We start from the raw sequence: 557,885 nt of genomic DNA on the forward strand, positions 1-557,885 counted from the left end.
TTTTTACTTCTGGGTGGTCTGAGTGTTGCAACAGTGTCAGACTGGGAGCTGGGGTTCAAAAAGCCTTCCAAGTATATGACCCACAGAAACTATCCTGGAAGTAAGTTTTCCTTGCTACGTGGATGCCAGCAGATCTCACCACTTACCTCTCAAACTCTGCCTGCTCCTACAGGTTAAGAGATAGTAGCATCTTGCTGTATCTGCAGAAACCCATTCATTGAACTTATGTGCTTTACCTAGTGCTCCTGAAATATATTTTAGGTGTTTTTGAAAATGACATTTTAAAATTAATTTTCTAATTATTTTTTGCAAGTATATAGAAACACAATTAACATTTATGTCTTCAGCTTCTATCTTATAAACTTGTTAAGTTTTACTTCTAGTAGTACAAAGGGATCCCCTCTCAGATGCATTCATCTTGGATCCAGTGTCTGCAACTCGTTTATGTGGAGGTGATGAGAAATGCTGGTGGCTTGCCTACCCTGAGAAGAGACTTGTCTTAGTCCATTTGGGTACTGTCCTGAATACCACTGACTGGATAGCTTACACATAACAGAAAATTATTTCTCATGGTTCGGGAGCTTGGCAGTCTGAGATCAAGGTTAGGGCTTTCTTCCAGAATGAACATTTCACATTGTATCATCACATCGTGGAAGAGGATTAGGGATCTCTCTGAAACCTCTTTTACTAGGGCACTAATCCCATTCATGAGGACTCCACCCTCATAACTTAAATACCTCCCAGTTGTCTCACCTCCTAATGCCATCACGTATTGAGGTTAGGATTTCAACATAGGGACCTGAAGGAAAAGGAACACTATGTTCTTGTCCGCACCTGCGTGGACTGTACTTTCCGTTATTCTGAACTGGGAGGAATGAGGGAAGGAGTGGGTTGTAGTTCAGATTCCACACTCTCACTGTTCTATAGAGTTTTTGTAGATTTTCTCAATTTTAAAAAAAATTTCCTATATGCCCTTAGGACAATTTCCCAAGACTTTAAGTGGTTTCGGTTTTCGTATAATTTTCATCAGTTATGCTTGTTTCTCTGGGTAGTGGGTCCACAGAGCTCCTCTTACTACCATCTTGGAACTAGTGCTCCCACAATCCACTCAATCCTCTCTAGTATCTTTTTAATTTTTAGATATTGTATTAGTCTAGTCTATAATTTCCATTTGTTCTTATTTATACTTACCATTTCTCTCATGATATTTCCGTTATGGTTCTTCATTATGTTAATAATTCCTTTTAACATCTTGTCTGCTGATTTTAATACCTTGGTCATTTCAGGGTCTGTTTCTATTGCCTGTTTTTTTCCCCCTTGATTGTTAAATTTTTCCGGTTTTCATTGCATACCTTTTTTTTTTTTTTTTTTTTTTTCTGTATGCTGAACATTGTGGATATTTTGTTATATGTTTTCTGGGGTAGGTTGTCTTACTTTAAAAAAAGTGTTGAGTTTTGTTTTGATAGCAATTAAATTACTGGAACACTCTCTTGATCTTATCAGACTTGAATTATGCTTTATTAATACAGACCTGTATTGGTTTGTCCTTTATCCTAGGGCTTGATCTTTTCTCGGGCATGTTGCTGATTCCCCAAACATCATCTTTCTTGGGTTTACATTAAATGTCTGAGTGGCTCAATCATATTTTTCCATTCTGGCTGCACTGAAATTCCCATATCTTTGAGCTGCATGATTTCTGTATCTCTGTGAAGCTATCATTCCAGCAGCTACTCTCTGCTAGGCATTATGTGGTGCTGCCAGCTGCATGCACAGGTCAGTCCCAGCCAAGGGCTCAAGAGAAACCTGGGGAGACTTCAGGGCTCCCCTCTCTGTACTTTCTCCTCTCCAGTATCCCAACACAAAACATTTTATCTGACTTAACACCCAGGAATTCTTATCTTAGCCTCCTCAGGTTATCAAAACTCTCATTTTGTTTTGCTTGTTTACTATTGCCTTGTGCCATCGTGAGGAGAGTGCTTACAGTCAAATGTAAAGGCAATGTAGAAGTAACCTTTCATATTATTCTTGTCTCAAGGATTACTGTAATTTGGTGCCAGTTAAAAAATGCTAGAAGAGGTTTTGTAATATATTTTGACCAGTGTTATAGTTGTTTATGTTGGCAGGGTGTTTTAGTCCATTTCAGATGCCATAACAAAATACCATAGGAGGCTGCGAAGTCCAAGGTCAAGGTGATGGCAGATTTGGTGTCTGGTGTGAGGGCCCACTTCCTGGTTTATAGGCTGCCAGCTTTTCACTGTGTCCTCATATGACAGAAGGGGTGAGGGATTTCTCTGGGGTCTCTTTTATAAGGGCACTAATCCTATTCCTGAGAGCTCCACTCTCATGACTTAACCACCTCCTAAAGGTCCAATCTCTTAACACCATTACCTTTGGGGGTTAGATTTCTACATCTGAATTTTGAGGGGACACAAAAATCTATAGCAGAGGGTACAATGACAGGATTCTTGCCATCCCATTTAAAATATCTTTAAACTTATTCATGAATTATTTCATATTTACATAATTACTTTGCATCTATCTGTATCTAATCTGGATACTAGAAATTCATACTACTATAGTTGATTTACTATTACCAGCAATGTTCTACCGTAGGAAAGAAAACACAACAGTACTAAATAACTCAGAGAAATTCCAATAGATAGTGCCATCGAATCTAAACTCTCCTCATTCCTTCTGTGTCAATCAAGGACTAAGCAAATCCTGTCTCAACTTTGTACACAAGAGGAGATATCTAAAAGGGACACATATATATGAGAATTTTAAGGAATGTAAATTTAATTCAGGGGGTTGGAAATTTGAGAGTAGAGAGACATTGAAATATTCCAAACAAGTTCTATAATCAAAGTTGAGAAATTAGAGGGGTGGAAAGATCCCCAACTGTAAGAGAATACATTCAGTTCAGTATAAACAAATAAGAGTCAAAATGTTTGGCTAGCATAGCAAAGCTACAATGGGTAAGCTTTATTTATTATTTCAGTTGACAAAGTATGTTGAAATTGATACTCTCCAGACATGCTAAATGCTGGAAAATTGTTATTAGTGATGTAACTTATGTGAATTGACTTAAAAAATTCTCTCACTTGTATATATGTTAAATACACTGCTGAGAAATGTCAAATTTATATAATCACACTTCATGTTTAGAAAACATTTCAACTTATAAATAAGATCACCCCATACAGATACTTAATTTGAAATAGAGGTGTTAAGACTGCAAAGTTAATATATCTTTTAATGGATAATTTTGTCGGTGGCATCTTTGCAAGTGGTATAGACTTGTTAAAATGCTCTCTTTATTCTGTGAGCAAAAAAGGCAATTTTTACTTCTATTTTTTAATTTAGGCATCAGATTTCCCATGGGAAGGAAAGAGTGATTTTGCCATGAACCAAGATTTCTTAATTCAATGTTCTATCTTACGATTTTAAAATTTCAACTGCTTAACAAATTTCATTAGGTGCCAATACTGCTGCTGATGGGGGTTGGGTGGACCTATGGTAATGAAAACACAGGCCAAGCACTTAGCATTTCAGCGCTGTGGAAACTCTCCTCTTCCTATGATGTCTAAACCATAGAGTATTCCCACTTTAACACAAAGGCTAGAAAATTTCATCCTGAGAGGATCAATCAACTTCTGCAAATCGTTCACATGATAAACATATTATTTGAAGAAGTTATTTTTCAGATTGTCCCAACGCCATTCTACATTCAGATAAATCATTAAAGGTAAATGTGTAGATCATACTATCTTAGACTCCTCAATAAATGCTTGTACTGAGTAGAACTTAAATAATTATGTGCTCAGCCTATGAAAATGACAAATTTGGAATCATGCATTTGGTCAGTTTTTTACTGCATGTTCTGCAAATCTGTAGTTTAACGTTGCTGTTACATCATTTGGTGTCTCTTAAAAAGGAATTCATATTTTAAAAATTTAGTTCCTGGGGAAATGTGGGTCTCTGCAGAGTGTTTGAATTTCTTTCCTTTGTCAGGCAATGAGTAATGGATAATTCCATGGTTTTGTTTGCTTATTTATTTGTTTAACAATCTATGTCAGACAAATCAATGTCCCAAGAGTGATATAGTTGGTAGGATCAGATGACTGGATGGTATTGTGAAAGAGAAGCACATACAGAATCAAGAACCTCAGTTCAAGTCTTGATTCTGTTATTCCTCACTTGAAATTCATTAATCTTGTTCATAGGTCTTTGTCTTTCATCACTTGGAACTTAATTATTCCTCTGAGCCTTAATTTTTTTTTTTATCAGTAACATGTAAATAATCATATCGATCCCATGACATTACTAGAAATTTCAAATGATCCACATGAGTGAAATATATTAAATGGGAATAAACGTGCTGTTTTACACTGAAAAATATGCAATTCATATTGTACAATATAAACTATAAAATACCGAGGGCTAGTCTTTGATGCTTCCTCTGACCTGTGTATCATTTCTTTTCATTACTTAGAACTGCAGAATTGTAGGCTTGGAAATGACCTTAGAGTCATCCACCTCTGTGGCCCAATCAAGAAGGACTTTTTCAAACTTAGAATCTATAAAAGAGTGAAGGGAAAGGACTTTTCAGTGCATGAAGTAATCTCGTTTCATCGCAGCCCTTGCCCCATGCATTGCCACCCACTCCTTCCCACCCAGGACCCTTATGAAGCCACCGCTTCTCTCCCTGAGCAACCGCACTAACGGAGGGAATCGCTGCCACAACTGACCTGGGAACTGGCCGAAACTAAATTCTGCCATTCAACCAGGACCGTTTCTGACTGCAACAAAAGGAAACATCACAGAGGCCACTGATGTTAGCCTGCCAGCTTGAGGTCAACGTCAATGTCAGCTCTTCAGACATGTCTCTTCTGCCTACACTATTGAAGGGTTCCCTTTCTTCATTCTCATTTTGTGTATAGTGGCAGCTCCACGTGGGGAGAGGACTGTCTTTCTGGTTAACCTTTGTTTCCCCAGTGTTGAACACAGTGCCTGGTACCCCATAGAAGTTCCTTACAAATTTGTTGAACTTGCAAAGTGAAAGTGGCCCCCAAACCAACAGGAGAACATGTATGGGACCTGAGTTTGAGAGCAGGGGTTCATCTTGCCTTGCAGCTTCTTCAGACTAACTCCACCCCTGCTTTTGTTGGTTCCTGAACTTTGGTCTGTTACTAGAAGGAGAGCAGGCAGGCAGGTTCCTATCTCTTTGAGCAGCATTGAATAAAGCACCAAACACTTATCTAAGGAAAGAAAATGAGTAAAGGGTTAACTTAAGATTTTATTTGTGGAGTTAGTGAAAAGGTTATTTGGTATAGCTCAATAAGTTCTGGTATAAACATTTATTTCACAGTTAAGTACCACCTTAGCAAAAATTCTAGTTCACAAAATAGTAATTTATTTCACCCGAGGGAAAATGTCTCCACACTTCACTCAGCCCCTCTGAAAAAACCCATTCTGTGGCTAGAAGACAAAACCCATACCAATCTCTTTAATTAACAATATATAAGAATAAAAACAAATCATTAGGATCACAAGGGAAGCAAGACAAATGATACAGAGATCGCTGGGTAACACACCAGCAATTTTACATTTCAAAATGAATTTTGAAAGACTTACACTTTCCCACACAAACTTCATGGACTATGTGAAAAACAAAACTTTCCTTAAAAAGTAAATTATTTTAATTCCAGGTTTTGACAGTGGCAACCTAGCTTGTATCACCCTTTCTCACATTCTCATAGAAACACTCTTCAAAATAAAGAATCCTGTGAATATCCATTCCTCTACCCATTCACTCTGAAATATCTGACTTACATAAAAAAGGGGGGGAAAGGAAGCAAACTGGGCTTATACATCTTCTTGATAACCACAAATGTTAAGGATGATGGAGCACCTTCTACAAAGAATTGGAGGAAGCAGGTGTGACTCAGAATTTTATTCTCATCAGTCTTTGGTCCAGGAGCAAAGACAACCTATAGAAACATCCAACAACATCACAAAACTCTTCTGGAGGCAAGCTCGCTGCTTGCACCAAAGACGCTACAGCTCTCACTCATTGCTACCAGAAGAATACAAACTCTTTCTCACCTTGTATGTTGGAAGAGCCAATTTCCAATATAGCTAGAGTTTCATATGGCTTATTTCTGTTTTCCAAGTTTTTCACAGGTGAATCCACTTATAGGAAGGCATGTTAGAAGGGGGCTGAGTGGACACTGCAAAAGACAATCTGCAATGTCAGACATGGCCAGGCACAAGTATTAGGAGCAAAAGTAATTGTTGTTTAAAAGGTTAGAAACAACTGCAAAAAACACAATTACTTTTTTTTTTTATTAGTTTCAGGTGCACAAGACAAAGTAATACTTAGACATTCATCTTTTATATCCCTCACACTGTGTGAACCCCCCTCCCCCCATCCACTATCCCTCTGAAATCGCACAGAGCCATTACATTTCCACTCTCTATTCCTAATGCTGTACTCCGCTTCTTGTAAGTACTTACATATACATACATATATATATATACATATACACACACACATATACATACAAACTTGTAGTTGACATTCATTATTGTTCAACTTCAGCTTCAGATGTATGATGCAGTGATCAGGCATCTACATCATCCCTGAGGTGGTCTCCCTAATGAGACAAGTGTCCATCAGATACCCTACAAAATCTTTACATTATTGATTACATTCCCCAAATTAATTTTCAGAACACCATGGCCATCTTGTGGTTACTGACTGTTTTCTAATCCCCTCACCTTCCCCCATCACCCCTCCCATCTAGCATCCCTCAGTTTTTCCTCTATGTCTCCAAAACTGTTTCTGATTCGTTCGTTCACTTATTCTTTTCTTTAGATTCCGCATATAAGTGAGATCATATGGTATTTGTCTTTCTTTGTCTGACTTATTTCACTTAACATAATGTTCTCTAGGTCCATCCATGTTGTTGCAAATGGTAAGATTTCTTTCTTCTTTATGGCTGCGTAATACTCCATTGTATAAATGTACCACAGTTTCTTAATCCAGTCATCTACCAATGCGCATTTCGGTTGTTTCCATGTCTTGGCTATTGTGTATAGTGCTGCAATAAACATAGGAGTGCATAAAGATTTTTGAATTGGAGTTTTGGATTTCTCCGGATAGATACCTAGGAGTGGGATTGCTGGATCATAAGGTAGTTCCTATTTTTCAGGTTTTTGAGATACCTCCATACTGTTTTCCATAGTGGCTGCACCAATCTTCAATCCCACCAACAGTGCACAAGGGTTCCCTTTACTCCACATCCTCACCCACACTTGTTGTTTGTTGATTTATTGATGATAGCCATTTTGACTGGGGTGAGGTGGCATCTCACTGTGGTTTTTATTTGCATTTCTCTAATGATTAGTGAGTTTGAGCATTTTTTCATATGTCTATTTGCCATCTGTATGTCCTTTTTAGAGAAATGTCTCTTCATGTCCTCTGCCCATTTTTTAATTGGGTTGTTTGTTTTTTTGAAGTTGAGTTGGGTGAGTTTTTTATAAATTTGTGATATTAACCAGATATATCATTAGCAAATATCTTTTCCCATTCTGTAAGGTCCCTTTTTGTTTTATTTATGATTTCCTTTGCTGTGAAAAAACTTTTTAGTTTGATGTAATCCTACATGTTTATTTTTTCTCTTACTTCCATTGTGCGAGGGGATATATCAGTAAAAATCTTACTCTGGGTAATGTCTGTAAAGTTTCTTCCGATATTTTCTTCTAGGAATTTTATGGTTTCAGATCTTACATTTAAGTCTTTAAGCCATTTTGAATTTATTTTTGTATATGGTATAAGGAGGTGGTCCAGCTTCATTTTTTGGCATGTGTTTGTCCAGGTTTCCCAGCACAATTTATTGAATAGACTGTCTTTACCTCACTGTACATTCTTGCTTCCATTGTCATAGATTAAATGGTCATATAGGCATGGATTTATTTCTGGACTCTCTATTCTGTTTTGATTACTGTAGCCTTGTAGTATAATCTGATGTCAGGTATTGTTATACCTCCCACTTTGTTCTTATTTCTCAGGATTGCTGAAGTTATCTGGGGTCTTTTCTGGTCCCGTATAAATTTTAGGATTATTTGTTCTATTTCTGTGAAAAATGTCATTGGTAGTTTGATAGGAATTGCATTGAATATGTATATTGCCTTAGGCAGTATGGACATTTTAACTATATTAATTCTTCCTATCCATGAACATGGTATGTGTTTCCATCTATTTGTATCTTCTTTCATTTCTTTCTTCAGTGTCTTATAATTTTCTGAGTACAGATCTTTCACTTCTTTGGTTAAATTTATTCCCAGGTATTTTATAGTCTTTGAAGCAATTGTAAATGGGATTTTTTTTTTTAATTTCTCCTTCTGATGTTTTATTATTGGTATATAAATGCAACTGATTTCTGAATATTAATTTTGTATCCTGCTACTTTGCTAAATTCATCTATCAGCTCTAATAGTTTCTTGGTGGAGTCTTTAGCGTTCTCTCTATATAGTATCATATCATCTGCATATTATGACAATTTTACTTCCTCCTTACCGATTTGGATGTCTTTTATTTCTTTTTCTTATCTGATTGCTGTGGCTAGAACTTCCAGCACTATGTTGAATAGAAGTGGAGAAAGTGGGCAAGCTTGCCTTGTTCCTGCTCTTAAGGGGAATGGTTTTAGCTTTTCCCCATTGAATATGATGTTAGCTGTGGGTTTATCATATATGTCCTTTATTATGTTGAGATATGATCCCTCTATTCCCACTTTCTTAAGGGTTTTTATCATAAATGGCTGCTGGATTTTATCAAATGCTTTTTCTGCATCTATTGATATGATCATGTGATTTTTATTTTTCATTTTGTTAATGTGGTGTATCACATTAATTGGTTGGCGGATGTTGAACCACCCTTGCATACCAGGGATGAATCCCACTTGATCATGGTGTATGATCTTTTTAATGTGTTGCTGAATTCTGTTTGTTAATATTTTGTTGAGGATTTTTGCATCTATGTTCATTAGAGGTATTGGCCTGTAGTTTTCTTTTTTTTGTGGTGTCTTTGTCTGATTTTGGGATCAGGGTAATAGTGGTTTCGTAAAAAGCGTTTGGGAGCCTTCCCTCCTTCTGGATGTTTTGGAAGAGCTTGAGGAGACTAGGTGATAATTCATTTTTGAACGGTTTGTAAAATTCACCTGTAAAGCCATCTAGTCCAGGGCTTTTGTTTGTTGGGAGATTGTTGATTACTGATTCAATTTCCCTGGTGGTAATCAGTCTATTCAGGTTTTCTGTTTCTTCTTGAGTTAGCCTTGGAAGGTTGTATGCCTCCAGAAAATTGTCCATTTCTTCCAGATTGTCAAATTTGTTGGCATATATTTGCTCATAGTAATTTCTTAAAATTTTTTGTATTTCTGCGGTGTCTGTTGTCACTTCTCCTCTTTCAGTTCTGATTTTATTAATTTGGGTCTTCTCTCTTTTTTTTAATGAGTCTGGCTAAGGGTTTGTCGATTTTGTTTATCTTCTCTAAGAACCAACTCTTGGATTCATTGATCTTTTGTATTGTTTTTCTGGTTTCTATTTCATTTATTTCCGCTCTGATCTTTATTATCTCCTTCCTTGTACTCCCTTTGGGCTTATTTTGCTGTTCTTCTTCCAGATCCCTTAAGTGTGAAGATAAACTGTTGATTAGTGATTTTTCTTGTTTCTTTAGGTAGGCCTGCAATGCTATGAATTTCCCTTAGGACTGCTTTCGCGGCATCCCATAGATTTTAGGTCGTCGTGTTTACATTTTCGTTTGTCTCGAGATATCTTTTAATTCCTTCCTTGATCTCCTGGTTGATCCATTCATTATTTAGTAACATGTTATTCAGCCTCCATGAATTGGTGTGTCTTCCAGGTTTTTTCCTATAGTTCATTTCTAATTTCATAGCACTGTGGTCAGAGAAAACAATTGGTAGGATTTCAATTTTCTTAAATTTATCAAGACTTGTTTTGTGGCCTAATATATGGTCTATCTTGGAAAATGTTCCATGTGCGTTTGAGAAGAACGTGTATTCTGCAGCTTTGGGGTGAAATGCTCTGAAAATATCGATTAAATCCAAGTGGTCCAATGTGTCATTTAAGGCTGTTGTTTCCATATTGATTTTCTGTCTGGAAGACCTGTCCCTTGTTGTCAGAGGTGTATTGAAATCCCCTACTATGATAGTGTTACTGTTGATCTCTGTCTTTATGTCAGTCAATATCTGTTTTATATATTTAGGTGCTCCTATGTTGGGTGCATAGATGTTTACTAGGGTTATGTCCTCTTGTCGGATCGATCCCTTTATTATTATATAGTGCCCATCTTTGTCTTTTAATATATTCTTCATTTTATTTATTTATTTTTAAATTTATTGGGGTGACAATTGTTAGTAAAATTACATAGATTTCAGGTGTACAATTCTGTATTACATCATCTATAAATCCCACTGTGTGTTCACCACCCAGAGTCAGTTCTCCTTCCATTACCATATATTTGATCCCCCTTACCCTCATCTCCCAACCCCCACCCCCTTACCCTCTGGTAACCACTAAACTATTGTCTGTGTCTGTGAGTTTTTGTTTCTCATTTGTTTGTCTTGTTCTTTTGTTGTTTTTGGTTTATATACCACATATCAGTGAAATCATATGGTTCTCTGCTTTTTCTGTCTGACTTATTTCGCTTAGCATCATACTCTCAAGATCCATCCATGTTGTCACAAATGTTCCTATATCATCTTTTCTTACTGCCGAATAGTATTCCATTGTGTATATATACCACAAATGTTCTTCATTTTAAAGTCTATTTTGTGAGATATAAGTATTGCAACTCCAGCTTTTTTCTCATTTCCATTTGCCTGAAGTATCTTACTCCATCCCTTCACTTTCAGCCTGTGTGTGTCTTTTGATCTGAGGTGAGTCTCTTGTATACAGCATATACAAGGGTCTTGCTTTCTTATCCAATCAGCCACCCTATGTCTCTTGATTGGAGCATTTAATCCGTTTACATTTTAAATGATTATTGATAGGTACATAGTTATTGCCATTTTTAAATTTGTAGTTAGATTGTTTTCATTTTTCTTCTATTTACAGAAGTCCTTTTAGTATTTCTTGCAATGCTGGCTTGGTGGTAATAAATTCCTTTAGCTTATTCTTTTCTGGGATGCTCTTTATCTCTCCATCAAATTTAAATGATAGCCTTGCTGGATAAAGCAATCTACATTGTAGGCCTTTGTTTTCCATCACTTTGAGTATCTCCTGCCACTCCCTCCTGGCCTTCAATGTTTCTGTAGAAAAGTCATTTGATAGTCTTATGGGAGTTCCCTTGTATGTAACCCTCTGTCTTTCTCTTGCTGCTTTTAGGATTCTTTCTTTGTCTTTAACCTTTGCCATTTTAACTATAATGTGTCTTGATGTGGACCTGTTTGGGTTTATCCTGGTTAGAACTCTCTGCACTTCCTAGGTTTGTATGTTGGTTTCCTTCATCATGTTAGGGAAGTTTTCAGACATTATTACTTCAAATATGTTCTCAATCCCTTGCTTCCTCTCTTCACCTTCTGGTATTCCTATGATGAACATGTTGTTGTGCTTGATGTTATCCCAGAGGTCTCTTAAACCATCTTCATTGTTTTTTATGCTTTTTTTCTTTCTGTTGTTCTGTTTGGGTGATCTCTGCTAACTTGTCTTCTAAGTCACTGATTCGATCCTCTGCTTCATTTAACCTGCTGTTAATTCCTTCAAGTGAGTTCTTTATTTCAGTAATTGTGTTCTTTATTTCTAACTGGCTGTTCATTATGATTTCTCTGTTATTCTTTATGTCATCTCTAAGCTCCTTAAGCATTCTTATCATCAGTGTTCTGAGCTCTGTCTCTGATAGGATGGTTACCTCTGTTTCATTTGGTTCCATTTCTGGAAGTTTCTTCTGTTCTTTTATTTGGGACATGTTTCTTTGTTTCCCTATCCTGGCTGACTCTCTGTGTTTGCTTCGATGTATTAGGTAGATCCCCTAGAGTTCTTAGTTCTTGCTGGGTTATCTTTTGTAGTATGTGTCCTTTATATTTGACTGGCACTACTTCGTTCTTCTCCTCTGCGTGTGCTCCAAAGGTGACTATTGTGTTGTGTATATTGTCCTGTTAAAGTTGATCTTTAATTGCTTTTCGCTGGTGAGTAGGTGGGGTTGACTCCTAGGCTGACTAGTTGTGAGACTTGGCTCTGCCCTCCACAGGGTGTTCTGCTGCGTGAGGGTTGACCACTTAAATGTGGTTTGGCCTCTATGGGCTCTTGTGCCTGTAGAGAATTCCCTCTGGGTGTGTCACTTGTAGGTCAAAACCAGTAGTACTCTGGTTTGGTCTGGAATTGGCCTCTGGGTATGTTGAATCTTGTGCCTCTTAAGCTGGGCCCTGGTAGGGCAATTTCAGAACAAAGCTAATCACCAAGCACAGCAACAACAAAGAAAAAGTCAAATATATTCACATGTAAAAACAACTGACAACTCACACTCAACACAGGCAAAGATATCAAAGATATAAAGACAAAACATAACAAAACAAAACAAAACGAAAAAAAAGCAGCACTAGTCTTGGCTTAAATCCACCAAGTAATCTCCAGGTTGTCCTCTGCTGAACCAAAGAGTCCTCTGTGTATTGTGCAGGCAAAGCTGGTCACCTGGTGCCCAGAGTGACGCTGGGACTGCAGATTTAGATGCGTGGGGCTGAGGGGTCTGGATGGTAGTTTCTACAAAGTCAGTGCAGTTTCTGCCCTTGCCTGCACATATGTGCACTGAGAGTAGCACCACCAGCCCTGTGTCCAGTTCTCCTGAGTCTTAGGGCACTTCTTCCGTGTGTGTGTGTGTGTGTGTGTGTGTGTGTGTGTGTGTGTGGCGGGTGGAAGATTTCTGAGCTCCTGAAAGCCCAGAGCTGTGTCTGCCGCCTTCTACTGATCCCTGGGAATGCCTCCCCAGTGGTAATTGCCCTGCCCTAGGCAAGCCAGAAAGGGTGGGGGCTGGGGATGGAGGGGTCTTCTCTCTCCCAGCTTAGCCATGTCACACTCTTCCCGCAGGCCAGAAAAGGTGGTGGCTGGGGGTGGAGGAGTCTCTTCTCTTGTAGCCCAGCGAAAATCACACTCTTCCCAGCCTCTTCCCTGGGTCAGAGCTGCATGCCAGTCTTCCCAGAGCTTGAGCACTAAGGCTCCCGTGTAATCTGACACTACTCCTTAATTCAGGGGCCATTTTAAATCTCTGGAAGGGCAGGAGGTAGAATTGGAAGAGCGGGGGGAGGGGCCCAGGTATGGAGTTTTTGTCCTTTGTCCGACCTAGGGCCCAGCTGGAGGTCTCAGCTGAGGTGATTGCCTCAAATGCTGGATGTGCTGCACCCTCAGTGGGAGAAATCAGCTGTGGGACACAGGGAAAGAGCCCACCTCCTGGCTTTTGTGTTCTCTGTTCTGTGCTGGAATCCCCTGCATCTCTGCAGTTGAGGATGCGGGCCGCGTTTCCACTCTGCTCCCTTCCCTCTTCCTCTGCTCGCCCAATTTGCCCACCTTCAAGTAATCCTTGCACGAGTCTCTTAGCTGTTCTGCATGATGAACAAAGAGTCCTTTTATGGGTTATAGATGTCCCGTTTGTGATAAGATCCGGAGGAGAACTCCCCACAATTACTTTTGCACCAACGTAATAATAAGAATTAATCAGAGGAAGCAACTCAATGTCAAAACAAAAGAGGCTCAAAAACAGTCATTTATAGTGATTAACAAAAGAAGGATAAAATAGTAAGAAGTCATCAGCGTAATTCACATAGCATCATAATATTGAAATAAAAATGCAATAGAATGACAAGGATCTATTGATAAAAAACATTCTAGCGATGCTCAAGGCAAGAATATGAACGCTAGTTAAGGAGTGAAAGAGATAAGCATAGATGTCACATTTTATTCTGTAGGAATTACTGTCTTCAAATATATGTAATACAGTTATAAATTTTTTTTACTACCCCACAAATAAAATCTTAATAGGAAGTAATTCCACAAAGCGCAAATTCTATGTACCATGTACTCTGAGTAGACTACATTAGCAACAGAAATTAATAAAAATCACCACCAACTTGGAAATTTTTATGTGCCTTCTCCACTTAATAAATATTTTTATAAAGACGAATTAAACTGGAATTCATTTTAGAATATTAGAGGAGAACATTTCATTTTAAAACATACATGCAGACATATCATGGGTGAAGTCACAAAAGAAATGATAATAGATTGACCTCATTGAAATGTTTTTAGGTTGGTGCAAAAGTAATGGTGGTTTTTGCAATTGTTTTTAACCTTTTAAACTGCAATTACTTTGCACCAACCTAACAACATTGAATTGTAACCCCCAAAACCTTGATGTAGCAGATCAGTACCCCCAATATTTCCTCCCTTCTCACAGTAGAATTAAATAGACACACTTTTTGCCACGTAGCTTTGCAGCACCTCCCACTAGAGTAGGCAGAGTGTATTTCCTTGCCTCATTGATGTTGACTCAGCTTTATTGTTTTATTTGCAGATAGAATGTTAGCAGATGTGAAACAAGCAGTGGTACAACCTGCCAGCAGTCCTACACAAAAGGAATAGGTAAGTCACTGAGAATTGGGTTTGTTTGTTATGCAGCATTATTACAGCAACAGCTGATGAATACACTTGATTGAAGGTTGTTCGAAAAGCTGCTTGCATGACTTGGCTTTGTCTTTCACATTGCTCTCATTTCCCATGAGAACATATCCCATGTAACCACTAGTCCAAGGAGAACACAGAGACAAGTAAAGCAGATCTGAATCCAAGTGTACCCTTGTTTGAAGCTAGAGCCCTGAGCTAGCACCCATTTCTTGGGGTTTTATGGTGTTCTACTTTATCAGTTATGAGTCTTTCATTGGCAAAAGTCTTAAAGTAGAGAGAGTTTGAGGAAGGCTTGATCCAGGGTACAAACAATGTCGTCAGGTCCTACCTAGTGTTTCTTGCTCCATCCCACTTTAAGCTCCAGTCCCAGGCTTGCTTTTTTGGAGTAGCAAAGGGTTGCCTTCATTTATTGAGAAATAGATCATTGAGCAGGTACCGTGTGGCTATCAATTCTACCTTCCAAATACAATTCCAATAGAAATAATGTGTTTCTCTTTAAGGAACTCCAACATACTTATTATAAAACCAATCCTTTGTAGTTAGGGGAACACCCTGGTTTTATTGATGCCACATAAACCAAATGCCAGCACCTGGAACTGAAAGTGGAGTCAATGTCTCTTGAAGTGCATTGGCTGAGAGAATTGTTTTCAAAGGTAAAGGTCGGGAGTGCTTGGTGTTTTCTAGAAGGCAAGCGACAACAGATCGTATGTACATCAACTTCTTAGCATTCTTGTCTCCAGGCTTTCTCTATTTTAAATTGTCCCCCATGGGCACCCTGTCTTCATAAAACATAGGCCAGGTGATATCACACTCCTGCTTGAAATTTGTGTAAGTCACCATTGCAATCAGAGTATAGGCCACAGTCTGAAGGCCGAAGTTCAAAACACTTTGTGATTTGTTTCCTAACTTCTTTCCCAGTCTTGTATCCCCAGAACACACATGCAAGACTTCAGTTCAATGACAGTGGTAATTCTTCCATTCCCCCAACACACCCTGCAAGGCTCCCAAACCTATGATCGTGTTTGACATGCCATGGGTTTTTCAGGACCTCATCCAAATTCCACCCCTCCAATTGTACTTCTGCCATGACTTGTATCACAGTCAGCCTCATGTGGTGTCAAACGTATATGTGTTCTCCAGATGGTGACTCTCTGGAGGATGTAGGTAAAATTCATCTCTCTATCCCCCAGAGTAACTTACACAGTACTTTTCGAATAGTCAATAAATGTTTGTTGAAATGTTGAGTTGTGAAATTACCTAGCCTCAGGCTCAAGAGCAAAAGTTGGGATTGGCATAAAGTTCAGTATTTTCAGCATGTAATCTCTTTAGGCCCCTACAGGTGACCGAATTCTGACAAGCTGCTGGACAGGAAAGGTGATTTAAATTACATATCGAAAGGAAGGTGTAATTTAGCCCAAATGGTGGGATAAAATAAGCAGACAGTCAGAAACTTCACACAAATAGAAAGAGGCCCAGAGTCAGCTATAGGGGCCCAAGTGAAATGCTTTCAAAACATATTGCCTACCATTTGGGGAGTGTCTCTAGGGTTACTAGAGGAAGGGTTCCTGGGCCGTTTAGAACTCAATTAATTGGTGGCTGGACTCTGAGGAAGGAACGCTGGAGGTTTCCAACATTGCAAGAATGCCTTTATTTACACAAAGTTCTAACATCTCAGAAGATACCTCTGAATATATTGTGAGGGGAGAGTGAAATTAATCAAAAACTTTTGTATTAAGTTGTACCTAAAATGCTTGTCTTTTCTCTTGTGTCATTTTCATGCGCACAGTATAACTGAAGAGCCATAACAATTAGCGTAGGGTGGTTAGAAAAGGAATACGCCCTGATCGTGAGGTCACATACAAGTAGAGGGAAATCACCTTTTGAAGTGGAAAGAGCATTGACTCGAAGGCCCTGGTACGTGGTCTGTTCTTGATTACTAAGACTAACGAGCTCTGGGGCCCTGAAAGCACCCATTAAATGGAGTCTTGCAACACAATCTGAGAGAACAGCCCACAGTCAAAGTTGTCTTTAAAGTCACGCCTAACTTTTCTTGATGATGTGATTCTATATTTGATAAGATGTTACAGGTAAGATATATGAAATACCAGAAATGGAGTGGGTACGTGGATTTAAAGAGTATAGTTATCAACCATACTCTTTAAATATCTTGCGGCTTAAGGGCTCAGAACTTCCTATTGTCTTGGGTGAGGGAAAGAAAAAGAATATACTGGAGGTGCCCCAAAAATGTATCACATGACTTGTATTCATCGTTTGCTATTGGTATAAATTGAGTATTACAATTTTAATAGTTTGTTCCATTCTTAAAATGTGTATACATTTTTTTTTGGGGGGACCCTCTGTATACAGTTCTGATTTTTAGAAGTAAAATTCTTTCCTTGTTTTATCAGCCTTCAGTGATCATATCAAGAGGCTGCTGCAACAGTTCTGACAAGAGGTACATTTTATTAGATACAGCAGGGGTGATCTGAGAGGTGACCAAATTTTGAGTATGTCTTAGAAATGGAGCAATATGATTTATTAAAATTATGGGATGTGGGATGTTTGGGAACCAGAAAGACCAAGGTTAATTACTAGATGTTAAGGCTGAAACAACGAAGTTGACGGTCATGTTATTTATTAATATGGGCAAAGGTTAGGGCATAGGACGATTTTGGACAAATAAAGTTTGAGATCTCTTTTGTACATTCAAGTGGAGAGACTGAGTGAACAACTGAATGTGCAAGTCTGGGAATGTGCTTAGAGAAGAATGTGTCTCAAGGAGGGAAGGGTCAATAATGTCCAATTTTGCAGAGATTTAAGTATGATGAGTACAGACAATTTAATACATTTCCCATTTGAAAATTGTGGTCATAAATTTGAAGTAATCTCATCAGTTTGATTTTGTCGCTTTTTCATCTATATTTACCTGCTCAGGTACAGGTGCCAAGTGAAAGGATAGTAGTTTTAAATAGGTTTGAGGTCTGCTACATGAGTACATTAAAGGGAGAGACGTACGAAGGAGTTTTTGCAAGAGTGGTTTTAATTTTAGAACATGCTGAATGTGCAAAGAGAAGAACAATAAGCGTCTTGATGGGTAATGAAAAAAGGAGATTTCTCTGGATTGAAGTGCTTGATAAGGTTGAATGTTTTTGTGGTATGTCAAGGTATGAGTTAGTGGTGTCCTTCATAAGATCTGTTTGAATGAAGTGTTAGGGGAAAAAAGCCTGAATGGAGTGAAAAGTGATTGGAAGAAAGAATGGAATCTGAAGAAGGGGAGACAGAAAGCACAATCATTTTGAAGATCTTTCCTATTAATAGATACAGAAAAACAGAACATCAAGTAAAAGGAGATGTGAGTCAAGGGAAGATTTTAAAATATTTACCTGTTGATGGGAATGATTAAGTGGAGAAGATAAAATTGGTGAATGAGATGAGGGAGGGTATAATCGCAGAGGTCATTATGAAAGGAAATTAGGTCTACTGCCCCAGTTAGCTTTAGATAAAAGCACTAAAAATTCACCCCATTGAACAGGGTGGAAGTTGGCATAAATGGATGCAGAGACCTATGTTGGTAAATGTATTGAAAGATGAAGAAGAATTCTTTTGATTGTTTCCATTTTATACATGAAATAAAAACCATGGCCATCAGATGGGAATGAGGGCAATGGTGGGGGTCCGAGGAAAAAAATGAGAAACTATGAAATTTTCCAGAATATGTAAGAGAAAATTGACGAAAGAAGTGTATCAGGATTATCTCACAGTCCCCATTTGAGATTTGCCGTGATAAATTCAAGCATGTCCAGAAAATTTGATTGTCATTTTGTCCATCAATATTAAACCACTCAGCCAGATATATAGTTGAGGTATTACAGAATTACACACCTGAAACCTATGTAACTTGACTGACACTTGTCACCTCAATAAAGTTTAATTAAAAAAAAATTAAACCACTCAGATACAAATGCCAAGTAAAAGAATAGGAGGCTTAAATAGGCTTGGGTTGTCTTATATGAGCTTGTTAAAGGAAGAGAGAAAGAAAAGGACTTTTTGCAATAGTGTGGCTGTTATTTGAGAGTCTGCTAATAATGAGAGAAGCAAAACCATGAAGGTCCTGATAGGTAAAGAAAGCATGAAAGGTCTATGGATTGAAGCAGTTGATAATATGGGATATTTGTATGGTAGGAATGCCAGAATGAGTGAAGATGAGGAAGAAATAAGACAGGGGTATATTTATAACAGAGATTTCAGAGATGGAACCGCCTCAGAAATAAGAAAGATCTAGGATAGTGGTTTCCAAAAGTTTTGACTATATCTGCCACTATAAGTTGAATTTGTCCCCCCAAAATATATGTTGAAGTCCTAACTTCTGGTACCTTATAATATGATCTTATTTGGGAATAGAGTCGCTACAGATCTCTAGTTAAAATGAGATCATATTGGAGTAGGGCCTTTAATCCAAGGTGATTGATACCTTTATAAGAAGAGGAGACACAGACACAGGAGTCAGGGGTGCCATGTCATGATAAAGGCACATTTTGAAGTGTTGCAGGTGCAAGCCAAGGAATGGCATGGATTGCCGGCAAATCCCCAGAATCCAGGAAGAGGCAAGGAAGGGTTTTCCCCTGTAGTCTTCGGAAAGAGCATAGCCCTACCAACACCTGATTTGCAACTTCTGTCCTCCAGAACTGTGAGACAATAAATTTCTGTTGTTTCAAGCCACTCAGTTTGAAATACTTTATTACGATAGCCCTAGTAAACTAATACATATACCTCCAAATGTTAAACATGAATCTCCTGGAAAGGTATTTATGTATTTGAAAAGTATATACATTTATAATCATATTTGTGTGTCATGTAACTTATAACACATAAGCCAAACTAGAAACGTTTGCTTTCGTTATACTTTTGATGAAACTGTTGTGACTTTCAGAAAAATCTCATCTTAACACTTATGATACAGTAATTTGAAGGACCTATTTTAAATTCAGTTCATAATGTTACTTAGTTTTAAAGACTGACATATCTTAAAACATATTTTATAAAGATAAGGGACAAAATTTATGACCAGAAATCTCAGGTAGACGTTATCAGAAAATTTGGCTACACTTTGCCAGTCAACTATTAGCTGATATTTTTCAGTCCATCTCCAATTTTATAATTTGTTGTTGCTGTTTAGCTAGCAAATAGTCATCTTTCACGGTGTCAGTCATGTATTGTCAATGTAATAAAAAAGTGTTACATTTTTATAGAGTGATTTTGAAACTCTCTAAAATTCTTGGGGTGATTTTTAGGTAGTTTAAAAGTTTTGTTTTTATTTTCAATGTGCAAATATGACAGTCTTTATAAGTGACACCAATACATCATTTTTGTTTGGCAACAAAAGCACAACACAAAGGTCATTTTTTCAAACATCTATTTTCAAAGTTACTTCTTCACTAATCAAAGTAGCAGCTCATCGAGGTTAGATAAACAATGGAGTCTGAGCTTGTGTGAACCTCAGAGAGTTTCCCCAGGACTCCTTCATCCCCACTGAGTTTAGGGAGTCCAGTTTGAGGACAGCAATTCCTGCTGTCATTTTTGGCATATAGAAAATAAAAGCCAGGGAGCTTTTCAAAGATGCCAAGTCTCCCCAAACAAATATGTATCTCACAGTCTTGATAAAGGGAATGTCCCCTGGACTTCTCAGGAGACATATTTAGGGGACCCATAAACAGACCTTACATTATAAATCCACTTTAATATTCTATCTCTTCAATATAAGGGTTGCATTTAACAAATTGTTCAGTGGGACCCTGAGTCCATTCTGTGGTTATTTCCCCAGTTCTGGGATGCAAAATTGAAATAAGCACAGTCAACAACTGACAGAATTCCCATTTGGGTTCTTTGATCTCTGGAGTAATGACTGTTATGGTAGGAACGGCCAACAGGAAGCATCTGGAACTGCTTCTATCCAATTTGAAAATAAAGCAGAAGAGATAATACACTTCTGGAGGCATTGCAGAGATTAGTGCCACCATCAAGGGCTTGAAAGATTCAAGAGTGGTAATTATTACCATAGTCCCATTCAGCTCATTTATTTGGGTGGTAAGGAAGACAGCTGGATCTTGGAAGATGACAGTGGGTTATTGTAAACTTAACCAGACATTGACTCCAACTGCAGCTCTGTTCCTGTTCCAATTTTACTTTAGGTCAGGGTTTCTCAAACTTGGCACTGTTGACAAATTGGACCCGGTAATTCTTTGTTGTGAGGGCATGTTCTGTACATTGTAGGATGTTTAGCAGCATCCCTGGCCTACACACGAGATGCTAGTAACATCCCCCACTCCACTTGTGACAGCCAAAATGTCTCCAGAAATTGCCAGTGTCTGCTGGGTGCCCAGCCCCCACTACCACTCCATTGATAACCACTGTGCTAAAACTAATCAACACATCTCCTGGTACCTGCTGTGCAGTTACTGACCTGGAAAATGTTCTTTCTTCTCTACATCTCTCAGTAAAGGTCATCAGAAGCAGTTTTTGCTCATGTGACACAGTCAGCAATACCGTGAGTGACACTGTCCAAGCTCCAACGCCATCAACCCTCCAGCCTTATGTTGTAGTTCAGTTCATAGAGCTGTAAATAACCTCTGCGTCCTGCAGTTCACACTGAGCCATTACTTGGATGATATGATGCTGATTGAATCTACAGAGCAGGATGAAAAAATTGCTCTTGGTAAAATTCATGTTTGTCTGAGTGTAGGGAAAAAAATCCCATAAAAATGCCTTGGTCTGCCACCTCAGTGGAATTTCTCGGAATCCAGCAGTCCTGGAAATATCTTAACTTTTCTGAGGTGAATAGATCAAATGTGAGGAACAAGTGGAACAATGAACATTAAATGTACCGACACATTGTACATATTAATGGGTATTTATTACAACCCTGTCATTTTAAAATTCCTAAAACTTGTTCTTGAATACCTCTGGATCAAGAAAAAATAATGGTGAATAAATACCACAGCATTGTAAAATTGATTATTATAAATTAAAGAAGTAAAAAACTAGACTTACTGGGGTGATCACTTTGTAAGTTATATAGATGTCTAATTACTATGTTGTACATCCAAAATTAATGTACTATTTTATGTCAACTGTAATTGAAAAATTAAAAAAAATATTAAAAAATAATAAAGAAAGAAAAGCCAAACACTTGAATTTAAATTTCTTTATTTTTTTCACTAATAGTGTTCCATTGTAATACGAAAAGTTGACATTTTTGCAAAATTATTTGTTCCACAGTAATAATTGTATTTTTATTAGTTTCAGGTGTATGTAGCAATATAATAATTAGACATTTATACCCCTCACAAAGTGATAACCCCCCCAAATCTACTACCCCTCTGACATTGTATATAACTATTACAATACTATTGACTATATTCCCTATGCTGTACTCCACATCCCGTAACTATATATATAGGTATATATACATTTAATTATAGTTGACCTTCAATATTATTCGCCTTCAGCTTCAGGTGTACAGTGCAAGGGTCAGGCATCTACACAGTCCATGAAGTGATCGCCCTTGTAAGTCCAGTGCCCATTTGACACCCCACATAATTTTTACAACATTATTGATTATATTCCCCATATTGTTTCTCTTATCCTCGTGACTATACTGTGCTACTAATTTGTACTTTCTAATCCCTTCCTTTTATCCCTCATCCCACCCCACTCTCAACTAGTAACCATCAAAAAAAAAAAAAAAAAAAAAAAAAAAGAAAACCAACAACAACAACTAATAATTATAATTTTTACTACTGTTCTTTGGATACACTGTAATTACACAGCACTCGATATTTTCCAAAGGGCTGTAATGTCCTGTACATCCATACATTTCTTGACTCTATCTTCAACACTTTGACATAGGTAAGTCCATATCTTATGAACTCCATTTTCTTAAGGAGGAAACTGACACGCTATTAAATCAATGACTGACCAAAGATGACTCAAGAATAGAATAACTTAAGTACTGTTATTTTTTAAAGAACTTTATTAAAATATAGCTAACACACAATATTATATTAGTTTCAGGTGTACATCATAGTTATTCAACACTTGGCACTATACAGAGTTATTACCACATTATTGATTATATTCCCAATGCCAAAGAAGTGATCACCATGGTAAATCCAGCAACCATCTGACACCGTACCACACTATCACAATACAAGGTGTGATAAATGCGGTGAATATTTAAATAAAAATTTATTACAGTAAAATCCACATTGCCATTAATCCCCCTCAAAATACTCCTCCTCATTTTGAACACACTTATCCCATCATTCTTGCCACTTTCTGAAGCAGTTCTGGAAACCCTCTTTCATGAGTGTCTTTAGATGTACTGCTGTAGCTGCCTTGAGGACCTGAATTGATTCAAAACATTTACATTTCATGGTCATTTTTGACTTTGGGGAAGATCCAGGAGTCCCATGGTGCCAGATCCAGTGAATAAGGTGGATGAGGACACACGGTAATGTCTTTATTAGACAGAAATTGCTGTACCAGAAGCGATGTGTGACATGGAGCATTGTCATGATGGAGGATGATTTATAGCACACTTTAAAACACACCTTCTCTCAACAATAGCTTACAGCCAACTGACTGCACCAAACAAGTTGATACTTGTCACACACTGTTATTAAGGTTAAACGCACGGCTTCTTACATTGAAGATCCCTACCTTCCCATTGGAAGGCACTCGGCAGCAGCATTTACCGTATATTTTGATCACACCCGACTACTTCTCCTGTGTTGTATATTACACCCACAGACTTATTTGTTTTATATGTGGAACTTTGAACATTTTTTTCTCCTTTATCTTCCCTCCTTTTTCAATTTCTCAATTACAGTTGACAATCAGTAGTAGATTATATTAATTTCAGGTGTACAGCACAGTGGTTGGACATTTATGTAATTTAAGAGTGATCCCCTGACTATTCTAGTATACACATGCACTATACATGGTTATCACCATATTATTGATTATTTTCCCTATGATTTATTTCACATCCCCATGACTGTTTTATAACTACAATTTGTATCTCTTTATCCCTTCACCTTTTTCTCCCTACCCCTATATCCCCTCCTATCTATCACCCCAATAGATCTAGTACCCACCTGACACCATACATAATTGTTACAATGTTATTGACTATATTCCTTATGCTATACCCTACATCCCCATAACTACTGTGTAACAACCAATTTGTACTTCTTAATCGCTTCCCTTTTTTACCCACTCCCAACGCCCCTCCCATCTGGCAACCATCAAAATGTTCTCTGTGTCTATGAGTTTATTCCTGTTTCATCTGTTTGTTTATTTTGTTCTTTCGATTCCACTTAAAAGTGAAATCATATGACATTTGTCTTTCTTTGTCTAACTACTATGCATACACTCAACACAGTACCCTCTAGGTCCTTCCACGTTATCGCAGATGGCAAGATGGCAAGATTTCATTCTTTTTTTACGGCTGAATAATATTCCATTGTATACATGCACCACTTCTTCTTTATCCATTCATACATTCAGGGACACCCTGGTTGCCTTTGTACACATCTTGGCTGCTGTAAACAATGCTGCAGTGAACATATGGATGAGCACATCCTCTCGAAGTAATATTTTGGGTTTCTTTAGATAGATACCCAGAAGTGGGATTACTAGGTCCTTCTTTGTCTCTTGTTGTAGTCTTTCTTTTGAAGACTATTTTGTCTGGTGTGTGTATGGCTACCCCAGCTTTTTTGTTTGTTTGTTTGTTTGTTTGTTTCCATTTTCATGAGATATCTTTTCCCATCCATTTACTTTCATTTCAGTCTGTGTGTGTCTTTTGATCTGAAGTGAGTCTCTTATAGGCAGCATATATAAGGGCATTGTTTTTTTATCCATTCAGCCCCTCTATCTTTTGACTGGAGCACTTAATGTATATACATTGAAAGTAACTGTTGATAGGTATGTAGTTATTGCCATTTTATCATTCATATTTCTCTTTTTTTGTCTTTTTTCTTTTTTTTGACTTAAAGAAATCCCTCTAACATTCTTTGTAATACTGGTTTGGTGGTAATGAATTCCTTTAGCTTTTTCTTGTCTGGGAAGCTCATTAATTGTCCTTCAATTCTAAATGATAGCTTTGCTGTGTAGAGTAATCTTGGTTGTAGGTCCCTGCTTTTCATCACTTTGAATATTTCCTGCCAATCCCTTCTAGCCTGCAAACTTTCTGTTGAGAAATCAGCTGACAGCTTTATGGGAGCTCCCTTGTAGGTAACTAACTGCTTTTCTCTTGCTGCTTTTAGGATTCTGTCTTTGTCTTTAACCTTTGCCATTTTAATTTTGATGTGTCTTGGTGTGGGCCTGTTTGGGTTCATCTTGTTTGGGACTCTCTGCACGTCCTGGGCTTGTATATCTATTTTCTTCACCTGGTTAGGGAAGCTTTCTGTCATTGTTTCTTCTAATAGGTTTTCAATTCCTTGCTCTCTCTCTTCTTCTTCTGGCACCCCTATAATGTGAATACTGGTATGCTTGGTGTTGTCCCAGAGGCCCCTTAAATTCTCCTCATTTTTTTTTTTTTTTTGGATTCTTTTTGCTGTTCTGATTGGGGAATTTTATGCTACCTTATCTTCTAAATCTCTGATTCAGTCCTCGGCTTCATATAATTTGCTATTGATTTCTTCTAATGTATTTTTCATTTCTGTTATTGTATTCTTTATTTCTGACTGGCTCTTTTTTATGTTTTCTATCTCTATTTTTATGTTTCCTATCTCTTTGTTGAAGTTCTCCCTGAAATCACTGAGCATCCTTATAACCAGTGTTTGGAACCGTGCATCTGTTAGATTGCTTATCTCTATTTTGTTTCATTCTTTTTCTTGAGCCAGAGGTACAGGACATGCTCAAACCAGATGCTGCTTGTCTGCTTGTCCTAGTTTGAGAGACCCCCGTAAAGTCTGCAGCATGAGCCAAGGCAGGTAGTTTGTACAAAAAAACCACTGGAAGTGGCTTGGGTGTAATCGAAATTTGGGTGAGGCAGGGTCTCAGAATCACCAGGGTGTGGCAAATGAATGGTGTTAGCTAGCTTGATGGAGACTCAGATATGGTGGCTGACTGCATCTGCATGCCAGGAAGTGGGAGGGCTCAAGACAGAAAACATGGCTTATGTCATCTCTTCTGTTCAAGAGAAATCTGCCCCTCCTGCTCTCATCCTGAAGCCAGACAACTCAGTTCCACTCCCACCCCACCTTGCATGTCCCTGTTGCCTCTCCAATTTCTGCCCCAGCACTGGAGTTCTGAGCCACAGATTCTGTTGGTAAGTTTATGCACGGTCCCTTTGAAAGGAGCACCTGGAACTCTAACTGCCCTCTGTCTCAGCCACATTCTCTGCTGGTTGGGGCCAGCCTATTTCACATCTCTGCCCCTCCTACTAGTCTTGAGGTAGCTTCTTCTGTATGTCCATAGTTGTAGGGCTTTGGTTCATCAAGATTTCAGACTATTTTCAATGATGGTTGTTTTGCAGTTAGAGGTAGTTTTGTGTGTTGTTTTTGTTTTTCTTTTAAATATTGGAATGCTTCATGAATTTGCATGTCATCCTTTGCACAGGGACCATGCTAATCTTCTCTGTATCATTCCAATTTTAGTGTATGTGCTGCCAAAGCAAGCACTAGTTGGGGGTAGTTTTAATGTGGTCTTAAGAAAAGATAAGCACAGCATTTACCTATGCCACCATCTTGACCAGAACTTCTAAGTACTCTTTCTGATTCCATGCTATGGAGCCAATATCTATTTACAAATCAGCTGGTAGATGTTTGCAGTTGTAGATCTGAGTGCCATGTTTTGTTAATTCTTTTAAGTTGTGTTCACCTGGCACTATTCTGCTTATTTTGGAGAATAGAACTTGTTTTGTTAAGGTTTCTTTAGACACAACACAGAGATGACAGGTTTGCCGTTTGGACTGAAAATGGAAACTTTGGATGCGTAAAATTTATTTACTCTTGGCAAACCACAGCTTCCTGTTATTTGACCTTTTTTATAAGAATGGCTTTTTAAAAAAGGAATGTATTTTTAAACATTTACTCTAAAAAACCTTCTTGGACATTAGATAACTATGAAATAAACCAAATTTTAATGATTGAAGTGTAAATGAATCAAAAACACATGGATATAATTTTCTTTAAAACACACATGGGTTTAAAAAAAATAAAATTGCTCAGGGCCAAATACATCTGGAAATTTATTGAAACTCAACCAGTTGGAAAGTAGTTTGTGACCTTCAGCAGACTGTTATCATAGCTCAATTGTAAACTCCTTTTTGCATGTAACCAGTGGAACCTAAGTCAAGGGGAAGTTGATAGGAAGGAGAGGTTGGGTGTACTGAAATGATGACCACTTGCCCAAAATACCCTTTGGGGTGATTCATTCCAGAGCCTGAAATTTCATCATTATAAGAACTCTTTTTATTTGCAAAAGAGATTTAAAACCTGGAAAAGCTAGATGCAATCTAACATGTGAATAATATTGGGAAATAATAATTAGAAATTAATATTTAAATAGCCCTTTATAATTAATAAACACATTTACACATATAAGCACCAAAATGATAAGTTTACCATATATAATAGGTGCTCATGTTCTTTCTGAAGCTCAGAAAGGGAAGTGATTTACCCAAGACACACAGTGGTAAACCTGAGACCAGAACCAAGATCTTTTCTGCTTAATACTTCTCTTTAGTACCCAACACTCCCTCTTAGATGGCGTGCATGTGTTTACACTCATCAACCCCTCAGTGGGACTAAGGAGTAAAACAGTAAAAGAGGACATGGAGACAGGAAACAATGGCCACTCTTTCCCCAAGCTTGTCTAGGAGGGAAAGGTGAGAGATAGGGATACGGTCTGAGGTTTTTTTATATGTTGAGATGGGTGACCATCAGAAGATAGAGTTTGAAGATCCAGTAGAGAATGGGGAAAGCTAATGGAACAAAATCCCTGGGGAAGCAGACAGGATGGGATCCAGAGAGAAGACTGAGGGATGGCCATGCCTTACCCTGAACAAGCAGAGCAGGAGTGTGGGTATATGCAGATCCATGGACATTGATAAGCTAGATGGGGAGGGGGTTGAGGGAGATCCTGGCTCAGTAGCCTCTATTGCCACAATGAAGCAAGAAGTGAAACACCTGCTGAGAGTCAGGATGGACGCAAAGGGATGAAGATGGAGATGGAAGCACAGAATAGTTCTTGAGAACAAAGGAGAGGTTGGTGATTAAGGACCTTTAAAGGAATTATTGGGTATATCTAAAGGCCAAGTGTGACTTTTTGTTTCACCCAGACAAATGGTTTTTCTAACCAGTGTTCATCAGCTTAGTGGTAGTTGCAAAAAGTCTGATGTTTAGATTAATGCAATCAAAGTGTTATATCTGTGGTTGATGAGCTAAGAGATTTTTGACTTCAAAGATAAAGTAATTTTTCCTAAAAGGTCAAATCCAAAAAATTAGTATTATAGTATAGAAGTGGCTTCTGTCTAAATGTATAAAAGTGAGAATTGAGGCTTTAACAATTTTTAAAAATGTAAGTATGTATTAGTCTGCCTGGGTGGCCACAACAAAATACCACAGACTGGGTCACTTAAACAACAGAAATTTTTCTCACAATTCTGGAGCCTGGAAGTCCAAGATCAAGGTGCCAGCAGGGTCAGTGTCTGATGAGAGTTGTCTCCTTGGATTGCAGATGATTGTCTTGTTATGGCTTCGCAGGAGAGAGAGAGAGAGAGAGAGAGAGAGAGAGAGAGGAGAGAGAGAGAGAGAGAGAGAGAGAGAGAGAGAGAGAGAGAGAGGGAGGGAGGGAGGGAGGGAGGGAGGGAGGGAGGGAGGGAGGGAGGGAGAGCGAGCGAGAGAGCAGTGTTTTGGTGTCTTTTCCTTTTCTTAAATGGCACCAGCCCTGTTAGATTAAGGCCCTTCTGTTATAACCTTGTTTGACCTTTATCACCTCCTCACATGTCGTATCTCCAAATACAGTTACAGTGGAGGCTAGGGTTTCAACATATGAACTTTGGGAAGACCCAAACATTTAATCTATAACAAAAGTTTATGGCTCGTCCCTTTGGGTCTGCTTAATCGTGTCTTCATGCTGATGTTATACGAAATAAGGAACGTCAATTTCCCTGATGCTCTGAAATACAGTGTCAGGGATCTTAGCATCATAGAAATTTAGTGGTGGAAGGGACCAGTGAGATGGCCCAATGTACTCAATGTACTTGTCCTATTGAATTGGGTGAGGAGATTTTATACCTGAGAGATGAAGCACTTTGCACGAGTCATACAGCAAATTACTCTTAGATAACAATTTTGAACCAAGTTCTCCAACCTTAAACTTATTGCTCTTTCCAGACTGAAAACATTAAAAATTCCACACCCTCTCTCTCCCAGCTTAGAAATCCTGTGATTCTCTTTGCCTTAATGGCAAGTAACGTGTTCAAGCAAGAAGAATGAGTCTATTTATTTCATCAATGTGGGGACAGAGCCAGGAGTGCAGTTTCCAGGCACTCGGCCTCACATGTAAAGGTGCTGGCTCAGGTAGTAAATGGCCATCAGCTATGGCTAGTTGGCCGTCAGCTGTAACCAGTGAGCCATTGGCCACTAATATAACTGCTGTGGCTACGTTAGCAGAAAAATGGGGGCTAGCAAGAAAATGGTGGCTGGGCTGGCAAGAGCGGATTGCAGTTAGGACGGTGGGTTGCAGACAGTGTGGATCCAGCCTCCAGTGAGACTATAGTGCCGCCAGCGAGACTATAGTGGTGTGACTCCCCTATCTATGGCTCCGTGGGTGTTTCTTTTTGGCCTCACCATGTCCTGTGTTCTTACGTGGGGAGTGGGAGCTGAGACCCCGGCAGGCTGCCCTGCATGACAATCAGCCATGATTATTTTTAACTTGAATATTTCTCACAGATAGAACGGCAGTAGCCTGGTCAATTTATCTTCTTCCCTGTCAGCAGGAGTTTGAGACTCTTGGCTTCTACCTGCATGTGGGCAGGTAGCAGAACTGCCATCACAGACAAGAAAAAAAACAAAGAACAATTGAATGTTACCAGTCCAAAGAAACTGGGGGAACCATTTTATTTTGTCAAAACTTAGAAAACAATTTTTAAAAAAATTTTGAGATGACACAGGGTTAGTCATTCTTTTAAATAAAAGCAGGTCTCTACCTATTAGCTAGAAGATCTGGGTTCTGTGAAGAAGGTTTTATGTCTGGGAACAGCCTGGAGAGAAGCGTCTGGCTCTAGTCTACTTCCTGTGTGGTGTACATGTAAGGGTTCCAGAGAAAACCCTCAAAGTATCAGGGCTTTGCTATGAAACTCATTTGATAATGCAAGTGAAGGACATATTCCCAGCACTTCATTTCATCTTCATATCTATTGAATAATGTATAGATAAATATGCTTTCTAAGGTCAGAGAAACTTCAAGACTCCACTCAATTTGAGACCAATTCGCAAGTCCTGTTAGCTGGAGTGGATGGGTTTGTCGGTGTTTCCCTGATATATTTAACACGCCCCCTCTTTTCATCTTTCTGGCATGCAGCGACTCTGAACCTCTGTAGCGGGCTCTGCGGATTGCTGATGTCATTCCCACACATGTTCGAAGCCCACTCTGCATACATTATGGAAAGCAGCTCTAGTTAATATTTAAATGCAACTTGCCTCCCTTGACAAGGGAAATGCAGGGCCTCTAATAAGCCCCATGTGTGGGGGAAACTTGTTGGAAGTGTGGAATTTGCCAGTCTCTGCAGAGGAATCTTTTACCAAAACACAGTTCTGTGTTTGTCATGATGGCATCACCTTGTCACAGTTCAAGGGCACTTGGGTGTTTAATATTCTTTGAAGAATGTCTTCTTTCTTATATTCATATAATATTGTGCCATACTGGGAAAATAGGATGTCCGACTCACTGTGGTTTGCCAAGAACTCCATGTTTTAGAACGTCTTTGGGCCGCAGTGGCTTCACCTGGAGCCCATAGGATATTTAGCTAGATGCGTTTTATGGTCTGCTCCCAACAAATGGCTTTAACTACTTTTCTGGTTTCTTATTGGTTTAATTTGACTGCCTTGTCCATCGTCAGCCCTAGATAAAATAGGCCCTCTCTTCTTTCACTGCGTTGCTCCAGAGCTTCTGCCTGTCAGTGGGGAAAGCCATCCCACCTCGCTGGGGGTTTCATTAACGACTCACATTACCTATTCTCTGAACCCCACTTACTCTCTGGAAATCCTTTAATTTGTTTACAATTCAGTTGCCATGTAACCAGCACAAAGTATGTGCTATGGGCTGAATTGTGTCCTGCCCTAAATTCATATGTTGAAGCCCCAACCACCAATATCACTATATTTGGAATTAGGAAGTAATTAAGATTAAGTGAGGTCATCAGGGTGGGGCCCTGGTCTCCTAGGATTATTGTCTTTATGAGGAGAGACATCACAGAGCTGGTTCTCTCTTTCATGTGAAGACACAGTGAAAACGTCGCCAACTGCGAGCCAGGAAGAGGGCTCTCACCGGAAACTGACAATACTGGCACCCTGACCTTGGGCTTCTGCTTCCAGAACTGTGAGAAATAATGTCTGTTGTTTAAGTTACTTAGTCGGTGGTATTTTGTCAGAGCCGTTCTAACTGATTAAGATAGCAGGCATGAAATTGTAGGTAAGATGAGCTGTTTAAAGTGGATACATTCACAGGCAAGTAAATGGCACTTTGGAATCCTTAACATGTAGAACTTAGATGGAGCAATTTATTTCTAGAAGAGGCCGTTAAACCCCCAAAGTTTCTAAATGTCAGGGAGCCGGATAAAGAAATTTGTGTGTTGAAAATGTAGAACCTGGTGGTTGAATTTTAATAAATAAATCAGCCCATGTGAAGTAAATGCCACCTGTTAGGTGTGACTCAGAGACACATGGCTATGGAGGAATGATGTGGCAATTTGCTAGTTACCAAGGTTCAGATCAAAAGCAGAGGTGGTCAGGAGTGCTATTCAAAGCGTTAACACCAGTAGGCAAGGGAAGAGGCCAGTGGGATTCAATGCTGGAGCACGGGCGCACCAGTGCTTACCAGCAGGGGACCAGCCCTGACGGTGGTCAAGTGAGGACATGCAGAGTCATACACATTGTGGTTTTATGTGTCCTTGATCAACACTTGACGCCACAACCAAACAGAGGTATAGACATAGAACTAGTCTCACACCCACAGAACAAATTAACTATCACCCAGCAAAATCACTAACCAGGAAATGATCTCTCAGACATGGAAGCTGAATGTTCTGAAGCTGTGTCATTGCCACGTGCAGTGGAAGCCACTGAGTCCTAGTCAGTTTGTATGAACATATTGAAAATAAGAGTTTTCCTCCAGATGGACAAATATCTACCAAATATTTTTAGTCAGAGAGACTTGAGGTTGGGACTTCCAGGTGTCGTGCTTAAATTCCTTAAATGTGCTGTGCTTAATGTATAAATGTACAGTCCTGCAGTTTTGTCTGCAAAGAGCTCATAATTTATTCCTGTCATTGGTAATGAGTTTAAAAAGACTTCAAAAGATTAGAAAGTTTAAAAAAAGTGATTAGTGGGGAGCAAGTCGCCATTTGTAGCAACCGTGTCTTCTTCCCACGCACCTATAACTGGTGAGAATATTGGTAGCACAGTTTAAGAAACATGAAGTCTGTAGCTTCTACATTTTAAAGAAATCTCTTTAGGATATAAACAACCATTCTTAGCCCCAAAGTTTCCCTTTTTCTAGGAGGAATGCCAAGTAGGATATAAAATCCCCCTTCCTCACCACCGTGGGTTGGCAAAGACCTCATCGAACAGAAAGAGGCATGGAGTGAATACAGCATGGCACCCATAGTCTGAAGTCAACTCCAGACGATAAAATGGAGGAGGCATTCTGCAGAATAGCACAACTAAGAAAGCAAACTTCCTTAGAATTACAATGTTCTATTACTTCCCTAGAGAGGAAGGATATAAGTTAATATTAACACCACATACAGTATTTGCTACTTATTTTAGGTAGATTTATGACTAAGCCAACTATTTACCAAAATTGCCACATGTTCAGATTTATGTATTTCAAATTAATATTGCTTTCTCAAAATTCTAAATTAGAAATTGGTTCTTAATATTCATTGACAAATTTTACTGAGCACTTACTATGAGCCAGACACCATGCTAAGGACTTTATTTTTCTTGGAGGTGGGAAATGAAGAAGAGCAAGAAATAAAGATAAGTCTATTCTTCTAGCTTTTGTCACTGTCTGTGACCACTGACCCCCTAGAGTACACTGGAGCATGAGGGCCATTTTGAGGGAAGATGATGGGCTCTGATTTGCACATGTTGAGATGCGGGTCTTGGTGTGACCGTCGGTGGAGATATCTAGAAGATGGTAATATTTATTATGAGTCTAAAACTTGGAGAATGGCTAAGTATACAGATTTGGGAGGGACTGCCATATGTACACAGAGAGCTGAAAGTTGGGATTAGAATAGATCCTAGAAAGCATAATGGAAAATAAAATGGAGAAAATCTAAGATGGAACCTTGAGGAAAACATCATTGAGGGGGAGGCAAGGAAAAATAACTAAGAGAGATGTACCCGGAAACAAATATGCAGTCACATGTGCAAGAGAAAGAAGAGGGGTCCTGCAGTATAAAGTGCTGTAGAAATGTCCAGAAACAAACCCACTGGCTTTGTGAATCAGGCCATCCAGTGACTCCAGTGAGAACACTTCCAGTAGAGCAATGAAGATGGATGTCATGTCTCAGGAGGTTTCGGAATGACAGGCAGTGATGAAAGGAATGTAGCCAGTGTAGCACACTATTTAGAGGGGCTTAGATGCAAAGTGAAGTGTGGATGATAACCAGGGAATCAGGGATGGACTTTATTTTGAAGATGAGAGAAGCTTCAAGTATTTATGGATGGAGGCAATATTACATTTGGTGACAACCAGATCTAGGATGTGAGCCTAGAAATCGTGAGTGATAAAATACAGAGTGAAAGGTCATTGGAACTAAGGAGACAAGGCTAGGTTTTCCAGATGTACTTTCTATATGGCACTGTCATTCAGGAGTAGAAAGAGGTTGCCTGGAGGGCATTAAGTTTCCCAGACAGGTGATACCTACATAGCTCTCCCACGAATGTGCTGACTAAGTAGTTTAAGAATTGTCAGAGAAGAGGAAAGTTCATTAGGTCTTAAAGTATTCAATGAGTAAATAGAATTGACCAGAAGGTCAGTAGAAGACAGTGATGACGAAGCATGGAGGGTAGTTATAGCTGGATGGCCTGCGCTTCAGAGGAACAGGAGCTCTTGAACGAAGGCATAAAAATAATGGTATGGAAGAGACAGTAGGCTTCTTGAGAAATGAAACCACAAGACCCCTCCCCCCACATACACAGCTGGTCCCTTTGTGCAGATGGACTGGTCCCTGTCCAGAGGGAAGAATGGTAGTGCAAAGTGGAGGAACACCTCATTTGTCATTTAATTATCTGGAATTCATTCGTAAAATATTTCAAGGCTTGCAGAAACAAATCACAAGAACACAGTGTGGTTTTGGATAGCTTAAACTGAAAACATACTGCCTTGTGGACTAAAGCAAGTATTTTTGACTTTCTAGTCACTTATTCTGAATAAGAAAATATGCACGGTTCTGCTCTTCTAATTAAGATACTGAGAATTTCTATTCCACACTTTATTCCTCCTGAAACCTTTCTGACCAGGGTAAGAAATTTTTTTTGGAAATTGCCAGTACAGTGTGGATTTAATTTGGTTGGGTAAGACATTTTAAAAACCCAAGCTCAGCATTCCAAATATCAGAAAAGGTTTAAAACTTGAAATAAAGGTGCAGGCCTCCAGCCCTCTCATTAATGCCCCTGGATGATTTGCATGTGTACGGACTCCAGAATGAGCCCTACCAAACAATCATAAGCTCCTAACCTTTGAGCCTGGATCTGGCACTTGAAGGGAAAAATAATAAGAAGCTGCTGGTTTTAGAAAAGTAAATAAAGCAGGTACGTCTAAAGGGAGAACTGGCACTGGAATTGTGAGGCACAGGGCCATTCTTGAAACTGATATGTCCCCCGTCGTACAGGACAAAACAGTTCAGGAGACGGAATTCTCCCAGGGTAATTTTGCATGAATTACATGGCACCTTAAGTGTTCCTAGGGCACCCGGGAAAAAAGAATTATTCATGCCTCCCTGATCATTTCAGCTAAGGCATAAACCATTACAAAGAAAGTCTGTCAGGCAATGCCATTGGGGCTGCAATGCTTTGCAGAGAGCATTTTTTCCCCAAAAGACTCTGTCAATGGAGTTGGGGGTGGGAAAAGTCGCTGTGCATTACTTGGGAAGTGGTTCCAAGAACTGGAATTGGCATGCATTCCAAGGGTGTTGGAGGAGACAAAGGGTAGGTGGGGAGATGCTGGGTAGCCAGGAGGGGGAGGGAGGAAAGGAGAGTATAAAAGCCAGAATGTTGCAAAGGGTTCCGTTAGTTGCCAGGAGCTCTGAAAGTGGGAAACGGATGCATCACCACGGTAGAAAATCACTTATTTAGATGCCAAGAGCAAAGAAAGCATGCAATTCAAAACCGAGAGGAACTTTGGTGACGGAGGTATGAGACCAACACGGGTGCTCACTCAAAGCATTTATTATGCATGGTGAATAAACATGGAATCTCTTTTTATTAACTGCTGACCCCGTGATTATTTGAACTCTGTCGCTTTCTGCTTAAGCCTCTTCTACTAATACCTGATGTTCAATAGACTTGTCTGTCAAATTCAGACGTGATCTGTTCTTTGGAGTGGTAACTGTTTAAGATTTCTGAAACTGTGACGTTTAGATTATATTTTGTGTGTTTCCTAAATAATTTTCATTCTCTTTAAAGATGGAGAAAGCATATGAGAACCTATTACACTGAAAACCAAATCAGACAGCTTCTGTTTGGAGAACAAATACTCTTTAGAGAAAATCTGGGGGAAAAAATAATCTTCATAGATATTCATTAATATTTATAGAACAAATTAAGTTTAAATTTTTCATGCATGTTTTCCATCAAAATATGGTATTTTTACCTCATATTTGACTTTAAAAAAATAAAATCAAATAGAAAGATGACATTTGTGGAATTTCTACCTGCTTTCCTTGCTCATGCCTCTGCCTCCTGAGATATCCTCGCCTCTTTCTGTGCATTCTAGGTGGTTAGAGTTCAGTGACTTTTCACTTCCTGAAGCTGCTTTGTAATTGCTATCTTTAGAGATGCATCACTCTCACAGCATTTATTTTCCTGCAGAGTCATTTAATGTTTCTTAATCAAGTGTTTTGTCTTCATACCTAGAAAGACTCTTAGTGGACAGAGAACCTTATACAATGATGAAGATTTAGTGCTTGCATCTGAATTCTCCTCCACATTAGCTTTGCAAGTTGGTGGTTGGGAGGTAAACTCAACTGGTATTTACCATGTTTCCCCGAAAATAAGACCTAGCTGGACCATCAACTCTAATGCTGATGGAGCAAAAATTAATTAAGACCCAATCTTATGTTGTATTATATAAGACCCAGTATTATATTATATTATATTATATTATATTATATTATATTATATTATATTATATTATATTATATTTATTATACCCAGTTTTATATTATATTAAAATAAGACTGGGTCTTATATTAATTTTTGCTCCAAAGGACGCATTAGAGCCGATGGTCTGGCTTGGTCTTATTTTTGGGGAAATACGGTATTGATTGAATGGAAAAATGTAGTAGTTGGAACTTTACATAATTTCCTTAAAAAGTGCATATAAACCAAAATTTCTTCTCTGCCTAGATATGTTTTCTTTCTATGTGACTCATTTTATCACCTGAAGTTGCAAAGCCCTCATTGTTTTTCCTTGGGGAGTTCACTGAGTAGTAGGGATTTTACTCCCAGTCTATGATAATACTGAGAGAATACCTGTCTCCTCTGCTCTAACTATTGGGCAGGTGTCATGGCACCCACAGTGCTCCAGAAGCGTGACTCTGCACTGCTTCTCACTCAAAGGAACTGAGTAAATGTGGAGCTGCTCAGAGACGACAGCACTATTCACTTTGCGAATTTCACTTGCTTCGTCATTCCATCTAAAAGATACAATAGAAGAAAGATATCATAACGAAGAAGATTACATTGGAAGGAAGACATCATCATAACCAAAAGTATTGACTAAAGTACTGAGACCGAGAAATATGCTATTTATATCTCTTCCTTTTTGAAGCCACTCATCCCCCAATTATGTCAACTTCTCTGTCACTGTTAGCCCTTCTTAGCTGATAGGCAGAGCCTGTACATTGGTCAAAATCAAATTGTAAAAATTAGACAAATCAATTTTAGCAAAAATTGCCAGAGTTAGGATTTCATGAAGGCAATGAAAGTGATGGTGGAGAAAATATGATTGAATACTTACCTCATACCATACAGAAAAATAAAGTCCACTTACGTTAAATACCTGAAGTTTAACTTAAGAAATTTACTTTAGGAATAAAATATGAGATTATCCTTTTATAATTTGAAGGTGGTAATGATCTCAGCGACAGAGAAGTCAAAATTCATAAAAATAAAGACTAAGGTATTTAATCACATGAAAGGATAAATGAATACCACCGTGTAGTTAAGAATACAATAAATAAAAAGTAGTAGAGCAGGGTTGAAGAGAGGATCAGTTATTAAAGGTTAATTTCACATCATCTTAGCACCTTTATGCAGTGTTCATGGAGAGAGGCTATTTCCCCTTTCCATAGTCTGGGGAGAAAGATTCCAAGAGATTCACTTGTAAAATAATATAAGAGGTATCTGTAAAGGGGAATCCATTGGATTGCATGGTTGGATATCTGCTTGGTCATTTTGGCTGTTAATGTTCTCCTGTGTTTTTCCTGCATTAGTGAAAAACAGTGTGGAGGTCTGATCAGGTGGAGAAGCGGCACGGTTGTTCTTCCATTCCTCATTCTTGAGAGATATGGAACATGGATCCTACACATTGTTGGTTGGTACAGAGCTGAAGATTGTGATGGAAGATAAGATTCTGGAGGGTGAGAGACAGTGTGCTACTACGGCTTGCTAGAAGTGAGGGAAACCTAAAGTAGGAAAAAAAGATTTCTCTGCTAAGGGGTCTGTAGTACGATGCTGCTGGTTAGTGATTAGTAAGAGGAAGCTGGACATCAGCAGGAGCCTCCAATGCATAGAAGACCTGGCCACCACTTTCCCTCATTGAGCCAACAGACGATGAGTTAGAGTAGGAGTTAAAATCAACCAGGCAGTCAGATAAGGAGCTTCATTTCCTCTCCTTTCCTGCTCTGCAGGGCAGCCCAGGGAAAAGGGAAGATGGGTGTTGGAGAGCAGACCTCACCCTTCTTTACTCCAAGCCTCCAACATCAGCAGACTAGCATCTCTGAGTGTGAAAAGGGAGAAGAAGGAGAGTTTTAAGCAAATTATAAGACCAAATTTTTTTTTTTTTAATTTAATGTGTTTTTAAAATTTTTTTATTAAACTTTTAATGTACAATTAGAAGGTTTATGATACAAATTCTTTCTTTTTTTAAAGATTTTTATTGGGGAAGGAGAACAGGACTTTATTGGGGAACAGTGTGTACTTCCAGGACATGTTTCCAAGTCAAGTTGTTGTCCTTTCAATCTTAGTTGTGGAGGGTGCAGCTCAGCTCCAGGTCCAGTTGCCGTTGCTAGTTGCTGGGGGTGCAGCCCACCATCCCTTGGAGGGAGTCGAATCGGCAACCTTGTGGTTGAGAGGACGCGCTCCAACCAACTGAGCCATCCAGCAGCTCAGCAGCAGCTCAGCTCAAGGTGCTGTGTTCAATTTTAGTTGCAGGGGGCATTGCCCACCATCCTTTGGGAGACTTGAAGAATTGAACAGGCAACCTTGTGGTTGAGAGCCCACTGGCCCATGTGGGAATTGAACCGGCAGCCTTTGGAGTTAGGAGCATGGAGCTCTAACTGCCTAAGCCACCAGGCCTGCCCCTATGATACAAATTCTGATGCTACTTTTCCATTGGTTTTTTCTTTATATTACTCATATACTTACTTTTTTTAAAAAAATTTTTATTAAAATATAGCTAATATACAATATTATATTAGTTTCAGGTGTACGCCATAGTTATTCAAAATTAATATACCTAAATAAGTGATCACCATAAGTCCTGAAACTATCTGGCACCATACTATGCTATCACAATATTATTGACTACATTCCCTATGCTGTATATTATGTGCCCATGACTGATTTGTTTTATACCTGGAAATGTGGACCTCTTATTCCCTTTCACCTTTTCCCTCCCTTCTAATTTTCAATTACAGTTGATATTCAATATTATATTAAATTCAGGTATACAGAATAATGGTTAGACATTTGTATAATTTAAGAAATGATCCCATGACAAGTCTAGTACCCACCTGGCACTATGCATGGTTATTACCACATTATTGACTATATTCCCTATGCTTTACCTCCCTATAACTATTTTGTAACTACCAATTTGTACTTCTTAAAGCATTCACCTTTTTCACCCTTTCCGTTTATCACCCCAACAAATCTAGTACCAATATGACACCATACATAATTATTCCAATATTATTGACTATATTCCTTGTGCTATAACCTACATCCCCATAATTACTTTTTAAAAACCAATTTGTTGAAGTTCTCACTAAGTTCCTTGAGCATCCTTATAACCATTGTTTCGAACTCTGTCTCTAGTAGCTTGCTTGCCTCCATTTTATTTCGTTCTTTTTCTGGAGTTTTCTTCTGTTCTTTCATTTGAGACACATTTCTTTGTTTTCTCATTTTGGCTGCCTCTCTTTTTGTTTCTATGTATTAGGCAGATCTGCTATGTCTCCCAGTCTTGGCCGGGTGGCCTTATGTAGTAGGTGCCCTATGGGGCCTTGGCACAGTCTCCCTGGTCACAAGCTCCAGGTACTCCAGGAGTGTCCCCTGTGTGGGCTGTGTGTGCCCTCCTGTTATAGTTGAGCCTTGATCGCTATTGGCACATCAGTGGGTGAGATTGATTCTCAGGCTGATTGGCTTTGTGCACAGCTTACAGGCTGCTGTATAGGGGGCTTACCCCACTGAGTGGGATTCACCCTAGTGGGCTCTGGTGCCTGTTGAGACCACCATTTGGGTGTGCAACTTGTGGGGCTAATTGGGCAGTGCTCTGCTGTGGTCTGAAGCCAACCTCCAAGTTTGTTGGTTCTTGGGCCTCTTGGGAGGGGCTCCGATGCAGGTCCAGGTCAGCCACTGCTTGTGACTGGCTGGGGACTACCTGGTAGGAGCTACAAAGTGATCTGTGGTTGTTTGCTGCCAGTGCTAACCATGAAGGTGCAGGGGAGATACCATGTTGTGAACCAAGGATGACTGCCACCAATACCGGGCCTGGGGTAGCACCACAAAATGCCAGGACACCCCAAAGCCTGCTCCTACCTGCCAGCACCCTTAAGTTTCAGCCACTGATAAACCCTCACGCACTATGCAAATAAGGTGAGGCGGGGTCTCAGGGAGTCATTAGAGTAAGAGGAGCTGTGGTCAGCAGTTTAATGTAGACTCTGGTTGGGTGCCAGGGCTGAGCCTGGAGCTACTCAGAAAATGTCTCAGAGCACACCAAGGCCAGTCGTCCCCTACCTGGGGCCCGTGGTCTCTGATAGTTTTCTAAGAAATGATTCAATGTTGGTTGGGCTGACTGCACCTGGAGAAAGTACATCTGGTATTGGGCAGGGTCTCAGGGAGTCAGCAGGATGGAAGACATTGAGTTCACCAGGCCAATCAGATTCAGATTTAGCCTGTGGGGGGTGGGCTCAACACAGGAAAGATAGCACCTGCCTGCCAGCTGCATGGGAGGAGGACTCCACACAGGGGTCCCCTAAAAATGGTGACAGTTCTCCAGCCCTTGCTCTGAGCCACACATCTTAGTCTGTCCCTCATATGTCTCCAACATCCCCCGAGTTACTGTCTCTCTTTCAGAGCCCAAGGTGAGTGCCTGCTCATTAGTCAGTCTGTGTGCGGAACATTTAAGAGGACACCTGGATTCCCCGTCGCCTTCTGTCCCACCCAGATAGTTGGTATCCCCACTGTTTTTCACAGCCAGATGTTGTGGGGGCTCCTCTTCCTGGCACCAGTACTTCGGGCTGGGGAGACTTGTTTGTGGCTGCAATCACTTACTCCTCTGTGACCAAGATATCCTTCTCGGTTCTCATCTGTCATACGGAGGTTTGGGGTGGCTTGTTTCACATCTCTGACCCTCCTACCAGTTTTGATGTGGCTTCTTCTTTATAGTCTTGATTATAAAACTGTTCATCTAGACTTCAGACGATTTTCCATGTTGAGTGTTCTATAAATTCATTGTGATTTTCATGTGTATCCGAAAGGAAGCAGGCACAGTGTTTATTTACTTTGCCATCTTGTACAGCTTTAAGACCAAAATTTCTTAGTTATGAGGATTGAGTATTCAGTTGCCAGAAGTGATAGAATCGAGCAAATATCTCTCATTAAGGGGTCCAATATTGAGCAGGAAACAGGTGGAGAGAAAAGGGTTCAAGCATACCAAACAAGTTGAGTCTTCTCATTAAACAGTTTGACATGGGCCATCGATTTTTCTAAGAGAGTTGTTGGCATATCACATTAGAATCACTAAGCGTAGCTCACCTAGATGGGTAGGTGCAGACACTTTAGGATCACTTAGTTAGTCAGTCTTTTGAGATGGATGCAATACTGCTCAGAATCACTGGGGGCAGCTTCCCTTAAGTGACTGGGCAGGAAGTGAGTTGTCTTGGGGAAAGAGAGTATCATTAGATTAGGGTTTGGTAATCACACTTCCTGTCCTCCTCAGAGGTCCGAGTTATAAGCTTGGGAAGAGATCCTATGCTCCTAGGGATGGACGAAGGCTTGGGGATGAGGAGCTGAACACCACATGCCAATCTCAGAATCCCAGGCCTAGGACTATCATGGCTGTTTGACACTACAGAGTGTTCCCTATTGCCTTTGAACATGTAAAGATCTGTGATGGCATCTTGGCCAGCAAGGAATCATTGCAACGTAGACAACAGCTGCGGCCTTGAGACACAACAAGGTTAGTGAGCTAATCAGACCCTAGTTCTTTGCTCAGGCCTGGCAATGTGACAGACCCTCTACCCACCAGGGAATTATACATGTGCTTGTGGAAGACAGCTCAAATGGACATATCGCCTTTTTAACTGAAAAATCAGGTGAGTGCTCGGCATTTAATTGAACGAATGAAAGAGAGGAAAATGTATTTGCAGACTGAATTGGGAGGGGGTTCATGGAAGTTCCACATCAGAGCCCAAGACCTAGATTTAGGATTGTCATGCAGTATGAATCTCCATCACTGACTAACTAGAAGTCCTGGATTGAGAGTCATTTGAGTTTGAAACCTTGGCTGTACAGTATAGGTTTTTTAATACTGTGGGCCAATGTCAAGAGTGAGTGATACAAAGTCCATAGAAGATAAAAAGTGGTTAAGAAAGAGAGATAAAGAATTTAGTTGTTAAAAGTAATTTTTCTGTGACCATCAACACTTTCTGGGAGATAATAGAAAAAAGCAATGCCTAGAGAATTATTTTTTAACACTTTATTTTAAACCATCACCCACGCCTGGGATGTCCATCAGAAATATGGCTAACAAGAGGACACAGGAGACAAGGAAGGTCGTCTTGTCTGCACAGCAAAAAATCATGCACCAGAAACTAAGGGTTTTCAAGCAATAGAATGTCAATCCTGGGAGGAAAGACATGTAGATCTTGGCTGAGCCATCCTAACAGAAATCTGCAGCAGTGGCAGTGAATGGAATGTGAGAATGACAAGGAATAGTGGGGCCCTTACATGGTCTGCACTTGAGGTCATCACTGTTCCCCAGATGGGCAACACTTACATAGCTCTAACCACATAATATGCTGGGTAAGTATTTTTTAAAGTGTCAGAGAAGAGGAAAGAAGGCAGCAGCCTGTCAAAGACTTGGCTCTGAAAGGTTTAGAAAACGTTACCCTCACATGGCAGGGTGCAGATTATGCCTTACGGAGCCACTCTCAGTGCGTTTAGGCAGCAAGACTAGTTCCTGAGCTTCCAGAGTTGAAAGAATTGCTTAGACTATTATCTAGGACTTGAAATCTGGCTTGACTGTGACTTAGGAACTCTGAACATGGTTCAGTCATGCACTTGAGAGGTTCTTAATAATCAGCAGGCTGACTGGCCTGTCACAAAGGGAACGGTTTTCTGAGATAACTGCTGGGGCCGTAGGGAAATGGAAATGTCCACCTTATTGTTTTGCTTCTGAGGAAGACAGTTATTCTGTTGCAGCCTTCACAAAGGAGACTCCACTGGTAATGACAGAGTAACTAAGGTGAGCCTGAAAACTTCGGGAAACGAGAAGGACTGGAGCAGAGAGGCCTTGGTTTTGCAAATTATTGGGCTTGGCAATACTGAGGCCCTCTCACTAAACAGACCACAAGAAGCTGAGGAAGGGGTGTGTGTATAAGGCAGAATAATGGCCTCCAAGATTTTGACGTTTTAATTCCCAGGACCTGTGAATGTTACCTTACATGACAAAAGGGACTTTATAGACACGGTCAAGTTAGAGGTCGTGGGATGGGGAGAGTATCCTGGTAGGCCCAACGCAATCCCCAGGAAATGGGTTCTATCCCAGAGCCTCCAGAAGGAATGCAGGCCTGCTGACCATTTTAGGACTTCTGGCCTCCAGAACTATAAGTTAATAAAATCATATTGTTTGAGGTTACTAAGTTTGTGGTAATTTGTTATAGCAGTGATGGGAAACGCGCGCAAAGTGCAAGAGGTGAGGATGCTTGCCCACCGTGTGGTCAGAGCTTGGCAGTGAGGGAAGCTGGCCATCCTCACCCATCGCCTTTATGCTAGGCCATCTCAAGGTGAACACAAGGTGATCCCCACTCCCGATGCCCGACTCCCATAGCAGGAGTCAGATCCCCCGTCCCCTGCCCGCCACCCCCGCCCCCATGCCTGCAGCAAGAGTTGCCCTTGTCCAGTTGCTATTATTGGGCCTATCACTTGAGTGCCAACTTTGACCCTGGCTAAAAAGAAAGAGACTCCAGAGCCTCCTGCTGGGCAGCTGGTGGTGGTGTGTGAAGCTCAAGGAAGCAGCTCACCTCAGGGCTCGCATGGCTTATCAGAAACTCTCACAAGACCACAGGAATTCAAGCAAGAAATGGAGTCCTTCTGAGCTGAAGAAGCTGGAAATGAAGGTGAAGAGACTGAAGGGACAGGTCTCCTCATGAAGGGGGAGGATCACATTACAGAGTCACCTCGAGAAGCCGCTGGGGGAATTCCAGATATCATGTCAGACACTGCAGAGCCCGGGAGAGGTGCCTGGGAGAGGTGGGAAAGGATGTCCTGGTGAATAAACTACCCAGCTGCAGACAGATATTGTAAACCAAGACTGGCTTCTGGATGAATCATGCCAAGATCCTCCGGCTCACCCCCAAAACCCAGCCCTCCATCCTTCCACCACTGAGTCTCCAAACCCTGTTCTGCTTCTTTCAAAATTTAGCTCTGGGTCAAAGTTTATTTATCCTACTCAACAAATCACCACTCCTTAGAAATTAACACCCTTGATTTCCCCTTCGCGACCTTTCTCTCAAACCAAAGGGCTTTCAAATCCCTTAGTCCTCCCTGAAAGTTCCCTGGAACAGAAGAGGGGAGCTGTTTGTAAAGGGATTGAGGAAAGAAGGGGGAATATGATGTCCATGGGAATGGGTTTTGTGCAAGAAGCGGCAGTTGGAAATCAGTTTAAAATTTGCTATGTGACATCTGCTGCCCTACGAAATCCTTATTAAAATCTACATTAGTCATGAATGGATTTTAGATTTAGGTTTCTCTTTGTGGGGCTGTAATAAAATGTGGAGTCTTCCTTGCATCAGGGTTACAGTAATGTTTGCATGGTACCAGTATTTAAACTGTAGACTGTAGCTTCAAAAGTTTTTCTTATGCATGATTTAAAAGCACACTTGTCATCTCCTCTAAAAATAAGAAATGTTGGCAACTTATTTTACTTTTGCTAAAGTAATATTTAAATTCTCAAGCCTTCATTTATTTAATTGAATTGAAAACACATCTATTGAGCACTTAGAAGTAAAAAGTGTATTTCCCCCCCCTCAGTTTGTTTTAAGTTGATCAGAGTCAGGCTGTACAAACATAGTATGATTCACCTGGCTGTGCATTTCCACAGCTAAGGCCATTTTAAAGCTGAGAAGCCCAGATCTGGGGTCAAAGTCACTCTGTGCCTCTCATCACACACACGGATCAGTCTTCCGTGAAACAACCCAATGATCTAGCTAGCCATTTCTCATTTCCTATTTTCAAATTTCAGTGCTCACATATATTTTTTGGGAGTCTCACACACCCACATTAAAAATTGAATGAAGCATTTGCTATGGAATCCAACCAGCACCACTCAAATTTGAAGTAGAAGGAAATAGCCACGAAGTGTGTGGTGTGTAAACTTTGCAACGCCCTCCAGAGGCCAGTTTTCTCACAACAAAATAACTCCCCAGTGCATATTATCACCGAAATGCCTGCATTTTTATAGTGTTTGAAGACAGGCAGAGCACTCCTCAAGGAAAAAGAATAAAACAATCTCAGGAAAATCCTGAAATAAAATGTGATGGAATGCAATGCAAGAACGACCAAAAGGGGGGTGGGGAGACAGACTAAAACAAAATAGAAAAAGAAACCCCAATGTTTTTTTTCCCCCTAGAAACTGACAAAACTCCTTCAAAAGTCAGGAGTAAAATACCAATATAAAAATAAACATATGTAGAAAGTATGCTGTTCCCCTCAATATTTAAAGTGACGTAGTCCACCCATAGCTGGAAGAGCAGGGCTCAAGTTTTAGAGAATGATAAATTCAATTGCTAAGCATACTTGCATGTGAGGCTGAAAACAGCAAGAACACACAGGGCGTGCATCCCACAGAATGAGCCAACTGTGATACATAAACTACAAGAGGCTGGGTTTACATAAAATACGGTTGGGACCAAGCAGAAAAATCAGGGCATTACAATTTGTTCTTTGGAGGAGATTTGCAATGATCATGCAGCAGCCCAGGTCAGGCAGCAGCATCTTAGTTTGCAATTACCAAGGAGGAAAGCCTCCAAGAATAATGCTGACAGAAATGGAAAGTTCATGAGAGAGAAATGTAACACGATTTGGCCACAGTTATTGTTGCTTTCCCTGCATCACCTATCACCATATCCAGCTGGCAGCCAGAGCCCTTGAACCATCTCTAAAGGAGAAGATCAGGATAGACTTGAAGCTTTGACTCAGAAAAAGGTTTTTCAGACTCTTCTTTGACTCTTCAAAAGGTTTTTTGGAAGGTACTTGGGTAGATGCCGTGGGTGTAGGAAGGGAGGTTATGTAAGACACATCCTTACCCTCAAGGAATTTGTAAGACCAACATGTGTGCATGAGTGCACACACACATGTCTTTACTACAAAGCAGAGCTCATTCAGAGCCACAGAAGAAGGAAAATCTCAGTGCCCCAAAAATGGAGGAAAGTCTGTCTCCCCACACAAAGGTAATTCCGCTCTCTTCTAAATTCCCATCCATAGCACCCTGCCTGTCTTAGATTTCTTGATTTAGAAGAGCCTCATGTAACAGAGGACCAATATGTGGAGTACCCTGGAAGTAGAAATGTAATCAATTTTCATTTAACCAAACACTTAAGGTGTGGCCACTACCTGTCAGGTATTGCCCTGGGCTCTGGGTAAAACGTGAGTTTCTCTGTGCATCTTGTGATATAGCCTTCTAGTAAAATGCAACTTGATGAATCCCAAATTAGAAATGAGAATATGTACTTAAGTAGGTGATAGTGTTCGTTCTGTAAAGAGAAAGTAGGATTACCTTTATGCCAGGACTAAGACCTTTCTACACTATGGTAGCCCCAGGACAATGCTTTCAGCGTGATATCCCCATTCTCCTGAAGCCTGAAAAATCAGGAATGGTGGCCCAATATTGATTTTCTGTATTTCAAATGTCTAAGAGGGATTTATCCACCACCAGAAGGCTTCACAGATAAGCTTTGCTTTTTACTGGGTGTCTAATCAAGTTTGGGAGGTAAAAATGGTTATCTCGTGCTGATCAGGAGCTCCAAAGGACAGTCATATAGTGTGAAAATGAATTATTGCCAAATGCAGTTCAGTTGAGTAATAAGTCAACCACCATTCATATCGGAAGTCATGTCTAAGTGGAGAGTAGGTAAAGGGACTTACAGGAATATAGATCTGCGAGTTTCCTGTGGCTGCTATAACAAATTACCACAAACTTAGTGGCTTAAAACAACAGAAATTTATGTTGTCACAGTTCTGGAGACCAGAAGTCTGAAATCAAGGTTTCTGTAGGACTCCGCCCCCTTTGAAGGCTCTAGAGGACAAACCTTCCTTGCTCCTCCAACTTCTAGTGGCCCTTTGCTTTCCTTGGCTTGTGGTGGCACAACTGTAATCTCTTCCTCCATCTTCACATGGCCTGTCCTTTGTGTGTCTCCTTTTCCATTCCTTAGAAGGACACTTATCATGGATTTAGGGTACACCTATAGCGTGATTTCATCTTGGGATTGTAATGTAATTATATCTCCAAAGATCTTTTTTTTTTTCCAAATAAGGATACATTCATTGTCCTGGAGGTTAAGACATGAACATGTCTTTTGGGGGACCACCATTCAACCCTCTACAGGGCCCAAGGAGCTCTGAAGGGAATAATAACTCATCTATGGGAAGGGAAAATTCAGGCATCTAAGTTGGGCACCAAGACAATCAGAAGTCTAGGATATTTAATAATAACAGGCTGTAGACTGATTTAATACTGGTCCTTCTAATGCTGGATCGTTCAAATCTCTATAATTATAACTGAAGAGCTGGTTAAGTAGAATGACTGAAGGGTCTTGGTGCCCCCTCAGGATGCTAATGCTAGGAGTCTGTTGGCTCACAACTTAGAGACAGACAGGGAGAACCTGTCACAGAGTCTTTGTATTCCCAGGGTCTAGCTCAGGTCCTGACACACGGAAGTGATAGATGAATAAATTAATGAGTGATTGAAACATAGATACGAAACTCAGCAGTATAGCAACCAGGGTCATTTTAGAGCCATTGGAAAGAAGTAAATGACTGAAACCAGTGATTATGAATGATGGGTTTCCTGTCAGTCTCTATACGTGTACATAGAGTCCAGTTCTGTGACTTCTTTCTTAGGAATGTCCCAGTGAGATACATTATTTTATAATGTAGTGGGGAAAAGCACACAGCACTGGAAGGTAGATGATGAGGGATCTAGTTACATGCCATCTTGAGAAAGCCAGGTGTATCTCACCCTCTTCACAGGTCAATGGATGGGTCTCTCAGTCCATACCCGGATCCAACACACATGAATCCTCTAATCTGCAAGTCCTAGTGGCAGAACTTCAATTCCTGCAGTATGTGCAGGATTTTTCAAGGGTTTCCGGTGGTCTTGAGGCCAGAGTCTGTCTTAGTTCTAGCCTAACTCCCTATGCTAATCATGAAGAAGGGTGCTGGAAGCTTAGAAGACTCTATGCTGACAAGTTGTGTCTTATATATAAAGTTCTCCCCACCCTTTGCAGTGGGCAGAGTAGCTGGGACATTTGCTCTCTTGCAGTTCCCATGGGGAGGGCTGGCTCTGCTGACTTTCAGATGGGAAGCAGAACCCTGTGGCCCTCTTTTCTGTACGCCCCCCAAAGCAGTACTCTCTTGTAGCACTTCTTCGTTCAATCACGGGCACAACCATATTCCAATATGTAAAGCAGGACAATATCAGAATTGGTGCTACCAACAGACCTAGAATCCCTTTGCTTTGCTTTTCCATGGCAATATCCTTACATGCCATAGAGTTGTTACATTAAGTCCTTAGAATATAAAATGGTTAGTTGCATCCCTTTCCTCAGGTAATGGGCTACTCACTCTGTATTTACTCTTCCAAGCTGGGCTGGTACATGATGGTATGCAATTATGTACCAGTTGTTTAAACACTGAAATAGTCCACATTGGTTGGTCTATGTGGCTTCTGCCTCATGTTTTCCAAGAGCCCCATCCCTGGATGCCCCAGCCCCTTTCTCATTCCTTGAAGGCCTCCTGATTATTCAGCAGCAAAACTACCAGCACAGGCGGTATCCAGGTTTGTGGCCAACATCCTGTCTGCATGGCCAGTGCCTGTACCACACCAGTTGCTAGTACAAGGTCAGACAATTAAGTTCACAAATTCATCCTAGAAAAAGTGCCACATACCTCATTGCTGAATGTCACTAGGGTCACCTTCGAAATAGTCCACTTGGGAAGCTATGCACCAATGCCAGTGCCTAGTCCACCCTTCAAAACAGTTTTGGAACTCTTTTTCTACAATGACTGTCAGAGCTGTTGTTGTATTACCCTTGATGTCCTGAATGTCATCCAAATGTCTTCCTTTCAATATTTTCTTTATCTTTGGGTAAAGAAAGAAGTCACTGGGGCCCAGATCAGGTGAGTAGTGAGGGTGTTCTAATAAAGTTATTTGTTTACTGGCTAAAAACTCCTTCACAGACAGTGCCGTGTGAGCTGGTGCATTGTCGTGATGCAAGAGCCATGAATTGTTGGCGAAAAGTTCAGGTCATCTAACTTTCTCACTCAGCCTTTTCAGCACTTCCTAATAGTAAACTTGGTTAACTATTTGTCCAGTTGGTACAAATTCATAATAAATAATCCCTCTGATATCAAAAAAAGGTTAGTGATATCGTTGGAACTAGTTCTGAACTTAATTGTCAGACCTTGTATTTTGAATATCTCCTCTGTGTCTGTGTCCTCTGGGCATTCTACCCTCCCTAGCTTCCAAGAGGAGCTGGAGCTATTCTCTGATCCAATGTGGTTTTCCGGCACCTTCCTTGCTGAAGAAGAGAGGAATAAAAACACAAGTTAAACCACGGTTGGGGTCCTGCTATCCCCATGTAAGTCATTTGTCCATGCTTAATCTTAGATTCTTTATCTACAAAATCTAAAAGTTGAAGAATGATCTCTAAGCCTCACCCAGTTCTGAAATTCTATGATTCCATAAAATGTCTAGAAAAACACTTGACCTAAAAAAGCTAGTGAATGATGGATGAATAATCAGCCTGAAAGGAAAACTGGCACTAACTGACTCCTAGTGACCAGTGAGTGATGGAATTCTGAACTGGTAGGTGTGAGACTGATCCAGGGTGTTAATTGGCCTTTCTATGGACTAGTGCAAAGAACAGGAGGAAAGTTGCTGATTAAGGAAATATTTCTTATTTACACCATGCCATGTCCTTTAGCAGCAGTCTGTGAAGTTGGGACCTGACAGTCTTGGTAGCAAAAGCATTAACAGACAGAATGTCCTTGAACGGCACTGCGCCGTTAGTTATTTGTTTTGACAATTTCTAGACTCTGACTTTTTATTACTTTCTCTTATTGGCCCACAGCCCAAATCACTCGATCATAATGTGTCTAAGTGACAAGTAAAGACTCCATGAGGAAGGAAACAAATTAAAGGACGTAGAAAAGCAAATCTCCACACAACCTGTCGCTCTCCTCACTCCTGTAACAGTTCTAGCTTAGACAAAGGCCTTCTGTGCTCGGACTCCAAAACTCAACTGCTCCTGGAAATGGGAAACCTATTATCGTGGCTCATGGTTGCTATTTCCATTTAAAGGGCTTCGACTGAGATGCCAGAGATCCAGAAATTTCCATTGCTTAACTGATGCAGGGTGACATGGAAAACCAAATGAAGGCAAACCTTTGATAAAAGCAAACGCTTCTCCTATGTAATCCTCTCTTAATTTTGCATTTCCCTCTCCCCTGCATGAAATAGGGTAACTGGGAAAGATAAGTAAGATGGTGGCATTTACTGTGTAGAGATTCCAAATATTCATTGTGGTGGTGGTTTTTTGTTATGCAAAATGAAGAGCAGGGAAAATGTGTCAGTGTCTTGTCACTGCCAACAAGGGTTGCACTTCTAGCTGCTTCCATATTTGAGTTTGACATTTAATTGAATCAAAATATCTGCAGAACTGTTTGTGTTGCTTTATTGTGTGATTAGCAGACAATGGGCTTGGGTTTTTCACATTGTTAATACTTTTTAAAAAAGCAACTGGATATTCTTCGAGGGATTAGAGGAGTTGGGCTGTGTTATAAATAGAATTTCACTTGGGCTGGGTATTCCGTGCTTTCTCAAACAGACTGGTCTGATTTTCTCATGCCCTCTGCTGGGTTCCATCGAGCAAGGGTGTTGTCAGAATTACTGCATGTAGAACAATGCCAGCAGCTGCCAAGTGCTCAACAGTCATCAAAAGAACAAATAAGATGCCTAATCATATTTTAAAGTGGATGCTAAATAACACAGACCAGATGAAAGTGGCATTTTACTGAACAATAACACAATCGCATCTGGAATGTTTTCTCCATTTTTGGTAGGCTCATTTTGAGGTGGAGAAGCCCGAAGCTGAAGAAATCCAGAAAAAAAGATGATAGATTTGTTATAAAGCAGTATGTGTTCTGTACCAGTTTGCTTCAAATGACCATAGTGATGGTCATTCAGCTAATCACCCTACAGTTTAAATGGGGGACGGGTCATTTTTCTTTCTTTAGTAGGCAATTCTTGGTGTTATTCTCACACAGTGGTTATGACATGTTAGACTTCAGGCACTGAGTTATTTTCACCTCTTTCCTGTCTAGGGCGGAGAAGCATTTGACTTGTGAAGGGCTAAACTACTTCCTAGATATGTTCTGGTGGTAGCCTGTAGCACCAAGCTTAGGCCTGTGAGAGACAGATGTGTCTTCTGGTTTCAGGAACAATTACATAGGATGTCCCGCCTTTTGGTGGGAAGTATCACCTTTTGAATGAAATCTCTCAGCCACCAAAGGCCTGAGAGAGACCACAGGACAGATACGTTTTGAGGAGAAAAGCTGAGAACTGTTTGGGCCCTGGAGCTAGGCTGATGAAATGGTCTTTAGCCTAAAAGAATGGGAGGTCTGGGGAGCAGCCGATTCTAATGAGCAGAAAGAGATACCAGGAGACCCTGACGAAATGCTTTGTCTTAGGTCAAACTTGAGTGAAACTGTTCTATTCATTTTAGACATAGATACACAGAAGGTAAGCGGCATGACAGGAGGGACTTTGAATGTTTTGTTTACTGCTACTATATCCCATTGGTTAAAATAGTACCAGGCACATCGTAGGGACATGAAAAAATATTGTTTGTAGTTGAATGAATATAGAGATCTCCTTCAAAATATTGTACTTTCTGCAAAATTATATTGATTAATTTATCACTCCAAATTATTAGCTAAAGCAGGTCTGGTAGCTAAAGACATTGCAAATTCATGTTAAAATGTGTTAAAGGAAAGTAGAACGAACAAGTGTCTCTACTATTTTTTATTTTTCCATGACTTCAAAGTGGTTGCTATAGTTTAGGCCAAATATTCTACTTGTGTGCTAAATCCAACCTATTAAAAAAAAAAAAAAGAAAAAGGAAAGATTACTCTCTTTGGGCTAGAGTGAGGGGGAAATGCAAACTCCAAAGCAAGCGTGCTTTTAAAAATGTCAAGGCACAAAGTCAGAGTTGAAAATTTTCAGGTTACTTATTATATCCCGCAACTTAAATCCATTATTCATGTTCTTATTTTGAGTTATTATGTACATAATGTCTTCTCTTTGTTTTGTATAACTTTCAGCTGTATCAATCTGTTGCCAAAAATCAAAGGATAAGTTTATTACTTTAGGCAGTGGAATACTAAGTGAAACAATTAAAATGTCATTTGTCCCTATGTAGCTAAAACAGAGATGAAAATAGATTGCATTTATATTTAAAATTGCTTTTTTTGTACATTTATTCAACAAACATTTAGTGAGCACCTACTATGTGCCATGCAGTATTCTAAGGTTAAGGATAAAACAGTGTACAAAACTGACACAAATCCTTGCCATCATGATCTTATATTCTGGTAGACTGGTTTCCATAGCTGTATCATGGATAGAAAAATATTCAGTGAATTAGTCTTTTCTAGAACTGAGGTCACCAAACTTTTTCTGTATAGGGACCCATAATAAATATATTAGGCTTTGTGGGCTATCCTTTTGACTTGTCCTGAGGTTAAGCCAGCATTAGAATGAGAGCATCTTCCCCTAACAGCTTCTCCTGAGCATCAGCTAGCCACAGAGGAAGATGTTTCTTAGGCAACAGTCCCATCGTGGCTCCATGAATTCATCTGACTTCTCCACACCCAAGGTTTCTGCTAACCTTGTTGCCTGTTCTTTATAAAAGACAAGCCTTTTCTGCCTGACCTTTGAGACACTTTGAGATTTTATGGTATTGCAATAGCCCCGTACCCATTTTGCAATCATCTGTTTGAATGGTTTCTCCTTACCTAAATCCAGATTTGGTTCTTATTTGACAGGTTGCTGGCTTCACAAAGGGAGATTAGAAAATTTGCTTTCTCTAGCCACAACTGAAACCTCCACGTTTAACTGACACATCAATAAATTCTCTGACACATGGAAGGGAAGAATTTACTCCAAAGAAACTGTGCCAGACTACAAATAAGAACTGAAAATATGCCCCAAAATATCTTCCCTTCAGTTTTATAGATGCTAATAATGTACCTTATTGAGTCTTATGCAACAACATGTTTTTATATATTATGGTGCTAGTTAATTTGCAGCATAATTTTGGGACCAATCATTTAAAGTTTAAACAAAAAATAATTGAATATTTTAAGTAGGCATAATGAGCTCTTCAAAAGCCAGAAATTGTTACACCTTTTCAAATTAGAAATTTTAAAAAGCCACTGAAGCATCCTATAGGTTTTAATTTTTAATAAGATAAATGTAGACAGCTATTATATAAAACAAAAAAAACACAAAGAAATGCCCCCAAAACTCCTTGGAGCCCTCAATAATTTTGAAGAGTGTAAAAAGTTCTTGAGGTCAAAAAGTGACAGAAAGTCACTTTTAGAGATAAAACATGGGTTGGTTTTTCGACCTCATGAAGAGTCAGGAGGAAGCACATTGCCCTGGTTCCCAGGCTGCTAGTTCAGGAAGATGGCTGTCCCCTACCTGAAGGGTGTGACTAAACCACCAGGAAACCAGTTACAGCCCACGCAGGGAGAACCAGGTGGCTTGAATGAGAATACCCAAGACACAAAGTCAAGAGAGATCTTAGAAGTAGAACTAACAGGACTTTCTGGATGTGGAGAGTAGCAGAGAGGAAAGTATCCAAATTAATTCCTAGGCATCTGCCTCAAGTAACTGGGTAGGTGAATCAGAACAGATTTATGAGGGAAAAACCACCATTCTGCTGAGAACATGTTAAAAATGAGAAGATCGTAGATGCCAATTTAATACTTGGACATGTGACACTGTACATTGGACAACAGGTTGGGGCTGGAGTTCTGGAGATAAAATTGGGAAGCTTTAGCACCTCAGTATTATTTAAAGTTATGGCGATTCAGGCGATGACCTAATCAGAGAGGGTAGAGATAGGGGAGGAAAGAGTCTGGATAGATGCCTGAAGAACTGGAAGATAAGGAAAGAATAGTAAGGCTGAAAGTGGTGGAGCAGGAAGGCAGTGAGAGAATTAGTTGTGAGGTATCAAAAGTCTGGCTGCGAAGGGAGCAGAGAAGGGCCTTGAGGGATCAAAGGAGAAATGTGAGGGAAGACAGGGTGTAGTGAGGGGGCGCTCACAGGAGATTCGACCTTTGAAGGGAGGAGAGGGCCTCCCTTTGTTTTGCAAGGAGGAAGAAAGAGGTTCATCGAGATCAGGGCTCAGCAAACCCATACAAGGCTGGAGAGTAAATATTTCAGGCTTTCTGTGCCATATGGTCTTTACCACAACTACTCGACATGATGTTATAGCAGGGAGCAGCCATAGACAATAAGTAAACAAATGAGCATGGCTGTGTTCCAAAAAGACTTTATTTATGGACACTGAAATTTGAATTTCATATAATTTTCACATACCGTGAAATAGAAGTCATCTTTTTTTTTTTCCCTGTTACTTAAAATGTAAAAAAGAACACTGTAAGCTGGTGGACCATACAAAAACAGTGGGGAGGTCAGATTTGCTCCAGGGCCATTTTTTGTTGTGCCCTGGCCTAGATGCTAGAAAGGAGGATGGATATGTTTATTAGAAGGCGGTGGCATGTGGCGTTCTGGGCTCAGAAGTCCTCTGTTCTTTCAGTGAGGTATGAAGCAAAGACTTCAGCTGAAATCGGGGTACGTATGACTTGCCAAAGGCAGAGATTTTGTAGAGGAGCCGAGGAAGCTGGTTTACAGGAAAAACACCACAGTGTGTAGAGCAGGGTGGAGATCCAACAGAGGCGTGATGGTGTCAACCATGGGGCGGCTTCCTGGAGGCCCCGCCTGGAAGCTAGGTCTTAAAGGATGATCAGAGATTTTTAGTTCATTTAAAAGTGGGGAACAGTATTAAAGTACTGACGAGACAAAGAAGCGATGACATGCCACAACATGGCCATTTTCAAGTGACAATAATCACATTCCATAATTTCTGTTTTAAGCAAATTGCCTTTTAATGATACTAAAACAGAGACTGACTATAGCGTAAATGTCCAGACATCCCCAAAGAGGCCAACGGGCTGTAACACACACACATCTGGTCAGCATCTGGACTGCACACAGGACAGAATCCATCAGATTTGTTCTGCATGTTAAACTTGAGTGTAGCCAGAGAAGTTCATGCTTATTCCAGGTTCGGGCAAATTTGGTCAATTTGGCAAAAGGGTATATATGGGCTTAAAAGCAACTCCCACTTATAGTTGTTGTGGAGCCTTGTATAAGCTCCTGGAGTAGGATCCCACCTTAAAACCAACTCAGCTTCAAACCTTCTGGGGTGGTGCAAGATAAATAAGGTGAATTTTGAACAAGTAGAGTTGAAATTTCTGAGAGTAATTCACAATATTGTGTTTTTCTTTCCTTTTATAACTTCGTAAATTTTTAATCGTGGTAAATACTCATAACAAAAACTTTACCATCTTAACTTTATTTTTTAAGGCTTTTTTTTTTTTTTATGGCAGCTTTAGGTTCACAGCAAAATTGAGAGGAAGGTCCAGAGTTTTCCCATATACCCCTGGCCCCTACACATGCACAAACTCCCTCATTAGCAATATTCCCACCAGAGGGGATATTTGTTATAATTGATGAACCAACATAGACACGTCACTATCACCCGAAGTACACAATTTATATTAGGTTCACTCTTAGTATTGTACGTTCTATGAATTTGGGCAAATGTATGACATATATCCATCATTATAGTATCATACAGAGTATTTAGAAAAAATTTTTAAATTTTCACAATATGTTTTATTTAATCCCATATATCTAAAATATTATCATTTCAACAATCCATATAAAATATTTTGCATTGTTTTTGTCCTGCGTCTTTAAAATCTAAAATGTGTATTCTATATTTATAGCCCATTCATTTAGACACCAATTTTCATTGCAAATACTTTATCTATATTTAGGTATAAAATTTGCTGTTGAAAAAGATCCACATGACCAACCTATTCCAAGCACACTTAAAACAAGTGTTCCAAAAACACTTAAAAGTTTTCTAAGAATGAAATTGAATATCAGTTTTTAAACGAAAATGAAAACTTAAAAAGATTTAAAAGTTTACTTCCTCAGTCACTCTAGCCACATTTCAAGTGCTCAGTAGCAATATATGGTTAGAGGCGGCCATACTGGAGAGTTCGGCTCTAAAAATGCTCTTCTCCTCAGGGTTACTTTTGACATTCATTTTTTAAAATGTGTATAGGTTTTAGTCTTATTTCTCATTTCAAATGTAATTAATATTCCTTACGTCTTTCTTGATTGGTCCCGATTTCCTTTATTCTGTCCAATATCCCCTGTTTTCTAAGACATGTCTGTCCACTTGGTTTGTCTGGAGTCCTCATTTAGTTCATGGTATCATACCAGTTCAGTATAATGAGATTAGCTCAGGGGTATAGCCCTCTCTTGAACTTCTATTTCTGTCAGATTACCCAAACCCTGCTTTATTCTATTTTTTTTAAAGAGTTTATTTTTTTAGAGCAGGTTTAGGGTCACAGCAAAATTAAGAAGAGGGTACAGAGCTTTCCCATCACCCCCTGCCCCCACACGCACCGCCTTACCCATCATCAACATCCCACCAGAGTGACACATTTGTTACAATTGATGAACCAATGCTGACACATCACTATTACCCAAAGTCCATGGTTTGCATTAGGAGTCACGCTTGGTGTCGTGCACTCTGTGAGTTTGGATAAATGTGTAATGACATGTGTCCATCATTGTAGTATCATACAGAGCAGGTTCACTGCCCTAAATGTCCTATTCATCCCTCCCTCACCCCCTGGTTTTTATTTATATTTACATTTCAGAATGTCTGTAATTAGGTTAGGGCTTATGAAAACTTTTAAAACCATTGTCCAATTGGATTTATGGGACGTTGTAAAAGAAATACTATCTAAACACACCTGAAGGAGGAAATGAAGCTTTTTAGACAACACATGTGTTTTGCAACAGGAAAGAAACTTAAACGTTTAGGAAGTGATGAGAGCTTAGACTTGCTCTTGCCATGTACTTCATATCAAAATAAATCCTGGCTCCTCCCTTTTAAATTACATGTTTTCCTTCCAAGAAAATCGATTACTGTCTCATTCTTATAATAAACTAGTTTTCAGTCTTTTTTTTTTTTTTTTAACCAGATACACCTATTGATAGCTCAGTCTTCATCCAATTCTCACTCCAAAATGTCTATAATCTATTACAAAGAGGGTCATATTTATTCCTTCACTCAGGGTGTAGATGGTGTGTTCCTGAGTGGCTGATGCTAATGGGGTTGAGTGTAGCTGGTCACAGTTCCTGGGATTAGAGGAGGTAGTAACTGGTAACTAGAGTCGGTCTACAGAGACACACTCATCCTCGTTTTGGACCTCTTTTACCGACCAGTTGAACAAAAGGCAGAAAACAACCTTCACTTTTCTTTAAACTTTGTTTCGTTTATATTGACTATTACAAAAAATTAAAATAAAGACACTGGATTTTCCATGAGTACAGATGATAAAGCTGAATTCAAAGAGATTTGTTTACATTTCCCAGGAGGTCTCAGAGGATTAGGGGTCACAGGGATGAAAATGGGAATTCTTGTTTCCTAAACTGGACTTAGACTTCCAGACCTTCCCAGTGAGCCAACCCAACAGGATTTTGACAAATGTCTTTGTTTTATATCTTCTCACACTGGAATATTAGAATAGCTCTGTGCTCATTTTTGTTTCTGGCAAAAAGAAACTGGTTTGGTTAAAGAGTTATTTTGGAGGGTACTGGCATGTTCGCAGGTATAGGATTTGCCTTTTAGCCCAAACTAAATAAAGTCAGATGATTATGGTTTGGGGGTTCTCTTTTGGAGACAAATCAATATTTTTTTAAAGGCAACATGTAGGCTCTAGTTATTAAAAGATTTGTTCAAGCACATTCATATTCCATAACCTCATGTCAGAAAAATTCAAGCAGTAAGACATCTAAAGAGTAGGGTTTTTGCAGTCGTACTCTTTTCCTTGTTAGCACTTCATTAAAAGTGACAAACCAAATATCCTTTGGCCTCTTGCATTTACTTTAAACTCTGCCATAGAGTGTGTTTTTTCCTCTTTTGATAGGCTCTCATTTATACTTTCTATTTCTCTGGTTTGAAGAGTATGTGAAGCCTGCTTTCATTGTGAGATTCATCGTCAGTCTTTAGGAATGAAGGGAGAACTGAATGATTTTTCACAGATACAGTACCTAAGGCCAGAGTCACAATACTTCCTGCTTTTCTATATATCACACATGAATCCTGATGCTATGAGTTCCCTTGATTTGGCAACCATAGACAATACCAAAGAAACATTATTATTTTTTATTTTATTTTAAAGGCCTATAAACTAAATTTGGCAGGAAATAAGGTTTTACTTTTATAAAAACTTATTAGGAGAAAAGACATAGCTTAAAGCTATCTTGAAAATAGCATTTTTTTGAATTTAGGGGTATATATGGCTGAGATGATTGCGAAATACCCTTAGGAGTTTTTACTTCTAACATTTGAAGTGTATCTCATCAGGATTGAAATAGACAGTTTATTCATATTAAAGATAGAATTATCTATTTTTATGTATAATTGGATACATTATAGGATTCTCAGTGGTAATTCAACTTTCATTTGACTGGGGGAGATTTTTGTCTGTGATAAAAGGGAAGGCAAATGGAAGTCATACTATTTTACTTATAAGAAATCAGTTAGAAAATGATAGAACGATTATAACTTTCTCCAAATACAAAGACTGCAGCAATGCTTTGCTGTTTGCACATAATTCCAAACCAACTCCCACAGAGGCAACATTGCATTAGGTGATGGAATATTTTCTACCAAAAGAAAAACACTTTGAGTGTTTCCATATTTTGTTGCTATAGAATGTTTTTTTCTTTTCTCAAAAAAAGTTTGTTTTTCTTGGTTGTTCAGCCAAACTTCCAACCAGGCACTTCTAGCATCAATGATAAAAAATGGTTTGGGCTTTTTTTTTGTTTTTTTGTTTTTCGTTTGAAACCGAAAGGGTTAGCTGAGCTGGATGTCCTGATTTTTGATAAGGCAGTCCCAATAAGCATGGCCGTGTTGATTTTTACAGATAATTTCTCACTTTCATGTTTCTATTGGCAACCTAAGGTCCAACCGGGCTGTTGCCTGCAAAGCACGGCAGGGGCTGTGAAGAAACATGGACTTGAGCATTCTTTGGGAGATTCCCTGGTGTTGGGAATTCTTTAGGCAATGATATTACAATCCTGACTTTTGAACTACGCATCTGGCAAAGGAGTTTCAATTCTTTTCCCAACTGGAGAAAGCCAAGATATGACTGAAACTACAGAGAGGATGAAAAGGAATTATGATATTTTAATTTTAAGAAGCACTTGTATTTGATTGGGCTTCATTCTCTTGAAAGCATATAGAAAAAGGTAGCCCTCCATCTTTTTTGTTTAAACTAAAATAAAAATAGTTTTTATTAGCTATGATTAATGTCACTATTCTTAGATCGCATTCATGAGAAAAAGCAGAAATATTTTACAAACATTAGGTTAAAGTTTTCAAAGTTGTTCAAATAAAAAGACACTATTTAACATATTTACATATGATTTAATCAATTTAATATTTATCAATAAAATAAACAAATGTAAGTTCCGTGAGAGTAAGCACTTAATCTATTTTATTTACTAATATAACCCTGGCACTGGGAACAGTATCTAACACATGGAAAGCTTTCAATAAATATTTTTGTGTATAAACAAATAAATGAATATTGAGATTGGCCTTGAGTTAAAAGAGAAGATTCTCAGGTCCCAAACTATTCTATTTTGGGCTTACTATCTTAGTCTTAATGTAACCATAACATTGAATTTGTTATTATTGTTATATTTTATTTAGTAAATGGCCTTTCCTTCTCTTCTTTTGTCACCATTTTTCTGTTCTACTTTGATGGTATATGATGATTTTTTTCCCCCTGGCCGTGCCAACACTCACAGTGAGTAGGAATATTTGACTTGCTTAAGCCAATTTCTGTGTTTTTTTTTCTGTTTCATTTCTCATCAAGCAACGGCTTTCCTTTGTCCAGGCTGCTTTTCTAAGACATTTCTATATTTCTCACTTTGCCATCATCTTCATTTTAATCTACTTTCTTATTTCTGATAATTCTATTTTCAACTTTAAAAAAAAAAATTTTCCTCCAATTCTCACTAGCAGAAATAAATGTCATTAATATCCAATCTTGTTACCTTTATTTTAGGATAATGTGAAAATTTCTGCATCAATAAAAAACACATTCTTCCTTTTCTTTTTAATTCAAGTAGTAATTTGTTTTGCATATCACGAACAGTTCAAGCTCTTTTTGTCAATCTTTATTTTGTCCCAATTTGCAAATGTATGCATTTGCAAATGTTTGTGATACCCTTCATAAATCTCTTCTTATCAGTATTTCTTTATGTATAAAAGCTTTATTGAAACATAACTTAAATAAAATAAACTGAATGTATTTAAGCTATATATTTGGATACATTTTAAAATACAGTCAAGATATTAAACACATCCATCACTCCTTAAAGTTTTTTGATGACTTTCTGCAATCTCTTTGTTGGGCCCCTTCCAACACGTCCTCTCTTCTTAACCACTGATGTGCTTGCTGTCACTATAGATGAGTTTGCATTTACTAATTTTTATAAATGGAATAATATAGTCTGTACAATCAATGGAAAATCTCCTTAAAGTAGCTCATACTACATGTTCACAAACCAAAACTTGTTAGCTTTCCTTTCCATATCTGAGCCTCCAAGTGTGTTTTCTATTTCAGTTAATAAAACTCTTCTATTCAAGATAAAGACTAGAGTTGTCTTCAGTGTTCCTTTCTCTTTTGTCTAAATATCAAATCAGTTTTCCACGATTGCCAGCTGTGCTTCTGAGTGTTACTTTCCTGTCTCTACATTCCTGTTTCCACTGCTCTATCTCTGGCTCTCATCATTCTTTTCCTGGATCATGGCAATATTTTTACAATTATTTTCTTTGCCTCCAATACTTCTTTTTCTGTATAGTCCATCACCCATACCACCACCATTTATTAATGATTTATTATGTCAAGACAGTACAAGGAATTTTTTTCATTCAGCCTTGTGTCTTTTCATAGCATAATTTTCCTTTTTGTCATAGTATCCATAGCAATTTATAATTTTTCATTACTTTCATAATTATTTGATCTCTTTCTCTGACTACATAGCAAGCCTGAAGTCATGAATCATGACTACTTGATAGTGTCATTTCTCTATCCTCAGCATGTATCACAACATCAGTGCCTAGATGGTTTCTTGAACAAATGCGTAATATGTGACTTGTGCTGACTCTGTCTTAAGATTTTTTTAATAGCTTCATTACCTATGGTATAAATTTCATACACTTTACATATAATACTTTCAGAAAATTGGACTCAACAACCTTACTAGATTCTATTTTTTGACCCTTCCTGTACACAGGCCTTTTTCCCTATGCACTTTCCCAAATGTACCTGTGTTGCTGCTGTCATTTTTCTGGAATACCTCTCCTTCCTGTCTCTCTGGCAAACATCTGTTTTTTCTTTAAATCAGTCTTTGGTGTTATAACTTCTTCTAAGATTTCCTGGCCCACCCTTGCATAATTAATCACTTTTCCTGTGTTCTATCAGCTGACCATATTCACTTATCTGTAACTTCAAAACAGACCACCCCCAAACTTAGTGGTTTAAAGAGCAACAATTTAGTCATCTCTCATGGTTTCTGGGGTTGACAAAGCTCAGTTGCCCCGGACTACAATGGTCTAGGAGCTTGATGGTCTGGAATATGCAAGATGGCTCACTCAGAAGACTGGCAGATGGAGCTTGCTTTCACTTGGAAGTTCAGACAGATGAGGGTGCCAACTGGAGAACTTTGGTCATTTACCATGTGTGGTCTCCACGAGAGTGAGCTTCTCAGAACATGAAGACGGGCTTCTAAGAGGGATGTTCAAGTGGTAAAAGATAAAGTTGAAAATACATCAAGTTCAGCCTTAGAATTTACACAGACTTACTTTCACCACATTCTATGGGTCAGTGTAAGTCTCAGGGCTGTCCCAGATAATGCAATTCCTTAGGGTACATCACTGTAGACTTTATGTATTTGTTCTTTTTAAATTATGAGATATTTGATTGCAAGTCATTGTGTCTTACCTTTGTTTATACAGCAGCTAGCATAGTGCCTGAAATAATCATACTTTGATGAATAGTTGTAGAATTTAATGGTCTTTCCTCTTCCTTCTTTCCCCACTCATCACCAGGTGGGGACAATCCCAGGGTTGATTTGGGTCCTTGCTTTTCTCTTTCTCTCTCTTTTGTTTTCCCCCTAACTTCGGCTGTGATGCCTATGGTTACTATTCATAGGAGTAAGATTATTCACACAATCTTACATACTTTTCCTCCACTCCAGAACTAAGCTCCAGTATCCTCAAGGGATCACGGACACCAATAAACTTTCAATGCTTTGACAGCAACACCGTGGTGCTACTTCTACTTTTTTGCCCTCTTTCATCTCTATTTCTATTCAAGATTAGTCATGTTTTCCTCTGAGATGTCAAGAACCCTATTCTCATTTCTGGTTTCCTAATCCAGGCAACCATTGCTGAACACCTAGAATAGGAGCTTCTGGATTCTTTTCTATGCCTCTCTTTTCCATCCAACCTGCACTAAATACTCATTTCTATAGGTCTCTTGGAAACACTAGCCTCATCAAAGGAAACACTAGCCTTTCTCTCCACGTTCCCTCAGATCAGAAAACACCAAAGGCAAATGATTGCCTACTAGTAACTTTCACATGCCTTGGAGTAACATTTAATGTTCTCTAGCATCTGTCTCTGCTCCACCTGATCAGTCTCACCCCCTGACTTATCAGGGACCCCAGACAGGCCCCACTCTTCCTTGATTCCTGGACTCTCCATGATTGTTATGAACCTCAAATTTAGGCTTTTCCCAAGGATTTGAACGCAGTGTTTTCTTGGAAAACTTCCAAGTTTTCTTCAAACACAAATTATTAATAGGTTATTTAGGAGAAAGATATGGAACTGTAATTAAAAGATGTGAGGAAATATTTGATTAAATAAAACTAAATCATTTTACTGATGTGAGAATTGTCAGAGATTTTGGTATGTTTATATGCACTGTGTCTCTCCAGTCTCCAAATTTTATTAGAGATAGAAACACTTTTAGGAATACACTCAATAACCTGGAATCCGTAAAACACACCTGGGAACCTGCTACATCAGTGTATACTGATTCCAACTTTTCCTTAATGTTAATAGCACTTACTATCTCTATGGCTAATTTGAGTACTTATTTATATAGTTCTCTCCTTTTGCATCTTTTTATAACCTAGTACAGTGTTGCTACACAGAAGGTGTAAAATAATTGCTTGTTAAATGAATAAATAAACTTTCCATTTCATTGATGAAAAAATTGGGAAACTTTGAGACTGGATGGGCCAGTCTCCCAACTCCCACTCCAGTATACCAAGGCATTTCCTGGCTAATTGCCTACTCAGAATTAAGTTTACTGTTGAATCCCAATTTTGTGAGCCCTCTGGAATTTGGGTACTCATTTATCTTAAAATACCATAGAATGACCAGTTCATATATGAATAGCAATCAGAGGAAGATTATTTTGACAATGTTTCCAGTTTTCTCTGGAAATTTGAGTAATTTCCATCAGGATAGTCTTATTATATCCTCTAATTTACTTGAAATTACAAAACATCAGAGAACATGAAACCACGAGTTGGTATATTTGCAAAGAGACATAAATAAGAAAGGAGTTGACCATTTGTTTTTACTATTTAAAAAAAAAAGCTATTTCATCTTTCAAATTTAGTTGTAACTTTCATGTTTCATAACAATGCAAATAAATAAGCCAATTAACACTATTATATGTAGACTCTTCTCTTGGTCAAGTAATATTTATTCAATCAATAAACAACTATTTATTGAGGAATCAGTGTCTCCCCGGCTCTGTGGTAAGTGATGTGATTACTGCCATGAGTAAGATAAAGGCACCATTGAGTATGTAATCATGATAATGATAGATGCTAAAAGAGGCAAAGTACAGGCTTCTAAGTGTGCGGAGACCCTTCCTCCGTGTTGGGGCCATAGAATGCTTGCATAACAAAGGTCCATGTAAAACGAAACCTGAAACTCAAGTTAAGACTCCAGAGAAAAGGAGTGGGAAACTGGGAGAAAAGCCTGGTGTGGCAAAGTCTTGGACAGTCTGAGAAACTGAAATGTGGCTGAAGAGTGTCAGGCAAAAAGAGGTAGTAAAGGGAAGCTTACAGGCCAACAAATGATATCAACAGCTAACCTCACCCTTTCCTTTTTTTCTCATCACTTTTGGAAAACGCTGCTGATCAGAGTAAATGATTATGAAGCCTACTGCCAACTTTTAAAGAAAACTTGGAGGTATACAGCAAAAGTTCTGAACTTGTGCAGTTATAATGCAAGTTTCCTTGGCATTTGAACATGACTGTCAAGTCAACTTGGATGCCTGGCGCAGGGCCAATATGAATGAGTTCTGTGTGGACTAGGGAAGGTTTCCCTCCATCGTTGCAGCAAGATGAAGTGGCATTCCTTTTCTTCCTAAAATTACTTTCCGTGTTGTTTGCACTGTTGACATAGTGCATGCCCTTCCCCCCAAAGTGGAAGCTTATAGGTGTTGGGTGGAGTGCAGAGGACCCAGGCATTGCAAACACTAGGGGACTAACGTCAGTGTGATGATATGAATCACGTGAGTCATGATAAGTGACGTCATCTGAAAGAAAATGTAGAAATCTTCAAACTAAATGAAATCCAATTGGAAGCTTCTGATATTTTTAAAAGACGATCTTAAAAGCATGACCTATGACTTGAATATTTAAAAAAATAATAGTGATAAATTAATCAAGGGCCTAAACATTTGGTGATTTTCATGAACCCATCATCCTTGAATATGTCCAAAAGATAAAGAGTAACAAGAAAAGGTTTTGTCTTGAAGAGTCCCTGGAATAGGAGAGAGATGCCACATCTGGCTTCCTTTTCCCCTTTCTCTCTCCCTCTTCTCCCCTTTTGATCTATGCCTGCCCCATTCCAGAACTTATTCATGATGGCTTACGAAATCACATTTGCTAAAGCACTTAATGAGGAAGTTGGAGGAATGGGAGAAAATGGAAGAAGTAAAAATAAATAAAAGCAAGGATGTCATTAACACCTTCCTCCACCTTACTTCTGTACCAGCCTTACAGTTTCCTAGCACCCAATACAACATCCATTAGACAAAAACGCTGGCTGGACAAGCCAGGGCTCAGAGAAATTTCTCGGCTGGGTGGTTGGTAGGAGTGATGGTGAATGGGCGCTCAAAAAGAAAAACTATGCAGGCTGTGGGGACAGAGTCCCAGAGAGCAGTTGCCAGGCTCTCGGCCTCACATGGCAAGGTGCTGGCTTAGTTATGAAATGGCCATCAGCTGTAATCAGATGGCCATCCACTCTGGCTGGGTGGCCATCAGCTGTTACTACTAATATAACTTCCGTGGCTACGCTAAGAGGTTGGTTGGTGGGCAGAGAAGTGAACGGCAGATTGAGGATTGTGTGGCTCCTGCTTCCTGTGTCTCCAATCCAGCCGCCAGCGAGAATATGGTGGTATGACTCCCCTATCTATGGCTCCGTGGGTGTTCCTTTCTGGCCTCACCATATCCTGTGTTCTGGTGCAGAGCGCGGGAGCTGAGTCCCTGAATTACACAGGCTGTGGTAAAATGTTCAGTAACATCACTTTAATAGATGCAATGATAGATTTTGTTGACCTGCTTTGAGTTGTAGTGCCTGATACCCAGAGATGGCATTGTGCTAAAGTAGAGTTCAGTGGGCCAGAGGGCCTGCAATATTCTGATGGTCATTCATGGCCAAAGGGCTGAATCTAGCATTTCAGAGCGTAGGTAGATGGATGCACAGCCCCCCCACTGTCCTTACAAAGACTGAAAGCAATCAGTGAAAGGCGAGTCTTTTAGATAATCAAGACTTAAATGTGAAGAGTTCTTGGCACAAGGTAGATGTACAATAAGTGTTCATTTTAAAAATTCTACTTTCACTCACTTTGATAGAGTTGTGTTCTGTTTGGGGCTCATTTCAAATCACAGAATCTTAGACTGGGAAGATGCCTGAGAGACTCTTCAGATCAACCCAATACAAGAATGCTTCCCCAAATTAGCACAGTGCTTTGTATGGAGTTGGTGGTGCAAAGGAAACACTTGCTGGGTGCTGCAGACTGAATGTTTGTGTCCTACCACATTATGTTACAACCTAACCCCCAATGTGATGGAATTTGGAGGTGGGGGCCTTTGGGAGGTGATTAGGTCTCTGCCCTTATGAATGGGACTCATACCCTTATAAAAGAGACCCCAGAGGCTCCCCTCGCCTCTTCTGCCATATTGGGGACACAATGAGAAGACTATGAACCAGACACCAATTATGAATACGCCTTGATCTGCACCTCATGCAGATAAGGCAAAATAAGGTCACTAGAATGTCTCAGTAATTAGAATGGGAATAAATATACACTCCAGAAATCTCTAAAGGACGTCCCTGCCTCTGGAACTATGAGACATACATGTCTGTTGTTTCTAAACCACTCAGTCTGTGGTATTTTGTTATAGCAGCTTGAACAGACTAAGGCACTGGTTATATGGATAAATATCATGTCCCTGATTAGTGCCCGAAATCCTCAAGGGATAGAGAAGCTCTGTCTACAGGACGCTACACCCAATAGAACATTCAAATGAAAATGGAAACTTTTGGTCTAGCTATATCTTTCTGGAGTATAGACCTCATAAATGCTTGTTCATAGCAGTGACATTAAATTATTTCATTGTCTGGTGTCTTTTTCTTTCCAGCTATTTGACATTGTGTAGAGATAGTCTCTGAATTTCTTTTAAGAGTGTATGAAACCAAGCTACATCAATTTTAATATAGTCTCTTGTGACAAGCATTGTATAAAGTAACAGATTTATGCCTAACAGAATTTTTAGAAATATAGTATATTTCCTCAGGATATCATTTACATAAGGCACGTGAGTCTACTTTTTGGTACTAAAACAGCATGCTATATATAGCAAATAGAAGTAGCTAAAGACACCCGAAGAAATAGGAAGACTTATCCAAATACAGAACTGTATCTATATTTTTACTCTGGTTTAAAAATAATTCGCATTCATTATTTTCAAATAGCTTCCTGAGTTCATTCAACTAGTAAAAATGGATCTATTTTCAAATCAAGAATCTGTTTGAATGAATTAAAGCAAATTAACTTTTTTCTAAATTTATTTAGTTGACCCCAAATAGGCAAAGAAATGGGTTTTAAACTATGCCAACATATAAATATTGTGATCTTATTATATTCTTAGAACTACTCTGAACTTGGGAAGGATTCTGAAAGTGCGGGAGGACATGGCTGTCTACAGAACTGTCAGGGAGTCAAAACTTAGGCAGAGGAAATAAAAACACAGCGTAAGTGCTGAATAAAAGGGCTCTCGGTGCAGCAACAACAGCCTGGCCTCGCTTGCTAACCGGGTGCCCTGCAGCTCCCTCGTCCTGAGTGTTATTCTTCCAGGGCCCACTTTGGAAGACAGCTGCTTCCTCCAAACACATTTCATTTCTCAACTCATTTCCAGAACTTCTTTTTTGGAAATTGCCCTTACAACTTGTTTCACACTATTTTAATATGCTCATTATTTGTCTTGGAGTTTAATTTTGGGAAGAAGCACAGTGATAAATACAATCAAATTTAGAAATAATGCTCTTGATCCCAAGTAAGTTATGATTAATGAGTAATTACCTACTTTCTGGAATGGCTCGTAGACTAGCTCATTCGTCCAGTTGATACAATTTTATTCTATTAAGATTGAGATAGGATTGACATATAACGCTGTGTAAGTTTAAGGTGTACAATGTGTGGATTTGATACATTGATATATTGCTGTACGATTACTACCTTAGCATTAGTTAACACCTCCGTTGGTCACAGAATGATCGTTTCTTTTTTTACGGTGAGAACATTTAAGATTTACTCTCTTAGCAACTTTGAAGTATATACTACAGTATTGTTGACTATAATCACTATACTGCACAAAAAAATCTCTAGAACTTGCTCAAATCCCAGCTGCAAGCTTGTGCCCTAGACCAACATGTAATTAACATCAACTCTCTCCCTTTCTCTTCCACAGCAGTGACCAGTGTGGTTCCCAACACGGGGCCATCAAAGATTCCCACCTAACCTTAGGTGAGCTGGAAAAACGTGTTTAAGGAGAATTCTCTAAGGTGGCACACTAGATAAAGGAGAGCATGGGCTTCCGGAGCCAAGCGAATTAGTTGGGAATCCAAAATGAGATATAGGTTCGGAAAATATGACGTGGTTTTTCTTTACTCAGATCCCCTATATACTTGTCTCAATCCTCCATTTCAGTTGTGGGTTCAGAAAACATATGTGGCTCAGAACGTGATAAACAAAAAGGAAGACAAAGGAGGAGGCTGGGTGAATGTTCAGATAAGGCAAAAAAAGGTCACTAGAACATCACAGTAATTAGAATGGGAATAAATATACATTCTAGAAATCTCTGGAAGATTAATATTTGACACAATTATTTTTATTTGCTTTAGAAATATGAAGTGGATTTTTTCCTCATCTCGATGCAGTTGGATCTTTCCAATCCTACGATAAATAGGATTTTTGTTGTTGCTGTTTTGTTGATTTTAATATGCCACCAGTGCCCAAAATCCTTGGGTAAATATATTGGATTTATAAAATTGCCACCCTAAAATCAAATTAACCAAACACATAATGTGATATTGTCACTGAATAAGTAATTTTCATTTTCCACTATATTTAGCTAAGGAAAAAAAAACACAGAAAAATTTCCAACAGAACCAAACACTTAATGTGTTTATTATGAACTTGTATACAAGGTAGTATCGGATTTTTCATACAGGCAGGTGGAATAGGTGACCAACAGTTGGAGCTATTTAAATGACTCTTAAACTAGTTCTTTTTGTGCACGCCAACATTTTTGTACACTATCCAGAGAGATTCTCCCAAGGTTAAAATGCTATAACATTTTGGTTAGAAAAATACTGCATGACTCTCAGTTTAGTTTGTACAAAACATTTGGTAAACTTAAAATACATTTAAATCTGTAATTTACCAGCTCCTTAACAAGAATCCTTGTCAAAAGTGTTCATATTTATAAAGCAAATCAGACTCAGTTTCTTGGGCGGAAGCAACAAGTGACAGCTGGTACTGGTGATTACTTTTACAAGAGACTGCCTAACACTTGAGTCAATAGTGATCGCTCCGAGTGGTAAACTGTTAATTTCATGTTGCTTAAACATGAGCTGTTTGTATCAATTACTTATCTATCTGGTCTATATTCATGTCAATGTCATAATAACTTGTTAATACATACAGTGATTTCTTGTGTTGCATAAAGTTTCTATGGAGTTGCAGAAGTGGGCAGTGGTCCAGGTGGAAAAGGGCCAAAAGAGAATGCATGTGCTACGCTGGGGAGAATGAAGTAAAGAAGAAATTTGTTTCGGTTGTGGGATGAATATCTAGGCATACTGGAGACCTGCCTCACCAAGAACCTAGAGACAACTTTGAAATGGCTCTGCTTATAGCTTGCCATGAAAGACACTATTTTCTTGAAAACTAAACCTTTCAACCCTCAGAAGAGAATTTACCAACGTTCCACAAATGGTCATAGGAGATTCTTTTATATCACAATCTTTTTCAGGGAAATTGCTTGAAAATTTTACTAAGGATGTGTCTACGGAATTAAAAATTCAGAGAAGATTGTAAAAATGCATATTCTAGAACATGCTTATGGGAGTAGGTGGGATGTGGATTACTCTAGCAGTGTAATAGATACAACCTGTCTGTTTCCCCCTTAATTACAGTAGTCTCTCTTTATCTGCAGGGGACATGTTCCATGACCCACTGTGGGTGCCTAAAACCATAGATGGTACCCTATATACACTGTGTTTTCTTGTATACACATACCTATAATAATGTTTAATTTATAAATTAGGCATAGTAAAAGATTAACAATAATTACTAATAATGAAATAGAACAATTACCACAATATACTGTAATAAAAGTATACTGTGAATGTGTTCTGTTTCTTTCTTACAAGTCCTTCACTGCTAATTAAAGCGTCCACCCCTGCGCCCTGACCATCGTTAGTGTTACCACATCCCCCATGCTACTCAAGAACAGCAGCCATGTGGTCTGTCAGTGCCTTGCTTCCCACCTGCATGATATCTCAATTGTCAATAGATGAAAGCTTTAGTAATTGTTACTACCCAACTGGTCCTCCATGTTACCTTCAGAGAGGTAGGAAACCTAATTCCAAAATCCTATCCCAAGGCACTGCTTTCTACGACTGCTTGTCCTAACCTACTGCATGGCTGGAATTAGTGTCAACTTTCCATTCTGATCCAGTGAAGCAACAATGAAGGGAAAAGGGAAGTGGGGAAAGGAGAAAACAAAGTCAAGCGTGTGCGTTGGCCACAGCCTCACTAGAAAACATAGCTGGTTGTGTGGATATATGAAATGTCTCCAGTAAGGCAATATGGAGCTCTTACCTCTTAGAATATTCTATGACGGGGGCGGGAAGGGGGACAGGGTGGAGTGTGGAGACCAATGCATCATCCGCTTTTCTCCATCTTTAATTGTTCACAGGTCCCTCCAAGGGGCATTAGTATCAGTCTGTCTGTGCAGCTGCTGAAAAAGCCAGGGCCCTTATGGGTCCAGTGGGGTAGGATGTAGATGCTAGAGCTCCTGCATCTCCCACTGCTGAAGGTCCTTGTTCCTGGTAAAGATTTAACATCAGTGGTGCTAAGGCATGTAATAGCATCATGGCGGGAGCTTTACCATCCCAGCAGACATGTCAAGTACTGGTGGCTCCATATGGACCAGGAAGCAGAGCAAATGGCTAAGGCCCTTGGGACAGCCATAGCTGAGAAGATCTGTAGAGGTGCATAAACTGGGTCCAACAGGCCTATGTGATTTCCCTTTGTAAATTCCAGTAATTTAGAAATGGCTATTTGTGAGATGGGCAGTCCTCCTTTTTTTAAAACCATAAGCAACATTTTATTGAAAATGATAAGATAGCAGCACTTTAAATTTGCAAAATAAAAAAAAATGCTTAATGAAAAATATCTTCGCAAAATCTGTATCTGGAAGGATGTAGCGTGGAAAATGTACATTCAGTACTCAATTGAATAACCAATGGCAGAATTTAATTCTCATAACTGAGGTAAGAAATCTACACCTGAAACTAATATGAAACAATATTGTATGTCAACTATAACAGGGAAAAAAAAGAAATAATTGGAAAAACGTAATCTCCCTAAAACAGAAGTGATTTTTTTGTGTATTATATGGGCAAACTCCCTATTTAGCGAAGAGAAGGTGGCATAAGTATCTGGTGATAAATGGTTATCTGATGAATTGCTCTTACATGGCAGGATGATACTCTGCTGGATCACCTCAGTTAGTCATTTCAAGTGTGGTAGAATCACATCAGGAAGAAAGGAAAACCTGACATTAAATTTCAGTTAAGGGAGTGGTACTTAAGTTCTAGAATGCAAATTTAATTTCTTCTGCAATAATTACTCAAGTATGATGTACATTAAATTATTTTTAGGACTCAAGTTTACTGATTGATTAGAAGACTCCATACAATTGGCCTTGGGGCCAATGTTCACTTAATGATTGAGTCGAACTCTGGCTTCTCTGTGTCTTATGATAATTTGTCCTCAGATTGTCAGAGAGCAGTGAACAAAACTAAGTGCCTGGGCTCATAGAACAATATTCCAGTGAAAGAATCAGACAGTAAGCAAATGGTGATGTATAATAATATAACGTGTTGTTATGGCATGTTCAGAAGTAAAGAAAGGTCAGCAGATAGAGAGAGCCAGTGGTCATAAATGGTCAGGGAAGTTCTCTTTGAGAAGTGACACTTGAGCAGAAGTGAGGGAAGTTAAAATTACATTCTATCAAGAGCATTTATCCAACATATCTTTGTGGGTTCAAAGGATTCACTAGGCACTGGACATGAACTGTGAAAAGGATACAGTTGCTTCTTAGGAGTTTACAGTTTAGAATGTAATAGAACAATAATGAAACAATAAATGTATGGGTTAAAGATTTTCAAGGTTTTGCATGACAACCTCAAAATTTGACATATGTATAGATGCCAACTATTTTTTGTGACTGGGTTTTATAAAGCCACATAGAAGACTACATGTTAAGTAACCATGGTATTTGTATGCCCAGAGATTGTTAACATATAATGAAGATGGGATGGACCCTGGTAAATAGTTTCAGGGATTTTAGTTATTGTGTGCTCTGGAACTTAACTCAGAGGCTGTTACAAAAGGTTTTCTCCTCTAATTGTTTCAGTACAGAATATTTTCTTGAAACTAGTATTTAATCTACTGTAGCAAAATTTCCACAACGTGACCTTGTTTTATGCTGTAGGATGCCAGAAGTATTCATAGTTTTGTACCTGGGTACCTGAACGACCTGTACTTTCCCATATAAGTAGAAATGTACTTAGTGAGAAGGACAGCACATAACAAATACACACTGAATGGAAAAACCAGCTGTATTTTGGTTTATGAAATGTCTCAATTTATTTTTCAAGTATTTTGGATTAGATAAAACCCAACTAGGTTTTGCCAAGAGCGTTTCCCCCTTAATTTTTGAAATCATGTGCAATTTTGCAGAAATTTACTCCATATGTTTCTGTTTCATTTACACTTAAATCACCAAAATATTGCTTCGTAAGTTCTATTTGATGTCCAAGAAGCTATTTAAATTAGTCCAATACCATTCTCTTAAATTAAGATATAATTCACATACTATAAAACTCATCCTCTTAATGTGTACCATTCAGTAATTTTTAGCATCTTCTCAAAGTTGTGCAACCATTACCAGTATCTAATTACAGAACCCAATACAGGTTTAAAACACATTGTATTAAAGGATGTTGAATTTTAACAGTAGACAATGTATGAATGAACTGCATACTGGCATTCACCTGGAAGCTCCTGGTCTGGAACTTGATGTGAGGTTTTGCTGTAGAAAAGAGACTTTCTGCAGCAAAACCTCACATCTTTCCCATATAAGTAGAAATGTTTCAGCCGTAATAGCTGCAGAGCTCAGAGGTTATCACGAGGATGAGTTTCTGTGTTGTGAGTAATACACCATTATATGGCCAAAGTTGAAAATTCTTCTCCTTTTCTGCTCAGATCCATTCCCCTACTGATGATATTTTTGACAGTTTGTTGACCTAGAAAATCCCAGACCATTGAGTCCTGATCACACAAGTTTTGGCTCCAAAGAACATTCTCTTAGCTCTTATTACTACCCATCCAGCTAAGTCACTGCCAGAAAAATGAGAGACTACAAAAGGCCGACTTTGAAGACAGAGTGTTCCCCTGGCGACCTCTGTGTATTGAATTTGGAACTGTCTGCTTAAGAAGGAATGGGGATGGTGAGTTATAAAATTTAATTTGTTATCTCAGTGAGGCCCTTCAGACAGTATTTAAGGATATTGCTCTATCAGGTTCTTCAAGGATAAAATAGATTCCTGTTGAATACAAGTATCCCTCTTTGTCAAGTTAAGTTCTCAATTAAGTGTGTTTGATTTAAAACGTGGTATATATATATATATATATACACATTACTTGAAATAAAGCAATAAAGCAGTATGACATGGTGCATTAGCCATATTTCTCAATTTTCTAGGAATCATGACACCAAATTTTGGCAACTTGATTTTCTATAACTCTCCTTCCTTTTGCACAGAATCGTGCGTGCTAAATGAGAAGGAAAAAAAAAAAACTTTTAAGCACCATATTGTTTGTAGAAACCGCCAACCTGTGGAATTCTGGAGTTTCCTTTCATCTTTAAGACCTTCATCTAGCAACCACACACAATTCATCTAGCAATCACACAGAATTAATGTAGAATAAATTAAATGATGGCCTACATATAAAAAAGTGACCAGCACAGCGCCTGGAACACCAGAGGTAAATAATTACTGAATTTGAACTGAATCTGGACTAATAAATTGACTCATGATTAGACAACTGGAATTAGTTTCTATATCTGTTCTTCCAGGATATAAAAGAGTGTTTTAGTAGTCAGTGTTCTTTTCTGTGAATGCATTGCTTCATTGCTAAAATAAACACAATGTCAAATAAAAAGTGGTTTGTGTGTTTTCTATTAAGTGTCTCATAATGGAACCATTATTTACTATGATCATGATAAGCCCATAGTAAGAAGCTTCTTGCAATCTTGCCTAGAATTTTTGAAAATTAATTCTGCACAATATTTCATTAATTGTCCTCTTTTCTCATAATAAGCTTAAAAACAATTCTCGAACTCTAGAAGTCAGGCAAGTGCTTCTATACACTGTTTTTTCTCGTCTGTCCAACTTGGCAGTGCTTTTTGTCCACATGACAATAAAATATCTGGATGAAGAGCAAAATATTCAATCATCTGGATGTTTTGTCTACACAATGCTACATGTTTTGATGTCATGTAGACAAAACATCCAGATAATTGATTTCTTTTCCTTTTCATCCAGATGTTCTGGCATTATTTATACATATCTCATGTCTAGTTTACTATTCATTGAAACAGGAAGAGAACACAAACATAAGAGGTGACTTCAAATGGCACAAAAAATGTACTGGGCATTAGATCACAGGTGAGCATTTCCCTGCATTGAAATAATTCATTTCTTGAATACCTATGGTATTCGCTTAGCATTTTTGTACTTCACGTGTATGAAACATTACATAGAAAAAGGTAGTTGGATATATGTCTAAAATACTGATTACAAATTATTTAGCATGAAGAGGGACAAAAGGGGAAAGTTTGGTTTGATGAAACAAATCCTTCAATGTCATGAGTGTGGGAGACAGATGATTATCTACAAAAGCCATTCTGAACCATTTTCTCTCTTTCTGCCTTCCAGTACTGGGGCTGAAAAATCAGACACCGGATTTCTTGGCCTCTCAGTTATGGGTGGGGGGCAAAGTGACCTAATTTTCGACAATGAGGTCATAATAGGAAGTGTGTTAAGGGATTTCTGAGAAATACAGCTTGCTTCTTGATGAAAAAAAAAAATAGCTACAAGGAAGAGTTTATTGATTCCGCTCCTTCCTTATTCTTCGTTTGTTGAGTATGACTGTAATGCTGGAGCTGCAGCAGCCACATTGCAACCATAAGACAATAAGCATCAGTATGAAAAACCAGCACATAGTGGAGTACGATGGGTATAGAAAAGAATGGGTCCTTGATACGATTATTGAGTCCCCCACCACCAAACATTTTATTAATTAAGGAATAAATATTCTTATGCTGTAAACTACTGTTAATCATGTAATTTGTTACTTGCATCTGATAACATTCCTAACTGGTAAAGTAATGCACATATTATATCCCTTTGACATATAAGAAAACTGTAGCACAGGTTGCCGAACTGACTTATCTAATGTCATAACTACAAACTTAGTGTGAAAACAAAATGGGAGCCCAGGTCTCCTGGCTTACATTGCCCTATATGCCTGCCACCAGAACACACTGGTTTTCTGAAGTTACTAAGTATTGACCAATCAAATGTCAGGGACTTAACTTAGAAGAGAGAAAATGCCACCAACCAATAAAGGCAGTACTGAAAAAACTGTTAGAAGATTATTAAATCAGCATAATAAATTCCTTTTATTTGCCACACGTGGGCCATATTAGAGCAGCTTTTGAGGTTTTGAAAGCAGTAGGGATTAAGAATCAGAATTCAATATTCTGACACTCTGTTCCAACCTAATAATCTCTGGATCCCTCAAGGATTTAGCTCTTGAAGTGTTTTAGTGTCAATGCATCATGTTGAATGAGAGAAAACAACAACAATAACAGAAAAAACAAACACGTCGGTTTTGAGAGACAGACTTGTATCCAGCTCTAATCTCTGTACTTGTCAAATGTGCAATCTCAGAATAGGCGCTCACCTGTTCAGTTTCCTCACATGTAATACTGTGTGAATCTGATCCATCTCTTAAGTTCTTGAGATAATACATACACAGCACCTACCTCTGTGCATGGGGAATAAGGGCAATTTAATAAGTAGTAACTATTATTATTACCCATGAATTAAGAAACTACCAGACCCAGGTGATATGAACGCCCTGAGCAGGGTCCCTGTCCTCTATGGAAGTGGTCTTCTCAAGTACGGCCATGGTGATATTAGATTTGAAGGTCCTGATGGGTGTACTAGTTGGATGTAGCTTGTGGCACTTCCACCAGGTAAAATGTTCAGGTTAACATCTGATTGCTTGGTGCTTTTGTTATCTGAACGTTCCAAGTGGGCCATCAGACTACCTAAAAAATAATTTTTTGTTTTCATAGATGTATTCAACACGGTGAATAACTTAGTTCCATTCTATTGTGCATTGAACAAGCCTCTTATCAAAGCACCTTAGTGCTTTATATCCTAAAAAAGGAAATTAAAGTAACAAGAGTGAGCCAAGTGTCATGGCCAGTCACAAAAACACTAATCTGTACATTCAAGTGGACTCTTACTATAATAAATTTAGATTACTGTGTGTTTTCACAAAACAACAACTATCCAGAAAGTTCCTTCTGTCCTGAATTCTCAAATGCAAAATAAAACCTTGGGCTCCTGGCTGAAAGGCAGAACCTGCCATTTCATTCCCAATGCAGGAAATGCAGCTGGAGTGAGAGAATGCAAAGGCCAGCTCCGTTATTTTTGCATTGCATAATATTTTCTGTAAACCTGGCAGGGGCCTAGAAAGAATAGACAGTTAGTTTTTAGGAACTGGCCTTGATTTTCTGCTTGGGACAGTGAATATCAGGAATCCATTCCTAATGAAAAGCAAACAGAGAATCACTACTTTCCCCCATACATTCCTTACATATTTATACTTGAACGTATTCTGTAGAGACAGTTTTTTTTTCCCCCTGTAAGTTCTGCATTCAGAGGGTGTGCACAGGAAAGCCTCATCTGGAGTGCTGGGGCTAGAATAACTAACTGGAAGTTAACCCCTTGTGTGCTCGTGAGGCCCTTGGACCAGCACCTCCTCTGCCTCGTTGAAGGCATCCTGTCCAGATGCATCTCCAGTCATGGGCCAATCAAGTCAACTTTGACCGCTCATGAGGAGATGGAGCATCACACTGCTCTTGATACTGTCATCCTGGCCCTAATTTGTTACCGTGTAATTCTCCAATGATTTTCATGTTGTTCTTAGGGTATTGAGGCAGTTCATTCTATGGCTAGGCCAACTCGTGATTCCCACGATAGGCTTGTTGAAATGGAAATAGTCCCTGAGTAGGTGTTCAAGCCTTAGTCTCTTATTTGTTATACAACTATGTTCAAGTTAGATCACCTCTAGAAGATTCAGTTTCTTCATTTCTAAAAGGACAACAATGGCTCCCCAGCATGTAACAAAGTTCTGGCGAGAGAGAGTGTGTGAAAACGCCTGGAACAGTGTCAAGTACCATATGATCAGAAGGTATTATCTTATGGCACACTAAGACATTCTAAAAACAGTTCTAAAATAAGATTAATTTTCAAGCATTTATACAAAAATATTCTTCTTAATTAAACTTTTTATTTTGAGATACTTGTAAGTACACATTCAGTTGTTAGAAATAATACAGAGAAACTGCATGCACCCTTTGCCCAATTTCTCCGTGTTTTTGTCAGCTTCTGCTGCCATAACAAAATATAATTGACTGGTGTTTTAAACAACGGAAATTTGCTCTCTCATGGTTCTGGAGGACAGAAGTCCAAAATCAGGGTGCCAATATGTTTGGTTTCTGGTTGACGGTTCTTTTCTTTTAGCCCTTGAAAAATATTGTGCCACTTCCTTCTGGTCTCCATGATATCTGGTCAGAGAAATCCACTGTCATTTGAATAATTTTTCCTCTATAGATAAGGTGTTATTTCTTTATTCACTGCTTTATAGTTGTTTTCCTTTCTTACTTTTTTTTTAGGTTTGTTTATAATTAGTTTCAGGTATACAAAACAACATAATGGTTAGACATTTATACCCCTCACAAAGCGATAACCCCAACAAGTCTACTACCCCTCTGACATTGTATATAGCTGTTACTATACCATTGACTATATTCCCTATGCTGTACTTTACATCCCGTGACTATATATACATATATATATATATATACATATATATATAATTACAGTTGACATTCAATATTATTCTATATCAGCTTCAGGTGTACAGTGCAGTTACTCATAGATACAGAGAAAAAAAACTGATGATTGTTAAATGGGAGAGAGATTGGGGGATGGGGGAGAGGGTGAAGGGATTAGAAAGTACAAGTTGGTAGTCACAAAATAGTCACGGGGATGTGAAATACGGTATGGGGAATATAATGAATAATGTGGTACAGATGTTTTCTTTGTCTTTAGTTTGCAGAAGTTTGACTATAACATGTCTTGGTGTGGATATCATTGATTTATCCTGTTTAGGTATCACTACGCTTCTTGAATCTGTATTTTTTACCTTTTGATAAATTTGTTTTCAGCCATCATTTCTTTGAGTACTTTTTTCAGCCTTCTTACCGGCTGATCTACAACTATATCCAAACTGATGTATTTTTATATCAATAAATCTATATCTATGTGATAGATAGATTTTAAGGAGTTGGCTCACGTAATCGTGGAGGTTTGGTGGTCCAAAATCTGCAGAGTAGGCCAGCAGGCTGGAGACTCCAGGAAGACTTACAGTTCAAGACCAAATGTGGCCGATCTGCTGGTAGAATTACCTCTTCACCTGGGGAGGTAATTGTTTGTCTATTAAGGCCTTCAAATGATTGGAGACAGCCCAATCACGTTATGGAGAATAATTTGCGTCACTTGAAGTCTGCTGATTTAAATGTTACTGTTATCTAAAAAATTCCTTCACAGAAATGACTAGAATAATATTTGACACGATATTTAGGTACCATGGTCTAGCAAAGACAACTCATAAAATTAATCAGTCCCTTGGGTCTTTGATGCTCTGTTTATATTATTTTCAATGTATTTTATTTTTATTGTTGTTCAGACTAAGTAATTCCTGTTGTCCTATCTTTCTTTTACAACTTTTTCCTCTGTTCCCCCCATTCTGCTCTTGATAATGTCCACTGAGTTTTTAATTCAGTTGTTATATTTTTAGTTCTAAAATTTCCATTTAGTTTTTTCTTTATATTTTCCACTTCTTTGCTTAGGATCTCTATTTTTCATTTGTATCAAACATGTTCATACTTATTGAAACATTTTTTCTCATGGCTGATTTAAATCTTTGACAGATAATTCTAACATCTCTGTCATTATGGTTTTGTTTTTTTGTTTGTTTGTTTTTTGTTTTTCCCATTCAGCTAGATATCTTCCTGGTTCTTGATATGATGAGTGATTTTCTATTGAAACCTGGACGTTTTAGGTATTATGTTATGGGACTTTGGGTTCTTTAAACTTCCTGTTTTAGCTGCCTTCTCTGGCACTATTCTGGCAGGGGAAATGTGAGGAAGATGACCTCATTACTTCCAGGTTTGCTCTCTGCCTCCTTTGATTCTGAAAGGAGGTGATCTTTGTTAGTTCTGGTCAGTCGTAGGAAATTCCACAATCATCTAAGTATCCCAACCGGCTGGAGGACAGAAATGCCTCATTGTGGTTCCCCTCTTACCCTCCAATGATACTATGAGGCAGTGGGTAGCCTTGTTACTGTTGAGCAGGAGTGAAAATTCTGACTCTCTAGTCAGCCTCCTCTGACATCACTCCAGCTGGGTGGTGGAAGCCTCCTGGTTACTACCCAATTGGGTAAAATCCGGTGTCCTACTCAGCCTTCTCTGACATCACCCCAGCAGGAGAATGGGGTATCCCATTACAGCCTGGTGAGGATGGAATTCAAGCTCTCCACTCAAACTCTGCTGGTGAGAAACTCCCCACTTCCTGATTTTTTGGAGAGAGAACAGGATTTTGTTGGGGCTCTTTTTTGTTTGCATCCTTTGGCATTTCTAGGTTGCTGGCTTCTTTACTTCCAAGCAGGATGTAGAGGGCAAAAAGAAAACTCAGGGAATTCACCTTTACGTTGTTCTTTGGATCCTGAAGTTCTAGAGTTACTACTACTACCTTTTCTCCATCTTTCAAAGTATTCTTATGTTTGTTTTATATCTAATGTCCAGGTTTTTTAGCTGTCCTTAGCAGGAGAAATAGGGAAAAGTATATCTCTTCCATACTCGTGACAACATAAACTACAAAAACTGTTTTTAATGAGGACAGGTAAGAGGGTAAATTATGTCAAATAATAATGTAATATTGTAACTACAAAGGGATTATGGCTCACCACTAAGCTTGACATCATAAAAGTAGCTCCTAACCAGGCTTTCTTACTAGAATTTTATTTTTACTTTGGGATGACACTGAACTCCCACCTCAAGTTTTCTCACAAATATTTTCAGAGTTTTATAGTAACTATATCTTTAATTTGTGATGACATTTGAATTTACTCATTCCAAATTTCAGTACAGGATATGGAAAATATTTAGCTCTATATTTCTTATCACCAATTAATACTTTTGCTGGAGTAAAGTGAGCTATTTGCCTTCCTTCCACGTTCCTGGCCAGTTCCCAACTTTATCACCTACACTCATAAGCAAGGGAACTTAGAGTCACCTTGACTATACATTTTTAATGAACTCATGGCCATACTAAGACCATCTCTTTGGCCTTCTTGACATTTTAAAATATTAATAAAATTTTACATTTTCGTTTGTCAAAACTTGAAGTCCAGAAATGCTTTTATTTCCAATATTAGAATCCTGGAATAATTTTTGCAGTAAAAAACATTATACATTATGTAGACAAGTTTAAGTTCTGAATTTTCTTATTTATTAGCTAAAGGTATTTAAATTAAATATAATATGTTTCCCAATAGTTACCTTTCTATAGTTGTAGTCAACAAAGCATGTTAAAGGCTGGACTGGAATTAGAACTCTCACATCTTAATGTCTACATATGTGATTATTCTTATGTCCAGCTGCTTCTGCAAGGAGCACTATGAAAGAGATGGTTCTATCACCATTTTTCTGGTGAGGAAACAATTTCAATGACCAGTGTCACCTATTAAGTACCTGTTTCCTGAAACTTTCTAAGGTAACATAGTAGCTGGCAGACCCAGTAGTCACTCACTTTCAATATTCTAACTTCAAATGCAGTGATTTTGCTTTTTTTCTGCATCAAATCTCCCTCTCTGGGATGGATGCCAATCTCTGCTTCCTTCAAAGGATGAATACCAGGGAAGTCCTAGAGAAGTATCCAAACCCTCTTCTCCTCATTTTGCTTTGATTATGCCATGTTCCTTAATATTTTACAGGGAATTATCTTCATATTTGGGATAAAGTCAAGGAACCCTATGGCCTTTATCAAAGCTCCCTATAGGGAGGCTGCTACTTCTGCTTCTTCTCACGATAGAGTAATGGCTTCCTTGAATAACTAGAAAACTGGACAAACTATATTAAACAGTGGTTTTCAGACATTGGACAACTGGTAGTACAGCACTGTGATTCCTGAGAAAATAAAAACAAGGGAGGTGATACCTATGTGGCAACTCACTAGCTGGATGCAATTCTAGGCTTTAGTGAAAGAAGGAGGAACCCAAACAGAGTCAAGTAGTAGCAGTGAGCTGAGAGGACAAGGTTTAGCAGCTTTGTCCCTTCTGTGGAGGCAGGGGTGGCGAGTATCTCCAGGCAAGAATGCCAGAGAGGAGGAAACCCCATAAAGAAAGGTCTAAGTATTTATGGAGGTGATATTTTAAGTTTTTCACTGAGTATTGATCTCCATATACAGGAAAAGAAAATTCCTAAGGCTGGGAAACAAATAAACAAACAAAAACAGAAAAGCTAAAAGCAGAGCAATTCCCGGAATTCACAGAGACGAGAATAGTTCATTTGCCCACGAACCAGAATAGAAAAGCCCTACAATAAGTGATTCATTAGGTAGAGTCTACAAAATGGTATCATCTTAGTAGTGTGATTAAATTAGCCTTCAATTATGATGCTCTGGCATGCTCTGATAAAACATGAAGGTATGCCTCAAAAGTATCATGCTGATTTCAAATAAAAATGACTGTGAACTAGAAACAATTCAAAAGTATGTAAAGGAAAACAAAAAAAAAATATTACACATAAGAAAAAACAGAAAAATAAAACCCATAACCACAAAAAACAATTCAACAGAAACAGACCCAGAAATGACAGAGGTAATGGAACTAGCCAGCAAGAACATTAAAACAGCTATTGTAAATATGCTCCATATATTCAAGAAGGTAGACGAAATACAAAATTATGATGAAGACAGAAATGAAAAATTTTGAAAGAAGAGAATTTATCAATTGAAAAATGGAATATCTAAAATATATGTTACACAGGACAGAATTAGCAGAGTAGGCAATTAATCTTTTAAACGAGGTTACTTAGCAGGCATGGCAATAGAAGCACTCAAAATACAGAGAGAGAAAAAAATTAACAGTAACTCAGTTTAATAAACATGAAATTGGAATTCCAGAAAGAGAAGAGGAGAAACAGAAGAGAACTTGAGGAAATAATAGCCAAAATTTTACAAATTTGATGAAATGTATAAACCCACAGATACAAGAATTCCAACAAACTCCTATTAGAGAAAACATAAAGAAACTCATCCCAAGTCATATCATAATTAAATTTTTGGAAACCAGTGAATAAGACATCATTTTAAAGGCAGCCAGAAAGAAAAAAAGCCCATTAAGAATAGAGAAACGAAGATAAGAATGACAGAATACTTTTTGTCAGGAAAAAAATGCAACCCAGAAAACAATGGAGCAATATTTTAAAAGAACAGGGTCAGGAAAATGTCAACTGAAAATTCTATGCTCACAAAAAATATCTTTCAGAAATAAAGGCAAAATAATTTTTTTATTAAAGTTTATTGGGGTGACAATGGTTAGTAAAGTTACATAGATTTCAGGTGTACAATTGTGTAACACATCATCAATATATCACATTGTATATTCACCACCCAGAGTCAGTTCTCTTTCCATCACCATATATTGGATCCTCTTTACCCTCATCTACCAACACCCAACCCCTTTATCCTCTGGTAACCACTAAACTATTGTCTGTGTCTATGAGTTTTTGTTTCTTTATTTGTCTTGTTCTTTTGTTGTTTTCAGTTTTATATACCACATATCAGTGAATCAGTCTGACTTACTTCGCTCAGCATGATAATCTCAAGATCCATCCATGTTCTCCCAAATGGTACTATTTCATGGTTTCTTATGGCAGAATAGTATTCCATTGTCCAATAAGGGGCTAATATCCAAAATATATAAGGAACTCCTACAATTCAATAACAACAACAACAAAAAAAACAATCCAATTAAAAATGGGCAGAGGACCTGAATAGATATTTCATCAAAGAAGACATACAAATGGCCAATAGACATATGAAAAAATGTTCAACATCACTAATCATCAGAGAAATGCAAATAAAAACCACAATGAGATATCACCTCACCCCAGTCAGAATGGCTATCATCAGCAAGACAAATAGTAACAAGTGTTGGAGAGGCTGTGGAGAAAAAGGAACCCTCATACACTGTTGGTGGGAATGCAGATTGGTGCAGCCACCATGGAAGGCAGTGTGGAGGTTCCTCAAAAAATTAAGAATAAAATAAAATTTTTATACAGACAAACCAAAATGAGAGAAGTTATTGCCAGCAAACCTATATTCTAAGACTTCTCAAGGGAAGTTTTTCAGAAGGGAAAAAAATGATAAAAGATGAAAATCTGAATCTGCACAAAGGAATGAAGAGACTTACGTATTGTAAATAAGTGGACAAATGTAATATATGTTTTTATCCTATTAGTCATTTTAGAATAAATTAGTTTAAAACAAAAATAAAAACAATGTATTGTGTGGTTCATACCATATGCAGAAATAAAATTCATGACAAATACATCATAAAGGATGAAATAGAGAAATGAAAAATTGTTGCAAGATTTATTTAGTATATAGTGATATAATAGTATTTGAAGGCAGAATGTGGTATGTTAAACATGTATTGTAAACTTTAGAGTGTCACAAAAATAAAATAATTAATTATACATAAAAAGCTAGTTGTGGAGATCAAACATAATCATTAAAAATATATAATGGACTTTATGACAGAGCTTCAAAATATATGAAACAAAAAAACTAATAAAAACAAAGAACAATCCAAAGTTATGGTTGTAGGCTTCAACATAACTCTCAATAATTAATAGAACTAGTATGCAGAAAATTAAATAAATACATATTTATGGCTTTAGTTTGACTTGTTGACATTTGTAAAACACTCCACAACAAAACATTGAATACACATTACTTTCATGTACACAGAGCATTCACAAAGGTGGGCCATATTCTAGGCCATAAAACAAATCTCATCAAATTTAAAAGGACTGTAATTATACTAAGTATATTCTCTGGTGAATATTAAACTAGGAATCAATATCAAATGGTTATCTAAAAAATGTCAAAATATTTGAGAGTTGATCACTTCATAAGATGTATAAATGTCTAATCACTATGTTTTACTCCTGAAACTAATATAATATTGTATGTCAACTGTAATTGAAAAATAACACATACTTCTGAAAAACTCATGATTCAAAAAGCAATGAAACAAATAATTAGAAAATGTTTCAAAATGAAAGAAAAATGAAAACACAACTAACCAAAATTTTAAGATGCAGCTAACATAATGCTTTGAGAGAAATATAGAGAATTAAATACAAATAAGTTCTCAAACCAATGTTCTTAGATCACACTTTAAAGAAACTAGAAAAAGAAGCATAGTTCAACTGAAAGCAAGGGGAGGGAAATAATAAATAGAGATACAAGCAAAAATCAATGAAATAGTAAGAAGAATATAGAAAGAAAATCAATGAAATCTGAAGCTGGTCCTGTGAAGAACATCAATGAAATTTACAAGAGTCTAGCCAGATTGATAAAAAAACATGGAAAAAAGGGCAAATTACCGTATCAAGAATAAAAGAAAGACATCACTACAGATCCCAAAAACATTGCAAGACTAATTAACAAGGGAATATTACCAACAATTCTATCAACCAATAAATATGACAGTTTTAACAAAATGGAGAAATTCTTTAAAAAACATAAACTACTAAAACTCAAGAAGAAATAATCTGCATAGTAAAAACCTTCCCACAAATGAAAACTCCAGGAGCAGACAACTTTGCTGGTGTGAACTTAAATAAGACCAAAATAAATGGAGAGATATTCCTAGCTTACAAGATTCAATGTCTTTATGATTTTGATTTTCCCCAAATTGAACTACATTTTCAAAACAATTCCAAACAAATTTCCCATATCATAGGTAATGAAAAGCATATCTTTATGGAAATTCAAAGAACCTAGGGTTGCCAAAACAATTTTTAAAAAGAAGAATGAAAATAGAAGGTTTACACAATCTGAATTCAAGTCTTATTATAAACTACAAAAACAAAAAGTGTGATATTGGTGCACAGAGTCTAGATCAAGTGAATAGAATAGAAACTCCAGATATATATTCAATTGATTTTTGACAACGCTGCAAAGGTAATTCAACAAGGACAATCTTTTCAACAAATGATACTGGAAATATTAGCTATCCATATGCAAAGCAAACAAACAAACAACAACAAAACCTAAAATCTTAACACATACTTGATTTCAAATGGATCACAAACCTAAATGTAGGAACCAAAAGTACTAAAATTCTGTAACAAAGCCTATGAGAAAATTTAGAGACCTCAAGTTAGGCAAAGATTTTTTAATAGGACAAAAACAGCACATACTATAAAAAAAAATTAATTGGATTTTGTTAAAATTAAAGACATTTGCTCTCCAAAAACACTTGTAAATAAAATGAATTCAGGTCACAGACTTGGATAAAATATTTGCAAAGCATGCGTATTTTTCCTTATTTTTCAATTAATCTTTATAATATCTTTTAAATCTTTCTGAAAAACACTTTATTGAAGCATATTTACAGAGGTGTGTGGATATAAGTATATACATATGTACATATGTACGTATATATATACTTCATCAAGTCATATACATGTATGTGTGTATACATATGTATATATCTGGACTTATAATCCAAATATATAAAGAAGTCTTATAACCCAATTAAAAAGTGAAAAAGATTTGAATACATTTAAAATGAATATATGCAAATAGTAAATAAGCACATAAAAAGTATGCTCAACAGCATTAGTATTAGGAGAATATCCAGTAACACCACAATGAGACACCACTGTAGACCCACTAGATCAGCTAAAATCAAAAGGAGTAATGGCTAAAATGGGAGAATAGTTAATCTTAAAAGGAATTAATATTGGTGAGGCTTTGGAACAAGTGTATCACACATTGCTAGTGAGGATGTTAAATGGTTCAGCTACTTTGAAAAACTGTTTGGCAATTTCTTACAAGGTTAACATACACCTATTTTACGACCCACCATTTCCATTTCTAGGTGTGTGTCCTGGGAAATGTATCTGTACAAAGACTTTTGCTAGAATGTTCATAACTGTTTTATTCTTAATAGCCTCAAACTAGAAAGAGTCTAAATCTCCATCAGCTGATAGCTGGAAAAACAAATTGTGTCTTGGCTTTATAAGAGTACACAACTCAACAGCCAAAGGGAACAAATCACTGACCCCTGTAACACTTCATTTACATAGACAAATCTCAAAGTGAAAGATGCCAGACACACAGACTACATACTGTATGATTCCATTGCATGAAAGCCTAGAAAAGGTGAAACTATAGGGATAGAGAGAGGATCCGTGGTTGACAGGGTTTAGGGGCAGAGGGTAGGGAACTGACAGAAAGGTGAATGAAGGAACTTGATAGAATGGTGGAAATGTTCTATAGTATCACCATAGTAGGGATTTATGGCCATATGCATTGGTCAAAACTCTTCAAGTTATACTCTAAACTTTGGTGAATACTTAATTTCTAAATTATACATCAATAAAGCGAATTCTTTTTAATGTAAAAATAATGGAAGAAGAGATCCTATGCAACCACTAATCCTAAGAAAGTTAGAGTGACAGTATTAATATCAGACAAGGTAGGTAGGCATATTGTTAGGAATAAAGAGGTACATTTCATAATATGAAGGGGATTAATTCTTTAAGAGGACATACTAAGGTTTACTTGCCTGCTTCTCCAGTTATTGTTGAGGCTTTTAAAATAGTTCTCCCTGGCATAAGTTTACTTCCCTTTAGAAAAAGTTTGTGAAATGATTTTTTGTTGTTGATTTAGTGTGGCTTGGAGTGGGGAGTTTTTCTTTCCCCAAATAGTGTGCTGGAATGTTTTTGGCCAATTTCTCAAGTTCTTCTGTAATTACATTGGCTAACTTTGTTCATCTGCTAGAGATGTTATTAATTGTCTTTCATTCAGAAGCCTGAAACTTACTGCCTTCACTGACAGATTTCCCATGTTACTCAGTAAAAAAGTAACTCAAGTTGTCTGAAAACTTCTTTCACTTTGCCACATATTGTAATATTTAGAAAGATCAACAAACTTGAATCACCACAATTGACCAAAATGATGGCCAAAACTAAGCTGAGTTTCCAAAATGATTGTTAAATCTTTAGAGCTTTCCCTCCTTCAACAATTTTTGATATGATTATGGAGAACCCCTAGCAACTGTGCCTCCTTTTCTGCCCTGTCATTGCCTTCCAAAATGAATCTGTTCATTGTGCTACCACCACAGTGGTGAGCGTCATGGTATCACTTATCTGCTACCTTCTTTATTTACATTCTGATATTGCGTATTCCTTCTCCCATGTACCCCCACTCTACTCTGTTTTGCTTTCTGCTGCCATGTCCACGTTCTTTCCACATTTCGACCATAGAATTCTCCTTTGTGCATCTCAACCTTTTTCCTATACTTGCCCCACTCACAATAACACACTGCAGTGAATTCATAACTCACCTTTGCTTCATGAGGTTTGTAAAACTTTGTTTCAAAAGCAGAGATTGACTTTCCTGAAATGAGTGTGATTCAGATGTCCTCTGAGGCCACCCAATCTCTTGAAATGGAGAAAATGCAAGCTGGCTTTAAATGCACACGTGGTGGGAAGTCCAAAGCCTCTCTAAATTTGTTACTTCCCAGGGGCCTCATGTTCTCCTGGTCATCTTTGGCTCCTACCGAACTCTTGTTCTCACCTCCCAGCATTTCTCTTATTGCTTTGCTCCACGCTGACTTACATGTGGAACGGTGCTTATTTTCTGTGATCCCCCTCACCCCAATAAAAATACTCACACCTAACATTTAAATATGTAGCAGATCCTGCAAATGGAGAGGTTTCGTGTTACCACCTTACTCATTCCAAATCCCCCTCACATTTTCCCTTTTTCTTCAATTTCCTAGATCCCAACCTTTAAAGGGACTCCAGAAATCTCTTCTCCCTTCGTTTTACCAAGCAGAATAATGCAGCTCAAGACCCCCTATCAGCTCAGGGCTGTCCTGATTATCCAGAAAGGAGAAATCTAGTACAACCTAAACCGAACTATACATGTCCTGAGGCAGAATTCTATGTTAGATGCTACTTCCTTGTCTTTCTCTACTTTGGGCACAAAAATCAAGATTCTAGTAGTTGAGCAATGCTCACCTGATCCAATTATCCTGATTTAATAATACCTAGGGCTTTATGTATTTGGACGTTGTGAAGTTGACTAAAGATGTATCAGACTGGCATTTTGCTAACCTTTGTGAATGGGGCTCAGAGCTGATGAATTGAATATATGAAACAAAAAATAAAATACTGGCACTTCTTGACCTTCAAAGATCACGTAGCTACTATGGTTCTGACATTATGAATAACTGGCCCTCATTTAGACTGAGAACTTGTTACATGTGGGTGACATTAATGATATAATGACGTTTATGGTATTAGCCTCAGTTTCCTCACATGAGAGATGGAAGGATAATAATCTGGTCTAGTTTCCATTCTCTTCTGGGTGGCTCAAGATTTTTTTGTGCCTCAAAGCATGGTTTTCGTGGAGAGGTGCTTTTCTTAATTTGGGTCCTTACTTATTACTTACCAGAGGTATTTAATAATCTTTTTAACCTTAGAAAGTTGAGCTGCAGCTTTCAGCTTTCTGTTTCTTTACTCTGAGTTTTTGTGTGCCTATAATCTCTGTTAGATTTGTCTTCTTTGCAAGACCAGGATGCTCTGAGCCCTGCAATGACTCTGTGTGTATGTGTGTGATGGGCAGAAAGAATCTCTTTCTACTGGGAATCCAGATTTGAAATTGATGTACCAATTGTGCATCCCTGTGACAGTTTTTATAGTGTATTGTTTTTTAAAATAGCACTAAAAGGTAATGTCTGTTTAGCCACTTCATTCTAATCCTAGGTAATCTGGAGTTGGCATATGAAACAGGATGGATGTGGCTGCCACTTAGTATTCCTGGTTTATTTGTGAACCAATAGGGCTGTGAGACTGGAATATAACATTCATTATTTATGTGAGGAACTTATTACTATTTATTGTTAGTAGTGTCAGTAATGATACTGATCTGTTCTTCACAAATCTGCTTTCTACTTATCTTAAGTGATAAACTTGAGAGAATAAATGCGTTATGTTATTGAAAAAGGCTGCATGTACATAATGCCGAACATAAGTTTTCCAAATTGCATAGTTAAAATAAATTATTTATTGCAATTGCTATCAAGTAGGTTTTGCTTAAATATTACTCTGTAAAAATTAGTTATTTCACTGAAAAAAGTATCAACAGGTTGCCTTGTTGGTGTATGTTTTCAGCCTGAAAAATTTTACCTTGAATTGTGATGGCAGTAAGATCCTCGCTCAAAAACCTACTGTGTATTCACCCGGAGGATTCTGACACACGTGGGCTTTCTGATACGTTGTGTGGGGCTGACCTGAAAGGGCTGTCTCTGTGTAAGTCAGAGCCACCAGGAGAAAAAGGCCTCTTAGGGAAAGATAAAGTCAAGGAGTAGGAAATTTGTCCATAAGAATTGATCGGTGACTGGAGGGAGAGGGCAATTTGACTACACTACTCAGACTTCTCTGTGTGGACTGTCCTGCGGTCCACACAACAACGCTAGGATACAGTGGAGAAGGATGCAATGCGGCCCTCAGTTCAGTGGGTGTAGATACTGGGAGCGAGGAGCCTTGGGGGGCAATACATGAGAAGTAAGGTCATGATGGCCCAAGTCCAGAGACAGCTTGGTGCCTCGTTCTCAACATGGGTGGAGGGGGGCCCTCCCCAGGGCCTTTACATGTACCTGCACAGACTATACACCTCATAGTAGGTTGAATAATGCCCTCCCCACAAAGATGTCCACATCCAAATGTCCTGAACCTGTGAAAATGTCACCATACATGGTGAAAAGGGACTTTGTGCAAGTAATTAAGGATCTTGAGATGATGTGATTATCTGGATGGGTCCAATGTAATCACATCGGCCCTCATAAGGAGAAAAGGAGATCAGAGTCAGAGTGAGAAGACACAGGAAGAAAGCAGAGGTCAGAGAAGATGCTATGCTGCTGGCTTTGAAGATGAAAGAAGCGGCATTAAGTCAAGGAATGCAGGCTGCTCCTAAAAGCTGGAAACGACTAGGAAGATTCTCCCCTAGAGACTGCAGAAGGGGCACGAGCTTGCTGACACCTTGATGTTAGCCTACTGAAAATGATTTCCGACTTCTGACCTACAGAACTGTAAGATAAGAAATTTGTATTGTTTTAAACCACTGAATTTGTGGTAATCTGTTATATAGCAATACAAATCCACATGCCATGCCTCCAGGGGGCGCCATTCTCAAGGACGCTGATCTCAATGGCTGCTGCCTAAAATTGGGTAGTGTGGCCTCTCCTCTGACCTCTGCGGGTGGGGTTAGGGGTGGGGTGGGGAAACTGTGTTGTGCTGAGCAGCTCAAGGACTGAGTCCTTCCATGGGTTACTTCACAAGGGAAGGGCCCCTCCACCCTTAGCTCCTTCCTCCTGAGGCCCTCTTTCCCATGGAGGCAATGAGGTCCTTCCCAGGTATCACCACATCGTCTTTGCAATCTTCACACACACTGACCCAAGCGGAAGTAAAGCTACCATTTTAAGGAAGAGCCAGGAAAACCACCAGGCATAGTGCCAGATGGCAAGAACTAGGGCCCTCCAATGACCTTGTTTCCTCCAAGGAAGGAAAATGTCCCACAGTGTGTTTCAGGGGAACTCTCGTTCACGCCCAATGCCCCTCTCTCTTTGGTCCCTCTCATTCTTCTACTTTCCACTTCAAGCCCATTGTCCTTTTCAGTCTGATGACCTAAACCACTTCCTCAAAAACCCTACTAGACCTATCTGCAAAAGGAGTCCTGGCCCGCTGGCCTAGAGTGGGATTTGCAAGCTCTCATTTGCTCGGTACTTTTATCATTATTGCTCAGAGACAGTCAGACATGGTCTCTGGTCCCAAGAATGGAAGGGAAGATAGATGGCCTGCATCCGCTTTGGTCTCCCTGACAGCACAGAATGAGGTCAGTTGAACTCCAAATGACCTACGAACAAACATATCCTGTATCGAGATTGTTTTTCTCCTAAAGAGCCCTCAACTTGGAAGCAGGTGGGGCAAAGTCTTCCCACTGCCATCACATGGACCCCACTCCTCAGGTAAATGTCACACAGGTGTTCTGGGCCAAGAGCAAGAAGCTCCCTGCCATGACTGCTTTCGTTATTAACAAGAGCCACTGCATTAGCAGAGAATGACCCAAGCACAGGCATCCAGGGTGATGGCATCATCTCTACAGATTTCTTCCAATTCCCAAATTTCTCTCTTGATAGAAGGCAGGGGGTGTCTCAACACTAGACCCAGAGAAGAAGCAGCAGAGCGCGGAGGCTTAACATGGGAGTCATAGGAATGAGAATGTGGGCTTGTATGAAACACCCCCAGATAACAACTTTCTGAACTAGTTGGGGAAAATTTAAGGGAGGCTACATTTCTTGCAATCCTGTGGGCAAGGCCTGACTCAGAGAAATACTTCTTGTTGCTATTATTTCAAAACTGTTTTCCTCCAGGCTGCTATAATGTAGAGAAACATATGTTAAATATGTTATCTTTCATAAGGAACTGGTAAATCTAATTATTTGCATTTTGTTCATTTTTATTTTCCCCCATATTTTTATTCATTGTAACAACACATTGTAAAAACAATAAAAGAAATCAAAAATAAGGGAAATTATCCAGAAATCTGCCTATCGAAGCAGTTCTTTTTATTTTTCGTGTTTCCTCCCAGGAATTATCTATCTTCTGGCAAGGCAGTTCTATGCTACTTCCCAGAAAGGAAGATTTGGAAGAAAGACTGAGCTCTGCTTCTAAAAAGTTAGGAGACATTGGCCACATCCCTTAAAGTCTTGGGTATCAGTTTTCTCATATTTAAAATGCAACAATTGGACTAGTTGATTTTTAAACGGATCCTTCCAGTTTAAAAATTATTTGTATTTCTAGACTTGCCACAGGATGAGTCTTGCTCTGAAGCATCATATTTGGGGAACTGGACATTTTTTAAAGCTTAGAGAATGGTGTTGGCAAGTGAAAGTGGCCATCAGCAACACCACAAACAATAGACAGGAGTAGAAACTGAAACTTGATAGTAAACGTTTGATAAACATACTTGAAAATAACTACTTGTTTTGTCCTATTTCTAGAATTTCCAAAGTTGGTTTGCAAGGCTTAAAGTTTTTCTGACTGCAGGTTAGCCTTCTGCCATGAAATATACCCATCGTTAACCACAGAAATATTATGTTAATGTCATTAAAGATTAACAAATTATATTCTTCCTTTTAAAATTTTGTGGTTGCGTGCTATACAATTTAGAATGGTGCTTGTCACAGTCCATTCTGGCTGCTATAACGTAATATCATAGAATGGGTGGCTTAAACAAGTATTTATTATCTCACATTTCTGGAGGCTGGAAAGTCCAAATCAAGGTACTGACAAATCCAGTGACTGATCATAGCCTCTTTGTGGTTTGCAGATGACTCTTTTGTGTCTTCTTAAAAGGGCAATAATTCTATTAATGAGGGCAGACTGTGGCATTGAATTTGTCTGCATGGCAGTACTATTTGGACCATCAAATAGTACTGATTCCGAAGCCTGTGCTGGAAAGTTCCTGTAAACAAAATTCTTGTTTCTTAACCACTGATTCTTCATCTTAAGACGTTCGAGTAGTGCTTAGCCTTACAACATCAAAAAGCACTGAGAACGGTAGAATGCTTTAGAGCTGTATTAATGAATAACCAGTTCTGAGTGATCTCACCAATGAACAGACTTCACAGAATAAAAGTAAAAACCTTCCAGATTTCTTCTACAGCTGGATCTTTTAGTATTATTGACCATAGTCGTCTTTTGAAACTATCTCATAAGAGTAAAAAAAAAAAAACCACCTTAATTATGTCACCATGGAGACCATACTAGTTCCTTTCATTTCTTAGATTTGCATGTTTTTCCCAATGACTGAAAAAATAATAGTAAATGCCAATGCAATCCATGTGTGTCTTGGGAACAAATGAAAGATTTTTGGTCAAGATACCATATTGAATGGACATGAATGTCATAGGGGGATAACAGTTTTCTTGGCTGTGAATGGCTACTAGTGCCTGGTCGTCTCAACCTATGGATAACCAATGTTGTGGCTGGACCAGCCCTGTGTTTCTTGTTATAACTGCAAGTTGCCCTCAGCAGTAACCATTAGGAAAATTTGAAAAAAAACAACAAAAAGTTTATTATCTTCAGATCCTGGAAATTATGTGGCGCACTGGGGCCACACAGTGAGGTCATGAGCAGAAAGAGAGAGAGTGGACCTTGGGTTCTACTTTTTATTGGGGTTGATGGTGGGCTCCTAGGGTTTACATGGCTCACTCTTTAGTGGTGAATTTAAAATGTAAGAGTGGAAATTTAAAGTCCAGAAAGAGGGAAACACAAGTGGCACAAATGGTCAGTTGTTGAAATCAACCAGGATGTCTGAGACAAAGGAGTTGGGGGAGGGGTGGCCACAGCCTGGCTCTTTATCTGGTCCAGTGGCTGACAACGTGTTTATTGACAATAACCATCTTTGAAGTGGATGCCTCTTCGGGGTGGCTGCCTAGTGGCAATCAAAGCTTAATTTAGGCACTGTATTACAAAAAAATAAATAAATAAAAGCCAACTGTCAGGATTTATACTGCAGCTACTTAAAAACAGCTAGATGGTCACCTACTACATGAGCTGGGTTTGAGGAATTTTCTGATGAGAACTTTAAGTGATCTATCATTATCTCATTTCATTACCTTCAAGTCAAATTTCTCTCCTTTGCTCCATATACTTCTTTGTGTAATAATACAAGTCATTTGTGCCAAGATTATGACAGAGCAGTGTCTCAAGATATGTTCTGACTATCTTCATTTACACTTTTGGTATAAAAAGGTACCTATTTTGCCCATCATATCTCAAATAAACACCTTTATTGAGATGTAATTTATATACCATACAGTCACTCATTTAAAGTATACAATTGAATGGTTTTCAGTATATTCACAGACATGTGCAAGCATCACCAGAGTCAATTTTAAAACATTTTTATTACCTCAGAAAGAAACATTGTAACCTTTAGCTATCACTCTCTTTATACCCCATCAGTTCTTCCAGCCCTAGGCAACCACTAATCTACTTTCTCTGTGTATAGATTTCCCTGTCCTGGACATTTCATATGAATGGAATCATACAATATGTGGTATTTTTGTGACTGGCTTCTTTCACTTAGCTTAATGTGTTCAAGATTCTTCCATGTTGTACCATGTTTCAGTACTTCATTCCTTACTATGGGGAAATCATATTGCAGTGTATGGACGTACTGTATTTTGTTTATCTGTTTGCTAGTCGATGAGATTTAGATTGTTTCTTCCTTTGACTATTATGAGTAATGCTGCCGTAAGTATTTGTGTTCAGGTTTTGTGTGGGCATACATTATCATTTCTCTTGTATATATACCTACAAATGGAATTGCTGGGCCATCTGTGTTTAACCTTTTGAGTAACTACCAGACCTTTTTTTCCAAAGTGGCAGCACCATTTTATGTTCCCAAGAACAGGGTATGAAAGTTCCGATTTCTTCACATCATCATGAATATATGTGTTATTGTCTGCCCTTTTGCATTCTAGCCACCCTAGAGGATGTGAAGTAGTTCCTTATTGTGGTTTTGATTTGGATTTCCCTGATGACTAATGATGTTGAGCATCTTTTCACGTGGTTATTGGTCATTTGTATATCTTCCTTGGAGAAAGGTCTATTCATATCTTTTGACCATTTTTTAATTGGCATGTCTTTTTATTATTGTTTTGTGTTCTTTGTATATTCCGTATACAAGTTCTTTACCAGAGATATGATTTACGAATATTTTCTTCCATTCTATGGATTGTCACTTCACTTTTTGATGATGTCCCTTGATTAAATTTAATTTTTCTTTTTTTGTGCTTTGGTAGCACATTCTTGAATCTTTTATCACATCCAACATCATGAAGATTTACTCCTGTTTTCTTCTAAGAGTTTTATAGTTTTAGTTCTTACATTTACGTCTTTGATCCATTTTGAGTTAATTTTTGTATATGGTGTGAGGTAGGGGTCCAAATTTATTTTTCTGCATCTGACTGTTCAGTTTGATCCATCACCATTTGTTGTAAAGACTGTTCTTTCCCAATCGGACAGTCTTGGCATCTTTGCTGAAAATCGATGTGTGGACACCCTTCTGAAATCTCAGTTCTAGTCCATTGATCTCTGTGTCTATCCTGTGCCTGCACCACACTGTCTTCATTATTGTTGCTTTATTGTAAGTTTGGAAATTGGGAAGCGTGACTCCTCCTGCTGTGTTTTCCTATCTCGAGATTGTTTTGTGTATCTCATTTTGACCCAATGATTGGTCTTTGCTTAGAACTGAAGCACTGGAAAGAGGTGGATTCTTGTAAGTTGATAATGACAATTTCTATAGAGTACAAGCTTCCACACACAGATGGGCAGGGCCATGTCATGTGCATGCATTCCCACAAACATAATCATGGGAATGACATTCCACCACTATATTCTGTTGTTATATTCTATTGGTTGGAAGAAAGTAACAGGTCCCTCCCACAGTCAAGGGGAGAAGGTTATCCAGATCATGAACGTGAGAACTGCTCTAGGTCTGTCTGCCACAACACTAGTGTGTTTTTTCACCTTTATCTAATGTAAATAACAACAACTTGCCTTTTACCAAATTATCTCTAAATTAAGGACTTTGATGATTTCAATAAATAGCTGGTAAAACTAATCAAAATCAGGAGGGCAGTTAGTGTAGCCCAAATATTTTATTCTAGCAAAGCACTCACAAGCAGAAGCATAAATATGTGCGCTTGTGCAAACAGACACACGCATGCCAAATCCTACCACCAATGATATGAATCATTATGGTCTAAAGAGTTTAGCAAACACAATTCTTCTTTATGCTGAAAAAGTGGATTGAAGAGCAAAAATCATCTGGATAATTTATTTCAACATTTTCCCATTTTTATCCAGTTATAATTTTTTTGCCAAATTATCTAGATAGCTGGGTCAACTGTACATTTCACCTTGTCTTAAAAAACTACCTTTATTTGCCAATGTCACACCTGAGTTCCATATGTGGGCCACCCAAGTATGCAGTATGGAAGTTGTACCTTACAGTAAAAATGGAACAGAAAATAGTTTCTGAGGTAAGTACTGCAGCTCAAATGCTTTGCACCCTCTTTTCTGTTGGTTGGAGTGTTTTACACTTAATCCCTTTGCTAAAATAGCAGAAACATCTGCATCTCCTCCCTCAGTCAGTATAACACTTTATGAGTCCCAGATTTACAAATAGTATCAGTTACATGCAGTAAACCTATTCTTGGTCTTATTAATTGCTTTCCATCAACTTATCCCTCAGGCATTTTGCTTACAGATGATTGACAATAGTGGTTTTAAGTTAGTTATTTGACAAGTAGTTCCCTTTGCAAAGAGTTTCTTGTTAATTATTTAACGAATCAGTGCCATGGGGAGGTTTTGCTTGTTCTCTTGTAAGTCACATTCATTCACCTATTACTGCTTTTCTCCTCATCTCTCCTCTCTCTACTTCTCTACAGGATTTTCAGAAGTCTGCAATCTGGATATTTTAAGATGCATTAAGTTGTTTTAACATTTTATATGGCAAATTCACCCCAAATCTTAGACCAGCCTCTGATCTTAAGACTCATGTTATTCCATGTATATTTCTCTGACATTATGTAAAAAATAAACATAACAATAAGCATATCACATCAAATATATTTTCACAGATCTCTTAGATTGTATTCTCCTTGCATCTCAGTTTCTGGGGAAGATAATGATTAATGAGTCACTAAATGCATATGATCAAAAGTTCACATGGGAAAAAAGTAAATTGGGAAATCTTTTATTCAAAGGTTGTGGGCAAATGATGTGTGAAATTGTTGACAAATTGCCTTCATTAAGCTTTTGAAGTGCACATTTTTTTTTCCATAAATTGGCTTCTTTTCAAATATGACTGTGCAGAGTTAAGACATTCACTGTCAGGTTACAATCTGCAATAACGTTTGTCCTTGAAAGCCTTTATTCTTGAGAAAACTGCTTGAAAGTTTAAAATAGGGTTTTCCTTGTTAGTGCTTACAATAGATCATACTCACTTCTGTGCAAAACGTGGATTTAAATGCTGTCCTATTATCTCCCAGATGTACAAAGGGAATAGGGATGAAGTAGAAAGACTCTTTTTGGGGTCAATTATTGACCGCTCAGTAAAAAAGCCCTTTGACTAGGGGTCCCATATTGACCCTTAACATTATAGTACTTTTCATTCTAATTGTCTCTTTTCAGGCCAGTGCCATGAAGGGTAGTGGACGAGACTATGGCCTTGCAGTCCGAGTGTGTGTGTGTGGGGGGTTGAACCTCAGTTCTGCTACTTACTAGGAGTGGGACTCCAGGCAACCAGTTTAATTTCTCTCTGCCTCAATGTCCACATCAGTAATTAAAAATAATGATATGTACTTAATAGGATTGGGCTGACAATTAAAATTTAATGTCAGGATATATATAAAGTATCTAGCCCCTACCTGGCACACAATAGCCTATCAAAAAATGATAACATGTACTATTACACATTTGCAGAATCAGCACAGACTTTGGTCTGAACACCAAACATTATCTAGATTTCTGTAAACTTCTACATTTATCCATATGTCCACCATTTGGGGACTTCACTTTTGACCTATATGATCTGCCCATATTAAGGCCTTCTCTCCTTGGGATCATTTTAGCAGAGGACAGATAATTTTGATAACACATTTATTCAATGATTCCTTCTTAAAAGGCTTTCCTGAAAATCATCTCTTTCTTTCTCACACAACTCTGTAGTCAGGCAGGTAATCAGTGCTCTGTGATAGGTGTTGGATAAATGAATAGATCCTTGTTTTTCAGATGAGGAAATCAAATCACAGAGAGATAAAGTGACTTGGCCAAAGACATATCCAGCCCATGTCAGAGCAAAGACTAAGATCCATAAATCCTGCAGCTCTATCTTCAAGTATCTAAAATTCTTTAAATATTTACAAATTGAAGCTGGTATAAGTCCTACATACCAAGTAGGTTTATCTGATAGAGCTTGTCCTTCCTAATAGTATACAATCTGAAAAACATAAACTTTGACTCAGATCTTTAAGAAATCTGGTATCAGTTTCCAAAATTGGCTGCATTTTTTCAGTCATCAATTGTGCAGATAAATGTCCTGTAATCTGAGATATGAGGCTAAACATAGACTGATCAAGTAAAATGTCAATTTGTTTTTAAACCCATGGTAAGGAAGAGTTGTTTGTTGAGAGATTTAGAGATTGAGTTGAGAAAGTCCTGTTCATTTCTCATTGTTTTAGTCTTTGCTCAGTTCATCTCACCTTCTGTGTGGCATTCAACACGGGCTTTATCCTGGAGCTTATATTTCAAGATTGAATTCAGGATTTAAGCTCTGCTGTTTGGCTTCTGGTATGCTCTTCAGTGATAAAACTTGTATTTTGGTAGAAAGAACAGCAGCAGTGGTTGGGAGGTCAGTAACATCCTGCATCAGGACAGTCGCTATTTGACCAACAGGGCTAGAGTGATCCCATCAAATGTCTTCTAAATTCAGACATTTGAATGTCACAGTGGACTAAGAAGTCTAGATCAAGAGAGGATTAATAAGATTCAAACCCACAGGGCCTCCTATGGGCTCCTTGCCACCTGGAGGATTTCAGAATATTTGGTTTGGAAAAAAGATAGAACTGTGGTATCTCATGAGAACCACTAATTTCCAGGAGAAGTACATCTACTCTAGTAATGGCTAGAATTAGAAGCAGAATATCTCAGAGTGCCTAATTCTTGATTCACATTCTAGGGAAACTGAAAAATATATATAGTAATTTCTATGAACCTGCACATTCCCTGCTTCTGATGATGCTCTTGGGACATTGTGGCTAGAGTGACTCACAAGGTAACAATTAGAGAGGAGGAATTGTCACCTAATTTATGTACATATATATTTTTATATAAATCCAAGATAGATGTAGATGTATATATAATATAGAGATAGAGATCACCCAAGGACTGGCTGCCTAAAATTGCAAAATGCATTGAGAAGTACACTGGGCTCTATATTGGGTGTTGGGTGTTACTGTCCCAGCCCTCCTGCTAACTGCTTTATCTACTTACTTTGGAAAAGTCACTCTGTGGCTCTGGACCTAAGTTTTCTTTTCTGTAATCTAATAGTAAGAACAATTCCTCTTAGCATTTCCATTCTGTGATCATGGTTACCCTTATCTTCTTCCACAAATCCCTATCAGGCTGTGAGGAGCATGTCTGTATAACCTGTATTCAATTCACCTTTTAAATTGGTTCTCAACGTTCAGTTTTACTATATTTCTTTGATATTAAAGAAATTTATGCACTGGGGTTAGTGGGAAATGCCAAGTATCTACCCCACCTATGGGTAGTGGGAATTCCTAAACTGGAAGTACCTTCGTGTGAAACCTTCATCTAACAACCTGAGCTTGAGAAGTTAAACATAACCACAGCCTCATCACCTCCAGGCTAACCAACAGGCTTTCATTTTGAAGCAATATAGTTTCTCTTTAATCTAGAATGTACGTAGGTTAAGAGTTGTTGGCGAGTCTTGGTATGTAAATTTTCTGAAGTTTGAAACCCAAAATTGATGAGCATTACAATTTTCTTGACATCGTCATTAACTTATTCAGGGAATATTGCAATTAAGTGAAGGATGAAATAGAGACAATCTTCTAGATGATGTACAAAGGTTATTATGCCCAAAAGGGAGACCAGCTATTCTGAGTAGATAGAGTAAGAATCGTATCAGGTCTTTTGTGAAGTACGGTTGACTCTTGAACAATGTGGGGGTTTGGGGCACCAACCCACAGCCAAAAATACACATATAAGTTTTGACTCCCCTAAAACTTTACTAATAAGTCTGTTTACTGGGAGCCTTACCAATAAAATAAACAGTAGATTAACACATATTTTGTATGTTGTATGTATTATATACTGTATTCTTATAACAAAGTAAAATGTTAAATGTAATAAAGAAAATGTTTTTAAAAACTCATAAAGAACAGAAAATACATTTATAGTATTTATTGAAAAAACTGTGTATAAGTGGATCTGAGCAGTTCAAACCCGTGTAGTTCAAGGGTTAACTGTATATATCAGAATGGCTGTACTGAAAGAGTTATGGAGCCCCCTACCCCTATTTGAAGATCTGTTACAAGAGGATAACCGATCTCCATTGATGAGAGATAGACTGGCATAAAACGAAAGAGAACAACCATTCCTTTTCATTTTTCTCTATTGTATTGTGACTTAAGCTATGTCTAGGTAGCCCTAAAACTATTAAGTCTTGGCTGGCTCTGACTCATAGTTTGCATTAATTTCAAAGGTAATGGAAAAAACATATACATTTATTTAGACCATGAAATTACCGTAGTTTTGGTTTTCATTTTTAATTCTGTTTAAAAAATTTAAACTATCTTTTGGCTTTCTTTTTTTATGGTCCATTTTCTCTTTTTGAATGCCATTTTTATGATTGACTTCAGTGATCTGAAATTCTAGAGCTAACTGAAGCTGTGATGATTTTGTGGGCATTTTCATCTTCGGTACCACTCTCCACCATGGTGTTCTCTTGAGATAAATCATTGCGCCTACTTGAGGATACACTGCAGGCTGAGTGACACTCAGAGAAATGTTTCCCTATCTTCTCAGTCTTTCAAGGTGTCAGAACCAAACCCTGAGACAGAATTGATCCACAGACTATGAAACAAGGGCAAACTTGTATATCAGTGTCATTGGAGCATTTCCCCTGCTTTATGCAAGGGATTATTTTTCCAGATAGTTCAAAACATCTGCTAGTGCCTAAAAACTCTCATTGATTTCTGGATTGCCTGTTTGGTTATGTAATATGTACACTGAATACACCAGGCTACTTTCCAGTTTACTTCCAGATATAATTTCAGGGCTGATGTTAATCTGTAAAAGCATATGTGATTTGGATTTTGGCAGTCCTGAAGACAGCTTCCCTCTCTACACACCATCTTGATGGTTGATGTAAACCAATGGGTCCTGAGTTTTACCTCCTGCTAGCTGGCAATTCCTAACTGATTAACTTCAACTCAGGAATTGGCTTCTACCCATTGGTCTGATGAAGCCAATGTCTATTCTCCTTAAGGTCACAGTCCTAAGCATACTGAGATCATTACAGTGGGGGTGGGGCTTGACATCCTTTTGGTATGTGACAGTAGGTTTCTTACTGTAGAAACCTTCATTTTAACATTAGGAAGAAACTGATTCTCAAAAGGCAAACCTATGAACCATTTCTCAACCTAATTCTCTCAGCCTGTAAACAAAGGAATAGAGAAATAGCTATTTTCAGAATTTATTTCAATATTAAAGGAATGACTAGTGTCATTAAAACAAATGATAGGAATGTAATTAATACAGACTATAAAGGTATGCTTTCTTTTGGTACTCCAAGTCAGATAAAATTAGCGTTTGACGAGCTTTTCTTTTTGGTTGCATAGTTTACGTGATAGACAAAACTTCTATAAAATTTGGAACTATTTTTTAATGGATTCTATATAATCAACAACTTTTTTTTTCCATTTGGGGCTTGATTTAAAATATTTAAAATATCTAAAATCAGTTTCAGTCCTGTATAATTTTAATACAGATCAAGTGTTTTAAAATATTTATGATAAAGAAAATGATTCCATCTGGACAGGGAATTTATTACTGGAATATCATACCAATTTGAATTGAAGCCACTGTGAGATTAATTTCTTCTCTGCTGCTAGAATATAAATGTGTTCTGACAGCTGCTTTCTGTAACTGAAATGTGCTTATTTGCATGCAGTATCTTCTATTCAATGAAATCACATATATATCAGAGGAACTCTGAATGGTTCAAGCAACAAAGATTGATCATAAATGCAAATGCCAACCACAAATTTACTATAAATAACAAAATATTGGCCAGTGCTTGTTTTGAAATCAACCCTGGTTATTTAGAGCTTTCAGAGAGACAATCATGAATATGAGAAGCACTTGCTGATGTTAAAAAATACAAGAATTACACAGAGGGAAAAAATGGCCTTGATCTAACACATGTTTTTCAGACTCATTAATGATTAACACGTCAGACACTCTTTCTGATTACATTCCCTTTCATCATGGCTAAGAGCTGAAAAGATGAACATTATTACAGAAATAACATGCTATGAAGGATATATAATAATTTAGACATTTATGTAATAAGATTTGAGTCTGTGTAGGTACAGATAGCAGCTGTAATTTAGGCATTGATGATGATAAAATAGAGAGTTTCAAAGTAAGAAGCCAGATTTGTCACGCTTTCTTCAGGGACAGGCCTATCTAAGTGAGAGGCCATAGACTCAAGCAAAAGGTATGGGAGTCAGCATAGCTTCAAGATAAGCAAAAGGACCAGCCGTCCTATAGAAGCAAATAAAGACACACAAACACCATTAACATTGAGGTTTATTGAGAATAAAAATGATTTATAAACAAAATGATACTACATCAGAGTCTCAAAAATCCTTTAGGTCTCAAAAATCCTATTTTCGCATTTTTCCCTCTTAAGAAGAGTTTACAATTAGATGAATGTGCCTTTGGCTAGAGAGCCTTCTTTTCTAAGTATATCAGTTACTTACAAGGCATCTAAGTCAGCACCGGCAGGAGAGAAGACAATGTCAGCCATCCAAGGTCTTGATATTCATAAATCTCTGCTAATAGTGATTTTTGATTGAGCCAAAAGGAAAGTCCTAGAAAGAAAGGAAAGGAGGAAGCATGCAACACAGAAAGAATTAAAGGAAATTCTTTCTCTATGTGCATTCAGTTTGCAAAAAGGTATATGCCTAATTTATTGTAACATTCCTCAGTCCCTGAAAACTACTGAGAAATCTTCAGACAATTATCTACAGTAAATATTTACAGTGCATGTCCCTCTAGCAAAATCTCTAATTCTTCTCTTCATTGAGTACAGAGCAATTTTATAAACAACCAAAGGAAACACCATGAGTGGCAAATTAGATTGAGACAAAGGGAAAAGAGAACAATATTAGATTTTGTTGCTTGAAGTCTAGAATACTCTATAATCCCTCTGACCTGTTACATTCCAGGGACTGTCAATTCCATGGTTGTATTTGCCACACCAATGGTGTCATTTCTGAGTCATTCCTGGGAGAAAAAAAAGAGGAAGCGTTCAATCACTTAGTTCTTGTGGTGTGTCAGAGAGAATGTGAAGATAAGTATTAAATTATGGCCTATATTGTTCAGAGGTTTTCCTTTTTAAGAAAAAATCAGATGTTCTTGGGCTCTCTGCTGAGAGATTGGAGAGGTAAAAGAATAGTTAATGCTCATGAATAGATTTTTTTTGTCCTTTCCTTCTCTCTCTTAAGACTTAATTTGGGGTGGATAAGTGGTCTCATGTAATGTGCAGCTTACCCAACCAAGAATAATTATATCGAGACTACGTTTGTTAAGGCCTGCTGCCTGGCTTTCATATCTGCTTAGGACACCAGAACCTTTAGGGGAACTATTCTCTGAGGTTCACTTGAATTTCCTATGTGCAATTCCAATGGGAGAGAGCCAGAGGGCGGTTCTTTAACTTAAAGATAAGGAAAGGTATGAAAATGCTCAGACACCCACAACAGAATGAGAAACACAGAGTTAAATAGTTAGTGTAACTAAGGTATAAAACACTCTTGAATAAACTCACCCAACTCCAAATGCCATGCAGCTTTCTGTTAACCAACAGGTACTGCAAGAAGCTGGGGTTGTACTCCAGGCGTGTCATCACCACCCTACGAATCTGTCCTCGTTGCTAACAGTCGTATGTCTCTAAACTTGTATTTGCTACACCCACTGGTTTTCGATAGGGTTATCTTGACCTTTCTCATCCATATGGTACCTTTGGAAATGCTATTTTCAGTGGCAGTGTTACGCCAATCACATGACTGTACTTACTAGATTGTGATTTCTCCAGCCTACTCGCCTTTATGCTTTTGACAATTAATGGTAGATTCTCCTCTAGGTGCCAAGCATGGCTGTTGGTTCTTGCCCTCAAGGAGCTCAAAATTGACTGGGAGATAGACAAATGAAAAGAGTTCAGGAAAAGGGGAGAGAACAGACAGATTTGTAAGTGAGAGAAGGAAAAGACAGTGGTGGAATTCTGGAGTCAATAATCCCCCTCCCTTTTATGTGATTCAAAGGAATGAATTAAATGGAGAGAAACTTCTGGATATAGGAGCTACTTGGCGGATGATAGGCCCACACTCATATGGTCCCTTCAGTTGATAAAATCATACCATAGAACCAATGCCTGCTTCATCTATGCTCTGTCGCTCAGGCTTTATCAACTTCAGAGTTTGATCATTCAGGAAGGGAATTTCACCTTTCTTGTAAATTTTAATCATTTTTATGAAGCTTAGCATTAATAAGCTTAATTCCCTATTTAGAATATCATATTTTAAAAAACACACTTAAATGTAAAATTACTTATCAAGCCAAAAATAATTTTTTGGAGGGGGCCACATTTATACTAGAGACTATTATTAACTTTTTAAATTAGTTATTAGCATTTAATTTCATGTTCAGAATAAAATTTAATATTATGAAATGAAAGTAGACCAATCTTTTCCCTCCAGATATCTGTTTAGATATTGCTTAATTTTTCCCTTCAAAATGCATTAGCCAGTGTAGTGATTTTGGAAACTGTTTATAGCTAGGGGTCCTTAGACAAGTTCCCAACTTCTACAGGCATCGTTTCTCTTCTTTTCAGAAAGGAAATGATTAGAAAGGTAATCTCTAAAGTGACCTCAAATCCTAAAAGTTTACATTTGTACATTTCTCCTAACAATGATGTCCTGTGAATGAGTTAGTAAGACAGATGCATTAGCTGGTCTAAATGCTTCCTAAGAGCTGCAAGGTGTAAATGCTTTGGGGAAACAAAGATACTGTGTTTCCCTGAAAAGAAGACCTAGCCGGACAATCAGTTCTAATGTGTCTTTTGGAGCAAAAATTAATATAAGACCCAGTATTATATTATTATATTATATCTATTCTATTCTATTCTATTCCATTACTACATTATATTATATTATATAAGACCTGGTCTTATAATAAAGTAAGACCAGGTCTTGTATTAATCTTTCCTCCAAAAGATGCATTAGAGCTGATTGTTCGGCTAGGTCTTATTTTGGGGAAACACAGTAATTAAGGAGAAGGAAGTGCTTCTGCTACTCCCTGACCAAGAAAGCCAAACATGCTGAATTCTTAGCCTGCCTGATAAGAAACAAGCTACGGCCCCGAGAACAACTGGATTCCCAGGAACTTTGGTTTCAGAAGTTGTTAAGCCTTGGCAGCTTTTTAATATTTTGTGGGGAAAAGGGCAGTGTGTCTGGGAGGAAATCCTACTGCTGGACTACAAATAGGAAAAGGTGACCAGTGGCTTTGAAAACAGTTCTCCTGGTGGCTTAACTATATTGAAACAGTGTCCTATTTTCCATACCTTTCATCCTGAGCAGGAGGGTCTCAGCCTAAGGTTGCTCCTCATTTGCTAGCACATGGTGAGTTTCCATCTTGGTGGGTGTTCTTAAATGAATTTCTAATTAACTGAATGAGTGAGGTCTTTGGGGCACTGCCTCATAGAGGACATGTGACTCTCTTGCACTATTTAATTGAGCTGCTGTTTGGTTAGAAGAAATAAAAGTCAGGGGCAGTGTCGAGGAGGGAAAGAACGATGGTGCTTGGAGAATGACAGTGTACAGGAAGGACTCAGAAATGCTGCAAAACAAAATCCTCTTTAACCCAATGTTGACCCAAGAGTATATTCCCACAGATACCGTTTCTCCCCACTCAAACACCAGACCATCCCCCAGTGGTCTCTGTATTTAAGGAAACAAATACTCACATCTTAGGTGGATAGAACTAATATAGCATTTCCCCTTCATCCCAAAATCAATTGTTTTAGTTTATCTAGTATATCTACACGTCTATTTTCTCTTTTATCTATTTTATTTCTTTTCCTGTTCATTAGGTAACAAAATCTATTTCATTTACTCAGTTTGTCATCAATTTGTTCATCAGTTTTTGTATATTGAATATAATGCAGTGCATATCAAAGAAAAAACATGGTTTTTGCCTTTGAGAATCTTCTTCTTGAATCCAGAAGAAATATACGTAAACAACCACCCAAAATAATAACTAATGATGTATGTAAAAACTCAGTGTGAACAGAAAAATAAGTGGCTAGGTGGAAGAGGGATGGAGGAGCATTACACCCTCAACTTGAAGAAAATATTGGAGCTATTCTTGAAAGATAAATAGAAATTCTTCAAGTAAAATATATGTGTTTGTAAGTATTTAAGGTGTAGGAAAGGGCCAAGGGAAAGAGAGAGTTGTTCTTTGGTTGTGACCCATTCTGCTTACTAATTTAAACAGCATTAATAAAGAACCCACAGAAGTCTTTCCTGATGTACCTAATATACTGATTCTCCTTTACCCCCAAATCCCTCTGAAGAGCCTTGTCCTGGTTCTTCATATTATGGGTTCATAAGAAAAGACAGGAGGAACTAAAACAAAATCCTTTTATATCATAGAAACAGTACAACTAGAAGCACCCATTTCCCAAAGAAAATGCAAGTAGTATCTCTTAACAAACTGGTTAGTTCATCAGAATTATCCTTCTGTTATTTCACAATCTTCTTAATCACAAAGCCCACTGCTGCGTTAGAGCCCAGCTACACTGAAACTTTTATTGGAGGTTTAAATTTGTGTTTGTAGAATGCAAATATTTAGTGTATCATATATTAGTAAATAGCAACATATATTGGTTGGATGGATGGGAACAGAGTGATGGGAAAAGTAGAATGCATTTTCAGTTTAAAAACAGTGACTACACTCACTTTTCAGGATTGGTGAGTATTTGAAGGTATTAAGAGATATTCAATCAAACTTGTCCTGTATATGTTATCAAAAATACTTAACTAAGGAATTCATGTGGGCAAACTGCCCAAAGCTTAGGAGCTTCTTCAGAGGAGCCAAATACAATCACAATTAAACCACAGGTTCAATAACTGGCTTTGTAAATGGTCACATATGTGCTAAGCAACCGATTGGGTGAGTGACAAAGACCATCCCAGGGTTGTACAGGTGACTGAGCAGGACAATTAAGCCAGGAGCCTGGGAATAAATTTGTGGAAGACTGGAGGATGAAGGCAGTAATTTTCAACTCTTTGGAGCCCAAAATGCTTTACAATGTAAGGAGTTCCTGAGAAGTCTCTCTCTCTCTCTCTTATTTTATTAAAGCTTATTGGGGGTGACAATGATTAGTAAAGTTACATAGGTTTCAAGTGTACAATTTTGTAATAAATCATCTATATATCACATTGTATGTTCACCACCCAGAGTCAGTTCTCCTTCCATCTCCATATATTTGACCCCGTTTACCACCTCCCTCCCCCGCTTACCCTCTGGTAACCACTAAACTATTGTCTGCGTCTATGAGTTTTTGTTTCTTTATTTGTTTGTCTTGTTCCTTTGTTGCTTTCAGTTTTATATCCCACATATCAGTGAAATTTCTTACCCCTTTCAATCTTGTAGCTGTGATGGAGATCTATGAGGCTTGTCCCCCTGGGGTTTGCAGGTCTGTGGAAGACATGGTAGGTGATCCAATAAACAAAACCACCCTGCTTTGGTTGTTTGTCCCTGAGAATACAGACCTTCCTCTCCCCAAGTGTAACCACAGTTATGTCAGAGTAAGAAGTAAAGCAGAAACTTTGGCAGCAAAAGTCAAGACAAAGGCAGAATCATGGTTAGATAGGATAGGGGTTGGCACCCCCCCAAAAAAAAACACACACACAAAAAAACACAGAGACTCAAAATAATCACCAGTAAAAGTTGAAAAAGTCAGAACAGGCACAAAGGAAGAAGGTGGCTCCAGACCAGAAAGGGACTAAGTCACAGGAGGTGCCATGTTGGGGGCGGGGGGAACCAGCAGGTACCCTGGGAATGGGGAGCTCAGCAATGCACGGTCTGTGAGTTTAGAGAGCAAAAGTCAAGAATCCATGTTGAGAGTCTGGCAACAAATCAGGTGAAAAGTCCATATCAGGTATCAGGAAGAGTAGGTGAATACAGATGTGGCAATTATAAAGACGTTGGTTGTTATTCTGAATGAGATGGGAAAACACAGGATAGTTTACGACAGTGGAGAAAACAACACGGCCTGACCTGTTAAAAAGGTCATTCTGGCTGATATTTTCAGGGAATAAATTCTGAAGAAAATACGTACTGAAAGGGAGAAGCAGAGAGTCCAGTAGGGAGGTGATGGTGGTAATCTCGGTGCCAAGTGGTGACGGTGACGCGTTAGACCAGAGAGCAGAGGTAGAGATGATGGTAAGAGGCTGAACAATTGGCCAAGACTTCTACAGGCTGCTGTCACTGCTCGATGGCAGCTTTGCCCTGGGAATCCATCTCTGATGCAATTTTATTGACTAGTCCTTCTTGCTGGGCCCGCTTATAGGCAGCCTACCTGGATTCAATGGGACAGTGGGAGTACCTGGCAGAGGTGGTTCCTATGCTCTTCTGGCAATATGTCTGGCTGCCTATCAAAGTGCCCCACTTTCTATATGCTGAAGCCTCTCACATACTTGTAGATATATCCAGTGATGTTCTCTCCTTTGGTAGATGCTGGCTTATGGAAGAAATTAGACCCGCACAACCTACCTGCCCACCCCTACATGTAACAGCTTACCTGCACATGGCTCTGGAACATCCCTCTCCTCTCTTTTGATGGCACCTATTGCTATTCCTAGCCAAGGCCAGCCACTTCTCTTGTGCTGTAGGTCCAATTCTTTCTCCTCAACTCAAGGATTTAGTTTCTGTCTCATTGTATACTCTTCTCCACTGGATTATTCCCTTTAATATATAGCTATTACCTAATGGAGCCCACCCACCCAAACAAACAAACAAACAAACAAACAAACAAACAAACACCCTTTCTCTTCCTCTTCAACGTGTTGCAGCGTTTCCCCTACTCTCCCAGAGAAATGGATCCATATGAGCTCACCATGAGCACCGCCTGCCAAATCCATGATGTGTTCATTGCGTGTGAATAGTTGGCAGCATTTGGCCTACAGCACTACTTCCTCTGTCCTGAATCATTTTCCTTGGACCTTTCCTAACACCACACTCCCCTATGTTTTTGTCCAGCTTATTATCCACTCCCTCTCAATCTCTGCTAGTTACTTCTCTCCTGTGAGATGGTTCAGTGTTGACATATATGCAGGGTCTGTCCTTAGATTTCTACAATAGCTACATTTCTCCCTAATTCTCCACATCTAAACCTGGGGCATAAAATCCTGTCTATATGTTAAAACTTCCCAGATAGTTATATCCAGTGATGTTCTCTCCTGCAATACCTGACTCATTGACTCAGCTGCAGACTGACATCTTATTTGCGTGTCTCATTGTTCTCTCAAGTGTAATGTTTCTGGACACCAAAATCTCCCTCCAGACAACCAGTCCTAAAGTGCTTCTCCTCCGTCTTCCTTCCCAACCACCTTTATTCTTTTGCTTAAGGAAAAACCTAGATGCCACCTTTCATTTTCCTTTGTTCTCTTAAAACATATAATCAAATGAGTTTTGTTGGGTTGGCTTCCAAGATACACCTTGAACCTGACCTTTTTGTTTTCTTTTTACCTTCTTTACTATTGTGCTAATTGAAGTCAAACTTCTCTCACCTATTCTAGGGCAGAGGCCTCTTAACAGGTCTTTGAGCTCCCAAGAGTCTGTTAGTTCTCCACACTACAGCCTGCTAATCTGAAAATATGAGTCACGTCAAATCAGTCTCCTACTTAAAATCTCCCTTTTTTGCATTATAACTAAAATAAAGTTCAAAATGATTATCATGCTCACAAAACCCTACATAACCTGACTTTTGCTCCTTCTCTGGCAAACCTGTCAAGTTTCCATTTATTCACAACATTCTGTTCATATTGGCTTCCGTAGATTAGTGTATATGTTTGTTAATTCTTCACTCCTACCTCCTGTCATCTGACCTTGCAATGCACAAAAGTGGGATAAGCAGCTCCCTCATCCATTGGACTTGGACCTGGCTGGCCATGTGACTTTCTTTTGTTTGTGATGCTTGTGAAGATTTTTGTTTAAATAATTTTTTATTAGTTCAAGTGTACAAAGCAACGTAATAGTTAGACATTTACACCCTACACAAAATAATAACCTCCCTCCCTCAAGCTGCTACCCCTCTGACAGCTTATATAACGGTTACAATACCATTGACTATCTTCTTTATTCTATACTCCACCTCCCGTGACTACGTACAAGTATATATACATATTTAATTATAGTTGACATGTGATGCTTGTGAAGATTTAAAATGTACTTGCAAGGTTTGACATGGCTTCTCTGAGCCCTGTTCCCACCTGGAGAAGAGCCTGCACTAGGTAGCCTCAGCCCCGTTGGTCTGGGCTCCAGAGGGACTTGTGGGGGAAACCGGAACCTGACCTGAATCCTGGCACACAGCCCAGCTCACCCACCAGCCTGAATTGAAGTGTTTCCACTTGACCTGCAGGCCTGTGAGGAAGACATGTAAGAAATACACTGAATTTGGGGGATAATCTATTACATAACATTACCATGGCAATAGCTGACTGATACACTGGCTCGCTTTCTGGACTTGGAAGATGCCAAGGTCATTTCCATCTTAGAGATTTTATATTTGCTGTTTCCTCTGTCTAGAATATTCTTTTCCCCAAATCTCCACATGCCTATATTCTTTCATTGTTCAAATCTCAGCAAAAATGTCACATCCACAAAAACACATTCTCTGATCAATCCAGCCACAGTAGCCATTGCTACAAAAATCACCTCCTGTATACCATTCTCTTGCTTTGTTTTCTACATAACATTTTTTTCACTCTGAAATTATTTATTATGTTTTATGTGAGTGTGCTTGTTGTCTGGCCCCACCATAAATGAGTCCATCGCCCTAAGAGCAGAGGCTGTATTATTTTTTCACTCTGTACCTGTAGGGCTTGGAACAGTGTTGAAGAGATCAATGCACTCTGCTGTGGGTGCTGGACCATCCCGAACCCTTGTGCAGCTGGGCTGCAGTTGTCAGTTATAACACCATTGGCTTTCATCTTAGTTTTTATGACCCTGAAGACCACAAAGCTGAAGACACAAAACCTTTTCCAATCACATGCCAGGTGCCCACTTACATCTGGAAACAGGGGTAGTTGTTCCAATCCTGAAAGTCCTTCCAGTTTTGCAGAAAAGGGTAACACACATGTGAAAACAGCTTAAAGCAGGGAATTAATTTATTGCTACCAGAGAACAAATGCACACGTCTCCACTTAAAACAAATTATAAACTCTATTAAAACTTTTTTTTTTCCAAGAAAGTCACACTGAATTCCAGGAAAGTTTTATATTATCCATAATTGAGAGAAAAAATGTGCTGTTATATTCCTTTGTTATTTTATTTCTTTCCTACATGACATAAGATTTTGGCTTTACATGCAGACTGAATCTTGATAAAGACATTGAAAGTATTATTTCTCCATGTTGAGTAAATGTGTATTATTCACATATGCAATAGCATATTTAGATGTAATGGAAAGTGAATAAGAGTGGCATTATAAGGAACCAGTGTTGTAGAAAACTTGCTGTTTTGTATATGTATATTTTCTACATAACTAAAAATTTCCCATTTAAGCATCAATGTATTTTAATAAAGTTTAACTATTATGAATGGAAAGGTTATTATATTAATTGTTTTTTCTCCTTTCTTAAATGAACAAAATGTGCATCTCTTAGGTATGCATTTGGCTTTAAGTAACAGAAAAGCCACCTAGCAGCATGTTAAAGACAGTTTTTATCTTTCCGTTACAAGGAGTTTGGAGGTAGGAAGTTGTCTGTGATGCCCCACAACCTTTATGTCTCTGGGACTCGATGTTGCCATCGTTTCAATTCTCTTTGCCTTTCTCTAAATTATTTCACACGATGGCTCCAGGGTTTCCAAAAACAGTGGAGTTAAGGTAGGAAGAAGTGAGAAGTAGTGATAGAGCTATCTCTGAATTTTATTTTAATAGTAGAATCGATTCCAGCTGCACCTCGCACATGCTTACATGTCATTGACCAGGATGTTGCCATATGGGAATTCTTATCTGCTGGGGATTCTGGGGAAGTAAGTGTTTGACTTGTGACCTAGAGAAAAGAGGAAGGCAAGAGAGAAGGAGAGGAGGAATGTGTATTGTGTGAGCCAGACAACAGTCCATGAAATGTAATAGTTATGTGTATTAATTGTTGGAAAATAAAGTGTTATCTTCAGGGGCTATTAAAGAATGTTAAGCTACATACGTGTTCACCAATATCACTGCTCCCTCCCCCAGTATAGGTGTTGGCTGGGGACAGTAGACCCACCGAGACTACATTTCTCAGACTCCTTTGCACCAAGATGTGGCCATTGAACTTGATTTCATCAGTGAGATGTGAGCAGACGTGACATGGTATGACTTTTCCATTCACTCTTTGTGCCTTCTGCCAGCTGCGTGTGGATAATGTTGTGGTAGGTGGAGCTATAGGATAGAAGAAGCCTGGATCCCTGAATCACCATGTGGAGAATAATTTCCTATGGACTAGTAGCATGTGCTTAGACTGTTTTATGAACCAGAAATAAATATTTATTATATTAAATCGGAGATTTATTTGTTACAGGCACTAACATTACCATGTCTAAGGCAATAACCCATGCTTTTTCAGTTGCTTCTTATTTCTGTTCTTCTTTATTCAGTTCTTCTATCTTCCCTTTAGAGATTTTCTTCATCACTGTGACTAGCTGTAACATTTTTCAGTTTCTCAAATATGTTGAGCAATACTCCTTCTAATTCCTTGTTTCAAATTTGCTGTGTGCCCTAAGAAACCAGATAGTTCAGTATGTTAGGACTCTGAATAAATGCTACAATATTCTGAGCTAAGCACATGAACTTTGTGATGCTGGTTTGGCCTATTGTGGGGTCTTGGGTGGCTTTCCCTCTGATGTCGGGTAATTGTCTGATAAAGGACCAGTGACAAAGCCACGTGTTAAATGTAGAATCAAGGAGAAGTGCAAGTGTTTGACTATTGTAATATTTTAAATTAGACCAAATGACTGCTTTGTTTCTCAAAGCTGGAAAAGGAACTCTTATGAGGAGCTAGTGTTTCAAGAGTCTTATAAAAAGTATCCATCCTGTTATCTATTAACCTTATAATTATTGAAACATCTAAATTATGTAGCTAAACTATCTAGCTATTCATCATTATAGATATGATGAAGATTCATGTTGCATAACAAATAAACTAAATTTCACAGATGTCAAAAATATTTCATTCTTTATTAAAGATCTACTGTCTCCACTGAAAGCTGGGCTGTGTCCAAAACTAGGCTAGCATGAAATGGCATGATCTTGGAGGCAAAAAGTAGTGAGAAAGATCAGCTTTGCAAATAGATCTTGGTTCTAATCTTGCTGTGCATCATCATAGGATTTACTCAACTTCTCAGACCCTCATCCATAAAGTTGAGTCTAGGAACACTGCTTGATTAAATAGTGAGCATTAAGTGAGAGATGCAACACACTTAATTCAAGACAGCACAGTGGCAATAATAAAATCAGTCCATGGTCTTTTTCTTCTTTAATTTTACAGATAATTAATAATATACTAAATGTTCTTAGGGGCATAATAGTCATTTATACCCTCATTTTCTAATACAAATATTTGTGTTGGCATGAATCCAACATTATATTTTGAAAAGAAGTCTATATTAATTAAAAAATATATTTTCTCTTTTATAGAACACATACATTTCAACACAAGTCTACTCTGGAACTGAGTTGCCATCTTCCGCCATAATGCAGTAACAGAATATGCAAATCTAACCATATTCTGAAATATGAAAATAACTAAAGATAAGCAGGCGATTCAAATTTTTGAAGGCAATGAATTATCCTCAAGAGGGAAAAAGTCAATATAAGTGGGAATAAATTGCAATTTGGTTCATTTTTTCCTTTTACAAGCTAATGTTTCTTATGACCATTTCAGTTTAGTTTTTTTGTTTTGTTTGCTTGTTGTTTTTTTTAAATGAGGGAGTCCAGCTTTGAATGTTTCCCAAAATGGGTTTCATGGGAGAGTTCACTTTGTCTGCAGTATTCGCAGGGAAGCCTGTGGTTAATGCACTCCTTCACACGCGTGGCAGCTGATCGTCCATTTGGAGAAAAGAGACACACTGATTGGTTCCTGGAATTCTGGTTCCACTGAAGGCCTTCTGACAGCCTGTCCATCACCAGCACCAAGTACAGATTAACCTGAATCTCAGTGGTTCCAGCCCCAGAGAAAAAGGGGGCCTAGGTGTTATAAATCAAACTGGCTTGGAAATTCAATATTTCAAATATATATTACTAGTAAAGAACATATTCCCTCTACTCCGAGTGTGGATATATTCATTAAAGTAGCTAAAAGGTCACTGAGTTAGTCACTGACAAATAGAAAGAAAAATGAGAATATCAGTTAAAACTTTGATTTTTCTACTTTCGTGCTTTTCTTTTTGCGTTTGGTTCACACCAGACCTAGTAAATGGGCAATTTAATTTAGCAATGGGCCAGTTTCTTTCATCAGTGGAGTCTGTTAATTCTGTTAACCCAGACTTCAGGGTTTTGGGCATGGACCATTTTAGGCAACTTTGCCCAAATCACTTAATGCTGAGTAGACTGACATGTAAATCTGACTAACACTAGGAAGCAGTTATCACGAAGGGTTTTGCTCCCAGGAGAAGGTATGTGTATGAAGAGGAAGTGGGAGGTGGTGTAAATGACAGTACAGAAAGAACATGCAGAAGTAATTCTTATGGTGAGAAAAGCGTTTCTCTTTTCAAACTACACTTTTTATTTTGAGATAATTATAGATTTATTTGCACTTGTAAGAAATAATACAGAAGGATCCCGTTTACTCTTGACCCACCTTCTCCCAAGGGGAACATCTTGTAAAACTGCAGTAGATAGCACATATCGCCGACATCAATGCAGTAAAGATACAAACCATTTCCATCACCATGAAAATCCCTCATGTTGCCCTTTTTTAACCACACTCACTTTCCTCTGGAAACCATCTTAACATGTTCAACCATGAATCTGTCCTCCGGGTATATCATTGTGTCATTTCAAGAATTTGGAAAAGAAAAAAAAAGAATTTGGGAAGTTTTTAGCCATTATTTCATCAGGTAGTTTTTCACTTCTTTCCTCCTTTTCCTCTCCTTCTGGGACTCTAATGACACAAATTTGAGATCTTATTTAATATAGTCCTATTTGTCCCTGAGGCTCTGTCATTTTTTTTGCTTTCAGTCTATTTTCTCCTTATTATTCAGATTGAGTGATATCTATTGTTCTGTCTTCCAATTCACTGATTCTCTCCTCTGTGTCTTCCATCTGCTGTTCAGCCCATCCACTAAGCTTCTCTATTTCAGTTATAATATTTTTCATTTCTGAAATAGTCATTGGGTTGTTCTTCATCTCTTGTTTCTTTGCTGAGGCTTTCTGTTTTTGCATCTATTGTAAGTATTTTTTAATGGTTCGGTGAAGTATGTTTTTCTATAGCTGCTTTAAAATCTTTGTCCCGTAATTCTGACATCTCTGTCATCTTGCATCTGTTGATTTTCTTTTCTCACTCAGTTTGGAATTTTCCTGGTTCTTGGCATAATGAGTGATTTTCCATTGAAGCCTGAATATTTTCATATTGTATTATGAGACTGTGTGGGTCTTATTTAAACGTTCTGTTCCAACTGTGCTACCTTATAACCGCCAGGTGGATGTAGAAGTCTAGGTTCCCCACTCAACCTCTGTAGACACTGGAGGTGATGGCTCCACTCTCCTGCTGGCTCCCCACTTGGTCCCCACTGACACTGCAGTCGGGGTAGGTCTATGACTCCTGCATGGGGGTTAAAGTCCTGACTTTCTACTGCCCCTCCTCTGAGGTCAGTCTAGCAGGAATGGGGGAGACACTTGCTCACTCCCTTACTGCCAGGGGCAGGTGGGTGTCTACTTAGGGTAGCCTGATCACGGACCCTCACTTGGTCACGAAGCTGACCACCATGACCACAGTAGGTGAGCTCCTACAGGAAGCCCACAGTTAGAATTTGGGTGAAACAGTTTTCCAAAGGATAGGAACTGGTGCTCCCAGAACAAGGAGATAAAAGTGCTGGTGGAGAAAAACAGGAGTTGCCTAATACATTATTATTCAGTTTCTGGGTGACTTGGAATGCTTACTAGTTTTTTTGTTTGTTTGTTTGTTTGTTTGTTTTGATTTAGTCAATGATTGTGGCCTCTTAAAAAAAGACAGAAAGAGAAAGTAGAATAACATTCAAATCATTTTATCTCTTTGTTCAGCATTCTTCCATTCTACAAGTATTTACTGAGCGATGCCTGTTAGTAATTGAGCTAGATATTGGGAACAATTTGGTGGAAAACACACCATTCTTTTCTCATGAATCTTTTCTTGTGAATCTATATTGAAAGTTGGAGGGTTAGGTTTTGGAAGCTGGGAATTGTTAGTTAAAATCATCTATTTGTATAATGTCTTAATACCAAAAATTAATACATATACACATGTGAATACACCTTTATTTTTAGCAGGAATAGTGCTTTTCTTTTTTCTTGTTTAATTGTTTTTTCCCCCCAAGATTTTACAGTGACAATGACAATGTGTATTTTTATTTTATAATCAAAATGATGTTACAGATTGTGGGGACAGAGCCAGGAGTGCAGTTTCCAGGCTCTCGGCCTCATGTGGAAAGGTGCTGGCTCAGGTACTAAATGGCCATCAACTGTGATTGGATGGCCACCAGCTGTGGCTAGTTGGCCATCAGCTGTAACCAGTGAGCCATTGGCCACTAATATAACTGCTGCGGCTACGTTGGGGAGGGGAGGGGAGGGGAGGGGAGGGGAGGGGAGTCGGTGGGTTGGCAGCAAAGCAGACAGCAGGTCGCACTTCGTGTGAACCCAGCCTCCAGCGAGAATATAGTGGTATGACTTCCCTACCTAAGGCTCTGTGGGTGTTCCTTTTTGGCCTCACCATGTCCTGCGTTCTTGTGTGGGGAGCGGGAGCAGAGACCCCACAGGCCGCCCCACATGACAAATGGCGCTGTGAGCAGGGTCTCCTGCAGTTTGGAGCGGGATCTGAGACCCCGTAGGCCACCCCGCACGACACAGGTCAACTGTTTTTTCTATTTTGTTTTAAACTGGAATTTTTAAAACTGGATTGTCATTGTATTTCTTTATGGCAGGCAATAGAGCTTTGAAAATATTTAGAGACTTAAATTTCAAAGGAGATAAATGTATTTACTACCATTTACTTTTCACTATTAGCTTTGCTTTGATATTAGAGACCCTGGAAGGTGACTCAACCAAAAAAAGGAGCAGTGACTCCAAGATGAATAATGGCCAGACCAAGAGAGGCGGTGAAGTGGAAAAGAGAAGACCTGAGAACCTGCGTCCATCAGATGCTAACACCTGGGCAACTCTAGATAGTTAAACTGAGCCTCAGTTTCTTCTCCTGTCAGGTTCCTGATTTGTAGACCTCAGGAGAGGGACTGAGAGCTGCAGGGAGACAGCAGCATATAACAAGCAAGTTGTCGGCTCTACACCAAATGTCAAGATGAGCTCCATCTACTTTATGGTGGGTTTATCTTGAACTAAGCTTCCCAAATGATCGGATTCAGGGCAGTTCCTTAAATGGTGATGGAAAATCCCAGGGATCAGGTGAGTAGAAATCCACTTCGGATAAAGATAGTGCAGTTGTCAGCTCATTTCGAGACTGGGTTTATGCTTTCAGGTGGAATCTCTGAAAACTCATTTAACGCTTCCAAATTTTTGACACCCGTCTTTCCTACTTAGGGCCCATGCCACAAGATTTTAATTTAACTCAATAGATATGGGAAGCACTCATTATTGGTCGGCCAGCGTGTTAGATTCTAGATACGAAAAAGATGAATTAAAATTCAGTCCTTAATCTCTTTGGACTGGGCAGTTGAAATGTTACCAGTGCAATACAAAACTATTTAATCCTGTCCTTGAAAACAGATGAATTTATGATTTTTTTCTTTCAATTCATGAGCTCTCCTGCACAATAAATCTGCATTTAAAAAATTTGAAAGATGATGTTTTAGCTTACCTTTAAGACAGAAAGTTGTACCAAATTAAAGGAAATTACCCAAATAGAATCTATAGGAAATCAAATCACTAACAATCTCTGCATATGATTGCAAACCTCTTAAGAAACTGGTAATTACAAAAATCCTGGTTCTCCATGCAGGTATCATATATGCTTATATATTATACATATATTCATATAAATATCATTCTATATGTTTATTTAATTTAATCTCCTAACAGCTATAAGGAGAAACTGAGTGCTTGCCTATCTACAAAGAAATTTGCGCTGGGATTGTACGGGTTTTTACTAAGATGCAATGTCATAAAATTCTAGGTCTTCACACGGAAATGGAATAAAACATTAGGAAGAATTTCTTTATTTCCATTAATGGAGGGAACACCAAAGGATCGTTTTTAAGGCTCTAGAAGTGCCATATAAATCTCCAAAAGAGGTTGCAGTGTATTAAACAAAGGATAACACCAACCACAAGAAAAAACATCATAGAACCAGGGAGAATATACACTTCCTGCCTCGGAAGCTCTTAAAAGTTCTGAGCCAGGAAACCTCCCGCACCGGGGCGGTGCATGTCTTTGGCTCTCGGTGACTCCCTGCTAAGTTGCCCTCAAGTTTTCCCTCCCGCTCTCCTCCATTCCCACCTCCGTCCCCAAATGTGGGAGCCGCAGGAGAATCACAGCAGATATACCTGAAATTGCCAGACACAATCAGACTCTGAAGCATGTTTATTTTAAATGCCCCCTCCCCTAAAATAGGCCATATTTGCAGGCAAAGTCAAGGGATTTCAAACGACGTTCGGAAGCTCGTCTTACAAATTGGGGGCCAAGCCTGTAAAAGAACAATAGTAAAATCGAGCCAAGAGCACGTTCCTTGGCTCAGAGCGGCTCGCGGGCGGCGCGAGGGCCTGCGTGGAGGCTGCGGCCGGCACCCCGAGCCCTGAAAAGGAGCGCTGCCCCTTTAAAAGGCCGCGCATCTCCGGGCCGGCCTTCCTCCCCGGGGCTCCAGCTGTGATTGACGCTGGGCGGCGAGAGGAGGCGCCTGGCGCTAACAAAAGTCCGGCCCGCGGGCGAGCAACGCCGGGCCGCGAGTCTCCGCTCGCTCAGGGCATCCGCAACAAGTGGCCGCCGCTCCCTCCCCGGGGAAGCCGCGAGCGCGCAGGGGCGGCCGAAGGAGGCAGCCAAACCGGGGAGCCCCGGCCGCCCGCGCGGCTCAGCGCCCACCACAGGGGAATCGGGGCGGTCGGATGGGGAACCCGCGGCGGCGGCGCGGCGAGCCTCTGGGCGGCCCCGGGGCGCGGGCTCTCCGCGGCGCTGCGCCCTGCGGCCCCGAACGCGGATTCTAAGCGCGGCGCCTACCCTCGGCCCCACCCGGAGCCATCGGGGGTGCCCGCAGGGGACGGAGCGCCCCCTTCTACCCAAGTGCAAGGGCCGCTCCCAGCCGGACCTCGGCCCCGGAGTGTGGGGTATGCGCAGCTAACGGTCCGGTCCGGCGGGCTTTCCTCGGGCGGAGCGCTCAGGCGGTGCGCCCCAGCGATGGAGTGTCCCGGGAGACGGCGGGCATGACGGCGGCAGGATGGGCGCGAACAATGGCAAACAGCACGGCAGCGAGGGTGAGTGGGCCGCCGTCCTCACACTCCCCAATCGCCCTCCCCCCCCTGCTTCTCGCCCTCCCATCTGGGAAGGAAGGTTCTCGCCCGCTGCCATGGCGCACACCCATTTGGCACCCTGTCAGGGCCGTCACCTTCCCCTTTGGCACAGAGTACTCAGGCGCCTGGAGGATACTTTCCCACCGTGGGGGTCCCCTTAAGTAACTTCCCAGGTTGTCCTTGGGATGGCTCAAGTTGCATTGCTGACATGTTTCTGAAGCATGTGCCTCAACTTTCCTTCCCTGGGCATCTGAGGTTTAGGATGATGGTTTGGCAGATGGCAGAAGACGTTTTTCAAAATTAACGCAGTGAAAACTTTCCCAGGCCTTTGTGCTCTAGTCCACTGGACTCTCCTGTAGCAGGAAAAACTTCTGGAACAAGTAGTTAAGTTTCCATACTCTGCTCACTGCCCCCCCCCCCTCCCCGGGCTGACAGCTTCGTGAAGCTGATCACCTTTGGGCCCCGTAGGGTGAGGAGTGGCGGGTGTGGGGGGGTGACTGGCCTCTCTCGGGGCTCAAGATGGGCAAAGGACCATCTGTTCCGTGGGGCTGGGAATTGCACAGAAATATTGCCTGTCAAGTGGGAACTTGGAAGTTGGAGAAACTTTAAACCCCACCTACTCCTAAAAGGATGATGGATGTGTGGGTTGGCTTCCCCCTCGCCCCTCCTCCCCCTCTTTGAATCAAGCCCTGGTGTTGTCACCCGTTGATTAACGGCATGCCCTTGATATGCATATGGCAAAGGCATTTATGTAGTTCCAAACTTAGGAAGGTTGGTCTTCCGTGAGCTTGGCTGGAGGGGCGTGGAAGAGACAGGGTCGGTTTTACAGCCCGCCCCCAGAGGACAGGCGGTTACAAACGGGGTCCAACGCCTGCAGACGGGTAGGAGTGCAGAATGGCTATTCAGCATGTGGTGTTTGGGAAACTCCTATCCTGCTAAAAACTTGGAGCTGTGGCTACAGAATGTGGATGTCTCTCCCCGTGTTTGTGGCTGCGTTCGTTCCCAGCGGCTTTGTGAAATTACAGAAAAAAACCGACCCTACGAAACCATATCTACAAGAACTTTTGTTTAAATGATTCTTTCCCAGATCGTCATGTTTTGAATTCCACGTATATGTGAAATACATATGTTTCCTTATTCTGGGCAGTTATGTGAGAGAGATTTTTTTTTTTGACAATTTCATTTTTAAAAAGATAAAAGGTTGTCTTTTTAGATAGCAGATGTGAAAGTATGCCAAAAAAGATTATTGGAGAATCTTGGCCACTCCCCAAAACTTCTTGGAGTTCATGTTTTAAAAAATTGTGGAAAAATGGGAGATTAAGCCGTCTTGCTCTGAGTTATTGAAAAGCTTTCAGGGAGTGAAGTGTGTGCTTGTCAATTCTGGGTGTGCATGCATTATGCTACCTGAACACCGTGGCAGGAAAGGGTACCCCAAGAGGTGCACAGTGTCTGTGCCCTATGTCCTGTGCCCCTAATCCTCTGCAACTTGCTCTTACATCCCACCGTTCTCGTATTGTACAGTGTGTGGTGTATGACGACTTCCTGTCTGAACAGCAGAGTTTTCAACCCTTGGGAGAGAAAAGGAGAGACAGAGAACTAATGTTCTCCAGCTGTTATCCGTAACTGCTACCTCTGCATTTTCACTTCAGCTGAAGTGAAATTTTACTGGGATCAGATTTAGATACACTGTGGATGTTTTATAGGGAAAACCTCCCGGGCTCAGCTGATTCAAGGGGGCCAATAGGAAGCTCTGGGAGGCTTGACTGAGTTTTGGCTGGAGGGGACACATTGTGTTAAGTTTACATCAGCTCTCTTCAAATGCGTGGGGATTCTTCTGGTAGGCAAGGCAAAAATAGAGAAATAGAAGTTACAAAAACTTAAAAAACAAATCTTTCCTCTCCCAGTTACACTGGGTGTCTCCTATATAAGGTTATAATGCATGTAACTGGGTATGGTCAACTTTGTTACACTGTGTTATTGGGTGATAAAAAATCTATGCAGATAAGCCTGTTGGAGTGTGATACGTCAGTGCCATCTTTCTTATCTAAAAAGTCAAATTTCAAAGAAGGTGAAAGCAACCCCCGGACATAGTATCTCTATTATCAAAGGAGATAGAATGAAGACAGTTTTAGGAGATGTAGTGCAATTTAGGTATGGTAGGTATATTTCAAACATAAGGGGGAATTATAAATAAATGCACATCCATGGCCTGCAGTGAGAGATTGCTGAACTATAAAATACTAGTGTTTGTGTATACTTTAAAAATCTGGAACTTAAGTATATTTTACAGTTGACACCACCATGGAAATGTAACCCCTTAAGTTTTCAACACAAACGGTGTTGAGTTCTTAGAATATTGAAAACTTCAGTATTTCATATGTAATCTCACTTTCTCTTGTCCTAGAAAACACCTTTTTCATTAAAATAACAACAAAAAATGATTCCCCAGACTTAACCTTAGCAGGTGAAATGGGGTGGAGTCTTGCTACTCCCTGTAATACAGGACTGGCCACAGCGCCACCTGGGAGTTTGTCAGAATTGCAGAATCTTGGGTTCCTCCTGGAACTACTGAATCTTCCATCACATGCACATTGGAGTTTGGGGAAGTTCGTGTGTAGCGCCCAGAGTATTGACTTGAAATCTGGAAATTTGATTCCAGCTTCAACTTAGCTACTATGACCTTGCTCGATTCCCCCAAATCTTGGGGTCTTTCTTTAGAATGAGGAGAGAAATTCTTTGTTGGCATGACTTGTCATAATCGAATCCTTGAGCATGTAGTCATTTATCTTATTTTGCCATTAAGGGACCACTTAAGGGAGGAGATCAGCTTTGGGGAAACATGTTATAATAGGGAAGTTGAGACTCTTACGGCCATGAGATCAGTAAATGCCCCTCCCCCTTTTGTCATTCTGTTCATCCCTCATTTCTATCTTCCTCACTCATTTTGACCTCCTCTCCTAACTCAATCGGTCCTGAAACCCCTACTTTTCTCCCTGGATTAAAGGTATATGTAAATCAGTAAGTGATTCCAAAGTGTTTTGTTTTCCTAAATATTTAGTGAACATTCAGGTTAATGATTTAATTTGCAACCATTGGGCAAATGTGGATTTTGCTCCATGAAGAAGTTACCGTACCATTCCTGATGATTAGCTTTCTAAGAAACATAAGCAAATGTCTAAATGATGAGTATGTTCTGGTAAATTCTTTAATGGAGGACTTTTGTTGTTGTTTTTTTCTTAATCTTATTTCAGAAAGTGTGAGTTTCAGCCCTTTGTAGAAATCTGGCAAATGAGTTGTGGTTATTCAAAGCCATCAGAACCATTAGCTTTGACTTGAGTTAAGCCAAATAAACAAATCTCTCTGTTCAAGTAGGAAGAGAGGAGCTGCCTTCCCTGCCTTTTAAGGTTTCTGAGCCTCACTCTCACTTACTCAGTGATTTCATTGTGATGTTTATTCTATTCCAGCAGGTCTGAGGCAGTAATACACTGTTAACAGCTCCTTTGCAGAATTGCTCCCGTTACTGAATTGGAGCTCATGAGGCCACAGCGATGAGGTTTGACCCTTGGTAGCTCTGCTGCTCTGTCAAGAGACTGGGGTCCCTTTTCACCATCACAGATCTGCGTTGTCAGATAAGAGCAGAGCCCGTTGCCTGCAATCGTAAATCATCACAAATACATTACCACCTTGAGGAACGTATCTTGAAATAATAATAACTATGGGAGCTAACGGTTATTGAAAGCTTACTATGACCAGGCACGATTCTAAGCCCTTGACATACACTGACTCACTTAATGTTTCTGAGGACCCTAAGGCGCTCCTAAGATCCTTATTTCACCCATCAGAAAACACAGCTGCAGAAAGGATGGTCATTTCCCAGGGTCCCACAGCTAGTGTGGAATTGGGACTCGGGGTCAGTCTAAGCCCAGACTCCTTTCTTCATTCATTCTACTATTAGATGTTGACTTGTTTCCTGCTATGTGCCAGGAAACAGATTCCTGGCAAATATCGGTAAACAGATAAAGATCCTGGCCTTGTGAATCTTATCTTCGTGTGTGTGTGTTTATAGTGAGGGGAGGTAGAACGATTAACATGTGTGTACACACACACACACACACACACACACACGATAATTCAGGAAACCATGTCATGCATTCCAAGGGCCTAAGGTCTTTGAGTAAAGAAAACTGTCAGGTTAAGATTATTGGGAGTTGGAAGAAAGAGGGTGTTGGTAGATTTAGTTAGTCACCGTGGGCCATATCGAAGAGTTGGCATTTAGACCAAGAATTAAGAGAAGTGAAGGATTGACCTTTGAGGATCCAGGGAACACGGTGACTTATCCTGAACCAAAGTGAATACAGGGTATAAATCATCATTTTATACAAAGGTAACATCATCAGTCTTCTAGAAATCGTCAGCCACAATGGAGCAAAGTCAGCCTGGCCACTGCAGCATATTTTTTGCCTAGAGTTGCAAATATGTTTTATCCAATTATACCAGATACTTTGTGACCGTTTTTGGCGGGAGGTGGGGGGAGCCTAGGGCATGCTCTTCTTCTTCTTTTTTTTAAATATTGAAATAAAAAATTTTATTGAATGATATTTGTTTGTTTGTTTTTTGTTTTAAATTAAAGTTTATTGAGGTGACAGTTGTTAGTAAGGCATGCTCTTCTTGCTGTGAACAGCTAATGTTGCCTGACTTAGATGCAGCCAAAGATTTCTGTAATTCTTCGCTAGAAGTATGTCTTTGTGTTTTGCCTCCAGTAAATAATTTCATTCCAATGAAAATCAGAAGATAAATGATCCAGATTCCATTGTTTGGTTCAAAGCAAAGCATTAGTGCAGCTAACAGTATCATCTTTGGTCTGACGATAAGATAGCTTCTTCAGTGATTTGGGGAATCTTTTTGTACATTTAAAACAAAAGAGAAGTAAGTTTTCTTTCCCCTTGGGAATCAACTCACAAAAACTTTGTCGTAACTCCCTCTGCCCTTTGAAACAGAATGAATTCTGGGTTGATTTTGAGTAATTAATAGTCATGTTTTCCCTTATATACTAGTGTCTCTGAAAGCAGTTTGGGACCCTTCTAGATATCATGCATCTTAAGATGGCATTAGGGGTGTATTAAAATATATGACAGCATCTTGAATAAAGTCTAGAGTGAATAAACTCTTTGAATAATGAAAAGGGAATAAATGAAGTTGAGACCCTTAATACATTAAAAAATGTAGTTGAAAAGTTGTTGTGATAAAAAGTAAATTTCGGAGAGCTGAGGAAAGACCAATGTGTGTAAGTTTCCAGAAGGTACATTTGGCTCAGTCTGAGGAAGAGGCAGTGATGAAAGTTATTTGCATCCAAGATAGACTACCTAGTGAGGAAGTGAATTCTCTGGCACGGGAGGGCGGTGATCACAGGAAAGGATTTTCCAGAGATTTCTGCATTGAGTAAGGGGTCTACTATAGGACCTATACCATGTTCGCTAATAAACATTCTGTCATGTGGGATTATGTTATGTTTGATAAAGTGATAATGTTTCATTCTAAATCATATTGCTACCTTTTCTCCTTCAAACACATCTCTAACATTTTAATAGTTAAAAGTACTCCTCCCCCTGACTTTTTGGGGGTTAATTCATTCTCCTCTCTCTTTCTTTGTGTATGTGTATTTGGGAAAACCTACTAATTTTATTTATTTTCCTGCCTTCTGTGGGATATAACCTCCTGCACCAAAAATCGGGTTTGATAAATGACTTGTCCTGTTTTCAGTGCAGTAATGGATAATGTTACCATTACATTTATTATTACCCTAAACCATGTAGATTTACTAAACTTGAGACAAGACCCTTAATTGTGCTTATGAGGTTGGACAATTACGTTTGCAAACTTGTTGCAATGATGTTGCTAACCTTTTTTGATATCAGAGGGATTATTATGAATTTGTATCAACTGGGCAAACAGTTAACCATGTTTACTATTTGGAAGTGCTGAAAAGTCTTTGTGAAAAAGTTCTATGACCTGAACTTTTTGCCAACAATTTGTGGCTCTTGTATCACGACAACGCACCAGCTCAGAGGGCACTGTCTGTGAGGGAGCTTTTAGCCAGTAAACAAGTAACTATATTGGGACACCCTCCCTACTCACCTGATCTGTCCCCAATCACTTCTTCCTTTACCCGAAGATAAAGGAAATATTGAAAGGAAGACATTTTGATGACATTCAGGACATCAGGAGTAATGTGACGACAGCTCTGATGGCCATTCCAGAAAAAGAGTTCCAAAATTGCTTTGAAGGGTGGACTAGGTGCTGGCATTGGTGCATAGCTTCCCAAGGGGAGTACTTCGAAGGTGACTGTAATGATATTCAGCAATGATGTATGTGGCATTTTTTCTAGGATGAGTTCGCAAACTTAATTGTCTGACCTTGTATGTTGAGTGTCTTTAATCTTTAATAAATGTTATAACTTTGTACATAACCTTTACCTGGTGTTATTGGTTAGTGCCACTTGATCAGAAGCCACCAGCTGACCAGCAGCTCACAGTCTGCCTCGTGAGACTGGCCCAGAGCAGCAGTTCTGCCACGTGGTAGTAAAGTCAACGTCAGCTGACCTTCCCCAGAATGTAGCTTCATTTTTTTGTTCTGGTTATGGAAATTTAAACCTCTTTTTTGTTTTGGTCTCTATATTAAATCGCTAGGTAGAATAAGACTTGCTCTAAAAGTTAAGTGTCTGAGAAGCCAGGCAGGGAGGCCAGTGATCTCAGATCAAGGTAAGTGGTCATTTGCAGAGGAGGCTGCTTGTCTGACGTGCTACGTGTGGGTGTAAGTGATGAGGGGGAAGGAGGAAGTGTGCGTAAGAACAGAGCTACCATGTTTCCCCCAAAATACAACCTAACCGGAAAATAAGCCCTAGCATGATTTTTCAGGAGGAGATCCCCTGAATATAAGCCCTAATGCGTCTTTTGGAACAAACCTTAATATAAGACCCGGTCTTATTTTTGGGGAAACACTGTACGCTCTGAATAATGTCAGCTCTGGACAGTGTCTGCAATTCCCCAAATATCTAATGGATGCACGCGTTTTCTAAAACAACAACCATAACAACACCGGTAAATTGGCAGAGGAGGAGCTTAGCCTTTTGGGGAAAACTGAATATTTTCTAACAGGCGTTCCCTAATTGTTCCCGAAAACCTTCCTGTTCTGTGTTTGATATAGTTTATCTCACAGGAAGTGATTCCCGTGGGTTCTGTGAGGACCTTGGTACCCTGGGAGAAGGGACAGAAATACCTGACGAGCCTGCATCCTTCCCAAGCCTGCGACACTGCACCGAGGACAATGGAAGCCTGTGGGCAGATATTTTCAAATGTGCTAGTTAAAACCTCAGGATGTACAACTGTCAAACTTCTGACATGAATAATCATTAACCATCTCTGAATTTTCCTCAGTAATGAAATATAAACTCATGGCCAATATTTTCCCCGTTCCAGTGTTGGAGGAGTAGAGACGGTGTCGAGCCGTAGATCTCTGTTAGGTTGTGCATTAGATGTGCTCGTTCTATCATTTCTTATTTAAATTCTAAACTAGTAACAAAATGAAAAGCAGTTGCTAACGCTGCATGAACTCATAATTGCGACTTTAGAAGCCCTGAGCAATGTGTACAAATGTTATTAAAATATTTTTTGTTTGCTACTCTTTCTGTGGTAAATTCCTTTGCTGCATTTTTTTTTTTTTTTTTTTTTTTTTTTTTTCTATTTTCCAAGCAGATGTAGCAGTGGAAAGAGAATCAAAATTTCTGGAGAAAAAAATTGAGGCATTTTTCTTATACTTACGGGTTGACCTTCTGGCTACCAGGAACCCACTTTTTTGGCAACGTAGAGAAGTAGGAAAAGGCTACTTATAGGTGCGCTTGAAGCTTTTGACCCAGTTGAATACTGGAGTCAAATTGTGAGGTCATCTGAGTTAAATCTAAGACGGAGGCCAGGTCTTACAAGGTCTTACTGGCAGAGGTAGCTCAGAAAGGACACGTCTGAGACTGAGGATGGAGGGGCAGGAAGCACATAATGACAGAGAGAACAAGTGCAGAGGATGGGATTAGGGTACTGATTGCCTCCTATGGTAAAGACCAGACTCAATGTTGTAATCAGTTCTCTTTCTTAAAAACATCCGAGCTCACAGAGCAAAAATGATTATTCGTAGATATTTGGTCAGTTTGGTTATTGACAAATTTAGTATATTTGTGGTCATTGTAATAATAGTAGTCAACGATTACTGAGCTTTGAAGGTGCCACTTCCCCCCTGAAAACATTATACACACTTACTCATTAGGTCATGGCAGCCAAGGAAGCGGCTCTGATAATTCTGTTTTAAAGATGCCACCACAGAAGCCGAGAGGCAGGCTATCCCCTGCCCACAACAGGCGAGTGGCCTTGGCATGCTGAAATCCCCGTGGCTGTGCCAGGCTCCACGCCCCGCTCCACCGGCCCATGACCCCCTCCCATCTTGTCATTGTGGTTGCAGCCCCCCAATTTTTCCCAATCTTTGTTTTGTTTGTGTGCTTTAAAGAATTGCAGTGACTGAGAAGTAGCCCTTCAAACAAACAAACAAACAAACGACAAACAGAAATTTTATGGATTAGGTGACCGAAAATGAAAGACAATTTTTGAAGGAAACTTTCAACTCATTTTATGTGGTTCTCCCCAGGACAAATGAACTGCTCATTAGGTAATCCGCTGACAAATTGTCAGGCTATCTAGTATCTATAATAATGTTAGCATGTAAAATAATTAGCAAATTCTTTAGAGTTACAGAGCGCAACGTAGAGCTGAGAGGCTGTCCTGATTTTCTGGAGCATTACGAACTTTTAATTGTCTTTTTTCTGGAATAGCCCTCTACCTGGGATGGCCTTGGTACCTGCTCACAAACCAAAGCGAATGGAGGTCTGGGACAGATGCACACATTTTCTTCCCTCTGTAAATAGTTTATAATTCATATCTTGTATTTCCCTCGGGTGTCAAAACTATGGATTTGAGACAGCTGTTAATATGGGGAATTATTCCACTATCTACTTGAGAATTTGCCCTTCTCTTATGCCAGCCCCTGGGAGATATCTCCATGAGTATGCCCATGAAATTACTTTCGAAACTGTAACACATTTCTGAAATTAATCTCATGTATCATCACAGAGACTGTCAGAGGGTTGTCCATCATTATCCCAAGTTTATAGGTGAGGAAACCGAGGCCTTCACAGCTTAAATGACTTGCCCTGATTTTATAGCGAAGATGACATGGGGTCATTCTGATGTGGTACTTTCCATTATGTCACCATTCTGCTTTAAGTGCTATAAGAAAACAAGAGTATGGTCATCTAGAGGATTACTACCAGGCATTCGTGAGTACTCTACATTGCTTAGGCCCAGGGTGAAAACAGGGATCTGCAAGTTATATCCTTTAATCCCTTTTGCAGAAGTAGAGAAGCCTGGTTCCCTATGGGTCATCTCAGCCCACAGAGCTGTGCTACGTTACAGGGGAACAGCCGCACAGTGATAAAATTTTTATAATGAGAATGCAGAGAGAATTATTGTTAAATGAAGGTTCATGACAAAAGGACATTATTGGTTAGAGTGCACTGGCTGGTCAATAAAACTCAGCTGGGGCGTTGAGGGGCATTTCCCTCCTCTGAAAACCTCCACTCACTATGATAAAGTTATTTTACTGCTGGGAAAATCAGAGGATCAACTCTAAAACTGGGGGCCCTCTGCATCAGAGGAGCCCTGATTCCCCTCAGTCGTCTCGTGTCTTTTGCTGTTGAATAACCACATTTCTTCGAGGACTTTGGAAGGGTTTAGGTCCTGGCACAAGCCTTTTAGGATGAGTTGATATCGAGTCATTGAGCTTCTGTCATGGTTGTCGTGGAAATCCATCTTGTTCGTGTCTTTAATTTCTTCACTATCCTCTCATTAAACCTCTAATTTTTAAAACATTCCTGTTCCTTTGTATTTATTTGCTGCTTATCCTACCACATGCTCACCCACACGTAAATATAACCCTGATCACATAGTAGGTCCTCAGTATATTTTTTGTTAAACAATTAAATGAGGAGGAATCTGGAGCCATGATCTTTGTTGGATCTAAAACTGGCTTATGAAAACCCTGTCATATTTTCAGTGACCTTTTTTTAGACTTTGACATTTTACTCTTAAAAAAATTGTCTGTAGCCATGTTTTCTTCTGAGCATATTCCAACTTGGACTGTTACTATTATTGATGAAATTCCATCATAGTTTAACTTGTATATTTAAGAAAAATAAAGTATGTACTTTTAGCATTGCTGAAGACGTTTCAACTTCACTAATTTACATATTGTTGACTTAACTATTTTCAATGATTAGTATTGAGTAAACTACTACTGTGTTTTTAATTAAAAATCATATTGTTTGGTAATATTTATTTCAACTGATTGGAAATTGGGTTTATATGACAATTTAAGTGAATTATTAACTAGAAAACATTTTAAATATTTGATCTTTAATTTATCATGCCTTTGGTTCTGTGTCCTTGCTCTGGATTAAAGGGTCGTAGGATCATGAATCCTTTTGAATTCATACATTGATCTACTTTATCACATCTCTATTTTTCTCCTTTTTGTTATACAAAATGGTAAAGTTATTATGTGTGTCTGGTATGATTGGAATGGTTTCTAGTAGAGCTGTGTCTGCCTTCCCACGTTACTAAAATCAGAATTGACATAATCAACTTCAGAAAAAAAAGAAAAGCCTTTTTGAGCTGTAGGGTGTGTGGATGTATACATTTACATGCGACTACATTTAAATAACCCTTTGCTGTAAATTAAGCCGCGTCCATTATTCCTCACCTCTATTTTCTGCTGTGAATGGAGAGGAATACATAACGTACAAAGAATTTACGAAACAATTAAAATTAAAATGTCATTTGTTTCCTTAAAAATGTGGAATCTGTTAGAGGACTAGCTTCAGACAGAGGGTCACCATCAGAATCAAGGAAAAGAAGCAGCAAATGGTCTAACACCTGAGCTTTTTGAGATGGACCTTGGAATACAGGTGGCTGTACTTTATGAACAAAGTATCTGAAATGGTTCTGTGACATGATATCTGCTTGGAATTGTATGTTTTAGTTTGTTTACTTGACTGTGTGTTCAGGTGAGATGAGTGGATAGAATATCTGATTGGTGGGACTTTTACTCTCCGTGACACTGAGCCGTTGGCATTTGTTTGAAAGTACTGAAGTATATTCAGATGTGTAGGCAACATTCATATGTTCATTTTTGTGTTTTTTATTTTTTTTTATTTTAAAGATCAACAGCTTGTTTGTTGGTTGGAAAGATGTAAGTGGCACCATTTGGACAACATACAGAGGGTGCCAAAAAATGTATACACATTTCAAGAAAGGAAAACACTATTAAAATTCTAATACTCAATATATACCAATAACAAAAGATGAATGCAAGTCACGTTTGGCTTCTGCAATTACAAGAGGTGCTCAAAGTGGTTCCCAGCAGCATCCAGACACTTCTGATAATGGCAGACTGCTGCTTGAGCAGCGATGACCAAAGTGTCCACTTGTACACATTTTTTTGGCACCCCCGGTATGTTGTGCACAGTGCTACGAAAGTAAATCTTAAGACATGATGTTTCTGTCGTGAACAGCTTACTTTTTACATCTTGTGTTGCATCTACTTTGTTTATTTAATTGTATTTTAATAATTGTCTCTATTTTCTCTCTCTCTGGAAAGACCTCTCCTGTTGTTTACCCTGCGAGCTTCTTTTGAGAGACAGTATTTCCTTGGGGAATCTTTCTCCATTCCTAAAGCCATAAGCACATGAACTATGTAATAAAAAGCCAATTCCTTCCCCCGGTTGTACTTCAAATAGTCATTCCTTTGTGCAGGATAATAAGAACAGGAAAAGTATCATTTCTAAATGCTTTGGTTGGGGTTGCTTTACTTCCAATAAGGCAAATTGCCTCACAAGGGGGAGCGTGGGTAATAAAGCTACAACTAACTGAATAATTGTATTCAGTCTAATGTCAAAATCCCCAAGCTGCTGCCTGCAAATCTCATTTAATCTTGGGATTACTGTGTGTCCACTGTCGTGTGTAGATTTGAATTTGCTGCTGCTCCGCTGATCAACTCCTCACACCTAACGAAAATGAATCTCAAATTCTACTGGGGACTTTTGATATGTATGGTTTATTTTTCTTTAGTGATATTTGTAAGCCTCGAGGTAGGTAACAAAAGGCTTTGAAAATTGACCAAGAATGAAATGAAATATGGAATAGAATCATGGATATCTTCGTGGTAAAAGTGAGCTCAGATCATCTTACAAAGAAAGAGACTGAAGCATAAAGAAATGAGACAACTTTGGCAAGGTCATAGAGCTAGCGAGGCTCTGGGATACTCAAATTGATTTTCTTGCTGTTTCTTTTTAATCCAGTTCTCTCTTCTTCACCATGCTTCTTCTTTATTTATTTTTTCTTCGTACTTTCAGAAGATTTGGGGATGAATGCAATGGCTCTCCTTCTCTGTCCAGTTAGCCGCTCCAGGAATGAGGCACTCACACCCGCAGCTGCATAGAGACTTGGTCACTGATGGGTTACAGCCCAGCGACTCTCCAGAAATTACTGTTACTCAAGGCAAGGGAGCAGCCCCCACCCAACAACTACTTGAGGCAGGGGTACAATTTGGGACCCCTCGTAGGACCATCTTGAGTCTAGAGCTCCCCGAGGAATTGGCCGAGTCCTATGTTACAACCTCATCACAAATGAGCTCCTGTCTCTGTCCCTTGCCTTTCATAGGTGTGATTGTCAAGGTACTTCCCTATAAACCGCCTGCACTTCAGGTCACGTCAGAGGGTTTACTGGGAACCCAGCATAAGACAGTGGAGAAGCTGAAGTAGAGTGCTCTTCTGGCAGTGAGTGGTCCAGGGCAGGACACCACTCCTGGGAAAGTCATCTCCCTCCTGGGAGTCCCGGCTCCCCTCCAAAGGGGGGTCTTCAGCTGACAGTTAATAGGCATGCACAGGTTTCCTGTTGGGACCTTGTTTATTCCTTTCATTGTATAGATTAGGAAATCAAGCCCAGTATGCTAGGTGACCTGACCAATAGCTGGTGGCAGGGGGCAAACACAAGCTTAGAACTCCCAGCTGCTGCTGTTGGTGCTGTTTTGGAAGAGCCATCTTGGAATTTGTTCCAAGTTGTTCTGCTATAACTCAGACTTGACTGCAGGTGGGTCTAGAGACCATTTATTTGTCTGATCCATTTGTTCACCTCTAGTTCTGAAATCAGACATCTCAATTATTTCTACATGGTCCTATTTTGCTGATTGCCTACTATTCTTTGAAGAGTTATCTCTGAAGCACACCATGCTTGGAAGTAGACTAGGGAAGAAGAAACAGTGAAGTAGAAATGGATGGTAGTGGTTGTTATCGCCTAAAATCAGCATTTTGTGTTATTGGCTATTAAGAGAATTGGGACATTGGCAATGCTTATTATTCACAATGGGCCAGTGGCAAGTACAGAGTCATTAGACAGATGAAACATGCAGGAGTAGGTTGAAAGAATCAAAAGAAAAAATGAAAAATGACTACAAATTAGTATGTAGTCTCATGATCACCCTAAATAGTTTATTAGCCATTTTATTATGCTCAGATAATGTTCCACAGAGATGATCACACTATTATAAGCCCACAGTCACTATGAGCCTGAGAAATTTGGAAGTCATTGAAAAACAAATTCTTATTATCAGTACTATAAGGATCCAGATTTTATAGTTTCCTTGTCATAATTAACCAGCTACTCTTTTAGGAAACATTCTTTGACTCCCATTGTCTGTAAATGAAGTCAAAATTTATTTGGTACTCGAGGTCCTGGGTATGCCATAGCCAGACTCCGTCTCCAGCCTCTGTCAGGCTGGTCTTCTAGAGGCACTCGATAGCCCGGCCAAACTGGGAGCCTCAGTGCCCCCCAAATATATCTCTCATCTTCCTTGGTTTGTGTCTTCTGCCTTGCTCCCCCCGCCTTTGGGTTTCTTTCCATGTGTTTAACCATCATGTCCTGCTCATTTCAATGACAACTTTTTAAAATGAAATTTTCTTTGATTTCCCGTAGGCATATCTTAACCTCTTCCTTTAATATGCCAGGTGCTCTCAGCTGGGTTTGTTCTTTCTTCCCTGTGAACCACCATGGCATTTCATTCATCTAGAATTGTTATGTCCTACACTTTGTTTAGCTACTTGCATCTCTCTAATGCAACAAATATTTGAAGGTGTTCATCTACCAGAATCTGTGCTGTGTATTGGGGGCGTGGGAAGGGGTTAAAAATGTAAGACATTGTTGACTTCAGGGGCCGACAGCCTGGTGGATGGGCTGTAATAAAGGACTAGAGGAGCCATGAGTGGCACACTGCATGTGATGGGAGAGCTTTAGTTGGGGTTGTTCTCAAGGACGTCTTATCTGAGACGACCTTGAAGCGAGTCTGGGAAGATGAGTGAGGGCTTCTGGTCACGGCCGAAAAGGAGACAAAACAGCGGCAGGTCAGATGAGGATGCAGGATGCAGTGGCTAAGCTATGAGAGAGGAGAGGATGGTCTGAGTTGGGTTCACACCTGGAGAGGGAAGCAGGTCACATGGCCCTGAAAGCAGTACGAGGCGGGCGGTTGTCAGGAGGGAGCGCGGCAGGTTTTTAGCGAGGGCAGCCTCGGGCAGATTCAGGGAGCTTCCTGAAGGGGTATGTGGATTATTCTTTCAACTCCTTCCATTGACTTCCAAGTGAAGGGAGCGGCATTAGTATTACTCCTGGCCTGGAGTCACTCCCTGATTGGTAAATTTGGGAGAACTCAAGTGGACATCTCAGCGGCTTTCTGTGTTCCTCTTGGGAGGGAGCTGCCCTCTGCAGGAAGCTCTTCTGCCCATGAGTAGAACAGCTTTCGTCTCATGCTGCCCACACTTGGGTTCAGTATTAGCCATTTGGCTGTAGACCCAAAACCACAACCTCCGAACTAGAGTTCCTAGAAATAAAGGTGCCATTTTCATCTCTGTTTGCAACACTTTTTTTTAAAATTAGTTTCTTAATTTGTTTTGAAGCGGGGTTGGACAAAGGGGTGCTGCTATTCCTTGAGACTCTATCGGTCGTGTGTAGTGGGAGCAGCTAAGTGAAAGCAGGAGGAGGGTGTGGTTTCCACCGATGAAAGGAAGGTAGAAAGACTTGGTGACTCATTGGCTGAAGGGGATGAGTGAGATGGAAGACTCTGGAAAGACTCTGCCTTCTGGCTTGGGAACCATGTTAGCTCACACACCTGAACTTTCTGACTGCTAGCTTGGCCTCCCATCTCTCCTTTCATTACCACCCAGGATCTGAGAGATTTTTCCAGGACATTTGTTCACCTAAATTGTTCATTCTTTTATTAATTCATTTAGCTGGAAGATATTTGTTCATCTATGTGTCAGCAGCCTGGCTGGCCTGCCCATGAGAGACAGTGTGGTGAATAAAAAGGTAGCTTGTCCTCTAGGAAGTCTTGAGCGATGGGTGTGGGATGGGAAGGAGGGTGTTGGTTAAGCAGCTTAAGAGCCAAACAGCCCGAATATAGGTCCTGCTACCTGCAAGATGGACCATCCCAGTAGAGCCTCATTTTTAAGGTAGCTAAGTTGGTGTTTACCCAGAATGCTACTTCACACAATTTCTACATTTTCCAGACTTGGCCCAGTAAACTGGTGGATTGGCTATGAATAAATTCTGCCAAAAACTTAGACAATTGTTTTGGAATTCACTTTTAAAACAGGAAATTCCTGTCTATAGCTAGAAGAAGTTGTCACAGAAGCAGTGTTAAGTTATGCTCTAATTCTCCTCTTTAGGACAATCCTTTCAGATAAGTCCTTGATGGAGGGACGTTACGATGTGGTTGATTTTGTGTGTGTGTGTGAAGTTTTCATTTTTGACTTCTCATTGTGTGAAAGATCAGAAAAAGAGTCTGTGGTATCTTTTTAGTATGTCCAGTCTGGACATTCTGAGGAAGTAGAGAAGTAAGGTGTTTGTGTGATTTGAAGACAGACGGGGCATGATTGGGACTAACATTCTGATTTGTCATGTTTTATGTCGTTTCATACAGTGGTGGACTTTTTAGTGATTCTAAAGTTAGTGGAGAAAATTCCTTTGTTTCAAGAGTCCTCAATTCAATGTACAATAGTATTCCCACAGAGATTCTCTGTGCATGTGTGTGTGAAGTGTACGTATGTGTGTGCTTTATTGTTCCTATTTCAATAGTCACAAGGTCAGATTAGGTGCTATGGGCTAGATTCTGGCATATTTATTTGCTATGATTTTTGTTTGTCCCCCTGTATCCAATGCTCCAGAAATTGAAAAAGACAGCTGGATTAGACAGAAGTTGGTACAAAAGTAGTGATCAGATTTCCTAAAGGATAATATTTGCTGTATTTAAAATTGCCATTATTTAACTAAGAACAAAATGACTCGGTTTTGTCCTGTAAGTTTTTCTTTTTCTTTGTAACTGGAGATACATACAGTGTCCTTCTGTAAAGAATTTAAGAAATGAAATTAAAATTACAAGGGGATGGGATGTGCTGTTTTTTATGTCAGAGAACCTTACGTTTTAAAGCTGGACGGGACTCTAGAGATGACTTAGCCCACTGCTGTCATTCTGGGTACTAATAGGAAGCTGTGAGGTACCGAATGCTGGAAAGGCCTTGTGTGAAGTCCCACATTACGTACGACAGTGCGCATGGGGGTATCAGCACAGACCTGGCTGCCAGATTTTTGGGGTTTCAAACTGGCTCTGCCAATTACTGGTTGCGTGATCTTGAGCAAATTACTGAACCTCTCTGGGCCTGAATTTCTGCATCTGGAAAATGGAGTCAATAACAGTTTCCTGCCAAGAGTTGTTGGGAGATGGATTGTATTAGTAGATATAAAGTTATAGTGCCTGGCAAATAAACTCTACTTACTGGTCTTCCATAATCTGCAATTCATTAAATCTCAGAGAGATTGATGCTACTGCTTTCTTGGTCTCAGAATGTATGACTGGAAGTTTTCACAAAATTATAGTACAATTTGCCACAGTGATTTCAAGATAATATCGATTGTAAGATGGTATTAAATGGGCAGTGGGGGTGGGGGGTGTTAAAGCTTTAGATCCAATTAAGTCCTAAAAGACGACTAAGTGTGATGCGCCCATCTTACTGGAAAATCGAGCATAAAGAAACGCCCCAGTTCCCGGGAAAGAATGAGCCTCGTCACCCTGCCTGTACTTGCAGGCTAAGGGGTCATAGAGCTGCATGTATTTTCTTCTATTTGTTATTGCTTTATAGTTGGATAGGTTCAATATTTAAGCAATGATGAATTTCTTTGTGCTGAGCAAAGACTCAGACTCATCTGAAGTTTTGAACAGTAATTAGAAAATACTGTTTTCATTGCTGTTGAAATTCATCCAACGATGGTGGTTGGCTTGTCCATTTGTTAGGATTAGTAATACATTTACTCTGGGGCAAAAACCATGTAAACGGTACATGTGTCTGCGTAAGTCTCCCACAGGAGTGCCGAAACGAGGGCTTTTGTGAATACATTTAAAGCTGTGGGCCAGACTTTTCTGTTTGGTTTGCTCCTTCACTACTATTGTATCATCTGTCCTGCTCTGGTCAATGAGTCCTCCCTCCACCCTCCCTCCCTGCCTCTCCCTGCCCCTCATTCATGGCTCCCCCTTCTCGCTGGGCCGTATCCCCCTTCCAATCTCCCTCTTGCCCTAGTATCTTCATTTCTGTCTGTCTGCAAAGTTTACATCTGACTATTGTCTCTGGGCAGACTGCCCAGTTTGGTTTATTTGTTTCTCATAATTGTATTCAGAGCCTCAGTTACATGTTTCAGATCGATGTTTCAAATGGCATTTGTCTGTTTTATAGCACAAGTATTTTCCTGGAGTTCTGTCATGTTTTAAAACATAAATGCAACCTTGACCGCTCCAATGGGGAGTTTTACCAACTGAATGCCCAAATGGACCAGGAGGTATTCCACATATCACTACATTAAGTTTTACTGTCCCAGGTCTCTGTTGTAATGGGATAAAGAGAGTAACTTATTGGTTAGCATGATTGTTGCTAACTGCTCTGCATTTATCTCTTCAACAAACATCATCTGCTGAGTTGAGTTTTATGGAAGATAAATGCCTCGATGATCATGTAAAAGAATCCCAGGTGTCCATGTTGAAATATAAGCCGGTGTCAGCTTTAAAGTGACGGTACAGCCCTAAACACGTCACACTTTAGTCATAGCTCAAAGTCTATTTCTACTTTGAGAAATTGTGGGTGAGGCTTTCTATGGCTCTGTAACATTCGAGCAAAAACTGTGAAATATGGGTCTTTCCTATGGGATGATAATGGGTTTTCGTAATTGCTGTAGTCACAATTTTAGATGTCCAGACACTTGGCGTTGTCCAATAATGTAGGAACTAGCAACTAGCTACATGTGGCCTTTAACATTTTCATTACAATTAAATACAATTAAAAATTCAGTTTTCCAGGCACACTAGCCACATTTCAAGGGCTCAGTCTCCACACGTGGCTACCATGTTGGTCAGTGCAGACGTACCATTGTTGAGAACGTCCTCTTGGACCATGCTGTTAACAAAGGATTTCAGTTAGAGTAAGCGGTGCTATTCCGTAGATTTCATGGAGTTTATTAGTTAGGCTAAAAATAAGCTGCTCCCCAGGAGTCTACAAAAATAGAATAAACGAAAGAATTTGTTTAAAAAGTTTCATGCAGTATCCAGGAGGTGAGTGGCCCAGATTGCCCGGGGTGCTCATCTCCCTAAGTTGTACCAGGATGTCGTCCCTTCCATCTTTTTGACCCGTCATTCCCATCGCATACCTGCACACATGTGTTCCAGTTTACAGAGGGAGCAAGAGGCCCTCCAGACAAGTGACTTTCTTATGGGACCAAGACATTGTAAGACATCGCTTTTGTTCACGTCCTGTTGCCTTAAACTGAACCCGTATCTATACCTAGCTGTTCGTGAGGCTGGCAAACGTGGCGATTAGCTGAGTAGCATGTGAGCAGCTTAGGCTATGACCGTGGAAGAAAGGGAGAATGGATTTGGGGAACAAGCGACACTTTTTACCATATGAGCTAATATTCTATATAAAGATATGATACTTACGGTGACAGATTATTTGCTGTAGTTACTTGGATGTTAGGAGAGCTACGTGGATTTAATTTAGATAGTGTTTGGCTCTCAGCTTTTGTTATGTTGTCTTCTAAGCAAATATGGACACAACATTCCAGTAAAGGAGAACATTTTGTACACCTGGCTTTGTTCTTCCACCCAGTGTGTGGGGTGGCTCGGGTTTGATTCTCAGGTGGAACCACGGAGCTGCGATTCCCCGAGTGCTTTCAGCGCTAAGTAGATTTGACGGTAGAAGCCATTGACATTCTTGCTACTCTAAGTAAAAGGCCTGACTAAGGCAGGGAAATACACTTTCAAGGGATGCATTTTATGGTCTATTAGTGTGAGTAAATGACACAATATTCTTGGGAGGTGGAAGGGCTTGTTTTCATAATGAACCGATAAACCTCTTCTAGAGAAAAACCTGACACAGTCTTTTCAAATTAGTGAAATTATATTTTACTTTCCTCTCTCTTTTTTAGAAGTAAAGTGGGAACTGTCTTTGTAGGTCAGTGGGTGGTTTCTCACTTCTGTACTGCTGACCCCGCCCTCTGTTACCCCGAACCTCGTGGGATTATGAAGTGTTAGAACGCACTGTGTAGCATTGGTGTTATTAGGAGTATCTGCAGGTCCTAGCTAGGAGCAATAATTCATGCAATTGCATTAATTGCTGTGGGTGCGAAAATTCCCTCTTCTACTTGTTGCTACTAACACGTTGGATTTTATCTCTTCTCAGATGGTATCGTAGGTTCTATTTTATCAATTTATCATAAGAGATTAAATGATGATAAGGGTAATTTACCTACACTAGTCTTTCTACAGCTATTATATACTGTAACTTATGTCCTGTCCCATGTGGAAGGGACAAGGAATGGCCAGGGGCCTATGGGAAGGGAAGATGTTTGGATGAGGTGATTGGTGGACCCATGTGGATGGCTGCCCCCAGCTCCTAGAGCCTGTGACATTCAGCATCTGTCCCAGTAGCTTCAAAATTTCGAGTGTCAGGGATTTCAACTGTTGTTTAGCTCTCTGCAGAAACGTCTCTTTGTAGCATATATGTCTATCGTTACATAGTGTGAAATCTGGCTCTGCCACTTGTGAGTTCTGTGACCTTGAGTCAGTGAAATAACCTCCCAGTGCCCCAGTTTCCCCATCTTTAAAATGAGAATAATACTACATAGCTTATAGGGCAATTGTGAGATTTTTTAAAAATCTTTTTTTAAAATTTATTTTTCAGTTATAGTTGATACACAATATTATGTTAATTTCAGTTGTACAACATAGTGATTAGACATTTACGTACTTTGTGAAGTGATCCCCCCGAGTACCCACCTGACACTGTACATACTTATAGTTATTACAATATTTTGACTATATTCCCTGTACTGTACATTCTATCCCTGTGACTATTTTAATAACTGGCAATTTGTACTTCTTAACCCCTTTCACCTTTTTCACACAAGTTAAAAATTCCTAAAGTGAATTGAAAGTTCCTGGCCCATTATCAGTACTCTATAAGTGGTAGCTATTCTCTATATTCATTCAATTTAGGTCCATCTTTAAGTAGAGAGACTGTCTCTCTTGGAGAATACTTGAGAAGGCCCCTGTCTTCAAACCTTTTCTAGTTTCTATGTTGTTACTCATGAATGAGTCTGACTTGATCCATTTTTAAAAGTCCATAATAATGCTATCAGTTTATCATGGTACTTGAGAATGAGACTCTGCCTTCTCTAGGATGTGTTCACCATCTCCTTTCACTTTGCAGGTTAGGTCATTAAGGCTGGAGAAGTGCAGTCACCTCAGCACAGGTTCGGGGTAACTGCTGAGTTGTACCTTAGCCCCTTTCTCATGCTTTCCTTTACACTTCTGCCTCTCTCTCTCTCTCTCTCTCTCTCTCTCTCTCTCTCTCTCTCTCTCTACCTACATATACATCCATGCATGTGTACATCTGTAACCAAGGGCTCTATTGTATAAGAGAAGGTAAAGGGGACAGAAGTCATGATCTGCATAAATACAAGAGGAGGCCACAGGATGTGATGAGAAGAGACTTTTGAACAATTAGAGTTTTGCCAACTAGGATCCCACGTTAAAGATTCTAACCCATTAGCATCTCTCTGACTCACCTCTGCAAATAAGCAGCCTCCTGCTGCAAGGAAGGGCATGATGTTATTTGAAATATTATGAAAGCATTAGAACATGTGCTTCCTGCTGTGTGGGAGCCTGCATGCGGGGGTTTGGGATTTTGCAGAGTAGGGGACACACACACATACACAAACACAGTGATCGGTTACTTGTATGAAGTCATCCACCAAAAGTAAAAGACTGTTCTGTGTGCTTGTTGGAAAGGAAGTGGAAGTGATGAAAGAAAGTGGGGAATGAATGAGGTCATCTGCTGTGGGTGGGGTGAAGGAGGGACTACTGTGAGGGACCATCTGGATTTTGAGTGACGGTGGAAGGTCCAAGGGACTTACGTGCGGGACGGAGTATGTGCTGGGGGTGGGCGTGTGGGCTTCATTCAGTTCCATGTAGGGATGGCAGGCAGGGTGGTGGGCTGCAGCAGGGATCCTGGGCGAGGAGAAACGACAAGAGTCGACACAGATTACCCAATTTACTTAGCGAAAACTCTCCTGAGGCTTCTGTGTTATGTTAGCTCATTGGCTTATACCTTGTCTGGGGAGAAAAGCAGAGTGCCTGTTTGTGGGAACAAAAATTCCAATGGCATCTTTTGGTTGCCCTGAAAGGTTTGGTTAGCATCCAATGCTGGGAGGAATGATCAAGAAGCCATTTAAGCAGTGTAAAGCAATGAGTATCTCATGTCAGAATCTCAAAACAATTAGAGCCTTTATTCAAAACAGGCCTGGAACACTCCAAGGAGCAGGGCCAGAGCTCTTGTTCCATCAGAGAGAAGCCTGCTGAAAAAAACAAGAAAGAAAAAAGTGTGTCCACAAATAGAAGAGGAAAATTCCTGCATACAATCCAACTCCAACTAAATGAAGAGTGTATGAGCATGTCATCACCGGGAATAGGAAACCTCATAAGCAAATCTAGACTGAGAGAATTAAGGGGCATAAAAATGTATAGCCCCCTTAGACTGTCCTGGTCCCATGGCTTCTGGTGCCTGAGGACATCTATGCCTCGGAAGGAGTGTAGTCTTCCTAGAAAGTTACTCGAAGCTGTTGTAAACTTCTGGGAGTGCTTACGATGCTGGGCTCTCAGGGCCATTCCTGGATTTATTTCAGAAGGAATCTCCATTCTTTCAAGGTTGTGTGGAGCTGTGCTAAATCTTGCTAACTGTTCACATTGCGATAGTTCAGTTGGATTATTGACCTTCACATAGGTTGATTTGTTTTTTAGACTAGGGACACTTAAAATAAAAATAAAAAACAAAAAACAATTATGCATTCTGCCATTTTCAGTTTTTGTTTGTTTGTTTGTTTTGTTTTGCCTTTAAACTGCCTTGAGCTTAAGGTAACTCAGAAATGAGGTGAGACTCTTGGAAAATAACCTTCATCAGTAATGTAAGATATAGCGCAAGACCATTTAGGCTACACACTGCCCCACCTTTAATCATTGTAGTATCACAATGCCTAAATTTAATTTAAAAAGAGTTACCTGAGGAAGAAAATGAAGTATGTATCAAAGGTGATTATGTTTCCTTGTCATTAACTTGACAAATCATAAAATATCTGTGTCCATGAGTTAGCCAATACCAGAGATTACCTTCTTAGTGTCATTTTGCCACGATGAGTTTTAAATTCAGTTCATCAGAAAATAAAGAGAATGTGCTTTTAAACGCTAGTGGCTTATCTGTTGCTAATTCTCAAGTATATGTCGACAGAATTTCTCCTTTTATCTTGAAGGCTTTCTCTAACATGTTCTAATGTATTCTTTATTACAAAACATTTAGAGGATATAGGTAAGCAAAAGTATAAAATTACAATCACCATAATCTCACTGCCAGGATATAATCACTGTTACCATTTTAATTCACTTCCTTACAGTTATAGGGTTCATAAACTTCATTCATAGAGATGATTTTAGGATATTTAGGAACAACATCCTAGAATCTAAGTTACACGGGACCCTGGATTGTCTAGTGTAACCTTTTATCCAAGAAGGAATGTCGACTCTCAAATTTCTCTTGTTTCAGGATGCTAAGTATTTCAGCACAAAAACTTTTTCTTGCAAGTTTCACCTGTTAATTTTCAGAAACAACAGTCTTCTTGGTGCCTCCTCTGGGTAAATGCTTTCCCTTCCTAACTAGAGTTAAGTCAAGGAGAGAATCTTTCACTTTGAAGCTCCAGGACACAATGGCTGACCTTGGATAGGAAATGTCTTGGGGAATTGCCCTAAGATACTATGATTATCTAAGCGGAATCCTCTATGTGGTTCCAGAAGTTTCTTTTCAGTTCATCTACTCAGGACACAGTTTCTTGTAGCTTTCGTTTTCCCCAGAATATGTTTAGGGCCCAGTTTGGTGGAATCTGACAGGACACTTATGACCTGGCTCATCACCCCTCCTCCCAGATTGACTCTCACATTCCTAATAGGAAGGGTTGGCATCCAGAGGCTGTTTTTACCCAGCTTCTATTACCTTTTCAAAGGCTGTAAAATATTACTTTTCTTCTGTGTTTTCTGTTACCGTCCTCCTTCATGCTCAGTTTCCTTTTCCTTAGATGCATCAATATGTGAATTATCCCTTTCATAGATGGTGTTATAGACACTATTGGTTGCCTATAATATCCGTATCCCCTGCCATCTTGCTAATAGAAACCCAAATTTCGGATGCTAGCATGCCAAATAAAATGTTTCCCCAGACTCCTTCATGACTAGAAGTGGCTTCATGGCTGCTGTAGTCAATGAAATATTTTTCAGATATGTGGGAGTTCCGGGAAAGCTTAGCTGAAATTGCAATGTCTGGAGCTGTGGCAGCCATCTGGTAACCCTTAGATGATATGCTTGATGCTGAGCTCCAACATACTAAGAAAGAGAAGAATGATAAATACAGCTTTGTTCCCTGGTTTCAACACTGGTAGTTGAATGAATGCCAGCAATCATTTACTTTCATAATCTGTGTTAAATGAAGAAAATCAACTGTTACTAGTTTAAGCCATTTTTAGTGAGGTTTTTCCTTATATTTTGATACCGATGGTTTTTTAAAACTGTCAGCCATCCTGTTTTCCCTTCTCTGTGCAAACTCCACACTGTTGGTGTCCTTCTTAGAACACAGAGAGAGAATAGGACTCCATCATATTATGGCTTCCTGTTTTCTGGTACATAATGGGACTTAATAAATACTTGTTGTATTAATCACTAAATAAAACCTACATGTCCATTAATGGATCACAAGAGTATATTCTTTGTACTTTTTTAAAAAATTAGACATATGGTTGTGTTATTTTGGAGTTTTGGTCAACTAAAGCTTACAGATTTCTCAGATAAGCAAATAGTGTCAGAGGTCGCTAAGAGCAGCCTCAGGCTTGACAATGGACAGTACTCAGAAAATCTGTTTTATTACAGTGAAAGATTAAATACACAGATTAAAATCAGCAAAAAACAAAAAATTAGACTCATGTAGCAAAGTCCAAGAGAAACAAGGTGCAAGCTTCCAAGCGTCTTCTCCCAGGGGAATTACATGGGACCGTGCTTAATTCTCCCAGCAGTGATGTGTGACAACATGTGCAAAGTGGTGACAACCAGGGAAGCTGACGCTAGCCTTGGTACCAAGTAGAAAAGCTCACCTGAGCCTGGATTTCTTTTATCGGGGGTCAGTCACACAGGCATGCAGCATCCATGTGGCTTCTGTCAGCTACTCAGATTTCAGCCCTGCTGGGGCAATAACAGTCATTCACCGTAGGTCCGTTTGTTAGAATGAAGTTATTTGGTCACACTCGTCTAGCATGGCTCAAGGTCTCAAGCAGAGAAACACACTCTTATCAGGCAGGATATACTAAGGGCTCAGAGGTCCTCTCTTAGGAGCCAAACCAAAGGCAGACACAGATATGTAACAGATGTATAAAACATACACACATAAAAAAGGAACCAAAAACAAGTACATGAAAATATCAGGAGCTATCCTGAGTTGTGAGATATATGATTTATTCTTTCCTAATCATACTTTTAATAATTTTCCACAATTTCTCCTTAGAGTGAAAGACCATTATAATAATAAAGGTTATTAAATGTAATTTAGGGTGAGATGGAGACTTTCTATTGACAGGAAATACAACTCTAAAAATGTAATTTCAGGATTTGCTCACAGAACTCCTATTGGACAGCAAACAGTATTTTCAGGACTATATTGGTGGTTTATGATGGTCTATGGGGTTTAGCTCTGGAATGGAGGCAGGTTGACTGGGGTCAGAAGAGCGCTTGTAGGAGACACAACTGGTCCTGTATCAGTAAGTCCTAGTTATGCAGTGTTTTGTTATAACATAATTTTTATTCCAGTTTTTAAAAGTTAATGCTCAAAATTTTATATCATCTAACCCAACTTTCTTTATTTACTTACACATTCAACTCAGTCATAGTTTATTGAAGCATGCTGTATACTCAGCACTAAATTAGTGTCTGTACACTGCCATTTCCCTGTCCCTGCCCTCTTCCTCCTTTTCTAGGACATGAACTCTATCAAACTTAATTTATAGGCCTTGTCTTCTTGCCATTCCTCTACAATACAGTGTTATGAAAGAAACCCTTTGTTGGTATTATTGGCTTGGGATCAAGAGTGTGTGATCTTTGATAAATTAATAACCTCTCTAAAGCTTGGTGTCTTTGACTATAATATGGAGGTGCTTTTAATAAGAATATATAGGTTTCTGTGACAATGACACATTTTATATAAAATGTTAACATATTCTTTGATATATAGTGAGTGTTAGTTAGATAAAAATTATTCCTAGTTGTTATTGAGACTAAACCACGTGTACTCGAACACACTTGGTGAATAAGTCTGTTCAGTATTGTGTAATCAGATACGTCTATTTCTGGTAGACACTAGAAATGAAGAGCTTTGGTTTCCTGAAAATTCTTAGCATGTTAATAGAGTTCTCCATTTTAATATTAACTAATATTGCCTTCCACCATTTGAAAATCCTTTGAAGTAAGAATAAACATTTCTAAAATAATCTTGCTCAGATATTGGTTTAGTTTGTTAAGGGAAAGAAACTGACTGAATGCTTCTTCTACAGCCTTCATTTTTGTGTGGATCTAGCACTTACATAAAGACCATATTTCTAAGGTAATTCCTTGAGGATGTATTCTGAGGAACAAATTATTATTTGTATCAGTCAGATATTTCCTTGGCTAAGTTGAAAGTTAAAGGATATAATTAAAGCTAACTAAAAATCATCCTTTCAAAAAGCTTACTCACTCACTGGGACCAAAATTGCCTTGTCTTCAGAAATACAATTTCACTGACCATTGTCCTTTCTCATGGGCTCCATTTCCATCACCATCTTCCAGCATCTTCTCATGCTTTGGCTGTACCTTCTAGGTCTCTAGCCAGAGAACAATGAGGTTTGGCTCCCATGCCTTTAGAGGGGGAATATCAGAGTTAAATGTTCTTCATGTCAATGTTATGAGTCAGATGCAACCAGAGCAGTGGTTGTAAAGGTGAGTGGATTCAAGAACAACTTAGGACTTAACATTGACAGAACTTTGCTGATTGATTGGATATCAGAATAAAGAAGAGTCAAGGAGTCTCCCACATTTCTGATGTGGATGAATTGTTGAATGGGGATCCCATTCATGGAGAGGAAATGCAGCAAGAAGAATACAATTGGGGACAAGATGGAATGTGGCAGATTTGTTAAGTTTGGGGTGACTGTGATTTGTCCAGTGGACATTCAAGTCTGAAGGTTGGGGAGAAATCTGGGTCAGAGAGATCTGGGAACACTATCGTGTAGTTGCAAAATCACTACAGAGCCTGAGATTGGCCAAGAAGAGCATTTCTTAGACAATCACACTGAGGGTCCGATGTGAGCCATACTCTTGTCTTAATGTTCTGTGTATGGTGGTTGCTCCGTAAACATTTAGTGAAAATGATGAAAAACTGATTGGCTCATGTGGATAAATTGTTTTCTCATTTTGGCTCCAGAGGAATGACAAAACTTTTTTTGTGGTAGGATAAATAGGGTATGGCGTGTGGTTATGAGTGATATTAAACATTGTTTACATGTAGGAAGCTGAGGGAATTTATGAATGAGTTTCAGAGAGCCCACGGAAACTTGAAATTATATACAGAAATGGGTAAAGGAGCCATAATTTTTATCAGATTCTCCAAGAGTAAAAAAAAAAATAAAAAATAAAAAATGGTTGAATAAATGCCTGTTAGTTTGGAGGCAAAGGAAGGGAACAAAGATCACATCAGAATAACTCAGAAGGCCAGAAAATTTACCTAACCAATGAGGGATCCTACTTCTTCCAGGCTATGCTTTTTCTCCCTGTGCCAGTATTGTATAATATTGGAGGAATTTGGGGGTCAGGAGTTTCATAGTGTGGGTTGGCAGAATCAAAGGCCAAAATATGATTAATTCTAGATGTAGATAATCTTGGAAGGACAAGGAATATAAGAAGGATTAGGGGTTATTTCCAAAATCTGGCTACTTCTTTAGCCAGAATATTTACTCTGTTTACTACAGATAATGACACAAGAAAGGTACTTTTGAGAATATTCAACAAAAACATTCCTAGTTACTTAACGGAGGAGTAGCATTTTTCTCCTTTTGTTTTCCTCTTAAGTGGATGTTGTTTTTAGAGCAGTTTTAAGTTCACAGCAAAATGGAGAGATTTCCCATACACCATTTGCCCTACACACTCAAACCCTCCTAAATTATCAACATCCCACCAGAGTGGGAGGGACATTTGTCACAATTGATGAACCCACATCGGCACTTCATCACCCAAAGTCCCTGGATTACATTATGGTTCACTCTTGGTGGTGGTACATTCTGTGGGTTTGGACACATGTACAATGACGTGTCCCCCTAATTATGATTATGGCATCATACAGCATAGTTTCACTCCCCTAAGAACACTCTGTGCTCCAACTATTCATCTCCCGCTCCCCCACCCCCATCAACACCTGGCAAACACTAATTTTGTTACTCTCTCCATAGTTTCGTCTTTTCCCACATGTCATGTAGTTGGAATCATACAGTGTGTTGCGTTTTCAGTGTTGCTTCTTTCACTTGGGACTATGCATTGCAGGTTCCTCCATATCTTTTCATGGGTGATTGATAGCTCACTGTTTTTTCGTGCTGAATAATATTCCATTGCCTGGGTGGACCGCAGGTTATTTATCCATCACCTACTCAAGGATATCTTGGTTGCTTCCAAATTTTGTCAATTTTGAATAAGGCTGCTATAAACATCCAAGTGAAGCTTTGTGTATGGACATACGTTTTCACTTCATTTGAGTAAATAGCACGGAGTGTGATTACTGGCTCATATGATAAGAGTATGTTTAATTTTGTAAGAAACTGCCAAACTGTCTTCCCAAGTGGCCGCACCATCTTGCATTCCCGCCAGAAATGAACAAGAGTTCCTGTTGCTGTTGCTCCACATCCATGCCAGCATTTGGTGTTGTCAGTGTTCTGGATTTTGGCCATTCTAATATGTGTGTAGTGATAGCTCATTCTTCATTTAATTTGCATTTCCCTGACGACATGTGATGGGGAGCATCTTTGTATATGCTTATTTTCCCTCTGTACGTCTTTGAAGAGCAGCGTTTTTAACAAGATGTTAAGTTGCAAGTCTTGACTGAGGCATGAAAGCACCATAGATAGGACACCAAAGACTCCAGACCAAATACAAATTTGGAAAGGAAATTTCAAAACCTAGCTTTATAACCCTTGAATCACGCTCTGTAAAGAGGTGTAAAAAGGGTTGGGTTATCGAAGTTTAAAAGAGAAGATGTGTAAGTGAATATCTTTAGAGAGAGCTATTGGTGTCATGTGGGTCCCCAGATCCAGCCCATAGGGGAGAGAAGGGATGCCCGCCCTTCCCTCAAGGCCACTGAGAATGCTTCAACTGGACAACTAGCAGTTTCCCTGAAGTGGGAGAAGTGACACGAATGTGGGGTGTTTTCTCCTACCTGGAAAACCTTCCTGGCTAGCTACTTCAGTGTGGAGAACACAGTGAGTTTATGGGGAAAAGGATGCTTGAGTATTTCCCAAGGACATGAGCCCCTCATATGTGGGAGCTAAGGGCCACAAGGTCTTAGGTACTGTCAAATAGATTTTCCTGGAGTTGACTAGCTCTCAGCAGAGGGAAGCTGGAGGTATCATTGAACCTTGTGTTGTAGAAGGAGTAAGTGGCCCACTAGAGAAAAGTGCCTCTTCCATATCAAGGGAATTGCCACGAGAGATACTGAACTATGGTGAGGAGGGGTAACCCTCAGAATTCCGACAAATGCATTAGATGTTAGCCAGACCCAGCTTCTGTCAGTGCCAGTCAAATAAGATGTCTTCTGCTCACCTTCTTTCTCCTCCCCATAGAACTCTGTTCCCTGAGTTTTTATCCAGGAGCAGGGGAACATTTTTCCCATTAAATAGATTCCAAAGGGGTAGTGGAGGATCCAAATAAATTATCCCTTGCTTATTAGTGTGCCGTTACATGTTGAAAGGGTGTGACAATGAGGGAAACAGTTTGAAGTTTGTAAGTATCTACAGGAAAACATTCTCGAGCCCATTTAATTCTGAGAACATGATTTCCTTTGCAAGCAAGTCCCTAATACTCTACTATGCTTCACCAGCTAATAGTGAGTAGAAATAGCCCAAATTGTGCTTTTCAATGGATTTGCTATTCTTAGAAGATTCAAGTGAAGACTAATATCTTCAGGGGGTAAACTGAAGATGCTAGTAACCCCCTCCCATGTCTTACACAATAGAATTGCGTTGATACGATTAGAGGAGGCAGAATATTTTTTTTTTTTTTTTGCTAAATTATAGGACAAATCAACAGATTCAAGTTGACATTGAAAGTCAAGTTTGCAAGAAATTACTGGCATTCACGAGTTCAGAATATTAATGGCAAATGTGCTTAGGGAACCTGATACTCTCGCTCTTCCGTGCATCCTGGCAGAGCCTGCTATTTAAATCTATTTAAATACATCTACTCTGATTATAAAAGGCCCGGTGAGTACTTGGCGGGCTGGTGGGGAGCAGTGGGTCAGTGGCATTGTGTTGGTATGAGTCCAGCTTAAATGTGGAGGAAATCAGTTTGTTTGCTTACTTGTGGGTTTACACAAACTCAGAAAGCATGTTTGGGTAATTCTTCGGGACAGATTTAGAGACAGCATGTATTAGAGGAGCCAATAAAAAATGTTGATGGTGGAGAAAATAAAAATATATTCTTGTGAGTGGTCGACAGAAAAAAAATTCTAAAGGGTAAACAGGAGGAGAAAGCACATACACTTTTTTATTAGCTAACAGAACGAAAATGATTTGCAGATGTTCAGCTGAGCATTTCACATAAAACGTACTTATATACCTGGGCTTTTTTCCCCCTCACTTGTTTTAATAGCTGAAGCATCTTTCTCTTGTGAACAATTTATTCTAATGGCAATAAAAATGCAACAGCACCACCTCATTATGCCCGATCGCAAATGACTTACGCCTGTCTCAGCTTGCTTTGTAAGGTTGAGCTCTGATGACGGGTGGCAGCCACATCTAAACAGACATGTGGATGAGGGACATTGTAAATAGGGAACCATAGAAAAATAGCACAGCTTCTAAAATGGGACTCAGTTTTCGATGGTTCTCCTCACCTTCACACAAACATGAAGTTCTGAACATGGACGTCTGGAAATCTCCTTGGATTTCACAGAAGTGCTTTCCTAAACTGGACGATTCTTGCTTGTCTACACAATACTCTGGTTACTTACTACCTGTTTTTAAGTTGACTGTAAGTCGTTTGCGAGTTTACCATTTGTGCAGTAAAAGCTTCTATTGAGGAAGGAGACAGACTGAGGACTCTTGGTGTCCTAGAAGATTTTATTGGATACTCTGTCAAATTATTTTATGAGATGTGGGCAGATTTTTGTCCTGGAGTTCATCCCCCTCTCTTGACCTCATGAAAGGAGGTCATTTTTCCAGTGTACATCTCCTAGGCTTCCTCTTGCAAATAGAAGAATATTACGTAAATAATATATTGATTATTTTATAAAACAGTGGCAATCTGCATGTAACTCAAAGTTTTTCTTTTTTTTTAGTTCATTTAAAAAATAATTAACACAATTCCTAATTTAAAAAACCCCTTCATTTTACTCTGTTTATGAGTTTTCAGGAAATATAAGGTTGGGTGAAAATTTGATTTCCTGGTGGTACTTGTTATTTCATGATAATAGCTTTTTTTTTTCAGAATGACTTGATTATCCATTTCCCCAGGTAAAGATGCAAATGAAGCATTGTGCTTGGTTTCACAGTGGTCACTGTGTGGGGGAGATACAAAGCCCTGAACAGAGCAGTTTTCCTTGATTGACAGGGGCAAGACCATGAAAAAGCTTAGTAATCAGGGTCATTGATAACTTTGTTTCTCGCCCTTCCAATCAAGTATTTAACTGAGGAACTCTTTTTAAAATAAAATGCTTGAAGTATATTTCACTGATTGGTTACATAGTCCTTTTGTAAGACAATTTGTTATTTATTGTCAGTCAAAATTTTAAATTTGCATGCCTGCTTTTCCTGAGCCATTTTGCTTCTAGGAATCTGAGCTGCAGGATGAGTTGTCCCCAGTTTTTTATTTTTCTGTTTCAACCATGTAGGACTGAGTCCAAATGTTTCTTCTTAGGTTTAAAGTTGCCACACCCAAATCTCATCCTCCAAGGGGTAATCTCCTGCCTGCCTCTCTGATCCCCCGTCCTCTGACCTCTACCAGTGAGGCCAGCCAGCCCTTAGCATCGCTTTCCTAGGCTCCTGGGAAAATTCTGTTCAGTGACAGGAGAAAAAGAACAAAGGTCAAATGTTTCTTGGTTACTTTCTTCTGGGTTCATCAAGTTGTAAGATTTTGTCTCATTTACTTTATCCCTCCCTCCTTCCCTCCCTCCCTCCCTCCCTCCCTCCCTCCCTCCCTCCCCCCCCCCCTCCGCCCAGTGTGTGTGTGTGTGTGTGTGTGTGTGTGTGTGTCCACTCACTCTCAAGTGAGCATGCACCTGCGTACACATTTTCTTTTGGCTGAACCATGTGCAGGTAAGTTGCAGATATAGTGTCACCTCACTCCCAAATACACCAGCATGGGAATGAAGACAATCCTTTACATAGTCACAGTACCAATATTCAACTGAATTCTGCTTATAGTCAAATACAGAGCTTATTTTTCTTTTCATTCTTTTTTCAAATTTAATTATATTTTTGAATATGGGAAACAATTACCTGGTTCAAAAGTCAAAACTCTATGTATAGAAAAAAGTGCAGTCAGAGGAGCGCTGACCTTGGTCCCACCCTCTCAACCCTCCCCTGTTCCCACCCATCCCTGTCGGAAGCCATTGTCATTGCTGTCTGTGGCCCCTTCCTGTGTTTCTTTTTGTAAAAGTAAACGTGTGTGGCTTTCCTTTCTCCTTTCTTACTTACACAAAAGGCAGCCTGCTCTATACACTCTTAAGATGGAGGATTTTTGGTTTTTGCTTAGTAATGTATCCTGGATATCATGCCCTATAAATTCCTAGAGATCTTTCTCTAAGTGAGGACTCATTGGTTGACAGATAATAAATACTCTTCAAGAAATCACATAATTGAATTAAACATCAGAATCAATGCATGATTATACATTATACCAATGACCTTGCTTTACTTAATTTTTCTAAAGAAAAAATAGCAATACTTTTAAATATTTATCTTTTGTCAATAATAATATAACAGGATGGTCCTGTATATTTCCAAATAACTTTGATGCAGAGTTTTTCATTTGCTTTTCGTATAACTGTATGAATGGCATTGAGTGTGTGTGCACGTGTCTGTGTTGTCTTGATTATCCCAATATAACTGATTAACAAATGGAGGCCCAGGAGTACAGGAGACTTTTCTGTCATCACCCGCCAGGTCTACCTGTGACCATTCTTCTGCAGCCCTGCAATGACATGTTATTGTTAGTCACAATTTTAACATGTTCCATAATTTAATATTTTTCCCAATATAATTATTGTAACTAATATGGGGCTGATGATGGTATCTTCCGTACACTTAGACCTATAACTGTCATTATTCCTGTGGCACAATTTCAACACTTGTGAAGAGCCAGAAGTTCCAAACCCTATGTTTTATCCCCTAAATCATAAATGACTCTTTGTGATGTTAGTAAACAAGGGAACAAAGAGATAAACTTCAGAGTCCATAAGACCTTTTGCATATTTTGATTGAGACAGATCTAAAATGTTCCAAACTGCAAATTCCTGTTCTGCTTTTTAAATCATAAAATACACTAAAACATGAACAAGGTTACTCTGTTTTATGTTAATGTCCCCATGATTTTTATGCCCCTTTAAGCGAACAGGAACAGTGACTTGCTTTCAGAATGCTGGATTGCTGGTTTCCTGAGCTAGAAACAGTGCAGTGAATGGGGTGATCTACCAGATGCCCTTTCCATGCCGAAAGGAAATTTGAGGTTCCTGAGCAGTGAAAGTCTAAATACGAGTTTAATGGGTGTCCATTTGTGAGTAATACAGAGAAGAGTTGGCCTTGGAAGAGAGGTATTTTCTTCCAGTGTTTCCAAAAGAAAATCAGCAACCCCAATTTGGCCCAACAACCATTTATACTGTTTTTAATAAATAACAGGCTTCAAGCTAGGCACTGGAGATAAACTGATGAGTAAAGCATATTCCCTACTCTTAAAACTAGCCTAGCAAAAGCTAACTTATTCACTGAGATTTATATCTTCATGACACTGGAAACATGCAGGGATAAACAGCTGGTGGGTCAGTGGGAATTTGACAAGCCAGGATCTGCTTATCAGTCATACGCACAGAAGGGTAAAGAGTGAAAGGTCAAGCTCAGTGGGAGGGCCATTGGGTAGTGACAGTTATTGGACCATTGAGCTGTAGATGGGAGATCTATTTTTTTAAAGTCTTCCAACTGTTTTGAAATAGTTCTCAAAACTAAATAGGTCCAGGAAATAAATGTACTGGGTCTGCCAAACTTGTATTTGCTATGTCCTTTGTCAGCAATTCGATTGCCCTTGCTTATCCATCCATGCTTCTCGCCTACTTAAGTAGGTCAAGGGAACTCCAAATGACCACTCACTGGACCTATACGTAAGTTGTTGTATGTGGCAGTCACTGTCTTTTTTTAAGAATTAATTATTCCATAAGCCCATTTTTGACAATTACTGTTTTCCTTGTCTGCTTTGATTTTGTAGTTGCTTCTAGTGACTAGTATGTTATTAAGACATCTGATATGCCAGCTCAGACATTTTTTGGTGTAACCTCTACAACACACACACACACACACACACACACACACACACACACACCATCCCTCCACATATACCTTAAATGACACCAAAAATAAACAGCAAAAAAGGGAAGATACATTATATTTACTTTAAGTTTTGCGCCTAGGCTTATGTTCATGATTAATTTCAGAGTAAGATGTGGACAGAATTTACTTGTGAGTAGGGAAATTAAACAATCCCCTGGAGGTGACTTGTAGCCTAGATACAGTCATGGTCCCCTTTATTACTTTGGAGCACAGCATAGTGTCCTGTTAACTGCTCAACAGAGTTGCCTCCCTCCATGAATCGTGGCCTTCACCTTCATCTGACCGCATTCATTTTAGCCCATCTTATTTTTTATTTGTTACATTTTTGGTCAGGGGCTTATTATACATGTACTTTAGTATGCTGAGGTCAAATCTACCAACACTTTCCTACGAAGGATTATTGAGATTTTCTACATACGAAGTAGGAAAGAAAAGGATCTTCCTGGAGACACAGCTCCCCCATTCTGCACATCTTTTATAGGTAGATGTGCTATTACCCCCTTCCTCCCCCCCATTTCTGATTTATGGTTCATGGGAGTATCCTTAGAACAATTAGGAAGACTTAAGTTTATTTCTTTTTATGCTACGCTCTGCTCACACTGGTTCCATATTTCCCATCACACAGCCATCCTAATTTTTGTCACCATGGTTTGGGTACCAATTCTGTCTGTTACTACCTTAGTCAACAAACCTTTATTGAGTACAGGACCTGTGCTAGCTACTTTACTAGTTCTTCTTTTCCTCAGTTAACAATAGACTATCTTATGAGGTGGTGTAATGCTTTCTTAGCTGATATATTAGTTTATAATTTAGAAAGGGAAATTAAGAGTAATGGTGTAATGAGACTGAGTGTCCCGTGGCTGAGGATTCATCGTGAACAAGACAGACAGTCCCTAGTGGAGACTATAGTATGGCAATGGCTTTACCAAGTAATCAGGGAACCCCCCAAACAGTGTGATAAATAGCTTCTTCCCAGTGTATCTTTTTTATTTGTGCTGTCATCTCTAGTTTTTCTCCAGGGTTAGTCTTTCATATTTGTTGAGGATTGCAGGCACAGTTTTAATATGTCAGCATTTGAAATGTACACACACGTAATACAGATTACCTTGAATAATAGTACTGTGGAAGGGTAGCAATATATTTTCATATGGGTTTTTATCATTTTCTTCATCTGAATGCCATTGTTTTTTGCTTCTTTCAATTTTTAATAATTCTACCCTCAATTTTCCTCTTTATTTACTCTTGACATGTGATTTATTGATTCCTCATCAACATATTAATACATATTTATTGAATGGTTATGTCTGACATCATGACAGATACTCTGGAGATAAAACAGATGTTATTGTTAATATTTCTGGAGCCTGGTTGTGAAGACAAAACTTACAGTCATGAAATAATGGAGAAAAGGTTCCAGCAATATGTATTGGTTATCAGTATAATGGCATTTCAAAGAAAGAAAAGATATGTAAGAGCTATAAGAACTTGAGAAATCTTGCAGAGTGAATGAGTTGAACTGACCTTTGAACGTTGGGTACAGTTTGTAGATCTGTACTGTCCACTGTGGTAGCCACTAGCCACATGTGGTTGTTGAGCATTGAAAATATGGCTAATTTGAATCAAGACCTGGTGGAAGTGTAAAGACACATTGGATTTTGTAATCTTAGTATGACAAAAATGTAAAATATATCCTTAATATTTTACGAGGTCTAACAATTAAGTTCACAAACTCATCCTAGAAAAAGTGCTACATACCTCGTTGCTGAATATCACTATGGTCACCTTCAAAGTACTCCCCTTGGGAAGCTATGCACTGATGCCAGCGCCTAGTCCACCCTTCAAAGCAATTTTGGAACTCTTTTTCTAGAAGGGCCATTAGAGCTCTTGTCGTATTACCCTTGATATCCTGAATGTCATCAAAATGTCTCCTTTCAATGTTTCCTTTATCTTTGGGTAAAGAAAGAAGTCATTGGGGTCCAGATCAGGTGAGTAGAGAGGCTGCCCCAATACAGTTGTTTGTTTACTGGCTAAAAACTCCCTCACTGACAGTTCTGTGTGAGCTGGTGCATTGTCGTGATGCAAGAGCCATGAATTGTTGGTGAAAAGTTCTGGTTGTCTAGAGATCAGAAGGGGACATTGTGAATTGAATGGAGTCGAGGAGCAGGGAAGAAGGAAGCAGTAGACAGAGTCTTGTGGTGTGAAGATGTGATCACGAATCAAGGTGAAAGCCGAAAGAAAGAAGCTTTTTGAGCACATTGTAGTTGAAACACTGAGCTTGTTGGAAAAGTCAGAAATCCAGGTGGACATTTCCAGTGGGCGTGGTCTAGCAGAATAGACGTGTCTTTGACTTGGAGGGGATTTGGGTCAGAGAAATGGATTTAGGAGATGTCGTTTTGCATTTAAAATTCCAGACAGTATCGAAAGTTATAAGAGAGAGGAGGTGCCTTGCACTGGACTTCTAGGGCTTGGTCTATAAGCAACTCCCCAGAAGGTTTGCATCTGCTACCTTGTGCCTCTTGGTCTGTGTATGATGTTTGCACTCCAGTTATGAATGTTTAACAAAAAGGAAGAAAACTGATTACCTCTTGAGAAATGTTCCCCTTCATTTTAGCTGCTCAGGACTGGCAGCTGACTAAGCTGATGTTTGGGGAGGAACATCTGGCGGCTTTGTGCAAAGTGTATGAAGAATGAGAACTCATGAGAGAGGAGTGAAAGACCCATGTGCAGAAGCCAAGGCGGGTGTGAAGTCAGGAAGAGAGAGCTGCTCCCCTGCCCCAGGCTGCCTAGGGCTGTGGGAGGATGGGTGTGGGGGTGCTTCTGGTTAGGGGATCAGGATGAAAGACATTGGGAAACATCCTAGATTGACAGTTTAGTTTCCTGTTTATTGATGAAAGGATGCTAGGAGTTCTTTTCCTAAATCAACAATACTCTATCTTATGAGGCATTCTAACATTTCACTAACTGACATATTAGCTTATAATTTACAAAGGGAAATTTGGAACAAGAGAAACTTAATACCCCCCAGAGTTAATAAACTATGATTTTGAAGGGTAAAACCAAGAACATTGTGAACAATGATGCTTTATCGAACGCAGAAAGCCTCCAAAGCCTTTGAAGGACAAAACTCATTTTGAAATGTCTATGTTCTGGAATATACATGAAAAATTCATCCTAATTACTTCATTGACATACCTCATTAACACGAATAAAAGTGATAACAGCTACCATTCATCAAACATAGCTTGTAGGTACTGGGTGGTAAAGAGTGCTCTCAGTCTGCCTGTACTCATACCGAGGTGGGTACCCATGGGCATTTTGCTTAACCTCTCTGTTCCTCAGTTTGCTTATCTACAAAATGGGTATGAAAATTGTGCCTACCTCATAGAAATGTTTTGATCACTGAGTTAGGTCATACACCAGGGACACATAACACAGAATAATTTCTGGGACACAGTAGGAGTTTGACCAATGTTTGCCATTAGTTCGTAGAATGCTTATCTTCTTGGCCTCTTTATAAAAACAAGAAAATTCTGTGTTGGAGAAGTGAAATCAGAAGCTGGCAAGGAACTTGTCGAACCAGGATTCCGCCCAAGCTTAGCCACAATCTGAATGAAGTCTGTGCTTTAAACCATCTTGATTCCGTCAAGTACAGCGTGCGGACCAAATCCTGCCTCGAGAGCCCGGAGCTAAGGATGGTTTTCATGGGTGAACACTGCAGTTGAGTTGACGATAGGAAACACTGCCTTTGAACCCAAATTCAGGGAAATGTTATCCCTACAGCCCCCCCAAAATAATTCCGATCTCTGATTAGTAGACTTGTATTGCACAAGCTGTTTTATTCAATTGTTATTTTATTGTATTTTTAGATTTCATGAATCAAAACTTGAAGATGTGGTTTCTCTCTTGTTTTACATGCATCTACGTAATCACCTTGAGTTTTTTTATATTAAAGTTTATTGGGGTGACAATTGTTAGTAAAGTTACATAGATTTCAGGTGTACAATTCTGTAATACATTATCTATATCTCACATTGTTTGTTAACCACCCAGAGTCAGTTCTCTTTCCATCCCCATATATTAGACCCTGTTTACCGTCTTCTAGAGCCCCCCTTACCCTCTGGTAACCCCTAAACTATTGTCTATGTCTATGAGTTTTTGTTCCTTCATTTGTTTGTCTTGTTCCTTTGTTGCTTTCAGTTTTATATTCTACATATCAGTGAAATCATATGGTTCTCGACTTTTTCTGTCTGACTTACTTCGCTTAGCTTGATAATCTCAAGATCCATCCATGTTGTCACAAATGGTCCTATGTCATCTGTTCTTACTGCCAAATAGTATTCATTAAGCCTACAAAGCCTAAAAGACTCCTCTCTGACTCCTCACCAGACAACATTTCCTGGAGCCACCCTAATCACTCTGTTACTTCCTCCATTTCTGTTAGCTACTAGGGTGGTCCCTGTGGGAGAAAGTTTTGAAAACCAGAGACTTGGTCATTACAAATAGGGTGCAGGAGACAGAAGCTGAGCAGCCAGGGCGGGAGGAGGACGGTGCTTCCAGAAGCAGGGCTGTGAGCGTATGTAATGTGTCTGAGTTTGGCAGGAGCCAGTCAGTGCCCAGCAGGAGCTCCTGTGTCAAGGCCTAGGAGGGTATGTTTCTGAAGATCTCTTCTGTTAGGGAACTTTGGCTACATTTGTCGAAATAAGAACATTCTCCAAGATTACACTTTTCTTTCCACCTCTCTGGGGTGCTTTAAATAAAAAATGTCTTCAAAAGATGTAAGCCTAGAAGCTTGGCAGGACTTTTCAAAAGCAACTTTAAATATTTTTATTTTCCCTTGAAGGAGGCTTGCAAAACTCATTTACACCACTAAGCTGTTGGGAGATAGCTGGTGCCTGGAATAAAAATCATGTAACAAATAGCTTCTGGGACATGTTTAATGAGCCCTGGTAGCTGAGATGGTGTGATCGGTGACAAGAACCTCATGGCAATTTTGATTTTGCCAAACAAAAATAGACCAAAGAGATGGAATTCCGGAGGGTGCTATCGAGTCCTGAAAGGAACCATGGAAATGTCCAGGCTGTGTCAGCCCTTTAATTTCCCAGATGCAGACATGGGTTCGCAGAGCACTTGAATAACCTCTTCCCTGAGCTGGTCAGAGACCTAGAGGGACACCTGGGATTCTTGCGAACTTCTGTATTTACTTTGTCACCAAACTGCTTTAAACATTTTTGTTTAGCATATAAAACAAGTTCAGATCTCTCTGTAGTGATCCAAATTCTCCTGAATTCTTTACGGTAAATGACTCTCCCTCCATTCTGGGGACGGCCCACAGGTGATGAGACTGGGCCATCACCTTACACCCCACCTGGATCCTGCCTGAGGAGGTGCCCACCGGCCACGCGCTGGCCCACCCACCTCTTCTGACCTCCCCTTTCGAGCAGCTGAAACAGTTCAAGACTTGACTTAAACAGTAGCATACGAGCAAATGTTAAAATTTAAATCTGGGCTTTTGGCCATGCAAAACAGGGTGGGAGTTATTATTTTCTGCCAATTTTAAGTAAAATGAACATCCACTTTTTTGGATTGGGCAAATGAGGCAGAAAGCCTCTTACCAGGCGCTCCTGCCTTTCGTTCCTCCGTGTTTGTGTTGCCGCTCAGCACGGCCCCAGAACTGTCCGCTGACGTCACGACAAGGACTTGATTAGACAAGACACCGCCAGTGCCCGCTTTGGGCCAGGAGTTTGAGTTCATTTGCATGTCTGTTGCTGTCTCAGAACATGTACTTGACCCGGGAGCGTCTATGTTGCCATGGAACCTCTTTTCTTTAGCTGTTAGGCACCAACATTTGAATCATTTCCCTTTCAAGGGAGAAAGACCCTGTGCTCTGCAAGCCTCTCTCTACAAAGCATGAGACAGCACATTACTTCTGCATAATTATCCAACTGGTAGGAACACTGGGGGTCTGTCCTGTGTGCGTTATATGGGAGGAGATCAAGAGCAAGCATTTTCCTCTTTCGGACTTGGAAGGGATTTTAGCAAGCGCAAGAGTGAACCATTGCTCGGAGTAGTTAAGTGATGGCCCAGCCTTTTGGGGTGCAGTAGTGACCGAGTGGAGACTGATGCCTCTGGCTGTGCTTCCTATTGACCTTTACCCAGTTACTAAAATAATTTTTTTTTTAAATTTTATTTTATTAAATTTATTGGGGTGACAATTGTTAGTAAAATTACATAGATTTCAGGTGTACAATTCTGTATTACATCATCTATAAATCCCATTGTGTGTTCATCACCCAGAGTCAGTTCTCCTTCCATCACCATATATTCGATCCCCCTTACCCTCATTTCCCACCCCCCGCCCCCCGCCCCCCCTTACCCTCTGGCAACCACTAAACTATTGTCTCTGTCTATGAGTTTCTGTTTCTCTTTTGTTTGTCTTGTTCTTTTGTTGTTTTTGGTTTATATACCACATATCAGTGAAATCACATGGTTCTCTGCTTTTTCTGTCTGACTTGTTTTGCTCAGCATTACTCTCTCAAGATCCATCCATGTTGTCACAAATGTTCCTATATCATCTTAACTTATGCTTTGGCTGGGGGATAAATCATTAGCAATTAATAAACATAGGATTTTTCTAAAGAAATTCACTTAATGCCTATTCACTGTGTTTCTGGATTTGAAGGTGGCATTATACTTTGGGAATGTACGTTTACGCGTGTGACTGCAGCCCTTTCGACCTCTGCATCTGTTGCAGGCTGGCACTAGGAGAAGCTAGAAAATCAATTCCGTTCTTGGCTTATATCTCCAGCGGACATCCTTGTTTCTTTTGTTTCAAAGAGTCTCATCTCTTCTTGTTTCTTTAGTACTCACCTAGTCTTCATATCATGGATACTTATTCCGTGGTATCCCTTAGTCTTGGAGGAATTTCTAGGCCTAAAATAAGTCATTCGAATTTCAAAAAGGAAGAAGGGATTGCTACGTGCATCTGTTGAAAGCCTTCCACCTGTCAGTCACTCTGACACATGGATCATCGCGTTTGATGCTCACTGACCCAATGAGTCATTCATAATGGTAATTATCTTTTATTTTCCAGAGCACCCTGAATTAAATTATTCAGTTTAATTTCATTAGCAGTCATGTCATTTGATGAACGCTACTGGCCACTTCCTGCTGTCCTGGTGGAAATACTTTCATCCTTGGCCCGTGACAGCAGTCTCCTGGTCTTGCCTCAGCCTCCCTCCCCTGTGGCCCATCTCCTTCTATGCCAGTCACTACCCCCTGGCCACCCTCCAGGTCCTTTCCTCTCCTCAGACCATCATCTCTTCCTTAGCAAGCCCAGCTGTGCCCATGTCTTCTATTAAGACTACAGATTGGTCTCACTGACTCACACATTTATAGCCCTGGTCTAGGCCTTCCATCAGATTCTACAGGCATATACTCAGTGGCCTACTGAGCTGAGATGTCAATCCCATCTTGACTACTTTAAAGACATTTCAACTCAATACATCCTAAGTCAAACTCATGATCGTTGCCTTTGTCTGGTCCTCTGGCCTGGACCACTGAAGGAGCCTCCCACCTGACCCACGCACATGCACTCCTGCCTCCTCTAATACATTCTCCACACAGTGGCCAGCGTGATATTTTCACAGGCAGATCTGACCTTAACATCTTCGCCTTTAAAAGTAATCATGATCTTAGAATAAGCATCTTCGAGTGAAGATCAAAATACTCATCACAGCCCACAGAGCCCTCGGTATTTTGACCCCAGACCTTTTGTCCAGCGCATCTCATATCACAGTTTCCCTTCTTCTGTCTACAGTGCTGCCTGCTCACTTCTCTTTTTTTCAGCCATCACATTGATCATACTCCTTGTCTCCTAGTCGTCTTTGCAAATGATGCTCTCTTTGCCTAGAATGTTTTTCTCTTCTCTCTTCACCTTGTTAATCTGTACTTAGATTGCCTCTCAGACTTTCTCTTAATTCAGCTCCTCATGAATATGTTACAATGTCATGTACTTCTTCCGTTGTAATACCCCAGTTATAATTTTTTATTCTTATGATTTATCTCTCCATTAAGGTTTATGTCTTCTACTCTACTGTAAACTCCACAAATATAGGATTATTTCCTGGAATTTCTAAGCATTGTTTCCCTACTACCTAGCTAGTGCTTGGCAAATAGTAGGCACTCAATAAATATTTATCAGACAAATGAGTACATCCCCACTTTACAGATGAGGAAACTGAGGTTTAAAGAGGTTAATTGAAAACTTAAGTTTCTTAGACCTGCATTGTTTTGTTGTCAATACCAGAGTTCCCCATAAATTGGCCAAAGGAAAGGGGGAAAAAGACACAGGGTAGTTCTGCATAATGTAAGTGTGAGACTTGAACCAAGAAGAGACATCTGTGGGCAACCAGGAGGATGGTGCAGCGGCTCTTTGTCTGTCCTTTCCCCCGCCCCTGTTCCCAGGCTCTTTTTCTCCAGCCGTGTGTGGGATTCTTATGCTTGCTTCTCTCTGCTTGGTTGAAATGGCCATACAGCGCCATTATCATCCACATTCAAGCTCTGGGGTTACTGAACAACTGACTTACAGGGAAAACCCAGGGAAAGTCATTTTCCCATTAAGTTCCTGGGAGAGAGATCGGATTGGCTGGGTCTAGCCTGTGAATCGTTTCTGCCTATTAGGCATGCATCCCAGGTCTAGGCCACGTCCACCCTGCTCTGGGCAGACCAGGGCCACCTGGTTCCCGTCCTAAAAATAGGTTGGAAGAGGTGATGGGTGGGGGTGGGTAGGTAACCCCCCGCCCCCCAAAGCGTCTCCATCCCAAAATGGCAGAGTTGAAATGAGAACTCTGGGACCTTGGCATCCTGCTTCCTCCACCTTCGCCCAACTTAAGTAGTTTGCTGTCTAATTCATTTGTAAGCTCTGAAATCCTCAGTAAAATGTGTGCTTCGGTATATGACAGCCGTATCTACCAAATGTGAGTGCCCCATATCTGCCAGGCACCTTAAATACACTTAAATGCTTCCTCTCATGAAACTTGGTAATAGCCTAATGAGGGGTAGGTACTATATTTATACTTTTGTTGGATGAGAAAACTGAGAACAAGAGAAGTTAGGTTATTCGATGAAAAGTGTGGCACTCGAAATCTCGCGCTTGCAAAAGAAATCTGACGCACGTTGCTCTTTTTGAGCCTGAGTGCTTGCAGCGTGGTCTGCAGCCCGGCGGCGTCAGCCCGCTCCGGAGCTTGTTGGAAATGCAGACCCTCAGGCCCCATCCCAGAAGGAATGGATCAGGATGGCGTGTTCCCAGGTTCCTGGCTGGTCCATGTACATATTCAGGGGGGAAAGCACTGGTTTAGAATTCCTGGGATTCGATTCTGATTCTGCTCTCATACCGCCATCCACCGTGGAAGGTGTTTGACAGTATGTGCACAAGTACATGTGACAATATCTGGTGCCAAGTGGGCATTGTTAACAGGTGAGATAAATCATAAAGTACTTTTAGAAGAAAAAACAAACAAACTGGAGTCCCATTGTGAAATATGTAATCCTCAATGAAAACAAGTACTGTTTGCTCTTTTCCCCGATTGGATATGACTCAAAGTGATTGGCATTTCTCAAATATATATATATTCTTGCTTTTAAGGGTGCCATCCCTTTGTTTTCTGTTCATCTAAATTTAAGTTATAATTGACAGAGTTTTTACCAATTGTTCTTAAAGCTAAACACACAAATACACACATATGTGTGCGCTTGCACACACATACCCCCCCCACACACACACACACACACAAACACATTATCCGGTTAAAACAGAAAAACAAGTTTTCACATATATCTTGCTACATAGCCCCCCCGCCCCATGTTTCTTAGAAATTAGAGGGTTATGTTGTATGTTCAGCTGTACAGCAAAAGGGCAGGTGTCTAATGGTGGGGGTCATGGTGAGAAGCAGAGGTCAAAGCGGGCAGCTGTGGGCAGTTAGGGGACCTTCAGCCACAGTGGCAGTGTGACTCACAGCCTTTATGGCACGTGGCTGATGTGGGAGCTTACCAGGCTTCCTGAGCTGGGCTGTGGCTGGCATTGGTTTAGGAGCCTGGTGGTGGCCTGGCAGAGGGGTAGGGCTGTGCAGGATCTTCTTGGTCTTTCCCCAGAGACACTGTAGCTGTCACGCAATTACGTCCAAGAGGCAGAACCAGGAAAGGGCTTTCTTCTTCTGCCTTTTTTTTTTTTTTTGTCAGGAAGAAGGTATTGTTCCCAGAACCCTGCCCTTCTCCCCGTTCATTACAGTCCATTGTTCAGAGCTGATGATAGCCCTAAGGTAAGGGCTCGCTCCTGGGTACTTGAGCAAAACTGAGGGTTGGTTAGCAGAAAAGGCAGATAGATGGGCTGACAGCACTGCCCTCAGGAAGAGAGATGCAGTTTTACTTAATATAAAAATAAGGTATAATCTCCAGGTGTATTAGGTAGGGTTCTCCAGAGTAGGAACCAATAAAATAGGTGTATGTAATATACGGCGACTTTCATGTTATATATATATATGTGTTTGTGTGTGTGTGTGTGTATTTTACCAACTTTTAAAATGTATTTATGTTTCATGTATATATATATATATATATATATATATATATATATATATATATATAATTTTTTAAAAGTAAAAAAGGCAAAGAAAATAAATGCACAATGGATTCTTGCTCAGTGAAGATCTTACTCACAGAATCAGTGGCAGGTTGCAGGGCCTCAGCTGCTCCCTTCAGGAGCCAGAAGAGGCTGGGCTGGTCTTTCCTTTGCTTTCCAAGAGGATAAATCTTCACTTCCCTTCAGAATGCAGAGCACACATTCTGGCTCAGGCCCTGTTATTTACTGCTGCCAGGCCAAAGGGAGCCTGCCAATGGAATCACACAGGTGCCAGGCTGGGTTTGACTCTAAATGGCATATGTGCTTTCTAAGTATCCAGCTCTCGGTAACCTGGAGCCGCCTGTCAAGATCCATTCAATGGCACGTCCTTGTAGGTGAGGCCACGTGGGAGGAGATAGACCTCTGTTGAGTGGTGTCCAAGTCCAATTCGTTTTAAAGAGAATTATTTTGTCCTTGCTTATTTATTCTTTGAGCTTCAGATATAAATTGTGTGTGTGTGTGTGTGTGTGTGTGTGTGTGTGTATGTGTGTGAAAGTATCCACAGTCCTGGTTTTTAGAATGGAGGATTGGAGCGTGCACCCTAGAGCTAGGCTACCTAGATTCAGATCCGGGGCCCCACACTCAGGAGGCATGTCCTCTCCACAAGGTACTTAACTCCCTGTGGGTTGTTACAGGGATTCAATAAGTAATACAAGCAAAGGACTCAGGACAGTGCCTGGCAAGCAGTAAGCAATCTGTCGATGTGAGCCGTTATCCGAGTAGTCATAGCGGTGGTCTTCATAAGCAGTTTGTTTGTTTGGACATTATATAAGAAGCAAGTTGTGTTTTGAGAAGGAGAATGCATAGGAAGATAAAAGGCCGACGGAAGTTGAGAACATATTAGGAAGACATGAAGTGTTGTTGAGAGGAGACACATGTCTGAAACAGCTAGAAACCCGTCAAACTATTGCCATGCAGCTTAACCTAAAGTGAGATTGTGGAAGAGCTATGGGTCACGTATAGATAATATAACCACTTGAAGACTACGGAGTCATGGAGCTGACAGTGAGAAGTGTCATCTATGTGTGTACAAATGGATGTGTCTGTATATTTCATAAAAGGTCCCTGAATATGTAGTCTAACTTCCTGAATTTGTACATGAAAGAAATGGCATCACGGAATTTAAGTAACACTTGCTAAGTCATATTCACTAAAAGGGATCCAGAAGCTCCTTTCCACTATTCTGGGATGTTTTTCCACCCCGCATACCCTATGAACAATGGACAAAAGTTATTTTGCCAAGTTCCTTATTGGTCAAAATGTACTTTGTATTTGATAAAGCAAAATATCTGTCAAAAACTTTTTGAAAAAGGAAGATTAGTGGAGTTAGGGCAAGATTGGGAAGGTTTGCTGCATATATGTTATTGCTTTGACAACAGAACACCTGGAGGTGTGAATGATTACTATTTGCATTGATGATAAGGGTTAGAACTGATACTGAGTAATGTAAATCAAGGTAGCACCCAGCAATGCACATTGCTTTTATTTTCTTTGCACGAGAACCAATCGCTCATGATGTCTTGTGACTCGACGCAGAACGCCATCCCCACATCACTTTCATTGTTTGAGGGTATCTCTGGTACCCACACATATGGTATGATTGTCATGTGCATGTCTTGTCTTTACACCGGCATATAAGCTCATTGCAGACAGCTTGCAGGTATGAGTACTTTCCTGCACACCTAGCAGACATCTTACACATTGCTGCTACGCAATAATAGTTTCTGAATGAGTAATGAATGAACATGCAATAGGACAAATTCGTTCATGCAGTTAAGACAGTCAATTCTTAGGAGCACCTACCGAAATGACCTTAATAATACCTAATAAAGTATTTCCTCTGGTTCTTACTTCAACCAAATTCCTTCCAAATTCTACTAACGCTAGCTGGGGTTTCTTTTTTAAAAGTATTACTAACAATTATTTAAAATGCTTATCTTGATCATCAACAGCAGCCAATGAACCCTGTAGGTTTAAAAAACATATAAATCAAGTGACCACTGCAGACCAGTTTCCTCAAGTACCATAGAAGGAAGCGTTTAGAACTGAACTACAAATGGTACCGGTCTGACCGGCCACCTGTGTGCCCCAGAGGACGCTTGCCTCCTCTGTCTAAGACCTCATTCCCTCTGAAATTTATGTCGTGTTAAGTTGGACCTTCTCATCCGAAAGGAGACTCCTTAAGCGACTTGATGTTTTTGTATTAATTATGAAATTCATAAGCATATTTACTACACATATGCCATATGGGGAATAGTAATAAAGTGCAAACTGCCCAGCTTAAAGGACGATGTTACCAGCCCATTCGAGACCTCTCTGTGCCCTCTGCAATTCTATTGCCCCCTGCAGGTCATCTGCATCCTGATTTTGTGTTTATCACACCTCTGTTATTCTCTGTGCAGTTTTTCTACTGATGTACGTATCATAATAGTAATTTTGCATGTGCAGAATCTAATGTCAAGGGAATCATATTGTATGTAGTCTTTTATATGTTGGTTTTTTTTAGTCAGATTCATAGCCGTGAGAATCGCCCATGTTGAAGCCTGTAGCTGTATAATTCTTACATTTTCACTGTTTCTAGCAATGTCTTGCCTGTCTGTCTTTCTTATTCCCTCTCTCCCTCCCTCCTGCATATATTTATTGACCCCTTTCCATGAACCAGACACTGTTCCAGGCCCCGTGGCCAGACACTGTTCCAGGCCCCGTGGCCAGACACAACAGTAAATAAAACAAGATCAAAGTTCTTGTCCCCCACGGAGCCCTAGTTCCAGGTGGAGACTCAGATGCTAAACAAGTTAAATTGTTGTACTATTCATATATGAGGTGTTAATAATTGTTATGCAGAAAAGTCAGGCATGGAAGGTTTAGGGATCCTGGTATGCGAGGATAATTTTCAACATTAAAAAGGATGGTTAGAGAATATAGCACAACTAATTTACCTGGTCTCCTCCTGATGGCATTTGGGTGTTTTGTTTTGAGGCCGTTACGAGGTGTAGAGGTATCTCCCAGGTGTATATATCCTAAGGATAGGACTGCTAGATTTTCCAAAAATGCTAAATGGTTCTTCACTGATAATGACTTAATTCATCTTTGCCTCTTCAGTACCCAGCCCAGTGCATGACGTCGAGTGGGGCTGATATTTACTTGCCCAAGTACAACTTCACTGCAGAAACAAGAACAGGGGCTGGCACTCGAAACCTGTTTCATTGTATTAATTGTGCTCTGCTGTTTGTGCATCAGGCCTTGTGTGGAAAGCAGAAACGAGCCTTCCATTTATTTCCTGTGCCAAGCTGTACTTAGGGGATGCCTTCTGACCTGTACTGAGTTCATGTTGGCTGTGACAACTGGAGTTGCTAAAGACTCTTTAAACATAAAGGAATGCTGGCAGTCGATTCTAGTTGTTTATTGCATGTATTTTTCACTCTCCAGTTTGAAACAACCCTCGAAGAAGCCAAGTTCTCTTTGTTGGACGGATGGTGTCCCTCTTTCCTCTGGGCTCCCGGCTTCTGGAGCTTGCCTGAGGAGAGTGTGCTCCCCCTTCCCTTATGGAATCACAAGTCTCCACTTGAACTTGCCCCTTTGAACGTTCCTGATTGGCTGATGTTTTGGCAGGCAGAATGTTGCACTTTAAAATTGATCCTTCCTCGCTTGTGGAAAATGAATCTAGGGTACTTGGGGGAATTAGCTGGGCTCAGGAAGGCTTGATGCCTCATAAAATGAAGTTCTGGGGTGAAATATGACAAGCCCCAGAGTTGTGCCTTTACTTTCTAAATATTTAAATTAAAAGTGTGTGGTTATATCCAGTCGTTCTGTGTATGAGTGTCTCATCCTGTTTTAAAATGTCCAGTATCAGCATTTAAAATAAATTCATTTCTTCTGAAGCCCTTGTAGATGCAGTCATTGGAAACTATTCAGTGTGGGTAGCATATTTAACAGATGAATTGTGACTTTCTTTCTTTCCTTCCTTCCTTCCTTCCTTCCTTCCTTCCTTCCTTCCTTCCTTCCTTCCTTCCTTCCTCCCTCCCTCCCTCCCTTCCTTCCTTCTTTCTTTCTTCAGTCCTCATTCTTCCTGATACATATTGAACCATTGGTTACCCACTAACGTCTTTATTAAAACTTGAGATAAAGTGTATTTCCTATCAAAGCTTTTTTGGCATATGTATTATGAGATTCTGGTGTACTTCCCTTCCCCTCCATTATATTTAAAAAAGTCACAAAGTGCATTTCTTTCACATACATGCAAAACAACAGAATAGTTATGGGTTGTGTTTTATTGTCAGTTTGGTATAAATGCTCATTCTTAAATTCTGGCTCTAGCTTTTTAAAATAATTTCCAGCATCAGTCTAGTGGATTTCAAGACTAGCGGTGGTGCGTGTATGTGTGTGCACACCTGATGTGTCCTGGGACCCTCACTCTATGTTTGCTCAAAGAAGATCCTAAAAATAAATGTCAGTGTTCATGAGATTTTTTGAATAAATAAATAGTAGATACACACACTCTTAATATCAGGCATAGCAAGAAATATAAAAGGAATGAAAAAGACAAACAAACCCTGAACTACAGTTCAATGAAGAAAATGTATCTTATTTACCACGTAACTGTTCTGTGAGTCACCATGTCACTTTCTTCTTCTCTCCTCTTATACTGAATATGGTCCAGTATCCAGGATGCCAAATGGCTTTCAGTAAGGTTATGACACTAAGTCCCCAGAAGTTCATTTAGCGAGAATTGTACGGGTGAAATTGCAATTCGGGGCGCAGTACGCCTGAAGTACATTCCAATGCTCTAAGGTTTGCTCTTTGTCTCCTGTAGTGATGATGAACAGTACTGATATTACAAGGCCTGGTAGCAGTTACATGGCCTTCGTAAAAAAGGTGAACATTTTAAGTCTTTCAATGCCTAAGGAAAATGCTGTGATGCATTTGTGTATGACTTCTTTTGGAAATAAGGATAAAACTTTTAAAAAGTAAATGAAACTAAGCATTTATGGATGTTTCCAGTCTGCAGCTATTAAAATAACAGGAATAAAAATAGTAGATTTTCCTAGTTTAGAGAGCAAAAAGGCATACGATCTTTCCCATTAAAGTGAATGGCAGTTGGCTGCATTTTCCTGTCTTTCTGATATGATTTTTCCAGGCCATAAAACAGTGATTAGCTTGTGCTTAAGAAAAGTTTGTCAAGTTTCCATGAAGGAAATATCTGTTGAAACCTACGTTGTTTCTAACGTGACACCATGTTTTTACAGTAAAAATGTGACACTAAGAAAGGCGATATTCAAATGATAGGAAACTTTCATCTTCATTCAGCAAAACTAACTTACAATTTGGGCAGAAGTATTTGTAAAAGGAGAAAAGTGAAAAAAAGTGGGCTTTGCTATTGAGCCTCCCTGTCATGTTTTATTAGTCAGGGTTCTCCAGAGAAACAGAACCAATAGGATATATGTATGTATGTAAGTGTGTGTGTGTGTGTATGCAGTTTACCATTGACAAACACGGTTTGAACTGCATCTGTCCACGTATACATGACTTTTTTTCGGTAAGTACCCTGTTTCCCCGAAAATAAGACCTAGCCGGATAATTAGCTCTAATGCATCTTTTGGATCAAAAATTAATATAAGACCCGGTCTTATAGTAAAATAAGACCTAGCCAGACCATCAGTTCTAATGAATCTTTTAGATCAAAAATTAATATAAGACCCGGTCTTATAGTAAAATAAGTCTGGGTCTTATATTAATTTTTGCTCCAAAAGATGTATTAGAACTGATGGTCTGGCTAGGTCTTATTTTCGGGGAAACATGGTAGCTGTAGTGTTTTCAATCACTGTTGGGAGTCTGGGGATGCCAAGGGCTGACTGTATGCGTTGATCTCCACCATTTTATACAGGGCCCATGAGCATTCACAGATTTTGGTATCTGTGTGGGTCCTGAAACCAATCCTCCCATGGACCCATGGATACCAAGGGACAACATAAGTTTTGGAAAGTCAAAAGTTATATGCAGAGTTTTGACTTTGTGGGAGTTTGTCACCCTTAACTCCCTCCTCCCACCCCCTCCAGTGTTTAAGGATTATTTGTGTGTGTGTGTGTGTGTGTGCGCGCGCGTGCGTGTGTGCGTGCATGTATGCACCTGTGTATGGGAATGCGCACGCATGCACACCAATTATCATGGAAGCTGGTAATTCCTAAGAGAAACAGAAGTAGAATTTTCTGGGGAAATGTTTCAAGGCACCCAGTGGATGCCTGAAACTGCGGATGGTACTGAACCCTATATATGATACTGTTGTGTGTTTTTTAATCTATATGCACATACCTATGACAAAGAGTAATTTATAAATGAGACATAGTAAGAGATTAACAACAATAACTAAAAACAGAATAATAACAATATACTATAATAAAAGTTATGTGAATGTAGTCTCTCTGTAATAACTTCTCTGATAACCTAGACAGCTGCTAAGTCATTCACAGGCGGGGAGCATCTACAGGGTGGATACACTGGACTGAGGCATGATTCACACAAGATTTCATCAGATGACTCAGAATGGCACATGATTTAAAACTTATGAATTGTTTATGTCTGGAAGTTTTCATTTAATAGTTTTAGACTGAGGTTAACTACTGGTAACTAAAACCATGGAAAACAAAACCATGGATAACGGAGGACTACTGTATATATAGACATATATGTCTTATACACATCATACTATACACACACTCAGAGGAATTGGCTCACATGATTACAGAGGCTCCCAAGTCCCAAGACCTGCAGTGGGCCAGCTGGAGACTCAGGAGAGCCAGTGGTGTGGTTCCAATGAACGTCAGAAGGCTCAAGACCCAGCAAGAGCTGATATTACAGTTCAAGTCCGAAGGCAGGAAAGAACTGAAGTCCAGCCAGCTCAAGGCAGTCGGGCGTGAGGAGTTCCCTCTTCTTCCCAGGAAGATCAGCCTTTTTGCTCTATGCTGACCTTCAACTGATTGGATAAGACCCACCCACATTAGCGAGGACAGTCTGCTTTACTCAGTCTAGTGATTCAAACGTTAATCTCATCCAAAATTCTGTCTCGGACATATCTAAAATAGTGCTTGACCAAGTATCTGGGCACCACTGACTCAGTCAAACTGATACAAAAAATTAACCATTCCACATGTCAAAAAAGACGTTATTTTTAAAGAATAAGGAGAAAATAAAAACATAGAAGACAGAAGACTTAAGACATTACAGTCATCTATCTTGGAAAAGTTCACATCCCGTCCATGTTCTGTATTGAAAATAGATTGAAGATGGAGTAAAATGCTTCAGGATCTAGACATTTTTTTTGTTTTAGTGATAGAAGGGTGTGGGGTCCAAGTTCATGACTATATTAAAAGCGAGTTTGGATGAAAATAAGATTGAAACGGAGCAGGTTTCCCAGATCCTGTGCTCCAGTAGCTTTTTTTTTTTTTTTCAATTTGAGCATAAGTAGTAAAAATGAACAACCAGCATTTCAATTATAAGTGCAGTTGGCAAAAAAGCACTGACTTCTGGCGTTTTGTTTAGGCAGGCCACTTTCGGGATACCAAACAATAGCTGAGTAATTTTCCCCAAGGATGTGTGTAAGGCATTTCATTCAATTGGGCGAACTCAGTGACTCGCTCATGCACGGCACTGAGCTAGGTGCGGTTATGTGGGACGTGACTCAGAGCAAAGACTCAGGGACAGAAAGGACCTTGGCTTTCTAAATGTGAATGTGAGTCTTGGGACCTAGACACTAGTTGCAAGCGCATAAGCCCTGAGTTTTGTACAAGAAGCAAGTTTTCGAAAAACATATTTAATTGCAAACGGATAGCTCTGACAAGCATTTGAGAAAGCAAATGACTACCGTGCGGCAGTCTCGGGAAGAGATTCAAATGGCAAGGACTTTTGCACGTCTGTGCCTTACAGTATATCCTGCCTTTGGTGACTGATCTGTAGTGACTTGCCTTTCTCCCAGAAACTTGCAAATCACTTTTGAAGTGAATGTTGTATGTAAAAATGTAGAACGGTTGTCAGCGAAGATTTACTGTGGAACCATTTTCTCCCCCCACTTAGACCTTGAGTCACACAGGTTCCTTCCAGTGGGGAAGCTGGGAGAATAGTCATTTTTATCTGAGTGATATGCACTTACTGCTGATCTGTTTCATACGGTATGAGGTGTGATAAATGATCATACGGTATGAGGTATGATGAATGTGTGAGATAAAAAAATGTATTACAGTAAAAGATACATTGCCACTAACCCCCCTCAAAATACCCTCACTCACTTTGAACCTACTTATCCCATCATTCTTGCCACTTTCTGAAGTAGTTCTGGAAGTCCTCTTTTGTGAGTGTCTTTGGTTGTCCTGCCGTGGCTGCCTCGATGTCCTGAATTGATTTAACACGTTTACCTTTCATGGTCATTTTGACTGTGGGGAAGAGCCAGAAGTTGCACGGTGCCAGATCCAGTGAAGAAGGTGGATGAGGACACACCACAATGTTTTTATTTGACAGAAATTGCTGTGTCAGAGCGATGTGTGCCACGGAGCCTTTCCCATTGTGATCACAAAATACAGGTATGCTGCTTCCAGGTGCCATCCAATGGAAAGGCAGGGATCTTCAATACAGGAAGCAGCACGTTGAATCTTAATAACAGTGTGTGACAAGTTTCCACTTGTTCAGTGCAGTCAGTCGGGTGTGAGCTACGATTGAGAGAAGCTGTGTATTAAATTGTGCTGTAAATCATCCTCCATCAAGACAGCACTCTGTGTCACACATCATATTGCCACACTTGCAACAAGGGACCAGCACGCTTAATTTTTGCTACTCTAGCAGCTCAATAGCATCACTTTTTGAAACTTCCTGTTTCCTTTTTTTTTAAAAAAAGCTTTACTTTTAGAGCAGTTCCAGGTTCACAGCAATGCAGAGAAGAAGGTCCAGAGAGGTCCCATAAGCCCCTCAAACCCCCACAATGCACCGCCTATGCCATTATCAGCATCCCCACCAGAGTGAGACATTTCTTCCAGTTGATGAGCCCACATTGACACATCATCACTCATAGTCCACAGCTTATATTATGGGTCACCTTTGCTGTTGTACATTCTATGGTTTTGGACAAATATATAGTGACGTATGTCCACCATTATAGTATCAAACAGAGCAGTTTCACTGCCCTAAAAATCCACTGTGCTCTGCCTATTCCTCCCACCCTGAGCCCTAACTTTGGGGACTTTTTCTCCTATGGATAATTAATGACTGCTATACTTTAAAATTTCTACTTAGTTCATACATTTTATTAATGAAAAAAAGAAAAAGAGTTCTTCTTTCTTCCAAACTGTAGAATACAATATTAAATATTTCAAAAAGTTAATATTCTGCTCTACAGTTTGGAAGAAAAAAAGAACCCCCTTTATGGTATTGCTAAAGTGTGTGAACTAAGTAGAAGTATGTAGAGTCAGACAGCTGGATTGGAAGGAAAGTTGTGGGTACTGAATGAAATCCTTTCATCTTGGCCATCAGGAAACAGAGGCCAGAAAAATGTAGGTCGTTCGCCCAACTATAAATGAATACGTCTAAAAATGTCTTGGAGTCTTTTGGGGGCAAAAAATCTTGAAGGTTTATTTCTTTTCCCAATGAATCTATATTAGTTGAATTGAATTAATTAGGAAATGTGAGTGTCTGCCTCCCAGGTCAGCATTCAGTGGCCATTATTTGGGGATCTCTATGATCTTCCCTGAGATCCCTTTTCCCTTTCCTTAAGACTGTCTTTCTTGTCATTAGAATTGTGCTATTCTTCTGAATTCAGAGTATGAGATCCAAGATAAAGGAGGTGACTAAGTAGGGTCTGCAGCCTTCTAGCCCTACTCAAGGTTATGGACTATCCACCTCTTGCTCCAAGTAGCTTTCCAGTGTTCAAAAAACAGACAAACAAACAAAAAACAACAAAAAAAAATGCCTTCCAGATTCAGGTTGTGTGGTGTGTGTTTTCTGCTACTCCACCTGGTCCTCAGCTGAGACTTGGGAGACCAGTCCCTCATCTGACTATAACTCTATGGGCTGGTTCCTTTGGAGCTTCTGGTTTATAGCTGTGTTTCATTTTTATGAAATGAAATTTTAAAATGTCATTGTTTTACCAGCTAAACATCTGTTTCCCACAAGTAGATTCAGGTCCCAAAATGGAATTAAAGTCATAAAACCTAACGGTTTGACCCTGCCACTTAAATCAATAACACTTTAATTTTTTTTTCTTTTCAAACAATGTCTTTTAGCTAGTAGAATAGAAACTGTGATAAATGCCCTCACTTGCCCATCATTTCTTTAAAATTATACTAGCAACAACTGCAGTGACTTTTTGGGAATCTGCCAAGATCTCTTAACCTTGACCCATCAAGCAGTCATTGGGAAATGAACAGGTAGACAACGCCAGAAGAGAGGTAGAAATAGGGCTAGAGAAAGTGATTTAAATCCAAGGGCTGTTCCCCTCCACAAATATGAAAGTAGTTTATAATAATGAAATGATTTGACCAGGAGATAGTCAGATTTTTTCGGAGGATTTTTTCCCCCCATTTTTTCTCACTATTTAGATACATATGAGGTGGTAGCATGGCATGGTTGAACAGATGGCATTTAAGTGAAGTTTGTGTGAGTGGGTACGGGATCCCCCTGGCACCACCTCGGTGACATAAAGGAGAATACTCTGGGCTTTTTAGGTTAGGTGCCCTCTGCCACTTGCAGATCTCTGTCTTCTGATGGTTACTGCTTTTTCCTGTTGCAATAGGGTTTAGCAGTTCGGTGACAAACTCAAGTGCCCTCATGGGCCACGCAGATAAGACGGATGAGCAGATCACCGGAGATGGGGTGGTTCAGGCTGTGGCAACTGCAGACACCCCTTCTCCCACCCTGTTCCCAGCACAGAGAATTAGCCCCAAATTGTCAGTAATTTCTGGGTTCCAATTTTTCAAGGAATTCAAGAAATCTGTATTTTTATGTGAAATATCCAACTTTAATTAAAAAAACAAACAAAAAATAAAACAAAACAAAAAAATCCTTAGTATTTATTTTTAAAAAGCCACCAATTGGGTCAAACCAAAAATGTCCATGACTCACTAGCTTGTGACCTTGGGTGTCAGAACTCATCAGTCCATCCAAATGTTTTTAACATTTACTGTTGGAGTACATTTGATGTTGTAATTTAATCTTTCTGAGGCTTCGTTTCTACTTTTTAAAGTTGAAATAATAATACTTGCTTTAGAAATTGATGAGAATAAAATCAGAAGGGGCAAATGGAAACACATTGTAATTGTGAAGTCTTTTAGCAACTTTAAATGTTACATGCAAGGACCAAATACACTAACATTCGGAATTGCTTCAGCGGAACCACCAGTAGTGGCCCCAATGTGTGCCAGCTGTTTCACAGCTGTATTCCACTAGCTGAAAGGTGAACTAGACTCCAATGGGCAGGAATCGACATAGCTCTCAAACTGAAATAGCAAACAGAGGCTAGTAACCAGCAACTTTGTTTATTAAGTGTCATTTTTGATTTTGAAAAAGAAGATTGTGTCTAGATTATAGTCAACTGATTTAAGGAGAGATGTGTCCTTCAGGTGTGGGAATTTGAGGTGATGGCTGCAGTTACAGGCATTGGGGGGTGGAAATGGGCCCCTGGTATGCTGGCTGTATATTGCTGAACATTTAGTCAGAAAGCAGATGGCTTCAAGAAAGGGTAAGGTGCTGACAAAGAGACTGGAAACCTGGAATCTACCTTTTTCCTTCATGCCCAAGTCCCCCCAATCAGCCCCAATATACTCTGACCCATTTTTTTCTATGTTTCCATCTTTAAGGAAGACCCTCTTGATTTATATTAATCCAAGTTTACTGACATAAACATAGAATTTGTCTTTGTTGGGGAAGGACCAGGAAGGGATGCAGACAATATGTTTCTCTCTAATTCTCAAACAAGCCCCACCAGATCCAAAATTTATCAGACAAAATTGAGAATTCCCTCCCACACACACACACCATGTCCCACAGTATCTGTGCACACCTCTGTTATTTCACTTTTTTGGTTTGTAGCAGATGTTTGTCTTCTATAATAGACTGTGAAGTCTTTGAAAGGAGACAGCTCAGATGTTATTTATTTTTCATTCTAAGGCCCAGTGAGCAATATGGCTGCTCAATAAATGTTTGCTCAATTGAGCTGAGTGACTCCGAACCCTCCATGTCTTTGAGTCTCTGGAGAATGTATAGTGTTTACAAAAGGATACACATTCTCAGTTACTCTAAATAGAGAAGAGAAGTAGGGGGTGGCAAGGAATCTTACAGCAGGAAGTTTCAAGGAAAGTTTCTCAACCTTGCCAATAAGATGGTCAACTAGCTCAGAAAAATAAAAAGGTTATTTCCCCCCTTTCATTAAAAAAAAAGAAAAAGAAAAAAGAAAAAAAAAGTCACAGTGAAACGATAGTTTTAGTTTGTGTGGTAGGAAGAGGGCAGGTATAACGGTTTTTTCAGTGAAGATGTTGCCCAAAGGTGAGGTTGGCCAAATCCTACAGTGGGGATCACTCCATACTGCACAGGGGGCAGCCTTACTGTTCCACTCTGGAATTGTCTTTGTTTCCCTCAGAAACAAGATGGTCTAGTATGAGCAGTGGCTTCGCTGATGTAAACCCGTTTCTGTGGTAGGGACTCTCCTGTTCACCTCATCTGATGCCCTGCTTCATCCGTCACCACTAATGATGGGTCTTGCATCTCTGTAGGCCATGAATGTAACGTCATCCATTCAAATTGGCGGTTTATTACATGCCTTTGATTTACACCATCATAAATGTACATAAGCATTAACAAACGTGTGTACCACTTTCCTCAACTCCCCACCAGAGAAAAATAATAGAGCTGGAAACTTCTGAGTCATATTGACATAAAATTGATATATAGATATGGGTGATATCTTACACTCACTACCTTCCTGAGGCAGAACCAAGCCCATAATTTCTTCCAGGAAACTCTCTCAATGCAATTTATTTTCCCAGAAATCCTTTGATAGATTTTTATTGTCTATACCTGTCCTTATTATTATTTCAAAAATATTGCAAGTATTTGGCAACTCTTGTAGGTGCAATAACTGCGTAATAATATATACCTTTTTAAATTTAGAAACACTTTATGAATGCATAAACTGTGCTATCTCCAGAATGGTTTATTATATAACAGCTTTGGCTTAAAAAATAAACTTTAATGCCTCCACTGTAAAAGTGCAAACGGATAAAATACGGTTTAACAACAGAAGTACTTACTGAGCGGGAACTTGCAAGTTTCCATAAACTAATTCAGGTTCAACCTAATATTCTCCAGTGTAAAGAGAAGGGTGTTTTTCAGGGTGAAATAAATTCAAATCTTATCAGCCTTTGGATAGGTATTTCATTATTTTATGAAGAAATGTATTGTGATGTAGTAGACACTATGTGTTAATATTTTGGGGCTGTTAAAATTAGATTAAGACTAAAAATAAACTATGAAAGATTGAAGTAAGCCAGTAACTTCATTACTCATGCACACACTGGACATTTCTATATGAAGTTTTGTTTGCCCTAAGGTAAAGTTTCACTCTATGTTGGTATTTAATATTTAATGCTGGGGAGAATGAGAGAGAGGGCCTGACTGGGGGGGACTTGTCAGCCTGCACTAATTATCGCACTTGGGCTTTCAGCTGGAATGTTCTGGTAGCAGACAACCTTAGGTCATTTACTTTAAATAAAATACTAGGGCTTTGTGGTGTGGGAATTGGTGGAAAGTAAAAAAAAAAAAAATAAAAAAAAGAAAAAAGAAAGAAAAAAGAAAACAATATAAGCATGAAATAAATCAATTGGAATCAGTTGCTAAACTAGTTGTACATATTTCCTAATCATCCAGATGTGAAATCTTTGATTCTAGTCATCTTTGATTCTTCCCTTTCCTTTCAATTTATCACATCTGCATTGGAAGATCACTTGAATCTATTCCCTATCTCCTTTAAGCTCTTTCCTATATATGTTTTGTTCCTTTCAGCCCTATACTGGGATGATTTAGTGGTAAGACTGATGGGGAACAAGTGGGCATCAAATACTTTCATTAAGTGTAAGTCAAACAAATGTAGAATTGCACCCAGGTCATGTACTTTAAAAGGGATTATTTGTGTGCTGTGCGAGCCTATCACAAGAGGGAGATTAGGGAAGGGTGCCCCGAGGGAGTGATGATTACTTGGATCTCAGGGGTGGGTAAGAGTTTAATAGTCCAAACAGGGAGACCAAGCTCTTGGCTGATGGAACCACCTGTGCTGTGGCTCTGTGGCTGGAGCAAACATGCAAATATGCAAGAGTAAAAGAAATCATTGGTGTCTAGTTTGAGATGACAGATAGGCTTTGCTGAGGAGCTTTGTATATATCACAAGAGCAGTGGGAACTCATTGAAGAATTTTAAGTAACGCGGTGATGTGGTGAGTTTTGGAGTTTGAAGTGGTGACCCTATGTTAGCAATAGGGAGACAAGAGTGAATTTGGGTCAGTTACTCAAGCCTGTTACGGAAACCGTCAGGTGAAGGAAGATGGCAGGCTGGGCTGAGAAGGTGCTGGTGGAGGGGAGAGAATAGGAGGAATCTCAGTGATGTCTGCATGGTAACATCCACAGAGCCTGATGGAGATTGGGTATAGGGATGAAGGAGACAGTATCAAGAATGACTGGCCTGTGTGACCGTGTGGAATGTGGTACCATTTCCAGAGAAAAGGGACAGGAAGAGCAGTGGACTCTGTGGGGAAATCATGAGTTCAGTGTTGGGCATGGTGAGTCGGAGGTTACTTCATATCCAAGGGGGAATGGTAAGTAGCAGTTAGTGCTCCCAGTCTGAGTGGGAGGTGAGGTCTAGGTGGAGAATTTACAAACCGTGTGAGTACAGATGAAAACAAATGAGAATAACAAGATTACAGGGTCTACCCTTGACCCTTTAGAGAATCTAATGCACTGAATGAATCTGAAGAGTGTTCCCATGGAAACCAAGGGCATCCGTGCTGTAGTGTAGGCTTATTGCTTTAGACATTAAACTTGACTTCCTGCCTGCTATTATTAGAGTTTTTGGAAGATTCAATTTTTGAAGTATAGTTTTACTTTTTCCAAAAAATACTCAGAGGTTCTCCATTCTCTGTAGAGTTTAACACTCTCTGGGGTCTGATTTTCACCCACCGTATTCTCTTTCACTGTCCTTCTCAGACCTTGTGAATGGAGGGACTTAAATCACCTGTTTTTATTCTTTGCTGTTATATACCTTGACTGTCCATCACGGTGATTTTTCACTTGTAATTTCTTCAACTAGAAATGCCTTCCCCACCCACCCCCCGTCTATGTCCAAATCCTCACCCACCTTCATGGTCTAGCTCAAAGGAATTTAGCATTGTTCAGGAGTGCAGATGCTGATGGAATTGGCCTGGGTGTAAGTCTGATTGTCGTTAATTTGAAGAAGGTCTTCCGGGTGATTTGCGTATACAGCCCGGTTTGAGAATAACTAGTCTACATAGCCTAGGCCGCAACAGATCTCCGAACTCCCTAAAATGACAGCACACAATTTTTTTTTGTCTTTGCATCTCATGCTTTGAATCATGGTTAGTATCCAATGCATATTTATTGAATGAATTGATCATTTATCCTCTAAAAAACAGGAAGCAACTTGCAAATCTTTCTTCCAGAACTTCTTGGATCTTTTACTTTCCTGATCATTTTTGGTGACCATTAGATGTTTTCCCTCTCCTTTCCTTTCTGCTGGTAGAGTTTCTGCGTCATCTAGACCTACTATGCTGAATAGGCTTTGCTTAAATAGGAAGCTCTTTTAAAGCTCAGTGTCCAAGTAGAAAATGTCACTCCCAGAAGAGGACGTGCTTCAGAATTTTGGGAAGGTATAAGGTTTGAAGTTTATCCCCCTTTGCATTGGCCCAGACACTGCCTCTGAGGCAGAGCACGTCCTGGGTTCACTTGAGCACCTTGGACAGAGAGAGGCTACTTGCATCTTGACCATGCAACAACTGAAAGCCACCTGGCCAGTGTGGGATTTTCCTTGTCATCACTGGGTTAGAATAGTATTTTCAATGGAGGCAGTTTTGCTCCCCAGGCAACTCTCTGGAGACATTTTTGGTTGTCACAAATTGGAGAGGGTGCTAATGGCATCTAGTTGGTAGAAGCCAGGGAGGCTGCTAAATATCCTGCAATGCACAGGACAGCCTCTCAAAATGAAGAATGATCTGCCTCAGATCAAACTGGTACAGTGCCAGGACTGAGAAACCCATTAGCAATAGCTGCCTCTGAAAAGACCACGTTGAGTTTCTTCTCTCAGACTGAGTTACGGAGTATCCAAGGCTTGCTTCTAACTTATTTTGACATGGAGGTGTCTTTTCATGTCAATTTGCCTCCCAGTGTGCATTTGTTTAAGTGCTTTTATCGTGTGTGTGTGTGTGTGTGTGTGTGTGTGTGTGTGTGTGCTTTGTCTTTTCCTTGAAATATGAAGCAAATCTGGAGTTTGATTCGTGGATCATCCATACAAGAGAATTGGAAATAGCATGAAACAGGGTTATCTTCTTGGTGTTTTCTTGATTCTTTTCAGTTATACTAGCTTTCTGTTTTAGTGATCAGAAAAGACATAACGTTCTGCGTTAGAGGAACAAATGGCTGGCCTTATTATTTTAGATTCGATGTTTCTTTCTTGGTGACTTTATATTTTAAATCTGTGATAATAAGTGAGTATTGCTTTACTTTAAAATATAGTTTTTGTTTCTTTGTCCTTAGTATTTGGACTGCTTAGCAGAACATTTCATTACTTGTGAAGAATGGCTGGTGACCGTAGTTATCTTTTTCATATATACTTCAATTATTTTTGAGCTGGCATGCAATAATGTAAGTTGAATGAAATGTATTAAGTGTTTGTTTATGTCTGTTGGGAAATATGGTATAATCCCTAGCTACTTATTCTTTTTTTGTTTTAGTGCATGCAATATGCCTATCTCATTGCTCCCTAGTCCAGAGAGCAAAGAGCTGCAGTTTTCCACAAAAGGACAACGAGAGACCTATAAACCTAGAGTTAAATTATTGGCAACTCTCATTCCTGGATACAGTCTCCATTCCCGGTTTTCGTCTGCACTGTAATGTTTTGTGTTTGATTTATATTTTAAATGGGAACTGGGTTTAGTGGTGCATTAAATAATGTCAAAAATAATGTTTGTCAGAAAAATTCTTAATATTGTATCTTTTTTTTAAGGCATCACAGTGGGTTTATAGCACAGCTCTTTCATGGCAATATGAAAGATGATGACTTCTGAAATGTAGCAGTTAAACTTTCATAGCAGGATGGTAACATTTTAGTAGCCAGGCTTTATAAATGAGCAAGAAGCTATATCTGTGGACTTAAGAATAATATTTATGTTGTTAATGCTCAGTGTATGGCGACATTCTCCAGGCAGAGAAACAGTTGAATCAGTTGATCTAGAACTTTTGCTTAACAGCTGGTGTGGCTCAATGACATTTAAGGTACCTTTAAAAAGATTGACTTTTTTTGTTTATCCTTAATAACTCATTGGAGCCATAAATATTGGACGAGGTAGCTTGCTGTGTGAGGTTTGGGCCATCGGTTTGAAAACTCATTCCCAAATGTTTATACATCTCATTACAGCAGTCACCACAGTCTTTCTGATACTCTGATTATCTGTTTGTCTGTCTTTCCTGTTATTCTCCAACTGTTTCCAGGACAGGAGAATTTTCCTGATCACCTTTTTATCCTGTGCATGCCCTAACACGGTGGTGTGACTATAGCAAACACTCAACCATTGTTTAAAAAGGAAAAGTTGAATTGATTAGAAAGACAACATCATCAGTTCTTTTGCCATAAAAATTTTATGAAACAGAGACTCCAAAGTTAGGAGCTTTTATGTGAAAATATTTTGAGAACCATCCTTGTTGATAGTACCTCCTAAGAGACTTGCTTCATTTTAATCTGCCCGCTCTGAAACTGTTTCTGATAAGCATAGCTCTTTCTCTCTAGCCCAGTAACTAGCCTCATCTCATCCCCAGACCCTCGGCTTCACATGGTTTCGATGATGTCATCTGATGTAGTATTTATGATATACATCGCAATACCTGGGTTCTTCAGAAGACTGGCTTCCATCACCCTCAGTGGCATGAGGACATTTCTTTTCTTCCCCTGATATGTGTGAGCTTCTTGTGGGCATCAGTTATCTTCTCAGGAAAGTCAGGTAATATGGCAGATACCTATTCAATGCATGACAAAGGGTAACTGGTTCTCCATGAGTGAGCTTTATTGCATCTTCGTACAGTGAGACTTCTGAAAGATGTAATCATTTTCAAATAAATTAAAGTGATTTCTAGTTGTGTTTATTTTTGTCCTGATTCCTATAATGAAACATTAATATTAATATATAAAACAGTGTGAGTGTTTGTGTGTGTGTGTGTGTGTGTGTGCGCGTGCGCGCGCGTGTTGAAAGGTTTAAGGACATAGTTAGTAGTTTAGAGACATTGAGCTCTAAATATCCCCTTTGATCAAATTTGTGTTTTAAAGTAAGAAAAAGAAGCTAGAAGGTCTGGCTAATTATTTTACAAGTAGAATCTGTTGTGTTTGTCAGCCACCACATGTCCCCTAGGAACTCTGCCATAGTGCTTTTATCTATGGTCGTGTTTAGTCCAAACCCCATGCATTATAAAAATAATTACAAGTTACTGGGGTTGATTTCCATGCTGCCTAGCTGTAGTTATGCCCTTAAGACCTTGTTTGTTTTGAAGAGATTGTTGCACGTTGCGGATTGACAGGGTGCTGTTTTTCCACAGCACCTGTGATTTTTGTCTTTTGGATTCTGATTCCTTGTTTATGGGATGTGTGGTCGTGGATGTAACTGGGGAACACAGGGCTATGCAGGTGTTTCCCTTGGCTGATAGGAATGCTGCAGTTTGTCAGGAGAAGTACAAATGTTAACTGGCCATCACCCCCATAACATAAAACATTTCTTTATTATACTGGGAAAGTGCCTAGAGCTATTCTTGTGAGAATAGAGAAATTTCTAGAACTTTCTGCCAAAAAAAAAAAATTCTTATATAAAACAGAGAAGTGGAGAACAGCATATAGAGTGTGTTTTGAAATAACTAATGAATTTCCTGAGACAAAACACAACAACAAAGCATTGAAAAAAAATCCCCTTTGAGCAACGAGTAGGATGTGGTTCCCAGGAGGCAGGGGCTGATCTCAGAGAAAAGCAGTGTTGTTCCTAGCATGATACCAAATGTCAAAAGGACATCAGTCTGACTGGTTGGCCTTTCTGGTGGTTTTGTGTAAGCCCAGTGGATTTGAAACTTCTGTATCTTCTTAGTAAAATCTAAACAAACTAACCCAGAGCTATGGCCTCAGATGTCATTCTGGGAAGTCTGGAGTGTACTAAATGCATCACCCGGTATTTTTAGCATTGGGCCCCTCATAAGATTTTCATGCCCCCCACGATGCTATAAGAGATCCAAAGTACTTTCATAATTTAAGCAGGAAATAGCACAATCACCATATGTTTAAAAGGAAAATTGGTATAATTCCAATCTAATATGAAGCAAAATTCTACAAAATAAATATGTTCAGCTTCTCTTGTCCTAGCCCATTACCCTCCCCCCAAAAATGTTTTAAAATGTTGATGGCTATATTAACTTGAGATGGAATGTTTCGGGATTGGCTAAATGTCTGTATACGATTTGGTCATACATGACACAGAACATCTTGATGGAAAGTAAATTAATCAGCTGTTTTAGTCATTCCCTGTTTCCAAGTGAGTCTACACGTTTGGCGTCAAATAGATACGTGTCGATATGCAGCTGTTGCCAAAAAGTGTGTTGGTTTTTGGTAGATGTCAGTGTATTCATTTGGTGCAATGAACCGTGTTGTGTTCTTTGGTGTTTTCATCTTTTCAGATTTCTGGGATTTACTATCTTTAGGCTTCTAGGACCCTACCTGCATGTGGGAGATTGGCAGGAGGAGAGAGGAAACACAGTGCTGTTCCTTACCCTTCATGGAAACAGACAGGAAGAGGTTTCATACCTCATTACTTGTGTGTAACCACATTGAAGTGAACGCTTGCTCCCAAGCAGTGTTTGGCCGTAAGCAGTGTGGGAAGTAGCTCTCTTCAAGGGAATTTGAATGTATTACTGTCGGACTCTGAGTAATTGGCGCCCTAGAGGGACGTACCACCCCAGGATGCTGCTTCTCCCACATCCCATAATTCGCATTCGTGTGTGGCTCTAGAATATAGCCTATAATTACCTCTCCAGAAAAACAACATATCTAAAGGGAAGTAATGAAAGTTATAAAACACAGATGCTTCCCTGGGCTAAACAAAATTGCTTTACAAAAGTGCCAGGAATCATATTTCAAAATAAAGCAATTCTAGTCTCTTTATGATTATGTCACGGTGTGTTCTTGTTACTGTTGCTGTGTAACAAATCACCTTAAAACTCTGTGGCTCAAAACAGCAGCCATCATTTAATGATCTCTTTCAGTTTTTGTGTGTCCGGAATTCAGAAAGTCCTAGGAAGCGTGGTGCTGGGGCTGAGCAGTGGCTGAAGCTGGCACACCAGGGCTGGAGCAGCTCTGCCTGGGCGCTCTCTCTCTCTCTCTCTCTCTCTCTCTCTCTCTCTCTCTCTCTGTCTCTCTGTCTCTCTCTCTCTCTCTCTCATCTCAGGGTCTCTCCTTGTGGTCTCTCCACATGGGCTACTTTGGACTTCTTCACAAAATGGCCTCTCAGGGCAGTCAGTCTGCTCACATGACAGGAAAAGCTTTCAAGAGTGGTCTATTCCAGTGAACAAAGTGAAGGCACGGCCACCTGTTACGAGTCAGTGTCAGAGGTCATGCTGTGTCCCTTCCCGCCAGGAGTCAAGAGGAGGGAAATGAGACTCCATGTCTTCATGGGGCCATGGCAGGTGTAGAGAACAGGTGGAATAGAAGATAATGGGTGGTCATCTTTGGAAACATATAGTCTACCACATTTTGTTTCATAATTCCTTAAAAACGGTTTTTGTCTCTGTTCCTGGGTAAGCAGACTGAGAGGCCGTCCTTTTACAGTCTTTGAGCAAGTCTTGGAATATTTAACTTGTTCTTTCCTTAGTAACAGGCAGGTGCCCAGGCCATGCTTCCTGGGGGGAAAACCACTGAAGGCAACGTGAACATAAGCCTCAGGGCCAGCGAGTATTGGAGGTGCTAGAATAGGAAAGGGCGGTGACAATCCTGCAGAATCTCATGACCTGCCCTTGCTGTGTGTTTTCTAGACACCATGAAGAGTCTCTGGGCTGCTCATGGTTGATCTCAGGTGTCCAGATGAGCAGTCATGGACCTGAGAGAATGTCTCAGCGACACTTATGGATGCAGCAGTGTATTTCAGTGCATGGCTAGCAGGAGAAATGGCAGACAGGAGGCCGGGGTCCTGTGGGAGTCCTGCTCTGAGCTGGCAAGGTGACCCAGCAAAGACATCTCTTAGATCCCAGATTATGAGTTATGCCAAGCACTCGTCATGGTTGAACAGTTCCCGCATCCACAGATAGATGTCACACTAGCTGATGGGCAGAGCCCTCTTGCTTCCTCGCATATAACCAAGGTCACACTTTAATGGAGATCGTATTTGAAAAGTCCTCAAAAAACATATTGGAGGCCAGTTCAAGATATTGGTCAGTTTTATCTAGACACGTAATGAATGTAACATTGGGCCCATCAAATATTTGTAATCATCAGCATTGCAGTTCCCCTAGTGACAGATTCACTAGCTATTCTTTATTATAATTGTTATAAATTAACGTATTTCAAATTAACCCTTTACCATGAGGATGCGTGAGGGATCCAATTCGTGAAACAGTGAGCTGATACCTACACCCCACCCTCCAGCACCCTAGCCCCTCGCCCCTGGTTTACCAGATAGTGGTGAAGTCGGTGGACCCACCAGTATTCCTCCCTGCTGTGTCACTGATGCTGCGTTTGGAGAAAACAGCCTCTAGGGCTTGTGTGGAACCATAGGAATGAGGGTAAAAATGTAGCCATTTTTGCCAGCTTTATGGGACTTGGTTTCTCTGTTGTGGAAATTTCTCCCAGAGTTGAAATGCATAGGCCTACTTAATAAGCTATCCTTTTGCAGCTGGAAGACTCTCAAACTTTGGTCTTATAAATTAGAATCTCTTTTGTCTGTTTGTCTGTCTGCCTTCCTCCTTTCCTCCCTCTGTCTGTTTGTTTATGTACTTGCTGAGCAATTGTGGGAGTGGTACCCTCGTGTGTGAATTTGTGGGGCAGGGAGAAAGGCTGAAGGAAAACAAGATCCTTCCTGCCAGATACCCAGCTTCCTCCCAGAAGCCCAAATCCCACAATCCAGACATAATCCCCTTGAACATGCACTTGCTCTGACCTTACTCCTTCCACTAAAATAGCTTCTGATAGACAAGAGTGTGAAATGTGTACACTGAAAATCGAAGAGGTACTAGAGGAACATAAGCATACATTTTTTCTCTTTTGGGTTGGATAAATCTAATTTACTAGATCTAATTTAGGATATCCTGAAAGCATACAGGCAATGGTGAATTTGATCTTCTGTGTTCTTCTATGTAGGAAACAAAGGGAAAGAGAATTGTATACGTTCATACAAAAGTAACTACAAGTGCACGGGTGTCACTGCCCATGTGTGAAATGATACCACACATGTATTCTATAACCTCGTTTCGTTCAAGAGTGTCATAAACATACTTATCAAAAAAATGCACCAAATGTTAATGTTTTTATAACCTTCCTTTGGATGTGATAGACTACTTAACCTGGTCTGTATTGTTCTCACTTTTTCACTCATATAAATTATGAGCTTTAGGCATAAAACTTTCAGACTAGTGCAGTTTCTTAGGCTAAATGCTGAGAAGTCTCATTGGGGCAAAGAGTATGGTCATTTCAAATTGTGATACATATTGTCAGATTGTCCTCACAAATGTGAGTCACGCCTGCTGAATGCTGCCGGTCTTGTCACCACACTTCCCACGAATGTGGGTTTGGTCAATCTTTTCAAATCTTTTATAGTCTCACTAACATGCACTCACAATTCCCTCTTATTTTTATTTTTATTTTATTACAACTGAGATATAACATTTCACATGTCCACTGATGACTTCTATGTTTTCTGTAATAAATACCCCAATCCTATCCTTTGCTCATTTCTATGTTGAGGCTTTTATTCTGTAGTAGTAAGTAATAACAGAGTTTTGTCCATAAAATATGCTATTAATATTTTCTGCAGGGTTTTCTTTAATCTTTCAACTTTCTATATGGTAGTTTTGGGTTTATTTGTTTGTTTATTTATTTTTTCCTATTTCATTTCTTTTTCTATGTGCTTTATTCAGAGTATTTTTGTCTTTTTTTAGTACATTGAAGTTTTACTTTATTCTTAGGTCACAGTTATGCATCATTTCCTATGTGATTTCAGCATTTCCTTATATGAGTAAGCAGATTTCTCTAATCCAGAGTAGAAAAACTTTTACTCTGTGTAATTCTAGTACCTCTTCAATTCTCAGTTTATCCATTTTAATGATTAATTTATCTGAAATATATTTTAGTGAAAGCAGTGAGGTTAGTTCTAGCTTTATTATTTTTGTTTCTAAATTGCTGACCATTTGTTCTAAAATATTTTTTGTGGCATCCATATTCCTCCCTAATTATTTGAAATGCCACTTGTAAGAGGGTTTGAAATGTTCATCTAACTTGAGTTGATTTTTTAACTCTTGTATATTTCTCATTGCTCTTGGGACAAAGACCTCTGAAGGTGCCTGGAGTCTTACATGGTCGTCCCTCTGCCCACACCTTGTCGCTGCCTTCTTGTACCCCAGCATGTGAGCCTTATTTAGCTCTGAAACACATCATGCTCCTTGCTCGGGGAACCTTTGCATAGACTGTTGCCTCTGCCTGACCCATCTCTGTGCCCCAATTCCTCGTTAGCTTTCCACTTACCTCTTAATTATCAAGGGACGTCTTTTTTGACTTCTAGTCTTAGGTGGTTATTATTATTTCTCATTACACTTTCACAGAACTACATTCATTTTCTTTATAGTTATACATTTTTATAAGTCTGATCATTTGATTAGTACCCCCTCCTTCAGTAAGCTGGAAATTCTACTTTTCCAGGGTGAAATCCGGTGTAAGCCTGATTTTGCTTGTAATTATATCCCCATCACCAGCCACATGGTTGCATTTAATAGGTGTTCCTTGGATGGCAAGTGAATAAATGAATGGATGGATGGACATTCTTCCTACCGCTTTATCTTTGGATCTTACACGTTGTTACCTGAGTGTGTGTATATGGCACCATGGGAGGGGCTGAGCTAAAGTTTACCTCTGGGATATCTCTGAAGAAGAGATCTGCGATCAGGTTTGCTTGGGTCTGGAACCTCCTTTGATTTGCAAGCCTGAGTGAGATGCACATAATTTTTGCCCTTGTTCTGCCTCCTGAACTAGACACAGTAATGAGGTTTCATAGGGTCAATGATGCTTTGGGATTGGCTGGCCATAGCATCTGGGATTCACCAGCAGGAGCTCAGCTAGTCTTGCCTGACACATATCTGGCTCTTGTGGGTCCATCCTGGCTCATGCACCCCGTCCCAGACATGTTAGGTGCCGTGGTACTGAACCTTAGTCAGAAGTAGTGAACTTTCTGGTTTCTTAGTTTTCAGGGTTGGTGGGGTGGGGGGGTGGGGGTGGGGAAGAGGAAGAAAAATCATCAGAGGATTCAGTTTTTATCCTGGGACCAAACTGTGATGGCTATTGTTACAGTTGATTTGATTGGAAAGCATTTGATTGGAAAATCTAGAGTAAAAAGACGGCTCCCGGGAACATGTTTAATGCCTCTGAGAAAAAGATTTCTTTCAAAAGGAGAAACAGGTCTTATTTGCCTGCAATCATATGGTACTGTGCCAATTAGTTTTGTCATGTCATAACACAGGTTCATCAAAGCTTCCAATTGGAATCCCTTTCAGCTATGCACTTTGTTGTACGGTAGTAGAAAAACAATCAAATACGTTTCTTTAACAATATTCTATGATTTATAATTAATAGATTATAATTCTTCTGCTTAATTTACAATGTGTATCTGTGTTCACTAGTGGGGTAGGGGAGGTAAGGGGTTGCCATATGTGAAATTTGACACCCTCTAACAGGTAACCAAAAGGAAGGGGACGCATGTGTAATTTGCATTAGATAAAAGAGAAGACTGAAATAAAATATCCTGAGGCCAAACCATGAACTTGGTTGTACCACATGGTTACTCATTGTCTTTGCTTGTAGAGAGCGAAAGATGAGACCAATTGAATGAGTTATATGAATGATAAAATTTAGTAATGATAAAAAAATAAGAGTAGCCTGGGCTATTATTATTTCATGTGATTTTCCCAAGAGATAAAGGAACTACCTGCTTACATGGAAAATTTGCCCTCTTAAAACACCTGAAAGATATTTTTCAGAACAGAGAAAAAAATGTGCAACTTTAAACATTAAATTTTCAAAATACCAATTGTCGTTATTAGCAAACTTCCCAATACTTTAAATGTAGTTCATAAGTTCCATTTTTAATCTCATTTTCCTTTGGGGTGTTATTAAGGGAAAAGAGCATGGATCGTATGCCTAAAATACATTGGTAGGAAGATGGAAAATTTATGCTTATTTTTCTTCCATCGAAGGCTCAGATACCATTAACTATAACTCCATCATGTTGCTTAAGCTGTGCCTAATAAATCCTGATGAGTTGTTAAAGCTGATTTAGTTTTATGCCAGAGTTGTATTATATTAAATATTTCTTGTCAGGTTCATTGGTGTGCATTACATATGAGCATGTATCTTATTAAATCTAAATCAAATTCTTGTTCTAGGCTAGTCGCACAAATGGGATCTTGTTTTTAATTGTGAAATGCCAATGAATGGCTATTCCTGGAGGAAGCTTCCCTTTGGCTTGTTTTAATGCAGATGATGCAAAAATGATTACTTAGGAATCCAGAAAATATGTGAAACTGCAAGACCCAGAGCCAGTCTCCTTCGTGAGAGCCCAGGAAGCCCTTAAAAATATGTGCTGTCATTGCAAAGCTCATTTTTCCAAGCTAGACTTTAATTTTTGGCTAAGAACATTTTTTTCTTTCCATATTTGTTCTACACAGAATCTGGGGGCGTATTAAGATTGATGAAGGAATCAGAGCTTGAGGTTGGGAGCCAGCGTTAGCACTTCTGGGTGATGACAAATCATGCCTTAGCTCCCTCGCCCCTTCCCTCCCTCCCTCCCTCCTGCCTCTTCTCCCTCCCTCCCTCCTGCCTTTTCTTCCTCCCTTCCTCCGTCCCTCTCCATCTCTCTCTCCTGCCTCTCTATTCTTTCCCAAAGCACACAGTAGTGGGTTGGAATGGAAGCACATAATTTTCATGAAGTATTCCCTATACTAACCTCTGTATGGGAAGCTGAAAACAAGCTTATTGCTTCTGACACTTTACCAGGAAGCTGTGGTGGGGAGACCTCTTCTTACTAGTCCTGGTTGGCGCCAAACCTCCAGCTCCTGTCCCAAAAGACAACGTACACTTCAATCTGACATGTAACCGGTGACTAATTGTCTACAACATGGACCTAGCACGATTCTACATCTTGGCTTTGCTTTCTAAATAACGGGGTCTTTTAGCTTTCAATCTAAACTGTACCAAGGAGTCAACCTGAACTGTCAGATCATTTCATGGCGATAAACTGTCTCGTGAAAAACGCTGTTAACGTCACTGACCACTGGCTTCCCTAAAGAGAGCCATCTGAAGAATTTCAGTAAAGTAGAGACTATGTAAAAATTCTTTTCAGCCGTTTCTCGCATCAATGTTCGTACCTGAGAAGAGACCACCCAGGCAGACATTTTGAGATTTCAGAAGGTGTCTTACTTTCTATCGATTTCTCTCTATCTTTCCTGTCACAGACTGTGCCAAGTGGTCATCATGTCCCATTAGAATGAGTAGTAGCCTCCCTGAAGCTTTCATTCTGGACCTCACTGGTCTGTTCACTCCCTAGCAGCTAGAATCACCTTTCAGAACAAAAATTGCCATTCTCCCACTAGAAAACCATCCAGTGACTTTCTAATCCATAGAGACAGATTCACTAAAGCCATATCCTTTATTATTGCCTGTGGGTACTGCGTGATTTGTCCCTTCCCTACATCTCCTCAGTTCCTGAAACACACCTGACACATTCCAAGGTCAGGGCAGACCCCAAATTCTTGGGCTGGAATGTACTTGACTCATTTCTTTGCATGGCTGGCTCTTTCTCATCTTTTGGATTTCAGCCAAGTTTCCCAACCAGCAAAGCCTTCAATGGCCCCTCCATCTAAGTGGCCCCCCCCTTTAGTAGTACCCTATGCATTTCCCCCAGGGACTTGGACGATTTTGAAATTCTGTGTTTATTTATTTTTGTTTTGTACTTATGTCCTCTGCCTCCCTAAAGACGAGGATCTGGTTTGCCTTACTCACTATTGTAAATCTCAGCTTTGGCCTGGTGTCTGGTACAGAGGACCGTGGTTATGGTTAAAGTGTCCCATGAGTTAAGAACAAGTATTGTCCTCATTTGCAGATGAAGAAACCGAGGCACAGTGAAGTTAAGTAATGTTTTCAGGATCCGAGAGCCAGGAAGCAAATGAAAACACTCTTTTTTGGTACATGAATTGAATGAATGAATGAATGAATGAATGAATGAATGAATGATGAATGATTCTTTATTAATCTAACATGTGCCTTCTAGAGATAACAGTTTTAGAGGTTAAAAAAGAAAAGCTAAGAATGGATCAACTAAAAGGAATAGTTATTAAATAGAATGTTTTCCTAGCTAAGGTGAAAGCCCTTCCCATCCTTCCATTCCCCATATCCCCAGCTGTTTAGCATATGTTTTTGTTTTTCAAACTTTTTTTTGTTCCTAAAAACTCTAAATTCTGGGATCCTTGACAAAGCTGCACTGTTATGCCAGGTTGAAACTCAGCCACCCATATTTGCTCATTTTGCATCAGATTTACTGTCCAGCAGAGGCAAAACTGAGGTCACTGAGCTAAAATGAGACTTTTGCTTTACAGCATCATGTCTGGTGTAATGTTGAATTCAGAGATTTATTACTTCATGTTGGTATGTTTCAGGGAGACAGTTGTGTGATTTATTTACTGTCAAAACTAAATGGTCAAGTTTTTAGAGTGCTATTAGTCCCCAAATAAGTTATCACTTTAAAAAATATTTTGGGCTGATTTTACTACACATTTTAAAGGATTGCTGTGTAAATCCAATACTTTGGTCATCACACAGAAGAACTGAGGCTTAAGGCCAAAGTAACGTTATAATCTTGATTCAGTAATAGTTTAATGTGTGGCTGGGATCCACACACACACATGTGATTTTCTTCCCAGTTATCAGTGTCTCTCTGACGTCTATCCATGTTCCATTTCCATGCAAATCATGGAATAATTACTAAAATATTAGTGTTTGAAGGCCGATGCCATCAGAAGAACCCTTGCTGTGTTCAAACTTTGAAGATTTTAGTCCAATCTCTTTCTTTTTAAAAACTCAATTAATTTATTTTCCTGTTTCTTTTGATGTTGCAAATATTTTGCGTCTTGGGTCTTCATATGGAAATCAGTGCACTAGTGTGGATCACAAAAACCCCTTTCCTAATGGAAATTTCAGTGGGTTTCTTGTTGTAGCTAATGGAATTACCTACAAAATATGTTCAGTGAGAAAGAGGGATGACCATACAAGAGGAAGAAACCCCGTGTTCTTGACCCCAGCACCCACAACCTTGGGTGTTAGTAGGCAGCCCTTTTGCACCTGCGTTCCTGGGTGGACAGATGCGTGCAGTGAGGGAAGCCTCTGGCTGCATATTTGTGCTGGAAAAGCCTTAGTGAGTTGCATTATTTGTTTTCCTGTTAATTCTCTAAATTAGAAGAAATGGCTTTGGAAGCTGTCCTTGAAGAAGCTTCCTGGTGATAGTCGTGTCAGGCCGACATGTGGGCTGAGGAGTGTTTTTGTTTTCTGAGCATCCCTGTTGGGTTTCCCAAGCCAGCCAGCGAGCCCTCAGTGCTGCCTCAGAGACGATGATGCACAGATGAGATTCAGACCGTGGCTGTGGACACTGCTTCCACATGTCTCAGGGGCTTCTCCATGTGCTCCACAGCTAATGAATGTTGCTGTGAAGAATTGGCTTAATCCTCTGTGTTAAAAAAAAAAAAAAAAAAAAAACCATCACCAAGATTGGTACTTCATTCACCATCCCAAGTCCATGCCATGTTTTTTCTTAAAGATTAATCTTTCTTTATAACATGGCTTAAGATGTCTTTGACCTTGAGGATCAACAGTGTTATGAAGGTGTACTTGGAAGAGAGAGGAGCCATTGAGTCCTAGTTGGGCCTGATCTATAGGAGAAAGAGGAAAACTAAGAGTTTGGAGTTACACGGGCAGGGGAGAGTGAGAAGAGGAGATGGGCATGCGTGGTAGGGACTGGGTCTGTTCTCTGGTTACCTCTGGGTGTAGGCATGATTCAGAGAACTTCTCATCTTCAATTGCTCGTGCAGGATAGGCTAGGTGACATTTACTCCTCTGAACACTTGAGAAGGTCATCTCGGGTCCCACCGGTGACTTTTCTGCCTGCCTTACCCCAACTTTCCAATCACAAATTCCCGGTGTTTCTACTGGACTCACCTCTCTCAAATCTACTCATTTCTCTCCACCTACTGTTCCTTCCAGTAACAGCTTTCTAAGCAGTCTCACTGCCTGCAGTTTTCCCCTCTCCAGTCCATTGTGTACACTGCAGCTGGACCTGCCTTTCTGTAAACTCATATGCCCGCCTGCTTGTACCAACCCTGCAAAGGTGCCTCGCTGCTGTCTGGATATAGTCCGAGTCCCCTGCCAGGATCTCAAGGTTCGTGACCATCTCCCACTTCCTTCTCTTCCTCCCTCCGTCTTCTCTACCCTCTAAATGATCTGCGCTTCCTGAATGCTCTGTGTTCTTTTGCTTCTGGACTTCCTCTGCTTAGGATGTGCCCTCACCGCTGTCTAGATTTCCATCCCCCGATCACCTAGTCTGAGCTCGGTGGGCCCGGAGGGACCTCCAGGGCACATGACCTTCATTCATAGTATTTGTAGACATGATTCCACTTAGCGGTTTGACCCTCCCCTGGCCTGGACAAGTCTTGAGTGCAGAGATACTGTTGTTGTTGTGAGATTCCCAGCTCCTCCTAATGCCTGGTCATCAAAGCAGGGACCACATCAGTATCTGTTGTGTAACTTAATGAGTCAAGTAGCTTTGTTTGTGGAAATGCTTCTAGTTCACCTAACAGTTGTATTATCGTTTCACTTCCTGCCTCTGGCCCCTTCTATCTTTAAGGCATGAAGACTTCTCTGTAAAGAATGCAGAGTTTTAATGGTGCGAACAGGTCTTTGACCACAGCTTATCCTTTTTATTCCCTTAGTGTGTCAGAGACTCGGATCTGGTTTTCCTGGAGCTCACCATCTCCTCAGGCCTGAATGACTGCAACACCGTTTTGCCTGTGGGTCGTAGTGGCTTGTGATAGCTCTCAGTTAAGACGGGAGAATCTTACAGATCATGGGCGAGGCACTGAAGTGCGAATTTCACCTTATAAAATGGAAACGATGTTTTCGTTAAAGGCTAGGACAAAGGAAAGGCTCAGAGTAGTGGGGGGCTTAGGAGAAGACCAGAGCTTGACTCTGGAAGTGTCAGCTTTCATTTCGCACTTGGCAGGGCAGGAAGCCCAATGACATCAGTCCCTTCTGCCCTTGTAATGTGTGTCTTAAAATGTGCGAGGAATGACATTGGTCCCATATCCAGCCATCTGTCTACTATGTTCGAAGGGCCCCTGGAGGTGTCTCTGAGACTCATAGAAACCTCTGGGCTCCACAGGTTCTCATTGAATGCCTCCTATGTTCATGCTCTGAGAAAATTGGGGCTCAGGGAACTTAAATCCCTTAGCTGGAAAGTTCTAGAACTTGCAATCCAGGTCATTTTTCTATTCACCCTCTACTCCAATTTGATCTCCTCCACCTCCAAACTTGATAGTTATCCATTTCATTTGTGGAGACACCGGATAATGAAACTAGGTGGACTCGGTTCTGCTCTGGGATGGGCTTGCACTGGTACCCTGGGAGAGTAAACCTTCAGTGCTCCAATTCTCTTACCTGGAACATGGAGATAAAAAGCTCGTTCATAAGGTTATTCTGAAGATTAAGTGTATCAAGTCCCTCGTACACTGCCAGACACCATCAGGGACATTCCTTCCTCCTATGTTTCGGATGCCTGAATTCCACACTATTAGCCATTTAAGTTAAGGGTCCCCATTTAAAATGTGGGTTCCCCTGAAAGCTTTGTGGTAATGTTGTGTCATTTGCCAATGTGTGTGTTTTGTTGTTACTGGTTTGGAGACCTGTCCATCAGAGGGCAGAGGACATTTGTCTACACAGCTAGTCCAAGCCTTTGGTGTTTGTTTTTCTGTTGTCTACATAGATTAAAGAACTGAAATTCCACTACTAACATTGTAGCTCAGCTTAACCACATAGATGGAAAAGAAATTTTATTAGTGAGAGATTGTTTTCTTTGTTTGGAGATGTTTACAACGATACTATGCTTTCCTCCCATTTTAGCCTAGAGCTGAATTTTTGTTTGTGTTTGTAAATGAAAAAAAAAAAAAAAAAGATAGAGGGCTGATGAGCAACAGATTCCAGCATGAACTATGCATATTCAGACACAGGGGATGTGTCAGTGTCATCCACTTAATGCTGCTCCATGATTATGATTTGGTTAAGTCCTGGGATGTATTTGATGATAAGCAGTAAAACCACTCTCCTTACACATCAACAATCCTAGCAAACATTTGAAATTTTAGAGCCTTTTAAAGGAAAAATGGCTGACTGGAAGCCAGCGAGCTGCACTGGAATACAGCTGGCGGACATTTGCTCACCGTTTTGTTCCCTTATGTGGCCCTTCCTCTTTCTCACTTCTTCCACATCCTTCCGTCACTTGCCTCTTCTTTTGGAAAGCAGCAGACCTTTGTCTTTCTCTGCTCGGTACGGAATCCTCATTAAGTTTTCTGGTCCAAAGATTTAGATTAGAAATTAGTAAGCTAATTTTCCCAAGTGGTTTGTTAAGAAGTTAAATCGCATAAGAGATGGACATAAATATGGGCAGGTTTTGTTGTTGCTACTGTTTATTTGTTTAATTAACAGGACAAATATGGTTTCATGCTTTTTATTGGCGGTCTGAATTTTCTCTTTATGCTGAATATATGTGATGTCTCTACATATGTGCATGGGTAACTCACTATGACACTGTATGCTATGGACCAAAATTCAGTGTAAATGCCTGTATCTTGGGCACCATCCAAGGAAATTTAGTTATTAATACTTCATAGTCATCACCAACCTTATAGTGTAATCCCAAGACATGTTTATAATTAAGTTGAACCAAATGAAATGATTGATCTTGGTCCCCCCTCCCTTTCTTTTACCTGCAAAAATGGCAGTTTCTTGGATTTAACCTAATATTAAAGATCCAGTTCATTCATTTCTTTCCTTATGCTTAATTACTTTGTCCAATGCCCATAATATGTTCTATATACATTAGACACATGGTATTTATTTGTTGATGGGATGATGGGCCTGGAGTGGATGTTAGTGATACTGATTAAGTGGGTTTGAAGCCTTTTGCATCCATCTCTACACCATGCAATGAACGGGAAATACCCTGAGACTGAGAGGCTGAGCAGGAGATGCAAAGTCTTGGTTTCCTGGCTTTTCATAGGTTATGAAGGGAGGACATATGGTGGGTCAAGGAGGTCAGGAATTTGGTAAGGCATTTGAAAAGTAAACAGTGGAAAGGTTACAAGTGTATCTGTTCTGATCTTGGGCGGTCTTGGCCAGTAAACTTAACCACCCTTTGAAATGGTGTTTCTGTCCCTTACTGGGTGGTGAGGAGGTGTATTTTGCATGATGGATGGGAGTGCTCATTAGGCACTCGCCAGACGGTGTCAATTCCTGATGCACATAATTCAGGGGCAGGAACAGAAGTATGGGTGGCGATGCCCAGCTCCCATTGGGCTCTGCCTTGGACAATGAAGCTGAGGATGAGCTTAAGGGATCTAAAGAGACTGATCCTAGAGAAGGGGCAGGTCCAAAATAGAGACATCCAGATGGCCTTGGACACGTTCCAGAGTTCAATTTTTCCGAATTTGAGCTTGGCCGTTCCCATAATAACCTGTACTTGTGACACACTGGTATCCAGCTGCTGCTAACAAAAATGCCAGCACCACGTCTTTTCTTCACATGGTACAAAAGTTGATTGCAGTGGAAATGCTGAGTCTGCCCCTAATTTGGGGTCCACTCCCATTGCTAACTTCAGTTACTTTGTTATGCTCCTGCGTGGATCTGTGTACACTTGTCAACCTTTACATTTTAAGAAGATACCTCTATGTAGAAGAAGCCCACTGTGACTTTCTTGTTTTCACTTCCCCTTTCCTAGAGATTTGTTATCAGCAGCAGTAAACTTTTCCTGAGGGTGTAGTCTTCTTGCCCACTATGTGTATGACAGACTGATCCCAGGATCTGTAAGAAGATAGGAATGCCAGAACAGTGAGAAAATATCCGTAAAACCAAATTGGTATGTTCCCATGAAGTCTATAAACGTCAGTTGTGATTATTACAAATTTAAGTACCAAATGACTATAAATGGTACCAACATTCGTAGTGGGGAGGGTCCCTGAGACCGAAGAATGGTTGTTGTGAAGAGTTTATAATGGTTTAGGATCATATTTAGGAGGGGACGAGATGCCATTCTAAGTTAGCAAAAGTGTTAGAACAGGGCACAGGAAAAATGGCACATTGAAAGGGGGAGTCCAGGCAGACCAGAATGGCCAATATAGGGACAAAAGAACCACCTAGAAAGAGAGACCTGGTCTGAATTCTTTACTCTGGTTATTGATAAAGAATAAATTATTTGGATTGAAGTGCTGGTCTGGGACCTTAATTTTGCAGTAAAATACACTGTATTATCACACTCTCAGAACAGTATTAATAGGGAACATTTACTGAGCGCTTATTATATGCTAAGCATAGAAGTAGGTGCTTTAGGAGTTAATTCACAGAAAACCCACCATTCTGGTCCCCCATTTTATCAATAAGGACCCTGAGGCAGACAGTTAAGTGTGTTTTCAAGGTCAAGGAAGTGAGAAGTGAGAAGGATTCAAATCCAAGTGCACTGATTCCAGCGTTTGGGTTTTTCCCCAAGAGGCCATCATGAATATCCAAGGAGAAGATGACGTAGTGTGGTGACCGGCGTCTCCACTGCCTGGTGCTTTCCCTGCAAGCTTTGGGAAGGTACCACTCTGAGCCTTAGTTTTCTCGTGTGGGCAGCGGGCTTTGTATCATGGGTTCTGTTTCATGGGGCGGAATAACCAGGTCGCAAGATGTGCTCGGAAGGGGCTGGCTGTTCTGAGAACTTGGGGGACACCTCAGCCCGAATCTTACATGACAGAAGGAACAGTGCAGGCTCAGTGATACTAAGTGGTTTGTTCAACTACAAAGTTGGGATAAGAATGAAGTGCTCTTGTCTGTGAGAATAAGGGTTCTTGTCTCGACGGCCCGCAACCTGCTAAATCAGAATGTACGGTCACACCAAATGGACTAAGGTTTGCTTTGAATTGACTAAGTAAAAGGCACTTTTAAAGGAAATTCTAGAGCTTGTGGGTGGAGAAATCATGGTAGAATTTAATTTTGTGTAATATGAAGGTGTGTGTGTGTGTGTGTGTGTGTGTGTGTGTAGAGAGTTTGTTTTGCTTCTAAACGGACAACTAAATATTCAGAATTAGTTACTAATTCTTCAATTCTTTATTTTTATAGATTTTTCCCACATTAAAATAACGATGAATGTCGACTTTCACATGCTCACACATTTTGACGTATTGCTATTTCTAAGCCACCTCTTATATGCTGAATTTATCCAACACCATACACGCAGGCTTGATGATTCTCCATTATCTCATGCCCCTTTTCTGTGGCTCTCCTTGATTTCAGAAGTACCAAGAAATCAAGCTCCAGGGGCAGGAGCATCGCTCCACTGCCCTGCTGTCCCTTGTCATCCGCTGGCAGGAGAGGGCTATACTGGTGTGCGCCACGCAGACAAGGCTACGTCTGACTGCTGTGGCAGAGCAGGGGGAAGGAAGAGAGACCCTGCTCCCTTTCTAAGTGCCCCCTGAGTCCCAAGCAACGATGAAAGTATGAAGGGCTGCCCTATTAAATGCCCAGTCTTTGGCATCAGTGCCTGCTCATTTGTAGCAACTCCAGCATCTTACTCACCCCCCACCTTTACTTAGCACCCACCTTTTCTCCTTACTCCATCTGGAGATTCTCATCCCCTAGGCAGGATCAGAAGAGCAGTGCCTGCTTGGACCAGTATAAGAGATTAGCCTTTTTTTTTCTCCAGCAATATGGGCATAGAATAACCCTTAAAGGGCGGGCTCCATGGTTCTCCCTCTGCAGTCACACAGGCCCTGTGTTCAAAAGGCCCCCGTGCTTGATTTAATGCTCTGCTGTTGCCCTCTTGAAATTCAGCACTTTTAAAGAAGGGTACCACATTGTTATTTTTCACTGGGGCTCTCAAATTATGTAGCCAGTCCTGCCCTCTAACAATGTGGTGGGCTAAGCGGCGGGCCTGTGTTTAGTTTCAAAGACAAATTCAAGAATACATTAGGTAAGAAAGTAGCAAACTCCTTGTGTTAATTTAAGAAGTGAAATTGCTGGATATTAAATAGAAGGGCTTAAACCAAATGAAGGCATTTGATGTGCGTATTACCAGGTACTTGCATCAATTTATTCTTACAGCACAAACAGTGTTGCAAATGTACAGACTATCAGAGGTATCTTCTTTTTTTTGTTTGCCTCTCTATCAGTGAGTGAAACTATGGTTCAGATTCTACTATAACATTCGTGTTTTGTGTTTCTTCGTATAGAAGCTTAATGTTTTTATATGGTTGAACCTGTTGATAATTTTCTTTGCAATTATTTCTGTTAGTTTTAGGTTGATAGACTTTTGCCTTCCAGAAATTGGATAAATATTTACTTCTTTTGAATTTGTATATTTTGACTGTTCTACTTTATGTTTGAGAAAGATGAGTATATGCTTTAAAAAAAAAAGAGAGACTTAATTTTTCCAGCACCAGATGTTAATTCTTCCCATCTCCACTGTCTCACGTTTCTACCTTTACCATTTATATATGAATTTATTTCTGGGCTGCGCATTCTGTTCCATTGATACTTCTGTCCTATGTGTATCACCTTGACTTAATCGATGTACTTTTATATGATATAACTGCTGGTCGCTCAGCATCCTCTTCCACTACCTCCAACTAATTTATTTTCAGATCTGCTGTCATGAATTTATTTTTCTCTTAACCCCGTCAGATTTCTACTTGGCAATAAACTACTTTAAGTAGCTTTTCTATGAACTTAAAGTAATACACGTGGAATTTCCTTTTGGTGTTCAAGAGGCTTTCCTAAATCATTGTCTGTCTCATATTGGATCTATATTTGTTTTTATATATTTCTGTTTTAGAAGATTCTTTGTATATTAAAAACCTGCTAGTTTTGTAATTTGGATAAGTTAAAAAGGCAAAGCCTATATTTACATGATAAGTATTACCTAGTTACTTGAAAAAATATTTATTGCATTTCTCCAAGCACCTGGCACTGTGGATAGCAATGATACAGACAGACAGAGTTCTTTTCTGGGGGTGTTTGAGGTGAGTTCTGAGAGGAGGGCAAAGGCTGTTTATGTCACAGAGTCTTGGTGGGCCATAGTAGCGAGTTGGGCTTAAGTCAGAACTGAACAGGAAACTGTTAGGGAGTTTTAAACTCCTCTGTCACATGATCTGGTGATGTATCAGTGTTGATGGGTGGCATCTTGAAAAAATGGGGAAGGGCAGGAGTGAAAACACTGAGGCCAAAATATTTAATTCCATCACTTTTATTTTTAATTTTTATAAAACTTAGAGATCTCGAGACAGGCAAGATTATTCTGCTCATTCTAAATGATACATCTGAAAACATCTCCCTGGATAGTTGTCACATTGAGGAATAAAGCACAATTACAAATGGCTGAAATTGTTTTTATTTAAAGAGTTAAAGCGCTGTACATTGTATTCCAACAAAGTGTTTATGAGCGTACTTATAGCATAACGTACTCTAAAATTTCCGTCTGGGTTCCACAAAATGTATCCATCAAACGCAGCCTGCTTTTGGAGCTGAACGTAATGAAGTTTACTAATAGGTGAGTTAGTAAACTTCAGTTGCAGAAGGTTCAGAGTAGAGGGAGACTTAATGTTGGCACCCTGCTCTTCCTTCAGTCCAAATAGGATAGTCAGACTGTCCCTGTCCCCTTCGTGGATTCTGGAGAATTTTAGTTATCAACCAACTAACTACCTCAACAAAGAGGACGAGGAAAGGAACAACAGCTGTGGTTGGAGTATGTGATCTATTTTGGTCAAAAGGCAAAGCTGTTATATTTCCAAAAGAGAAGAGAGATTAGTTCCTAAATTGCTATAGTCAAGAACTATTCCAGTTTCTGGCAAGATTTATTTTGCTTAATTTATCTCATTTTTAAAGAAGCCATACCTTTTCCTTCACTGGCCCCTGCAAGCCTTGAGTTAGGTTATGACTGCAATTTATCTGATAAAAGGGCTGTAAATGCAAAATTTAGGGAGTCTTATTTTTTTAATGCAGAAAGCTTTGAAAAATACAACATAGATTATAGGTGGAAGCCAAATTAAAGTTTTTAAAAGAAGAAAGACTTACCAAGTCATCTGTTCATTGCCCAGAGCAAATTAACCTATTTCCCAGGGTTTGAAAGCCTTATCAGATTTATTGTGTGGAGATATATATATATATATATATATATATATATATATATATATATATATATATATATATAATCTTCTTATTTTTACTTGGTTGTGTTTTTAAAAACATTTTGATTTATCACTGTTAAAATTATTACTTTGTACTTACTCAACCTTTCATAGAGTCAGTCTCTGCAATAAGAAAGTGCTGTTTTCACATGAAGAAAGTATTTTACCTTTAGAATGAATCTTTTTTTTTTTTTGCTTGAATTCCAAGTTTGACCTGTGAAGCATAAACTTTCTGCAGTTCCAACATTCACCGCCAGGTGCAGCAGACAGAACTCTTTCTTTGTCCCTTATTGTTCACAAAACAGAAATCCAGTGCTAGGGCAGGTGTCAAGACCGATTTGAACTGGGTGATGTCTTAGTGATGTCCTCACCTGATGTCTTTCTGTTTTGCTGCATGCACCTTCATGCTAAGGTGGACTCTCCTTTTTGATGCAATATGGCTGCTAACAAGTCCTAGGGTTATAACTGAGAGAGAGAGGAAAAAAAAAACATTTTTTTCCCTGTCATTGAACAACTTTGGCCTTTTAACTCCTCCTCCCTATGTGCCCAATCATGGGACCACGAGGATGGGCTGCTGTTGATAGGCTTAGGACAGGCAGATCTCTCTGCGGGAGCCAGAGGTGAATTCACGCTCCCCCACCATCAGACAGCGACACAAAGAAAATGGATGGATTCGGGGAGGGGGCAACCGGTGCACTCCTGCTTCAGCCTCTCCTTCATTCAAGTTCTGATCCAAGATTGTGGCTTCCTGTGAGGTACTCTGCTGCTGCCATTCACACCTTCCCAGTTGCCCTGTGCTCAGAGATGCGCATGGGCGAGGATGGTTACCTCTACTCCTATGAAAGATTATACAATTGTAGGTTCCTACTAGGGTTCCAAGGGAACTTCCTCCCAACCCAAGGAAAGTGGAAGATGTCAGAGGAGAATCATGATACTCTTAGGGAGCACGGCAGGTAATAAAACTGAGTCTCTCATTTGGAGACTAAAAAGGTCACAGTGTCCAGGCAAGGTCAGATGTCACACACCCAAAGACAAGATACAGTAGTGAAATAATCCAGCTGTGATTTGGTGACATATATATGTGTGTGTGTGTGTGTGTGTGTGTGTGTGTGCATATTTATGCATATATATATATATATATATATATATATATATATATATATGTGTATGTATATATGTGCGTACAAGTTGTGACAATTAAGTTCATGAACCTGTAACGATGGTGCTAACCTTTTTTGATATTAGAGAGATTATTCATTATGAATTTGTACCAACTGGACAAATAGTTAACCAAGTTTACTATTTGGAAGTGCTGAAAAGACTGCATGAAAAAGTTAGACAACCTGAACTTTTCGCCAACAATTCATGGCTCTTGCATCACGACAATGCACCAGCTCACACGGCACTGTCTGTGAGGGAGCTTTTAGCCAGTAAACAAATAACTGTATTGGAACACTCTCCCTACTCACCTGATCTGGCCCCAATGACTTCTTTCTTTACCCGAAGAGAAAGGAAGATATTTTGATGACATTCAGGACATCAAGGGTAATACGATGACAGCTCTGATGGCCATTCCAGAAAAAGAGTTCCAAAATTGCTTTGAAGGGTGGACTAGGCACTGGCATCGGTGCATAGCTTCCCAAGGGGAGTACTTGGAAGGTGACCATAGTGATATTCAGCAATGAGGTAGGTGGCACTTTTCCTAGGATGAGTTCGTGAACTTGGTTGTCAGACCTCGTATATATATATTTTTTCTTAATTTCAGGAAATTGTATACACATGTGTAATTTCAGTTCAGTGGGGAAGAAGGAACTTGGTTAACAGCTCTTCCTCTTTCACTTGAACTTTGACTCTTAACCATCTTCGGGTCTTGGTTTGTGGCTATAAAATGGTTTGTAGTTGTGCTGGAGGGTTGATAACTTTCTGAGTTGGGAGGAGTAAAGAATGTGGGATTAGAAAGGGATTTCGAAGACGACCTCCTCCAGTCTTCCTCTCCCCCAGTCAGAGGCCCTGGGCGTGCTGCTGGGAAGTGTTGAGTAGCTTGCGCTGGGCCTTCCAGCCGGTCAGGGAGTAAGTGTGGATCTGAGCTACGAATTTCAGTGTCTCCTTGTAAGTGCCTTCTTAACAATATTTCGTGCCCTTTTCTTCTCTGTGGTAGGAAAACTTGTTTGTTATAATCATTTGTATCAAGTAGGGCTGTTCGGATCTTTTTTAGTTCCATTATACAGAATTTTGCCCATAACTCCTTAATAAATAGGCCATATGGGGTGGGGAACATGATAACATCCTAGGATTGTTATGTATTAAATAAGATTAAGATCTAAAATATATAGCCCTTTCACTTTTGGAAGGTTTACTGCTTGTGTGTGAAAGGAGGAAAATCAATACCTTTTAAAAATTTATTATTCAGAAGTTCCATTAATTTAGGTTGATCATACGTATAAATGTATAAACAAGCTTTGTATAAAAGCCCTGAAATCAGTGGGCTGTAGGTTACAAAGGTCTGTAAGTTTAAGCCTTTAGACTGGGGTCGAGCCACATAAAGCAACAAAGACTCAAAGGATATCACTCCCTGTCTCTTCACTACACTCTGTTGGAAGGTCAAGTTGTTTTCTATACTCTTTCCCTGCCTCCAAGACCCTGCAGTAAAGTAACCTCTACCGTTAAGAGGGCTTCATCGCGGAACTGTGTCTATCCTGGTGTCTGGCATATGGGATGTTGAATGAATGAATGAATGAATGAATGAATGAATGAATGAATGAATGAATGAGGGAATCAGAAGAGACAGTTATGAGTTTATTGACACCAGAGGCTCTTGATGCCAGCAAATGAACACATGGCTTTGAAACTGCCCCAGATCATGCTGAAACAGCATTGAATTTCGAAAAGAACTCTTGTCTTTCCTTGTGCATCCAGACTAAGCAAGACATGACCTTTTCATGGTCTTTGGGCCACAGCAGCCCCTCAGAACTTTGGGGAGAAATCACTGGTGCAGATTGTAGTGGTGTTGTTATACACATAAAACTGTCTTTTGAGTGACTCATAAAACAATGGGAATTCTTGTGCTGATGCATGTACCCTTTAGTGGTCCAATCCTCTCATTACTCTGCTCAGGAACCCAGCTGTGAGGCACCATCTGTCAGCTGCAGCAGCATCTGTCTTTGTGTCACCTGACGTCTGTGTTAAGTCTTGTGGAACTGCCCGAGGCTCGTAGGTGGGTGTGAGGCTGGGGGAGCGGGCCCTGCCTTAGTACTTTCAGTGAAATACCACCCGGCCTTTCAACCATGAAACCACCCAAGACAGGGTGCCAAGTGCTTGCTTTTGCACAACTGGGGAGACCTTTCAGGACTTCTTGCTTTCCATGATGCATTAAATCTTACTTTTAATCTTTCTTTTCCACTCATAATAATACTGCCATGCAATGAGACTTGAGTAAATGCTGATATGATAGACTCAGGGTGGGATTTTCTGCTTTCTGTTTAATTTTGAGGAAAGTGGTGTTGAAGTATCTACTGGGTTAAACAGTGACTCCTATCCCCTTCAATTCATGTCCTTCCTGGCTGGTAGAATGTGACCTGATTTGGAAATAGAATCATTGGCATAGAGTCATTGCAGGTGTCATTATTAAGACGATAGCACACTGGAGGAGGGTGGTTCTTATTCCAATATGGCTGTGTCCTTATAAGAAGGGAAACAGAGACATGCAGAGGAAAGATGGCCGTGTGATGACTGAGATTGGAATTATGCCGCCACAAATCAAGGAGTGCCAATGATCGCTGGCAAGCTCTAGAAGCTGGGAGAGGGGCATAGAACACCCTCATTTCAGATTTCTAGCTTCCAAGACAATGAGACATTAAGCTTCTGTTATTTTAAGCCATCCACTGAGTGGTTATTTGTTACAGTGGCCCTAGGAAACTAATACAGAGTACTAATATACTATGTCACCCCTGGGAATCTCTATGAATTTTGTCAGTTCTGCTTTGCATACACAACATACCGCCATTTTATTTGGAAATAGACTCCTTTTGGGGTAACATACCATATTTTGCCATGCATAATGCACTTCCATGTATAATGTCCACCCATGTTTTTGGCCCAAACTTTCAGGGGAAAAAAATCTTTTGTTTTAATTTTTAATTCAAAATTTTATTTGTTTACATTTAGGTACTTGTATTTTTTGTATTATAAAGGAATTTTAGCACTTGTTTTATTATTATTATTTTTTAAATTAAAGTTTATTGGGGATGACAATTGTTAGAAAGTCACATAGATTTCAGGTGTACAATTCTGTATTACATCATCTATAAACTACATTGTGTGTTCACCACCCAGAGTCAGTTCTCCTTCCATCACCATATATTTGACCCCATTTACCCTCATCTACCACCCCCTCTCCCTTTACCCTCTGGTAACCACTAAACTATTATCTGTGTCTATGAGTTTTTATTTCTTCATTTGTTTGTTTTGTTCCTTTGTCGTTTTCAGTTTTATATACCACATATCAGTGAAGTCTTGACTTTTTCTGTCTGATTTATTTTGCTTAGCATAATAATTTCAAGATCCATCCATGTTGTCACAAATGGCACTATTTCATTTTTTTCTTACGGCAGAATAGTATCCCATGGTGTATATATACCACATCTTCTTTATCTAATCATCTATCGAAGGACACTTTGGTTGTTTCCATGTCTTGGTCACCGTAAATAAAACTGAGCATTTATTTTTTAACACATTAAGGTACAAGAAATTTTACGTAACAAATAATTATAAAACACAAGAACAGATACCAATTACAAGAAATTTTATGTACCAATAACAAATTTCCAGTATTTGCACATCATAGAAGGCCAAGAACTCTTGTCGTTGCAAGTTCAACAAATTGTCATATTCCATAATTAGGTCAACTTTATTCCAGGTTTAATTTGCATACGGATATCATTATTGGTTTCTAGAGTTACACTTTTAACTCATAAGCATAAGTAAAAGCTTAGAAACATTTATGTAGATACGGAATTGGTATTACCCGTTTATAATCTGCATCCTTATTTCCTCCTCGCAAATTTGGGTAAAAAAGTGTGCATTATATATGGCAAAATATGGTAGATTTGAGTTGTGCTTGTAAGGAAAGGATAATGCTCATTAGGAAACATTATGGGAACAGGGCTGTTCCATTAGGAAGAAATTTCCAGTTTATTCTCTTAGTCCCTCTTACGTCGACTCACATAAGGGCTCAGACAATTAAGTTCGCGAACTTATCTTTTCTAGTGCTAATCATAATCCTTTGCATGCAGTAGGTTTAGCATGTGGTTGTTGCATTAAAGGGAATTATTGGTTAAGAATATTCATAGAGAAGATGATTAATAATACCTAACATCTATTAAGTATCTATTGTGTGTATAAGCCATTCTAAGCAATTGACTTATTAACCTCATTTTACTCCCATAGCTGTTCTATGAGTTAATATTTAACAACACCCTATTTTGCAGATGCACAAGCTGAGATACTCAGAAAGCAAGGAAACCCTCAATCTTGACCAGCTAGTTAGTGACAAAGCCAAGATGCAGGTCCAAGCAGTCTCATATAAGGCTCGGCACCCTCCAGGCAGCATGTCGTATTTCCCAGACTTGCAGCTATCCTGCTGCCTTCTATGGATTTATTGAAGAGAGCTGTGTTGAAATCATGTCTCTCTCTCTCTCTTTCTCTCTCTCTCTCTCTCTCTCTTTCTCTCTCTCTCTGTAATCACAGCCTCTAGGAGTAACACAGAAAAGATTACTTTCAATTGAGATTTTTGTCTAAGGATCACTTCCTTCTTCACCAAGAAAAAGAGAGTGACACTGGCATGTGGAATGAGTGCTTATCAACTAAATTAGTTCTATTTAATTTTTTCTCTTTTCACCCTTGGGCTTCTAAGCTAACTGCTGAAATGATTAGATAGCCTTCAGGGTTGTGAACGGTTTAGCCAAGGACTTGCATTTCATATCACGGTTTTGCTTCACGCCATGGATACCCCTCCTATGCTGCCGGACTTGAGGCTAAAGCACTTGCTTTTCCTGGAGAGAACATGGGCGGTCCCCATACAAGGATGGAGGGGAAGCCCCAAGTCCCCTGGCTGTCCTGCTCCAGTCCAAGCCCTGCAGGCTTCTGAAGAGCGGAGCTTAGCAGCAGGTGTGTGTTCGGATCCCAGGACCCCTGTGTCTGTGCCGTTAGCACGTGTGACATGGGTGCTGGTTTGCTCTTCCAGATTTATTGCTGCCCATGCACCAGCCACCCAGCCTGCCTGGAGGTAATACGACATCCCGAGGAATCATTTCTTGACACTCCAGTCCTTTAACCCCCCGAGCACTCCGCCCCAGGGCAGCAGCAGTGTTGTAAATGGCTCTCAAGGACCTGTGAGTCCATACTAAGGTTGTCCCGTTTTCTGTCCTGGAAGAACTCTGTGTACTTTGTTCATCTGTCTGCTCCAGCCGCAGCTCTCAGGATCCAATTTCTGCTGGAAATGACATGCACTAGAAGTTTGAAAGTTAAGAACCATGAGCAGTCAAAGCTCGCTGTCACTGCAGTGTCATTCGCTGTAGCAAAAAGGTGGAAACACCCCAGGTGCCCATCACTACATCAATGGATAAACAGAATGTGGTCTATACACACCAGGGAATATGCTTCAGCCGCACAAAGGTGTGAAGCACTGATACGTGATCACACCGGAACGAACCCTACCAACATTATACTATGTGAAAAAAGCCAGACACAAAAGGACAACTATTGTATGATTCTACTTAATATGAAATGTCTAGAATAAGACAGAAAGCAGATTAGAAGTTACCAGGGGCGGGGGGAGGGAGGAATGAGGCGTCATTGCTTAGTTAAGGGTACAGAATTTCTGTGTCAAGTTTTGGAAATAATCGTGATGGTTGCACAACATTGTGAATGTAATTAATGCCACTAAATTAAATACTTAAAAACAGTTAAAATGGCAAATTTTATATTATGTGTATTTCTAAAATAATGAAAGAAATGCCAGCACCCTGCATCCATTACGTCTTGTGTTTAAGTAGTGAGTGCATCTCTCAGCAATGAGGCGCATAAACACCCTGAACATAAACCCCCTGAACGGCAGCCTCTTAAGGGAAGGGGTACCTTAGGCCCTAGGTCTGCTCCGACTGCCCCCCAATGACAGACGTGTATCCTGCTTAGTGACTCTGAGCTCACTTGTTAGGTGCTTTGGGAAACTGGAGTAAAGAAAGTTCCGGTTAGAAGAACATTAAATGGCTTGAAAGAAAACAACAACAAAATACTTGGACAGTTTTTCTGTTTCATTTCCTTTCTTCCTCTTGTCCTCCGGAGCTCCCCATACCTCCGATTGTCACCAGGAGAGAACAGAGAACAGGAGAAGCAAACGTAAAGGACACCGTCTCCTATGTTTTCCCGCGATGAAGTAAGGCAGAGCACCCAGGGTCCCAGGCGTCATCATTTCACTCTGCTGCAAGGTCTCCAACTCTGGGGACTCATCTGCTCAATGTCTCCCTATTGGCCTGAAAGACCTAATGCACTTCTATAATATGTGTTCAGTCTTTTTTTCCCCCCAAACTAATGTGCACCCAGGCCAGGGATTAAGCCAGATCATTCTTTGCGATAACTAATGTTATTATTCTGTACGTATAGATATAGATATTTGAACTCTGGATCAGAGAAGATAAACTATCTTATAACAATCAGGAAAAGAAAAGTGGATTCAACACACAAATATGACCTACCACTCCATTGATCTAATTCTGAGATACTGAAAAAAACTCTTTCCATCGATATGGACATTTAATATTAAATCAAGTTCTAATGGTGTGCCAACAGCAGCTTGAAAACAAGGTAACGGAGGGAAACAGGAAATAAGGGGCTAAGCCCCCCACATGGGTCCACGTGCTTGTTTGTGGGTTTCATATCAGAAGTCTGTGGTTGACATCCATAGGAATGCATTCAATGCACATAATCTGGAATTGATATAGGGACTCAATTTTGCAAGTGGTTTCTTGGACTCTTAAGAATGTTAGAAATCATAGGACCCATTGATTCATTTCTTTGTCATGTATTGATTGATCTTTTTTGTTCCACTCTTTGCATTCTCATGTTATTAATCAATCACAATGGAATGTCTGTCTTTTTTTAAATATCTGCATTTGCAGAATCAGCCTGGGCACTGGGAATGAGAGGAGAGACGAAACTTAGTTTTGCTATTTTACATATGGGAATTTTTTTCATTAAAGAAGACTTTAAATCTCTCTGTAGTAGGATCCCCATTTAATCCCCATCTTTCTCTTCAAACATTCGGGAAATGTGGTACACTCTAACAGAAAGCCCGAAGGATGTGTCCCGAGTGACATAAATGATCGATCCACCTTTAATTTCTCGACTATGATTCAGAATTACCATGTTTCCCCGAAAATAAGACCTACCCGGATAATCCGCTCTAATGCATCTTTTGGAGCAAAAATTAATATAAGACCCAGTCCTATATTATATTATATTACATTACATTATATTATATAAGACTCGGTATTATATTATATTATATTATATTATATTATATTATATTATATTATATTATATTATATTATATTATATTATATTATTTATATTATATTATATTATTATTATACCTGGTCTTACATTAATTTTGGCTCCAAAAGACATATTAGAGCTGACTGTTCGGCTAGGTCTTATTTTCGGAGAAACACGATATATGTTAACTTGTTACAGGTAATGTTTACCAATCTCAGTGTGTTAGTCTTCATTTGCTTTGATGTTTTGTATTTGATACCTAATGTTTGTTCAATTGCCTTCATTTGGGCCTCTAACCCACTTGGGAGGAAATGAATGAAGTGCAAAATTTTACTTTCCCAAATCCAACAGGCACAATTCTGAGATGCTAATAACCCCTAATAGCTAATAAACAAACTTCCATATAGGTAAATCAGAGAGCAGAATTGTCAACCTTGGTTATACCTGACGGATTTCTGCTGCATATATAACGTATGTGTAATTTAATTTATATATGCGTATATAATATGTATTTACTATTATATGTGCATATGATAGTAAAGCAACAATTAATTTTCATTTCTTGTCTCCTGACGCAAATTGAACTTTGATAAATGGGTCAACATTAAATAATTGCAGGGTGGCTGTCGCTGGCACTGCACATGATTGAATATGCTTTATAAGTCATAGACTTACTTGTATTACTCACAGCAACCCCCACCAGACCCTGAAAGAGGGGTACAATTCCCCCATTTTTGGTAGAGGAAATAGGTAGTTGTTTGTTGTTTCTTTTTATCCCTATTTTATGGGTCAAGACAGTGAAGCTTAGAAAGTTGGAAAGTTTTCTCCTGAGCACATTGATTAGAGGTGGTAGGTGTGGAATTGAAACTTCTGTGGGTCTAACACTGGGATGGACAGTTTTATGTGTCAACTCGGCCAGGGTGTAGTACCCAGTTATTTAATCAAACACTGTTCAAAGGTGAGAAAGGTAGGCAGTGCCTTCCTCATACAATAGCTTGTCTTGCAAGAACGTTGTCATGCTGCAGATTTCTGTTTTTTATAATTGGAAGCTGAAGGAGGGTCATGAAGTGTGACCAGAGGGTCACAGAATCCTCATCGTGTGTTTGCCCTCAGAGCAATGATTCAGTGTTTGCATGCTTTTAGAGGATGTACCTATTGTGAATAACAGAATGGACTGGATTTAGCTCTCTGTTATCTCACTTTCCGTAATTATTTAATTTGTTAAGCACCCAGGCATTTAAATTTGATGTTCTCATCAAAGTGCATTTGTTCTCTATGAGGATAGTGGTGTCTTCCAAGGGACAAAAATTGGGGGGTGAAAACTTTTGCTTTTTACAAGCACATACATAACAGATATACAGTATATCTGTGGTATTACTACTTCATTTGGGGGGTGATTACAGAAAAAAGTCCAAAAAGTTTCTTTGGGGAGAGGGCAATAATAAAAAATGATTGAAAAACACAGCCGTAGGACTTAGTGAAAATATGATGAAGCATCTAAGTACACAGCACAGCATATATACTCTGCGTTAGCTATTATTATAAATATCATTGATAATATTTGTTCTCCCAATCTTCTTCCCTTTCCTCATGGACGAGCGTTTCTCATGTTCTCAGACCTGTCAGAATTTCCTCTGAAATTTGTTGTTTTATTTTTTTGCCTTCCATTTGATGATAATCTTAAGATTATAAATAATTGTATAGTGGTTCCTCTTTGGAACAGTCCTGCAAGAAGGTTTTGTTGCCCATGTTGGCACCCGTCTTTTAAGGAAAGTGCTCTGCTGTGGGTCAATAAGGAATAAAAGAAGAGTGGGAGAAAAAATGTGAATGACACAGTCAGACCAAGGGAAGGTCAACTGGTGTGGCATCGTGTTGTAGCAGAAAGGGGTCCCCGAGTTCCAACAGATGAATGTATTGGGCAGGCCGCATCCTCACACAGCCTGAGGTGGGGGGGTGGCTGTACCAGAACCCAAAGAACACTGGCTTTAGCAGCCATTACTACCGTATTTATGTTTTGACAGGCAGTTTAATGTTGACAACATAATGTCATCTGCCATGTTTCGTTAATGCTGTTAATTTGAATTTTATGTGTTGTATTGTTTTTGTGTCTAATTGGTTATTTTGTTTTGGGCTAATTGTTGAATCCGAGCTAAAGCACATGGAGTTTGTTTCCAGGTTTCCATTTGTGCATCACTAAGTAACAATACACTAAAAATAATTTAAGTCCGTGTATTCGTGGTACACGATAATGCTGTTTTCTGTAAGTAAAGGAATGTTTGCAGGTTTGAAGAGTTACTGTAACGGACTCCTAGAACCATAAACTATTTGAGCTGCTAGAAATCACGTAGTCTACCCATCTCCCCTACCAGATGTGGACACTGAGCCTCCTAGAAGAGACGTGACTGTTCAAGGTCAAAAAGTCGGGGAGATTCAGATTGAGGTCAGAGATCAGTGTGGCATGCTTCTAACTAGGTGCTCAGTACAATGTGTGAAGCTCCCTCCAAAGGCAGACCAATGGTGACTGCGGCCAGGCCACCAGGGCAGGCCAGACACAGACTAATGGGGAGTTACTGCTGTGTCTTGGCTACCTGTGAGGGAGGAGGACGGGAAATGGGCAGGGATGGCGGGAATGACAGACTCGTTACAGAGTCATAAATGACAGTGGACTTCCCTGTCCAGGTGGTGTCACCCATGAGCTTGGATTGTTGCATTACTCTCAACATTAGCCAACAAATCCCTAAAACTCTTTAAATCGAAGCCCGTTCGTGCTTTTGTCCTCTGCTTTTGGGCTGTAAGCTCAGGCCACCTAACTGGGCTATATACCACTGCGTAGGCAGGACTGTGGGAAAAGTGCTTCTCAGCTGCATGTGAGAGTTTTGATCATAACTTGTGGAGCACAAGGAGTTCAGTCGTTATATACTTGGTTGCTCATTATATTCGTTTTCTTTTGCCGCATAACAAATGACCACAAACTTAGCAGCAGCTTAACACAGGGTACATTGATTATCTCATTTTCCTTGGGTCAGAATTCTGAGCTGGTCTTTTGTTCAGGGTCTCACAAAGCTGCAGTCAAGGTGTGGCCGGCACTGGCCTCTCATCCGGGGTTTGGGCCCTCTTTAATGCTCACTGGGTCTTGGCAGAATCCATGGCTTTGCAGCTATAGAACTCACTGTGGCTTCTTCGAGACCAGCAGGAAGTCTCTCCTGAAGACTCTTGTAAAGGACTTACCTGTTTAGGTCAGGCTCACCCAGGATCAGGTCCCTGTTGATTAAATGCAACTCATGAAGGAATTTACTTACATCTGCAAAATCCTCTCACCATCGCCATTTTCTGTGGCTTCGCGGCAAGTTGCTACTTCTGCCTACACTCAATGGGGCAGATTACCAAGGGCGCCGGTGCTGGCACAGCCTGTTTGGGCTGCTATGATAAAATACAATACACTGTGTGGTTTATAACAACAGAAATGTTTAATTCTCACATTTCTAGAGGCTGAAAAGTTTGAGATCCAGGTGTCCAGTGAGAGCCCACTTCCTTGTTCATCAATGGCCATCATTTCCCTGTGTCCTCACCTGGTGGGAGAGGCAGGGAGCGTCTCTTCTGTGAGGACACTGGTCCCATTCCTGAGGCCTCCGCGCTCCTGATCTAATCACTTCCCAAAGACAAATCACCTCCTGACTCTGTCACATTGGTGATTGGATTTTCAGATACGAATTTGGGGGACACACACTTTTAGTCTGTAGCGGGTGCCAGGGGGGGTTATCTTAGAATCCTGCCCACCACGGTCACGGGCCTTCCCTCTCTAGGCAGTGAGTGTGGTTCGTATTTATAGACTTTCATGTGATGTTTAAAGAATGTTTAGCAATATTATTGTATATGTTCATATTAAAAGTTAGAAGAGTAGAAACTGAGCGGTCCGCCGAGGTAAGATTATTTATTTTAGGCTAGGAATTCTCAAGCTCGGCACTATTGAACTTTTGGGTTGGGTAATTCTTTTTTGTGGGGGGTCTGTCCTGTGCGTTGTGTGATGGTTAGCAGCATCCGTTGCCTAGATGCTAGTAGCATCCCTTCCTCAGTTGTGACAACTACACATGATACCAGACATCGCCAGATGTCCCCTTGGGTGGAGAAGCACCCTCAGTTGAGAACTGCTGCTTTATAAAAATGAAGTAGGCTTTTTGTTTTGTTTTGTTTTGTTTTGTTTTGTTATTTTTTTTACAGGAAGAACCTATTAGAACAGGGAACTTTTTAACTATTTTTTAAGGTAACATAGCTCTTTGGAACCAGCAGGCTCTTTTTTTTCTGATAATGCCTCGTTCTTAGATTTGCATTTGTCTGTTAGTGGAAAATGTGTAGGTTATAGTTGCAAATAGAAAAAAAATAATAAAGTAGATATGTTTCACAGATGTACTTTCTTCGTCACATGTATGCCAAAATTAGATTACGTTATCATGTTTGACTATATTTTATAATCTCATCTGAGTTCGTAATCAAGTGATATGATAATAAGGCTTTAGTTCTACTGTGACATAGGCCAGGTGTTTCCCAAAAGATATTTAATGCATAAGACAAGAAACCTAATCAACTCCACTCTTGGTATGGTGGCCCCTTTCTTGGACACGAGTGATGTGGCTTGGGACAGAGTGAAAGGTACGGTCTAGTTCTGAAATGACAAACTCAAAAGCTGTCCATTCCTGTTTGCTCTAGGCAAAGGCAGCTCAAGCATCTCATCCGACGTGAGTTCAAGTACAGATCACACACCGACCCAAGCCCAGAAGAATGTGGCTACCAGTGAAGGTAGGCATCTGGGGTTTGTTACCTCTTTCTTGCCCTCTCTTCACAGTGCTGGCTGTTTTGGGGAGACAAATAAAATGCGTGAGTCTGAGTTGGGTTCTACTGAGTGGGAGCATATGAGATGCTTAAATTAAACATGAGAAGGCAGAGGTTTTCCCAGGTTCCTTGTTTGTTGTGCTGCTGTCACTGTCCACTAACGTTGCTACAATGGGATTTCGGTGTCTCGATTTCTAAGGCAAATGCTGATATTTTGTGAAAATATAATAAGCTGACTTTGGGGGAGCCTTTATGATATTATATATCTTGTTTTTCAGTATGGAAAATGTTATGATTGTAAAATGCTTGTGCTGACATTGGAAGTTGTGCAAGAACATTCAAAATAGGCACACTGGAATCCCAGCCTGTGACAATGGGAAGTTCATAATCATGTGATTTGTAGATCTTGAGCTAATTAATCACTGATAGTTCGGGGTGGGAAAAGAGGTTTGTTTGACAATTTAAAGAGCAATGAAAAAGCCCTGCCTATCAGGACAGAGATTGGCTGCACTGATATTCTTGATGAAGAATCTGAGTATATGTAGTGGTACATGTTGAAATTCAACTTCTTCCCAATAGCTGAGAAGCTTTTGAGTTATTGATTACTTGTTCGAGTGTGGAAATGATTGTCTCTGTGGTAGTTATTTAGTGGAAAGTTGACCTAATTATGGAATCAGCTCCTTTATTTTAATGTTAAATACAATTAAATGGCTTCCTTTCTGAAGAAGCGTTCTTTCCAAACTAATTGTCAAATGAGGTCCAGTGTAAGGCAGCAATCAATGCCATTTATCATGAAAGACTCTTGGGGAAGTGTCAGCTGATTTCCATGACGTCGTACAGAATGTGCTTTCCAAAAGTGTATAGGGTGCTGTGGAAGCGCATTTCCAGTCTTTGTTTCGGAAGCTGAATTTCTGCTGCTTATAATATTGGGAAGTATGCTCACGGCCCGATGTCAGTCGTCTCCACTGTGTGATTGCTCTTGATCTGCGTCACAGTTTATGCATTAATGGTGATGGTTTCCCTCTCCTGTGTATGTCTTCTCTTTGGGTGTTCTTGGGCTTGGCTTGTTTCAAGTAGCACAAAATTACCTTCTCTGGGTTAATTATCCCCAGATTGGTATACAAATAGCTTTTGTAACTGGATTATAGTCCCGTGTGTTTAGTGCCTTAGCGTTGTTTTACTAATATTGTGAGGCTAACAGATTGGGGTTCTCAGTGAAGTGAAGTATACCAGGTAGCAACCCATTTTTAATTTTCTGCGGGTTAATTCCAGTATGTGCATTAGATCATTCTTGAAATTCAGCTAAGGTAATGTGCAAATCAGGTAAATTGATTCTAGACGTTTGCTTTTGAGGCTTTCATTCTTAGAAGCCAGAATAGAAATCAATTGAATTTATTTACGATCCTCTCTACTCAGAAATCTATGTTTTATAAGATTATCACTTCTTTTCATCATTATTTTCAAGTCATTCTTGTCACAGTCATTTGTATAATTTGAGTGCTTGTGAAAATAGAAAGTTAAAAATATGTTAAATAATCCCTCTGTGTTTCCCTCTCTGGATTTAAGTTCTCTTAACATTTTGTCTACTTTTTAAAAATAGAATATACAAAAATATATGTGCTCTGTTGCAAGGGTTTGGAGAAGAGACTGTGGGATGTCATGCATTTAAAAATATCTGCTTTTTATGCTTCAAAAAAATTCTAGAGGGATTAAAATTTATTAATTTATTTTGCCTTTTCCTTAGCAAAATTATTTTGGTGCAGGCCCACCCAATGTTTTGTATATTTTTGTCACAATGTATTTTCTATCATTCTGGGGGTAAAATCAGGAGAGAGAAATGGGAAAATGTGATGTTCATATGAAACAGAACCTTTAGCAACTGGGCTAACTTAGTATGAAGTTTGTTTCAACTTTTAAGTAGAAGAACCCCATCCCTATGAAAGGTGCTCTTCATATTTCTTGTGTATCTGAAAAATTATCAAAGAAAGTGTTTTTTTGCTATTTGTATGGATCATTTTTTTCTGTTTTTTTTCATCAGTGAAAATTAAAAATATTGCAATGTAAATTAGGTGTGGGTGTTCATTACATTAAAAATGTGTTTTAGGGGTGTTTGCTGCGTATATGGTCTCATATTATCAGCCTGGTTTTTCAAGATGGAAGAACAATAGCCAATGCTAACTTTCTCAATACATAGATAACAGAGTCCACTTGTCAGGATGAGCAATTAGGGTGTCACATCCTCTGATCTCCACAGGGTGAATTTACCTGATAACAGTGTGCATTTCTTCCTACCAGAAAATACCTGTATTCAACACGCTATCAAAGAAACAGAAGGTGTACTTTGATTTCTTATCCATGCTACAGAGGAACCAACTTAAGAATGCTTGTCTGATTCTCTTCCCACTGTTTTCTAGAACTGTGTTTAACCTTTGATGTTAAGAAAGTATTGGGTGAGTGGTGTACTTCCGGAAGCTGTTTGATTATGGTTATTTTCTTCAGTTCCTGGATCCTCTTATGATTTTTCACTTCTGAATGCATCGGTATGGTCTTTAGGAAGCACAAGCAGGATCCTCAGTTTTAAGGTCTGAGTGATATTGATTTCTAAAAATGATATCTATTGTGAAGAATAATATTTGATTTTCCTGCTACCTTTGAAAACCGTGGCCAGACATGTAATAGCTGAATTGGAAGCATTGTGCCACAGGGGTGGACTTCCCCCTGATGGGATGGATGGGGAAGGTAGGTGGTGGTGGTGGTGGTGGTGGTGATGGTGGTGTGTGTGTGCACGCACGTGTGCACAGGTGCATTTGTGTCCACCCTGCACAAAATAGCTAATGGCACAGGCATTATCTCTTACCAGGAAGCATGTAGGTAACCACTCTATGCAAGGTATGCTGGCAGAGAAACTGAGGATGTGGGAGGTGAGGGAAGGGAGGGGCACTCAGCTGACATGCGCTTCATCTGGGCTGCTGGTGGGAATGGAGAGTAACTGTAAAGAGACATGAGGGATCTTATTGGGGGGATGACAGTCTCCTAACATTGGGTTGTAGTAGTGGTTTCTCAACTCAGTAACTTGACTGAAAAAAATCATTGAATTGTGTATATGAAAAAGGGTGTTGGGGGAGCTGCTGCTTCTGCAGGACCTTCAGACTTGTATGTACATCATCAGAAACTGTCCCCTGCGAATGCAGCCTCCCAACTCTGGGACCAGGTCGTGAACTGTGGTCTGAAGAGACGAGTGTTGGCCAATGCAAAGTGCAGGGCTGCTGGCTGAAATCTTCTCTGAGATGCTCTGACTTTGGGGCCAGAACTGGCCTGAGAGCCATCATCGCGAGTCTCTAGAGTGGTTTTCGTAGCCCTGAGTATGGTACCTGGTCAGAGTGGATGCATCATAGCACACTTTGTCCCCTGAAACTCTGAAGCCATGAGAGATTATGGTTTTCCGAACTTTTTCTTTTTTTCTTTTTTTGGTAGCTTTTCCTGGATAGCCTCTAACCACAGCTCAAGTATTCTAGCACCCAACCACAATGGTTGAGGCGTTGCATTTATTCACTCTAGCAAGTCTGTTTCTTTGCTAAGGACTTGTGCCCCTGCCCTCTAATGTTCCAACTAATCCACTTGGGGTCATAAGGCTGTTCCCTAGGCATGATGGGTACAGATGGTGATACAATGTGGTTTTAATCCAAAAGAGAATGTCATTTTAACCTGTTAGTAGGATTCTGGTCCCAAGTCTCAGGCAAACTTCCATGCATCTTTATTTTGTGACTCTAAAGGCACACCCCCTTTTAAGGAATTGGCAGCTCACAGTGCTTTTTCCTTGATAAGTGGTATAGGTCTTTCTTTAAAGCCCATTCTATTTCTTGTGACAGTTTAAGTTTCTGATTTCCTGACACTGTAGGGGGTTTGGGTTCAAGTGTAGAAAGTTGGAAACTTTCCATTTTTCTAAACAAAATCTGCATTCCAGCATCGTAAGCCACAGCATAATTCTTTCCAGTTGTGTTACTATTCTTTCTCTTCCACTTTTTTTCCCAGTCTTTTCCATCCACACGGTGTTCTCTCTTGTACTGGAAAGAATGGGCTTTGACCTTCACCTATGAAAGTCACGTCCAGCCCATGGTTGGCATAGAGTGCACAGCAGTCAGCCTTGAGTAGGAGCAGTTGGGTTGGATTAGATCATGAAGATACTTCCTAGAAATAGTAAGCTGTGCTTGGGCTTCTTTCACAGAGCTGGGGGAGGAGGGTATGTGGATGTCGCTTTAAGGGTGGCATCTCACAGACTCCGTCTCCCCTCCAGCTGGGAGAAGGTGAAGCAGTTAGTTCCAAAGCCAGATGTAATTTGCTGACGAAGAATCAGCTTCATCTAGCTGCTCTTTAACCATATTCAAGTTCAGATATTGAATTCACTGACCAGACAGTTTATAAGTGTGATAACTCTTTATAAGCTTTGGTTATCAAGTCAGACAACCATAAAATCATAGGGGTTTTAGAGCTACAAAAGGTTTTGGCAATTTTCCGATCTAATGCACTCATTTTACAAAGAAATTCCTGTGATGCAGAGAAACGAAGAGACTGGCTCAAGATTATACATCTAAAAAAATTATCAAGCAGGAGTTTGACGCATTATTGTTTTGGTGAGAGATGGTCAAATTAGGAAAAGCATAGCCTTTTTAAATAGCTGTTCCTTTCTGAGCATGAAACTGTTTCATTCACTGTCGCCCACCTGATTTCTAGCTGCCTATTTTGAGCTGGTTGCTGAGCTGGGACAGGCTGTTTAGAAGAGTTTGAGGAAGGTTGTGGAGCCCAAATAGGTCTGTAGTTCTAATGGGAGGAGAGGATCTGCTTCAGATGGTAAAAGGATCATAACCTACTTGAGTAGATAAGCATTTTACCTGGAGGTGGAAACGCTACTTTTAAGTTAGCTCTTGATTTTAAAATAGGCTTTCAATAGATTTGCTTAATATTGCTTGGTGAAATTGCCCATTAAATTAGCTCCCTGAAAGAAGTTCATTTTAAAATGTTGCATTTCAGCCATGTGAAATGAGTTGATTTATGAAAAACAAAAACAAACAAACAACAAGCTGTGGTAATAATCTTTCCATGGAACCTAAAATCACCAGTTTATTTATAGTCATGGGTTCTCATATTTTCAGTGCCCAAATTAGACCAATGCTAAATAGAGTTATTTTGAAAATGCTCAAGCATCTGGCTTTGTGTGTATTCTCTTTGTCTTCCTTATATTATCTTCTTTCTACTTCTTGAGTGTACACCTCAAACAAAATTCATGTGAATCACTCAGAAAGGAAAAGATGATGCTTTTAACCCTAGGTGGATTCTGTTTTCTAAAAACCTGTTTGACTATCCAACAAATTCAACAACCATTTTTTGGGAACACTTATTATTTCAGGCTCTTATTAGTGCTTTCACAAGCATTAGTGCATTCAACTTTGTTTCATAATCACACGTCTCTTCAGGAATAGATATTAAAGTTTCCATTTGGAAGATGAAAACAGCGAGTCAAAGATAGGCTATTAGCCCTGATTTCTGACTAAGATGAATTCTTAATGCTTGCCTTGTAACTGTCATGCAAATCTACTAAGAATTTCTTCCTAATCATTTTTATAATTTTATATCAAAGTATATTTGGAAAGTATTTATGATAAATACCTTTTCAAAAGCCAACTCCTAATTTTGTCTAGTCCGCCGATATTATACAAGGAAACATTTCTGTCGTCCATGTATATAGCTTAGAAATTGACTTTAACTCCTTAGTTATAGAAAGCAAAAGTCAGTATTTCAAGCTGCTTTTATACCAAACTGTTAAAGTGCTAGTTTTCAGGTTACCATAACTGTGCTCTTAACATACTGCACCAGAGAAACTTAGGGTCTGAAATGGACATTTAAGTTAATCATGATGTAGGGTCTAGTATATAAGGTCGGACAATTAAGTTCGCGAACTCATCCTAGAAAAAGTGCTACATACCTCATTACTAAATATCACTATGGTCACCTTCGAAGTACTCCCCATGGGAAGCTATGCACTGATGCCAGTGCCTAGTCCACCCTTCAAAGCAATTTTGGAACTCTTTTTCTGGAATGGCCATCAGAGCTGTCGTTGTATTACCCTTGATGTCCTGAATGTCATCAAAATGTCTTCCTTTCAATATTTCCTTTATATTTGGGTAAATAAAGAAGTCATTGGGGGCCAGATCAGGTGAGTAGGGAGGGTGTTCTAATACAGTTGTTTGTTTACTGGCTAAAAACTCCCTCAGAGACAGTGCCATGTGAGCTGGTGCATTGTCGTGATGTAAGAGCCAGGAATTGTTGGCGAAAAGTCCAGGTCGTCTAAGTTTTTCACGCAGACTTTTCAGCACTTCCAAATAGTAAACACGGTTAACTGTTTGTCCAGTTGGTACAAATTCACAATGAATAATCCCTCTGATATCAAACAAGGTTAGCAACATTGTTGCAACAAGTTCGAAAACTTAATTGTCACACCTTGTATGTAATATAAGACTGCTTGTTTTATATTACATGTTGCTTATTTTCCCTTTAAAATAGTTAAAACTATTTTAAACTATTAAAAACAGTTTAAATATTTTACTATTTAAAATATTTAAATAGTATTTAATGGTCTTTGATTTGAAATATCCACAAGTGGAAGGTATCCATCTCAGAGCATGTGCCTGGGAAGACTAGAAACATACCTTGAGTCATGCAGTCTATTACAAGTGAATGAAACTCTATGACACAAGAGAAAATAGAGTGTAAACGTAGCATAGGAGGAAAAATTAAAAGTAAAGAACTGGGAAAAGAAAATGACATCAAAGAAATCTCTTCTAAAATAGTTATAAAACAGCATCTATTCCAATTGGAAAGTTGGGTGGGCGCCTTACTGGGAGGGAGAGATTCTGAGACCAGGAATGTGGTGTGAGGAGGTTTTACTCTGAGGGGGGTGGTGACTGATTATTATGAAGATTTGTTTGCCTTTGAAAATTAAATTTTAAACTTATCTCTGAACATTTCAGGATCCTTTAGGAAAGCTTCGCAAAGCTTTCACTGTTGAAGCTTAATGTGTTTTAGTAATTAAATGAACAACTGGCTGCTTTGTGACCAAGTTTCTTTTATTGTTTAAGCTACAGCCTAATTGTAAGTTAGGTCACTTTTGAAAAACTGTACCAATTACATCTAGCGATTTGAGCATGTTATAGATTCAGTGTGACCAGCTTAATAAAGAAGTCAAATTTGCATTTGATTGGCTGAAACAGTGGAAAGCTCATCAGCTGGATATCCACAAAATTGTTAAGTATGCCTAGAAATGGACAATGAAATCCTAAATGCCATCTCAGACTCAAGAACTAAATTTAATTTCTTGAGGGAAATATCTTCCAAAATAGATCATCCAGAATGGCTAAAATGTCATTTACTAGTCTCAGAAGGAAATTAGGGGTGTGTGTGTGTGTGTGTGTGTGTGTGTGTGTGTGTGTCTGTGTGTGCGCGTGTGTGCCTGTGTGTGTGCGTGTGTGTGTCTGTGTGTGTCTCTGTGTGTGTGCGCGCATGCGTGTGTGTCTGTGTGTATGTGTCTGTGTGTGTGTGCGCGCGCATGTGTGTGTCTGTGTGTGTGTGTGTGTGTGTGTGTGTGTGTAAGGACATCTTAAAGTAATACTTGGGACCTTCAGAGTCTCTCAGTGTCTTTTTTTTTTTAATTTATTTTTTAAATTTATTGGGGTGACAATTGTTAGTAAAATTACATAGATTTCAGGTATACAATTCTATATTGCATCATCTATAAATCCCATTGTGTGTTCACCACCAGAGTCAGTTCTCCTTCCATCACCATATATTTGATCCCCTTTACCCTCATCTCCCACCCCCCACCCCCCTTACCCTCTGGTAACCACTAAACTATTGTCTGTGTCTATGAGTTTCTGTTTCTCATTTGTTTGTCTTGTTCTTTTGTTGTTTTTGGTTTATATACCACATATCAGTGAAATCACATGGTTCTCTGCTTTTTCTGTCTGACTTATTTTGCTCAGCATTACACTCTAAAGATCCATCCATGTTGTCACAAATGTTCCTATATCATCTCAGTGTCTTTATATAGAGTCAGGAGAGAAAAAACAATTAGATCTTTAGTATTCTAATCCTATGGCCAAAGTTATGCTGTTTATTTCTTTCACCTACATTTTGCCATTTCCAAAAAAAATCATTCGATAGATCATTGGTATTTTCCAACTAGAGACATTCTGGTTCATCTAAGTACAACTAAGTATATTTGTAAGAAGGCTTGGATTATTCCTAAGATATCTTATCAATAATGTCAGTATTTTAATTAAGTGGGAATTTATGGAAGAATGTACTCTAGGTTCAGATACCTTTTTTATGCAGTTCTGGGGGTACAAAATGTATGTCAATCACAAACTGGAAGAACAGAGAATGACCCCTACCTACCATCAGATGTGTTTTGTTCTCCCTGAATAATTTTCAAAACTGATTTTCAGTTTAATTTAATGGATTTAGGTGGAGCGTCCGCCCTGCAGCTTCTGAGTCTCCATCATTTGCTATTGTCTTAAACAAGCATCCTTTACAATATGACTGTTAGCTCTTTGGCTCCCTAAGGAATTTGATTTTATGGCCAGATTCAGTGCTTCCAGAACCTGATCAATGCTGGGTGGTATAGCATTTAGTTATGAAGTGCTGTATGTTCTTTGTACTAGGTTTTCAATCAGTTCAATCAGTTCAGGGTGGGGTAGTACTGTGTCTCAACAAGTGATCTGAAGATGTGCCGTTGTTGGAAAGCAAGAGAGCTAAGCATGGGGTGGAGGAATTGGGGTGGGCATCGTGGCAGCCTGGGACTTGGTTTTCTGCTGCCAGGGGAGAAGGCGGAAGTGTGGAGAGGAAGAGACAGCATGGTGTGGAAGGTTGTGAAGAGTTTGGAAAAATCCATCTGGGTTCATGGGAAAAGTAGAGGCTTCTAAACAGACCCCTCGCTGGCAACGTTGAACAGATTCGTTCACAAGTGCTTCAAACATCCAGTTTTCACTAAAACATTTAGTTATGGAGTGCTGTATGTTCTTTGTACTAGGTTTTCAATGGGTCCATGTCATTGGACATGTCAGTAACATACAGGCTCTCACTCTATGACCTTTCTCTGGGTTATTTGGAAGGATTTACACTAGTGGGCCGACTTCTGGGCTTATCTAAGGGGAAGAGGGAATGTGGAGGAGGTGGCTGCCAACATTTTAGGATAAATATCCTGATTTTGGACACAGTCTGACCTTAAAAATCAGGTTAACATGTCTGTTTACTTCCTCTTCAAGTAGGAAATAACTTCCTGAGGATAAACTGCCTCGGAAGTCCTCACTTCCCAAGGCTGTTGGGCTGATTAACAAATAACAAGAGAAAAGCACTTTAGTTGTAAAGGGTATTCCTGTACATCCCATGTATTTACGAAACATAGAAAATCTGCAGTATGAAGGGAATAATGTACAACTTATTTAGACATTATCTGTGATCGTTCAGAGATGATTGAAGAATTGGTGCAAGCAGTGCAGTCTGTGGGAAGTAGATAGTAACACAGTTAATAATTATAAATGTAACTGGGAGGCTTTCTACTGTTGATAATTGCTACTGTCTTCCAAGGTGAGGTGGGCCACCTGGTACACGGAAGGGCCTGTGTCCTTCCAAATTTCTGCATGTGTTTGAGTATGTGAGTTTTCAAGTATGGGCTTTAAAAAAACAGATTTCTCTCCACAATAGAGAAATTCAGAGCTGCAAGGGAAGGAAACACAGGTGGTATCCAGGAGAGTGAAGGAGGAGATGGGTGGGTGGATGGATGATACAGTTGGGGGGATATTCCAATATTCTGGGGCTCCTGAAGGTGACACCTTCCTGTGTCCCCGAAACTCTTCAGTCCATCTTTTCTAAGCTCACAAAGTGCTTGATAGGAGTGGATTTCCTGTGGAAATCAATGAAGGGCTGGCTTTTGAAACTTAACTTGCCGTTTTTTGTCACCCAATTTAAAATAATGAAAGCCAACTTCTGAAGAATCCGTCAATTAATACTCCCTTACTATTATACTTAGCATAAATTTAAGCATTCTATTATGCTTATATTCTATTGTCTATAACAGTATTTTGTATAGCTTATATTAACTTATGTAATTTATATTAACTTTTCTCTGTTGAGTCTAATTACACCTTGTTTCAATTATTAGTAATTATTATTTTCTTTTTGATGCTTGACTTTTCACAACTTCTGAAGAAAACCTGTAAACATCGCTTCTGGCCTTTCAGCACTGTCCTTCACACTGTAAAACAATACTTGCTTTCTGACCACAAAAGAATGTTCTAGATCCACCCTATTTTTTTTTTCCCCTGCCCAAGACAGAATCAGTCATGCCCAAAGAGTCTGGGTCCTTTTAGTGGAGAAATATATTCAAGACATAAATCTTGGAATCAAGCAAAGGATTCCTGCTGTGGTGGGCTCACTTTTAGTAGGGTTAAAAATGGAGAAAAATGTATTTTTAAAGTACTAGTACACATTGATTTTATCAATTTATAATATCATGTATTGTAAGTTCTTGCACTTCACTTATATTCCTATAGTATGAAGTTTCATTTGCCACTAAGACTTTCTGCTGCTCAGCAACAAAACCTGGAACTTATGTGGGGCCTTCCCCATCAGATCTGCAAACATGCATGATCTGTAACAGTGACAAGTAATAAGCAACAGCTCCATTAAGAGATCCATTTCATAAGAGTTTTGTCTCTGCTTTCAGCTGATACATTCATGGTGTCATTCCTGCAACTGAACTTCTTTGAGGAAGGAACTGTGTGTTATCCAGCTTTGGATATCCAGTGGCCTCCACAGAATTTTGACATACAGTAAACATTTAATAAATGTTTATTGAATGAATGAGTGGGTCTTATTCAAGATTTGAAGAAGGAGTAGCCCTCTTGAATAAGTTATCCAGCTGTAGTCATAAAGCGTGTGACCTCGAAAGCTATACAAAACCGAAGTACTGTATGAGAGGTATACTTACTTTTCAGAAAAATAGAGTGATGCTATTACTTAAGGAAACTTGAGGTGCATCATGGGAATATTTCCACTGATTTGCCTTTAGTTGCCTTTTGTGTTAAATGAACACACAACTTCCACAAGGAGAACAGATACGCTGGAAGGAAGATGGAAGAGAGGATGTTTCTAGTTTCTATGCTTTCGTTTGTTTTCACATTTCTAAACCAAAAGGTTTTGTTAAGTTGTCTATGAGTACTGTTAGCTCTATAAATAAGCAGTTTCTTCTAGAAAATGTTTTAACATTTTAGATTACCATATAAGATAAACTTAGAAATTTAGAATTCTAGAGCTATTCAGCCTCTCTACCTCAATTTTAAGGGCAGGCAGAACAAAAATGTTCCTTTCCCTTCACCTTTAAATCTCCTTTTAATCTCTTTTAACCTCGATACATTGAATTGTTTCAATTCTTCATTTACTGAGTCTTAAAGTACCAAAGTAATGCCTGTGGTTCTTTAACTGATGAAATTGGAGAAGTAAATTTCATTTTATTGACACAAAACATGGCTGAACTGGCGAGTTAATAAATGTGTTTAGGGTGTTTTTTTTTTTTGGGGGGGTCACTGATTTGTTATGAAGAAAATGTTAGAAAAAGCATTCCTAAAGTAGAAAATCTTATTATCTTTTTTTTTGGTAAAGAATTATCCTAGAACCAACCTTGACCTCAGAGTATCTGTTGCAAGCTATGTGCTATTTCCTAGAAACTGGGAAACTGTAAAGTTCATCTGTTTTGTCCAGCTGGATTGGAACTGTTTAGGACAGAATTGGAGATGAATTCATCCAATCTCAGAGATTTACTGAGAGCTAAGTTCTGGTTAAGGGATGCATTTGGAAAATGAAGCAGGAGACTGAAATCCTCATTGAATCTGAATTAAAAAGAAAAAAAAAGCTGTGCAATGAAAATTTTGTGATTTTTTTTTTTCTTTTTTACTCATTTATGTGTGACAGAAATTCCTTAGCCTTAATTTTCTCTTCTGTAAACCAGGAATAATAATATTATCTACTTCATGTGTTGGTTATGAGGATTAAATTAAAAAATTATATACAGCATGAGTCCTTGTGTGGATTAGCTGGCGCAGTTTCATCTGCTTAATCACAACCACTTTGTGTAAGTTCCACATCCGACCTCATTCTGGGACAGGAAGACTTTGTATGGAAAAGTCTCCCCTAAATGAATTCAACATAATTCCCATGGACATCCCAAACGATTTCACTTTCAAAACTGGACCAAATTCTGCTTTCTTTACCTGGAAGAATGAATCCAACATCTATAAGGAACTACCGTATGCAGACATTGAATTCAATTTCATTACTTATGTATGACATGATATATGTTGAATTGCTTAGGTATGTGGAACTCTTTTCTTGAACGAATACATGTACATATGAGGATATCCAGGAAATTTTTGGAAATGAGTAATGAGAACAATATTTTCTTAGTATCATAAAAATGTATCCTACATTTACAAGTATTTAAGAAATACGGGATGGTGGAGCTCAGTGTAATGTACCAGAGAGCTCAAGGTAGACTTGGTCATATACAGGAATTTGGGACATGATAAAGATGGCGTTATAAATGGATAAGGGAGCTAAGCCTTGTCAATACATCCTAACGCTAATGGGAAACTCAGCTTCTCATTTTAAAAAGGAACATGAGGGGCCTAATGTGTTCCTGATGCCAAAATAAATTCTTGGTGGATGAAAGATTTAAATGTTCAAATTAAATATAGATGAATTTTTTTATTATTTTATATTCGTGAGTCAAAGAACCTTTCAAAGCTTAAAAACAGAAATTGCCATGAAGCTGAAGGAGACCACCAGCATGTGTGTGCTCTGGGGGGTAGAACATTTTTCTGTTGTCAAAAATCTTTGTCTTTCCATCAAGTGAAGTTCAACACTGGTTTCTTTTTTATTGTTAGACTTCCCCGAGCTTTTGATGTTGTCAGTGTATGTTGTTAATCTTCAAATAGTATATTTTGTTTTTCAAACTTCTTTTATTATTCTTCACAACCAGGCAACACAGACACATGTGAATGGAGAAACTTTAAATATGTGTACACACTTTGACCGAAGAATTTCCTACTAGGACATCACCTTAAAAATCTGAATTTTATTTGTAGGTATAGGCTTCTTAATTTTTATAACATAAAAACGTTGGTAAAATATTATATTGTGACATCTGTATGTCAAAGCCCTATTTAGCTTTGGAAAACATGTTAATGAACAATGTTTAATAATGTGAGAAAATATGAAAAATGCAGATTATGAGGCAGCATTTCCTAGGTGATCTCAATTGTGCATAGAATTATATTTGAAAAGGAAAAGACTGAGGAGAGATATATCAATGGTTATATTATTTTTGTTTTTCAGTGTTGTCTAAGTTTCCTTGTTGAAGAGGTATTTTATAGAAAATACAAATTAGTTCCTTTTTAAGGGCTGAAAATTTCTCTTTGACCAGTTGTTTTGGAATTTTATTGAATGTGATATGACCAAAAATATAATTATTTGATTTTTATTCATTTATTTTTTTACTCTTGTTTAAGATTTTTGGAGAAAGATAAACCTTGCTGTTTTTCATCCCCGATACTCAAATATGTATTCAGCACCATCTACGCAGTGGTCACTTGCTTTCATGTACTTTTTTTTTTATATATATATAATTAGCTTTAAGACTTTTTTTTCCCAACACAATTTTTCTCCTTCATATACATTTACAAACAAAGGTTCCAATACACTCCATATATTCTGTTTCATTCTGTATTCAATTACTCAGTTATAGCCTCACTCATCAACTGTTTACTGAAAATATTGTGCTTGGTGAATGGGGAGACCTCATGTGCCCAACAGACACACATCTGTCCATCTGGAGCTTTTCATCTTGTGGAGACACAGATATTACATAATCTCAAAAATAAGTTACATGCTAAGAATACATTCTTCAATACATGCCTAGAAGGTAAAACTTTAAGCTGAGATCTGAATGATGCGTAAAAATTAGTCAGGTAAACATTTGTGTGAATTTATGTGTGTGGGGAGGTAGGATAAGAGGGAGAGCTGTGTTCTGGTTATGTAACATGTTGTAACAAATTACCCTGAAACTTAATGTATTCATTTCCTGTTGATACTCTAACAAATTACCACTAACTCTGTGGCTTGATACAACACAAATTTATTATCTTACAATTCTGACGATCAGAAGCCCTACATGAGTCTCAGAGGATGAAAATCACGGTGTTGGCAGGGCTGTTTCTTCCTGAGGCTCGAAGGGAGAATCCATTCCTTGCTTTTCCCAGCTCGTGTCATGGTTTCGTCCTTCATCTTCATAGCCAGGGGCATAATATCTTCAAATCTCTCTCTGTGACTCTGATCTTTCTGCTTCTCTCTTATAAGGACCTTTGTGATTACTGTGGGCCAGTTAGGATAATCCAGGATAATCTCACCATCTAAAGATCTTTAATGTAATCATATCTGCAAAGTCCCTTTGGAATTGGAATGTGGGTGTCTTTGGGAGAAGCCATTATTCTGCCTTTCACATTTAGTGACTCAACAACCACTGTATTATATCTCATACTTTTACTTTTCGTTCAGAAACTGGGGTTTGTGGCATGGACTGAAGACACTGGTGGTATTCCGCTGGTGGGTAGGCTGGTCTAAGTGAACAGTGTGTGCCTGTTAGCTGGACTGTCAATTGGAGAACCTACAGGTGACCTCTCTAGCAGGACACATTCAGGGTAACTGGACTTACTTATATGGTCGCTCAAGATTCCAGAATGAGTTCTTCAAGAGACAGGAAGTGGAAGCTGCCCGTATCTTAAGGCCCACGTTCAGAAATTGGTCCATCATTGTTCCTGCCATATGCTATTATCACAGCAGTCACAGAGCCACCCAGCTTTGAAGGTAGGGGGCATTGACTCCACCCCTTTATGGGATAAATGTTGATAGATTTGCAGTCATTATTAATCTATAGGGTGAACGGTGGTAGTGCAGGATTCTATGAAGAGAGATCAACATGTGGGAAGATGCTGGTCCTAGAGGGAGCTTAGGGCTTTTCTGAGCAATGTCCTATGTGTATTTGCAACAGAGTGACAGAGGAGAGAATGGATGACGCTGGGCAAATAGGCAGGGCCATTTCTTGTAGGACCTTCTAGGCCTCGAGCATAATATGGATTTATTCTAAGAACAAAAAGGGCTTTGAGTGGGGCCAGACCTGCTCTGGCTGCTGAATGACCTGGGAGCAGGCCCTGAGGGAAGTCCGCTAGAAGACAGTTGGGGGCCAGGTAAGAAATAATAGTACTTGGGACGTGTGTGGTTCTGACCCACTTCCAGTCAGATTTTTTCCTAGTAGTTTATGACAGAGGAGTGGTAATCAGAGTGTGGTCAGTGATTGTGAACTCTTGGTCTGTATCCAGGTAAATGCAGAAATCCGGGATGATTAGAATCCTTTACAACAACTTCATATGCTATAGCGACCAAAGGGATGAGCGTGAACTTTTAGTTTGTGTCAGTTTTTAATTTTTTCAGCTTTTACTTTTTCCCCTTTTATTGCATTTTATAAAGTATTCATACAAATTAGAAATTAAAAAAAAAATACTGTGTGTGGTTTTTTTTCTGACTCATAGATTGAGAAACTCTCCCCCTAGAACACAGCCTCTTACCTTAACAGATATTATACCTTTCCTTTGTGTTTCCCTTGGGAGCCCAGGACTCTCCAATTGGAAAAGGAACTCCTACAACTCCATGCACTGGATTTATCAGACTGAACTGGAGGTCAAACTCATTCTCATTTGCTCATTTAATAAGTGACTGCTGAGTACACGGATACAGCAATTGTTTAATAGTCTGTTAAAGTCCATAATATGACTACTCTTTCATAAAATAGTGTCAGTATTTATTTGTCATGTCTTTAGTCTTTGCAATTTAGAATTAAGTGTTCTCTGATTGTATTAAACATGTAAGACTTCCTACTCTCAGCGACAGGGGCCAGTTTTTCATTGCCAAATATTAGAAAAAATATATTAAAACAGGGAATAATTTAAAAATTAATATGTGGACTCTAAATGTTTTAACTCAAAGCATATTCATTCATTTTCAAGTCTTTTGAAGTTAGGTTAAAGCCTTCTCTTTGAATGTGTGGCTACTGAGTGGAATTCTGCAGAGATTTTTCTTGCATGGATCATATAGTGGCATATACTTTATGATTTTCAGTTTTGATATTTTTTAACTTGGTAGGATGAGATATAATTTTATTTTTTTCCAAAGTAATAGATCTAACAGAAGGAATTGAGAGGAATATAATATAAAAGTGACATGTTACATGCTTACGCAGAAATCTGCATATTTGAAATTAGAAATAATGTATTTTCATTATGATAAAAGGAGAAAGAAGCTGAAATGGTTAGTTTTGTGAATATTGGATGTATGACACAACCTTATATCTTAGCAGAGAAAAAAGATATGAGTGATGGGTCACTCAGCTCCTCAAATTCTTTAATTCTCATAAAGAGCATCTGATAATTCAGACATTCTTTGCTGATAATCTCTCAGAAGTGAGAAAAAGTACTTGTGGGAAAGGTTATAAAATAAAAATTAAAAAAAAAAAAACACTAAAAGAATAATGAAATTCTGATCATATAATTGAGCTGATTTCCAGGGAGCAGAAATTAGAGCCAGTGTGCATGGATCTCTTATGAACTCAGATGTTAAATCCCATACAAAGGGGATATAGACAGGTGCAGAAACCAGGAATACCACCTCTTTAAGAGCAGTGTTAGGAGAAACATCATAAATGAGCTGAGACAGACAGGAAGGAAAAAGCAGAAAGACACATAAGTTATGTTTGAAGTTATGAAGAAGGTGAAGTGGGAAGCGTGTCATAGAAAACCTAAGGCAGTGACAGAAGATAGCATCAGGTGACAGAGGGAAAGCAGAGTGGCACAGACCCCGTTCTTTAATTCTTTCAGTAGTAAGGAGCATGTCTTTATAAATACTGAAAGGCATAAACGATACCAACAACTAAACATTCTACAGCGCTTTCTGTGTGCCAGGCACGGTTCCAAGTGTGTTACACGTATTACTAACTCCTTTAACCCCAGAACTGATGGGGCAGGTGCCATTGTTATAACCATATTAAAAATGAGCAGACTGGGGCAGAGAGCAGACGTAATTTGCTCAGGGTGCTACAGCTATTAAGTGCCTCGAATTACAGCATCTTCTTCTACAGTACGGGTCTATGATTTAACATTAGAGCCAAGCAAAAGTGATGACATATTTTAAAAAGAATCTTTAAAATGAGCATAAGTCAACAAGGCTGAACCAATCACAACACAAGGGACTGAAAGAACTGGAGATACACCAATGATCTGATTTTGAAAAATGGGACAAGGGTAAACTCCTGACACCACAGCCTGTTATGTCAGTTTCATTCATTCAGCTAACCCAGTTCATCTACTCTACATCAGGTACTGCACAGAGTGTCCAGGATAAGATTCCATCCCACCATCCTTATCCTCCAGAAGCACAATCTACGACAAAGACAAACACATGAGGGAGAGCTATAATTCTATTTAATGTGGTATTCAAGAAACCACCACGGACCCAGGGGCAGGAGCAGCTGTGCCTGGGGAAGCACATCTTACAGCCGCTTCACAGAAGAGCTGATGTTTAACCCAGGCATTGCACGATGGGAAAGAGTTACCCAGGGGGAACAGGAAGAAAGTCGTGACTGCATGTAAGGAAAGGCTCAGACGCGTGAATGTGCCGCAGAGCCTGTGATCATTGGTCATCTCGCCCTGGGCTACTCCAGGATCAGCAGCCTGGAATCCCCAGGCACTTGTTAGAGAAGCAGAATTTCAGGCTTCCCGCCACACCTGCCTGACCAGCATTGTAACGAGTTCCCTGGGTGACTCATATGCACATTCCAGTTTGGGGAAGTGCTGCTGTAGAGTGAGTATGCGATTCCTGCATCCAGTGCATTGCAGTGCGTGGTGGCTGTAGGGCTTGGGCACGGGGTGACTCAGCATGTTTCCCGTGTCAGGCTGACTTCAGACTGTGTCCTAAGGGCAATGATGAAGTGTCACAAAATCCTAGCGCAGCTTAACAAGTCCTTTGCACACCTGTTCCTTGCAAGTCATCAGCTTACATTATCAACCTGTTTGTAGTTTCCAGAAACAGTGTTTCTACAGTGTTTGTGGAACGTAATATGCCCAAACCTGTGACACTAGAAGATAGATTAAGAATTTAAGAATAAAAACAGTTCCGTGATACTCTCCTTCTTCCTGCTCTGAGCCTTAAAATACAGTGAGAACTATATAAACTGAAGTCTGACTTGCCTGCCTAGTCTAATACTCCCTGATAGATTTAGAAAAGGATCCTTCAATGCCATCTCTGAGTACGGGGAGCTATTTTGTATTTTGATCATTGAGGATCTCTCATATCTTAAGAAATATGTTGATGAATAATGAGGAAAGCTTGCATTTTTTTTTTTTTAATCTCTAACACTGATTTATTCTTAAATTTTCACATTGCGGAATCCATCTGGTTCTTCATGTCCTGAAATTTCTCTAAGATTAAGCTGGGGCTTCAGGCTCAAAAAGGCCCGGCCTCAAAATCGGGCCCCACGACTTGTTGGAACTATACAGGGCTCAGTCTCGTGTTCTGAAAAAATGGAGATAAAAATGTTTCTCTTTCAAGTTATTGCAAGCCTCAGAATATAAAGACTATGTGAAGGCTGCTAAAACACTGCCAGACACATGGAAAATGCTTAATGAACAGTTGTCATTATTCTTAAATGTTTACAGATTCTTAAGTGTCGAAGCAGATGAGGTCAGCAAATAGTAGCATCCAGAAGCCGGGTGTGGAGGGAACACAGTGAGTGCTGAGTTGGTGAATTCTAATGAGCTGGCTGTCTCTGCCAGCTCCGTCCTGCTTGCTACACGCACGCATCTGAGGGCCCCAGAAGCACCTTGCCCCTACTGACACTGGGGCACTTATCCTAAGATATTTAGAAAAAGGCTGAGTTTTCCTTGGATTGCATTTTACGGCACCATAACCAACTTTTGTGTATGTCTTCGTGTTTATCTAAAGTGGTAAAGACTGATGTTGTATTACTCTATATTAGTTTCCTCGGGCTGCCACTACAAAGCACCACAACCTGGGGGGCTCAAAACAACAGAAATGTATTATCGCATGGGTCTGAAGTCTAGAAAGCAGAAATCGAGGCTTTGGCAGGGCTGCACTCCCCCCATAGCTGCAGGGAAAAAAACTCTTCCTTGCAATCCTTGGCGTTCCTTGGCCTGCAGCTGCACCAACCATCTCAATCTCTGCCTGTCGTCACGTGGCATTCTCAGGACATGTCTGTGCCCCCACACTTCTTCTCTTCTCTGAGAACACCAGTCACATTGGATTAGGGACCCACACAACTCCACATGACCTCACCTTAACTAATTGCATCTTCAGTGACCCTATCTCCACATATGGTCACCTTCTGAGGTAATGGGGGTTACGACTCCAACATATCTTTTTGGGGGATGCACTTTAGTCCATGACAGAGTCTTAGGGTGCTAGTCTGCTCTTTTCCCTGTGCTGAGTCTTCCATGTTACACCAGGCTAAGTGGAGCCCATGTGGTTTAACACGTTGCATACGGCGGGGTTTAAATCCCTCGTGAAGATTCTCGTGATCCGTACGCAACGTGTTAAGACTGAGCTGCAGCATCTCATGTACTAGAACGCAGACGGTCCCGCTGAGGTTGCTGGTCCTTGCTGAGGCCCTCTGGCCCGCTTGGTAATCCACCCAGCGTTTAGGCCACTTAAGCAAGCCCCTTGCAGAATCTCTGCACTCTCCAGGTATTATTTCACTTCCAGAAGCCCATAACCTGTTTCATTAGGTTCCCAGCAAAGGCATCCAGATTACGTTTTAGGGGCTCCTTGAATTTAGCTAGTCGCCCAAAAACCTCTGCATGCGACTGATTGCCGAGGGTGGTACGTGCCCACTCTGCAGTCAGGCACATTCAAGGTAGATGACCCAGATGAGGTGGAATCCTGCACACCTGGTTCCTTCTTCCAGGCTCTACTGTCAGGTAATTCACTTCTCCTGCTGCCTTCAGTGTGGGCATGGAGCATAGCCGGGGGCAGGAGGCTTGGGTTGCATGGAAATTCCTTCACAGGGAAATAGGAACGGGGTCTAAGTGTCACTTCTAAGAGTCAGTCATTACTGTCATTTTAGTTGTGACAGTTAATTTTATGTGTCAACTTGACTGGGCCACAGAGTGTCTCGACATTTGGTTAAACATTATTCTGGGTGTGTCTGTGAGGGTGTTTTCGGATGACACGAACATTTAAATTGGTGGACTCGGTAAAACAGATTGCCCTCCCCAAAGCAGATGGGCCTCATCCAACCTATCAAAGGCCAGAGTAGAATAAAAGTCTGAGGAGGAAAGAGTTCTCTCTGTATGCCTGCCTGTCTTCCATCTGGGATGTCAGGCTCCTGCCTTTGCACTAGGATTCGGACTTGGCCTGGAACTCACACCATCAGCTCGCCTGCTTCTCAGGCCTTCAGACTCAGACTGGAGCTGTACCACCTGCCCTCCTGGGTCTGCAACTTAGCACCTGCAGATCTCAGGACTTCTCAGCCTCTGTATCTGAATGAGCTCGTTCCTTATAATAACCTGAGCATATGTACACGCCCATTGCTTCTGCTTCTGTGGAGAACCTTGACTAAAATGCGATTGGCGTATTTGGGGATTCAATGGAACTTTGAAAGAGCATTGCTTTCTAACACATGATCTCAACAGCTTAGCAGTTAAAATAATTTGTATTTTATAGTTCAGAAGAAATCTGAGATATGTTCTACCTAACCGTAGCCCATTGGTCTCTTTCCGCGTCTTCAGGCTGCTGTTACGTTCTGGTGTATGGAAAAATTCACACGAGGATGACTTTTACAGGTTTCTTCAATGCTTTCTTTTTGTTACGAAAAAGAAATCCACTGGGAGAGTGGCTGGGATAGGTAACTTTCCAAGGGCATCACGAGGGCTGGCCCAGTGGCTCAGGCGGTTAGAGCTCCATGCTTCTAAATCCGAAGGCTGCCGGTTCAATTCCCACAGGGGCCAAGGGCATCACGCATAGCCAGTTTGGGTCACAGGCTTGTGCACCTGTTCAACTCAAAACTAGACCAAGGAAGACCTGCCTAGCATCAGTTTCGGATACAGAGGTGTTCAGAACAGCTACATGACCAAGGATGTGGGCTATTTAGAAAGTAAAATTTATGGTTTGTGAAACCTGCTCTTTCTTAAACCCAAACCTTCAAGTGGTGTGAAAACTAACTGAGCCTTTCAGGTGGTTCTAAGAGAAAGGAAATTGGGTTTTCTCTAGACCTGAAGGAGGCCAGGGAGCAAATCAGGTTAGCCTCTGTACCCCTAGAACAAGACAGAGTTAGGCTCCCATGTGGGGAGGCAGGAGGAATGGAAAAGGAGATATGGAACTCACGTCTGAGCCTTCATCTAACATGTCCAGTTCTCCTAAAATTCTCATTTCCCACAACGACAACTTGCCCACCTGTTCAATTGATTTTGTGACTATATTTAAGAAAAAGAACTGTTGCATCTCTTTTATAAATTAAGTGCAAACCTCAGTACTTTCTGCCTTTGTTCCTGTGACCAGCATACCATTTTACTTGTCTCGATTATAATTTATTTAATGGGTTTTATTTGCTTTCCGCCCACTTCATACATGAAAACTTTTCAGTGTTTAACAGCTCTTTGTTTTAGAGGGTCTGCAATGAATGATGCAGCGAGTAGCCAATTTTTTCACGTAATAATTTTTTATGAACCATACAAAGACAGCTCGAGTTTTATACATGTAAATGAACTCCCTGGCAGCAAGGGTCCCCATCCTCAGTCTTCCTGATGGAGCTGCTGCTTTCAGTATGTTTGAATTATTGATCTAACCCACCCCATCGTTTCCCCTTGCGGCAGCATTTTAGAAAAGAGGAACCACTCACATCTCGCTATAGATTTGCATGAATTCTGATTTTTAAGAGTCAGCAAATTTAGCAAAGAAGCACCCTGATCTGTGTAAGCATCCATACTTTGTAGGTCAGAAACTCAATGCGGTTGGCCTGTACAAAACTCACACTGGCTTGCTCTCATGAAAGGCAGATGTATAGAAAGATCTTGGATGAAGCCTCTGAACTTGGATGAAACAATATGGGGAAACCCTCATTATTCTTTTTACTTTCTTTACGTCTTGCAATGTGGCCAGGGTTGGAAAGGTGGGTGGATGAAGTGTTTAACTTCTTTGAAAAATTAAGTGTGGAACTTTGAGTTATGCCGATTTCCCTGGATTGAGCAAGAATTGAGGGCTGAGCCCAGAGACTTTGAAGGAAGCGCTTGCTTCCCTGCAGTGTAAGGCTGGTAGAGATGAAGACTGGTTTGGTCAAGGAAGAGGCAGTAGTTCACGCGTGTGCAGTGGATGTCTGTTGACTGAAAACAGTGGTCATCAGTGAGTGGATAATCTGTTTCTTGGCTGTAGAGGTGCTGGATTTACCTGAGGCCAATGCCAAGACCTAGAAAATAGAGATAGTATGCAAATTAGTCTTTGGATGTGTATCTAACTCAATGTTTTCCACCATCATACAACTAAAATAAATGATTTTTAAATGAAACTTTGTTTTGACAGTTGTTAGTACTTTCTTTTATTAAAAGGGACAGTGAACTTGTCAGGCCACAATAACCTGCCTGGAGTTTTCCTTTTCCAATCTGTCCTGATTGCTATTTTGCTACTTGTGCTGGTGATTTGGTTAAAGAATAGTCATTTTATTGCCTTACATGGGAAATGATATAGCCGTGTTGTTAAAATTATTCCTTCTTTTGAGAGAGCGAGAGCGAGAGCGAGAGCGAGAGCGAGAGCGAGAGCGAGAGCGAGAGCGAGAGCGAGAGCGAGAGCGAGAGCGAGAGCGAGAGCGAGAGCGAGAGCGAGAGCGAGAGCGAGAGCGAGAGCGAGAGCGAGAGCGAGAGCGAGAGCGAGAGCGAGAGCGAGAGCGAGAGCGAGAGCGAGAGCGTATTTATCACCTCTGCCTACCTGAGAAATGCTTCATTTGTCAGGAAGCACTCCCTCAATCTCAAGATGACTTGTTTGACATTCGCTTTGGGAGACTGGATTTTAGTGCATTAGAGACACAAGAAGCTTGAAGCCCTAATGGGTCATACTGTTTGAATAGAATTAGTGGTATCTTCGAAGTGCTCCTTAGCCTATGGTTTCCAGACATGAGAATCTCGTGTTCTCATGAACCAGTGAGTCCATTCTCCCACTTCACTGGAAGGAGAAGAGCAGTGGACACCCAGGAGTGCTCTGGTTGTGTGATGGGAATGTGGTCATAGTGCCGTCACCTTCGGATGGACCCGGGCAGCGGCAGAGCAAAGATACTGGAAACCAAGCACCTCAGTGCACACCTGGAGCATGAGACCCTGGGGAGTTAGATCTGCTTGTTCTTTTCCCAGCTGGGGTGTTGACCCACCTGATAATCAGCAATTTTCATGGACGAAGTGACATACAAAGCTGATATGGGTCAGGTAGATTTTGCCACAGTCTGGACATGTTTGATTTTGTAAGTTCTTTTGCTGTTTTTGTTGTTTCCTTTTCATTAAACCCAGCACGTATGTACAGAGTTAGATCCATCCCTTGGTAGGGATATCTATCATATGACAGCTACCTCATGTTTTCTTGGACTGTTTTTAAAAAATATTTTTGTAACTCTGTCCTCTTTGCAACAAAGTTTACTTGGTCCAATTCTATATGAAACTTTATAAATTGAAAGTTCTGTCCAGTAACAAAATCACTTGGCTGCATTGTTCACTTGAAAAGGACAATTTAATTTCCTAGCCTTCCTTTCAAAAAGGGAATTTGGGCTTGTTTAGAGCTTGTTCTCCATTCTAATAGTCGCCCACAGTGATGACTTCATTCATCTGTGTTTCTAAGAAAGTTTAAAACTCTTGGAGACTTTAAGATTTAATGGGGATAGGTAGAGGTGGCAGGAGCGGCAATATTAGAAATCACGATTAACCCACGAACTTATTGGGTGATGTGGGTAATTCAAACGTCCTAACACCGTCTCTTAATTTATAAAGTGAGCATAACAGTACATGCCTCACATTTCATACAAATTGAAGACATCATTTTGGTACAGTATAAAGGCCGTGTTAAAAAGTTATTTCTTTTTGAGCGTCGACATACCACTTAAGATAATAATAATACTTAGTAACAACTTCGTGCCTGGAATTATTGTAGTTACTTCCAATTTAATCCTTATAATACTCGAATGAGGTAGTTTTCTTATTACCCCCATTTTATAGATGAAGAAACTGAGATAAAAAGGTTAAATTGCTAATAAGTGGTCAGCTTTTGAATTGAACCCAGACAGTCTGGCTCCAGAATGAAGAAGTTGAAACAATGCCAGGAAATAATTTTCACCAAGTTTAGTTGGAACCAGGCTTAAAAAGTGTCTCAAATGCTGCCTCTATGGGTATGGCAAAGGCTGAACAGACACGCCTACATTCATGGAAATTAGACATTCTCCTTGGCTGATCTTATTCCTCAAATCATTTTCAGCTGTTTGGGAGCCTTGGAATTGCTGGAAATGTTTAAACACCGCATTGTTGATTTAACTTATTTTGTTGTTTTGCAGTCCCCTAAAATTGTCTCTCTGTTATAATGTTAATCATGTGTTACCATGTGATACTAATGAATGACCCTTACCCCCCACACGTTGAGACATTATGGACTCTGAGTCTCAGAGATTTGTCTTATGGTGAGTCCAGCTGACAATTCCTTGGGGAGATGGGACCAGAAAACTCAGGGGCCTGGAGTGGCCTGATTGATTCTAGAATTCACTGAAGGTTCAGGTCCTTTCTTGAGGAACTGGACTGGCCAGAGATAATGTGTGCTCATCGTGTCTGTTGGTCCAAATCACAAGACAAGTGCACACTGAGTCAGGTTTTCAGGTATGAAGTGGCACCATGAATATATTGTGAGGCCCTTTCTGGAAGGCTCCCGGTCTGCGGCAGTCCTACTTTAAATTCGGTTGGGCTAACTCGGGAGGGGAACAAGACAACAACGGGAAGACAAGAAGTCCAGTCTGTGTAACGTTATAATGACAAGAACAGTGGCAATCCTTGAAATTTATTTAGCTCCTACAAAGAAATTTCACAAATGATAGCATTGGAGCCTCACAAATTCTTATGGCTTAGATAGGATAAGCATTACTGCCTACATTTCTAATGTGGGAAGTAAGACTCGGAAAAATCAAAGCAATAAATGTTCTGCTGTGGACTTCAACACAAGGCTCAGACACCAAGCATTCTCACTGCCTATACAGCATCTCTTTGATTCCTTGCTATTCCAGCACCTAGAGGCAACCATCAGTTTTCCATGCTGTGTTACCTCCCCAATCCAAATGGTAGACCACAGCAAAGCAGCTAAGTGGCTAGAAAAACAGAATGCTGACAAAGAGTGTTGAGGAAGAAGTCAGGGTGGATGTAGTGAATTAAAACAGTTTGCCCTTTCATGCTTATTTCTTCTCAATATTATATAGTAGGCAACAGTAGGAGCCTCAGAAAGAGCATCTTTAAATCCAATTTACTTTGGACCAGTGATAGAGGAAGAGGGAATAGAGGAACGATGACATTTATTGCAATGTTTTGGCAACTCACTGAATGCTATCTAAAGGTTGTACTTCATCTTTACCACAACCCAGGTAGGCAGTGGTACCTCCATTTTACAGATGAATACATTTAGGATCAAGAGCGGAAGTACTTTGGCAGAGCTCATGCAGCTGAGAGTGTTTGTACCAGAATTTGAAAGCAGATGTCTGTTGTTTCCACTTTCTCGTGCAACTTCTCAAAAGCCAGAGGATGAGAGTAGATGCTGAGAAATACCAATGAGCAACAACACGTTATTAACACTGGCTGCAGCACACATTTTTAATGAAAACTTTAATGAAGGAAGCATGAACATGAAGTGGCTAGAATGAAGGACCACTTTCTGCATACATATGTCTTTGTTTTCCTATTACTACCTGCTACTGAATTTAGTTTTTTTGGAGCACATTCATTATTGATGTGACTACTGTATGTGTTGAAGTGTGTTTTCACTAATATTTAAGTCATCCAAGAATTGAAGTTGGGGTGCTGAATTTTTTAGTTTTGTAGGATTCTGTGTGGTGCCTTCTTCAACATTGTGCCTTGTTTTTGTTGTTTTTGTTTGTTTTTGCATGTGAATTGGGAATGAAGGCATCCGCTTGTCCACAGCTTTAAGTAGAGGGGAAAGGATGTGTATAAAACCTTCTGAGATGCACAAAATAGAGAGATCTATAATTATTAATAGCTACACGTTAGGGAGCACCAAACTCTGCTTTAGGCTTTCAATGAAGGGTTCTCTCTTCTAATAAGAGGACAATTTCTACAGTTTTAAACATTTCTGGAACATTCCTGTGGTGATTGTTTTTATCCTGTCTGAACTGAAACCCAGCTTCACTGTTCAGCATTCACTGAGCCAGGTGGCTCAGGCCCCAGGATGGCTCAGACCTGGACAATTGAAGGGGCCACATTCCTGCAAGACAAGGTCTCTGTCGCCAACTCCCACGTTCATTTGTGGGAAGCTTATTTTTCTATCTGAGCTCTCTCAGCCAGTCACTTTCCGCATCGCCCATCCTCTAGCCGTATGCCCTGTAGAAGACTTCTGTTGAACGATGAACTCCAGCTGCAATGATCTTCCCTGGAAACTACGGGGAAATGACCACTTGAACGCCTCAGACTCTGCAACTGTTTCATTGTCTCAGACTGTGCTCACCAGCGTCCTCGCCAAGTCAATTTCAACTGTTTTTGGAGCCAGAATTGTTCTTATGCTTTTCAGAAAATGGCCATATTTTCATTTACTTACTCGATATCCTTATTTTCTTTTTATTGCAGTACGTGTATACTTTGACATCGGAAATCTAGCGAGCCTTTCTTATTGGTTGCTCAATTAGTAGTTTTCTGGTTTGAGTTATTGAGATGAGCAAGTCTTAAAGTTATAAAAGCTGTGTATAGACCGAGGGAACAATAGAACTGCTAGGGAAAATTCATGTTACGAGATCCTGAGAATAAAAAGGAAGAAGAGAGTCTATCATGTTTTGGCAGGATAGCTCTAAGTTAACTAGTTAAACTTGTCTCAGCTCTCCTATTGTGTGCTTAGGCAAGTATATTTGTTTCTGGTAGTGTGTAGACATCCAAAGGTTTGAGGTTTTGGATACTTATCTTCCAAAGTTATAACTGCAGCAGACTGCTCATGTACCATCTAGGCAGCACTACACGAGAAAAGATGCCAAGTTGATTATTCCAATCATATCAATCTATGTCTGAGACTCTGAGGTCAAATATTTAGAGGCTGGACTTAGACCTCCGTAATCCTCTCTCTGTGTGCTTCCACTCTGTGGTTGAGACTGCTTTAGTTCTCCTTGTTCTCCTTGGCCTTGGTCTCCAGGGCCAATCCTGATTTTGGCTGGAGAGGTTTAAGGGGCTCCAACAGAGTTCTGTAACCTCTTCACCAAATGACACCTACTTTTATCTGGTTTTGACCTTGTGTCCAGTTGTTAGATGTGGACTGCTGCTTGATTCCAAGACTATAAAGCTACAGGAAATAAGACAGTGTATATTAATGCAAAGACAGATTAATAGATCAGTAGAATAGAATAGACTCCAGAAATAGAGTTATAAGCTAATTTGTGACAAATGTGCCATGCTGATTCAGTGGGGGAAACGGTAATCTTTATCACATGTGGTGCTGGAACAATTGGATAGTCATATACAACAAAATTAATCCTGACCCTTACTTCACACTATATACAAAAAATAAAATGAATTGTAGGCCAAAATGGAAAAGCTTAGACTAACAACAACAGCAAACAAATGAAACAAAACTTTTACAAGAGAACATAGGAGAAAATCTTAGTGACCTTGGGTTCGAAAGACTATTAGGTAAGACACAAAAAGCTTGAGTGATAAAAGAAAAATGATCAATCAATTGGACTTAATTAAACTTAAAACCTTTTCCTTTTCAAAAGGCACTGTTAAGGAAAAAAAAAGGAATGCCACTGGCTGGTAAAATATATTTGCAAAGTGTAGAATCTAAAACATGTAAAGAATTCTCATAACTCAATGATAAAAAGACCAACAACCCAATAAAACATGGATGAAACGTTTGAACAGACACTTCACTATGGAAGATATATGAATGTCAAAAGGTAAATGAGGAAATGTTCAAAATCATTAATCATTAGGGAAATGCTAATTAAAAACACAATGAGACATCACTACAGACCTATTAGAATGGCTAAAATTAAAAAAGATTAAAAAGACTGAGTATACGAAGTATAGCTGAGGACGTGGAACAAGTGACATTCTCACTCACCGCTTGGGGGAATATACAATGCTGTACCCAATTTAAAAAGCAATTGTCAGTTTCTTAAAAAGTTAAACATACACCTACCATATGATCCAGTCATTCCACTCCTCAGTACTTACCCAAAAGAAACAAAATGTATGTTCCATACAAAGACTTGTACCTGAATGTTTACAGCACCTTTATAATAGCATAAAACTGGAAACAACCCAAATGTTCATCAGTAGTGAAGTGAACAAACAAATTGTTAAATGTCTATACAATGGGATACTATTCAGAAATAATAATAATAATAATAATAATAATAATAAACTATTGATGCATGTGCCAGCATGGATGCATTTCAAAATAATCATGCTGAGAGAAAGAACCCAGACAAAAGCACTCTGTATGATTCTAAATTTCCAGAGAATGCGAACTAATCTTAGTACCAAAAGCAGATCATAGATCGTATGGGAACACTGATGGTTGGGGAAAGAAGAGCAAGATTACAAAGGGGCACAAAGAAACTTCTGGCAGGTAATAGTTATGTTCATTTACTGGATTGTCGAGAGTACGTGTATATGTTAAAGCTCATCAAACTGTATGTTTCAAATATGTGCCTGCTCTTATATATCGGTTAAACCTCAATAAAGCAAAATAAAATTTCATTTAACCACAAACTAAGTGCTAACATATCCTACTAATGAGCGTTTTTAAAAAATGTAGACTGTGATCCTCTTTCTACCTGGCATCTTGTTTCTAGGAAATAAGCTCCCTGTGCCTGAGCTCTCGTCTCAGCGTGGTGTCTGATACCTGCTAACTATAGAATTTGTTTCAGCCTGTCCACTGGTGTATTGGTCTGATACATTCTTTCAAATTTTGCTCTTACTTGTCTGTTTCAATTTTTCGGTATTGCCTACCACTGGGTTCTACCCAGCTGTGCTTTGTCTCCCCAGTGGGCTATGCTGTTATTCATATCTTGCCCTTGTCAGCTGTGACAGCACAGCTGAATAACAGTGTACTTTCCCTTCCTCTCTAAATTAATGTTTCCCAGACCACACTTTATTTCATTTGTTGAATCTAAGATGCTCTCATCGCTCATCCTACCCCATCCCTAGAGTTGTTCCTCATCAGTTGCTAAATCTTTCCCTGACACTGACCTCTGAAATGTGACTAGTTCTTATCTATGACATGGCTGTGGTCAAAATTTAAGAACATATTGCATTTATATACCATTTTGCTAATTTGTGCTGAAATGTTATAGATCCATGTTATAGATCCAATATTTAAATAGGGGAAGATTAAAGTCTCTACAACTTAAATTTCCTTTAATATTTGATACTTAAGACTTAACACAGACCTGGATTTTTGTTTTATAATTTGTTGGGAATGAAATTTTGCATTTGCTTTATTTTTTCTGTGTTATTTATAAACTACGTTTGCCTCCATTTCCCCTCTTTTGTGTGTATTTCTTCCTTCTCTTACAGGAATCTGAAATATAAATGCCAGTGTATCTTCTTTTCACATCAGACTTCCCTACAAATTTTTATTTTCTTTTTACATTTTGCTCTTTCCATCTCAGGACCCATGTGCTAGTACCTGTGTTTCTGTTTTCACTTATTCATTCCTTGTTCATGAGTTTCCCTCCTCTATCCCTCACTTTTGATTTTCTCTAATTTCTTCGAATAAGATAGAAACAGCTGCCGCATCGCAAAATGGCTGGGTAAAAAGTCCACTTCAGGTGACAAGTTTTTTTTTCTATATGTTCTACATGTAGCGTTGCTTCATAGATGAAGCAACAATTGCCTTGACAGTTAAGGGGTTTTGTCCCTCTCTGATCAGCTGTTTTTCAGTCATGTAGATATATCGTGTTTCCCCAAAAATAAGACCTAGCCAGACCATCAGCTCTAATGTGTCTTTTGGAGCAAAAATTAATGTAAGACCCGATTTTATTTTACTATAAGACTGGGTCTCATATAATATAATGCAATGTAATGTAATATAACATAACATAATACCGGGTCTTACATTAATTTTTGCTCCAAAAGATGCATTAGAGCTGATGGTTCAGTTAGGTCTTATTTTCAGGGAAACATGGTAGTCATACTTGGAGACTACCTCTATTCAAAGTAGCATCTCCATTCCATTTGGGCTTCTCTTTTCTCCTCCGTTCTAGCACCCTTTGTTGAGTATACAAGATTTTTCTTAAGTCATAGACCAACACCTCAGCCTCTAGCTTCACGCACAATTTTATAAGCCTCTTTCATTCTGAATCTGGAAGTTTCTGCTATTCTCCTTAGGAAAGAAAGGCCTTAAGGTTTCATTTAACAGCTTATCTACAATTGCTGATAACTTTTATTCAGATGTCATTGTCAAAGGACTTGTGACCTTTGGGCTCGATTTCCCTGATAGGGATTATGTTTCTGATGGAAAGGTTGTCCCAATTTACCAAGCAATTTTGCCTTTCATCCATCTGGTATAATGTGTTGTAAGACTACTGAAGCTCTTGAGGAGTAGAATTAAAATGGCAGAAAATGTGCTGTAAAGGCCATTGGCCAATAACAAGAGCACGATGAAATGTGAAGCTGATTTTGACTTCTCAGAAATGTCGCCTTTGGTGGAAAAAGTCAATGAAATAAAATAGGCTTATTGTATCCATTTATCCTCCCTGAATTTATTTACCGTGATACTGTCATTTCCCTTTGGGGAGTTCTGCACAGAAGCTACCAGAAATGACATGTACCTTCAGTTTTCCTGACTTTGTATGACAAACTAATTTTACTTTTCCTCAGCGTGGTATTTATTTACAGAAACTTGCCCTGAAATTTTACTGAAGACATAAATGACTTTGACACATACTTGGAGAGCCAATAAACACCATTTAGCAGCAATGAACCTGTCAACACATGGAAATAAAGTTTACGGTCATGCAAATGTCCATTTTACTTCATTTGAGTCAAATACACCAAATAGTGAGCTAATTAGACAAGTAAACTGGTTTTCATACCCACAGACAGTGGAACCAATTATTTCTTAGAGAAAGGTTTGTTTATTTTTACTCTAGGGCAAGGGTCGGTAACTCTTTGAAATACCCCTGAATGGTTCTTCAAATTAGGCCAGATGAAAATGGTAATTCCCGTATGGTTACCTTGATATGTAAATGAAGGGTCTTTAATTAAGTTCATTTCCATCATTGAGAAAGGAGCCTGGGCCTCCATTTGTACAGGATGAGATTAAAAGAGGGTGACCTGCCTTTTAATTCTATATATGAGGGAAATTTATAAAACAACAACAAAACCCCAAAACTGTTCTTTCACAATTTATTGTCTGCCGGCCGTAGGCTTTCTTATAGTTTGATTGTCTGTTGCATATTTGGTAGTCATCTCTATAGTTTAATGTTCTTTGTTGTCTATTACTTATGGCTCATTTTTGTCGTGAATTTAATACCTGAAGGATTCAAAGTTATTTAAAGGATTTAAAACTTCTAACTATTCCCCAAAGCTCGAAGCTCTGAAAAAGAGAAACTTCCTGATTAGAAAAGTAGGCGTTTGCTTTGGCTTCTTAAAACATTGAACTATGAGAAATATTGTCTAACATTTTTTGTGGTTTTTCTCTGTGTATCTTGGATAAATTTTGGAAGAGTAGGGCTTAAAATTTCATTTTAGATTTAAAAAAAAATCACGTCATAGGATTCTACCATAAGCCTTACTTTATTTAGATACACACATGTGGGTTTTGTAATTATAAGTCTCTAGAATATAAACTACATATTGAAAATTGTGTGTATTCTTTTATCTCTGCATGCTATGTACCTGCTAGAAAACCTCTCAGAATGTGGCTCAAACAGATCTGACTGTAAACTGAGATATGGCGAATTCGCTGTGGCGTGTGTAGCGTGCCTGCCTTCAGAAACACGAGTGTGCTGTGTGGCCACATTGACGTGGTTTCTGAGGTCAGCACACATTTTAGTCCAAGTCGCATTTGAACATCCTCTGTCAACCAGTCCAGAATGTGGAAATGAGCAAATGCTATATTTCATTCTATGGTATCAGAATTGATATAGAAATATAACTTTTGACTAACTTACTCAGCACTTCCATCTGTGTGGTGTCATAATCAGTGATGACCCAGGCTACGGTAAAATGGCTTTATAAACAAACTATGATTGATCCGTTTGCCTGAAAGTTGTGGTTACCAAACAAGATAACACTATTTTGTAATGTGTCTGAGAGAGTTCTGTTTCCATGGATGGAGACGTGTCAACCATTTCCCATGGTTTTGAGGGAGCAGCAGCGTTCTCTTTCAAAACTTGGTGTTTTAGAACACGCAAAATGAGGGAGACCCCAGTGCCCCTTAAACTAACTCATTCACTTTATAGATGCAGAAACTGCACACTGAGAAGACAAATGACTTACAAAACCTGACTCACACTCAGATTATTTGACCCAGGTCACTGCTGCAGCCAGTAGTATTATTACTGGACCTGGATGCCACACTCTTTACAGAGCACTTTTCATCAACAGAACTTGGCACTGTCGGTACCCCAACCTTGATCACTTTGTGCAAGGATCAGAATAATGTTTGTATAAATGTGTGTTTGTAATCCTTATTTCGTTCAAAATAGTATATACACTTTTTAAAATAAAAGAAAGAAACACTTCTTTGTCTCTGTGCTGACCCTCGAGTTCATTTGGAAATTGAGCTTTTGGTTTGCAGTAGAAACTGTAACTACAGGTTCTATATATAGAAACAGATCATTTCACAGTGTTTGCTAAAGACTTAAGTTGTTAGGTCGAGTTAGAAATAAACGTTGAGAAGTTGTGAATGCATAGTAATTGAATCACAGTAATTTAGGAACATGTCAAATTGCAAGATAACATTGTTTTGTAAACAGCAGGTATGTGTACATACACTTACCTAGCGTTATTACATAAAGACAAATGGAAACTCTAGACAATGAATATCCAAGAGATGTGCCAATTTGAAAATAAATAAATAAATCCAGAGAACGAGATAATCACTTTTTATTAGGAAATGGTCATATGTCCAATCAACCTCACGTTACATAAAAAAGATTAAATGATCACTGTACAGCACTCTGGGAATTACTTACATCAAGGACAGACTATGTATTTTATACGTTGTAAAATCAGATGGAGTTAGAAAAATGGGCTCAATTGACATTATACAAATGAAAATGAGAAAGATCCCGTTCATAATAATGTGGGGGGGAGGGGAAGCCATGAAATACCTCGGAATCAATTTAATGAGAAAGACTCTATGAAGAGAACTATAAAATTATATTGAAGAATATAAAACAAAATCCAAATAAATGGAAAAACAGACCGTGTTCTGGATAGGAAGACTTAATGTCATAAAAATGTCACTTCTTTTGAAATTAACATACAAATTTAATGCAGTTCCATTTCAGAATTCATTTTTTCCCCCTCTTTTGGAACACGTAAGTGATTCTAATGTGTATATGGAAGAATAAACATATGAAAATTGCCAAGAAAATTTTGAAATAAGAGCAAGAGCAAAGAAGCTTGCCCTACTAAATATGAAAACCTAATACGAAGCTGCATTAAATAAAATAGTATAGTATTGGCCTGCAATAAACAAACAATTCTATAAAACAAATAGAGATCATTTAACATGTAATTAAAGATGGCATTATAAGTCAGTGAATAAATTATGTGTTATTTAGTGAAATTAGAAGAACTGGCTATGCTTTTGGAAGAGATTAAAATTTTATTCATACTTCATTATATAACAACAAATTACAGATGAATGAAAAATCTGAATGCTAAAACAGAAGACCACAACAGTCTTGGAAGACACTACAAGAGAATATTTGCTATTTGTGTAATCATCTTTTTTTTTTTTTTTAAGCAAGACCCAAACCATAAATATATAAAGAAAAATATGACATACTTGACTTCCTGAAATTCAAAAACATATGTGACGCCAAGATTCCATGCAATGGACATCTTAAATGGTTACTGGCTAGCCAGCAACTTTTGAATGTCATTAAGATGTCGGGAGAATTATTCTCTTTATAAATTCCACCTTCCTAAGGTAGAAGCCAGAAATCTACTTTTTCAGGCTCCCTTGCAGCTAGTGGTGAGCCTTTGGCCTCACAATGAAGATGCACCCATTCTAAATTCTCATTCAGAAAAGCATGAAGTAAAGAAGGAGGTGCCTTGTGACATTAATAATGTTGAGAGGGACAGAGAAACATCTAGCTGTTGGAATAAGCAGTGGCGGTGTCATCATGCACATTGGGGGTTGGAAGAGAACAGAGTATCCAGTGGAACAATGGAGCAGCTTAATTTGGACATTTTCCCTAGGTTTGTAGCCTTAGAGATTGGCTGTTTGTTTCTTCCTGGAACTTCTGTGATCTAATACCCTTCAGTAAAGTCCTTTTCTGCTCAAACTAGTAGGAGTGAATTATGTTTGCAACTAAGAATTCTGACCAGGTCACCCCCATGAAAGGTCAAAATACAAATTATAGACTAAGAGAAGATAATTACTATCCAAACAACAAGAGGTCAAAACAAGAAGAAAAATATGCAAATTACATAAACAGACAATCCACTAAAGAAACAAATGCAAACAAAAGCTACCTAGCCTCCTGAATAATTAGGGAAACAATAATAACATCACAAGTTTCAGTGATCATATTTGTTAAAACTTAAAATATGGTCAGAGTTCAGGATTTGTAAGAATGTAGCAGACTACTCTTACACCCTGTTGGTGGGAATGTGTAAGCATGAAGCCTTTCAGTCTGATAGCACTTTGTACAATTAAAATGGCAATTTCTTAAAAGAAGACAATAAAGTTTACCACATCAATTCACTCTTCTTTTCACAAGTGATTTCTCTGTAGCATGTGATGCTTTTTGATAGCATTTTACACACAGTAGAACTTCTTTCAAAATGGGAAAAATGGGAGTCAGTCCTCTCAAACCCAGCCACTACTTTATCCACTAAGTGTATGTCATATTGTTAATCCTTTGTTGTCATTTCAATAATCTTCACAGCATTTTCACCAGGAGTAGTTTCCATCTCAAGAAACCACTTTCTTTGCTCATCCACGACAAGCAATTCCTCATCCACTGAGGATTTATCACATTGCAATAATTCAGTCACTTCTTCAGGCTCCACTTCTTTTTTTTTTTTTTTTCAGTTAAAGTTTATTGGGGTGACAATAGTTAGTAAAGTTACGTAGATTTCATGTGTACAATTCTGTAACACATCATCTGTTTATCCTATTGTGTGTTCACTACCCAGTCAGTTCTCTTTCCATCACCATATATTGGATCCTCTTTACCCTCATCTACCAACCGTCTCCCTTCTTACCCTCTGGTAACCATTAAACTATTGTCTGTGTCTATGAGTTTTTATTTCTTTATTTGTTTGTCTTGTTCTTTGGTTATTTTCAGGTTTATATACCACATATCAGTGAAATCATATGGTTCTCAACTTTTTCTGTCTGACTTATTTCATTCAGCATAATAATCTCAAGATCCATCCATGTTGTCGCAAATGGTACTATTTCATCTTTTCTTGTGGCAGAATAGTATTCCATTGTGTACATATACCACAACTTCTTTATCCAATCATCTATTGAAGGACATTTTGGTTGTTTCCATGTCTTGGCCACCGTAAATAAAACTGCAGTGAACATTGGAGCACATACATCTTTACGGGTAAATGTTTTCAGATTTTTTGGGTAGATAGCCAAGAGACATCACTAATCATCAGAAAAATGCAAATAAAAGCCATAATGAGATATCACCTCACCACAGTCAGAATGGCTATCATCAACAAGACAGATAATAACAAGGGTGGGAGAGGCTGTGGAGAAAAAGGAACCCTCATACACTGTTGGTGGGATTGCAGATTGGTGCAGCCATTATAGAAAGCAGTGTGGAGGTTCCTCAAAAAATTAATAATAGGGCAGTCGGTTGGCTCAGTTGGTTAGAGGGCAATGCTCATAACACCAAGGGCACCAGTTCGATTCCCACATAGGCCAGTGAGCTGTGCCCTCCACAACTAGATTGAAAACAACAACTTGACTTGGAGCTGATGGGTCCTGGAAAAACACACTGTTCCCCAACATTCCCCAATAAAATTTTTTTAAAAACTTAAAAATAGATCTACCATATGACCCAGCAATTCCTACTTGGGTGTACATTTCTATAATACGTCATTTATATATGATATTGTGTGTTCACCAGAGTCAGGTCCTTCCATCAACATATATTTGATCCTGTTTACCGTCTTCTACCACTCCTCTCCCTCTTTACCCTCTGGTAACCACTAAACTATTGTCTGTGTCTATGAGTATTTGTTTCTTTGTTTGTCTTGTTCCTTTGTTGCTTTCAGTTTTATATTCCACACATCAGTGAAATCATATGACTCTCAACTTTTTCTGTCTAACTTATTTCGCTTAGTATAATAATCTGAAATTCCATCTAAGTTGTCACAAATGACAGTATTTCATCTAGTCTTGTGGGCAAGTAGTATTCCACGTGTATATGTACCACATCTTCTTTATGAAATCATCTAGTGAAGGCCACTTTTGTTGTTTCCATGTTTTGACCACCATGAATAATAATGCAATGAACATAGGGGTACATATATCTTTATAGATAGATTTTTTCAGGGTTTTTGGGTAGATACACAGAAGAGAGATTGCTGGGTCATAGTTAATTCTATTCTTCAGTTTTTGAGGAACCTCCATACTGTTTTCCATAGTGGCTGTACCAATTTACATTCCTACCAGCAGAGTAGGAGGGTTTCTTTTTCTCCGCAGCCTCTCCAACACTTGTTATTATTTGTCTTGTTGATAACAGCCATTCTAACAGTTGTGAGGTGGTAGGTATCTCATTGTGATTTTGATTTGCATTTTGCTAATAGCTAGTGAAGTTGAGCATCTTTTCATATGTCTGTTAGCTGTTTGTGTATCTTCTTGGGAGAAGTGTCTGTTCAGGTCCTCTGCCCATTTTTGAATTGGGTTTTGTTGTTATTGTTGAGTTGTACGAGTCTTTATATATTTTTAATATTAGCCCCTTATCAGATGGAAGTGGTGTTTGCAAATATCTTCTCTCATTCAGTTGGTTGCCTCTGTGTTTTGTTGATGGTTTCTTTTGTTATGCATAAGCTTTTTAGTTTGATAATGTCCCATTTATTTATTTTTGCTTTTACTTCCCTTGCTTTTGAGGTCAAATTCATAAAAATCCTCTCTGAACCTAAGGTCCATAAGTTTAGTACCTATGCTTTCTTCTATGCAGTTTAATGTTTCAGGTCTTATATTTAGATCTTTGATCTATTTTGAGTTGATTTTGGTACATGGTGACAGACAGCAGTCTAGTTTCATTCTTTTGCAAGTGGCTTTCCAATTCTCCCAGCAGCATTTATTGAAGAGGCTTTCTTTTCTCCACTGTATATTTTTGGCTCCTTTGTTGAAAATTATCTGCCCATATATACAAGTATGTGTGTTTATTTCTGGGTTCTCAAGTCTATTCCACAGACTGGCAGTCTGTGCATCTATTTTTCTGCCAGTACCATGCTGTTTTGATCATTGTCACTTTGTAACATAAATTGAATTCAGTGAGTGGGATACCTCCAGCCTTGTTCTTTTTTCTTAGGATTGTTTTGGCTATTCGGGGTCTTTTGCGATTCAATAGAAAGCTGATATTTTGTTGTTGTAATTCTATTTCTTGAAAAACTGCCATTGGGATTTTGATGGGGATTGCATTAAATCTTTACATTGCTTTGGATAATATGGCCATTTTAACTATGTTGATTCTTCCGATCCATGAACATGGAATATCTTTCCATTTCTTTGTGTCATTTTCAATTTCTTTTAATAATGTCTTATAGTTTTCAGTATATAGGTCTTTCACATCCTTTGTGTCTTTTTTTTTTTTTTTTTTATCTTGAGATGTGTTTGCTTTTGGTATGAGGGCAATGCTGATCTCTGTCTGTGTGGGGGAGTATTCTTTTATTCTATATTTTCTGCGAGAGCTTGTGTGGAGTTGGTGTTATTTCTTTTTCTTTTATTATTTTATTTTTAAAAAATGTTTGGTAGCCTTCACTTGTGAAGCATTCTGGACCTGCAGTTTTCTTTGTGAAAATGGCTTTTAGTGGTGAATTTAGTTGAATGGGTAAATCAGAAATGAAAGAGGAGAAGTGACAACAGACACCACAGAAATACAAAAAAAATTTAAGATATTACTATGAGCAACTATACGCCAACAAATTAGACAGTCTGGAAGAAATGGATAATTTTCTAGAAGCATACAACCTTCCAAGGCTAACTCAAGAAGAAATGGAAAACCTGAATAGACTGATTACCACCAGGGAAATTGAATTAGTAATCAACAATCTCCCAACAAATAAAAGCCCTGGACCAGGTGGTTTTACAGGTGAATTTTACAAAACATTCAAAAAAGAATTATCACCTATTCTCCTCAAGCTCTTCCAAAAAATCCAGAAGGAGGGAAGACTCCCAAATACTTTTTACGAAACCACTATCACCCTAATCCCAAAATCAGACAAAGACACCACAAAAAAAGAAAACTACAGGCCGATATCGCTAATGAACATAGATGCAAAAATCCTCAACAAAATATTAGCAAACAGAATTCAGCAATACATTAAAAAAATCATACACCATGATTAAGTGGGATTCACCCCTGGAATGCAAGGGTGGTTCAACATCCACAAATCAATTAATGTGATACACCACATTAACAAAATGAAAAATAAAAATCACATGATCATATCAATAGATGCAGAAAAAGCATTTGACAAAATCCAGCAGTGATTTATGATAAAAACCCTTAAGAAAGTGGGAATAGAGGGATCATATCTCAACATAATAAAGGCCATATATGATAAACCCACAGGTAACATCATACTCAATGGGGAAAAGCTAAAACCATTCCCCTTAAGATGGTCAGGAACAAGGCAAGGTTGCCCACTTTCTCCACTTCTATTCAACATAGTGCTGGAAGTTCTAGGCACAGCAATCAGACAAGAAAAAGAAATAAAAGACATCCAAATTGGTAAGGAGGAAATAAAACTGTCATTATATGCAGATGACATGATACTATATAGAGAGAACCCTAAAGACTCCACCAAGAAACTATTAGAGCTGATAGATGAATTTAGTAAAGTAGCAGGATACAAAATTAATATTCAGAAATCAGTTGCATTTGCAGATACCAATAATAAAAAACCAGAAGGAGAAATTTTAAAAAAAAATCCCATTTACAATTGTTTCAAAGACTATAAAATACCTGGGAATAAATTTAACCAAAGAAGTAAAAGATCTGTACTCAGAAAATTATAAAACACTGAAGAAAGAAATGAAAGAAGATACAAATAGATGGAAACACATCCCATGTTCATGGATAGGAAGAATTAATATAGTTAAAATGTCCATACTGCCTAAGGCAATACACATATTCAACGCAATTCTTATCAAACTACCAATGACATTTTTCACAGAAATAGAACATATAATCCTAAAATTTATATGGAACCATAAAAGACCCCGGATAGCCTCAGCAATCTTGAGAAATAAGAACAAAGTGGGAGGTATAACGATGCCTGACATCAAATTATACTACAAGGCTACAGTAATCAAAACAGCATGGTACTGGCAAAAAACAGACACATAGATCAATGGAACAGAATAGAGAGCCCAGAAATAAATCCATGCCTATATGGCCATTTAATCTATGACAATGGAAGCAAGGATTTACGGTGGGGTAAAGACAGTCTATTCAATAAATGGTACTGGGAAACCTGGACAGACGTGCAAAAAAATGAAGCTGGACCACCACCTTACACCATATACAAAAATAAATTCAAAATGGCTTAAAGACTTAAATGTAAGATCTGAAACCATAAAATTCCTAGAAGAAAATATCGGAAGAAACTTTACAGACATTACCTGGAGTAAGATTTTTACTGATGTATCCCCTCGCAGGAGGGAAGTAAGAGAAAAAATAAACATGTAGGATTACATCAAACTCAAAAGTTTTTTCACAGCAAAGGAAATCATCAATAAAACAAAAAAGGATCCTACTGAATGGGAAAAGATATTTGCCAATGACATATCCGATAAGGGGTTAATATCACAAATTTATAAAAAACTCACTCAACTCCAAAAAAACAAACAACCCAATTAAAAAATGGACAGAGGACATTAAGAGGCAGTTTTCTGAAAAGGACACACAGATGGCAAACAGACATATGAAGAAATGTTCAACCTCACTAACCATCAGAGAAATGCAAATAAAAACCACAATGAGATACCACCTCACCCCAGTCAGAATGGCTATCATCAATAAATAAACAAACAACAAGTGCTGGTGAGGATGTGGAGAAAAGGGAACGCTTGTGCACTGTTAGTGGGATTGCAGATTGGTGCAGCCACTATGAAAAACAGTATGGAGGTATCTCAAAAATCTGAAAATGGAACTACCTTATGATCCAGCAAGGTATCTACTAGGTATCTATCCGGAGAAATCCACTCCTAGGTATTTATCCGGAGAAATCCAAAACTCTAATTCAAAAAAATTTATTCACTCCTATGTTTATTGCAGCACTATACACAATAACCAAGACATGGAAACAACCGAAATGCCCATCGGTAGACGATTGGATTAAGAAACTGTGGTACATTTATACAATGGAGTATTACGCAGCCATAAAGAAGAACAAAATCTTACCATTTGCAACAACATGGATGGACCTAGAGAACATTATGTTAAGTGAAATAAGTCAGACAGAGAAAGACAAATACCATATGATCTCACTTATATGTGGAATCTACAGAAGAGAATACGTGAATGAACTAATCAGAAACAGTTTCAGAGACATAGAGGAAAAACTGAGGGTTGCTAGATGGAGGGGGGTGGGGATAAGGGGGAAGGAGAGGGGATTAGAAAGCAGTCAGTAACCACAAGATGGCCATGGAGTTATGAAAGTTAATTTGGGGAATGTGATCAATAATGCTGTAAAGATTTTGCAGGGTATCCAATGGACAGTTGTCTCATTAGGGAGACCACCTCAGGGATGATGTAGATGCCTGATCACTGCACTGTACACCTGAAGCTGAAGCTGAACAGTAATGAACGTCAACTACAAGTAAGTAAATATATATATATATATATATATATATATATATATATATATATATATATATATATATTTACAATAAGCGGAGTACAGCATTAGGAATAGAGACAGTGGAAATGTAATGGCTCTGTGCAATGTCAGAGGGATAATGGATGGGGGGAGGGGAGTTGACACAGTGTGAGGGATATACATGATAAACGTCTAAGTATTACTTTGTTTTGTGCACCTGAAACTAATAAAAAAAATGAGTGATAAAAGAAAAATATCTTTAATATTCACCTTCACTTTTATCATTTCTAGACTTCACTGTTTTTGAAGATTCAAATTTTCATCTTGTATCATAATCCTTTTGGAAGAACTTCCTGTACATTTTTTTTTTACTTTGGTCTTTGGTAGTAAGTTCTGTAAGCTTTTGTTTGTCTAATAAAGTGTTTACGCTGTGACTTCATTTTTGAAAGATGTTTTCATGGGGTGTATGATTCTGGGTTGACAGGTATTTTCGGTTACTTCTCTTTAGCACATTACAAACGTTACTGTATTGTCTTCTGACTTGGATGGCATCTGACAAGAAGTGGGCTGTCGGTCCTGTCTTTATTCCTCAGTATGTTTAGGTACTTTTCTCCCCTCAGTGGCTTAAGGCTTATACTTTTTTTTTTTTTTAATTTATTGGGGTGACAATTGTTAGTAAAATTACGTAGATTTCAGGTGTACAATTCTGTATTACATCATCTATAAATCCCATTGTGTGTTCACCACCCAGAGTCAGTTCTCCTTCCATCACCATATATTTGATCCCCCTTACCCTCATCCCCCTCCTTTTTTTTGTAATTAAAGTTTATTGGGGTGACAATGGTTAAAGAAAGATTCGGGAAAATAGGGCATGTTCCATGCCTGCCCCCAACAGTAGCTGACCACTTGTTGCAACACTGAGAAGGACTCTCTCCATTCTCCTGCCCCCAAGTTTTCACCATGAGCTTCTGGAAGAAGCCAATGAAAAGGCATATTAATAAATAAAAATTTCCCTGTCTCTTGGACTTTCAGCTATTTTAAACTACGCCCCCCAATCTAAATGTGGTCTTTAAGAATCCACTGAACTTGTAGCTGATTTCTTACTTAATTGTATGGCGGCTTTGTCTACCTCCCATAGTCTGCCAAAGGCTGTCTCCTGTCTCTAATTGGAATCAGTTTAGGCTAGTCTATGAGCTCAACTTTCAGCTAAGGATCACAATTGTGTGACTTTTCCTCACTGCCATAGCAGAAACAGCATTATCTAGCAGTTTTCTGCATCCTAATTGGCTCTGAAGCTGTTCACCATTCTAGATGCTCTTTTATGAACATGTTGCAATTTGTTTATAGCCCACTTAGATTACCTCCAAATAAAAATAATTCTTCAGGTGAACAGAGTAGAGTAGGACATATCCACGGCTATATATTTGTCAGTGTCAATTCAGCTTTTTACTGCACCTTGCGTATCATTGAATCATGATGTGTTTACTGTGAAAATATCTGCCAAGTCGTTTTCATGCATCCTGCCATTGCTAAGCCATTTTTCCCCCAACCCTGCGCTTTGAACTGAGTTTTTGATCTCTTGAGCAAATTTTTACAAATTGTCATTTTAAATTGTAGTTTGGGGATTAACATAATCTTTCAGACCACCCTGATTTGGGAGATTCTGATCTTTCATTCAGCAGAATTGCTGTTCCTTCAATGAGTCACTGATGAAACTATTGAATAGGTGCTAGCTGAATCTAAAGAGAGATCTGGCAGAGATACCTCCCCCCAAATTTGACATTAATTCCTGAATTTGTGCATTCACCTTGATAAAAACCCATTTAAATAATCTTGTTCTTATCCCTGATTGTTCGTGGTCATAAGATTGAGTGCATGATAGTTCTGAGTTGCTTTCTCAGAGGTCCACATATGCTACTCACTGTATGTGCAACTATATTAACTTGTGTAATAACCCTGTCCAAGAATAAAAGGGAGGTATTGTAATAGTAAAGCTATGCTGATTACCAGTGATCACTGCTTGAATTTACAGCACGTTCACACCATCCCATAAATATCTACAGTAATATCTACAGTTTGGAGGGCACACTTGTTCATTTATGAAAATCATAACAACATTTGTCCATTTATCGTCTTATTCTTCTGGCATCATTTCCATTTTCCACAGTTATTTAAATATTATGTTCAATGATTTTTAGATGCATGTTCTATGGGTACTCTGGGACATTTTTAACCTGAGGCAGAGAGCTAGGACTCACATGGGTCATATAGCAGCTCTTCTCAGTGTTGCTTTATTCTTTTTTGGATTCACATGCATTTACCTATTTTTTTCCCCACCATTTTCAAATAGTAGCTCCTGTGCATTGTCAGGGAAAACAAAAATACAAAGTATAAGTTGTCTCTTTGTCATTTCTCATTCTCCGTTGGCTCCAAACAGAGCTTTCAGCCTGGACTTTGATCATCTATTAATTTGACATCAAGTCTTTCATTTTTTTTTTTTTTTTTTTACTAACAATTGGCACCTCAGTAAACTTTAATTTAAAAAAAGAAGTCTTTCATTTTTAACCTCAGCAGATTTTTAAAAGGTACAATGTGACCTTGTTTGTAGGATTACTCTGTGGTGAAAATTGAAGACGTCCTGTACTTTGTTCTATTTTTTTAACAAATGAAAGAGAAAGTTTTGGGGGATGTATACATATTGATGGATGACAGTAAGTTCTAGTCACTGGTTCATAATGTGAGAAGCTTAGAAAATAAATGATAATATGTACTAATACCAATGCTATACTAATAATTAGCCAAATCTATGCTAATAATTAGCCAATTATTTTTAATTTTTCTAATTTAGGACTTGTGATTAAAAACCCAACTCAGACTTTGGGTTGAGATGAAACTAACTCCTCTCTGCCTCTGAATGATTCTTTTTAGGTTCAGTGACCACCAAAGAGATGAATGGTTAGCAAAGGGCAAAGGTCAGGAGTTATGTCAACTGTGGTATAATTTAGAGGCTCAATGTTGAATTGGTATATATATATATATATATATATATATATATATATATATATATATGTTATATATTTAGATGATTTGGTTCATTCAATAATGTGAAGAGCCAGCTTGATTTCTAGGGTCATCTTGAAGGTTTGGTCTGCTTTATTAATGAAGATATGGCTAGAGAGAGAAATACATAAGCTTTATAAAGAATTTTGAGTGCCTTGGGTCAAAGAGACATCTTCTAAACAAAAGTCTCTTTTGCCATAAACATAGTAGGTTTGAAACTATTCTGTTGGTAGGAGCTACTAATGCTAATAATGTTGGTTGCCAACAAATTCTCTTAAAACTAGAAAAAAGCAACCTGAATTCATGCCATGACCAAACTCTGGGTTGTGTCGATGAGAGGGACCTCCACTTTATTTTTCCTGCCTTTTAGGGAAAGGGAAAGCCACGGTTCTTAGTGCCTGTGTCTTTATATTTATTGCTTGACCATATAAGAATACAGCAAAGAGGGTATTTTCTAGATTCGTGATGTCTATAAATGGATTTCTTCCAAGAACTTTAGCAAGTAATGCCTTTAAACCACTTGAGAGAGGTATTATTTTAAAGAGCTTTAATTCTTTAAAATATCTTTGAAGTTTGTTTTATGTGGTTGAAACACCTTTGGCCAGTATCTCCTTTTTCCCTCCGATTTAAAATTAAATATATTAATGGTGTTTTCATTTACTTTCAAAAATAATTCTGTTTTCATAGAGAGGTTTTATGGTGGCAATAACATTCTAGGAGATCTTTTAAAATCTGAAGTTGTAAATTCAAAAATGATTTTGTCATTTATTTTCCTAAATTTAATTCTTGGTAGTTGTCTACCTGCTCTCTTTCTTTCCATTTTGGGAAATGTATTTGATTGCTATTTTGAGCCTCTTTTGAATGTTCCCCCCATGTCCAGATGGTGCAAAGTACGATTTGAAAGAGATGCCGAATGGATATTGAATGGAGTTTCCTTGAACCTTTGAAAGCCATTGAGTTAGAGAAAAATGTTAAATGATCAGACTGAAAGTAATAGTCTCGTCCTCACTGATGGCTTGTAACACTTTAGAACGATAGTCATCTATTAATCATTTATTTGCCAGGGTAATCTTTTGGAATGAGTCTTACTGACAATACTGAATATAAACATTGACCATGAAACATAGAAACCATTTTTTAAGCAGGCATTGTTCTTCGAAATGAATTTTGTCCTTTGGATTGATCACGTAAGAATGCGCACCAATTTCAACAATGTTACCACTGCTGCAACATTCTGGGGCCTCCTTGGATTGTCTTCTATAAGCCACAGAAGAAGCAAATTAATCTTGTGCTTTTAAATACAGCTCATTTTTGACCCAAGCCTGACAATCATACTATTTATATATCTTGGCTTTCCTTTTTTTTTTTTTTTTTTTTTTTTTTTGTAGTATTCATTAAATACATCTTTAAAGAGCAGAGATTTGCTGCCATTTATGTTTTAAACTCTGAAATTCCAAAAGAAAGAAGTGCAAAGAAATATGTGAATCAATGGCAGCCTCCTGGAAAAAAAGTGTGTAACTCCCTGGGCAAATTGTCCTCCAGCAAGAACGTGCATTTGGATGTAAGTCTGGTGTGATGGGGAAATCAGTCACACTGCATTGTAATGTTATGGAGGGGGAAAAGTAGGCATAGGCTTTAAAGATTTCTACAGATTCTTTCAAAAAGAGCTCCTTGCTAACTGTGCGATGTCAGGCTTCTTTCTGAATTACCATTTCCTCAGCTTTGAAGTGCAGTTGTGAGAAGCAACCTTGCAGATGAGGGTAAGAACTGGTGATGATCCACTTACAATGCCCCCGTCACTGCCAGCTCAGAGGTGGCATTGTAGGTGATATTAATGTCATCACCCATATGAGGATACATAGCTCATGGAATACTTTATTTACCTTCTATGCTGGTATCGCTATTTTATTGGATATCAACTCTTACATTTTAGAAACAGATAGATGATGAATTTTTTTTTTTTTTTGTAAAGTTTTTAAGAAGGATCAGACCCAACTAAAAGTTTGTTGCAAGGAGATCCAGGTTATTAAAGAAAAACACTGAAAACTATTATCAGGTTGAGAAAAGATCTTCAAAAATCGTTGAATTGTACATAGAAAAGCTGCGCAGATTGGACCTGAGGTTTCTGTTTAGAAAGGGAGCTGCACTGTGGGGGTGGGGTGGGGGAGGGCAGGAAGGAGGCTACATTTCAAAGCTGTAGCAGACCTCCTCCCCTACCACTGGGTTAGAGTTCAGCCCAATCCCTCTTGACCACAGAAACACAATTGATAATTATCCCAGGTGATTCTGATGGTTTTCCCATCTTTAGGAGATTTTTGTGTCACTATTTTTTACTGGAAAAAAAAAAAAGTTAAGTTTTCTTAGTTAACCAGAAGGTTCTTGTTTGCTCTCACAGACTGGCAACATTTCTTCCCGATAGATCATTAGGTTCCAAAACTGACCTCTAGAAGGACCCCTGGAATTCAGAGCGCTGCACCCATGTCAGAGTTCAGTCTTTGTTGTGTGAATGAGCCTGGTATCAGCGGGCTTTCCCAAGATGTTCTTGAACTGCCACAGGCTATGGGAAATGCTAGGCTCTAAGATAAATCTGTAACTCCTTTGCATGTCATACACGGACACTACTTACTTTGAAATTCACCTTCTATTGTTCTTGTCCTTCGCACCACTCATGTTAGCTGTACAAACCTACCTAACCTCTTCCCGAAGCACCTCCCTGCTCACTGACCACCTGATCTTCCCACCTTCCTGAATTATCCTTCTTCTCCCAACCCCATAAGTAAATTTTGACTCATTCTTTAAAACACAATTCAAGAGAAGTCTTCTCTGACAATCCCAAACAGCCTTTAGCACTCAATTGTCAGTGCTTCTTTGGTGTGTGGAATATTCACGTACTGAACATAAAGTTTTGAGTCCTGTTATAATATCTGTCAGGTACTTATCCATGGTTTGGTCATTCTTTGTTTCTGTCGTCCTCTTCTTTACAACCTTAACTCTTCTTTTTTCTTTCTTAACTCTTCTTAATATTTGCATTCTTATTGCATACCAGAATGGCCCCCATGGAGTCGGACATCGGTGTGCAGTGGCTAAATCCACAGCCCATGAGTGTTGCTGTGCTATGATCTTTGAAATGACATTTTTTACACGTTTAACTGTGTTGATGTTTTTCTACCTAGTACTGTGTAGAGGGAAAGTAGTAAGTCAGAAGATCTAAGATGTCTCATTTCTCTAATTAATCTTGAACATGGCATCTAACTGCATTGAGCCTGTTTGCTTATCTGTAAAATAAGACCCAAACAATCTCCAAGGGCGCTTTCCAACTCTTCAATACTGTGACTCCAAACCACCTTTGCAGATGTGCTTTAGGTAATAAGATGGTTTGCAAGTGAACTAGGGAAGATGTTCAGATATTTTTTTCTTTACTTTTCTGTTTTCATATCTAAAGATTGGTCTAAAATCTTTTCTTGACCCCATATTTCGATCCGTAAAATGCAGTAGTTGATGCCAAGGTTTTCACTAGACTTTGTAATTTGAGGAGCAGAAAATATGGCTATGTTTTTAGAAAATAACTGCAAAGGTTTTGGGGTTTGATTTTTAATCTTACTCAAGCTTTTAAAAACAATTCTTTTGCTGGTTCCCAGTGTCTGTCTCAGGCAGTTTTACTGAAACTGTTTCTTAGAGAGATGGTAAAAAACTCCTACCCAGTCAAATGTTTCATCTTCTCTGATTTGCCCAGCTCATCGGTGTATCGAGCAGGCTTCTTGCTTACGGCTCCAATTACAGGAGTGGGACCACAGGTCACCACGCTGTGGGCACTGCTCTGTGTGCGACGCTGGCCAAGGAAAACACTTGTTTGAGTACTTGAAGCAGAAGATGAAACAAATGCTTTTCAGCTAGAGAAGAGCTCAGGAACTGGCCCCCAAGAAAATGTTCCACATGATAAATCCTGATGGCAGTGAAGCAGCTTGTCATTAAGTATGCTACCTGGGAAATCCACACCTGCCATTTTATGTTCTTTTCATGCAAAGACACACATTAAATATGGTCTTCAACTTTAAAAGTAGCACTTTTTAATGCAGATGGTAAGTTCTTGTGGTGAAAATGAAATTTAAACTCTCTCTTTCATGTTGGCAAAGTCATTACCATTATCGATAGATGTAGGGAAGATTTATAGCTCACTAGTACCATGCTGTTGTTTTGGGGGTAGAGAAATGATTATGAAATATAGTTGCTGTCCTTAAGAAATTTCTGGACAAGAGAGATATTGAATGTGTCCGTAGGCATTTTAAAAGCGGTGGGCTTTAATTCTCTTCCATTTCTCAATGAACTCTTTGTTAGTTTGGGGAGAATTGTTTTTAAGTGTACAATACAGTTTTGCTAAGTATAGGTACTATGTTGCACAGCAGGTCTCTAGAGCTTAATCATCTTGCGTAACAAACTTTATAACCTTTGAATAGTAACTCCCCATTTCCCTCTCCCCCAGCCCGTGGCAACCACCATTCCACTCTCTGCTCCCATGACCTTGACTATTCTAATCCCTCATCTAAGTGGAATCATGTAGTGTTTGTCCTTCTGTGACTGGCTTCTTTCATTTAGCGTAATGACCTCAAAGTTCATTCATATCGTCACATGTGGCAGGATTTCCTTCTTTTGAAAGACTGAATAACATTCCATTGTATGTATATTCCACTTTTTCTTTATTTATCCAAGAAATGCAGATTAAAACCATGATGAGATGTTACCTCACACTTGTTAGGGTAGCTATGGTCAAGAAACACACAATAACAAGCATTGGCAAACATGTAGCAAAATTGGAACCCTTGTCCACTATCGGTGGGAATGTAAAACAGTGCAGCTGCTATGAATAAATTGTATGAAACTTCCTCAAAAAATTAAAAATAGAAATACCATATGATCCAGCAATCCCACTTCTGAGTATTTATCCAAAAAAGTTGAAATCAGGATCTCAAAGAGATATTTACACCCCCTTATTTATTGCAGCTCACTCCCAGCAGCCAAGATGTGGAAAACAACCTAGTTTGGGAAGAATTTTATTAAAAGTCATTGATCAAAATCAGAAACAAAGTTTGTCAATGTAACAGCACGTCTCGGGATCTATATCTCTGGCTACATGTGGATTTAGTTTCTGAACTACTACCCTGCCCTGCACGTCCGTATTTTACAAAATACTGACAGTAGTGGGGGAACAAAAGGACAGTGGCAAATCCTGAATGTTTTTACTCCTCTTCCAGTCTGACTGGTTTCATTTCCTAAGAAAGGTGAAATCACGGAGAACACCATTCACCTGGAACATTAAATGTGCCATCGTCTCTGCAATGTCATGGTCAAAAATGGAATACCTTGACTTTGTTTCTCACCCAGTCTTCTGCCCCCTGCTTGGGCAGTGAAGCTGTTCTCCTGCCTCCACTGACAGCCTCGCCAAGTTGGCCGAGGGAAGCCGAAGGGATATACATCACATTACAGCCTTCTCACTGCCAAGTTCTAGTCCGTTTCAGCAGAATATGTGAAAACCTCCAAAGCAAACACCGAGAAAGGAAATCAAAATTAAATTAATCCTCTCCAAGGATAAATAAAGCCTGGATGCGTTGCTCTTGAGCTTACAGGATGGAAACCAGAAAGGTTTTTGCTTGGATTTTGATGATACTGGTGTGCAGATTCCTGATTCTTCAGACCAGTAAAGAGGAGAGATATTGACCTACAAAAGCCTAGGTTCCTTCCTAATGTCTGTGCAGTTAAGAAAATATGCCTCAGTAGTTGATGTTTATAGACAGTCTTCATGATGGTGTGTGTGGGTTAGCAACAGAAAGTCGTCCTGTGAAAACAGCCACTGTGTTCTAAGAGGAGAGAAATCAAACTCTTTCTTTGCACATATTAGCATCAAAGAACAAAATGGGCATTTGGATATCATATAATTTCAGGCAGATACCAATGATTTTAAACTTTTAGTCTTCGTTTTTATGAATTGAGAAAATTGAGGTGGGACAGGGTTCTTTTCATTGCTTAACTCTGTGTCACCAGATGGCTGAAAATTTTATTGTCTCTTGATTTTGATGACCACCTGAAATGATTTGGACTAACTCCTTGAGGGTAGTTTTCTGATCAACATCTGACAGACAGCCACAGAAAACACACAGCTACCTACTTGAAAATCTTGTTTGCTTTTTCATCAGTCTTCATTGAAAGATAAGACCAAAGGAAACCTCATTTGGTGTTACTAAACACTGATAAAATACTTTTTGTGGTGAAACCTAAGTTAACAGCAAACAGCTATTAGGAATTGTCCTTTAGTTAGCCTACGGCAATTCTTCTTAACATCGCTACTTTGGATGTGCTTACAATTCTTAATTATAGTTTTCCAGTTTTTGTTGTTGTTGTTTTTTAAGTCACACACCATTCTGGTGACTTTGCTGGGACTGTGTCTATACAGGCATACTTTGGAGATATTGCAGGTTCAGTTCCAGATCACGACAATAAAGCAAATACCGCAATAAGGCAAGTCACACAGCTTTTTTGTTTCCCAGTCCATATAAAAGTTGCTTACACTATACCATAGTCTATTAACTGTACAATACCATTATCTCTAAAAAAAAAAAAAGTACTTATTTAAAAATACTTTATTCCGTAAAGACGCTAACCATCATCTGAGCCTTTAGCAAGTCATTATCTTTTTGCTGGTGGAGGGTCTGACTTTCAATTGTAAAAAATGCAGCATCTACGAAGCACAATGAAATGACGCTCAAAACGAGGCATACCTGTATTCATAAAGATTTGGAAATTTAAGCACCCATAAGCTATTTCATTGATTTCATATGTTTTAGAACAGTGTCCCTTTTACTCTCAAATACAAATTTCATGAATATAGTTGTGGAAAATTACATTTTTCATGAAAAAACAATAAATGCTGGAGTGCCAATACGTATTAGGCACCAGAGCATTGAATGAAATGTTTAGGTGGTCAGAGCTTCCTGGCTCCCCTATTTTTGGTGACGTCTTGGAGGATTGTGTACTGCTTCATAGAATGAGAGTTCATCACCCACATCTAACAATGCAATCATGAGAAAAAATAATAATAATACTGAAAACGGAATAAAAAATAGACATTTTCACCACTTATGGAATTGCGAGACAGAGGAGTTTTATTCTTGTGCATAAACATGTAGCCAGAGCCCCTCATTAAGTGACTGGCGGAGCGGAAGGGTAGATAACCTGATACAGATTTCTATATAGGTTTCCAACAGGTGGTACAAACAAGTTTAATTGCGCTTCTGTTTGTGTACGCAAGCATTCACATGCACAGTTAATCCAATTTCATCCAGTGCTTTGGATATTCACCTCTGCAAACAACGGAGGTCACTGAGCACAAGGCTACTGCTCCATTGGCCCTTCATGTGCATTTTTAAAAGGTAACTCCTTCTGAAACTTTTTATTTTCAATTGTTCTAAGTATGAAGTTCATTAGGAAAAGAAACTTCACTGCTGTTTTTTTTTTAAATTGTCTTAATAAATATTCATCTCGGGAGGCAATGAAGTTATCATAAAAAATACATGGCTTAGATGTGAATTATACCTCCTTTGACACGGTGCCCTGGGTAAATACACAACCTGAACAAATGTCCAGGCAGCTATTCAGGGGATCAATTACTCTAGGAGTCGGAAATCTGTTTACAGCCACACACCGCTTAATGACGAAGCTACGTTCTGAGAAAGGCATCATTAGGCAATTTTGTTGTGTGAACATCATACATTGCACTTATACAAACCGAGATGTTATATCTTTGACACACCTAGGCCACATGGTATAGCCGATTGCTCCCAGGCTACAAGCCTATGCATCTCGTTACTGCACAAACAACACGAGATTAAACCAAGGGCAGGAGAAAAGGGTGCATGCCCGGGACACAGCAAACACGGGACATATGAGGCAGCTGCCAGAGTAACGCGGCACGCTGTTTTACAGAAAACTTTTTATTTATGAGTAAAAAGAGTACACTCTAAGATAATGATAAAACGTATAGTATAGGAAATATGCAAACCAGTAACATAGTTGTTTATTATCATTATCATGTATGATGTACTGTACATAATTGTATAAAGGTGGGACAATTAAGTTTGTGAACTTTCCCCCATGTATGTGCTAAACCTTTATATGACTGGCAGCGCAGTAGGTTTGTGTACACCAACGTCACCACAAATGTGTGTAATGCTTTGTGCTGTGATGTTATGGCGGCTGTGATGTCTCTAGGTGGTAGGAATTTTTTAGCTCCATTGTAATGTTATGGGATCTATGTCTTATGTTTGGTCCGTCATTGACTGAAACATCCTTATGCAGCACATGACTTGACTTTCATCGTCCTGACCGATAGTCAAATAGAGAGGGAAGAACCAGGCTTAAAGAGATCACACGTTCTTTTATTGGTTGTGGTTGGAGTTCAGTAGACTTCCAATTAAAATATCCCAAGTAGGGGGAAACGATTGTAACGATGAGATGGCAGCTAGAAATAATTAGGCGGATTTTTTTTATATTTTTGTGCTGAGTAAGTGTTTGCTGAAGCCCACCGACACTGTGTGAGCAAGATTTCATCTATGTCAATGACATTGACCCAGACATAGATACCTGAAAATACACAGGCAGGGTTGCCTTGTCTGTGTATCATTTTACTGAATTTTGTGAGTTGCTTATTTGGTACTTTGATATTGTGCTGAATGCTTTCTCTGTATTATCTTAGTGGCTGTAATAATTCCATGAGGGTTATTGTTTTAGTTATTCCCATTGTCTAAGTGAGGACATTGAAGTTTAGAGTACAGACACTACCCTATGTGAACCCCAAAGTCCATGCCATTAATGAGAATGTAAATGAAAAAAGAAAAAAAATTAATAGGTTTCTAATATGCCCGTAAGAATCAGCTGGGAAAATGTAATTATTAAAGGATACAAACAAAAGGGCATGCATAGCCTGTAAGAGCAAATCTGTTGAGAAACATAGGGATCAATGTGAAGAAATGACAACCTGGTAGGAACACAAATTGGTACCACCTTTCCGGAGGATAATTTGGCAATTTGTGTCCCAATCTTTATAAAAAAGCATATTCTCAGATTTACGAACTTCCGTGTGTGAGGATTTCATCCAAAAGATGTGATCAGAGAGGCAGCAAGGTTTTCGCTACAGGCTTATTCACTTCAGCATCGCTTCTGCGGAGCGTGACAGCATTTGAAATAATCTAACTATTCATTAATAGGAGACTTTGTAACTTGCTCAATACCTTCTTTTATACGACATTGCTCTAAAATCTTTATATCTAGCTGAGAGAATCCAGTCGTATTTATCAGGGGTCAAATGATGCCCAAGAACGTGGTAACAGGTTTCCTGGACAGAACTCTCAACTGGCTCGTGGTTAAGTGGAAAGCTGTTTGCTAACTACCGTATTTCCCTGAAAATAAGACCTAGCTGGACAGTCCACTCTAATGCGTCTTTTGGAGCAAAAATTAATGTATGACCCGGTAGTATAGTATAGTATAGTATAGTATAGTATAGTATAGTATAGTATAGTATAGTATGTTATATACCAGGTCTTATAGTAAAATAAGACTGGGTCTTATATGAAGTTTTGCTCCAAAAGACACATTAGAGCTGATTGTCCGGCTAGGTCTTATTTTCGGGGCAAAACAGTACATGTTTGTTGAGGAAATAACTTGACTGATGGATACAGTCTGTTATCCCCTGGCTTCAACAGTGTTTATGTCTGATTGGAAACTCTTCAGCTCATATCAGACCCTGGAAAAGCACTCTACTGTCTGAGGTTTTCTATTGAAGATGGCAGTGAAATAAATTTTGAGCATATGGAGTCACCTGGTTCCATTTTTCAGATCTAGAGCTTTGGGCAATGTCTGGTCATAATAAATAAACTGTAGCCCTAATTATCCTCCCTGTAATGTTTACAAAAGACAAGGGCGGGTTGTAAATAGAATAAGAGCAAAATAAAGGGTTGAAGGCTTTATTGCTGATACTGCTTATTCATCTGAAACCCAGGAAGTTTCTGTTCCTAATGTAGAATTAACCACTGCTTCAGGAGCTCCTGGAAGTAGCCTTTGGAGAACTAAAATGTATCTTTTGTTCTCCAAAGATACATTTTGAGTATGTATCTTTGGAGACAAAGAATGGTTTCTTGTTATTTTTAATTCATCAGCTAAAAATGTGTCTATTCGAATGTTGTTATTGACCGAGAGACTTCTGGATCATGTGGCTTTATACCAGGAATTGCGTGGAAGTGAGGCTGGGCTTTACCAAAGTGGAACAACTTCAGGGAACCCCCTAACCCTGCGAGGGCCACGTCCTCTGTCACCCCCAGTCTGGACTCCGCAAGATTTTCCATCCTAAAGCTTCCTGATACTGCATCTATCCCGCCAGGTCCAACAAATGAGTCCACTTTTATGACGATAGAAACCAAGTATTCTGGAACACCGTAAAGAGGGTGGAAATTTTAATGTATTTGAGAAGGAAAGAAACTTGTTTCCCAGCAGAAGTCCTCCTGGAAGCATAGCTAGAACAGGGCAGCCCGTACAATGACATGTAACATCCCCCACAAAAGTTTAGGCAGTAGGAGGCATGGCTTTTAAGAGAGTTAAGTAATTTTTTTCCAGGAAAAATAATGCTTCTCTTCGGTAGCCCAAATTAGAGCAAAAATTATTCAGCACATAATTTTACCTAAATCCTCACCTTGAATTATTTTATTTCATAGTTCAAAGATGGGAAGTGGAAGTCCCTCACTTCTTTCCCTTCTTTCTATATGTTTGGATCCCTTAAGTTTCTAAAGTTCCAGTTTGCTTGTGTGGAAAATGAAGACTGACCCGTAATGCCACCCAAAGGCTATATACAGAGTACAATTTAAGAACAAATAGCCTAAAATTTGAAGTGATGAAAGATAACAAAAATATTTTAATAATTTTCCACATTGAGATATTGTAGGCAATTTTAATATAGTTTAAGTATTTACAAATTGAGATATACTTGACATATATTAGTTTCAGGTATACAACGTAATGATTCAATGTATGTATATGCTATAGTTTAAATTTTCATCCTATGTGCTACCATTAGTCCATGCCATCCACCCCCTCATCCATCCCTCCTTTCATCCATTTATTTCCCAAATAGTTATCGCTGATATAGTCCTCAGAAATCATTGTGCTAACTTACGGAGGTACATGAATGAATAAGCGCACTGCCAGTGAATGTGTGGTCTGGCAGGGGAGGCAAGTAGGCGACATTCACATATGCTACGTGCTATGACAAAGCTATATGCACGGTAGTATAGAAAAGACATAGGTCACTCGTGTGTCTGGGTGGGGCACGGGTCAGGCAGGGGCGGGTCCCCTGGGTGGTGTAGGATAAAGAGCAGTGTCCAGCGGAGGGATCGTAAAAGTCAACAGTAGACGAATGTGGTAGGTAGAACAATGGCCCCCAAAGATGTCTCTATCCTACTCTCCAGAACCTCTGAATTTGTTATCTTACAGGGCAAAAGGGACTTTACTGATGTGATTAAAGACCCTGAGGTGGAGAGATTATGCTGGGATTAAAGACCCTGAGGTGGAGAGATTATGCTGGGTTATCCGGGTGGGCTTGATATAATCATCCAGGTCCTTGTTAGAGGGAGGCAGAGGGGTGAGAATCAAAATATCAATCCAGACAGAAGTATATCTTCATCAACAACAACAAATCCTTCCTCATGGGTATTAACAAATAATAACATTCCTGAATGCAGTTGGGGAAATAATTTTTTCAAGTTTTTAGTTATGTTCATAGTGTGACTAGGAGCCTGGAACAGAGTCTTTGAACATAACATTCAATACCTAAAATGTGCAAATGTATCTTGCAAATCCTTTATGGGTTTATATACGGGGCGGATAACAAAGAATTTGGAAGCAACTAGAGTTACTGCAGCTGAATTGGCTGGTGGGGGTAGGGGGAAGTGTTCTGAAGATTATGTGAGGGAGAAGAAAATCATAGACAGCACCTCAAAGAACACAATGGGAATAACTTTACCTGAAAGGCCTGGGACAATATTCTAGGTAAAAGGAATGGTATCTAGTATAGTTCAGATGTCAGAAAGAAATGTGTGTGGGAGATAAAATATTCAGTGTATTTTTACAATACTGGCAAAACATAGGCTGGATGGAAAGCTGCAGAACAAAATTCAGGCTTCTAAAGCATTCAGACCTGTGTTCAAATCCCAACTCTGTTATGTGATTTACCATATTTATGACCTTGACCTTGATCTTCACTTAACAGCTCTGTGACTCAGCATCCTCATCTGTAAAATAGGATAATAGTGCTTTCTTCACAGTGCTGTTACCAGGATTTAATGAAGGGATATTTGTATAGAGCTTAGTAATATGCCTGGCACATAGGAAACACTCAATAAATGTGATTCTTATCATGGTATATTCTCCATTAGACCTTGCAGTTTCATATCATGGTCTAATCTCAAGCCTCCAGTCACCAGCTTGGTATTGGAGTTTGGTCGCTGAAAGCTGAGCAGATATGCAAATACACAAAAACCATACCAGGAAACAAAGTTTTTAATAGTGACCATGTTGGCCTCTTTGCCAAAGAACAGTGACCAGATGTGGGTTTTCTGGAAGGCCTTCATGCGGACGTTAGGAGCTGCATGTGCCCAAACTGGCGTGGAACCCTGGTTCCAAATGCATGTAGTTACCGTAGCTGTCTGGCTGGGTTACCTGTTCCCTCTAAGTACCTCCGACCTAAGCAGTTTCACACGGACATGCTGTAATGCCTTTGATATGCAGGTGAGATCAACTCTTCACTGAGGTCCTCCAAGATCATAAAGCTTATTGCTTCAATATGAGTGAACCATGGCACGCTCAGATTTAGAAAGCCCCATGTAGGACAGAGCCAGTGCATTTACATAACATAAGGTAATTTGACAGCACAGTAAATGCACTCAGTATCAAACCAACAGCACGTCTGTAGCCCCTCTATTTAGACCATCCCCTCTTGTTTGGAAGCCATATTGTCTGAGTTAGGGGCCTTTTCCTAATTTATTTGTGTTCTTTTTCTCTCACAACCTCTCCCTGTGTAGCAATGAACAAAGTATATTGAGCTCTAGGGGTATTATTTTAATTGCCAAGTTTTATCTAAGATTTAAACATGCAGCATTAGAAAAACTTCAATGTATATAATTTTCAATGTAATTTCGAAGGTGAAATTGACTTTTTCTGGACCTGTATCTTTAGTTACTAGATTTTGAATAGCTTGGAAGTGCAGTGATGCTTGGAAATGTAAATTTTTGGAAGGAAAAATTTCGGAAATTGTGACCTACTTAACTTTTAATGGATTGGACCATTGAGCCAAGGGATTGGTGACCACCCATTGGGGTTTCAAGCATGGCGTCATGATTGTTAAAACTCCAGGCCTAGGGTGGTTGGAATTAAGTTAAGATAGTTTCTGTCTGGGCCAGAGACTTTCTAGAACCAGTCACATGGGTTTAGCATCTGTGTAGTGAGCCTGTCCTCATCTCTGAGCTCAAGGCCTGGCAGATTGCAGATCTTACATGTTTGTTGAATGAGTTGGAACATGACGCCATCTACCTCCATAAAAGATTCTGTGTTGCCCCCACTAAAAGCATAACAAGTGAAAGCATTAGAGGGAATTACAATGCAAGGCCACCCTGAATTAGAATCGGTGGCTGTAAGAATAACAAAACATCTTTGCAGGAAACACTGTATTTGGAAAATCATCGGAAATAAATCCACATGGCTAAGTAAAAGTCAAAAGCTCTAAATATAACGACTGCCTTTTCCTTTTCTAATGTCTGGGCTTAACTCTTGCTATCCTGGTATCAGTCTTGGAGAATCAAAACTGTGGCAGCAGAAAAAGACTCAGAGGCCAGCTGTGTGGTATGTGAGTGGTCAGCAGTTCATTCCCTACGTAGAGTTGCTCCTGGTCTTTTCATACCTTCGCCCTCCATCAAAAGGCCTGTATGTGCTTCTTTTTACCATTTGGCACTAATTTTAAATGCAGGGAATGCTGTATGGGAAGAGAAATGGAAGATGACCATCTTCTAGAACCATAGGACCTGTTGTGTTTGTTGTCATGGTGATACCACTCACCTGGTGTGATGGTTCTTCCCCAGTGTGGCACCACTTTCATGGCAGCGTACGGGTCATACGTGTGAGCAGGTATTTGGTCGCCATAACGACTGGCGGTGGGCAGGGGTGGCAGTGACTGACCTGCAATGTGTAGAAGCGTCTTTCACAACAAAGACGAGGAAGCACTGTTTGTGAGCTTACTGAACATTTATTAGGTTAAAAAAAATGTTGTTCAGAATTTGGGTCTAGGATCTGACTTTCACGTCTACGTAAATGTGAAGTGTGCTCTGCACACAGTGAATATGTATTTGAATTTCCCAAGAATGAAACTACCATGTACATTGAGGGATGACAGGGCTCGGAGTCAGAACTTCCCAGGAGCTGTTCACCGTTTCAGACAATCCCATCACAGGGTCCATGCTGCCTGGGGGATGCTAAGCCCCAACTCCTCACACTTGGTCTGCATTTCCAGCTTTCACATTCAAGGTGAAGTGTGCAACTGACGATTGCATCTTCCTGGGTAGAAGAGGCGGACCAAGCATATATGTAAATGCATAATGTTTTTTATAATTTACTTTTATTTGTCCTTTGTTAGGTAGTCAGGGCATTATTTCTTTTTAAAGTGTGTATGTAAGTTAGTATCGCTGCAATTCCTTTTAGCATAGCAAAGGAGACACAACCCGACATTTGTTACAGGGATGTTGGGTTCCATTGGGGACGGGAACCACTCATCTAGTGCTTATCATATCTCCAGTGCTATGATAAAGGTACTAAGATCATTCTTAGGCAGCAAAAGTGCGAGGCGGGATTGTCCCAATTTACAGATCAGAACACTGAGGCTTGCTTAGTGAAGGTGAAAAGCGAGCTTGTAGTTGGGAGCCAGCATTCCACCTTGTGCAGGTCTGGCTACTCACACCCTGCTCATAAGCACTCTCCAGTTTACCTCCAGTCAGAGGCTCTGCTGCTGCCTTTTCATCGGCCAAAAGTGAGGCCACATTCTTGTCCCCTTGTAAAGACTCCCCAGCCGGTCCCCGAGGGCTCTCCATGTAGGTCAGCCAGCACCTAGTATGTGTAAGTGTCCTACTTGAGGAAACATGCATGGTGAACTCGGGGAACAGTGTAGTGTCCCTGAGGCTAAAGGGCTCCAGCCATCCGCAAGACCAGACCACATTTGGATTCTATTTGTAATAACATTCAAAGTCAAATGACAGTGAGGCTGGCTGACCCTGTATGTTTATGAATGTAGGGACCACCTGGGAGTTTTGTTAGGGGAAGTAGTAATGGGACTGATGAGGCTCAGAAAGACTGCCACACAGACGGGTGGAAGAGGAACATTCTAGAATCCACATATTCCATCTCCCAAGACGTTACCACCACCCTGTCCCGTTCCCCGGGCTCCTGGTGGGAACACCAGTTTATTGTGACAGGCAATGGGACTGTTGCTATGGCTACTAGCCAGAGGGCCGTGCATCACCCTGATACTGGGGACTTCTCTCCCTCTCTTTGCCCCGAGTCTTTTCTCTGTTCTCCTAAGTACTATTTCTATGACTTGTCCTCAGGTTGATGTTTTTCAATTATTATACATTTTAGAAAAGCTTTTAAAGTGGTATTTTCCAATGTGATAGAAGGAGCAAATGGGAAAGAAAGACAAGTGATTTCTACCTCCTCTGACCAAACGGTCTTGATGCAGAGCTTCTGGGGATGTCCTTCTTCCCTGTCTTTAAGTATTTGATTTAATATCTAAGATCAAGAGCATAGCATGACCTCTAGGCATGGACACATTATCTTGCAGGTCCTATTCCTCAACCCACTCTTACTTTGGGCAAGATACTTACCCTTTTGGACCTCAGTTTGTCATCTGTAAAATGGAGCAATAACAGTGCTTCATAAGACAGTTGTACTGATTAATTGAAATAAACAAAACCACTTAGTAGAACTGTGCTTAACACACAGTAAATGCTCAGTCAATTGCATTAGCAGTAGTGACAGCGGTTGGAAAAGTAGATCCATCGTCGTTGCTCACAACAACCTTTCACAATTCTGCAGATGAGGAGACTGTCTCAGAGAATTTAAGTGACTGGCCCATGGAGAATCACTCCGTAACGGATAGATCCAGGGTTTCTCAACCTTGGCCCTGCTGACATTTTGGTCTACATAATTCTCTCTTGTAGGGCTGTTCTGTGCCTTGTAGGACATTTTGCAGTATCCCCGGCCTCTGGATGCCAGTTACATAGCTCAAGCTGTGACAACCCAGAATGTCTCCAGACATTGCCAAATAGCCCCGGGGGTGGGGTTTATATGCAAAATTGCCTCTGGTTGAGAACCACTGATGGAAACCAATAGATCTCTGCCCTTTTCATTATCCCCATCATGAAAGGAAATCCCTTTTTTATATATATATATTTTTTTAAATAGATGAGCTAAGCGATGAGGTATTTTTTCACTTCAGAAAAGAAGCTTTTGCTTTCCAACTTTCAAACTATATTATTTCTTTAAATAATCAGCATTGCAGGTATAATGAACACTTAATTCAATTAAAATAAATAATGATACGCAGCTAGGAAACTGTCCCTGTGGTCAATGATTAGAATAAATATATTTCGCTCTTCAGAATTCTCCGGTTAGCAGCATGGGAATGAAGGCAGTCCTGAGCAGATATCAGCGGGGTCTTGTCCCGTGCAGGCTGCAGGCGCACTGGGTATTGCAACTGCAGGAAAAGATGAAGGTCTGGAGGAGAATGGGGGGCGGGTCTTCTGTGGGCGGAGTGTTAACAGCTTGTGTGAGCTCATGGGCCCTCTTCTGTAACTCAGGGGAAAGCATGCCTCCTCACCTTTATTTAGAATACTTGATTTGAATTGTCAAGCACGAGATCTTTTCCTCGACAGCAAGCCCTTCTCATCATGCTACCAAGTTTTCCTAGCTGATCATGTCATCTTTTTCCTGCACTGGCCACCCAGGACAAAGGTCTAGGAGAACAGGTGGCCTCTATTAATGTCTGTGTGGAGCCACCAGGGTTCACAGCACCTTTTGGGGGCAGATTTTCCCACCCTTTCATGCAAACATCATAAGGCAGATGCACCACGGGTTTGCCTAGCATGGGGTGGAATGACACCCCGAGAAACATCCACAAATGGTGTTATTTGCTTCTCCAGGGAAGAACAGAAGCCCCCTGATGTTTTATATATTGTAACCAACAGTGAGGACTGACTGGTTTCCATATGCTGACCTTTCCATCTAAAGCTCTAAACGTACTTGTTGCAGTTGCTTCTCTAAGGCTTTCCTGTAAAGTGCTCACGGGCAGGTGTCTGGCTCCTTCTAATGTCTTCTTGTACCTGTTTTGGTAAATTACTATGACCACAAAGAAATTCCTTGCCTCTTGTGAGCAGGGCCAGTTGGGAGTTTCCCCTGGAATGGGTGACAGCAGATGCCACCAGCTATGGGATTTTACTGATTGCCCAAAACCATCTGGTCATCACCTCCTTCTCATAGTCCCACAGGTACCATTGCCCCCTAGAGCCTGGGAAGGGTCTTTTCATTTAGAAATATTGTTTGGAATCCATATTCCCTTATTCCCTAGATTTCTTTTAATTTACTATTTAAAAAAGACTCCCCCTTGCTTATGTATAAGTCTTTTTTTTTTTTAATTTTCATAAACCTTCACATCTTGCTTTTGTCTTAGCCTCACCATAACTAGCAAAGTAGTGGGACAATTTCTAAGACAAGTGTTAACACCGATGGGACACTGATGCCCAGAGTCTTTCACTTGGGCAATCTAGGGTTAACTGTCTTCATCCCCAGCCCAATACAGACATGGCTTAAGAAGACAAGATGCGATTAAGTGTCCTGTCCACTTTATACATATGTTTTACTAGAAAGTGGTTTAAGACTTTAAGTAGACCTTGGAGGTCAGCTTCCAGGAGCCCAGCAGATCATCTTTTCCCAAATAACTCCAGCCTACCCTCAAGGAATAGATCTGGGACATAGGAATGCAAGCCAGGCATCCTGTGTCATTTTGACACCTTTATTAATGTCCCATGGTTAGGAATGAAATAATCTATTCATACGTGTTTTAGCTAAGCCTGGAATATACATTTTTAGGGCAGGAGGAGGGGAGGGGGTTGAGTGGAAAAAAAACAAAACGCTAAAGGGGAAAAAAAGTCTGGATGGACTTTGCAACCATAAATGGTAAAACTAACCCTCTTCCACTGCCAGCTACAAGAAGAGCCGAGTAAGGTTTTGATTTACAGGAACAGCTCAGCAAGGGCCTTGTAGAGAGCTTCATGCCTGCCATAAAAATGTGATTAGCTATAAAACAGAGAGGTTTAACAAGAGAATTTAAACACAAGCAACAGACCTACTCAAAAATAAACAAAAACAGAAATTGCTCCCTGCGTGTCTAACCCAACTCCATACAGACCAGGGTTAGAAGAATTCCTTCTCAGGCTTGTGATATAATTAATAACTTCTTACTTTTAGAGTCTAAAGAAAGGAAAAGGAAAGATGACCTTGAACTTTACAAATGATTTCAATCTGCCTTTCATCTACAGCTCTTTAATTTGAGGTCTGCAAATCCTAAAGCATGCCTAGGCGTCCTCGCACAGAACAACTCCCCAGTTCAGACTCACCCTGACACCAGGCTGCAAGGAAATAGAAGTGAGGGGGAGCCTCCAGGGCCTGGGGAAGGGAGAATGTTTAAAGCTGGGAGTCTCTCAGCCCCAGTGCTTTTTGCAGCCCATCTTCGCGTAATGTGTGGCAAGCCTGTAATACAGCACTATACTGCATGGAAGGTCTTCGATCAGAGGTCGAATCAGCTCCAAATGATGGAACTTTTGAAAACAAGAGGTCCTTCTAACTTAGTCTGAGGAGGTCTGTTGGCTCAATGTGCATGATACATATTTACTTAAAATACTTGCACATCTAGCTAAAGCACAGGCATGATTTCTTAGTAATTCATCACAACAGCCATGATCTATGGATTTCTCACTGTGTATCAGTCACTACGCAAAATACGGCTGTGTATGGTCTGTCCGCACATCTCCCAACAAACATTCTGCGGTAGGTTTTATTACCTCCATTTTACAGATGGGGAAATCGTATCCAGAGAGATTATCACACGACATATGAAAGTTGGAGTTAGGATCAACTCTGATCTGTCTGAATCCAGAAAACAAGCTCCTAACCTCTGTTCCAAAAAAGTGATGGCACTTGTTTTGTTTTTAGAATTTAATGAAGGGCTCAGGCTTGGCAAATCAAGCTCCGCTATTTCTGGCTGCAGTTGCTTTTTCTGTCCTGCGAAATACCATGTCTGCCTCCATTCTCTGCTTAGGTCTGATGCAATTGCAGTGCAGACATCTTCGAAAGACTTGTTTCTTTGCCTAAGAGGCACACCTCCTGAGTTCTCAGGCCACACATGGGGTTCCCTTTGATTGTTCTTGTCCTTTGTGCATTCCGGGCTTATCCATGTCCTCCTGAATACAGTTGTCCCAAAGCTCTGCTGTCTGGAGTGAAACACTGCTCTACTGGAATGTATACGGTGTGGTGTGGTTAACGGCAATATCAGGTTCTCCTGTTGTTCCAAAAAGCACTGGTGCATTTTACTGCCCCAGAAATTAAGCAAACATAATGTAATATTTTTAAACATTAAATGATCACTGTCATGCTTTAAAGGTGTAGTTGTCTTTCTAAGCATCAATTTTCTCTCCATCATGTTATACATTGGGCTTGAAGGGGAGGAAGGGATTATTTTGATTTGAAAGATTTCCAGACACATCCTGGAAATTAAAATAAATAAAACTATGATGTGACAGGTTTTGTTTTCAATGACTCCTAGTCCTATAAGTTGAACCCCACCTAAATTCTCATTAAGACGTTATCCTCTGTATGCCTCTGTCTAAACTCAAACTCTTATATCATAAGCATCCCACACGACTGCCTCCAGCTTCACTAGGGTATTGCTTATGGTAAATTTTCACCACTCTTGGAATGTTAAAGGGAGCCTTCTATTAAATGAATGCTCAATTTGCCTCATTAACATACTTTATAACTAGAGTAGATTTTTCTTTTCAAAATGGCTTCTGTGCTGATTTCTGTCAGAACAAGATCTGGATGAATTCTAAGGTGGGTACTGAGAACCTGTAGAATGATTTCCTCTTTCTGGAATTTCACCTTTTCCCCATAGTTATTTAAGGGACAAATGCCTATTTCAGTTAGAAGTCCCATCTTTGGAAACGCTTTCTCATATCCTGTGTGGCTGGCATGCCCCACGTAACCCTTTTCCGTACCATTCTGTGTGCCTTTCCCGTAACACTTTTGCCCTCATCATGTAAATATTTGCTTAGGTAATTTGATTTCCCCACTGTTTCACATATAGTACACAATAAGTATTTGTGTTGAATTAGTGAATGAATGAATGAATGAATACACTTTTACAAAAACTCAAGGCCGTTAAGAGAAGTTTACTGGTCTCTCAATACCAGGCAGATTATGGGAAGTTCTGTGAGGTGCAGGCACATATTATGAAAGTCTATGTAAGTGTGGGCTCATGTCTTCTTGGGGACCAGAGTGATTTCTAGGGGAGTTTGGTATTTCCGTTGGGCCTTAAGGAATAGATCATCTCTGGTTAGGTGAGATTGACAGAGAAAGAATTCCTGGAGTAACAGATGATAAAATTGCAAGGTCTAGAAAGTCTAAAAGCACAATTCATATTGGAGAGTAGAATGTGAGTGTTAGATAGAAACTCATAGGAAGAGTGAGAGAAAGAATACATTTTGGTGACACATTTTAATGGGTCTTAAATGTCTGGCCAAGTAATTATATTTAATTTTGAAGGCAATTGGAGAGCAAATGTAGGTTTTTGAGCCAAAGAAAGATAAGACTGAAAAAGTGCTATGAGATTAATATGATCATAGTATGTAGTATATCTAAGGATAAGAAGTTGAATGAGCAGAGAAATCTCCTAACAGTCTATTTTAACATTCTAGATTTGAGGTAAGGAAATATAAATTGGGAGTGGGGGGAGTGGGGACAGAACGCTGGAGGTGACAAAGACATTTTTCTTAAAAGTTGGCAGACCGTCTATACACACAAGGCTTAATTAAGCTATCAAAGGAACTCATTTGCTTCTCTCTCGTATATTTTAAAAACTTGCCTTAAAGGCAAAATCGTGAAATTCTGTCTTTTCATTTTCCCCATAATGGTTTAAATATGAGCAAAGAAGCCCAACTTTCAACTTTAAAGCCAGTGCTATTTTGGATTTTACGAAAACCAACCAGCATCATAGAGCAAAGAACTAAAGAAATGCTATTTTACAAAATTCACAAATGCTTCAAACTTGCTATTAGGGTAAAATACCTTTAGCAACATGGGTTCTAAATATGCAGGCAGGTCCACTTATATGTGGAAATTTTTTCAATAAATATATTGGAGAATTTTTTGGAGATTTGAAAACACTTGCAGATGAACCCTATGATGATCTCAATAACATTTTCTTTTTTTGTAATGCATTTATTGTAAAAATACAGTATATAATACATACAACATACAAAATTATGTTAATCAATTATTTATGTTATAATAAGACCTCAGGCTATTAGTAGTCAAATTTTGGGGGAATCAAAAGTTATATGTGGATTTTTGACAATTTAGGTGGGGTCAGCATCCCTAACCCGCATGTTGTTCAAGGGTCAACTGTAACAATATTATTTTGAGGTCTACCTACTCACTTATAATTTACAGGGGAATTTGGTGAAGATTCACAACCCTTATACTAAGTAACATGGGAAGTTGCAATGTGAAAGGAAAGTGTTTCTTTCTCATTTTTAACATGTCTTTCAGAAATTGAGACACAGGGATTATAAGCCAAGTGAAAAGCAGTAGAGAGGGAGTTCTTTTAGAAAAATCATCCAAAAAAAAGATCATCCATAATCTTTTCAAAAATAATAACTGATGGTTGTTGTTTTTTTAAATGGTTATCAAGGGTTTTTATGAAAGCATAACTTTCAGAAGGTGGTAGAATCAGTATACATCAACCCAGTAGCCGTTACCTAGATTAAAATCATATCTTTAACTTCATGTACTAAGTTGCATACAAATTTTGTATACGCTCATGTGCTAGGGAGCACACTGACACAAATGTCATTAGTCTATCTAAGAAGTCATGATGCCAAAAAGTTAAGAACTAAGGAGCTAGAATAGTGGTTCTCAAGAGCCAACCTAATCTTTACCAGTCGGTAGTGAAATGAGCAAAATAAAGATGGTGTGCTATTTTTTTTTTTTTTTTTTTTTTTGTAAATATAGAAGCCTGTATGTTATTTCTAATTTTATTTGAAAAAGTGATGATAGATTCTAGAATCTATTGTTCTTTCTTATCTCTGTCTCTCTCTCTCGCTTTCTCTCTTGTCTCTCTCTAAGAGCCAGAGAGCCCCTGTGTTTGTTATACAATTAGCAGTATTGAGTCCAGTCACTTAAGGAAGACTTTGGACTTTAAGAGTAGAGCAATTTTCCATAGCACTGGTTAAATCACAGAATTGCTTGAATAATGCTCAATTAACTCTAAATCAAGTAACTCAGGAAACCCTGTTCTTCTAGATAGCAATTGCACACCAATTGTAATTACTGGACTAGCCTAGACTTCCCTTAATGGTGCAGCTTCTTGCCGCCCACTGCACGACGCCCGGAGACACTGGGTCTAGATGGGACTCAGGAAGGCGCATTTGTTTTATGAGGCTCCTCCAGAGTGGTTGTGAGGTAGGTGTCCTCAGAGCACATTCTGATCCTCCTGGATGAGAAGGTAAGTGTAGTGTGTCAGAAGGGAGAGAACAAACATCCAGGACTGGGAGGTTTGGGTGCATCCTGCAGGGGGAGGTACACAACCCGATTGAAGGTCTGCTTCTGCCATTCACTCCCTGAATCTTTTTCCTGTTGTGTAATTGGGAGGTGTATTAATATCCTGGGTCTGCTGAAACAAAGTCCCACAAACTAGGTGGCTTAAAACAACAGAAATGTAGTATCACAACCCTGGCGACTAGCAGTCCAAAATTAAGGTGTCAGTGGTGCTATCCCCCCTCTGAGACTGGATGGAATGCTTGCTCCTTTGTCTCTTCCTAGCTTCCGGCGGTGGCCACGGACTCTTGGCACTCCTTGGCTTGTAGCTGCAAATCACTCCATCTTCTTCCTCTGTCATCCCAGGATGGTCCCCCGGTGTCTCTTTCTTCTTCCTTTAAGGGCACCGGTCATACCTGATTAAGGGCCCACTCTACTCCCATATGACCTCATCTTTACTAAACTCATTTCATCTGCAATAATTCTACTTCCAAATAAGGGGTCACCTTCTGAGGTACTGGAGGTTGGGGCCTCAGCTGCTCTTTATGGAAGACACAATTTGATCCATAGCAGAGAGAGGGAGTTTATGTGGCTAGAACAGTTCAGGCATTCCTAAATCTGAGTCAGGCACTGGTCCAGTGTGACGGTCTCACAGTCTCGTGAAGAACCAGCTAAAATTACAGGTTCCTTTGACCTGCCTGCAAGTGTAAGATTAACCTGATTTAGCAAGTGTGAGATTGTGCCTTAGAATCTGTGTTACGATTCTGCAGGAAATTCCCACATCGAGGAACCCTGCCAGAAGCATCCATTGAATTGCTGCTTTGCTGAATGTACTGGGTAAATGATATGTTATGATTACGTAAAACCTACGTAATAACCACGTGTAACCACGAGTGACATCTTCACAGTGCACTGTATTCCATGCTCGGCTGGTGTGGCAGGGGCAGGAAGTACTGTTCATAGATTATGCTTATTTAACTGAATGTCCACACTTTTAGGGAAAATTGAAGTTCCTCCTAATCGTGCTCTATTATACAATCAAACACATTTCAACGTTTTTATTTTTCCATTCTTTTATTATCAAAGGGATGATGAAAACTGGGTCGTTCACTCTCATTACCACTTTTTTATTTTATTTTTTTATAGTGGCAAAGGCTCTTAAAGTACAACCAAAATGTAACTATGAATTCACCCGAGCCTCCAAGGACTGAAAAAGGCCGAACATTTGATCAAAATGGCACGTTGAAAGATCCTCCTTTCAAGATAGAATACAGATGAAACATAGATAGACTCAAGCCAAAAGTGCTCTTTGCTGCAGACTCACTCAGGTGTACCTACATTGTTAATCCCTGCCTGTGTCAAAGTGATTGCAGGCTTCTTCACGGAACCAATTTTCTGATTTGGGAGACGGAGATAATTGACAGTGCATGTCTTTCAGTGTAATAGTCAGTGGACTCTGCGAGTGGTAGCTGTATGCGGTGATCGTGCTGGAGGGAAGAATTGGACCTTCATGGGTTTTAGAAAAGATGGTTTTGCTTTCAGCCCTTTTCTCAACCAGAGGGATCAACCTTAGTATTAACAGGTGTGTCTCAGAATCACTGAGTTGCATGTGGAGTGAAATGTATAATTTTTGTTAGGTAGTTTGCTGTTTCAAATAACACATTTTTGAAAAGCAAACACGGTTGATTCTTAAATAATTTACAGTCTCTTCATAGTTTCCTTTGAGTATTTTCAGTTATATTTGTGTTCCAATGGGACTTTTTTGTTCTTTCCTTCTTTCTTTCTTTTTTCTTTTTGCAGAGCCAGTCTTACGGATAATGCTTTTACTTTGTAAAATTGCCTCCAGTGTATTTGCTGCCTGGTGATGATGTATATAAAGTGAGGTTGGATGATTCCTTGCAAAAGTCTGGTACATAAAATATTTTGCCTAAATTATTATTTCATAGGACGTGCTATTAGTAAGAATTAGTTAAATATTCTGATCAATTTCTATATGTAGATATAGATTTAGGAAGAGTGTGACTGAACGGAGACGAAGTCTGTGAACTTTTCTCAGGGTCAAGTTAGAGATACAACTAGAGAGAAAAAAAAACTATTTCTAATCATAATATCTTTTGGGTTCATCTAGTCTCCACTGAGACTGAAACCTTGATCTTGATTTCTTAGAGGAGTGTTGCCTATCTCTCGACAGATCTACTATTCTCTGTGTCTTTGGGTCCAAAGTTATCAGAGAGAAGCCGGAAAACCCAAGTTGAAATAACACTCCAATAGCCCCAAGACTGTCTCTGGCGTTCCACACAAACATTCAGACCTTCATTGCAAAACAGTAGCTTTAAGCAAAGAGTGGCATCTATAGTTCATTCCTAATGTTTACCAGCTTATCATCCAGTCACTGGGTTTCCTCCGTCTGCTGCTGTGGCTTCCTTTGGGCCACAGCTCATCTTCAGTGTCACGCTTCAGTTCTTTCATTGTGGACTGATGAATTCTTAAATACCTTTCAAATATTTGCTACTTACATGAACTCAGGTTAAACAACTTAAGAGAAACTCTCAGTTTAATTGAGGACATAAATCTATGGGGAAAAAATTTCCAACATTAGGACATGATAAATGATACAATGAAAAATATAATACAAGAGCAAAATGCAGTACAAAATGTATACGAACGAGTGTAAGAAGAAACCCAGGGGTAGTAAGACACTCCTTATGAAAGGGACAGTCAGAGATGAAGAAGATACTCTTGGTCTTTATAATATTCATTCATTCATTCATTCATTCATTCGCCATGTATTTACTACACATTTCTATGTATTGGGCATTGTGTTAGCAATGACTAGAACATGGTTTTTGCCTCAAAAACTCCCATGTTGAGAGGAAGACAGCTAGATGAATGAAGAATCACAGCATCGTGAAAAGCGCTGCCCTGGAGAACTGAAGGATGTGCTGTGGGACACAGAGAAAGGAGCACGTCAGAGATAAAGTGAAGCTCTTTGGTTTGCAAAGACGCAGTCCACTCAAATGAGTTTTAAAATAATGGGGCCATTGAAAGACATGAGAGAGGCTCACAGAGGCAAAATGCAGAGGCTGTCTGGTCTCTGGAGGACTGAACATCAGGTAGCCACTCTGTATTGACCTGTCTCTGGGTCAACAACAAGCCTCATTCTGCTTCTCAGTACATATATTTTCTTCAGTACTGACTCATTAGTATTTTTCTGAACAATATATGTTTTTTTCCATAAGGTCTACTTCTGTGCTTTTAATAAAAATGGCCTGCAGTTACCTTCAAGTTAGCTTTTTATAGTTAAGTAATTGGAAATTGTTGACATTTACAGTTGATTCTATAATTTTTTGAAAATACTCTCTACAGCTGCTTAGGCACCTACTAAGTTCAGAGCAAATTCTGTTAGATAAGAGTTTATTCTTAATTAAATTTTAGGATTAAAATGTACAAGTATTTCAGCCTGAATATTTTCAAATTTTATTTACAATATTAACACATTGCGTATGGCGGGGTTTAAATCCCTTGTGAAGATTCTCGTGATCCATACGCAACGTGTTAAATTTTTAAATTGAGTTTCCAATAGTTATTCACAGGAATGTCAGATGATTCACCTCTAGCAGAATACATTTCCAAAATTTTATGTTGATTCTATCAATTGGCTGAATAAAACCAAATTATTATTAGAATTAACTTGGTTTCCCATTTAAAGCATTGGATGACAATGACATAAAATTTGTATCACTTAACTTTGTGTGAAATTCTGCTGCTAAAGGAGACACCATATTGACAGTTATTGCTTCACTCTTTTTATATGCATAAAGCGACTTAGAAATGAAAACAAGTGAAATTAGTTCATCAAAGCATTGATTGATTGAAAAGTCACGGTTGATGGACTGATATATAAAGTCACCTATAGCCACACATGTTTAAATAGTCGCTTTCAAGCACAGTGTTCCTAAAATAACTTCTAACTTTTCATAGCAGTTAATTCTTCTTCTTCAACAGATTCTATGTCTTGTGGATTTCATGAGATCAAGGAAACTTTGCTAGAGTGGTGGGGCCAGAGCTACATGATAATAAGTAGGTGCTGATTTTAAAGGGTTTGTGACTCCTTTGACTCCAAAGTGCAGTATTGGAATTTTATTATTAACAATATAATTTTAATGTCAAATTCAGTCTCCTAAGTGAAAATGACCTCACTGTAATTCAATACATGAATAGTGTTAATGGAATGACAACATGCAATAATACATTCAATTGTATTTTTTCCCCGGAACACAAAGCTATGGCCACCCTGTATCTGTGCAGAGCAGATAAACAAGGTCACGTAGACAGTGGAGGTCTGGGTTTTTAAGCTTCCACCCTGAAGAGTAGGCTGGCATCACAGTGAGACTTTTTGACTGCGCCATGTTCTCTCTCCTTCAGTGGCCTGGATTCTGCTCCTTCCATTGCTTTTGGTGGTTCAGGGTGCAGTGGCAAAATGGGGGGGTGAGCACTAAGGATTAACATGGAGGAGGAAGATGAGAAAAACAGCGGCTCTCTTTGGAAGAGTTAAGAGGTCACTCTTCAAGTCATCAAATTTAAATCTTGCTGGTGTTGTTCAGTAACATGGTGACTTAGGGAAATCCTTCAGCCTCTCATGATCTCAGTTCTGTCACTTTTCAATGAGGAATTGGCACAATGACCTCTTCAACTTTGACATTGAAAGACTCCGGGTTCTATACCTCAATGGTAGAGCTCTTTTATTTTTCATTTTTCTCTTTTTGTTTTAATCACTGAAAGTACAGCCTGTTTACTTTGATCTTTCAATATAAGGAAATTATTTGAGGTGAAAAAGTTTTCTTCTAAGATTATTCACGTGGAAACTTAGCATTCAACATAGGGATTCCGAAAGATGATTATAGACAAGAACTATGATGCAGAGTTCCATGTGGTGATATCAAATCAAACAATTAGTTTCAAATCCTGTGAGTTTCGCATCTCATCAGTAGTGTCAAAGTCAAGATATGTAGCATTTCTTGTATTTCATCCCTCAGCAGGTGTTAAATTCCGCTAGAGACTAGGTGGCACATTTTTATTTATTTTTTAAATCCAGAATGCTTTGTCATTTGACAGTGTAACATATTAAACTAGTTAAAATATTTCGTGAATGAAATCACATGTCTGAAATGTGGTGTAAGTTACTAGAGCACTTGAAGGGTAAGCTGGGGTTTAGTCCGTCTCTTTTATCTTACCTACCGTGGTTCCCTGAAAATAAGACCTAGCCAGACAATCAGCTCTAATGTGTCTTTTGGAGCAAAAATTAATATAAGACCCAGTATTATATTATATTATATTATATTATATTATATTATATTATATTATATTATATTATATTACATTATACCCAGTTTTATATTATAGTAAAATAAGGCCGGGTCTTATATTGGAGTAATTTTTGCTCCAAAAGACGCGTTAGAGCTGATGATCCAGCTAGGTCTTATTTTCGGGGAAACAGTAGTTTCTCAACCCCAGGCATTCCTTTTTTTCCTTTCTTTCTCGGATCCAGGTAATTACCTTAGTCATAAAGCAGATTTCTCTGCCTGGACAGCTCATGCAGATTGGTCAGATGGATTAGGTAGAAAAATTATTTGGGCCACTTTTATCTGGTTTAAATGAGTTAAAACTCAGAGCTTTGGGACTTCTCCTTTCTCTGATTTTGCATTCTCACAATCCTCTATGATCTGAAGGAGCATTGCACTGGATTTTCACATGAAGTATTTTGATATCAAATCCATAGATACATATGGACAAGCTCAATGTTAGAGGCTAAGTACTGTAATGTACACATTTAAGTTCATGTGCCTAAGAACGTGAGCTCACGAGAACAGGGATTTTCTTTTTCATTGTTATGTTCCTTTTGCCTTCAACAGTGCTTGGCACGTGGGCTGCTAACTAGATTAACCTAATGCGAGTGAGGGTAACCCGCATTCACTTGCTGGGGAGAACCTTGCACGGCTCTGTATCTGCAGCCCTCAGAACAGAGTCTGCCTCTCATTTGTTAAGTGAGTGTAAGGACGTAAGGATTGGGTCCTTCACAGTCTAGTTTGGGAGAAAAATTAGCAAAATATGAAAGAGCAGTAACAGTTTGGGACCACTGTGACAAATTATCACAGGGTAGTCATATTTTAATTGTCCATATAATGATACAAATAATTGTCTTAGTCAAAGTAGGAAAATAATATGTAACATAAATCAGCCCCCAACAGACTTTGACATTGTTGGATTATTATTATTTATTTGTGCAATTAATCTCTGAATGCCTCTGTGTTCCAGACAACACATCAGGTATTAGGGAGTTGATGGTAAATAACACAGGTGTAGGTCTTGCCCAAATTGAACTCATCATCTAATGGGGAAACCAGTCAAAAAACAAATAAGATGTAAAATGTTGATTTTTGAAGGAAAAAATGGGACATTAAGATAAAGAATAACAGAATAGCTTCTCTTCAAGACTGGAATACTGAAGCTGAACTTAAAGGGTGAGAAGGAACCAGCTCTGTAAAGAACATTCCAGACAGAGGAAAGTATGTGTACAAGGCCACTGAGGCTCTGAAGTGTGGAACTCAATCCCCGAAAGAGCTGTTCTAGATGGTGATGAAGAAAGAGGCAGGAACTGACGGGTTTTGATCAAGCGGACATTGAACATCCATGTACCACCATGTACATGATACAGTGGCATTTTAAGGCTCTTGTTCACGCATGGAAAATGGATTGTAATGCACAAGAATGGAAGTGGATAGGCGTTTGCTTCGATAGTTCATCAAAGGAATGGTGGCGAATTTGACTAAGGTGGTAGCAGTGAAAAATGTGTTTCATGGAAGGATTTAAGGTAGAATTAAAAGATTTGCTGTTGGGGAAAAAAAATGGAAGAGGGTCAAGGGAAAAGTAGGAAAGGAGGGGTTCTCTGAGGTTTCTGATTGAAATAATGCGTGAATAGTGACGCTCCTTACCAAGGTGGAAAATACTGGAGCAAGAAGACAGATCTGGGCTGGGGGCGCAGGGATTCAGTGGCAGACAGGTTAATTTTGAGAGGTCTGCTAGACAAACTCAGAGACGTCAGGGAGGGGTAGGGACCCAGATGTGTGAATCTCAGAGGAAAGGTATGAGCTAGTCACATAAATGTAGGAATCATCAACGTCTTGAGGGCAGAGTGATGGAGAAGCCACAGGGCTTATTAAAATTCAAGCCTTCAGGTTACGGAAACAGGTAACTGTTCCTACCAAGAACCATGAACTAATGGCAACACTTTTCTCATCCCCCATTATTTTACCCAATATTTCATCCTCAACCTGGTCTTATACTTTCTCTACTTGCCATAGGACCCTGATCGGCACACATTGACTCTTCCTGATCAGGAGTCTATTCTCTGTTTTATTTTTCTCATAACTGCCCTAGTTTTTTCTGTAATCTCTTACCTCTCTACTCCAGTCTGCTCTCCTTTCAATTTCCCAACCTGGTCCCTCCATCAGCTGCTTCTCAGCCTTTGGACCTTCACTGTCTGCTATAGACAGTGGTCTACAAATAGTCGTGCCCCACCAATATTTGTTAAATTAGTAGCAATGTTAAGTTCTACAAATCTCTTAAGGTATGGCTTCCTTTTCAATATCATTACATGTCTTACTTGACTAAAAACGAGGCTGAATTCCTACAAAAAAGGAAGAAGAAGAAAGGAAAGGAGGAATATTATTGACCAAAGGGCATTTGTAGATCTGGGTGCAATTTGCATGTGAATCAAGCAATAAACTTTGTTTTCATGCGATATCTTACCAAAATTTTCAAACAATGCCATGAGTTAGAAACATTTTCTCCGCTAAGATAAAATGCTAGATAGTCATGGTTCTCCTTAGCATTGAAACTCCATCCCATCACCATGGATACCCAGAGTAATACAGATTTGATACATTGTAAGTTTTTAATCAGTAGTTACTGATTAAATGAAATTTGTTCTGTAAATATGTCCAAAGATATTTGCATTCTCACAGTTCTCTAAAATATGAAGGATCATTGCACTGAATTTTCATAAAGGCATAATTACCTACGGTGTTTCCCTGAAAATAAGACCTACAGTGAAAATAGGCCCCAGTTAAGATGGTCAGCCATGCGGACACATTTAGTACAGTATGACGATGTTCCCAAAGACGATGACATGACTGTATTTGAATAAATGTAGATTGTTGTACATGAAAAAATAAGACATCCCCTGAAAATACGCCCTAATGCGTCTTTTGGAGCAAAAATTAATATAAGACCCAGTCTTATTTTCGGGAAAACACGGTAACTTGTTTCCAACTTAACAAGTTTTGACATCAAATCGATAGATACATATTGATAATCTCAATGTTAGAGGCTAAATCCTATAACATATACTTTTAAGCCCATGTACACTAGAATCTGAGCTCATGTATTATTCCATGATATCTCCTTTTGCCACCACTCCCTTTGATGTGTTACACCCTCAATCTTATATCTTTGTTGCCCATTTATCCACATCCCACCCCCTTCCTGGGAGTAGACATAGAGATTCTAGGATCTTAACTTTTCTCCAGAATTACCATCCCAATCTGATGAGCAATTAAAAAAAAAGTAACTTTGTAGGAATAGTTTGCATCTCGTGTAGGCATGTTGAATTATGGATTACAGAGCTTCATGTAGTCATTCCTGAAAGTAACATCTGCTAATAATCCTATTCAAATATTTTTCCTATTCTCAGATCCAGGAAAGACCAGTGTATGCAAAGTATGCAAACATTTTAAATATTCTCTACAACTTGCAAAATTCCAGAGTGAACTCTACTTTAAGGTATACATTTAGCACTGGGACAGGGAGTTCATCTCTTAGTTAATATTTCGCTATGTTTAAAAAAGTAATATCATGCTGGTTTTTCTGGACTATCTGGGTAACTAAATTTCTCTGTGGACCTACTTCGTTATAGGTATCTCTCATTTTCAGTGCAGAAACTATACAGTTTGAAAAATCTAGAGGATAGAGATCTGCTGTTTTTAAACTGGATGTGCTTAGGATAAATACATTGCATGCTTGCTGGTGACACCTACTCTGTGCAGGGACATTGTCATGTGGCTCTACTGCTGTACAAAGGCATCCAAGACAAAAGAAGGATGAGCACACCTTTCCATTTGCCAAGGTGAAGCCTGGAGCTTCATGCAGAATAAGAAGATGTTTGGAATCCCCCAAACTCTTTGGAATCAGAGGAGGCTGAGAGCCCTGGAAGGCTGCAGTGTGACAGTGGAGTTCCACAGAATGCTGTCACAAAGACTAAGCAACCATGTAAAGGAAGGGACGACCCGTGACTTTCTAGAGCCCTCAACACTAAAAGCCGTTGGTTGAATCTGTTCGAAATTATTTCTGCCTCAATATCCTTTTTCCCAGGACAGTAATGTAGTGGGAGTCAGAAAGTAAACAGAATCCAATTTACAGAAATGGGTTTTATTGCTAATTTGATAGATATATCTATAAATCTTATATAGAGTGTGGAGAGCTGTACAATGTGTCGATATGTCTGCATTGCAATGTTTCCACATTCCAGTGCCGTGGCCATCCAACCTTCGTTGGTACAAATATTTTCTTGGCCACTCCCTCCTTTGGATATTGACTTCTTCTACTATTTTTATCTCACTGTGTTGCCCTCCTCAGAGGGCTGTACCACTTTTCTTCCCAATACAGAATTTCCAAAGACAAGCAGGGTCTCTCTTGCTCTTAAAGAACTGTCTTGAAATATTTAGCTTTCAGTCACCCTGAACAAATATATACTGAGAACCCACTTTGAAAGTTCTACAGAGGACAAGGGAGTAAGTAAAGTACAGATCACCAGGATGTTTTTCCATCGATGCTGGATTGAGTCAGACCAGTCCGTAGGCTGAAATCACTTCTTCATGAAGCATCTACGTGCACGCCAGTCGTCAGACCTTTCCTGCCATCTTGCTTCCTAAGTCCCACTTCTCCATCTTCATAGCACGTGTGCAAGTTTGCCCCCATCCATTCGATGTCATTCATTATTTCCAACTCTGTCTTCTAGGTGTATGAAAATGAAGATTTTGTCTCCTCTAAATGAGGATGATAAACATACATACCAGAAGTATTGTTTTTCTTGATAAAACTTTTTAGGAGATTATAGATTTAAATTTTAGTAAAATTTTTGTGTTCTGAATAAAAGAATGTGGAGTTTCAAATGTACGAACACGATGTTCCGCAGTTGTTTCTGAAACAGCGGTGCACAATGATAAAAAGAGGTGAAGATTCAGAGGGAACAGTTTGAGAAAGAATTTTAAAAATGTAGAGAATGTTTGGTGGATGTTAAAAAGTCTATATTATATCACACTTGGCCATTTTTGGTTTTGTTCTTCAAGTTCCTACGTTTTCTTTGGAAAATAAATTATTTTACATATTGTGGTAGGCCAAATGATGTCCCCCTAAAGGTGGCCCCATCGTTATTCCTGGGACCTATATGTTGAGGTACATCGCAAAAGGGACTTCGCAGATGTGACTAAATTAAAGATCTTGAGAAGTGGAGATTATTCTGGATTTGGCTGGAAACAATGTGATAACAAGGGTCCTTATAAGAGAAGCAAGAACAGACTATGAGAAGGGGGTGTAATGACAAAATATAGAGAGAGGATAAAAGGCATCATGACAGCAGAAGCAGAGAGAGAATTTGAAGTCCTGGTTTTGAAGATGGAGGGTGGGGCCACAAGTCAAAGAATGCTGGCAGCTTCTGGAAGCTGAAAAGGCAAGGAAATGAACTCTCCCCAAGAGCCTCCAGAAGGAACTCAGACTTGCTGACACCTTGATTTTAGGACTTCCAACCTCCAGAACTGTAAGATAATTTGATTATTTTAAGTCATTTAATTTGTGCTAATTTATTATAATGGCAGTAGGAAATTAACACACTTATTTTAAGGAAGAGAAATTTAGTCTCTGGCAATTAAAAGCAGGGACCAGGGGTTCGTAGTCTTTTCTGTAAAGGATCAGATAGTAAATATTTTAGGCTCTGGGGGGTCATATGTTCTCTGTCACAATTACTCAACTCTGCCATGTAGCATGAACGTAGCCAGAGACAATATGAAATAAATGGATGTGACTGTGTTCCAATATAACTTTACCTACAAAAATAGGCAATAGACTGGATTTGGCCCACGGGCTGTAGCTTGCTGATAGATGGTATAAACCAGTGTCTCATAATTATTGCCTTAATTTATACTTCATTTTATTCTGGACTCTGATTTTTATTTAAGTGTGTCACATAACCCAATGAACTAGACACAGAACTTTCACCAATGGTCTGTAGTTGGTTCTTCAACTAGAAACATGAGGACTTATATCTGTGAAGCTCAAGCTCATTATGGACACTCTACAGTTATTTTTATCCCCTCAGTTTTGCACATCGCAAAAGGTGTGTCCTAGAGGTGTAAATAGTAGTGCTGAAGTACTCTGGCTTGACATGCTCATGTGAGAAGTCCATACTGTATTTTCACGGAGCCGCCAGCATTTCTAATGCTAAGACTATGCACATCTTATAAAGATGTATTTCATCAAGCACTGTCCTCAGAGGATTAAACTAAACTATAAAACCATGTTTTTGTGTACAGCTTTCAGGATTGCTAATGCTCTTTTGTTTATCATTTCTCCCTGGGACATCTCTCTGGAGGCAAATGTTCTCTCAGCAGAGGAGGTACTGTACAGTGTGATTTTTAGCCAAAGAAATTGCTGCATGCAGGGATTCTTGTTACGTAGGCTCATGTTATATTAGAGTCTCTGCTTTGTGAACCAGACCCCAAACGTGTATAAATGTAGCAAGTCAAAACAGCCTGCTATACCTGACTTGCTAAATACAATTCTGTCCTCCTCGTGTTTATATCAGGATTACGTGACATTGGCCCTCCACCCATACCTCTAGCTTCCTTCTCTCTACCTCCTTGCCTGCCATGCTCACCTCCAACCTTAACAGCTCAGATCCAAACCTGCCCTTTCTACGGTCAGACCTGCATCATTACTTCTGCCATTTCTCCTAACGACCTTCTGGTTTGTATGTGAATTGGTTCACTACTGTCCAATGAAACTTGACACTTTAAATGACTTCGGCATGCATCCCATCAAATTATAGATGCTCATATTCACTAGCTAGCTTACAATTCGTTAATAGTTTATAACACAAGTGTAATATTCAGTAAATATTTTCTGGCTTTTTTATTGCTCGATTTTATTATTTTGAGTCTGAATTTTTTTTAAAGACTATCTTTTTAGAAAACTTAAATTTACAGCAAAATTGAGAGGAAGGCACAGAGATTTCCCATGTACCTCCTACCCCCACACATGCACAGTCTCCCCAATTATCAACATAACTCACCAGAATGGTACATTTTTTACGAAGGAGGAACGTACATTTATAATTTATAATCACCCAAAGTTGATGGTTTAGCTAAGGGTTAACTCTTGGTGTTGTCCATTCTATGGGTCAGGACAAATGTATAATGACATATGCCCATCATTATAATATCATCCAGAGTATTTTTACTGACCTGAAAATTCTGTGCTCTGTCCATTCATCTCCCCTCCCGACCACCCCATACACACACACTCCTGGCAACCACTGAGCTTTTCCATGTCTCCAGAGTTTTGCCTTTCCCAGAATGTCATGTATTTGGAAACATATAGCATGTAACCATTTCAGATTGGCTTCTTTTACTTAGTAATATACATTTAAGGTTCCTCCGTGTCTTCATGGCTTGCTAGCTCTTAATAATATTCCAGTGTTTAGATGCACCACTTTTTTGTCCATTCACCTACTGAAAGACATCTTGGTTGCATTCAAGTTTTGGCAATTATGGATGAAGCTGCTGTAAACATCCATTTGCAGATTTTTGCATAGACATAAGTTTTCACCTCCTTTGGGGAAATACCAAGGAGCACCACGGCTGGATCATATGATAAGAGTATATTTAGTTTTGTAAGAAACTGCCAAACTGTCTTCCAAGTGTCTGTACCATTTTGCATTCCAGCCAGGAATATATTAGAGTTCCTGTTACATCACATCCTTGTCAGCATTTGTTGTCAGTTTACTGGATTTCGGTAATTCTAATAGGTATGTAGTGTAATCTAACTATTGCTTTAATTTGCATTTATCCCTGATGACATGATGTGGATCATCTTTTCATAAGTATTGTTTCCATCTGTTGTACCTTCTTTGGGGAGGTGTCTGTTAAAGTCTTTGACCTATTTTTTAAATTGGGTTATTTGTTTTCTTATTGTATTTTAAGAGTTCTTTGTATATTTTGGATAACAGTCCTTTGTCAGATGTGCCAAGTGCAAATATTTACTCCAAGTATAAGGTACTGCCATTGTTACAAATTCATTCTTCTTTAATACTGTCTTAGCTGTTCTGGATTCTTTGCCTTTTCATATAAACTTTAGAATCAGTTTGTTGATATCATAAAATAATGCTAGATTTTTTATTAGGATTTCATTGTAGCTATAGATTAAGCTAGAAAGACATGAAATCATGGTAATATTGAGTTCCTGTCTGGAATATGTATTTATTTAGTTCTTATTTGACTTCCCTCATCAGAATTTTGTAGTATTTCTTACACAGATCTTGTTGTACATATTTTGTTAGACTTATATTTAAGTATTTCATTTGGGAGGGTGCTAATGTAAATGGCATTGAGTTTTTAATTTCTAGTTCCATTTGTTCGTTGTTGGCATATAGGACAGTAAGCAGTTGACCTTTGTATATTCATCTTGTGTTCTGCTACCTTGCATAATCACTTATTAATTCCAGGAGGGTTTTTGTTGATGTTTTGTTTTTTTCTTCAGACTTTCTAGATAGATAGTAATTTCATCTGCAGACAAAGACAGTTTTAAATCTTCCTTCCCAGTCTCTATCCATATTATTTCCTTTTATTGTCTTATTACATTAGCAAGGACTTCAGTGTGGTATTGAAAAGAAGTCTTGCGAAGGTACATCCTTGCTTTGTACCTGATCTTAATGGGAAAGCTTTGAGTTTCTCATCATTATATATGTTAGCTATAGGGTTTTTGTAGCTAGTCTTTATCAAGTTGAGAAAGTTTCTGTCTATTCCTAATTTATTGAGAATTTTTGTCATGATTCGGTAGATTTTGCATCTATTGATATTATGAAGTGTTTTTTTTTTTAATTCTTTTTTAGTCTGTTGATGTGATGAATGACATTAGTTGATTTTTTTTTTTTTTTTTTTTTTTTTTTTTAAGGAGGGCTCAGCTCATAGTGGCCCATGTGGGGATTGAACTGGTAACCTTGGTGTTATGAGCACCACGCTCTAACCAACTGAGCTAACCGGCCACCCCCATATTAGTTGATTTTCAAATGTTGAACCAGCCTTGCATACCTGATATAAATCTCACTTGACCATGGTATGTACTTCTTTTTATACTCTTTCAGATTTGATTTGCTAATATTTTGTTGAGGATTTTTGCCTCTATGTTCATGATCTATAGTTTTCTTTTTTTAACAAAATTTTTGTCTAGTTTTTGCTGTTAAGGTAATGCTGGCCTCATAGAATGAGTTAGGAAGTGTTGTCTCTGCTTCTATCCTCTGAAAGCAATTGTAAAATTGGCATAATCCCTTCCTTAAATTTTTGTTTGTTTGTTTGCTTTTATAACTCACCAGTGAACCCATTTGGATGTGGTGCTTTCCTGTTTTGGAAGGTTATTAATTACTGATTCAATTTCTTTAATAGATACAGGCCTGTTTGGATCATCTATTTCTTCTTTACGTGAGTTTTGGCAGATTGTGTCTTTCAAGGAATTGGTCCATTTCATCTAGTTTATCACATTTGTGAGCACAGAAGTAGTTCATAATATTCTTTTATTATCCTTTGAATTTCCATGAGATCTGTAGTGATGGTCCCTCTTTCATTTTGAATACCATGTTTCCCTGAAAATAAGACCTAGCCAGACCATCAGCTCTAATGTGTCTTTGGGAGCAAAAATTAATGTAACACCTGGTCTTATTTTAATATAACAGAAGACCGGGTCTTATATTAATTTTTGCTCCCAAAGACGCATTAGAGCTGATAGTCCAGCTAGGTCTTATTTTTGGGGAAACATGGTAGTATTAATTTGTGTCCTCTTTTTTTCTGTGCTATGCTGGCTAGGGGCTTATCAATTTTACTGAATTGTTTTTTTCCAAAGAACCAGCTTTTGGTTTCATTGATTTTCTGTATTGATTTCCTGTTTTCAATTTCACTGATTTCTACTCTAATTCTTACTATTTTTTTCTTCTGCTTACTTTGGATTTAATTTGCTCTTCTTCTAGTTTCCAAAGTTTGAAATTTAGATTATTGATTTTAGATCTTTCTTCTTCTCTAATCTATGCATTTGATACTATATATTTCTCTCTATGCACTGCTTTTGTTTCATCCCACAGATTTTAATAAGTTGTGTTTTCATTTTCATTTAGTTCAAAATATTTTTAAATATCTCTTGCAAGTTCTTCTTGACCTATGTGTTATTTAGAAGTACAACGTTTAACCTCCCCGTATTTGGGGATTTTCCAATTATCTTTCTGTTATTGATGTCTAGTTTAGTTCCATTGTGGTATAAGAGTGGATATTGTGTGATTTCTATAATTTTATATTTCCTAAGGTGTATTTTATGTCCAAGAGTGTGGTCTACCTTGGTGAATGTTCCATGTGAGCTTGAGAAAATGTGTATTCTGCTGTTGTTGGATGAAGTAGCCTATAGATGTCAATTATCGCTAATTGATATATGGCGTTATTGAATTCAGCCATGTCCTCACTGATTTTCTTCCTGCTGGGTTTGCCCATCTCTGAGAAAGGAGTCTTCTTTGAATTTAAATATAGGTATATGATGCTATATTGAGAAATATGCTAATGCTTTATAACAGAATCCTTATTTTTATTATACCTTCGAAATTACAGTAATTGTTCACCCTCTCCCTTAATATGTTAGAGAAAGCAATCTATTCTTATTTCCAGATTTGCTTAGTGGCTGTTATTGATGTTAAAAAATTGTATTTGATAATAGCATTTAATGTCTTAGAAGCAACGAATGATTAGGATGTATTCCTGAATACCTTCAACTTTGGCATACTTCACCTGAACTATTCCAGATGATTAAAGATTTTTATTATCTTCAAAGACTGACAGAGAAAGCAAGTCCAGAGTCTCCTGGTATGGATTGATTCTAATTTAAATAATCTGCCATGTAAGGCCCTACACATTTGCTAGACCTCAGTGAATATAGCACTTAACATGGAGAGCTGTGTTTGGTGGTAGATTTCTTTCTTCTTTCTGGTTTCGAGGAACACCTGCTCCTTGTATTCTGATATCTTGTAGGTATGATGACTATAGGGACAGAGTCCCAGAGAGCAGTTTCCAGGCCTTATGTGGAAAGGTGCTGGCTCGGGTAGTAGATGGCCATCAGCTGTGATCAGATGGTCATCAGCTGTAACTGGTTAGCCATTAGTCACTGATATAACTGCCGAGGCTATGGTAGCAAGAGCAGATTGCGGCTAGCAAGTGTGTTGTTTGGCAGAGAAGCGGATGACAGATTGCAGATCGTGTGGCGCCTGCTTCCTGTGTCTCCAGCCCAGCCGCCAGCAAGAATATAGTGGTATGACTCCCCTATCTGTGGCTCTGTTGTTCTTCCTTTTCGGCCTCACCATGTCCTGCGTTCTTGTGCGGGGAGCTGGAGCTGAGACCCTGCACGGCAATGACCATGTTGGCTTGGTTTGGCAGTGTACAATTCCAGCCAACTCTGGTGAGACTCCATCACATACTATTCTAAGGCTTTTCATTTAAAGTGAGTAAGTGCTGAGTACCTAAACCATTACTGTTTTCAATTCTTTATGCACCCACTTCACTAAAAACGTTATCATGATTTATTAGTGCAATGGATTTTCTGATGCCCAGAGGCATCGCAGACCAGTGGTCAGGACACTTGAATAGTAAGAAACTACACTAAAAGTGCTCGCTTGCCCTCTTGCGTGTTGTACTATTTGCATGAGTGAGAAAAGGTCAGTAAAAAGTTGAGATCCAATAATTACATAAAAATAGACACAAGACATTGCTCCATAATGTCACATTTGATGTGCACCAAAAATGTGTGGCCTGAATTGAAGTGTGAGAAAACAGACAGATCCAAATGGAGGAAAGTCATGCAAAATAATTGCCTTTGGCTCTTAAATAATGCTGATGTCATCAAAGTCAAAAGAGTCTGGGGAAATGTTCTAGAGTGAAAGATCTTTGATCAGATCCTAGATTCAAAAATAAATGAAATAAAATAATACTTCCCAGCTCTACGGGGTATTATTGAGACAATGGAGAAAATATAAATATGGAATGTATATTAATAGGAGTTATAATTTTACTGATGGGGTGTATGATAATATCCTTGCTTCAGAGAAGGTACATGCTGGAGTATTACAGGGATTCAGAGTTATACAATCTGCAACTAACTCTCAAGTTATTCAGAATATGAGAAGGTGCATAGGTGTGTACATCTGTACATACATACATACACATGCACATACACTGATGTATGTATACATATATGTATATGTAAATGTATGTGTAAATGTAAATGAGAGAGAGAAAATGTAGTAAATGTTACCAGTTGGTCAGTCTTGGTGTGTAAGTGCTTTTTGTACTATTCTTCCAACTTTTCCGAATGTTTGACATTTTTCAAAATAAAAATTTGGAGAGAAAGAATAAATCCCAAAGGTCTTCCCTGCCCCTTGATTTTGTCTGGATATTAGTTAGGGTTCAGATAAACTAATGTGGAAAATCCTCAAGCTACTAAAATAAATAATCTGTTCCAATCTTTTATAATCTTTGGATCTATAGACAAGGGCAGCTGAAGACTAGCTGTATAAATATATCTTCATATATATATTTGACCCTTTAAGGGATGCCTGTTAAATAAGCAAACAAATAAAATAACACAGCCAGGCAGTTAGGCATTGTGATAATCACATTTGTGATTTGGAAATGTTTTCCAGTTGGGAAGTTATGGCTTTCAGCTGTAATAATAACGGGCTTTTCCGCTAAGGAAAAAATACACAGTGTTTAAAAATAAATATCATCAGTACAATTTTGCAGTGTTGAGAAAACATAAATGACCTTCTTTTTTTCTTTAAACATTAAGATCAGTCAAAGGTCTCATGAATGTGTATTGGGGGAGGCAGAATTCCATTTGAGTAAGAGGTGATAAAAAGACTGGTTACAAAAGGGCTTCACCATCATTTTAAACACATTTTAAACAGTGCCAAAGCCCTTTTTATTTGTGGCCTTCTCTCAAGCATAAGCCCAGAATTTTTTCCACGCATGTTGGCTACAGTTTTCTACTGAAATCTGGGTTTTTGCCTGTTGAACACAATTCAGAATGGACTTAGGAACTCAGGGATGTCGTTATTTACTTCCTAGGAGTTGCTTCAAACGAGGCAGTGCTGTTGCCTTTATAATTTTCCCGAGACAGGGTTTAAAAGGACCCGCACGTTTCACCAGAGAACAAGAAAAGGTTTCAAGACATCTCAGGGGTGGGCTTTTGCACCTTCATTTTTTTCCTTATGAAGAAATAGTAACAAGTTCAGGCTTTGTTTCTGAGAACTCCCTCAATCTGACACAATAAATCTTTTGACAAGAAGATTAGTTCTGTGGTCACTCCATATTCGATTTCTATTTTTCTCTTTCACTGACAAAACATTAAGAACTGTCGTGAATATCACTTTTTGAGTAGCTGTGACGTTTCTGACGTCATGCTAGGTGAGCTACCTACAATTATTGTATACAACTACCGCAAGAGCCCTGTAGGACAGGTACTGTTGTCTTATTTTTTACAGAGAGGGAAAATTTTACTTAAGTTAGTAGGTGGTGGTTGGTCTGATAATAAAGTCTTCCTCTTCTCACTATAGTATAATGCTTCCTGACCATGACAGACATTTATTTTATTCCATCATCCATTTAAGAATTGTGACAGCATACAAGAACACAGTCAAACAGATTGAAATGAATTCTTTTAAGGTGGAAATTTTATTACTTTTCTCTACCAGCTGGTCAGTTAGGTCTGTTATGAGTATGTTTATCTTTCTGAAGTGTCAACAAGGATGGACATTTATTTGTCAATTAAAATCTATACCTCCGACCAAAGGAAATAGCAGACATTCTGCAGGAATGATTAATGTCAAGGTAGCTTGCCTTGATTTAGGTCAAAGATCATGGAAGAATTCAGGTGGTTTTGCAAGGATCCCCCTTGAAAAGGGGAGACAACAGTAGTGGGAGATTCTAAAGTAATAAGGTTTACCAGTTGACACCCGTTCACCGACTCAAAAATACTTAGCAGGTGAGAAGTTGAGTGCATATTCAATATCAGTAGCTACTACTCCTTGTTTGTTCAGCAAACATGATGACCAATTCTGTGCCAGGCATGGGACTGTGTACTGAAGTCACTCAGAAGATCGCCACAGTTGCCTATAAGTTTAAATGTGCAATCTCTGTTGAATTGCTATGCATAAAGTAGAATGTTAGCAATAAACCATAATATCACCTCTGAACCAGTCCGCTTCATGACTTAGCATTATCTTCCAAGTATAGAAATAAAGAGTCCACATTACGGTTGCCCAATGACATTTTTCTTGAAATTATTTTTTGGATCCTCCCCTGAAAACATTCAGGATTCAGGTGGAAGACCAATTAGAAACTTCCATGTTGTAAACTTTAAGTTTTGCTTATATTTACCTTGGACTGTTGAATAAATTACTGGACTCTTCTTCGTGCTTAAAATTGTGTCATAAAACTACAGTGTGCCTGATTACATGATTCATTTCTATTGTGAACCTTGGAAGCACGCATATAAATTATAAGTATTGGGAAACCATTTAATATTTCATTAAAACTTCATTGTTTTAAATCATAAGTCTGATTTTGTATTTTGTGGGGACAGAGTCCCAGAGAGCAGTTTCCAGGTTCTTAGCCTCAGGTGGAAAGGTGCTGGCTCGGATAGTAGATGGCCATCAGCAGTGACTAGTTGGCCGTCAGCTGTAACCAGTCAGCCAATTAGCCACTAATATAACTGCCGTGGCTATGCTGGCAAGAGCAGATTGCAGTTAGCAAGTGCGGTTAGCAAGCGGATCATGGATTGCGGACCATGTTGATCCTACTTCCTGTGTCTCGCCCGGCTGCCAGTGAGACGGGGGTGCAGGAAGACCCCTCGTTGGGGTACTGGCAGACGTTTGCTTTTGTGTCTTGACCAGCCACCAGCGAGACTATAGTGGTATGACTCCCCTATCCAAGGCTCCGTTGTTGTTCCTTTTTGGCCTCACCATATCCTGCGTTCTTGTGCTGGGAGCGGGAGCTGAGTCCCTGCATTACACATTTATACCTAGATAATTTTATCTTTATCTCCCATTTAATAAGTTCAGCAACTCTCACTGTCTGAAATGTGTTGGTCAACAACTTTTTCTTCTAAAATGGCCCATCACTTTGAACAGGAAGCCATCAGCTTTGGCAGCATGGTATCCTCAGCTACAATCTGTGTTTAGCCGTTTCCTTTCACACTGGTTTATAGGAAAGAGTATAATATTACATAATCATGCAATGTGTATAGCAGGTAAATATGAGTTTTTCCACCTAATGTTGTAGTTACCCCTGCTTCCTGGGGGAAGAAAAAAAACCCTGGGGAAAATATGTCAAAGTTCTAAAACCTCACATAATAGACTCGGAGAATGAGCTTGTTCTGGAGCAAGCTAGATGTTTTGACAGTGCCAATTGTTAAATAAAGGCAACAATAAGTCAAGTGACAAATATATTTGAAAGTAATAATTTTTAAATGTATCTTTTTTCTTTCTCTATTAAATTATATTTATGGTGCAACTTTCCCCAAAGAATAATGATACCTGTTTTTAATTCTCAGTATTTTACACTTTAAAAAGATATCATCTTAAATTTCAAATATGTGCTTTTATGGTAGAATATTTATGAAAGGTAAATTTATGTTTGATAGAGGGGGTATACTAGTATATAATGACCATTCACACATTTTTTGAAGCTCAATATTTTATTTTATTATAGGGACTAGGTAAATTTTCATTTTATTTTCTGCTTATAGACTGTAACTTGGATTTTCAAAGAAATGTTTTTCAGTGTGAAATCTACACTATCAAACAAACAAATCTCTTTTTAAATTCCTGTAGGCATGTGATTTTAAAAGACCTGAGTATTTAAAGTGATGAAAGTGTCACAAGCTTGTGAAGTTACAGGATCAGAAAGTAATGTCACGCACAAAATTTTAGCAAACAAAGATGAAAACTTACAGGAAAGAGTCATTGCAAGTCCTATCTTGTTATTTGCATTTCAAATAAAATTACATTCTCTCTTTCCACTTTTTTCCTTTTCCTTTCTTCTATCTCTGTACCATCTTCAGATTTTCTGTTTGTTTATTTCAAGGATGAAATAAAAATAAATAATTCTCAACTTAAATAAGAGAGATTCATTTTACTCTCAGACCCTTCCAACTATGCCAGTTCTCCTTTATAGTTAAATTTCTCAAAAAATTTTTTTTCATATTTCCTTCATTTCCTCACTTCTCATTTTTTGTATTTTGTTGTTGTTGTTGTTAGCATTGCAGTGATACTTCCTGTGCATATTTTTGGCCTAGAAAAGGATACTTTTTAAGTAGGATTGTATTGGCTGGCCAGATCATTTAAAAATATATCATACAATTATTGACACTGGATTTTTTTTGCTATTATAAAAATTGCCAGTATTGCTTAAGAATGTGTGTCATTGAACACTTAGCGTATTTCTTTCTTTCTTAAGGAATATGTATTGTGAAGTGTTTCAGTGCCTCCAATAGCAGGCCTACAGAGCCCATAGTAAGAGTACAAATGGAAACCCACTTATCATTTGCTATTTAACAGGCATATGTCATGCTTATGAAATGTGTGCTCCAACCTTGATAAATATATTCATAACAATCTGGAAGGCAAAGTTTTGAATTTAAAATGTAGGATTTGGGTGTGTCATTCATACCTTCATACCCCGCTCCCTGCCGCTTTGCCCTGTACTAACAGGAAACGTGCACACATACAGCAGGACCTCACAGCCTGGCATGTCCGTGCTTCACCAGCACCCCACAACTAGCTACCCTTAACTGCGCATCAAACTTAGGGGTGCATGCACAGCAGTAATGGCACAGTCCCCTACTGGAAGGAGAGACCCAGGAAATAGATTACGCAGTCCCTGGAACTGGGCTGAAGGCCATTTGGGCAGGGTCCAGGGTATCTGAGTGTGGCCCAGAACAAGATACGGGCATCAAGTTGACACGTTCCCTTGGCTGGCTGACTTCATGCACATACGTGCTAGGAAGACATCATAGAAATGTTCATACAAGCATTGTTAAAAAAAAATGGAGACAACTCAGTGATTGGTTGACAGGGGATTGGATAATACGCGTTACCTAATGGGATACTCTAAAGCACAGAAAATATGTATGTGTATATGATAAATATTTTATACGCTATCGTTTATGGTTAATTTTATATAACTGATGATCACTGAGCGCTTTTACGGGTTTTGTTGGATCTGTAGCCAAGCTATGGTTGCAGTTGGTGAATAAGTGTAGTTCTGACTATTGGAGGACATATTTGTTCATGTTAGCAAGTAACACAACAGTGAAACAAGACATGTTGGAAATTCGCCATTTGTCAACAACATTAGTGGTTTTTATGTTGAAGCAGATAATAGTATTTGAATACTGCAAGAATATTTCCTTAATATTTTATACTACTCACAATCTAATAATGATAGATATGACACACTTTTAAGTTTAATCTGCATTATTGACATTTTTTTCTATTATGCTCGTCAGTGTAGACAATCCATAAAACAATAAATCAAGCCATGATTTGTAACATTGCAAATTTCCTTAGTATAAATGCTCCCCAAATTGCCAATTTCTAGCTATAAAATGGCGTTGCTGAACATGGAGTTAGGAAAAGATGGACACTTTATGTGGTGTTTCCACCACACAGATCAAAGGACATTAATGGCTTTAAGAACAAACATGGAGTTTAATGAAATGGAGTAAAATAATTGTCAGGAGTTTTGAGTATTTGTTTTTGTTATTAATATAATTTACTTAATTATAAGTGTATACAATTTACTTTTTAATAATGACCATGTTAGCAAATAGCTTGCAAAAATATTCTTAAACTTGGCAATCAGCTTTTGTGAGCTGGTCCAAGCTACAATACAGTATAGCCCAACACCAGTGACTGAATATGCTATGTGGGTAGTTTCTGGGTTTGCTATTCTGTTTACTGTCCTATTTGTTTATTTCTGCTCCGATACAACATTGTGTTAATTAATTCAGTTTTGAAATTCGACTTGGTATCTGGAAGAGCAATCCCTTCACAGTTTTCTTCTTCAGGAATATCTTGGCTGTTCTTGTTGAGGGCTATCTTGGCATTTCCCACTTCTATATACATTTTATAATTATTTTGTGAACACAAACAGCTTCTTGGAATTTTGGTGAGAACAGATGTCTGCGTGAAGTTGAGTTTCCTTACACATTCACACCGTCTACCTCTCCATTTAGGTCTCTTTGATGTCTTTAGTATAACCTTAAAAAGTTTAAAACTTTTTTTAGATTACTCTTAAATACTTTATATTTTTGGTTGCTGCTATAAAGATTGTTTTTAATCTTCCTTTTTTCCTTTGAAGCCAACTTCAGTGATGTATAATTTACATACAGTGGACTGCACCAACTGTAGGTGTACTGTTTGATGAATTTTGACAAATGTATATGCTCATTTTACCACATCCACAGTCAGGATGTAAAACACTCCTGTCATCCCTGAAAGTTCCTTATTGCCCCATTTCGGTCAAATCCTCCCTCCCTTCCAAGCCCCAGGAAACCGCTGATTCACTTTCTGTCACTGCACATTAGTTATGCCTATTCAGGAATTTTCTGTAAATGCAATCATACAGTACGTACATTTTCTGGGTCTGGCTCCTTTTGTTCAGCAAATTGTTCTTTTTCAAACATTACATTTATAAAATTGCTGGTGTATGTCCGTGAAATTTATGTTTTGTGAAAATTGTCTAATTTATAGTTATTTTGTTAAACCCTTTTATTAAACCCAATAATTTACCTGAGAGTATTTTAGCTTTTTTAATGTGAATAATAATAGAATCTGGAGATAATGACATTTTTTAATTTTCTGTCCAACCTTTTATTTATTTGTCTTATCTTATTACGCTAGCCAGAACATCCAGTGTTAAATTGAAGTTATAATAGTAAGCATCATTATGTTTCTCTTATTTTTAAAGGGAATGTGTCTCCATGTGTCACTATTAAGTTTATCGATGGCTGTAGGTGTTATATAAAAGACTTTATTAGGCTAAGGAAATTTATTTTCATTCCAAGTTTGCAAACATTTTAAAAAATCATTATGAGTATTATATTTTATTGAATGCTTTTTACTGTGGCTGTTGATAATCAGTTTTGCCCTTTGATGTCCTTTTGGCATACATGTTTCTAAGTGAGCTTGTTGTCATAGAGCAGAGGAGGGCAAATTTTTTCTCAGTCAGATGGTAAATATTTTTGGCTCCCAAGCCATACAATTTCCATCACAATTACTCAACTCTGCCGTTGTAGTATGAAAGCAGCCACAGTTAACATATAAACAAATAGGCATGGCTGTGTTCCAATAAAACTTTATTTATAAATATCATCAGTCAGCCTTTGACTGTACTTTGCTGATTCCTTTCAGTAAAACAGATTCAAATATTTCTATGTCACTAGGAATATTTATCCTTTCCATGTCTTCTTGAGTCAGTTTTGTTAAGTTATTTTTGTTAAGTTACTTTTTCTAGTATTTTCTCCATTTCATTTAAGTTTTAAAATTTATTTTTACAACTATGTTATTTATAGTTCTCCTTTATTTTATTTTCTTTAAAACAATATGTTTTTGTTGGAAACTTTTCTTGCTCAATCTTGGAATGTTTGTAGTAGTGTTGGTTTTTAACAAAACCTTTAACATAGCTAAGTAAGTAGTGACATCATGTTTGTCATCCATTTAACCCACAAATAATTTGACTGATCTATAGATGATAGATCATTCCTCCACCTGGTTTGTCTGTCTCTGCTTTATGCTGTGTCCTTTCTTGAACCACATGCTGAAATGCAGAGGTGAATCATTCACTAGAGGAAGCTCATTCGTCATTCAATATTGTAGGATATTTGTCTCCTGTTAATAGATGAGAGCAAACATTCTTTGAACACTTAGTGTATGCCCAGCTACCTATTATCTCATTTAGCCTTCACAACTCTTTTACTAGGTTTTATCATTCCCTTTATCTTTGCAGATAAAGACACTGAGACTTGGAGTATTTAACAGGCATAGAAAAACAAACAAACAAATAAACAAAAAATGATGGACTAGGATTCCAAACTCAGGAAGTTTGATTCTAGCGTTTGTCCTTTAACTTCTGGAAAAATTCCCTGCTACTTTTCCTCTAATTTTGTTCTTGTAAAGCAAACTTTTAATGCGTAACTTAGTGCCTTAAGAAGACATGGCCATTAGAAATAAGTACTCCGTGAAGAAAGCCCAGACCAATTATGTCCTACAATTGGAGTTTAAAAACTGGGATCCTAGTTTGTAATTAATTCTCCTGTGATATTTATCCTTGCCTAAACCACTAGGATCACATTTCTGAATGCAACTAAGTGAGGGTCACATCACGAACTATGGTTCTACTTCTATATAATATTTTCTAATTTTCAAAAGCTTTTTATAATCATATCATGTTATCCTCACAATGTGTCTTTGAATTAGGGATAATTATTTTTACTGTTTTAGAAGTAAGTAAACTGAGGCTAAGAGGTTTAAGTATCTAAGTCAAAATCGCAAACTCATGGGAGGTGAAGCTCAGATGTAAGCCAAGTTCTTCTGTTTCTCCATGTAGGACTCTTTTCCAATATAACATCGATCAGGCATTTCATGAATTCCTGCCTGGAACAGACACATGATTTGACCCTTACATCATCTGCTTTTGCTCAGTGTTGTAGAAGTAAGGATTGCATGATGAGTGACTTATTAGTGTCACAGAGGACTGCAATATTTAATGTGTGTATGGACCTAATTTAGTTAAATGAACAAAGTAACCTCTAAAGAGCTAATGCATAACAGAAATGCACTGAACAGAGAACTAGAACATATATAATTAAAGAATCCATTTCTCCACTGGACGTAATGCGCCAAAAAGGATGACAACAATTTTTGTGTGGACTTCTTTATAGACTATTTCCACATCAACTAGGCCTGCAGATCGTTAGTGTCAATTTTTGAGAGTTTATTTTTCAGTTTCTGAATTTATTGTTCTGGATAATTTAGTGTTCCCTTTTTCTTTTAACACCAGCAGAGAACTTGTGCATGAATGGCTGACTTCCAAGCGTCTTTTGATGATGTGATTTCCCAGAGGTCCATCAAGCCGATGACAGCTTTTTTTTTTTTTTATGAGCAGTGTTCCAAATAATGACATGTAAAATATCTGTTATTAGCCTCTTTCTTTGACTATGACTACCTTATAAAGAAAAAAGAAAAAAAAGTACTGTGATTTCAAACCAACACTAAATTAATTTAATAGAAGTTGGTGTACAAACTTCATTTGGGGAAGAGGCTGTCACATAGTCTATTAGTAATGATGATTACTTTTAAGGCAGAGTTAACATTATGATTGTACATTGTTATATATTTTATATGGACATAAACATTACTAGTTAAGTGGTAATAAATATTACATGTGGTGCACAGACATAAATATTATTAGTTAATAATAATTTTAGTCATAACTAACACTTTCAGTGCTTACTCTGCTCTAGGCGGTATCATAAGTGCTTTAATTTGATCCTCAGAACAAACCTAAAAGGTTGGTACTAGTATTATCACTATTTTACAAGTGAGAAAAGCAATGCTCAAAGAAGTTGAAGCAGGTCAACCAGTTCACCCCACTAGTTAAACACGCGCGTTCCAATTCCATTCTTAACCATATGCTATCCTGCTAGATGATGTAGGATTAAAGAAGACCAGAAGCAAAGTTTCCATGAGAAACAAGCACGTACCTGATGAAACATCTAGACCATTAGTGTCCCATTATCCAAGAAGGTACATGCACATAGAATTCTCTTGAAACACAAGATGTAGAAATAGAATAACTTTTAAAGAAGACCATTTACTGTTTCCCATAGTCACCACATTATGAGGGCAGAGGAATTGGGAAGAAATTTCTCTCAAACTTTCATGTGTTTTTCTGTTGCATAGATACCATGAATCTCGTAACTGATTATGTTTCCTATTTTCTTTGGCTACCAGGAAGGTGAGAACCCAGTGCGCAGCCTACCTGGAATAATTGATAAGATTTTAGGATGTCCTGGTGTTAATCATATCTTGGCGTCATATTGTTTCTCTGCCCCATTTTACATGGGCCCTCATTTCTTGAGCTGTTTACTCTTCCTTCTGTTGTATAATAAAAATTCCTTCAAGGCAGTTCTCAAAATCTTACTGAGGTGTGGGCTAAATGTATCAAAAATAAAATATGCAGTATAAAAATTCAATATGTTTTTTTCTTTAAAGACAAAGAATCATAAATATGGACCACTGAGATTTTCTAACTGTTAAAAGAGCATTACTTTGGTGTTTTTTTTTTTAGGAACAATGCCTAGAGATAATTACAGCATTACATGAAACTTTGTTTCATGTGTCCTAACTATAAAAATAAATGTTGTTCTATTTTGGAGAAGCTATTTCTAGATTACATTGTCCATTCACAATTAGTTGGGACACAAAGGGACCGTTTTCTGGTTCCTGATAACAACTATTAAAGGTGAATTTCTCAAGTATACTGCGTTGCTTATAAAATAGTATTATTTTGGATGACCCTGTAAATAAACCTGACCCCTCCTACTTCTCAGTGGCATCAAAATTGATTATTCTAACAGTTTGGAGATGAAAACTCAATGCTGATTATTCAGACAGAGTTAAGAGGTCACATTTTATACCAGATTGCCCAGCTCTTTTGGTAGTGACGTCCTAGAGCGTCTCATGTCGGGGGACAGGAGGGCATGGTCTTGCTAGGCAGTGCCCGACCCCACCCTGGAGATAGAGCCTGCTCAGTCCGTTCAGCCAGAGAAAGAGTGGCTGAAAAGATAAAGATCACTCCACAGCATCCCAGGGAAGGGAGAAGAGGAAGGATCGTAGGGGGGAAAAAGGAAAAAGAAAATAGTGCTTCTGGATGAAAAAATTAATGAGCACAGGACACGGACGACCAAAATCAGTCAATACAGAGCACCAGCCTCCTGACAGCCCCTCCTGAATCATCTCGGTGATGTGTGTGTGGCGTGTCGCAGGATACACCATTACCTATTCATTGTGAGAGTTTTGCTGTTAGTAATTGGAGCTGATAAATTTCCTTGATGGATTGAACTCCTGAGGGAGCTTGGAGGAGAGGCGTACAGGAGGCCCTGATTCCCTCGCAGTAACTGGCAGCTGCCTTTTCCTGGCCAGCTCCTTGCACTTCGTGGGTCCTGTGTGGTACGTTGGGCGCCAGAAACAAGTCATGTCAAGGCGCACTTCAGGATCGAACAAAGTTATCTCTGTCCAGCACGTTTCCAAATGCAGTGACAAAAGGTATGAACAGATGGACAGATTTACTTGTTCCATTCCCCTCGGATGAATCGTACGAGCTCTTTTGCCCATGGTATGTTTGTTTTCCATACTTTAACTTTTTTTTTTCCCAGATAGAAAATTCAATATTTGAAAGTTGATTCTGGCAAAGTTAGCCAAATAGTTCTTACGTTAATTCCACAGATGTGTTTATTTATTCATGTCTAAAATACTTTCTTTCCTCAAATTACTGTTCTTTATAACCAGGTCATGTCAATAATTAGCTATTCTTTCGGAATTTAAGGGTCATTCCATCTAGTTAAACAAACAAAATAAAAACAAGAGAAGGAGAAACTTGATTAATACAAAAGGAGTATTAGTGCTTTGTAATTTTTATTAATTGATGTACAAAATAACACAAGAGCAATGAAACTATTTTTAGTAATTGAAATGAGGCCTTCAATGTTTGTTCTCATATGTCTCTTTTATTTGCATTTTCCATGTTTTATATTTTAGGTAAGACTAGTAAACCCCATCGTGTCAGATGCAAGACGTATTAATTTGCAGAGGCATGTGTGAGGCCAAGTTAGGGAACTCTGTTTTAAAGGTAGCGTAGCTGAAGTTCAGAATTATGGTGAACAGTTTGTATACTTTACGATCATAATATATAAAAATCCCACTTTGTCTAAACTGCAATACTTGCATAGTTGGAGCCATAACTTCATGTCAAAAAGGATTCCCTCTCACATGCAATTTCCTCCTTCAACTTCCAGAAGTCAAATACAGAAAACAAAATGCCATCAAGAGTAATGACGATGCCCTTGGACTTGAATCTACAAAGAGCCAAGGAGCTTTGCACCTTCAGGATGTCCTTTGGGATGAAGTGATGTCAGCTTGGCAGTTCTTTTCAGTGTTATAGTTTTGTACAGAACTATTGTACTTAGAAGACGTAAAATTATCCAAACATTGCCAAAATAGTCCCATTCTGACAAGCAGGAGAGAGAGTGCTGTGACAGGGTTCATCGGCTTGGACCAAGAAGAAATATTAGAACTTATATTTAATGTGAATACAATTATAGGAAAATGAAGTTAATGCATTAGTGTACTTTTTTTTCTAGAATGACTGATGGACTCTGAGTAAAACTCATGAATCTAACAAAATACTCAGTGATTTTTTGCCATGTTCATGAATGCTGTCCTGGGAAAAGTTAATGCTGCAAAGACGACTCAAACATAATTGTCATAACCCAACCGGTCTATCCATAAAAGGGGCAGAGGCTAGAATTTGGGGTTGGCATAAATATAATGTAACTAAAATGTTTATGGGGAAGGTGGGTATGGTCGGGTCGAATGCCTATCCAAGAGTCGGCCTTGGCCATATTAAGAAAAAAAGCTTTGTGATCAATTTCACGTTAGTGTTTTTCAAGCATATTATTTTTACTTTAATAATAGATTTTTTGTTTGTTTGTTTCCCTCCCGCCCCCATAAAGTCACTTGCTAATGCCTTTGCTGACCCCCAGCCCCTGGACTTGCTGCCCCCTGCCTGGCTGACCATACACCCTCCTGCAGCTACACGAGTCTCTTTCTCTTTCTCTCCTAAATGAAGTTGCCTCTGGGCCAGACAGAGTGACCCGCCCTTGTCAACTTCCTCAACAAATTCTCATGTCCCCCCCATCCCATCATTCCCCCTATTCCCGATTTCCCCTATTACTGACATCTGACGTGTGTGTTGTTCCTATTGATGAATCAATATCAATACATTATTATTAATGAAAGTCCATGGTTTACATCAGGCTTCCCTTTTTGGGTTGTACATTTTATAGGTTTTAACAATGTACAATGTTATGTCCCAAATGCTTCTGAGGCTACACATCGTGTCTTTTCCATGGGACCTCCGAGACACCCACTCCTTTCTGACTCATTCCCCTCCAGCACTTGTGGCTACTCCTCTGGGGCTGGCTGTCACAGTCATGGATTTAAATCCTTGCTCTGTGCTACCGGCCAGGTAGACTTTCGGCAAGGTACTTCAGTTCTCTGACCTGTGTCCTCTGCTGAAAATACGGATTAGTGTGAGATTTTATAGAACCAGTTGTTGTAAGTATCCAGTGGGCAACAAGTGAGAAACACTGTGTTAGGGCTTGTCGCAGAGCAGACATCAGTCACATCCATTAACTTTCTCCTCCCTCCCTCCCTCCCTCCCTCCCTCCCTCCGTCCTTCCTCCCTTCTCTCCCTTTTTCCCTTCTTTATCTTTTTCTTGCCTGCTTTTCTTTTTCTGCTTCACTTCTTTTCCTCTTTCCTTTCCTTTTTATTTTATCTTATTGATGTAAGAACCACAAAAGAAGGTTCCGTGATGTGTTTGGAATAGTGCAGAAAAGAAAGAGACTTCTGACAATTGGAGGCATGAGAGACATATCCAGGAAGAGCATTTGATGTAGGTCTTGAAGTTGGACTAGACTTTATACGTGTGGAAAGAGAGGAAAAACATGTAGTCGGGGTTGGAGGCCTGGCATCCTGGGTTCAAGTGTTTGTGCTCTGTCAGGCAGCGTGGGGTTTTGGAAGGTCTTTTTTGTTTTGAATCATAGATATATTTCAAGGAGTTGATATTGAACGTGGCATTTGTGATTGATTCAATAGGTAGAGATGGGGGGGATCCATTTCAGAGGGTTTGAATCAGGGTGGTGACAAATGAAATGCCATCTCCATAGGACTACATGCTACTTGCATGTAGGGAGCAAAGCGTGTGGTGGAAGCAAAGGTGACTGAGGTTTGAAGCTTGGTGAGTGAAGAGAGAAAAGTGCCAAGCTCATGGGCAGAAAATGCATTGAGAGAAGGCTGTTTACAAGGAAGGTTGAGGTGTTAGCTGGAAATTTGGGAAGTTGTGTTTCCAAAGTGATGGGAAATACAAGCCTTGAATTAATTCCACAGCTGTTTAAGGGCTGCCTACATGGAATTTGAAATAGAGGGTAAATGACTGCAAGAAATATCCAAGGATAATAAATGTCTGAGGAGAAAAGGGCTGAGATGAGATGATCTGCGAGATAGTAACATTTATTTTTTTGAATGGAGAATGATGATCCAGAGAAATCAGAATAGAAACCTGAACTACTCAGAGGGATAGGATAATGGAAACCCTAGAGTTTGGCTTGATGGTTTCAAATCAAGGCTCATTTACTAATTGTTTTCAATGTAAGATTTGGCATCTTTCTGGATGTTGCATCCAAAGAAACATTTATTTGTCCCTACCTCTGTTTTTTTTTTAAAATTAATATTCACTGCATTAAAGTTGCAAAGTCCCAAACCTAGTTTTTCTAAGCTCTTAAGTTTAATTCAAACTCTCATTATTCTATTTATAAATCTGATGCAGTTTAGCAATTACTTTCAAAGGAACCTTCACAACTTAGTCAATTAAATTTTATTAAATATTTAAATAGCATTCATAGACTTCCTACATTCACTTCACTTTTTTAAGCGTTTCAATGGTGTAACAAACTAAACAGTCCCAAGTTCTGGAGCAATCCACATAAATATAATAAATTGAATTTATAAGTATGGTGACCTGTAAGTTCTCATAAATATTACAATATTGTTTTATAAACTAGTAATTTTTTCTTATGTTTATAATTAAAATAACACCTAAATAAATGATCCCATCTTAAAGTTGATGAATCCATAAAAAAGTAAATATGCACAAATTATTTCTAAACAGAAATACAATTCGCTGGTTTTTGCTTCATCATCTTTGTCCCTTATTCTAACCTTGGCTGGTTTTGCACAAATTTCTACACTAAGGAGCCGATCATACCATCCAAGGTCTGGTCTCCTCAGCAACCATTGCCTTTGTCTCTCTCCCAGTTTACAAGCTGGGAAGTGAAATATTCAACTTCTCAGCCTCCCTTGCGGCCACAGGGGGCCTCTGGACACACTTCCATCCAATGGGATATGTGCAGGACGGTTTGTCTGCAGCTCTTTCGGCAGCTCCCTGGCATCTTGGGATCCATCTTGGCTTCCAGTGAGGACGCTTCCTCACATCTCCAGCCAGTCATCAGGGACAGGACGTAAGGCTCTGCCTCGCCCATGGACTACCTCTGGGCACAGAAAGCACCCTCACGGCAGCCCTCTATCTGCTCCAGGCAGCCTCTCGCCCGTCAGGTGCTTCCACCCGTAACTCAACACTTGTTGCCCCAGCTTGGTATTAAGCTCTTCAAAAGGTCTTTTTTTAATAACATTTCATTGAGATATAATCACATACCACATGATTCACCTATTTAAGTGGACATTCAATGTTTTTTTAGTATATTCACAGAGTTGTGCAAATATCACCACAATCTGATTTTGAACGTTGTCCTCATTCCAACAAGAAGCCCCACATCCCAGCATTCATTCCTCACATCCTCCGACCCCACAGCCCCAGGCAGCCTCTGCGCTCCTGTTTGTCTCTACAGTTTGCCTCTTCTGGATAGTTCATATAAAGGGAACCATGCAACATGTCGTCTTTTGTGACAGGCTTCTTTCACTTAGCATGAAGTTTAGAAAAAGCTCATTCGTGTTGTAGCGTATATCAATACTTCTTATCTTTATTATCAAATAATTTATAATTCCATTTATGGATTTACCACATTTTATTCACCCATTCATTAGTTGATGGACATTGGGATTGTTCCTATTTGGGGGGCTATTATAAATAATGTTGCCATGAATACTTGTGTATCCGTTTTTGTGTGGACATACATTTTCATTTCTCTTAGTATGTACCTAGGAGGAGAATTGCTAGGTTACATGGTAACTCTTACTTTTAACCTTTTGAGGAACTGCCACACTGTTTTGCATAGCAGCCGCTCAATTTTACATCCCCACCCCCATTGTATAAGGGTTCCAATTTCTCCACATCCTCACCAACACTTCTTATTATGTTTTTCATAATAGCCATCCTAGTGGGCATGAAATGGTATCTCATTGTGGCTTCAAGTGGTTTTTTTAAAGCCCCCTTTCGAAGACTGAAGTGGGGAGCACAGACCACATACCTGCTGCATAAGGTGGGGTACTCACAGCAAATCTCTCTCCAAAGAAAGTATCTCCAAAGATCATTCTCTAACTTCCAACCTCTGAGACCTTCTGTTTCGACACGGGGGAGGGGCTTACGAGACACCACCTGATTTTCCCACCTTCCTTCCCACAAGTTCTGCTCAGTGGGATCTGCCCCTTCACTTTCACATGTTGGATCTAGAATCTTAGGCCTGATGTTAAATGAAATGTCCATTTAACATCAATTACAAATGAGTGATCTTAAAAAGCATGGGTCTTTCACTTACTATTTACCCACAGCTGCCTATTTCAGGCTCAGAACTCCTCAGACCTCACTGTAATGTGTTGCCCTCTTCATCACACCCTTAAAATGAACGGCATTTGATGCAATTGGCTTCCCTGAAGTAAAAAACATGGACTATTGCAAATAGTCACAAATCACAAGTGAGCGTATTTATATCTCTAAAGAGAAATTATTTTTGCTAGCAAATGTGTGTATGTTGGCCTGTCTTCTTAAATCCTTACCATTTGGATAAAATGGAGTTGAGGTGTCCAGCCAATAAATAGAGTAGAATAAAATCAATAGAGAGGAAACTGGGCAAAGGGAAAGTAATGACACCTGAGAAACAGGTAGTATTCCCAAATGCTTGGCGTTGCCACATTTGTCAGAGGTGATCACAGATTTGGCTGAATTCCCTAATTGTCCAAACAGAGAAACACAGTCAGTTTCGCAATTCAATATGTTTGTAAGATATAAAGAATGTAGTTGCTTGAGACAATCATACATTTTCCTTAGAGGGAAAAGTCTCCTTTGTGTTTCTATAATGGGGATGCTGTAGGGGGAGGTGGACTAAAAGCCGGTATCATGCACTTAGTTAGCACGTACCCTCAGGCTCTTTCCTGCAACATTCTTCAGTGCCGAAGGTACGCAGCCAAAGATTCCTTGTTATTGAGAAAATATTCCTGCAGATAGAAATGTGGTGGTAATTAGTATTCTCACTTTAGATATTGACCTATATTGGCCCTTCACATTTACACAGACACACTTTAAGTCTACTGATACGTTTTCAATTTCGATAACCGTCTCCCTGATATTAAACATAGCATACTCTTTGTGAGTAGTTTACCCATTGGACAGATATGAGTATCTGAGTATATATATACTTGCAACTTCTTTCTCATATAGTTCTCATGTGAAATTTCAATTTAAAAAAAAGAACTTCCGAAAATTGGGGATTGACAGTGGGTAAATTATGTAAATATAGGAAGTCATTCTTTGGCATTCATTGTATTTTGTGGGAGATTTAAAGCTTTTTCCTTGGTCTTTGTTTTTCTTCTTTTCCAAAATGCTGCTCTTGGATGTAAAAACAGGATCAGAGATTACGCATTTTTAAAATACATCTGGCTCTGGGCAGTGAATATTAATTTGTGTGTTCTCAGAGGCTGCCATACTGAAAAATCAAGACATGAGGCAAAGAAGGATGGAAGATATCATATAGTCCAGTGAAGGTTTATAAGGAAAATAGAACCATTCTTAAGAATTATAGCACGACTTACTCAAGTTGAAACATTTCCTTCCCCCCTGAAATAAACCAACAGCCCCGCCGGAATAGTATTATCTCACAAATAAAAAGCAAATCCATTGAAAGCTCACGGGCATCATGGTCAAGGGACAAATACACCAAGCTCCTGGCCTCACTGTGGTTACAAAGGTTTGATTAAACATCAGAGATAACAGTTTTACTGAGGCCAGAACGAGCAGCATGTTGGCACAAACCGCAGCTTGGAAGCAGATGAGGGAATTAGTAACTGTGTGCCTAGATTTCTGAAGTCCATTTCTGTTTCATGGGCACTTTCTTCTGTTTGCTGGGATATTTTATCTCAAATTACTTGATGAGATTACTTACAGGGGATATTTTTATAAATACTCCCTGGTGAGAAATGCAAATGCTTTTTTCTTTAATAAATCAAAACCTGAAAAACATTTCCTAAGTGTTTTTCCCCTGTGGTGGTGAAGAGAATAATATATCTTAATTGTGAAACTGTTCAGACATATTAAAATATGGAGTCTGGAGAAAAGATCAAACCCATCTCTAACAAGAGGACTCTAAAACTCCACGAAGCCACTGAATTACAGAATTTGGCTGATGAGAAGTGGTTATACTGCTTTTAAAAACAAGTGTCAGAAGTAAAAAAAAAAAAAAAAAAAAGCCTCTGGAAAGGCATTTGGTAAAGGAAAGTCTTCTGCCTGCTTTATTGATGGCTGTGTTATTCCTTTCCTACCCCCGGGAACAGTGTCTAGCACATAGTAGGTATTCAAAAAACAACTATGACATGAATGAGTGATGAATGAGTGAGTGGTGAGCGTATGTAGCAAAATGAGTGAATGGGTGAGTGCTGTTTAGTAGTGCCTTGGGTGACCTGTGCTAATGAGTAGACGAGACTACATTATAATTAGCATTGTGGTTGTTTGTACTTTCATGGCTTCTTCCCTGGTATTTGAGAGCTGGCATCCCTAAAATTTGAAAGCATTTCCTTTCAATCTTATGAACACTATTATATTAAATTTTCCATGGTTTCCTGTCCAAAACTCCAACTGTTATCACAAAATAAGCGTCCAGTGAGTCAAAATTAATACATTTTTCCACAGTTCACATTTCTGTGGCTTATTGTTGAATAGTATAAATATTTAGTTATAAATATTTAAGTATTTGGAAACCATGACTAAGGCTGCGTAGTTTCTTAATACAAATATTAAAGGAATAAAATGAATGGATGAGTGACAAGCCTATGTAGCAAACCCCTTGTGCTAGCGGGTACACTATTTGTAATACTTGCTGTATTCCCGAACATGTTCCAAGTAAAGTAACTCACTCTAACACATTTGAGACCTCTGTTCTGTGTCAGGCATTCTCTGGACGCAGGACAGGTCACAACGAACACGTCTAACTCCTTGCCCTCATGGAGCATACAGTCTAGGGGAAGAGACAGACAGTGAACAATTTTTAAAATAATTAAGATGTATTATATTATTAATTAGTCATGATGTAGCAAAGTAAAATACAATGCAGTGATTAAGATAATAGGGCTACTTGAGAAAGGTGCCATGGGCAGCAAGGGAGTGAGCTTTGCAAATGTCTAGAAAAGAAGTACTTCAGGCAGAGGGGAGCAAAATATAAAACCTCCTAATGTAAGAATGTGTTTAACATGTTTACAGAAAAAAAGGAGGGCCCTGTGTAGGGAGCAGAGCTAGCCAGTAGGAAGCTGGTCACAGTGAAGTGAGAATAATGGAGAGGCAGATTATCGAGGGTCTATAAGACTGTCAGCAAACACTGGACTTTGTTCTACGTGTGATGCAAATCCATTGAAGATTTTGAAGCATAGAGAATTTGATCAGTTTTATACTTTCATTAAACTAATGAGGCTCCTGGGGGAACTGACTATACTGGGCAAGAGTAGAAGCAGAGAGAAATAGCAGAAGGCTATTTCATTTTTACAGGAGAGAAAGGATGGTGGTTTGAACTGGGATGTTGGTGATGAAAGGGTGAGAAGTGGTCCAATTTGAGATATCTCTTAGAGTCAGATCCTCCAGGAATACGTGTGCATGAGATGGTAGAGGGTAGTAGAAAGATGCTAGTCAAGGACAATGCCTAAGTGTTTGACCTGAAACACTGGGTGAGTACTCTATTTCCCCGAAAATAAGACCTAGCTGGACAATCAGCTCTAATGCGTCTTTTGGAGCAAAAATTAATATTAAGACCCGGTATATATTATATTATATTATATTATATTATATTATATTATATTATATTATATTATATTATATTATATTATATTATACCAGGTATTGTATTATAGTAGAATAAGACCAGGTCTTATATTAATTTTTGCTCCAAAAGATGCATTAGAGCTGATTGTCCAGCTAGGTCTTATTTTCAGGGAAACACGGTAGTAGTGTGTTAAATGTACAAGATAGCAGTATTGAGGGGCATAAGACAAGACTTCATTTCTTGGTAGGGTACCTTTGAGATACTTCTTAGACTTCCACGTGGAGCTGTAAGATATTTGGAGAAATGAACCTGGAACTTAACAGGTGACGTTGAGGCTGGAAATATAAAATTGAATGCAGCAGCATATAGATGGTATTTAAAACTATGGGATTAAATGAGATCGTCTTACAATGATTCCTCTTAAAATATCTCTGATCTCTGCCAAAGTATCTTTGTGTTTTTCTAATTTGATATGGGCTATAATACTTTGTTAAATACAAGTACTATAAAAATAAATTACTATTATTTTGCCATGTATAATGCATTCTCATATACAATGTGCACCCACATTTTGGGCCCAAACTTTCAGGGAAAAAATATCTTTTTTTAAAATTTTTTAATTCAAATTTTTATTTGTTTACATTTAGGTCCTTGATTTTTGTATTATAAAGTAATTTAGCATTTAGTTTTTTAACATATTATGGTACAAGAAATGTTATGTACTGGTAACAAATTTATGATATTTATGCATCATAGAAAGCCAAGAACTCTTTGTGGTTGCAAGTTTATTGTAAAGTAAACAAAACAGATTATCATATTTAGGGTATTATTTTGCATACAGATATCGTTATTGATTTCTAGAATTACACTTTTAACTCATAAGCATAAATAAAAGAACTAAAAACATTTATATGTATGGATACGAAATTAGTACTCCCCATGTATAATGCTGATCCTTATTTTTCCCTCACAAATTTGGGCAAAAAGGTGTGTATTATACACAGTAAAGTAAGGGAAAATGAAATTAAAGGAAAAGTACAAGAAAGTCATGCAAAATACATGTGCCACCTTTTATCGTTCCTTTTTTGTTATTAGTATAACAGATAAAATATTGTTCCGTCAGATTGCTGTAAAAGTATCTAAACACTTACCCTGGCGTTCCGTACTTATCTTACCATGGACCAATAGCAAACAGTGTCACACCAAGCTGTTTATGAGTGTAGAGAAAGAAGGAGCCCTGGGCTTCCAACTTTAGCCCTCAGCAAGATGTGGGGGGAGGGGGGAAATCATCAGACTGGGATTCCTAGAATCCAGATGAAGAAGGTGTTTCAAGAGAAATGACACAACTATATAGTAAATGCAAAATAGATATTCCCAGGCATGAAGTATGATGACAAAATAGGCCAGAACAAATACAAAGATATTATTTTGCTTTTACTCTTTTCTTTCCCTGTAAGATGTCATGAGGATAAAGTTCTACCAATATGCATTTCTTTTTATTTAAAAGTTTTTCATTAAATTTCTTGGGGTGACATTCGTTAATAAAATTATATAGGTTTCAAGTGTGCAGTTCTGTAATACATCATCTGTATATTGCATTGCATGTTCACTACCCACAGTTGAATCTCCTTCCGTCACCATATATTTGACCCTCAGTTCTACCAATCTTAGACTTTACCTTATGCATGGTCAGTTTGAAGATGGTTTGGGGCATGCCTGAATGAAGAAGCTCAAAAGGAGAGCAGCAGGATAAACAAGGTTCACGTTAGATCAGAGTTTTAAATGTCTTCCTCCCTAAATGCAGAAGCCACGTTGGCTAACTCTTAGACTGGAGACTGGAGAGCGTCAGCCTGGCCATTGAAGTCGTTTCCAAACCAGCCATTTCTATTTATTTGGGTTGTCCTTATTTATTATTAGCAGTAAATATTATTTCAGCCAACTTCCTCTGAGTCAGGCCAAGAAGGTGGTGGTATTCCTCATTGCTCAGCAAAGACCATTTTTTCAGACAAGGGAAAAGTATGTCTATGGACAATGGTTAGTTGGTTCAAATGCACACATGTAGATCCAACGTTAGATTACTGCCTGATGTGGAGCTTAAGGGAATTGCACATCTGTAGCTTATGCACCATTTACATTATTGCCCCACGTTGCTTGCTTAGCCTGGTGCTTCTCTCTGCTCATCCCTCCACCCTTTTACCAACATGGGCAGCTGGACCTGGACCATTTCCCAGCCTGATGTTAGGGCGTAAGCCCATTCTAGTATTCTGCTGGTAATTCTTTGTAATTACCCATGAAAACTCCAAAGGTCTTCTGGCTCAACCCCAACACCAACATGACAGCTTTACCTTTACCGGTGGTTCTCAAACAGGGGTGCTTTTTCTCCCTAGGGAACACTTAGAAACTTCTTAAGACATTTTGATTGTCACAACTGGGGGTTGAATGCTACTGGCATCCACTGGATGGAGACCCAGAGTGCTTCTTAATAGCCCACAATGCAAAGCACAGCCCAACAGCCAAGAATTACTATCTGGTCCCAAATGCAAATAGTGCTGAAGTTAAGGAACCTTGATCTATACTTCGCCACCCATTCATTTCTTCATTTTACCCTCCATGATGATGTTTCTCTCCACTTAAATATCTTAGATGCTTTTAGTTACTAATTATATTGGATTATGTCATAACAAAAGGAAAAAAATGGTGATCCACATGCCCAGAGTAGTTGGCTAGTTAATAACTATATGAGGAATAAAGCAAGCAAATCTCTCGTTTCAAGGCTTCAGATCAAGTTGTGAGTTAGGAAGGGCTTATTGACGATTGTTTGAAGGTGTATCCTCCATCATTGCACAGCACTGTTGATGCAGAAGGAGCTCAGTAAAGAAATGAACAGAGGGAATATCTGAATTGTAGAATGGTTGCGATAAGACGCATTGCATTATTTATGACTGTCCCTGTGACTTGATTTACACAGTTCCACAAAGTGCCTCCGCAAGGAAGCTTACCTTGGTGGAGCCCAGGGGATGCTGTCCGCCAAAAGACTTTCTCACTGGGCCGATGAATCGCAAAGGGACCCTTCTTGACCTTTGCACTTGCAGACCAGGTTTCGGTGGGTGCACACTGGCTGGATTCCAGCCTCACTTTGCTAGCCGGGCCATGTACTGTTGGGTAGGACACAGCCTGCACAAAAGCACACAACAGCCCTGCTGGAGCAGTATCTTTGTGATGGGGATGCTTTTTGATTTTTATTTACTGCCCAGATATTTGTTAAGTACCTGCAGTGCCAAATGTGGACACTTTACTGCACCAGGAAATATGGTAGGTAAAGATCCATCCTTGCCCTCCAGCACTTACATTCTGTGGGGTTTACAGTCTCGTGGAGCGTGTGTGTGGTTTAATTTTTTAATTTTTTATTAGTTTCAGGTATACAAAGTGATGTAATAGGTAGACATTTATCGTTTCCATCCCTCACACAGTGATAACCCCCTTCCCCCCATCCACTATCCCTCTGACAGCGCACACAGCCATTACATTTCCACTGTCTCTATTCCTAATTCTGTACTCCACTTCTTGTAACTATATATATTTTAAAAGTTGATGATATCAAGTTAATGACAGCTGTATACCCTAGGTGGAAAATAATAAATGGCTGGAGATTTTAATCCTTAGGTACAAACAGTAGTGCCGTGGTTTAAATCTTACCAGTGCCTTAGACGGGGTTAGACGGGCTTTCTTCTTGCTGCAGGGTATTCCAGCTTTCCTCATCCTGAGGTCTAGTGCAGATTGCTTCTTGCATTACTTGCTATAACACTATTCTCTGAGCCCAAGCCTTTGCTAGTGGCCTGGTTTAACGAAGAAGGGAGCATTTTATCCCCTGCGTGACTCTAAACACTTCCAGTTGCCCCACCTGCCATTCCTGGCAAGTCTCTGAACATTTGACTTACAAGGCCCATTCTGAATTTTTGAGACATTTGCTGCTGTTTTTTGTTTAGCTTTTTGCCCTTGGGTACCCAAAGCCCATGTCTTGGGTCATATTGGTTGAAAGGTTTCTCTTGTTTTTGTTTTTTTGTGTGTGTTTTGGAGATTTTGGATTGCTGTTGGCCCAATGTCGTAAGTGGATGCTTTACTCCAATTTCTGTATACCACCATCCTTTTAACTGTAGTCATGGAGTAAAGCATGTAAGGGAACAGAAAACCAAAGATAAAGCTGATAAAGCAGGCAGCAGTGAGCAGTTCATGTTAGTGGGATGTAGCACGGAAGTGCGTTTACTAAAGTGTGAATTACCCTCCATCTTCCTTTAACGTCTGGAAGAAAACAGCGCCCAAACCTTCATGAAATAAATGACTGAGCTCAGCCGTGCCTGTTCTAAAATATGTCAGCTCATACCAATTACCGTGAAAGAGAAAGACTAATTAATTTTTATTTTCAAAAAGGCCTAACTCAGATGCCATCATTGAAACATATTTCTCTTTCTGTCTTTTGATTTTAGGGTACTATAATTTCTGAGGGTTGCATGCTTTTAGGGAGAGACTTGCTTAATGTTCAGTCAAGCTGGGCTCCTTTATAAACAAACCACCGTGTTGTTGCTGAAAACTTGCCCTTTCTTCCCATAAGGCTCTGGACCAATAGTAAAACTTTTACTTTTCACCTTTTCTTGATCAATGGCCAGGTGGTAACTAGAATTGAGAGTGCGAAAAGGAGACCCAAGGGTGTACGTAATGTGACTGAGTTTGAAAGAAGGTTCTCATGTGACCTTGAGGTTCAGATTAGAACTCAGTTGACTTACAGGCCAGGCCAGACTTCGTGTTGTACAGGAAGTCATCTGTAGGTCTGGGTTGGTTCAGAAAATCCTTGGCTATGTTCATTTAGGAATCTACTAAGGATTTCTTATACCTCGTAGGTGAGTTCTAACTCATTGATAAGGCTTAAGAGTATTAGAGACCATAGGATTCCTAAATATATTGAATGGAATCCCATTCCTTTCCTGTCATGTTGGAGAGTGGGTGGAGTGGGTGTTACGATAAGTAGAAGCAGGTGAGTCTCAGAGTTTGGTGTCACTTTTTAATGACATGTATCAAAGAGAGGACTGCAGTGGACATGGTCGGCGACAATGACTTATCTTAAAGATGCATTTGTTTTTAGGGTATTTGCTCTCATTTTTGTAGTGGGTTTATATATGAAGTTGTATTGTTTCGCGGATTAATATTTAAGTAAGAATGTGTTCCCTGGGTGCATAACAATTACCAGCAGCAGGAAGACAGTCCAGGAATATGCTGCTCAACAGTCAGGACACTGATAATGGATTAAAAATGGATAATTCACGGAGTGAGTAAAAATACAGCACAGATGCAAATCCCCAGTGTCATTCTGGGGATAACACAAATGAAGAAATAAACACATCACTTTACCGCAATACGTAATTTTAAGGTTTTTAGTGAAAGAGTGAGTTTCTCCTGCAAAGATTTTAATACCTTGAATTTATTTCCTGTCGATATTCAGAATTTTAGTTTCTAGTGCACATAATTTGCACATCGCTTCTCATAGAGAAAACACCTGGGTTTAAGAATAGAAAAAACAGAGTATAAAATATCACAGGGAAGAATCTAGAAGTTTTTGAAATGAAAATCTTAGGGACAAAAATGAGAGGGGACATGTGCCTCAGTTCTGTTCCCTGGAGGCAAGAAGGAGCTAAGATGGATGAGAGGGCCATTGGCCTGTGCTTTGTCATGAAGTTTTCATGGGCAGAATACTGTCAGCAAAAGGAAATGTAGTTTGAGAAATAGTTAACAGAGCTGAGTTTCCCAAAGCATTTTTTTGTTTGTTTCACTTTATTTTCATCTCAAACTGTTGGATTTCTCCAACTCAGCAGTACCAAGGCTACTAACAGGAGGTGAGAATTAAGAGTCTCAAAACCATTAGGCGTTTGGACTTTTTTTTTTAACAGCCTGGAAAAAAGAAAATATGCATCTTACTATGCAACAAAAGAATTTGCAAATACTGAATCTGGAGAGGAAGACCTTAAAGAATATATGTGATCAATGAATGATAAATTGAATTCAATAGTGTTGTGTTAGGATTGCTAATTTATCATGTGTCAAAACTCATAGCGCACTGTTTCCTGTACTTTTTATTCCTTCACTTTAGTAAGCGTACATATATTTTAGTAAGTGTACATATATTGCAAAAGAAGGTTCCCCCAAACCTTCTTATACAATCAGGTCTGAAATCCATCAACTATAAATTATCCTCCTAGAAGGTTCTTGGGGAACTATAAACTTCTCCAGGGATGACTCTGCTTTCACTACCGTCATTCATTCTTGTGTCCAGGGATTTGTCCTTGGTTGCATTAGTCTTTTTCTTGAGCAACACATTGACTTCAAGACAAAGTTGTTTCTATTGTGATAAGACTTTGAACATTTCTGTCACTGCAATTCAAGTCGTGCTTGGCAGTTCAGTCGCAGCCAGACTCAGAGGGCTGCAGTTCCGCTTGCGTAGAGGGGGGAAGCTAGGGCGCAGGCATGGGCAGGACAATCTCCCAGACACACGCTCTCTAGGACACGCTCTCTCTATCTTTCTTCCCTCCTCTAGTGTGTGTGACGGATGAATGCACTAAGCACTTGAATATGCCCTACTTTGTTCTTTCAGCAGACCACTTGTTTATTTGAGAGCTTATTTTGGCAAGTGAATAATCAGCCATCTGAACGAGCTCGAGGACGATCAAGGGGAATATTTGACCTCAGCTTTAGATGATCCGCGTTTTTAATGTTAGTATGTGTGACTTAGCAGAGCGATTGATCACAACTGGCTTTCTGTGAGCATACATCAAAAGCTCTAAAGTGCACACATAAAACAAGTCTTAGAAATCCTCGTTATTGTCCAAGTTCTTTTTTTTTTTACAGATAAGGCGGTGTGGACAGGAGATTCTTGTGGCCCTTTGTTCTAGAGATCAAACACATGGATCTACCTTCTATTGTGTTTCCCCTCCTCAGAGCTTTAATTAGTACAAGTTTATTACTTGTCTTGTTATTGAACACTATTAATCAGGCTTAGTTAAGTGTTTTGGTCTAGTTCTAGTGGGTATGTTGTTTCCTAGAAGATGTGGCTGTCTGCAGGGGGAGTAAATTTTGGCTCAAGCCATGGCCCATGCCTTTAGAGCAACAGCCTTCTCACTGCCTTGAGCCCCCTACAGATGTTGTATGTTTACTAACTTGGGTTTATTAGTTTGGGACAGGGTTAGCCAGCTATGGCATGATGAACAATAATGTTATTCTGGAACATGGAAAGCCCTAGACCGGACATCAGGTGCTGGAGCTCACCTTGACTCCAGCACCCACTCGGTGTGAAGTCATGCATAACTCATTGAACTTTCATGAGTCGCAGCATTCTCATCTGTAAAATGGGTAGGCTGTGTTAGATCCTGGTTCTCAAACTTAAGTATGCAACAGAATCAACTGGAGGACTTGTTCAAGTGCAAATCACTGGGCCTCACCCCCAGACTCTGCAGGACGGGCGTGGGGATCTGATAAATTGCCTTCCTAACAAGATCCCAGGTGATGCTGACGCCACCTGTCCAAGGACGGCACCTTGAGGACCACTGGATTGGTGATTTCTCTGACCCCTGTCCGCATGAACTCTGCGTGACTCTTTTTTGCCCAGTGGCGGCAGTAGCCTATTTGGAGGTCCTGCATGCATTGTCTGTGGTATATACAATTGCGGAAGTGCTACCAGCACACTTTAATAAGAGCAGAAATTTGGATCAGTTTAGTTGTGGGAAAACCCCAGATAGTAATCATAATCCTGAACTCAGTGGTGAAACCCTCTAAAAAGTTGGTGAATGGGAGTTTAACAGCAGCGAGACCCCAGTGGTGGTAGCTGGAGGGAACTGGCATTCAGGTGAGGTGGTGAGTTCAGTATATGTGATATGACAAATTTCAACAAGTTTATGTAAATATTGAATACAGAAAAAAAGAATAATTTGATTGATTACACAAGTCAGTCACTGGGCAACCAATACCCTTTGTATTTCTACCATTAATATATGAGTAACTTTTAATATCAATGAGGAAATCGTGCTGTTCCAAAAATGAAATTAAACAAGATCTGATTGTACCTGTATCACCACTGTCCTTCAGCAACTGTGAAATAAATACATGTGCACAAACACACACTTGTCTGGACTCTAACAGGCTCTATTAGTGATTCTGGAAAGCATTCAATTCTTGGCTTTTTCAAATCTTGCCCACAATATTATCAAGTTGTTTTCAAGTACATTTCAGTTCCTAGTATTAGGAAAACACTTGCTCACTACAAGAGCAAGTACGTTGCTTATAGATAGATGCAAACTGGGAAATGGCATAGGGACTGGTTAACACAATTTATAGCTTTTTTTTTTTTTTTTTCTTGAATGCTCAGTGATGGGAAAACAAATGGGAATGGCTTGAGTTTCTTTCTTAATATTTAGGAAATCTGAACTGCCTCTCTTGCTTGAGATTTCTAAATTACTGAAACTTTTTCCAAAACACCATAATGCTCCTCAGATTTCCATACCAGACTATTGGCTAAAAACAAATTTGCAAATATCAACTCTGTACATCTTAGGAAAGGCTGAGTTTAGGAGAAGTCTGATTTTATAATTTAGTGGATAAGAGTGGTCCTGTGTGCACTGGCAAAAAAAAAAAAAATGTGGTTGAGATGTGTCAATAGATTCCATCCAAGAATGTCTCTAATCAAAAATAATAATAATAATTAAAAAATAAATAAGAATGGAGGCAGTGGAAGCATAAATGAGCAGGCATAAAAGATGGATTTTCCACAGGCTGGCCAGCTCTGCTGGCTGTATGTAGGGGTGTGTGTATGTGTGTGTGTGGTTTTCTCATTATCTGTCTCATTACAAATAAAAATTACATTGCCCCACCATCTCGTGGGAAGACAGTTTCCATGCACCAGCAGTCATAGAGCACTCAGCAAATAGCTAGCTGTACTTTGCTGGGCAGCCAGGCTTAGGAAGCCTTGGTTTTTAATTCAACCAAAGACAGGTTTCAAAAGATGCATCCAAGAGAACTATCCTTGGCCCCTTACCTTCCTTTCTCCACTAAGGTGAACATTTTCCATTACATCTGGAAATTGCCAATAACTATCACTATCCAATACAAATTCTCAACTAACCAGACATACATTATGAGCAAATCAGAATGCTATAAAATGTGATGAACAGTTTACAGATTATTGCAAGGACAATTGCTGAAATAAACTGAGAAAGTCTAGCACAGAAGAAACCTGTTACATTCCAATGCCTGGGCCAGAAAAAAACAACTTGTTGCATTTGTTGAATCAACTGCATTCTAGTTTTCCATAGTAGTGGAGGGGGAGATGAGAGAGGGTGAGAAGAAGGGAAGGAGAGAGGAAATAATGAATGAATGAATGAATGAATGAATGAATGTGAACAGTCAGCTTCCAGACTCCCCTACTAACTGGTTACGTTAAAAACACCTAATTCATGAGAATTTGGCTCAGAGTAAGAAAATTGTTTCCAGATATACTGAGAATTTCTACAGGTCCTAAAGCCCTCCAATGTACGTACTGATTTTCATGTTTCTGAAATTTCAAAGGATTTTCCCAAGACCTGGCTCAGACTTTTTTTCACTAAATCTAGATGGTACTTTCAAATATTTCACTCAAATATATTTCACTCCAAAAAACCTTCATACAAAATAACAATTATATCAAGAGGACGCAAAACAAGAGAGCAAGCCTCTCCAAAAAAAAAAAAAAGAACATGTTTTTTCTATGATTCTTTCTGCCCTCGTGTAAAATGGAATAATTTTATTTAGTTTTATGATAGCATAACTAACCATTTTCAATCTTACCCCCTCCTTGTAAGCATTTCAGGATTAGCTGAGAGCACATTACTCTTTGTCGTCTTCATTTTCATAACCTATTGCTATCCATCTGGAAACATTGGTCTACTGGGTAATGATGCTGCCAGATGGCAAAAGACGTCAATAGCAAAGGGTCACAAATAATGAAAATGGCATTCTGGTAGTATTGCTCAGGCCCATGGACCCAAATTATTCTCAGTCCACCCTGTGCTCAAGGAAAAGACACATTCGAGGTGGAGTGTTCCGTCCTCGGAGCTTTATCTTGCTGTGGCTTATGCCAGGGATTTGCAGAGTAAATCACGAGAAAAGTCTCCGAGTCACTAAGTGTTGAGACAAATGGACCATTTTTAGGATGTCAGCATTGGATGCAGATAGTTTAAAGCTATATGACTCTAGTTTCACTAGCTGTGCTGATCTTAACGAGGGAAAATAAAGTCTTGAAAGATCAAGTGCCCATGACAATACAAGGGCGCCCGTGAGTGTGAAGTGGGTCATTTTTAATGACTTGCCGAGAGCCACTTGTAAAATGTATAATTGAAGTCACTAAGATTAGTTTCCTGTCTGCTCTTTTTTTATTCTCAAAAGTTTTAATTAACTCTGTGTATTTTTGAGCATTATCTAATACTAGAAATAGCCTTGATGGACAAATAATAAAATTTTAAAAAGTTAAAAAAAAATTATTTTAATTACCAAAAGAAATTTCCAGCCTAAGCTTTTTTTGTTTTGTTTTGTTTTTTAATCTATATAGCATTAAGGTCAATAGTTTGAGCAGAAAAATAAATCTGAAAGTCACTAAGTATTTTCTGCTGGGAAAGAGGGTTGGAGGTGGGAAGTTCTCCTTTAATCGGCAGTAGTGCCTACAGAGAACAGATTAAAAGGTATTTCTGTGAACCTCAGAAAGTAAATCAGTGTGTGGATGTAGGAATCAGAGAGAAAAGAAACAATAGCTGCCTTGTCATTTCAAACTCTGCGTCTTTCTCCTGCGTCTTTCTCCTGCGTCTTTCTCCTGTCCTTTTCAGGAAGAGTGGGTTTTTGTTGTTGTTGTTGTTTTCCTTTTTTTCCTTAAAGGTAAGTTTTGTGGTTACAAAAAGTTATCCAAGTGATGGTGAAATAACTCCAACAGGCCGTTAGGAGGAAATTGACTAAAGCTGTGCAGCTCTGCAACCTGGGCGCTTACGTTTCCTTGCATTTTTTGAAGAATGTTTCAAATTCTTGCTATATTCCTAGGAGGCTCTCGGACTTCAGACACTAATCCCAAGTAGAGTCACAGAGTCCGGAAGACATCAATTCACTGTGACAAACAGCAAGCTGAATTATGTTCCTGCCAAAGCCCCGTGTAGATTTATTTTCTCAACAATAACAACAACAAAAACCCTTCGTGGTCAGATGTTTTGAGTTGTTCTAATAGACAAAAAGGTAATATACCAAAGAATCGAGAATTTTCTTTGCATTCCAGCTCTGTCACCCAGTAGCTGCAGGATGGCTGTAAGCCATTGAACTGCTGTTCTCTCATTAGTAAGCTGAGATGACTAGACTTTCCATTCGGGCTCTTTTGGGGCTATAAGTAGGTTACATATGCGGAAACGCGTTGTGCACTTAAGGCACACCACAAATCTCAAAGGGCTGAAGGATGGAGCTAAATGGGAATAAGGCTTGATTCCGCCAACATCCAGGAATCTCAATCAGCCCCTTTATATTACCTACTCCTTTCTACACACAACTCATTGATTCCTGTTTTCAAGTAAACAGATCAGTTAAGTGGTTTCAGTTTCTTCCTGTTTTTTCTAGTTACATTCTGTTGGACTCTGTTGGCACCTCTTTCCTGATCAAATTATGATAACAATGGGAGAACTAGCAAGGAAGAATCAGAGAAGCAAATAGCCAAGTGAAGCTGGCAGAGTGAAACCTGAATGAGCTAGTCCCAGGGTCCCATTTATCCAAATATCAGGGACCCCTCTCTTTAATATCAAAATATTTTGAAAATCACCTCATTACTCCAAAAATTTTTAAGTCAGATGCTTAAACTATTTAAATATTAAAAATCAGGGAAAAAAAGATTAAAGTACTATAAGAAAATATAGTTTAATATTTATATAATTTTGAGGATGGAAAGGTCTTATAAACATGATATCAAGATCAGAATTTATAAAAACAACTGTGGATAGATATGAAACTTCTGCATAAAAATAACTAAATAAAAATAAAGGTAGATGAGACAATGGGAAAAAAGGTATTTGCAACAGAAGATAGTGAGCGGCAATATCTTAATATATAAAGGACACTTGGAAAAACAAAAAAAGAAATATTTTAACAGCAAAGGGAGAAAACGGACTGTTCACCAAAGAGCAAATACGAATGATGCAAAAACATACTTTAAAATGTTTGCCTTCCCAATAGTTTTAAAAATGCATTTTAAACAGCATCGAGATGCTCTCTAATTGGCATAGATTAAAACAAAAAAAAAACAAAAAAAACAGGATACTGTTCAACACTGGTAAGAAAGAAAGAAACAGAACATCTCACTGTCATGTCTGGTGGTGAGTTGACATGACCTGCTTTCAAGAGCAGCCATTGGCCACACACATTCATACCCTTTGGTCCCCAAGTTCTACTTCAGGGGAAATATTTGATGGAGCTAATCCATGGTCTGTGCAGTTCGCTGTCTATGGACGTGGTTCCCAACTGAGGGCAGTTTGGTCCCTAAAGAACATCTGGCAATGTCTGGAGAAATCTGGGGTTGTCACACTTGGGAGAAGGGGTGCTACTGCGTGCAATGGGTAGAAGCCAGCCATGCTACTGAGCATCCTGAGATGCACGGGAAGATCCCCCAAACTAAGAATTATCCAGCCCAGAGTGTTATAGAATTGAAATTGAAAATTCCTGGTATACATAAATGTTTACTAACGTGCTAAATATCCAAACACCGACGGCTGGCTAAATACATTATGGTGCTTCTGTATAATGGACTATTTTGCAACAATTAAAGTGTCACCAAAATATATTTACTGATATGAAAATCTTTTCATAACAGGTTATATTCGAAAAAGCCAGTCACAAAGTAACATGATCCCATTTTGAGGTAAAAACACAGACTTTTAATAAAACGTATCCATTGCCAGGTGTTGACAGGGATTGTCTCTATGTAGTTGGGTGTAATTGTCGATAGTTTTTAAAATTTATCTTTATAGTCTAACTTGAATTGCTTTTCTATTATGAAAAAATTAATAAAACTAATTCTTTTAAAACTAAACTTTAAAAGAAAATTATGTGATGGATTTATATGAGTTATAATTTTTATCTATTGATTGACAGACAGCTATTATAATATTAATTAAATCTTTAAAATAGACACTGCACACATGTGGAATATGCTAATGTATGTATTAGCCAACAGTTTATTACCATTTCTTAGATTTGTCACAATAATGCGGCCTTCACATAAGCCTGAGGTAGACGGTATGAATCCTGGATCAATCCATTGGTGTTTACAAAGATGAAAATACACTTTATATCCTAACAGTTACTTACTTTGACTTTTCCTACTCTGGAAACTGAAATAGGGTTGTCAAAAGCTGAAGCTATTGTTATAATTCTATGTTAATATAATTCTATTAATGGCAGGCCATGTTTTTAAAGCCTTATAAATGAAAAGTTAAAAAGTTATAAATGGAAAGTATAACTAGTATAAAGTCCACAATTAACGTGGAATCCAGTCCTATCAAATGAGTTTGCAATAACTTTTTGGACTGTTTTTTATTAAAACTGAACCATGGACTAGAAAGGAGTCTGCAATAATGAAATTAATTTTCACCTTTCTTAGATGTGATTTTTCCCCAGACTGCCACTGACCACCTTTGAAATAATTTAGTACATGATGTTGGCAAGCTTCTAAACTGGAAGAAACATTTTTACTTGGATTTATTAACGTAATAATTATGCCATAACATTATGTTTTGTGTCTATATATATATATGTGTTTGTGTGTATATATATGTATATATATATAATATACATATGTGTATATATGTATATTATATATATATACATATGTGTATAATATATATATATATATATATATATATATATATATATATATATAACATACACTTATTTTTTTCTGTCTAGACTCAGTCATGTATATTCTGGAAATGTAAATTATTTGTTAGGACCCCCTAGCCTTTTGTTGAATATTTATACTGTGCATTTTGTGGGAGGTACTGATGAGTAAATGTTAATAGGTATTAATTCATATATTCATTCATTCTCCTGTTCAGAAAATATTTATTTAGCTACTAGTACGTGCCAGGGAACAAGCACTATGACAGGGAACAGAAGAGACAGCGTCCCTGCCCTTAAATCCTGTTGAAGCATGGTGTCTAGTCAGGAGGAGCTTGGAGTTGGGGAAGGGGGCAGATATGAAACAAACGATCTCAGTGCAATGTGGTGACTCCTATAAAGGAGGTCTGTGCAGGGTGTTATCAGAATGGCAATGAGAGACCTAACCCAACCGAAGACATGCAAGTCTGGGGGAGGACTGCCTGGTGGGTCTGATGTCTAGAGGGAAAGGCAGGCATCCCCAGGGGGAACATTATGGAAACAGTGTGCCAAGAGTAAAGCTTGGCATCTGCCATGGCAGGCTGTGCCCAAAGAAGAATTGGCCTTTTTCTTGGAAAATGGAATATGAGTAAAACAAGGTACTCAACATTTTACTAAGTGGTGTCAACAAATGAGGCAATGACTGCCTTAGACATATATCACAGCAGAGCCAGAAGAGATCTTTGAGATTATGGGCCCCAAACACGTGGGTTTTAAAGAGGATGGAACTAAGGTCCAGAAAGTCACATAGCAGATTTAGGGCAGAGCTGGCAGGCACCGCTGGTCTCCTCCCGGGGTGGGGGCAGCTGCTCTCCTTAACTGTCTGCGCAGTTCTACACCAAGTTACACATACTTGAGCAGATGAGGCATGGTACAGGCATGCATGCACCACAGCTAACTGTTTCGTGATTATCCATAGCATAGAGAAACAGTTAGTTGTGGTGTTCCCTCATAAGGGGTATTAAAAATTATTTTACCTTACAATACATTGATTATATGCATTTATGATTTTCAGGCACACATTTATTGTATGTAACACAAATTCCATTTGAATGGTCTGCATTTGGGAGAAGCAGAAAATTAAGTTGATGAGATGAGAGAGACGGGATGAAGTTATTCAGGATACACTATGTTTCAACCATATTTCTGCTGCGGTTTTTCACAGGCTCCTCATTACTAAATAGACTGGGACCTCCATAGGAATTAAACTCTTATTGATTTTTTGTTTGGGTTTCAAATAATAAATGATGAGATGCACAAACCAAGGGATAGGGCACTCTGGACCCAGAAACTTACTATTTTACAGAACAAAGATGTCATCCTCATGCCTAGGAATGAGCCAGGAAGCGGAGGCCTGGGCGTTATCTCGGAGGTCACTTCAACAATTCCTGTCTCTGTTGGAAGAAAATTGTGGAGAGAATGGGATGACAAAAGTGGTAATAGTGAAAATCAACTTAACTTTTGAGTCATCGATTGTATAAATCAATTGAGTTCATTGAACGAAACATTTAACTCCCACATAGCAAAGCATCAAATGAGAAATACTTTAGAGACCTGGAACAGGCTAGAAATAGCTAGGGGATGAAGCAGAAAAAATCACCAGTCATTTGTGTTTCAAAGTGACCATGGATATTAGACAGGTATCAGAATATTGCATGAATGGGAAAATGAAAGTGGTAGGAAACGTAAAAATCATTCCTTTTTCTTCTGGACAGCCACCTCCCTGCCCCAGCTGCTTTGTCCTTTGTCTTGCTCGGGTACAATGTGTGTGCATGTGGGTAGAAGGCATATTTAAGGGGTAGGATTATGTTGACATTGGAAGCAAGTTATTTCTTCCATTTCCTTTGCGTTGCTTTCTGAGTAATCGACAGCATTAATTTTTTGAGTGGGTAATTTCCTTTCCCCTCCCTTTAAAAATGATTGTTTATGGTTTGTCTTGGTGCCAAAAATATCACAGTCTGGTTTCAGGAAGGAGAACACCATGACCAGGGAACCCACACTCCCAAAGGTGTTCTTGTACCTAGATGGCACCTGGGGTTCATGCCCGTGCCTGGGCGTCTGGGTTCTTCACGACCTTGACCTTGGTGAAGTTTTGAAATGAACCCTATTGTCTCATGGTTGACTTCTTCATTTTTCTCTACCCTCACCAAAGCAAAGAAATGGTAGGGAAGAGAACTGAAGCCGTCTACTTGTTAGACACTAACGAAGAAACTCAGTACACTATAAGCACATCACTGCATTCGACTGGGACAGATGGGACAATCTGAGAACAGGACAGTTTGGATCCAAGCAGCCTTGCTCTTTTTCTGTCAGACCAATGGTGAAATCTGCTGTAAAAACCTGTCATTGTCATTCAAAAGAGCGCCTTCAATGACTATGAAGCAATTTAACACTGTTTTACTCAAAGGATAAAATCCATTGTGTACCACGGGACCAAAAGGAAGACTCAACTCAGGTTTCCTACTTTGAGGTTTGTATCTACCTCCAGGAATCACAGCCCTTCCAGGGTGTGGAGGGCCACAGCTCTGGGAACTGATTCCCTAAGCCCTGCAACCACGTGTAGCATGAATGTACAGGGCTACTCTAGGGATAAAGAAAAACTGAGACAGAAAACCAGCAAACGTGTAAAAGACCAGGGGGGAAATCTAGAGAAGGTTCATTATAGTTATATATATATATATATATATACACACATACATATGCAGTTTCCAAAAGTTGTATTTTCATTCCTCACTGCTTGTCTTTGGTAATTATTATTTTCAACATTACTACATTAGTATATGTAATGATCAGACTCCAATATTATGCAACACAAAAGATAAATGTTTGAGGACGAAAGTCAGTGCCACTAGGAAAAGCATACACAGATTATATTTAAATAAACTCTGTACTTATTCATAAAGCGATTCTTTAATCTAAGAAAGAAATAATAAGTGTATCTATGGTAAGAAACGTCGCCACAACCATGTGCTTTAACTGCTTCTTAAACGTCGCCACAACCATGTGCTTTAACTGCTTCTTGTCACGTCTGCCTCAAGAACAACTGTTACCTTTTGACCTCTTCAACTTTGTAACAGTCACTTTCAGAAGACACAATATGTCCCGTTGCTGTGGTTAACAAGCCCACGTTAGCCAGTGTTGGTCAGAAACCTGTGCTTTTGTTTTTCCACTTGTGTCAAAGAAAAAGAATACCTTTAAACTATGCTGCCCTTTCTTCATGCGTTTTGAGATCTTCTGCTTTAAGAATAGCGCGTACTCTAAAGGCAGGTACCCGTCATTTGTTTAAAGAGTAGCATTGTCCCAGATTTGCCCATTCTTAATCCCCAGAATAGAAATATAATGTAAACCACCAGGGAAAACAAGGATGACTGCCTACATGTGGAATTTGGGATGAGGGTGACCTGTCTTCTCCTGAGGTGGTGCGGTCAGTGGTGATAGCACGGTCACCGCAGTGGACGCCAGCACATTGCATTTCTCCATTAACGCCCAGCCAGCGGGGCTCCCTCCCCCCTCCCCCACGCCCCTCAGCCCTGCGGCCTTGGGCATTGACTGTGGCTGCAGCACTGCCCGACACTTTGCCTGGAGGGAGCTGGTGTGGACTAAACATAGAGATGTAAATATACATCAACGCCCAGCAATGGGGACGTTTTGTTTCATTTGACTCTCATTTCAAGGCAGGCAAGGCTCAATTTATAAAAACAGCAAATGGTGAAAGAGTCAATAAGATGCATCGTTTAGGGAAATGGCCCCCAGGAATTGATCCCAAATATTGGCATAATATTTAAATCTGTTTGCCAAGATCATAAATCATTCTAGTTTCATGAGCCGGCAGGCAGCAGGGCATACAGGCAAGGAGGCTGTGTGGGGAGCCCTGGCTCCCTCTCAGCTGCTTTGCCACATGGCCTCTGGCACGCGACTCACTCTGCCGCCAGCTGCCACCTCACAAGGGAATTTAAGAAGACTGCTATTCCAGGGACCACCGAGCACTCTATAGTAAAATCCTCTATAAATGATACTGTATCAGTTTAGCTAATTATCACCATTTGAGCGTGGATCTGGAACGCATCCATGTGGAACCTTCAAAATCGACCCACTGTGATGTGATGGATGGATGTCACGTGGTGGGCTGCAGAATGCTGGAAAGGAGAAAGTTAGCAGAATCCAGGAGGAGCCTCAGACAGCCCTCCTCGTCCATGCTGTACTCACCTGCAGCTTGAGCATCTATACTTTTTACTCTGAAATGTATGTTTTTCTTGATGAAAAAGAGTATTAATCAAATCAATAATAGCAAATCAACTATTTGACTTTCCACACACCACATAGTAATGTAATTTTTAAATTCAATAGGGCATATTCAAAAGACCTCAAAGCAAATGGCTCCATTGTTGTCACTATCTCAAAATGATATAAAAAGAAAAACGAAAGATTTCTAGCGTTAAAATTATTCCATACCCATATTGGAGGAGGCTAAGGATTTGTGACAAATAAATGCAGTGGCGTCCTGGGTTGGATCCTGCACAAGACGAGAACATTAGCAGGGTATGGATGGAATTTGAATAGAGACATGTAGATTAATTAATAACACTGTACCAGTGTTATTTTCCTGGTTTTGATCATCGTCCTGTGGTCAATAATATGTTAACAGTTGGGAGAGTGGAGGGAAAGGTGTATGAGACCCCACTGTGCTGTTTTGGCAACTCTTGTAAATCTGAAATTATCTAAAAATAAAGTTAAAAAATATTCCATGAATCAGATTTTCACTCTCATATTCATCTTCAGATAGGTCCATTTAAAGAATATTTACAATAATATTGATATCTGTAATTTAATAATCCATATGGAATCACACACTGTTAAACTTGGATGGATTTATTTAGTTTATTGGTGGAGGAGGGACAAAGAAAGAAATATTTAACAATTAGTTTACTAGGTGCCAGGTTGTCGCCACTCAGTTAGCTGTCTCCCAGTATCTGCTTGCCTGTTCTTTCTTGCCACCCCAACCCTGATTTTATTCGGGACCACGTGTGCCCAGACTGCGTGACATTTCATCCTGGTCTCTGGTTTCCCAATCTCTCTTGCAGCTGGAGTGGCCCAGGTGAGCCAGTTCTGGCCAATAAGATAAAATGAGAAGATGCAGGAAATATGTCTAGGACAAATTTCCTTTCCTGATAAAAGGAACAAACACATCTGATTCCTCCCTTCTTCCCCATTTTTACCTACGTTGAATACAGCTATGATGTATGGAATTCTGGCAACCAATTTGTGACCAAGAGGCAGAGCCTAAGAAAACTACAGAGATGCCAGCACAAAGGAGATAAACCAACCAGCAGCCACATATTTCCAGACTTTTTGGTATAGGAGGAAAATAAACTCTTATTAGTTTAAGTGTTGTGGGAGGTTTTTGTTACTTGAAACTGAAAACATTTCTAATTTATCCAAAAGTTTTACATGAACTATTTCATCCTCACAATCATCTCTCTGATATAGGCACTATTATCATCCTACCCATTACACAGATTGGGAAACTGAGGCTTATGGAGGTTCATTAACTTCCCCAAGTCATACAGGTATGAGTCAATCTGTACTTGGAATCTACGCGTGCCTGGCTCTGAGCCTTCTCCTTTTTCACCGTACCACACTGCTTCTACGTGGTTACTTGTGCACACCGCATGGCAGTGAAAATGCTAGATTAGGAAATTTGCCCTGTTACCCAAGTAGTAAGGGTTGTATCAAGACTTCAGATTTCCTCAAAGCTTGGCTTTTTTATTTCTATATAGCTCAGCAAGGAAAGTGTGCAAAGGAATTTCCACATCTCTGATATGGTTTTATCATCCCATCCTCTTGTGGAACAGTTAGAACTAGGTTTCTTCCCTGTACTTTATGGTTAAGCCTTCTCTGTGACATCAGTTGCATGGCCAGCCCAAGGTCACATTGGCAGTCATCAGTGGACCTGCGAGGGGCTTTCAGCCTCTTGGCACCTTGCTAGTCTGCTCTCGTGCGTGACGTTTGCTCTCACCTTTTAATCACTGTTATCGTTTCCCTAAACAACACATTGTATTGACACTTTTACCCTGCACTGCATTCATAACTATAGCTTTGCCTGCCCTAAAATGGAAATCAAATGAGTCAAAACAGTGGAGGAACACAGTTCTGAATGTTTTATGTGGACATTCATTCATTTTAATTAGGAAAATGTCCAGCACACCTTCATGTGTGATGTTCCCTTATTGGGCAATACTTACTGCATCTGCGCTGTCCTGAGGACATGTGTAGGAAATCTGAGAGATGGCTGTCAGTGCCCTGGGGGTTATATTGAAGTCTGGGAGGACGGCAGGTGTCAGGATGCTCTAAATGGGAGGAGTTCTGACTGGGAATTAGGAGATCTGAATTCCACACCGGCTCTGTGTCTAAATGGCTGACAGTTGTAACAATGGGAATCAATACTGAGGAAAGGTCTGGAGTATTAGTGCGCAAAAATATTTGCTACCTGTCTCAACCAGACCCTCCCCAGTTCCATCACCACAGTTATCTGGACTAAAAATAGAAGAAGGTCAAGGATGAACTAATTTTTAAAAACAAAACTCTCCATACGTGAACTAAAAGTATCATGAATTGATAGATTCTGCATGAAGTTTATGGGAGGAATATTAGCACACATGCTCTGTGCTCCTATTGTTCTAGCTGTCTCTGCTTCCTTTTCTGCTCCACTTCATGGGACAGGATAGTTAAACCCAAGGAAGATGCTGAGCACGCAGATTTACAGGTGGTTCTGTCATTCATATGTTTGGATGCTGATCTGTGGAATATTTTGTGTATCAGGAAGAAAGAGAACTGGTGGCTTCTAAGCTACTGAATCATTGTCCAACTTCAACGAAAATCCTGCTCCCTTGGCGAGGGAACAAACCAAACCCTACCTTTCCAGGGCAATGAAGACAAATAGTTACACTAAAAGGCTTTATGTACTCTCATCACTGAAAGGCGTGACTGAAATAGCATGGCTTTAGAGTCAGATTTTTTTAATTGGAGCCCCTAGCTCAGCCACACAAGCTGTCTCAACTTGGACCAGTTACTTAGACCTGTAAGCCAAGTGAAAGGAAAATAATAGTACCCCTTCTTGGTATGATTGCATGACTTTAAAAAGGTGTTGGCATAGGTTATAGCACAGTGCCTGTTCAGACTCAATAAATGACTGGAATTAGTGGAGGAAAGAGTTAATTCCCACCAACCTTCTACTCACCACCCCCAAGCCCAAACACTTTTCATTGTCACCTTCTTATTTCCATTTTGGTTCTTTGTGTGTCTAGCTTGATATATAACCTTTTAGTGCCTCTTCAATTCTCTGAAGACCTCAGTAGTGACCAGGGGTATGGAAATAGTGTGACCCTTCTCTTCCAGGTCTAAAATACTTGACATTTAAACAGAAAGGAAAGACCCGATAATCAAAAATGTGCCTGTATTTGCATTGCACTCGCTCAGTTCCACCCAACCTTATTGAATTGGGCTTCACTTTACATATTTTACTTTAAGCACATTTTCCAAAACTTGGAGAATTTTTAAATATGAAAGCAATTATCAGTGGTCTAGAGTACAGACTACTGAGTCCCATACTCTTGGCCATTGTTTTTGATACAGCAAAGTGAGGGCATAAGATGAAATGCGTGGTTTATGTGGTTCAATATAATCTATTCTACTTGGAAAAAGAGGATGAGTCAAGGAAGTGCATGTTTCTTGGATGTTCCAGTCAGTGTAAGGAAATAGACTGAGAAAGTGATGATCTGGACATCCTACCACTCATAAATGGTCCCATGTTGCTTGATTCCCTTTCCTTCTCTTTGCACGTGGATTCTTCTTGTGTGTATCGTATTCGTTTTTTATTGTGGTAGCAAATTGCCATAAACTTTATGACCTAAAAGATGCAAGTTATTCTCTTACGTATGAAGGTCAGAAGTGCAAACCAAGATGATGGGAGTGCTGTGTTCTTCCTGAAGTGCTCAGGGCAAAATCTGTTCCCTTGATTTTTTTTCAGCTTCCAGAGACTACCTGCATTCATTGACTTATGGTCCCTTTTCCTCACTCTGTCATCACATCTCCTACTACTAACTCCAACCCTCCTGCCTTCCTCTTATAAGGACCCTTGTGATATCACTGGGCCCACCCACATAATCCAGGATAGTGCCCTCATCTCAATATCCTTAATTTAATCTGCATATTCAATTTACTATGTTCCAAGGATTAGGACATGGGCATCTTTGGGAGGGGGGTACCATTATTCAGTCTATCACATATATTAACCTAGATGTGCTTTTTTATTTTAGATTTTACTGTTTCTCTGTGTATTCCTGTTTCCCAGGTCATCTGGCTATGGCCCTGGACTTCAGAATCTGTTCTCACCTTTGTAAATTCAGCCTCTCAGCTTGGCATGCCCCCACCACAATGGAGAGACCAGATTTCTGCCCTCCCCTGATAAGTTTAGCCAGCCCATTATTTTTTTAAGGGGATGACACTGTAATGAAGCCATATTAGCGTGGGTTTAGGGAGAATCTGGACAGCCTAAAAATAAAAAATAATGAAATTTGACAGTGAGCCCTGGCTAATTACCAACTAATCTGAACCACAGCTTTTCCTTGCCTTCTCACATCCTGGTCATTGAGTTTGGAGGTGGAGGCAGGTGCAGCCGCGGTTGTTGTCCATGGTCCTGAACCACCTGCTAAGGTTCAGTTGTTTCTCTTGACCCTTGGGACAGGAGGGACTGTCCAATTTCTCAGTCTCTCCCAAAAATTCTGAAGTAGGTGAAGTAAGAAGTAGTTCGGGCTGTGGAGGGAGCTCAGGGAGCTAGTGTACAATGGACAGACGCTGCTGCTTGGGCATATCCTTTAACAGGTTGTCAGATAGGAAACCGTTTTTGACACAATTTTCAAATAATTGTAACTACAAAAAGATACCACGATTGACCATTGCATAAATTTCAAATAACTAAAGAACAGTAGGACATTTGTATCTTGAACAGTATAAAGGGTGCACCTGTCAAGTAGACTAAGTAAAAATGTACTGATCATTAGTTGAATTGCACAAAAATGTTCAACATTTGTGGGGTTTTTCTGTGTGTAATTTGATGGAAAACACTACCTTGTGTAATTTATTACCTGTCCTTTTATATGTCATGAGCTTTGGACAGCTCTATACTGTTTCTAGAAGTTACTTTATATCCCTCCCCTGCTCTCCTCCCTCTCTCCCTCCCACACAGAAACCATCTCCCACACCATATGGGAATGAGTCATTCCATGAATTTCTCTTGCTCTCTACACCCACCCCTATCAAATGTAAACTGTACTTTTGATCCTGGACCTTGTCTGTGATACTCAGTATACATTCCCGATCTTGCAAACCGCCATTCTTTAGGGATGCGATGGAATGGGAATCAGGAGTGGATTTTGGGTGCTGGCTGTCTGTGACTAACATTATTTGATAGGAAAAATAACTACAGAGTTCACAGAAACCAGTGATTACACATTTGTTTCACTAATTCAGAACTTCTGTGAGATGCAGGAATAGAATGTAGGCCAGGCATGTCTGCTGCACACACTTTTTGATAATTAAAAACAACAATAGCAGCTTTTCACACGTTGATAAGACCTGTCAAAGCAACCCCATTGCCATTGTATTATGAAAACATTCTACTTATTGTTCCACACTCTATTCATTGTAGCTATTTACTTGGACATACCAGAGATCTTGGACATGCAGGTGAAACAATAGTCAGATCATGTAATTTTCCACCTGAAGCTACTGGGTTTTTAACTAGGTTGGCTTAAAACAGATTTCAGTATTCATTATTTCTCAGGATTAAAATAGAACGGTGAGATGTTGTGAGTTTCCTTAATGCAAAATGTGAGCCAAAGTCTTGTTCTTATACTTAATAATAATTAATAATAAATGGGCTGGTACATAAATAAATCTGAACCCATAGCCCTTTATTAAGTGACACATTACAGAAAGAAGTCAGGATACATGGCTGCCAACACTTTAGTTAATAAATTGTGAGTGTACTACTCTTGGTTGCAGAATTAGCATCATACAGAAAAATATATGCGTTTTTTATCTTAATTGCTGTTACCCCAAAATTCCATTTTTGCTTAGGGCACACCTCCATTTTATAGCTAGTTAATAAAGAAGATATGGTTTAAAGTCCATGTTGCCATAGAAACAGCCAATTAGAAGTGTAATCTGAAGAGATGGAAGACAGCTGCCAAGACTCTTACAGAAAAAAAAAAAAGATCTGGGTTGGCAACCTACAAGAAACATTGCCTGCTGAAAGCTTTTGCCAGCTTTCCCTAGCATTGGCCTGCAAGTTTATATCTGAACAAACATCTTGCACCCATTTGCTAAGTGCTGCATCTGTAATACATTCTAAAAGGATAATTGTGTCTGAGGCTCAACATATGTGATGGTGAGGCAGGAAAAAATTCTCACATTTTTTAGGATAATTTCTCTCATATGTTTCTTATAACTTCATGGCTCCGACATCAACACAAGAGAAAGAAAATAACTTCAAGTGGGCTAACTCCTTCTAAGTTCAGAAGTGTATTCACAAGTTGTATTTTAACTATTCCTACGTTTGTTGTTTATACATAACAATGTATAATGCTAATGTTTATGAAGATAAGAATTACAGAACTTAAAGGTATGTTAACCACCAATTTGGAGTTTTGACGTTTAATCCTTGTATACCTGTGGCACTCTAATTACATGTGTATCTTAATTTCTACTTTCTAATTACTCTGTATATTTATTGTGCTTTGTTTTCAGGAAGCTCCGTACGCAAATATAATGCCTTTCCAAAATAGAGAATTAAACTGAAGATAGTTCACATTAAAATATGTTTCACATATATTATTCCACTCATTCTCTTAACAGCCTAGTGAGGGAAGATGTGTTCATTTCCATTTTGCATATAAAGAAACTGAGATGCAAAAGGTTCAGGAACTTGCTTCACTTCACACTTTGTAGTTAGTAGGGGATCTAGGGGCACACCCCCGTCTTGTATTTCAAGACCTAGCATTTTCACTCTGCAATATGGCTCCCCCACTAGCTTAAAATTAAATGCACCTGGATGTCAATCTCTAACATATCAAATAATGTAGCTTTTGAATCTTCACTCCCAAAAGTTTATAGCTGAGACTCGTCAATTAGCAACATACATATAATACACTCCCTGTAGTCTGCCTGTGTCTTTCTCTTATTTGCAGTTAAGGTAAAAGAGTAAAATTGGCAATGATGGGGATCACATTTAATTAGCATGAAATGATAAACAGTGGCTGTGTTCAAATCTTGTTATGAGAGTGTCAGACTTACAAAATTACAAATACACATGGCACAATTTTGAATAGTGAAACAGAAGTTGAATTTAAAAGCTTGACACAGAACTTTTGGGTTTTAGGAGACATAAGAATTCCCCTTTAAAGAAAGTAGGTTATATATAGTGTGCAAACCTCTATTCTGTTTCTTTTTTTTTTTTTTTGAAAAGGAAATTCCACAGTTGAATAATTGTTTTTCTTATATTGGCATGGTATTCATTTGTGCAAGAAGCACTATTATTGCATTTAGTTTGGACTACACTAATCATCTTCCTATAGCCATGTTGGGGGAATGTGAGAAATAAGACACGGTCCCACTCCCCCCACACACACCAACAGCTAACCAAACAAAATAAACCTATGTGAGAAATATTTTGAGAAAAGATGTAGTATTTTAATTACAACTTTGTTCAAAATTGGTCAAACTTTGCAAGTGCAATCAACAAATAAATATATTTCCCATGTTTTATACATAACTAATATGAAGTAATCATGGTGTAAATTCATGGATATCTAAGATGCTTAGCGAATTTAGTTATCTTTTCACAACAATAAAGTATCATTCTACAAATTCCATATATTGCAATACATTATTCAAGGGCTATTTCTAGTTAAAGTCCTGTTGCATTTTTAACATCCCCCCTCGCAAATGTCCCCCACTCTCCTCAAACCTCCAGCACAACTCCTAACTAGGTGACTCTATCTCTTGAGAAAATAGATTCTATCCTTTCTGTCTCAACTTCTCTGCTCAACACCTCTCTATATGTTGCTCTGTCTTCCCTTCATTTTTTAGTATTTCTCAACCCTGGGTACACATTGAAATCACCTGTAGAGCTTTTAAAAACTACTGCTGTCTATGCCCACTGTGGACTGGTTAGTGAAGAATTTGGGCTGAGAACCACTGACCTGATCTTTTCTCCTGAGGTGAAATGTCCCTGTTTGTCAAAACCAGGTTTTCACCTGTGGTCAAGATCATATCTCCTGCCCCTCAAGGGCACAGCTCCGGAATCGCCTCTCTTTCCCATGTTCTTCATTCTTCTTTTGCAATGGTTTATTTTTCTTACCCTGCCAAGCAGCTCAGTTCTTCACATCCCCAAAAATTAGCCCAAGAGTCTTTACAGGTGAATTCCTGAACCTCCGCCCCCACCCCCCAGAATGTATGGATAGCTACAGGCACTCCACTCAGCTTTCTAATACAGTTGAAATGGCTTAAGAAGGTTATACTTCCAAAATCCAAAGAAACTAGAAGAGATTTTGGCCAGAAATAAAAATCGATCATGCCTTAAGGTACAAATGAAGGGGTGATCTTACTAGAGGTAGTGTTTTTCGATCGCAGGGCTCCTCATCGCAAGATCAAAAGCCTATGTTTCCTACTAAGTCTATGTGATATGAAGTTCACTGTGAGGGATTTTGTGTTTCTCTTAGCTCATGGGTAAAATCCTTATTTATTGACAATTGTCAATGCAGTTGATAACATATACTATTATGGTGGGTCTTAGTACTGCATCTTGAGCAGACTAGAAAAGTTATGTCATTAACAGTGGAAAAGAGTGGTGTAGGTGCAGTTATTCTCTTGTCTGTCACAGGGAGTGCCTTTTGGGTAACGTGGTTTTCAGATGGTTGGTTTCCATGCCATTCTGAGTTCTAAGGAAAACCATCCATGGCCCATTAAAAAGGTGTTTCATCAGAAAAGAACTTATGTATTCAAAGAACAAAGTGATGGTTGCTGAGTGTGTGGGAGGGATGAGCAGAAAAGGGGAAGAGGATTAAGAAGTACAAACTTCTAGTTATAAAATAAGTCATGGGGATGTAACATACAGCATAGGAATCTAGTCAATAATATCATAATAACTATGTACAGTGACAGATGGTTACCAGACTTATTATGGTGATCACTTCTTAAGGCATATAATGGCGATCACTATGCTGTATACCTGAAACAAATACAATATTGTGGGTCAGCCATAATTAAAGATAATTTTTTTAAAACGGTCTTTCAGATCACTTAGATAAAATTTTACGTGGATTTAAACTAAATTTGAGTATTTTAGTCATAATTCATAGAAAATAAATTTCAGTATATATCTTTGAGCATTTTGAAGTCTTGTAGCAACAGTCAACAAATTAATGACAATATATTAATAGCAAGGTTAAACAATAGACATCTACATGTTCTTTTTTCAAAATTGCTTAAGCTGTTGATTTATAGCTTTTGCCAAAGAATCATCATGGAAAATCTATTCTGTAGCAGAATTCGATAGCATTTGCTTATTTCAAAAAGCAATTTATTTTGAAGACAGAACCACTTACTCTCTGAACACTTGTTTCTTCAGTAAAGATTTCTGAAATTTCCATTTGTTGCTCTTTTCTCCTCAAACCTAATCATCCCTACTTCATTCCAGATATCCTATTTGTGTTTGTCAAAAATATATTCGAAAAATATTTGCCACATCATGTGGGTATTGAATAAAATAGATGATTTCCATTGTAACATGTGGGGGCGGGAAGCCTGGATCTACAAAGAAGGTTAGGGGAGGGTGAGTAACTGGGTTTCAATTGCCATTGCTCTGTCTATAATTCTTTGTTGAAAACAAAGCAAATTCTAGTTGGTGTCACTAAATAAATAGAAAATTAATGGTAAATGTTCAGTATATAATCATTCAAAGTCAAAAGCCAAAGTTTAACTATGGTAACTTGTCTGTGTTTATTGAACTGAGGGAAGCCATATTTGTTACTTGAAGGAATCTCTGGTAAAATCTGGAAGAAAAAAAAATATATATATATATATATATTTACATTTATATATCTTTATATGCAATGTATATTTATACATATATATGTATATGTATATTTACATTGCAAATCATTCACACTCCACTAATTCAGAATATGCCATAATTTGAGTTGGAGTTGCCCAAAGGTTACCTGCTTTGTTTTCTAGGGGGGAAAAAAACAGTTTGTTAACCATTTTCAAACCTACTAAGAGATAGGAATGATTTGAGGCTTGACACAAGCATATTGTTTATTCAATAGGCAGCTCTAAGACACGCGGTCGGTGAGTTCTGTATGTTCCGTAAAGCAGATGGAGTAAACACTCTGGGAATTGTGGTTGGAATTACTCTACAAAAGATAAAAATGTTTTTTCTATTCAGACTTTTCACAAAACTTTGCCTTTCAGTTCATCTATATTAATATTTTTAATATTCTGAAGAATTTAGTCTAGAAATGGATGAACTGGCATTTAGCACACAAATGAAGGAACAAGAGCAGTCATTTAGTCAGATTTTCTTTTCACCACCACCAGCAGCTGCTTGCCTCTGCATGCTGCACCAAAAAGTCAGGAAAATTCTATTCTTTCCTTCTGGTGCAATCGCTCCTTTTGGCTATAAAAAGGAGTAGCTCTGTGACTCCACTTATTTTTGAAACTGTTCTTGTTTATGGTCTGATTAGCACCTCCTTAAACTTCATGGCCAGGCTCTGTTTGTAAGATACACTGCACGTGCAGTTGTGACCATGATTCACGGGAGCTGCTGATTATGTGTCTCCCCCGTGCCACCATGGTCCAGTTAGGGTCAGAGGATAGAGGACTCCAGGAAGGATTTGTCCAATAGAAATTGGAACTGATAGTAAATCTACTATATTTGAATATATAAGAGAAGTTCCACAACTCTAGTAGAGATTGAATTTATGGTAAAAAGAAAAATAATTAGAAAATTAAATCAATTGACAGCTATAAAAAATTTTAAAAGTTGTTCAAAAAATAAAATGCACCATGGGACACTATAATCTTGTTAATGAATAGTATTTCCATACCATTGAATCCTGGTTTAACCAAAAAGTATGATATTGGCAGGATGGAGAAAGAAGTGTGTATGAATGTGTGTGGGGGGGGGGGTGTTGAATAACAGAGTACAATGGCATATTCAGTAATAAGAAGCCAATATAAGTGTCTAAAATTGAGAAATAGGAATGTATTTTGTAAATACGTCTTTAAGGTAAATCACAGGAGATTTAGCTGCCTCGAGGGTGGGGGGTAGCATTTGACCTTTTAAAATATGTAAGTGCTTTACTTTGATTTAAAAATAATAAAAATTTAAATTCAATTGAGAAACCAGGAAGTGGAGACCATATATGTAGATAGCTCTTGACAAGTATGGCTGGAAAGGAAAGCATAAAAATGAGGCAGGTGCTAAAGACAGTGGAGGAGTTGAGGGAAGACCTTATCTTTAAGTAGAGATATTGAGGTGTGCGTTTCTTGTTATATCACTGAAGAGTTGAAATGGAGAGATTAATAACACAGGAGAAACATGGAAAGGTCAAAGAAGCAAAATTCTTGAGAAAGAACGGGAAGATGAGCTTTACAGCCAAAGTGAAGGTGTTTGCCTTGAAAGGATAAGGGATATTTCTAAGACAGAGGTTGGGATTGGAGAGGTGGCCAAGGGATGAAAGATGTTTAAGAAGAAAGGATACATAAAGTAGAAAAGTGAATTTAGGAAGGAAATGTAGTAGATTTGTCAGGCAATGTTGAGACTTTATTTGACATTTGCGATCATAAATTTAAAGTGGAACCAAACAGCTATATGATTTTCTCCAGCAATATAAATCAACTATTGTTCAGGCAGATAGAAAACAGAAAGCAGGAGCAATGAAATTTAGGGTTTTGACAGCTCAGTCCAACAGCAGAACAGAGAAGCAAGAGAGTGAATATTTTCACATGGAAGTGAAAATAGTGGTGAGCCAAGGAATCTAGGCTGGGCAAAGGAGGAAGTGAAAACAGAAGGTGGCTGATGAGTAGTGAGCAAGTGGTATGGTTAGTAAATGAGTGTCAGTAAAGATGAAGAATTGAAATCATGGAACTATCATTATTTCCAGCAAGTGACCTGGAAGGACAGTGGGGTGGTAGAAAACTAGGAGGTGATGCAGCTCCTGGAGATGAAAAGGTCCTGCGTGTAATGTTGGGAGTAGATGACTAAGGTAGGGTAGAAGAAAAGCCATTGGAGGTGAGGTGAAGGAAATGAAAGGTCAGGATAATGGACGCCGAAGTGTCCAAGAACGATCATGGTGAGTCATCTGTGAATGAGATAACCAACATGACAGTTATGAAGAGAGAGGGTAGTGTAACTGTACAGCCTCAAAGGAGAATGACATTACAGGAACGATAGGGTAGGTGGTTAAAAGGAGTAGCAAGATCAACTCCAAGCCCTGAGTTTCAGAGAATACTGGAGAAAATACATTGTTCATTGAAGGGGGCTGCAGAGAAAGGAGTGTGCTCAGAGGACAGCTCTTCGTTAAAGCACAGAGATGAAGGGAGCATTCCAAGCAGTTAAGGAGGTGAGGAACATGTGCTGGATTATTGACTGAGAGCACCAGTAGTCAAGATGGAAAGGCTTAGCAGGGGACGAAAGAGTGAAGTTTTGGGTCATGAAATTGGATGTATGGGAGTGGGAATGAAGGTTATCAGGTTCCACAGGAAGCTTGAACTTTGACAATGGCCGAGGTGAACAGGGAGGTGGGGCATAGTGAATGTGTTCTGAGAGTTTCTTACCAGCAGATGGGCACTCATTTCTAGCACAGTGACCCCAAACACAGGTTGGCAATACTACCGTGAATGCTCTTCGCACAGCCTACGTTGTTCTAACAGTTCTGGGCGGCCTCGTTCTCTACCTCCCACTAGAGTCCCGCAGTAACCTTGACAAAGGTTACCTCAGAGAATGTAACAGTGTGATGCTGCATACACATAAGAGGAAGAGCCTGTCAGGCCAAGCGTGCTTCTATCACCGCTCTCGCTGCTAACCTGGGCAGGTCCTACCACATCTATGAGTCTCAGCTTTCCTATTAAAGAAGAAAAGTAGATAGCCCAGGTTTAAATTTTTGTGATTATAACATTAAATATATGAAAGTATGTTTGTAACATCTTAAAATTAAGGATTTTGAACCATAGTGTCGGACAGAAATACTCAAGGATATTTGACTTACAAAGAAGCACACTTGATGGGCTTCCCTTTTGGGTGTATGTGGTAATGTTGCCTATTTATAATTGAGAGAATATGTAAGAATATATCGTATTCATGCATAATTGCAATATGTACTATCAATCACCACTCCCATTTTCTTTTGTGTTTTTACATTCCTTTTCTTTCATTCCTTCATGTATCTGAGGGTTGGGTATATCTATTTCCATGAATGAGGTCCATAATAGCCTTGGACATGGTGAAGCAAGCTTCTATCTCACCAGCACAAGAGTTATGCAATTAATAGCATTTCAGAAAAATAGCTTGTAATTATGAGATTTAAAAGAATCCCTGCTTGGCCTTCCTAACTTCCCATCACCACATGTATAAAGGCATTTGGATGCTCTGCACCACTCTCACCAAACAGCCATGGAAGCAATTTGGGAAGAAAGATGGAGGCTAACCACAGGTGGTCTTCTGGAGCACAGGGTGAACTCCACATTTACAAGTCCATCGCGCGCGTGCACACACACACACACACACACACAAACACAAAGTGTGGCACAGGCTTCCAGCAACAACCTAAGCACCTTTGCATCAGTTGGTTAGAAACTCAGACAAGCTACTTTGGAGTATTTTATACACAGGAGAAGAGAAGCAGTAGTCGAGAATGGTGCCTTCATCTTTCTGTGCTTCCAAGAATATAAGGCAATCTCCACTTCCCTACTCCCAATTAAAGGACAGAAATGAGCCTCATATATGGAATCATGAGCCCTCCTAATATTAAAAGTCACGTGCTTGATGGAAAAAAGATGAAAAGCGATGTGGATGACCGTGTTGGAAAGAGCGATGAGCTGGCAGCTGGCTGTATTACCATATCAAAGAGCATACAGCCCCAGTGAGTGTTCTTGTGCAAAGGAGATTTGGGACATTTTCGATTAAACTCTTTTAAGCCCCATCTCAGTTCAGCTACATCTGGTATATATTGTGTTCTGTTTGCTCTGACTTTGCAAAAGTGTAAAGTCCCCAGCTTTGGCTATAGCAGCATGTGGCTCTGGGTGGCATCTGTAAAACAATGTCACCTCTTAACTTTTTACTGTATCTGGCCTCCCCTAGACCAGGCAATACATGGGGACAAGAGATTGCTTAATATGCTCACAGAAGTATCCCCAGCGTCTAGAGTGTTTTATCTCTAGGTCCTTCTCTATGACAGCTTTCCAGGTAGCTTATGGCTATCATCATGGCCAACCTAAGGCTTCTTCCACCTCAACAGACCACCTGTGTCCTGTGTCCTGAAGGCAATCCAGTGCTCTCCTCTGCCCCATACCTGCTGAGCATAAAGGTGAAGCACAGAGTGATGATATTCAAGGCCATCAGCTATCACCACCGGACAGGTTTTCAGGCTCTTTGCGTTCTAACTCCATCACTAATGAGCTCCAAACTCAGCTTTGGGGTCACAGCCTTTTGCCCTGCTGTGGCCTCTACACCCAAGTGTTGGCTGAGATTTTGCCATCATGTGGGTCTCTCCCATCCTCTGCAAACTCCAGGTCACCCACCTCTTTGGCTCCAACCTTTCTTCTTCACTTCAGTTCGAAGCCAGCTCCCTGGCTCTGGTTCCATGGCTTGTCGCGAGCTCTGGGGCAGATGGAGTAGGAGGCAGGGTGGCCCGGGGTGCTGTAGAAACACCATGAGATAAGGCTGTGAGTCGCTTCACCGTACTGATGACTTGCCTCCAAACAAGGCCTTCTAAAGTGTAACACTCCAAATAAATAAAGCCTTTTTGTGTACGTGGCATGCCTGGGAGAATTCATGAGGTGCCGATTCCGAGCCTTGAACTTACTCTGATGCTGCAATAGACCCCATTGTCAGCCCTCTAACACTGCTTGTTCCTATTTAGATTCCCTTTAACTAAAATCTCCAGATCATTTCTACAGTCATGCCAAATTTTAACCCTCCCTTAACTCATGAAACTAGAATGTTTTATAATCAGACCTGATTATAAAATTTAACCCTACATTTTATGTTGTTAAAAATCAGTCCATTCTTGCAGTTAGTTGAGCTCACTGTCCATGACTATTTTTTTAATTAGTCTGGCTGTTCCATAATAGAAGGAAGGGAGCGTCTGTCAAGCAGATGAAACCTTCCCTCTGAGCATAGAAGCTGGAGTTTGACGACCTGGAGTTCGATGACACTCCCTCTGCTTTAGCGGTGTGACATTGACAACTTGTTCAACCTCTCTGTGCCTCAGTTTCTCAACGGTAGCATCAGGCACTAATAATCATATCTACCTCAAAGCGAAGCCATGAGCTGTAAATGAGGCAACTCATGTGAAGAGCTGAACTTTGGTGCGTTGTGCTTTCTTAGTGCTAATTGAAATGTTAGCTATTAGTTTCACATCCGTTACTATGAACGTCCCCCACACCAGCATTTTTCTTAGCAAATCATTTTATCAGATGACCGCTAGCCCAGGCACTGCCAAAATCATTAAGCGCTAAAGAAAATTTCCTGTTATGAAGATTCCGCTTTCCTTTTCCTTATCATCATCAAATTAGGACATGCTTTGAAACTCTCACAAATATGGTACATCCTTTTGAAAACAACGTCGTGGTTGGAACTCTCCAGTGCACCTGATGTTGTAGAGTAGCATTTCTGAAGTTTAGTCATTGAACCCAGAAGGAATGGCGGACACAGACTGGGCTCTAAGAGCGGAAGCTCAGGAAATAGAGGCACAGAAGTGAAACACCCCGTTTTCCAAATAGCGATTCATGGAGGAGATGTTAATGAGTTTTCTGTGAGAATGGTTCTGTGAGGACATCTGTTTGGAAGATTAGAGGATGTAAAATTAAACAGACTTGTTTTAAGGCTCCAGGCTTCTTAAAGTCCTTTGAACCATGGGAAGTCCTTGAGTATTCAGTGTCCCCCGGGACGGGGTGGTCCAGTACAGTGGACAGAGTGTGGGCTCTGGAGCCTGTGTGCTGTTCTGGACTCCACATTTAATACCGAAAGCGGAATCAGGATTTAAAAATAAACCTGTGATTGCATCTAACAAGTTTAGTTCCATGGTTCTTGGTTTCAAATATTCTGTTGCCTATATTCATTTCCTTCTCTCCACGAAGAATTTGGTTTTGATAATTTGAATAAAAACTATTTTATTCCCAATGTAAGGCATCCACATGGAATGTATACTTAGTCATGTATCTAAATGGTAAATATTACATGTTTACTAAAGATTCATAACTGGGGCAGTCTTACCTTTCCAAAGGATATACTACTGTAATGAGAAATATACCTTGCTGGGTCATCTGCTAGCACATGAAGTGGCATTGCTGGGTCATATGGTAGTTTTATTTTAATTTCTTGAGGAACCTCCATACTGTTTTCCACCATGGCTGTACCAGTTACATTCCCATCGAAATTCCCATGAACACTTGTTATCCTCTTGTCTTTTTGATGACAGCCGTTCTAACAGGTGTGAGATGATGTTTTACTGCAGTTTTGATTTGCATTTCCCTGATAATTATTGATGTTGAGCACCTTTTCATATATGTGTTGGCCACTTGTATGTCTTCTTTGGGGAAATGTCTATTCATGTCCTTTGCCCATTTTTTAATCAGGTTATTTGGATTTTTGCTATTGAATTGTATGAGTTCCTTGTATAGTTTGGATAACGCCTTATCAGATACATGTTTTGCAAATGTTTTCTCCCATTCCATAGGATGCTTTTGCATTTTGTGATGGTTTCCTCTGCTGTGCAGAAGCTTTTTAGTTTGGTGTAGTCCCACTTGTTTATTTTTGTTTCTATTGCCTTTGATTTTGGTGTCAAATCCAAGAAATCATTGCCAAGATCAACGTCAAGGAGCTGACTACCTATGTCTTCTTCTAGGAGTTTAATAGTTTCAGGTCTTACATCCAAGTTTTAATCCATTTTGAGTTAATTATTGTGTATGGTGTAAGATAGGGGTCCAGGGTCATTCTTCTGCATGTGGTTATTCAGTTTCCTAGCAACATTTATTGAAGAGACTATTTTTCCCCATTGAGTATTCTATGTACCCTTGTCAAATGTTGGTTGACTCTATATTCAGGGGTTTATTTCTGGGCTCTCTATTCTATTCCACTGGTCTATATCTGTTTTATGTCAATGCCATAATGTTTTGGTTACTATAGCTTTGTAGTATAGTTCAAAATCAGGACATATGATGCCTCTGGCATTGTTCTCCTTTGTCAGAATTGCTTTGGCTATTTGGGATCTTTTGTGGCTCTGTGCAATTTTTAGGATTTATTTTCTTTCTGTGAAAAACTGAAACAAAGCTCTCTCATGTCTGTATGTACTAAAACCTTTAGTCACCTAGATGTATAAATCATTAAGTGTATGATGCTATCTCATTCTAGTAGATTTGTATTTGAGAAAGGAGGTAGGAGATGAGCATTCTCTTCTCAATCTGGAGCCTAACACAAATGTCATAACTATCAGCTAAGAGCAGAACTGGCTATACAGAGTCCACTTTTACCTCAGAATGCTTTCTATATACTTATGAGAGTTCCACAGGGAGTTGTTAATATTCAGACGGTTTCCAGAATATCTCAAATTGCTCTGTTGATTGTTTAATCAAACTACAGTGACGTCTCCTGGCCAAAATGAGAGCGAACTCGTAGAAATCTTTCAATGTGATAGAAAATTACTCATACCAGTAAGGTCTGAAAGAAAGAAATAAAAGGTGTTTGCCAATATGTTGTTTTAAGGCCGTCAGCATTTTATAGGTTCTTATTCTCTTTACCCCCATGTTCGGAAGAATGAAGGACTGGCTGGTCAGAACTAATAATATCTCCCTTGACTAAAGATGGGTAAATAAAGCAAGAAAAAGTGTTTGCAAATTGGCAGACCCTTGTGGAAAATATTGTCGAGCCTTATAAGTGGGGTAGTGAGGCCTTTGGCTCACAAATTCCCCAGCCTTTCCTTATCTTTTGGTGTGAGTTGGATACTGGCTTTGTGAATACTGTATCTTTTTTTTTCTTTTCTTAATTTTGGGATACAAGGCTAACCAGTGATCACACAATTGTATGCTGATTTTAGGCTCTTTTATTCCTGATTTACAATAAAAAAAGCTATTGTTTGCAACCTAACAACAATGTAAGAGGGGAGGGGGGTAAAACCAACACAAAAGGTCCTTCCTCCATAGATAGAAATTTGGCTTTAATACAGGCCAGAGAGAGCGAGCAGGGCGCATTTCCTGTGGGAAATATTTTTCAACTTTTTTTGGCTTCATTTCTTAGTGTAATGCCTTACAATGACTTGTTCATGAAACTTTAAAGGACAATTTAAGGTTTAGGCTGGTAGATAAGAGCTCTGCCAAAGGACGCCTCATGGCTGACTACACCCCATGCACAGTCTGGTGTTTTGTTTTTATGTTTTGTTTTTCTATAGCCTTCTCTTCCTCTAGGAATCCAGCTCAGTGACTGGAGAATCCTTGGCTGTGATGAGAGTAGATGAAAGACCTGTGAGAAATGATGCGGGTGGGGGGGTGGAATAAAGAGGTAGAGACATGCACAGAACAGGAAAGACTTTCTTCTTCTTATAATTTGACTACAATTTTCCTGAATATGTAATTGTTTGCAGTTCAGAGGGATGTAGTCAAAAATAATTCCGTTTTTCAAACCAGGGTTTTAAATGTTTATCTGTTTGGGAAGCCAACCATAATCATCAAAATCTGATGCAGTCTACAAGCCTTAAACTATATAGAATTCTAAAGAAGATATGCCTAAAAGCCAGATATTACAATTATCCATGTACCCTTTTATTTTATGGCAAGAACTTTAAGGTTCATGTCCTTTAAGTATTGCTATTTTGAACAAAATGTGCTTTTCTTAAGGACTCTGTCACAACAATTATTTGCAAACAAATGGTGTGTTTGATCATTAAAATCAGCTCAACATTTTGCTTTATGTGTTTTTTTCAAGGGGTGGATATGGATAAAACTTCATTGTTCTTTATTTGAGGGGCCAAATGGGGAGGGTGGGAGACGATATGGTAGAGAATAATATTTTTATTTTAACTTAGAAGGAAGTGAGCACACATCTTAATATTTTTGCCTGTTCAGAGTTCCAAGTGGCCATAAGCATCTTGTTGATATCAACGCCACACTCATCACATTACAGGAAACCCCCGTATAACACGGTTGTTAGGTTCCTAAAAAAATGCAATGTTATGCGAATCTGTGTTATATGAAACAAAGAACTAGTACAGAAAAGTTCTAGAAACATACTATTCCAAAAATTTTAGAAACATACTATTATATTTTTATAATTAAGAGAAACATCTTTATTAAAGCAGTTGTCACCAAAAGTATAACATATTAATGTGTATTAAATAATGTTTTCTTCATCATCACTACTAAGCACCATTAACTGAGGGCGTTTTCTTTTTGACAAGATATCTTCATCCTCTGAACTTAATATTCCACAAACAAAATGGATTTAAAATTCTAATAAATTTTAAAATTCTGCAGTCAAATCTGATATGACATCCGCACTCGAATGAAAAATTTCAAATGAGATATCTTTTGCTCTTAAAAGCTTTTATTGCGTTCTGCGTTGTTCGGGGATTTCTCTACTTCTCAAACCGCGTTAAACTGAAACTGTGTTCTAGGATGCCATGCTGTACGAGGGTTTTCCCCAATTCTCAAAGTGTGCTAGAGCGAAACCGTGTTCTAGAAGTGCTGTGTTATACAGGGGTTGTCTGTACTACCATAAATACAACAGGTGAAGAGAAAAGGGAGTCATATCTTAAGACTGAAATAATAGCAGGCCCCAAGATATTAATTTCTTATTCTCAGAGGTCCTCATGATAATCTATAATCTATTTTTCTAGATGATAGATAATCCATAATCTATTTCTTTGAATTTACAGAGTATTTCTCATAAGCAACTTATTCAATACGTTTTCTTACTAACATATATGCCTTTTGAAGTCAAGCTATTATTCCTAATGTTTCAGTGCTGTGTATTCTGCCTGTAGAATAAACTGGTCAAGTATGAAGAAACCTTGAGGTGTAATAGGATTCTGAAATCTACTCTGAAAAATCCCTCAATGGTTTTCTGCCTTAGAAACCAAGAATGTCTTGTTGGCTAAGGAACGATGAGGTGGGGACTTTCCTATGAATCGTAATGATGATAAGGGCACATTCTCCAATAGATCAGTAATGGGAAAGACCAGAGGGCTGGTGAGTCCTCTAATAGTAAGGGTGGGCAAACTATGGGCCACAAGCCAAATCCAGCCTGCCAGCTGCTTTTGTAAATAAAGTTTTATTGGAACACAGCCACATTCATCTGTTTACATTTTGTCTTCAGCTGCTTTTGTACCACACTGCAGAACTGAGTATTTGGGACAGCAACTTTTGGCATGCATAGCCTCAAATATTTATTTCCCATCCCTTTACAGAAAAAGTTTGCCAACCCCCCTGCTCTGTTAGTTTGCCTATTTAGACTCTGCACCAGTTTCTGACCCAAACTGCCAAATGAAAACAGAGGCCTTGATATAGACACAGGTAATTGCATGAGAAAAAAAAATCAAAGCAGTCAGGTTTTATACCCTGCCATGACATCCGTTTCTTATATGGCAAATGAGGGAAGCATCCAGATCTTTTAGCACCACAGCAATAAATATTATTTCCTCCTACTGGCACACTCCAGTATTCACTGGGATCCGTTGTACCAGCCCAGTGAGGATTATAGAATTCCCTCAATTGCCTGAGGTGCTGATCAAAATTAGGCACAGATGATGTAGCGCAGAACAGATTTGACAATGTGCATAACAAGATCCAGAACTACTCAGTGGGAGACCTAGAGAGGCATTGCAAAATAATTGTTTTTCTCTCGTTTCATACGTATACGTGATAGTCAAAGGAAGAGCACAACTGTCACAATTATCATGAAACTACACTTTGTTGGCTGGTTTTTAAAAATGTACAATTATTTGTAGAAATCTGAACTACAAAGTGTATTTCAAAGAGAAATACAACACAGCTGAGAGATTATCTTGGCTGTTGTCATGAGTGTGGCTTTGGAAGGGATTTAGTTTTGCCCATAAGTTAGTCTCCTTGATATGAAAACAGAGGTGGGACAGAACATACAAGTCTAGAATGACCGATATAACAGGTCATCCAGTCCCAAACACTCTTAAAAGTGGTGCTAGTGATAATTAAGCTGGTCAACAGGTACAATACAGAACTACCCTCAATGAACCTGATGCGTATTGTCTCCCATATAAATTAATTACTGATGGCTCCTGTTTCTCCCAGTGGTTTGAAAGTGCTGAGCTTCAGGGCTGAGCTAGAGTATGCAGCACCTTTGTGAGAATTACAAGAAGGCACTGCTTTCTGTGGCCAGCTAGAGATTGGCTCCCTTTCCTTTGGGCTGGTGCAGCCCTGCTTTGTAGAGGGCATAGCTCACTGAATGGCACACTGAACATCAGCCACTAGCTGGCCCAGCGTCTGGCAGGGTACAACCATATGTGGCTATGCTGCTTGGCACGAGACGTGGTAATGGTAGTGAAAATAGGTTTGTGGGGATGCAGCTTGTTCAATATATGCAACATTTCGGTCTTGATCTAAAATCAGTATTAGTTGAACTTTGTATATTTTGAATACGTGGAAAAGACTAGATTTTAATAAAAACAAATTAAGACAATTCTTAAGAATAGCCCACAATTTAGATAAGAAATTTGTGATGTCTGTGCCTTTAAAAATGTAACTTTATGCTTCTTCAAGAAACTGTATGTTCTGAGACTTAAAGTCGTCTCAATCATAGGAAATATTAGCTGTTGGATTTGCCCAGACCTTTCAGAGGAAAGTAATTTGGATTTTTTTCCATTTAATTTTCCAGATAATTGCTGTGGTTCTCCCCTCCCTCCCCCATGTCTCCATTAATAGAGCCCAGATGACACAAAAGAGGTAGCAAAGAAAAATGGGAACTTTGAGATGGAGGAATAAAGCAAGATGGCCATCGTATTTAGAGCGTTGGTGCCATTTCATGTAATGCTTCTGACCACAAGCTGTAGCAAACCGTTCAGCCTGCTATTGTTTTCATGTTCCTGGCAGACCCTAAGCTTTTTATTTGGAAAGACTGATGACCAAACATGTCTGCCTCAAAGCACACAGACACCCACCAGCTTGCCAAGAACCCTCACACTGTGCTAAGCGTGGACTCCCTCTACTTTTCTCCAGGATGATGGAGAAGGGAATAAAACTCACTTAAGCACTTTATGATTCTCTTCGTCCAGTTCCCCTTTCTCCTTTGGGCTAATTTCATTTCTTCCATTTATGAATCTGACAATTTCTCCACATTGTCTTGAACTTTCTTCTGCACTGGAATTGACTCTTTTTGTAATGAAGTGCCATTTTGTGAAGAAAGTGGGAAAGAATATATTCGGTTATGTAAAAAATAGTCTCTGTGATACTGGAAAACTAGTGATCGTGGTAGTGTTAGAAAGGCTTTGCTGAGCAGACAGGAGTTGGATTTGGAAGAAGATTTTTCACTGTGTATTGTGTTTCTGGTTTTGTTTTCACTTATGGTATTGGTGAATTTGTTACCTATTCAAAATTTTAAGTTAAAATATTTTAAAAATTAAAACATAAACAAAAGACAGCAGCAACTTGAACAAATTCATGCACACTCTCTTCCTCAGTACTATTTGGAAGGTCTAACAGACATCCACTCTTCTGAGAGAATGTGGTTGGCATGATTATGTCAGAGCTCTCAATGCATTTTTACCTCTAACTTGGCCTGATCGACCTTGGGGAGATGAAATTCCCCGTTTGCCACTGAGGATTCTAACCTAGACTGAAAATTCAATGTAATGATATACAGGCCCTTGTGGTACAATAGGACACGATGAAGCAGTCCCTTTTGCCAGAGTTTATTGCAGACAATTACACATTTTCCTACTTGATGACCAAGTGTGCTTTGGACTCTTAAGATAAGAAGTGAGTGGTTGACACGTGCAAAGCACTGGCCAAGCAGCTGCAGATAAGAGTGAACAAGACCTTCACTCTGCCCAGAGGAGTCTCAGTATTGAGGAGACAGTGAGCTACGAAGTTGGACAATTAAGTTCATGAACTCATCCTAGAAAAAGTGCTACAGACCGCATGGCTGAATATCACTACGGTCACCTTCAAAGTAACTCCCCTTGGAAAGCTATGCACCAATGCCAGCACCTAGTCCACCCTTCAAAGCAGTTTTGGAACTCTTTTTCTGGAATGGCCGTCAGAGCTGTTGTTGTATTACCCTTGATGTCCTGAATGTCATCAAAATGTCTTCCTTTCAGTATTTCCTTTATCTTTGGGTAAAGAAAGAAGTCATTGAGGGCCAGATCAGGTGAGTAGGGAGGGTGTTCCAATACAGGTATTTGTTTACTGGCTAAAAACTCCCTCACAGACAGTGCCGTGTGAGCTGGTGCATTGTTGTGATAAAAGAGCCATGAATGGTTGGAGAAAAGTTCGTCATTTAACTTTTTCACGCACCCTTTTCAGCACTTCCAAATAGTACACTTGGTTAACTGTTTGTCTGGTTGGTACAAATTCATAGTGAGTAATCCCTCTGATATCAAAAAAAGGTTAACGACATTGCTGCAACCAGTTCGCAAAGTTAATTGTCCTACTTCATATATACGCAATGTCAGTGTGCTGTCACAGGTGAGATGCACAGCGCAGAACAAGAGGCAGCTAACTAGAGAGTTCTGTGGGGTGACGGGAAGGAGCAGCCGTCCTCGTGTCCGCAGACCGCAGGTGCTGTCTTCATAACATGGAAACAAAAGACAGAAAACAATACATTTCTATTATGTGAATGATAGGCAGGCCTAGTAGTCTGAGAGAATTCATAAAAGAAACAAACCAAGCCAAAAAAAATGAGTGGGGAGGGAGTGGTAACTAATACTGATTGAGCGCCTACAAGCCAGGTACATGGTGTAAATCCTTTCATTGAATCTTCACAACAAACTAAAGATGCAGGTATTTTGTCCTTATTTTGTAGCTGAGAAAATGACAACTTAGTAGGTGAAGTATACCCCGAATAAGTAGTGAGTACCGAAGGTAGACTGGTGAGGCCATTTCTAAACATACTCAGGCGTCTGGAGACCACTGTGTTTGACGGAACTGTGTTCTGGGTATTTTTACAGAACTTTATGGGGTCTCTTCAGCAGTTCTGGCATCCAAACCGGAAAGCAGACTTGGGTCAAACAGGGCTTCTCACAAGGTACATGTGAAAGCAACTGTTTTTAGGAATGTCCCGGTCAGGGTTCCCCAGAGGAACAGGACCAGTGGGGCTCTGTTTACATACACACAGAACCGAGAGGGGTATGTGTATGTGTGTGAAAGGATTTATTTTAAGGAATTGGCACACATGACTGTGGAAGTTGGCAAGTCTAGAATTCATAGGGCACGCCAGCAGGCAGCCGACTCAGGCAGGAGTTGAGGCAGAATTTCTTCTTTGCTGAGAAACCTGTTTTTCAGTGAAGACCTTCAACTGTTTGGATGAAACCCACTTACATTATCGATGGCAATCTTTACTTAAAACCAAGCACTTGTAGATATTAACCACATCCACAAAATACCTTCACAGCAATACTTCAATTAGTGTTGGATTAAATTTCTGACGACTGTAGTCCAGCCAAGTTGATATATAAAACTAACCATCACAAGCAATTCCAGCCACTGCCATTGACTAGAATACAAGATGATAATAACTGAAAGGTTAAGGCCACAAAACTACCATTTGAAAGGATTGCAGAGTAAGCCACCTGTATAGAGAACTTTTAATGGAAGGCTAATTGTAAATGGTGTGTAGGAAACAGCATGATTGGGCCAAAAGTATAACTTCCATATTGACAAGGCAAGATAAGACATGTCATTTCTAGAACAATGTAAAGAATTTTCTTCACTGTAGGTTTTTGTTTGTCAACAGATACAAAATCCTCCATAGCGAAAAAAGCAAGCCAGAGTTTTGCAATATTCTTTCCTGGCTTTAGAAGTATTTATTGAGAGAGGGGTTGGGATGTGCTTGGATAAAAGCTCCTATTTTTTACTTTCTTCTCTGAAAATGTCTACTTAACAGTGCAGAAGATTCTAAGCCCAAATGGTCAACATACAAGATCTGACAATTAAGTTGGCGAACTTATTGCATAATGTTGCTAACCTTTTTTGATATCAGAGGGATTATTCATTATGAATTTGTACCAACAGGACAAATGGTTAACCAAGTATACTATTTGGAAGTGCTGAAAAGGCTGCATGAAAAAGTTAGATGACCTGAACTTTTTGCCAAAAATTCATGGCTCTTGCATCACAAAAATGTACCAGCTCACATGGCACTGTCTGTGAGGGAGTTTTCACCAGTAAACAAATAACTGTATTGGAACACCCTCCCTACTCACCTGATCTGGCCCCCATTGACTTCTTTCTTTACCTGAAGATAAAGGAAATATTGAAAGGAAGACATTTTGATAACATTCAGGACATCAAGGGTAATAGAAGAACAGCTTTGATGGCCATTCCAGAAAAAGAGTTCCAAAATTGCTTTGAAGGATGGACTAGGTGCACAGCTTCCCAAAGGGAGTACTTTGAAGGTGACCATAGTGATATTCAGCCATGAGGTATGTAGCCGTTTTTCTAGCATGAGTTCGCAAACTTAATTGTCCGACCTCATAGTAACCTCATTAGAAGTTTCTGCTAGAGTTTAGTTTGCCAGCTGATTACTAGTACATTTGATGTATTTGAAGCATTTGATGAACTTTTTGAGAGAGGCATATTTATCTCCATTTTAACCATGAAATTCATAGATGTTTGGTACTTCAGGTAAAAAAGGTTAGGCTGTTGGAGTATTTTTCAACTCAATGGAAAAAAGAAAGCTTTCAAGATGACACAAGGCCACACACATGTGATTAAGTTTCCCCAATTCCCTCACATCCCCGAGGCAATTCATCAACAAGTCCACTGGGCGCTCCCTCCAAAATCTATCTTGAATCTGAGTACTTCTCACCATCTCCTCCGTGACAACCTACTCCAAGAGGCTGTCATCTCACCCCTTCTTTGAATCTCCCACGGTCTGTTCTTAACGCAAACAGTCCATTTTCCACCCAGCAGTGAGAGTAATGTTTTAGAAGTATGAGCCAGATCATGTCAGGTCCCTGCTTAAAACCAAATCCAATTAAGGTAAAATCCATGTTTCTCTGCATGGCCGAGGGAGAGCTGTGTGATCTCGGCCACCTCTCTGAATCCAGGTATCCACACTTGTATCTTACTTTCACCCTCGTCTACTGCCATCCAGCCATTCATTTCTCTCTTTCCTTTGGTCATGCTAAGCTTCGCCAGGCTCAGATCATTTGCACCAGCCCTTTCTTTTCCTTCCCCTCCACCCGCCGAGCACCGCCAGATTTTTACCTGGCCTCTTCTTTGGCCCTCAGCGGAAATCTCCCCTCTGAATGCCTTCTTCAGCCCTCCTGGCTGAATCAGCACTGCTCTCAACACTCCCAAGTCCTTCTTCACCAAACTGCTGCCAGTTGCTTTCCTTTTAGCACGTACCTCTGTCCGAAATCATGTATTTTAGTCTGTTGATGGATTTCATGTCTGTTTGTTACTCCTTGGGAGACAGTGAGACCCTTGAAGATGCAGACATTATCTAGTCTTTGTCTCAGAGCCAATAAATATACCCATAGTAGACATTTGATGAATATCTGTGGACCAGATGATTTTTTAGCAGTTTTATGCTCCAACTTTGAAAACGAACCACTTAAAAATATTTGACTAATATTTTATCCCTAAATATACCACAGGTCTAACCTTGACCCCCAATCTCATAGATACTTATCTATGTAACAATGGGTCTGAGTCAGATAAAACCCTATTTTGGTATTTCCCATAATCCCTTTGTCCTCTTCTTACATACATTATCTTCTCAATGCATTTTACAAAAAGAAAAGAAAAGCTTTAGCAAATGAGTGGTTGAAGGGAACGCAGAGTCAATTTTTATGAAACCAAGCATAAATTATCTTGCTATAAATTTCATATTAAATTAGGAGATTGAAATTGTATATTTTGCCAAATTAATTATTCTTTGCTTCTCGTGTTTCTGTTCCTCTCTTCCTTCACCTCCTTCTCCTATGTTTAACGGTTCTGAAATCCCACCATTATTTCAGGATTTGTCACATTTCATGCACCCTCAGATGGAAAAATTAATTACCTGATCTCTACCTTTATCCAAAATCTTAATCATTTCCCTTGGAAATAAGCAAGGCAGATGACTTTTAAGCACATCTGTTTCCATGCTCCTGCATCACACTTCATTACCCGTATCCACCAACTCATCCCTTGACCAGGGCAAGGTCGCTGTGTGCAGGGGAAATGGGGCACTCCAGTGGAGGTGTAGGGGCTCACACAAACGGAACCACCATGTGTGAGGGGCGGGACTTGGACATTTCACAGCAGCCCTTTCCATACACATCCTTTACATCGGAAGAAACAGTCAACCACCTCTAAAGACTGGTGATAGCTCTTCTCTCTGAAGCAGACATCACAAGGTTCTTACCATCATTGACAGTTAGTTGTGATTGTCTCCTCTAACCCAAATATTAAAATAATTCATTTTACACTTCAATATCATTTGTTAACACCAGAATCCATATACGCGTCTGTGTGTATATGTGTTGCAGTTTATTTTCACTGAAGCATTTTTAATGTACTTCTCCACATTTAAAATAAAAAATTAAAAGTTCACTATTGTGTTAGTTTACTAGGCTGCCATAACACAGTACCACAGACTGGGTGGCTTAAACAACGGAAATGTATTTGCTCACAGTTCTGGAGTCTAGCCATCTAAGATTCAGTTGCTGTATGGGTTGGTTTGTTCCAAAGTCTCTCTCGTTGGCTTGAATGTTGCCTTCTCATCTTTCTTTTGTGCCTGTCTGGGTCCTAATCTCCCCTTACTACAAGAACACCAGTCATATGGGAGGAGGGCCCACTAATGACCTCATTTAACTTTACTCTTATTTGTGACCTTTTAGTGACCTCATTTACCCTTAACCTTAACCTCATTTAACTTTAAAATCTCTTTAAAGGCCCTGTCTCCAAATACAGCCATATTCTGAGGTACTGGCGGTTAGGACTTCTGTATATGAATTTGGGGGAGGAGGACACAACTCAGCCCATTCCAACTTTATAGAGAGAGACTACAGGAGAAGCGTGTTATGCTGAATTACACAGCGTAACGACCATCTGTAGGCCGGGGAGGAGGGGTAATGTCTCTTAGATCCTGAAATTTCAGCCTTCCCAAACAGAAATCCACACTCTTTGAATCTGTTAACTACATTTACTCCATGATCTGAATTTAAAATAAAAGATCATATTAAATGTAGTAGAATATCATATTAAGACATAACTTTTTAATTTTTATGGATTTTTAATCTTTTATGGATTTAACTTAACGTTCTAAGAGCCAAGTCTTCACTGTGGATTCATATAATGCCATTAATTCTGAAGTTCTCTAAGAAACCATATCACCATAGCCATGGAAAAGCTTTATAAATAGTCGACACAGGGCCCCTGGGCCCTGTGTGACCCCAAAGGTCACAGAATACATCAACCATAATCAATTCCAGGAGAAAAATAATCCATTCAGGGAGAAAAGGTTATTTAATCATAGGATTTTTAAAAGAAAGTTAAGTTCTTTATGATACCTTAAGTATTTGATGGGATTTACTTAATCATGTAACTTTGGTGGATATGAAATAGATTTCTTCACTTTTATTAATTTATTTTAAGTTGAAAAATTATTTGGATATTGAAGGAGATGGAAGGCTCACCTTTCTTTTTCAGGGTGTGAGTAAATATATAGCGAAAAGTGAAGGCTGATTTTTGTTGTACAACCCTTTGTGTTTATTTCTTAAATTAACCAGCTTAAAAAAAACTTCATAATCACAGTATTAAATGAGTGATAAAGTTCTTCAAAATCATCTGATCTGATCCCATAATCTATAGATGTAGCAACCAAGACACAAGAAAGGCAAAATGGTTTAACTGCAGATTGAACAATTTCAAAGAACTATTTAAAACTTAAAAATATACCTGTTTAATTTATTACACTAATTATCCAGTTTGCTTATTTATAGTTTACATCAGATAGCTGTTTTTATTTTCTAAAATAGTGTAAAGTCTGCCACTTTGCTCCTTGTTGCTTCCTTAGTCAAAGCAGAAAAATTAACTCCCCAAACACTGTGCTGATTCCTGAATGATTCAGTTCAAAATTACCTTCCCATGTGTCTGCTTAAATTAACTTTGACAAATGTAAATACAAAAACAAAAAATAAATCTGTGGTATAACCTGAAAAAAAAATAGTGTAAATAACTTAAAAATAAATTATTATTTTAAAAGGTAAGGAAGTTAGCAATGGAGGGAAATAAATTTAAAGATTTTGAGTGGCAAAGTGACATTGGGCAGCACCGTCGATTTATCTTCCACCCTGAGGCTCATTTGAGAGTGGGTGTTTTAAAAATTACCAGGTTGGGACATTAGATTTAAAACAAGGTGTTTCCCCCAAACTTGGCCATATGCTCACCCTGTTCTTTAGGAAAATTAACGTATCGTGTTTCCCCGAAAATAAGACCTAGCCAGACCATCAGCTTTAATACATCTTTTGGAGCAAAAATTAATATAAGACCCGGTCTTATTTTAATATAAGACTGGGTCTAATCTAATCTAATTTAATAATATAAATTAGATAATAATATAAATTATATAATAATATAATATAATAAATATAATATTATAATATAATACCAGGTATAATATAATATAATATAACATAATATAATATAAATACCAGGTCTTATACTAATGTTTGCTCCAAAAGAGCTGATGGTCCGGCTAGGTCTTATTTTCGGGGCAACACAGTAGCAGAGATCTTTGGGACAGACTGGACCAATCATGGATGCATACGTGTGTGTCTTGAACACACAAGCTAAAGAGAGTAAGGCCCATGCGTGACCAGAGGCAGCTCTCCCCTTGGACAAGGGGCAGAAGCAGCCTTGTGCGAGGCGGACAGTGATTGCCGTGTGGCTTCCCCAGTCCACCTGTCCGGACCCATCTGTCAAACGTGTACTACCCTGAGAGGCGTCTTCCATTTGTAAATCTATGGCATGATTGTACTTCTAAACAATAAAAAATACATTTTACAATGAGAAACAAAAAGTGAACATTTTGACATGGTGAGACACACCAAGTTAACACGAGGAGTCTGGGTTGCCCTGCCTTTCAAAACCCTCCGTATGTTTCAGCTGACCCATCATCCAGGGGAAGGCGAGAGCTGCAGACTGGGGGCACCCCAGAGAGCTCTGATGGAGAAGCAGGAAGTAGCAGCCCCCGCTGGCTGGAAAGGGAAAAGCAGTTGCCGCGGCCAGTGGGCAGAGCCCTCCCACTCTGATGAAACGTGGGTAAGAGGGTTAAAATGGGGTTTTCTGATAATACTAAATGCTCAGCATTCCTGATGAAAAAGTAAAGTTGCAAACCGGTATTAATCACGTTCCCCCTGACTACAGGTGTTTACTTTTGCCTCCAACACTTGTTCCTTTTACATTTCTGAAGAAGCTATCCTACATTGATCTTCTAAACTCTCAAGCATCATTTCCAGAAACAGTTCCCACTTATTGCTTCTAATCATACAAGATACAGATTTCTAGCAGCACAGCAGCCCCAGAAGCAGTTCAGGGAAGGCATTTGCTAGGGGTTGGGGGAACGCCTGCGTCTGACTGGGCAAATCAGCATTACAACCCCCTCTGCTATGAATTCACAGGTTGTCTAGAGCTGAAAATTGTTCGGTTCCTCAACTGGGTGAAAGTGAAGACTTGGTAATAGGTATAGAGCGCTCTCCCTGTGACTGCAGCCCGGGATTAGGCACTTGAGACAAGACGGCCATTCTGGGGTGTCAGCAGCAGGGGGCATGTCTGTGCGAGAAGTTGCTCACACACTCCTGAGGACCAGATAATGTCTGATTTTCCTTTTTTCCAAATAAGCTGAAATATGTGTATGGAAGTGATCTAACCTCTCGCCTGCTTCCTGTTGAGTTCACAATGGGCATTTTTCTTTAGATTTCCTTCATTGTCTTTCTTGGTGTGGTATCAAATTCTGAAGATCTCTAAGCCAAGTGTTCCATGTACATGCATCTGTCTTCATTTTTAAGTGGAATAAGATGAACTCCTGAATTTATGTAAAATATATTTTCAGTTGTAAATCCTTCCATTTCTGGCCGTGGACTTCTGATGATCAGTAGCTTTCTCCCAGAGACCCTTCCTCACACCTGCCCCTCCCCCATCTTCAGTTGACACTGTGAGCCTGGCTACGTATTTCCCACAGTGTATCCCTGATGTCTTAGAGTTGGTCCTTCAGTACCTGTTAGAGTGAAAGATGCAGGCTGGGACCTGAAAGTAACGATGGATATGACATAGCCTCTGCCCCTTTTTCTTTCCCTAGTCAAGCCCAACACATAAAGAAGCCATTACAGCTTGATAAATTTTGACATAAGAGAGATTTGTCCCAAGTGGCTGGTTCCTAGAAGTGATTCCCTTTGCCTGAGTTTCCTTTGTAAGTGAAAGCTTGGATGCTGCACAGAAGCAAGGACTGGCGTGGTTTTGTACTCTGCTGTGTCACCAGTACTTGGGAGTTCCTGACACTTAGTAGGAACTCAATGTATAGAATTTAATTACAGCACAACTTGTGAGCTTGTGTAGGTGTGTTTTGTCCTGTTAACCACTGTGCTTCAGAATTCACGTGGGTCCCTCTTTAAAAGTCTGCTTATATTAACTATATCATTTGACCCATCCTGGATTTCTAAAGACAACTGGTTAATTTTCACCCAATAAAAGACCCAAACCCCAGTGATTTTTCTAAAGTGGAACTCACAGAAGAATTGCTCTTCCTTAATATTAAACCACCATCGTGGATTTAACTGTGCAGAAATATTTTCTTTTCAGTGATCAACCCATAATCATCATCATGTGAAGTTGCTAAATTTAACAGAAATGTATATCAATGACTCCGTATCACAGACATCTGTATAATTGTATATGCTAAAGCCAGATGGTGTATACATATTTCTTGGATAGTTTATACACATGGTTATTTGAGTGTTGAACTTCAGAATTGCCTGTGGGAAATCATCCTGCAAAGCTTATAGACACGTTGACCTCCCACTCGTTTATCGGTCAGTAATCTTGGTGGGTAAAAACTCAGGATCTGGGATCAGGGATCCAACAGGACTGGGTTATAATCCCTCTTGCTTACCCTCCCTAAAATTCATTTCCTACTGAAGAAAAAAACACCACCAATAGAATGTGAAAAATAATAGAGGGAAATATTTTAGATTGATGTATATTTCTTAATGTTTTCTAGATCTCTCTCACCACTACACAGGGCTGTTAGGCTGACTAAATTTAATAGTGTATATAAAGAGTTTAGCATGGGTTCTAAATGGAGTGAACACTCAATAATTATTAACCATGGATATTATTATCACTAGAGTCTTAAAGAACTAATAGTGTTCCGGAAATAATCATTTATGCATGTAAATGATTTATACTTCTAGAAAGATCAAATCATTTTAAAGAAAAAAAAGCTTTAAATATTTTGATGGAAGAGCAATAGCTAGACAGCAACAAAAGCAGAGAGAGACTAGGATTATTCAAACAGCAAACAGAACTAAGACGTGAAAAATAATAATGAACCTGAAATGGAAGAGCAAAAGATGAGAAAAGATGACTTGAGAATAACTTAGTATTTTGCATAAATGAAGAAATGTTAACATGCCCATTTGAAACACAGTATCTGAGTGTTAACAATATTTTATTAGCCAAAACTGCAAATCCTGACAGTTTTCCTTAGTGTCATGAATGACAATTTCATTCAAATAATGCAACATATACATGGGACTCTGAATTCCCAGAATTTCTCTGGAAACACAGAATTTTTTTGTGTGGATAGTTTAGCAAATAACATCCTAGTCTATTCTGGTATGATTTTTTTAAATTTAAATTCATATCAGTAATGCAATCAGAAAATGATGATTCATTTTTTAATTTCATGTGAAAAATAATAGAGGAAAGCATTTTAAACTGATGTATATTTCTTCATGTTTTCTAGATCTCTCTCACCACAAATAATATTGAGGTGAATAAACATGTACCACTGAATAATGATCATCAATAAAGCTTATTTAAAATTAAAAAGAGTAATACATGAAATACAGATTTGAAAATGTTAATGTGAATGCCGTGTTTGCAAATTTCATTTGATAATTATTTTATCTGCCTTGGATTAGTTAATAAAAGCTTCTTTCTATATGTAGTTATAGGTCAGCTGCCATAATACTTTTCTTTCATAACACTTATCAAAACTGAAATCACACAATGCATTGCAACAATCATTGTTTAATACCTCTTCTTCTCCTCCCAACTCTAAAATCCAAGAGCCAGATCTAACTTGTTTATTTCTATTCCCATTATGTAGCACAGTTCTTGGTGTGTATATAGACACTTGTAGATATGGAGGTATTACATCTGCACTTTCACCCTTTCCACTTTTCCTAACCAAATAATAATAATAATAATACAAATTGATCCTTGGGCAAAATTAAAATAAATTGCAGAAGTATCTCTAAATGTACAACTCACAAGCATACAAGGTGATGATGCTCACAGTTATTTCCACGCTATCAGTAGCAGCTGCTCACCTGGTGGATGCAGCCATAAGATAGTCCCTGGGCTTTGTGCTTCCATTCCATTGCAGGAATTACATCACTGTAATTATAGGACATTTTTGCTGTAAGACAGTAGTCTGTTCCAATGAATCTTTAAGGTGTGTGTTGGTTTGCTCTGGCTGCCATAACAGAGTACCACAGACTCAGTAGCATAAACAAATTATTTTCTCACCATTTTGGAAGCTGGAAGTGTAAGATCAAGGTGTCAGCAGGGTTGGTTTCCTCTGAGGCCTCTCTCCTTGGCTTGCAGCTGGCTGCCTTCCCCTGTGTCATCACGTGATTTTCTGTGTGTGTGTATCTGTGTCCTAATTTCTTGTTATAAAGACACCGGTAATATTGGATTAGAGCCCACCGAGGGAACTCATTTTAACTTAATCACCTCTTCAAAGACCCTATCTTCAAATAAGCCACATTCTGAAGTACTGAGGGCTAGTACTTCAACATATGAATTTGAGGGTGACACAATTCAGCTCATAACAATGCAGTCATGAAAGTCTGCTATGACCAAATAAATTGGTTTGAGAAATACTTGGTGAGACCAGATTTAAAAGATCCCTTTAACATGCTACAGTGCACTAGGAATATTCCCGGGCTTTGGGAAGCCCTCCCTCAGTCACCTACACTTTTAACACTCCAGGAAGTCTTAGGGACACCCACTTGGCAAATCGAAGTGGTGGCCCAGCCCTGTGCTGGCAGCCCTGCCTCTGAGTAGTGCTCTTACAAAGGGCTGCTGATCTGCCTGACCCTAAGTAACCCCACCGGTAAATCCAATCTCTGATGAGTGATCAAGGCCAACTCAGTGCCATCTCCAAAATACATTCTTAGTTTGACAGAGGACTTTTCTTTAGGCATGTAATAATTCTTTCTTCAAGTATGACTTTCCTTTTGCATCCTACCACCCAGTTACCAGTGTTTCTATCCACTTCCTCACTCCAGGTTGGGAGGTGGCGCTGGAACCTTTCTCTATCACAATTGGCACTTGATAACATTTTTGCAGCCAATTACCTCATTGTTTGAAAGAAACGATGAAAGGAAGAGATTCAATGACCTGCCTCTTGGAGGAAAGGAAACATAAATGTACAACTTTGAATAGGGTTTCAGTGCAGAATAGGTGCCCAGTCTCCATGGCAACAGAATTCTTTGTGGACTCATTATACAGGCACGTTTATTAAGCACTTTAGGACATTAATGCTTTTGATAATGATGTTAACGTTCCCTGAACGATTGCGTATTGACAGTGGGCCCTTCGCAGAGTAGGGGCCTTGTGAATTAATCCCTATTTAATGAGAAATACTTAAAGGTGATGAGAGTCATGTGCAGCTGATGGGAAAACTCTGCCTTGATAGATTATTTTTGGAACATTAAAGTCTACTCAGTCAAGACACTTGACTATTTCGGACAGGACAATTTTGTGAGAGATTGAAATAAAATACAGATTTATACTCAATTATTTTCATCACCTATAAAATGTCCTGTATTTGCTTTAAGGGTTTTAAATTTTCACACTTTCTTGCTTTCATCAAACCTCCGTGGCCTGTGCTAAATCAAATAGTTAGATATTCAGTTTTGGCTGAATGGTGCTTTTAGTAAAGTGACAGCCAATGCCTGCAATTGAGAAAATGTAATTTCTTTTAAATTAGTTTTGTAATATATGTTTCATTTCAAACTATCTGGAGAAAGCTATAAAAAGATGTTTGTATGTGAAAAGTGCTGTTGGATTCTCACCAGCGTCATCCAAACTTTCCACGTCTACCTCAAGATTTAGATATAAAGCATAATTGAAATATGTTTCGATGCTCAAAATGTTATTGTAACAAAAACTATTATTATAACTTTCTAATACTTGATCTTATCACTCTGATAGAAAGTGCTCAGAAATTACCCGGTGGCGATATACTACCAAAATAACTGGTTTTCCTTCTAATTCATCTACTACTCTGTTCTGTTCTTAGGTATACAAATAAAAACGGTTTCATTTCTTGTTATCTTCTCTTTTTTGGCCATAAATTGGAGAAAGCTGTGAGTGTGAGAGTGGAGAATATGGTAAAACCCATCACTAGAAGGATTTCTTTTCTTTTTGAAGAGTGACAGCCTCCTTATGCTGTAAATGCCCTTTGGTTTTGTATTCCTTATTAATCCAGTGAACATACAGTTAATTTGACAGCCAAATCCTGATGTACATATGTCAGTAAAGCAACACGGTTTAAGAAAACCATTGGATCTGTTATTAAATGGCTATGAGAAAAGTCCTGACCTTTCCTGGCCACATTTCCCTCATCTATGAAATTAAAAATTACCCAAGACTTTGCCTCAGTGATACCCACATCTTCTTCACTATTCTGCATCGCTGCCACACTCACATTTTTTTTAATATTGTCGTTTACACTATTGCAACACAGATAGTCGATATGTTTTTTATTCTACCCTTAAATTCAATGTTAATTTAAAGATGTTCAATTTTGCTACTTATTTATTTTGATTGTGAGAGCAACAAAGTTGACAATCTATTTAAAATCTTATGTTGAGAAATGTATTATGTTATTTTATACCAAATAATCATGTTTGAGAGTTTTGTTAGAAAATAAAATGTAATGCCATAACAAATCCACCTTTGTCAAAAACCAGAATTCAAAAGAAAAAGCTTCTTTTAATTTCTGTGTAGGTTTTTTCGGTTCTGTAGATTCATGAGAAGTCTGTGGTTCAATGTGAGGCAATTATAAATTTTCTGGACTTGGAGCCCAAAGACCTGGGAGCAGAACACAGATTCTGCTATAAACTTTGAACAAGTCACTTACTGTGACCTCACCTCAGTGTTCTCACCTGTGAAATGGGAATGATGTCCCTCACAACAAGTTAAAAAGTGATGGGAGGAGATGCCTGAGGCTTTGCAACTACTGGATGCATGGGTCATAGTGAGCACACAGATATCCTCTTAAAAGACAGATGATGCAATAGAGACCATTTTTCCTAAATGCATGACTTTTGCTAACTTGAAAAAAGAAAGATATTTACATTTTTGGCTGGATCATGATACCTGACCAGCAGGTAAAATTTTCTACCTCAGTAATAAGTAAGGCAAGTTTAGGGTAAGCATATGAACAGGATGATTAGATAGGTGAGAAAATTTAGAGACTGGAATTTACAAACTGGATACTAGCAGATTCAACTTGGAAAGTAAAGGCGAAGGAAGGCACATGTCCTTGTGATGCAGCTTCAAGTGTTTGTATGTCCTTTGCAGTAATTCCACACAGTATAGAACCAACTAGCACTCAGGAGCCAGAGAGAGAATCTGTGTGATAATAGCTGGGCCTATGGCAGGTATTACTATCATTCTTCATCTGTAATATATTATTTATATTATATATACATTGCATATATGTATACTTGTATGTATGTGTACATAGTATATATATACATGAATGTATAGTATATGTATATATACACGGTCTGATAATTAAGTTCGCGAACTTGCCACCATGCATGTATATTGGCAGCACTGTACAAACAGCCCGATAAGGTTTCATAACGTTGGTATATCAGTGTCTCACAGATGTGTTTGTGTCAACATGTGGCAGTGTCTTGCTGAGTGGCATTCATTATTGTTGTTGCATGTTTTTGTGTGCTGTCAGGTGGATATCTGAGCTTGAATTAGAGCAATGAACAAACATTCAATTTCTTGTTAAACTTGGCAAGAGTGGAAGTGAAATCAAGGACATGTTAGTCCAAGTTTATAGGTATGCCATGAAGAAAACGGCAGTGTATAAATGGATTAAACATTTTTCTGAGGGGAGAGAACCCATCACTGATGAAGAGAGGTCAGGGCAGCCAGTAATGAGCAGAACTGATGAAAACATTGCAAAAATTCATCGAATTGTATGTCAAAATCATCGGCTGACTGTAAGAAGCATAGCAGACCAAGTAAACATTGATAGAGAAACAGTCGGGAAAATCTTAACTGAAAATCTTGCATGAGAAAGGTGTGCAAAAATGGTCCCGATGCAGCTCATCAATGAACAAAAGCAAAGGAGGGTCAAAGTTTGCCAAGACCTTTTGGAGCAGCAAAACGATGTTTTGGGCCATGTTATCATTAGTCATGTGTCATGGGTGTACAAATATGGCCCTGAAACAAAGCGTCAAAGTGCACAATGGAAATCAGCCAATTCTCCACGACCAAAAAAGTTCCATCAGTCCAAATCAAGAGTCAAAATGATGTTACTAACCTTTTTTGATATCAGAGGGATTATTCATTATGAATTTGTACCAACTCGACACACAGTTAACCAAGTTTACTATTTGGAAATGCTGAAAAGGCTGCGTGAAAAAGTTAGATGACCTGAACTTTTCACCAACAATTCATGGCTCTTGCATCACAACAATGCACCAGCTCACATGGCACTGTCTGTGACGGGGTTTTTAGCCAGCAAACAAATATGTATTGGAACACCCTCCCTACTCACCTGATCTGGCCCCCAATGACTTCTTTCTTTACCTAAAGATTAAAGAAATATTGAAAGGAAGACGTTTTGACATTCAGGACATCAAGGGTAATATGATGACAGCTCTGATGGCCATTCCAGAAAAAGAGTTCCAGATTGCTTTGAAGGGTGGCCTAGGTGGTGGCATCGGTGCATAGCTTCCCAAGGGGAGTACTTCGAAGGTGACCATAGTGATATTCAGCCATGAGATATGCAACACTTATTCTAGGATGAGTTCGCAAATTGAATTGTCAGACCTCATATATTATATATATATATAATTATATATATATATAATGCTAGTATCATATATTAATACAGTAAATAGTGTGTGTAGTAGTATTTATGGAGAGGTGAAAGCTAACAAAGCACTGTCTATACTAGGAGAGACTCTCAGGTCATCTTTGAAGGAGAACCTAAGAATCGGTAGACAATAGATACGCTGTGGATTTTTCCTTCTGTTTTTCAAACCAGTGAAAAAGGAAAGGTCACTTTATTTTTTTCATAGCTAGACATTGAAATAGATGGGAAAACATTGTGTTTCTCCTTTTTATCCAATACATCTTGCAGGAGAAACCCATTTCTTAGTTTCTCAGTAAATACTTATTAATTCAGATTTCTTATAAATTGTGAGGACTAACGTGGCTAAATTAACCCTTTCTTTCAAAAAATTATTAAATAATAGGCTAAAAAGCTGAATTTTACAAAACTTTAAGTTTTAAATGATAAAGAAAAGTAGTAAACTAATTTACATTTTTAAATGTTTTCTTTATTCTTTAGCTTTCTGTATCTAAATGTCAATTTAATACTGGTCATTAAATAGGCATATTAGTAATAATTAGTACATAATAAGTTTCAGTAAGACTTAAGTTTTTATGTTGAGGTGAATTTAAATGTTCCATCATTTTTGGTAATATGTATCATTTTAAATTCCCATGAGGTAAATTATAAAAACGGAAACTGTGAAAAATATATTAGCTATTCATTTACCTGTGCAACTGAAGTTAGCCATGTTCTTAACCAAATGCATAATGATTTCCAAGGTAGAGAGCAGTTAACCCATTGGCCTCCTGAACATTAAATTCCATTAAGCTCACTTCTGAACAATGGCCGAACTCATGAGTGCATTTTCTCAGTGTTTATCCTTCATGTACACATAAAGTATATTGATTTATTAGAACCTCCTAAAGACAATCGTAGAAAGCCAGTTAGCTAAGGAAAGGAGAAGATCCACATAAAGGATTGGCAAATTTTTCTCAGAGGGCCAGATGGTGAATATTTTCAGCGTGGCGGCCATAAGGTCTCCATTGCCACTACCGTGTTTCCCTGAAAATAAGACTGGGTCTTATATTAATTTTTGCTCCAAAGGATGCTTTAAGTCGTATTTTCAAGGAATGTCTTATTTTTTCCATGTATAACAATCTATATTTATTCAAATAAAGTCATGTCATCTTCTTCTGAAACATCGTCATAAAGTACTAAGTGCATCCGTCTGGCTGACGATCTTAACTGGGGCTTATTTTCGGGTTAGGTCTTATTTTTCAGGGAAACACGGTACTCAGCTCTGCCTTGCAGTGTGAAGGAGCCAGGAACAAGACATAAAGAAATGGCTCAGGCTGGATTTGGCCTGCAGACCTTAGTTTGCTCACAGGGGTCCTATACATGATAGGAGAATAATTTTGATTTCTAATTACACTGTTGCAACTAAAAACTTGTGGCTCCATAAAGTCCTGTAGCTGTATGAAAACTGAAAAACTCCCATCAGTCATCTGGATACCTTCAGCAAAGGCCAAACATCTGGATGTTTGGAAATCTGAAGTTTAAAAAACACCTATTACGTTATCATTATGATTATTACTAAGCTTTTGTGTACTTCAATCCAAGAGTGATCTCAACATATTCAAAAAGCTGGAAACACAGTAAAGTTGTACCTTTTGTTTTCACTTCAAGTCTGATATTTTAAAACAAAGACCAATGGAGGGAAAAGATGTTTCTAGTAAAAGGCAATATATTTTTGAGTATCAGCTACTCTCTTAAAACCATCATAATTAAAGCCACAACAGCCCTGAGTTCATTTGATATCAATCAGTTTGCAAATTAAAGATGTTTTGTTAAGAGATAAAACCAGCCCCATAACACACATACAGCTACCATCCACATACTCCCCACTTGACCCCTATCTGAGTTCTAACTCTGGAGAGACAAGCTTCAAAAGGAATACTTTCTTCAGAAAGAGTAGATAGTACAGAATCATGTCCTGCTGGATTTTGTTGTGGCTGTTAATCTTAAACGATAGTAGGCGGAAAGCATGTCCTGTAGCAAAACTCTTCCTGTGACTTCTCCTCCTTTGCAAAATCATATTGGAAAGGAAAGGTGGGCGCCATATTGAATTCTAGAATGAGAGGAGACCAGATGTTTGTTGAGAGCCTAGTGAACATCAATATTAGGATATTTTTGTATTCCTTGCAAATGCAGGGAACATAAAGTCTTTGTTTGTGTGTGTGTTTGTTTGTGGAAAGAATTCCAGCTTATTTCTGGAAGATCCCTCATACTTAATTTTAGAAGCACTTTTATCATTATTGCACAGTGTAGGAAAAATTGTTGACTGCACAGATCTCTTTTTGGCACCAGCACCTTACATGGTTACACTCACACTGAACTACCCACACTCTGGTCCACTCCTTGTCTGTACCCATTCTCACCTGCTCTCAAGTGCTCTCCTTGAGAGAGACATCATTCTACCTCAGGAAGCTCTTCCTGGCACCTGATTTTGGATCCCATCCCTTCCTCTCTTCTCTGAGAGTACTCCATTAGTTACCCTTGCCTTATCTTCACTTTATCTTTTTTCTTTTTTATTTAATCACAAGAATTTAGTAAGCCTCTCTCATCTTAAGTTCTCTCTCTCTCTCTCTCTCTCTCTCTCTCTCTCTCTCTCTCTCCCCACACACACACACACACACACACACATTTCCTCCCCCCCTCCCTCCCTCCCTCCTTCCCCTCCTACACTTCAGGTGCCATTTTTCCTCCTCCTCACCTTGGCCAAGCTCCATACCAGAAACCTCTCTGAGATCTCGGTCCTCCTCATCTCCTGGATATTTGTAGGTTGCCTCTATAGCATCCAATTTCAATTATCCCATTTTTCTCTCCAGTGAATTCTCAGTCTTATACTTTTATTTTTGAGCACTTGGCCACACCACAATATCTAGTAGTAGTTCCAGATTTCTCCCCATCAGGAATGATGGCTGGTCAGGAAGGGTCCCCTGACCCCCACACAGGCCAGAGAAGAGACCGTGAATCCCAGGACGTGAATCAGGTTCAGGAAAAAATCATCTCCCTCCACTCTTGTGATTTTTGAAGCTGGCTGCACTGTAGTGTCGTCTAAGGAAGCTTTAGACATCTCATGATGCCTACTCCACCACCACCCCTCACCCTCCTACCCCTGAATCCTGATGTAATTGGTCTGGAGTACTAAGTGCTATAATAGAAATGAGCTGCTGTCTATTGGAAGTCCATCTCCCCGATGGCAAGAAGATCCCTTATTCAACTCTGCTTCCCCATCCACTGAGCAGGGCTTGACACATGGTATTTCCTTGGTAACTCGTTTCTGAATTGGATAGCTTCATTGGGAATTAATTTGCAAAGGTAAGAACTCATTGCAATTTCATTAATTACAATAATAATTTTCCTGCTATTACCTAAGTATACCTTTTTTAAAATAGTTTTTTTTTTTATCAGCATCAATCTTTCTCTTGTGAAGATTTTTTTTTTTTTTTTTCTAATTTCATAATGCTGTGTGAATTACATCTCCTATTATTCCTGAGGGAGACCAATCTCAATTGCTCTAAAATGGCCGCTCTCAGGAAGCCATGGTGCAGCGAGGAGCACATTCATTCTGGAATCCAACAGACCAGGCTTGGAATTCCAACTCTGCCACTTGTTGGCTGAGGGATGTTGGGCGATTTACTGAACCTCTCAAAACATCATTTTACTTAGCTGTGAAACTTAATAACTCTGCAATGGGAAGTGGATATAGGACATTTGCTAGGTGGCTGCCATTTTGTCCTTTCTCTTATCTGACACTCACAGCCCTGGGAGGAAAGTAATATCATCATCATCATCATCATCATCATCATCACCACCACCACCACCACCACCGCCATCCCTATTCTAAACATTTAGAAGCAGGATTAGAGACTTTCCACTTTAAAGATATTCACAACCACCAAAGTCAGGACTGACTTTTCTGAGATTTCAGGAGGATGAGCTGAAAGTGCCTGAGAAAGTTTTCATTTCCCCTCACACTTTAGCACCTGCATTAGCTAATCTCTAATTTCTCAATTAGGAAAAAATGCAGAGCCCCAAAGAACTTTGATCTTGAGGATGAATATGAAGGTGCGGTATTTTAGACCAAGCTCCTTCAGCTACCTCAGGAGAAATCATCCTACATGGGGTTAGAGGTGGGCCAGCCTTAACCCACACCATGTCCCTCAAAACGTGCTCGGATAGAGTGTGCAGGTCAAGGCAATGAGGGTGGTAGGGCTGCTTTCTGGTGAGCATGGCTTGCCTGGCCTTTCCTCCCTAGGAATTCCTGTAAGCCCTGGTTTGAGAAGCCTGGTTTTTCCTCCATTGCATGTTTCAGTGGGTTTCATTATTTCAGTTTTTGCACTTAGCAAAATAAGAGTTTTTCCATTGTTTCTACTTCCTCTTAGCATCAACATTTTCGTTGATGTTACTCTTTATTTTCTTAATGGCTATTGACATTTGTATAGTAATATTAGACAATACTTACATACTCCTTAGCAGGTATGATGCCCTGTTCTAAACACGGTGTGTGTATATAGATACTGGGGGTGTCAAAAAATGTGTACAAGTGGACATTTTGGTCAGCGTTGCTCAGGCAGTAGTTCGCCATAATCAGAAGTGTCTGGATGCTCATGGTAAGCACTTTGAGCACCTCTTGTCATTGCAGAAGTCAATGTGACTTGTATTCATCTTTTGTTATTGATATATATTGGGTATTATAGTTATAATAGTTTTTTCCTTTCTTAAAATGTGTATACACTTTTTTTGGCATGCTCTGTGTGTGTGTGTGTGTGTGTGTGTGTGTGTGTGTGTATAGGTACATACACACACACACACATATTAACTCATTTATTTCTCACAATGACCTCTTTTTCCTCATTTTATAGATGAGGAAACTGAGGCCTGTGGAGATAGAGCAGGGATTCTCAGATGTTAGTGTGCACCAGAAGTCACCTAGAGACCTTGTTAAGAAAGATTTCTGCTCCTCCCCCCCCCCCCCCCCGAGTTTCTGATTCAGGAGGGCTGGGGTGGGATCTGAGAATTTGCATTTCTAGCAAGTTCCCAGGGGATGCTGCTGTTCTGGGGACCACTTGAGAGCCACTGAGATCAGGTTAGTTGCCCAGGGCCACTGAGTTAATAAGTGGTAGAGGCTAGATTTGAACCGAGGCAAGCAAGACTCAGAAGCCTTTGTGTTACTCTGTGTGATAACTAGACAGGACTGACTGCCTGCGTCTCCCTACAAGCCAGTCTCTACTTTTCTCATATAGATGTGCATGTCTACATGGGTGTCTGTGCATATGTGTGGATGAATATACACATGTATATAATAACCAGACACCCCACTGAGTCCAATTGTGTATCAACCAACAATAACCGTTAGCAAATTCTTTTAATCCTTCTCATGCTTACTTGAACAATTCTCATCATTAGTTTGTTTTACTAACAGAGGTCTGAATTCATCACAGTCCTTATAACCTGTTATATGGAATTAATGGGCCTGTGTTTTAAAAGCATATGTGGTTGCATACTTATTTCCTAGAAGTAACTCAGATGCTATACAGTTTGACATAATGGTAAGTGTAATTAATGCATTAGGATTATAGATTCTTACTTATCAACTCCAGCCTCTCACCAGACTTATAAATCTCTGAGGTCTATGAAAGAAGTGCAGGCAGCCATTGCCTGGAGACTTTCCAAGGCATCTGACTCAGTTGGGGGTGGCCCCACGTGTTTTAAAGCTCTTTCCCACAGTTCCCCCAACCCTGCCCTCCTGTGAGCTCTCTCCGTCCTAGACCTGTGCTCTCCAGCAACACACAAGCCTTTCTCATGCTTCACATGAGACCTTCTCAAGTGTATGAAGACACCACCCCCAGAATTCTAATCTCAAACTACACCTGCCCTCTTACTTCCTGAGTCCCTGTACACCACAAGCCATCTTCCTGGCCCCTGCCCCGCCTTCCCTGGGCATTCTCTAACCTGGCACCGTCTCCTCTCACAAATACAGTGTCCCAAAGTGAATGAAATGTTCCAGAGGGACCCAAGGAAGAAAACTATGTAGCCCTTGATCTGGAAATGGATGCTGAGATTAAATGTGAACCATTTTCATTGGCAATTTCCCAGATTCACTTTGAACGTGTTTTGTTCCCACCTGGCTGTGGCTCATTTTCTCAGTCAGGGCTCAGGAGTTCCTGGCACTGGATGCGATGCCAGGGTTTTTCTTTGTTTGGTTGGTTGTGATTGTACCGCCCTCTGCTGTTCTTCAGAGTTCTTAACGTTTGCATTTTCCAGGAAAAAGAGAAGTACGATTCAAAGGGGAACATAGCATCTGTTGATTTAAGACAACACTAATTGTCTTCCTCATGGTACACGGACGTTATAAGCACCCTTTACCAATGTGGTTCAGTCTAAATAATACAGTCTCACAAACTGGTCGATGTTGGAAACATAGGATATTTTTACATTAGATCTTTGGAATTGATCTAACACAATAGTTTCAGGATCCTCTCAGTAGTTTTTTGAAACTGCTATCTTGAATCTTAAACTCTCCGAGCTTGAAGACACACTTGGAATGACTAGGCCAAACTTTTCACAAATGAGAAACCAAGTTTCTGAGAAGTCAGAAGAATTTCCCTGATGCACAGCAGTGTCAAAGCCAGCCTATGAGTATCCGATGTAAACGTAATTCATTGTGACATGTTTTTATTTTGGTAAATCAAATATATTAACTTTGGAACCTGAGATATTTTAAATTTTCTGAGTCTTTTATTTTAAGCCAAAATAAATGCTAAACATTTAGTTAAAAATTTTCAGTAATTTAATTATTTTGGCATTTATTTAGTAAAATCCGTAAGCTGTGATGGATGCCATAAAAGTCCAATTTTCAACGTTTATTTTCTTATGTTTTCTTGTTATGCTTGCTAATGCAGCTTCTGACAGAAGTAAATATATTAACAGAATTGTTGTAGCCACTCTCGTTCAGATATGATTACTAGAAACCAAAGAAAGTTTGGAATTTGTCCATAAATATTAATATTATCTGAATGTGATCCAGTAAAATAATCTTTATTTGGTAAAAAAATATGACTTTATATGGAATATAAGGTTTTCATTCAATAAAACACCACATATGTTGTAAAATACTGAATAGATCTTACAACTCCTAGCTAGAGCGACTTTGCAATATACTTATTTAGAATTTGAGGTTTTCCCTGGCTTCCAGCCAAGAGAAGGAAGGAACACACATGCGTTTGAATGGAGGAGACCTGTCGTATTTCTATCAGGAGTAGCAATTATTTCAATTCCTGTTGCAAAATGTAAAGCTTTGGAAATTTTATTTGAAATGTTTTCTAAATTCTGAATCCTTATGCATTCAGGTCAGTGGAGGCATTACCAGCTTTTCTCTGCATACTATCCCAGGACAGTGCAATTTTGTTAAATCTGTGACTCAAAAGTATTGAAATGCAAATAGGTAAAAGTAATTTCTTCAAGCAACTTACGTTATAGAAATAGAATTCTCAGAGCTGGAGGGGATTGTAGCAGTTGTCCACTTCAATTGTCCCTTTTTGGAGGTGAGGAAAAGGAGAAATTCAACCGTGTGATGACTTACCCAAGTAAGAAACAAAACCAAGAGCAAACTCGGGTTGCTGATTCCCAGGTCGGTCCTCATTACCCTCTGCCTAAAGTACATCACCTAAGCCTCCTTATGGAGCTTTTCGTGAACTTAAAAATGACGAGAGACACGTTACAGAAGCTGAGGACACAGCTCATGTTTCTTCCCTAGTTAATGGGCCAGGCTTAGAATAAGACTTCTCTTGTACTGCAGCCAATGTTTTGTGAGATTTTTGGTATGTCTGACCAATATCCGCGTCAGTTCATTCTTTTGCAAAGTCTTTATTTCCCACTCCTTAACTGCAAAGTAACATCGTTGAAAATTCTAGAAAGAATTCACATTTCAAATATTTTAGAGACTGTTCATTTAATGCTGTGTGTCTAAAGTTGAAAAACTCTTAGAAAACATATATGAACTTTGAGAAAATTTCGTGCTTTGAGAAAACAGTGGCTATGGGGTATATATTTCAGTCTTTTAAGTATGGAGTAAGGAAAGGTAGCGCCAACATTTTCTGTGATATCCTCTCTTTGCTCTATTTGACATGCACTAAGACCTAATCTTGCCCTGGTCTCTTTCGGCTTCAGGAAAATAATGGTAAAAAGGAGAGAGGACTGAGATAACAGAGTATAAATGTATTCCTTCTAGATGTTTCCTGACATTGCAGGAGCCAAGCATTCTCCTCCAGGCTGTCCCTATGGCTTCATATTTTCTTACCAGGAATATGCTCAAAGAATGATGGATCAGCTGCCCAGTGATAATGAGAGGGAAGATTCTCCCATTGCATTCTGTCAACTTCACCTATGACGCCCTTTCCAACTTCCTACTGGATGAACACTTTCTCATTCTTTAAGGTTTAACTCAGCCACATCCCCTCTGCAAAGACTTTCTTGTCGTCTCTTAATGGTGAAATGGGGCGCCCTGTTCTGCTGTGCATTTATACAGCTACTGTGTACCCCTCCACCTTAATATTCAGTACATTGCATTTACATTATTTCTCTATGTGTCTTTCTCCTAGATCTGACACATAGGAGGTGCATAATAACTGGAATTGTGTTAAAGCAGAAATTTTTATTTTGGCCATTCTTTTATGGTATAACAAGGTACAAATAACACATAACGAGTCGAATCCTTTGACTATTAAGTGGCATGCTTTGTACCTGGTTTATCTTGGAAGGCTCATCTGGAATGTGCTTAAATTCAGTGTTCTATGAGTTTTCATGGTGGCTGTGGGCAGTTGGTAATACCAGCTGTGGATATTTTGCAAACTAAAAGTTTACGACTATAACAATATTCGAATATAACAATAATCGAAAGGTTGTTAAGGATATTGACCAAGCCTTCAAGCAGCTGAAATCCTTGTCCTTCAAGCAGCTGAAAACTCTTCTCTGTGGGAAACCTTTGCCCTGACCACCTCCACAAGACAGGAAGCCATCCAAACTTGCAGTGTCCATTTTTAAGATATTTAATTTCATAAGAGGACATTTACGGTATTTCTCTGTGCTTCCATTTTCACACCTGTAAGATGGAGACAATAATGACCTCATGAGGTGTTGCAAGAGAGAAAAGCACATAAAACCATGTTCATGCCTGACACATAGGTGTTGCTGCTGGTTGTTGATACGAGATTGACTTAGGTGCGCCGGGTTTAGAAAATAAAAATAGGAGGCTCCCCGTTAAATTTGATTTTTAGGAATGCAACACATACTTCGTTTATGACACATATGTTCCATGCAGTATGTGGAGAGATACTGTACTGATGATGCAGTATGTGGAGAGTTCTGTACTGATGTTCAGCAATGATTTGTTATCTAAAATTTAGATTTTAACTGGTGTCCTGTATCTAATCTGGCAGTGAGTGAATGAAACAAACTTAGTTGAAGTTTAGGAATATAGCTCTAAAGGCTGTTTTTATCAACTGAACAGAATGTATAAAGTCCCTCCAACAGGGACTTTCTCTAATTGGTGATGGAACACCTTGAGATGGCTTCTGGACCTGTTGCACTGTCGGCTCAGGTAATGAAATAGGTGCCTGAAACTGAATCAGGAATTCTGGGTGAACCAGAGATTCAAAGTTCTGCAGGATCCAGTGCACCTTTAGTTCCAAGGTTTAGGTCTGGGTTTAGTCTTCCCCTGACTTGCCATGGTATGTTAGAAAGGCCAAACAGAATTTGTAGTAGAAATCTTAGATAGAGTGATATAGCCAGAATATTGCCAGTCTGAGTATAATCCGTACATACGAGGTTGGACAATTAAGTTCGAATTCGCAAACTCATCCTAGAAAAAGTGCTACATACCTCCTTGCTGAATATCACTATAGTCACCTTCGAAATACTCCCATTGGGAAGTTATGCACCCACGCCAGTGCCTAGTCCACCCTTCAAAGCAATTTTGGAACTCTTTTTCTGGAATGGCCATCAGAGCTGCCATCGTATTACCCATGATGTCCTGAATGTCATCAAAATGTCTTCCTTTCAATATTTCCTTTATATTTGGATAAAGAAAGAAGTCATTGCAGTCCAGATCAGGTGAGTAAGGAGGGTGTTCCAATGCAGTTATTTGTTTACTGGCTCAAAACTCCCTCACAGACAGTGCCCTGTGAGCTGGTGCATTGCTGGCAAAAATTTCAGGTCATCTAATTTTTTTCACGCAGCTTTTTCAACATTTCCAAATAGTAAACTTGGTTAACTGTTTGCCCAGTTGGTACAAATTCAAAATGAATAATCTCTAATATCAAAAAAGATTAGCAACATCATTGCAAGAATTTCACGAACTTAATTGTCAGACCTCATAGTTTCGGAAAGCTTACATCTATTATTCAAGTACACTTAAAATCAAAGTTTCAACACCATCTCAAGAAATAAATGGTTAAAAATAAAACGTGGAGGGTTTTTTTTTCTTCATTTTTACATATTTTCTAATGTTGGGAGTCACCCAAGTAACATATGGTAATAATTTAGGGTTCTGAATCATATACAGTTATTTTCATCTTAATAGTATTGGCTCTCTTTGCTTTAAAATTTACCAGTCGGCATATAAGTTTGCCAGTCCACACTCGGTCTCTATTTTCCTAGAAGTGCTCCTGAAAGTTTGAATATGAGTTGCTATTCTACAGTGGGACCATAACTTTGGAAAGTTGAACATCAAAATTTGCTTTTAAAATATTATTGTATTATTAGCAAAAGGATAATATGTGACCCATGGATATTTTCCTACCAAAGATCCTGAAAAGTGATTGTCCTCAGGTTTTCCATCTTCTGTTAGTACAAAACTGTTATTTTGGTAATTTACCATAAAACTGAAATCCGAATCATTGACATCCTGAGACATACCCAGAGAATTATATGTTGGGTTGACAGTTGAACAAAAGTGAACTCATACAGCATGTTTCCTGACCACATAGCTCCCTGCTTAAAACCATTCCCTGAAAACGGGACTTATCCTAAAGTCAGTGAGTCCCCCACTTTAAGGCTCCCACTTGCCTGGTCCTTCCAAGATCCCAGGAGAGATCTAGAAGTGTATTCACACAGACTTCAAAAGAATTTGCAGAAGTAAGGTATTTAATAGCTTCTTTCCAACTCTTCTCTCCATTTTTTAATGGAACCCCAAATTGTACAAACCTTGAGCCCCACTAAACCAGGGCCCACTCCTGCTTTTAACATATAACTTATTGGGTTAATCACATAACCTGGATTATAAATGAAGTTGGACATTTTTGTTGTGTTTATTGGTCACATGTTGGCCTTGGAGCCATTTTGGGTCTCTATCAACTTTGCTCCAAGGGAGAGTGGGACGGTGAGGAGAGTGGGGATGTGAGAACAGCCAATTCCAGGCCTTCCCCTGGAGTCCGCCTCCTCTCCCTCATCCCTTATGCACCTAGGGTTGATTTTCCCCCAATCTTGACACCTAGAGAAACTCAAACACAAAGCCCTCCGTCCTGGACCCTAGTAGCTCTTCTTCAGAATCGGAGGACAAAACATGAAACACAATGGCAGCCTTGGCATACACACCTTTAATAAAAATACTCTAATTACAGTGATAATCAGAATCAGAAGGAACTGCTGGTTCTGTCGGTGTGTGGTTGTGATCAGTCTTCTGGAACTGTCTATCACCTCCCCCCACGCCCATACCTGATCGAGTAACTGGGCCCAGTGCAATTGGCTGAATGGTTAGTTGGAGTTGGAAAAGCTCAGGTGAAACAATGAAAAGAGAAGGGTATCTGTTACGCATGGAGAACCTGTGCAGTTCCACCGACTTTCATCCTTACCTGGGGGGGGGGGGGGAGCTTAAAAGTTCAGTGCTGCACTTTCCATTCACTCATGTTACTGATGTCCTGTGACATCATGAGAGGCAGGTGGTGAAACAGGAAGAGCCTCAGCCAGACTTCCTGACCAGATCTGCTCCTTACAGGTATGTCAGCAGACAACATAATTGCTCATGCCCCACTTTCCTCCTCTGCAAAATGGGGCTGTGAAGGAGTCTGACATAGGGCGGTTGTGAGGACTAAATAAGCAGACCTAAGACACGTAGCCCCATGGCTGCCACATGGAAAATGCCCATCAAATGTTGATCAGTGCTGTTGTCCTCAGCCCAGGATTCCTGCCGCTGTTACCCTGTCCCTCTGTTTCTTCTGGCACTGTTGGCGTCAGTGTTATGCCTATGCTTTTTATTACCGTCACACTCAGCTCACTTTTTAAACTAAGTGGGCTCTAAATCAAATAATATAACATAAAAGATACTGATTTGATTCCTTTTCAGAAGTACCTACTAGAGGTAAACAACGTACATAACACTCCTGTAAAATGCACACATCCTAGGGCTCCATTTAGCTTTTCTTGAAGAAGACCGTGAGATTTTCCTATATGAAAACTAAGTAAGTTAGTAAACCATACATCATTACTCCGGCTTAAACACAGTTGATATCAGCTGAATTCCCGGTTTCAGGACCTGAGAAATGAGAAAGGGGTGGCGGGTGGGAGACAGTAGTTTCCTCCTTTCTTTCCTGGGGGGTAAGTCAAGACCAAAGTCAAATTTCAGAACAGTCTGAGTCTGCCTTCTCAATCAAGGCATCTGCTTTCTCACACGTGTTTCTTCTGCCTGGGGATGCTTATGCCTTTCCTTAGCACACTGTGACCTGTCCTGTCTCCCTTCATGTCATCTAGGAGCCAGAATTGCCTGTCTGCTCACCTTCCATACCCAACATCAGAAGTGCCTCTCTGCTCACCACAGTGGGCCATTCCTGAAAAACAAATACAATGATTTCATTGAGAAAACCACGGTAACATACTTCACCCTCCCAGCTCTTTTTCTGTTTTAAGGCAATGCTTATTTACACCCAAAAAAAAAAAAAAAAAAAAAAAATTGTTTCCAGAAAATGTTAGAAATAACAATGTAAAGAATTGAAAGCATTCAGTCATGCTGGAAAACTACACAGGACGGAGGAGGGAAAGTACCACCAGGGACAATGCTGTGTACCTGGGGGTCTTCTCCCTGAAGTCCCTTTTCCAGCTGTGAAGCCATGGTCCTTGAAGGTTCCAGATACACTGAGTACTTACGCACCTCCTGTGCCCCTGCAGCAGCCTCTGCGAGGGGACACAGGGCACATCTGCTTTAGATCAGGTCTCCGTGGAGGGTATCCAGAGAAGGTGGCTTCCACGCATTGGCTCTGACTATACACAAAAGGAAGAGCCTTGCAACAGAGGCCCAGCCACGTGGCTAGTTCTAACCAGAGTTGTGAACAGACCTGACTTCACAGCTTGTGGGCCTAATCATTTAACTGCTAATTGGGGACTCTCCAGAGTTCTTTCTCCTATTGTCACATTACCAAGCAGTATTCCAGGTAACATCCGGATCTCGGAAATGACTGGTGTAAAACCACTAGTTCACCCTCATGTCAGATGAACAAGATGTAAGTCTTTATTTTTGAACCACTAAGATTCTGGGGCTGTTTGTTACTACAGCACAGCCTTGCTCATCCTGACTGATGCACTGTTTATAATGTTTAAGATTCTCCCTCTGGTCCCCCCACTTCTCTCTTCTAGCAATCTTCTCAATCTATCAGATATCAAATGGGTGCCTACTCTAGTCAAGGTTCTTTCTAGGTATATAAAATTCAAGGAAAAAAAACATCTAGTCTCAGGCTTCATGGAAATTTCTATCTATGGAGGAGATAGACTGATACCTGGATGATGATAATGTAGAGCAGAATGTTTTCAGTACCAGTAATTAAAAGAATAGTTTGTGATACTAAGGACCTTTAAGATTCGTCTAACTTCAAGTGAAACCAAATGCTTTGGGAGCTCAAGGGAGGTAGCGTGTCAGTGGAAGAGCTGAACCCTTCCTGGAGATAGTGGCGTGTCAAAGTGAAGGCTGAGGAGAATGTAGACAGGAGAGGACGTGAGTCAGAACACTCTCAGCCGTACGTGTACAACAAAAGGCAGGGAAGGAAAGGGACAGGGCGCCTTACCATGTACCATTTCTGTACATTTTGTATGACACGTCTCATCTGATACTGCCAACAGTTCTAAGTGGTATTCCTGTTTTGAGAAAACATAGACAGGAGGCAACCCTGGGACACACTGCTGATCCCACAGCCAGAGAGCTGGCCCAGTGTTCCCCAAAGTACGATTCACGGAACAGTAGCCTCACAGGATGTCAGTATAATTCCAGAGAAAGAGATGTCTGTGTTTTCATGGATTTTCTATGGTCAAATACTCTAGGGAAATGTGCAGGGTGAGTCTAGGGAAATGTGCAGGTCTGTTTTGCAAATTGTGTCCTCTGGAACTCATTCTAGGAAACACTGTTCTAATATCACACCAGGCTGCTCTCATGAAGGGCAGTGAGACTATTCCTCTTTGCAGAAGCACGTAAATTCTGAGAGGGTAATGGGGATGTGGCAGGATTTGAGGGGATGGGGCAGCAGTGGGGGAGGAGATGTGGCAGAGACGTGCATAAAATCTTTCATTAAGAAAGAAGATAATGAGCATCTACCATACACATGGCAGCCTCATGTTATGACTCGTTTCTTTGTAAAAAGATGGTGTGTCTTTTTACAAAACGAGGTCCTATCCACCCTTCAGGACCTCTATCCTTTCCACTCCAACCCCTGGCCTTCAGGTTTAGAAAGCCGCTATCAGTCTTAACACAGCCCTCCCTGCTCCAGAATTTATAGCACAAACTCCAAGCTCTCAATACTCCAGGCTTTGGTTGGTGGAACCCACATATCTATTTTATCCTGGAAAGGCGCAGGCCTTTCTTGTGAATTTAAATTATTCTGACTTTCAAGATTGTTGTCTCTGCTTTGAATTTCAAAAGCCTGTGGAGGAAGCTTTTCAGGCAGCCTAAATAGTGGCGAAAAGGATCACAGAACAAGTTACCTCAGGGAATAGCAGCCTTGTAATATCATAAAATACGATTTCGTTACATCAGCTTAAAGGTCGTTGTTACAAATTCTACAAATCACACTTGCTAGGGAATAAATCAAGCAAGAAAATCATTTTTCTCTTAATAAATATGTTTGTTATACCTTAATATGAACTTATATATTCAAAAGTAATGGAGTTTTGAATAATTCTCAGAAGTATGAATAAAAAACATCTTGATTCCATGTTGGATTAAATGACCCTTCTTCATACAGGGTATTCAGATTAACCATCATGAGAACAGCTAGTCCAATTAAGGACGTTTTTGCAGGTGGAGCAATGAAAGAGAATACAGACATGGCAGTGACACACAACACCCAGTTTATAGAAGTTCTCTCTGTCCAAGTGCAGAGAGGAACCCTGGCAGTAAAAGACCTCAGAAACCTTTATCTGTACGTTGGAATAATTGACTCAAAGATTCAGGGGGAGTCTGGTGGGCTATCCATTCTGCTTTGCTGCCATAGGCCAGTTCCAGCATCTCCCCTCTGAATTTAATTTCAGCAAACATGTGGCAAGCCTCCTTCTCTAAAGCAATGGACACACAGGCAAGTCCTTTCAATTCCACCTTGGCTTTGCTTCCAGTTATGTTAAGCCATAGTGATTGTCACTTGTCACTGTGATGCACAGAAGACCGATATTCAACGTAATGGAGTTCGTAACACTGAAAGGAGATTTGTTTATCTGCTCATCCAGGGTAGAAATCACCTTCAATCCATCATTTTTCCTCCTTTGCATTCACTTCTTAGTGCTGTCTGAGAGGAAGGCATGGGCTTTCTAAGATTTCCATGATGTTCTTAACTACTATGACAACAATAATCATTGTCGTTTGAAATATATATTTTGGTAACCCTCTTTATAGGGAAGATCTGGCATCTCCTCTTAGAAAATAACAGTCATGCCCTCTTGCATCAGAAATATCCAGGTGCCATTTTCAGCGTGTAGGGAATTTTATAAATTATAAAATAGTAAGCTGTAGAGCCATCTGTAAATGAACCATTATCTTCATTGTATTTATTAATCTATTTTCGGTTTCTGGGGAAACACTTACTAGGAATTAAGGAAAGTTATCCAAATCTTGAAAATAAGGCAAAGCGAAGTAACATGTCGTTTTGATGTCATACAGGAAATTGTTTTAACAGGTTCACCCGCGAATTGTATGCTTGTTTAGGGAGTGCAACTTTGTTTGGCTTTCTAAGTACTATTGACTAAAGGCCTAGATTCTATGAAGTTATATGTTAACATGTAGGTTTTTGTCCAGTAGAAGTCAAAGGATCTCTGTCTGCAGAAAGGTATCTGCCCTGTGGGGCATTGCCCCGTTGTGCATCGGATCCAGAAATCTTATTACAAAATTATTTTCCACTGCCCACATAGTCTCATTCTCTTTTGAATACATTACTGGTTCCCTCATTAAAGAGTTAAAGAAAATGTTGACATTTTGTTCATTCTTTACATATATGAAAGTCATGTTTTTCAGGTTTTTAAAATTATACTTTGGCACAAGTAGTTTATAGGGGTTTTTTTTTTAAATAGGATCTTTGTTCTCCATGAAAAACACATACATAAAACAGATAAAAGTGTTGCTGCTCTGAATCTGATGGGCTAGACTCACTCCAGACAAGCTGAATGCACAGTTCTCTCATATCCCCTGGCCTTAACTGGCTTCTCTTCCAAGAGGTTCAAATCACAGCTCTGTCACATAGAAGCTGTGTGGACCTATCAAAGTTCTCCATCCTTCTATGCTCCCATTTCCTCTTCTTACAGTGTGCATACATGTTTTATAGCCTTGATGCTGAAACCTGGCCTTCTGGAAGTACGCAGATTTCAGAAGTGCTCTTTCTCAATACGATTTACATTATGCAAGTGGAGTCTACGTAGACCTAAGTAGGCCACAGAAAAAATTAGCAAACTCATTGGCTACTTATTTGCTTATTCCATTCCAGAAGCTAAATGTTTATCACGTTTCAATAAGAAATATTTTCAAGTAATGAAGCTGGGCCACTCACTGTAGACTACAGTTTCACCTTTTAATGGTCACTTTTGCTTGGTAGTCAAGTCATGGCTTTTCAAGGTTATATACACCATCAGCTTCTTTCAAATGTAAATAGTGGATAACTTATGAGTCTCTGCTCTGCCATTTTAGTAAATGATGATGTAATGCTATAAATTTTAAGGAACCCAGCATTAATAACCACTCGTGGCTATCACCAGCTAGATTTGGACTGTGGAAAGAAGTGAAATGGCCTGTATTTTAATTCCAATTTTTAGTGCCATTTCCTACTATACAGTTCCAGTGCAAAATGCAAGAAGAAAAGGAACAAAATGGTCTAATGGTTAGACCTTAGATGAGAAAACAAAATCTTATTTTAAATTATAATATGTAATTATGTATTATTATGCACATTATGCAATTATAATATGCAACAGAAATATTATAATCATGCATTAAAAAGGACATAGAGGGCATAGTGATGTATTTTGGAATGTCTACTAAGCATTTTATTGACACATCCTTCTCAGTTTCACAACCACTCACCTGAAGAGTGGTATTGTTTTAAAATATGAGAAATGGAGGTCCACACAGTGACTATCTGAGAGTCACCCAGCCTGGGCTGTGATGGCAGGACTGGTCTGTCTGACTCCGAAGCCTGTGAGCTCCAATTACAACACAAGAACATGTCACCCTCTAGTGAGCGAGATTTCATACTGCAGTGGAATCTGCTACATATGTCACAGAACAGATCACTTTTGCTTTGTGTTATATAACAGATGCTATTACCTCTCTGAGGACTTTCATTTAAGTAGTTGTAGCCCTTTGGAGTTCTCAGGTAACTAAAAAGAATAATCCTCCTTGCAACGTCCTGGGTGATTTTATGACCTTCATGCAGCTAAAGAATTCTGGCAGGATTTTGGGCATGAAAGTACCTCAATTCTGACCCAATGGTATTTCTTTCTCACTAATCTTTATATAAGTTTTATGAACCCAACCCCTCACCCAATAACATTCATTCACTTTAAACAAAAATTCTTTGCTGAGCTCTGTAGTAGGTACTGCAAATATCATGGTGAACAAAATCCAGATAGTCTCTCTGCTCGTACTCCCAATGTTCTTATTGCACAATACTTACAAATTTCATTTATTCATCCATCCATTCATCCATCTATCCATTCATCAAATATTTATTGCACGCTTACTGTGTGCCAGAAATTGTTTTCAGCTTTGGGATACAAAACAGAGCTATGAGAACAAAATAAAGATCCCTGCTCTTCTGGAACATGTGTTCTAGCAAAGGAAGGTAGACAATATGCCATAGACGTGATAAATGAGAAACGTTATGTAGTACTTTGGAAGGTGATAGGTGCTATAGAGAAAAAAGAAAGACAAAAAAATAGATCGTAGTAAGAGATATTGACAAGATCAAGGTGGGAGGGAAGGGACTGCAATGGTAAATAAGATGCTGTAGGGTAAACCTCATCAAGAAGGTGACGTTTGAGCCTATTTGCATGAGGTGAGGGAGTGCTACAGACTGAATATTTATGTCCTCCCAAAATTCATGTGTTGAAATCCTAACCCCCAATGTGATGGTTTTAGGAGGTGGGGCCTTTCTTTGGAAGGTAATTAGGTCATAAAGATGGAGCCCTCATGAATGGGATTAGAGTCCTTAGAAAACAGACACCAGAGAGCTCCCTAGCACCTTCTTCTATGTGAGGTCACACTGAGAAGGCAGCCATCTATGAACAAGGAAGTGGGCTCTCAGCACACACTGAATCTGCTGGTGCATTTACGTTGGGGTTCCAGCCTTCAGAACTGTGAGAAATAACTGTCTGTTGTTTCTAAGCCACCAGTCTGAGGTACTCTGTTATAGCCCCTGCAAGGACTAACACAGGGACTGAGCCATGGAGGTATTTGTGATGAAAGCATTCCAACAAAGGCAGCAGGTAGTTAGTGCCATGCTTCTACGTGGGAGTGTGGCTGATGTGTTCAAGGAGCAGTGACGAGCAGTGCACCGGAGCTAAATAGGAAAGAGGAAGAGTGGTAAGAACTGGGGCCTGAGACATAATGAGAGGTCAGATCATATGCCATGTTATGCCCAGTTAGTCCAAGGAACCCTGCAAGGTTTGGAGCAGCAGGTCACATGACCTGGCCTCTGTCTGGTTTCAGCCTCTTGTCAACCAAACATCATGGCCACCCACATCATAAACTGTAATGCAATCTTTGATAGGAGTCTTATCTTCTCCCAAGAGCATTGGGATAAATCACCTGCCAACTCTTTCTTCACCCTTTGTCTAGGCAGGATGTCCTCTTAGACATCTTGTGAACTCTTGACATCTTTTGCTATTTCACTTATAAGAAAACACTAAGGCATCCAGACTTGTTTCCATCCCTCCCTTGTATCTAACAGACAAATGCCTAGAATTACATAGCCTAGGGCCGAAACATTACGTCATTCACTAATTGACGATACCAAGGTCCCTGCATGTGGGTAAAAAGTCGTCTTAATTCATTTGAGCTGCTATAGCAAATACACCATAGACTGGGTGGCTTGTAAACCACCGGAATTTATTTCTCACAGTTTTGGAGGCTGGGAAGTCCAAGATCAAGGTACTGGCAGACTCACTGTCTGGAAAGAGCCCACTTCCTGGTTTATGGATGCCCCCTTCTCACTGTGTCCTCACATGGAGGAAGAGGCAAGGGAGCTCTTGGGGTCCTTTTATAAGGGCACGAATCCCACTCTTGAGGGCTCTACCAGCATGAGCTAATTACCTCTTAAAGGCTAATCAACTCACACCATCACATTGAGCACTGGGTTTCAATATATGAATTTGGGGGACATAAAAATGCAGTCTCTGGCACAAGTCAGAGCACTTGCCCAACTTGCACTGAAGCTATCATAACATTCAAATTTTAAAATTCAACATAAATCAAAATACTGTAAATAATATTACTTTATCCAATTAGATAGTTGCTTTTCGTTAGAAACTCAATAGTGAATCCTTTAATAAGGAATCCTTTCATAAAACAGTAAACTGCCCATGTTGGATTAAATTAAGTGTGATACCTGTTCTTTCAAAGTTCACAGAAGAAAGTCCAGGACATTTTAAAGGATCCGAGACATCAGTTTTGCCCAAATACAGCTGACATAGCATCAAGGGGAGAAACAACCATGAATATCCTTTATTTAAATTCCAAACAGCTAATCAGAGACCACAGTTAAGTTTAGTGAAGATAAACTTGTTTTCACAAGCCATTTATGTTTGGTGACAATTGACATTTAAAACAAGCACTCTGAGATTGAATCCAGCAAAGGAAAATCGAGCCAATTCTAGATAGAGCCGACTTAGACCACCCTCTGTAGATAATCTATTTCCTAATCACTTCCTATTTGGTTAATATTATTACTATGATTAGTGTTGAGATACTATGAAAGCCAAGGATGTGGCTAGAAGTCAAGTTGGTCGAAGACCCAGAACACTGTGCATCTTCTTCCAAACTAACTTGGTTCAGAGTCAGGAATCTGAGGTTGGGCTCTGACAGCTGCAGTTCTCAGGGCTGTGGATTGCTGGATACAGACTCTGTTCTAAATGCTTATTTGCATTTCTCTAGGATCAGCAGTAGGGCTTTCTTTTTTTTTTAATGGCGTTTTGAAACTTAATCACTCAGCACTAAGCAAAAGGAAGATAAATAGCAGAGTAAGCTTTGCTGGGGAGCAAAACACATATACTCATTTCTCTTGACATTTCTAAGGTGTACCTGTGGAATTGTGTTGTTAGGCCACAAATAAAGACAACTGTTTAGTCCCGTGTGTTGGAATAGAAATGGGTAAGACGGATGGGTGGGCCTCATTCTGCTGTGGTTCTAGGGTATCCCAGTCTGCTCGTTCCCCCCATTAGGGAACGAGGCGAGCATCTCATGCATGGATCCACTGAGACCATTCTCAATGCTGAAATTTCTAAATCTGCAAGTATTTGTGTCTTTATTTCAGTGCATATTCCTGCTACATTTGGCAATAATATAGTATTATTTCTTCTTGAAATAATTATTTCTTCTTGAAATAGTATTTCTTCTTGAAATATTTTCACCCTTTGTTTGCGGGACTTTGTCTACTCCTGGCCCAAGGCCATCTTGCTTTTCTGGTATCTCTTTCCTCTTTATTACGCAGACATTGAAAATGTTCGTCCTCTTTGAAGGGTCCTCCTGCACCTCCTGCTTTTGCTTTGCTCACCGTGTACTTTCTGGTGCACACTTAGAGTTTTAACTACTTGAAAATTAATGACTTAAAAATTGTATGGAAAACTATTGCCTTTAACCCTGGTTTACTGCCTAGAATCTAATTATAGCCCTATCTATACGTATGTATATAAAAGTGACTATTACTAAATTACTATAATTATATTTGGTTTTGCTTGTTTGTTTTTTAAACTTATAGATTCCATGAACCAGGTAGTGACTGTATTTCCAGCATGCCTTTTATGAACTACTTTTCCTCATTACTTCCTAATATTCTATTTTCTTTGTTTTTCATTCACTATGATTTTCTCATTAAAAAATATATATATATATATATGTTTTTATTGTTCAGAATCTTTTTGGGCATTACTAGGCCACTTAGATTTTCTCTACTATGAATTCCATACACTTCACCCATTTTTCTATTGGATCCTCTGGGTTTTTTATTTATACGAATTCAATATATATTCTGAGTATTAATCCTCTCACTGTTACACAATATGCTAATTCCTTTGTCCTGGTCATAATTTATCTTTCAGTTGTGGTGGCTGTTGTCATACAAAGGTCTTAATTTTAAGAAAATGAAATTTATCCATCACTTTCCGATTTCTGCTTCTGTTTCTTTTAAAAATTATTCTCTAACCGACATCAAAAAGAGTCTCCTATTTTATTCTAAAAACTATAAAATTTTGTTCTTCATATTTAGATCTTTAATCTCTCAAGTTTATATGTTATATGCTATCATGTAGAGATCTAATATGATTTCCTTTTCCTTATGGGAAACCAGGTTTTTCAACACAACATATTGAATAGGCCATCTTTTCTGCATTTATTTCTGTCTCCTTGTTCTTATCCCAAACTTCTGTAAGTGCCCTGATCAATTTATTGGTTCATCCTTATGAACCAGTGAAATGAATATTCAGAGCACTGTCAAACAACAAACAAAAGAGTATTTTCGTTGGTGGTAGTGGTGGTGATGTTATTAGTTCTCCTTTATTTACCAACCAAATAATAACAAAACACATTTAACCATGAGTCATACTGATTTCTATACTTAACAAGATTATTTCTCCTTCTACTTCCTTCCCCCTTCCCTCTTTCCTTTTCAATGTCCAAATAGATCCAGTCCTCCCACTTTTGTTACCATGTTTTAGCTCAACCAGGTGACTGCTTAACAAAAGGATAGGCAGTCTGCTTCACAGTGATAGCATTTCATTATGACTTTTATTTTCTTATTTTGCCTGCAAAGAAACATTTCCCCCCCACGGAAAAAATAAAACTTCTGCAGAATATCTTATGTCTCTGTGTCCTTCCCTTTTTGCATTTTTATAAATGAGTTCCTACTCTGAAATACCTTGCGCCGTGAGGTACACATTCTAGGAACAGTAGTGACATCTCTTCTAACCCATCCCTTCCTCACTGAAAGAACAGTGTCATAATATAAATGTCCGAGAAGACCCAAGACGGCAGTGGAAGAATGTTCAGGGATGCCCTGATTAGTTCTATTTATGTGCTTCTTATTCCATCTTATTGACCCACTTTTTTCTATTCCTGTGTCAATATCACATAGTCTTATTGACTCAAACTCTGTAGTAAGTCCTGCTATCTACTAGAAAAAGTCCCTCCTCCTTGTTCTTTTCCAGAATTCACTTTGACTTTACTCCTTCAAATGAATTTTAGAATCAGTTGAAACGAATTTTAGAATCAGTTCTGCAAATAATCCTGTTGGGGTTTTGGTTGGCATTCCATTCAATTTATGGACTAATTTGGAGAGAATTGACACCTTTATGATACTGAATATTTCCAGCCATGAATATGGTAAGCATTGTTATTTAATAATATGTTCATCGGTAACATTTGTAGTATTTTCCATAGGGCCCTCCTAGGCATTTGATAGTTTCTGTTATTGTGTGGGTAAAGTTTTATCACATTTTTAATCAATTAAGGCAGATAGCAATATTACCGATTTCTCTGTGATTTGTGTGCAGCAACACTGGATAACTTTCCCTTTAATTCCAAAACCTTATCTAAAGATTTTCTTGTTTTGTTTTTTAACATAGAGTCATGGCATTTGCCAATTATTGTAACTTTTTTTCTTTCTTATTCTTATACCATTGAGTTCTTCTTTTCTGTTTTTGTTTGTTTTGTTGGTGAGTTGGTTGATGGGTTGCTTGGTTAGTTGGTTGGTAGGCTGGTTTATAGTAGTGCTTATAACTTCTAATACAATGTTGAATAGTAGGAATGCTGATGGGAATTCTTTTCTTGTCCCTGACTGATAGAAAAGCTGAAGTTTCACCATTAATTTGACCTTTGCTCTGGATGGCGAATAAATCCTCTCTCTGGCTACAAAAGTTCCTTCTATTTATAGTGTGATATGAGTTTCTACTATGAGTGTGTTGAATTTTTTTGAATGCTTCATTAACATCTAGAATGACGTTCATATTTTTCCTTCTTTAACCTGATAAATCACAGTGGTAGATTTTCTGATCTGAACCACCCTTGCTTCCTCAATACATCCTTACGTCATCATCTCAGGATCCTACTGTTCTTCAGAAAATCCCATCTGGCCCCGCTGAAACCAGCAGAACTCGCTAAGTGGAGATTTAGGTGGGGTGTGAACAAAGGAGGCCGCTGCCAGAATGGAACGAACAGTGCGGGTTGAGTAGTGGCTTCAGAAAGCCAGTGACAATAGGCTCAGTTGCCATAACTCTTTTAAATGACGTTATGGCAAACTCGTTATGTATTAATGATTTAACTATGATAAAGAAACATGCATTTTATGAACCAAAATGCTTTTGGGTGAAACAAGTAAGAAAGCAACTAGTAGCTCCTTTAAGCTGTACCACATTTTACTGCCTACGATTAGCAAAAGAAAAAGAAACAAGGAAAGTGCCTCTAACAAATACAAAGTTATGTTTTCGAAACATCCTTATGTCAGCCTCATTCTTATTGGTGATTCTCTATATAAATTTCAGGAAACATTTGTATTGCTCTCTTTCCTCAAATTCCCTACATATGTATAGTGCTAAGAAATGTATATATTTCAATATAAAATGATGATTCATAAAAACTTTTGCTTCTGTTAAGATCTCCTCCTCTTCTTCTAAGATACACAACTTAAAATAAACTGCCTCACTTGTCTGTCCATATTGCTACCCTCCTTTTCTCATCATAAGGCTTTTCTCACTCACACACACGTTTATGTTTATTAGCTTTCTGTCTGTCTGTCTGTCTGTCTGTCTGTCTTTCCCTACTAGAGTGAAAGTTCCCTGAGGTCAGAGATTTTTTTTTAAGTTTCAGGTGTACAAAACAATGTAATAGACATTTCACCCCTCACAAAGTGATAACCCTCCCCCAATCCATTATCCCTCTGACATCATATACAGCTGTTACAATTCCATTGACTATTCCCTATGCTGTGCTCCACATCCTGTGACTATATATATATATATATATATATATATATATATATATATATATATATATATATATATAATAGTTGACATACAATATTATTCAGCTTCAGAGATTTTACCTCTCTTATTTTTCCTGATGTATCCCTACCATATAGTAGGAATTCAGTAGATACTTTAATGAATAAAAAGAAATGGATTTCTCCTTCTGTGTGGTTGATAGCTCATCCAGTCCTATATTCTAAGAATGTGAAGAACAATAGTGTTCAGAACACAAATGATGTGACAATTGTTCTCTTCAAATTTCTATATATGATGAATGAAAGAATAGAAGGATTGCAAAATCTGTAGAATTGCTAAGAATTCCAGAAGATTACAAATTGCTGAATAATTGATGGATTTTATTGTCTTTTTTTGTGTCTAAGTTTTAAAATCTTAAAGTTAATTAAAATCTTAAGAAGTTGTCAGAGGACTAATCTTTAAAGAAGAACGTATGGACCCGGGTAGCAAAAATATAGATACTTTCCAAAGGTTAGGCTAAAACCTTTGGAGAAATGCCATATGTTTAAAAAAAAAAAAAAATTTTTAATTTAAAAAACCCTTCCTTCCTTTGATGGATCTCCCCTTGCCTGCACTGCTTAGAGACACTTCTCCCAACTGTGGCAAGTTAGTGCTGGAGGGAATATAGCCTGAGAAGGTGGAAAATTTGGATTTCTACTGTTTTAACAAGGGGAAAAAGCAATTGCCAGTAGAAGCTTTTAATTATATACAGATTGCCCTTTTATTTTGCTTCAGTCCTTTCAGTTCACGTGCCAGGGAAAGGGGAAGTATTACCTCGACTGCTTACCCCAGAGGTCTGTTTCCAGTTAGCTGCCGAAGCAAGTCTTGTCTTCTTTCTGGAGCCGCTACCCCCGAAAACCCACTGTGAGAGGAGTTAAAGTGGCTCCAATACCAGCAGGAGCAGTTCTGGAGTGAGCCCAGCTCCAAACCTGCCAACCTGCCGCAGGAGCTCCTGGCACTGTGGGGGGCAGTTCCCAGGATCTTCCCAATCCTGGCCTTGGGGCAGTGATAGAAAGCCTAGTGGGGTGCTGCCATCTCTCCCTAATTCTAGAAGACGGCTCAGAGTTGAGTGTGCAGTCATATTGGGCTAAATGAGGAGAAATGGTCCAGGCTGGGGAGGGGAGAGCGATTCCTCCAGTCCTTCCAGTGTCTCCACGCTCTGGACACCATCACTTAGTCCACTTAGTCCCTCCCCCCCCCCAAATAAAAAAAAGACTTTAGAAATAACAGAGTCGCGAATATAAGGAACTCCAGATGGCCGGGGACCCTGTAGGAACATGTCTTTTTCCTGAAGTCACCTTAGCCTCAGGATCCATCTTGTTCCTTCCTTCCCATTAGTCGGACACAGCTGACCGCCCCGCTAGCCACCAGCTTTCTGTGCTGTGCGCCCAGAGGCAGAGTTGTCCCTGGGCCACCGCCTATTTCCTCCTCCGTACAATTCGGTATCTACTCGTACTGATCCCTGTGACTTCACCGCGGTGTAAAACCTGGTCCTTCTGAGAAATGGGCTCTTCCAACCTGAGGGGAAACATATTTGGATGATTTCCCTTTTGTTCTTAGCAGATCCTTTGTGTGCTCTCCTGATGCAGTGAAGGGACCCAAGGTTTCTAACTCATCTTTCTGCACGTACCAGCCCCGTCCAACATCACATGCATGCTGTGAGCTCCCGCTGTGTGTGAGTGCAAAATCGGTATTCGGACAGGACTTTGAGCATCTAGGTTACAGTTCCACTTTCCATATTAACCAGCCCTCTTACTACTAGTCAAGTAGCAGACCCAGTGAGACCCAGTTATCTCCTCTTGCCAACTGGGAAAATTAGGACTAACCTCCCTATAAAGGAATGGAAAAAGTTCATATTGCCAAATGAATATCCCTCAAATATAAAACATGACTTAACAATATTCAAATAACTCAGATACAGTAAAATGCAATGGATCATACTGAAATAAGATTAAACATCATTGCATCATTACTTATCTTCTCAAATCTAAAATCAAACATTACTTATTGCAAAATTGAATGAAAGAATATAGATGTGAAGGAAGCACACATGCCTGAATGTTTTCATGGAATTGTTTAACTAAGGGAGAATTCTGAAAGTCAAGCTTTCTACTGCAACTGAAGTAACTGCAGGATTTTGTTGTGGCTGAGAATCTAAAACTTGTTTCATGGAAAAAGGAGTTGCTTTTCCAGAAACTCTAGGGGTTTCATTGTTACTTCAAACAGTATTTTTCAGGAGCACTGAATCTTTGGCTGCTTAAAAGGAAAGAAAGCCAGGGTTAATGTTTTCAAATGCTGTTGCCTGGAATTATTCTCTCTTCTGGAAAAGTAAATCCAAGATGGCAGCTGGCAAGACTGAATATGTTTTTTGGGGTATTCTTAAAGCAGAATGTATAAATTATTGCTCAAGTAATGTGCAGTTTAATGAACTCCACTGATACATGGTTTGTGCAAGTGATTCTTTCTGCATTTAAAACCGTCTTCATCTGCCTATTAAAATTTAGTATCAATTTTTTTTTTTTTTTACTTTTCATTGTATCTGAAAGCGACCTTCTATTAGAAGGTAAAAACATTTGGTGAATAAATGAATAGATGAATGAATGAATTAGAAGAAACAAATCACTACTAATTTAAAATGCAAACATAGTACATGTTAATATTTTTAATTTCTTGAAATGAAACTGTTAATACTATTAGGACAGATTCTCTGAATTCAATTTACCTGTAAAAACTTGAAGTCCCTTAAAATCTTTCTGCTTCTGCCTCACCTGTTCTCAGAACTTCGTAAGTGTTAACTCATTCGGTTCTCCCTTGAGCGAAGTACTCTTGCTGTCTCCATTGTACAGATGAGAATACTGAGGCGTGGAGTGATCACTCAGCCTGCCTGACATGTGAGGTAGGTAGAGGTAGAGTGAGGATTTGGACCCCAGCAGGCTGCTTCCAGGACCTGCCTTCTCAAACACTAGCACGCTTCCTAGAAACTTTAGAGTTTAGATATCCTAGACATCCATATACCATAACTTCATGGAAAAGTGTCATCAACAATTAAAACTCTCTTCTGATTTTAAATTAGTAACAATTCCTTTTTAAAGTGAGAAAACTTAATATACATCTTGAGATGTCAAGAAAGTCTGTGGAAAGAGGTTAAGGCAATACGGGCAATGATATAAACGTATTTGAAATTTTTGAATTGATAAGTTTGAGGGAGATACACTAATGTGATTGATTCCAGGTTAAAAATTATTCCCCAATTGATCTCTAAGGGTTAAGCTCATGTTCTAAATTCTGTTGTGTCCTCTCTTTCAGAGTAGTGTCTATTTTATGGTTCCTTTGGACCACAGCTTCTGTAGAGAAGGAGACATGTCTAAAAGGGCCCCCAAATCAAGTAAATCAGCTCTGGAACTTAGGGAGACCACGTACACAGCCATGTAGACTGTGATTATATGTCTTCTCCAAATGACGGACGTAGAAGGGCCTCTTAAAACTCAGCCATTTGTTATCATTATTATTATCATTAGGAATTAGAACTTTTAATAGAACTTATGTGCTAGGCATTGTAGCAATGCTTTCAAGCATGATCTCATTTAATTCTCACAACCTTCCCTCCCCAGTCAACTAGGGGTAGCAGGCAGCTATTTTCCGTTATTGTTGGGGTTCAGGTGATCTTAGTTGAGACATAAAATCTGAATGTGGCCATTTGTTCCTACCTATACCTACCATTTCCCCCTCAAGGATCTCATTCACAAAGTAAAGAGAGAGAGAGAGAGCGAGAGAGAGAGAGAGAGAGAGAGACAGAGAGAGAGAGAGAGAGAGATTTCCCACATAATGATCTATGCTTTTGATTTTCGATTTTCCTGAATCCTTTTTTTTAAATCCTGTAGCAATAAGTCAACACTGGATTTTCTTTTTGAATGCATGCTGTGCGCCCATGAATCTTTCCTCCTGTGCAATTTGACTCTGTCACCAGCACACAAGAACTCCTCATTTCTTCTCTGCTCCTAAAATCACTCTGCTTCTTTCCAAAGGGTTCGATTAGAGTGCTGTTTCTGTTTCCTTTTGAAAACACAGCTCTGAAATACAGCCTTTCTTGATATAGTACGTTGCTTTGGAGCTATTATATGTGTAATCAGCAAGGATACACATACCCGACCATTTCCTGAAGTACATGTGGCCAGCTCAGTCCACAATCACTCCTTTTTTTGGCATCGCCTTGTCTATTTGGAGAGTCTTACCACTGTTCAGAGAATTCTTTGTCCATCAAGTATTTTCCATTTGAAAATGATGCACAAATGGCCCCTTTTCCTGTTTTAGCCTGTATGCAAAATGGAGTCCAAGTTGAAAGCAGACTTTCTCTTAGTCAGAATCTCTCACACAGACCATGAGTTTGGGTCGCTACAGCACCTGACCAGAGCAACGCCACCTACTAGGAACTTAGTTGTCTTTCCTTGTCCTCCCAGAGGCTAGAACTCATTTTATAAGCAACCAGAATTGAAGAAATATAATGGACCATTCCAATAATTTAAAACATGCTTTTTAGCATAAGGACACTTTTTCTCTCTTGCTATACCTGAGAATGAGTTTTAGTCACTGTGTCTTAGTGTACAGTAATTCTCAAGGCTGAGTCTATATGAATTGAATAAATATTATTTTGCCTTATAGTTTCAATTTCTTATTAATTCTTTCTAATAGTTGGGTAATTAATGTAATTTGAGGGACCTAAGGATATCTAAGGACAAATGTGAGCTTGTCTATTGTTATATCCATGGAAATAAATAGAAAATGAAACGAGTCTGCAAGCTACAATACATGTATAGATAACCTAAGAAACAGAGATTTTTCCTACATGCAGCTACACCGTGGCCTCTTTCTAAGGCAGGTTCTTGATTCACAAAGAGACGTATAACCAGTTCACTTTTCACTAAAGAAGAATATGTCTAAAATACAATAAAGAGATATCTAGAATACAAACTGCTTAGCACAAACAATCCATCCTCTCTGCTTGTCTGTTTCATCCAGGGCAAAGCCGGCAGGCTAGGTTTTGAGTGTGCAGGGAGATGACATCCTGGTGAAAAGCAGGCCCGTCCATGCTAGATTGTAGCTCCCTTAGCACTGTCCTTCCAGACTTTGGAATATCTCTCTGATATTGGATTGGTTACAGTGGAAACAGAGAGAAAGATTCTAATCATACAAAATAAAGATTTCCATTTGTGAGCTCAACTATTGGATCCGTCATCTTTCATCAGTAGAAAAATGGGGGAAATCGAATACTTTGTTTTGTTTTAACCACCCAGAGAAGGAAGAGCGCAGAGTGTGGGAAATCAATATATCTTACTTACTCCGACAACCCCTCCCTCTGGAGCCTGTAAATGATCGGGGGCAGGCAAATTACTTTTCCATCATATTTGGCCCAAAACTAACCTGGTGAGTGAAGAGAAAGGGAATCGTTTGATAAGATTTGGAAAATAACATCTGTTTTTCTAAGCATTTCTGGATGAATTTATCAGGCATCCTGTAATTTACACTTTCTGTTGAAAACTATAATGAATACCCTGCATGGACATGAGCCTTTGGGTTTTAGTCAGAAGCTACGCGAAGACTGTGCTGTTGAAGGAGGCCATGTTTACAGTCAAGGATAGAATCTTCTGAAATGTTTAATTGTTTCCTCTCTGGAAAAAATGGCTCTCCATGCCTACATAGACTGCTTCTTTGCTCCATGAACTTGGAACTAAGAGTTGATACTTATACACTTCCAATTCTAGGATTATATGACTCTGAAACTATTCTTACAAGTACAGTTTTGCTGCTATGTATGCAGAACTTACTAGATGCCAAGTGCTATGTAAGCAGCAAGGGATATACAAATAACTAAGACATTTTTCCCTGAGAATACAAACCAGGCTATCAAGGGTGAAGAACAAATACAGATAAACACCATTGATCGCTCATACTCACTGAGGACTTACTGGTGTAAGCTTTAGATGTATTGGTTCACTTAACCCTTCTCTCTGTGAGGTAGATTCTACCACTATGTCTATTTCACAAATGAGGAAACTGGCCCCACTGGCAAAGGAAGGAGCCAGGATTTGAGCCCAGGTGTACTGGTTACAGAGTCCGTGTTCCAAACCACTACACACTGATACAACACTGTGAATGCTGCAGTTAAACAGGTAACCACTGGGTACCGCAGGGCACAGAGAAGGGGCATCTTGCAGGTTTGGGGAGGTGGGACTCAAGGTGTAATCTCCAATTGTGCTTCTGTCTTTTTAAGGAGGTCACATCTTGAATGGAGATGTAAGGGATGAGAAAGTGGTTTCTAGTTGAAGGAAGAGACTCAGGAAGCCTGCCAAGGGGCGGACACAGAACAGCAAAGGCCCCGCGTTTAGAAATAGTATTTGGCACTAGTGGGAGGGGTAGTGAGAGGCAGGAGAGGAGCTTCTATTCCAGGGACCTGAGCACTGAGTCCCAATCCTGGTCAATTATTAGGAGGGGGACAGAGATGTTGAACGTGGAGTCGGAGATGGAGACCTCATGGAGGAACATATCGCACTGCCTTCCTACAGTCCAAGCCTTCGTGCCCTTGACATTAAGTATATTCATGCTCTGACTTGAGAGTAAAGCCATTCAGAGCCCTAGATTCTTAAATACATGGCAGGAAGGGGCAGGGCATGAAAGGTGGGGCCAGAAGTGCGATCACAAGGGGTTTGTATTTACGATCAGTAACTGGAAATATCTCCTACAGTGATGGCTTTAGAAAAATCAATGTGGCAGCTGTATGGACCTTGAATTTGTAAGGGACACAACTCTGTATCTCACATTTGCTATAACATCAGCTATCTTCTTGAATGACATACAGATATTTGATCCTTGCGACTCTCTTAATGAACAGTGACAAAGATGTAACAGATTGTTTTCATCAACATTTACAGTTTCTCTCTGCCAAACCCATGGACCAAAATATTCAATAAGATAAACTGGACCACTTGGGAGATTCCTTACTCTGATTTCATCTTTCTGCCTTTAGAGAGAAATGGTTCTGGCACCAGAATATGAAGCAGAAATAAGAGAGAGAGAGAGAGGCAAAGGAGCTGTGAAATCCATACAGTAAATAACCATCTGTTAACGATTCATCCGACAAATATTTATAGAGGACCTAGGCATGCTAGCTTCATTTGGACACGCAACACCCACACATGTTTGTCCTCATAAGTGTGTACATTTAATTGTTGACTGTAATTAATAGGTCAGCCTAAATGTGAAAAAATCAAATTCCAAAACCATTTTTTAATAAACATCCTGTTACCCGTCAGGATGTTAACGAACCTATCTTTCAGTAGGATTTTGCATCTGTCTAGGTAATCTTAGGCCTGTTTGCCATGTGACCGTCCCTGGATGTTAATTATATTTGCATGTTTGGGTGGAAAGGAAAAGAGGAAGAAGTTTGAGGTAGTGTATCTGGTTCAAGTTCAGGTTCAAGAAAAAGTTCCGCTTCCAATCAGGTGTTTCTCTATAAAAAGAGACATTAAACTCTGGATGACCTTTTTAATCCTTTTTGAATATGAACCTGCTAAGAGCACATTGCTTCATTTTTTTCCCTCCACTTGCTCTCCCACCTGCTACGTATTTGTGTTTTCAGCATGGAGTAAGTCGTTCTGGCTGATATCAGCAGCAAACAGTCCTTACCTCTGACAACAATTCCCCATTATGTTAACTTACCCACATTTTTGAGTCGAGTTCTATTTGGAATAGGCACTGTGATAACTATCCCTTTCTCACAAATATACTAGTTAAACTGATCATGACAGACCCAGGCAAGCCTCAAAAAGCAGATACTCTTCTCTGAATAATATACCCATCAACTTCTTGACTAATGTTTTGTTCAGCTGTTTACAATGAAGCCAGGCTACTAGTCCACTGTTGTGATGATAAGACCAGTGTATTTCCTAATGTTAGAAACAAGTCAAAATCCATTGTTCTCACTTCCTTTGCAGAGTTTAGTTGACCTCATCCAAATTAGGAAAACACTGAGCTTGAAAGTTCGCCCTCGCAATTTTGATAGGATATAAAAATGAAGTGATTATCAAAGACCTTGGTTTATTTTCCATCATTGCTTAATGCTACATATTTTACATGTAAGGAAATAAATATTTGCAGCATTTATAGTGCATGTTTTGTTTCAAAAGAAATATGAATTTTAAGTTTTTAAAATATCTAAAATATAAAGGAGTTCCCAAAAGGAAAGCCTTTTGCCTGTAATTTTACATCTTAAAGATAGCTACTATTAATGGGAAGAGGAGTTTTTTTCTGCATATGTGTATATTTATGTAAGCTTGTATAAATATATATATTTATAAACATTTATAATGAAATAATTCTCGTATTACTCTGCATTGCTTCACTGGATTACAAATTGGTTGGGACACAAAAATTACACATTCTTTGTCCTGATGGGCCTGTTGTAAAATAGGAGAAGCAGTTAACAATTTCTTTCCCACCTTAGCTTATATATATTTTTTCTCTGTCTAAAATAAAAATGATCCTAGGGAAAATGATGTATTTAAAATAAGGATTATCAAAAATTTGATCTATTAAATGTGTCACTCATAGAGCTAAATGCAAATCATTATTTCTATTTTCTTAAGATAAAGGACTTATTATGTAGCTATTTTGGGAGTAGCATAGCGTGGAGGGAAGAGAACTGACATTTATGGAATATTTACAGTATCCCAGGCTTTGTGATAGGGAATCAAATCTGCTATTTTACTTAAAATGTACAATTTTCAGGAGAATTCAGTATTATCCATTTGACAGTTAAAGGAAGTAAGATTCAGAGATTTTCAACAGTTTGCCCAAAGTCACACTGCTAAAATATGATGACATAAAAAGATAAAAACATTTATAATTCCACCGCCAAAGTAACTACTGGTAATTGTGTCATATAGTTTTTCAACTTGTGTTCTATGCATATAAGATAATGTGCAGTTTTTTATTGCTTTCATACATTTTCTCTTTCTTCCCTCCTTTTCTTGCTTTTTTTGATGGGATCATAACATATACTGTTTTACAGCTTGTACTTTTTTTTCACTTGGCTGTTTACGTCCATGAGTATCAAACTCCTTTTTAATGGCTAGTATTATTTATCATGCCGTGTTTCCCTGAAAATAAAACCTAACCGGAAAATAAACCCTAGCATGATTTTTCAGGGTGACATCCCCTGAACATAAGCCCCAATGCGTCTTTTGGAGCAGAAATAAATATAAGACCCGGTCTTATTTTGGGGGAAACACGGTAGTTGACCAATTCCTAATAAACGCATATTTGCACTTTATAAACTATGTTTCAGTATACTTTCTTGCATATCTATCTTTTTGTATGTATGCAAGTATTTTTGTAAGATAAATGACAAAAACTAAAGATTCCTGTGACTAAAAGTATGCACATGTTAAATTGTAAACAGTATTGCAACATGGCCTTCCAAAAAGGGCTTACCAGTTTTTACTCCCATGGCATCATGTAAGAGTGCCCCTTTTCCCACTGCCCCAGCTGTCATCTGTAAGCCCTAAGCAAAGGAGGGATAGAGGAGGTCATTCATCCTTCTCATTTTAATAATCAGAAGACTGAACCTGAGAGGTGCTAAAGGTTTGCCCATCATCAGTGTAGTTATAACTGGGGTCAAGCGCAGCGGAGATTATAGCATCAAATACATAAACCATAATAACAATAGGCAACACTTCATAGAGCCAACCACTATTTGAAACACTTTTAAAATTATTTTATCCTCACAACAACCCTATGAATTGTGTAATCAGATAGGGAAACTGAGGCACTGAGAAGCTAAGTGACGTTTCCCCAAATCAACACATATTAGGATTAGACTTGTCCAGAGTCCATGCTATTAACCTGCATGCTAAATTTCTATGTTATACTTCTTTTCTACAGAGTAGATTGTTTGCAAGAGCTATTCCAACCAAGTTGCCCAACAAGTCCATTAAAAAGGCATGAATATAAAAAACTCGTATGTATCATCAAACATAGAGGACAAACAGGATCAAGGAAAGAGAGAGAGAGAGAGGGAGAGAGAGAGAGAGAGATTGCAGAGTGCTATGGGCAAGCATAAGAGAATATGCCATCAGTTCTGACTGATGAACTCTAGCTGGAGTTTCTTAGGAGTGAGAGCAGAGAACACAACCCCTGCTCTCTGCAAGCCATCTGAGCCATAAACCTAGCAGGTAGGGAAGGTTTTGAATTGAATATGAGACTGGGGTATAAACAGGACTGGAAAATTCTTCACTGAAAATAACTAAAAATGCGGTATCGTTTAGGGTGTTTCCTATGATTCAGCAAAAAGAACACAATTAGTAAGTTATGGGAGAATTCCATTCCAAGTTTATACCTCAATGAGTTGAGATTCTCCACTCAAAATGATTGCACAGCTCAGTGTTTGCTTTCCAGGTATAGCAACTTATGGTGTAAGGGGATCTCCCTCCTTCAAAGCTCTCTTAGGGTTGGTGGGTCCCTCTGGGAGCTTAGATAGACGTTATCTGCCTGCCTGCCCTCTTGTGTTACACAAAATGCCCATCTTTCTGAACCCCACCTCCCCTCTTCACCTCCACAGTCAGGCCCACACATTTCTGGGATCCTTTTCCTCTCCCTGAACATCTCTGGGAATCTCAGTGGCCCCTTGCACTGCTCTAACACCTCAGGACCATCTTCTTCCAACACCTCAAGGCACGAGTCCTGATGCTCTGCAAACCTCAGCCAGGAAATCATCTCCAAGCTTTCCTTGCCATTTGCCACAGAACCTGGTGACACAGGAGAACATGCCTTGCCCCACTCACTTTCTGCAAATTCTGTTCTTTAAAACTCTCCCTCTTTTCCTCTTTCCTCCCTCCTTTTTCCTCTTCTCCCCTCCTCTCCTAAGAGAAGGATTAATATGGACTCAGGTTGAAGAATAAGATTTTAGTAAAACGAATTCACATTCTCTTCTTCAAGCCGTCATTCCACAAGGCTTTGGAAACCTATAGTGACTTTTGGTTCCAGTGACAGGTCCTCCTTTGGAATAAAAATTTGAAGAATATAAATATCCCTTGTGTTATTCAGATTGAAATGAAGCTGCACCAGTTGAGGAGACAGAAGAACCCCACAACCAGCTACAAAGGCTCTCTCTTGTTCCACAGGCAGCCCCTGATAGCGGTCCATGGAAGCCTAGAGTTCTTAAGAACACAGTTTGAAAACCATGTTCTAGAAATGAGGAACTATTCAAAGTTAATTAGCAAGGGAGTAAGTTGGTAAAAGTAATGGATATTTTCTTGTGGTCCTAAGCAAAGTGAGAAACCAACCTGATTGGATTGTGACCAGAAAACATATTTGAGCTTACTTTAATTATGCAGAAACAGATGATTTCCTTTCTACGCCAACAAAGTTCTGAATCTTTTTAACCACTAACAGATATATACAAAGATGACTTGCAAAGGGTGATTTTCAATATATAACATACAGTTTCTGATATATGTGTGTATGTGTATATAATTATTTGATGCATATGTTTGAAATGTTTCTGTCTCAAGGATCAACAGCCATCAATTGAGGAAATAGAAACAGACAAGCTAAACAATTCTTCCGAGCTGGCACATGAAAAGGTAGTATTCATCAATATGGCAGTTTGGATTTGTTTCCAAGTTCATAGTTTCGTATCCCAGCCTTATTTCATGTCTATTTTCACATTAAAATTCTACAACACTAAAAGGAAACCATAGCAAATTTCAACCTTATAGCTATTAGAAAATGGGAATATATATATACATATTCATTTTATGAACATGCATATATGTGTATATATGTATATATATGTATATATACATATATATATAAAACTTACTGAAGATGAATCAAACACTCAATTTATCATATGAGAAATAATCATAGATATCACATCACTGATAACAAAGATAAAGGATTATCCTACACTAACCCATTTAGCCAGCATTTTGGTCAGGAAAGGTGTTCTTTTTGTTATTCACTGGATAAAAGAGGGGTTTTTGGGAGAAAGCCAGTAGTTTTTCCAACTTAAGCCCTTCTATGGCGGTTAGCTCCAAGGGAGCTGAGAACTGTAGAATTCTCTGGGGGCATTTATTGTTAAGTGCTGTGTTTACACAGGACAAGCAATACCCCTGTGTGTCCATTAATTTTATTTGCAAAGAGTTGATTTGGTGGGAATATCTAATGTACACATTTGTACTATTTTGTCTTCAGTAACTTCCAACTGTGACTTCATAAGGGTTCAAGGTACCTTGGCCAAGTGTTAGTTTTCTATCTTTTCTTTCTTTTAAAATAAGCACATTATTTTGATTCTTTTAGCCTGATTTAAGTCGTTTGCCTCTACCCCTTTGGTCAAAGCCAAAACAGAACCATTATTCAGATTTTATCTTTTTTTTTTTTTTACTTAAATTATCTAGGGGATTATAGATCCATCTTCACGGTACTTATGGGTCTATAGTGGATCATCAGAGACGTAACGTAATAAAATATTGTTTTATGGCTATGAACTACAATATGATTAATACACAGTATGGCCTGGGAAAATTTCCACTAATGTGGCTTAATAAATATTTCCATATATAATGTCTATCTTTAATATACTGGGGTTTACAAAACCCCTGTAGCCTTTGCCTCCTCTTCCTCCTCTATCTCATCTAGTTAGGTTTGCAAAGCCTGTCACCATGAGTAGGTGCTGAACAGGAATCAAAGAAGCTAATTGTGCCCTAGTGTTGAATGGATGGTGCAGTGACTCCAGGAGGTGATAGATGGAGTCTTTGAAGGTCCCCAGTGTTTCCACCAGGACTGGAGTCAAGAGAAAAGGTTCACAGGACATTCTGGGAACTTCCTATTTATTTTCTATCCATCCTCCCAGTGACACATGAAATAAGCATATGTACCCCAATTCAGAGACCCTCAGCCTGGGATGATTTTGCCCCTCAGGGGATGTTGGGCAATCTGGAAACCTTTTTTCTTGTTGTTGTCACCACTGCAAGTTGCTATTGGTACCTAGCAGTTAGAGTCCGGGGATGCTGCTTAGATTATCATACCCAAAATTTCAGTCGTGCCAGGTGGAGAAACTCTGTCCCATTTTACAGATAAGGAACGTTAGGCTCTAAAAGACCCACAGTTTGTGTATGGCAGAGTTAGAATCGAACTCAGAACTGACTCATAGGTTGATGCTCTTCATCACTAAAACCCATGTCTTCTCAGGTAGTAAGTAATACTATCAGAAGCTGTAAACCAGCATCCATTTATAGACAGTTACGAATATTAGGAAACTATCAGACATTTTATGAACATGCATATTTCTCTTGCCATGTAATGTAACATAGTCACAGGTTCCAGGGATTGTCCTGTGGGCAATTTGAGGGCAATTATACTGCTTACCACAGAAGGGCACTTCAGGGAAATAGCTTCGGAATTACTGAAAGTACACTGATGCTATGTTGGAGTTGAACAACAAGGAATCAGTCACTGCTGTGATTGGTCTGTGTAATCTGCACAATAGATGTTATTTCTGGGACCGGCCACAATCTTCCTTCAAAAGGCTTTCTGTAGGAGGCATGCTTGAGTTGAGTCTTGCGGGATATTCAGGAGAAGGCAGAGTTGATAAGCAGAGTCTTCCAGAGAGAAGCCGGAGCAAAGTCACTGAGCTGATAAACAGCTCACTCAGTTCAAGGAGCCGCACGCGAATAACTCACACCAGCTGCGTAGAGAAGGGAAGGCGTGATGATTGCAGGCCAGAGAGAGGGGGCTTTAGTTCGCAATTAATACTGGAAGTTTATCCTCAAAGGTACAGATTTAAATTTACAAGCTCTTCGAATTATGGAAGCTTGAAATGTGATTTATATGTAAAGTGGCGAATATGTGCGTCTCATCCTTAACACACTCCAAATATATTTTCCTGCCATAATGCGTGTTTCTGATGTTACTAACTAAACTCTCAGGTTAGGTAAGGACAACAACTGGCTCATTCTGCCCCATTTCATATAAGTGATGGCCATTAGTGACAGATAACATTACAGTTATAAATATAGGAATTAGTTCTCATTGAATCAACGTCTGGAAATTTCTGACCACATGAGGCTATCTGTGTGCAGGACTATATGCACATATGTGTATCCTAGTGTATCGATAAATATATACTTATATATGTGTGTGTGTTGTTGGTTTCCTCTGATAGGCACATCACATATTAGACAGTGAATTCAGTCACTTAACTAATTCCACATATGGTTAGGAAAACGTCTTGCCTTAGCACCATTTATCAACCTCACTCACTTCTAATACTACTTGCTCTTTCATAGCTCGTTGTATCCATATATGACAAATAATGTGTAGCATTGCAGCCATTTTCTGCATAACCAAAACCAAGGTCTGCATTTGTTCCATTTGTGCATCATTTCTGGAAAAAGGTAACAAATTTGGTCATGTAGATTTTGTCTTAAGGAGAAAAAAATCCACACAATTGCTTGTTTGTAAGAATTATTTGGCCACTGTGGGCCTTCTGGGCTAAGGGGTTCCATTGTTGGAGTCTTTCGAGATGAAAACAATCGGTCGATCTATTCTTCTGGGAAAACTGGAGAATTACATGCTGCACAGTCAGGAAGGGAGCAGTCACTTTATGTGGGCATTTCCCCTGAAGCTGGTATTTAGAGGATTGTTTTCTCCCACCAGTTAGGCACTTTTAATTTTCTCAACTTGGAAAGGTCAGTATTTCATCTCAGCAACAATTATGGTGAAAACAGCTCTAAGTAAAAGTGGACTGAAAGTAATTGTCCTGCCCAAATGGTACTATTGTGTATTGTTTTCAAAGAGCTGTCTTAAAGAGAGAGAAGAGCGGGAGGGAGTAGGGAAGGAGAGAGAGAGCGACTCAGAGACCAAGAACAGAGTAAGCAGAATGCTGAGTGAGGACATGAAAGATTAGGGGAGAGGATATTTTGAAACCTGGTGGCCTGTCATCAATTCTCAGCTTCCTCCGTGGATTTGTGAAGTGCTGATGGAGACTTTAGTTTTATGCAGTGTAGGAGTTAAGTTATAGAATCATCTTTGCCTCTGGATCCGTCTGATAAATCTAATCCCAATTCAAATCTTTCTCCCCTTGGTCTCTAAAACTCTACATTCCAATGAATGCCCTCTTGCTGTATCCAGGTTAGCTACCATTTTCTTTCTGTTTCTCCTGCTGTGGGACCGGGATCACCTAGAGGGCTGTAGTGGAGAGCTGTGGTTCCTATTGGCCCTCCTTGGTGCCTTTCCTTTTGAACCCGCCCATCCCCCACCCCATGGGATTAGGATAGAGCTGTCAGTCAGGGGGTACCTCGTCTTCCACAGAAACTGGACAAATGATGCCTGCTAACCCACTAGAGCCCTTGTGAGGACTGAAATGGATGCTTGGAGCCAAAGCTGGTTTCTGTCCTTTTGAGATTTTACGGTACTAGGGCCATCTGAATTTAAAACGGTAATCCTCCCCATTGTATAAAGAGAATCCTTCAGTGAATGAAAGCCACACTGTGGATATCAGAGCCAGGTCGTGGAAGAAGAGTCAGTTCTCTGAGACCACTCATAGAACCTGAACTTGGCCAGCCTCAGCCTAAGCAAGACACCACCAGAGTGCTTTAGTTGCACCAGCCAATAGATGCCATTTTAGCTGAAAGCTAATTTAAGGTGGATTTCAATTCCCTGTAGTGGAAATATTTTCTTCAGTATCTTTCTAAGTCTGATTGTGATAGAAGTAAAAACCTACTGATTCTGCCGCATCGATTGATTTGGTTCTACTGAACCTAAACCACGCCTCTGGCTGCGTTTGTGTATTAACAGCTATCGGCATTACTTTCCTGGCTTCTCTCGTTAAGTTTCTCTATTTGCTCTGTGACACTTGTGGTAAATTATTTCTGCCAAAATTTTTTTTCTCCCCTCTGGGAGACCTGAGGGCTACTCCTGTATTTTTGTCCGTTTTAAGTACTTTTTAGTCCTTAACACCCACCTAAATTCTAGTCAGTAGAATAGCAGTGAGGGCACCCACCCTCACTCTAGTCTTAGAAGATCAGTGATGGGGCTTCCAGAAACAGTAACAGCAACACAGAAACAACAGTGGGCAGTAAGAAATGTGTCATCCAATGAGGTCACATCCACCACTCTCTAAAGTCCCCACGTACTTAATTTTTAAAACCAAGTCCATGTGGATCAAACGAGCCTGGCACTCATCAAATTTCAGCTGTGAACAGAATTCTATACTCTTCTGGTAGAAGCAATGATATCAACAATCCTTCTTAAATAAAAATGGGCTCTAAAAATAAAATGATAACTGGAACGCACATGCTCCAAGTGGAACAGATTAATACTGGAAATCCTTCATTATTTGGGATTTTCTTCGTCTTTTTATGGCTTCTCTTTCAGACTTTCCATCCTTGGGGTTTTACTACTTACTGACACTGGTACCCAAGAGCAAATAGAATGCGATCTAATTTCAAGTGGACAGCCTGCCACCTGACAGTGCCTTTGGGAAATCTTAGTAGAGCACTGTTTAAACTTTTTGTTGTACGTAACATGTGGGGATTGCAATCAATCAAGATATCTCTGTGGAGAGTGTACACACAGCCTTACAGAAGATCTTGCTCCCAAAACACACTGACACTCACATTCAAAAAAATGCTGGAGTCCCCCAGGGGCTTTCTTAAATGAGAATGAGCAGCTATGTCAGCCTCACACTGGATGTGGCATAGAGCAGAGCTTAGGGACAGGTTCCAGGTTGGGAAGCACATGGCTTCCGAGCTGCTAGCCTGGTGGAGCCGAGGTTCCTTTCTGCTGCACGTCAGCGCTCCCCACCTTCCACTCCAACTCGGGGTTTCTCCCCTTCCCATTGTTCATTCTCATCCCATCCAGCTGCTTCAGAGGCACAGTCCTGTTCAGTGTGGCAGGGTGGCCCATTTCAGCATTCTCCTCCATTGAATAGGCTCATCTGAAAGTAAAATTAACTCAACTACCCAAAGAGCGAAATGTTATCACTGAAACTAGGATCTATCAGTATCATGTGCAGAATTCCTCACCGGTTACCTGGCCATTGGACTCCTTTGTTTAGCGGTAACAAGAAGGAAATGAAGCAAACAGGATGGCCAGAGACCATTTCTTGATATTTGTAAGCTAAAAATGAAAAGTGTTAGAAATAGCACCTAAAACAAAGTGGTTGCCAGTCTCCTAATATTCATAATTATGCCAAGACCTCCAACCTGTAAACCAAAGTCTTACAACCCTGAAGAACTGGATTCTGCTAACAAACTGAGTAAGCAGTGAAACAAATGTCCCCTAGGACCTTCCAGGAAGGAATGCAGCCCCTACTGAGACCTTGATCTTAGCCTGGTGAGAACGTGTTGGAATTCTGACTTACAAAATTGTAAGAGAGTAAATTTGCATTATTTAAGCCCCCAAGTCTGTGGCTATTTGTTATAGCAGCAATAGGAAACCAATACACACACTCTGGCATGCACTTGGACTCAACAGCCTGTGTTTAGTGCCCAGCTGCAATGCTACGGTAGTGTATTCTTGGGGTGCTAAGCCTGAGGGTCCCCATCCGTAAACGGATACAATCCCATGCCTATCTCAGGCTTCTGTGTGGATAGCCTGAGAAAATACAGGGAAAGCACTTAACATGTGGTTGGTCCATGAGAACTTTCCCTTCCACCCTGTTGCATTTCCATGCCCCTCTGCCTGGAAGGATGACTCCCTCCCTCACTGCCCTCAGTCTCTATTTAACGGAACCTTCTCAATGAGACCTCCTTGGTGACACTATTTGAAATTTCGGCTCTGCCCTTCACCCTCATCCCCATCATTGTCTAGTGCTCTTTCGTGCTTTATTTTTTCCCTGTAGCATTTATCACTAGAGTGACTATGTGTATTAGTTATCTTTTGCTGTGTGACAAATTACCCCATGACTTAATGACTTAAAACAGTATACACTGAGTTGATCTTACATATTCTCCACACACACACACACACACACACACACACAAATCATAACTAGGTGAAGTGATGGGTATGTTAATTAGCTTAATGGTGGTAATTACTTCACAGTGTATACGTATCTTAAAACATCATACTGGACATCTTAAATATATACAATTTTTGTTCATTAAGTATACCTCCGTAACGCTGGGAAAAAATACACATTTATTCTCTCCCTGTCTCCGTGGGTCAGGAGTTCAGGCACAGTTTGCTGGGTCCTGACATGTGAGGAAATATGTTGATGTAAAGTGTGCTAGCTAATTAAGTAGGAAGCTCCATATTCCTAAGAGCCAGAGAAACTTTTAGGACAGCAGTTTCCCAGATTTAAGAGGGGGAAAGGAATCCTCAGGCCTAATCTTTTCTAAATCTAGAGCTTTCTTAAAAGATGCCGAGACAGCGTCTGCATGTGCCGTGCCGTGAATGGGTGGGAGCGCCTCCTAGTGGTTAGAGAGGTATTTATCGATTGAGCGGAAAATGACCTCTGTCATCTATTAAATGTCACTTGAGTGGTCTCCTACATGGGTAATCAGCTTTGCAGGGCTAAAGTTTTGCTTAAGACCACAAAAGAATGAATTCCCCCTATAAATACCCCCAGTGAAGAAAAGACACCCTGGAAAAACCAATTTCCTTCATAATTGTGACATGGGGCCTACCTCCTGGCCCATGTCACTTCAGCTTGTCAGAATGTGGTACAAAATGTTCGTTGATTTTAGAGCTGAACTGAAATGTGTCTTTACATCAATGACTGCAGTGTAGGAAACAAGACGAAAAAGAAGTCAGTAGACCTGAGATTAGTAATGAGATAATAATACAATTAGTAATATCAAAGGAATACCAAAGTATGTTTCTAAACAGCCATAAGATGTCCAGAGTCAATGAGATGCCAAATGCCAGGGTTAGGGTTAGACTTTTTCTACAAGACTCTGTCTTGTAATTCCATGTATATTACTCATGGTTCTTAGTTTTAAGCAATATAAATCTACTGGCTAATTTCAGCAGAAAGAACTCATAAGGAGAATGTTCTAAGCAGATGACTCACTCTCCAGCAGAATCTGAAAGCGGGACCTGGGAGCTCCCACAGGGCAGTGGACCAGTCATGGCAGGATGCTGGCCTGCTGAAGGACCGTGCCCACGGACACCTCCAGACTGCTTCTCAGAATCACTGCTGCTGTCACCTCGGAGGTGGCGGCCATCGCTGTTGCTGTCACCAGCACTTACTGGACTTGGCTCTGTGCTCTCCCTGCTTTTCAGATGTAGCTTCCATTCCAAGTCTGAGTCCGCCTGAGTTCGAGGCGAGTGCCACCTGAGGAGGGGGCGGGTCCTCAACACAGAAAAAGGTGCAGATGCACAAGAATCCTAAAGAAAACCAACTGTCCTCTGCAGCAGTGTTGCTCCGGGGGCCAGTGTGAGGGGCTATCTTCAGACAGGTGCCCATCTGTGAACTGTGTGACCAGACGAAAAGGGATAAGTACAGAAATTGAAAGGAAGTTTTCAGAAACATTTGACACAGCAGTTTAGGCTTAGGTCTTATACAGCTTTATTCCATTTTGCTTGTAATTCTTCTCTTTTTTAATTCAAGTTTATTGAGGTGACAATGGTTAGTGAAGATGGTGTACAATTCTGTAATACATCATCTATAAATCCCATTGTGTGTTCACCACCCAGAGTCAGTTCTCCTTCCATCAACATATATTTGATTCCCTTTTACCCTCATCTACCACCCCTCTCCCCTTACCCTCTGGTAACCACTAAACTATTGTCTGTGTCTATGAATTTTGTTTCTTCATTTGTTTGTCTTGTTCCTTTGTTGTTTTCAGTTTTATATCCCACATATCAGTGAAATTATATGGTTCTCTACTTTTTCTGTCTGACTTATTTCGCTTAGCATAATAATCTCAAGATCCATCCATGTTGTCTCAAATGACATTATTTCATCTTTTCTTATGGCAGAATAGTATTCCATTGTGTATATATACTACATTTTCTTTATCCATTCATCTATGAAATGACACTTTGGTTATTTCCATGTTTTGGCCACCGTAAATAAAGCTTCAATGGACATAGGAGCACATATATCTTTGTGGACAAATGATTTCAGATTTTTGGGGTAAATACCCAGGAGAGGGATTGCTGGGTCATACGGTAATTCTATTCTTAATTTTTTGAGGAACCTCCACACTGCCTTGCATAGCAGCTACACCAATCTGCATTCCCATCAACAGTGTATGAGGGTTCCTTTTTCTCCACAGCCTCTCCAACACTTATTATTTGTCTTGTTGATGATAGCCATTCTAACTGGGGTGAGGTGATATCTCACTGTGGTTTTTATTTGCAGTTCTCTGGTAATTAGTGATGTTGAGCATTTTTTCATATGTCTATTGGCCATTTGTATGTCCTCTTTGGAGAAATGTCTATTCAGTTCCTCTGCCCATTTTTATTGGATTATTTGTTTTTTGTTGTTGAGTTGCATGAGTTCCTTATATATTTTGGATATTAGTGCCTTATCAGAAGAAAACATAGGAACTAAACTTATGGACCTTGGGTTCAAAGAGGATTTTATGAATTTGACTTCAAAGGCAAAGGAAGTGAAAGCTAAAATAAATGAATGGGACTATATCAAACTAGAAAGCTTCTGCACAGCGAAAGAAACCATTGACAACATAAAGAGGCAATCAATTGAATGGGAAAAGATTTTTGCAAATTCTTTTTTTTTTTTAACTTTGTAAAACTATTGGTTTAGGATGGATTGAAAAGAAAAAATTGGTCCTTTAACACAGAGTTTGAAAAGCACTACTTCTTACCATATAAGTAACTAGGTTTGTGATGTGTGCTTAGTAAACTAAATTTTGAATCATGTCCGCCAAGGAAAGTTTTATATTTTCATTTAATAATAAATAATATACTGAGTACTTATTCTACCCTTCTGCCTGTCTCTATTGCGTGCTCATTTAAGCCTTCCTACACTATGAGTCTGGCACTATTTCTATTCCCGTTTTGCAGATGAGGAAACTAATCAAGAGAGATATTAAGTAACTTTCCAAGCAGTCTGTTTCCAGAAATTTTGCTCTTCCCCACTAAGAGTAAACCACACTACCTTCTTGCATGGAAGCTCCTTACATAAGGGCAGCAAGGAGGTAACTTAATAGTTGTGAAAAGTTGTCTTTTCTTTGGCCGATTTCACTGTTTCTCTGAGTCAGCTAAAAACCATTTTTAACAAACAATGGCTTGCAAAATAGGTGGTTTTATTGTTTTGCTTGATTTGTTGTTATCGTTGTTTCCAAAATTTAGCAAGTTCGTTTTGTTAATCCTTTTACTTTTTTTGAAAAAGATCATGTAATTCTCTATCAAAATATTTGTAGTACTTCACTGAAATTTAAATTCCAGAGATGTCTCTGTTCCGCCTCATAGAGAAAGTGGAGCTACCTAACCAAGCATGAGATCCCACAAGACAGACAGGAAGTGGTCACTACAGGTCATCTACTACTTCTGGTCTCAGCTACCCATCAGAGACAATATACCCACACCTGAAGGGTCAGGGCCTGGAATCCCACACAGCACTCCTGTGGGACCCAGTTCAGGCTGGTGTCCCAGTGCAGAGCTTTCCCTGTGCATCGGACTCATCTAAGGCATAGTCACATGAGACAGGAAATGTCTGCTCTCATGACTAGGAATCAAACCATCTCCCTCATTACTCAGAAACAGCCAAGATTTCTAGAAAACTTGCATTTCAGACCTGGAAAAAGTCACTATACAGAACCAGAAATACATCAGTGCTCCCAGGAAGGAGATACAAGCAATGAATCCTGTGAAGTCAAATGGTGTTTAATGCAATAAATCAGTCTCTTCTTAATATACTCTCTATTAGAAGAAAACCTTACTCTGTGGTCACAGAACTGGTTATTTTTCTTTGATCAAACCTCTAAGGCTAAGCTGAGGTGAAACTATTGAGGTTGCAGAACAGAAATAACATGAATATGGGATCAGGATGCAAGGCAGTTCTTTCGAAACCTAATACAGTTCCAATCTCAGAAATTCATGTTGAAAAATAAGAGCACAGAGAGGGTGCCAAAAACATGTATACTCGTTTTAAGAAAGAAAAATACTGTATTAAAATTGTAATACTCAATATATACTGATAACAAAAGATGAATACAAGTCATGTGTATACATGTTTTTGGCACCCCCGGTATTTTTGTTAAAATATGTATTATAAACTGAATGATTTTCTGATCTGTCAGTCCAGTCATTTAAAAAGAAAGTCAATAAAGTAAGGCCTCACCTGCTCTCTCTTAGTTTCAGACACATTACAACAAATGATCTCATCTTTCAAGATGGCGGCTAACTCTCAACAGTTGAAAACTTCTTCAGTGTAATTAAAACCATCCTTTTCACGTTTATTATTCACATGTCAGGGTGTACTCTTCAAGCATTTGAGGTAAGATAGGATATATGAGGATATTTTTGTATCTACATTTTCAGTGTTGGCATAATAACTGTCTTAGTATAGACACAATACCACTGTGACAGGACAGTGAAATTAGAAGAATGCATATTCCCAAGCACATTACTCATGACAGGAGAATTTTAAGGTTTGATTTTTTTTTTTCAGTTTTTTTTTGTTTGTTTGTTTTAGTTTTTTCGTTTGTTTGTTTGTTTTTCCCAGAAGAGAAAATACTACCAATTTGTCCCCACTCTTATTGAAAATAAATCAGGAAATACTTGATGGTTTCTAAATCCCTCATATACAAAAGCTACTATTCACCAAATAAGGTTTCCCACACGTTGGTTTGTCATCACAAGTTATAGGCATAACAGTTTTTGATGTTGTAAAAAATGGTTTTATAACCCCAAACTGGGCATTTTGAACTCACTCACCACTTTATAGGTGGTAAGAGAGGGATCCTTTCTGCTGGGAAGATTTGGGCAGTAAGTCCCAAATGTGGTATTGGATATATTCCCTTAAGTCCTAGATCAATGTTGGCCAAATTGCCACTTCTGCTGGTCATTTGTTGAACATCTGGAAACAATTTTTCAGTGGGTTGCAGGGGACAAGAGTATGTGGCTGGAATCTTAAAACTAATTAAATCCTAAAACCCATCTATTTTTGAAAGACTATTCCCAGTAAAGATCATCTGTTTATAAATACCAACTATCCCCCAAAATGTATAATACAGATTCAGGTATAGTTAACTACCTAATAAATGCTTATGGGATTAGTTTTTTGTGTGTGTTTTTTTTTACCAAAAAAGTGGTAATCATTCATCCAACTAATTACATTTATCTTGACTATCTTTTACTTTGTTACTGAAATGAACAAATAAAACAGGGTTGAGGGAAAAATCACAATTTGCTTACAAATGACTTTAATATAGATCGTTAAAAATATCAAATTCAAGATGTTAGTGGAGAAAAGACAGTTTTCTGAGTAAGGAATTCAATCGGTATAAACAGTCTTATTTCATTGGGAACATGTTTACATTTTAATTACAGTTAATCTAACAGATTCTTTTACAGAAAGACAAGTGATGAGATTTAAAATAAAGCATCCTCCCCCCGCCAAAAAAAAAGTGGAAGGAAACTTGAAATAAATTGTGTATGTGAGTGTTTACCTTTTTTAAAACAATTCAATGTACCAATGAATGATGGAGAATGTTTTTAGAATGATATATTGGCTACTGATTGCTGTGTACAAATTACCCCAAAATTTTGTGGCTTAAACAACAGCTTTTATTATCTCGCAGTGTCTATGGGTCAGGAATCAGGCACAGCTTAGCTAACAAGACTACTTACCTTACAAAACAGCAATCAAGGTGTCAGCGGGGCTGCAGTCATCTCAAGACTTGACTGAGAGGTTCCACTCCACACTGAGTCACATGGTTGTCGACAGGATTCAGTTCCTTGCAGGTTGATAGACTGAGGGTTCAGTTCCTCACAAGCAGTTAGCTAGAGGCCTCCCTCATTTTTTTGCCATGTGGCCTCTCCGTAGGGCAGCTCACCTGTAGCATCTTGTTTCATCAGCATGAGCAAGTGAGAGAGCAAGAGAGATAGAGTGAAAAAGTAAGCGGGAAGTCACAGTCTTTTTTATAACCTAATCTCAGAAGTGACTTTTTTTAGAAGCATGTAACTAGGTACTGTCTACACTCGAGAGGAGGGGATTATACAAGTTAGCTAATGCCAGGAGGTGAGATCATTGGGATCCATGTCAGAAGGTACCTACCACACGTGGTGATTGGCTTCCACTTTGATAGTGATAAAATGAAAGGTGGAAGACCAAAAAAATATTTAATGGCTTTCCTCCAAATGTTAAAAAAACGTATATACAAATCATTGTCTTTCTAGGAACTGATTCAATTTCTATGACCATATATATAGCCAGAACTGGCAAGTTAACAATCCCTATTATCATTAGTCATACTTCTAAAAATTATATTTTCTTGTTTAAAATGTGTGGAGGTAAGGCAAGCAAAAAGGGAGAGGGAAATCAACTCAGGCAAACAGCTGGAATAGCCTGTACTATTTGCAGCCTGGCTATGTTGTTAGCCATTTCTGTTTCTACTAATCAATTGAAAAAACTATCAAGAAATAATTTTGAGCTCTGTGTGTTCATGTGCATGTACTCACGTGCACACATATGCGTGTGGCCATGCGTATTTTTACAGTAAGAACACACGCAGGGGAAAGTGGGTGGCCTTGTATATTTATCTTGCTCCTTTCTCACTATGGTCATAAAACTGGGCAGAGGGACTTTCTTAAGTTGGAGAGGCCTAAATTAGTCCTGTCTCCAAAAGGCATTTTCGTTCTCTGAAGTATGCTATTTTCTTTTTTCTCCAAACAGCAATCCCAGTGGATATTACTCAGTACGTCTCCCAGGTTATATTTTGTCTTCAGATGGAGGCTAATTTCAGTTATCCCTACTCTGCTCCTTCATTATGTTGGTTTATGGATGACCATCCTGCCAGTAGGGCTTTTCACCCCATAAACCAAGGATATCCCATATCACTTAATTAGCAGGGTACAAGTAGTTAGCACAGAACCCTGGTGGAAATCCATTTATAATAAAATTGGATGAAACTTTGGAAGCTGCAGGCGTGTGTGTGTGTGTGTGTGTGTGTGTGTGTGTGTGCACCCATGTGTGCCTGTCTCTCACAAGCATGTATTTTCCAAGAGTTGTGGCTCACAAAGCAACATTACTGACAGTTAGTTACTCTCTCCCCAAAACGATTTCAAGTGCCGTGAAGATTTCCTTCACATTGAGCGAGTTCAGTGTGGCTTACCTTCAGTGAAAAGGCCAAACTGTGCTTTGTTTTGCTTTGGGCTGGAAAGAGGAAAAGAGAAAAAGCTTAACAATTCAAGAGACAGATAAATTGCTTTTTTCTAAACAAAGGCTCATTGCCTTTATAAACGTGGGTCTCCCATAATTTTTAAAAATCGTTTATATGTGGGGAAGAGCCTTATAAACAGTACAGCCTAGTCAATGCTATGGTTTTGTCCAATTAAAGGACTGGACCCGACAAGACCACCAATTGTTCTGTTGTGTTTTGGAAGCTCGATCCAAGTTTACATTTCCAGCCAGTGTTTCACCCCTTATGTTTATGACAGCACAAAGGAGCTTGCTCTGGGAATTTCTCAAGTGGAAATCATGGCAGCCTGTATTGTCACTGAGAAGGAGAACGTGGGAGGAAAACAAAATATGATGTAAAACGGAAAGCAGGAAAATGGACAATTCCTCTTCACTTGACATTTAAATCCCAAATTGGATTCTCCTTCCTATCAAAGGTGAAAATATTTCCAGAATTTGTACATATGTAGGAATTGCCAAATGAAGGTTTAAGTCTGAGAAAGTACCACAACTTCAGCCATTTGCACAGCTATTTTCAGACATGGCTCCAAACCATCCCAACGTGTATAACAAATATAAATATTGACCATAGGCATTTCTAGTTTTTGTTTAGGAGTCTCCCTGAAGCTAGCGAGCTAATCGGTACCTTACTAAACATATTTACCATGATACTAACTCTGCCTCCCGTGACGGCTGTCACTCGGCAATCTATTGATAATCATGCATAAAATAGCTCTTGGGTGGGAATTAGAAAGTATCTCATGTGTGTTTATTATGGCAAACTCGAGAGGATTGACTGTGTGTTAGTGTCTGTGAAACTATTTTAAATACGTATGTGCTTTTCCAATGGAGAAAAGAGAAGATGCCAGTGCTAGAAAACAGATGGTACCTTATTCTAGGATTCTTTGTCCCCCAGTGGCTGCCACGTCCTCCCGCTGAATATCCACCCACCTGCCCCTCCAGGCATCTGGACAACAGACTCTACAGTTGAGCCTCCTCGTGTGTGCCATCATGATGGTGCCACAACCTCTAGATGTCCCTGAACTCTTTTCCACAATCAAAATCCCATGGCTAGACAATCAGAGACCTAGTTAAAGAGATTTCATAAAGTACATTCATAGTAGCTAAACGAATTTACATTGCATTATCTTCTAGGAACTTGTCAATAACTATTAATTTTGCCTTCCAAATTCTGCTGAAGTGATTACTGTGACCCACCTATAAATTTCACTTAAAATGCTAATATGGATGCCTTCCAAAAGCCACTGAGTCACCCCACCCCCATGATTTTAGTATTTGTGTGATGACATATTTAAACTATTGAGTTCTTAAGAGAACCACTTGGTCAGGTTTGGGAAAAAATCTTATAAGGAGATGAAGTCCAGGAGAACCTTCTGCACCTGATTCTCAGTGTCCGTCACGCTACTCATGTGTAAATGTCCCTCTATTTCATGACAAAAGGCAAAATTGGTTTTTATCTTCCTTAAACCTAGATGTAGGCAATACTAGAGCTCCTTCCCCCAGTTAGAGTTTCTTCTTTGTTCCTGCTTGTGAGAGTACCTGCACTGGTCTCTCTACATCACACACAGTCATCATGACAAATCCAGTGGGACAAACAGCAGAGCAGAAAAGTGGGGGAAAGGGGACATTAATACTTTCCCAGGGACAATAAGTGGTATTAAACACTATGAAATGTACCAACAGCTGGCTACAAGCCAATGAAAATCCTCCCCTTGGGTTTTAGTGGTTGAAGACTAACTTGGCAAGAGTTTATTCTTCAAGGAGTAGCATCCATCCTTTCTGATGCACTCCCAAACAGCCCTACCTGGGATTAAGATAAGATTCCTCCTTGCGTGATTTTTCAGGAGACTTGCACATGACTTCTGGTTGTCATCCTCACTGAAAAGCAAAAGCTTGTGTTTCTTAGAAAAACATTGAGCAGCAGAGATTTCCCTAATGACCCCAAATGAGGAAAACCAGGAGCACCTATGGTGTTTTAGAGTTAAAGCAGCAGAAGCTACGTATGACCTGAATCTTTCATGCAGAAGCTGCATTAAGGACATGCCCGGGATGTTCAGGTCTCTAAATCAGTGGTTCCCCAAACCCCGCCTATATTAGAACACCCAGCAGCTTTGAAAACCTCCAGTGCCTATGATGTGCTCCAGATCAATTAAATCATTGATTTAAATAATCTCAGGAGGTAGGATCCAGGCATCAGAGCTGTTTTAACCCCACCCCCACCCTACCCCCACCAAGTATTTTAACGCAGTCAAACCTGAGAATCAGTGCACTAAACAGAGCATTTTAAATGTCAGCAGGTGGGCGGCTCTGTGCTTTGAGCATTTCAATGTCCAGGTCCATTTATTCTTTCCTTCCATAAATATAGCAGCTGCCCCCAAATAAAAACCAAGGCTAAGATTTGTAAAATCAAACAAAAAAAATACAAAAATTCAACCAGACCAACTTAAGAAGTGAGGTGGGAGGAAGGTGGTCCATTCGTACAAAACCTGGAAAGATTTCTCATAGTGCTGACTCTGTAATGGACAAAAATCGGGGGACTATCAGGCTTCACTCTCTCTTTCCAAGTAAAGAGCAGGACCTGGGCAGAGCTCACCTTCCGTATCCTCTGAAGATGATCTGAAAATGGAAATCGACATGAGACTCCAAGAATTTTGGCTTATTAGCCTTACCATTCAATATGTGAACTCTGTATACTATAAACAAATCCAGAAGGAAGCCAAAGGTTTATTAACTAATTTCTTATAATAAACTTGGTGATAGTGTTTTAGATTTTTTTTAAAAAGACTTGAATAGTGATATTTTTAACAAAGATAATCTACACAATTAGAATTACCTATGAAATGCTAAAATCTTTTGTCTGTGTGGAGAGAAGTCAAGCTTAATTATAGCCATATTACCCTTAGTATTTTCTTGCATAATTTATCCTTTTTTGTATTGTTTTGCTATAACCTATTACCATTTGAATACGTCAAACTGAGAAGTGACAAACCTCTACTGACACTAAGTAATTCTTCACTTCCTAATTCTACCATATGCACTCAGATATGCCAGGGAAGTGAAATCTTTAAGTGTCTTCAAGTTCTTTCTCAGGTCAGAGATGTACCTACCAATTACTTTTACTATAGGCCTAACAGTAGACTTCCAATGATTTTATATTCCATCCTCCCCTTAAGTTTACTCTGCACGAGTCAGAGTAGTTTCTGTTGATATTAAGTCGCAGCCTTTACCATTTAAAAATCTTGGAAGGAAAGAGGATTCCTAAATATAATTTTCTGTATTTTAGAATTTGTCCCCTCAACAAATATTTCTTAAGCACATATTTTGTGTCAGCTCGCCTCTGTTGTAGAAGCTGGAGACATATCAGGAAACCAAAGAAAGATGAAGTTCTTTGAGCTTACAACCTAGGAGAGGGAGGCACACAGTTGAACCAAAAAGCAAGTGTATTGTAGGTCAGATGGCGGCAAGTGCCTTGGAGATGGATAAAGTGTGGTAAACAAGTCAGAGGAGTTTTGTTTTACAGAGGTTATCATGGCAGGCTTCCTAGGGGAGTGACCTATGAGCCTGAACAGATGGCACAAGGAGTCATTGAAGGCAGTGGAGTAAAGGTACTATTTACACAAAGATAGGTAGGCTTGAGGGGAAGAGACAGTGAGTACCCAGGGACTAGCTACAGAGGGAAACCATTACTGCCCACATTCCTGAAGGGGAACAGAGAGACAGCCGTGAGACCGGGACCCAGCTGGAGCTGTAACTGAAGAACAGGGGCTACTTCCCAGCAGGGGGGGCTAGAGGTAAAGGCACTCCGCCATTGCCCAAATCCCCAGCAGGCCGAGGACAGATGGCTGCAGGAGACCAGTTCCGCGTCTCCTCCTGCTCTCTTGCCTCCTGTCAGTGCTGTCCGACTGGAAGCCACTGCACAAAGGAGCCTGGAAAAAGCATTTTTTAGGGGCCAGCCTCCTGCAGCACAGAGAGCAGGGCACAGAGAAAGCATCAGGGAAAGGAGGCGAATGGAGTGAGCCATCCCATGTCCTGGGGCCAGCACTCCAAGCAGTGGGAAAATCTAGGATGAGGTGATGTTCTTGGCACACTCTAGGAGCAGCAAGGGGGTCTCCAGGACTGGAGCTCAGGGAGCAAATGGATGCCTTGTCGGAAACTGGGTCACTGAGGTGAGTGGGGGCCAGGCAATGTAGGACCCTGAGGACTCTACAAGGACGTTGTCTCTTATGTTAAGAGAAGTGAGCTGAAGATGCTGCTGTGGAGTTTTGAGCAGAGGAGAAGCGGAGGCCCATGGCTGCTGGGTGGGAAACAGATTCTGAGGGGTCACTCAGAGATTAGAGACGTTCAGATGGGAGATTATGTAGTTTGAAATAAGAGGTAGTGAGAAGTGTTGAGAAAATCGATTCCATAGTTTTTCGTGTTTGCCATCTTATTACAGCTGAAAACCTCTCATGATATTTTCGTTTATTTTACAGACATTTATTAAGTAGCTATGTGCAAGGCATGCATTCAGGTTGTTCCTTAGCTCGAGACTCTTCACAAAGTGTGTAACCTAGGCTGTTTTCCATTTTGTTTTCATAACGCTATGAGGTTACTGTTTTCCTCATTGTGCACGTTAGGGAATCGAGGCTTAGAGAGTTGAAGGTAATTTGTGCAAGGTCCCTCAGCTGGGCAGGAGCAGGGTGGTAATCAGTATCTCTGACCCCAGATCAGAGCTCTACCACTAACCACATGCCCCCAGTAGTGAGGGATGTTAAGACATGGACAGATATTATTTATTATCTGACACTGGCAAAATCTCTTCCAACATCTGTTACAAAGGATGCTATGAAATTGTGTGGGGGCGAAGGTCCATGTTAACGTGTATCCATTTTAATAAGCAGACGTGAGCATCAGACTTTGGGATGTTATGAATCACTATTGAGTTTATGCACACAAAATGAGTACTGATGGGCTCAGTGAACTCATTATCTAAACTAATTTGAATAGAGTGATCAGCATACGTTGAAAAGATGACAACAGTGACAACCTGTTGAATTTGAGGTAACCTACTGCATAAAAGCAGGGCCTTAAATAATTATGTTTGTTTGAGTCCTGACTGTGCCTTCGTCCACAGGGTCCAGTTGAACAAGAACAATGTTAAGAATTCTTTTTAATATTTCTAATGCAGCATTAGACCAAAATTCGTCAATGGCAGTTATCTAATTATGATCAAAATAATTTAAGTCAATATTTTATTTTAAAAATTATATTTAATCACATAATGCTATGGCATAGATTAAATTATTTCTCTCCACTTTACTCTGTGTTGAAGAAGCAAACTCAAGTTCAGTGCATACACCTGGTCAACAGCCGTATGAAGGCATTATCCCACTTGCATTTGAGAAAGAGTCCAGTCCATCAGGTAGGGCTGTAGAGAAAGCATGTCAACATTTGGGAAAGTTAGGTGTTTGTTTATCCTCAAGCTGACAGAATTTATCCAATATCAGTCTCTGTAACAGATATGTCAAATGGACTTCTGGAATAGCTGGTCATACAGCTCATAGAGAATATTCTAGCACACAGCTCATAGAGAATTTCTAAGAAGAAAAATAAGGCTTGATAACATTTTCATTCCAGGGCAAATTGAAATATGAGCCTTACCTGACTACCTACTGGCAAGAGTACAAACAGTAAATATCAGTGACAGGTATCATGCATGATATAAGAGAGGTTATCGATTAATAATGGGACAAGCTGTCTTATATATGAAACTGTATTTTCTATAGTGCTTTCTCTTTATGATTTAGATGAGATTTTATCTAAAGCCTATGGGAGTTACCTAAAAAGATTCCTTCCAAGGAGAAGATTCTACCACATTTCCAATAAGTATGCATAAAGTATGTTATATCTTGACACAGTATTTATGAGGTAGAGTTTTGAATCAACCTCACAAAAGGCAGATTCACAGAAGGGCACATCTGGATTCTGCCCAACCACTAACCCTCAACTTCATTCTAGTTGTGCTATTGGGCCCAAGGAGAAGCTTGAATAAGTTTTTTAGACTTTTTTTGTTAGAGTTGGACAGGGTGGATGCTCACTTTTTTAGTAGGTGATAGTAAGTTGCTTCACAGAAGAGAAGAAAACAAGCGTTCTAAACAGTTTAATGGCATATAAGAATTTGATTTCTCTGTATGTTTCTGGTTTTGAACCATTCATTTCTGTAAAATGAATGGTCAAACTCTGAAGATCAAAGCATGTGTATGTTTCAAAAGCAGGTCAAAACTATCAACATTCCAAAATATGTTTATCCTGTCTCTTCTACTTGTTAGTCTACCTACCTTCTTACTCACCTATGCTTAGAAAGGTATACATCAAAAGGATAAAATGATTACCTAGGAGATTATAAATACTCCTCTTTACTCTTTATGATAGTCTGTATCTTCTGAACTTTTAGTACTGAGTGTGTATTACGTATATAATTGAAGTCTATGAAGCTATTTAAAATAAATATCTAACTAATTTTGAAGGCAAGGAAACCAAGTATCATGCTTAGTGTAAAATACATGGATTGGGGCAAAATTAAAACTCTTACAGAAAGCTTTAAAAAAAATCCTTGAAAAATCCTTCAAAAATTTCCAGAAAAAAATGTGAAATTAAATTGTAAAATGTAAGGAAGGTGCTGTAATAAGCTGGATGTATTGCGTTTTAGTGGATGCTTCATTTGCAAACATTACAACTTCGATATCTCTGACCCTTTAAATTCCATCATCTAAAGGAGTGATGATCCTATTCTCAATGCTTAGGGCATTTTTTTTTAAGTCTATTTTTAAGTCCAAAGCTATTGTAAAGTTGTGATTTAGGACACCAGGCTCAGGGTCAGGTGAGGGGACCACCTTTTAATAATGGAGTATCTACTTTGACCTTAAGACATTTTGGTCGGAAAAGGGAGAGTTTAGGTAAGGGGGCACACAGTACTAAAATTGCTGACCTCTCACACATTCCTTAAAAGACCTACTCTGAGTATGGAAGATAAACCATCAGTGCGTCCTGAGAGCCTGGAGTGGGCAAAATAGGCTCTAAAATTCCACATCTCCTAGTTCCAGTGATGGAAGAATCCCCCACTTCCCCACCCCACCCCTAGTGTGGAAATAACGACCTTGAAGCCAATTTGTACATCCTGGCTATGCAGAATCGGGGCAGAGCGGGATCCCAGGCTTCTAGCCCAGTGCCTACAGGCTAAGGAGAGTAACTCCCACCAGTTTCTTCCTCCTCTGACCCTTTGAAATGCAAATTACCTGGACAACTTTCTCGGGAGTTCTTAGCTGTTGACAAACATCAGAGGACCTGCAGTCCTTTCCCAGGGCTGCTATTTACTATTTCGCTGCAGGCCCTAGTCACTCAATCTGAAAGGGGAGAACTACCTAACTTGCACACCGTAGGGCATTAAGATTAAAGAAAGATAATATACCTAAAAGTGTTTTATAAATTTTAGGGGAGAAATGTAATTTTTTCCTAATTTAACAAATGTTTTCGAGGCCTTCTAAATTCAATAAATATATATGAGAGTCTTCTATGCAATCAGTCAGCTTGCAAGAGATACAAAGAAAGATTTCAAGGAGCTAACTCTAAAGCCTTCACTCATCCCATTTATTAATTCAGCAAACACTTACTGAATACCTCTGAGGTACGAGGCACTTTTGTAAGACGCTAGGACCGTGGTTCTGAGCAAGGTAATCAGTACCAGTCATATGGAGCTTGCAGCCTAGTAAATAAGAAGTTAAATAAATACCTTAATTAAGATGGGGAGTGCTGTGATGGTTTAAACGAGACATACGTCATAAGTTGGTGGACCCAGGAAGTAGCTCATGAAGAAGATGGTACTTGAGCCAGGCCTGAAAAGATTTTAAAACAACAACATATATTCACATGAAGGAAGAGGGGACAGCCTGGGTAGGGGAGAGTTTAGATCAGAGGGTTTCCAGGAAACAGTGAATAGCCCAATTTTCTGGAAGTTAGGCCACACCAAGGGAGGTAATAGCAGAAAAGGTTGAAAAATTGTGTTGCAGCCCCAAAAAGACCAGCCTTACATAGATAGACAAGAAGTCTGTTCTGAATTTAGAAAGCCATGGGCAAAGCAGAGTAAATGTTGAGGAAGGGAGTGAGTAGATGACAGGTGCGTGTTTAGACTGATCCAACCAGAACGGATTAGAGTTGGAAAGGAGTAAATGCTGTGAAACGCATTGGAAGACCATCACTCTCACTAAATACCTTTCATAATGTCACTGTAACTCATACAAAGAATAATGAAACACACTGCAAAGCCAACATGCAAACATAATACACTTAGGGTGGGTATGAAAAAAAAAAAAAGCTATCAAGCCAGAGCCTCCCACCCCTGTGTACCTCCCCCATCTAAATATCATGTTTTCCAAACTCAGGAATATAAAGATCTCTCTTTAGGCCTTGTTTAGTGTAGTGATGGCATCTCAAATAGGAAGTAGCAGAAACCAGTATTCTACCCATATGCAGAGCAGACACTCACAGAGTGAATCCAGCCCCACCCAGGAACCTCATAAGCTAGAACATTTGTTCAGGCAGCGACCACCCATCAGCTACCCATTTCTGGTGGAGAACAAATGACTCGACTGCACTGGGAATTCTGTTAATTTACTTGAAAATATGAAGGTGAGGCTGTAAGCAGCAGTGTGTAAAACCAGCCATTATTTCTGGTGGAAGAGCAATGCCAGCCCGCAGCTGGGTTGATTGACAGACACAGAATGTTTATGTGTGTGACAAGAGAAACAGGAAAAGAGAGAGGTCTCCTGTGTATCAGTCAGTATAGAAGAGAGAAATGAGGAGTTTGACTTGAGTACTCATCATTCCTAGAGGATATTTATGCATTGATTCCAACAAAATTGTCCTTGGGCTATGTAGCTATGTGAAAAAATATGTTTACGGTAAAAATTTAGATTTCAGCCCCAAGCTAAAAATATGTGTCAGAGGATTTAGCTTTCTACTTGAAATAGTTTCCAGAGATGCGTGGAGAGAACTCAATGTATTCTTGGCTCCACCAGTTCATTAGACCTATGGAAGAACTGCAGCTCGGAGCTGTATTGTGAGCCTGTTCTAGGTCACATGCATTTGCCATGTCACTTCCTGTTTATTTTCTCTTTCAGCTGACAAGTCACTTCACTGCACCGGCTCGTCTGCCAAGTATTTATGTTGGGGGGGGCAACTATTTCTGCTTCTCATAGGGATTTTTTTGTTTGCCTTTCCTTTTGTAGAGGACTGAATAATTCATAGCACTTTCAAAATGAAGAATACATTATATATATATATATATATATATATATATATATATATATATACATACATACATATATAGTGTATGTGTATATATAAATATATTTATATGAAGACTGTGTAAGATATATAAAGATGTTTAAGAAACATATACATATGTAATATATACACATACACAGATGCTATCCATCATTACAGTAGTTTTAACTCTAAATGTTCTGAAATATTGTTCTATTTCAAGGGTTCTGCTGATGGATATGATAGCGTGTAAAATCATTTACACAGGAAAGGAATTGTCATTGAGATAAACATATTTGAAAAATCAAGTTCTTATAAGCTTAAAATTTTGATGTGAATGACTTGATAAAATAATTCAGGAAACAACAAAAAAATGCAAAAATGCTGGTTATGCCCCTGCAGTTCGTAAGACACAGGGCATAGCCGTATCCGTGTATTAGACAAGCCTGAAAGGGTCGTGCACTGCTAGCTGGCCCCCTCAGGAAGTCTTCAGACACCTGAAAAAGAAACAGGAACAACAAAAACAAAAACCCCAACAAAATAAATCATTCGTGGAAAGAAAAAAATAGCAAGATCCCATAAGAATCTTCCTACAAATGGAATTGCTAAGAGATAGAGTTTTTAATATGCTTATTATAAGAATGTTGATGGTAACGATCAAAGATAATAAATTAATCTTTAATTCTATTTTAAGGATACATACCTAAGAAAATATCACCAAGTATTTCTTCAGGGTCTTTCATGTAGAAATGTGCCCCTGGTACTGAGAATTATAGAAAATGAAAGAAAGTCTGATATATGAACTCAAGAGCCACCTTCCATGGGGATGAAAAGAGCACTGGCTAGCAGGAAAACTGTGTGGGAGCCGTCCTGCTTGGAGTAACTTCATGCCATCTATGCCCACAAGAATATAATCAATTTGTTAATGGTTGTTAGTACTTTGCATTCCCCTGTTCCAGAGATATCTTCATTTTAACCTGAGGTCACAGGAGGGCATCTCTATAGACAAAAACCTGTTATTGGGGACAGCAAAGGAATGTCATCTTCGCCACATTTCTCAGCTGGAAGCATAATCCTTTCTCATACAGCTTGCCCTGCATCATCATATTATGACCTGTGTTGAAGAATTGCAAAGGAAGAAGAATTTACTTTTCCTGGTGCTTGAGTCTATAGAGTCTGTTCATGGCACTACCAGCAAAGCCGTCCGTGGTGAGAGAAAGCATGACAGCTGGAGATATTAAGCAAGAGAATCACTTCCTTTGGATAGGAATTTTTTACCTTCTAAATTAAATACTTTGTAATTTTCAGTGAACTTATTATTGTGGGTGCCCTGTCGGAGTCAAAGCAACATATGAAAATCAATCAAATATGTAAACTCTAGAATCTTAGGAGCAAACATCGGAGTATGCCATGCATATTCCCAATCAAATAATAAATGAATCAATAAAACTGAAGCCCATGATTGTAGAAACTGAAGCATTGAAATGTAAACAATTTGGTTCAGAGAAGGAGAAAATCATTGTTACTATAACTTCTGATAATATTTACCAACCTATGTACCCATTGGCTGAATTAATAGATTTTCAGTTTTCTTTAGAACAATTTTACTTCGCAATCCAAAAGTAAATGAGGTAAATAACTTGTGACGAGGGCTTGACTGAAATTAAGAATCTTTAGAAGGTAGAGTCTTACTGAAACCTAAATTCTTCCAAAAGCATCAAGTAGAAACCTACTTAACTTCAAAAACATGTGTAGAAAAATTACAGAAATCAGAAAGAGATCCTTGAGTGGCTACTCCAATTTCTAAAAGCCACATACTCCACTACCACAGTCCACTGCAAAATGAATGCCGGAAGCACCAAATATTCCCTCTTATTGTATTTTTTTCACTGGCAAGTCATAATTTATTTCCCCACAAGACTTTTTCTAAGTAAACTCCAGAACATTAGAGTGATCAAGAATCTGACAAAGCCAGAGTTAGGGCACATCATGAAATTTCACACAAGGCTTTTCTGGAGCATAGCCAAGGCCAAGATCATTCTCCCACCTCTAGAAGGGTTTTTGAATCATACCCAGCACAAGGCGCTAAATACTCAGCCGTGAATCTAAATGGTGTGCTTTGCATTCTGAATGACTTTTAAGCTGCGTGTGATTGCCATGCCTTGCTGTAAATGTATTGCTGTAAGTTTATTGTTTCAGGTTAATATCACTCATTTGAGAATGCAGTTCATAGGGAATTGAACTGCATCGAGTACTTCACTCCAGCGACCCTGCTTCTCCATCCTTGTCCAGTTTTCCAAATGGGAACGGTCCCATGCAGCTGTCTCCCATCTTGCCACTTTTGGCTTTCACTCTGTGCCCATAGAGTGCATAGTGACAGTTTATATTGGTTGTCTTGCTTCCACATGTGCTTTTTTCCCTCCTTAGAGCGTATGTTTAATATTTGGGATGGAACAGGATGTTTAAAGTTGTGGAGTTATCAGTTTGTTTTCCTTAGAAGGCACAGATGCCCCAACATGCAAAGTCCCAGAGCTCTTAATATCCTCAGAGCAGAACGTGCCCACCATTGCATCTATGTTTACACAATTATTATTTTCTAAATGGTCTAATGTTTTGAGCCAGCACATTTTCACCATTTGCTGCCATTATGTTGACTGAAGACAACTGACAACTGAATAATATACAAGGAAGAAATCAATGCTTTGATTCAAAGAAAAAAGTGTCCAACCCAGTTTTCCCCGTGAGATATGCTCCTTCCGTCTGCTTTTATAATCCCAAAGTATGGCTTACCGAGCGATGCAGCGATGCGGGGACTCACAGTGCATTCATATTTGAGTGGAGAATTTCCTCTTTACGAGAGACTTTTCCAGCTTCTGTGTTAGGGCTGCTAAATAGTTTTCAAGTTGGCTTGATACAGTTCAGGAGACAGCAGTACAATATGCTTCTTTCACCAAGTCCCCTGGACTGAGAGAAGCCGACACCATGTTGTCACTGTAGGTCCATCAGGGTGACGTCAGTGTCTTGCCCTCTGATCTCTAGGTGAGCACGGAGTAGTCTCTCAGCAAAGTTGTGATAATGTTGATGATGCTGGTTTCACGTAGTAGGTCCAGGTGATGAGAGCAGAGCAGGCTCTGCAGGAGTGACTAGTGACCTGCCCAGCAAATGTCTGGGCTCAAGAGCATTTCAGCGAAAGTGCTGGAAGAGAAGGCTACAGCAGTCACCACTCTGATGACAGCTGGGAGCCCACCTGCAGAAAATGCAGCTGGTTGAAAGCGGGACAAACCAGATGACTATATGGAGGGGTAGAAGCCATTTCAAAGGATGTGTTAAACTCCATGTATAACATTTCCGGAATAAAAGAGGCAAAATGGGACCCATCTAGGAAAGGAAATGTTCCTTAAAAGATCTGACTCAAAACTCTTTAGTTGAGGGATTCTGACAAATGGTGCTTACCTAGAGGTCCTTCTCGGATTCCCCATCCCCCACTGTGCCCTCTCTCTGTATCGTACCTTCTGGATGCAAACTGGTAAAGCTCGGAGTTGGGAGGAGGGAGCTTAGGTGATTAAGCCAGGAAATCTGATTAAGGCTCTGCTCATCTTTCCATACTCTGGCACACTTCCCTCCGGAAAGGGCAATAACACATTGGTTGATGGAGTTTTAGCTTTTTCTGCCCTCTGTCCTCTATACATACATGAAAACAGATGATTTTTGACTAGCAACAATTCTTCCTTATATTCAAGCAAAAATAGGAAGGGGGTAGGGGAACCTAGAATTTATTCAGACATCGGATTTTTTTTTAAATGATTTTAGCTCTTAATTTTACAAGACAGAAACGTTAATATAGCAACTGCCTTAGTGTTTTGTTTTGTCTTTAATGCCCATCTAACTCAATTTTTAAAAACAGGTTAGAGGTCAGAGTGCCACTAATTCATTCAAAGAAATCTAATACAGGGACAGTAGAATATGGACTGATACCATCTGCCCTTTCACAATCTAGGAATCAGGATTATTCATAATGGCTTTCGCATTATGTCACTTTTACACAGCACAATTTTACAGCCTATGAAAAGAGAAGGGAAGAATTGGAAATTTGTTTGTTTGTTTAAGGTTGACACCGTGAAATACGGTGTACTCAGTACATCCTGTAGTAGTTTTTACATTTCAAGGTACAATGTATTAATATCTTGAAATCTTCAGTTTTCTATTGTATTTATAAATTTAATTTTAATATCAAAATCATAGGACTGCTTCAACTATTATTTTTCTTGGCGACTTTGATTTATGTGTTGTGATATATGTGTTTCTAAGATTTGAGCCAGGTTTTTTCATACTAGGTTATCTATTAGTCAAATGTAAAATGCAACAGATGCTTTCCTGACATTTTATATATTCGTTCACAATGAAAACATACAAAACTCATAACCCTGATGTGAAGACACAATGCTCTTTGTTCCCTATTTTGATTATATAGCAATGCTAAACTCTAAAGAGGGGTAATTATAAACCCTTTGTGGATTTTGTGGCAAAAACAGAGGTTCCTTGCTATGACTAACTATTAGGTAGGTTATGGTTGTGATGGGTTGCTTTTCATTTTATCTTGGCATTATACAATAAAATCATAAGAAGTAAAATTGTTTACAGGGATAAAGGACAGCTCTGGTCAAAGCTCAAAATGATTTCCAGGAGTATAAAATACAAAAAAGAAAGTTGCATGACTAAATACACGTTTGCTATCTTGCACATTAATCTTAGTCAAGATGTTTCTAAAATTTTCCCCTAAAAAAACAAAATCTCTCTTTGATAGTTATTTGACTGTATTTATGTGGGTTATTTTTTAATCGTTAAAAAAAAAAACAAAAAAAACACACACACACAACCTATGTCCTGTAGTTAACATGACTGACCAAAGAAGAATGTTAAAAATACAAATACTGACCATTTATTTGTGGTTTGTGCTCCTCTGTGCTGTACTTAAGTATCACAATAGTCAATTACTGGATATTCAGCTATAGTATTTCACAAGGCTCTTGACATGGCCAAAAAAGCCAAATTGACCATTTTGCAAAATGTTGTTTTAATCATCTTTTTATTTGCCTGATCCATGACACAACACAAAGCAATCTTTTAGTTATAAATCATGCTTTTTTTGTTGTTTAAAATGACCTAAAATTAATTCCAAAACGATCAAGCCTTTAAATTTCTCTTTAAAATCTAAAATTAAGATGCCATTTTCATCTTATTTTCCCCTTTTGAACCATTTTAAGAGATTTGATTTTCTTCTTAACCCAAAAAAACTAACTTATTTGTTTGCTTTACGACTAAGTATAAGTCTTGAATTTTGGTTAAAAGGGAACTAAAAGTACAGATTGTCCAGAAACACAATCTCAAATTGAGATATCTCCAGTGTATCAAATGTGTACTTCCTCCCTGTGGGGTCCCAACCTCCACTGCAAGCATGTTTCTTTAAATGATTTTGGGATTAAGTTGGAGCTTTAAACACTGCCTAATGCCACGTGTTATAATTAGGAACTAACTTTTAGATTTATTTTTTCAATCTTGATCCAAATGCTTTTAAGAGATACATTCAATAAATAGAAACTTGTAAATATCTTCCTAAAGAGAAATATGACCCAGAAATTATGGACTGGTTGCAATATGTGTGAACTGGAAAGTTGGTGAAAGGTCCTAATTCTACAGAGAAATAGTATGCAGTTGATGTGGAAGGAATTCCCAGAAGTATTTCAGTTTGCTTGAATTCTACTCTGCAGCTGAATTTCCAAAAGACTATTATTAATTTCCATTTAAAATGAGGCCCGCCTAAAAAAAAGGTATGATTTCAGTTTTCAAAAATAAGATAATCAGTCCTGAATTGGGCCATGTGAGCCAACCATGTAAAATCCTGCCTCCAAATCCCAAGAGCCCATTGAAAAGCCAGTTTTGAGCTTCTGAGTAGTAGGTCTATTCCCTAGAAAAACACCACCCTGTAGGGTAGCCCTACAGTCTCTCAAGAAGCGATGGTGGACTTGGACTATTGTAGGCCCAGTGAACTCCCCATGCATATGCCAGGTCAGCAAAAGGTATCCATCCACCCAGCAGGATGCAAAGAACCTCAGCAGGCACATGAAACAATATCTAAATGTACTATAATAAGTTCCTTTCATTGTTGCCTTCTCTATTGATAGTACAGAGAGAATAAAATGTTTCCCCACATCATTTGGTCATTGTTTTTCCCCAAGCATTTAAAAATGATAATAGGGACATTGTATATATGAGTCAATATTTATATAATACTTAGAACAGTGTCTTGTAGATAATAATGCTTTAGACATATTCTTACATTAAAAGAAATTGTTGTAAATAATTGAAACAACAGTGGATTACATTTTCAAATGGCTCAGGAAATTCAGGATTTGCTTTGCTTAGAAACATTGTGATTAATTATTGATCTTTTACATGTTCATAAGTTTGCTGCAATTTCTCTTCTCACTAGAAAGTTGAATTTGTGAGCTAGGCTGTCGCTCCCTGTGGGGGCTTTTTCTGCTGTGAACTGAAAATTTATAAGTTTCTCTTTATCAGAATCTAAATGCAATACTCTGCGATGCGTTACACTTTGAAAGATGCAAACGTTGGAACTTTGTAACTATTCATTGGGAAATAAGGTGAAAGCATTATCTGACAATATAAGATAGAAAACAAGGCAGCCATACAAAGTGAAACTTGAAGGTTGAAAATTATAGATTGCAAGACTTTTCATGAAAATCTGTGTGTTTCTTCTCCTGTCACGACAAGAGCTGGCTCACTCCGCTTTGCAAAGTTACCCATGAGCTCTCTGGAGGGCAGTGAATAAATGTTACTGGTTCTCCTGCACTGTGAAGGAAAACCAGTTCCAGTCACTACAGTTGATGTGTGAATCAGTTCTGGGGGAAAAACAAGAGTTCCTGTTCCATCTTAGGTAACTAAACTTAAACAAAGTAAGTCTTAACATTCTAGGCCAATATAAAACAGTTATTTTTTTTTATTTATTATGTACTTCCACGTTTCACTGTTGTTAGGAGTGAGCATTGATGTGAATAGTCCACAGTAGCAGGTATCACACAAAAAAAGCACCAAGAATTTGGCTCTGAGACACTTAAGATGATGGTGCTGCAAGAGATAGTTTTTGTGCGAGCATCTGTCTTTTCAACTATCTCCTGAGTAGACTAATCTTATTAAACTGGGTGTGTGTGCTACCTTCAGCCTAAATTAAGTGGAGGGGAAGAGAAAAAAGACCTCAAAATGAAATGTTGATAAAGCACAGAGAGGTTCCAACTTCTTCAATCTGAAACATCTGGTTGCTCCAAGTAGCTCCTGTAAATATTCCCAACTGCAACCGAAAGGAAACGGAAAGGGAGTTGTTACAGGACCAAGCAAAGGCTGTTCCCTTTGATGTGTTAGTGGGACAGTTGCCAGGTGGCTGAGTCCAGGTGACAGTCTACACTGACTTAGAGACGAGACAGCACCTGGCCTCGAGGTGCTCACGGTCTAGCGGGTGGAGAGGCACTGTGTGGAAATGGCTATGAGACAGGCATATTTGAATCCAGTGGAAGGACTAAAAGTAGCCAAAGGTCTGGAAAGGCTTTACAGAGAAGCTGGCATCCTTCCTACCGGGACTTGAGCCATAACTGACAATCTACCAGGTAATCTGGAGGAATCCACCTCTTTCTGGGTCGGGAGAACAATAGGAACAGGTGCTCTGATTTGTGAATTTTGGGGAAAGGTTTCCTACACACTCTGAACATTAGACTCTATTCCTTGGGTGGTGCCTAGCACAATGCAAGGCACATAGGAAACTTTCAATAAAAAATTGTGGAAAGAAGTGTATTGTTTTCCAGGAGTGCTGCCATTACAAAGTACCACAATCCAGGTGGCTTAAAACAACAGAATTTATTGTCTCACAGTTCTGAGGTTAGAAGTTCAAAATCAAGATGCTGGCAGGGACATAAAGAAGCATCTTTTCTCACCTCTTTCAGGTCCTGAGAGCCCATGTGTTCCTTGGCTTGTGGCAGCCTAACTCCAATCTCTGCCTCCATGTTTAAACGGCCATTTTACCTGTGTATCTGTGCATTGCTGTGTCTTCTCTCCTTGTGTCTCTGTTTTCTTTCCCTATAAGGGAGTCATGTCCCTATAAGGGACCACCTTACTCAAGTATGACCTCATCTTAAGTTGATTACATCTTCAAAGGCCTTATTTCCAAATGAGGTCACATGCTCAGGTACCAGGGCTGAGGGCTTCAACATATCTTTGTGGGGGGCACAATTCAACCTGCAATAAAAGGAATGAGCCATTCCATGTTTTGGTGCAGGGAAACTGGACCATAGTTTACAAAGTTAACTCTAAATGTAGGGCAGAGGCTATGTTAGAGTGGTGGAGGGTGTGGAAGTAAAGCCAGACTCAGAAATCTCAGTTAAGAAGTTGTTGAGAGGAGACAGAAATGATGAAACACTTGAACTGGAGTGGTAGCAATGGAGACAGAGGATGGAGGGAGGGGGACCTTAGATCCGTAAGCTAATCAAAGTAAAGGACTTGGCGACTGATTAGACATAGGCAGGATTCAAGATGATTCCCAGGTTTCCAGCTTAGGAGACAGACTTGACAAGTGGTGATACCGTTAACAGTAATACAGAATGTAAGGAAGAAGATTGTTTTGCAAAGGATATTGATGCCTTCAGCCTTGCACATATTGTACTGGAGATACACCTACCCTGTTTCCCGAAAAGAAGACCTAGCTGGACAATCAGCTCTAATGTGTCTTTTGGAGCAAAAATTAATGTAAGACCCAGTATTATATTATATTATATTATATTATATTATATTATATTATATTATATTATATTATATTATATTATTAGATTAGGTTAGATTAGATCATATTATACCCGGTCTTATATTAGAGTAAAAGAAGACCGGGTCTTATATTAATTTTTGTTCCCAAAGATGCATTAGAGCTGATGGTCCAGCTGGGTCCTATTTTCAGGGCGACATGGGAGTGCCCTCATGGGGAAAGGGCCCTTACAGCGTTGTGAAGTAGAAGTTTTTACAGTGATGGAATTCCTGTGTATCTGCGCTGCCCAGTATGCTAGCCATTGGCCACATGTGGCTGACGAGCTCCTGAAAGGTAGCTAGTGCACCCAAGGAGCTGCAGTTTTAGCTTCATTTCAATAAACATAATTTCTAATAGCTACATGTGGCTACTGGCTACCATGTTACACAGCACTGGGTCCAGCAAGCATGTGGTGTATGTGTTCAATGTCTGACAGAGACACAGAAAGAGCACGGTGCCTATTGGAAATCATTGAGTTTCGGGAGTCATTAGCTTATAGGTAATTGCTGAAGCCAGTGAGTTCATGACCGCACCCAGAAGGAGGCCAGATGTTAACACAGAAGACTTACAGGTGAAGCCCTTGGGGAACACCAATGTACTAGTGGAGCACCACAGAAGAGGGCCAGCCAGTGGGACCTGAGAAGGAGACAGAGAAAGCAGAAGAGAGACTAGTGCTGCAAAAGCCACAGGAGAAATTTCAAGGAGAGAGCAGTCTACCATGTCATAGAAAAACAGATTTTATTAAATAAACTATGAGACAAGGCTTTCGCAGTTACAATATTATTTTACCAATAAATGCAATGGCTGTATTTTGTTAACCAAGAGTAAATACATTGTGCGCCAACCATGGGTTTTTATTTTTATTCTCCTCCTTCCTTCTGCCCCCAACCCCCTCCCGCTGACATGAAAGACATTTCAAAAGTTTTTGGAAGCAACAGTAAGGAATTTATAAAGATGAGACTATGCCAGGGAACCCAGAATAATATGCCCCTAAAAACATAGCCCCCTAGCAGGAGGGCCCACAATTTTTTCCCCACGAAGTCCTCAGTAGAGGTGGTATAGTTTTTCTTTAACGCTTCTACGGACAGCAATACCACGTTCCCTAGACCCCACCTAACTACTCTACAAAGTGGGTGGAGTTATTTCCAGCTGACAAGAGAGGGACCTAGGGCTCCTGAAGTTCCAGGATGCACGTTGCACGTAGTAAAGCAGAGACAGGAATCCAGGCTCATCTTCCTTCTGTCTGTGTTCTTTCTACCTGAACAGCATTTCCTAAACTTCAGAGATTTACAAACGCCATCATGATTTTTGCCCTATTTACTCACCCCCTGCACTATTATTCACTCAATAGTTTTAAAAGTAAATTTAAATTATTGTGTACAAAATAAATATTCCAACATTGCCTTACTTAGAAAAACCAGTATCACTTGCCATAAATAGAGGATGATTTTTTGAAATAAAAATAAATTATCATGAACAATAAAAAAACCCCAAAATAAAAATGTTATTTAATGCTAGCTAAATGCTGTTGTCTTCCAAAGACCTTGAATCTGAGGCCAGCTTTTTATTTCTGTTTCAAGGAAGATTAACAAACATTAAGGGAGATTCTAAAAACATGCTGTACCATAAAGAGAGTATCCCCTTGCCTTTTAAGAAGGGTGGCATCTAACAGCAATGGTTCTCTCTCAGGAATGAAACATTCTGCTTCCCATTAAAGAATAAACAGTATAAGATCATGTTGCCATTTCACATGTAAGGAAAAGAAGGGTATTAAGAAGTTATCGTTTCAACACAAAATAAAATCATAAGGAGGCTGGTGAATTATAATCCAGGACTCATATAATTCCTGAGACCACCTGACAGTTCCTGGAGCATAAGTTTCCTAAAAGATGCTCTCCAGATAGTCACGTTGCAGATAAAGTCAAACTCACTATGGATTCCAGAGATGCCAGTCTGTATATTGCATTGATTATGTTTTTCACTTTTCGACCAGTGTGGCTTAAAAGCTTCCTTAGCGGTCACTAATTCCCGTGTAGAAGAGCTAAAGGGGAAAACAGAATCCGTGCTCAGTCCCCTTAGTTCAGTCAGAAACTGGGTAATGGTGGGGAACCGATGTTCAAGCATAAATAGAGAGCCAGCCATTGGCCTGGCCCACGTACCCCGATATTAGAGCAGCCTCGTTGTCCTCGCGAAGATCTCAGGGCTCTCACTAGAGCTCTGCCCTCCTGGGACTAGTCCAGGTGACTGAAAAAGCAGGTTTTTTTGTTCTTGGACAGAAGTCTTAGCCATAATCTGATCCTGTGGATGCCACCTACTGGATGACAGTACCAAGGGGGACCCTGGTGTCCTAACGGTTACTGCTCCAGGCAAAATGCAAGAGTACTTTGTCTACAGAAATTTCCACTTTACAGGAACCAGTGCCTTACATCAGTTCTAGGTGCATATATGACGTGAACCCCATTAAGAAAAAAAATATTTTGAAATAAAACAAGAAGAAAAAAGAACCTTCAGATGCTATTATTCCTTCACTAGCTAGATTTTAGAGATCTATTTTTTTAAGCTTGAGTGTAAGCTAAGAAAAGAAACCTTGCTTTTTATGGCAAGAGTGCTCCAGTAGAAAGACCACTTATAATGGAAAGCATCTTGCACAAAAGTTTTGGTAATCAGAGGGGGAAAATGCAGTGGAGCTTTGTAAATTTTGACTTTGAAAGGCCAGTGTAATGTAAATATGACTTCCTAGAGTGTAAACAGCAGTGGTTTGAAAATAAAAACTTGTACAAAACAGGCAGCTATCTAGTTAGAAGAAAATGTGTTTAATAAGCATGTGTGTATGAGATGCCTTGAATATTTTTTATCCTGTACTGTAATTACTAAAGATGTAAAATTTCCAGGACTTCTGAAACCATGAGAAAAAAAAATCTTTATAGGGTTTTTTTCTCCCCCCGCCCCCCCCCCCCAGAAAATGATAGTTATACTTTTGGGTATTCTTTACATATTTAGAGTAACTTAAGAACACAAAACATATTGTTCTCATGTAAATTACATATTTGGAAATGTTTTAGATTATTAACGAAGCCACAAGCTTTTAAACTTTAAAGAATCAACTATCTCTAGTTTAGACAGCAGTTGAAAATATCGATATAAAAAAGTATAATTATATTTATTTGACTTAGGATGTCCATTGTGTCAAAGATGACGCTCATTTTCAGAAAATCCAAAAGTACTGTTTAATTCCAATGTTTTCCAGTAGTGGGAAAGTCAACATTCATTGTCTTCACCTGGGACTTCTCAAAATGACTTTTTTTCCGGAGTTGGGCAAACTTTTCTGTCCCTTACCATCCTGGATTTTGGGGTGATTTGAGTGCTTTCTAAACACAGGGGTATTTTTCTCTCTCTCTAAAGGATACAAGAGGTTGGAGAGGTTAGAATCTAGGCTATGGAGGTACTTGAATGGGGTTTTGGTGAGGAAACGAGGTGGGCTAGGAATTTGCTTTATACGCTAGTCATGCAAAAACTCCTCCCTTCCGAGACCCCAACCAAGAACTCAGACAGCCCCAACAATGTGTGTTAAATGACCCAGTGGATGAAGGAATCTTTTTTTTCTCCCTGTAAATCTATAATCCGAGAATTTGTAGCAGCCCCACTTATGGAATTTTAACACAATCCCTATGTACTCCTTGCAGTCTGTCTGTATATTTTCCTGCAAATATCAGTGCAATGTGAATTTTTTGTTCCATTTCAATCTTTTGAATATACCTGCCTTCTCAATATCATTAGGAGATGCAGTTAGGCTACAAAATTCACATCCTATTGAAAAAAAATCTTTTTTATGCAATTAAGAGATGTGATCATCTCTCTTTTAAATTCTCCCATTCTACTTTCATGCTATTTACATGTGTTCACCTCTACCTTTCTTGGAATCTTACCTATTCCTAATTGACAACCTCTTTTCTAATGCTTACATTTGAAATTAATGAGACATGTCCATTTTTGCAGATTTTTCCTCTAATAGCTTTGTCTGTCTCTCTGTCCATCCCTCCATGCACCCACCCATTCATCCTATCGCAAAGTAATTCATAGAATCTAGCTTTAAAAGATTACATTATCAATTCATGGACTTATTTTGAAAAAAGATTTGCTTCAAGAATGTCTGTAGAGGGACCAGTGGTCTTGGTAGACTTTTTAAAAAGCCACTTGTGTTTTACATTCTGGAAATATTTCATATGTTATGAAGATGTATTTCTCTCCTAAGAGGTTGAGCATTCCTTTTCCTGATATTTCAGGGGACATCTTATCTTCATATAAGTGACTGAGAGCTTTCTGTGTACACACCTCTCTGCAGTGTTTCTTGCCAAGAATGCTTTGTGAGTCATACCTCCTCCTTCTGGCGATATAGACACCACAGGAGTGACAAGGAAGTTATGCTATTAAACAAACTACAGTGTGCCGTTTCATCATGATCCCACTCCCAATTGTCAGAAGGACTTCTCAGCATTTAAGGACCCTTGATGTGGGCATCAATGAATTTGATTCTCGATAGAAGCCTTTGGAAATGTGTATTTCATTTGGCACTTTTTGCAAGTTCTATTTTCCCTGCTCTAAATAGTGTCTGGCAGTGTGAAACCTTCCATATACTATCCATGCATCTCACCATTTGCCTATGGAGGAAGGTAAAGAAAGATGTAGCATAACAGATAATTTTTATATAAATACATATGATGTGTTAAAATTAGGAATAAGATCCTCTCAGCATTACTGTTAAATTATGTTTTAGTCCAACACATAGTTCTAAGATAAACAGGCCACATTGTCCCCAAGACATCAGGTAGGCAGAAACTCACTTGGAATGGGTATTCGTATATGAAAATACGTTCATGCCTACAAAATATTCTCTATTCATATTCTAAGTTCAAATAAAGTCAGCTTTCTTTCTGCTTCTGTTTGTATTGCAATGTCATCAGGCCAGGAGAAGGGTTCCAGCTTTCCTAACTCTTAATATTTGACTTTGATCCCGTCTTCTGGGAGTGTGTGTCCAGGTATCAGGCCATCGGCGTCCTAGTTTCTAAGCTCTATCAGGAAAATTAGCAGCTATTGCCAATGTCCATTTAGCTATTGCCAATGTCCTCTGAAAGGGACAGAGGGGGGAAAACTATTACAAGGAGTGTGCTGGGTCTTTCTGCAGAGCCTGGTAGAAATGAAATATCCTGCTTGGAAGGTGGGGGTGGATGTGATCCTTGCTTTGAATTTGAAGTCATGTCCTATTTTCCTGGTATGTAGACATTTATAATCTGGGATTCTTGATAATTCTATATGAAAAACTTCTTCTGTTTTTAGAAATCATACCTAGTGTCAGTAAATGGTTCCTGGTATCAGAAGGTAAGACAGACTCTGTGGCAAGACATGCATATATTATCCAAATTAGCATGTATTTCCAAATTAAAAAAATATAAGTGCATGTGTGTGTATTTGGGGGAAAATACATATTTATATTTATATGCATTTATAAATGTATATAGTAAGTATGTATAATATATATATTACACATATCAAATTTATATAGTTATATAAATATATATATTATATATTTAGGTAAAATATCAAGAAAAGCTATTTTGTGACAACTTCTAGGTATGCGTAGCTCTAGTTGTTACTTATCTTAGTCTATTCGGGCTGTTACAGCAAAATACCACAGACTGGGTGACTTATAAACAACAAATTTATTTCTCTAAGATGTGGAGGCTGGGAAGTCCAAGATCAAAGTGCTGGCAGGCTTGGTGTCTGGTGATACCCACTTCTTCACGGTCAGCTGTCTTCTCACTGTGTCCTCACAAGGCAGAGGGGGACGGGAGCTCTCTGGGGTCTCTTTTATCAGAGCGCGAATCCCACTGGTGAGGGCGCCACCCTCGTGACTGAGTTACCCCCGCAAATCCCCTCCTTCTAATCCCATCACCTTGGGGATTAGGATTTCAACCTAGGAATTTGAAGGCAGGCACAAGGTTCAGAATGCAGCATCACTCATCGTTCTTTACTGTTTTTTAGTTATTGATTCAATCATGACAGACTGTGTGGCAAGACATGCATATTTTAAATTACTCTATTAGACTAATTTCAAAAATACTCTAAGGTTCTTGACCTGCTAGAATAATTGGAAGGAAGCAGAGAACTCTGGTGTATGCTCTGGCCTAAGAGACAGCTGGCTGTCCTGGCCGAAACCTCCGTGCTCGTCTCCCCACCTGGGGGAGCAGGGCCCAGCACCTAGAATGCCTGCTGCTAAGCTCTGGACAGGGGAGCAGGGGAGTTCTGACCATGCTTCTGCATCCTTCCCAGGGAAGAATGTTCCTCACAGGTGTGCGAGGCTGCCGTCTCTATCTCAGTGTGAATTCCATTACAATTATTGGCAAAGGAAGGAAAGAAGGATGGAAGGAAGAAAAGATGGAAGGAAGGAAGGAAAGAAGGAAGGAAGGAAGGAAGGAAGGAAGGAAGGAAGGAAGGAAGGAAGGAAGGAAGGGTGTGGTAACACAGCCCCAGAGAGCAGTTTCCAGGCTCGGCCTCACATGGAAAGATGCTGGCTCAGGTAGTAGACAGTCATTAGCTGTGACTAGTTGGCCATCAGCTATTAGCCATTAGCCACTGATATAACTGCTGTGGCTGAGCTAGCAAAGTGTGTGGCGTGGTGGTGTGGCGTGGCGTGGTGGAGTGTGGATTATGGATTGCAGAGAGGAGGATTGCAGCTATCAAGTGAGGTTGGTTGGCAGAGACAAATGGAAGGCGGGTTGCGGATCGTGTGGCTCCTGCCTCCTGTCTCCAACCCAGCCGCCAGCGAGACTATAGTGGTATGACTCCCCTACCTATGGCTCCGTGGGTGTTCCCTTTGGAACACCCTTTTGGCCTCACCATGTCCTGCATTCCTATGTGGGGAGCAGGACCAGAGACCCCGCATGTCACCCCACATGACAGAAGGAAAGCATTACTAAGTGCTCAGCCGCTCTATGCACTCCCGTTATTCCCCTCAGTGCCGAGAGCATCAGAAGTGAAGCAAAGCGGATCCCTTAAAGATGAAGCTTCTAGGCAGCCACCCCCACTCCCACCATAAGTATCTCTCGTCCCTCAGGGGTGGATCCCTTAAGCCGTGCTGGTCTCCCCTGAGCCCTGTTAAATGTCTTCTCTTTCAAGATGAATAGAACCTAAGCAGGCAGGAGGGAGATTTCAGAGTGCTCACCACAGCTAACATGTCAGAGCTAAAAGCCGGAGGTTGCCCTTTCCGCCTGGCCCAAAATAAGTTGTCTCCTGCCTAAGACAAATCCAACTTCAGAGGCATTTCCCAGAGTTCATGCGATGATGAAGGTTAGTACTGCAGTAGCTTGGGTGCCAATTTTGAAATCCTAATTGGTTTACACTTAAGGTTTTCCTTTAATGTTTGCTATTTATTTTAGCTGGTTACAAAAGTGAGAAGTATATATTTCTTTTCTTATGAATGATTTAAACTGCAGCATGTCTACCTCCTGGGATAGAAAGTATATGTCAAGCTATAAATTATTAATTTTTAAACATGTAATATTTCTATCCAATTCAAGACATTTAAGTGCACCTACTGCGTACCATAAACCATATCAGTTGCTGCCAGGACACAAATAAGAAAACGCCTTCATCCTTGTCGCGAAGGAGTTTTTAGTGTAATAGAAGGCAGTAATGCTGTGTGACAAATCACTCCCCAACTCTATTTTAGCTCACACATGTGTGGCTCATCTGGGCATTGCTTGACTCCAGCTGGGATTGCTTGAGCTTGGCTCTCAGCTGCAAGTCGGGGCCGGTTCTGTCAGCTCCGTGGGCCTCTCATAATCCTGCAATTAGTGGACTAGCCAGCAGTGTTCCTTTCATGGTGATAGAGAAGCACCACAGGGCAAGCCCAGCCCCATCACATCCCCTAGCATTCATGGCAAGTCATATGGCCAAGCCCAGCATCACTAGATCAATGAAATATACTCTGCCTGGGAGGAACTACCAAGTCACGTGACAAAGGATGTGGGGATACAGGGAGGGGTGTAAAATTGAGAAAAATAATACAATCAAGCACATTAGGGAAAGATAAACTCACAAATTATTTAAAAAAAAAAAAAACAGTGAGGAATTCAAAAGGGAAGGAATTAATTATCTCTCAGAGACATCAGGAAAATATTCTTACAGGAGGTGGCATTCACATTCAGTCACAAAAGGTGTTTGTATTTCAAAAAGCAGGCAAGGGGGGGTAGGGGGGGCAGGATAGGGGCAGACAAGAATTCAGAGATGCTCAAGAGCAAAGTTGTGGGTATGTGAAGGACAGTGTTAGGTTATAAAGACATAAATTAAAAGAAAAACATTATTTCAGCGAGAAAAAAATATATGGGTAAGAAAACTACACACAGACACTAAGTGGAGATGTAGGTGTCAGAATTTCTAGTGTTGTATGTTATTGGTAGAAGTCCTTTGAAAACACCAGTGTTTGAAAATTCCCAAGATATGAAATGTGGAAAAGCACACAAGGATAAAATTTTTTTATGTCTTTAGAGCTATATTAGATCGGGAAATTACTTAGAAATCATCTAGCCCAACTCACAACTTCACAAAGAAATTTGTATTTTGGAGATAAATACGTTCTGTCTCTTTGTCTCTTTCTGTCTTTCTCTCTCTCTCTCTCTCTCTCTCTCTCTCTCTCTGTCTCTCTGTCTCTCTCTCTCTCTCTCTCTCTCTATATATATATATATATATAGTATATTTAATGCATATATATACATATGTATGTATATATATATACATACATATGTATATATGTATATGCATTAAATATACAAAATATATAAACATATTTAGAGAGAATAAATATCTTCCTAGATAAGTATATCCTATATATATGTTAAATATATAACATACGTTCATAGAGAATAAATTCTCCTCACACATATACATCAAGCTGGGGAGAATGTAGTATTCTGAAGAACTTAATCCCTCATAAACTTAAAAACCACTGTGCCCTCGTCAAGTGACTATATGGCTCCAAGGAACAGAATATGATTCACACTATTCAAAAGCAAAGGGAAGGGGTTGTTCATAAGAATGAAAAATAAATATTGTCACGGATATTCAAGGCCTGGAAGTACCATCTGAAATCTAACAGAAGCGGGGTGTTCCCCAGACCCGGGCCCCAAAGTTTAGGATACTGTTATCAAAAGACAGGGGACTGGCTGCTAGGGAGCAGGTGATGGCAAGGACAGGGAACTTGCTCTACACCCGCCCGCCTGCCCCACTTCCTTTCTGAAACTCATTATCCACATTTGTAAATGAAGCGTGTTTTCCACCTAACCGAAATGTAATTAGGAAATTAAATCAGTTTGTGTTCATAATATATGAAGTTTCCTCCCAGAATAGAAATAATGAAACTTTGAAGTTGTGCCCTTTAGATAATCACCATTAATGTAGATCAGAGGTCAGCAAACGATGTCCCTCAGGCCAAATCCAGCTGGTTTGTTCTTATAAAACAAATTTTATTGAAACTACCACGCCTGTTCGTTTATATATTGTTTATGGCAGCTTTTTGCACAACAGCAGGGCTGAGTAATTGCAGCAGAGACAGAGCCCATATGGCCTGCAGTGCCTCCAATCTTTCATATCTGGCCCTTTACAGAAAAGTGTGCCCACCCCCGTGTAGCTGTTGGAGGGTGAGCCCCTTCCCGGAACCGGTGAAACTTGCACGAGCTTCCGCTTCCAGAGGCGGATGCAGCAGGGTCTGCCCAGGATGGGTGTTGGTGCAGTGAGAGTGTCACCAGCCCCACTCGCCTCCTTCCCGAGCTGGACGTCATTAACCCTTTGCTCTCTGTCCTTTGCCAGACTCCGACCTGAGCATGCGCACACTGAGCACGCCCAGCCCAGCACTGATATGTCCACCGAACCTGCCGGGATTTCAGAATGGAAGGGGCTCATCCACCTCCTCGTCCTCCATCACCGGGGAGACGGTGGCCATGGTCCACTCCCCGCCCCCGACCCGCCTCACCCACCCACTCATCCGGCTCGCCTCCAGGCCCCAGAAGGAGCAGGCCAGCATAGAGCGGCTCCCAGACCACTCCATGGTCCAGATCTTCTCCTTCCTGCCCACCAACCAGCTGTGCCGCTGCGCCCGCGTGTGCCGCCGCTGGTACAACCTGGCCTGGGACCCGCGGCTCTGGAGGACTATCCGCCTGACGGGCGAGACCATCAACGTGGACCGCGCCCTCAAGGTGCTGACCCGCAGGCTGTGCCAGGACACACCCAACGTCTGTCTCATGCTGGAAACCGTGACTGTCAGTGGCTGCCGGCGGCTCACGGACAGAGGGCTTTACACCATTGCCCAGTGCTGCCCAGAACTGAGGCGCCTGGAGGTCTCGGGCTGTTACAACATCTCCAACGAGGCCGTGTTTGACGTGGTGTCCCTCTGCCCCAACCTGGAACACCTGGATGTGTCAGGTAAAGTGGACCTCCGGTCAGTGTGGCCTCCCCAAGGCCCCAGCCAAAGAAGCAGACAACATCGCCACCTCTGCAGGGGTCCCTTCTTGACAGCCATTAGAGGCGGAGCGTGGGGGGGAGGCAGGCTGACTTCCAGAGTGACTGTCTCTGTGCAATCAGGCCCCGGGAGGCCAGAGGCATCCCTTTCATCAAGTGTCAACTTCTTAGAGGAACTAGAGGGACCTTTGGGAGTTCAAGTTAGCGTGACTTTTAAATGTTTTGCCCTCCCATAACTCTCATAGTTACTTCAGAGCAACCATAGCTAATGGAACCAAGTATCCAATCTATAGGTAAATGGGAACCAGATACTTAACTCAATACAGGTAGTTGGGAAACCACCCCTACTTCTGCTGGTTATGGTTCCGTAGAGCCCGAGAGCTGTGCTGGGGGCTGGTTTGCAGACACTGGGGAAAATCGATCGTGGCCAAGAGTCTCCTTATATTTCACCCCTACTCTTCTCAAGTGTGGGTTGATTTTGTATCTTTTCTTAAGCAAAATTCTCAGTTACACAGTGCAATGGTAAGGCTAATGAACAGAGCCGTTAGTTCTTTTAAAAATTGAGGGAAATCCCAGCATGGCTGCTCTGCTCAGAAAACCTCTCTCAGGCAGGAAGAATTAAAACCCAGACTCACACTTTGGCGCCAGACATGGATCCGGCCAGACTAACAGCCTCTCTTTATCTCATCTGCTGCCCAGTCAAAAGACGAACATTCGAGAGGCTGAAACGTGTAAGATGCATCAGGGAGTTAAAGAAATGAACAGCATGAGCCACAACCTCAGGGGTTGCTGGGGAGGGGTCAAGAAGGAAAAACCACTGTGACGGGCAAATAAACAGAATTTGGGATTTACAAGCATCTGAGGTAAATGATACCCTCCCACAAAACCTGAGGTAAAAGCCAGCTCTCTCAGCTTGCTCTCCCTTTCGAAAGCCGACATCTGAAAATATTTCAGATGACAGTCAATTATTTTTTGCAGATTCTTTCCCTTGCTGGAAAGCAACATTTTGCTCCCCTTCTTCAGCTGGCTTCAGTACAAAACCATAGTAACCGTATGTTCAGTCGTGAGCAGCCATTGGCATAAAGAAGCAGGAAACGAAGAGGTTTTCTTACATTTTTCCTCCAAGGAATTCTGGAAAGAGAAAGCTTTGTGATGTGGTGGAAACTAGTTTCAAAACTTTGTGATTTGGGACACTTCACAGCTTTCTCTAGATGTGTTTCCTCTTCAGTTAAACAAAAAAAAAAAGGCAAGGGATTGGATTCTTTAACATTCTAAGAGTCTGTGCATTGTGGGCCTCTTTTATAAACACCTCATTTTCTTTCCCTTTCTCCGATTAGAAAATGATTTATTTTTGGAATTCCCATCTTCATTAAAGGGACTCTCCATGCACCATTAATACAGGCTGTGGGGAATTGTACCCTCTCTTTTGGAATGTTGTTGAAATTCAGAAATGCAAAAACTACTTTGTCTATTTGGGAATGGAAATCCCTGGGCTTCTAGCCTGAGTGAGTGGATCCGGCTTAGCACCCTGTAACTAACCATTATGTAGGTTTTGATACCCTTCCTCTCTACCAACCTGGGTAATTTGCAGGTCCAACTATATTTCAGTAGCTTCCTCGCATGCCTCCCAGTGCACCCCTGTGACCTGTGTACATAGAGACTAAAACTAGGGGAATCTGGAACTAAGTCAAGAACACAGAATTTCAGTTATCGGGGTTCATCCCCTCTCCTCTACCTGTCTACAGGAATGCATGCTTCTCTATCCATTCTCCTTACATCCATCTCAACCTCGTCATGAAGGTATGAAAAGCATATTTGTGAAAGCTGAACCAAATCTGGAATTATTTAGGGTAAAAAAACACCACCACAGATGTCTTCAACCCATATTGACCATTCCCTGTAAGGAATAGTAGTCATATCCTTACCCTGAATATTAAGGGAGCACCCCCCACCCCATGATCTGATCCCAACAGAACATTCCTATCCTAGTTTCTGTTAAATCCTCTCAGATACTCTACATTCCACCCTATGGACAGTCCTCACTCCACCTCACCGTACCCCAGGCCCATGCTTTCTTGTCTCTCTACTCCTGGACTCCATATCTATGTATTCAAATTGTTTCTGTCTTTCAAGAATCCCCTGTCGATTTCATCACTTCCGGGATTTCTGAGTTCCCAATGTCTGAATGTTCACTTCATGTTGATGTACTTGTATTTACCATAAATCTCGTGTGTGAATCATCAGTTACATGCCACGTCCTCCTATAACTGAAGCCTTGGATTAGGAATCGAGAAATTTTGCCTGGTCTGACTATACAGGTCACATAATCTCACTGAGCCTGAGGTGTCTCATCTTTTAAAAATGAAGGTTAAATTGGATAATTTCTAAGGTCCTCTCTATGTCTGTAATGTGTGAATGCATGGACTAGCCATAGATGTTACCTACTGAGCCATGAACCAGTTTGTTTTTTTAACCCAAACTTAGCAAATCTGTAAGAATTAAGGCTAAAGCTAAAATTAAAAATTATTGATCTAAAGTAGTATAAGCATATCAAAATAGTTTCTTTACCAAAACTGAGCTAAACTCATTAAATTTGGAACAGTTTTTTAAAAACAAGGCATATATTTCCTTGGACTAAATATAGTATCTTTCCTGGAGGGCAACAGATATATATATATAGATATATAGATATAGAGATAGAGATAGAGATAGAGATAGAGATAGAGATAGAGATAGAGATAGAGATAGAGATATAAATAGATATATATACTCTATCTCAATCTGAAACTAAGAGTTTAGGAATAAAGTTTGTCATGTACTCTTGAAAAACAAAGTGTCTTCTCAGTCATCAGAGGTGGCCAACAACTACTGTGGACATGTAAATTCAGTATAAGTAGGAGTATAGTCACCCTCAAGAAAGAAACTCAAAACAAAGGAAAATTTCAAAGCTAAAGTTGAGGGGTGCCAACCCCCATCTGCAAAACCATGGAGCCCACTGGAGCAGCATGGGCAGCCTCTGACAAGTTGCATCGCTGTTCTCCAGTGTTGCATTGTGCACTTGACTCCTTCCTGAAATTCTTTGGGTAGCACGCAGCTTTTGAACCCCATTCTTCCCAGGACCTGAATGTTACATGCGTTTCCTGGGCAGCCAGCTGAGTGGTGGGAGGAAAGTCTCTGTTACCAGGGGGTCGCCTTGGAAGCGTGGGGTATTATGTGGGCAGCAAGGTACCGAGGTGCCCAAGGTGAGGCACCTGACTTTAGACCTGCCACAGGGATTAGGGAAGAGCAGAGAGAAAACAAAAATGTAGATACAGCCTATGTAATAGAATGCACTATATGTACATATGCATTTATTTATATAATATATAGGCGATGCATATTAATTATTTATATTTACACACTAAAAATATACTGTGCACATTTACATAGTAATATATAGTGCACTTAAATATACAATGAAATGAGTGTTTCATATATTATACATAAATATTTAATAATTATATAACATATAGTGTAAATAGATATAATTTATACATACACATATTCTTGGGGGACCAGGGGTTAGAAACAATGTTTAGGGAGGTATCTAAAGATATCTTCCCTGAGTATTAATTTCCTTATCTGTAAAATAGATTGTTTTAAGAATCAGGTAAGAAAATGTTGATAGAAGCACTTTGTAAACTTCATAATTCAACACAAATGAAAGGCATTGTAATTAACTATAAAATAGTTAATTACAGGCAGCTGTTTTTCAGTGTGGCTATGCATCAGCCAGGGTCAAAGTCCTGAGGACATTTAAATGTTCGAAGTTGGATTATTCTACCTGATCTTCCTATAGAAGACTCTATTCATTCTATAAATCATTCATTCACTCAGTCATTCATTCAACAGATACTTACCAAGCACCAGCTGTGAACCAGGTATGAGAGATACAGCAGAAACAGCCCAGAGTCCTTTTTCTCAGGAGCTGACATTCCTGAGTGAGTACAGCAAACACAAAAGTGACCAAAAAAAATATATAATACCACAAAGTGACAGAGAGTACTGAAAATAAATGGGAATAAGGTCGGGGATACTAATTCATACAGAGTGACTAGGGAAAAATTGTCCAATAACCTGCAATGTGCTCAGAGACAGGAAAGTGAGGGCCACCTGCTGGAGCCTTGCCCAGTGCACTGACCCTGAAGCAGGAGGGCACCTGAAGTGTCTGCAAATCATCAAGGAGGCGAGTGGAGTTAGAGGAGTGGGGTTAAGAGATGGGGGTCAGAGAACATGGGGTCCTTAAGTCCCACTTAGACATTAGATTTTACACTTGGAGTGACATGGGTGCCATCCAAAGTCTTTGAGCAGAGTGACATGATTGCATTTCTGTTTTCCAGAATCTGGCAGCTGTGAGGAGAGGAAGATAGGGGGTGAGGGTAGGGCAGGGAGACAGGCTGAGGGGCTAGAACAGTAATGCAGATGGCACAGTTGTTCTTCCTTCACCGAGCAGGGTTGAATTGACTCCCCTGAGGGTTACCCTGTTACACTAATAACTACATGAATTTCCCGTAGAGTTTTCAGAGTACCTCCACATCCATTTTCTGGTTGCATCCTCACTATTTCCCTATAGTGGAGACATGCCAGCTGTTCACTCCCATGTCATAAAGGAGTCTTGAAACACAAGTTATGACCCCTGCCTGAGGCCATAAAAAGTAGACTTGAACCGCGTGTGACTCCCAAACCAGAGTTCTTTCTCCCAAACCAAGGTCAGGGCCAAGCCTTCTCTCTCATGTCTCACTTCTTTGGATCTGAGAGCTACCAGACTGTTGCAAGGGAGAACTACTCTTTACTGAGCTTCCAGAACTTTCCAGGGCCAGGGCAAGATAATTACACACATTGTCTCATTTCTTCTTCACAGCCACCTTACAGGGACCATCATCGTCCACATTTTAAGACAAAAGAAATACTCAGAAGGCTTGATTTGCCCAATGTCTGGCAACTAGCAATAGATATGGAATTGGAAACTGGTCCTTCTGGTTCTAAAGCCCACAAATCCCCTGAAACCCAGATAATCAAAGTAGTTAAATCATCCAATGAACATGGAGAAGCCATTCTTGCTTTCCTTCCTTGCAGAGGCTGAGAAGGAAGGGGTGACATGGGAATGAGGCTCAGGGGAAGGCAAGGGTCGGTGACAGCCTCTCACCGCGGGCGAGGCGCCCCCCTCCCCCGTTGCCAGCGGTCACTCTGAGCTCGTGTTCTGTCTCTTTGTGTAGGGTGCTCCAAAGTGACCTGCATCAGCTTGACCCGGGAGGCGTCCATTAAACTGTCCCCCTTGCATGGCAAACAGATTTCCATCCGCTACCTGGACATGACGGACTGCTTCGTGCTGGAGGACGAGGGTCTGCACACCATCGCGGCGCACTGCACGCAGCTCACCCACCTGTACCTGCGCCGCTGCGTCCGCCTCACCGACGAGGGCCTGCGCTACCTGATGATCTACTGCACGTCCATCAAGGAGCTGAGCGTCAGCGACTGCCGCTTCGTCAGCGACTTCGGCCTCCGGGAGATCGCCAAACTGGAGTCGCGCCTGCGGTACCTGAGCATCGCGCACTGCGGCCGGGTCACCGACGTGGGCATCCGCTACGTCGCCAAGTACTGCAGCAAGTTGCGCTACCTCAACGCGAGGGGCTGCGAGGGCATCACGGACCACGGCGTGGAGTACCTCGCCAAGAACTGTACCAAACTCAAGTCTTTGGACATTGGCAAGTGCCCACTGGTGTCCGACACGGGCCTGGAGTACCTGGCCCTGAACTGCTTCAATCTCAAGCGGCTCAGCCTCAAGTCCTGCGAGAGCATCACGGGCCAGGGCCTGCAGATCGTAGCAGCCAACTGCTTCGACCTCCAGCTGCTCAATGTCCAGGACTGCGAGGTATCCGTGGAGGCCCTGCGGTTTGTGAAACGCCACTGCAAGCGCTGCGTCATCGAGCACACCAACCCTGCCTTCTTCTGAAGGGACAGCCGCCGTCCAGTGCTGTTTGCATACAAACATGAACAGAACAAAACAAAACAAAACATGTTTTTTAAAGCAGCATATGTGAGCACGGACACCCACTCTTAACAGCTCTTTCTTCCAGGAAGATTCTTAGGCATGGGACTTTTATGTTTCCTCATTTCTCCGGGGCAACAAAGGTCATGGAAAGGAAGGAGGCCAGGTGGCAGGAGATTTCTATTACAGTAAACGGGTTTCTGACCAGGTCACTTGTAGGCAGTTTGTCTTCTCATAAAAGATCTATCTCAGAAAGCTGATTGCAGTGTCTCTCTCTATCTCTCTCCTCCTGGCCACATCTCCAGGATCCTATACCTGCTTCCCTCTTACCCCCACTTCTCCCTCTCCAACAGCAATAACAAATCATCAGAATAGTAATGCTCTCCAGACCTTCTCCTCTTCAAACTGCTTGATTGGCCTAAGCCACACTCTTCAACCTCACACCCAAACAAATTCTTGTTAAATTCATGTCACAGCATCTGGTATACACAAAGTACTTCCAAACCTTTTTAAAGAATCTCTTGCCACAAGAAGCATGGTGAAGGAGGAGACCTGAATTCTGCCCCAGCTCTGCCACTAACTAGCTCTGCGACCTTGAGCAAAGCACCTGACCACTCGCTATGGGCTTCAGCTTCCAGCACTAAATCAGAGGCCATCCAGCTTGAGGATTTGCCTCATGCCCATTTTAGAATTGAAGGAACTGAGATGTCGATAAGCAGAAACACATTGGCATAGAGCGCACAAGACATCTACCTCTTCCAAGGGTGTGAATTCTGTGGATGCTTTCAGGAGACTCAGAAGTGCCAGTGCCAGTGTCCTGTATGTCCTGCACTCCAATCTGAGTGTCACTTCCATCCCTGTTTGTTTTGGTGGGTGAGTCTCTTGGGCATCTCCCACCTTGCTCGATGGATGGTTTCTGTGCCCACGTACTTTTAGCATCAGCCCACTTCACACCGTCATGAGATTCCTCATCACAGCAAAGCCCACAACCCCAATCTAGCTGATCTTTCAGAATGTTTTCAATAGGAGCAAAGACCCTCACAATTTTTAATTAAGAAGCGAGGCCCAAGAGAACACATGTCCTCTAAGGTTTTTTCTAATCCCTCTCAGTGCACACATGGCTGCATCAGGCACATCTGCCCTGCAGCTGGCAGAAACAGACACCTCGGTTCATTGTCATTCAGATCACATTCCTACTCTTCTCATCTATTTATTTCTCTGTGCATCCAGACCTCATCACATGAAGCCTGTCGGGGTTAAATCCTAAGTGCTTAACTGTGCAGAGTGCCACCCTGTGGCTGTCTGCATGTTCTGTGTCAAAGAATGCAGGGCACATGTCCAGGTGATTTAAATACTGTTCACTCAAAAAGTGCCAGATAAATGGAAGCAGGAACACATTGAGAAGGCTCAGGTGCTGGTCCACCAACGAGGCCCTTGGAATAGAACATTAAAATTATTGCCAAGTATGAATGTTAAAGAGTCCTATTTGGATAGAAATCCATTTGCTAGCCTCATTCAGGTGAAATTGGGATGCCAGAAGAAATTCCATTGCTCATTTTCTGAAACTTAGTCGCCTTTAGTTAATAAACACATGACCTTTCCAAATTATTCTCTGGCCGCGCCCCTCTCTCAGTGTTCATACGGTTCATCCATTTCTCTCTCAAAGGGTCCACCACCCAAAGCCAGAACCTCTGCATCTCCAAGGCAAGCACGTGGAATTTGGTTTTCGTCAAGTGTACACATTGCTCGACAACTGCATTCCCACTGTAGGCTCCCTGCGTTCCTTTGTCTTTTGTTGGGAAGAAGGAGATAGAGTGACGTGGTGTCTGCCTAGCTAGGGGATTTCTTTCATGCATCAGATGAAATACGGACTCCTCGCCAATCACCAAGGCCAACACCTTACTGTGCAATCAAGGCCGTAGGGGATAATGAATTGTTTGGCTGAGGATAGTCACAGGGTTTAGAACCGTGAAAGAAGGGGAAGGTAGCATTCTCCTGCTCTGTGATTTCTGACCCTGTCTAAAGTTTCAAAATTTGAGTCACAAAGAATTGTTCCTAACCCTTTGTGCTCATGTCTTCCAAGTGAGCTGCTTTAATACTCCCGGAATGAGAAGGGAGAGCCAAAATGGCTCCCTGAACCAAGAAGGTGCGTCCCATTACAAATATCTTCATCAGCACCACCTGACCACGCCACCTAACCTGTCTTCCGAAACATGAGACAAAGCCGACTTTCGCACTGATTGCCCAGCATATATTGTCTTTCCCAGTTTCTCCCTCTTTTCCAATCTTCTCTTCCATTCTGCTTCCCCTTGGGGTGTGAATCTATGACAGAGGTCACTGGGGAAACAGCTCAGCAGATTCTGAGAGACCAAACAAAAGGCCTCACTAGGAAATTTATCTGTTTTAAAACATTGCTTCCTTCCTGCCTCTGCTAAATTGAATGCTCATTGTTTTTTTGTTTTTTTGTTTTTTTTAAATTCTAATGTTCAAATCACTGCGTGCTGTATGACTCTAGAAAGCCTTAATTTACTACCACCAAGAAAATAAAGCAATATGTTGGTAATCGGACTAAGCCTCCTTTTATATCCTGCCCAGAGGAGTGTGCTATTCAGATGGGACACTCGAGTGAGCAAGAAACTTGCCTTATGTTGAAGGAGAGAGCAAGTCGGGTCAGTGCAGCTGTTGTCCCTTTAAAGTTACATCCACGGTTTTATTATTTCCTTTGGCTCAATGACTGTGGCTGAAAATTAGCAACAAAGTGAAAAGTCTTTACCTGTAGTTTAGTTCAGGTCTTCAGTTCCTTAACTCAAACTCTTGCAGCCTGATGTATTTTGGAATTCATAATTTTTCATATTTTAAGACGTTATCTGTGCTGTGTTTTGTAACACCCCTAGCAGAGTCTGGGACAGCACCCTTAATCAAACATGTTAATATTTCCACAGGTATGAATAGTCACACAACATAAAATTATTACAGACTATAAATAGCTTGCATCCCTTCAAGTCAGGTTTTGTCACCAAATTAATTTGTGCCAAACATAATGAAAAATAATCTATTTTTTCAGAGCTTTTAGACTTAAGAATTATGGATAAGTAACTGTGGACCTGAATATACCTCTTTTCTGGTACTGGTTATAAACATTGGAGAAATCTTAAAAATTATGATGACTATAAGTCGTTACAAGTTAAAATAATTTTTTTAAAAAGTCTCAGAGCATTAAAATCTCAAAGGAGAATATAGCAACTGATCTATAAAGGAAAAACTATCAAACCACTTGGAAAAAGCAAAATGCCAAATCTTTACTCACCCAAACCTTTAGATCTCAGAAATCAACATGGTGGAAAGCAAGTACTGAGAGACGAATGGCAAACTTCATCTTTACAAGTAAAAAGGTTTTAAGAGATGTCAATTTTAAATCTGTTTGTCCTCAACCTTCATCTCACCCTATGTCAGCAGCTCAATGAGTCTCACATAAACCAGCAGTTCTACTAACTGCCTCTCAACATTAACTTGCGGTAGCTCGCCCGTGCAATTCTTGTCAAGATTGCAGACTAAGGCTAGCAGTAAATAAAATGCATTTGCCCTTGACGTTCATGACTTCCTACATTGACATTTGTTCAGAATTAGAAAAAGTCTTCAAGAAGTTTGATATCCAAGAGCACTCAACATAAAAACAAAGAATTATTTTTAAGGGGAAAAGTAATACAATAAATTATTTACCATGTGTCAATTTTCACAAAGTCACCAAAAGTGGTACAGTTGTTCAATAGCTGGCAATCATGATTAGTTCACAGAGAAGTTAATCTGATGAAATGCTGAGTCGACAGCAGAAGAGAGGGAGAGAATACTTAGCGACTAGGTAGATACCGCAGTGTAAACATTCCCACGAAACAAAATTGGTTTTCCGCATGCGCACCATTGGTCAAATGGTGTCTTCATTTTGGTCCATACACCAGAAGTGACCCTTAATGCTGCAGGAAGGAGAGGGCAGAGGGACAGGGAGTGCCTGTCTGCAGGGGGTGCTGCCGCTATCGCTGAGACTTGCCTCAACGCAGCTCCAGTTGCCCAAAGAGCAACGCAGGTGGGTTTCGTTAAGATGACCACCAGGTGGGCAGAGCGGTTCCCAGGAGGGACGCAATACTCTCATAGACACTCAGACACTCACAAAGAAGGAAGGCACCCTTGTGATTATTCCCCCTTTGTCCTTTGAGTGCATCGTGATCGCCTACGGCCACGCGTCCATTTTGTAAACCCCTCCTTCCCTCTCCAGTCAGCAGATCTTGCATTTGAAACCACATGGGAGGACCGGAACCTCCCCATATGGCAACTGCATATGACACAATCCCTGCCTGTCACCAGCACATTTCTGGCATCTCTCACAGAACTGTGCCAGGAAATACCTTCAACTGGGATGCCGGTCTCGTGGACCACCCACAAGGCTATCTTTAAGCTCTAAATTGTTGTTCAAGTGTTAGCAATCAGCACATGCAGGTACCAAACCATGGACTTGAAGAATCATTAAAAAAAAAAAAAAAAAAAAAACATTGACCTAAATATTTCCAAATCTAGTCATTTCTACATTGTGGAATGTTTCTGTTTGCAGTCACGAACTACTGAATTTTACACTGATGAGATCAGTATGTCCGAATTCTGGCCTGGCCCATGTGATGAACATACGATGGAGACTGGAAATCGCAATCATTCTTTATGAACAGAGAATTCCCAGGGAGTGCCAGTGACTATGTCCTCAGCAACCCTCGACTCCTTTAACTAAGGTTTATTGGCAGGGTTCTGTGATAGGATCTGGGTGAATGAGATATAATATCCTTACCCTAAACGGAACACACATCAAATAATTATAATGTCATGTAATGAACTGGAGGAGGGGAAGGGGAATAGAAAAAGAGAGGCAACATTCTTTCATTCATTCACCCAATAGTATTTACTAAGAACCAAATATGTGCCAGGCACTCTGCTGGCACTGAGTCTTGCCCTCGTGGAGTTTACCAAAGAAATAATTTTCGTCACCATGTGGAGAGATGGATGAAGTTTAGGGACTCCTCCCAGAGGAAAACATCCTGGAGCTGGATTTTATAACTCAGACAAGGAGAGCATCATCAGCCATGATGCATCTGAACATCCAAAACAGCATACATGGAGCTCACGCAGGGAGACAATATTTGATAAGGTTAATGAACTCATTTCTCTCTACCATAGGTTAACATGATCACAATATGAACTACCGGTCAACGTTGTCATTGCCTTGAGTTACTCATATGGAAACAGCAGGTTCGGCTTTGTTCTAATGTCATCCCATGCATGGATCCAATCCCTGTGTGCACATATACACTCTCTCTCATGCACATACACGTATACACAGAATATCATTTTTAAAGGATGGGATTGTTCTATGAAAACAACATGGAAACATAATTTCTCGAGCAAACTCTAAGAACCTCAAAGCAGCTTGACTGTCCTCCCAAACACCATATGCAGTAAAAGTCTAAATACGGCCATACGTCTACGAACATGCCATCATGATTTCCCCAGAATCTAGTTCAGAGAGAGGACGACAGCAGTTCCTTCCTCAATAATCCTTGGATCCTTCAGCCATCAGGGTATCGGCTCTTTGGTATCACGCTAATTGTTATGAAATTTATGATGGGAATTGTCAGAATAACTGAGGTTTTTCAATTTACCGTGCCGTTTTATTAAAACTAGACGATGTCAGTAATTTAAAAAATAGTGGATGGCCCAAGTAAGATTGATTAAGTAGCTGCTAAAATTGCCAGGAAATGGATTTTACTGGTAAACCCACTGAGGAGGGGTCCTTTGAAACCTCAAATTGTATCAGGGTTGTGAATGTGAAATTATCTGCCCATGGTGACAATAAACTAAACAATGAAAGCCATTAGAAAGTGCAAAAGGGGTAGGAAGCTTTGAATCCTTGTTTTGCTGCAGTTAGAGGCAACTAGCCTCATGATTTTTCAGAGCTCCCTGTCTCCCAAATTCTGAGTAGGTTTATTAAGTTTATGCACAAGATACAGAAGGATTTTGAATGACAAAGGACAGGATTTTGAATTACAAAGATTAACCAGTAATTGGTACTTCCTTCTTCTCCAATCTTCTACCAACTACTAATGAGCACAGCTACCCTTTATAGATAAAAGTTAAAAAAAAAAAAAAATCCAGGTTTCACATCATAAATGTATTCCTCATTGGTGTTTACATTTCAAGTTTAAACAAACTTATCATGGGCTTTTTCGTTTATGAGAAAGTAGATAAAGGGACAGCACTGTCACCACTGATAAATAGCCTTCTTTTATCTCAAAGCCTTTCTTTTGGAGATGGAGACCAAAGCAGATATAACTACCTTTGTATAATTTTACATTTTTCATACTTCCAGATTAATTCCGCAAATGCTTTGGATTTCAACTGTACAATTACTCATTTTACAGTCCCACCCCCTGATAATGGAGAAATGTGAGAAGGTTTTCCATGCTCCCCTGCCACTTAGTAAAGCCCCTGAAGAGATCATTTTGCTGAACAGATCCTTGTCTTAGTAGAACCCGAGAAGGAGAATTCAGACCATTTCTCTTGCTCTCATTACAACCACACCGGCCAATATGTGATTTATGACAGAGTTGATCTCTATGAATGACGTCCCCGAAGCAAAGGTTTTCCATTAGCTAGTCGGACTGTGAGCTCCACTTGGCTCTCCTCCAGCACATTTATAATTTTAAAACACCCAAAGAATAATGACCGTGGACGCACCGGAGGGTTGGAGACCAAGAGGCTACGGATTTAAAGAAAGAAAGAGAGCGAAACATTCAAATAATGACCTCTCACTCACATAATGAAAACCAGAGTCACCTCTGGATTTCCAAACTGGTATTGTTTCACTGGTACCATCGCCTTGGGGCTCCTGTGTGTAATGTTTCTTTTTAAAATAGTGCACACAGGAAAGCACAGGAAATACAAAAACTGCCAGCAAGAGAGTCTCCCTTCCATTTAAAACTTGTGCTTAATCCCAAATGCTTGTGGCCAAATAACCTTCAGGGTGATCTCGTTCTATAACAACTCCTTCTATAACAACTCCTTTTGCATTTACAAAAAGAAAAGCCACACATTCTCAGGTGCTGAGTGTTTCTGTTTAACTTCCCTCACCCTAAATTCTTTGGCCTTGTGGCCTCAGGGCTCCAGTGCCTAACTCCTCACAGCCAATAGCTTGGTCTGGCCAGGGAGAAAATTGACCTGTCTTATCTGATTTTTCTGAACAATGTAACACATTATATCAGCAACTGCTAGCAAAGTCCTCTGCAGGCCTTGGAACCCACTATTAAACCTTGTGGAGCTGGGATCCAAGAAAGGCCTTGGGAAAATTCTCCTTTGGCTAAAACTAAGGAGCACCTGGCAATTCTTATGGTGATAGCAAATACAACATTGAAAACACTTTTTAAGGTTATTATTTCTCGATTTTAGTGGGATAAATTTCATGTACTTACCTCCTTTTGTAGAGTACTATCCGTTGAGTTCTCTGTGGTGACTGATGAAATACAAATTCAAGTTTGGGTGCTGTGTGGTTTCTCCTTGTGCATTTTTGTAGGTGCGCTAGGTAGGTTTGGACACTCTTGAGTCACACACCATTTTCAGGAGCTGTGTCCCTGTGGAGGTCTATCGTGATTTCAAAGAACTCAGGCAGCATTGCTGAGGGTGGAAAGCCCAATGTCCAGTGGAAAATACCATTGTCAGAACGTGAGACTTAATTTGTCAGGGATGTAGAACAGTTTTGGAGAGGATCCTAGAAATACAATGAGCTTCAATCTGGAAAACCACAAAAGTATCCCACTCCATTCCTGGTAGGTAAATTGCAAACTCTATGCAGTCTTAATTACCCCATAACTATAAACTGTAAGTTTAACAAATTTGAAAGATTTGTGGGCCAAGCCAAAAACGTCATGATCTATTTGTAGATGTTCACTCGTCACTCATAATTTCCTCCTCCTTTCCCTGGATGGTCCTGCTTTTTTCTTCTTTTTTTCCCTAAGATTTTTATTAAAAATATAGCTAATACACAATATTATATTAGTTTCAGGTGTATGCCATAGTTAGTCAACATTTATAGACCTAAAGAAGTGATCACCATGATAAGTCCAGCAACCATCTGACACCATACAAGGCCATCACAATATTATTCACTATATTCCCTATGTTGTACATTATATCAAGTATACAGCATAGTGATTAGATATTTATATAATTTAAGAAATGATCCCCCTAACTAGACTATAGTACCCACCTGGCACTATACGTAGTTATTACCATGTCATTGATTATATTCCCTGTGCTTTACTTTATATCCCGTTGACTATTTTGTAACTTCCAATTTATACTTCTTAATCCCTTCACCTTTTTCACTCTGTCCCAATCCCCCTCCCAGCTATCACCCCAATAAATCTAGTACCCACTTGACACTATATATAGTTACTACAATATTACTGACTACATTCCTTATGCTGTACCCTACGTCCCCATCACTACTGTGTAACAACCGATTTGTACTTCTTAATCCTTTTAGCTTTTACACTCACCCCCAAACCCCCATCCATCTGGCAATCATCAAAATGTTCTCTGTATCTATGAATTTGTTTCTGTTTCATTTGTTTGTTTACTTTGTTCTTTAGGTTCCATTTATAAGTAAAATCATATGACATTTGTCTTTCCCTGCCTGATTTACTCTACTCAGAAAAATATCCTCTAGGTCCATCCATGTTGTCGCAGATGGCAAGATTTCATTCTTTCTAATGGCTGCGTAATATTCTATTGTATACATGCACCACCTCTTCTTTACCCATTCATCCATTCAGGGACACCCAGGTTGCCTTCATATCTTGGCCATTGTAAACAAAGCTACAATGAACATATGGATGAAAAATTCAGTGGAAATATCTTGGGTGTGCCCGAAAGTTGGGGGGAAGAGGGTCTCAGAATCATCAGGGCAAATGAACTGCATTAGCCAGTTTCGTGGTGACTCAGCTATGGCGCCGGCCTGCATCTGCACAGAGCGGGAAGACTCAACAAAGAAACCCAGGATTCCACTAGCTCCTCCCTCTAGGAGAAAGCCGCCCATCCAGCCCTCACTCTAAAGGCAGACAACTCAGTTCTTTCCATATGTCCCTGGAGCCTGCGGAGCTGCTGCCCCAGCGCTGGAGCTCAGAGTGAGTGAGTGGTAGAACTCACTGACTGTACTAAAATAAAGTCCCACCCTACAGACCCCAAACACAGAAACATTGACCAGCGCTGCCCAGTATACACTGCAGATACAAAGAGAAAGAGTGGCCTTTAACTTTCCACAACATGGTCAGGTCTGATCACATGAACTGTTAGGTTAGGATTTAGCAGTCCAGAACTAGCTTCCTAGCTCTGCTACTCATTTTCTGTTCATGTTTGGAAGAATCACTTTATTTCTGTGTTTGAAGATATGACAACAACATCAGTTAAGGGGTCGAGCTCTTTAGAACTATGACTATTGTTCAAATTTTATCTGGTGAGCTGGTTTTCATGTAAAAGATAGAAAATACATATATATTTGACTGAGGAGTAACCAGCATAAATACCTTCTCATTAAAGTTTCTTGTGTTCCTGAAATTCTCACTCACTTACTGTGTTTCCCCGAAAATAAGACCTAGCTGGACCATCAGCTCTAATGCGTCTTTTGGAGCAGAAATTAATGTAAGGCCCAGTTTTATATTATGTTAGATAAGACCTGGTCTTATATTATAGTAAAATAAGACTGGGTCTTACATTACTTTTTGCTCCAAAAGACGCATTAGGGCTGATGGTCCAGCTAGGCCTTATTTTCGGGGAAACAGGGTAGTATTTTATTTAGCTTTAGGAGACACATTAGCATCGAGGCACAGGACAAAAAAGCAATGGAGCCACATCTATCAAAAATATTGAATGCTTCATCCGCCCTCAATTTTTATCAAAATCACTCTAAATCCTGCCAGTCTGGCCAACTTAAAAGTGTAAAAGAATAGAGATATTCTACTGTTGTTGGAGTAAGGACAAAAAAGATGTTTGACTCAGCCAATAAAATTGAAATGCTATAGGAGAAAGCCAAGGGGATAAATAACCCATCTGAATTAGGATTCAGACAGGACTTCACGGCCTAGATTTTTTCTAGTTCTAGTTACTGGGACCAAAGATGAGGGTATTTATTGATGGCATCCAAAAGTCTCCCCTTTGCCAAACACAATATTTTTTTCCAATGTGGTGGTAGTGAAATGTGTCTTTTGTACTGATTTTTTAAATTCCCTAGCCAGATTTTTTTTTCTGGAAAAATATAGCAGGGTGAATAATACCATTGATAATCAGAAGTAGCCTGCATTCTAGGGAAATTATTTCCATAGAACACAGTGAAATTTTTGTATGTGCTGCCTCTTAGTGTTTTCTTTTTGACAGAAGAGTTAGATCTGACTATAGAAAAACACAATTAAAGGGCTAAAGATATTAAATATTCTAAAGATGTTAAAAAAAAGTTTGAACATGTAGGTCATATTGCTACTACTTCAGAATAAAATACATCTTTTTTCTTCCTTTCTTTCTTTTTGTTTTTGTTTGTTTGTTTGTTTGTTGTTTAGTGGCATATCTGGGAGTGTGGAGTAATGAGCAAGAAGGGGGAAAGGACTGTTACATATAATTTGTTTAGGTCAGAGTTTGCATGAACTCGTGACACCAGGGCGATTGCTTTCCACAGTGGACTTGAGCATTTCTTCTCTGAAAGTGTAAAAGGCAGCAGCCTCTGAGCCCTTTTTCTGTCTGACCAAGGAGGGTAGAGTCACAAACAAGAGTCTAACAGCTCTGCCTGTGCCCCGTTTCCAGCTTGCATGTGGTCCAGCTGCACACTGATCCCTCAAGAGCAGGAAAGTTGAAAGTGTTCTGAATGTTCAATCCAGTGGATGCTTATTGATGGTCTTCCATCAATGACAGTTGGAGATATAACAAAAAACCAATCACAGTTCCTTAAGACACCCATCATCTATTGAGGGAAGGCCAAAATGTAAATGGCATTTGATTCAGATTAACAAATGTTTGTTGAAGTCCCACTCATGGGCCCTAGCATTTCAGGCACTGGAGATAGAGCAGTGAACAAGAAAGATGGAAGACCATGCTCTCATGAAACTGGTATTCTATATTCCATCCTATCCAGCAGGACTTTCTGCATCCCTGCTGTCCAGTACGGCAACCACTACCCATGTGTGGCTACTGAGTACTTGATGTGTGGCTAGAACAAATAAAGAGTAGACTTTTACATTTGATTTCATTGTAATTAGTTTCAATTTAAACAGTCACCCGTGGCTGGTGACCACCATTTTGTACAGAGTAGTTCTAGGCGAATGCTATCTCACCGAACTCGCAACGGCAATGCAATGTTTTGTATCTGTGCTAATAGGGTAGCAACTGGTCACATGTGGCTAGAGACGCCAGAAATGTGGCTATTGGGACTGAGGGACTGGATATTACATTTTATTAAATCTGGATAAATTTAAATTTAAGTGAACACATGGCGAGGGACTGCTATATTAGACAGCACAGTTCTAGAAACTAGCTTCTCAAGTTTGGTCTCTGGACACTTCGGATGTTAAAAATTCAGACTCTGCATTTTAACAGCATCCTCAGAATAAAGTTTGAGAAGCACTTGTCTATAGAGGCAGACAAATAATAAAATGAAATAAATGAACTATGTGCATGTATATGTACATATATGTGTGCGTTTGTGTGCGTCTGGATGAGGATGAGACGCTCTATGGTGCAGAAGAAAACAGGGAAGGGGCACAAAAAGTGCAAGGTGAAGAGGTTTTAATATTTAAAAGAATAGTCAGAAAAGTCTCCACTGAAAAGGTGACATTGGAGAAAAGACTCAAAGAGGTGAGGGAACAGGCAATGTGGGTATCCAAGCAGACATCCAGGCAGGAATAGCATTCTAGGCAGATGGAACAGTGACTGCAAAGGCCCTGAGGCAGGTACAAAGATCCTGCTAGTTTGTTCCAGGAGCTGCAAGGTGGGCAACTTGGCTGGGGCAAAGAAAGTGGGGCAGAGCAGTGGAAGATGGGGTAGCAGAAATCATGGGGACAGCTGTGGGACACATGTGCCATTGCAAGGAATTTGGATTTTACTCCAAGTAAGACGAGGATTTTTAAACAGAAAGATTTGACTTGGATTTTAACAGGTACCCTCTGGCTTTGTGTGCAAATAGACTAAGCGACAATAGGGCCCAAGCAGGGAGAGGAGCTAGAAAACCTATTGCAACAATCTAAGTGGGAGATGAGAGTAGTTTCCACCAGGGCTTGGAGGTAGGAGCACTGAGAAGTTGTCAGATTCTGGGCATGTTCTGAAGGCAACGCACGACAGGATTTGCTTACGGATGGGACGTAGATTGAGAGGCAAAGAGAACAACTGACGATCACTGCAAGCTAACTGAAACATGCTCTAGATTTATTGGGAGGGACACAAAATAAAGCCAGACATTATTCCCTGGGTTGTCTACATAACAAAAACTTCAAAGCTCTGTCCTGTTCATGAGGGGAAGTCCATTCATCTACCCACATTGGCAATTTGCATGGATAATATATAAAATGGCTATAGTCAACCCTCCACCAAACTGCTTTCTTCTGTATGGACACCTCAGTCTCTTTCAGTCTTTCATAAGAGGCTGTGGAAATTCATCTTCAACCAGATTGCCTCCCAACCAAACTTCTTTATAGAAATTCTGGAGTAACCACTGTTCTCTTCCCAAGGAAATTTCTGGAAAGCAACACAGAGACTACTTGACACCTCCACCTACCAACCGTCTTTGGATTCTGCCTAATCCTGCACTCAGCAGGTCCCCTGGGGCCATCTCTTCGGTGGCTTCTCCTGGTTGTAATGTCCTTCCCATCATCAGTTATCGTGAGCCAAGAATCACCAAAAGACTTAATCATTTAACTTATTCAACCAATATTACTGAGCACCAACTGTGTGCCAAGTACTTTCTTAGGGGGCTGAAAATATGAACAGAACAGACAATTCCCTACCCTTGTGAAACTTACTTTGCTTAGAAAGACAAACAATGAACAGATAAAACAGAATATAATATCATGTAGTGGTAATGACCAAGAAGAAAACTAAAGTAAACTAAGGGGAAAGTGAATGCTGAAGGAGGGGGTTGTACTACTTTATATAGATGGGTTGGGGAAAGCGCTGGGATGACATTTCAGCAGGAGAGAGGATGTATTTACATTGTAGCAATGCTGACAATTTGCTATTGAATGTTGTTATTAGTTTCCTATTACAGATTACAAATCACCCCAAAATTTGGCAACTAACTTGGAAGCAGTTTAGCTGAGTGGTTCTGGCGCGGGGTCTCTCAGTAAATTATCAGCCCAGGCTGTGATAGTCATCTGAAGACTTAACAGGCTGGAGAACCCACTTTCAACTTCATTCAGTGACTACTGGCAGGAAGCCCTGCCACTTGGGCCTCTCCATGGGGCTGCTCCTGATATGGCAGCTGGTTTCCTCTAGAACGAGTGATCCAAGAAAGATGATAAGAGATAGCAAGCAGGAAGCCATGTGTCTTTAATGACCTTACTTTGGAGTAACATAGTATCACTTCTGCTGTATCCTATTAGTCTCACAGACTGACCCTGATACAATGTTGGAGGGAACTACAAAAGCCGTGAATTCCAGGAGTCTGGGATCATTGGAGGGCCATCTTGGAGGCTGGCTACATCAAATACATAGAATCCCATTCTTGAGAGCCACTCAGCTCTTAGTTACTCAGTCATAGCATTGATCGCCTCTTCTGATCCATCTCTCTCGGGAGCCAAGAGGAGAAAGAGGAGGAGGGGGAGGGGGAAGAGGAGAGAGTTAAGGGGAGGAGGGAGAGAAGAAGCAGGAAGAGGGGAAGGAGGAAGAGGAGAAAAGAAATAAAATGCAAAGAAAAAAAGAGAAATTTCTGCATTTTCTTTTAAACCCCATTTCAGTGTTGCCAGCCCCTAAACCCAGATCATCGCTAGCCGTGCCGTTTCATGTCCAAAGACTCATTAGCTGGCTTTGCTGTAGTGCGGTAGCTTACTCAGGAGCCCAACATTCCTTTCTCCCACAAACAGTCACTCCAAATATCACCAGGAGAAAGGGGAGTTTAGTTCCCCAAATAGATGAACTATGCCAAATATTCCCCTTATAGCCTTAAAGTTTGCTATAAGGCCATTTTTATTATAAATAATTACTTTTATTAAGTCTATTTGAAGACATTGTCTAGTTTATGATCCATTAACCCTTATGCACCATGTGACACTCCGAATTCACTCAAGTCTCGACAAAATGTCTCATGCAATAAATTTCTCCTTGAGTTTAGTTCCAGGGGGAAAATTGACTCTCTAGGCAAGCTAGCCTGCTTTTTTTTTTTTTTTTTTTTAACAGTCCACGAATATCTCAGTATATTTCTCTGTCTTCTTCTGTTTCCAGGAAATCTAGAAAATACTTAAGGATCAAATAATCTTTACCTCTTTCCTGGTAACTAGTAACATCTATTTGTTCTCTAAGTTTCATACGATTAGTTTTCTTCTCTTTTTCCATTATGTTTAAAGTTATATACCATCACCAATCATTTTATAGTAGGTAGGATTTTATTCCAAATAGACAGTAAATTATGACACCTTCATCCAAGAGCAAACGATGACTGAAGCTCCATAGCTTATATCCATATACACAAGTACTGTCACTCAGTTCCAGCGGCACACTGAAAATGGAGGACGCCTAGCTGATCCCTCCAGTATCCTGAGAAAGATGCAATCTTTAATATGAGTTCTTTCTTGAAAATCATGGAGCCAGTAGGAGATGATTCAGATTTGTCCTACTAAGTCAACCTGGATACTATTTGTTATGTCTGAATGGTGGTCTCGCCACCCCCTCAACCATTAGTAAAAGTCATGTGTTGAAGTCCTAACCCCCAGCAACTCAAAATGTAACTGTATTTGGTGATAGGGTCTTTACAGAGGTGATTATGTTAAAAAGACTTCTTCAGGGTGGGCCCTGATGCAATACGATGGGTGTCCCGATCAGAAAAGGAAATTTGAACATAGATGTGTACAAACGAAAAACCATGTGAAGACATAGGTTGAACATAATCATTCACAAGCCAAGCAGAAAGGCCTCAGAAAAAAATAAACCTATGGACACCTTGATCTTGTACTTCTAACATCCAGAACTGCAAGAAAATAAATTTCTGTTGTTTAAGCCACCCAATCTGTGCTACTTTGTATGCCAGTCCTACCGTGTTTCCCCGAAAATAAGACCTAGGTGGACCATCAGCTCTAATGTGTCTTTTGGAGCAAAAAGTAATGTAAGACCCGATTTTATATTATATTTTCTTAGATAAGACCGGGTCTTACATTAATTTTTGCTCCAAAAGATGCATTAGAGCTGATGGCCCAGCTAGGTCTTATTTTCGGGGAAACAGGATAATAAACTAATACACTAGTACATCTTCCCACAGAACAGTGAAGACTGAAGCCTTCAATATTTTTATAAACAGGACCAAATGATAATTGGCCACAGTTTGGTTTGAAGATATGAAACCATATAGAGGCTGAACACAGGGAACCAGTCGTGCTCACAGGTATCAGCTACATCCCAAGTGAATTTCTAGAAGCATCTAAAGCACAGTCAATCTGACCAACACCTCACTGCTCTGAAGTCTTCTGAGGTAAGGTAATGCTAATGAGGGGGAAGGGGTGTCACAGAGAAGATTGTTTCCTGTCAGGCCCAAAGGTTGTGCTTCTCCACTTGGTTCTGAAGTACCACAGTTGGCCGTGTCCTTTATTGCTCAAACCCACCAATTGTCATCGTCTGTTCTTTTGAAATTGCTTTACATCGCTGCATGTGTTAAACATGCAGACTGGTAGCGGGGCATAGACCTTATCCTGGGGCTGGGGGGAGAGACCCCGAATGGCGGCATCGCAGGTCAATATTCACATTAAAATCCCATTGACACATCCTTTTTGCCTTCCCAAGGAGAGACATAAGAGCACTTCTTGGCCCAGAGGATTTTGAAATAGCACAGCTCTGCTAAAATCATGACGGGATAACATTTCCAGCAACTACTTTGATCTTATGACCTAGTAAAGTGAGGCGTGTCGATGGAGAGGGTGGGGAGAGTTGATGAGTGGAAATTCAGAACCAAGAAAATGTCCTCTGTAGATAAGCTACAAGGCATACAGATATTTCCTTTCCTTTCCCTCTTCCTTTTCTTTTTTAAACTACAGTAGTATTTCCTTTTCATAAAAGGGATATAAATATTTATGCATCCAAAGGAGGTGTTGCTAATGACACTGAGTTTCTATTATCATCTTCAGAATGTGGTGCAGCAGAGCTATTCCAGAATTTCCATGCTGTGATGACCAGTGGCCAACTTTGATAAACAAGTGATAGATCCATTTTCTTCTGATCTCTGCTAAACGTACGCGATGATGTTTTCCCACTAGACATCAATTGAACCCATCCACGGACCGATGCAAGCCTTTGAATGAAGAAAGTGGGATGTTTAGCTGCTGAGTCAAGCACACAGGTCCAGACATATGTACATTTGAAGTATTGATGGATGGTGCGCCCCTTTAAAGGTGTTTGTTATGATAGCAGGGCTGATAAGTATACTTTATCAACTACGATTTCTTGGGTGGAGGGATCAGGAAGTAGAAGTGGTGGCTTTGAAAATGCCATCACTGTCATCATCACTCATCCCCTGTACCATGACCAACTGCCTCCTGTGACTGCTTCCGTCATTATTTTGTTGGGATAAAGAAGCAGTGGCCAAAGTGAGTTGTTCACTGCCACCTCCTGAGATGGCTTGGAGTCATCGAGACATCAATAGGCTTGGGATCAAAAATACCAGATCTATGGCTTATTAGCTGTTGTAATCTGGGGCAGGTCACTTAATATTTCTTCGTTGGCTTCATTTCTCCCGTGTGGACATTTTCTTTTGAGTCTAAAGAAATCTATAATCTATATCTCTGAAAATCAAGATGATACCGTTTTCAAAAAATCCTTAAGTTCAATTTCAACATGCCTATGGTTTGAGAATGGGCTTTGGTGCTTAAGTGTATGTTTTGGTAAATGGTAATTCTTCACCTACTGAGTAAGCAATTAGCTAGGCTTGGTGCAGCTTTGAAAATACTTAACTTAGTGTTTTGGGATTTAGTCAGTGACACTACCAACATGTTTCAAATTTTGTCTTCTTTCCCATGTTACTAACATATCACTTTCCTACTCAAAGAAGCTGGCTCCTGAGTGGGCACCGTAACATTCCAGGGGGCTTTGTGGCAGAGAAGGGACCGTTAGGCACCAAGTGCCTTGGTATTCTCAGCCCTGGAAACCTGTTCCTCAAGTCCTTTTCTGTTCTGTCTGCTCCATTTTGGCCTACGAAGGGAGAAAACATGGAGAGCAGTGTCATGGTAGTGACAGCAAAACCCAAGGGAGAGGGAAGAGGCCGTGACTGAGCAGTCTGGGCAACACTGATCGAGGTCCTGACCACAGCTGATGGCTCTGGCCACGCGCGTCAGTGAGGACAGAGGTGACCCACCAGCCACACTGAGGGGCTGTGCTCAGCCGGCAGCTCTGGGCACTTGAGCAGACCCGGTTGTGGTGAGCATGAGCAGAGTAGGCCACAGTCCTGTGTGGAAAAGGGAGCCAAAACCAACGAGGGCTTGGGAAGGAGATTGTGCACACCCACGGTCTCGGGGAGTGTCAGAGAGAAAGGGGAGCCCGGGCTCATGAGTCCCGTTCACTTGTCCTTGTTGGCCTAGAAGAGCGTTTGTGATTTGGGCTGTCCAAGTTAGCCACTGAGCAGGACCTATTCAAACAGCTGGTATAAACCAACAAAAGGAAGCAATAGCAGGTCTTCATTATATCACAGCCACACTTTTCTCACGCTGAACTGTCCTGATTTTTTTTTCTCAAACCATAGGTACATAATGCAATAAAATACTCTTACCAACAATGTCATGCTGCAAACAATGCAATGGTGCTTCATGGTGACAATCCAGGAGGAATTTTAAGATTTGAACTTTCATCTGTTTCATTCTAGATAAGTGAATGTTTACTTTCTTTCCCAGGTTTCTATCATGTGTTCAGAGCAGAAGGAAACTAAATTCTAATTTAAAGAGTATAAGCAAGCACCTCGGAATACTCACACATAGGTGTAGCCTATACATTTGAAATAACTCCCCAGGAGATCCAATCCACCAGGTGCTTTCTTCTTCACAGAATGCAGAACTTTCTAGCCATCAGTAACACTGGACTTGGAAATTGAAATTGATGAAAAGTGTTACATTAGGAGTAAAATATGAGATGTATTCTCTTAGAGTGAGCTATAACATTGAGAAATGGATTTACCTACATAAAACTACACTAGGCCTGAGTACCCGTGTGTGATCCTAGGGACAAAGATGCCTATATATCAGAGAGCACAAGATCTTTGCCACATTAAGTTGTATCCTAGTTTCCCTGAGAAGCTCTCTTTGTACTTCTGGGAGCAGGTCCAGCTTCAGACCCTTCGCCTAGGCGGCCCCTGGGTTCCTTATGAAAAGTCTGCAGCTCCTTCCCAGGTCCCTACAAATCAGGGAAGGTGACCATTTCTTAGCCCCAGATTTCCCGAGTTGGATCGTGCTTCCACTGCTAATTAAATTGGATGACCTTATTGAAGGTACTTAACCTTAGTTGCCTGATCTTGAAAGTAAGAATAACAGCACCTATCACATAGAATTGTTGGGAGAATTAATTAAATTAATACAGGTAAATCAGAAGAGCACTCAAGTGAGTCCTCACAGAAAAAGTAGATCAGCTCAAAAGTTACTTTGTCACTATCTAAACAAACAACTGTAGATATATTAATTTTATTTTCAATTCCACTTGACCAATCACCCTTTAGAAACCAGGGGTTCTCAAACTTTAGAGTGCATCGCAATCACCTGGAGGGTTGTTAAAACACACACATATGGGCCCCATCCCCAGATGTTCTCATTTTGATGGGACCTGAGAAATTGTATCCTTAACAAGTTTCAAGGGAATTCTGTTATTGCTGGCCTGGGGACTGCACTGAACCATTGTTATAGAACTCTGACCTTATTAAGTACTCTCTCTGTTAAGCAAACTCTTTTGTTCTAAATGGGACAAGGTCAGGTTTAAGGCACATTAATCTATTTATGATTCATTTAAAATAATAACAGAGGGCAGCCGGATGGCTCAGTTTGTTAGAGCGCGAGCTCTCAACAACACTGTTGCTGGTTCAATTCCCGCATGGGATGGTGGGCTGTGTCCCCTGCAACTAAAGATTGAAAATGGCGACTGGACTTGGAGCTGAGCTGCACCCTCCACAACTAGATTGAAGGACAACGACCTGGAGGTGATGGGCTCTGGAGAAATGCACTGTTCCCCAATATTCCCTGTCATGTGGGGAGGCCTGCGGGGTCTCTGGTCCCGCTCCCCACATAAGAACGCAGGACATGGTGAGGCCAAAAAGGAACACCCACGGAGCCATAGGTAGGGGAGTCATACCACTATATTCTCTCTGGCGGCACTATACTCTCACTGGAGGCTGGATCCACACTGTCCGCAAACCGCCATCCACACTTGCCAGCCCAGCCGCCATCTTCTTGCTAGCCCCCATTCTTTTCTTCTCTCTTTTTTTTAGCATAGCCACAGCAGTTATATTAGTGGCCAATGGCTCACTGGTTACAGCTGACAGCCAACTAGCCACAGCTGATGGCCATACAATCACAGTTGATGGCCATTTACTACCTGAGCCAGCACCTGTCTATGTGAGGCCGAGAGCCTGGAAACTACTTGCTGGGGCTCTGCCCCCACCTTCCCCAATACAATTTATTTAAAAAAATAAATTAATAAATAAAAATAAAATAACATCAGAATTTATAAGCAAAAGCATACTTTCCAAGACTATTTTGTAAGTTGATTTCTATGAATAGAAAATTCAAGAAAGGAAATAGAGAACAAACTGAGGACATGGGTATAAATTTGATCCTTATAGGCACCACCAAATCTTGTTCAACTTTGGGTATCAACTATGGCTTGCTTTATGTCTATTGGTTTTATTCACAAAACCAAAATGAAAAGCTGGGACTCACTATGTTTTTAGAATTATGACGCTGTAGAGCAGATGATACAATCAAGGACCTAAAGACCTTTTCTTCACTTTCTGCTAAGTGCCAGCTGCAAAGACTTCTGAGATCACGGCGAGAAAGAAAATCTCATCCCCTTGATAGAAAATGAAAATCCCCATAGCATTTACGAGACTTGGAGAGGAAGTGGCTATTCACTTCATGATACGGAGAAGTACATGGGGCAAGGACCCAAAACTCTGAGCCTGCTTTCCATCATGTTACACACAGAGAAGGGACACAGACATGCTAGAGATAGTCTATATTGGATACAGATGTCCCCAAATGAGCAAGGTTATTCTGTTAAACTACCACGGTAACACCAGCTGCTTATGAAATCATGAAGAGAGAGACTTGAGGAGGGTTACATGTTCAGACATATATTTACAATAATTTTACAAACCTCATTATTTCCAAAGAAGAACAAGATGAAACCAGAATGTTTATAAAACCAGACTTGCCAATTAGATCTACCTTCTCCCACCCCCTTGAACACCATTTCAGCAAAATATATGCACTAAATGGAGAATTGAGGCAATTGTGCAGAGTGTCCAAGAAAAAAGCCCACTTTGATTCAATTAAGTGTCTGCTTTAGTAGGCAGACTTAACTTACATAAATGAAATTGAATCTCATCCCCTTATCACACTGGATGGATTCAGACTTCATGTTTTGAAATGACATCTGGCTAACAGTTCCTGAAGAAACCTCCCCCAGCTTCCTCAAACATTTTGCTTCACTTTCTGATCTTGCTGGCTAACGATCAGTCCCTCAGTCAGTCAATGAATGAATTAACAATGACTCAGGGGGCTCTGAAAAGTAGAGCTGATGGGCAAATATTTCCAGAATTTTGAGGGAATTTCCAATGACTATACAATTGATGGAAATTTACGTACTGTTTGATTCTGACTCAGATAGGGAAGGGTGGTACCAATCAGATGATACCCGTCATTCTCATCTACATGGAAATACAAAATTAGGCATTAATGATTTTGGAAATGTGGTAGTACCTTTATGCTTAACTTCAGTGAAGACAGAAATTCCAGAGCATGAAGGAATCTTGAAGGAGAACATTGTCATGTGGGAGACCCTGCTCGCTGCGCCATTTGTCGTGCAGGGTGTCATGCAGAGTCTCTGGTCCCTCTCCCCACATAAGAACTCAGGACACGGTGAGGCCAAAAAGGAACACCCACGAAGCCATAGGTAGGGAGGGGAGTCATACCACTATAGTCTCACTGGCGGCTGGGTTGGAGAAACAGGAAACAGGAGCCACACAATTTGCAATCCTCACTGCGCCGCTTGCAGGCTCAGCCACCATCTTCTTGCTAGGCCCTCATTTTTTCTGCTAGCGTAGCCACAGCAGTTGTATTAGTGGCCAATGGCTCACTGGTTACAGCTGACGGCCAACTAGCCACAGCTGATGGCCATCCAATCACAGTTGATAGCCATTTACTACCTGAGCCAGCACCTTTCTATGTGAGGCCGAGAGCCTGGAAACTACTTTCTGGGGCTCTGCCCCCACAAACATCATGCGAGGGGAGGTAACCCAACTAATGTACTTTGGATGCAGTCACAGAAACAGCCCAGAAAGCATGTTGAACATTTCGATTGGATGAGAGATGAATCAAAATTTAAATCTAATACATAGTCTACATAGCATAACTTAACAAAATGTAACTTATGTGAACATAACAACGTAACTATAAAGCTTTCTATTATACAAAGTAACCCAGACCATGTCTGCTTGATTCATCTTTTTATCTCATTCTCTCTGAGAATGGAGGTAAAAGATCTAAAAGATTAGCGAAGGTTTCCTTTCCACAGCATTTGTCCCAAATCTAGAATTGATGCAACAGGGGCATGAGAATTGACCCTAGAGTGCTTCCCTCAGGTTTAACTCATTTAGTAACAGAAAATGTGTTTTTTATGATCACTCCATAGCTATGGTTGATGATACCTGAAATAAAAACTGTTTTTATTTTGAACCTACCCTTACCAACTATGGTTAAAGTCTTGCACACCTGAGACACTGAATTAGAAGTACTAAAAGTTTCATTTGTTTTCGTTCGTCATAAAATTATGGATGCATAGACAATATAATGCCCAATTGCATTGCAAGTTACTTGAGTAATAATTTTTGGCCTCTTTAAAGTTCATGTTGAAGACAGAAATTATTGGAGATTTTTAATCAGGAAAATGTAATAAATTCACTCAGAAACTGATACTAGATGTTACTGAATAGTTGCTTACAAAATTTTTCATATGAGATCTATAAATGTCCCCTTATTAATGCTTAAACATCAATGTGTACAGTATGTTTTCAACTGTTTCTTAAAAGCATAGAAAATGGCTATAAGATAATACACTCAAAATATTAAGTAACAGCTGTATATTTTCAATGTCTTGAGTATAAATTTCATAAGCATTTTTAAGTTTTCTATAATGTATATTTATAAGTCTGAATAAAATGTATAATTTTAAGTCAGAAAATATCAACCGTAAAAATTTATTATATACAATGTTATATACTGTAACACAACAACATAAAAATTCAAGGCAAAAGACTGAAAAAAAACATTAAATCAAAGTGTTAACAGTATTTATCTTTAAGACTTAGAAATATAGGAAATGTATTTTATTTATTTTTGCCAAATTTTAGACATTTTAATAGTAATCAAGTTTTAGGCCTATAAGGGATTAACGAAAGAAACATGAACATATTTTAATGATGATTTATCTTTGAAGAATAACTGTAGAAAAGAATTCACTGATGAGTTTTATGACACAATTATAATAAAAATCATACTCATAATAACAAGAAATAACATTTTTGTGCCAAGCACTATCTAAGAATGTGCATTCTTTGTCACATTTTATCTCTAAAACAACCTTATGAGATGTATTGTTATGATAACCATTTTGTGGATGAGAATGCTGAGGCTAAAAGGAAGTAAAAAAGTGTAACTTGTCCAACAGCTAGCAAGGTCAACGTTTAGACCAAAATCTCTGGTCTAAAAGCAAAAGAATAAAGATGAAAATGGACTAGATGGAAAAGGCTCCCTCCCACTCAGGTCAGGACCTATTTACTTGCACCAGATTAACTTCCAAAGGAGAAGGGCCCTTTTCCAGCCTAGGTACATCCCAACTCATGAACATCTACATTTTATAAACTTATGTACTTTCATATGGTCTTTGCCTGCATAACAACTCCCCATGTGAATGATCTGTATACTTGGCAACCCTAGACAACCCCCTTTCTTTCATTGTGTTTGTGATATCTGAGAGAGGGGGTGCGGCGCAAGGAGGAGGGGGCGGGGAGGGAGGGGAGGAGACATAGTTTCAAAACCTCATTCTGTCATTTACTCAGAGTGTGACTCTGGACAGTGTCCTCATTTGCAAATGATAATGCCCATCTCTTGGATTTGCTGTGGAAAAAAATAAGATACATGGAAAAAAATATCACACATAGTTCAGGCTTAATGCATGGGGGTTTTAAACATTTTTCCAAATTTCAGGATTAATAAAGTAATTTTAAACATCATAAAACTTCATAATAACTTGAGGCAAATACAGTAATTAAATTGCATTGGTTGCAGGAAGGATGCTTGGGTAGAGATATTTCTAACTTTCTAATGATGACATCAAAAAGCAAAACCATCCCCTCTCATACATTGCAAGGCGTGTCTCTGGCCAAGAGTGAACAGAAGACGCCTTGGAGCGTCCACCTGTGTATTCTAATGCAACGGAGCCAAGATGGCGGCTTTATATCCTCTCCATCACCTTCTTCAAATGTATGCTCCAGCTTCCTATGAATACACCCCAGAGAGATTAGTAGAATCAAGGCCATTTTTATAGTGTCCAGGAGGTCAAGAATTCAAGAGGTGTGAGTATTTCTACCAGGCAGTAAAATGTCAGAGGAAAGCTACGAGTCTCAGTCACCATGTCATCTGTCAGATTCCTGGGGCTGTTGCCTTATGGTTCCTGCAGATCTAAGGCTGAGTCACAACAAACTGTGGGAAAGAGAAGTCCAGAATGAGGCCTGTTGATCTTGCAGTGCTATCCCTCCTATGCTCTTACCCTCCCTACCCCCATCTTTTCTGTGTGGAATCATGATCATAACTAAGGACATAAAGTAGAACAGGATCTGTCCACTGTATAACTCACTGTAGCTCACAGGCAGGACTGCCTTCCCCAAACCCCCTCCCAGTGGCTCATACAGGAATTTTTGCCACATCCTTCACTTCTTCCTCCTTGTGATAACTTTGTGATGTGTTGACTTGGCGAAGTTGAGCTACAGCCTCCGGAATTCCCTTTCTAATATGTTTGTGGTTTGGATGATGAGCTGCAAGGGATATCTCTCATAAGAGTTGGAGGATGGACGTAAGTCATCTGCCAATTTGTAGTATACACACACCTTCTCCCCAGTATTCAATCAAACACTGTTCTAAGTGCTGCTATCAAGGGATTTTTCACATGTAATTAATGCCCTTAATCAGTTGACTTTATGTTTATTAAAGGGGAGGTGATCCTGTTGGGCCTGGGTTCTGTGGTTTTCCAGGGGGTGAAGTCCAAGGTCCTTGACATGCCCTTAAAGTTCTGCACTACCTGGCCCCTTCCCACAACTTCACTGTCCCTTCATGTCACACTCCACTTCTTTTCACTGCTACCCTGTGATCTAAAATGTTCTTCTGACATTCCCTACATGGTAAGCAGAATAATAGTCTCCCAAAGATGTCACATCCTAATCCCTGGAAACTCTGAGTACAACATGTTATGTGGCAAGGTAGAATTAAGATTTCTGGTGGAATTAAGGTTCCTACCAGCTGATCTTCAGGTTGAATGCTTAACCTGGATTATCTGGGTGGGCCCAGTAGTATCTTTATTAGTGAAAGAGGAAAGTCAGACTCAGAGTTTGAGAGAGATTTGAAGATGCTGTAATGTGGGTTTTGCAGATGGAGGAAGGAGGCCATGATCAAAGGAACAAAGGTAGTCTCTTGATGCTGGAAAAGGCAAGGAAACAGAATATTTCACTGAGCCTACAGAAGGAAGAGAACTTGCTTAATATCTTGATGTTAGCCTGGCGAGACCCATTTTGGATTTCTGACTTCCAAAATTGTGTAATAAATTTGTACGTTTTAGGTCATCAAGTTTGTAGTAATTTGTTAAAACAACAAAGGGAAATTAATCTATCCACCATTGGGAATTCACACAGCAGTTACATTTCAAAACTGAGGGAAAATATTAATAACTTTAAATTTTATAAATAAAAATAATCACCATCTAGTAGTCCCTAATTTCATTAATGAAAGAACTTTTTAACTTTTTGTTTTGAAAAAGAAATCAAACTTACAGAAGACTTACAAGAATAATACAAAGAACTCCCATTTAGGTTTTATCCAGACTCACTAATTTTTAATATCTTGCCACATTTGTTTATTATTCTCATTCTCTGTCTTATTTTTTCTCAACAATTCTCTCTCTCTCTCTCTCTCTCTCTCTCTCTCTCTCTCTCTCTTTCTCTCTCCATATACATACAAATGCAAGTAGTTATTATTAAAGTTTAACACAAAAACAATTAGGAGAAACACAATCTCAGAATAAAGCAAAATCAGTTATAACTTCACAATATGTTCCTTACGTTTTCCTTATTTGACCTTGGAAAATTTCATGACGGAGGAGCACTGGTTCTAGGACAAGCATGTGGAAACCACTGCACACTCTTCTATATCTTTACACTTAACTTTAAACACCTCATTTTCAGGAAAGCTTTATACCCCCACAATTATTAATTCCGCAAATGTGTGTTCCTCTGGAAACCTGAACTTTTTACTGTCCCCCATAACATTCGCATCCTTCCCACCACTCCTGCTAGACTGTAAGCCCTTTGAGGACAGTCACCAGAGTCTCATGTACCATATCCTCTGCTTAGGACAACATCTGGCATAGAAGACATATTCTTTAAAAGTATTTGTTGGTCATGTTAAAGGATTGGAAAGAAAACCAATAAAGTATAAAATATAAAGTTCATTTTAAAAGCATCATTGTATGAGTCCCAAACACAGAAGCCAAACTCAAAGGCAACATACAAATAAAGTTTTCTATGAACATTCATGTACAAGTCTTTGTAGGGATATATATTGTTTCTTCTGTCTTGTGTAAATACTAAGGAGTGGAATAACTATATCATAAGGTAAGTGCATGTTTAACTTTTTAAGAAACTGCCAGTTTTCACAGAGTTTGTAGCATTTTAAATTCCCAGCAGAAGTATATGGAAGTTCCAGATCCTCTTCATTCTAGCTAACACATAATATGGTCAGTCTCCTTTATTTCACCCATTTTATCAAATATGTAGTGATATCTCATTATGGTTTCAATTTTCATTACTCTAATGACAAATGATATTTAGCATGCTTGCTTTCTGTTCATATATCTTCTCTGGTGAAATGTTTACTCAAATTTTTTGAAACTTTTTAACTTATTTTAATTTTTTCATGTATTTATTTAACTTATTGTTGAGATTTGAGAGTTTTTTAGATACTCTAGATACACTACCTTATCAAATGTGTGCTTTCCTCCCTGGCTGTGGATGGGAATTAATTACAAAATGAATATTTTGGAATGATAGAACTGTTATATCCTAGCGGTGGAGGTTTGTGACTGCATGCATACGTGAAAGCACATGGATCTCTACACCTGAAAGCTGGTTTTTATGATATACTAAGTATATCATGAAAACACTATCTTTGCATCAAAAACTATAAATGAGAAGATTTGGGGAAGATGGCAAAGTAGGAAGCACCAGCCATCTGTTTACTGACCTAGACAACAAATACACAGGCAGAGTCTGTCTGATGGAACTATTTTGGAACTCTAGAGTCTTTTGATGGTTTGCAACTTCCAGGGAAAGGTGTGGGTGGTAAATTGTGGTCCATTTCAGCTCTTAGCTTCACAGCAGCTACCCATCCCCCACCTCCAGCCCATGGCAGGTAGCCAGAGGCATGTGTTCCTGGAGCAGTTTCCACACATCTTGCAGGAGCCAGAGTGGGCAAAAAATACCTTGTCTTCCAAATATCAGGGATCTCTGTCTGATGCTGATTTCTGCACAGAGCTGGAGAAAAAGAGGAGGGTAGTCATTGTTGCAAGCCCCTCTACCTCCTTCCAGGGAATTCAACGGACCAACATCTTCCCTCCCCTTCCATTTTTCTCTTTTCCCTTTTCAGGAGCCAGACATTAGAGAAAAGGACATTTAAAAGCAACCCCATGTATGGGGGAAATTAGAAAGGCACAAGTTCAGAAAAGACCTGAAATGACTTTAAGTTTACACCTCAGGCTGATCCTCAGAACAGAGACAGTCTATAACAATTTTTTTTTTTTTTTTTTTAAAAGGCAAGATAAATAAAGAGCACATTCTAGGGAAGGGCAACAGTCTTATTTCCAGAGTTGCCCACATTATTAGATTCAAATATCCAGTTTTCAATTAAAAATCACAATGTGTGCAAAGGAACAAGAAAGTAAGGTCATTTAAAGTAGAAAAAATAAACCAGCAGAAACTGTTTCTGAAAAAGATCTGTTGGTAGATCTACTAGACAAAGACTTTAAAACGACAGTCTTAAAAATGCCCCCAAACTAAACAAGGTGAGGATAAAGTCAAGAAAACAATGTGTGAACAAAAGGAAAATATCAATAAAGAGATAGAAAAATCTAAAAAGAAACCAAAGAAAAATTCTTGATCTGAAAAGTACAATAATTGAAATGAAAAAAATTCACTAGAGGGATTCAAAGGCAGATTTGGACAGGCAGAGAAAAGAATCAGTGAACTTGAAGATAGAAAAAAATGAAATCATCAAGTCTATCATACTGAAAGAAAAAGTATTGAAGAAGAGTGAACAGAGACTAAAGAACCTGTGGAACACCATCAAACGGACCAACATACACATTGTGGAAGTTCCAGGAGATAAGAAAGAAAGGAGCAGAGAGAACATTTGAAAAAATAATGTCTTAAAACATTCCAAATTTGATGAAAGACATGAATATAAACATCCAAGAAGATCAGTGTATTCCAAATAAGATGAACTGAAAGAGACACACACCAAGACACATTATAATCAAACCATCCAAAGACAAAATAATAATAATAACAATCTTGAAAGTAGGAAGATAGAAGCAACTAATCACATAAAAAGGACCCTCAAAGTTATCAGCAGATTTCTTAGCACAAACTTTGGAGGCCAGGAAACAGGGGGTTGATATAGTCAAAGTTCTAAAATTAAAAAACAAAAAACAAACAAAAAGAACTGTCAACCAAAAATCCTATGTCTGGCAAAACTGTCATTCAAAAATGATGAAGAAATTAAGACAAACAAAAGCTGAGGTAGTTAGTTATTATTAGATCTATTCTGTAAGAAATGTTAAAGGTCATCCTGCAAGTTGAAATGAAAGAACACCAGACAGTAACCTGAAACCATGTGAAGTAATAAAGTTCTCAATAAAGGTAAATACATGGGCAATTATACATTTTTTTTATTATTGTAACCATGGTTTGTAACTTCACCTTTTGTGTTCTACATAATTGAAGACAGTAATGCATTTAAAAGTTGTCAGTTTATGTTTTTGGACATACAAAGATGTATTTTTGTGACATCAACAACTAAAAGGAGAAGAGAAGGAGCTGTAAAGGAACAGATTTTGTATGTTATTGAAATTAAAATGGTATATAAATTCAAATTAGAATGTTATAACTTTAGGATATAAAATATAATCCCCAATGATAATAGAAAACAGCTGTAAAATATACACAAAAAGAAATAAGTAATTTAAACATTTCACTACAAAAAGTAAACTAACAAAAAAGACAGTAAAATAAAAAATGAGAGACAAAAAAACTATAAAAATATAGAAAATAGCCAAAGTCTTTCCTTATCAGTAATTACTTTAAATGTAAATAGATTAAACTCTCCAATCAAAGGATTGAGATTGGCAGAATGGAATACAAAAGTACATGACCCAACTATATGTGTTCTACAAGAGACTCATTTTAAATCCAAAGACACAAATAGGTTGAAAGTGAGAGAATGGAAAAAGATACTCCTCCCAAACAGAAACTATAAGAGAACAAGGGTGGCTACACTATCAAACAAAATGGACCTTAAATTTTAAAAGTTCGTAGGAGTCAAAGAAAGACATTGTATACTAATAAAAGTTTCAATACAGCACAAAGATACAACAATTATAAACATTTACACATCTAATAATATATCATCAAAATATGTGAGGCAAATTTAATAAATTCGGAGTAGACAGTTCTACAATAATAGTTGGAGATTTCAGTTCCCTGCTTTCAATAATCGATAGAACAACCAGACAGACGATAAGTAAGGAAATGGAAGGCTTGAACAACACAATAAATCAACTAGATCTAACAGACATATGCAGAACACTCTACAACAGAATACACATTCTTCTCAAGTGTACATGGGACACGTTCCAAAAAACTAAAACGCCTTGGTGGAAATGTAAGATGGTAGAGCCACTGCAGAAAATAATATGGAAATTTCTCAAAAGATTAAAAAATATAATTACCATATGATCTAGCAATTCCACTTCTGGGTATATACCTAAAAGAACTGAAAACAGAGTCTCAAAGAGATTTTTGTAGGCCTGTGTTTATGGAAGCATTCTTCACAATAGCTAAAACATGTAAGGAAACCAAGTGGCCATCAATGGATAAGTAAATAAAATGTACATAATCTAGTGGAATATTACTCAGTCATAAAGAGGAAGGACATATGCTACAATATTGATGAACCTTGAAAACATTATTCTAAGTGAAATAGACCAGTCACAAAAAGAAAATACTATATGTTTCCACTAATATGTGATATCTAGAGTGGTCAAATTTATGAGACAGAAAATGAAATGATGGTTGCCAAGGTCTGGGGGAAGACGAGATGGGGAGTTATCTTTTTAGTGAGTACAGAGTTTCATTTTTGCAAGATGAAACAAGTTCTGAAGCTGTATAATGATAATGGTTGCATAATAGCATGAATGTACTTAACGCCACTGAATTACATACTTAACAATGGTTAAGATGGTAAATTGTATGCTAGTGTGTTTTATGGTAGTGAGAAAATTGAATAAATAAAATTTTATGAACTAATAATAAAGTTCACTGCCAAAAAATATAATCCTACCCCCCTTTATTTTCTACGCCAAGGTAACCAGCAGCCAAAATAACAAGGACATATCTACTATATTACAGCATAATTTACTTCATCAAAAGCTTTTCCACAAAGCCATCATTGGGAACATGGGCTTCTAGAAGTGAATATATCAGTTTATCCTTTCATAGAGTTTAATAAACTTTTCTGAGTCATCTCTGCCCTGACATGACTAATTTCTAAACCACCACAGAGACCTACTTATATTCCCCACCCCCATCAAGTGTCCTTCCAACCTGTGTATAATAAGATGAAGTTAAAATAAAATGTCAGTGAACATATTAAATTTTGAACATCTCAAACACATAAACAGGCTTTAGGAGACCATATGCTAGTCTTCTTTAGTTTCCAAAACCACAAGGGATGCACTGGAAATGATTACTCTAAGGTCCCTGTGATAAATAAAATGGAAGGTGGTTCCACAAATGATGAATTTATGGTGGAAAAATAATTTTACTCCTTTGTTTTCTTGTCCTAGGGTTTTTAATCTTCCAAAAAACAATATATGGGGGTGAGTATAAAAGTGAAAAGATACAGGAGGCATACTTTCAATATTTGCAAAGCAATAAATAAATGAATCAATAAATAAAGTTACAGTTCTGTGAATGAAGAATATTTTTACAGTATTTCAGATTTGGTAGGACATCTGGTGTGGGCGTTACTGAGAGCATTAGCAGCAAATAGATAAATTCTGCTATTAGGTCCCTTACTCCGCTACCATATGGAAATCTTTTTCTTTTCTCTTTTCTCTATCCATTATTGACTTGGGAGAAACAAAATCCAATTAAAAATGACTTTATGAATTGCTTCCTACCCAACTCTTAGATTGCCTAACATTATGATCTGTTTTTAGTACAGAGACTCAGTTCCTGACCTCAGCTTCCTTAAATAGCTTTCCATGCATTGGCTTGAATCTTATATAGAAATCAGAGTTTTACAAAAGCAAGGATCTGGAAGACTCAATATTGTTAACATGTCAATTCACTCCAACTGATACATGCAAATCCAATAACAATCCCAGCAGGTTGTTTGGTAGATAATAACAATCTGATTCGGAAACTTCCATATAAAGGAAAAGCAACTCAAATAACCAAAGCAATTTTGAGAACAAACAAAGTTGGAACCTTCACTACACAATCTCAAGACTCAATGTTAAGTCACATTAATCAAGACAGCATGGTATTGGTAAAAGCATGACCACTGAAGGAGTCTAGAATCAATGATATCCCAGTAATAATGAACATACCTAGAGCCCAGATCTTTGTTTCTAAATGTCATTTTCCTACAGCAGTCCTTGTAGAGGTAGTTGACTCCAAGGGTGGGGCAAAGAAAACATAAGATGAGACCAGAGCATCTTGTGGTACCAGAAAGCAAAGAAGTGCTCAAAAAAGGATTGGAGCTTGTCACAAGGTCACAGGAGGCAAACAAAAAGAGCTCCCAATGTCCAAAACTGAAATAAGCTGAGAAACAAAATCAGTAATGATAGATTAGACTATAACAAATGGAATATAATAAGCAGACCTTAAGTCCATAATGACTTAAATAAATAATTGAATAAATAAATGAGAGAAGACAGCTCAATAGCCCCATAGTAGACTACTGTGACAATTAACAGCATTTAAGAAGCAAGAATAATTAAGAATGTGTGAACAGATGCTAATAAATTAATGTTTCAGATGATTCTGTTAATACCCAACTCAGCCCAGGAGACAGCATCATGTAACAAAAATAATTTCACTCTTCATAATCTGCTGACCTCCTCCTCTGTAGTCTCACTGGTCTCTAAATCCGTTGTTCTCTCTCTCCTCTTCCCATCTGTCTTTCTTTCTTCCTCTTCCCCCACCTTTTCTCATCCTTCTGCATTATGTTAATACATAGTATGGAGCTGAAGTATGTTTTTAAGTAACTGATATTTTTATAGCTTCTCTACTTCAGCTATTAAAAAGTTTTGCTCTTTCAAAATAAAAAGCCGAAGCTGTATTAAGGGGTTTGTTCTTCCATGTAAACCTTAAATTGATATAGCATGTGTGAGGTTACTGGCTCTTCCTAGAAAATGTTTTCCTTCCTCTGGCAGAAAGCTTAGAAGTCCATTCAGAATGATGTTGGCAGAATGTATTTTCATGAGATACTTTGAAATAGACCAAGAAAAAAAAAAAAACACACAAAGATTTTACTTGAACATTATAAATCAATCCAGTTTTCACTTTCTGATTCATATTCATGCTGCAATTGAACACAATATATAGATGGCCAGCTAAAATATAGTAAGTAATTTTAAAATGTGATGGTTATTTTCTTTACGGAAAAGCATAATTTTTACTTGCAAAAGGGAGTTAATCAAATACTGTTACAGTCCCTTCTCCATTGCCACTACTTTTTCAGAAAAGCAAATTATGTTGAGTGCTGAGATGGTACAAATTAGGTAGATGAGAGGTGCTGCCTGAGTGAGCTACCCCATAATTTATACCAAAATTAACTTTAAGTGGGGCTCAAGCACTTTCAGAATCTAGCTGTCATCCTAAATGCCTTCACTGGGGGTTGTAAAATGTCATTACTTTTTTTTTTTTTTTTTTTCTCAATGTGCTGCTGATTTCCTAAGTTGAATTACCTCTCATTTAGTTCTGAAAGTCTGATCAAAAAAGATCTCAAAGATCAAGGAGGATATGGATCACGCTCCAAAAGTGAAATCAAATATAGCATTTCTCAAATATATCTGTACCAAGTTTCCTCAATCTGTTCTTTCTTCACTCTCCAATCCTGCTGACACACGGCCAGGACTGCAGTACATGCCACATACAGGAAAAGAGAATGAAATCCAGGTGTGTGGACAGAACCAGGGGTGCGCTGGATGCATGGTTTGGGGGAGGAGGGACTATGATTCGAATTTAGAATAGCTGCTGATTGAAATGCCCCAGCGACACGCAGAGCTCCCAGCCATGCATTTGAGTAAACCTGAAACATGAAAAAGAAGGATAAAGATACAAAATTCTAACCCACAGCAAACAGAGATAATTCAAGTGACTACGTAACTAAAGGAAACTTTTTCAATCCTACCATTAGTCCCTTGGAAAAATGTGAAAAGATTTCTGCATTCATAAAACAATAAAGGAGCTTTGAAAAATTAAAATCATGATTGCTCAGATTTTTAAAAATTCAGTAGGAGGGTTAGAAAATACACTGAAGGAAATCTACACAAAGAAATAGATACTATAGAAGCACACAAAGAAATAGAGACTATAACAATAAGAGACAGGACAAGGGAAACAGAGATTACATCAAGAAGTCTTTAACAAACACTGGTAGATGCCTATTCAACATCCATTCTCCATTTCTTCTGTATTAATATTTAGTGTAAAGTGGAGTTCTGAGGCTTTTCCCGTTCCCCTTGACTCTTCCCTCCACTTTTTGATTGGACCACAGGGAGGATATCTGCAGAGGAGCAGCCATCTTGGATATTGAAGGTGAATGGTACATGGTGAAGATGATGACAGGAAAAGAGAATGACCCTGGGTCTTTATGGCATTGTGGAATTACCGTACTAGACCTCAGCTGCTTACCTCTAGATTTCTCATTATATCAAAACTCAAAACTGTATTTTGTTGAATGAACAATTTCAGTCAGGTTTCTCTTTACCTAGAAATAGATCATAATGTTATCTAATATAGTTAGATAACATTAAAACAGTATCATTTTTTATTCATTGATAACAATGTTATAACACTCAGTTGATATCTGAAAACAACGTTATCTTATACAACATCCAACTAATATAAAAAATTGAGATAAGAGGGAAGGAAAGCAAAAGAAAGGGAGGTAGTGACGGAGGAGAAAATAGAGGTGACGAATTTTCACAGGAAAAACAATTCCCAAAGATGAAGGGATCCCAAGTGCTGAAATAATAATTGAAAAATGTCCACATTTTATACAATAAGGATAAAGAAGTCATCTTAAAAAAAAGTAACATATGCAAGATATAAAATGAAATTGAAAAATTTTAAGCTAGAATTCTTAGCCAGAGTGTATAATAACACATTTTTAGACATACATGGATTCAAAAAGTTTATCTTCCATACAACCTGTCTTAGAATTTGGGTCAGGATGTGCTCCAGCAGTGTAAACCAAGGATTTTTATTAACCTTCTTTACAGTTATTTAATGACTTTAAAATTAATGTATATTATTAATAGTTGTCTTAATTTTTAACATTTCTTTAGATAAAGTAAATACTCTCACACTTATGTTATATGTTTATGTACAGATTTGTCTTAAAATTATTTTGATTTGGAACTTTTGATATTATATATTATTCAACATTTATTCAAACTTAATTTTAAAATTCAACTTGTTCCATACCTTAAAATGCCAGAAGTTAAATAATATCCTTGCTCAAAGAGTCACTTAAACTTTTTTAAAAAGCAAATTAAGGAATCAGTGAATTGGTAGTCTGCCTTCTTGAGGAACTTGAATTTCTTTAAAATGTCTAAAGTCTAATATAACAAGTTGCTTGTAGATATCTAATCATATTGAACCACAGCCTTGTAGAAAAAGCAATCTTAGTCTTTTTAATTTATCTCGACTCCTGAATGAACTTTAATTTATACAACCACTGGGACAACCCACTTGGAGACATTTGTTGAGCTGTGATAAATCATGGCAACCTTTGCGAACACTGGTGAAGCATTTGATGAAGCACCTCGGCGGAGAGAGTTCATCACACCAGACAGTGCTGAGAAACTGACCAGAATCCCAATGTATCCTTCACGATGCTTTCGAGTTACTGCCCCAAAGACCTTAGAACAAGGAGAGCCAATGCTTTCCCCTCTGCATTTAGCCTTTTCCTTCAGCTCCTTCCTCCCTAGGAGTGTATTTAAGAGTGACATTTAAGCTGGTCTCAAGAGATAGACATAAAAACGTAAAATTTATCCTTACGTTATTACAATTAACTTTTTTTATGTTGACCTCTCCAACGAAACTAAGAATCACTAAATGGTAACTGTCTCAGATTTAAAAAAAAAAAAAAAATAGAATAAAGACTGAATCTTTTGAACAGTGTGTCAATGGTAATCCACAATTTTTCTTATTGTCTTAGTTTTCTAGTACCTTCTTTCATTGCAAGTAACATTGAACTAAAATCATGTACAGAAATCAAAATTCTGTAATACTTGCCTGCGTTCCCTGCACTCAATATTTTCCCCTTAGAGAGCTGCTTGAAGTAGATAATGTGAATTACAGAAGACATGGTGGGATGGCAAGAGTGTCTTGTTGCTCATCGAGAGACCTTTCCAATGCCTTTTTCTGAAATAGAAATCGTTCATACAGCAGACTGCCTCATGAATATTTGGAGTCGCTGAGGGAATATAACTTTTCAAACAAAGAATTAAAATGTGTGTTCACCTGATTGATATCAGGAAGACTGTTGGCAATTTAGAAATTATTAAAAAGAATATAGGATTTAATTAGTTGCCTCATTGGAAGTGGTTCTTTTTTGGATGTTATTATCTCTGATATTGTATAGATAGATACAATATCTCTTCCTTTGTACCTTTCTTTACTTACCTCTTTTTTTCTTTTTGCTGCTCATCTCCCTTCATTTCTAGCTCAATTTTTTCTTTTGTCTTTCCTTGGCTTTCTTAAACAAGTCCCAATACCATGTTCCTCTTAAAAACATGCATATTGTAAAAAAGGAAGAAAAGAAGGAAAGGAGGGAGGAGGGAGGAGGGAGAAAGGGAAAGAGGGAGCGAGGGAGGGAGGTAGAGAGAGACGGAGGGAGGGAGGGAGGGAGGGAGGGAGGGAGGGAGGGAGGGAGGGAATTTTTTTATTATCTGCCCGTATTTATTTCACCATCTAAAACACTCCTCGTATCATGAATCCCCACTGATCCTCACATTTGGATTTGTGAGGCTAAAAACTGTGTGTTCTGTGGAGAGAAAAGAGTCATAAGTTGATCCTTAGGCCTTCCTTAGCTGTAGCGCCCTTTCTATGGATGTACATACAATTGGTACGAGAGGTATATATTTTGGCAACCTCAGGTACCTTTTCGTAAACCGTGATCACTTTAACCGCCACTTATCCAGATGCTTCTATGACCTCTTTGTGGAACTAACAGTTTATGACCAGAAGCAATTTGATGTAGGCTAATGCCTTTGGAACCAAAAGGGCAGTCCCTGCAGCACTAGTGTGTGAGTAAATATTTAACAACCAGCTCTCTATGTAAAAAGCCCTAATTGTAGGGTTTGCCCATTTACCAAGGTATAAATGGCCCATTGCAAGCTACTAAAATTATGTTACTGAACTCAGATTTGGGGAGAGATGCATATAGTGGGCCCTCACAAACAGGTACAAGGCAGCTCCTGCATCTTTCGGTGCTTACTGGATGAATTTACTAATCCTCTAAGCACCCGTGGAGGCCATAGGTCAGTCATCCTAAGTCCCTTTTCTAATATCGTCTCTCAACCTCCTCCAAGTGCTATCTGTCCTCTCTATCCCTGCCTATCTTTGCCTCTTACTTCTCAGGGAAAGCACTGAGGTGATCTGTCAATATTCCACCAAATTCCTGCCTGTGCATAGACAGTTTTCCACCTCTGCATCCACCCTTACAGTCTTTCTTCCATTCTCTGAGGAAGAGTTGGTCCTTCCTTGAAGCTGAATCTTGTATTCAGGAGCCCATCTCCTCAATTCCCTTTACTCTCCTAGAGCTTTAATCCCTTTTCTATTTCCCTTCTTTCTCTTCAGCATATACCTTTGCTCAAGGCTTATTTTTGAACATAGTTTCCAAAAAATTCAATTAATCCCATTTCCTTCTAGATTACGTCGTATTATTTTTCCATTTATAGCAAAGCTTCCTCAAGGCGCGATGTGATAGGCAGAAATCTAAGATGGTGCCCAAGATGCCCAACTTCTGGTGTCCACACCCTGTATAATCCCTAGGATTTGTGAAAGTGATGGATCTAACGCCCATGATTAGGTGAGCTCATATGGCACAATTGATTAAAAAAATGGGAGACTATCCAAGTGGCCCTGATCTAATCACATGGGTCCTTAAGGGTGGGTCTGGATGTCAGAGACAAAGAAGTCAGTGTTTGAAGTATGAGAAGGATTTGATGCACCACTGTTGGCTTGAATACAGAAGGGACCATGTGACAAGGAACATGGCAGCCTCTAGGAGTTAAGAGCAGTCTCCAGCTCACAGCCAGCAAGGAAATGGGGACCTCAGTCCTTCAACCACAGGAACTGAATTCTGCCATCAATAAGAATTTTAAACTGGAAGTGGATTTTTTCCTTAGAACCTCCAGACAAGGACTCAACCTGGCCAACACCTTGACTTTTGCCCCAAGTGCCACGAAAGCTTTCTTTACATTGCAGAAGGTCTCACTGTGAATTCCCAAGAGCCAGTCATTTAAAATGTTATGACATTTTACAAGTGAAGCAAATGCAATTAACTTTTGTATGAATTTTCCAACCCATTACACGATGGGATTTATTTCTATCTTCCCTCATTATTTTAACATACAAATATAAACACTTATGTGCCTTTATTTGGATCTGCCAGCATGCAGTCCCAGCATTGAGCTCAGCACCATTCAGAAAGTGGGAAATCGCCTTAAGGAGTTTACAGTTGGTTCAAAAAATAACATAAGTATCCAGATCACATTCAAATGAGGAGAAACTGATGTGTCATTAAAAATGGACATTATTTTCAGATATAAATTTTAGAGAAAGGAGTAATTATTCCTTGCTGGAATAACACAGGAGGCTTTATCAACAAGGTCGTACAAGACCCTTTGTCTGATGTGCAAATTGAGTTAAATAGTATTTTTCCATCACTTTAGTAGAAAGTCAGGATATCACTATCTGTTTCTAAAAATATTGTTCCTTCACAGAGCACCCTGGATTCAGTTCAATTCAAAAAGAGACGTTTTGGAAATTAGTTACTATTCTCAACAGAATACAATTCTAGATTTTTAAACTTATCAGATTTCTTAACATTAACAAATTTGGGCACAGTAAAGAGGACTCATTTTTTCATTACCATGGGTCCTAAGCCTCCTACAGGCGACATGTCCATAGAGTGGCCCTTCACACAATCACATCCCAGGCAGAAAAAGCAGCTCACTCCTAGGGGTCAGTTGAGGAGCTTCACAGAGAAGTCCATGTTTTCCCCCACACATTTCTCCAACCTTCACCAGAAAATATATTTTCTGGGCATTTTGCTCTCAGTCACTCATTCTTGGGAGGGAAACAAAATATGCCATTATTATTCATTAGCACCTCACCTGTAGAGAATTCCATGGCCCATCAGCTGTCGTTGGGGACTTCAGAGAACAGAGTACTTAGAACAGGGCATAGAAAACAGGTGAGCCATTTGGGGGAGGAGGAGGGTGGGCTCAGGAATTCGGCCAGATCCTCGGGACATGGATGAGTGCCCATTGTATGTGGTAGAAACGGTAGGAAAGAAAAAATTATAGTGAAGAGGAACCCGGCAGCATCTCTGATCTAACCTTCAACAGGTGAGCAACAAGGGCTTACAAAGGTATTGAACTTCCTCCAAGGTCACATAAGTGACACATTTTGGGACATGAGCCACAATTTGGTCCTTTGTCTCTCTTGCTTCCCTCAGACTCACTCTACTAGGCCTTTCAAAGCAGTATTTCCTTTTGAGATTGCAAGCTCCTCAATCAGGAGGAAACATTCAGTCTTACCTTACTTTCCCTGAGAGTCCTTGGCATGTAGGAGGTGTTAATAGATGGTGGTGGAACAAAATTTATTTTTTTCTTAATTATGAGTTTCCTACTTCTTTTCACGCAGCTCTGCAAAGCCTGTCCTACCAATGTTCATACACACACGTGCACACACACACGCGTGCACACACACACACACACACACACACACACACACACACTTTTCATGGGTTCCAGAAGAAATATTTGGCTCTTGATTCTTTATGCACAAGAATCATCCCAGCCTGACTCTTTTTTTCACTGACCTTTTCTGCTCTTTTGGATTGGAGGTATAAACCGTTTCCCCGTGAAAGTATTAGAATTTGTATCAGTGGGCCCAAATTACTTATGCGCTAGAATACATTGAGGAACTCAAATAAAAACCTACTGATTCTGGGCTCTAGCCTAGAGGTTCATTTTTAATTGGTCTGGGATGAGATTCAGGCATCAAGATAATTAAAGGGTCCCCAGCTGATTTTAATGTACAGCCAGGATTGAGAACCACTGATGTAAATGTTATTACTTTTCCATAGAGAAACCCCACCCCAGACTAATGAAATCAGAACCTCGAGGGATGGGAACTGGGCAGCAGTATTTCTTAAGCTCTCTCATGTGATTGCGATGTGAAGCTGAGGATGAGAATCTCGTATCAAAACAATGATTCTAAGCCAGTAGCACATCCAAGGAGCATCCTGGGAGATTTGGAAGAATGCAGATCCAAGAAGCACCCTCAGCCTAAATCAGGCTCCTTAGTTTGCAGAGCTCCCACTTCTGTCAGGGCTGGTGATGGAGGATGGTGTCAATGGGAGCACAGCACCTGGGACTTGCTTTCTTGGTTAAATATCCAAGTTAAAAGTGGAACACCCCATCCTGTGTCACTGCTGCTACTGCAGACAAAGGGAAGAGGTCCAGGAGGCTGTGAACAGGACAGGCTGGAGTGTTGACAAGATAACGTGGCCAAGATGGTGTCCTGCATATGCGCCCCTGTGCTTCCAGGTGGGGCTATACCTACTGCTGGTAGAAGTGACAACATTGCCAATGAAGGGACAAAGTATACACATGCATTATAGTAAACCCTCAAAAAAGTACTTCTCGAATCCGTGAATCTGAAGAAAATTCTTATGGGCCTGAATCTCTGGTCTCTGGGGTGTTTATCGGGGCAACTGGAGTCCTTACGGAATTCATTAAAGAGAGTTTACTGGTAATAAATGGGCCTGAGGAACAGCTCCCAATTATGATGAATTTCAGTCCTGCTGTTGGACACTCTGCTGCTAGTAACAAATTAAGAGAACGTCAGCTCTGTGCGTCATACAGGCACGCTATCCTGTACCTGTCAACCTACTCACTAACAGGTGGAGGAGAAAGCGTTAGGTTTGCAATGTGCATCCACATGGAAGAAGCATCACTGTTGCTTCCTGATAGCATGACTTCCCTGACCTGGTAAGTGAGAACTGAAATGTGTCTAATGCATAACCAGTCCCAGGTAATCTCAGCAAAATGCCAAAGGGAGTTTTGAGACTTTCTTAGTGTGTCTTTGGGTTCTCAAAGATTATTCCTTCTCTCTTTAACAACAAATTTTTTTGTAGAAGTGATTAATTGCCTCTCACCTCAGGGCTATGTATTCTAACCCCTTACCTCTAGTCCCTACCTTAATGCTGACTCCTTAGCCTAAAAACACAAGGAACTTCCGTTAAACGAGCTAATGGCTGGCAATATCATGGCTGCAAGCTGGAAGAAATGAGGTGTGTACCACAGACCACATAAAACAATGAAAGCAATTTAGAGGCAAAACGTACAGGGTAAGGAGGAAAAGTATAGGAATGGTTCTGTGCTTTAAGCAGCGCTCTGCTCACCGTGGCGTTCACCCGGACTGGCCTGGGAGCCCCTCGGGAAGAACTAGTACCTTCCATCTTCAAAACTGGCCTTTCTGACCAGCCCAGAGAGGGTCAAGGCAGACATTATGAACTAGAACTCTCCATTTGTGTTCATTTCTAGCTGATTTAGAGGCGGGGCAAAACCCAGGGACAATTTGCAGTTAATTAAGGGGCCAGTGAACTATTATTCCTTCTGGGTTGTCACCATGGCCCTTTAATGAAGCACTTAGTTGAACAAGAGCTCCATCTATGGGAGAAATCAGTTATCCTGCCTTCTACCCTTAACATCGAGACTATAATTTACAGCAGAGCACTGGGTTTAACTGGGGTGATTTTGCCCCCCAGAGGACATTTGGCGACGTCTGGAGACATTTTTATTGTCATAATTGGGTTGAAGGTTGCAACTGGCATCTAGTGGTTAGGGGGCTACCGTGCAGCTAAACGCGCTGCAACACACAACACAGCTGCGCACTACAGAGAATTCCCCAAGCCTAATGTCAAAGTGGAGAAATTCTGCTTTGAGAAGAAGAGAAACTGTGAAAGATATGCTTACAGATGAGTTCCAATCCTCCCATCCCAGGCAAATATATACATATATATGTATATATTTGTATATATATGTATATATATATTAATTTAAATCTTTTCATATTCTCCTGCCACTGCTTTAAACTTCTCGTCTCCCTACCTTTTCTATTGTCCTTAGATTTAACGAACTCTTTCACCCTAAGGTGTTAACGACTTAATATATTAACTTGCATCCGGGCTATTTCATGAAGATAACTAGAGGACAAGGACAATACTTAGGGCAAAGAAATGAGCTTGTAATGGGAGAGTTTTAGCTGCTGGTCCCTAAATGGGTTCCGGTGTCCCTGCAGCCTTCCAACAGGTTGGTCATGCCCTTGTGGGTAGTTAAATACGTTAAACCGTATCACCTGGGGTTCAGACCATTGTAGTTGACATCATAATTGCAAATGTCCTCACGCTATGTCCACAATACTGTGGAAAACTTCAGCTTTCTGGGCTTCTCCACTCACCACGTGCCATCCAGGAGGAGGTCACCATTCAGTGCCAAAGGTAGCTGTTCGCTAAGTGGGCTTGTGGAGGACGAAACACTGCAAGTCAGCTTCTGAGAGATTTCCTTTCTGTCCACAGAGAAGCACATACACCTGGGCTTTATGATAGGGGTGATTTTTATAAGAATACAGCCTTGGGCCTGGCTTTTCTGTCTTTTCAGGCCTCCTAATTGTGGACTATGAACAAAACTTTGAAGGCTCATGCTCCAGGATTGTCACAACCTCAGGTGCTCTCAGGGCCCAAGCCCTGACCCATGCAGGGGAATCTTTGTCCCAGCCACAGGGCCTATAGGTACCCCATTCTAGGGAACACCACTCCGGCCACACCACCTCCAAGAAAAGCAAATTATCAGCCCACTGGCCTGAAAAGATTAGGGTCTCTTGTCATCTATATGCTTTGTGCCTCTCCTCCCCACCCTAGTGACCAAGCATTAAATTCATCTCATCCACCAATAAGCACCTACAGTGTGCTGTGTGCAGCACCAAGCTGTGGGAATGCAGAGGTAAGAGTCTTCATTCATGACATGTCCCAACAGGCATGTCATACCTGCATTCCCTGACTCCAGTCCATCTTTGCCTGTGGCGTGGCATCAGGCTCTGGCTGTTGCAGTTAAAGGAAAGCAGGCATTCTTGAAAATTATCTGCTCATCTATTCTGTCATTAGCAACAGCAGGCCAAGTATTAAGCCCTGAACGTTACTAGGAAATTGCCGGGATGGTCTATGCGATATCTAGATGTCTACACTGTGACCGTACTAGGCAAAGTCTATAGTGAAAAGTATTAGAGCATCCGAAAAATTCATATTAAATGAGTAATGATTTAATAACTTTCTTCTTCAAGTGCCAACAGCAAGAAATTGTACAGTTTTATGGGAATCCTTGATTTATTGGTACTGAAGTTTGCCTCAGCACAGCCAGTTTGCCTCATAATTTGTGGGAGAGAAATAAGATTAAAAAGAATGTGAAGGGAAAAAAAATGAGTTGAGAAACATTGGCAACAGGGCTTGTGCAGTATTGACGGTGACTGAGAAAAGGACATCCCTGCCGAATCTAGGCCACATTTATTCACCATGTACACTAATATGACTAGTGTCCCCCAAACTGTCTGATGTATGAGCATTGCTTTTGGTCAAATGGGCCTGATAAGTAGTGAATGTTACAGTGATATTCTCAGAAATTATCAACATACAGATATAAGATAGGAAAAATATTAATGCAACACCTACAAACACCATAAACTGTGAAAGGTGTTGGGTTGGGTTATTCGCTTCCCAACGAGGACTTGATGAGACGGAGGAGTGTGGGATGACGGAGGAAAATGATTATAAATGTACATAAATAAAATAAAATATTGAAACATTTTATCATCTTACATGTTGACAAGGACAAGAATTTTCCAGAATATAGAAACACTCATTCTCTGACCTAAATGTAGTGAACAAAGATAAAGAACAAGACAACTGCCCGGCACTGCATCTATTCCTAGGAGATCAGTTTATAGCGGTTCAATCAAGGATTATGGAGTTTGAAAACATGACAAGTCTGAGTTATAACCTCATAGTTCTGTGTAACAACATTATTTGCTAGTCAAAATGCTGCTGAATTTTGGTTTGCTGGGAAAAAAATAGGTCACCTCTTTTTGCTGTACAGAAAAATTGTTTTAATAAATATTAATATTGTGTCTAGATAGGGCTTATATTACCAAGAATACGTAATTGCTTTTGTTACCAATAAATCAAGGTTAACAGTTAGACAGTTTGGGGCAATTGCTTAGATTTCTCATGTTCCATTTGAAAAAATGAGGTTATTAAATTATAACCCATTTGTTATGAGTTTATAAAGCACTACAGTTGCCGTGACAAACCCTATGTACTTGAAACAAAAAAGGCCAGATTTTCTACTCAGCCTCTTTTAAGAGCAGCATGGATGATCAAGGTTCTAAGAAGTCCTGGGTCTTGCAATCATTTCTGCAGAACTTTGGGGCTAGAAGAAGCCAACGACCATCTATCTGAGCAGCCCACACAAGTTCAAGGCCGCCATGACGAGCCTGATCTCTCCAGTGCTATCCATTTTCTGCTGGTCCAACTCCCATGCAGTAATTATCTTTACTCAAATATACCGCATTAAGTGTTTACCTAATTGAAGATTTTAAGACTTCCTCAAGGTGTCCATTCAATTTGGAGGCAGATTTAACTGTTAAAAATGATTTTTTTTTTTACATTGAACTCAAATATTTACCTTTCAGGAAATACCATTGTCAACATTGGTCCTAAACTACCTCCTAGGATCACATTAAAAGTGTGAGAGTGAGTGTATGTGTGTGTGTGTGTATTAATACTCATTTACTCAGAGACAACGCCTGTAGCCAGCTGTCATCATCCATGTCACTACTAATTACCTTGAGGTTTTTCTCAGTGGGCTAAATGATGCCATTTCTTCATATAACTTAGAATTAAATCTCCTCTCTAGCTCAGGATTAACTTTGATAATGGGTTGTTCCTCTGTTCTCAATACTCCTCTTTGTCCATATGCATTTAAAGTGTAACATCCAGAATGGCAGCAATAACCACTGTCATCTGAACTACTAAACAGAGATGTTATCTCCTCTTTCATGCATATTTTTAATTTAACAAAATTTTATTAGGCAGCTACTATGTGCCAAAAACTGTGCTGGGTGTTGGAGGTGCAAAGAAGATGCAGCCACTGCTGAGACAGCTTTAAATGAACACACACACGTAGACATAAATTACTATGTGTGGGAAATAAAATGAAGACAAAGAATTTGTGTGCTTTAAACAGAAATAACAAGGAGGGATCTAATTTAGATTTTGAAGTCAAGGAAAGTTTCTCTAAGGAAGGGACATTGAATCTGAGATCAGAAAAATGAATGATATCATTGTTGTTACTGTGTCAATTAATGATTTGCATGGCCAAATTTGAAAGCCGTTATATCAAATATGTAGACTCATTTTACCTTCCCAGTATTCACATATTATATGTTTACTCATTGTTTGAAAATATTTATTGAACACGTATTATCTTAAAATAAATAAATGTAAACATACATAGGTATATATTCTAAATATGCACGCTAAGGCTATATAAGACTCCCTCTGCCAGGGTGGATATATATCCTAACGTAATCCCTGCTCTCAACTTTTCAAAAATACGTGAATCATGACAGTGGAAGATAAATCATTCACTTAATAAGCCTCTCCAGGAATCTTGCCCAGGATGGAAGTCATATTATTGGCTGCTAATTCTCAAAATCTACAATATTCATCTTGTTGCAAACAGCACTAACATTTTCTTTTTCTTCAATCTTCTCACATTCATTCCTTCACTGATTGAGTCTACCTTTCTTCCGGGACCTCTAGAGCACAAAGCACTTTTGTGTGAATGAGGATTTTTCCACGTCTAGGCAGAGGAACTGCAAAATGGACACCCTCTGGTAGAGCAGAGAGAAAGAAGAACCCTTCCTCTAGGCTGTCAGAGTCCCACTGCTGAGATGATGGCCTGCCCACTGGCAGAGAGTTGGTTATATGTCAGCCTTTGCTGGACACCCTTCTTCTGCCATCCCTGTGCTCTGCTCCTATCTTAAGGAGTACCACTCTTTTTCTTCATAATATCTCAAAGATCATGAAAAATGATTTCCCATTTATATTTATTTTGGGAATATATAACCTTGCTTCCTCTCTATTTTCTTCTGTTTGGGGGCTATAAACTCAGAATTTGAGTTTTAGGAGTTGCCCAACCTTCCTGAGCACTTTCCCCAATCAATTCTCATAGCACAGCAACTATCCATTTCCTTAAATCTAGATTCCACCCATACAAAGACTTTTCTTCCTAAGCTATCAAAATATATCCAAAGCAATATATGCATGTTCTTCAGTGGTTCTTCTAACTTCCTCCTCTGCAATTAAATCCCTTGATCCACCAGAATTGAGGCCATAGGAAAAATTCTATTTGTTTCTTCTATCATTGGAAAAATCAACTTGTAAGACGAGCTAGTCAAGAATGTATCAGACCTTCTACTTTCAGCCCAATGATATTCCAGCAGATGGTCATGAGATAGAATTCCCTCAAAGACTCATCCTCTGGCCCCAGTAACTAAACTTCACCTGTGTCTGTAAGCATCCTCCATTTCCTCCATCTGGTCAAGTTCCCTACAGTGTGATGCTCAAATAATAATAATTTTATTATTTTCTGTCTTTACCCACTCCCGTGTCTAAATTTTCTGACATGCTTCCCATTTTTGGTTTTATAGATTTCCATGCAGGTATATATACTTTTAGTTGTCTTAGACTTGATTCTTAAAGCAGAAGATGAAGAAAACCCAATTTGAACTAAGTTAGATAAAAAAATTAATTAAAAAAAACCTAACTGGTTTTTGTAAACAAACCCCAGGAAGTGCAAGGATGCATAGAATCACGAACTCAAATGCCATCAGAATTCCCCTTGGGTTTTATCTCTTCCTTTGTCAGGAGTACTGGGATTCTTTAGTGAATTCTGTGACATGATGTCTCCAAGACTAAAAAACAAAGTGTTTATTCCCCTCAGATGCCCTTGACTATTGGCCATTGCCCAAGTTCATACCCATTGTCCAGGGCAGCCCACATCCAATGACTGGCTAGTGCAGTAGTATGCAGGCTTGGTCTCTTAGTCTACCTCAGGGTAACTCTGAAGGTCCTTTCTTCTTTCAGACTCCCCACGTGCTCAGCCAAGTCCTTCATCAAGAGTACATTTCAGCCAAATGTTCTTCACTGCTCAGTGCTGCTTCCTTCCCTTTTCTTCCACAACTATTTGTCCCAAGAGCACTTCCTCAAAAAACTTCTTGCAAGCTAATCTCTGTCTCGGGGTTTACTTCCCAGGGTGTTCAATGTTCAACAGCTTCCCCTCTTCCCATCTTTGATAGCTATGAGAAAGGGACTTCTATTCGCCAACTCTATTTCAACAAATCCTGAAAAGGACTCCCACTGTCTTCTAATACTGTCCAATTGTGTGGCCTGGACTGTCCTCTGAGCCCAGTGCTACCGTATTGGACAGCACAGCTCTGGAGCAGTCACTGGGGCCTGAAATCTGACAAGCCCACCCTGATGTAGGCGCCCACCCTTACACCTGTGTGTTTGGACAGTGACACAAGATTATGCACCTCACATTTGGATCTCAAGAGTTCCAATAGGAGAAACAATTCCCATAAATGAGTAAGAAGACTAGCACAGAAATGGCTCTGGGAAGACCCATGGGAACCTGACACTCTGCCTCCCTTTGTGTACCTCTGTTTCTGTTGACTAGATATAACCTTCCATCACCATATTCCGATTTTGAGTCCTAGCCTATGTAGGTGAGCATGTCGCTGTATTCTCAAGCTCATGTAGTTTGTTGCTAATAGTTATATGTTGGCACTGAGGCATGTGAGTGCGTATTTATTGGTTATTCTTCAAAAGATATGGACATTTCATCTTGATTATATTGCCCTACTAAAGATATATATATATATATCTTTATAAAAAAATATATATATATGTATATTTTTTTTTTTTTCCTCTTCCTTTTCTCCCAAAGGAAGTTTCTCCAAAGGAAGTCTGCCTCACCCAGACTTACTATACACACTCACCTTGACTCAGGCCCATGAATGTTTATTTGTAAACATGTGCCCATCGGTTATGATGTGCATCCTGAATTAAGAATAACTCTTACTGGTGGCTGGTCCCACATGGCTGATTATTATTGTAAACTCTGACCTGCCCCCCAGAGTTTAACTGAATTATATCTCAAAACCTTTTCAAATAAATGCACCGAGGACCTAAGTACAATCTGTTGACTAACATTAGGGAAATGACTAGGAACGTAGTCTTCAAAGCGTCCTGGATATTGAAAGGGCACTGCCCACACAGGGAGTCAGCTGGGGACTAACAGGGATTTTAGGACTGAGCCAGGTACCATGTTCTGTGAACATTCAGATCTCAGTGTACTGGCTGCTCCTTTCTAAATTCAAAAGGATTCTCCAAACCTATCAAGTTCAAGATTGGCCCCAATCCAAGGGATAAAATTGCTTCTAATCTTTGTGCATTATTTTACCAAATGGATATATTCCTTCCACCAACTCATCCTTATTCTTTCTACCCATTTGTAATGTTTGCTCTCTTGCATAGATATCAATACTGTACTGTATATTTGAAAGTTGCTAAGAGTAGATCTGAGAAGTTTTAATCACAAGAAAAAAAGTATAACCACATGAGATGATGAATGTTAACTAAATTTATTGTGGCAATCATTTCACAGTATATACATATGTTAAACCATTACTTTATATGCCTTAAACCTAAACAATGTTATATGTCAATTATATCTCAATAAAACTGGAAAAGAATAAACATTTAAATGTAAAAAGCCCTAGCGCAGCTCACATACAACCTACTCCCTCCTAGTCCAAGGCTCTAGGTCACTTGGCATTTGAAGACTAGCTCAGTCCATAAATCGAGTTTCCTTGTGTCTAGTATCCTTTCTGCACTAAAGCAGCATTGATACGGTCGTGTAATCTTTTTGTTTATTAATTCATTGTCATAGACACAATTTATTAATGATCATTCTTCAGAATGTGGTTGATTTGACCAAGAAGGATTTGCATGTGCTTTCCCACTTATTCATTTCAGCTCATATCTATGCAATGTTACTGAAATGCAAACCACATTCCCTCCTAATAAGGGTCATACTAGATACCATTTTCCAATAGTGGAACTTGTACGGTGAGGATTTTCATGCCTAGTATGGTCTAGTGTTATTATAATTCTTAACAGTTCTCATCAGCTGTGAGAGTGCCAAGGATCTGTGTCTGAGTCTTTCACCCATGCCACAAACATTTCTGACGCACCTACTGTGTACCAAGCATTGAAAAACCCAATAGAGGATAGAGGTAGGAATAAGCGATGCTATCCATCTTGGCTATCCATCACCAGGTCAATGTTATTACAATGGATAGACAAGACCCAGAAACTTGCTGGTCAGACACTCTCAAGAAGAGATAACACCCAAAATGCATGTTGGGAACCTTAACTTCTCTGGTTTGACTTATGTAGTAATGTCCTCATGTTAAGGTGAAGAATAATCTTGGATGGTTTAGAGAGATCTACCTAAAGGCCAGAGAGTAATCCAAATGGCCTCTGAGGTTTCTTGTAACCATAACACTATAAGGCATTGATGGAAAAGCCAGTTTATCATGCAGTTGGGGAGGGAGGAAGCAGAAGCAGACTTACTTTTATTGAATCCACTTAAGTTACAAAATTAAGACATGGAACATGTTTGCAGCCTGCTAATTTAAGACCTCCACTTTTGACCGACACTACACAGTAAGCTTCAAAGTAGATGAGATAGTAGGAGTATGGGATTTCCATAAACAACATTATTTTAAACTTAAATTTCATTCCATCTTGCCTTTTCTGTCTTGCCCTCAGGTACCTTTCTTTTATCTCCTTTTCTGTTTGTTTACTTCTCCCTCCAGATTCTGACCATATTTTTATTCCCTTGCACAAGGGGTGTCTTCTTTTCTTGACTCTGGGTCAGAATTCCATCACATGCTGCTCTGACCTGCCTCATTATGCTTCCCCCAAGGTCAGCACTAGTAAGCAGTGTCTTTCATCCCTAGGATGTGTCATATCTTCTCTGGCTCTTAAGCCCAAACGTTGGCTCTCATACACTGGTACAGTGATGACCAGAATGACAAAAACACATCTCACTTCACTAGTGAATGATCTATCCCTGAACTGGGTATGGCTACAAATTCTACCCTGTTGGCAGTTCCCTTTGAAGAGTATGATGGAGAGGTGGTAGATGACGGTAAAGGGGGTAGTAAATGAGGGATATGGTGCTGGAAGGAGAACTGACTCTGGGTGGTGAACACACAAGGGGATTTATAGATGATGTAATACAGAATTGTACATCTGAAATCTATGTAACTTCACTAACAATTGTCACCCCAATAAACTTTAATTTTCAAAAAAAGAAAGAAAAAAAGAAAAGTATGATGGTACTGAGTGCCTGTTCCTATTCAATCACTCTATGTGAAAATATACTCAAGGTAGAAAAGTCTTTGAGAGCACTGAGGAGACCTGGATGAGTGACCATCCAGTGGCTCTTGAGTGAACTCTGGGCCTGGCCCAGAGACCCTTCTCAAGACAGAGTTAAGATAGCTGCCCAGAAGCACTGCCAATGTCGGCGTTGGAGGGAAACGGAAGTTTATCACAGTGCAGCAGCCTTCCTGGAGGTTCTTGGTAGAGTGTCACTGTGTCCCTAAGGTGAGTTTCTATGCCAATATTCTGTCATTTAGAGTGTTGGCAAATTGTTCCAGAACACATCAAGCTATGCACACTTAGTATTATTTTTGACTATTAGGGGCAGCCCCCAAAAAGGAATATTTGCTCTGGTCCATGGACATAATACAAGAGGAAAAGGAGATAGAAGAAGCGGGGAAGCAAACCAACAGCTAAAATAGCATGGCGAATGATAGTAACACAATGTTCCAAAAATATTCTCTTGGGTTACACTTTGAATAATGACTGTGTCTGGAAAAAAAGAACTATTAAGGACCATAAGCATTTATCGAAATGATCTCATGCTGAAGAAAAGATAAATAGTTAGGTGGGGCTTTGGAGGATTATAGCAACAAATAAAGTCAGGCAATATCCATTATAATATTTTATTTGGGATTGCATGTAATTCATTTGTGTTGGTGTTGCATTTTGGTACTGAGGTATATATACCCTGAGGTGCATTTTATGAGGAAAATGAATAAATAAGACAATCTTCAATAGATCTAAGAAAGGTTAATTTTTTTTTCAACTGAAAAGTGCCTATGCTTGCCTACAGGGAGGGCTTAGTGAATTTGGGTCTTTCTGAAGTGAGATGTTTTTAATTCAATGAATAAGTGTAACCTCCTATTTCAGAAAAAGAATGTGAAGGTGGAATTTGAGGGATATTGATTGACAGGATAGAGGAAAATAGGACAGGAAGTATGAAAAGGCAGTTCATGCCTATGGGGAAGGGATAAGAAAAATAATGAGAAGAAATATAACAATAATGCTTTGGATTTTTAGACTAGTGTTTATAAAACACTTTTCTCATTGGGAGGTAGACTTTTTAAAAATAAGAAATTTGTCTTAATGAATCTTTGATTCCTCGATCCTTTATATCATGTCTGGTTCATAATAGGAAATCAAGAAGTATCAATTTCATGAATGTACCAAAGAACATTCATGAATGAGAGGATTTACGATTTTATTTAATTTTTGCTATAATCCTATGAGTTTGGATTTATTTTCTTGATTTATATATCAAAGAACTTAAAACACAAATGACTTGTCCAAGATCACATGAGTCAAAAATAGAGCCAGAATTTCAGACCAAGTTTTCTGTCCTTGACCAGAGAATTTTTACAGTAATAAAGCTTAGAGTCTAGAATGAAATAGAGTTGGAACAGATTTTGAAATGAAACAGATTGGTTTTATAAAGGAAAAGAGAAAAACGTGTGCTTTGTTTTACTTTGTAAGGTCAATTGTTATATCAATCAGCAATTACCACAATAATTTTGTATAAAAAAACTTCCCTCAAACTCAGTGGCAGATGACAGTAAGTGTTTATTCTCAGGATAATGGGTCTGCAAGTCAACTGACTACAGATGGACTGACAAAAGCTGAGATCAGTTGGGTGGCTCTGCTTCCAGTGCAGGTTGAGCTGAGCTTGAATCCTCACTAGGTGTTGGGCTCAGAGTTCTTTCAAGTGTATTCATTCTGGGGCCCAGACAAAAGGACCATCAGCTACCAGGGTGAGTTATTCTCATGGTGATGATGGAAAAACCTAAGATAAAAGCTTTCTCGCATGTACACTGCAACTCTCTGCTTACATATCCTCTGCTTATATCCTGATGATAGATGTGGTAATTAGAATGGACCCCAAAGATGCCCATGCCCTAATCCCTGGAACTTGTGAATATGTTACATTGCACTTAGCAAAAGGGACTTTACAGATATAATTAAGATTATAAACCTTAAAATAGTGAGATTGTCCAAGATTATCTGGATGGGCCCAATCTAATCACATGAATCTTTAAAAGCAGAGAGCTTCCCTCAGCTGGAGTGAGAGAGACCCAACAAAAAGAAAAGTTAGGGAGATTTGAAACACAAGAGGAATTCAACCCACCATTGCTGGGGAGGGCAACACGGAAAGCATGAGAAGCAATGAAGACAGCCTCTGGGTGCAAAGACTGGCCCCCAGCTGATAACCAGCAAGGAAACAAAGATCTCACTCTTACATTCACAAGGAACTAACTTTGACCAACACTTTGAATGAGGGTGGAAGCAGACTCATCCTTAGAACTTCCATATTAGAGTCCAGCCCTTCCATAACTTGATTTAAGTCTTGTGAGACCCAAAGCAGAGGACACAGTTGAGCTCACTGGACTTCTGACTTACAGAAACTGGGAGATAATAGGTGAAAGTTGTTTTAAGTTAATAACTATGGTGATTTGTTATGACAGCAATAGGAACTACTACAGCCAGTAGCTAGAACCAAAGTCATCAAAGAAGGCCACGCTCTCTATCACTCTGCTATGGCCAATCTTAAATGTAATATTACAGGACAGTGAAAAAGTGGAGCCAATATTTTAAACTTACCCACTAGAACTGAGGTGGAAGAAGAGCATCAGTTATCCAGAGGAAGTTTAGCTAAAACTATTGGGAGGTCAGGAGGTTACTGGGAAAACCTCTCCCAACATACAACAGCCCAGAAGGGAGAGATATTTAAATAGATTGTTAAAACAGAGACGTTGTTGAGTGATTTTTGGAAAAAGCAATTTTATCCTGAAACTGGGGTGGGGTGGCTTATGTATTTTCCCAAGAAGCAAGGGGCTGTTTGGTGGGAAAGCAGAAGTTAACATTTGCGGATTAATATGCTGGGTGGAACACACAACCAACTAAGGCTCCATTGGTTATTCACCTTTGTCTAGTTTGCCTCTTGTGATTTTCTCACCAATTTATGAATGTATGTTTGTATCTCACAGGGCGGATTCTAAATATCCAAGGTAGAAAACCCAAGAAATGTATGTAGTGCATGGCTATGGTCCCTTTTCTCTTTTCTCTTAGAAGGTGGTGGTATAAATTACTATGATGGTGTCTCCCAAGGGCCCAGGGACATGGGTCCTTAAAAGGGTATACGAAGAGGATTATTTTTGGACTCCTTGTATGTTCTGCCTTGCATCTGTAATTCTAGCTGGCTGGTGCAGTGAGTCACCTAGCAACCAAGCAAAGGAGCTAGCTTCTTCAAGGAAATGCAGTTAAGCTTCTCTAAGGAAACCTTGTTTAGAGACAACAGCTCACTACAACTGTGTGGCAGATATCCTATGGACAGCTCCATGCTGGGCCACTCACTTTTATCGGATTTACAAGACCTGGCGGGACTCAAGATAAAGCAACCTATCCCAAGATGAGTCCTCTTCATGGGTTGGGAAAACCTGTGTCTATGTCCAGCCCTAGGAAAAATGAGCTCCTGTGTCTGAGAAGCCATTTCCACTGAAGAGCAATGGTGATGGGTCTCAGATTCTGAATGGGTGTGAATCCCAGCTCTTCTCCATCCTGTGTGATTTGGGGGTAAAGTGTTTAATCCCACTAAACCTGATGTTATTAATCCATAAACAAGAATATAATAGCCCCCTCATAGGCAGAGATCAAATAGTAGCTGTGGTTATCACAATTCAGGGTCAAGCAGAATGTAATCAGCTGAATTGCAGGAGAAGAGTTATAGGTTGACATAAAAAGGAGCTTCCCGGAAGAAAGAGTTACAAATCTTACCCTGAAAATTTATGGAAATGCCTTCCATGAAGGCCTGTGAAATAATCCTGACTATAAAATTATATGATGGATGTTTCTGGCCATTCAAGAATTTATACAGTCAAGTGATTGTCTTCACCTCAAAGTTACCACCTTGGGAATTTCTACACTGATTCTGATGATATTGCTTTTGGGTAAATTCTCTTTGGCGCCTCATCACAAAAACAATCTTCAGAGAATGTAATATACTCCCTTGACATCCCTTTATAGAGGACCGTTGTCATTTTTGGAGGGCTGATGTGACTTAAGCACAACAAAAAGTCATCCAGAACCAATAAGGAGAGGTGACTACAATGAGAGAGAGACTCTTACATGGCTCAAACACTTGCCCTGACATTTGCTTTCACAGTTTTTAGAACATATGAATAGATTAGAAATAAAAATAACTTTGTTTTGTATAGATTTAATATGATTTCAAATCCATCTGTTTACGATTTAAGCAAAATTATTTTAATCCACTTGTTCATGACAAAGACAAAAAAAAAACCAGAAACGTTGTTTTGATGTAAGTATGAAGTAAGTTGTGTTGGGATGTCATCATCTACATCTATTGTGCTTGATAAACAGTAAGCAGCTCAATGGCTGAGGGGACCTGCTGGGAGCTTATTGATAAGAACATGTGGAGAAGCAACTAGGGGAAGGGAACATTTAGACTATAAATACTGAGAGTTTGTGAGGACCATTTGAGTTTCATTTGGGTGAGGTTACTCTTGGCTAATCTATTAGGTTGGTGCAAAAGTAAATGTGGTTTAAAAGGTTAAAAACAATTGCAAAAACCGCAATTACTTTTGCATCAACCTAATAAAAACTCTCTAAAGACCCTTGAGACATTCGGTCCTACCATTGTCAAGGCCACTCTTTAGTTGGTGGCAGTGTTAAACTGTGCAGTGCTCTCAGGAGTAACAACCCTCAGAGCAGCTCAGGCCCCGCCCCTAACACTGGCATCTTTGTTCCCTGGCAACAGAGAACTTCTGCTTTTGGGCAGGCAGCTGAAAATCAGCCCTCGGTTGGTCCTTGTCTCTCCCCAGTGCCTTCTCATGTAAAAAGGTACACCTCATATTAAATGTGGATTTTATTCATTCAACTTCCCTTGCCTGGAACAATAGTGTGTAGTGTGTGTCATCCCAGTATAAGTCCAAATGCATGAGAACCAAGAGAGCCAATATTGTAAGTGCTAGTCCAAGGGCAAGAGAAGACCAACATCTCAGCTCAAGAGTCAGCCAGGCAACAGTTTCTCTTAACCTTTTTATTCTATTCCAGTCTTCAATAGATTGGATGAGGGCTACTCACATTAGGGAGACCATCTGCTTTCCTCAGTATGCCGATCCAAATGTTAACCTTATCCAAAAACATTCTCACAGACACACCCAGAATAATATTTGACCAAATGTCTGGACACATCATGGCCTAGTCAAGTTGATACAGAAAATTAATCATCGCATCCGGGCTATTTTCAACCATGACCTGAACATCTCCTAAGGGATGAGTCCCCACTTATGTTTCCCTCTTTGGGGAGAAAGGGCACCATATATGCAAAGGGGAGACTCTGGACCCTATTCTGAGTTTAGACTAGAATTGGTAGATAGGTCACACAGCTGCTACCCCTCCCCATTTCTGTCCCTGGGTGGAAGTCCCTGAGAATTGACCCAACTCTCTTTCCTGATGAATATAGGGTCATTCTCTGAATTACTTCCTGCACAGGAGTTTTAGAGTAGAAGTTAGCATACATGATAGAAGCCACTTGCCATCAAGACTCGTAGCCAGGTCCAAGCAGCTCAGAAAGCCGAGACTTTATGTGCTGCTTCCTCCCACAATTTTTAAATGACAAGAAACAGATTTATAATATACATAAGCAAATTGACTTGGGGAATGTAATCAACAATGTTGTAAAGATTTCGTAGGGTATCTGATGGACACTGGTCTCATTAGGGAGACCACCTCAGGGATGATGTAGATGCCTGAACACTGCACTGTACACCTGAAGCTGAAGCTGGACAAAAATGATGTCAACTACAATTTTATATATATATATATATATATATATATATATATATATATATATATATACACATATATATATGCATAATATATATATAAACTCACATAATATATATATATATATATATATATATATATTTACAAGAAGTGGAGTACAGCATTAGGAATAGAGACAGTGGAAATGCAATGGCTGTATGCGATGTCAGAGGGGTAGTAGATTGGGGGAGGGAGGTTATCACTTTGTGAGGGATATAAATGATAAATGTCTAGCTATTATATTGTTTTATACACCTGAAACTAATTTTCTAAAAAAAGAAAAATAATAATAATATGCATAAGCATCTAAGTGGTATTTCTCTAGAATCAGAACACCTGAAAAACTAAAACAATGTCAAAGATCATTGAATTCAACATTCTCAGTTTGCAGACGAGCAAATGGAGTCTTGTAGACAGTCTCTCTGTCTCTGCCTCACTCTATCTCTGGCTGTTGAGCATCTTAAGCCTTCTTACAAATGGATGATTCCTCAGTTCATGAGTCTCAGTGGGACAGAGGCAAAGCTTGACTCTCACTATTGATGCTGAAAACCCCAGACTTTTACATTCTTAGCCTCTCTTTCAGCAAAGCATGGCATGTGGCCAAGGCCCCACCAATCAGATGTACTTATCCCAAATTTTGAATTGGGAGCTTGAGGTGTAAAGAAGCAGGGAGATTCCATTCTGGTGGTGAGAGGTGACAGCAATGTTTTCATAAACTCTAGACTCGATGTTACAATGGCCACATTCTGGGTCAGTTCTGGAGCCACCAATGGTGTCTTCTCCTGCCTGGTTTTGTCCCATCATTTGGCACGATCCTAGTTGCTGCATTTTTAATGGCCTTCCTGGTTTTACTGAGAGCTACACCATGTCTTCTCAATAAAATACTTATCTGCTTTAATCAGCCAAAAGTTTTGTTTCTTTAAATTGGTTTTGTGTTTTACTTTCTTACAAGCGAGAACCCTGACTGATACATGACCCACTAGGGACAAGAAATCAATATGCTCTTGTGGCAGAGCTGGGATGGGGCCATGTAACTTCCAGCTCTGTGTGATTTACATGGGGCACCAATCTTGCTCTTATTATGCCAATGTCATTCTTAGTCCTATTCTCTACCTTCTCCTTGGAAACACCATACTGTCTACCTTTCTTCTCCATCCTGAGTGAAGGGGAAAAAATAAAGTAGGATAGCATATAGGATCAATTTCATTCAAAATATTGTGAGCAATAGTTTAGGTACCTGTATTGGTGAGAAACACGTTAGGCAGTAAGCAGCCTAAAACTCATAATATCAACAGCTTAAACCTGCTAGAAGTATATTTCTTTCTTAAATGAAAGTGGGAGGTAGGGGCTCTAGGCTGTTAGAGACCCAGGCTCCTCCTCTTTCTTTTCTCCTTCACTCTTAGCACTAAGGGTCCATCTTATTGTATGTTTGTAGTCAATACATCCTTGTAGACTGATGGCCAACAGAGCCTAAAATATTTCCAATCCAGCCTCCTCTTATTTTAAAAAAGAAGTATCCTGACTCTTGCTAAAATTCTTCCTCAGGCTACTATAACGAGTACCATAGGCTGGGTAACTGAAACAGCAAGCGTATTTCTCACAGTTCTGGAGGCTGGGAGGGCCAAGACCAAGGTACGAGCCAACTTGGTGTCTGAGGAGAACCTGCTTCCTGATTTGCAGATGATGCCTTCTCGCTGAGTCTTCACATGGCAGAGAGAGGGAGAAACCTAGTCTCTCCTTATACGGACATTCATCCCATGATGGGGGCTCCACCTGGGGGCTCCAGCCTCACGACCTTATCTAAACCTAATTATTTCTCATATGCCCCACGTTCTGAAATCGTCACTTTGGGAGTTAGAGCTTCAACATATAAATTTTCAGGAGATAGAAATATTCAGTCCATAGCACCACTCAAAGTCAAAATTTTGAGTGGATACCATCCTTGGTTTATATGGACTAAGAATAAGCTCTTCTGGGGGCTGGAGGATCAGGGCTGCAGAGCAGACATCTCTGGACTGAAGCAGCACAATCTGTGTGATTCTGACCCACCCAGCTCCACCAGGGGATGAATGACTGTGGAGAGGCCGGGTCAGCTGTCATTTCACGTTATAAAGCCAAGGCAAAAACAAATCATCTCTGAGTGGTGAGCAACACAAATATGCCTTTGGGCACAGATGGCAAACATGGGGTGCAGATGCTGTAGTGCCAGGAAATGGAGGCTTTCATCTTGAACTTTTCCAGCCAAATTTAATATCTGGTTATATAAAATGATTGCATTGTAAGTCTTAAGTGTGTGATGAATTCTGACTCTCTTCGCCTTGGGTCCTCTTGAGATCATCAAAAATGATTCTGTAATCAACATCACAAAAACCCCAAAGTGAAATAGAGGGCCTCCTATACTAAGGAGGAGACTATGTAACGTGTCTCAGAGCCAGGAGGTCACCTACTAGTAGCTTCACTGACCATCTTCAACTCCTTCCTCGTTTACCTACTTGTCACCAATTCAAACCAGCAGAGGTAAGCAGTAATATTCACGTGAGTGACCACTAGTATTTCTTTTTTTTAATTATTAGTTTCAGGTGTACAAAACATGTAACAGACATTTATACCCCTCACAAAGTGATCACTCCCTTCCCCCACTCTACTTCCCTCTGACATTATATAGAGCTGTTACAGTTCCACTGACTCTATTCCCTATGCTGTGCTCCACATCCTGTGAGATATATATATTAAATGATAGTTGACATTCATTATTAGTCAGGTTCAGTTTCAGGTGTACAGCGCAGTGGTCAGGTATCTACACTGCCCATGACATGGTCTCCCTAATAAGACAGGTGTCCATGGGATACCCTACAAAATCTTTACAACATTATTGATTACATTCCCCAAACTGACTTTTGTATCTCCGTGGCCATCTTGTGGTTACCGATTATGCTTTCTAATCCCCTCACCTTCCCCCTTATTCCCACCCTCCTCCCATCTAGCATTCCTCAGTTTTTCCTCTATGTCTCTGAGACTGTTTCTGATTAGTTCATTCATTTACTCTTTTCTTTAGATTCCACATATAAGTGAGATCATATTTGTCTTTCTCCATCTGACTTATTTCACTTAGCATAATGTTCTCTAGATCCATCCATATCATTGCAAATGGTAAGATTTCATTCTTCTTTATGGCCAAGTAATACTCCATTGTATAAATGTACCACAGTTTCTTAATCCAGTCATCTTCCAATGGGCATTTTGGTTGTTTCTATATTTTCGCTATTGTGAATAGTGCTGCAGTAAACATTGGGGTGCATACATTTTTTCAAATTAGTGTTTTGAATTTCTCTGGCTAGATACCCAGGAGTGGAATTGCTGGGTCATAAGGTAGTTCTGTTTCCAGTGTTTTGAGATACCTCCATACTGATTTCCATAGTGGCTGCACCAATCTGCAATCCCACCAACAGTTCACAAAGGTTCCCTTTTCTCCACATCCGTGCCAGCACTTGTTTGTTGACTTACTGATGATAGCCATTCCAACTGGATTGAGGTGGTATCTCATTGTGCTTTCTACTTGCATTTCTCTAATGATTAGTGAGGTTGAGCATTTTTTCATATGTCTGTTTGCCAGCTGTATGTCCTCTTTAGAAAAATGTCTCTTCATGTCCTCTGCCCACTTTTTAACTGGGTTGTTTGTTTTTGTGGTATTAAGTTGAATACGTTTTTTATAAATTTTGGATATTAACCCCTTATCAAATGTGTCATTGACAAATATCTTCTCTCCTTTAATAGAATGCCTTTTTGTTTTATTGATGGTTTCTTTTGCTGTGAAAAACTTTTTAGTTTGACGTAATCCGTTACGTTTATTTTTTCTCTTACTTCCCTTGCCTGACAGAAAATATCAGTAAAAATATTACTAAGAGTAATGTCTGCAAAATTACTTCCTATATTTTCTTCTAGGAGTTTTATGGTTTCAGATCTTACATTTAAGTCATTAATCCATTTTGAATTTATTGTTGTATATGGTGTAAGAAGGTGGTCCAGCTTCATTTTTCTGCATGTGTCTCTCCAGGTTTCCCAGCACCATTTATTGAACAGACTGTCTTTACCCCACCGTAAATTTTTGTTTCCATTGTCTTAGATTAAATGACTATATAGGGATGGATCTATTTCTGAGCTCCCTATTCTGTTCCATTGATCTATGGTGACAACTAGTGTTTCACAATGGGGTATGCTCTCCATCTCACTCTGAGGCAGATACGTGGTAATTATAAAAAGCCCTCTGTAAGTTGATTACTGATGCTTTCCTGTAACCAGAATAGGCCCCTTAACTTTTAATTATCTTCTCCTCCTTCAGATTCTGAAAACAATTCTTTTAAGCTGTGGAGTCTCTATGACATCTATCATTTTCAGGGGCAGGCCTCCCACCTCTTCAAATACATAAAGAGTGTGTCTTTTCCTTCAACATTTGGTTAGTCAAGGTTAGCTTGTAAGAACGAAAATCATTTCACAGCTCAGTAATTACATCTTCCTCAATCTGGGGAAGGGGTGATGAATAGCCATAATGAGAGTAACAGAAATAACTATTTGCAGAACACTTTGACAATTACAAAATGTTTTTACATAAACTATCAAAAATTAACAGCCTACATCTCCCAACCCAACTTTGTGTGGCTTGATCCAGCCAAAATGCCAACCCTGAGCAAATAATGTTTGTTGCATTATTTTTCATGATCAGAACACAACAAAAAATCCTACAATGGTCTCAGTAAAAGTCAGCAACTGTTCTCAAAGCAAAAATGGGAAAATCACTGTAGGTGTGTTTGATAGAAATCAAACTACCCAGAATGATGGGCTGAACCGATGGGATTACACAATGGGGATGCTATGAAAACCAAAAGCATTGATTGTTTTGAAGGCAGAGTATGGGCTCCCAATACTGAGAGAGAATGACTGATGTTTCTAGTGCCCGGCTGTGAAACAGGCAGCACGCGTGGCAGCGGTATGGCTCAGTGTGTGTTGCTACCACTGTGTCAAAACAGGAACTTTGGAAAAGACTGTGGAAGGCAATTTAGCTCTCTTTGGAAGAAGCCAGGCCAGCCTCTCCGGTGCTGCTCTGCCTGACATGAGAGCATCTCAGCTGGCTTTTACAACTAGTGAAATGCCGTGAAACGACTTCTGCCCTTTACAGCCCTGGGTTCCTAAGCTTGGGTTAGCTCCTGTCAGTGAGAGAAGGTATGTTCCATGACGCTGACCTTCAGGAACTCCCAAAGAGAGATGAGGCCTGAGGACAAGTTAATTGACATGAACCATAGCTTTTCTGTTTGCCCGGCTGGCATCATGGGCAGCTGTCTTGTGGCTCAGGACTGTCCCTCGGCAACTGAGCAAACCCTGAGAAGTATGGCTGGTCCCTCACACTCACCTCGGCCGTGGCAGGCAAGTGAAATGCTGAAGGGGCTGGTTTTTCTCTTTTTGTCCAGTAACTTAAAGTTTATTATGTTTAATTTATAAATGTTGGAAACCAACCAGAAAGACAAATTGAGTTCATTTGAACCCACCAAAGTTTCTCTAAAATAATATACACATTGTTCCAGATAACAATTATGAAATTACTGGTTTATCAATTACTATTATTTTATAAACAAAAGTCACTTTTATGGCTGTCATATCAATCTTAGAGATTGTGAACGGCAAAAGAAAACACCATGTGTTTTATGTCCTACCCTTGGCCTCTGGATACCTCGCCTGTTTCAATTCTTGCCTCTCCTTCTTCCCTTCACACGTTGCTCTGGCCACAAAGAAGTTGCCTTTGTTCCTGTAAAACACTGTGCTCCTCCTTCCTGCCTCAGAGATTTCGCATGTTCTGTTTCACCCATCCATCACCCCTCACTTTGATTGCCCACTCTCCATCCCATCTTCGGGTGTCCGCTTGAAACATAATTTTCTCTGCAATTTCATAGCACCTTGTACTTCCTTTGTCTTCATCATAAGAATGGCAAATACTTATACAACGCAGTATTCTGGGCTCTGTTCTATGAATACACATACAGCACAAATACTGGGGGTGCCAAAAAATGTGTACACATTTTAAGAGATGTTATCTACGTATTACTTTTCCAGGTTGAATTGAATTACGGTAGCAATGTGTAGTATGACATTCACTCAAAAGATGGCGTTCATCAAATGAATGCTAGTGTCACCATGTGACAGGCAGGACAGTCAAAGAAAATGGCAGAAGCACAATTGTCGTTCAAGGAGCGCAGGTCCATTTTGAAGTGGTATTTGAAATTCGAGAACGTTGTGGAAGCACAAGGACAATGGAGGCGTGAGCATGCACAGAACCTCCAACACGCCTAACAATTGCACGCATTCGTGATAAGTCTGAGATGCATGGTGCTGGGTGTACGTGCACAAGGGAAGATCCGGGAGGCCTCACACAGCAACACGTCCTGCTACTTCTGCTGAGGTGTTGGAACAGGTTACACGCTCGCCACAGGAGTCTACCAATGTTTGCCGTCATCAGAAGTGTCTGGAGGCTGATGGTAACCACTTTGAGCACCTCTTGTAATTGCAGAAGTCAAACATGACTTGTATTTACCTTCTGTTATCAGTATATATCAAGTATTACAATTTTAATACAGTTTTTTCCTATCTTGAAATATGTATACATGTTTTTGGCACCCTTCATGTATGTACCTATATATCTGTGTATATATATATATACGTATCGGTCATCTGTCTATAGGAACAGTAGTCAGACATAGTAACTGTCAAAGCAGATAAAATAAGGACATACAATATATCGTATACATATGTGGACAAGATTTTTAAAAGCCTAATGGAGAACGAGAAAAAGATAGAGCACGAGCGAAAAATGCAAGTTCTTTTCAAAAGAAGATATCATGAACTTATGATTTGAAGTTTTAAAAATTGCTTTTCATTTTATAACATGAAAAATTGTGTAAGATTTGAACTAAGAGATCTTTCATATTTCTTCCAAGTCTGTGAAAAAGAAAATGGCTATGTCATGATATAATGCGTGATACAGTACATGTACTGATATAATATATAGTTTTATAAGTAATGAAGTGCTCCACCAACATTAGAAACGCTTCATTCTGTAAAATGGGGAGACACTGATTAATCTGTTAGTTACTGACTACTCTCCTTGCCTATGAACAGGACAGAATAAAACCTTATATTCAAGAAAACATTGATACACAGACAATTGTAGTTGGAGAAAAGTTTTACAGATGTGAGAGACAAGCAGTGTTACAGTGGTGTTTAGAGAATGGAAGCATGTTTTCAATTACTCTAATCCCCAAAGTCAGATATTTAAAGGATGATGTCACCATTGACCAATAAAATGCTAACTCTCCTCTCCTGCTTTGGTCTTTGCCCCGGGTGGGGCCTGAGAGGGTCTTCACTCAACAAGCAGAGTGAGCAGTCAAGGGCCGTAGACAGAACTCAAGGCCAGCGGTGAGACAAGAGAAACTGCATGGTTTTTAAGTACATTCTAGAAATGGTTAGCTCCATAGTGCATCTCTATATTAAGAGTAGGCAAAATGCTCACTGGATGGAAACATCGCTCTTGTTAATGTGTTAGGATTTTTAATGAGCTAAACACAAGCACTGAGCGTTCCAGAGTTCTGTATATGAGTCTGCTTTTGGATGTATAAACCAAATAGGAAACCGAAGGCTTTGGAATGGATTAAGACATCTTGGGCAGAGAAATCAACAGGATGAAAGCCTTTTAAACATGCAGGTATTGGGTCCCAAACCCAGACACATGGAAGCAGAATCCTGAGCTCCCAGGCACCCACCTGCAGGCCAGGCTGCACCAGTGCACCTGACTTTGGTTTTAAAGGTTCTCTACCGTTGAGGCAAAATTCTTAGCGAAGATCACCTCTCTGTCTGGCCTTTGTTATCATTCTCTCTCCTTCATCCAGGAAATCTTTTTATAGATGGAAAGTGTGGAGAGTCACAATTTATATGGATGTTAGGATGGCCTACTTTTTACACATGTTGGCCAGTGTTCTCCAGAACTAATATGTTTGATCCGGTGGCCCACGAAGCCCTACTCGGCAAGAGCTGTCCAAAGATGAGTGGTACCTCTGTGGCAGGTGAGGGGAGTGTTATTTTGTCAAAGAATTCCCCAAATTATGGCTTTATAATGTAAGCTCATGTTTTTCTCCCTTGAGTGTAGCACTTTGTAATGCTTGAAGATATTCTATTGTCTGCAAATTTCCTTGTGTCTGCAAATTTCCTTGTGTTTTATTCTACAACCAACTCCTATATTAAGACACGGATTTTGTATATTAGATAGTCATTATTACTAGTTAAATTTAAAGTATTTCTCAAAAATTACTTGATTAGATGTATATATATGAAGTTGTGGTTCATATCTATTAAATTATGTATGAAATTAAAAACATAGACTCTGGACCCAGACATCCTGGGTTCAAATCTTGGCTCTGCCATTTGCTAGTATGTGACCTTGGACTTAATCTCATGTTCCCTCAGTCTCCCCTTCTATGAAAACTACTATAGGGATGTTGTGAGAGTTAAGTGATCTAATAGTTGCAAAAGGCTTAAAATAGGGCCTGGGGCCTCCCGGTGCTTACCACAGGCGGTGTTTTCACACTGACTGTACAGAAAGAGGAGGCAGAATAAACCCACCTCATACACACCTCAGCCCAAGCCCTTTACCTGGTCTGTATTGTGAATGGGGAGACATGGCGTTGAGGAGGTCTGGGATCTGACTTGTTCCCACTTCCTCCCGGCAAAGAGTAGTTGTGAAAACAACTGAGGCTGTGGCTTTATTTGAGACATGGCAGCTGGGTAAGGGAGGGATAAAAAAAAAAAATAGAGCCTGGGTAGTAATAAGGACCTAATACGGATTAGCTTTTATTATTAGTTTTTACTAATACGGGTAGATGAAGAGTGACTGGGAAAAAAAGTACTCCCTACCCTGCAGCATCTTCCTTTTCCTTAAAACAGAGCATCAAATGAAGAACTCAGCTCCTCCTCCAGCTACAGATTGGAAATGGGGGCTCAGCCAACCTTGACATTGAAACATGGGCAGATCTGGTGGGATGTAAGCCTCTTTCATAAGAGCCTGGGTCATTGTTTTGTTTGTATTTGAATTGGAGAGAGGGGTAGGAAAGGACTTCACTCTTCACTCTATAAGGACCCTCCCACTTTGAGAATATTTGAATATGAGACCGCAGTCACTCATCACAGCTATTTCTTGACAGTGGGCTCAGACAAATGATGACTTCAAGAGAAATAACATTTGAAGAAGCCATCCACCTTGAATCAAAGCCAAATTAGAGACATAAATTAGAAACCAAAAGCCAGATAAAATTGCTGGTTTCATAGAGAGGAAAACTTTAGAGGTATATTGAGGAATACAAGTATGATACTACTGTCCAAAACAAAACAAAATCATTAGCACAGAGGTTTTTGCTTTTGCAAGCAGCCACAGCTGTATACAATATGTAAGTGTGTGTCTCAGGCTCAGAAACCACATTAAAATCGAGTTAAGAGCCTGGCTTATATCCATCAAAGTTTGGGTAATGTCAAGGTTATGCCAAGTCTCCCAGCCACAGAACAGCCTATGTGAAGGCAAGTCTCCTCCATTCATCTGGTTCTTTCTATTGGGTTGTTTGATCACCAGTCATTTTGTAGTCCTGCACACACAAGGTCTGGAAAGCAGAGACAAGGGTTCAAGACACCACTTTTTTTTTTTCTTATTCCTTGCAGTAAGCTCTAAGAGTGGGCCACCATACTTTCTAAGCCTTCCTTTTAGAAAGAATTGCACTTCTAGTGAGCAAGAACTTGGAGGGTAAGAAATCTGAATAAAAAATAATGGTGGTATTCATCACTATACCTTGGTGTGAATTAAGAGGGAAACAAGACCACAACAAAGAAAATCCAGGAAATGATATTATAGGATTCCTGTGCAGGGGCTGTGGATTTGGAGCAAAGGGAAACCTTCAGTTATTTCTAAGCAAATTCTGTCTTTGAAATGGACTTAGGAGTTTTCCTTTGGCTGAGGTAATGAAGAAATAAAAAGATTTTACTGTGGAATTGTGTGTGAATGGATAGTGCAACTGATGGAGGCTTCAAATTTGAACTAACGAAATAACAAGTATATTGATTATATAAACGTTCTCTATCTAGTTTCGTGCCTTTCCACATAAATGATGTCTGTGCAAATGGCAGGAAACGTTGTCTGATCTGACAGATTTTTTTAATTGGAGGAAAGTGACTGCAGAAGAAATTGAGATATTGGAACCAAGGAGAAAGACCTGCAACAGATCCTTCCTTTATGACCTTCAGAGGAAACCAACCTTGCTGGCACCTCGATCTTGAACTTCCAGCCTCCAGAACTGTGAGAAAATAAATCGCTGCTGTGCAAGCTGCCCAGCCTGTAGTGTTTTACGACAGCAGCCTAAGTAAACTAATAAAAATGCTCAATATATGTTTGCTATACAGAGATGAGAAGAGCAGGAAGGGAAAAATGAACGTGTACATGGGACATTACAGAAGAATTGACACAGTTACAACTTCCCCCTTGAGTTGACCTTAAACTACCTCAAGTAGCTCCATCTTTCTGGCACCAGAGCAGTAGCATTGGATTGTCTTCTTAAGTCAGTGAGGAAATTCTGGGAAGAATTGCAGCTATTTGCAGACAGAGGAGAAACAGCGTGTCCTCATCAGTATCAATTTATAGACTCATTTTGGAAGGAGACTGAGCTTCAAATCATATCACAAGTAACTCACAAAACAAAAGCCTTCATTTGCCCCAAGGCTATTGACCGTTTGTAAGTATAAATCAATAGTGCACTTCAAAATGCCTTGTTTCTTGTATTGATGTCTTGATTTCTCCAGCCTGAGGAAACTTAGTGTCCAGAATAAAATAAAACAAGCTGGGACAATGTGTCTCAGCATCAATTCCTAGGTACCTAATCAGTGCAATCATTAAACAATATGTTCCAGTAAGTCATTTCCATTGGGTGATGTATGTAACTATGGAATTCCTTATTGCAGACCCAGCCTGCTAATAATATATGTCATTCTCCAGTTAGGTCCAGGAGGCTAAGCAAAATAGGGCTCAGAGCTATCGGCCTTTGGTGTGCCATCTCAACAGCAACAAAAACAAAAATTTCAGAGGTCTAATAGTGTATTGCTGCCAATATCTGGATCTTTTATTGTTAAGTGTTTTCTTTCCCTTGCTTGTGGCACAGTTTTAAATCACACAGTACAGCTTATGTTTAGGAGAAACCAAATGATATCTCTGTATCCTGAGGTCAGACCCCAACAGCCCATCAGAGAGCACTTGACTGCTGTGGGCCATGCATGTGATGTTTTACGTACTTCATTAGTCTGGGGCCATGTGCCCGGGGGCTTCCGTCTAACAAAGGGTATTATGGGTGCTTTCCAAATGTTCAGTTGTTTTAAATCATTGTTATTAAGTTCAGGCAAGCTGTGTAAGAAAGAGAAGCCTAAGATTTTAGATGACACCTTTGAAATCTTCCAGTCCAGTGGTAGCAAATTGATTTTACTTCAATTGTTAACCCTCATCAATTGATTGTAGCTACCTAGAGCATGATACTGAAAATATGCCAAGGCCAAGTGTGGTCTCAACAGGGACTAGTGCCAACACTGATATTAATGTCTGCTATGAACACAAGACTGGGAGTGGTAGAAAGACATGCTAACAATTTTCTATCTCTAAGTCTACTGTTCCTTCTGATAAATGAGGAAACTGAGCTCCAAGAACATTAAATGATATCCTTAAGGTCACATTATTAGTTAGCAAAAAAGCGTGTTTCAGAATCAATATATCCTGACTCCCTTTCGACGACACCACTGAAACAATCTTAGAAGCATGAATATAACTTAACTCTGTTCTTCATTCTCTAATGAATCCAGAAAATAATACTAAGAGCCTCTCTTCCTTGACATACATTTATCCGCTTTTTTCCCTCAAGGACATGTTTACTTTGCGTTTACTTAGAGCTTTCTCCTGAGACTCCTTTCATGTTAGAAAGTGTGAGATAAAGATTGCCAGTCCCTACTATTTACTCATCTGTAAATTGGGGAGAGTGATACCCAAACTCTATAAGCTGAATTTAAGTCTCTAAAGCTCTTTAAGTTTTTTACCAAAAAAATTCAAAAATGAAAGTTTAAAAAAACGAAAGTTTATTTTGTTATCAATAGACCAAATACAGATAAAAAATAATATTAATGTGTACATGTAAATGTAAAATATTCTGCACTTAGATTGAGCAAAGCACAGGGAAAATTTTTTTTGAAAAAAGGTAAAAATGATTGTGAACCTTTGTGAAGGAATGAGAGCAAGGAGTTAAATTCTAATTCCTTGTAGCAATTATTTTTTTCCTCTCCAGGAAGGACATTAAGAACGTTGCATTGCAATGCCATTTATTTTTTATTGCGCCAATGAACAAGTACATCTTTCCAAACTGTCATTATTCATTGCTTTTAAATAAGAATAGATGAGTTTGAAAAGATATGAAGATACATTAGTCCCACCTCTAAATATTGCAGGTGAAATTATTTCTATCCAATACATCCTACTGCAGACTCAGGGAAGAGTCACAATACCCTTGAAAATTATGTTTCCAAAGACTATAGCCCCTGTTTAGACAAATGCAAAGGTCACAAGGCACAGGACCCTGGTTATTATCCCAACCTCTCATGTATCCAGCCAGATAAAGAATAACATTTGATCTCATAGGAAGGAGTCCTTTCTGTATATTGAGAATATCCAAAACACGGGGGGAGTGGGAGCTTGATATTGATATGGCATTTTCAAAGAAGTTGTGTAGTTGGAAGAAAAGTATTATTAAGACCCAGTTCCTTCCAATTGTATTAACTGAGGTAGTGTCTACTCCAGAAGACAATTACTGGGGCATTATCCACTCCAGAAGACAATAACTGGGGCATTATCCACTCCAGAAGACAATAACTGAAGGAGTATCTACTCCAGAAGATAATAACTGGGGCAGTATGTACCCTTGGGGAAAAGCTGACCTGAGGAGCCATGAATTCTACTGAGCACCAATCTGACCTGCACCGTGATTGGTGATTTACACTTATTACTATGTTAATTGTCACAACACTCCAAATGGGTAGATATCATGATCTGCATTTTACAAATGGGGGTGCAGAAACACTGAGGGCTAAGTGGATTGAGGTAGTTCAGTGCCCTGGAAGCAAGACTAGAACTGTCCCTTGGCTCTTTTCCACTAGGCCAACCTGGAGACTGTCCTACGCCTCATTCGGCAACTATGTCCTATCCTACAGCATTGTAATTTTTTCAAAGGTCTTCTTTCAAAACAACCAAAACTTTACTCCTGCATTTTCATCTGGTTTACCTCCCCATCACATGCACAGCCCCTCAGTGGAATACCTACATCCAAAGGGCTAAATGGGAACACATACGTAGGAAGCGCTAGTCCTACATCCTTTCTTGGGATGGGATGGTGAACTTGCCTAAAATTTAAACAGAGATTAAGACATGAGGAGGGAGGGATTTCCATGCCTAATTTACAACACTTGTTTCAACTTGCAGTTCTCCAGGCTATGTTACTTATATGACTGAGGGTAGAACTATGTCTTGCCACCTGCCTCCCCTATGGCTTCTAGCCCCATGCCTTGCACATAATAGGAGCTCAATGCTTATGAGTAGAATGACTGACTGACTGAATGAAGGAAGGAAGGAATAACAGCTCACTGATGGGGTGTCCTCAGCTGCCAATCTGTTCCTTTTTTAGTCACCTTCTAGCATCTGAACCACTTCCCAAACAAAAGTTCAATGTCTCTCCTTCTACTGTTCACCTGATGTGCCCTCCACTGTTACCCTCTGTTGACTTGCCACAATGTAATGAGGACCCAAGGAGAATGACTCAGCTCAGTATCACGTCTAGATTGTTCCTGACCTTTTGTCTTTCATCATTTGCTCATTGCCAGTCTGAGTGACTCAGCTCCTGGCTTAATGGAAGTGGTGTTTATAGTTTATATAATATCATATGTGTATATATATATCTTTATATAAAATAAATTTTATGTAAAATATATTTTTACATAAAATAAATTTTTAAAAACTATCCCACAGCCAATATCTCATTTGATCAACATAGCACCTTCTGGGGCCAGAAGGACGTACATCTTAGTCTTACCTTACAGAGTGCAAAGGTGACTTAACCAAGGTCACACAACTAGTTAAGCTAGTTAGTGTTATATGTACAGCCCATGTTCTTTTCACTGGACCACCAATCCCTTCTTCAATTGCTGAATGACTTTGTTTCCACCCTCAGGGCAAAGACTAACACTACTGATTCTGTTCCAGTTCACTCAATGGTTATGGATAAACTAGACCAAAGCGTCTAACAGGGCATGTTTGTGCTTTAGCTCACTAGCCTTGAAGTACTTGTGGAAGCATATTTTGGTTATGGACAAAAACAACCTGAAATACTTAATATTGTTTAAAACCCAACTTCCCAGAAATCTCATCAAAAACTGACACTCCCCATTCATGCATTTGTGAGGATTTGAGGGGAGGAAGGTAGCATAAGAAGCAGGTATCATAGGAGTTTCTAGAGGCCGTCTGTCCCAGTGAGGAGTCCGCTGCCAAAAACACCCTGAGAACAATCACACAGTCAGCATGGAGGGGGCACCCAGGTCAGCAGCTGATGGCCAAGGTGCTCCTATTGGAGAGCTAAGGAGGTTCGTCCAGGAAGGAGTGATGGGTGAAAGGATGTTTAGCTGGAGGAAGAGGACCGATGACACAGAGGCACAGGCTGAGGGATGTCGGTTTGTTGTGTCCAGTTGGGTGCTAAAGGGCTGTCTGCTCCTGTGGAAACGATTTGGGTCCCAAAAAACATGCATTTAGGCCTTTTTTTTATTTATTTAATTTATTTTTTAATTGATTTAAAATTGTTCTCTCCTGAATCCATTTTTTCCTGTGTGTCAGGAGGCTAAACTGGGACAAATTTACCTCTTCCTAGCTATGTGACACCAGGGAATGTTTTTAATTTCTGTGAGGCTCATATTTCCACTTTTGTGAAAGAGAGACTTCAACTTGCCACACAGCATTGTTGTGAGATAAAATGAGATGACTATGTAATCCATCTAGGGCAACGTTTGGCAGTGAGCAGTTGCTTAGTAATTTATTTTCTGGGTGGGTTTTCATGTGCTTCTGTCCCTTATACAAACGTTCACATTTCCAGCAGTGGTCTTGTCTCCCGAAGTCCAGGGATCTTGGAAACACTCCTGTCATCATTTCTTCAGTCTGAAGACAGAATACATTAGATCGATAGGTCGATAGATAGAGAGATGATAGATAGATAGATAGATAGATAGATAGATAGATAGATAGATAGATAGATGATAGATAGATAGAGATTTATTTTAAGGAATTGGTGACAACAGTTTGTAGGATTTATGCCTATGGATGAAACTGGCTCAGTTCTTCCCATCCAGACCTTTAGAAAAGAGTTTCATTCCCAAACTCTCCAACAACCCCTTTTTTAACTACAAAATATTCCCTGCCCTGTCCCTGATTACAATGGTAGCTACCATGGTAGAAGACCTATCCCCATGTTGCCCCATTTAAGTGCTTCCTGTGTATTGATTCCGTTAATATTCATTCCAGCTCTATGAGGTAAATCGCATCGTGCCGTTTTACAGATGAGAAAGCCAAGGCACCGAGTTCAGGCAGCTTGCCCCAGCCACAGCCCCACCAGTAGGGTGGAGCTGAGTTGTGACCCAGGAAGTCAGGCTCCACAGTCCCAGCCCTCAACATCCGTGCTATGTTTCCTCCTGACTGTACCTGCTCTTGCTAAAGGAGCCACATGAGGACAGAAGGATTCCCTACATCCAGTATCACTTGACAACTTCATACAGCTGAAAAAGTAATACGTCGGAGGCATTATTTTTTCCGTCCAAAGGCATCAGGTGCAGCAGCACGTGGGTGTGTGGACTTGTTACTACAGCATCTTTACCTTGGCAGTGCACGGTCAGGCCCCCTCCCCTAAGGCCCCTCAGCTCCCGAGCCTTCCTGATCCAAGTCCTGATCATACCCTCTCTTGGCCATTGGCTAGATATTGGTCATGTCCTTGGGCTCAGAGACTGTGTCTTCTTCCTTACTGTAATTCACGCACCCATCCCATCTTGCCCATAGCCGGTGTGCACTACATGTTTTTAGAATGAACGAAAGTGTGATTCTGTATCTACCTCCTCCCTTCCCCCACTGAGGATGTCTGGAAGTACAGATGATTTGGAAATGAAACATTTAGACTGTACAATCAGTGGTAATACCAGGTCTTTTGAGAGAGAGGCTCTCAGAGAATCGGGCTATGTGAGAGCTCCCCTAGAGGACTAGTATGGAAAGCATGTCACGAGGTCAGTTTCAGGAGCCCTTTTCCAAGGCCCCTGATCAAATAAAGCAGCCATTTGGGAATGGTAATAAACAATATGGTCAGTGGAGGGCGTGCGGGGGTGATGAGTGGTCAGGAAAGATGACTCGGTCTTTGCCAGTCCCCGTCCCTGGGCGCTCTAGGTCATGGTTTTCATATGGAACCTAGGACCGAGTAAGAAGCACCTTCCTCACAGCCGTGAGGACCACACAGACCATGGGAAGGATGGACCGGATGGACTTGGTCAAGCTGCTTGGGCTGCTGACCCTTCTGGCTGTGTAACTGAGCCTTGCTCCTTCAGGGCAAGTTCTAGCCAACCCACAGGGAAATTTCCACACCCAGGCTCCTGCCAAGGGCATGACCCTAGGTGGGAGTCACTCATTGCTAATTAGGACAAACAAAAAGGGACACTGGGGAAGTTCCCCATCTGACAGATGGGTATGGAATTGTGTGTTGTTGGGCCACAGGAGCCTAGGGGCTTGATATTTGACAAGCTGGTGGAGTTTTTTGTTCACAGCTCTTGGGTCTACTGCATGGGGGTGATTTGGGCTTTTAAGCAATCCCTTTTCACCCTCACAAGCAGCTGAGAAATCCCAGCAGGCCCAGCTCAAGCCTAGGATGGGATAAATCAGACTTCCCAGAAGGCAGCAGGGTTGTGGCGTATCATTTGCAAATGATCTGTGAGACTTGGATGGCAAACCACTGAGGTCCAGAGGGGTTTTTTTTTTGTTCTGAATTGGATGACACATGCAGAGCGCATTTCTTCCTCTTCACAAAAGCATTTGTACCCCAGCTGCAGAGTGTCCATCACTAAGAAAAGAGTGAGGCGACTAGCGGGGGGTGGGGGGGGTGGGGGGTGGACAGAGAAGGGGATACAGAGCATGTTCCCAGGTAGGTTACCATTCAGGTGGGCTTACATCAGAGACCACTGTGCTCGAATCTTTGCTCAGAAGGCCCACTCTGCATCGACAATGTGCTCGTCCTTCTCTGTTGTCCGACACCCCACTCCCCTTTGCATGACCACTATGACCTTGGATAACTTTTCTTTACAAAATGAATCTTAATGCCCACCCCACACATTCAGCTCAGCAGCACAGATCAGTCCTTGCCTGTTAAATCTTTAAACATCTCAAAAATGAGAAATATATAAAATGAACATGGTAGCAGCTACGCATCCAGAATCAACCTTTTGATTTCTGGTAGAAACAAATTAAACACAGACACTTCCTTGACCATAGATGAGGCGGTGCCTGGAGCTGAATAACAGCAGGTTGCTGAGTCTAAAGTGCACATAAAATCCAATTGTAAGTTGGCTGACCACAGAACATGACTGGATTCACTTATTGCTAATTAGGGTGAATAAAAAGAGACACTGGGAGATGTGAAGCTTGGGATTATGGGTAGTGAAAGCCACTTGACGGGAGGAAACCAATTTTTCCTGGTGTTTTTGAAAATCACTTTGAATAGTGTCTGGTCCATTATTTATATCCTGAAGTTTGCACATATTAAGAACCAAAACTGTTTCTGATAAACCTCTAGGAAACCCAATCTGAAGGGGCCTTACGTGTCCAAACTGGGAAGAGTGAGTGTGTTTGGCTGCCTACTAAAGAATGGGTCTTCTGTTCCTAGCCAGTATGGACAGACATGTTTTCTTCTGCCAAGTTATAAAATGCACACCACTGAGCCATGCTCTGGATTCTGTCAGCTAAGGCTGGTGTGCTGCCCAGATAGCCCATTTGATTATCAGTCATTTTATTTGTACCTCCTGCTGTTAACGTCTCTTCTTTTGGGTGAGCTCACTGTTCCTTTACTCTATTTAGAAAAGAAATGAACTGCTAGGTTCATGCAAGCTAGGGGCAAATGCAGGGAGGTGTAAGGCCAGAAGAAACCCGTTAGACATAATACAAAGGAATCTTTTGTGGGAATTCTCACTCCATAATGTTGGAATATCCCTTTCCCCCACTTACTGGCCAGGGGTGAGACGGGAGAGTTATTGTAATCTTAACTCTATTTAGGAGATTGGAGTGTTCCAAAGAGAAGGAGAGTTTTGCTGAATATTTTAAACAATTGTTTCCAGATGGACTTTCTTTGTATCATTTTTGGAATTGTTTCTCTAAATGAGTTCTAAAGATAGAATGTACATATTCACCAAAGACTGAAGGATACTGAAATATTAAGCAACTAGAATGGCAAATCTAGCTGCATTCAGGTGTCACTTTGGGTACATGGCTTCAATTCTCGTTTTTCTTTTTCTCTTTCTTGGTGCTGCTATGATACATCTGAGACAGTAATGCTGGCAGGACTGCGATCGCAGGATGAATCTGCAGGGTCTGCTCAGATGCACACTGTGAGGATATTTTGCAATAATGAAACATGACTTTTATTTCAAATTAGCTTTAGGAGTAATTGGAGAGAGAGAGAGAGAGAGAGAGAGAGAGAGAGAGAGAGAGAGAGAGAGAGAGAGAGAGAGAGAGAGAGAGAGATTGATTCTTCTGGTGAAGATTAAAAACCAGGATCTGATTCCCACCCATGTTCTACTTCTAAATGGTTATTATCAAGTAATCACTATGCAAAGGTGAGAGTCCAGAAAACAGGTGCAGACCCAAAACTGCTCAAACAGAGTGAATGCCAGTTATAAACTTCCAGCAGGGCCGTAACTATACATCATGTGAACACCAGCCATGAATCGAAGTTCCAGAGACTCTGTGTCCTTGTGACACCTATGGCCAGTGCACGTGTTGTCTTGCCCTGTGCCATCAGATGTAGATATCTTGGCTGCAACAGGTCAAACCAGAGATTGGCTCCTCAGCTAAGAGCCTCATGAAATCTGTGGTATCCCAGTGGCTTACGAGGTGGCCAAGTGCCACATAAGTGTGCTCCTTTTTGGATGAAGGCCAGCCAAGTCTTCTCTCTGGGAGAGTTGAATGAGTAATAAAGTAGAAAGAAGAAATAGAGGCAGGGCAGCCATAGAGAGAACCCAAGAGTAAAAGGAGAAGCAGCTAGAAAAGAAGCTGACTGTTGAGAATGACAGACTCACTAGATAAGGTACCAACAGATGCTGTCGCTGAGAGGACAAGAGGGAACCAAAGCTCCTGAGGATCTGGAATGATGCTTCAGTTCCTGTGACACCTACTACGGGAGATGTAAGGTGGCTTCCCCACTCTCCTCACTTCACCAAGTGTTCCTTGCTGGATCCCCATCACCTGAGGTATCTCAAGTGTATCTCTCCTCCTTGTGATCCAATGTAATTATAATAATAACTATAATGATCAAATGTTATTATATGCTAAATGTTTTAAGTAGATTTTATGTTTTAATTATTTTTAAAATACTAAGACAAAAGAAGAAAAAGAAAAAACGATGAAAAAATAAAATAGACAAGAAAAAATTTTAAAAATAAAGAAAAAACAAAATAAAAATACTATGAAATAAATATAACTATGATATCCATTTTACAGATAAGTAAACCGAGGCAAAAGAAGGTCGAGTACAATGGAAGCCTTCGTATTGAATGCAATCAGTACTAGAAATTAGTTAACTGAAATGCAAATTGAAACAAGGAATTGTTAAAAACTGATTCATGTACACCTTAAACATTTTACTTTCTTTTAAACATATAAATGTATATCAATTTCACAAGGCATTTTCTTTCAGTAGAAATTGCTAATTGGAATTCAGCACTGTTTTTCTGGCAGAAACCATACTCATAACATATGCTCAACATTTTTTAGTTTCAGTTTCTTTAATGCAAAATAAACCTGGAAATATGTGTGAAGCAATCCAATGCAGAATCCTTCTAGACTTCTTTTTATTTTTTATAACCTTTTATAGTTATTCTCTCAACATCCAACTTGCATGGCTCATTCATATCCAGTCCTTCCAAAGCATTCAGCCTAGTTTTCATGGGGCACGGAGGGCACCTTTTTTTCACACTCAGATTTCATCATTAGTTATCATATTTAATTAAATTATGCAATGACAACTGGTATTAAGAGATTTGAGAAGTAACTCAGCCAAATCTCCTGGTAGGAGAATGTAGGTCTGGGTCTGTTAGAGAGGGTTCTATAGTCTAAGATCGTTAAAACTACATGTACCATCTCACATGCTCTATGTCCCCTCCCCTTAAATCAAGAGGGGCCTCGTGATCACCTCAGCAGAGCATGGCAAAAATGATGCTCCGTGAATTCCAAGCTCAAGTCATAAAATGCCACTGCTCCCTGGAGCCCAGCCACATGCTGCAGAAAAACCCAAGCAAACTGCAGAGATGCCACATGGAGGGCAACCAGGGCCCTTCGCCCAGAGCCTGGACTGAGCTCCCAGCAGAGACCAGCACCAACTTTCCAGCCATGTGAAAGCAGATCTCGAAAGCAATCCTCCAGTCCCCGTCAAGCCACTTGCCCTTACACCATCTGGACTGGAGATGAGCCGTCCCTGCTGAGCACTTCCCAATTACAGATTAGTGAGCGGAGTAGAAGGTAGTTATTTTAAGCCACTAAGTGTGGGTGGTTTGTTATGCAGCAGTAAATAACTGGATGAGGACTCGGGTGCCATTGGTGCGTTTCACAGAGGGAATGGAGGACATAGGTCAACCAGTGGGTCTGTGAGGTAAACTTTCCCTGTAACTTCTCAAAGATTACACAAGCATTAAAAGATAAAGCCTAGTTTTGAACTCAGAAGTCTGACTTTAGAATTACATCACTATATCCCTGAAAAAAGTTTGAGAAGCCCTTACTAAATTATGTGTAGCTGTGGATGATACATAATAATTTGGCTTGATTTCTTAACTCCGTTCTTACAGACAAGCCCTTCATATTAACACCGGGAGTCCAATACTTGAAAGTTAAAAACAAAGTTAAAAACTTAAATAAAACAAGTTTTATACTCTTAACTTTACAAATATTACAGATATCTTCATGAAATCTAAATGGCCAGGCTTGAGTTCTTGGACTCTATGACTATTCCCTTCTGCTCCTACCTCTGGATATTCTCACTACAAGGGCTTTGTTCACATGTGTGTAACCTACAACCCATACATTCAAGGCTCAGGCTCACATCCTGTTGCTCCATCAGCTGCCTCTTGGCCAGAGCCAGGTCCAGGGATGGCCACGCTGGATAACGGTCAGCCCCAGGAGAATGAACCCAGGGAAGAGGGCCATGTGGGCTCAGGAAGTGGACTTGAGCCACTTGGGTCGACAACTCTGGGATCCTAGTGTCTAGAGCAGAGAGGTGGGCTCTGCATGGACTATTGGCACACAGTCTCCTTGTGCCAGGGCAGGGTTACAGCTAGAGGGACTAGAGCAGCACTCTGTACAGTGCGGGAACCATGGCACGGCTCCTTTTCAACTCTAAGGACAGTACTGACCCCACATCCCTCTTGGTGTTTCTCTGCAAACTCTCACCCCAGCCATCCTTCACAGTGTCTGGCTCATGATTGATGATAGATAAATGTTTACTGAATCAAGTAACCTTAATCCCGAAGGCAAGTTTTACATTTTCAATCTTGGGTGCTGCTGAGGTTTAAGACTGTCAGCCCTGAGTGAGGTCACAAAGCTGGGATAGCAGCCAGGCTTGCACACACCTCTGAGAGCAGCTAGAATTGATTGTAAGTGACTCCAAAGAGAAAGCATGAGAGAGGAGAGTTTGGCTCAATGAATGGTGACAAAAAGCAAGCACTAGACGTTTGAGAATGAAACCTTGAGCACTAACTGTCCCAACCTTTTGTCCTAACAATGACATTGTCCACTGACACTGACAAACTGCTGTCATCTCTCCTCCCATCCATGCCCAGCTGACACTGCCCATCTCCCTACCCAGTACACATATTCATCTGGTAATGATAACCAAGTAAAGTGGAAATGATTGGAGCTCAGGGTCACTTTGCTGCTCTGTAGAATGTTGCAACTGCACATTTAGAAGATTAATTTAAAAAGAACGACTCATCCTGATTATATCTTCAGAGCAGCCTCTGCGGAACCACAGAACCTTCCACATCCAACACCAGTAATAGTAATAGTACAGTATTATTCACCAGACTTACAAGACACAGTCTTGCTAAACCTGTGTGTGTCACAAACCGAAATCCACTTACTGTTTTAGTAGCTGTTTCGAAGCACATCCTCTGCCACATCCAGAAAAATCATTACCCACGGAAGTAGTAGTTTTAGTTCATCGCAACTAGATGTTTTAATATTATTTTAGTCCAAACCTAAAGGACTTGAGTCATACCATTCTACAAAAAAAGAAGTTTGCCTGTCATTTTGATTAAACTTACTTCTACTAGCCTCGGAAAAAGACCAATATAGGTTATACCCCAGGGTATTTTAAGTAAAAGTGAAAAGAAAAGTAAAAGAAAGTTTTCCTCCTGCATTTCTGTCAATACATTTATTTTTATTTGGAAATGAATTCTTCATAAGCATGGCTGTATGAAGATTTCTAATGGAAAAGAGATTGTTGAGGCATATAACTCTCCCCAGTGTAATTCAAACGTGCACTTAGAATTCTGTTTCCTGTAAGGCTAATCACATCTAAGGCCAGCACAAAGATTAAACCTGTGAGAAATGGATGTCGTACTCCTTCCCTGAACGTTCTTCTGACATTTAAAAGGTCCCTCAGCTTCAGGAAATCCATCTTTGCCTAAACTCATGATTGGTGCGCTGGGCATAGATGTTGACAAAGAATTATATAAATTGATGTTTTAAATGGTACTTTTATCTTTAGAGATTTTGAGACAGTTTTATGAATTTGAGAGAGAAGAAAGTAAACTATGGGGAAATAATTTATTAATCTTAACTATTAATTAATTGTTTTACCCCTCTGTGTCCATGGGAAACTAACATGTAAGAGAATAATTCTCCGTTCCCCATTCCCAACACTGTGTTTGCATCTTTTTCTTGTTGTGGACAGTTTTTTTGTTGTTGTTTCATTTTATTGTTGTTATTATTATTATTATTATTGTCATTTTCCCTGAGGAGAATTATACTGGGTCCTGGAAGAGGTGGGAGATAAGAGATGCTCCCCCCACAGATATGTCCCCTCCAAATATGTCCAAATTCTAATCCCTGAAACCAGTGATTATGTGATCTTATGTGACAAAGGGGAGGCAAAAGTCAAAATAAAAAGCAGGATTCAACGATATCCTACTTACAAGAGACAAACTCTAAGTCTAAAAACACAAATAATTTAAAAGAAAAAGGATGATAAAATGTGTACCATTGCAAATGATAGCTATAAAAAAGCCGGTATGGCAAAATGAATATCAACCCAGTAAATTTTCATACCAGAGATAAGGAAGAACATTTCATAATGAATAAAAGTCCATTTATCTAAGAAGACATAATGATCACACACACACACACACACACACACACACACACACACACACACCCCTAAAGGCAGAGCTTCAATTCACATGAAACTAATACAAGCTGGACAAAGCAATAGACAAATCCACAATCATAGTGGAGCAATTGATAAAGACATGTAATTTTTAAAAATCTGTAAGGATATAGATTTTCACAATACTGACCAGTTTATCATAATATAAATTTATAGAACACTACACCCAACTATTGCAAGAGCATTTTTTTTAAGAATCCATAAAAATGACATGAAACGTAGTACATTACACATGGCCACAAATTAACTGTCCCTTCCCCCACGATCTATTTACCACTTCTAATCTGAGCTGGTCTCATGACCTACTTTGACCAATACAGTAGGACAGAATCAATGTTCTACTACTTATTACTCAAGACCTTCGTCCCCACCCTTTTGAAATGCTGCTGCCACTATGCAAGGAAGCTGAGGCTAACTTCAGAGAGTTTGAAAAATCACATGGAGAGAGGCCCAGCTAAGCCAATGTCCCAGCTGGGCCCAGGCCCCAGCTGACACTCCAAGTAAATGCAGCCTCATGAGTGAAATCAAGGGAAATTAGCACAAGAACCATTCAGACTACCAAGAGAATTAACACAAATAATAAATTGTTTTTAAGCCATTAATTTTGTGGGTGGCTTGTTATGAAGCAATAGACTTCTGATACACTAAGGAGGACCATCTACTTGGCCATAAAAATCATCTCAACAAGTTTCAGTAGAGTTAAACCATACAAAGTATCTTCTTGACCACTATGAGTTAAATTGTAAGTATTATAAATCATTAGCAAAAAGATATCTAGAAAGTCTACAAATATTTTGAAATAAAGCCCATAGTTCTAAATAATGTATAGGTCAAAGAAAATAATCACAAGGGAAATTATAAAATATTCTGAACAGAATGATAAGGAAAATAGTATAACAAGATGTATAGGATGCAGTTAAGATAGCAATTAGATGGAAATTTATAGTTTTAAACTTTTCTCTTAGAAAAATTGAACCCAAATTTCATGAATGAAAAGAAGAACACGTTATTATTTACAGATATAGACCTGATCGTGTTTGTAGAGAATGCCTGGTCAATAACATCAACAAAAACCTATTGAATAATGAGGAAATTTAGCAAGGTCTCAAGATACAAGGTCTACACAGAAAAATCACTATATTTCTACATGCTAGCAATGAACAATTAGAAATATAAATTAAAATAAAACTCCACCTACAAAAATATAAAAATATACTTAGCAATGATTTTAGCAAAAGATGTAAAGGAACTCCACACTTAAAACTATAAAATATTGTTGAGATAAATTCATGAAATCCTAAATAAATGATCATCTATTAAAAGACACTATTCTTACAATGTCTATTAGCCCCAAGTTCATCTATAACTTCAGCACAATTCCAAACAAAAGCCCAGCAGCCTTTTTTTTTTTTTTTTTTGTAAAATTGACAAGCTGATTCTAAAATGTGTATGGAAATGCAACAATTCCAGAATAGCCAAATAAATTTTGGAAAAAATAAAAAAGACAAAGTTGGAGGGTTTGATTATACCAAAAGTTCTTAAGACATACGAGATCTGACAATTAAGTTCGTGAACTCATCCTATAAAAAGTGCTACATACCTCATTGCTGAATATCAGTATGGTCACCTTCAAAGTCCTCCCCTTGGGAAGCTATGCACTGATGACAGCGCCTAGTCCACCCTTCAAAGCAATTTTGGAACTCTTTTTCTGGAATGGCCATCAGAGCTGTTGTCGTATTACCCTTGATGTCCTGAATGTCATCAAAATGTCTTCCTTTCAATATTTCCTTTATCTTCAGGTAAAAAAAGAAGTCATTGGGGGCCAGATCAGGTGAGTAGGGAGGGTGTTCCAATACAGTTATTTGTTCACTGGCTAAAAACTCCTTCACAGACAGTGCCGTGTGAGCTGGTGCATTGTCGTGATGTAAAAGCCATGAATTGTTGGCAAAAAGTTCAAGTCATCTAACTTTTTCATGCAGCCTTTTCAGCACTTCCAAATAGTAAACTTGGTTAACTTTTGTCCAGTTGGTACATTCATACTGAATAATCCCTCTGATATCAGAAAAGTTTAGCAACATCGTTGCAACAAGTTCACGAACTTAATTGTCAGACCTCGTATACACTAAACTATAAACGACAGTTCTACAACTAGTTATGTTTACCCAAAAGAAATATTTTAAAACACATGGTCATAGAAAGATTTGTGCAAGAAAATTCATAGCCATTTTCTTTATAATAACCCCAAACAAACTGGAAATAGCCTAAATGTCCATCAAAGGAGAATGGATAAATGAAGTTATTTATTCATGCACTAGAATACTACTAACAATAGAAGATGGCACACTAGTTAAATGCTGTGCTTACCTTCTCTTACGACCACGTCAAAATTACAATTACAAAACCACCATCATTGAGAATCGCCTGAAATCTTGCTGAACCAAAGCTCGACAACTGGGGACATGCAGAGGAAGCCACCTTTCTCTGAGCTTGGTAGAAGGGGCAGAGATGCAGAACAGGCTGGTCCCACACGCATGTGTGACCATTAAAAATCAGGAGGGATATCTTGGCTGTGGAGGTCCCCCATGGAGGAGCGAGAGGTCCCCACCCTGGCCCAGGGTTCCAGCGCCAGGGAGAGAAGTCCCCATAATTTCTGGCTGTGAAAAGCAGCGGAAATTGTGACTGAGTGAGACGGAGAGTGGCTGCAAGCCCAGGTGCTCCTCTTAAATGGACCACGCACGAGCTTACTTACCTACTGAAGCACTGGCTCTGAGCTCCTGGGGCAGCAGCTGGAAAGGCAGCAGGGACGTATGTTGGGGGACTGAGTTGTCTGGCTTGGGATGGGGGCTGGAGAGGCGGCTTTCTCCTGGACGGGGGAACAGACAGAGGCCATTGTCGCTTTGCTGAGCCCTCCCTTCTCCCAGCGTGAGGACGCAGGCGGCCGCTATATCCGAGTCTCTGCTGATTGTTCACCACAGCCAGGTGATTCGAGGTCCCGCCCCGCTCAACTTTCAGGCACACCCATGCCACTTCCAGTGACTTTTTCATACAAACTGCCTGCCTTAGCTCATGCTGCAGACTTTCCTAGGGTCTCTGGAAGGTTTGCAGAACCCAGACAAGCAGCATCCGGCTTGAGCGTATCCTGTACCTCTGGCTGAGCAGCCCTGAGCCTGGCACTAGTGGCAGCCAGCTTTGGTACGCAGCTTGGCCTCTTGAGGCACTTCCAAGCACGGCTCAGGCAGCAGCCATCTTCAGATTTCTTTATGGCTCCTGCCAGGTGGCCCCAGGTGGGGAATAGGCTGCCCCTAAACCTGACCTGCAGCAGATACCCTCCAAGGTGGTCCTGGGGCTGGCGCCCCCAGTGGTCAGCTTTGGAATGAGCTGGAGCATCACCCACCACTTCCAAGAACAACACACCCAAGGAGCAGATTGGGCCGGCACCAGAGTTCTGCTGAGGCAGACGCTGCTCTGTAGGATCAGCCCCTGCCCCACCACTTATCCACTGTAGTCACGGCCAGTCCTCACAACCAGTGAGCCCGAGGTTCAAGCCCTCCTGTTGATGTGTAAATTGCAACCAAGGATCAACTATAAGAGGAGAGCATGCACAACACACACACCTGGAGTGTGTGGCTCAAGTGACCAGGAAGACGGCACCACAGAGACCCACAGCACGCCTACTACATAAGGCCACTCTACTAAGACTGGGAGACACAGCAGTCCTACTAATATGCAGAAACAACACAGAGAGGCAGTCAAAATGGGGAGAAAAAGAAACATGTCCCAAATAAAAGAATAGAACAAAGCTCTAGAAAAAGAACTAAACAAAATGGAGACAAGCAACCTACCAGATGCAGAGTTCCAAACCCTGGTTATAAGGATGCTCAGTGATCTCAGGGAGAATTTCAACAAAGAGATAAGAAACATAAAAATACAGATTAAAAAAAAAAACATGAAAAAGAACCAGTCAGAAATAAAGAACACAATATTGGAAATGAAGACTACATTACAGGGAATCAATAGTAGATTAGATGAAGCAGAGGATCTAACCAATGATGTAGAAGAAAAGGAAACAGAAATTACCCAAACCAGAGCAGCAAAAAGAAAAAAGAATCCAAAAAATTGAGGAGAGTTTAAGGGGCCTCTGGGACAACCTCAAGCATACCAACATTTTCATCATAGGGGTACAGAAGGAGAAGAGAGAGAGCAAGGAATCGAAAACCTATTTGAAGAAATAATGACAGCAAACTTCCCTAACCTGGTGAAAGAAATAGATATACAAGCCCAGGATGTGCAGAGAGTTCCAAACAAGATGAACCCAAACAGACCACCACCAAGACACATCAAAATTAAAATGCCAAAGGTTAAAGACAAAGAGAGAAGCTTAAAAGCAGCAAGAGAAAAGCAGTTAATTGCCTTCAAGTGCACCCCCATAAACCTGTCCGCTGATTTCTTAACAGAAACTTTACAGGCCAGAAGAGATTGGCAGAAAATATTCAAAGTGATGCAAAACAAGGACCTACAACCAAAATTACTCTACAGAAAAGTTATTACTTAGAATCAAAGGACAGATAAAGAGGTTCTGAGACAAGAAAAAGCTAAAAGAATTCATCACTACCAAACCAGGGTTACAAGGAATGTTAGAGGGACTTCCTTAAAACAAAATAAATAAATAAATAAATAAATAATATAAATAACAAAATGGCAATAACTACATCCCTATCAAAAATTACTTTCAATGTAAGTGGATCAAATGCTCTAATCAAAAGATAAGGGGCTGAATGAATAAGAAAACAAGACCCTTACATATGCTGCCTACAAGAGACGCACTTCAGATTGAAAGACAAATATAGACTGAAAGTAAAGGGATGGAAAAAGATATTTCATGAAAATAGAAACAAACAAACAAACAAACAAAAAGCTGGTTAGACATCTATATAATTTAGGAAGCGATCCGCCTGACTAGTACCATCTGGCACTATATATAGTTATTACCACATTATTGATTATATTCCCTATGTTTTACATACCTTGTTTCCTGGAAAATAAGACCTAGCCGGACCATCAGCTCTAATGCATCTTTTGGAGCAAAAATTAATATAAGACCTGGTCTTATTTTAATGTAAGACCAGGTATAATATAATGTAATGTAATGTAATGTAATGTAATGTAATATAATATAATATAATATAATATAATATAATATAATATAATACTGGGCATAATAGAATATAAAATAATACCAGGTCTTATATTAATTTTTGCTTCAAAAGACGCATTAGAGCTGATGGTCCAGCTAGGTCTTATTTTCAGGGAAACACGGTGTATATACACACACACACACACACATACATACACACTATTGAATATCAAAAAGCTGGGGTAGTAATACTTATATCAGACAAAACAGACTTTAAAACAAAGACTATAACAAGAGACAAAGAAGGACCAAGTAATCCCACTTCTGGGTATTTATCTGAACAAACCCAAAATGCTAATACATCCATACATTCATTGCAGCATTATTTACAGTAGCCAAGATATGAAGGCAACCTGGGCGCCCCTGCATGGATGAATAGATTAATGAATGAATTAGTAAAGAAGAGGAGGTATACCAGGGGTGCCAAAAAACTGTATACAAACGGACACTTTGGTTATCGTTGCTCAAGCAGCGCTTTGCCATAACAAGGAGTGTCTGGACGCTGATGGAAACCACTTTGAGCACCTCTTGTAATTGCAGAAGTCAAACGTGACTTGTATTCATCTTTTGTTATCACTATATATTGATTATTACAATTTTAATAGTTTTTCCTTTCTTAAAATGTGTATACATTTTTGGCACCTTCTGTATACAATGGAATATTACTCAGCTGTAAAAAAAGAAATCTTGCCAACATGGATGGACCTAGAGGGTACTGTGCTGAGTGTAATAAGTCAGACAGCAAAAGACAAATGTCATATGATTTCACTTATAAGTGGAATCTAAAAAACAAAATCAACAAACAAACAAAACAGAATCAAATTCATAGATACAGAGAACATTTTGATGGTTGTTAGATGGGAGGGGATTTGGGAATGGTTGAAAAGGGAAAGGGATTAAGAAGTACCAATTGGTTGTTACACAGCAGTCCTGGGGATGTAGGGTACAGTATAAGGACTATAGGCAATAATATTATAACTCTGTATGGTGTCAGAAGGGTACTAGGTCTATGGGGTAATACATCAGAGGTGGGTTGGGGGCAGGGTGGAAAAGGTGAAGGGAGTAAGAAACACAAATTAGTAGTTACAAAATAGTCATGGGGATGTAAAGTATAGGGAATATAATCAATAATATGGTAATAACTATATATAGTGCCAGGTGGTATTGGTCAGGGGGATCACTTCCTAAATTATATAAATCTCTAACCACTATTCTATAGGCTTTAAACTAATATAAAATAATATTGAATATCAACTCTAATTGAAAATTTTAAAAAATGGGGGAAAGATCAATAATATTGTGATCATGTGGTACAGTGTCAGATGGTTGCTGGACGTATCATGGTGATCACTTCTTTAGCATAGGGAATATAATCAATAATGTGGTAATAACACCGTACAGTACTAGGTGGGTACTGTTGAATAGCTATGATGTATACCTGAAGCTAATATTGTATGTTAGCTATATTTTAACAAAAATATTTAAAAAAATAAAAAATAAACTGAGATGAGAATGTCAAAAAAAAAAAGAAAAAGAAAAAGAATACTACCCAACAATAAAAAGGAAAAAAATAATAATAGATGCCTACAACATTATGGATGAATCTCAAACACATTTGGAAGAGCATAAGTTATCAGACACAAAGACTCATACAGTAGTATATAGTATATACATATTTCACTTATATGAAGTTCAATAACAGCCAAAGATAATCTATCTCAATAGAAATTACAACAGCAGATGCCACTGCAGGATACAGACACTGACTGAAAAGAGACATAAGGGAACTTTCTGGGGTGATGAATATGTTCTACATCTTGACTGGCATATTCGTTGCACAGGTGTATACATTTGTCAATACGCATCAACTGCATATGTAATGTGTGTGTATTTTGCTGTGTGTACATTAAAACTCAAAATTAGTTTATAAGAAAAAATGAATTTGCACCTCTGCAGGGAATTTTTAAGTCCTGAGACAAGTAAATCCCATTGGGAAGAAAACCCCAAACTGGGAGCTGATTGCAGGACCTGAGTGAGACTCAGATGGTCAGCATCCTAGTGAGAGCCGGGGCAGGGAGGACACTCAGCGGGAATGATGGCCAGACTTCCTTGGAGCAGCCACTATGCACGCCCAGGTGAGAGGGTAGGCACGCCGGCTTCTGGAACAGCAGATGCCCTGAGCACCACGGCTGATGCCCAAAGTCCTGCGGCAACTAGGTACACCCCAGACTGAGGACAGTAGGGCCTGCCAAATGGAACACGTGTAGACCAGACAACTTTCCCCACCACCATGACAGGTCGCAAACCTTTTCCCTTCTCCCTTCCACCTTCCAACTAAAAGAGAAGAAAAAGGAGGGCTAAAAAATTATGTCTTTTAGAAAAAGAATTTGTCCAAAAGATACAGTTTTTATTTAGAAAATGGTGCTGTTAAACCAGAAAAGATTGAGTTATTTTATTTTAGTTTTTTCGTTAAATTGTGCGGTGAACACACAATGCAATATACAGATGATGTAGTATAGAACTGTACACTTGGAACCTATATAATTTAATTAACCAACGTCACCCCAATAAATTTAACTTTAAAAGTAAGTGAATAAAAGATGGAATTATTTTAAATGGCAAATTCAAATATCCTACCCCCACCCCAGCTACTACCCTCAATGAGAGTAGGGACTCTAAAAGTTCAGATCCTCAGCATATCAAAGCTAAAATTCCTGTTTGTTTTATGTTTGAATACCTGGGTTACAGTACTTATGTTTCAATCCTGATCATTCATTCTGATGTTGAGTCTTCATTCTGGCTGGAGCAGCTGGGACCATGGCAAGTAATGAGGCTGGAGAGACAGGAAAGAGCCAAGCCCTTGGGTGTCATGTGAAGAAGTTTGGATTCTACCTTGAAGACAAAGAGGAGAAGGCTTTGGGAAATTTTAAATCAGAGAATAACACAATTAGATCTGTGGCTTAGAAAAATCACTCTGACAGATGGATGGGATTGAGTGTGATCAAAATTAGAAACTGGGAGAATAGTTAAGAGGCTGTTGATGAAAGCTAAGCAAGACATCCTGAGGGTCTTTATTGAGATAGTGGTAGTGGGCATGGAGGAAATGGGACTGAATAACATCAAGGAAGTAAATCTGTGGGAAAGTGGAATACAAGACCGGTGCCTGCATCCTGGAGTGGGCAACGGGGTGGACTGTGACACCATTTATTGAGGAAAGGAATACAGGTGGGTGAATTTGAGGGCCAAACAAAAAAAGATGACAAGTTTAACTTTTAACGTATTCCTTTGAGATGCACATGGGACCTCCAAAAGGACGCATCCAAGGTCCTGTTGATTTTTACGTCTTAAAACTCAGCCGAGTTTTGGCATGGACTTAAAGAAAATAAAGAGATTCAAGAAGAACTAAAGTAAATGCTTGGCTGAGAATTCCAGAGTGGTAAAGAAAATTGGGAGATTTGCTGTTCTATTTGCAAGGATACATAAAACAGAAAGAGAAAATTCAACTACTTAGAGTTTTCCTTTTCTCACATAACACAAAGCTAAGTAAGAGGTAAGTCCTTGCTGACATTGGCTTAACTGTTCAATGATGTCAGAATCAACATATCTGAAGTTCTCTTGTCCTCACAATTTCAAGATGGCTCTTTCAGCTCTGGCCACCACACCCACTCAAAGCAGGCAGGATGAGGGAGTGTCACCACTCTGACCCTCTTCATCAGGAAATCAGAAACTTCCCAGCACTAACTACCAGGCGCCTGCGTCTGTCTCTTCCTCCAGAACAGAGGCACATAGCATCCCTAGCCCAAATACTGAAAGAATAAATTTATGAAGTTATATATATAGTTGCAAAAGGCAAGATATACGCTAGTAGGGGATGGTTGTCAGATTGGCCAAAGCAACACGTAAGTGTTAGTGGTGAGGAAAGTCTACACGGGGCATCTTCTTTATACCTTATTCTAATAGATTTTTAAAACCCCTTTATTTGAAAGGGTTTAATGGAAACCCCTTTCCTTAAATGGAAAAGAAAGAAAAGAGATGATTTGGAGAGCTTTATCTTTATATGACACTAAAACAACTAAGTGGAAAATGTGATATCATTGAGTAATGAAGATAGAGGAATTTCAATCAGGCTGCCTGCATTTAACGATGCCCCTTAGAAACTGGGTAGCCCTCCACCTGTCCTTTAGCCTCTTATGCCAGAGTTTCTTCACCCATAAGACACAAATCATAAACATCTCAAACAGTACCTAGCTCAAAACAAGAACTCATTAATGTTAACTGTTTTTATGAAATCATGCACTCTGAAGGCGTTCAAATAAGTCATTGTATTTCATTATTATAATAGAAAATTATATTTAAAGAGATAATCAGTTGATTTAAAGCCTAAAGCGGTATCTTCTAAAAACCATGCTCATCCATAATTTCTAAATAAAATTCTCAAATTAAACAACAGAAAATAAATAAATAAATAAATAAATACATACATACATACATAATTAAGAGCAGGGAAATTTGGAGAGTGACACATGCCGCTTGCAGGTCTGACTCCATTCCATTACCAGTGAATTCCACTGGGCTTCTTAATTCCAGAGGCAGCCCTGGGATAAAAGGTGCTCTGCCATAAAGGGATTCCTAAGAAACTGAAGCAGATTGCTCTGTGCTGGGGTCTTCATGGAGGCTGAGCAGGTAAGCACTTTGCAACTTCAATAGGACTGCTGAAAGCAGCACTCTTCTTGGTAGAACAGCAGCTCTGGATCCTGGAGGTAACAGCCGAACAGTTCTTTCTTTCTCCCCAACCCTCCCTTGTGGGGCTAGATAGTGACCTAGATGCTACATGCTTCAAAGATTTAACAGAAAAAAACAAATTTGATGACTGTGATGAAGACATCTCTGGAAACATTTCTGGTTAGTATAGAAAACTGTGCTCAGCAGTACCCATGCCCAAGTGGGACCCAAACTTGGAAAAGGCTCAAAATAATGTGCTTGCCCATGTGCACAGACTGAAGATGGCAGAATTATGGCCCCATAAATACGTCCGAATACCCGAAACCTGTAAATACCTTACACGGCAGAAAGGATCTGCGGATGTGATTGAGCTGAGGATCTGGAGATGGGGAGATTATCCTGGATTATCTGGGGGAACCAAATGTAACCACATGGGTCCTTATAAGATGGAGACAGGAGAGTCAAAGAGAGGAGATGTGACAGGGAAGCAGAGGTTGGGGTGATGCACGTTGAAGATGAAGAAAGGAACCAAAAGTCAAGGAATGTGGGCAGCCTCTGGAAGCTAGAAGACAAGAAAACCAATTCTTCCCTAGAGCCTCCAGAAGGAACCAACCCTGTTGATTTTAGCTCCTTAAGATCCATTTCGAACTCTAACCTGAAGGAACATCTGATAACAAATTTGTGTTGTCTTAAGTCATCTGGGGTATGTGGTCATGTTACAGCAGCAACAGGAAACTAATACAAGACCTTATCATTTGCTAGCTTCGTGGTCATGTGTCACCTCCTTCTCATGAATTATTCAATTTCTCTTAGAGAGGAGGCCAGGCTGAAAGGTACTTGTTAAGTAACATTGACACATGAAGTGCCACAGCTTCTGGTCCCCCCTCCAGGCCACATCCCTCTGCTCACTCCCCTACACACACACACACACACACACACACACACACACACACACACACACACGCTTCTCTCTGTAGGCACAGGCTGTAGGAGGTAGAGCATCTCCACATGCCTCCAAGACACCAGAAATAAGGTTAGAGAGTCTGTTTTATTCCTCACAGTTCCATTAATCACCAGGAAACGGGGACTATTGAAAGTTGGCCAAAAGCCAGCCAAAAGTGAGGCAGTGGACATCCAACCTGAGTTAATGAGATTTATTTGAAGTATGGTCTCAGTAAGCTACAGTGGCCAAATCCAAACTTCTGACGCATGCATTCCAAGCTTGGAAGATTTAGGAAAAAGGTATTTATACACCGTCTCCCAGTGCATCTCGTGTCGTGCAGCTGATAGTCTGAGAAGTGACCCCACGTGGAAGTCTTCTCTGGCAAACTCCCTCTGCACCAAATGCTTCTTTCTGATTTGGCACTGGACAACTCATGTTAACTCTTTGTAGACCCTCACTCTTTCTCCAAGTGGGAAGACCTCTATGTAACTAAAAGACTAATTTTATTTGACTCTGTTCATCGCCAATATGCTGCAAAGGACATTTAGACATTAATTGCATAGGCATTTTGACAACCCATGGAGGAGTCCCTAGGAAGCTGACATAATGAAAAATTGGTTATTCAAAAGCTGTTAGACCAATTCTAGATATGCAGTGACAAGACTAATCAATGCACACTCTGTGGTCCAGCAGCTGGAATGAATATTCCTACGTGATGGCTCCACAAGGCAGGAGTTTTAAGTGCCCAGGTCACCATTATCCACCTACATACATTAGGCTCCATTCCCTGGGCATAGTACAGCAAACTGCTTTTTCCTACTTGTAACACTAGAAAAAGATAACGTCCCCTGCGAAGCCATGTTGCATATATAAAACTTCTCAAAAATATGAAAAAGTTACCAGAAAATTAAGTGACTGTGAACTTGTTTTGGAAAATCAATATAAAATACTTTAGGGAGAGGCTGATGCTGTGTTTTTTAAAAAACATACCATCAAAATTTGATAGGAAATTGTGCATTGTTTTCATTCACCTACTGGCTCCTAGTGTCCTTTAATTCCTTAGAGAAATATCTCTTAAAATAGCTTTGACGTCTTTGACTAATTTACCAGATAAAGCCACTGCGTGTGTAAGGCATCTTTATGAAGGTAATGAATTAATCTCTAGTTCCCACTGGAGCCTGAACTTTGAGCTTTGCTATAAATTACCGCACCTGTTGTGATTCTGTATCTCAAACACATGATGGAAACTTTTTTTTCTGAACGATAAACTAGGACCGAAGTAATTGCCTATATCTCCTTAAGGTCTTTAACCAACTTTTTCTTAATATATCGAACATCAAATTATCTTTATGTCATTTATACAAACATATACATAAAAATTGAACGGCAAACTTTGCCACTGAAGCATGATAAAGGATGAACTTAGAAAGAAAAATTTTAAATATCGACTATTTGTAATCTAGTCATTAAAATTTGTAACTCAAACAAGTTATAAAGGAAAATATAGACAAAGCATGGTCTCTGTTTAAAATAACATATCAACTGGTACATGGCAACTAATCTGATTCTGGATTAGCAAAGACAAATTAATTTTACTGTATAACTCCTTAGATAGGGATGATTGAATATTATCATAGTACATGATCAAAAATAATAGGCTACATTAATATTGTTAACCTATGAGAAAAAATAGAAAGGAAAAAGTAGTCCCAGACAGAAACAGAAGCAGCAAACAGACCTTGCTACATTTTGGCATATTTTAGTTAATGGGAAATACAGAAGAAAAATTTTTTAAATATTAAAGAATTCAACTCAGATGATAAACTTGATATACTTTGGGAAGTGTTTCAGGGTACTTTCAATAGAGAAAAAACTATTTTCTACTTCACAAGAGTTACAATGTGCTTCCCTCTTTAGAATTATGGGATTTGCCATCTTCTGGAAGAGGTGAGGAAAGCTCATTCGATACCCCAATATTTCTATTGTATTATCTCATTTATATCAACTGCACCTGTGTGTAACTGCTGTCCACTATTTCATTTTGTAGGATTTCTCCATACTCTTTTGAGGCTATGATCACCGTTCATTACATTTTATCCCCGACTTCAAGAACTGGGAGTGTCACCCAGAGGTCGAGAGAGGACCCCCATCCCTGAGATGACTTTGCCAGCACTTACCCGTGCTGCTTGGACACCATCTTCTCATGGTTCCACGAATTCAATCCCGGCGACCTAGCCACCCCCACATTGGATCCTGTCTTCACATACATCCCATGCTTCCCCATGTGAACTCTCTCACCATTACATGATCCTTTATCACATCCAAGCTGTTTCCAGAATGTCCTTCTCTACTTGTCTGATTGGCAAACTTCTACTCATGCTGCACGACCCCAGGCCGGCCAGCTCCTCAGTGATGCCTTCTCCAGGTGCCCAAGGAAAACTGACGGCTCCTCTGGACTGCCGCTTCCCTTCGCTCCCCTATATCCCGAGACATACCACGCGATGCAGCACGTCTCCACACGCCGAGGCTCCCTGCGAACCTGGGTCTCTCCTTGGCCCACTGCTAACAGAGCCTGACACACACAAGGCGCTCCATAAATATCTGTACTGCACATTAGAGGTTGAAAAGGGACAGAT

At 39.5% G+C, this 557,885-nt stretch overlaps 1 protein-coding gene and 2 non-coding genes across 6 annotated transcripts; 2 read left to right on the forward strand and 1 right to left on the reverse strand.

The window, feature by feature from the left end:
* Positions 1 to 26,267: 26,267 nt before the first annotated feature.
* LOC141570977 (U6 spliceosomal RNA) lies at positions 26,268 to 26,375 on the reverse strand. Its single transcript, XR_012495402.1, has one exon. It is a non-coding gene; the product is annotated as a U6 spliceosomal RNA (small nuclear RNA).
* Positions 26,376 to 120,429: 94,054 nt separating this feature from the next.
* FBXL7 (F-box and leucine rich repeat protein 7) lies at positions 120,430 to 467,122 on the forward strand. Of its 4 annotated transcripts, none has more exons than XM_019753542.3 (4): positions 120,430 to 120,984; positions 217,614 to 217,703; positions 457,884 to 458,495; positions 463,787 to 467,122. In XM_019753542.3, exons 1-4 carry the CDS (start codon positions 120,948 to 120,950, stop codon positions 464,521 to 464,523), a joined length of 1,476 nt encoding a protein of 491 aa, XP_019609101.2. In that variant the 5' UTR covers positions 120,430 to 120,947; the 3' UTR covers positions 464,524 to 467,122. The 4 variants fall into 4 exon arrangements, with proteins under 4 accessions (XP_019609101.2, XP_074185161.2, XP_074185160.2 ...); XM_074329060.2 differs by lacking the exon at positions 120,430 to 120,984 and adding an exon at positions 371,490 to 371,645; XM_074329059.2 differs by lacking the exon at positions 120,430 to 120,984 and adding an exon at positions 371,490 to 371,641.
* A 62,032-nt stretch (positions 467,123 to 529,154) lies between these two features.
* On the forward strand, positions 529,155 to 529,286 carry LOC141570924 (small nucleolar RNA SNORA51). The gene has a single exon (XR_012495366.2). It is a non-coding gene; the product is annotated as a small nucleolar RNA SNORA51 (small nucleolar RNA).
* The last annotated feature ends 28,599 nt before the right edge of the window (positions 529,287 to 557,885 follow it).

This window comes from Rhinolophus sinicus, chromosome 3 (assembly GCF_057876585.1).
Source record: "Rhinolophus sinicus isolate RSI-liver-muscle chromosome 3, RSI-T2T, whole genome shotgun sequence".
Classification (NCBI taxonomy): domain Eukaryota; kingdom Metazoa; phylum Chordata; class Mammalia; order Chiroptera; family Rhinolophidae; genus Rhinolophus; species Rhinolophus sinicus.

What these genes read in the sequence shown, in the direction of transcription:
- FBXL7 (XM_019753542.3), top strand. Translation starts at nt 120,948, where the DNA reads ATGGGCGCGAACAATGGCAAACAGCACGGCAGCGAGG. An exon ending in GAATGTGGCTACCAGTGAAG is followed by an intron (nt 217,704 to 457,883) that starts GTAGGCATCTGG and finishes GTCCTTTGCCAG; the next exon opens with ACTCCGACCTGAGCATGCGC. An exon ending in GGAACACCTGGATGTGTCAG is followed by an intron (nt 458,496 to 463,786) that starts GTAAAGTGGACC and finishes CTCTTTGTGTAG; the next exon opens with GGTGCTCCAAAGTGACCTGC.